The 576,716-nt window shown below is 41.2% G+C and overlaps 5 protein-coding genes, 1 long non-coding RNA gene, 2 other non-coding genes and 2 pseudogenes across 40 annotated transcripts; 5 read left to right on the top strand and 5 right to left on the bottom strand.

The window, feature by feature from the left end:
- LOC129018766 (eukaryotic initiation factor 4A-III-like) overlaps positions 1 to 17,191 on the top strand; it is a 17,699-nt pseudogene extending 508 nt beyond the window's left edge.
- Positions 17,192 to 59,482: 42,291 nt separating this feature from the next.
- HRH4 (histamine receptor H4) lies at positions 59,483 to 78,807 on the bottom strand. 4 transcript variants are annotated; one of them, XM_054460835.2, is made up of 3 exons: positions 78,523 to 78,807; positions 70,500 to 70,663; positions 59,496 to 62,709 (listed from the first exon to the last, which is right to left on the bottom strand). In XM_054460835.2, exons 1-3 carry the CDS (start codon positions 78,713 to 78,715, stop codon positions 61,894 to 61,896), a joined length of 1,173 nt encoding a protein of 390 aa, XP_054316810.1. In that variant the 5' UTR covers positions 78,716 to 78,807; the 3' UTR covers positions 59,496 to 61,893. The 4 variants fall into 4 exon arrangements, with proteins under 4 accessions (XP_054316811.1, XP_054316810.1, XP_054316814.1 ...); XM_054460837.2 differs by lacking the exon at positions 59,496 to 62,709 and adding an exon at positions 70,271 to 70,394 and having other exon boundaries at positions 78,523 to 78,715; XM_054460836.2 differs by lacking the exon at positions 70,500 to 70,663 and having other exon boundaries at positions 59,483 to 62,609.
- A 22,108-nt stretch (positions 78,808 to 100,915) lies between these two features.
- Positions 100,916 to 127,102, bottom strand: IMPACT (impact RWD domain protein). 2 transcript variants are annotated; one of them, XM_054460831.2, is made up of 11 exons: positions 126,929 to 127,102; positions 125,672 to 125,800; positions 124,794 to 124,846; positions 123,339 to 123,401; positions 116,135 to 116,220; positions 113,844 to 113,966; positions 111,302 to 111,405; positions 108,992 to 109,065; positions 106,283 to 106,373; positions 104,509 to 104,643; positions 100,916 to 103,646 (listed from the first exon to the last, which is right to left on the bottom strand). In XM_054460831.2, exons 1-11 carry the CDS (start codon positions 126,962 to 126,964, stop codon positions 103,578 to 103,580), a joined length of 963 nt encoding a protein of 320 aa, XP_054316806.1. In that variant the 5' UTR covers positions 126,965 to 127,102; the 3' UTR covers positions 100,916 to 103,577. The 2 variants fall into 2 exon arrangements, with proteins under 2 accessions (XP_054316806.1, XP_063509580.1); XM_063653510.1 differs by lacking the exon at positions 126,929 to 127,102 and adding an exon at positions 126,442 to 126,922.
- Positions 127,103 to 161,722: 34,620 nt separating this feature from the next.
- On the top strand, positions 161,723 to 394,990 carry OSBPL1A (oxysterol binding protein like 1A). Of its 15 annotated transcripts, none has more exons than XM_054460821.2 (29): positions 161,723 to 161,970; positions 182,294 to 182,416; positions 191,500 to 191,585; positions 192,925 to 192,999; positions 216,525 to 216,614; positions 221,016 to 221,052; positions 223,807 to 223,892; positions 225,052 to 225,196; positions 237,425 to 237,486; positions 237,589 to 237,633; positions 238,832 to 238,905; positions 239,020 to 239,083; positions 241,885 to 241,983; positions 244,154 to 244,276; positions 252,542 to 252,623; positions 275,309 to 275,415; positions 316,755 to 316,917; positions 330,947 to 331,103; positions 359,993 to 360,068; positions 375,715 to 375,849; positions 377,170 to 377,267; positions 378,816 to 378,998; positions 384,544 to 384,651; positions 385,527 to 385,616; positions 386,579 to 386,705; positions 389,583 to 389,699; positions 390,326 to 390,449; positions 391,874 to 391,964; positions 393,748 to 394,990. In XM_054460821.2, exons 2-29 carry the CDS (start codon positions 182,296 to 182,298, stop codon positions 393,848 to 393,850), a joined length of 2,868 nt encoding a protein of 955 aa, XP_054316796.1. In that variant the 5' UTR covers positions 161,723 to 161,970; positions 182,294 to 182,295; the 3' UTR covers positions 393,851 to 394,990. The 15 variants fall into 15 exon arrangements, with proteins under 15 accessions (XP_054316796.1, XP_054316797.1, XP_063509574.1 ...); XM_063653502.1 differs by having other exon boundaries at positions 161,836 to 161,970; positions 244,211 to 244,276; XM_063653501.1 differs by having other exon boundaries at positions 161,918 to 162,052.
- LOC129019254 (U6 spliceosomal RNA) lies at positions 337,789 to 337,896 on the bottom strand. The gene has a single exon (XR_008495585.1). It is a non-coding gene; the product is annotated as a U6 spliceosomal RNA (small nuclear RNA).
- Positions 386,409 to 386,527, top strand: LOC129019178 (5S ribosomal RNA; annotated as a pseudogene).
- A 422-nt stretch (positions 394,991 to 395,412) lies between the features above and the next one.
- Positions 395,413 to 418,389, bottom strand: CABYR (calcium binding tyrosine phosphorylation regulated). 11 transcript variants are annotated; one of them, XM_054460813.2, is made up of 6 exons: positions 418,241 to 418,385; positions 414,037 to 414,205; positions 413,883 to 413,936; positions 400,996 to 401,337; positions 396,960 to 397,557; positions 395,413 to 395,500 (listed from the first exon to the last, which is right to left on the bottom strand). In XM_054460813.2, coding segments are annotated over exons 2-6 (1,140 nt in total). In that variant the 5' UTR covers positions 414,182 to 414,205; positions 418,241 to 418,385; the 3' UTR covers positions 395,413 to 395,499. The 11 variants fall into 11 exon arrangements, with proteins under 11 accessions (XP_054316788.1, XP_054316789.1, XP_054316786.1 ...); XM_054460814.2 differs by having other exon boundaries at positions 418,145 to 418,302; XM_054460811.2 differs by having other exon boundaries at positions 395,413 to 397,557; positions 418,241 to 418,389.
- A 6,279-nt stretch (positions 418,390 to 424,668) lies between these two features.
- Positions 424,669 to 543,570, bottom strand: TTC39C (tetratricopeptide repeat domain 39C). 4 transcript variants are annotated; one of them, XM_054460804.2, is made up of 14 exons: positions 543,024 to 543,570; positions 493,806 to 493,854; positions 491,851 to 491,979; positions 488,733 to 488,847; positions 476,829 to 477,183; positions 474,702 to 474,870; positions 442,535 to 442,628; positions 438,990 to 439,097; positions 433,338 to 433,447; positions 431,728 to 431,851; positions 428,304 to 428,401; positions 426,874 to 426,978; positions 425,393 to 425,431; positions 424,669 to 424,828 (listed from the first exon to the last, which is right to left on the bottom strand). In XM_054460804.2, the coding sequence occupies exons 1-14, from the start codon at positions 543,188 to 543,190 to the stop codon at positions 424,739 to 424,741; spliced, it is 1,752 nt and encodes a 583-aa protein (XP_054316779.1). In that variant the 5' UTR covers positions 543,191 to 543,570; the 3' UTR covers positions 424,669 to 424,738. The 4 variants fall into 4 exon arrangements, with proteins under 4 accessions (XP_054316779.1, XP_063509570.1, XP_054316781.1 ...); XM_063653500.1 differs by lacking the exon at positions 543,024 to 543,570 and adding an exon at positions 541,329 to 542,997; XM_054460806.2 differs by lacking the exons at positions 474,702 to 474,870; positions 476,829 to 477,183; positions 488,733 to 488,847; ... (1 more) ...; positions 493,806 to 493,854; positions 543,024 to 543,570 and adding an exon at positions 444,085 to 444,371 and having other exon boundaries at positions 442,535 to 442,629.
- LOC129019238 (U5 spliceosomal RNA) lies at positions 432,994 to 433,109 on the top strand. Its single transcript, XR_008495569.1, has one exon. It is a non-coding gene; the product is annotated as a U5 spliceosomal RNA (small nuclear RNA).
- Positions 543,571 to 550,266: 6,696 nt separating the features above from the next.
- Positions 550,267 to 563,713, top strand: LOC129018836 (uncharacterized). 2 transcript variants are annotated; one of them, XR_008495435.2, is made up of 8 exons: positions 550,267 to 550,345; positions 551,203 to 551,342; positions 551,673 to 551,792; positions 553,926 to 553,987; positions 556,287 to 556,384; positions 557,379 to 557,552; positions 558,227 to 558,428; positions 563,442 to 563,713. It is a non-coding gene; the product is annotated as an uncharacterized LOC129018836 (long non-coding RNA). The 2 variants fall into 2 exon arrangements; XR_010124156.1 differs by lacking the exon at positions 558,227 to 558,428 and having other exon boundaries at positions 550,308 to 550,345; positions 551,203 to 551,792.
- Positions 563,714 to 576,716: the final 13,003 nt, after the last annotated feature.

Genomic DNA, 576,716 nt, shown 5'->3' with positions numbered 1-576,716 from the left:
CAAGGTAAGGAAGGAAGGTGGGAGAAGAGAGGTCCCCAATGAATGACATAGCATCTCTCATTGTCTCAAAGCTACCATTTATTGAGCCCTTACTAATCCCCATGACCATCCATGCAGTATTATGATCTCTCATTCTATTATGAAGAGACTCAGACTCAGATAGACTAAGTAATTTGCTCAATATCCACACAATTAACCATGTGTTGGAGCCACAGTTCTAAAAGCAGTACATCTAATCACTATGCTATGCTGCCTCCCTGTTTGAGTTGCTTAATTGGCCCCAAGTCTCATGGGAATGGGAGCTCTATTGCACATCACTAGGATAAGGGCAAATGCAGTTAAGCTGTTCTCCACATAAGATGCCAAGCAACACTGGTCCCAGGCTGACTTCACACCAGCTTAGCCTTTAAAACTAAAATAAGCTATCAAGTGCTAGGATCAAAAAATAAATAGCTAAAAAGTATCAACACTGATCAAAGAATAAAGTCAACAGTCACATACGTTCATATCTAGTTTATACCACAGAGCAGTCATTGCTAAATAGAAATAACTCCCCTTAAAACCAAAACGCAGGATCAAAATAAATGAAAAACAAAACGGCTATTCTATTTTGGAAGTCAGTTATACAAGTTGGTTACATATAAAGGGGACTCATTTCTCTATAAGTATGACTAGAAGGTGTTGGTGATTATTTTAAGTCTTTGCCATGCTACATAGAGATTGTTTATGCAGCAAGCAGTTGCTACAGACGCAGGGGCTGGAGAAGAAATGTGCATGCCTCAGCAGAGGCAAAGGAGTGTAGGGACCTGTCAACTGAAACTTGGTTACTGAATAAAAATATTTACAGCACTACTTTATGGAGTGATCCACTTCCAAGGCATCAACTGCTTTATGCAATATCGCATCACACTAAAAATGTTCCCTTCTGGGTCTACATATAGAGGAAGTTGAAATATGTTCTTATGAATATTGACATGATTGGAACAGATATTTGTAATTATACCTAAAATGTAGTTTAGGGGGCATAGGATTAAGAGTGCTGCAAACTGAAATTTTTGATATGTCTATTTTATATTGTGAAAAGGACCTCTGTATGCTTTTTTTATTTCTTTCATGCCATTAGAAGGATATGTATGTTCTGCAATTTTAGGATAAGGTTTTTGCTTTGCTGTTTAGTGATCTAGTGGAAAGACTCCACAGCTGAACATTTGTCTCTGCAGTGCATCTAGAATGTTAATAACCCAGTTATCATATAACTTGCATTTGTTTAGAAAAATGAGACAGATCTCTTTTTTATCCATTTAGTTCAGTAAATGCTGTATGTTTAAAATATATATATATAAATGTTCCCTCAGACCTAAGTTTCTCAGCCTTTGCACTATTGATCTATTAGGCTAAGTAAATCTTTGTTGTGGGGCAATTGTCCTGTGCCTTGCAGGTTTTTTAGCATCATCCCTGGTCTCTACTCGCTAGACACCATCCCCCCAATGTGACAACCAAAAATATCTGCAGACATTGCCAAATGTCCTCTGGGAGCAAAATCACCGCAGCTGAAAATGATGCCTACACTATCCTATCAAGATTGAGCCTTGATATTCCTAAATTGTGGCAAAGAGCTATTGTCTTTACCAGAGGTCAGGGTGTTTCTGGATGAGCTCTCCCCATCTAAGCATCTCAAATGCACTACCTGGAGATTTGGCTCTCATAGGGCTGAGAAAAATGACCAGGGCCAGGTGTGCACAAAGAGAATTTCCTCCTCTAATATTTAAGTACAGCTTTATTTTTGTTTTGCAATTAACCTCTGCTCCACAGCCTTTAGTACATCTAGTAGTGTTGTCAAGGAGACAATCTCCAACTAGTAGATAACAGGTAGGCCAAGATAATTGGCCCTTGGTTCCTTTCTGCGGCTCCTGCACACACACAGTGGGCCTTGCTGCCTCCATAAATCAGGACTGGCTGCATGATTATTGTATCCAAATGAGAAACTCACAAATTCTAGTCTCCTTTTCTTACCTGGTTTAGAACTAAAGAAACACATTTAATTTGCTTCACCAGATCAAATAAAGAGAAAGTCTGGCAATAGCGATAAACCCCAGAGATCAGCTAAATTATGTCCCAACTTGACATTTATATGAGCACACACCTCTCAATCTCCAGAGGTGATTAGATTAAGGTTATTTTAGCTTGCACTTCATGCATGCACATCCCTAAAGACTCAGGAAAAGAGGTGGATGGTGACTAATACCATCAGTGATTTTATTCAAATGCTTTGTATTGCCAATATGCTGCCTAAAATGTTACTTAGGATGGAGAGCTGCATTTCAACAGAGTGCACGCAAAGCCTTTTACATTTTAGCGTTAAGGTTTTCACACCTGCTCTCATTCAGAGCCTGAGCAAACCTTTCTGCTGTTGGGACACAGGATCATTGTTTCCTATCTGGGCAGCATCCCACATGGCATCCTCTACCTCCAGAGACAGAAATCATTTTGCTCAGAGATTTTGACTTAGTTCATTAACTCCAGAACCCTCAGGAGAAGGCTGAGACAGTGCATTGGAATGCAGATCGAACTACGCTGAGTCTCCCGTGTGCATGGGAAGGTGGTGAAAAGCACTCCTTTACCTCTACTCTGTATCAAAAAACAAAAACCAAGAGAAAAATAACTTGTGCTTCATGAAAATCAAAATTAGAGCTGAAATGCCCAGTTGCCAACAGCAAGCCAAAACCAGCCTCTCTGTCCTGGCATGAGTTAAATCCAACTGATCGCGTCCAGGGGTGTTGCATTTATCCTGCCTCAATTTGTTCTTGAAAGGAGAATAAGCACGATCATAAAGGATTTCAGATTTCAGATCTGATAGTTTGAGGAATAGATACAGAATACATCTCAAAATGTACTATCTATTCGCATGGAAAAGTAGTAAATTATTGTTGTTTTGGGGTTTTTTGGTTTTGTTTGTTTGTTTTGAGATGGAGTCTTGCTCTGTCTCCCAGGCTGGAGTACAGTGGTGTGATCTTGGCTCACTGCAACCTCCACCTCCCAGGTTCAAGTAATTCTCTTACCTCAGCCTCCCAAGTAGCTGGGACTACAGCTGCGTGCCAACACACCCAGCTAATTTTTGTGTTTTTAGTAGAGACAGGGTTTCATCATGTTGGCCAGGCTGGTCTTGAACTCCTGACCTCAGGTGATCCGCCTGCTTCAGCCTCCCAAAGTGCTGGGATTACAGGCATGAGCCACCTCACCCGGACAAATTATGATCGTTTTTTTAAAATAAATAAATTCCTCCAATCCAAAAGACATGTTTCAGCCTTGGTTAAAAAAAATATGGGTAGCAATTTAGTGTTCTGAATTTTATAATTACTTTATCTGTAGCTTGTAAAATAAAATTTAAACCCTTTTAAATGGTAGAAATATATATTGTTTCTCTTACTTCTCTGAATTCTCCTTTGCTCTTTATGTATTATTTAATCTCTTAATAATAACGCCATTCATCCTCTATTTTGCAGACCTCTTCCAAATATTCTATCCTGTTGCTATTGTGGTAGACCCTATCTCAGAACATGTGTTCCAATTTTAAGGTCCAAAAATACCTACAAGTGCCTATAAGAACAAAACACAAAATACTTTGGAAAGAGACATCCCTCATCGTGCCCAAACTCCCAATATCCTACTACACAGAAGTGTCAGGTGCAATGGAAACTCCATAATTCATTTTCCTCCTTTGCCTATATTTACCCTCACCTCAATCCACAAAGGATTTCAGGCAACTTACAAAAGTATATACATCACAAAAGAATAAAATAGTTGAAGGAATCAGGGCAAAGGGAAATGAGAAGAGAAAGTTAGTGAAAATCAAAGGTAAGATCAGAATGCAGACAAACATAACATGGGGCCCTGTCCAGGTACAAGAAGTGACACTGGAGTGTTCATTTAAGCTGCCTAATGGCCAAAGAGATGACAGAAAGACCATCCGTTGTGAGACTGAAAGTAAACTGTTCAAGAGCAGCCTGGTTGGATGTCAAGACCTGAGAGTAATCTCTCTGGTGGTGCCTCCTAAGGAGGGACCTCAACGGCATCTGAATTCATTTTTTTTCATCTTTCTAACCTCTATCAAGGGAACGCCTAAGCCCTCCCAAGTAAGTCATGGATGGTTCTCATTGTTAAAAATAATCACTAGGGAGGAAAACTTGGAGACACCATCCAGTGACTCATAGAGCTGCAAACGTTTTTCCTTCTTACTCCTTGTGTCTTACAGTTTTATTACGTGCTTTTTGGTCCCCTTTCTGTAGCACGCTTGCTAACTCTCCCATCGTATAGATAAAGGTCTAGCCGCCCTAAAAACCCACTCTTTGAAAGTTGTGTATAACCTTGGAGCACCAGCCCCCAGACTGAAGAAGACTTCACATGAATCAGGACCTGTAGCACCATAAAAACACATTTTGCTCTAAAATACACCCTGCCAATGTTCACGGAAAATTGTGCAAACTCTAGATTGCTTTACTCGTAGCTTCCTATAGTACTTAAGTCCTACCTAGAATAATTCACCCTCAGTGAAACCTTTTTTTGAGGGGAGGGGACGTATCATGGAAAAAAGCAGGCAACTGAGAGTAATAATGAATATTACATGCTCTTGTAAAGAATGTCTTCAAAGGAGGGGAGGCTTGCCAGCATTACTGAGTAATGATCTTTGAACACAGCATTAAAGTCATAGCATGAAGGAAGGGAGATAAAATATTTAATGACACCTAATATTCCCAGCTCTAGCAAAAAGCCAAGAACTGGTCACAGTTTCTCAGTAGCTGCACATTTTAATATCATTAGACAACAATTTTTTCCAATCAGAGTAATAAAGTTACCAAAATCACGGGGTGGTAGAAAGGAAGGGAAATAAAGCAGGTTATAAACTGCTTGGAAATCCTGTCTTTTCCAATTGACTTTTAATATGAATGTGGAAACTGGGCTCAACAATCAATTGGCTCACTTGGTTCACAGATCGGCCAGAGCCTCAATAAATATTGAGGATGTTTCTATAAAACAATCTTTGACTAATCATGTTCAGGACAAATCCTTTAAAACCCCCCTCACCTCCTGGGACACAAGTGTGGTCAGAAGTCCTTTTTGGCTCTAGTGTGTCATTGCCCTCAAGTCTTCTAAGCCTGCCAATAAGAATCAGTTAAAGGAGAGATACATATCTGGAATTTTGCACCAGGCAAGTAAGTGCTTCAAGAGGATGGGGTGGAGGTAGATAAGTAGGTAGCTAGGTCGATAAGGCAAGGAGATCTGTTCTGTCACAAGAAGAAAACAAGGCAGGAGCAGTGGGCAAACAGAAATCAGCCTATGGAAGGACAATTTACTGAGATACCAATTTGCCTGGGTTCTCAAGGAATATTCCTCTCGTCCTCCGCTGCACCATCCCCCTCCAAATAGCAAGGTCCTTACTGTTCTTGCCACAGAAATTTGAGAAAATATAAGCTACTTAAAGTCTACTTAGAGCCACTTTTTTGTATAAGCCTGAGTTGTTTTGTTTTGTTTTGTTTTAAGATACAGAGTATATCAATTTTCTAGGACTGCTATAACTAAGTGCCACAGACTGGGTGGCTTAAACAACAGAGATTTATTTTCTCACAGTTTTAGAGGCTGGAAGTCTGAGGTCAAGGTGTCGGCAGGATTGGTTTCTTCTGAAGGCTCTCTCCTTGGCTTGCCAGGTGGCCACACTCTTGCTGTGTGTTCCATGCTCATCTCTCTGGGCTGCATCTGTCTGGTGTCTCTCCCTGTGTTCTAATCTCCCCTTCTTACAAAGACACCAAGCTTATTGGATTAGGGCCCACATGGATGACCTCATGTTTACTTAATTACCTCTTTAAAGGCCCTATCTGCAAAAACAGTCACATTCTAAGGTGCTGCAGCACTTCAACATAAGAATTTGGAGGAGCCCAAAGTTCAGCCCATAACACAGAGAAACATATTTTGGGGGATGAAGAGAGAGGCATGTAAGTCCTGTGGGAAGCTCCCATCCACACCCGTTTCAGGGAGTACCCAGGGAGGTGATAAGACCTTGAAGGTGTTGCTCTGGGAGACACCTAGAGAGGACAGACCTAAGTACAATGATGCCTCGGCCTCCTTCAGGATTCCTGGGCCCAAAGACATGGCACACAAGTAGCAGAGCCTCCCAATCTGAAGGCGGGGACACTAAGAATTTCTATGGTCACAGGAACAGGCTGGTGGCCAATGACCAGATGGTCATCCCTGATGCTCAGGCTCTAATGCCCAAATCCTTTGCACCATTCGTGGGTAGGATCTCACAGGGAGCCTCAGCAATGACCAATATTGAATTTCTAGACAGCCCTGTGGATAGGGGCTGTGCAACAGATTTACATTAGTTTAAAGAAAACATAGAATGTGATATTTCTTGTTGCTTACAGAATGAATTTACACCTTCCAGAATTATGTCAGGATGTATATAAAGTTTAGGAAAGAAAAAAACATAATAGAAACTAAGCCCATATTTATACAATAAGCCAACCAGGGCATCTAAAACTGCACAGAAGCAGGACAGAGTTTAAATTAAGAGGTCTTGGAGTACAAAACAATTTATTTGGATGTAAAAGGCAAAAGTGAGTCAGGTCTCTTGACCTATTCCAACAATACACTAATCTTTTCCATAAATGATAATAACTGACTGTAGTTCTACGTGCTAGGAGCCAACCCCATCCAATCACTTCAGCATTCTTTTTTTTTTTTTTTTTTTGAGATGAAGTCTTGCTCTGTCATCCAGGCTGGAGTGCAGTGGCGCAATCTTGGCTCACTGTAACCTCTGTCTCCTGGGTTCAAGTGATTCTCCTGCCTCAGCCTCCCTAGTAGCCAGGACTACAGGTGCCTGCCACCATGCCGGGCTAATTTTTGTATTTTTAGCAGAGATAGGGTTTCATCATGTTGGCCAGGATGGTCTTGAACTCCTGAGCTCAGGTGATCTGGCTGCCTCAGCCTCCCAAAGTGCTGGGATTACAGACATCAGTCACCGAGCCTGACCTCTCATTTAATTTGAAATTGTTATCATAACTCTCCTGTGTATCTCAGTATTTTAGCATTATTTGTGATCTTAGGTATCTCTTGTTGACACAATCCTCCTCCTTAAATGATAAACTTCATGAGAGCAGGATCTCTATTTTCTACTTCTTTTGGACTGCTTCATCGTAGCTAGAGAAATTTTGCTCAGTTAATTCCAGGTGACAGCAATGACCGAGAAGTCTTTCTTTTCTTCCCTCCATAAGCACTAAACAGAGCCTGTGTGACCCTTTGTATTCCTGAGACAGAATGGGGAGTGAAATCTCCCTGTTTTTCCATTAACACAAATTAAGGACATTTTCAGAAAAATTTTCTGGCAGGTAGCTAAGTTCTAGAAAGATCACTGGAAGAAAAAAGAGGTCTGGCATTGAGAAAAATAAGAGAAACCAGAAGAGAGGCAGATTCCAGGGAAAAAGCACGAGAACATAATTAGTTCTGTTTAGGGTAATACGAGCACTTGAAAGTCCTCTCCACCCCTACTCCCACCCCATCCCCAGCCAAATAATGTGCTTTTTCTAAGCCCTGACTTCTGAACCACTAAAGAAATAAAACAGTAAAGCAAATAGGAAATTAAAACATCCCCATTATTTAAAATAAGGTTGATATTATAGAACACAGTGTATATCTGCAGGCCAGTGGATTCGCTCAGGCTGAGCCCCAAATTAGACTGCTGCTTGTCCTCCCCACCCTGGGAGGATTGGGTGCCCTTTATCTCCCATGGTAGGTGCAAGGACTTTCCCACTAAGCCTCCTGAAGGTCAAGAGGAACAAAGACCACATGCTCTCCAAGAGCAGCTCGCCAATCAGGGAGTTCTCTCCAAAGTGGAGAGGGAGTACAAAGAGGCTGAAAGTGTCGTACTAATGCACATGACTCCCCACAGAAGAAAACATCAGGAGTGAAGAACATGTGTTCTCTCCCTATGGACATGTTGAGCATAAGGTCCTAAAGACAAGCCAGTGGAGCCGTCCCACAAGTGACTGTAGAGGGATGAGGGAGTGTTCAGGAGCGAGGTCTGGGCTGGGACATGCCCTGGGTATTGGCAGTGGACACACAGTGATGGAAACCAAGAACTGAGATGTGCTTCCTCAGAAAGGGGATGTAGAATGTGAGGAAAGGGGGAGTGGGACTAGAGCCCTTAGGAAGATGAGCATTCAGGGGTAGAGAAGACAAAGAGAAGCCAGGGAAGAAACGAAGAAGGAAGCGTCCAAGAGCTAGCAGAATAAGGGCAGAATGATGTCGTGAGAGCCAAGAAAAGGAGAGAAGAAAAGAGTGAGCAATAATGACCAACGACAGGAATCGGGGATGGCTCGGGCAGGTGGTGGCCCGGAGAGCACTTCTACCCACTTCTGAAGAGTAGTTTTGAGATGACAGCCTAATTGTAGTGGGTTGAGAAATGGATAGAAGTTGAGGAAAACCTATTCCCCGCCCTCAAGGAGAGGAGAGCTTGGTGGCAGCTATGGATAATTAAACAAGCAATTACAAAAGGCATGGTCTTTGACTTGGATTCATGAGTGTGTCCCGAAAAGGTCCAAAAAAATCATGGACCAAGCTACAAGTGCCTCATCTGGATGTGCATTAATCTGGGAAGAGATGTATAGCTTTCATAAAATCCAATTGCCTAACATGAGGAAACAAGAAAACAGGCTACTAAATAGAGACAGGTCAGGATCCTAAGCCCTCAGAAAGGACAAGTTTATTGTTAAGGTCCTAGGTCATGGCAGCCAAGTAGGGTAGGAAAAGAACTGAATCCAGAAAGTCAACTACATTAGTCCATTTTCACACTGCTATAAAGAACTTTCCTGAGACTGGGTAGCTTATGAAGGAAAGAGGTTTAATTGACTTACAGTTTTGCATGGCTGGGGAAGCTTCAGGAAACTTAACAATCATGGCAAAAGGGGAAGCAGGCACCTTCTTCACAAGGCAGTAGGAGAGAGAAGTGCAAAGGACGAACTTCCAGACACTTATGAAACCATCAGATCTCTTGAGAACCCACTCACTATTATGAGAAGAGCATGGGGAAAACCGATGCCATGATCCAATTACCTGCCTCCCTAGACATGTAGGGATTACAGGTCCCTACCTTGACACGTGGGAATTACAATTCAAGATGAGATTTGGGTGGGGACACAGAGCCAAACCATATTAACAACTCTTCCAGAGGTGTTTCACTAATTGATACCTGGGGGGCGCTTGAGGGGTCAGTTGAGGAAGTCTTGGTAAAAGAACAGGAGAAACTAAAGCAATGAGAAAGAAAGAAAGCCAGAGCTGTCATCCATGAATTTCACAAATATCTGATAAATGCCTGCATGTCCTAGGCAGGGTGCAAGGCCTTGGATACATCCTTCATGGAGCTTACATTCTAAGAGCTTTTGTGTTTAAAATGAGATGCTGAAACTTGAGATTTCACAGGTGAAAACAGCTCTTTCACTATATCAAGTTAGATTTGCTCAATTATTTCATTCTTAAATAACCATGTTCCCACCTGGAGGGCGGAAAAAAAGAAAAAGAAAGAAAGAAAAACCATGTATGGTGATTAACCCAGCAAGCTGCCAGTTCAATCTCCCATGCACTCCTTTGAGTCATGAGGGAACAAGGAAAAATCAGGATGACAATAAAAAGAGAGAGAAAATTAATATGTTAAAACTTTACATTTCAACTTTGAACTGACATTGCAGCAAGGCTCTTTCCAGCTGCTTTGTCTGGCCATGCCAAGAAGTGACCATGATTTATGGTGCCACCTCCATAATTTCAATGCTCTTGATCTCCCACCGGAAGCAGTGACAAGTAAGGTTAACTGCTGTGTAAAGAGACAGTATGAGTAATGCTTCATGCACAGAGCTGGCACTGATCTACAGTGTGGGGGTGAAGTTGGGGGAGGAAGCAGGGATGTCAGCCATTGGTTAAATCCCTTTCAAACGGCAATCTACCAAATGCCGTAACACCTTCTGGAACTGTCAGGACTTGTGTGGAAAAATACCCTGAATTGTGTTAGGATCTTTTGCCTTATCCTTGTTGCCTTACAAACATGCAAACAGCCAACTTGACTGATAATTACATTCTGTATTGTTAATAACAGCTAACACTAAGTGTCCGTGCCATGCCAGACCCTGTCTACTTGGCTTACAGTCATTGCTCCAGTTAATCTTCCTCTTATCAGCCCCCATGGTCATCCCCATTCACAGATGAGAAGAATGAGGCTCAAAAGGTTAAACAGCTCACCCAGGAGTGTGAAGCCAAGCCAGGATTTGAGCCCAGATCATCTGACTGCAGGAGCCTGCTATATTAGTCCATTCTTGTTTATTTAATCCCATCTATTTATTTTTACATGTATTTTTTTTCTTTAGCCAGCATACATACATTTCTTTTTTTTTTTTTTTTTTTTTTTGAGATGGAGTTTCACTCTTGTCACCCAGGCTAGAGTGCAATGGCGCAATCTTGGCTCACTGCAACCTCTGCCTCCCAGGTTCAAGAGATTCTCCTGCCTCAGCCTCCCAAGTAGCTGGGATTACAGGCACCTACCACCAGCCCCAGATGATTTTTTTTTTGTATTTTTAGTAGAGACGGGGTTTCACCATTTTGGCCAGGCTGGTCTCCAACTTCTGGCCTCAAGTGATCCACCCACCTCAGCCTCCCAAAGTGCTGAGATAACAGGCATGAGCCACCATGCCCAGCCTGCTTACATATATTTCGAAAGGATTACTTGCTCTGCCACTAGTGAGTAGCCTGGGGTATGTGTCACTATAGAAAATCATTCATTTAATCTTCCAAAGCCACAGTTTGCCTTGGTAAACAGGATCTAGATCAAAAATTGTTGTATATGTAAATATTCTTTGAAGGCTAATTACTTTTTCATATGCTTATGTCTCATTTCTCCTAAATAAGGGAAAAAGAAAGGAGGAACTAACATCAGTTAAACACCTACTTCATTCTAAACATTGTTTCAGGTGCAGAAAGCCTCACAATAACCCCACCAGGTAGATATCTTTATCCCCATTTTATAAATTGGGAAATTGAGGCTCAAGAAAGTCAAGGACATTTTCCAGGTGTAACTGTGTGAGAGGTAGAAGTGGGCTCAAGGGCCTCCGTGATTCCTCACCAGGACTGACACATACTATGGATCTCTTAGTAACTTTCAGTGCCTCATACTCTATTTTACCTACAGGTGAGCAGAAATTAAAGGGAAAGGAGAAAGAAAAGAAGAGAAGAAATTAAGGAGCAGGGTGAGAGTTGGCTTCGAAGATTAGATATCCCTGAAACACTGAAGAAATGGCTTCTCTGCTTTCCAAATTTCCTCAAGATCTGTCCTAAGCCTTATCAGGGAATGTTTGTTTGTTTGGTTTGTTTGTTAGTTTGTTTTTGACAGGGTTTTGCTCTGTCACCCAGGCTGGAGCGTAGTGCCACAATCACAACACATGGCAGCCTCAACCTCCTGGGCTCAATCAGTCCTCCCACCTCAGCCTCCTGAGGAGCTGGGACTACCGGCTGACGCCCCTATTCCTGGCTCTTATCAGAGACTTTGGATTACAGTTGTCTGGACAACAACCTTGAGATGCTACACTCAAAGTTTCTTGCCTGGCAAAAAGCCAAACTCCCTCCATCTCCCGGTGCATGCACAGTACCTGTGTGAGGTTTTCTTTCCAAAGCGCCTGAGAACAAGGCCAAGGCTGTGCTGCTATTGGGATTTTGTCCCACACATTAACTCAGCTGACAGTGACTGGGTTCCTAGAGAAGGAGCTGGGGGCCTACCTGCCTCTCTTCACACAAACATCATCTCAGTCTTATCTTCTCAACTCTTTCACTGCACTGAAGAGTTCTTGAAAGTCAGTTCAAATCTCACTTCAAACTCTTTTTCGCTTAGAGAAATAAAAATGCTGTTGTTTTTGTCTAATGGAAGTACTGTGCTGTGACTGGATCTGTAACAACGGCATGTCAAAATGCCAAAAAAGTGTGTCAAAAATAACATTTAAAAAAACTCAGGGGAGACATGTTATAGTCCTAAATGAGCATTTTTATTTCTCTGTGTTGAAATGTGTTCGTTTCCTCTCCAGGGTCTTAATAAACCTCAAAGAAACACACAACACTTAATGAACACAATTTCAGGGCCAATTCAGTTCTTGATATCCCATTACTGTCAAAACATCTCTCGCTTGTATTTGTGAGTTCTCCTCTTACAAGTCTTTCTCTTCAATTTCTTCTTCACCGGATGCTTATTTTCCCTAAATCTTGAACCTCTGAAGTATATGCATATTGCCATGAAGTTAATCAACTAAAAAGAATTAATTTCAATTTATTTTCTTTGTCATTGTTGAGGAAACATCATCAACTATTTCCTGACACATTAAGATAAAAGTCAAATTCACAGCAATCCTGTGTTGCCAAGGGTTTGTTTATTTAATTTAATGGGCTTTCAAATAACATTCAAGAGAGTCTATATAGGCAATATGCTCACCTCCCATGATTTGGCTGAGAAAAGATAAGAATATCTAAATTTTAGAGCCTGTTCAGCTAAATTCAAAGTATTATAGTGTTGGTCGGGTGCAGTGGCTCACGCCTGTAGTTTCAGCACTTTGGGAGGCCAAGATGAGCAGATCACTTGAGGTCAGGAGTTCAAGACCAGTCCGGCCAACATGGCAAAAGCTGGTCTCTACTAAAAATACAAAAATTAGCCAGGCATGTTGGGGCGTGCCTGTAATCCCAGTTACTTGGGAGGCTGAGGCAGGAGAATTGCTTGAACCCAGGAGGCGAATGTTGCAGTGAGCTGAGATCTTGACACTGCACACCAGCCTGGGTGACAGAGTGAGACTCTGTCTCTAAAAAAAAAAAAAGTATCATGATGTTTCTTTGCATAACTTGTAGAGGAAATATTTACTTCTATCAAGACCCATGGTGAAGATTTGATCTAATGCCAGGAAGCTCCTTGAATTTCCTGGTTCTATCACTTCATCCACTGCTTGTTGTCTACTTTGCTTTCTCACTGCAGAGGCAAACACATGACCCAGGCAGAAAAATCAAAATCAGGATGTCTCCATTTCCTGAGCAAAGCAATTGAAAAGCAGGTGGACCTGTGGCATAGCAAAGCCATGGGTTTTTTTTTAAGAATTATTTTAGGCCAGGTGCAGTGGCTAACGCCTGTAATCCCAGCACTTTGAGAGGCCGAGGCGGGCAGATCGCTTGAGCTCAGGAGTTTGAGACCAGCCTGGCTCTACTCTGTCTCAAAAGAAAAAAAAAATTATTTTGATAGTAGGAGGGAAAAGATGTAAGGTCTCTTCTTAGTCCAAGAAGAATGAAGAATGAGGTAAGCCTAAGCCTGGCACAGCTGGTGGCCGTTTTGCCTGGATGTGAAGAATGGCTTTCTAAGCATGAAGTTAACAAAGGTAGCCAAGAGCCAAAAAATAAAGAACACTCTTGATAATAGTGTTTGAACTCATAGATTCAGCTCTTTTCAAAGTCAGATCCACCCTCTTAGATTTCCAAGTTACATGAGCCAATTCATTTCCTTTTGTGTCCATGTTAGTTGAATTTTGCTTCTCAGCATTCCTGAATAACATACCTGATTCTTCCCACAGGTACCCAGAAAGAGTGTTTCATAAGCTAGAAGGCACAGTGGTTCCATGTGAGTGGGTTTTGTACCTTCCTGTTGCTATAACTGAATCCTGCAAAGATGCAAGGTGCTTTTACCCAGATGGTTTTCCCACAGAAATGGACTAAGATTGAAGATCTGCCCACTTCTCATCCCTTTCTGGTTTTTTTATTTCTTTTTTTAAATTTTTTATCTTCCTCATCTTTTTAATAATAGCTTTTTACTGCAGAAGAGCACTGATTGCCTTCCCCATGCTACATTTGCTAGGTGTTCTGATACAACTATGATGGGGCAGCAAATAAGTACAATCTTTCTATACTACGCAGCAGTAGCAACAAGGATCAGAGTCTTTGAAATACCCGTACCATTGGGATTATTCCAAAAATACTAAGAAACCCATTGATATTAACGGATCAAGCGCGAAAATCCATACAACTGTCTCCATAAATGTTGAAAAGGCATTTCAGGCTGGGTGTGGTGGCTCACTCCTGTAATCACAGCACTTCGGGAGGCCGAGGTGGGTGGATCATGAGGTCAGGAGTTCAAGACCAGCCTGGCCAACATAGTGAAACCCTGTGTCTACTAAAAATACAAAAAATTAGCTGGGCATAGTGGTGTGCACCTATAATCCCAGCTACTCAGATGGTTGAGGCAGGAGAATCGCTTGAACCCAGGAGGCAGAGTAATACAAACATGTATAAAACACAAATTCAAAAGGTACATAAGGTTATACAGTGAAACCAAGTCTTCCCACTCTACCTTCCAGCCACCAAGAGTCCAGCTTCAGTTTCTTGAACCTGGGAGGTGGAGGTTGCAGTGAGCCGAGATGGCACCACTGCACTCCAGCCTGGGCGACAGAATGAGTCTGTCTCAAAAAAAAAAAAAAAAAAAAAAAAAAAATTTCTAGTGAAAACACATATAATTAAGAAAAAAACATAGACAAAGCCATTCTAATGTTCCTACGGGGAAAAAAAAAGTAGTCAAGACTGTTCAGAAAAATGTAAAGTATTTATCTGAAAGGAAAAGCAAGAAAAAGAGTAATAATGAAAAAGAGCAATAATGAAAAAGAGCAATGCTGGGTGTTGACATATATTATAAAGCTAGAATAATTTTAAAGTACGCCACCATTCATGAAAAAAATACCAATAGAACATAACAGAAAAATTGATAAATAGACCCAAATACACAATATAAATTTAATATATGGGTTTTTGTTTTTGTTTTTGTTTTGTTTTTTAAGATGGAGTTTCACTGTCACCCAGGCTAGAGTGCAGCGGCACAGTCTCAGCTCACTGTAACCTCTGCCTCCCAGGTTCAAGCAATTCTCGTGCCTCAGCCTCTCAAGTAGCTGCAATTACAGGAATGTGCCACCACACCTGGCTAATTTTTGTATTATTAGTAGAGACGAGGTTTCACCGTGTTGGCCAGGCTGGTCTCAAACTCCTGACCTCAAGTGATCCTCCTGCCTCAGCCTCCCAAAGTGCTGGGATTACAGGCGTGAGCCACCGAGCCAGGCCTAATTTAACATATGTTAATGCTGGCATTTTAAAATAACAGGGGAAAGGTAGTTTATACAATAAATAGTACAGGTTAGCTATGTGAAAAAATATTCAACTGTATCCCTATCTCACACTTTACACAAAAACAAATTTTAGATTGAGCAAAAATCTAAGTGTAAAATATAAACCCATAAAAATATCAAGGGAAAATGGAAAAATATATTTAAACTCTCCAAGTGGGAAAAGACATTCTTTGTATGTGACAAAACTCAGAACCCTGAAAATAAAAATTTTGAAAGGTGGAACCATACATATAAAATATTTCTGAATGGCAAAAACACACAAATAAACAAACAAATAACATAAACAATTGAAAAGATAATCTAGGCCAAAAAACACACACTTGCAGATGATATCACAACCAAAGAGCTAAAATTTCCTCACTATGTAAAGAATGTCCTACAAATTAATAAGGAAAAAAACAACCCAGAAGAAGACAGCCTGCTCAGGAAAGGAAATAATTAGTGACTTCCAAAAAAATGCTCGACTTCACTCAAAATAAAAGAAATTAAAATTATAATGAAATAACACTTCAACCTTCTAAACTGGCAAAGTTCAATACATTTGATAATACACTTTGTAGATGGGAATATAAGAAAACAGGCTCTCTCTTCTCATACCACTGATAGAAATATAAACTGATATAATCTCTATGGAGATAAATTTTGTAATATATATCAAAATGTTAGATGTTTGTATCTTTTAACTCATCAGTTCCACTCCTAAGATCTTATCCTGTGGAAGTGAGATTCACATAGCATGATTCACTACAGCATTGTTTATTGCAGGAAAAAATCAGGAACAACTAAGTGTCTATCCATAGGAGATATACACTCAAACAGTACACAGCCATTAAAAAGAAAAATGCTAGTCCCAGCTACTCAGGAGGCTGAGTCAGGAGCATCACTTGCACCCAGGACTTGGGGACTGCAGTGTGCTATGATCACGTCTTTGAATAGTTACTGCACTCCATCCAGCCTGGGTGACATAAAAATAATAAATAATAAAGCATGTCTTTACGCTGTGACACAGAATGATCTGCCAGATGCATGTGCTCATAATGCAAAGGATTTCTCTGAAAGGAAAAGCAAGAAACTGAAGCTGGACTCTTGGTGGCTGGAAGGTAGAGTAGGAAGACTTGGTTTCACTGTATAACCTTATGTATCTTTTGAATTTGTGTTTTATACATGTTTGTATTACTTATTGAAAATAATTAGGGAACTTCCTGATAGCTTAACACATGGAGGTTCCTGGAGAGTGGCCCACTCAGGAAGGCTTGGAAGCTCCCAGCACTTTCCCCACTACCTTGCCCTATACATCTCTTCATCTGTATCCTTTGCAATGTCCTTTATAATAAACAAGTAAACTTAAGTTTCAAAGATCAGATTTGCGAAATGTTCAGGTACTTGCCTCCAGTCACACAAGTAGTTCTTATCGGTGCTATACTGCCTTGCAAAATCCTAGAGATGACCAACAAGTACACGATGGACCCAATCCACATCTTGGTGAATTGACTCTGGAAGGCATCAAACAGCTTTTTGTGGCAGTGGAAAGAGAAGAGTGGAAATTCGACATCCTGTGTGATCTCTACAAAATGCTAACTGTCATTCGGGTGGGCATCTTCTGTAACACCAAAATGAAAGTTGACTGGCTGATGGAGAAAATGAGAGATGCCGCTCTCACCATGTCCTCGATGCACAGAGACACACCTCAGAAAGGGCCACAGTCCGGCGTCAGCACAGGGCTCATTTCTACAGATGTCTGGGCCGGGAGGTCAGAAGTCCCTCAGGTGTCCGTCATCATTAACTATGACCTGCCCAAAAAACAGAATTGTACTCACACAGAATTGGGAGATCAGGTCGATACGGCTGGAAGGGTGTGGCCATTAACTTTGTAAAGAATAACCAACATCCGCATCCTGAGAGACATTGAACAGTACTATTCCACTCAGATAGAAGCGGTGTCTATGAACGTCACTGATCTGATCTGAAGAAGCAGTCCCACTACTCTAAAGATGAGTTGGAGACTGTTCATCTATTTTGGGCTCCTGTTTGGAAATATTTAGGAGCAGCTTCTATTTAGCGGGGTTTATGTGGACTATCTTTACATAGCTCCCCACCATACACCCCAGGAAAAGCTCTGGAGATGCTGCCATGTCTTCTTATCCATATGTAAATAATGCATTGCTCTAAGTCTTTCTCATTAAACATTTAAAACTTTTCCCATAAAAATAATAGTAATTAGAATTATTCAAATTATTAAATTATTTTTAAATAACAAAAATAGAATATCCATACTTCAATGCAGGAAGATTGTTTCTAAGACTCAATTTTAAGAAAATAAACCAAAATACAGAAAGTACATATACATTCACCACAATAGTTTTTAGTTGTTTTTGTTTTGTTTTAATAATGAGGAAGTAACAACAACATAAATACCCAATATTAAAAGAATAAAGAAATAATATATTACATGCATGAAATGAAATATTATGCAGCTATTAAAAATGATGTTTCATATGTTTATGAATAATGATGTTATGTTTTAACAACCTGGGGATGTGGTTATGTAATAAAATTCAGTGAAAAAAATCAACGCAGATAATTTTATATGCTATGATCTCAACTACGCAAAAATACACATAGGAAGCATGTTAAAATGTTAATAATTATCTCAGCGCAGTGGGATTACAGAACATCTCTTTTCCTCTGTACTTTTTCATAGTTTTCAATTTTCCCAAGATGGGGATGTATTTTTACTATAGTATCAAAAATGGTTAATAACAATTAAAATCTGGATGCTCTTGCTCACAAACCCTGGATCCCTTATTTACTAATGACTGACTCAGAGAAACATCTTTCTAGGACTTCATCATACATTGCACACACAATGGTTTTCTGACTTCTAATAGGATCCTACCAGAAGTGATTTCATTTCATCTCCCTCTCAGTGCTGGAAAGATTGGTGCCCACCCTTTCCTCATCATGCCCTCTGCGTGGGACTGCGAGTCCAGCAGTATAACAGTTTCAGGAGTCAGTCTACTGGGATACATATCCCAATTCCATCATTTTCGACTTCTTTTCTCTGGGCCTCCCTGGGGATGCAGGAGATCCTCCGTGGAATGTCACTGCATGGATTAAATGAGATCCTCTGTGTCACATGCACAGCTCACAGTCTGGGACATAGTCAATCCTTAAGAAATATTAGGTATTTTGCACAAGAGAATTTGCTTTTCAATTCAAGACTGTGACTTCAAAACAGTGAGAGAAACTATCCTAATAACACCTTCTCTAGCAGCTTCTCTGCATCCATTTTTGCCCAACAGTCTGAGATTCTGTCATACGGCTTGAGGTTTTGTTTGCATTAATTCCTCGTTTACTCTGCCACTGGGATATCCTGCAGCCTTTGAAGCCCACACCAGCAGGAAGCCTTGGGGACTTTACAGACTTTGTGCTGATGCCCCAGGAAGGCTGTCTTTCCTAGAGAAGAGGGAATGAATTGGGGGCAGCAGAAGGTCAGAGAAACCCCATGACCAACAGGCCTCCAGAAGATTTATGCATAACTTCTGAAAGGCCAGGACGATGGTTGGACTCCTTTAAGAAGAGAAAGAATTCAAACATTCACGTTGACCAGAAGTAGACTGATTTCATGGCTAAACTCAGACACAAGATTGGAGCCCAGGTCTTGATTCTGAACAGCATTCTCCACTACAAGGAACTAGGGCTCCTTGAAGAAAATCTGATTCCCGGACTCAGTCAGAGAAAGTAAAAGACGTGCCTGGAATATTTTCTTGTGCCAGAAAGTAAGGAGGTGCTCAATGATGAGGACATGTCAAAAGAACACGGAGACCAAATTGAAGGGACTCACCCTGGCCAAATCTGGGACAATTTGAGCATCAAAATAAATAATGATAATAATGGATGAAAATCCTTTAAATAAAATAAAACTCTAAAAATGTCATACTGATGACAGAGAAAAGGCTCTTCTTTTAAATAGTAGAAGGCCAACTAATAAATACGGAAGGAATGATGGAGTTATAAAAGCATCAATGATGCAAAAAATAGTGGTCATACTTTGAAGAAAAATAGCACATTTATAAGGTCTCAAAATATCTACCAACAAATGTCTAATTAATTATAAAGGGAAGAGTTGGGTGCTGCAGCTCACACCTGTAATTCCAGCTACTTGGGAGGCTGAGGTGGGAGGATCACTTGAGTTCAGAAATGCAAGGCTGCAGTGAGTTATAATCAGGCCACTGCACTCCAGCCTGGGCAAGAGAGCAAGCAAGACTCCAACCCTATAAAGAAAAACTAACAATTTATAATATATATAAAGGGGAAAAAAACATAGGTTTAGAGTGGGAAAACCTTACCCAAGTTATCAAAGTCATCACTACTAATGAGACATCATCTACCAAATTATTGGGCTCATTATTTGAAATAAGACACCCTGATATGATGCGTAGAGAAGCATATTACTTCTCTGGTACTTCTGCCAAAAATGTATAACCTGGATATAATCAGACAAAACCATACTGAAGAACATTCTACAAACTAACTGGCCTGTCACCTTCAAAAATATCAAGGCAAAGGAAGACAAAGAAAGGATAGGGAATTTTTCCTGATTAAAGGAAACCTAAGAAACACAACAATTATATGCAACGTGTGATGCTGCATTAGATCTTAGACCAAGAAAAAAATAGCTATAATGTTGAGATACCTTCTGACTGGAACAATGGATGAAATTTGAATACGAATAGTGGATTAGACAATAATACTGTATCAATGTTCATTTTCCTCAGTTTGATCATTGTTTCGTTCCTAAGTAAGCCAATGTCCATCTCAAGTATTCTGGGGTAAAGGGACATGGTGTTTTCATACAGAGAGTGAGAGAGAGAGAGCAGGAACGATATAAAGCAAATAGTAAAAAATACAAATAATTGAGAAATCTACATTTAAAAGTACATGGGAATTCTTCTACTATTGTTACCACTTTTCTGCAAGTCAAAATTAAAAGATTAAAGAAAAACAAACCGGGGGGGTGGAGGGGGCCAGTGGGTCATGTCACGTCAAAGACAAATGAGATTGACTGAATGCTCCCTCCCTCTTCCCAGCCCCGTATGTGCGCACACGCACACACACACAGTAAAGCAAAAAGCTAGATTCCTTGTCCTTGGCTTCTGCATGGAAAACTGTGATCCTCTTCGCTTCCCAGGCACCTCAGGAGAGATGAAAATTAAAACCCAATGGAAATACACTTTCAACTTGAGGCTCTCTTCCTTCTTCTCAATTAAGGAGTATTTTGAGAAACAACCGATCATTTAGGTCCTTAAACACTAAAGTGAGTGCTCACTCCTTACCCCTTCCCTTAAAGAAGGTAGAGAAAGAATAGAAGCCTCTTGGAGAAGTTTGTAATTCTCCCCGGCAAGAGGTACCCTGGCGGCAAGAGTGCACTGCCCTGGAGGAGGCCCCAAGACGGTGTGTGCGGGAGGGCGCTGGATGTGGCGCTGTTCGCAAGTGGTGGAGTGAAAATCCTGCATGGCGGACTTCAGGAAGAGATGTTGGGTCCTGGTGGTGATGGCAGTGTGGAACAGCAGCAGCCCATCCCCACACCTGAAGCACAAGTATGTAGGTGATTTCTAAAGGGAGGAAAGCTTCCGTCAAGGCAGCTTTCCTAGTATCCCAAGCTGCTCTAGGTGAGCAGCTGAATCTGCTCAGGCTTCACCTGAGATCTCCCACGATGCCTAAGCACCCCTTCCTGTTATTTTTGTGAGCTTTTTCTCAATTCCAGCTTTGGCTCTCTATGCCTCTGATAGCGACAGGAGACAGCCAAATGCCCAGGCATTGGGTCGCAGTGAAACCCCATCTCCAAGCTGAAGACAGTTTAAAGCCTGAAGGCCAAGCTACAAGTTAAATTCTCAGACTGGATTGAGAACTTGTCCTCCTGTTTGGCACGCTTTCCTCTGATTGGTCCCCACCCTTCACCTATTTTGCATATACTACCCTTTCCTAATTGGTTTTCTACATTGTTGTGCCCAGCTTTGAGTGGTGTTTTCACTTTAACCTTTTTTGCATACTCAGAAACCAATCAGCAGGCACTCCCCATCCTGTACCTATGAAGATTCCAGACTCAGTTGGTAAAGGAGAGACGACCTGACTTTGGGGAAAATGACCTGTCCTTTCTGTTCCCTCTCCAGCTGCCCTCTCCACTGAGAACCATTTTCATCAATCAATAAAATTCTCCACTTTCACCACCCTTCAACCCTCCATGTGACCCCATTCTTCATGGACACTGGACAAGAGCTCGAGACCCACCCAGTGCGGGTAATCAGAAAAGCTGTCAGACCTTTGTGCTTGCGGTGGGGAGGGCAGCAGCCCTACATGAGGAGGCAAGGGGCCAACCGAGCTGCTAACAAACCACTGTCCATGGACAGTGGAACTAAAGGAGCACTTTAACATCCACTGTGGGGCTTTGGGGTCACAGGCACCCTCACCTGGGTGCTGCCGCGTTGTCCTCCAGGCGACATTCCTGGTCTGCCTGCGGGCCCCGCATGGAGCTTGTTCCTGTGTTGGCCCCTGGGGTGGCTGGCTGGATCCCGCAGTTGCTTGTTCACATGCTCCCTCCCACAAAGGGTTGAGCGCAGTGGGGCCAAATAGAGGGGGCACTCCTGCCTTGAGTCCCGAGAAGGGGTCGAGAAAAATCCTGCATCACCTCAACTTCCTTATCTGTAAAATGGGGCTAAAGTACCTGCATCATAGGATCATCCTGAGAATTAAGTAAGATAACACTTGTAAAGTTCTTAGAAAAACTGGCACATCCTAAGTATTTGATAAGTTCATTGTTATTGCCATTATCATTTCTACTGACGATCCATCTTTGCCCTTGTTTTGCATGTTGTATAGTGGTGCTGGGCAGCTCCTCCCTCCCTATTGGCTGTTCTGCCAACCTCACGACACCATCATAGAAGACTTCAGAGACTGACTCTTGCAGGTTGAACTGTGTCCTCCAAAAAGATACGTTGAGTCCCTAACCCCCAGTACCTGTGAACGTGACCCTATCCGGAAATAGAGTTTTTGTGGATGTAATCATACTGGATTTGGATGAACCCTAATTGAAGATGACCAGGGTCCTTCTAAGAAGAGAATAGATGCATGTGCGTGCACACATGCACACACACACACACACAGGACCATGTGACAACTGAGGCAGAGATTGGAGTGACGTGTCTGCAAGCAAAAAATGCCAAGGATTGCCAGCAACCACCTATGGTCTCCTCCCTAGATCATCTAGAGAGAACACAGCCATGCTGACATCATCATTTCAGGTCTCTATCCTCTGGAACTGCAATATAATAAACTTCTGTAGTTTTAAGCCACTCCATTTGTGCTACTTTGTTATAGCAGCACTAGGAACCTATTACTCTCACCTTTGCTTTTCCCATTCACTCTACGGACTTTCCTTTTTAAGCTTCCCTCCCCAAACAGTGTCTCTCATAGTATTCTCATCCATGTATTTGTGCATGAATTTCCCCACATCTTATGAAATATCTGAGTAAATGTTTAGTCATAGTGGTCTTTGTCAGAAAACTGCCCTATTCTTTAAGGTTTGTTTTTGGTTTTTTTTTTAATTTGGTGTACATCAATTCTTTCCCCACCGTAACATATGATCATGCAACCAAAGGAATTGACACAGGACACTGGATTTCTTTCTTCAATTCTGTCAGTGTTAGGGAACAATCTGTTGTCGTTAGAATCAGAAGCCAGTCTTGTCCTGCCAAGCCATTGTGTATCCTCATTTGGGTCTCGTCATTCACAATCTTGATGTCCTAATATTCTCTCAACTGGGAGACTGACAAAGAAACCACTGTCATTTCACCAACTGATTATTCAATTCCATATTCTGAAATCTCATTTTTTTCCAGCTTCTCCGAGTTAAGCATTACATTTTATTTCAGCTAAATCACCCCTGTAATAGGCTGAATCTTATTCTGTTAGAGATTTTGATGACTTCTCCATTGATGGAACATAAAACAGTGTCTAGCATATATACATTTTTACAGTTTAATTCTGGGCTCCCAAAAGATAAATTGTGAACCAAATGGGGAAATAGATATGAATAAATAATACCAGCTGAACAGACTAAAATATGTAGGAAAAGTTAAGCCTCGCTCAGTAAATGTCAAGTATGAAATTGTTTTATATAATTTTATTCATTGTACCTATCCTACTCCCACAAGATTTCATTTGATTTTCAGAGATTGATACCATTATGTTCTGCATTCCGAGTATGAGATCAAAACATTGCCAGTTCCAGGCCCAATTTCTTGCACTCTGATGCAGAACTTGCTCTAACAACGGTGCATGCCCCAGAACAGAGTGAAGTCTGTGGTTCAGCTAGACCCTACCCAACTCTACTACTCCCTGCAGACTGATGTGTGTGGATAATCACTGTGTGAGCAGAGCATTGAAGAACCACGGTTGATCAGAGCAAGGGGGCTTAGAGGGACAGCAGAGGAAATGCTCCTAATTTTCAACAGTTATTGCCCCAACCAGGGCTGACTGGAAGGAACACTTCTGCCGAAGCACACACGTAGGCAGATGTGGCAGTGATTGTTCACCAAACCTTCTGCCTTTTCCTTCTAGATATACAGCTACACTATATATCTCAGCCTCCCTTGTGATGACATGTGGCTGGTGATTGAGTTCTGGCCACTGGAACGTGGATCAAAGTGATATACTTATTAAAGAAAAAAATTAATCATGATACTTGATCAAGATGGTAAGGAAGACTCTATTCAAGGTGGAAACCATCAAGATAGGTGCAGAGACTATTGCAGTGGGAGAGAGAGATTGGGCTCCACTCTGAATACAGGGTGGGCAAGTGGGAATTTACAGCCAAGGAGCAGGATGGGAGCCAGTAGAATGCAAAGTTACTAAGAGAAAACATCAGAGGTAAGGAAAATTCTTGTTAGAGCAACTCAACAGAATTCTTGCTGAAGGCAGGCCAGGATGATAAGATATTGAGGGTGGTCAGATACTGAGGGTGGGGGACTTTCGTTAAGCTGACTTGGCAGGATTCTTGTTTAAACTAGATTCCACAAGGACAGAGAGGGAAGCCCAAGGTTGCGCCTAGTTGAACAGAGGACTCAGAGGAGACTGATTCAAGTTTGGGTCAAAGGAGAGTGTCTTTGTCAAATACCACTTTCAGGACTGGGCTCCAAAACCTTTCATGCAAACCTCCTTGTTCTCTCTCTCTTCCTTCACCTGCCAGCTGGATTCAGTGTACCCAGGGGGAAACTCCAAGGCCCTAGGGCAAAATCCAGCAAACATTTTCTATAAAGGGCTGGATGGTAAATATTTTAGGCTTTGGGAGCTATACCATATCCATCATGACGGCTCAACTGTGCTGTTGGAGCAGGAAAGCAGCCCTTGGTAATACATAAATGAATGAGTGTGGCTGTGTTCCAATAAAACATGCTGGATTTGGCCCATGAGCTGTAGTTTCCCAAACTCTGCCCTAAGGAAATCACTCAGTAGAAGGATCTTGGGTTTCTGAATCCCTGTGTGGATTAGACTATCCCCTCCCATCTATTGAACCTCATTGGCTGAGACAGGAATGATGAGTTGGCATGGGATTCTGCTCAGATTAGTCACTCAGTAATCCAGGCCCACAGAGGCATCATTTTAGCATGCACTTTCACAACAACCCCTAGTGGTGAAAGGAAGTATTACAAATTGCACACTTAAAGCTTCCCCCCAGGAGTGGTATGTATCATTTCCATTCGCATTTCATTGACTAAAGCAAGACACATGACTACATCTAGCTTCAAAAGGAAAGCAAAAAAAAATTAAAAGAATGGAGAAATGAACAACCATATGTCTAGGAGAAGAGGAGAATCCAATTATTTGTGAATAACACTAATAATACCACTAAACATTAAACAAAGCTATCAGTCATTCACATCCTCAGTGCAAGAAAGCCAGAAGAGCCAATCAGATCACTATCCTCCCAAGACCAAGGCTGACCTATTAAGGAGAGGTGAAGTGGGTTGTGAGAACTCAGACCCCTGTGGGTAGAGCAAGCTTAGATTAGATGACTGTGTATGGTTTTCAGAAAGCAGCGTTATGGCATGAGGAAAATGGGAAGTGGGGGGAGCTATGGAGTAGGGGAAGGGAAGACTCAAGGGCCTAAATTAGCATCTAGATACAAATTTGGCTTCCAATCCACCCAGTTCATTTTCTTCATAGAAATGACAGAATTAAATAGCCCACTTACAAATGATTCTGTGTTAGATTGAGCCACATGAGATTGACAAGATTTGACCACTTTTTACCTACAAAAACATTTTCATATGGTCAAGCCTACCTTTATATTTTAAATATCACTAATGATTCACTTTGGAAATAGAATGGCATAAAACAGTTACATCACATTCATAGAGTTAGAGGATTCTATCCAAAAATATGCTCAGAACACTCAGAAAATAAAATATTCCTTGGGCTGGATAACCAGATCTAGTTCTTGAACATACTCCTAAGAGGAGCAGGAATGACTATATTCTTGTCTTGATACTGCCTCTTCTACGGTTGCAATTCACCTGGCTTCTAAACCTAAGGGAAAGAGAACTAATATATACATTGAGTTCCAACTATGTAAGGGATTTGATTCAGGGTCAAAATTGAACTGAAATGGGAATTAAGGGTCTGGCAGACCACCAAGCAGGCCCAAGGATCTTTTTGTCTGGAGGAATGGAGGCTTCAGGAAAGCAGAGATGAAGAGAATGCAAAATGAACATGGCCATAGAGGCTCAGCATTAAGCCCAGCCTGTAAGACCAGGTTCGAGCCCAACACTGTAGAAAGAAACGAAAAGTGCTGTTTTCTTGAGTGATTTTGTGAGATACAAGAGGTAAACGGTAAGTTCTTCAGGAATAGGGATTTTGTGACTTCTGGGTAGCAGGAATAAAGCAGGAACACCTACAGTCAGGCCTTAATTTGCCAGAAAGCAGACAGCAATGAGTGGAGGGCTTAAAGAAGACTTCACAAGCACATGTGTGAGATAACTCCCTTAGGAAGCTCAGAAATAATGGTGGAAGACTAAGGAAAGGGTGGAGGGCTGATGTCCTAGAATTAAACAGATGGGGACAACTGGCCAAAGAAATGTGGGCATTTCTTACAAAGTCTGAGGGGTTCTCCAGAGAAATCTAACACACACACATATATATATAACTCCAATAAAGAGATTTATTACAAGGAATTGGCTCGCCCAACTGTGGGGACTAGCAGGTCCCATGATCTTCAGGGTGAGTAGGCAAGTTGGAGACCCAGGAGAGCCAATGATGTAGTTCTAGTCCAAAGGCTGGTGCACTTAAGATCTAGGAAGAGTCAATGTTCAGTTCATGTCTTAAAGCAGGAAAAAGCTGATTTCCAGTTCAAAGGCCATCAGGCAGGGAGAGTCCTCTCTTTCTTGGGAAAGGATCAGCTTTTTTGGTCTATTCAGGCCTTTGACTGATTAGATGAGGCCCACCCACATCAGGAAGCATAAATTGCTTTACTTAGTCTACTGACTTAAATGTCAATCTCATCCAAAACACCCTTATACACGTACCTAGGCCAGGCATGGTGGCTTACACCTGTAATCCCAGCACTTTGAGAGGTCGAGGCAGGCAGATCACCTAAGGTCAGGAGTTTGAGACCAACCTGGCCAACATGGCAAAACCCCGTCTCTACTAAAAATACAAAAATTAGCTGGGCATGGTGGTGCACACAGGTGGGCACACCTGTAATCCCAGCTACTTGGGAGGTTAAGGAAGGAGAATCACTTGAACCTGGGAGGCGGAGGTTGCAGTGAGCCAAGATTGTGCCACTGCACTCCAGCCTGGGAGACAGAGTGAGATTCTATCTCAAAAAAAAAAAAAAGTACCCAGGGCTGGGTGTGATGGCTCATGCCTGTAATCCTAGCACTTTGGGAGGCCAAGGCAGACAGATCACATAAGGCTGGGAGTTTGAGACCAGCCTGGCCAACATGGTGAAACCCTGTCTCTACCAAAAATACAAAAATTAGCCAGGTGTGGTGGTACACACCTGTAATCCCAGCTACTTGGGAGGCTGAGGCATGAGAATTGCTTGAACCTGGGAGGCAGAGGTTGCAATGAGCTGAGATCGCACCACTTCACTCCAACCTGGGCAACAGAGCAAGACTCTGTCAAAAAAAAAAAAAAAAAAAAACACCCAGAATAGTGTCTGTCTAAATATCTGCACATCCCATGGCCCAGTCAAGTTTACACAAAAATTAACCACCATGCAAAGTAACCTTATTTACTCACACAGACTGATGATTTTGGTCTATGCATACACCATTTCACAAAATCTTCCCAACAACTTTCTGAGTTAGGTATTACTGACGCAAGTTAAAAGGTTAGGTGGATTGTCTGAGATCACAGCTAATGAAGGAGCAAAGATTTGAACCCATAACTTCATGCATGTTAGAAACTGTTGTTTCTAATAGTTTCCAGAATAAGGAGTCCTTTTTATTAGCAATAAAATACCATAACTTTGTTTAAATCTTGATTCAAGCGAACAAACTATTTTTTTAAATTTTTTGAAACAAATGGGGAAAACTGAAGATAATCTTAGTTTTAAATAATATTAACAAATTATTGTAAATATTTTAGGAGCAATAAGGCAAGGTTATATACAAATAAAAATGATAGGTATATCATTACATGATAGTATTTTTATTTGAGATAATACCTCACAAATAAAACTTTTTTTCAAAAGCTATGAGTTCCTACAGGCAGAGTCCCAGGACAGCATACCAGCTTGTGTACACTCTGACTGATTAGTGCCTGTGGCATATCCTTATTAAATACTTTTAATTTTGATCCCCGCCTCAATGTGTTGACTTCATTCTGAGCCAGGGTCTTCCCATGATCACAAGGTGGCTGCAGTAGCTCTAGCCTTTACCTTCCCTCAGCTTTATAACCAGCTGGGGTTGTTCAGCTTCCTTAATAGTCTCCAAAGCCCTGGGTCTTGCTCTCATGGGGCCTAACCAGATCACTTGCCTTTAAATGAACCAATCAACTATGACTAGAAGCTAAAAACTGGAGCCAACCCCTTAGTATATTGCATAGGCTCATATTGGCGAAGAAGTATTTGCCCAGCACTTTGGGAGGCTGAGGTGGGAGGATTGCTTGAGCTCAAGAGTTCAAGACCAGCTTGAGCAACATAGGCTGAGACCACGTGTGGCTAATTTTTTTATTTTTTGTAGAGATGAGGGAGAAACTAAGACTGCCCCCCACCCCCCACCCATCTCTACAAAAAATTTTTTTAAAAAATTTGCCAGGTATGATGCATGTCTTTTGTCCCAGCTGCTTGGGAGGCTGAGGCAGGAGGTTAGCTTGAGCCTGGAAGGTCGAGGCTGCAGTGAGCCGTGATCATGCCACTGCACTCCAGCCTGGATGAGACCCTGTCTCAAAAAAATAAAAATAAATACGCAAATACATAAAATGAGCTCAGTAGAATCAGGAAGAGAGCAGGACCCCCTCTGTGCCTTAGTAGGAGCCATGATCCTAGCCAGGCCCATGCCCCACAGGGCCTCTGCACCCATCCTCTGTTTCCATGGTATCCAGCAACAGGATCCCTAATCCTTTTGCTCATTTTACACAGGGAGGACAGAGGCTCAGGGAACAACACTCAGTGGAGGTCACTTGCCCAGGAAGGGTGGGAGTAGTCAGTGGAATGAGCCCGAGGGATCTACCCTGTTTTCACCTCTGAGTCCCACTCATTTCATAGAGTCCAACTGGTGGCATTGCAGAGGGACTCACAAGTGAGTGGATTGTGCCCCAGACCCACATCCGCCCAGAACCCCAGCCACATGATCTCTCCATCCCTATATAAGGGAGAGTGATATGGCTTGGCTGTGTCCCCACCCAAATCTCGTCTTGAATTGTAGTTCCCATAATCCCCACATGTCATGAGCGGGACTAGGTGGAGATAATTGCATTATGGGGGTGGTTCCCTCCATCCTGTTCTCGTTATAGTGAGTTAGTTCTCACGAGACCTGACAGTTTTATAAGGGGCTTCCACCTTTGCTGGGAAGTCATTCTTCTCCTTCCTGCCACCACGTAAAGAAGGACATGCTTGCTTCCCCTTCCACTATGATTGTAAGTTTCCTGAGGCCTCCCCAGCCATGCTGAACTGTGAGTCAAACCTCTTTCCTTTATAAATCATCCAGTCTCGAGTATGTCTTTATTAGCAGTGTGAGAACAAACTAATATAGAGAGTGACCTCCCAGTCTAAGGCTTATTGTGATCAGTCCATATTTCTGGCAACCAGAGCACCATGGGGTCAGAGGTTGTCCCTGGAGCAGGAACCAGTGTCCGCAAATGCTTGGGGGTGAGACAGTTGGGAGTGTTCCTGGACTACAATCTCCTTTCTGTCTTGTGGAACAGGAGGGTAGTGAGGCAGGACTCTGACCGGAAGTGCAGGGCGAGCATTTGGGCCTCTATTCTGAGTTGTGGGGCTTTGGATTTGGGAAGCCCCAAATCCAAAGATGAGGGAAGTGATCTGACTCATTTATTAACATAACAGAACCTCCCAGAATTCAGAGTGGAGAACAGATTGTGGTGGTGAAGGAGGAAGAGGAGGAGGAGTGGAGACTCCTTGATGAGGCTCAGAGACTCCTGTACTGCCATGTGATGCACAAGAACTTTGTAATTGCGGCCTCGCAAGGTTGCCCTGGGCAGGGGATGGCCATTCTCCAGCACTGTCTTTTCCCCAAGACTTGCATCTTTCAGATCCCACGGAGTTGCCTCAGTGATGCGGGTCCAGTAGTCCTGGGTGCCTGACGGTACAGGCATGACCCCATCTGGGCATTGCTCTTCACCGTTGGCCTGCATTTAATGTGTTATGTAAGGCATACATACCCTTAAACATCCCTAACACCAGTGCCTCTCTTGCAGTTCGTTTTTCCTGAGACTGGAGACACCTAATGTCACCAACATCCAAGGACTAGCTAAAACTATTTGCAGAGGATTGTGGGCATGGAATAGAGGTTGAGGAGGTAACTTCTAAGCAAGTCAGGTCTCCCAAGGCAGGTGCTTCCACTCAGAAAGCCCTCCATTGTGATGTGGGTGGCTGGGTCCCAAAAGACATGCTACAGCCAGCTGAGCACCGTGGAACACACGCTACACAGAAACTGTACATGTGTGGGCCATGAGCGAGAAGCTTTAATTCCAGTGCAAACCTTCATCAGCCCCAGAAGGGGCACAGTGGAGAGAGACCTTTCTGAAAAAAACAAGGGCAGGGCCATCTTGTTGAAGAGCCACTAAATTCACACTCAAGAGATGCCATTTCCATGCAGCAAGGTTGGAAAAGGCTACCTGGTCAGCTCTGGCCTCTTCCAGCACCAAGCAATTCACAATGAGAAGCCATGCAGGAGTGCCATGTATGGGGACATGTTTCATACTCAATAAGGACATTTCAAATGCATTGACTATGGAGAAGCATTCAGTCATAAAGACACTCCTGGTCAGCACCAGATAATTCACACTGGAGAAAAGCCTTATGTGTGCACTGAATGGGAGAAAACCTGCACAAGATGTTCCAATCTCATTCAGCACAAGTAAGCTCACACGGAAGAAGGACCTTGAGTGCAGCCAGTGTAGGAAGACCTATAGCAGAAACGCTTATCTTGTTCAACACAAAAGTTCACACTGGAGAAAAGCCATATGAGTGTAGCAAATATGGGGAATCCTTTTTTTATTACTTTAAGTTTTGTAGGTGCAGAGTAGGTATATATATTTATTCATGGGGTATATGGATACTTTGATACAGGCATACAATGTGTAATAATCACATCAGGGTAAATGGGGTATCCATCACCTCAAGTATTTATCCTTTATGTTACATACAATCCAATTATACGCTTTTAGTTATTTTTAAATGTACCATTTGATTATTATTGACTATAGTCACACTCTTTTGCTGTCATATATTAGACTTTATTCATTCTTTCTGACTATTTTTTGGACTCATTAAACACCAGGCCAGGCGTGGTGGCTCATGCCTGTAATCCCAGCACTTCGGGAGGCCGAAGCGGGTGGATGACCTGAGGTCGGGAGTTCAAGACCAGCCTGACTAACATGGAGAAACCCCGTCTCTACAAAAAATATTTTAAAAAATTAGCTGGGCATGGTGGCAGATGCCTGTAATCCCAGCTACTAGAGAGGCTGAGGCAGGAGAATTGCTTGAACCTGGGAGACAGAGGTTGCGGTGAGCCGAGATCATGCCATTGCACTCCAGCCTGGGCAACAAGAGTGAAACTCTGTCTCAAAAAAATAAAAAATAAATAAATAAATAAAAACAAACACCCCACTTCCCCCACCCCACTTGCCTTCATTTCCCAGCCTCTGGTAACCATCCTTCTACTCTCTATCTCCATGAGTTAAATTGTTTTAATTTTTAGCTCTCACAAATAGGTGAGAACATGCAATGTTTTATCTCTGTGCCTGGCTTATTTCACTTAAACTTAATGACCTCCAGTTCCATCCATGTTGTTGCAAATGACAAGATCTCATTCTTTTTTATGGCTGAATACTACTCCATTGTGTATATGCACCAGATTTTCTTTATCCATTTGTCTGTTGATGGACATTTGGGTTGCTTCCAAATCTTCGCTATTGTGAATAGTGCTGCAACAAAGATGGGAGTGCAGATATCTCTTCAATGTACTGATTTCTTTTCTTTGGGGTATATAACTAGAAGTCAGATTGATGGGTCATATGGTAGCTCTATTTTTAGTTTTTTGAGGAACCTCCAAACTGTTCTCCATAGTGGTTGTACTAATTTACATGGTGTAAGAAATCTTTGAGCTCCAAATATGGACTTGGTCAACACCAGAGAATCCATACTGGAGAAAGTCCTTATGAGTACGAAGAATGTGGGAAATCCTTTAGCCAGCAACCTTGTTCACCACCAGAGACTTCACTCCGGAGCAAGCCCTTATGTGTACAGCAGGTGTGGGAAATCCTACAGCAGAAATGTCCACCTTGCAGGGCACCAGAAAGTTCACAACACAGAAAGGCTTTGTGAGTGGGGACAATGTGCGAGAGCCTTTGGCTGTTCCTCTAACCTTGCTCAGCACCAGAAAGTTCACCCTGCAAAAGCCTTATGAATGCATAGAATGTGGGAAGGTGTCAGCCAAGGAGTGCCTTGTTCAGCACCAGAAGGTTCACACTGAAGTAAGGTCTTATGCTGAGGCAGTGTGGGAAATTTTTTAGCAAAACCTTTACTCATTCAGGCCAGGTGCAGTGGCCTGTATGTCTGTAATCCCAGCACTTTGGGAGGCCAAGGCGGGAGGATCACTTGAGGCCAGGAGTTCGAGACCAGCCTGGCCAACATAGCAAAACCCTGTCTCTACAAAAAATACAAAAAAAAAAAAAAATTAGCTGGGCATGGTGGCAGGTGCCTATAACCCCAGCTACTCGGGAGGCTGAGGCACAAGAATCACTTGAACCCCGGAGGCAGAGGTTGCAGTAAGCCAAGATTGTGCCACTGCACTCCAGCCTGGGTGACAGACTGAGACTGTCTAAAAACAAACCAAAAAAACAAAAAATCTTTGTTCCTTCAGCACAGGAAAATTCACACTGAGGGAATTTCCTTAAGAGAACAGGGGATGTGTTATCTGCTTCTTCTGTCTAATGATTCACCCTAGAGGGTAGCTTGGAGGGTAGCCTTTTTGCAGGGAGTCATCAGACAGAAGCAAACCATATCTATCAAAATATGTGAATTGGTGATAACACCTTTTAGTGCCAGGTATGGAGGGAGCTTTCAGAAGGTGGGGTGCACTTCCTTAACTGTCTAGGCCCTTCACAAGGATTATGTCACATCCAATACCTGTGCCAGAAGCCATCTCACCTTGACCACCCAGTAGGGTCCATCAGTCACCCCGATGTGCTCAAGAAAGTGAGACCTCCAGGCTCTCTCTCCAGTCACCAGAGAGAATCATGAATCCCCTGAACCCATTTAGGGACCTCATTCCCTTCCCACTGGCTGGTTATAGAGGGACATGACCTGGCTTTGGCCAGGAGGACTTGAGCTGTGGCAGCTTACTTATTAGGTTCCCTTCTTCATGGACATTGCTAGTCTCTTAATGCTCTTTGTTGCATTTGTTGCATAAGTCTCCTGGATTCCCAGCCCAGGACCTGTCTGCTCTGTGTTTCATCTGAAGTATTTTGGTGATCTATTCTTTGTTTAGGGGTAGGTTGAGAAATAATTAGGCTCTGCCAGCATGAAGAGGGGAGCAGTTGTTATGGGGCCTCCAAATTTGTATGCTCAGAGGGAAAGCAGGCAGGAAGAAAATAGCTCTCCTCCTACTTTTGGCCTGATTTGGATTGTTGTACAAGGCTTGCTGGGAAAGTTTAAAAGGCATTGTGGGCCTAATCACTGGGTGTAATTAATAGGGAGTGAGGATATTGCAGTAAACTGGGAGAATGTGTCCCTTCCAAATATGCATTCACACATTGTCAGAGACTAAGGCTGTGCAGAATCAGGGTGTACAAATTATAACTTCCAAATCTCTCTCTCTCCTATGGCAAATGTCACTGACAGAGCAAATGCATTAAAGATTATTGGATTTCTATACTCTTTATGGTCTGTTCGTCTCTAAACCATTGCTGCACAGGTGAAAGAGTGGAGAGTACAGGGAGGTAGATAGAGTCCAGCCATGTGGTTTATGACCTAGCCATTCTTTCTGGTGACTCAGGTGGAAATAGCTTTCATTGCCTGCTGACTTTTGTCATCATTGTGGAAGGTTAACCTCTCCCAAGGAATCAGGCCAGAGATGGCAGAATCAGCATACAGTTGCCAAAACTTCTGGTTTTCTAAAATAAGTGGATTTGTATTTTTATGTAGAACCCTTTTTTAAACACTTTATTGCGGTATAATTGACATGCAATAAAACTCATGTTGCAAGTATACAGTTTGATACATTTTTCATGTACATGTATTTCAAACCATCTCTATAGCTATGATAATGAACATAGCCATCACCCAACACATTACCTCATGTCTCTTGTAATTCTCTTCTCTCTGCACTACTGATAACGAATCCCCTGGAAACTACTGATTAACTGTAGCTTAGTTTGTGCCTTATCTAGAATTTTCTTATAAATGAAATCATGAAGTATTTATTCTTTTTTCTGGTTTCATTCATGACACATACTTATTTTTAGGTTGTTGATGTTGTGTCTATAGTTTTGTTAATTGTTCAGTAGCATTCTATTGTCTGGATATGCCACAATTTGTTTATCCAGTCTTCTGTTAATGAACATTTGGGTTGTTTCTAGATTGGAGCTATTAAGTAACTATGTTGAAAGCAAAATTTTCGAAAAGAGCTAGGACAGTCGTTGAATCTCATATTCCACTACTGTCACATTCTAGACGGGCATTCTAGACAAATTAATTCATTGTTTCCTTTACAGGCCTGAGCGTTTGTTGTCTTTGCTTACGCTAAGTCCCTCCACTGGAAACGCCCTCGTTCCCACCCTCTCTCAGCTTACTCATCTTCTGCTCACCTTTGATGTCTGCTCAGATGCTACCTTCTTCAGGAAAGGTTCTCTGAACTCCTTCCCTCCCCACCCTCCACACCTCAACCTGATCCAACCTCTCTAAACCTCTGCAGCACTGCATACCTGTCTTATGACACCTCTCCTCTTCCCATGAATTCATGACATGCAGAACTATTTATGTTGTCACTTTCTCCCTCTTCCAGGCTGTAGACACTATGAGGCAAGTCTATGTCTTGTTCAACTTTGTGTGTCCCCACACCAACTCATGGTCAGTACCCAACAGTTATGAAATTCCATTCAAGTCAGCATCCAGGTGGACGTCACTTCTCACAAGTATTGCAACTACCATTAAAACAAATCAACATGGCCGGGCACGGTGGCTCATGCCTGTAATCCCAGCACTTTGGGAGGCCGAGGCAGGTGGATCACCAAGTCAGGAGATCGAGACCATCCTGGCTAACATGGTGAAACTCTGTCTCTACTAAAAAAAAAAAAAAATACAAAAAATTAGCCGGGCATGGTGGTGGGAGCCTGTAGTCCCAGCTATTCGGGAGGCTGAGGCAGGAGAATGGTGTGAACTCGGGAGGCAGAGCTTGCAGTGAGCCCAGATCACACAACTGTACTCCAGCCTGGGTGACAGAGCGAGACTCCGTCCAAAAAAAAAAAAAATCAACATGTAATTTTTCTTAATCTGGGTGGTGTGTTCAGAAGCATCACTTAACTTTATTATTATTATTGTTATTATTATTCACTCTTTAATATGCCTGATATAATTTTTTTTGAGACAGAGTCTCACTCTGTCACCCAGGCTGGAGTGCAGTGGAGCAATCTCAACTCATTGCAGCCTCCACCTCCTGGGTTCAAGCAATCCTCCCACCTTAGCCTCTCGAGTAGCTGGGACTACAGGCACGCACCACCACGCCCAGCTAATTTTTGTATTTTAGTAGAGACCGGGTTTCCCCATGTTGGCCAGGCTGGTCTTGAACTCCTAACCTCAAGTGGTCTGCATGCCTTGGCCTCCCAAAGTGCTGGGATTACAGGTGTGAACCACCATGCCCAGCTGCATAAATTTTTTTTTAAGCAAATAGGAAAACTAGAGCCTGAGCTCTCATAGATTCTCCATCATTTACACATCGCTTTCATACATGAAGAATTGCTTAAAATATAGAGGGTAGACCATTCCCTGAGATTAATTCTGCTCTGGATTTCTCATATGCTCCTTACAGCTGGGTCACTGCTACCTTAAGAAAGCACTCGTTGAAACTTGATGCCTATAATTCTTAATTACAATTGCATTGCTGGCTTTATGTGCATCTCTGCTTATTTAAACTCAATGCTGACTGACAAATTGTGCTCGTCTGCCTATTCGACAGTAATTTAGTCAGGCAACCTGCAGCTTGCACCAGATTGATGAGCAGCTGTTGGATCTGTTTGGGGGATGTATTGTTGTTTTCTTGGTGTAGGCTGCTTTGTGCAGCTGCTGAATGGATGAATGGTTTTGTCTTGTCCAGTGACATTGTGGGCACTCTGGATGGCCACTCCTGGAACTCCAAATGCACATTTCAAAAAAATCAATCACCCACCGTTCCAAACACACCCTCACTCAGAGGAGCAGGATGGAATGACCCATCTGATTCAACTCAGATTCACGTTGCTGTTTTCCAGGCCAGCGAAAGGTCAGGTTGATACCCAAAATGTGGCCATCCTTAGCCTCAAATCAAAACCTATTTAATTTGCTACACATGGTGACTTGTCTCTGAAGAGCTTTAGGCTAGCATAAATAGCCTTCCAGTACAATAACCCTGTGCACAGCTCCTGGGTTCATGCAATTCTGAACTATGCAGTCTCCCTCTGCCATAGCTCATGGCCTTCAGCCTCTTAAGCATGTTGAGGTTCCGAGCTAATTGTCTGAATCTCTTCAGCTGTGTTTACCTCCCTCCCCAAATCATTCACATTTGATTATTTTTCCAGTTGAACTGGTTTTTCATGGTGCTTGTGGCCCGCATACAGAGTTAAGGAAAAGTGTCCCTAAGGTATGAGCAACAACTTTATTGAGATATAATTCACAAACCATGCAATTCCCCCATTTAAAGTGTCCAATTCAATGGGGTCAGTATATTACAGTATTTTTTAAAATTGTAGTAAAATATATATAACATAAAATCTTATATTCTAAACTTTAAAAAAAAAAAAAAGAAAAGGCTGGAGTGCAGTGGTGCGATGCTGGTGTCACTACAACCTCCTCCAGCTCAAGTGATCCTTCCACCTCAGCCCCCTGAGTAGCTGGGACTTCAGACATGAGCCATTTCGCCCAGCTAATTTTTGAATTTTTTTTGTAGATACGGGGTTTTACCATGTTGGCCAGGCTGTTCTCAAACTCCTGACCTCAGGTGATCTGTCCACCTCGGCCTCCCAAAGTGCTGGGATTACAGGCGTGAGCCACTGTGCCCAGCCCCGTTTTGGATTTGAAAATAAGCTGACACCACCACATTTCAAGGAACTTAATCTGGGTCTGCTTTAATAATGGATATTTTTCAGTGGTCTCATATTATGCCCTGAAACGTTCAGAGAGGACACTGGGGACCCTAATGTCACACAGATCCTTCCCACTTGCAAATATGCTCATTGGTTCCTGTCAAGGGACGACATCAAGTGCACTGGGGAGTCACCCACAGGTGGCAATAAAGTATGAGTACCTAACAGTTAATACATTTTATATGTGTAAGGAAGTTTCCCAAAGTTGAAGACAAATATCAAGAGGGGAAACATTCAACCTCTGAAATGGAGCTAGTAAGAATCAAAAATATGTGCACTTTTTCAAACTCCCAACCCCACACCAACCCAATATGGCAGCCAATAATGTTGATTTCCTCTTCACTGAGAAAAGCAATTCACGTGGGCTCCTCAAATCTTTCTCTTCCCGGTTGAGCACAGTGGCTCAGGCCTGTAATCCCAGCACCTTGAGAGGCCGAGGAGGGCAGATCTCTTGGGGTCAGGAGTTTGAGACCAGACTGGCCAACATGGTGAAACCCTGTCTCTACTAAAAATACAAAATTAGTCGGGCGTGGTTGTGGGCACCTGTAATCCCAGCTACTCGGGAGGCTGAGGCAGGAGAATCGCTTGAACCTGGGAGGTGGCGGTTGCAGTGAGCCAAGATCAAGTCACTGCACTCTAGCCTGGGTTACAGAGCAAGACTCTGTCTCAAAAAAATAACCTATCTCTTCCCCATCAAAATGTGTCTTTATCTTCCTGCTCTCCCTGCCTCCTCTCCTGCTGTCTGGAGGAGGTACCCCCTCTCCTTCAAAACTCCTTTCTCCTCATTGCCTCCACCCTTCTCAGGTGCTAGGCCTCCACCAGATTCGTCATCCTTTCTCCTTTATCTCTTCCCTCCAAAGACACAAACATCCTGAGTTTTCTCACCTGGCTTTTCTCCCTCAAGCCGCTATTCCAGCTCTTCACTGCACAAATTCTTCACAAAGAACCTTTTCCAGTTGTTCATCTCATACAGATTTCTTAAAGCTTTGCGGTCTGATGTTTCCACTGGGCAACCCCCCGGAACAGGGAACATGGAACAAAAGAGGACTGTGCAGGGCTGAATGAGGTCTAGAAACCAAGAAGGAAGACCAATGAAGCCATGAACTCAGAATGGCTATGATGGCATTGGGGGCAAAGACGCAACAAAATAGAGAAAGAAATGTAGACAGGCATACTGGCAACAGCACTCGGAGTTGACTAGTAATCGAGTCAGGCTCTTGTTGTAAGGCTCCTGTCATCTTGCTCATAAGTACAAAGGGGACTAGGAGAACCGAGCTCATTGGAACACTCTACCGAGTTCACTAATGACATCCTTCAATTCAAGTCATAGTTAGGATTGTCAGATTCAACAAACAAAAATGCAGGATGCCTAGTTAAATTTGACTTTAAGATAAACAATTTTTATTCATTCTTTTATTTTGTTTGTCAATGTTTTATTCATAAGTATGTCCCATGCAATATTAGGGTATCCTCAGCATAAGCATATCCCAAATATTGCATGCCACTTACACTAAAAAAAAAAAAAATTTCATTGTTTATCTGAAATTTAAATTGAACTGGGCTTTCTATAATTTACCTGGCAACGCTAGTCACACTCCATACTTCACTTAGAGAATTTTGACCAACCTCTTCCTCAATCCTCCTCCTGACTTGACTTCCAGAACACTACTCCATCTCAGTTCCTGTCAATGGCTTCTCTTCAACCTAGTCCTTGAATGTAGGGATTCCACAGGGTTTGGGCTGCAGGCCAGGTCCTGCTTGGCTCTGTGTCTTCTCCCCAGTCTGTCTGTTCCTAGGTCTTCCTCATGCCGCACTTACAGCTGATCATTTCAGAACTTCAGAGCTGAGTCACTTCCATCTTTCTTTAGACATCTTCACTTAGAATTGCTAGCCCTCTGTCAAACACAACCCATCTAAAACCAAACTCACCATGCTGGTATACCTCCAGAATCGGTCCCCAGTTTTCCAATAAGCCATGGTGCCAACATCCTCCTGATCTTGCATCCAAGAAATGTCAGACCCAAATTCAATTCTTCCTGTTTCATTGCTTATATCCAGTCACCAAACCTCTTTCATTCCATCTTTGAATATCTGTCATCTCTGTCACTGGGCCTCATCCTCTGCGATGCCTTGCTTGAAAAAATGTGACTCCCAGGCTTCCATCCCCCATCTCTCCAGTTTTTTCTTCAAACAACTGCCGTACGGTATCCAAAAATGCTTTCCAATTACATCATTCCCTTCTGGAAGGTCTGCACGATTTCCACTGACTTAGAATAAGCTCCTACTTGGGCCTCACTTTTGGTACAGAAGGAGCCTTCTTAACCGTTCTGCACCAACACCTATGAGAGTCAACCATCTACCTTCACCCAGTTAAAATGTAAATGTACATTTCTCTTTTTTTCAACTTGCAGAGAATTTGAAAATACAGAAAAGCTTAAGAAAAAAATTGTATGTTTTAAAAGAGTGACCTTTTAGGCCTGGTGCGGAGGCTCACACCTGTAATCCCAGCACTTTGAGAGGCCGAAGCAGGCAGATTACCTGAGGTCAGGAGTTCGAGACCAGCCTGGCCAACATCATGAAACCCCATGTCCACTGAAAATACAAAAATTAGCTGGGCATGGTGGTGGGCACCTGTAATCCCAGCTACTCAGAAGGTTGAGGCAGGAGAATCACTTAAACCCCGAGAGATGGAGCTTGCAGTGAGTCGAGATCGTACCACTGCACTCCAGCCTGGGCGACAGAGCGAGACTCTGTCTCAAAAAAAAAAAAAAAAAAAAGAAGAAGAAGAATGACCTTTTAATCCCTTAATATGATGAAAGTTTCCATGATCTGACCCAGGCAATGTCTGCAGGCCTGTCTCCCAGGGGGTACTTCCAAATATCTGAAACTAAGCCTCGAGGTTTATTCATCATTTCCCAAGTATGCCACCCTCTCTCCTGCCCATGTGCCTTTTCCCAGCCTGAAATTCTCTTTTGCCCATTCCTCACCTGCTCAACTTTCAAAAGCAACTCTTCTGTGAGGCCATCTCTGGTTCTGACCCACACACCCCCAACTCCTAGTTAGAAGTAATTTCTCTTTCTCCTAAATTCCCACAAAATTTGCCCCTTTATTTAGCACAGATTTATTTGTCTCCCCACTAAGTTGTTGAGCAAACATGGATTGTTGGGTCAGTTACTGGGACACGGGCTGGGGGAGGCAGGATTGGTGAAGACAGCAGGACAATGAGACTTGGGGAGGGCGGAGGGTCAGGGAGGGCATAGTGACGTCAGCACATCTGGGCTCACATCAGGTGTCCCCACTCCCTGGCAGCAAGGCCTCGGTGGACTCGCTCGATGCCTCACCCAGAGCCCCTTGGTGAGGGCTCTCACCTGCGGTCTTCTCTAACTCACGGCTTCTTGACCTATGAGCCTGGGAGGTGACGTGGCCCCCTGGGAGTGCCCCACCCCTTTTGATAATGGCTAATTCTGGGGTACAAAAGCCTGACTCCTTTGCCCACATTGCACAACTTTTCAGTCCGATTTGGGTTCCAGAGACCCTCTCCACAGCCCTCCACCCTCGGCAGGCCAAGGTAGACTCCACCTGAGACCTCACTTGCTTAGCTCCTTCCTGTCCCTCTCTGGGTGCCCTCACTCCCGGGGGATTCCTGGGGAGAGCAATCTCAGGAAGTCCCAGCACCTAAAGTCCTCTCCCATCATTTGGCCTTGTATCAACTTTGTGTTCTCTTTGACCTATCCCGCTATCTCTGAACTGGAGGTGAAGTTCTCTCCCACAGTTGTGAATAAGGACTGTGGAAGCACTTAGCTGGAGGCTGGGAAGTAACAGTTCCATTCATTGCTCCCAGAAACTGAACCTGAGCCCTCAGGATCGTAGTCACCAGGGGCAGGCAGTTAACAGTGCTGTGGCGGAGCTGGGCGTGAGGTGCCCTCCCTGGAAGGGAAGGAGAGCTTCACAATGAATGCAGCTCAACCTTACACCCCCATTCCCTCTGCCTCACTTTAGTAAACTTTAATCATCAGTCTACCTTCACTGTTGACTGTGAACCTATCTTTCCTTTTTTTTGTTTTGTTTTGTTTGTTTATTTGAGACAGAGTCTCACTCTGTCACCCAGGCTGGAGTGCAGTGGCGCTATCTCAGATCACTGCAACCTCCACCTCCCAGGTTCAAGTGATTCTCCTGCCTCAGCCTCCTAGGTAGCTAGGATTACAGGTACCCACCACCATACCTGGCTAATTTTTATATTTTTAGTAGAGACGGGGTTTCACCACGTTGGCCAGGCTGGTCTTGAACTCCCAACGTCAGGTGATCCACCTGCCTCAGCCTCTCAAAATGCTGAGATTACAGACATAAGACGCCACACCCAGCCTTATGAACCGATCTTTCTGGATTCATTCATAAATTATTTCTAGTGATTGCTGTTTGACCCCAAGAAACTAGGATTCCTAGGCACTCCATTGTTGGCCAATAAGCACTGACTTAATATTAAAATCATCTAGTGAGGGGAACACTGAGCTAGTTCCAACCTGTGTGCTCATAGCAAGAGGACAATGGTGTAGAGTCTGATAAGATGAACGCACCACAGAGGAGATGGGGTGCTAGCCCAGGGATTTAGGGCCCAGGAGGAGAGAGACAGGAATGGCTGCAGAATACATTTTCCATTTGTTTCATGGCACACTAACCACTGTGCAGCTGTGACTTGCAAGTCTATTCAGTCCTTGGCTGCTTTACATTTTGATTCTTAAGCACTAAGGATTCTGCTTTTTTGGACTTTAAAAGCTTTGACCATAGAATGTGTTCATTTTCAAGTAGATAAAAGATCTTCCTACAGATCAACCAAGAGCATTTCATCTTTTCTTTCTGTGATACCCATCCCAAGGCATACAGCACAATTCAAGAAACAGACATCATCGTTGTAAAGCAGAACATAACCAGATGGTTTTCCAGTTCTGGCTATCTAAATACTGTGTCATCTGTGTTACATAATTCTTACAGAACGCACACTGCTTTAATTGTGCAGCACAGATCATGACAGATTGCTCCATTTTTTGACATCATTTTCTTCAGTGTTTGCTCTGCTCTGAGCTCAGGGAAACTAATTATGTCCAGGTGGGGTCCAGGTGCAGATATATGTGCTAACTCCAGAGGGCCTGCTTATATATGAAATGGTTTTGCTGGAGTGTTCTAGCTTTGAAAACTTTCTCTCTTGGCCCTTTTTAATAAGTGCTCACTTCTCTCTAAATATTCCCCCATCCCCATGCTGACATGAGTAATTGAAGCTCTCAGGGAATGGGACCAGCTCTGAGAAGGAGAAGAGCGTTCTCAGACTCGATTGCAGACAGGGGGCTGCCATTCCTTAGAGTCTCTCAGAAAACCTGTCTTTAGCGCACATGGTCTCACTCTTTAAATTATCACTCTCATGCACAATGCTGAAATGATTTAGCTTCACTTCAAGTTTAGAATGGAAAATCATACTTGTTATGAAGATGTATTTCCTGTTATGAAAAGGAACTGGATGGCTGGAGGTAGATGGTGGCAATGGCTGCACAAGTGTGAATGTACTGAATGCCACTGAATTGTACCCTTTAAAATGACTAAGATGGTAAATTTTGCTATGCATATTTTACCACAGGGAAAAAAAAGGAACTGGTACTGTTTCCAACTTCAGGAGGTGGGATCCACGGAAACTGGAGCAATATGCCAACTTCAGATCGGTAATATTTACAGAATCTTTCTATTCTACTGGTTTTTGCAGAGACTTACACCTTACATTGGAAAAGAATTGCTTTATAGTTTGAAAACCACTTTTATATACGCTATTGTACTTTACCCTCTCTGTGTATACAAGATAAGTAGGTTTATCACCATATAACAAATAAGGATTGTTGCATTATCTTTGGTACCTAAGAAATGACTCCAAGACCTAGCAGCTTAAGTATAATACTCATTTCGGCTGGGCGTGATGGCTCACACCTGTAATCCCAGCACTTTGGGAGGCCAAGACAGGCAAATCATTTTAGATCAGGAGTTCAAGACCAGCCTGGCCAATATGGTGAGACCCTATCTCTATTAAAAATACAAAAATTAGCCAGCCATGGTGGTGCATGCCTATAATTCCAGCTACCTGGGAGGCTGAGCTACAAGAATCGCTTGAGCCTGGAAAGTGGAGGTTGCAGTGAGCTGAGATCGTGCTACTGCACTCCAGCCTGGGCAACAGAGCAAGACACCGTCTCAAAAAAAAAAGAATACTTATTCATTTTACTCTACAATCTGCAATCATGTTCAGGGCTTGGCAGAGATGGCCACCTCTGCTCCATGAAGCATCATTTGAGGTGGCCCAATGAGGACTAGAGGATCCACTTCCAAGAATGGTTCCCTCACATGGCTGCCAAGTTGGTGCCAGCTATCAGCTGGGATCTCAGTCAGGGATGTGAGCTAGGGGTCTGAGTTCTTCTCCACATGGGCCCCTCCCCAGGACTCCTGGGGCTTTCTGAAGCACAATGGCTAGGTTCCAGAAGTGGGTGTTTCCAAAGGTAGTAAGAGGTAGCTCCCAGTCTTTGAAGACTTGGGTGCAGGAATGTGCACATCTTCACCTGCACTGTATGCTCTCGGTCAAAGCAGCTGCAGGGCCTACCAATCTCCCAGGAAAGGAGACATGGACCCAATCTCTCAAAAGAAAGATTGTCAACCAATTTGTGTCCATCTTTAATCTGCCTCAAGGATGTCAAGACTTGGAATAGGTTGGCTATGATTACTCAGAGATGTGACCCTTCGTTTTCTCCATGAAATTTCTGGATTGGTGTGATTATTATGCACTAAAGTCCATCTAAGTCACTTTAAATGATTTTCTTCACATGAAGTCTGTTGATAATCATGCTTAAACCACTTTCCCTCCTTTAAGTTAGAGTACAAGACTGAGTTCTTATGAGTAATTTTTTCTACTATAGAATGCTTTGAAACACATCTCTTCCAGCTCCAAGATCTGCGTATATTCATGAAATCCTTAATTTAGTTTCTGCCAATGATTTAAACACTATTTTTATCATAATACTTATCACCACCAAATGTATATAAATGCAAAATCGTATGTCCTAAATCAGTTTTAATGTCATGAATAATGTCTATCAGATTATCTCAAGTAAGAAGTGAATTCATTTGATGTTACCTAAAAATCTTAAAGATTATAAATGTGTTATTACAGTTGTGTTTTTATGGTATGAAGCTCCTACTTTAGAGTGAAGCTCTTGTAGGTGAAATAACAATTTTCTTTGAAGAATTTTACCGTGCAGCTAAATTTGCTGGGAATAAACCATTCCATCAAGTGGGAGATACTGGCCTATGAGTGCTGCATGTTGACAAATAAGGTTGTTAAACCATGGAGACCAAGGAGAACATTCTTTACAATGAAGCGGTTGAGGTGGTCACCACCTTAACCAAACAATCGAACTCCACAACCACAACACTAATGGTGTAACAACCTGATGTTAAATGCCTCCCAGCATGATACAGTAGGAAGTAAATGGTACCAACTGTAAAATAATCTTGCCCAAAATGACTTGACTCTAATTGAGCCTTAATATCTTTCAGTAAGCCTTTCTCAGCTAGTTCCTCAACTGAACCATGGATCCACAGAATATGAGTTGAGTGATGATTGTCAGTTCTCCTAAGAATGGAACATAACTAGTACTGTTCTAGTTGCATGGGATAGAAGTTAATTCACGACCTAAAATGAGTGCCTTAGGACAATACACCTCAATTCTCTCATGGGTCCCCAGTTGTTAAGGGTCAGGTTCAATGAGAAAATAATCAGACAAATCCAGAATGTGACATATTCTACAAAACAACTCATCTACTTTCTCCAAAGAGAAAATATCGTGGGGGAAAAAAAACATGATGATTATTAATTAAAGGAGTCTAAAGACTTCAGTCACAGTCGATGATAGTTTATGCCTCTTTTTGGCTTTCATCTACAAGGATTCATACAGTCTGTGCTCTTGTATCAAGCTTCTTTCACTCAACATGTCTGAGATTCATCTATGTTATTGCAAGATGCAGTATCTCTTTCCTTTTGTTACTGTGTAGCATTCCTTTGTATATACATATGCCACAATTCAGTTATCTATTTTATTGTTGATGGATATCTGTGACATTTCCAACTTGGGGACATTGTGAATAAAGCTGTTGTAAGCATTCTTGTACGGGTCTTTGATGGCATATGCAACTCTGTGGTGTAGACTTAGGAGACGAATTACTGGTTCATAGAATCAGTATCTATTGAAGGGTTTTATATACTGCCAACAATTTTCCTAAGTGGTTCAACCAATTTGCACTTTCAGCCAAAGGATCTGGGAGGTTCGGTTGTTTCATATCCTTGCCCCTTCTAGGGGATGGGGAAGAGGTCATATTGACAGAGAAACAGCTTGGGTCAACCTTCAGGGGCGAGAAAAATACTCCATATATCAACCTGGTTGGTGGTGATATAGGGGTCACAATTTTTACATAAGTATGTAAAAATTCATCAAGGTACAGGTTTAAGGTTATATACTTGTATGTAGGTTCTACCTCAGTGAGAGATGAGAGAGCAAGAGATTAAAAAGACAACGACCAAATGTAATGGGTGAAACTTGATTGGCTCATGGTTCAAAACAAAAAACACTTATCAAAGACAGTTTTGAATCACTTGGAGAAGTTTTAATATGGCCTGGATATTAGATGTTATTAGGGAATTCTTTTTCATTACCTTAGGTGTGATCATTGTATTGGGGTTATTTAGGAGAATGTTCGTATTAGGAAATGCATGCTCGGGTATTTAATTAGGGGTAAATTGTCGTGCTCTCTGTAACTTACTTTCTAATGCTTCAGCAAATGTGTCTCTGTGTGTGTATGTGTGTGTGTGTGTCTGTGTGTGTGTACACATAGAGATAAAAACAAAACAAATATGGAAAAAAATGTTAACCATTGTTGAATCTAGGTGGTGGATATGAAGTTGTTATATTATTTTTTCAACTTTTCTGAATATTTAAAACCTTCCAAAACAAAAATAAAATGTGTTTGGGGGAAGATATAGAGAGTTGAAGTGACCAGCTTAAAATGACAAGGTAACAAGGAGAAGACCCTAAAAGAAAACTCTAGCAATCTTGACCCTCTCTGTGCCATCCTGTATATTGTCACTTCCCGGTGTTAAAGACTGATTGTTAAATTTGAATATGTTTTTTAAATTTTATTTCCTCCTTCAAAGTGCTTCCAATAGTCTAACAGGAAAGCACAAAGACACCCCTAGATTTCTCTTATAAATAAACTTGCATTCTGCCTGCAGATCAAACCTCCCCCGCCCCCATCTCTCGCCTGTTACACAGCTACTTTCAAAATCACTCCACAATCATTTGACCCATGTCCATATTCCCTTTTTCTAATGCAAAAGCTAAATTGAAAGCTAAGCGGCCCTGGCAGCCCACAAAGCCCCATGATTTCTGCCCTGAGCGGGAGGGGACCCAGTGAAACGCTGCGCCGCTGTTTCAGGTTCACTGCCCAGCTGCCACGCTCAGCCGAGCTTCTCAGGTGGCTGGGCCACTTTGAAGGTTTACTTTCAATTAAAAAAAATATATAAGAAAGAAGCCAAAACAGCAGCTGTCAGGGATGCAGGGGAGATTTATTCCGGGTGGTCAAAGGGGAGCATGGCCAGCAGTAAAGGCCTAAAGGTAGGCAGGAAGGAAATTCAAGCTGGAGAGAGAAATTCCTCCTGGCAAGGTCAGCCGATGCTGGGCTAGTCCTTCTGGGTAAGGCTGTCCGATTCCTATTGCTGGACCTGCTCAAAAGGGAGCCAAGGAGTCGGCTTGCAGACACTTGGAGAGTGGGTTTGGGGAGGGAGACCGTCCAGGGGGAGCTTTGAAAGCAGAGCTTATTAATCAGATGAAACCAGGCCTGAGGGATCCAAACATGACTGATTTTCAAATTGCTTCCTGATTCAAAAGCTGGTGTTGCCCACCTCAAAATGTGATGAGAGGTGAAGAGGCCAGGTCCCTGGGCAGTTCTGCATGCATCGAGCTTCCATTGAAGTCAGCCTGTGTGAAGAAGCAGAGCAGCTGTGCAGAGCGGAGCTGGAGTGGGGGGCTGTGGTTTTATCACCTTTCATTTCCTGTCTCAGTTCTGATATGGCTTTAGACGTTCCACATGCGAGTGTGAAAACTAGCGTGTGCTTTGCAGAAGGAATCAGCCAAGCGCCCCGCTAACCCTGATCAATGCCCTGGTAACTTCTAGAACCAGTCAAGCTACATGCATGGGTTTTAAACTATTCTCATCCCCTCTTCTCTGTTTACAGCCGTGTTATTTATCCACGCAATCCCGGAAGTAATTGGAATGTAGAAGCGTTCTATGCCCTCTCCATTTCCTCTGGACGTACTAATTATCCATGTTATACCCGCTTGCTTCTTAACATGGGTAATAAGGGTTATCACTGACGCTGTTAGTTAAGCTAATAGACATTGCCCAGGTATCCCAGACCTCATTAGGTATTTAAGATACATATATGTTTTTTATATTTTTATATATATTTCAAATACCTATATTTATTTTATATTTGCATGCATTTTAAATACCTAATGAGGTATTTAAAATACATATATATGTACTTAAATATATGTATTTAAATAAATAAATATATGTATATATAAAACACATATATGTATTTTATATATGTGCTATATATATGTGCTTTGCTGTTAGCACATTTATATGTATATATAAATATATACAAATATACACATATAATGTATATATAAAATAAATACATATAATTATATGTATATATAAAATAAATACATATAATTATATGTATATATAAATATATACATAAAATATATACATATAGCACATTTATATGTATATATAAAATACATATATGTATTTAAATACATATATGTATATTTAAATACATATATGTATTTAAATATACATGTATTTAAATACAGATATATGTATTTAAATATACATGTATTTAAAATACAGATATATGTATTTAAAATACAGATATCTGTATTTAAATATATATGTATTTAAAATATGTATATATACACATATAGACAGAGATTTAATTTTTTAAAAGCAAACAAAATTACGATGAATTAAGCCCATTTTGTCGAATTTCCAGACGTTGACCTTCTTGTATCTCTCCTGTCATTTCTGACAGTTCCCAAAGAGAGGCCCTTGAACACGTCCATAAACCAGTCTGTCAAAGGAAATCAGCCTGAAGCAGCCACCCTCTTTTGAGTCGTGGCTCTGGTTGTCACTTGCCCTTGTCCACCACGTGGACCTTCTGGGTGGGAAGCCCCAGCGCTTCCAGTGCCCATCTGGAGAATGCAGTTGTTATGCAGGCCTCCAGATGACACGTTTCTTCCATAGGAGCTCCACATTCCAACTGGGTTGTCAAAATGCTGGATTCCTTGCATCATGGACGAAAATGACTTCCTCTCTGGCTCTGTATCACATTGTGACATCTGGTCACTAAGTCAGCTCTGTTATGCCAAGAGAATCACAAAATGTCTTTTGAAAGGTTTCATCAACTTCTGCGTTTGTAAAATAATTTCATAACTTCTGGTCATCATTCCTCTATCCAGAGGAGTTCAAATACAAGCCAGGAAGATAATTACATTATTCACTGCTTTCTTTTTCTTCCTCTTTCTTCCCAGCTCCTTTTTCCCCACTTTTATTCCCAGATTTTCTTCTCCAAAATATATTTCTTTCTCTTTCCCAAGTTACAGAACAAAATCTCATAAGATTTTAGTATACAAAACAGATATTGATAGAGATGGAATGAACGTATTAACTATATTAACACTATCTGGGACTGTCCCTAGTCAGTTGCAATTTTTAATAAATCTAAAAAGACAAGCTGGGCACGGTAGCTCACGCCAGTAATCCCAGCACTTTGGGAGGCCACGGTGGGTGGATCACCTGAGGTCAGGAATTCGAGACCAGCCTGGCCAACATGGTGAAACCCTGTCTTTACTAAAATTACAAAAATTAGCTGGGCGTGGTGGCACGTGCCTGTAATCCCAGCTACTCAGGAGGCGGAGGCAGGAGAATCACTTGAACCTGGGAGGTGGAGGTTGCAGTGAGCCAAGGTCGAACCACTGCACTCCAGCCTGGGTGACAGAGCGAAACTCTGTCTAAAAAAAAAAGAGAAATAGGCTTATTTTGTGAATTATAAATAATGCCTACATTATGAAATAGATCAATCCTGAAAATTTGACCTTAGAACAATTTTCACCAAAACATACATTATTTCCCCCATTAGCATCTATTATATTATTAAAGATAGAGTTTCATAAAAGCAAAAATTTGGGTGTAACAGATGCCCCAATTTAAATAATATAAAATATGTGGGGTAAGATAAAGATTTGATGGGGAAGGGGTACCATATGTCTTTATGTGAAAGGATGGCACAAATGTAAAAGGTTAAGTAGATGTTTTGGTACAACTTATAGAAACAGTAAACATCACCCCAACATGCAGGTGCTGCCTCAGTGACCAAGAAGGAAGTCACCCCATGGCTACAGATAACGACTTAAAATGTGTAATTAGAGGCCAGGTGCAGTGGCTCATGCCTGTAATCACAACACTTTGGGAGGCCAAGGTGGGCGGATCACTTGAGCTCAGGAGTTGGGAGACCAGACTGGGCAAGATGGTGAAGTCCCGTCTCTACAAAAATAAAAATAAAAAAAATAAAAATTAGTCAGGCGTGGTGGTATGTGCCTGTAGCTTCAGTTACTCGGGAGGCTGAGATGGGAGAATCACTTGAGCACAGGAAGTGGAGGCTGCAATGAGCCGAGATTGTGCCACTGCATTCCAGCCTGGGCAACAGAGCGAGGCCCTGTCTCAAAATAAATAAATAAATGAAATATGAATTAGATTCATGGAACATGGTGTAATATGAAATTAGAAACTATTTTTGTAATAAAAATCGTATCACTGTTTATACCCTGATCATATAATTACAAAAGAGGCTCTGTTGCTTCTTTTGAGGTTGGGCATTAACTGAACTGAGCTACAATACCAACTATAGCCAGTAGATGGTGCTTTTATAAAGGAAGAAAAGACTGGAAGTTGAAAATTCTGCTTCTGGGGAGATATTTGAAGTTAGAGATCTTGAATTTATTGGATACTTTAACATGTGGTTTTTACTAAGAAATAGACAGCTACTTTGAGAGCTCACTGGGAACTGGGGATGTAAGAGTAGATATAAGAGAAATGCCAACAGAAGAATTGTTTAGGAAAGATGGACATAGGTTTGTGAATGGGTAAGATGAGAAGTACCTTTTTTCAGTGGATTTTGAGGAAGTAAGATTTTTTTAAAGTTTTGGAGGTCCTGGAGTGTGGCTATTTTTAAAAAGCCAAAAGCTTTTAGGTTGGGCACAGTGGCTCACGTCTGTAATCCCCAGCACTTTGGGAGGCCAAGGTGGGGTGGATCGCCTGAGGTCAGGAGTTCGAGCCCAGCATGGCCAATATGGTGAAAACCCGTCTCTACTAAAAATACAAAAATTAGCCGGGCATGGTGGCGGGCTGTAATCCCAGCTACTCAGGAAGTTGAGGAAGGAGAATCGCTGGAACCTGGGAGGTGGAGGTTGCAGTGAGCCAAGATCACGCCACTGCACTCTAGCCTAGGCGACAGAGCAAGACTTCATCAAAAAAAAAAAAAAAAAAAAAAAAAAAAAAGCCGGTAGCTTTTAATACTGTTAGGAAAGACTCAGGAATGACACTAATGACATAGATACAGAAAAACTTTTCTACTTACCTTATAGTCTCAGGGGATTTTAAGGGATTCTTGAAGAAGTGATTCTGGTTTGTAATGTCACAGGGCAGCGAGGTGTGTGTGTGTGTGTGTGTGTGTGTGTGTGTGCAATGTGGATGGGAGGTGGATGGGGTGGGTTGTGTGGTGTGTGGAGTGGATATTGGGGGTGGATATGTGTGGGTTGGTGTAGGCCTGTGTCTGTGTGGATGAGCAGAAGTGTGTCACTCGTGGAGAGGGCAGGTGTGGGGGTGGATGCAGCGAAGTGTGTGTGTGTGCACACGTATGGCCTCATGTGAGCACCTGGGGCAGCCTTACCTTCTAGCAGGGGAGAAGGAGAAGTCATGGTTTTATCATTTTTTTTTGAGCGTTTATGTAGCCTTAACTGATTTTCTGAGTTTAATACAAAATATTTAGAAGTGAGGGGGGTGCTGTGATCAGACTGCTTTACACTGTAACACAAAACAACCCTACCCATGCACTCAGTAGCTGCACAGACAGAGCTAGAACAGAGAAAAACTATGTGGAGCTACTGACATCTGGTGGACAACATAGAGACTGCTGATGTGGATGGGGGAAAGACCCTTAGATCGGGATTTTGTTGATTTAGATTTGCTTTTTAGTTTTGGTCTTGTTTGTTTGGGGTTTGTTTGTTTGTTGTTTTTTCTTTTTTGAGACAGAATCTCTTTCTGTGGTCCAGGCTGGAGTGCAGTAGAGCGATCTCGGCTCACTGCAGCCTCGACCTCCTGGGCTCAAATGATCCTCCCACTTTAGCCTCCTGAGTAGCTGGGACTACAGGTGCTTACCACCACGCACGGCTAATTTTTGTTCACCATGTTGTCCAGGCTGGTCTCCAACTCGTGACCTCAAGTGATCCGCCCACCTTGGCCTCCCAAAGTGCTTGGATTACAGGCGTGAGCCAGCGCGCCCAGGCGATTTGTTTTGTTTTGATTTGATTTGATTTGGTTTTTTGTTTGGTCCACTTGCCAGTCACCTCTTTCTACATGCTCTGTCTTATTAACTTCCCTATGTGAGAATGGTGTGAACAGAGCCTCCTGAGAGTCAAGAGACAGCGTGGGACGAAGCTTCAGCACCTGGACTCAAATTTCAGATCCCTGAATTCAAGTTCTGGCTTCAGCACCTGCTGATTGTGCCGCCGGAGGCAAGTCAACTACTCTCTTCATCCATTTGTTTCTAAGGAATGAGGCCATTCATCCCTGTGCTGGTGGAGTTAAGTACCGTACCTAAATTTCTGCATTACCATTATCCATGCAAATCCTATTTCAGCCTTCTCCAGTCAAAGTCTTGTCTATACAATGTCCAAGACATCAACTACACGGCCTTGCTGTGGAAGGACTCGGTTGCCTGAAAAGATACAGGGCCAAGTAGGGCTGCTCTGCAGTGGGGCAGCTGTAGGGCACTGCCCTCTCTTGCATCCCTACAAATAGTACTATAAAAGAAACAATTAATCAAGCTATGTCACTTCACTGCGGCGCACATTCATGCTCACGTTCCTGTTGACTCCGTGCCAGGCCATCTCTAACTCCTTAAAGGCAAGGGCTCTGCCTACCCCGTCCCCTAGTACCCACTGCATGCTATGAACCTGGCTAGGGGCTATTGTCTCAAAGCATCAGGGATTTTCCTCAGTCTCGAGAATGGGCTAGAAGAATATGGCCTTCAGAACTTCAGATCATCCATGTGATGCTAGACGGAAAAAAAGAACAAAATAAGAATTGTACTCACACCAACTTGATTCCAGAAATGAGAGGCCAGGAAACGTAGAACATGCAACCACCCACCTAACTGGGCTATGACCCACCCAGATGACCTACCTTGGAGGCAAGGAAACAAGAAAGACAGAGTAATAATTTTAAAAACATTCGTTTCCAGTTATCTAAGAAGAAACTGGTTAAGTGTCTTCCTATGGAAGAAAAAGCATATCTTTTTTTTTTTTTTTTTTTTTTACATCTTTATCTTGCCTATTGGAAATTTTCAGTACGGGTGAATATCAAAAAAATGTTCACAATTACCCTAAACTTATTTTGCACGTTGTTTTCTTTTATGATCAACTGTGACCTTTAGTAAGAGAGCAGAGAACAGGCGGTTTGGAAATTTGAAATAAGAGATAAAGCCGACTCCTTCTACTAATCCTTTCACAAGAGCTACTAATCTTTAACCAAATAGGCTGGTTCTCTTTAAGGTCCCCTTTCTTCTTTTATTCCCTCACAGAAGTAGAAGCACGTGAAGAAATGACTATGAACATAAGCAAGGGGAAATGCGTTTTTTAAAAAGGCACTATTTAATACAAAGTGCATAACCTGTCCTTAGGTTGCAGTATATGACTTAAGGTGGAAACTTGAAGAGACTGAATGAGGTAATTCAGGGAAAGATGCTCATAGCTAAGAACAGCTTGTTTTTCCCTGCGATGCCCTTCCTCTTCCATTCTCACGGTACAATTTTACTCTCTTGGGTGCCTCTCTCCTACTATTGTTATGTTGTGTAGTTTATGATATTTCAAAATCAATTATCTTTACCACTAAATCATTTCTCAATGAACACTGAGAAATAGCCATGACCTTAAAAAAAAGTTGGTTCTCTTGCATGATAATGTTCAGTACCTTCTGTCTTAGCTATCACACAAGAATAAGCAATGTAAATATCTGCTTCTCTTTTCTACTCAACTTTCGGAGGCTGTTTAATACACACCAGCGTAAGTGCTTGACATGTCAGTTAGCTATTGCTGAATAGCAAACACTCCCAGAATGTAGTCTTATCATTGCTCAGGAGTCTCTGGGTCAGCTGGGTGGTTCTTCTTGTCTAGGCCATGCTAGGCTTCCTTCAGGTGACCTCATTTTGCCTGGGATTGCCCACGCATCTTCAATCAGCTGCTGAGTTAGCCTGAGTGAGGCTGGCTGATCTAAGATGGCCTCACCTAAGACACCTTGATTCTGCTCCACGTGGTCTCTCATCCTCCAGGAGTCTAGCCTGGAACATGTTCACCTGGCAGCTGGGAAAACTGCCAAGAGATAGAACAGATGGGCACAAGCTTCTTAAGGCTAGGCTTGGAACTGGCAAGGTGTCACTTTCACTGCCTGTTGACAGCAGTCTGTTGGCCAAAGCAAGTCACTCTTGATGGAAGGAGCTACGAAGTCAGAATGCAAAGGGTCGGGATACAGTCATAGTGCAAAGGCTGTGGAAGGTCTGCACATTGTGAAAGGTCTACACAATGTACGAGGAAGACAATCAGATCTTCACGACAGCTCCAATTTTTGAATACCCCTCAGAGTAGATGTTTATTATCTCTACCTCCTCTTTTGTTTTTTCTTTCTCACTCTGTCACCCAGGCTGGAGTGCAGTGGTGCGATCATGGCTCACTGCAGCCTAAGACCTCCCAGGTTCAAGCAATCCTCTCATCTCAGCCTCCTGAGCAGCTGGGATCACAGGCATACACCACCAGGCCCAGCTAATTTGTTTGTAGAGATGGGGTTCTGCTATATTGCCCAGACTGTCTACCTTCTTCTTCTGGTAACCGTACACCCCTTCATTTGAGGAAATTTTTCCTCCCTCTTCTGCTCACCTGGTTTGAAAAGAGCAGATCCTACTTCCCTGCCAGGAAGAGGAACTGACACAGGTGGGCAGTCCTGGCATCCACCCTCCCCTCTAGAGACTGGTTCAGTGACATGCACAAGATACCAGCTGGGCACTCTATTGATTTTTTCCAGCATTTTTTTCTCAGCGTTACTAGGAGAGACCCTTTTTCTATCCAATTAAGAGGAACACAGGCATCCATCGTTCCAGCCCTGTGCAGAAGGCAGTCTGAGAAAATGAAGTTGTTGGAGTCTCTGGCTTTGGCCTTCCCTGGGGTCAGCTCCCACCACTGTCTTTATGTACTTTGGTTGTAAAAGCCAATTAGCTCACTTTTGCCCAGGTGGTTCGAATTGTGTTTCTATCATTTGTATCCAAGAGAGTCCTAATTGATGAACCCCCGAGAACATAAAATTTCCAACAGAAAAGGCAATGTTTGTACTTTCCGGGGTACTCATTAAATAATTTCATGAATCACTTTCTTTTTACTTTTAGAGTAGGGGTTGCAATCTGGATGTCGAAAGGGAAGAAACAGGCACATGAAAAGGCCTAAATGAGGAAAGTGGAACCCTGGGGGCTGACGGGTGTCTCTGTCCACTACCGGATTCAGCAAATTGTTTTCTTGAGAGAATGTGGGCCCAATATCACTGAATCTTTCAATTTTTTCAGGCAAAAAAAAAAAAAGCTAAAATCCCAATTTTAAGGAGAAATTTCCCATTTATAATTCATGACAACAAATTCAATTCATCGTATTGACCAGATGCATCCATGAACTCTTGGAACCTCTGTTATGAAATGTAGAGTGAACTCACCAAATTCAGAGCTGAGCCACTGCTCCACACCTTCTTGGAGTTCATCATTCCTCCCTCACCTCCATCACCAACGCAAAAAAATGTTAGACACTTCGTAAGCATTGCTAACAAGAACAGAGAAAACTTCACTGGAACAAGGGTGCTAGGTTTAGCAGCCAAGTCACTCAGCATACCCACCTAATGGAACATGATTTGAATTTGTGCCTTAAGAAAAATACAGATTACTAGCCGGGGGCAGTGGCTCACACCCGTAATCCCAGCACTATGGGAGGCCGAGGTGGGTGGATTGCTTGAGGCCAGGAGTTCAAGACCAGACTGGCCAACGTAGGGAAACCCCATCTCTACTAAAAATACAAAAATTACCTGGGCATGGTGGCTCACACCTGTAGTCCTAGCTACTTGGGCGGGTGAGGCAGGAGAAAGGTTTGAACCCGAGAGGCAGAGGCTACAGTGAGCTGAGATTGTGCTACTGCACTCCAGCCTGGGTGACAGAGTGAAACTCTGTCTCAAAAAAAAAGAAAAGAAAAGAAAAGAAAAAGAAAACTACAAATTACAATATGTAATGGAGTGGTAGGCTGCTTATGGTACAGTTGAAACTGTAGGTGTGAAATCCCTAAAGGCCAAAGTTCTACATTATTATGCTTAAACACATGATGCATTTGCCAGTTATTTCTCTGTTGTCTATAAGCTTCAAGCCCACCTTTTCAGATACCACACCGTAAGGCTGGAGCTAGGAGTCACACCTATTTCTCTCGTCAACTGGTTCTCAGTTAGCTTCTACCAATGGAAAACACAGGCAAGAAATAGGAAGATGGGAGGTACTGAGAAGAAACTCACTTAGCGCTTCTAGCGTGAGTTGGCATCTCTCCAGCAGCAGTGCACAACAAGCCTCCTACTTCAGTGTACCCCATCTGAGGGACCAGCAGCAGCCGCCACAGCTGTCCCCTCAACTCCATGTGGCAGTCTGAGCACCAGCTGGCCCCATCCCTTGGGATGCCCAAGCCCTAACCACAAAGCATCACAAATCAATCAGAAGTCCAAGCATCAGTCCTCCAGATACTTCTCCAAGATCCTAGATTTTGATAACATCACTTCTCCCCTTATATTCTCTCAATTCCTAAGATGTTAGCTCTTTTCTGAAAGTATTAATCTTTGGGTTAACCAATTCCCCGCATTAAATTTCTTCTGCTTTAAATAATTAACGTGGTTTCTCTTTTCTTCATTCAACTTTGACTGACAGCAATTATTAGAATAAAAATTTCCTTTGTATTCTAGAATTTCTTTTTCTGAAATCATAATGTGAAAAAAGATTTCCTCAAATACCAAGATCTTTACTACAGGAAAATTGCTACCAAAAAGTCACAAAAATAGTTCTGTAAAATCCCAATTAGGGCCGGATGTGGTGGCTTATGCTTGTAATCCCAGCACTTTGGGAGGCCGAGGTGGGCAGATCACCTGAAGTCAGGAGTTCGAGACCAGCCTGGCCAACATAGTGAAACCCTGTCTCTACTAAAATACAAAAATTAGCTGGGGCTTGTTGGCAGGCACCTATAATCCCAGCTACCCAGCTACTCAGGAGGCTGAGGCAAGAGAATCACTTGAACCCAGGAGGCAGAGGCTGCAGTGAGCCTAGATTGCACCACTGCACTCCAACCTAGGCAACAGAGTGAGACTCCATCTCAAAAAAAAAATGCTATTAGGATACTTCAGCTACTTATGTCGAAAGCTTCATGACCCATAAAAGCACTTAACCAGCCGGGCTCAGTGGCTCACGCCTGTAATCCCACCACTTTGGGAGGCCGAGGCTGGTAGATCACCTGAGGTCAGGAGTTCAAGATCAGCCTGACCAACATGGCGAAACCCCGTCTCTACTAAAATACAAAAATTAGCTGGGCGTGGTGGTGGGCACCTGTAATCCCAGCTACTCGGGAGGCTAAGGCAGGAGAATCCCTTGAACCTGGGAGGCAGAGTTTGCAGTGAGCCAAGATCACGCTGTTGCACTCCATCCTGGGCAACAGAGCAAGACTCCATCTCAAAAACAAAAAAACAAACAAAAAAAAACACTTGACCTACAGTGTCATTCCTATTCAGCATTTATATCCCAAAGCCCTTCTTCAGTCTTCAGGAGTCCATTTCTATACACACCAACTGAAGACAATACTTAGAAGCCAATATTCTTAGGAATGTTCTGCCAATTATGCCAGTGGATTTGGATCTGGATTTAAGATGAGCAAATAAATATTTAAAAATCAGATTTTATAAGCCTGCCATGTTTGGGGGAGAGAGCAGTAATTACTCATTCTAGAACAGAAGCCTTCATTTTATGAAAGCGTTTGCCTGAAGATATCTTTAGAAATTTATATATGCAAATATGTGTTTCCAAAAAATGAGATTACATTATTTTTTTTTTCTTTAGAAACATCTACACTGATATGGTTTGGATTTGTGTCCCCGCCCAAATCTTATATCAAATTGTAATCCCCCATGTTGGAGGAGAGGCCTGGTGGTGATTGGATGATGGGGGCAGATTCCCCCTTGCTGGTCTCATGATAGTGAGTTCTCAACAGACCTGGTTGTTTAAAAGTGTGTAGCACTTTCCCCTTCTCTCTCTTCCTCCTGCTCTGGCCATGTAAGACATGCCTGCTTCATCTCCACCTTCTGCCATGATTGTAAGCTTCCTGAGGCCTCCCAGGCATGCTTCCTATACAGCCTGCTGACCTGTGAGTCAATTAAACCTCTTTTCTTTATAAATTACCCAGTCTCAGGTAGTTCCTTATAGCAATGCTAGAACAGACTAATACATTCACCAAACTAATAATTATGGCTACTCTTTGTATATATGAATTGTTTTAGTATTGTCTTTTCTTCTTACAATAAATACACATTACTTTTATTATAATGGAAAAAATATTCTAAAGTTCCTCTAGTGCAAATTTTAAATACTTGAATTTTAAAGCTAGGATTCACCTTCTGTTTGAATGAAAATGCCTCAAGTATGCCTTTTCAGTAAGCATCTACTGAGCATCTATGGAGTGCCTGGTGGTGTACTAAGAGAAGCCCAAAGGAAAATTCCTGTTCCTGGAGAATCTAAACCTTATTGGCACGGTTCACGGGTACCTTTACAATGAGTAGCCAATACATGATAGACTTTCAATAAACACTTGTTTAATAAATATATGCATGTACCATCATAGGATTTATTTTTCAAACTCTTGTTTCACAGAGAATTAGCCTCGTTCAGTTCACTTATCACACACACATCATATTTCATCACTTCTAAGACACATACTGTCCACATCTCAACTCTAAAATCAGAATGAAGCTTATTGTCAATGTGATTTTTTGAAGTATTGTATCAGACAATTTGCAGCATTTTCTTTTTCATAATGGTAAATGATATGGTTTGGCTGTGTCCCCACCCAAATCTCATCTTGAATTGTAACTCCCACAACTCCCATGTGTTGTGGGAGGAGCCTGGTGGGAGATGATTGGATTATGGCAGTGGGTCTTTTCTGTGCTGTTCTGGTGATAGTGAATGAGTCTCACAAGATCTGATGGTTTTAAAAATGGGAGTTTCCCTGCACAAGCTCTCTCTCCTTGCCTGCCGCCATCCATGTAAGAAGTGACTTTCTGCTCCTTACCTTCCACCATGATTGTGAGGCCTCCCCAGCCATGTGGAACTGTAAGTCCATTAAACCTCTTTTTCTTCCCAGTCTTGAGTATGTCTTTATCAGCAGCGTGAAAACAGACTAATATAGTAAATAAAATAACAATATGTCTTATCTTGACAGCATCTTAGATTGAATGAAATACAATATATATTTTATATATATATATACTTTAGAAAATACATGTGAATGCTTGGGCATGCACCCCCTGAGGTTCAACTGGGAAAAGTTTTCATAGGACCACTCCATTCCATGAATGTTCAAGCCCCCAGTAATCACATGAAATCCACAACTAGTAATTTATATAAATGTTAAAATCAACAGCAGACAAGTAGCAAGTTTATAAAAATGTGTGCATTTATGAGAGTTTATTTCTCAAATTTTTAAAATTATTATTGAATGTTAAACATGTATTTCTCATATTGAACTTTAATGTAAGGCATAAGTGTATATAAACATTATGTACATTTCTAAGCACTCATGTACTTAAAAGACTTTTGTATTTTAATGTTTGAAGTTAAAGGTTTAAAGTTTCTAAGAAACATGAAAATGACTAAACGGTGTAAGAACTGCAAAGTTATAAAAGAAACACCAATAAATTCTTATCAGAGAGATGAAACTAACTATGAGAAAAATGAAATTTTGTGACAAAGACAGGCAGAGAACACTTCAAGAAAGACAACAATTTAAAAAATTTTTAGTGGGGTGTGGTGGCAAGTGCCTGTGGTCCCAGCTACTCCGGAGGCTGAAGTAAGAAGATTGCTGGAGCCTAGGCAGTCAGGGCTGCAGTGAGCTGAGAGCATGCCACTGCACTCCTGCATGGGCAATATAGCAAGATCCCCATCTCAAAAGAAAATTTTTTAAAAGGACAAAACATAACCAAACTAATAAAATGTGAATCATCAGCAAAGTATAACCTATACTAACCACATAATAAAGGAATACCTCTGAGCAGTACAATGTAAAATATTGGGCAAATGCATTAAAGACATTAAGTAAATACAACAATATTTTAAAATAATAATTGGCATCCAGGCAATAATTATTGTGGTGTCTTGTGCCTATAATCCCAGCACTTTGGGAGGCCAAGGCTGGAGGATTGTTTCAGCCCAGGAGTTTGAGACCAGTCTGGCCAACATGGCGATACCCTGTCTTATCAAAATTAAAAAAAAAAAATTCCAGCCTGACCAAAATGGCAGAACCTCATCTCTACTAAAAATACCAAAATTAGCCAGGCATGGTGGCATGCACCTGTAATCCCAGCTGCTCAGGTGGCTTAGTCACAAGAATCGCTTGAACCCAGGAGGCAGAGGTTGCAGTGATCCCTGATCATGCTACTGCACTCCAGCCTGGGTGACAGAGCAAGAATCTGTCTCAAAAAAACTTTTAAAAAAATTTGTTTTTAAATAATTATTGACATCCAGGCTGGGCAACACGGTGAGACTTCATCTCTACAAAAATAATTTTTTAATTATCCAGGTGTGGTGGCGAGTACCTGTAGTCCTACATACTTGAGAGGCCAAGGCAGCAGGATTGCTTGAGCCGAGGAGTTCAAGGCTGCAGTGAGCTATGATTGCATTACTACGCTCCAGCCTGGGAGACAGAGCAAGATGCTGTCTTAAACAAAAAAAAAATTTTTTTTAAGACAAAGTGTTGTTCTGTTGCCAGGCTGGCAACTTCCGTCTCCCGGGTTCAAGCAATTCCCCTGCCTCAGCCTCCCGAGTAGCTGGGACTACAGGCATGCGGCGCCACAACCAGCTACTTGCTTGTATTTTAGTACAGATGGGGTTTCACCATGTTGGCCAGGATGGTCTCGATCTCCTGACCTCATGATCCGCCCGCCTTGGCCTCCCAAAGTGCTGGGATTTCAGGCATGAGCCACTATGCCTGGCCAACAAATAAAAATTTTTAAAAATAATAATTATTGACATCTACTAGTTCAGTGACTGTATATCAGGTCTATCTAGTTTAATCATGTAGTCTCTTCACCATCTCTTAGCCTTCTTCTTCTGTATGTTCTCAAAAAAGGAAGCTTATGTGTAAGCTGGAAAAAGAGAACAGGAAGAAATGGGACAAGCCATACTTTCAACCATTGGTGACCACTGCCTATCCCTCGCCTTCTGATCCTGTGACCACCAGGGCCTCCAAAATAACTTCACTGAGGACCTTTGAGAACTGCAGTCATCAGCTCTCTCCTCTCCCACACTACGCTTTCTTCCTTACTGGGATGAGGAATATAAAATCTGGACACACACAGGAGCTCACCTGGGCACATTCCCGTTCCCTGCTCTTGCCAACTCAAACCCTACCTCACCCACCCAGTGATCAGAACAGAGTTGGGCAGTCCCAGCCAGGAGGTTCTTTTTCCTATTGCATGCTTTAGGGAATGATTTTCAAACTGGATAAGTTTCTATTACTATAAAATAAAAAAGAGAAATTCACTTAAGACTGTATTATGCATGGAACATAGAAAGAAAACAAAACTGGATTTTTGTAATCAGAATGATATTAAGATCTAAAGGACAAGGAAGAGGTGAGGACTAAGAAGAATATAGTACTATTATGACTACAAGTTTACAAAAATATTATCAAGTCATAATATTATACTGCTATTATTCACTGGAGTAATTTTCCATTGACTTCAAAGTGCAGATCTGTTGGTAGAATGAAAAGGGCAAAATAAAGGGCAGACCTAATTCATTTAGGTGAGATTGAGACTAAAATTTACAGAAGTGAGAAAATTGTCTTTAAGAAGATGCTGACCTACTGTGTTGTGATGGTAGAGGTTGCTTTTTTATACAAAATATTTTCAAGAAAGCCTTTTGAAAGCGCTTGTGACACAATGGATACAAAAGAGGATTGACAAAGGAATTGAACCACTGAAGCCAAAATGCAATTCTGTACCAAACTGATTTAGGACCTGTTGCTGAGGAGTAAAATGAAAGGATAATTGTGAACAGAGAATACGGAGCCCAGCAAACAGCAAAAACCCCTAAGAGAATGGCCAGTGACTTGGCTAATCTCCTGGCTCTAAGCAGTTCAACATGTTCCCTTTGGTGAAGAGCTACAGAATCTGATTGGGAGAAGGAACCCATTCTGGAAGCAATTGTATTGCTATTCATCTTGGTTCTTGAGGAAAACATGAGACTGCTCTTTCTCCTCTGTCTCTCTGAATGAAGGGATGCAGGAACTTCTGTCGATGCAGAAAGAGATCTCCTTGAAGATAGTCTACCTCTGAATGAGTGCCCACAGATGTTGGAAGAGACAGCAGTCAGTCCAGGATGGCTTTGGCACCTACTGAGATGATCACGCTTCCACAGGCTCCAATAAATATTCATGTTGAAATAAGCGACTAAGATGACTGGGATCAGGAATTCCAAGAATGATGTGATGGTAAGGATGTACCATTCCGAAAAAAATCCAGGTTCACATTCACTACCTTCATCCTTCCAAGACTCTGAAACTAGAATCATTGGCCCATTCACTAAGAAGGCCAGCACCCAAACAGCCACCATCAGAGTGACAATCTTCAAGATCCCAGTATGTTGAGTTCTATAAGACACCTAGAAGAAACCAAATTATTTTCAATATAGTGAATGTGTATATTGAATGCATAAAGTATCTCATAGGTCCTTAGAAATTTCAGGGATGTGCAAAGGATGGAGACATTAACTAATCTGGGTATCACGATGTGGACCAGGACAGAGGGTTTGACTTCAGTGGAGCCTGGACCAAGAGGCAGAATTTCTTAATGGTTTTCAGGGGAGAAGACTGTTACCTTCAAGGTTAAATCCCTGAATACTATAGAAAATGTCAAGGCCAGTGTGTAAAATAAGAAAGCAGTTTTTCCTAATTGACACTAATCCGAATGTCAAACAACTGAAGTTGGACGCACCTTACCACAGTATTGCTCAATCTGCAGGCTGAGCATGACCAGACCTTTTTAATGAAATAGAATAGTTGATGTCAGAATGCATCACATATAGTGAGGGTAGGTGTTCTTTAATGATGTTTCATCAAATAAAGCAATATGTCTTTGGGAATAGAGATACATACATGTAAATAAATTGAAATGCAGTTTCTCTGAATCCCAGCACCAAATCCATTTCTCACTGTGGTCACGGTCAAAAGAGTTTGAAAGCCATTGCCATATCTGATTCCAATATACAGAAAGAATCTACTCTGTGGTTTTTGCTGAGACTTCAAGGTGGAATCAAAAAGAGAAAGGACTCTTGTCACTCCCAAGAAGATTAACCACAGACAAAAAGACTTCTTTTTTTAGTTTTTATTTTATTTTTTTGAGAGAGTTTCACACTTGTCACCCAGGCTGAAGTGCAGTGGTGCAATCTCGGCTCTCTGCAACCACCACTTCCCAGGTTCAAGCAATTCTCCTGCCTCAGCCTTTTGAATATCTGGGATTACAGATGCCCACCACCACACCTGGCTAATTTTTGTATTTTTAGTAGAGATGGGGTTTCACCATGTTGACCAGGCTGGTCTCAAACTCCTGACCTCAGGTGATCTGCCCACCTCAGCCTCCCAGAGTGCTTGGATTACACATGTGAGCTACTGCACCTGGCCCAAAAAGGATTTTTAAACCTGCTGCAGATAAATACTACATTGCTATTAAGCATTACCAATTCACTTCTTGGTGTTTGTTTGTTTGTTTGTTCATTTGTTTGTTTGTGACAGGGTCTCGTTCTGTTGCCCAGGGCTGCAGTGCAGTGGCACAATCACAGCTCACTGCATCCTGTACTGCCTAGGCTCAAGTGATCCTCCTGCTTCAGCCTCCCAAGTGGCTAGGACCACAGATGTACACCACCACACCCAGCTAAATTTTTTTGTTATTTGTAGAGATAATGTCTCACTATGTTGTCCATGTTGGCCTCGAACTCCTAGATTCAAGTAATCCTCCTGTCTTAGCCTCTCAAAGTGCTGTGATTACAAACTTGAGCCCACCCAGCCCACCCACGTTACTTCTTTATGCAAGTGTTTCCACCTGACAAATACAATGTCAAAGCTGTGACCACCAGCCACTTTGAGAGATATGACTGTGGCTAGTGCCACCATCTTTTTTAAGGATGAAGAATATTCTAACTCCCCTTGGTCACAAGGACAGGCTTCTATAAAGGAAAATGAGATTCTATGAGTGAGGACTGCCCTCCCATCACAGGACCCGCAATCCTTATGTCAATCCTGAAATCTTTAATAATGTCTTCTAAAACTAAAGACTCCTAAGACCAATCACTCTATGAGGGATAAGGAACTCTTTAAGGTGACCTGAAACAGACAACCTCTCTGAACCTCATTTAAATCAGTAAGGTTTCAGCCCAGCACGGTGGCTCATGCCTGTAATCCCAGCACTTTGGGAGGCCAAGGCAGGCGGATCACAAGGTCAGGAGATCGAGACCAGCCTGGCCAACATGGTGAAACCTCGTCTCCACCAAAAATACAAAAATTAGCCAGGCATAGTGGCTCGCACCTGTAGTCCCAGCTCTCGGGAGGCTGAGGCACAAGAATCGCTTAAACCAGGGAGGCAGATGTTGCAGTGAGCCGAGATGGAGCCACTGCACTCCAGCCTGGTGACAGAGTGAGACTCTGTCTCAAAAAAAAAATATCAGTAAGGTTCCAAGGTTCCTTTCAGCTCTCATGTTCCATGTTTCTCTGATTTCCTCACTCACAGGCGAAAAAAAGGATCTACGCATGAAATTGGTGCATGCTTCCTTTTTTCCATTTCTTGTGTCATATTTGTTCTGTGAGATTTTAAGTCTCATTCTGCAGTGGTTTCTCATGGTTTAAAGGGGTGCAACATTGCTCAGCACTCTTTCTTTGATGGATCCTACAGGCTGAGAAGACCTCTATTGGCTGGAGGTAAAAGAAAGCTAGTTAATAATTTAAAAATAAAAACACTAAGTTTTCTTTTTAACTGTAGGGAGGTGGATTTGGTTGTTTTTTTTTTTCTCTCTCAAATTGCTGGTCTTTCTGAGGCTAAGCTAAAATGCATATGGTGCTGACCACGAGCTCTCACATGTGATACACTTTTTTTTTTGCCTTCTGCTTCCTGTGCCACTAATTAATACATCTCTTGCACTAAATCTAATGATTATGAAGATGGTAACAATACCCAGATGGTGCTAAAGCTGCATTTAGTTTTTTAATTGCTCTGCTCAGCCTTGGTAATGATATAACACAATATGTTGGAAAGTGATCTCTCTTCCATTATGCATAAGGTCAATTGAGATAATGGACAGCCAAGGAGCTGTGAAGAGGATGCTGATCTCTGCATCTCCGGGGAGCATTTTTGAAAGACAGACAGTTCAAGCATTGCTTGAATCCAGACCTAGGCTGCGCGGAGTGGTGTCCCTGAAATCCCGCAGCGGCCTAGCTCTTGCCCACTACAGAATATGCCCATTATTCAGGACACTGTCTCTTACCCTACTTTTTTCCCGCCCCAATAAAATATCCACACCTTCTGTCAATCAGGTTTTTTTGGCGAGGCCGAGCAGCCTACTAGAACTTGTTGGTGTTCGTAATGAGATGGATTTCAGGACCATTCTAAGTGCCTGTTGTGGGTTAAATTATATCCCCCAAAAAGGTATGGTGAAGTCCTAAACCCCTCAGTACCTGTGAATGTGACCTTATTTGGAAATACGGTGTTTGCAGATGTAATCCAGTTAAGATGAGGTCATACTGAATTAGGAGTCACCCTATCTAATATATCCTCATAAGAAGAGAAAACAGAGACACAGACACAGACCCTGGGAGACAACACCACGTTACAACAGACGTAAAGACTGGAGGGACGCATCTACAAGCCAAGGAATACCAGGGGTTGCTGGCAACACCAGAAGCTAAAAGACAGGCACAGAACAAGGTGTCCTGGAGCCTTCCGAGAAAGGATGGCCCTGTCAGCACCTTGATTTCAAATGTCTAGTCTCCAGAACCGTGACAGAATAAATTCCTGTTGTTTTCAGCAACCCAGTTTGTGGTCTTGTTTTGGTAGCCCCAGCAAACAAACACAATGCCCCAGCGTGTCCTCCCAGCCATAAGTTTTCCTGTGGTCTTGATTTTACTGTCAAGTTTCTTTCTTCATCTGCAGGTAAAGAAATACCCTTCTTTTACTATCTTAATTCTGTATACTTTTTTGTACTTTTTTTTTTTTTTTTTTTTTTGAGACAGAGTCTCGCTCTGTCGCCCAGGCTGGAGTGCAGTGGTGTGATCTTGGCTCACTGCAGCCACCGCCTCCTGGGTTCAAGTGATTCTCCTGCCTCAGTCTCCCGAGTAGCTGGGATTACAGGCGCCAGCCACCAAGCCCAGCTGATTTTTGTATTTTTAGTAGAGACTGTGTTTTGCCATGTTGGCCAGGCTGGTCTCAAACTCCTAACCTCAAGTGATCTGCCAGCCTCGGCCTTCCAAAGCCCTGGGATTACAGCATGAGCCACCACACCAAACCCTTTTTGTACATTTTAATTCCCATTCCCTCCAGCTACCATGAAGCCCTGCTGTTCTCCTTCCCCACCCAACTCTGACTTCAGCCACATGGAATCTGCCCCTCCAGAAAACCTCTCTGAGGACTGTAATCATGTGCTCCACCTGCACTGGGCTTTTCTTTTCCAAATTATTGTCAGATTTCCATTTCCCAAGCCACCCATCCCTTTCCCCTATCACACTGTCTCCCGTACTTTCAGCTACAGTAAGACTTCAGCTCCCCCACTGCTACTTCCTATGGGATCCCAGTGGTCTTTGAAGGCTTCCTTCTGTTTTCACATGGCTGCATTTGAATTATTCGCCCACAGAGGTACAAGGTCTGCCTGAGCACCCCTGCCAGCATCCATACATTCATTTGTGGAACCCTATGTATTCTACTCTGTGCTGTGCACTGGGGACCCAGGATCTAGCCAACCCATCCCTCACCAAGTTTACAGCCTGAATTGCCAGGGGAATTACTCGAGGCAAGACTAGGATTTAAAAACAAAAAACAGGCCAGGCATGGTGACTCATGCCTGTAATCTTAGCACTTTGGGAGGCTGAGGGGGGCGGATCACTTGCGGTCAGGAGTTCGAAATCACCCTGGCCAACATGGCAAAACCCCATCTCTACTAAAAATACAAAAATTAGCCAAGCGTGCTGGCACGTGCCTGTAATTCCAGCTACTCAGGAGGCTGAGGCACAAGAATGGCTTGAACCCGGGAGAGGGAGTTTGCAGTGAGCCGAGATCGTGCCACTGCACTCCAGCCTGGGCAACAGAGCCAGACTCTGTCTCAAAGAAATAAAAATTTAAAAAAATTTTTAAAAAACAAAAAGAAAGTCTACATTCCCTCTGGACATCATCCCTCATCTTTCTGTAACCTCTAAGCACTTTTCCCAACTGGGTAAGCTGTCCCTTTTCTGCCCACAAACCTGAGAGTAAATTCAAAAGCTGGGACATCCAGAGAAGGAAGCCCTAGGAACATCCAGTGGAGATTAAAAAGAAATGTTAACCCAGAAAGAAAGGAAATTTTGAAAGTACAAATGGGAAAGATTATGAATTAGAGCATTATTTTTCAAACACTTGACTGTGATCTAAAGTAAAATTATATTGTATATCACAACCAAGCACACAGATGGAAGTATTCATAAAACAGTATTTACTTCTATTATGTACAAGATAATCTGAAGTTTTCTAATTTTTTATTTTGTTCTATTCCATTTCTTTTTTTTTTTTTTTTTGAGATGGAGTCTTGCTGCGACACCCAGGCTGGAGTGCAATGGTGCAATCTCAGCTCACTGCAACCTCCGCCTCCCGGGTTCAAGCAATTCTCCTTCCTCAGCCTCCGAAGTAGCTGGGATTACAGGCAAGCGCCACCATGCCTGGCTAATTTTTTTGTATTTTTAGTAGAGGCAGGGTTTCACCATATTGGCCAGGCTGGTCTCCAACTCCTGACCTCAAGAGATCCACCTGCCTTGGCCTCCCAAAGTGCTGGGGATTACAAGCGTGAGCCAACACGCTCAGCTTTTCTATTCTGTTTCATTCCATATTTTTTCATTAAAAAAAAAGGTCACAACCCACTAAATTGATTTCATAAATCAATAATGGGTCAAGGCCAGCAGTTTGAAAAATATGAGACTATAGGCATTTGAATTGTTAATCCAAGCTGGTCTGCACTCTCCGCATACAATACAAACGGCAGTGGTCCCTGGCGCCAATGAAGTATGCGATGCTAAGGAGGAGACAGAGCTGGCTGTCCTCCCACATCCATTCTCCCCTCCTTCCTGACCACGTGGTGGCTTAGAGTTTCCCAGCTTCCTTTGTGACGAGATGGGACCATGTGACTAAGTTTCACCAATAAAATGTAAGTGGAAATGACTGTGTGACTCTGCACTACTTGGTTAAAAAAAAAAAAAAAAAAAAATCCCTTGCTCTGGACCTCTTCCCTTTCCTAGAATCTAGTATGACAACAACCTGACTTTGGCCATGCAGAGGAGGAGAATGGCCTAAAGCAGAGGCCAGAAAACTACTGTCTGTGAAACAAATATGGGCTAGGCGCAGTGGCTCATGCCTGTAATCCCAGCACTTTGGGAGGCAGAGGCAGGTGGATCACGTGAGATCAGGAGTACAAAACCAGCCTGGCCAACACAGTGAAAGCCCATCTCTACTAAAAATACAAAAATTAGCCAGGCATGGTGGCATGCGCCTGTAATCCCAGCTACTCGGGAGGCTGAGGCAGGAGGATCATTTGAACCTGGGAGGCAGAGGTTGCAGTGAGCCAAGATCATGCCACTGCACTCCAGCCTGGGTGACACAGCGAGACCCTGTCTCCAAAAAAAAAAAAAAAGAGAGAAACAAATGTGGCCCACCACCTGTTTGGGCAAATAAAGTTTTATTGGAACAGAGCCAAGTACACTTTTGTATATATCATCTATGGCTGTTTGGGGGCTATAATGGCACATTTGAGCAGTTGCAACAGAAACAGTAGGTTCTACAAAGCCAAATTATTTGCTATCTGGCTCTTGATAATGAAAGTTTGCCAGTCCCTGCCCTAAAGGGTGCAGAGCCACCCTGCCAGCAGGGTTCCTGGGTGAGTTCCTGGAGCAGAGAATCCACTCTTTCATGGACTGTTATGTGAGAGAAAAATAAACTTTTATCTTGCTTAAGCCTCCACATTTTGGAGACTCTTTGTCACAGCAGTTTATCTATGCCTGATCTAATACACCTTCCAATCCTGTCAGCCTCCAGCTGCACAATCGTCCCAGGCTAGAGCTGTCACTGTCCTCTCAACACCCCAGGACAGTACTTAGTCCGTTGTACTGAACCGATTTGTTCCTGGATCTGCCTCCACGTAGATGACTATGCTCGTCAAAAATAGAGACTCACACAAAAAAAGAAACAATAGATACCGGAGCTTACCTGAGGGTGGTGGGTGGGAGGAGGGAGAGGATCAAAAAACTACCGATCAGATACTGTGCTCATTCCCCGGGTGACAATCCCTACACCAAAACCCCCGCGACACGCAGCTTACTCATGTAACAAACCTGCACACGTACCCCCTGAAGCCAAAACAAAAGTTGGAAAGAAAAATAAAATGGAGACTCTGCATATTCACTTCTGTATCCCAGCACTTAGCAAAATGCCTGTCACACAGTAGTCCCCCAAAGAGTTGGGTCCCTGAGAGGGGAGTGAAGGAAGTTTCCCATCTAGGCCTCAAAGGTTTCAGATCACTGCCCCACATTTCTATGGCCCCCTTGTCCTTACTTCAACCTTATTTTCTCTTTTGATCCATTGCTGAGAAATTTAGCTGACTTAAAAATTTCCACTAACTCGTAGATGAGGCTATTCCAAATCTTGAGTAAGTTCCATCTTTCTTGGCCCAGGTTCTAAAAGGGCACGAGGACTTGATCTTTCTGGCTGGTCCCACTGTGTAAACTGTAGCTTCCCTATATACTGTCTTTTCCTTTGGCCATTCAGAATTGATTTTCTCATCACATTTCAAAGTATGGGATTCTTTCTACTGCGCTCCAAGTCCCATTCCGAGGAATATATTCAGGTCGCAATATGTCTGTTGAGTAGAACCCATAAACCTGTCATGAATGTCATGTCTATCCCATCTACTATAGACTCAGTACACCAGATAGGACAACTTGCCTTGGGTTTTCTTTGATTCCTTCTCATTTCAATGGCACATAGGTGAGTGAATTATCCAAGTCACACAAACTAACAACCAGCAAGAACTTTATGCCAGACAACAAAAGGATAGGGCTCCTGTAAGGGCTGTCGATTAAAGTAACAATTAGGCTTAAAAGAATTTTTGCTTGGGGACCCATCATGTACATTTACATAATCTTCTAAGAGGGATAAATTAATGTTTTGACTTACAGCGTTTGAGACTGACAGGTATCGATCATAGCTGATGAGGACAATGTTATAGACAGATGCTGTACATAAAAGATAGTCAGTAGTGAGCCAAAATACACAGATTTCCTTTCCAAAATCCCATTCAAACAGCGTGTGAGGGATGTACAAAGGAATGGAGATCACACCTGCACAGGGAAAACATAAGTATAAAAACATAGTGCACATCAGTGAACACAAATGGGCATGTTTTAATGGCTACACAACACGATGACATATCTGAATTCACTACAAATGATTTGTCTCTAATTTAGAAATTCATGGTATTTCATCAAGCAGCTCAGGACTGATTTTCTACACACTCCTTAAATGTCATTTTTAGAAAAGGGGTCATGAACATTGCACAATGGGCCCTCCTTATCTGTGAATTCTACACCTGTAGATTCAACCAACCACAGATAGAAAATATTTAGAAAAAAACTGCATCTGTACTGGACATGTATAGACTTTGACTAATGGCAATGACTTCTGGTCATTATTCTCTAAACAATACAGTATAACAACTATTTACATAGCACTCACATTGTCTTTGGTATTATACATAATCTACTGATGATTTAAAGTATACGGGAAGGGCTGGGCATGGTAACTCACGCCTGTAATCCCAGCACTTTGAGAGACCAAGGTAGGTGGATCACTTGAGGACAGGAGTTCGAAACTGGCCTGGGCACCATGGTGAAGCCCCATCTTTATTATTAAAAATAATAACAAATAATAAAGTATATGGAAGGATGTGCATAGGTTATATGGAAATACTACAGCATTTTATATCAGGGACTTCAGCTTTCTTGGATTCTGCTATCTAAGGGGAGTCCTGGAAAAAACCCCCCACAAACACCAAGGGGTGACTGTACTTTCAATGGCTCCTTTCTACTTTCCAAATTAAGTACAGGTCTTGTATTTCTAGCCACAGGCAGCATAAATCATCTTTACTTTTTTCGTGCTCTAACCCCAATAGGATGGACCACCCTTCTCCCAAACACATGGCACATTTTTACATCTTTCTCTGCCAACATCATTCTTTCTTCCTAAAATGTCCACCTGTCTTCTACTAAAAAGTCAATTCAGGCCGGGCACGGTGGCCCACACCTGTAATCCCAGCCCTCTGAGAGGCCGAGGTAGGTGGATCACCTGAGGTCAGGAGTTCAAGACCAGCCTGCCCAACATGGTGAAACCTCATCTCTACTAAAAATATAAAAATTAGCTGGGCATGGTGGTGCACGCCTGTAATCCCAGCTATTCAGGAGGCTGAGGCAGGAGAATCGCTTGAACCCGGGAGGTGGAAGTTGCAGTGAACTGAGATGGTGCCACTGCACTCCATCCTGGGTGACAGAGCAAAACTCTGTCTCAAAAAAATAAAAATAAAAAATAAATAAAAAGTCCATTCACTTCTTTCTCATTTTTCACTGAGGCCAAAAAGTGACCTCCTCCATGTCCTCTTTCTTGGAGCTTCCTCGGTGGAAGTGACCCCTCTGTCCTCTGCACTTTCCTGGTTCTTTGCTCATCTTTCCCTCTCTCATGCATTAATTACATTCTACTTTTATATCATAGTCATCTTTTTAGTCTGTCTCTCCTGAGGATTAGGGCCATATCGCAAATCAATATTTGTATTTCCTGCAACCTCTAGAGTTGGCCAATGACTTGTACATTTCACTTAAATTAATAACTGCTAATATGTCCTATACAATTACCGTATGGCAGACCTGTGCTGTGTGCATTGCAAATGTCACCTCATTTCATCTTCAGAGAAACTTTGTGAGGAAGGGACCATGCTGAGTTAACAGTTAAAGAACCTAAAGCTCAGAAAAGAGACAATTAGACCAAGGTCCACTCAACTAGCAAGTGGAGAAGATTGCATGTGAAACCAGGGATTGTGATTTCAGAACCTCTGACTTTACCTACAACTCTTCACTGCATGAACAAATAGATAAGCTCTACCACAGTGATTCAGCCCAACATAGAAACTGCTTAACTGAAAAGTGACGAAACGAGGTTCCTTTTCCTTCAGCTTTTAGGGGTTTTTAATTGCATTGGCATTTCAGACAGGTGTAATTAGTTGCTAAGAATATGATCTATTAAGTGGAAGCTGAGATGAAATCTTACTTTGTTGAGTTACTTCAAATGTATCAGGTACTTCCAGGAATTCCCATTTTTTCATGAGAACCAAATTAGTCTGTTATTAAGAATAGTAAAGATAAAGGAAAAGGAAAGGAAGAAGGAAAGCCTGCATTCTCCAGAAACAAGACCACATGAGGCTATAACAGCATGGTTTCAGAACCAGTGGAAGGTAGTGCTAAACCCTAGTATTCTGTCCCTAGGTTTACATACAAAGATGAAAGACAAGACACCACAGAGATGAAGAGTTGCGTGGTCAGTTTTTATATGTAGTTTAAATAACCTGTTTGTTTCATGTTTCAATTATATTTTTAATGATAAGTAAACTTCCTTAGGGAGCCTTTCAACTCCAGGGTATGTGTGTGTGTATGTCTATGGTATAAAATAGGTCACTGGCTGAGAGTGGTAGCTCATGCCTGTAATTCCAGCACCTTGGGAGGCTGAGGCAGGTAGCTCACTTGAGCTCAGGAGTTGGAGACCAGCCTGGGCAACACGGCAAAACCCTATTTCTACAAAAAAAAAAAATTACAAAAATTAGCTGGACATGGTGGCACATGCCTGTAGTTCCAGCTAACCAGGAGGTTGAGGCAGGAGGATCACTTAAGCCAGGGAGGTCAAGGCTGGAGTGAGCCATGATCACGCCACTGCACTCCAGCCTGGGCAATAGAGTGAGACCCTGCCTCAAAAATAAATAAATAAATAAATAAATATAGGTCACCAGGTCCACTTGAGGTAAATCAAAGTATCCCCAAAACAGAGACATTTATTATATTTCAGCCCACGGTTGTGGCTTCCAATGTTCCCAACATGAGTATTTTCAACACTGGAACTCAGTTCTTCCACAGAATGAGAAAGAAGACAGATACTAGTAATGCATTCTAGACACCACTGACTGAGAGGTTCAGGGCAGGGGGAGGGAGGTAAATGCTCTTTGTCACACGCTTTCTGATTTACGCAAAAGAGGAAGGGTGTGTTCGAAAGCCTAGGAGCTGCTGGAAACAGTGGTTAGCTGCAGACAGGCTCTAGGATAGTCCTTTGGTTTTCATAACCCCCACTATGCTGTCACCCTGCATTCTAGGTAACGCTTCTGTACTTGTGTCATGCTCAGTTCCTCTGTCTTGCTGAGCAACAGAGAAGTCTGTGGCTCATTCTGAACGAGTTGCAAAAAAACCGAATCTGAACTATTTCTCTAATATACCTACTCTGAAGTGTTTCTACACCTTCGATTCTGGAATTGTGTTTTTGGGTCAAATGGAGCTGATAAGTAAAACTAAGAGCCAGTTTCTTGAAAAGATTAAGACAAAAGTAAAAGAAAACAAACTATATGCCCCCACCTCCGCAGTCCCACTCCTACTTCTCACCCCTCAATCACTCCACCCCAGCCCTTCTGGCCTCCAATGCACCACCCACCCTTCTGCCTCAGATCCTGAGCACCTGCTGTTCCTTGGCGTGAAATGCTCTTCCCCCAAGGGCACCTTCTGTTTGCTCAAATGTCTTTCCTTTTTGTTTTGTTTGTTTTTTGATGCAGTCTGGCTCTGTCACCCAAGCTGGAGTGCAGTAGCATGATCTCGACTCACTGCAACCTCCACCTCCTGGGTTCAAGTGATTCTCCTGCCTCAGCCTCCTGAGTAACTGGGATTACAGGCACATGCCACCATGCCCGGCTAATTTTTGTATTTTTAGTAGAGATTGGAGTTTCACCATATTGGCCAGGCTGGTCTCGAACTCCTGGCCTCAAGTGATCCACCCACCTCGGCCTCTCAAAGTGCTGGGATTACAGATGTGAGCCACCATGCCCAGGCTTCAAATGTGTCTTTCTCAGTAAATTCTAGCTCCAAGGTTTAAAATTGCAGCCCCACTCCCAGCACACTCCCTTTCCCTCCTCTCTGCATTTTTTTCAGTAGCAATTATCACCCTCTAAAATACTATATAATTTGTCTTAGTTATTTTTCTTGTTTATCTTCTGTCTCCATGCCCCTGCTCCCAGTAGAAATAGAAGCATCATGAGGGCAGGGATTTTCACCTGTGTTTTTACTGCTCTATCCCCAGCACCTCAGAAAGTGCCCGCTTCAAAAGAAATAATTGTTGGATGAACAAATAGATGAGGATGCAGAAGCCCAGTTTGCTTTAAAATTGCCACCCATCTGGCATCGTCCCTTCTTTCTAAGCCAGCTAAGAAGGTACATCTTCCATGAGAAAGTGACAATCAAAAGATGGGAGGAGCTAAAATCCCCAAGTAAATCCTTTGGGCCGCCAGAGGAATGTGTGGATGATGGTGAGTGCACAGAGGGTGTTATGGCCTGAATGTGTATGTGCCCTCCCCAAAATCACATGTTGGAGCCGTAACCCCCCATGTGGGTATATTTGGAACTAAGACCTTCAAGGACAAAATTACGAGTAAAAGACTTCATAAGAGTGGGGCCCTGATCCAATAGTGTCCTTATAAGAAGAGACAACAGAGAGCTCACTCTCTCTCTGTGCACACTCAGAGAAAGGCCTCTTGAGGACGCAGGTAGACGGCAGCCGTCTGCAAGCCAGAAAGACAGCCCTCATCAGGAACCAAAATTGGCCAGAATCTTGATCTGGGATGTCCCTAGCTCCAGAACTGTAAGAAAATAAATGTCAGTTGTTTAAGCCACCCAGTCTAGGGTATTTTCTTATGGCAGCCTGAGCAGTTAAATACAGAAGGCCAGAAAAGAGTCTTGAACTCAGGCATACAGGTATCAAGATAAATTCTGCCATCCTGAACACTTGGTTCAGGCTCTGATAGCAGCAACCACCTGTATCCCCTGAAGATCCTGTCCAGCCGTCTGTCACATGGTCTTGTAGGCCACAGATGCCAACACAACACGGGGATGAGGAGAAAGTACCCATAAATGTACACACTGGTTACATGGTAACACTTTTATAGATATTGATGTAGATATAGATAGTATGTTTCCCAGAATAGTATACAGATACTATTACTAGTAATAGTACTAGTAGCTAGTACTAGAATTTTTCCTCTATAAATCTTTGCTTTCAACAGTAAATTCAGTCTGAGAAGCTAGCAACTTGGGTGCCACAAATTTAGATTCTCTGCAGAGGGCCGGTTCTGAAACCTGGGGGGAAGAGGGCGTTCAGCCAGCAAAGCCACAGTTTCAAGCACATGTGAGGGCCTAATCTGCCCTGCCATGGTCACATGGCTCTGGAGCTCTGGATCTCATGACCCCAAATGTTAAGAATCAATGGTTTACAGCTGCAGAAAACCTCTCACGAGTTCTGCCCTGCATGCTCACCACCTCCACGCCTTCTTCCAAGCTGAGACGAAAGGTTCATTTCCCAGCATGGCAAAGGAGAAAGAACAGTATTGGCAGAAAACTTGAATCCTGTTACAAAAAGCTCCCAGGGACTGTGTCATGGTGAGCCCTGCGTTAAATATGCAGACGTCTGGATGAAGCTGGCAGGAGGCAGGGGAGATGTGAGGGATGAGGCTGGCAAGCAGATGAAAGGAGACTCTGACCTGCACCCAACTCCTTTAATCAGGAGCAAAAGAAATTATCAGAATTATTTCTTCACCCACCTGCTGATGAAGGAGATCACCAGGACTGCTGAATAACTACATCTGCAGGGCCATTTTCCAAAGACAAGCTCAAGCCCTTGAGGGTGGGACTGCCATGATGCTGGCCTTGGGCCAGACATGGAGACATTTTTACCTAGAACCATCTTTATTCAAAAGCTTCAGGCCCCAGGCTCTCTCAGCTGTCTCACCCTTCCCACCCTAAAACTGGGGCAGTCAGGGCCTCACTCCCTTTGGGTTAGTAAAAGCACATCGTCTATTTTAAGTGATGACTGTCATCTAAAAGTCACAGGATCCTGTGAAGAAGGAAGAAGCAAAGGATACATATATTTATAGTGGAACTTTCTCTATGTTCACATAAATGAACTCGTGTATTTGTACATGTTTATGGGAGCACAGAGAATGATGTGGAAGGATCTACATCAAGCAGCAAATGTCGGTTACCTGAAGGGACAGAATTGAGGAAACAAATGGGGAGATAGTGCATTTTTTCAATACTTCTTTATGGGTTAGCTGCCTTTATCTGTCATTTCTATGCCATGACTCCTAAACCAATCTCCCCAACTAGAATTTTTCTCCAGAACTTTCAGTGCAACATCAGAACCACAGCTGTCCTGCCCAAATACTTCCTGTTTCTTTGAAGAGTACCGTACTGTTCTTAGTCTCAGAAGCCCAATCTTTAACTCAGCTTTCTGTTTTCCCACCCAACCCCACCCTTAGCTGCTCTGCCTGTTGGCCTTCCTTTCCAGTCATCCTAGCTCAGGTCCTAACTGCATGATTTCTGCCTAGATTGCTGCAGGATCATCTCTGAAACCATGCCACCCCACACTCCAGTTTCCCCATTTCCTATGGCTCTTCCGATGCCTCTAAAGTAAAGTTTTGATCTGTTCAACCACTCTCGTGTTTTAAAATCTTTAAATCTCCACAAGGCCTGCTGAATAAACTCCACTCCACACTCACGCTGGTATTTAAAGGCCCTCACTTTATAGATTTCAGCTTCATCTCTATGGCTCCCCTGCACCCATCTGCACACCAGCCAGCTCCAAGCTCACCCTTAGGAAGATAAGCACAATGATTTTCTACCTGCATGCCTTTGCTCATTCTTGGAGCAAAGAATCCTTTGCCCTATATCTGACTATGGAAATTCTATCCATCCTTCAAAGTTCATGTTAAATGCCTTTATTCGCTAACTAAACGTGCTTTATCCCTCCTCCAAGTGACCATAGCACTTGTTAGGTCTTCGTGGCGTCTCGTGTTACTCTATACTGCTATAGTCATTTCTGAACATCTCTTGTCCACTCTTCTACATCAAAACCTTACTGGAAGAGACTAACCTAATCGTCTATAGATCCGTTGATTACCTAATAGTGCTTGCATACCTAGCAGTATTATACAGGCTAGATACTATACTAACATTTATGACCTAGATTGGGGTTGACTCATATCTGCAGAGAAATTAAAAAAAAAAAAGAGAACTAACATTTGTTGAGTAACCACTGTATTCCAGGGAATGAACTAAGTATTTTATGTGTTTATTTCACTTTAACATAAATCTAAGCTGTATGTAGTTATAAACAAAAATAATCTGAATATGCCAGATTAAATTATACTAGAAACTCCTGTAAAATAGTATCATCAGCTGACATTTCTGTACATCTACTTATTATGATAAGCATTGTTTAAAAATAAGAAGCATCAGGCAGTGAAAAATTATAAAGTACATGTTTTCAGAGAAAGTTGGTTTGATTTCTATGGTCTCTTAACGATGATATAACGCTATGATATCATATTATATGCAAGGCAGTTTACAGTTGGGTATATTTTACAAAATTCTATGCCATATCATTAAATTAATACTATTAATCATATTATTTAATTGACCTGAATATGCTATTTTCTGATTGCACTGGTTACTAGCATATACATAATTTCTTATTACTCCAACACTGTGATACCAACAAAACCATATTTACTTAAAGAGGAATACTTATAAGCCTAAACATACGAGGAAAATAGCACCAGAAACAAGTAACTCTTACATTAAAATTTTGGAGCTGTACTGGACTTATCTTTATTCTATAAAAAGAAAATAAACTGTTTTCAGCTGAAAATTCCCCTACCACACTGATTTACATATGTATAACATTCCCTTACAGTGCCACATAGCCCCCTCCAAAATTTAATACTTAAACTTTTTGTATTTATTTTTCCCCAGTGGTATACAGTCCCCTGAAATAACAAAAGCTTATTTTAAGGTTTTAGAAATAAATTAAAATCAGAAAAGATTGTCTTAAATAAAGACATATAACTTACCCACAAAGAAGTCAGAGATGGCCAAGTTAAGAAAAAAATAACTACTTCGATGTCTAAGGTTTTTGTCCACCACAAAAGCTAAAATGACCAAAGCATTTCCTAGCATTATAGCAAAAGCTACTAAGGACATAAAAAATGCTAAAGTAATACGAGTGCTTAGTGATAAGTTAATTGTGCTATTCGTATCTGGCATCACATCAAATGATGAAGAAGGTCAAATTAGCCAATTAATCCAGCCAGACAATTCTGACAAGTATGTTTTCTAATCAGATACCTAAAATATGTATTCTTCCACTCAAAACAACACTGTTTTAATCTAATGCTGATCTCATAGTACTTCCTGATTCTTGATAAAGTAAGCTTGTGGTAACAGTTTCCCTTTAACTGACACTGAGAAAGTATTTCCAAAAAACAGTGAAATGTTTTACCTTAAACATTTTACTGTGATTCATCCATCTCCCATTATTAGAATAAAATCATATAATATCTATAAAATGTAATCATTATACAGGAAATAAATTGGGCTCACACAAAGTTCATTTTTGTTGTTGTTGTTGTTGTTGTTGTTGTTTGGAGATGGAGTTTTACTCTGTTGCCCAGGCTGGAGGCCACTGGTGTGATCTCGGCTCATTGCAACCTCTGTCTCCCAGGTTCAGGCGATTCTGCTGCCTCAGCCTTCCAAGTAGCTGGGATTACAGGCACTCATCACCATGCCCAGCTAATTTTTGCTATTTCTTGTAGAGATGGGGTTTCACCATGTTGACCAGGCTGGTCTTGAACTCATGACCTAAAGTGATCCACCCACTTTGGCCTCCCAAAATGCTGGGATTATAGGCATAAGCCACCACACCAGGCCATTTTTAAAACTCATGTAGATTCGGTTAAATATTCTCATCTGGCCATGGTGGAGTAACAGGGGCTGAATTTCACGGTCCCATCTGAAACAGCCAAAATACTAGACAATGGTTTTCAAGGCACTTGCCATTAACAAGGAAGGACAGTGATCCCTGAGAGAAGGGATGAGGCCTGCAGTTGCCCCACCTTACTATCTTGAGAGTTCCCAGGGCATGGGCAGAGAAGGGAAATCCAGGCAGAGCCCAGGAGACTCCCTGGGATGAGGAAATGGAGTTGAGAATACAGGAGTACCAGAGGATTCTGAACTGCAGAGCCACACTGAGCAGAACTCCAGAGATCTGCAGAGAACCCCCTTCAAGTATTCACCAGAGTACTGATTAGCACTTGTGGAGGAACTGTTTTTAGGCAAGAAAAAGAACCACTCAAAAATATTAGAGGCAATAGTACCCAATGCTCACAGAGGGCTGGTTATAGTGCCTGCTCCCATTAGCCAAATGGAAAAAGTTCCTAATTCGTGGGACGTTGGGCAGTATACTCAGAAGGGTCTTGCCTCAGTAGTCAGGAATAATTAGCCCTATACTAAATATTTCTTGGGTCCTTCCTAGCAAATCTTAAAAGCAAACCCTGAAAGGATCAAACTGTTTCCAAGTAGCTTAATTGCAACCCTGAGCACAGCTCAAGAATATTTATATAATATAAAAATATCCAGTACCCAACAATGTAAAACTTACAATGTCTTACATCCAATTAAAAATTATCTGACATGCCAAGAAGCAGGCAAATGTGATCCATAATAAGGGGAAAAACATCAATCAATTGAAGTCAACTCAGAAATCACATAGATATTAGAATTAACAGACAAGAACATTAAAATAGTCAGATGGAATATGGAAAAAGGAAAATGGAATATAGCTGTATTCCATATTTTCAAAAAGGTACGTAAAGATATAGAAGATTTTTTAATCAAACATCTAGAAATAAAAACTAGAATGTCTGGACTAAACATACATTGGAAAGGATTAATGGCAAAGGTTGCAGAAGATAAGATTAGTGAACTTAAACATGTAATGATATAATCCACCTACAATGAAACACAGAGATAAAAGAGATTTTTTTTTTAATTAACAGTGTATATCACTAAGCTAGAAGACAACTTCAAGTGACTTAATATATGTCTAATAGGAGTCCCAGAAGGAAAGGAGAAAGGAAGGGACAGAAAAAAATTTGAAGAATCAATGGTTAAAACCTTTCAAAATGTGATGAGAACTATAAATCAAGAAGCTCAATGAACCCCAAACACAAGAAACAGAAAGAAAACTACACAAGGCATATCAAATAAAATTGCTCAAAACCAGTGTGAAAAGGAAAAGCTTAAGAATAGCAGGGGTTGAGGGGGGACACATAACATACAAAATAAGAAAGGTGTGGGTGTCAGCATGTTTCTCATCAGAAGCAACAGAAGCAGAAAAACAGTGGCTGCAATATCTCTCAAGTGTTGAAAGGAAAAAAAAACTCAACCTAGAATTCTATATTTAGTTAAAAAAAAAAAGTTTCAAAAACAAAGACAAAATAAAGGGTTTTTAGATATATGAGAGCTGAAATAATTCACCACCAGCAAACTTGCACTACAAGAAATGGTAAAGGAAGTTCTTCAAGCAGAAGCAAAATGATGCCAAATGCCAAAATGGCTCTACACAAAGGAAGGAAGAGTAACAGAAATGGAGATTTTCTTGCTGGCCCTCCTAATAGGACATAAGTTGCTAGAGGGCAGAGACTGCACTTTGTTTCATTTTGTTTTTGTTACTTTTTTGTTTAAGTATATGTATAAATCATAAATTGATAATTGATTAATTTTTACAAGCTGAACATAACCATGTAACCACCACCCACACCGTTTTCCATTTACTCAGCCCTCATGGGTAAGCATTATCTGGACATTTAAAAACATAAGCTGATTTTGCACATTTTTATTTTATAAATGCAACTGTATATTCAAAAATTATATAAAATACTTCTTCATACATATTCATTCTATGTGATCCACGTTTGGTTGATTAAATTATTTAATAATCTTTACATTCTGCTCTATCATAATTTATTAATGCCATTTGCTTATAAATTGATTAAAATGAAGATAAAAAGCAATTAATTGTTGTATTAGTCCGTTTTCACACAGCTATAAAGACATACCCAAGACTGGATAATTCATAAAGAAAAGAGGTTTAACTGACTCTCAGTTTCACATGGCAGGGGAGGCCTTAGGAAACCACAGTCATGGTGGAAGGGGAAGCAGGCATGTCTTACATGGCAGCCGGCAAGAGAGAGCATGTGAGCACATAGCATGGGGGAACTGCCCCCATAATCCAATTACTTCCCTCCCTCGACACATGAGGACTACAGTTCAAGATGAGATTTGGGTGGGGACATAGCCAAACCATATTAATTACATTTTCCCTTTCTTAATAATTTCACTGGGGGAAAATAAAACTATTATTTCTCATGTGCCAATCATAACCTGAGCCAGAAGCTCCTTTACTAGATAATTCCAACTAATACGTATTCATCAGATATCCACTTCAAAAACAAGACCAGAACCAGATTTTTTTAAAGGCAAATACCTGAGTTCAGAACCTACATCTTTTTCAGTTTAAAATTCACTGCCAGAAAGATGCAGTTTCCCACAAGAGAAAGACTCTGAGGAAGCAAGGGGCAAACTGAGATCTCCCAACCCATCCCATTCCCCTACCTCAGACTTGAGAGAAACATAGAATTTTGGAAAACTTCTACCTTTTTTGTTTGTTTGTTTTTGAGACACAGTCTTGTTCTGTCACCCAGGCTGGAGTGCAGTGGCACAATCTCGGTTCACTGCAACCTCCGCCTCCTGGGTTCAAGCAATTCTCCTGCCTCAGCCTCCTGAGTAGCTGGGATTACAGGTGTGTGTCACCACGCCCGGCTAATTTTTGTATTCTTTGGTAGAGACAGGGTTTCACCATGTTGGCCAGGCTGGTCTCAAACTCCTGGCCTCAATTGATCTGCCCACCTCAGCCTCCCAAAGTGTTGTGCTGGGATTACAGGTGTGAGCCACCATGTCCAGCCAATTTCTACCTTTTTAACTGATCTAAACTGAAGATTAGTTAGATCGTAGTAAAGTCAACTGAGGGCACTCAGTTCACTGCTCACATAGGCAATGACATGCAAAATAACATTGTATTCAATGGATTTATATTTATCACTTTCAAAGTCATGGGTTAATAGGAAATTGAAATGGATAACTAAAGTACCTGCTTAAGAAGGTGGGCATAACAAAGAATCAAATGACTAGACTACAAGCCTGCAGCTTTGTGTTTTGCAACTGTAGGTAAGGGGAACTAAAAGTGAAGTTCCATTAGGTAAATGATTATATCTGTTGGTGGAATTAGGGAGAAAGAGATAAAGAACGAAACAAGTATTTGTATACAATCTTCCCTACTTCACCTCTATTTTCCTTTTCAACAATGGATCTGGTAATCCTTGCAACCAGGGCTACCATTAAGAATCCCAAAATCCACGTCGGGCATGGTGGCTCAAGCCTGTAATCCCAGCACTTTGTGAGGCCAAGGCAGGCAGATTGCAAGGTCAGGAGATTGAGACCATCCTGGCTAACACGGTGAAACCCTGTCTCTACTAAAAATACAAAATTAGCCAGGCGTGGTGACATGCACCTGTAATCCCAGCTACTTGGGAGGCTGAGGCAGGAGAATCACTTGAACCCGGGAGGCGGAGGTTGCAGTGAGCTGAGATTGCACTACTGCACTCCAGCCTGGACAGCAGAGTGAGACTCCACCTCAAAAAAAAAAAAAAAAAAAAAAAAAGAATCCCAAAATCATTTAACATTCCAAAACAAGGTTATATATATATATATTAATTTGAACCTAAATGCAAAAATTCCAAAGAGATTGATGGTATGGATTTTCTGTTCCCTGCACTTTGCCAAGGTGGGGCTGACTATGCAAATGTTTTGTTGCTTCACGGAAGGACAGTACCCTTTCCTCATATTTATCCAGTGTGATCCCCTACTATTGGGAATGACCCCAAAGGGAAACCCTGGAATATCTCATCTTGCTACCAAAAATATGGGCTAGTCCAGTGACGACAACCAGTGGGACCTACTTTAGAGGGAAAGGTTTGGATTTAAATTAATGATAAAAGGAAGAAAGGTGAAATTGTTGCTGAGGGAAGGGTAGTTACAAAAGGGAAAATCTAATATAATTTTGGTGCCTTGAGAGAATCTCAGAGCAAAAGAATAATATTCTCTTTTAACTTTCACTCAGTGCCCCTTGCAGTAAAGGATTCAGTTTTCCAAAACCTCTTTCTGAAGAATCAAGAAGTAAGCAGTACAGAAGCCAACTCAATGAATGTAACATACACTTCTGAGAGTGGTCTTCATCCTCAAAATGGATGAGCAGATAGCAACTCTGACTATAACTATCTGGAACAATACAAATATGACTATGCCCTTTGGTTTCCATTTCACAGGATAGAGCTATGCTTGAAAACCTGAATTGGGAAGTAAACTATGGAATACATATCCAGTTGAATCTGGAAAACACTGATTACCATTAGTCTAAATGAACATTGTGCAACCATTGATTGTGATAATGAAAGTTTCAAGAAGGTACTGGGATATGATAGAAGACGTTCATCTTCGGCATGTCCCATCTGTCAAAACATTTTGTACAAAAATAGCTCTTGTTCCTGTTATTGGGGGTGGAAAGCCATAAAGAGATAGAGGAACAATTGAGATACTTGGATCGCTGAGAAAGGAAAATGATTAAATCTAATTTGCAGGCTCAAGTACTGAGAATGAAAAATCAGGAATTCTATGTGGATGGGTATGGGAAGCATTATGGTATACCCAAATCAAAGCCCATTTAGAGGCCAGGCACAGTGTCTCACGCCTGTAATCCCAGCACTTCGAGAGGCCGAGGGGGGCAGATCACTTGAGGTCGGGGTTCAAGGCCAGCCTGGCCAACATAGTGAAAGCCAATCTCTACTGAAAATACAAAAATTAGCCAGGCCTGGTGGCACGTGCCTGTAATCTCAACTACTCATGTGGCTGAGGCACGAGAATCACTTGAACCCAGGAGGCGGAGGTTGCAGTGAGCCAAGATCATGCCACTGCACTCCAGCCTGAGTGACAGAGTGAGACTCTGTCTCAAAAACAAAAAATCCATTTAGCAATGAGTACTACTCACATGGCTTTAGTTTGAGGGAGTCAACATTGTAGGGTCCAAGTTTATTTCCTAATTATAAGAAAGAAGTCAGTACTCAACATCAACAGTGCGTCTGGTGGATCAAACTGCACTGGCCTGCTTCATATAAGGGAGACTTCTGAGAATTCAGAGCTAGCCTGAGAGGAATTGATGAGTAATTTCCTTTCAATGAGGAAAGATATTTTGAAGAGGAAAAAAAAAGACATTGTATAAACAGAGAAACTGCAAGACATCCTCCTCTAGGAGGAAAGACAAGGATGGCAACTGAAATGACGACACAGCACTGACGGAACGGGTCTTGCATTAGAGTGCACAGTAAGAACATATGCCCAGACCAAGTGATGGGAATGGGCTTGCATATCACACAGCTGGGTTACAAGATATCTTCATTCAAATGGAGTCTGAGCTATCCCAGACCCGGTGGCCTGGGATTCCCACAGCAGAAGCACAGGATACACACTTAGGGGAGGCTGATGTGTTTCCCAGTCTATAGACATTTATAATTGGAGAATACAATGTACTGAGGTGCTCCTTAACAACTTTAGTGCCACAAGTGAGTACTATTATTTTTCTATAGTGTAACTTGTGGGTATTGGACACATTTTAAATAGGACTAGACGACTTCCAATAGGGAATAAATAGGCCCTGTTGGGGGACATATCTCCTCCTGGGAAAACGCTATCCATCAAACCATATGGCCAGAGAAATGGAGTTTATAAGAGGTTTGGAATGTAAAATAACAGAGGCATGGACTCAGAGCTCCACTCCCATGAGAAAAGGCAGATTTGTTGGGAGAGACAAAATAATATGTCATTATGTCTGATTTATATTATACCATGTATTAGAGTACTACAATATAGAAATCACAGGTAAATTTAATATTGTAGAGGCTAATAAAACCTATAATAATACTGAGGTGGTTGATCAAATGTATTGTGAGATTGAATTAAAACCCCCTCACAACACTATCACTATGGAATAAAATTGGCCTGAAGAAGACTCAGACTTGATGAATTATTTTTAGGATTCTCAATCACTCATAGATGCATACCTGAGAGAACAGACAGCTATAAATCAGAGAGGCAAAAGAATTATTAAGTTAGTCCAAAATATGAGTAAGTTTGTTCCATTTTGTACTAGTATTATTGAACTGTTCAGTTGTCTAAATCCATACCAAACCGTTACTAGGTATTATAGATGTTTGGAATTAGGTGCATTTTGATTGTCTATGTGATTGATTATATGATGCTGTAATGCAAGTAACTGCTCTCAAACCAAGAGTTGTCACTTGGTCTTAAAAAGGCCTTGAAGATTGGTGGTGGGGGCAGTGAAATATGCTGCGAAGGCTCATTCCAGAAGGCTGAGTTGTTTTGCTAAAGTACCTGCGAGGCACTGACCCCCGGTCAAGACATGAAATGTACGGATTAATAACATTGCTTTGTAACATGGGTCTGAGGAGTTTCGGGCCACTTTGTTCCAGCTTTTAGCATTGTTGATTAGTACTAGTGAGACTGATGATTTGCACCTGGTCTCCATGAGCCCCAAGAGGCTCTGCCATTAGGGTTGATGACATAGCAAGAATATGCCTATGTGACCAGCAAGGTGTAAGAAACCCCAACTGAGGCTCCATTTTATGCTCCCTGGATTAAGGGAGCATGCACATGTGTTTCATGCACATGTCAGTGGTTCCCAGACCAACAGAGGACATACATATGTGTGGCCCTTACAAGGAGAGGATACTGGAGGTCAGGCCTCGGTTCTTCAGACCCCTCTGCTGGTAAAGCAGCCTTTGGCTGAGACAAATTTCCTATCTTTAATGCTGGTGCTAATGTAGTTCTTTTTCCTGCAATAAACCAAAGCACTGTCATTTTGGTTCCTGCAAGTCTTCTTTAGCAATCAAACCCTGTCTGTCACCATTAGTGCAGTTATTTTAGGAAAAAAGCAGTTAACAGCTATAATTTCTCACCTGCATTTCCTCTGCCCCACCCCCACTGTCTCTCCTAGGACCAGAGCTCACATCCCTCCCCCAGCAGCAAGCACAGTGGAAATTGCAAGATGGGAGAAAATAGTAGGACTTGATTTCTTCCATAAGTGGGTGAAAAATCCCAGGAAACAGAGGGTCAAGGGATTCTAGTAAGAAAGGGAGATGTCAAAGAAAGAAGACTTCAAAGAACAGGCAGAAGAAAAAATGAAAATGAAGGCTGAGAGAGTGTGCATTTGGGCCACCTCTGGAAGCTTACACAGCAAGAGTACACTCCTGGTGTAGCCCAAGAGGGTAGAGTCACAAGACCGATGGCATAATATCCAATCCACTCTCCACCCCACTGGGCCTAGACTCTGTACATGAAGATTTACAAGGAAGAACTGCCTAAACCTGCATCCGGAATTACTTCATATTCAGAAGCAACAAAGGAGAAGAGGAGCCCAGGGAAGCAAGGAGCAGTAGGCAAGCTAACAGGTTTCTTAATTTGTGCTATCCCAGAAGCAGATCAGACAAGGATTCAAATGCAAGTAGTTTATCTAGCAGTAATTCCAGGAAACACTGGGAGAGTGGGGGAAGGAAGACAGTCAATAAGGGTATGCTGTCAAACAAGTTACTAAAGTTTTGGTTAACTAAAACAATCCCACTGGGAACTCTGGAAGCCAGTATAGAACACACCCCTCAGAGTTACTCCCATAGCCACGAAGAAGCTGTAAGTCACTGGTTGAAGACTGCTGGGGTTTGGGAGTGGCATTATTTTTCCAGTATTTCCAGACCGAGGTGCACATGCAGAGAAGGCCTAGACCACAAAAGAAAGCCTCAGGCAAAGAAATGCTGATGCTGGCAGTTGGGACATCAGCAGGTATGAGTTATAGCAATAAGGCCTAAGGAGATAATGGGCTGGGCAGCAATGTCACTTACAATAGGGAAGGGCTTCTCTACAGCAAAGAGTAATGGCAACCATCTTCCCAACTTTTACCTTTCTAAGATGGTTCCTGGAGACTCAATTTGTAGACAAGGGGAGGGCTCTGGTTCATGAGTTATATTTGAAGGGTTCCACATGGGATCTTTGAATTTGAGTGCTATGTCCAGCAGCATCATACTTTAGATTCATGTCCTGGAACTGAGCTATCTAAAAAGGTATGTGCCACCCCCAACCCAGTGCTACCATGGACACAAATCTATTAGCATAAAGACACCAAGGAGTAAAATTAGACTAACTCAAGGTATAAGGATACTCAGAACATCTTCACAGAGTAAGTGGAATGTGACAGAAATCACTGTGCCCTCAGTGCTGGAGTCAATGAAATGGTGAGCCATCTGAGTGGATGTTCCAAAGAGAAGGGCAAACTTCGTTGAGAGAGCTTATGTAGGATTGCTTCCTCTTGCAACAGAAACCAAATGGCTTACAAAGCCTGAAACATTTACTATCTGACCCTTTTCCAGAACAAGTTTGCCAACTCCTGGGTTAAACTCTTGGTAGAAGTTCTAAAGGCTAGGGGAACTGAGACTCTTGAAAGTCCAGACACTATAGCTAGTGGTGAAGCTCCAGGTCTAGCTCACATGCTGACAAGCATGTTTCAGCTTTTGCTACCAATGTGTGCAAAGTAGATATTTAATGGCAAGAGCAAGTTTCTATAAAACCACTCCCTGATGTTGAAGAAAATGTGAAATGGGTTTGGGGTCATATGCAAGAACCATATGATCTTAGTAATTAATTTTCCAGTCAGTCTACAATAGGTATCATATACATGTTTGAATGCAAAACCTGTGGCCTACTCATACACAGGTTAAGGTAGATTAAAGTGAGCCTGGAATTTCTAGCAGAGGTTGTTGGGGGTAAGAGACAGGTTGCCCACATCCTTAGGTATGGCAGGAATACTACTGGGTTGATCAAAACTAACTCTACATCTCACAGTGTTAATGCAGTATTATAGGTAACAAGCGAGTGTTCAGGCCCTAGGCAGGCTCCCACTACTTCACTCCAGCACAAAGGGAACTCAAGAAGGGGCAGAAAGACTGACTGGGCTGCCTTACTGTTACTGGGGGTCCCCAAGACTACCTCAGATTCAATGATTTAGTAGGACTCACAGAACTCAGAAAAGCCATTATACTCACAGTTATGATTTATTACAGCAAAAGTTTACAGCTTAAAATCAGTAAAAGCGAAAGGTAAATAGGGCAGAGTCCAGGAGAAACAAGGTGCAAACTTCCAGTTGTCCTCTTCCAGTGAAGTCATATGCACAGTCCTTAATTCTCCTAGCAATTGACATGTGGTAACATGCACAAAGTATTGCCAACCAGGGAAGCTCACCGGAATCTTGGTGTTCAGGGTTTTTATTGGAGGTTGGTATTGTAGCTATGCACTGCCCACATGGGTAACCTTACTCAGTTACCAGCCCCTCCAGAGGTCAAACTGCAATCACAAAGCCAAGGCCCCCACTATGAATCACATTGTTAGCAAAGGTCCCATGCAAACAGAAACACTTCTAACAGGCAAGATGTACCAAGAGCTTACAGGTTATCTCCAAGATGCTGGTTAAGGGCCAAAACTTTCTTTGAAATATGCACGGTTTGGACAACCCAGGCCTGCTCAGTCAATTCTTTACTAGTAACTTATTTACCTTTGGTGATTCTCCAAAACTGGATGAATGATGAAGAGATAAAGAGGTAGCTGCAGGAAAAAAGCTGCCAAGGAGCTGGACAGAGAGCAGACTGAGGAGTGCTCCCAGCCCTGGAGATGGAGGAGCTGGGCTTTCTGTACATCACAGTGGGCTCCTTCCTGGCTATATATGGGTGATCATTGTTTTCAGTTGTTTTGTTCTCTACATGGTCTTCCAAAAGCTCTCTACCAGGTTGAGGGCCATGAGGCAGGGGTAAAACCTGATGGCATTAAACAACAAAAAAGTGTTAGTAGTTGCTCCTTTAGAAATGCAAAAAGAATTAAATACACAAAACTGAAAATCATTCAGAAAAACTAAGTCCATTTAAAGAAGAAAAAGGGAGACAAAAGATCAAAATGTGAAAAAGAATGAAGAGAAATGTTATAAAGAAAATGAAAAATAATTGCAATAGAAAAGGAAACATTTCTCAGAAAGAAAATAGCGTGGGCTGGGCACAGTGGCTCACAACTGAAATCCCAGCACTTTGGGAGGCCCAGGTGGGAGCATTGCTTGAGCCCAGGAGTTTCAAATTAGCCTGGGCAACGTGATAAAACCACATCTCTACAAAATATACAAAAATTAGCTGGGCGTGGTTGCACATGCCTGTAGTTCTAGCTACTCAGGAGGCTGAGGTGGGAGAATCGCTTGAGCCTGAGGAGGTTGAGGCTGCAGTGAGCCATGACTGTGCCACTGCACTCCAGCCTGGGTGACAGAGTGAGACCTTGTCTCAAATAAAAAAAAAAAGAAAAAAGAAAAGAACAGCCTGGTTGAACAGCCTGGTCCTTCTACTTCCTCTTCATCCCAATATGTAAACCTGCTAAAAAGCTTCTGCATGGTAATGGTTTTAGCCCCTTGTCTCTTGAAGGAGATGAAACATGCTGGAGATCAGTATGCACAGTCCACCACCTGATGAGTGAGGTTAAGGCTCTTGCTCTGTGCCCCTTGACACTAGCAAGATGAATCTTTAACTCAAAGTTCAAGCCTACTTAAGGGCTTAAGTTAAAGGTTCTGAGCAATACCAATAGAACTTGGACTAAAAGAAAATTATTTTAATACATTTAATATTTAATAGCAAATTATTATTTGGTATATAAAACCCTCTGTATTAGTCCATTTTCATGCTGCTGATAAAGACATACCTAAGACTGGGCAATTTACTAAAGAAAGAGGTTTAATTAGACTTACAGTTCCACATGGCTGAGGAAGCCTCACAATAATGGTGGAAATCAAAAAGAAGCAAGTCATGTCTTACATGGATGGCAGTAGGCAAAGAGAGAGCTTGTGCAGGAGAACTCCTCTTTTTAAAACCATCAGATCTCGTGAGACTTATTCACTGTCATGAGGACAGCACAGGAAAGACTTGCCCCCATGATTCAGTTACCTCCCACCAGGTCCCTCCCACAGCATGTGGGAATTCAAGATGAGATTTGGGTGGGGACACAGACAAACCATATGATTCTGCCCCGGCCCCTCCTAAATCTCATGTCCTCACATTTCAAAATTAATCATACCTGCCCCAAAGTCCCCCAGTCTTAACTCATTTCAGCATTAACTCAAAAATCCACAGTCCAAAGTCTTATCCGAGACAAGGCAAGTCCCTTCCACCTATAAGCCTGTAAAATCAAAAGCAGGTTATTTACTTCCTAGCTACAGTGAGGATACAGGCATTAGGTAAATACAGCCATTTCAAATGAGAGAAATTGACCAAAACAAAGTGGCTACAGGCCCCCTGAAAGTCTGAAATCCAGGGGGGTAGTCAATCTTAAAGTTCCAAAATCATCACCTTTGACTCCATGTCTCACATACAGGTCATGCTGATGCAAGAGGTGGGTTCCCATGGTCTTGGGAAGTTCTGCCCCTGGGGCTTTGCAGAGTACAGCTTTCACGGGCTGGTGTTCAGTGTCTGCAGCTTTTCCAGGCACATGGTGCAAGCTGTAGGTGGATCTACTTACAGTAGGGACTCTGTGTGGGGGCTCCCACCCCACATTTCCCTTCCTCACTGCCCTAGCAGAGGTTCTCCATGAGGACCCCGCCCCTGCAACAAACTTCTGCCTTGGTATCCAGGCATTTCCACACATCTTCTGAAATCGAGGCGGAGGTTCCCAAGCCTCAGTTCTTGACTTCTGTGTACTCACAGGCTCAACATGATGTAGAAGCTGCCAGAGTTTGGGGCTTTCACCCTCTGAAGCCACAGCCCAAGCTCTATGTTGGCCCCTTTCATCCACAGCTGGAACAGCTGGGACACAAGGCACCAAGTCTCTAGGCTGCACACAGCATGGGGACCCTGGGCCCAGCACACGAAACTGTCTTTTCCTCCTAGGCCTCCAGGCCTGTGATGGGAGGGGCTGTCGTGAAGACCTCTGACATGCCCTCAAGACATTTTCCCCATTATCTTGGGGATTAACATTCGTCTCCTCGTTATTTATGAAAATTTCTGCAGCTGGCTTGAATTTCTCCTCAGAAAATGGCATTTTCTTTTCTATCACATTGTCAGGTTGCAAATTTTCTGAACTTTTATGCTCTGTTTCCCTTATAAAACTGAATGTTTTAACAGCACCCAAGTCACCTCTTGAATGCTTTGCTACTTAAAAATTTCTTCTGCCAGATACCCTAAATCATCTCTCTCAAGTTCAAAGTTCCACAAATCTCTAGGACAGGGGCAAAATGCCACCAGCTTCTTTCCTAAAACATAACAAGAGTCACCTTTGCTCCAGTTCCCAACAAGTTCCTCATCTCCATCTGAGACCACCTCAGCCTGGATTTCACTATCCATATCATTATCAGCATTTTGGCCAAAGCCATTCAATAAGTCTCTAGGGAGTTCCAAATTTTCCCACATTTTCCTGTCTTCTTCTGAGCCTTCCAAACTCTTCCAACCTCTGACTGTTACCCAGTTCCAAAGTCGCTTCCACATTTTCAGGTATCTTTTCAGCAATGCCCCACTCTACTAGTACCAATTTACTGTATTAGTCCATTTTCACACTGCTGACAAAGACATACCTGAGATTGGGCAATTTACTAAAGAAAAGTTTAACTGGACTTACAGTTCCACATGGCTGGGGAAGCCTCACAACCATGGTGGAAGGCAAAGAGGAGCAAGTCATATCTTACATGGATGGCAAGAGGCAAAGAGAGAGAGAGCTTGTGCAGGGGAACTCCTCTTTTTAAAACCATCAGATCTCATGAGACTTATTCACTATCATGAGAAAAGCACAGGAAGGACTTCCCTCCATGATTTGATTACCTCCCACCAGGTTCCTCCCATAACACATGGGAATTCAAGATGAGATTTGGGTGGGGACACAGCCAAACCATTTCAGCCTCTAACTGTTTAATAGTCTTGATTAAAAGGGCTTAATCATGACCTTTTGAACATTAAAGTCCATGATTATAGAACAGTCTATGTGAACAGATTATGCTGTATGATGAAGTCATCTAAGAAGATTACTGACAATAGACAGTTGATGGGGTTTAATTATATGTATTTATTTTTATTTACAGAATTTGAAGGCCAGGCATGATGGCTCATGCCTATAATCCCAGCACTTTGGGAGTCCGAGTCAGGAGGACTGCTTGAGCCCAGGAGTTCAAGACCAGCCTGGGAAACACAAGGAGACCCCCATCTCTACAAAAATTTTAAAAGTTAGCCAGGCTAATGGTAGTGCACACCTGTGGTCCCAGCTACTCAGGAGGCTGCGGTAGGAAAATTGTTCACTGAACTCCAGACTAGGCAATAGAGAGAGACCCGCTGTCTCAAAAATAATAATAATAATAATAATAATAATAATATTACCATAAGTATTTTAAAATAATAGTTAGAAACATCAGGTGTGACAGAGAAGGAAGGTGGTAGGGGGCGCTGCCACACAAGTTAGAAAAAGATTTGACACTTAGGAGCAAGATTCAATACACGTAAGTAAATTCAAATAGAGATCTAGAATGTTCTGCAGCTACACCAGTTCTATTTTCACACAAGTAAGAGATAATGAAATCTGACCCAAAATGATTCCTCACTAAAAGATAACTTTTTCCTGAACGTTATCTACCTGGCAGCCAACTTCCATAAAGACAATTCCCCACAACCTAAGGCCACAAGGCAAGATCCCCAGGGCCCTCTGGTTGCTTTCTTTTCCCACATGAAATGACAAAAAGTAGTGATTACCACACACAGTACAGAGAACCAATCCCTGATTACTTTCTGGGTGAGTCACTCAGTGCCCCTTCTTAATCTTATCCACAATGGTTGTAGTCATCGCGTTTACTTTTTTATTTTATCTGACACTACAGACAAAGTCAGCAATGTATTTATCAGCCTTTCTTTCCTTCCCTCTTCACACCAAATGCTCTCTAGAGCCTCTGGTTTTAGATACTGAAATTATAAAATTACATAACACAACTACTGTGTTGCTTTTGTAACAGCAAAAGCCACCTTGAAAGTTGACTAGGCCGGGCGCAGTGGCTCAAGCCTGTAATCCCAGCACTTTGGGAGGCTGAGGCAGGCAGATCACAAAGTCAGGAGTTCCAGATCAGACTGGTCAATGTAGTGAAACCCCATCTCTACTAAAAATACAAAAATTAGCCAGGTGTGGTGGCGAGTGCCTGTAGTCCCAGCTACTCAGGAGGCTGAGGCAGGAGAACTGCTTGAACCCGGGAGGTGAAGCTTGCAGTGAGCCGAGATCATGCCCCTGCACTCCAGCCTGGCGATAGAGTGAGGCTCTGTCTCAAAAAAAAAAAAAAAAAATAGAATGTTGACTATAAATATGGGCTATTTTTGAAAAACACTTTGTAATTGTGGAAGAGTGTAAAAAAAAAATCCTAGTGCCTCTTGTTAGTAAATTATTAATGAGTGATGCAAAGAAGAGTGACGGTTGAGGAGAGTGGCAAATGAGCTCCCCCTCACTCAGGTTTCCTTAAAAAGATTAGAAATAATTTTCATGCTATCAGAAAAATCATAAAAATCCAATTTTAAGTCATGGTTGTCTATGTATGTGTGTATTTTATAACATACTTTTTTTTTTGAGACAGAGTCTTGCTCTGTCACCCAGGCTGGAATGCAGTGGTGTGATCTTAGCTCACTGCAGCCTCCACCTCTGGGTTTCAAGAAATTCTCATGCCTCAGCCTCCCAAGTAGCTGGGATTACAGGCATGCGTCACCATGCCCAGCTAATTTTTGTGCTTTCTTAGTAGAGACAGGGTTTTGCCATGTTGGCCAAGCTGGTCTCAAACTCCTGGGCTCAAGTGATCTACCTGCCTTTGCCTCCCTATAACATACATCTTTTTTTTTTTTTTTTTGAGACAGAATCTTACTCTGTTGCTCAGACTGGAGTGCAGTGGAGCAATCTCAGCTCACTGCAACCTCCACCTCCCAGGTTCAAGCGATTCTCCCACCTCAGCCTCCCAAGTAGCTGGGATTACAGGTGCCCACCACCTCACCTGGCTAATTTTTTTGTATTTTTAGTAGAGACAGAGTTTCACCATATTGGCCAGGCTGGTCTTGAACTCCTGACCTCAAGTGATCTGCCCACCTCGGCCTCCCAAAGTGCTGGGATTACAGGTGTGAGCCACCGCACCCAGCCCTTATAACATACATTTTTAAAAACTGCAAGTACTATCCTGCACATAAGCCTTCCAGCTGTATAAATGCAGTATGTGTATATATGTATATACACATATGTATAAACACACATATATATGTGTATATACATATATATACATAATGCATTTATATATATAAAACAGGATGTCCATAAGGATTTTGAAACAAATTGTTAAAACCTGTAGTGACCAGGAGTGGTGGCTCATGCCTGTAATTCCCAGAACTTTGGGAGGCCAAGGCATATGGATAGCTTGACCCTACGAGTCTGAGACCAGCCTGGGCAACATAGCAAAACTCCATCTCTACAAAAAAAAATACAAACAGTAGCCCCCCAGTAACATGTGCAACTATAAATGCACGTACTTGTCTCTTGTTTTCAAAATATTGAAATAAAACCAGAGTAACTTCCCAACATGATTTTTTAAAATAAATTCTTCATTGGAATGTGAATTTAATCATTTTTGTCTCTTACTTGTGAAATTGTAAAACTAGACACTTATTTAAGCTGAACTTTTAGAAGCTTGCAACAAGGAAACTTTTTAGAAATTCGTGTTTCAAATATCAGATATATAATTTCTGTATGCTTTTCAATATGTTTTGGGGATTGATTTATAATTTAATTAAAAGGTATTTTATGGGATGCGTGCTGCAAATTATTTTGGAACGTATGACACAAGAAGTTTCACATCTGTTTTATAAAACCATTGTCCAAGATGGTGACAATCAAATATATCTTTGATTTTTAACTTTTCACATATAATTCAAATACAATGAAATTCACTCTTTTAAAGTGTACAATTCAGTGGCTTTTAGTATATTCATGTATACGTTTTTATGTGGTCATGCTTTCTTAACTATATACTGAAAAGTGGAATTGCTGGGTCAAGTGGCAATTGTATGTTTAACTTTTTGAGGAATGCCAAACTATTTTCTGAAGCAGCTGCACCATTTTATTTTCATGTAAAAGGAAATGTTACAAGGCTTCCAATTTCTTCACATCCCTGCTAACATTGGTTATTTTCTGTTTATTGTTATTATTATAATACCCATCCTGGTAGGTGTGAAGGGGTATCTCACCATGGTTTTGATTCGGATTTCCCTAACGAATAACTTTTTATGTGTTTGTTGGCTATGAAATAGGAGCACCAAGAAACCCCCATAAATTAAATCAAGAAAGTTCAACAGATATATTTATTAAAGAGTATTAGAACATAGATCTATACCAATGGCTCACCCTGTTATCCAATCTATTGCCAGATTCTAATTTTGCCTCCTAAACATTTTTTAAATCCACCAACATTTTCTCTACTCCATTGCCATTATCATAGGCTAAACTAGGATAATGTTGCTATAACATTCATATGTAAGTTTTTATGTGGACATGCTTTCAATTCTCTTGACTATACACTGAAGAGTGGAATTGCTGTATTTCTGCAATAGCCTCTTATCTACTTTTGTTACTTTCCAATCCATTCTCTACCTAGCAACCAGAGGTAACTTTCTAAAATACAAATCGGATTGTGTCACTCTTCTGTGAGGTTGCAGTGAGCAGAGATTGTGCCACTGCACTCCAGCCTGGTGACAGAGCGAGACTCTGTCTCAAAAAAATAAAAAAGAAACTGAGTAGCTGTGACAAACCGTACAGCTCACAAAGCCAAAAATATTTAATATCTAGATGTTTACAGAAAACATTTGTCAATCCCTGGTTTATGCTTCTTGACTACATCCAGAGTTCTCCCTTGTTTCTCCCTAAGTAGTCTCTCAGTACTAACCCATGGCCTGCTTAGACACGTGTGCTAAGTCTCACATCCTCAATAACTTCCCAGTCCTACCAGGTGATTTGTTCTGTCCTGCTGTCTGCCTAGCAGGACAATAGGAAAGACAAATGCAAAGATGACATTTGCAAACAAGGGTCATCAATGACGGCCACCTAATTCCTTCATAAGCTTTGCAAAACTCAGTACAGAAGAGAGATAACTTGCCCAAGCTCGCAAGGCTAGTAAAAAGCAGACACAGGATCCAAACCCAAGTCAGATTTCAGAGACCTGGTTCTTAACTATTATACTATATTGTCTCCCTACAGGAGGCTAAGAACTTGGTAACCCCAATGTCAACTTAGAATTCTAGGTACTGGCTGGGTGTGATGGCTCGCGCCTGTAATCCCAGCACTTTGGGAGGCCAAGGAGGGTGGATCACCTGAGGTCATGAGTTTGAGATCAGCCTGGCCAACATGGTGAATCCCTGTCTCTACTAAAAATGCAAAAATTAGCCGGGCATGGTGGCGTGCCCCTGTAATCCCAGCTACTCAGGAGGCTGAAGCAAGAGAATTTTTGAACCTGGGAGGCAGAGGCTGCAGTGAGCCAAGATCGCGCCACTGCACTCCAGCCTGGGCGACAGAATAAGACCCTGTCTTAAAAAAAAAAAAAAAAAAAAAAAAAAAAGAACAATTCTAGGTACTGTTAAAATCCTCAGAAATAGCTTATCTCAAATACAAGGTACGCCTTTATCAAATTCTTATCACATACGAAGCACCACAGAAGGAATCTTATTTAATCCCCAAAACTAACCTAGACAGGGAGGAATTATAACCCACATTTTTACAAATTAGAAAATTAAGGGCAGGTCGGGTGCAGTAGCTCACGCCTGTAATCCTAGCACTTTGGTAGGGCAAGGCAGGTGGATCACCTGAGGTCAGGAGTTCCAGACCAACCTGACCAAGATGAAACCCCATCTCTACTAAAAATACAAAAATTAGCTGGGTGTGGTGGCAGGTGCCTGTGGTCCCAGCTACTCAAGAAGAATTGCTTGAACCTGGGAGGCAGAGATGGCAGCGAGCCGAAATTGTGCCACTGCACTCCAGCCTGGGCAACGGAGAGACTCTGTCTCAAACAAAAGGAAATTAAGGGCGAAAAGAAAGCTGAAGTTCCCAGATAAATTCACAGACAAGTATACCAGTGGGATGGTGACAAAGTGTTGAAATTTATAGACTAGGTCATAAGACATGCAAAACTGTAACCTTATTTGTCTGTATCTGAACCAAACTTGATAACAAGCACTCATCTTTCTATTCCTGGGAGAAAAAAAATGTTAGTTTCAGATTACTCGGTCACTTCAGATACAAAATGTAGTAACCAAAAGTGTTCAATTTTATTAATCATCAGGGAAATACAAATTAAAACCACAAAGTGATGCCATTACACACCACACAGCATGATGAAAATGAAAATGTACATGCCAAATGCACATGTGTGGCAACTAGAACTCTTATTCATTTACTGGCAGAAGTGTAAATTGGTATAATGATTTTGTAAAACTGCTTGGAAGAATGAGGGATGTCCTGGAGCTGGCTTATACAAGCTCACAGAAGCAACTGTTAAATTTTTAGCTATTTTGTAAACCAACTGAATTCACTTTGGTAGCTTGAAACTGGAGAGAACGGGAGTATTTACACATGGAAACTTGTCAAACATTACAAATCAGCACCTAGCCCAGCACACAGCTGGGTAGAATATACCAAATCTCCACATACACATATCCTAATGCCCAGCAAATTCATTCCTGGGTATATACTCTATAGAAATGTGTCCATATGTTCACCAGCAGCCGTGTACAGAAATGTTGATAGCAGCACTAATTGTAATAGCTTCAAACTGGAAACCCAAATATCCATAAAGAGAATTGGTAAATACATTGTCACATTCATTCGATGGAATACCAAGCAGTGATAAGAATGAAAGAATTAGGCCAGGCACAGGCTGGGGTCACACCTGTAATCCCAGTGCTCTGGCAAGCTGAGGCACGAGGATTGCTTGAGCTTAGGAGTTTGAGGCTAAAGTAAGCTATGATCGTGCCACCTGCACTCCAGCTGGGTAACAGAGTGAGACTCCAACTCTTAAAAAAACAAAAAACTAAAAAACAAAAAAACGAATGAAAGAACTTTTGCTACACACAACAACCCAGATGAGTTTCACAAACAAAATGTTAGAAAAGGAGCCAAAACAAGGGTACTATATAATTCCACTTACTTAACTGGCAAAACAGACCAAACTCATCTCTGCTGCCAGAAATTAGGGAAGTGGTTACTTGGCAGGGAGGACAGCAGATAATGACCAGTTGAGACACAAGGGGATTGTGAGGTGTTGGTGTTGCCCTTTGTCAATCTACGTGGTGATTATGTATGTGTTTACTTTGTGAATATTTATCAGTAAAAAGTTCAATCTGGCCAGGCATGGCGGCTCATGCCTGTAATCCCAGCACTTTGGAAGGCCAAGACAGGAAAATCACTTGAGCTCAGGAGATAGAGACCAGCCTGGGCAACATGGTGAAACCCCATCCCTACAAAACATATAAAAATTAGTCTGGTGTGGTAGCAAGCACCTGTAGTCCCAGCTACTCGGGATGTTGAGGTGGGAGGATCGCTTGAGCCAGGGAGGTCAAGGCTGCAGTGAGCCATGATCAGGCCACTGCACTCCAGCCTGGGCAACAGAGCAAGACCCTGTCTCAAAAAAAAAAAGTTCAATTTAAAAAAACTAGTCACTTCCATAACTGGACATCCATAAGCAAAAAACAAAACAAAAAAACTTTGACTTTAATCTCACACCTTAAGTAAAAACTAAAAATGGAAAATAGATCTAAATGAAAAACACAAAATGATACAACTTTAAAAACAGAAGAAAATCTAGACATGGGGTTAGGCAAAGTCCTTAGACGTTGCATCAAAAAGAATGATCCAAAAAAGAGGAAAAAAAAAAGATAATTAGATCTCATCAAAATTAACAATTTTACTCTGCAAAATACACTGCTAAGAGAATGAAAAGACAAGCCACAGACTGGGAGAAAATATTTGGAAATCATTTATCTGATAAAGGAATTGTAATCAAACTCTTTCCTGGTTTTGAAATTGTACTATAGTTATGTTACTGTTAGGTAGGGGAGGCTCAGTGATGGGTACACAGGACTTACTATTTTTGTAACTTCTTGTGAGGCTACAATTATTTCAAGGCAAAAAGGTTACTTTTTTTTTTTTTGAGATGGAGTTTCGCTCTTGTCGCCAGGCTGGAGTGCAAAGGCACGATCCGGGCTCACTGCAATCTCCGCCTCCCGGGTTCAAGTGATATTCCTGCCTCAGCGCCCCTGGAGTAGCTGGGATTACAGGTGCCTGCCACCACACCTAGCTAATTTTTTTTGTATTTTTAGTAGAGACAGGTTTGACCGTGTTGGTCAGGCTGGTCTCGACCTCCTAACCTCAAGTGATCCGCCTGCCTCAGCCACCCAAAGTGCTGGGATTACAGGCGTGAGACATTGTGCCTGGCCAAAAAGGTTACTTTTTCTAAAAAGGATCTTGGGAGTTACCAAGCAAACTGCCTATTTTTTCCCATCTTTGGCTAGTATTAAATATTCCAACACAATATTAACGGAGCAATCACTGATAACACTTTCCTGGATGACAATCTGACTCAACTAATCAAAAGCTATTAGAATGTACAAACTTGCCGGGCGCAGTGGCTCACGCCTGTAATCCCAGCACTTTGGGAGTCTGAGGCGGGCGGATCACGAGGTCAGGAGATCGAGACCATCCTGGCTAACACGGTGAAACCCCATCTCTACTAAAAATACAAAAAATTAGCCGGATGTGGTGGCAGGCGCCTGTAGTCCCAGCTACTCGGGAGGCTGAGGCAGGAGAATGGCGTGAACCCAGGAGGCGGAGCTTGCAGTGAGCCGAGATCGCGCGCCACTGCACTCTAGCCTGGGCGACAGAGCGAGACTCTGTCTCAAAAAAATAAAATAAAATAAAATAAATAAAATTTTTAAAAAGAATTATAAAAAAAAAAAAAAAATGTACAAATCTTGACCAAGAAATTCCGTATCTAGGAGTTTTCCTAAAGAAATAATCAAAGATACATACAAAAATCTGCAAATGATGTAGGTTTTCACAGTTGTTTATAACAGTGAAAAATTGAAAAAAACTTAAAAATTGGAAATAAGCGGAGGACTAGTTAGTATAATATAATACTGAGAAGACAGAATACAATGCAGCCATAAGAAATTTAAGCCATATAAGAATATTTATTGACATGGAAAATGTTAACAATATACTTCTATATGAAATATGTAGGCTACAAAACAGTATATACAGTTTAATACCATTTTTATGGAAAGAAAAATAACCATATATACAAAATCATGCATAAGAAAAAAATAATATAAGGGTGTACATACCAAATATTAATAATAATGGCTATCTCTGGATAGTGGAATCAGAGGGATTATGTAACTTTCCCAATAAATTTTCCTGTCCTCCAAACAGTATCCGCTTCATACTATTATTTCTTGGTTATAATTAGTTTGATATAATTCTCTTCAGAAAGGCTCTGTTTCATTATATATACCTCAAAGCATACTTTTGATGCAGCTTCTGCAATTCCCATCTAAAAAGTGGATAACGCTTGCTCTTATATTCTGGCATATGAAGACTATTTGTAATTAACACACTATAAAATATGTCAAAGCAGGCCAGGCATGATGGCTCACACCTGTAATTCCAATACCTTGGCAGGAAGATCGATTGAGGCCAGGAGCTCAAGACGAGCCTGGGTAACATAGGAAGACCCTATCTTTACAAAAAAATTTTAAAAATTAGCCAGGTGTGATAGCACATGCCTGTAATCCCAGCTACTTGGCAGGCTGGAAGGTCAAGGCTGCAGTGAGCCATGATCATGCCACTGCACTCCAGCCTAGGTGACAGAGCAAGATCTCATCTCTAAAAAAAAAATTTTAAATAAAGCAAAATATGCCACAGCATAGATCTGGTTGTAGAAAATTATTATATGGAGAACTGAAAAATCTCCTAATCAAGACAAAAATTTTAAATAGAGAAAAAAATACTATCTATCATTAGTTCAAGTTTCCATTAAGAGTAGTGTGAAATAGCTCCAAGTTCAGAAATGGAGAATTTTGCCATCTCTCCCTCTTACCAGCCAATTGACTTTTACTACAGTTTTTTAGTTAGTAAAATATAGTTAATAATTCTGTATAAAGGAGCAAAAGTCAGTTTCTCATTGTTTCCTATCTCCCTTCATAGGTCTGACATGTTGAAATTGTGAAATTATTTAATGTTAATAGTTTTTAACTTCCTTAATTATGTAAAATAATTAATTTTTAAATTATTTTTACAGTTAAAACACAAAGCATACTTTTCATGGAACCAAGTGTTCCAAACACAAAAAGGTCATTCTCTGATGACTCTTGATAACATACAACATAAAACATAGTTATAACAAATATAATTTAGAATTTATATTTCAGAATCCATCCTGGTGTAAAGCTATTTACTATACCCTTACTAAAAATACCAACAGTAAGGATGTTGGATCTTTTAAAGGTAAAACATCAGAGAAAAGAGAAAAAGACCTGTTTGTCCAATTCTCTGTGCTTTCAATGCTCTAGCACCATCCCAAAGTTGCCTCCTAACTTCTGTTCCCTCCCTGGGAAGGGAAGTCCAGGCAAATCTGTGATCAGTTAATAACTTTTAACAATTGTTTGCCATTACATCTGAAAGTGAACATTTAATCACTTGTTATATCTGAAAGGTAAATTTCATTGTCTAAATGCCTAGAGGTAACTGGAAGATGAAAGAAACATAAAGGTTTGATGAATAGAGGGAAAAAAATGGGGCAGAGGGTTGTTTCTGTTTTTCCAATGAAAAGGTTTGCTCCTTCTCTCTGCAAAATCTTGGAACTGAGAAAGCTGTCTGGAGTGCAGATGGAAAGCATGCATCAAATTGATGTAACTACATAACATACTCCTGCCCTACACCAGGGTCATTCTGCCACCTCTATCCCACTCTAAAAATGTCCCATTCACCACAGCCTAACTTCTATCATAGTTCTAATTCCTCAGTGAAGATCACAAGAAAGGTACTTCCAGGTTGTTAAAAGAAACAAAAATGTTACACCAACACATTTCTGGGGTGGAAGGATACTACTGACACTACATATTTATTGCTTATATTACAAGAATTTAACAAAAAAAGCAGACTAGAAAATCACTTTCTGAAATTTCACAATCACCAATTTGCAACAGAAACTGAAGCATAATATTTATGCTAACAAATATGTTGGATGAATTATCACCTCAGCACATAACTGCAGATGGATACTCCTGGATTTTCACTTAATCCATTACTCAATGATGAACACTATAAAATGAAAGGTGACATACTTATGAACTAAAATCACAAGAAGAAACTCTCCAAGATCAATCTTAAATGAACTCCTATTCCAATAAGCCATAAAGAGCAGTAAAAGGCAATATTCATTTAACAGTACAAGAATCTCGATGACAAGAAATCAGGTATTTATATTCCTCTAGAGGCATTTCTTCTCCACCTAACAAAGGCACTTGACATGTACTGAAATGGACAGTTAATTCAAGTACTGCCCTGGGCAACTGTTACCTTGCTAAAATTAGATGAAGTGGTGATTAAGTTCAAATTAGTTCTCCCAAATAAGCCTGAAACACACATGAATAGATCATAAGTTCTCTATTTTTGGCAGATGATATAACCAAAGAAAAGCTAATGTTGGTATCCATGCTGAACTGGCTGACTTGAGCAGTCAAGGATACTCTCTCTGCACAATATATTCCTTGATGACTATGGAATGTATATATAATTATAGGCAAATTAACCTTTCCTATAGTTTCAGGTATTAATGTTCATTCCTCTTCTTGTCTTTTCTTACTTTTTTGTTCTTTCCCAAAGCCTTAGATGACTCCTCCTGAAAAAGACACAAATCAGTGCAGCATCTCTCCATTTACATAAAGACAAAAACTTCAATCTAATCACTTATATTTATACATATATATTCCATGTATATTCATACATATATGTATGTATGTATATATGTTATAGTGAGGGTATAATCACTTTCATATGTGTCATTTCTGTGTTTTACAGGGTACTTTCACTTATAGGCTAATATTTTTTAAACAATCAAGAATAATCAGGGAAACCTTATTTATCTAGTAGATTTATGTTTGAATAATTTCAATATTATTTCATCCATTGTCCCACTTTCCCAAGTAAGGCAGTAAAATTTAAATAAGGCAGATATGAACATACCTAAAATATAAAACAAAATAAACTCCAAGTACAAAGGAAAAAAGCATCTAAAGGTATGCCAGTGGAGGCGGAGATGTTTTGACACTAACGGAGAATTTCAGAATTTTATAGATGTTTAAAGAACATCTAGCCTGATGTGATATCAGCTACAACCACTCTGGGGCTCAATTTTAGGGATGGAACCTAGTTGGTCTTAAAAGGTTTTTCTAATTATAAAATTCTATGAACCCATGAAATCAAGGTGCGAAGGGATGAAGTGATCTGTCCTATGAAATCAAGGTGCGAAGGGATGAAGTGATCTGTCCTATGAAATCAAGGTGTGATGGGATGAAGTGAGCTGTCCAAAGTCACGTGACTGGCCAGACACACTGTTTAGAGTCCAGGTCTCCAGGTTCTTAGTCCAAAGGTTTTACCAATTCACCACCCACATTCTGATTCATTCTTAATTTTCTGTCTTTTTAAAAAATTCCCAGACAGTGATGAGAAATTCTCTAGATGTAGTATGAGGAGCCACTTACAGGTGAATTTGTGTAGTTCTTTTCCACTAGTATGTTTCTGGCACAGTTGTTGATATGTTTAAAGCGATCTGGTCCTAGCAGAATCCCTCCATACCAGCGTGATACTACCACCATGACATTCTTCACATTCAAAATCTGTTATTTTTTGGAAGCATAATTAGGTACATAGACAGACATGTACAAACATGTGTTTTAAAAAAGGAGAATGAAATAACCCATATATAAAATTGCACATAAAATTTCCCAGTGACTTTAATGGTAGAGCCATATGAGTGAGTAGGCACTGAGTGAGATTACTAACAATTCAGGGAGTGAAATGGAAGAACAGAAGCGAATCTGGAAAACCATCACTGTATTTCACAATGTCCTCAAATTCCCAGATTTGGGGCAACTGGACAGAGTGAAGGGGAGACCGTGCAAGTAGGATTCTAGCACCTGGTGACTTCAACCACAACAGCTAAGTTCAGGCAGCATTTTACTACTAGGCCAAATAACAACAACAAAAAAAACCCTGCTTCTGAACAAAGCTACAGGGGCTGCACGAGGCATCAATCCCTGGTGCTATTAGTAAGATTTTCATCAGTTGAGATCTAGATCAGTCTCACTCTGTCACCCAGGCTAGAGTGCAGTGGCGCAATCTTGGCTCACTGCAACCTCTGCCTCCTGGGCTCAAGTGATCCTCCCACCTCAGCCTCCCAAGTAGCTGGGACCTACAGGTGCATGCACCACCATGCCCGGCTAATTTCTGTGTTTTTTTGGTAGAGACAGGGTTTCACCATGTTGCCCAGGCTGGTTTCAAACTCCTGGGCTCAAGTGATCTCCCCGCCTCGGCTTCCCAAAGTGCTAGGATTACAGGTGTGAGCCACCATGCCTGGCCGTCTTCATCAGTTTGACATTTGTCAAATGCTGCCCTTAATGTGAAGCCCACCAGTTTACAGGCCTGACCCACAAACACAGTTACTATTCAAGGGAAAGGCCTTGTTAGAAAATAAACCTTCACATACAAGAGCAGAAAAAACCAGGTAACTACCTTAGGAAAAAAACAATCCAATCCTAAAATTAATGAACAATAAATGATCACCAGACAGATGAAGAAAATCCAGCAGCATGAAAGAGAAAGGACAAGATAAACAAACAAAAATGGACCAGGAAAAATTTTTTTAGGGGTGAGAACATCTTAAAAAAGAAACTCTAATTAATATAATCGGAGAAATTTTAGAAGATATTGGAGCCATAAAACAGAACAGGATATTCTTAAAAAGGAAAAACAGAAAACAAGAAAGAACTCTTAAAAATTAAATATATGGTTGCTAAACAAAATTTCAAATTCAACAGAAATTCTGGACAACAGTCAAGAAAATGTCTCAGAATATAAAGACAATGAGATGGACAACTTAATTTAAAAAAAAAAAAAATTCTGGATCTATCCAGAAGTTCCAATATCCAACTAACAGGAGTTCCATAAAGAAAGAATAGAAAAAATAAAGAGAAGGAAATTGTCAAAAAAACAAAGTGTTTTCCCAAAGTTGAAGACAATCTTCTGTTGTCTATGTCTTGAAAGCATAGCACTTCTTATTAATTATTTGCTTTCTGTCCCACATCCACTGGTTAAAATTTTCATTCAATCAATATTTTAACATCAACTACTAATTAAATCAAATATATCTTATGTTACATAGTTCAACTGACTTAGCTATTACTAAATGGAGCTCTGTTTTGTTGAGAAATTTTATGGCTTGTACAGAACAGGATTGATAGTTTAACTTACACCTACCTCCATGAGATGAAGAAGACGCCCACCAGCTGCTGTTTCCCCATCATCCTCACAATCCTGTAAGAAGGTCTGTTTATCCTCACAATATATTCTGCAAATATATGTAAGAGCATTACACTTTGAAACTAAAATATTATAATAAAAGTTATTCCTCAATATCTGTGATCATTTTGATTACTTCCAAAATCCGCATATTCATTTTTTTTAAATCCTTCTTGAAATATGTATTATATTAGATATATTTTCACTGATGGTTTACTATCCAGTATGTTTGCCTTTTTATGTACTTGGGAAAGCTAGGAATCAAAGGCATCTCCTTTATATCAAAAATGTTGCTATTATGGGAAGGTGAATTTATACATGTGACATTCCCCTTACTTCATTTAACCTTGAAGCTACTGAGAGCAATCACTGAAAAACATTTATTGAGAATATACTGTATAAAAGCAACAGGTACTACGACATGTTATAAAGGAAGTAAGTGGCATGCATCTGTCTTCAAAGAGCCTTAAGATGTAGTGAAACAAAAAGCATATAAAAAAAGATGAAGGCAACAAAACCAACATGAGGTAATAGTTTATACTTTCATCTTATTCCAGCCATCAAGCATTTCTCTATTTTCTTCTAAGAATGTAAAGATTTAAATTTTCCTCTGGATGGTTACTAATATTAGAGACAAATCATGGTATTTTTATCCATTTAAACTAGAAAGCTATATCTGAAATAATAATGTAGGCCTACAATACAGTAAAATAAGCTTGGCAAATAAGTGCTAGAGATAGAAAAAAAAATAGTGTCAGTTACAGTATGCCATCTGGTGGATTTCTTAGGGCCCTACAATGGTATCATGTGGAACTGGGTAAATGTAGTAAAGACATCCTCCCAGCTCTGGCCATAAAAAGCTGTAAACTTTTAATGTAAATACTAAAAGCTATAAAAGCTCATCTACACACCTAAGTCAGTTATGTTACCTTACAGCAGTCACATTCATTCATTCACTCATTCTTCCTTCCCTTCATCCATCCATCCACTCAATAAATATTTACTGACCACCTACTATGAACATTAAAGTTAAAACACTATGAGTACTTTTTTCTTTTTTTGCATAGCTGAGATACAAGATTGTTGAAGCTGTAGCCACAGCCACAGAGGAGTGAAATAAAGAAAACAAATGAAATTGGATTATCAAATTCAGCTCCATCACTTAACTATGGGATCTTCAAAATGCTAACCTTTTTACAGTGGTAGAACTGCTAACTAATAAGAGTTAATTTACATAAAGTTTTGGCACAGAGTAGGCACTCAAAAAACATGTAGAATAAATGAATATTACAATTTTTACAGCCCATTCTAATGACTGAGAGTAGTCTAATTCCTCATTTTCCTATTGAAGGCCATAACTGATTAAGAAAACATTAAAATTCTATCCAGTGATACTCTATTAAGAGGGGAATTACATAACAAATAATTGTTTGTAAGTTTTGGCACTTAAAGAGATGTGAAATTAGTAATATTAAGAACTCACCCACTCAAAATGATGAATTTTTGAGTTTCAGTTTCAGATAGCCTAGATTCTACAAACAGTCTCAATCACATTTTAAATTTACACCAAGTCCCTATGTTCTGAATTATTTTAGGCCTAAACTATGTACCTTTAAAGTCTTACAAATTTGCGTATTTTTTCAAATGCCCTTCATCTCTTCACTTATAAATCAGCAAAGATACATATAAAAACCTGAATTCTCAAAACTGAAACTCATGTAGTAAAAGAAATACTCTTAATTCACTGCTTATGGGAGCATAAATTGGTTTTAAAAACTTTCGGGCTCACACCTGTAAATCCTAACACTTTGGGAGGCCAAGGTGGGCAGATCACTTGAACTCAGGAGTTTGAGGCCAGCCTGGGCAACATGGCAGAACTCTGTCGCTACAAAAAAATACAAAAATTATGCCGGGCATGGTGGCTCGCACCTATAGTCCCAGTTAACTTGGGAGGCTGAGGTGGGAGGATTGCTTGAGCCAAGATCGTGCCCCTGTACTCCAGCCTGGGCAACAAGGGGAGACCCTGTCTCAAAAACCAAACCAAAACAAACAAAACCTTTGCAAGAAATTTGGCTATATATCAAGAGTTTCAAAATTGTTCACACTTTTTGATAATTCTACTTCTAAGAATTCTTTCTTCCTTTTATTATATTCCCATTTCATTTCAAAAAAGAATCTCAAGCAACCAGAACCTATCCTGAGGAAATAACCTAAAAAGAATACAAAGATGTTCCCTGGACCACTCTTTATAATCGTGAAAAAAATGAAAAACTAAAAGGAAATGGTTAAATAAATTGTAGTATGGCACCTCAAATATTTTACGGCCATTAAACAGTATTTATCAAGCAGTTATAACAATATGAAAAAGTGCTTTTGTTTAATTAAGAAAAAAACAGGATACAAGGGTAAAGCATTGGGAAAAAATAAACTTTCAGAGAAAAAAATGAAACAAAAAACAAAACATTGTCAGTTACATTTGATGGCAGAAAATGCCAGATTTTTCCCTTCAATTCTTTTTTCTTCTTTTCTGCAGTTTCCAAATATTCCACATGTCTATTACTATTACAATGGAAAAAATACATAATAGTTATTATTTTCTAAAATCATGCATCATTTCCCTCTATTTTTAAGAAACTGCGTATACTAAAACTTGTGATGATTACTCACCTGTAGGCATAGATGTTGTGGGTGGCACTAGCTATTTTCTTATTCTCATACAATTTGGAAAGAACCATTTTCACCTTAAAAACAGCAATAATATAAATAAGTATGCTTTTTATATTTGCTCTGTAAATAAATGCTAGAAAAATACCTTGAAGCATGCTGTATTAAAATAAATAGTCACTTAAAGAGTCTACTACACTCTGAAAAAGTCATTACCAAAGTTTCCTTCTCATTTTAGGGGCAGAGACTGGTACTCATAATTGGTATAAAAATGACAGACCTGGTATTTTTGAGCACTAATTATCAACGAGTATTTCGGTAATACTATGTCAAGGGAAAGTTTGTTCCCCATGTAGGGAATTTTAAATGTATCATGTAAAAATTCTAAAAACTAGCTCTGAAATTTACCAAATGTATACATCCAATGTAGCAGGTGTACAATAATGGTATGTTCCAAATGTTATAAAACCACAGCTTTCTCTGGGAGTCAAGTAAGGTTCATAGAGGGTCACATGAGCCAGGTCTTATAAGTGGCAGTTCTTCTGCATCAAAAGGAAAGATGGGGCAGGAAGAAGACATTCCACACAGAGAATAGGGCTATATGCAAATACAGGGACTGGGTGACCAAATTTAGCAAATAAAAGTACAGGACATCCAGTTAAATTTGAATTTCAGATAAACGACAAGTAATTTTTTTACTATAAGTACATCCCATGCAATAATGTTTATCTGAAATTCAAATTTAACTAGGTATTCTGTATTTTATCTGGCAACCCTAGTGGGAACAAAAAAGAGAAAAGTTCAGGAAGCTTTGCACAGCTTAACTTAGAGTATGAATGAGATGACAGCAGATGTGTCATGAATGATAAGCTAGGGCCGTATTACAAAGGATCTGTGTAATAAGTTTAGATGTTCCCTTGTAGACATTGGAAATCAGCAAAGATTACATGTGTGAAGGTGGAAAAGAGAGAGAACAGAGTGACACATGGTCAGATTTTTCAGGGATGTTGTAATGGCAAGAAGTATGGAAGAAATATTGGTGGCAGGGAAGACTGAGCTAGAGTTGGGGACACCAATTTGGATCACAAATTGTGCAATCTTCTGTTTATCATTTTATAATCGTTCAGGTTCTCAAATTCTGATCAATAAAATAGACAATGACCTCTAAAATTTGTTTCAGCTCTCACAAATTATAATGCTATAAATCTAAGTGACTCTGATCAGAAACAGAAAGAGGATCCAGAATGAACAGATTCAGAATTAGAATGTCTCAGGAGGACCCTGGGAAGAAGATGTGACTAAGGGCCAGGGACAAAATAGGATTCCTGAGAGAAAAGACCAGAAGTCCGCACCAAAAGTTATGATCTTGACCACAAGTCAATGCAGAAAAGAACTTCCTCTTTCAGAGTGAAACAGCCTGGTACAAAGAGCTGTATCCCTGAAGGCCAGGGCTTTAAAGAGCTTCAAGAGTAGGGTAGCTGCAAAGACCAAAGGAAGAGACTCATGCCTAAAACCTGCGGTAAATGAGACTTTTTTAAAAATGGAACTGTACAGGTAGTATTGAAATTGCCTCGTACATCAATAATGTAAGCTGAGCTACATTATAGAAGCAAGGAAGAAAAGGATTCTGCTGAAAGGAGAATGAGAAAGGCAAAGACCTAGGAATAGTTTATGGCTGAAACCTCTCCCATTTATATCCCTGGGTGGAAATAAGGTCACCTAAGATCAAGAAGCACAAAGGAAAGTAAGTCAGGTAGGGAGGACTTGGTTTAGTCAGTCTGTCCACTGTCCCCTTTGTTGAATAATAACAGAGGAATGGACTTAGTTTCACAGAACTCCCATTTGACAGGACAAATAATTCTTTTTGACAAGATATTAAGCATCATAATTTTCTATAATAGCACAATGGGTGTTTCTTATTTAAAGATTCATTAGAGGGTTAACCCCTAATCAGAGTTTAGATACAATTTTGAAAGCAGTGACAGGCCTGGGTAGGTGGCTTATGCCTGTAATCCCAATACCTTGGATTGGGAGGCTGAGGCAGGAGGGCTGATTGATTCCAGATTGAGACCAGCCTGGGCAACATGGTGAGACACCATCTCAAAAAAAAAAAAAAAGAAAGCAAGCAGAGACAAACAGAAACAAAACAAATCTTCCGTGATTCACAGTAATTTGGGAGTAGAAAAATGAACAAATAATTTTTATCTTATATGAAAATAAAGCATAAAAGTAAAAACAAGGGCATTATTGCAAAATCATTTACCTGAATTATTTTAGTAAATCATCAAAGTGAGCTAGACAAAGGAACTTTACCTGTTTGGGACAAACTACTGGAGCCAAGTGTGCCTGAAAAGTACTTCTTCGGTCTGTAATAGGAATGCCATGATCAATCGGAGGTAATTCTTCTACTTCTACTTCTAGAAATGTAGAAGAAACTTTATTTTTTAAAAAGCCTTACATTCAAATACTGAAAAAAATGAAATGGGGGGGCAGCTGGGAAAGAAATGTAAATTACATGGCAAATCAACTAAAATAACCATTAATCGTTATCTACCAAAATTAAATTTAAATTATAATTTTAAGTAAAAAGTTTCTAACTATATTGTACATAAGATTAAAATACTTGATTTATAAATGATTTCCACCTGCCAAGGTTACCCAGGGGAAGCAATGGGTTGGGACTAATCCTGAACTGCTGCAGTCAGTAGTATAAGTTGGTACAATATCTAATATATAATTTTTAAGAGTATAAAGGGGTCCTGAAACCAAAGATTTATAGCTGCTAATATAAAATTTATTTATCAGTTTCACTGTTGTTAGACCTCTGAGTTAGGAAAACTATGAATTCATATTCTTTATATTGTGTAGCTATAATATAATGCCTTCTGCTAATGAAACTGTTTCTGCTTCATATGATGGAATTAAATACATCAATAATACATCCAATTGGTATTCCTTAAAGAGCATCATGATTTCCAGTTATTACACCTCTTAAAACAAGTTTAAGGATCATGGCTGGGAGTGGCGGCTCACGCCTGTAATCCCAACCGTTTGGGAGGCCGAGGGAGTGGATCACCTGAGTTCAGGACTTCGAGACCAGCCTGGCCAACATGGTGAAACGCTCGTCTCTACTAAAATACAAAAATTAGCTGGGCATGGTGGCGTGTGCCTGTAATCCCAGCTACTCGGGAGGCTGAGGCAGGAAAATTGCTTGAACCTAGGAGGCAAGGCGGAGGTTGCAGTGAGCCGAGTTTGTGCCACTGCACTCCAGCCTGGGCAGCAGAGCGAGACTCTGTCTCCAAAAAAAAAGAATCACTAATTAACCCTTAATGCTGTTGAGAGACTTAATCATCCTGGCTACTACTACCTGCCTCACTTAGGATGAAAAGTTATTCAAGACAAGAAAGTAGGTTTATGTAAGATGTTTTACACCTTCCCTCTGATACTGTCCTTTTCCTGAATTGATTTTGACTGCTGTACTAACATAGTAATAAGTCAAATACAGCATTAGGGTCAATATGAACTACTGACCAATTGATAGTATTTATTTATGAGTACGATTTTTATCCTTTTTCTTTTCATGGTAGATCCTGTTTTCAAAAGATATCATATGTCAAATCCACACACAAATAAATGATTAAAATGGGAGCTACTTAGGCTAGAGCATAAATGAGAGCCCTGGATGCTCCCCACTCTTTCATTTCCTCTTTGTTCCCTTCTACTAGTCCTGGACACCATTCAAAAGCCTTAAAACTCAGAACACCTTTTAAAAGCTACTGTGTAATGACATAGGAAACCCCTCACCTTCAAACAGAATGAATATTCCCCCTGGTCTACTATGTTTTCCTAAGAGGCTTAGGGAAACTAACAATAACATTCAAAATTTTAAAATATTAAAATGAAACATAATATTACAGCAACCTATTTTTATGTTAATACTACTTGATTACGAAACAAATTTGTTTAAACGAAAACTAGGCCAGGCGTGGTGGCTCACGCCTATAATCCCAGCACTCTGGGGGGATGAGGTAGGCGGGTCATTTGAGGTCAGCCGGGCCAACATGGCGAAACCCAATCTCTACTAAAAATACAAAAATTAGACAGGCACGGTGGCATGTGCCAGTAATCCGAGCTACTTAGGAGGCTGAGGCAGGAGAATCACTTGAACTTGGGAGGCAAGGTTGTAGTGAGCTGAGATCGTGCCACTGAACTCCAGCCTGGGCAACAGAGCAAGACTCTATCTCAAACAAACAAACAAACAAAAACTGAACTCAAGCTGGGCACAATGGTACGTGCTTGTAGTCCCAGCTACTTGGAGGCTGAGGTGGAAGGATCACTTGAGCCCAGGAGTTCAAGGTCAACTCGGGCAACACAGCGAGACCTCGTCTCTCAAAAAAAAAACTCTTAAAGGCATTTTACTAGCTTTAATGTCCAGGGCTGCACTTTCATTTAATATATTTGTATTTGTGAGCATAGACTAAAATTTAATCCTGAAACATCAGGAAACAACTAAGGATTTCAATACAGAAATATAAAAACATGATGTTAACTAAAAACGTTAATAGCCTTTCTTAGTTTCAATTTCTTCCATCACTAAATCAAAACTCTAGAAAGTAGGGGGAAAAGAGTAAATTTCCATTTTTTCCTTGCCATTCTGATAAGTCAAATACAGTAATAGTATTTGGTGGCAAACACCAAAATTGCCAACAGGCAGGAAAAAATTAATCTTATCTGCAAATTAATAACTCCTTCCTAAAACTGGAGAAAATTAGTAAATTTCTCTATCATCTCAAAGAACAATACATAATACTACCAACCCACTCTCCTCAAAAGAAATTAGTTAGTAACATTATACCTGTCCGAGTTTCACTGATATCAAAATCCAATGCTTTAACCAAACTTTCCGGCTGACATGCTAAAATGAGATCATCTTCACATTCAACATCTTCCTCTTCAGTTTTCTTCTTTACATCTGGGCCTACGTGAATATGAGACACAATTACTCCATGACGCAGGTAAGAAACGATGCTTTTTAAAAAAATCACTGGGTCTTGGGTTCTAAATACCACTCTTCAACGAAAGGAACCAGCACTCAGCGCATAGGAGAACTGGTTGATTCCTGAGTTGGAGCAAGGAAACTACAAGATGAACCTGGAACCTCATGTGGATCCACAAACTGGGAAATGCTCCAAAAGAGATGGGGCTTATAAAAAGAACACAGGAGTTAACCTGAAGGGGCTCTTAAAGGTCAAAGCTAGAACAATTTGAGCAACAAAAAAATAATGATCGTATGGCATTTTAACCCATGGACTGAAATAATATACATGAGTCCATACTGATATAAATAATAAACAGATAAATAAATACATAAATGGGGAGAGACATCCCTTCCTCATAATAGAATTCCAATTACTAAATGAGGAAGGAATGAAGAAAATAGAAAATCATCACCAGGCAAACACCACAGTAATAAATATTGTTGACAAGTTCCATGGATAGATACTAAAATTAGTGGCAGAAAGTTTAAGGAGAAACAGGATATTAGCATAGCTTCAAAGTATCTCCCTCAAGCTACAAAGAGAAAGATAGTAACTGCAATGGTTAATCTTACATGTCAACTTGTCCAGGCCACAGTACCCATATATTTGTTTACTTTTGTTTGACACAGAGTCTCATTCCGTCACCCAAGCTGGAGTGCAGTGGCACCATCTCAGCTCACTGCAACCTCCGCCTCCCAGGTTCAAGTGATTCTCCTGCCTCAGCCTCCCAAGTAGCTGCAATTACAGGCGCGTACCACCACGCCTGGCTAATTCTTGTATTTTTAGTAGAGACAGGGTTTCACCATGTTGGCCAGGCTGGTCCCGAACTCCTGACCTTAGGTGATCCACCCACCTCAGCCTCCCAAAGTGCTGGGATTATAGGTGGAAGCCACTGTGCCCAGCCTCAGTACCCATATATTTGGTTAAACACTATTTTAGATTTTTCTCTGAAGGTATTTTTTGGATGAGATTACCAATTAAGTCAGTTGAATTTGAGTAAAGCGGACTGTCTTCCATATGGGCCTCATCCTATCAGCTGACGGCCTTAACATTAAAAGACTGACCTCCCCAGAAGAGGAAATTTTTCCAGCAGACCATTTTTGTTTTCAAACCGCAACATTCACTCTTCCCTGGGTCCCCAGCCTGCCAGCCTATCCTGCAAATTTTGGACTTGCCACCTTCCACAATTGTATAAGCCAATTTCTTAAAATATATTTCTCTCTTTGTATGTGGGTACATACACACATATATATACACACATACATTCAATTGGTTCTGTTTCTCTGGAGGACCCTGACTACAGGATTTACAGTGAAGACATTTGGCAAAACCACCATAACCAAGACATCAAAGTAAATATCACCAATAATAAGGCATATGATACAATAGGCACAGTGGCTCACACCTGTAATCCAAGCACTTTGGGAGATCGAGGCAGGAGGATCACTTGAGCATAGGAGTTTGAGATCAGCCTGGGCAACATAGGGAGACCTCGTCTGTACAAAAATTTTAAAAGTAGCTGGGAGTACACCACCACTCCCAGCTACTAATCTCACTCCAATCATGAGAAAACACTGGACATACCCAAATTGAGGGGCATTCTACAAAATAACTATCAGTAGTCTTCGTAAGTGTCAAGGTTATAAGTCAAGGAAACACTGAACAACTGTTTACAGACTAAAGGAGAGTAAAGAGAAAACAATGGAAAGCAATGTAGAATCCTAGACAAGATCCCAGACAGAATGGGACAGCCCAAGATTTCATAACATTTTCAGAATGGCACACAATTTAAAACTTATGAATTATTTCTGGAAATTTCCATTTAATATTTTCAGACAACAGTTGACCACAGGTAACTGAAACCATGGAAAAGTGAAATCTCAGATGAGGAGGAATACTGTAATACAAAATTAAAGAGGATAAATCTTATAGAAATAAATAACTATAATTATATGAGTAATTAAACTTTTCAGAGAAACTTAGATTTTATAATATACAAACCATAAACAAGAATACAGATTTTCATATTAAATTTCAATTAGAGTATCTACATAAAAATGTAATTATTATAAGTTAAAAGAGTATTGACAGTATTTTTCAATCCTACCTGGTTCTGTCATCTGAGATTTTTGTATAAGAACATCTCTTATTTTCTCCACCCACAGGTAAAGAATACTTTCACCAATATTCTGTCTAAACAAAATTCAGTGGAAAAAAAAATTTGTTATTTCAAAAATCATCTCAAATTCAAGAACACACAGACATTTACAATCCAAGACATTATAAACAATCTAACCATTTCTTTTTTAAAATAATTTATAAAAACCTGGGGTTTATCAACATTTGTGTCTGAGTATTTAATACAGGTTATAGCAACCTTAAAAATTCCAGTTGACTCCAAAATTAACATGGCTTACTTTAAAATAAGCAGAAGAGCTGTAACCAAAGAGGGGAATAAACATTTCCAAACTAGATGGATTAGAGAAATATAAATGTGACTTAGCTTCTGTAGGTGGATACAATCTTTCAGTATCGATGTCTGATCATTGCTTGCTTTTCTAAACTTTTTTAAGAATTTCAAACCCCTTATTTGGTACACTTATCATTTAGTATACTTATCTCAACAAGAAAGAATGCAAAGCATATGGGAAACTCCTTCAGGGAGTCAATTTACAAGACCTAAAAGACAATTCAACAATTTTATATTCATATCTTGTTTCTGACGAAATATTCTATTGCCTAAATTGATTCATTTTGGTTCCAAATGATGTTTGGTTGCCTCAGGTAACTAAATCCATCTCAAAGGATCACTGAGAAAGAGAATGTGTCACAGGTTTTAAAGTCATGTCCATAGTTATGTTAAATGATGGTAGCAGCAATAAAATAAAGGCCCAAGTGTCTGCTATAGAAAAAGACTAATTGTAGGTAAGCATGGTATGTATTTAAAGATATTACCACACTACTATATAGCAACACCTCACCTCCTTCCTCTAAAAGTTTCCCTTGAAACCATTATCTCTCTTTATCACTATTCATCAGCACCCACTAAAACTTTCAAAACAAGAGACAGAAGAAAACAACATTGTTTTTAAATAATTCTATACCCTCAAATCCTCCCCATCACACCACAATTCCTAGTACTAAAACTAAATACTTGTATTGGTTGATATAATGGTAAAGCTATTCACTAAAATGCACTAAGCTGTGTGAAGTTAAACTAATCATTTGATCTGAGTTTCTGTCACCTAATTTTCAATATTATAAGCTGGATGAGAAGATTTTTAAAATAAGAACATCCCAGAGCCGGGCGTGGTGTAATCAAAACACTTTGGGGGGCCGGGGTGAGCAGATCACTTGAGCTCAAGAGTTCGAGACCAGCCTGGGCAACTTGGCAAAACCCCATCTCTACAAAAAAAAAAATACAAAAATTAGCCAGATGTGGTGGTGCGTGCCTGTAATTCCAGCTACTCAGGAAGCTGAGGTGGGAGGATTGCTTGAGCCTGGGAGGTGGAGGTTGCAGTGAGTGGAGATCGTGCCACTGCACTCCAGCCTGGGCAACAGAAAAAGACCCCTTCTCAAAAAAAAAACAAAAAAACAAAAAACAAAACAAAACAGGCCAGATGTGGTGCCTCACACCTATAATCTCAGCACTGTAGGAGGACAGCTTAAAACCAAGAGTTTGAGACCAGCCTGGGCAACAAAGTGAGACTCCGTTTCTGCAAGAAATTAAAAAACTTAGCCAGGCACAGTGGTGTGTGCCTGTAATCCCAGCTACTTGGGAGGCTGAGGTGGGAGGATCACTTGAACCTGGAAGTTTGGAGGCTGAAGTGAGCTATGATTGCACCACTGCACTCTAGCCTGGGCGACACAGCAAGACTTCATCTCAAAAAAATTAAAAAATAGAATTTTTAAAGAACAAAAAAAAGATAGCTGCTAGTTTAATGCTTACAATATTATCCCCTTTTTACAGATGAGAAAACAGACACAAAGAGATGACACTATTTAAAAAACTGACTCCAAAAGCCTGACTGAAACAGCCTTAACCTCAGCTTGACTAAACTTTATATGGGCCCATTCCTGACTCTAGGCCCTTACCTCCCTTTTCTTAGAGCATTTTCTTCAGAAAACTTGTCATTGTAAATTCCTTCTCCATCTCTTTGAGATATATGTAAATCTTTTTACAGAAAACTTTAATTGGTTTTACAACCCAGGAAATGTCTTTCTCAAGGACCTGGAAACCATCCCTTTGAAATACAGCATCAAAGAAGACACTGCCTTTATCTTCCAGTCTCTGTGGGAGAATAGGAGGCTAACTTCAACGGGTACCTATTAGTAAATACAGATGGCCTACTCACAAAGAGAAATATTTGCAAACTCAACAATAACTCAATATGCCCAACACACCCGATTAATGGCCCTACATAATATCTTTCAGTACTTTTCTACTAGCTCATCCTGGCCCTTAAAAACCCTTGTGCCTTATGTTTCAGAGGAGTTGAGTTCACACTTAGTTCTGGCTTCCTTCCCCTATTGCAGCGGCCTTGAATACAGTCTTCCTTGTCTGTTTAACTTTATCCAGTGTAATTTTTGATTCAAGAAGCCTCACTCACCAACATTAAAACCTAAGATTCCATGATACATCAAAATGTGAAGAGATGTAGAAAATTTCAAAAATTATTTTCTTGGATTTCTAAATTAAATATTGCTATAATAGATCATCACAAAATCAAATACTATAAAAAACTGGTAATCCTTTTCATTTTCTCTTAAACAGTATCATATTCTAAGTATTTTAAATGTATTTACTTTTTATCAGAAGTTATTTTTATTTATTCAAAATATTCATATGCAAAATATTTAAATAAAAATTAAGGACTGGGCACAGTAGCGTATGCCTGTAATTTCAATATTTTGATGTGCAGAGGCAGACAGATCACTTGAGGCCAGGAATTTCAGACAAGTCTGGGCAACATAGCAAGACCCCTTCTTTACAAAAAAATACAAAAATTAGCCAGTGGTGGCACACCTATAAACCCAGATACTCAGGAGGCTAAGGTGGGAGGATCACTTGGGCCCAGGAGGTCAAGGCTACAGTGAACCATGATCATGCCACTGCACTCCAGTCTGGGCAACAGAGAGAGACCCCATCTCAGGAAAAAAAAAAAAAAAAAGGTAGGTACAACAACCAAACTAATCTACATCTAATCAATCACCAAATCCTAGCTTTTATATATATATATTTTGTTTGTTTGTTTGTTTGTTTTTTGAGACAGAGTTTTGCTCTTGTTGCCCAGGCTGGAGTGCAATGGCGCGATCTCAGCTCACCACAACCTCTGCCTCCCGGGTTCAGGCGATTCTCCTGCCTCAGCCTCCCGAGTAGCTGGGATTACAGGTACGCGCCACCACACCCAGCTAATTTTGTAGAGATGGGGTTTCTCCATATTGGTCAGGCTGGTCTCGAACTCCTGACCTCAGGTGATCCGCCTGCCTCAGCCTCCCAAAGTGCTGGGATTACAGGCATGAGCCACCGCGCCTAGCCAATATATTTTTAAGTATTTCTTTAACTGACCTTCTTCTCCATTCATATTCTTTTTGCCTTAATAAAGGCCTCCACTATATCCCTCCTGAGTTACTGACTGCTCTTCTAAAGAGCCCCTTCTTCACAGCTTACTTTTTATATATTTATTTTTGAGACAGAGTCTCACTCTATCACCCAGACTGGAGTGCAGTGACTCCTTCAACCTCAACCTCCTGGACTCCAGTGATCCTTCCACCTCAGCCTTCCAAGTAGCTGGGATTACAGGCACGCCCCATCACACCCAGTTAATTTTTATTTTTTTAATTTCTATAGAGATGGGGAAGGTCTCACTATGTTGCCCAGGCTGTTCTCAAACTTCTAGCTTCAAGCAATCCTCCCACATAGGCTTCCCAAAATGCTGGGATTACAGACAAAAGCTACCACACCTGGCCCATGTTTAATTTTTAAAAACCTATATTTCCCCCTTGCTGCCCTCTGCTGGAATTATATGGAAAATATGATTAAAAGTTGTCACAAAAGGCCAGGCGTGGTGGCTCACGCCTGTAATCCCAGCACTTTGGGAGGCCGAGGCAGGCAGAGCACTTGAGGTCAGAAGTTCAAGACCAGCCTGGCCAAAATGCTGAAACCCCGTCTCTACTAAAAATACAAAAATTAGCCAGGCGTAGTGGTGCACGCCTGTAATCCCAGCTACTCAGGAGTCTGAGGCACAAGAATTCCTTGAACCTGGGAGGCAGAGGTTGCAGAGAGCTGAAATTGCACCACTGCACTCCAGCCTGGGCAACAGAGCAAGACTCAGTCTCAGAAAAAAAAAAAAAAAAGCTGTCACACAAAAGTTTTAAAAATAAAGCCAGGTGTGGTGGTATGTGCCTGTAGTCCCAGCTACTCGGGAGGCTGAGGCAGGAGGATCACTTGAGGCTTGAGCACAGGAGTTCAAGGCCAGCTTGGGCAACACAGTGAGGCCCTATTAAAAAAAAAAAAAAGTTTTAAAAGTAAGATGTGTATTTCTATTTAGACTACATGTGTGAAAATAATACCACTGGACCAAGGTTATTTGAGTGCGTTAAATAAACAAGACCCCATATTCCACCATTAGAACAAACTATATTGTAATCTCTGACACTTCCTAAGTCTCAAATAGCTCAAGTGAACTAATTAAAGAAAAAAGGAAAGTTGTGTCCTGTGGGAAGGTATCTTTTAGTAAAAGGAGGACTTTGGGGATAGGGGACAGGCAGGTGAAGAGCCACTTCTGAGTGTATGACATGTACACGGGTAAGAAGAAACGCTAACTGATGAATGTGATTAACATGATGGAAGCTAAGTGTGAAAGATTTTCAAGAAGGAGGAAGTGGTCAATACCACCAAAAGTTAGGTAAGAGCTGAAAAATGGCCATTAGATGAACAATTCTGGTGTTAATGGTGAACAAATCCACAGTATACTGATCTTATTCTACTGGGGGGGGGGGGCAGATAAACTGGCAAATATGAGATTATAGAAAGAAGTTTGTTGGGGGCACAAAAGTTGGAGTGGCCAGTAATGTTAGGGAGAGATATCAGAAAACATTTAATTAATGAAATACTTATACTTCCGCCAAGGATGACGGAATCACTAAATGGGGACCCAAGGAAGACCACACTTGCTCTAGGCAGGAATAAGTAGAATGGATTCCACAACAACTTACCATTTTCTAAATAAATATTTTGGGAGGAAAAGAAACCTGGCCTGGATCCCAGGGACACAAAGAGGGACTGTCACTGTACCAAATGGAGTGGCCACCTAGAACATATAATACAGTCCTTACTAGATCCTGGATTACAGTAAAACTGATATTCCAGAACATTATTTGTTTTACTAAATTATTTCATTAAAATTAATCTAAATCATAGATATATCTTCTCTAGACAACTGCATTAGCCCCCAACTGATGTCCCACATCTACTCTTGCCACCTTCCAAACACTACTTCAAACAGAAATAGAATGACCTTTTTTAAATGAAAATATTATCACGGCCAGGCACAGTGGCTTAAACCTGTATCTCTGCACCTTGGGAGGCCAAGGCAGGAGAACTGCTTGAGGCCAGGAGTTTGAGACCAGCCTGGACAACAAACCAAGGCTCCATCTCTACAAAAAAATAATTTTTAAAAAAATTAGCTGAAGGCAGAGCATGGCAGCTCACGCCTGTAATCCCAGCACTTTGGGAGGCCAAGGTGGGTGGATCATGTAAGGTCAGGAGTTCGAGACCAGCCTGGCCAACATGGTGAAACTCCGCCTCTACTAAAAATACAAACATTGGCTGTGTGTGGTGGTGGGCGTCTGTAGTCCCAGCTACTCGGGAGGCTGAGGCTGGAGAACTGCTTGAACCCGAGAGGCAGAGGTTGCAGTGAGCCGAGATCATGCCACTGCACTCCAGCCTGGGCAACAGAGTGAGATTCCATCTCAAAAAAATTTTAAAAAAATTTTTAATTAAAAAAATTAAAATTAGCTGGGCATGATGGCACATATCTATAGTCCCAGCTACTCGGGAGGCTGAGGTGGGAGAAATCGCTTGAGCCTGGGAGGTCAAGACTGCAGTGAGTCACTACTGTGCCACTGCACTCCAGCCTGGGCAAGAGAGCAAGAACCTGTCTCAAAAAAAAGAAAATCTTATCATGGCACCCTACTACTTAAAACCCTTCTCTGCTTCCAGCTATTCTTAGTATAAAGACAGGCTCTTCAACATAACCTACAAAACTCTGCAGGACCTGTCTTGTCTACCTCTCCAGGTCTTTTTCCCACCATATTCCCTCCATCTCATCCTGTCTCTTACCACTGCATATCACCATTACTGTTTCCTGTAATGTGCCAAGCTCCCCAACACCAAGCCTTGTGCTGTGGCCTCTCACTGGAATTACCATCCCCTAATTAACTCCGCTTTTAAGTCAAACAAGACATCCCTCATCTCCTAGACTATGTCAGGTCTTGTTTCAAACTCAATTAGTTTTGCATATCTTCCTTTCATAGAACTTACCACAGCTATTGTTATATTCATTTTTACAATGTTATAAGTAATATCTCTCCCACACCATAAATTCTAACTGCCATGAAAAAGGGCACTTCTGTTCATGCTAGCCATACCTGCACCCAGGATCTAGTACAGTGCCTGCCATGTAATATTTATTGAATGAAGAAATGAATGAAAAATATAGCCCATCAATAGATTCTGAGTCTTATGGCCTAATACAAGGGAAATTACCATTCAAAGTACATAGACATTTAACAAATAATTACGCTTAGGATTCTGTAATCAATTTCATTCTACATAGCCTATGAAAATACCAAATCAAGAGCAGTATCTCTGACTTTACTTTCACAAGTTGGCTAAGTGTTTTTGTTTTTTTCATTAAGACCCTTTTAGCAAATAATTTTTTTTTAATTTATTGAGATTGAGATGGGGGTCTCACTGTATTGCCCAGGCTAGTCTCGAACTCCTGGGTTCAAGCAATCCTCCCATCTCAACCTCCTGAATAGCTGGGATTATAAGCCTATGCCTAAGTGTTTTTTACAGTTATTAGCTCTAACTATTACTATATTTTTGTATCTAAGTAGAAGCTATCAAATGTATATATAAAATTATATAACTAACCTTTCAAGGTCTCTTCAAGTGAGTCCTTTTTGTTAAAGCAGAAGTAGCTTTAAAAAGTTTAGAAAGGTTCGAACAAAGGGTTCACAGGTTCAACAAAAGCCCACAATACAATCACTAACAGAATTATTTTTAAAAATTGCCTGTCACTTACATATATATTTCCTCAAGGCTATTTGATAAATCCGCACGTTCTTGCCCTTTAAGCCAAGGAGCACTAAGATTAAATAAAACAATTAAGAAGATTATTCAAGGATTATGTTTATACCTCAAATTACTGATTACATGACAAATAAATTTTTTTGGCTTTAAAAAATTATTTTCATAAATGGTCTTATATTTGTATAAATCTATATAGTTGCAAAATGCTTTCATTAGCATTAATTTATTCAGCCTTCCCAAGAAACCATGACAAAAACAAAACCCACACCAAAATTACTGTTTTAATGGTTTAAAAATTGGCCAGGCGTGGTGGCTCATCCCTGTAATCCCAGCACTTTGGGAGGCCGAGGCGGGCAGATCACGAAGTCAGGAGATCGAGACCATCATGGCTAACATGACAAAACCCCATCTCTACTAAAAATACAAAAAATTAGCCGGGTGTGGTGGCGGATGCCTGTAGTCCCAGCTATTCGGGAGGCTGAGGCAGGAAAATGGCGTGAACCTGGGAAGCAGTGCTTGCAGTTAATCAAGCACGCCACTGCACTCCAGCCTAGGAGACAGGACTCTATCTCAAAAAAAAAATTTCTGAAAAGGACATTTATGTTTACAAGAATTCTATATCTATCATTTGCAATAAATAAAAATAAAAATTTACAGAACCATTATTAATAGTAAGCATTAATGCTATGGTTTTAAAATATGTGCACAAAAAAAACTACTAGGTACAAATTCTAGTAATTGAGTTTTTTTTTTTTTTTTTTAAGGCTAATTAAGTGAAGCAGTGGGAGTGAAGAAGAAACAAAGAAATCTAACCAGTTGTGATCAATTACTGGTTATAAACCAATCACTGGTCTACAATCAGACCAGCCTAGTAATTGAGATTTTTATGCAATTCTGTTCCCAAGGGTTTATACATATTACTAGGTGATGGGGCCAAGGTAGATGAAATATCACTTGCATCAACAGGTCATGGCTCATAAAGATTAAGCTTGGGCTGCCAAGAAGATGGTTCATCAACATCAACGGGGAAAGGGGCAGGGAGAAACACCAGAAGCATCATAAGTAACTCCTGGAAGGCAGGCAGTCTCACAGGTACATCAAAGAACTGTGGCTAGGTCAGGAGAACTAGGTTAGGAGAAACTCTAAGGGCCAAGGTTTCTAGATTACTAGGCTAAAGAGGAAGGTTTCCTTCCTCATCTCTAAAGACAATTCTGTAGCTACTTCACCTCTACGAACCTTGTGATTCTCTTTTATACTAAGTGGCATATTTCATTGTTTTATAGAATTTAATTTTTATTTAAATGCTCTATACCAAACCCAAAAGGTACTTTTAATTTCTATATACATTTTAATAAGAAAAGTATTTTATGTAAACGCAAAGTACAGTATAAACATCTTTCAAAATAGAATCTTTTTATAACAATATAAATGTAGAAATACAGCTTACTTCAACTGGTAGATAGGTGGAGCTGTACCTGGGTATTCATTCGGCAACATCACCTACAATGCAGGTTCAAAAACATCTGTTTACACTTCATCAAGGTTCAAAAGTAACCATATTTATAAAGCTAGCAGCTGGACAAAAAGGGCAAGGAGGACAGAGATGAAAGGAAAAGGAAAACTGAAATATGGGCATTATACCCTGACCCCAAGTGGATGGAGTGGCATTATAATATTTTCTGGGTACTTTTCAGAAGAAATACTACAAAAATCCTAGGAAACACTATTAACTATATGAAATAGCTAACATATAATAGAGAACCATACATACTTCTTTTCAAATCAGTATTATAAAAACAAACACTGGCAAAAACTGTTTTGCATCCTTTATGTTGAAAGTACATACAAGCAGTCATCAAAGATTAAGCACTAAGAAAAGCCATAGCTGACCTTTTCATTTATTTTATCCTAACTACAACTGATCATTGATCATTGATTCTCAATTAATAAAGAAATGAGTGTCTCCTCTACGAGTCATCTACATTACTAAACTCTCTTTCCTTTTAAATGTTAGCCATCTTTCCAGGTTTGGACCCTCTCCTACTAGATGAAGAGAATAATGAAGGGAAGCAAAACTACAGTCTCTCAAGGGTCCATTAACACGTTTAAATGATTGAAAGCATTGGATTAGAAACACTGAAACTATCAATTAATGTATGATTTGAAAGTGATCTGAGATGTAACTGCCTATGTGTTTAATCATTGATAAAAGCCAACAACAAAGATAATTTAGAAAACAACACAAATAATCATTAGAATACAGAAGTCAACAATATAGTTCATACTGTAAGTGAAAGATGGCTGCAGGGAAGGGGGAAAAAGTACCTGCAAGCAAAGTGTCCATTTGGGGTCATCTATATCGTCGCTAATTCTAATACAAAATATTTTGGCACAGTCATCAATGACACACCACTCCTCGCCATAAATGGCTGCCATTGCTTCAATTTCCTCATTCTGAAAGAAATTGATTTTTTTAAAGGTCAACAAATGTACATACCTTAAAATCCTATTCTTACTACTTTATAAGGTATTCGCATTCAACATTACCAGAATAGATAAAAGACTCCTAGATGAGCCTTACCAGGCCAAGTGTTTCTTAAGAGCAGGTCACCATGTTCTGCTCTCTCGGTGGTTGCTAGGCGCTACTCCAATGACTGGAGTCAGCCTTGCTACTGCATTACGGTGCTTTTGGCCACTATTGAGCCAAAATATAATATATATGCACGCCCATACTTTGTAGTGACCATTCACACGTGAAAAGATAAACCTATCTTCTCTGTTCCACCTTGTCTTTTTTAACAGGTAATCTCCACCCCTGACTCCCACCCCCAATAGCTCGGCCCCACATTATCTGTGTACTCCTGCTGGGTGTCTCACTGGTTCTTTCGTATTAAATTTTGTGTGGCGGGGAGGTGGGGAGGGGGTACACAAGGACTAGATGGGTGGTTGGTTGGTTGGTAATCAAACCCTTAAAACATTTCATAAATTATTCTTTGGGCTTGGGGTTAAAAAACAAAAATAACTGGAGGAACTAAAGGGAGAAGATGGGAAGCAAAGTATCCATTCAACTTCGTAGCATTTCATTTTGTACTCACAGCCCTGTAGGAAAAGACTTATGATCGCCCACGTGAACAAGGCACAGGGAAAGCTCGATGCCAAGGACCAGAAGGAGTGAGATTCGGTGGGTTCTCGGGGACCTGCAGGGTCTGGGCTATTGCCATTTTGCAAAGGGGGAAACCCGAATTCTTCAGTGATTTGTCCAAGATGACCCGGCGGCGGCAGGGTGGGGAGCGAAACCCCGGTTTTTGCCTTCGGCCCAGAGCTGCTTAGTCGCGTGTTAATGGCTGACGAGGACACCGTCCGACACAGGCCGAGCCCGCGGCCGCCGAGGAGCTGCCGGCCTAAGAGCGCTCGGCCGAGGGGAAGCGCCGGGAAAATGGAACGCGGTGGAGGAAATGGCGTGGCCAGTGCTGGCGGAACCCGGGGCGGCCCCGGGCGGAGGGCCCCTCGGCTGAGGAAGACTGGGATGGCGAGGTGAGCCCGAGCCGAGCCTGGAGAGACAGCACCCCGCCGGGGCCTCACCTGCCTCTGGTCGCTCCCTGCGTCCCCCTCAGCCATGTGGCCCCTGGACCTGCCCTGCAGCCGCCACCTGCCAGGTCCGGAGCGCGGGGGCGGGGCGCTGCGCCTGCGAGCCGAGAGCTGGCTGCGGCGCGGCCCGACCCGGAACCGCAACCCTGCCACGCCGCGTCGCCGGCATCTGCTTCCGGGTGGCGGGCCGAAGGGTGTAAGGGGCTTCTGGCTCCTAGGTTTGGGGTGGGGTTCTCGGTTGGGGCCTTGCTCCCACCTTCACTCTCTCTGCCGTAGGGCGGAGACTCAGGGAAAGCCGACCCTCGCGAGTTGCTGCTAGAGGCCTTCACGGCTCTGTCTCCTGGGAATGCGACGGGGCGGGGGGCTTTTGCTTGCCCATTGCGGCCTTGGCGCCATCGGAACGCCCAGGAGACTTTGGGGAGTCATTTACCACCGCGTCCCGGGAAGGGACTCAAACCTCAGTCCACAGTCCCAGACTCGTCTTTACATTCCTAGGGAGAGTTTTTGTGTGTTTGTTTGTTTGTTTTTAACGTATTTTAAGTTTTGTCGGATTTTGGCAAAGATAGGTTTGATTTACCAAAACTGGAGAACAGAGAAGGCAGGCGGTAATTTTGAAAGCGTGAGAAGAGGAACCTTATTCTCCCATTCACTGTTGTATTGCGATCGTTTTCTTTAGTCTCCTTGAATATTTTGGGGGCAACTTTTGTGCGAGTCACTAGTTATGCCAGTCAACATAGGGAGCATTGATTTATTTTCCCAAAAAAATGAATCGGTTTGTCATTACTCCCTCGCCCACAACACAAGTTCCATGACATTCTAATACATTGGTTATGAATTATATCAACCACCTTATTCAAGATGCCTCAATCAAGACATCTCTTGATTGCAAGGCATCCTTGCTTGCTTCACTTTTCGTCACACATAATACACAAAAACTCAAATATTACATCTTTCTTCCTTAATCTTGGGTATTTTTCTGCCCCTCTTTAAAACCGTTGTCTTAAATCATTGTAGAGAAAAATAAATCTCTTCTCAAGAGTTAGGAGTTCAACACCTGTAGAGAATTCCACTTACATTACTTTGAGAATAAGCCTTGTGGATTTACTAATTCAACAGACATTTTTTAGGCTCTTACTGTGCTAAACATTGGAGATGCAAAATCATATGTCATACATTGCCTTTAAGGGGCTAAGATGTGAAGGGAACAAAAGTAAACCTGAACCAGAAGTACAGTAATGAACCTCTTAAAGATCGGATAAATTCTGAGAAATCTACCCTTAATTTCGTCGTGATAATGCGAACTTCATAGAATAATACACTTACATAAACTTGGATGGTATAGCCTACTGCTTATCTGGGCAATGTATCGCCTGTTACTCCTAAGCTACAAACCTGTACAGCATGTTACTGTACCTAATAGGCAGCTGTAACACATGGTATTTGTGTATCTAAATAAAGAAAAGGTACAGTGCAAATATGGTAGTACAAATACCATAATGTATGGTAGTACAAATACCGTATTACAGATATGGTATTGGACATGCAAGTGGTCTTATGAGACTACTGTCATATATTTGGTTCATCAGCATAAGTCACTATAACCTCCTGGGCTCAAGCAATCTTCCTGCCTCAGCTCCCCTAGTAGCTAGGACTATAGCTACTTATTTTTTATATTTTGTAGAGATGGAGGTCTCACTATGTTGCCCAGACTGGTCCCAAACTCCTAGCCTCAAATGATCCACCCTCCTCAATCTCCCAAAGCACTAGGTTTACAGGTGTGAGCCACCACACCCATCCCTGAAGTCTTTCTTCACTGACCTTTTCATATTTCTGCAGCTTCTATGCAAACATAATGGTTTTCACACTTTTTTAAAAGGCCATGGAACCTTTTCTTTAATGAAGGTTTATGTAAAACAAATTTGTTCTGGCTGAAATGAAAATAGGACTGATTGTTCTGGCTGAAGTGGAAATAGGACAGAAGTCCCAAGTACTTAGCAGTACTCCCTCTCTCTCAGCAGCCCCACTAAAACTTTAAAATCCAAGTTTGAAAAACGCCACGTTAAAACTTAACCTTCTAAACAAAGCACAATATATTCAATTAGTTACACATAGTACCTCTATTCTTACCACATATCATAGCAACCCAGGCCATCTTCTACAGATTACACCCATGGTTTTCTATTAATTCCTATTTCCTCAAAGCTACATTTTAAGTCTTCTTTTGAGCTCAAATTCTAAATGAAAATGGCTCTTTCTGCCAAAGGGAACAGAAAAAAGACCTCCCCATTTCTCTGGCCTGCATTAGCATGTAGCCAATACAGAGAACCCTGAATAAGGCCCCAAACTTGGACATGCAAGGAGGCCTTTGAAAAGAGAAAGAGAGAAGTAATTTAAAGTAACAAGTGTAGCAGGCAACCTACATTTTGAAGAACACGTTGGAAAAATGCAAGGTGGTATAGACAATTCAGTTGAAAAAGACTACTTGATGTAAACCTTGAGCAGTTGCCTAAGCAGAGACCGAGAATACTCTGCTAATAAAAACAGTCCTGGATCCAAGAGGGGGTCTTTAAGACAGATTCCGGTGATGTACATATCCATTTACTCAAATGGTTACTGGCTGTCTCCCTTAAACTCAGTGTGTTCACAACTGAACTCAATCAGTTTTTCCTAAACTTACTCCTTTTTCTATATTCCCCAGTTCAATAATTGGCAACCCTCAGACCCTTGCATCCATAATTGTCCAAGATTGAAAATTGGAAGACATACTATACTATACTCTTCATTCCTTGCCTCCATACTCAGGCAGCAAGTTCTGACGACTCTGATTCCTTGATATCCCTCGTATTCCTCATATGCTCCTTCCTAGTCTTTCTGATTGCATCTGGACCTTCTTCAAGTTATCCTCCTCTCTCACCTCTGCCAAAGTAATCAAACTGTGTAAGTCTGATCATGTCTCCTCCCTTGAAATCCTTTAGTTGCTCCCCCTTGCTTTCATGGTAACACTTAAACACCTTAACTCTCAAGATGTGTTCCTGGTCATCTCTCTAATTTCATCTCACATTGTTTCAGCCATTCCAGCTTAATCTACTTAAGCATTCTTTGAAGAAAAATCCATGGCTTCTGGAAAGTGTGAAACTGCTGTTTTATGCAGTAGACACAATGTAGGGAATTGAGCCAAGATATGTAAAGGGGTCAGTAACTAAAGTGAAGGAAAGGCACAGATCTGTTTTATGATAGATGGACGGCTACACAGTCAGGATGATAACTGCACAAATCTTCAGGCAATCGGGAGGAGATGCACATCCCCAAATCCCTGAGAACTCACACCTAGAAGATAAATTTATGATAACTGGCTGCACCAAACTTTCTATGTAGGGTGGATTTTGGAGCCCAATATTGTTAGGAAGGGCTTGAAACGTTTTGCTTAAGATTAAGAAACAAACTGTCCATACCAAATAGTTGGAGGGGGAAAAGGATATAATTGACATCATAGAAGGTCAAAGCCCTCTCTTGGCACCAAAAATGAATGCACATATGCAGGTGATACAGAGATAATCATAAAGGGATTGTACAAGTAGTATGACAAGAAGGGCTTGACAGCTGTGATTTCACACAAGGAGGAATGAGTTATCTGAATGGCAAAAATCTAACCTAGAATTGTATGTATCTGTTTTCAACAGAATTGCCTGGCACATCAGGGGTGAGGCATTAAACCTGTGAAGAGTTCTCAATAACCTATTTAGATGGCCTGAATAAGACGCTTTCAAGTATTCTCTAGGTCCTTGCTACTTAAAGTGAGGTCTGTGGATCAACAGCATATTATCTGAGGGCTTGTTAGAAGTACGGAAACTTAGGCCCCACCTCAGACCTACTGAATCTGCATTTTAATGAGATTCCCAGGTGATTTGTATGCACATTAAATTTTGAGACTCTTGTGTGATGACTGAGTAAAAGCAGCTCTTTGATCTGAGACAGCAGGAAGAGTAATTGACTGAGGGCTCCAGCTGCTGGGCTCAGAGATCTATTACTATGCTTGCACTGAAACCACGTTTTTCATGGGCAGCTCTCAGGCAAGAGTATGGCACAGTTACTCAGGTAGGCCTACTTTTGGGAGACAGGACTCCTCTGATAGGGTGCTAGGGCTCCACGCCTTGCTGAACTTTCCTTAGAAAAACTGCCACACAACCTTCCTCTACTTCTTCTTTTTATTTTTTATTTCTTAGAGACAGGATCTCAGTCTGTCGCCTGGGCTGGAGTGCAGTGGTGGGAATCATAGCTCAGTGCGGCCTCAATTTCCAGAGCTCAATTAATTCTCCCACCTCAGCACTCCCAAGTAGCTGGGACTACAGGCACACGCTGCCACACCAGGCTAATTTTTGAATTTGTTTTAGAGTGGAGGTCTCACTATGTTGCCCAGGCTGGTCTCAAACTCCTGGGCTCAAGCGATCCTCCTGCCTCAGCCTCCCAAAGTACTGGGATTACAGGCGTGAGCCACAGCGATGGCCCTTTCCTCTACTTCTTTCTCACCATTCACTCAGGATCAGATTAGCATCGGTGTGATGGTTCTCTGAGCCTCTTCGAGTTCCTTCCCAATTTTCTACAGGCATTTCCCCTAACACATTTCTTGCATATTTAACTTCATTTTGGTATCTTCCTCTCCAAGAAGACTAGAACAAACTACTCTAGGATACACTGTAACACAGGTAAATTCTGTCCATATAGTTTTGTTAAAATAATTAATTGGGAGGCCATGAGGCTGAGATAGTTCCATTGCCTTGTGTTTCTGAGTAAGCAAACAAATAGAACTCAGTGTAAACTTAAGCTTAACCAATCAGAAACCACTAAGTAACATCTAACTAGGGACTTTCTAGTTTAAGCCATCAAATATTTTCTTTATCTTGCTTCTGCAAACACCTTAGAAAAATTTCTCCCTCCCACCAGTTTAGTGGAGTGTTGAACTGTTTGAGCTCTGGTGCTGCGTGATTCATGAATAGCTTCATTCTCAAACTCGTGAAAATTTTAATGTGTTTATCTTTTAACAATATTAACTTACAATATTATCTGGTTCTGAAATATTTTTCTTAGGGAAATATGTCCTCAAAATATTTTAGAAACGAAACACAAACCATCTTAGTACACAGTGATCTTTTCCCTCCTGTTCTCTGTGTGTTTACCTTAGCTCCCAGACAATGAAAGCCAAAATGTAGCTGACTACAAGGACAATGAATGCTGAGGCTCTTCCTTCTCTTTGTGCTGTTCATTTGCTTACTCAATAATTTGACCCACTATGGCTGAAGATTAAAATACTGGATATTAAACTATAAGTTTTATGGAGAAGTTCTTGTCAAAGAAGTAATCAAGGAAACAGAGTCAATGTCAAAAAGCAATTAGGGAAGAGAGAAAATCCTTTAATATTATAATTTCACCATAAGTAACACTGTATCCTGGGAAGATTAGCTGATAATTGTATAAACATAGTTAGAAAAAATAATAGAGCCTGGCCTGGTGTGGTGGCTCATGCCTGTAATCCCAGCACTTTTGGAGGCCGAGGCGGGCAGATCACTTGAGGTCGGGAGTTCAAGACCAGCCTGGCCAACATGGTGAAACCCCATCTCTACTAAAAATACAAAAATTAGCCAGGCATGGTGGCATGTGTCTGTAATCCCAGTTACTCGGGAGGCTGAGGCAGGAGAATCCGGGAGGCGGAGGTTGCAGTGAGCTGAGATCCCACCACTGCAATCCTGTCTGAGTGACAGAGCGAGACTCTGTCTCAAATAAATAAATAAAATAATGGAGCCAGAGGCATTTCCTGACTTCAGGAGATTTGAAGGGAATGGAAGAATGGCATCTCAGGTGTTATGTTAGAGTTCACCCACAGAGGAACTGTGCTGTGTGGTAGGGACCCTGTTACACCACCTCCAGTCAGCACCCCCTTTTCAGAAACAGGTACTCCTATCCCCCAAGCAGGTTTGCGAGTACTTCATTGACCGCTACGGCAGGTTTGTTTCCCCAGTAACAGCATGTTCAAACAAGTGTTCCACAGTAATTCATCCGCCTGTAATCCTAGCACTTTGGGAGGCCGATGCAGGTGGATCACTTGAGCTCAGGAGTTCGAGACCAGCCTAGGCAATATGGTGAAACTTCATCTCTACAAAAAATACAAAAATTAGCTGGGCATGGTGGCTCATGCCTGTAGTCCCAGCTACTTGGGGGCCTGAGGCGGAAGGATCAATTGAGCCCAGGAGGAGGAGGTTGCAGTGAGCCAAGATTGCTCCACTGCACTCCAGCCTGGGCAACAGAGTGAGACTCTGTCTCAGAAAAAGAATTAATTCTGACCTTTTTATTTTTTCATTTTCAAGAAGCATCTTCTTAATGAATAAACTTCTAGAAGGGATAGTTACCAGCTGTATTGTTAATTATTCATTAAAACTTTAGCAAGGATTGGGTTATAGCCAACGGAGAACAGGTTCCTGGGTGGGAGTGGGAGTGGGTAAAGCCAGAGATAAGCCGTCCTCAGCACCACACACCCTTAACTGCCACACTTGGCTTCCTTACTTCTTTACGTGACGTCTCAAATTTTTTTTCCTTCAGAAGCTTTTTTTGACTGAAAGTAGAAAATGGCCATATGATTAGCTTCCCCATAACCTCAAAATCAATGTTCAGAGGAGATGTGTGTGAAGTCAAAATTGTTGGTTAAGAAATACAATTTTCCCTTTTCCCTCTGAGTGGAATGTTCTTCCCTTAAATCTTCAAATGGCCGTCTTCTGTGTGTGTGTGTGTGTGTGTGTGTGTGTGTGTCAGTCTCACTCTCACACAGGCTGGAGTGCAGTGACCTGATCTCGGCTCACTGCAACCTCTGCCTCCTGAGCTCAAGTGATTCTTGGGCCTCAGCCTTTCAAGTAGCTGGGATTACAGGTGCTCACCACCACGCCTGGCTAATTTTTGTATGTTTAATAGAGACAGCGTTTCACTGTGATAGCCAGGCTGGTCTCAAACTCCTGACCTCAGGTGATCTACCCGCCTCGGCCTCCCAAAATCTTAGGATTGCAAGTGTAAGCCACTGCTCCTGGCCTTTATTTTATTTTTTTTGGGACAGAGTCTCACTCTGTTGCCCAGGCTGGAGTACAGTGGCACAATCTCGGCTCACTTCAACCTCTGCCTCCCGGGTTCAAAAGATTCTCCTGCCTCAGCCTCCCAAGTAGCTGGGACTACAGGCATGTGCCACCACACCTGGCTAATTTTTGTATTTTTAGTGGAGACAGGGTTTCACCATGTTGGCCAGGCTGGTCTCAAACTCCCGGCCTCAAGTGATCCACCCATCTTGGCCTCCCAAAGTGCTAGGATTACAGATGTGCGCCACTGCACCCAACCCAAATGGCCATCTCTTTACCTTTCGCTTTTTAACACAATGTTACCTCCTTATCAAAGATTTTCCTGATCACTCTAACTAAAGGCTTCTTCCCCTGTCCCCCTTGTTGATGCTGTCAGAGCAAAGGGAAAGCTACCCCTTCACCCTCTGAAGGTTCACTGAAAAATCAACTGGCACAAGGCAGTTGAATAGGAGCAAAGGCATTAAAAAACCTTTCTGGACATGCATAGCAGGAGAATCACATGAGAATAGTCACCAAATGGAGACAGAGGTTTATATACCTTTCTTCATAGAGGATGGGGAGATGGGGAAATGTGGCAATTTGAAGGCTAGTAAATGATTTTTAGGGAGAAATGAAAGGAGTTGGAGAACATAAAATGGCTTGGGACACAATCTGTTGGGCCTACAGAGCAAACAACAGTTTATGACAAAAATCTGTCCAGGTGGCTGGGTGGGCGTGGTGGCCCAGGTCTGTAATCCCAGCACTTTGGGTGAGGTGGGCGGATCATTAGGTCAAGAGTTCGAGATCAGCCTGGCCAACATGGTGAAACCCTGTTTCTACTAAAAATACAAAAATTCGCCAGGCATGGTGGCACGTGCCTTTAATCCCAGCTACTTGGGAGGCTGAGGCAGGAGAATCACTTGAACCCGGGAGGCGGAGGTTGCAGTGAGCCAAGATCATGCCACTGCACTTTACCCTGGGCAACAGAGCAAGACTCCGTCTCATAAAAACAACAACAACAACAACAACAACAAAAACCTGTCCTGGTGCACTGACAGACTGCAGTCTTTCTTCCTGTTATATGAATTAAATTAATGAAAACTCAGGGAAGGGTCCAGAGGTTTTCTTATTTGGCAGATCCAGATTTTAGTCAAATTAGAGGACTTCAAAGTGAATAGCTTCATAGAGACAGGAGGCAGGGTTGGGTGGGTGGTCAGAGAGAGCTTGAGACTGCTTCTTTAGGCTAGCACGCCAAAGTACCATATGTTGGGGTATCAGTTTCTGAGCCCCAACAATGCCTCCTAATCAAAGACCACCAGATATACACTATAATCCAACAAAGTTGGGCTTATCGGTGCTTGTGGCAGCAAGTGAGACCACACACCTTGGCAAAACATGGGATATCTTGGTAAGAAACTCTTACAAGAGGCCGGGCGCGGTGGCTCACGCCTGTAATATTAGCACTTTGGGAGGCCAAGATGGGTGGAACGTGAGGTCAGGATTTCAAGACCAGCCTGGCCAAGATGGTGAAACCCCGTCTCTACTAAAAATACAAAAATTAGCCAGACATGGTGCCAGGCACCTGTAATCCCACCTACTCGGGTGGCTGAGGCAAAGAATTGCTTGAACCTGGGAGGCGGAAGTTGCAGTGAGCCACTACACTCCAGCCTGGGCGACACAGCGAGACTCCGTCCCCCAAAAAAAAAAAGTCTTTCAAGGGACTTGTTAGAGAGTTTGGGCTTGTGTTCAAGGAAGGGGGTTTGTTCTGGATTGAGGGCTGTTAGGAAAGGAGGGTAATTCAATGATTGGGTATCTTAATGACTCTTGTCTGGGAGGCAGGAGGAATGGAGTGGGACTAAAGCTGCTATTGGCAAAGAGGTAGCCCTCACTCAGCTGGGAGAAATGGCTGTTTGGTCATTTTAGTGGTTTGCAGTGTCCTTGTTTTGTCCCTGCTCAGACACGATTACAGAGTGGTCTTTTTTGTTTTGTCTGTTTTGCTTCATCACGACCACAGAGTGAGCTTATCTGATATTGTTGTGCCATGAAACTGTTTATGTTTCATGGGAGAATGCTGTGACCTAGCTGTGTGTGCCAGGCTAGCTGCCAACTAACAGGTGATTTTTTTGTTTCCCACTGTAAACCAGGGGTTCCCAACTCCCGGACCATGGGTCTGTTAGAAACCAGACCACTCAGCAGGAGGTGAGCAGAGGGCGGCAACACTGGAGCGAAGCTTCATCTGTATTTACAGCTGCTCCTCATTGCTGGCATTACTGCCTGAGCTCTGTCTGCTGTCAGATCAGCAGCGGCATTAGATTTTCATAGGAGCGCAAACCCAATTGTGAACTGCGCATGAGAGGGACCTAGGTTACACGCTCCTTATGAGATTCTAACACCTGATGATCTGTCACTGCCTCCCATCACTGGCCCCCAACCCCATGGGGCCATCTAGTTGCGGGAAAACAAGCTCAGGGCTCCCGCTGATTCTACATTATGGTGAGTCGTAGAATTATTTTGTTGTCTATTACAATATAATAATAGAAGTGAAGTGCACAATAAATGTAATGTGCTTGAATCATCTCGAAACCATCCCCCCATCCCCCAAGTCTGAGAAAAATTGTCTTCCACGAAACTGGTCCCTGGTGCCAAAAAGGTTGGGAACTGCTGCTCTAAACCATTATCCCATGGAATTATTTATTTTTAAAAAAATTTGAAATAAGTTTATTCTTTACAAATGACAGAAATAAAACTTCATGATTCATTTGGATTTTACATTTATTTGAAAACTCTTCCGTCTTTGAATTCTTGTACTTGAAATAGGGTTGACAGAATGGGCCCAGGTGAATGGTGAGACACCTGAGGGCCATCTATCCTGTGGAATTTCTTCACAGTGTGAATCAATATTCAATAATTATCCAAGCTATGTATCTTTCTTTTTTTAATTTTATTTTTTTAAACATAAAGACGGGGTCTCTTTATGTTTCCTTGGCTGGTCTCCGACTCCTGGGTTTGAGCTCCCATCTTGGCCTCCCAAAGTGCTGGGATTGCAGGCGTGAGCCACCATGCCTGGCCCCAAGTTATGTATCTTTAGTGTGTGTGTAGTTTGTCTTCCTCAACTGCATATAAGCTCTATGTGGGCATAGATGTTGTCTGTCTTATTCATGGCTGTGTCCCTGACACCAGAAGCAGCCCCGACGTATGGTAGATACTCAATAAATATTAGTTAAATGGATGCCAAACTTAGCTGGTAGGGGAAACAGCTCATCTGGAGGTGGGAGAGAGATTCTTCACATGCTGAAGTGATGTAAGGAAGTGACAAAGCACACACAAGGTGGTTAGGCCAATTCAGATCATCTCTAGGGTTGCTATGTCACCCTGGGATAGGACATCTGATCTGGGCTGGTAGGAAACTCTAACTCTGGAACAAATGGCTTTTTGAATTCTAATTAAAGAGTCTTTGAGATTGTGAAATGTTAAAATCTAATTTACTCTGTCCAGTTAGGTACAGGAGGTATTCTAGTCCTTGCCAATTTGGACTGTGATTACCTTGAGAAAATAGAACATGAAAAAAAATAGCCTTTCAATCACCTTCATACAATGGCCATCATAAAGTGTCTTCTTAAAGCTTTCATTTTGAATTTTCAGACCAAGGTTTTCCTATACATGAAAAAAGTGAATATAGCGCTTTTCCTTTCCTTAAAATACTGTGGTTTTCCTGAGTCAAGGACTAGAAAAAAAGAAAAAAATAATAAGAAAAAAAAACATAAGAAAATACTTTGGTTTGTCTGAAGACCAATCTAAGGCTTTCAAGGTAAGAATTCCAGGTAAATGTGCTTTCTACTGCACTCAGACTATTAGTGACCATTTTAAACAATATTCTTGAAAATATTCATTGAACTATTGTCCCAAATTTCGTAAAAATTTGTATCCAGGAGGTAATGATGATTTATGTTGATAGTTACTATGTATTTTACTATCACTGTTTGCTTGCTTGTTTTTCATGACTCCTGGTACTTTTTCTTACAAAGCTACTGAAAAGTTACTAGTTTGGTTAAATTCACTAAATACTTATTGAGTGCTTGTTTTGTGCTGTGTACAATGCACTACGTGATTCACTTCCAAGAAGGCTAAGAAAGTGTAAAGGAAAATGCATAACTAGGCTTTTTTCAGTAGGACTTATTTTCAACACTGAATAGTACATTGAAGTATCCTGACTAATGGGTGCTGAAGAGATTCAAAATCATTGGCCTTAGCCAAATACTGTTGAGCATCCTCTTGTGAGGTTGATGTGGTATACATTTAAGCTGCTATGGATATACAGTTTACTTATGTCCTTTGGAAACACTCCAGAGCCAGGATGCTTAGGTATAAATACTGATTTTGCCGATGACTAGCTGTGTGACTTAACAGCTCCATGCCTTAGTTTCCTTCTCTCTCTGTAAGCATGAAAATAATAATATCTGTTTTATAGGATTAGTGTGAAAATCAAATAATATAACTTATGTAAAGACTTTAATATATTGCCTGGCATATAGTAAGCATTCAGTAAATACTGTATTATTATGTCATTTTATAATATATTGCTATTATATATTTTTATCATAGCATTTACAGAGCTATACAATTAATAAACATTTTACAGTAAAACATCTCTACAGTATATTTTTTTTTTTGAGATGGAGTTTTGCATTTGTTGCCCAGGCTGGAGTGCAATGGCGTGGTCTCAGCTCACTGCAACCTCCACCTCCTGGGTTCAAGTGATTCTGCTGTCTCAGCCTCCCAAATAGGTGGGATTACAGGTGCCTGCCACCACACCCAGCTAATTTTCATATTTTTAGTAGAGACAGGGTTTCACTATGTTGCCCAGGCTAGTCTCGAACTTCTGACCTCAGGTGATATGCCCCCCCTCAGCCTCCCAAAGTGCTGGGATTTCAGGCCTGAGCCACTGAGCCCAGCATCTCTACAATATTTCATACAGGAAACAGTATGAAGTTTCACTATTTAACTTAGTCATTATTTTTTGCTGCTTGATATGTGGAAGTTTCATAATGATGCTGGAGATAAGAACATTAGTAAGACACAGTTCTTATTCAGCAGCTCCCATCTGCAAACTCAGCAACTGCTGTGTGGTGGGAACAAAACTCCAGATTTCTCATCTGCTTTTCTAAATGTATATGATAAACCAATTTTTCTGTTTTCTCATCTCTTGTGACCTCCCTTGGTTATCTAAAGTTCACCCTTGCCACCCCTGTATAGCTCGATCAGTCATGCCCTTTGTACAGTATCAAGAAATCTCAACCTCTCATTAACATATGCACTATCTCTCCTTCCTACTACCTGTACTGCTGTTTTACAGCTACCTACCATTTATTTCTCTTTTTTTCTTTCCTTTTTTTTTTTTTTGAGATGGAGTCTCAGTCCATCGCCCAGGCTGGAATGCAGTGGCAGGATCTCAGCTCACTGCAACCTCTGCCTCCCAGGTTCAAGCAATTCTTATGCCTCAGCTTCCTTAGTAGCTGGGATTACAGACATGCACCATCACACCTGGCTAATTTTTGTATTTTTAGTAGAGATGGGGTTCCGCCATGTTGGCCAGGCTGGTCTGGCCAACACGGCGAAACCCCATCTCTACTAAAAATACAAAATACACCCACCTTGGCCTCCCAAAGTGTTGAGATTACAGGTGTGAGCCATGGCACCTGGCCTGATGTTGTATCCTTGGATGCATAAATAGAAATGGTCTCCAACAGGAATAGAAAAAAAAAATGATAGAATAGGGTGGCTCAAGGCACTTTATGGCATTACTATAGCTATAGATGAACACTAGAGTTATGAATAACCATTTCTGTAGTCAAGCTAATGAAAAGAAAGGATCTCTCTTGGTATAGAATATGCAATATGGAGTTAAAACTTTCAGTATGTGGTACTAAAATGGAATTTTGACTACAGTGGTCACTTGTGCCCTTTTTGATGGAACAAATTAAATCACCCACAAAATAGTGCATTGGTAATTGAAATGGAATTAGTATGAGCTAGTAAACAATGTATCTGTTAGGGTTTCAACAGAAAACAAATGGCACACTCAAAGGATTCAACTGAAGACAGATTAAGGAAGGGATGACTTACAGAAGAATGGGCAATACTAAGGGACCACACAAGAGATTAGAGAAACAGCCAGAGACTATTAACTGCAGGAAGCCATTAGGACTCCAGGATTGAGAATAGTATTATTGGAGGCCAGCAAGAACTGGAGCCATAGAACAGGAACTGCCCAAGAGGAGCTGTGGCTGCAGGAAAATGCAACTGCGCTGCCGGAATTCTCCACAAAGTGTCAGTGGAGGGTAGGGATGGGCAAGGAAGTGATAGAGACCTTTCCTTTCCTCTTTTCCAGTTTCTACTCTCCTGCTGCTACCTCTCATCCTCTGAACCCAACTTGGAAGCCAGAGAGCAAGGAAGCTCTGATGCTTGATCCCTAGAGACCAGCCTCTCAGGACAGAGAGCAGAATAGAGAAGGGCATGGAATGGATTGGGAGGCAAATGTTTCTCCTTAATTGTTCAGTCAACAGTCAAGCTCGAGTTTGAAGGCATTGAGAGAACACAAACAGATGGTGGATTAGTTCGTTTTCACGCTGCTGATAAAGACATACCCAATACTGGGTAATTTATAAAGAAAAAGAGGTTTAATGGATTCACAGTTCCATGTGGCTGGGAAGGCCTCACAATTATGGCGGAAGGTGAAAGTTACCTCTTACATGATGGCAGTCAAAAAGAAAGAAGGAGAGCCAAGTGAAAAGGGAAATCCTTTACAAAACCATCAGATCTTGTGAGACTTATTCACTACCACGAGAACAGTATGGGGGAAACCACCCCCATGATTCAGTTATCTCCCACTTGGTCCTTCCCACAACATGTGGGAATTATGAGAGCTACCATTCCGGATAAGATTTGGGTGGGGACACAAAGTGAAACCATATCAGATGAGTAGAAGTGATACAAACTGGCCGGGCGCACTGGCTCACACCTGTAATCCCAGCACTTTGGGAGGCTGAGGTGGGCAGATCACTTGAGGTCAGGAGTTCAAGACCAGCCTGGCCAACATGGTGAAACCCTGTCTCTACTGAAAATACAAAAATTAGCCGGGTGTGGTGGCACACGCCTGTAATCCCAGCTACTTGGGAGGCTGAGCCAGAAGAATTGCTTCAACCTGGGAGGCAGAGGTTGCAGTGAGCTGAGACAGCACCACTGCACTCCAGCCTAGGTGACAGAGCAAGACTTTGTCTAAAAAATAAAAAATAAAAATGGATACAAACCACTTCCAGGTCCATCCATAAAACCTCCAGTGCAGACGTGCAGGCTCTCTCTCCCCTTCTGCTGGAATTCTGGGATTCACCTATTGACAGTGGTGGTGCTCACAATGGAAGAAACCTGGAGTGGAACCTCTATCCTTGAGTGCATTGCATTACATTATGAAGCCACCCAGGTTTCAGCTTGTTTGTTTCAAATGTCAGATGAGGGTGCAGTGAGAGACATGATTAACACTGATGTCTCCATACTATGCCTCTCTCCAGATTTCTTCTCTCTTCTGGACTTCTGAGCACTACTATTTCTGTATCTATAAGACATTTACAAGTGGGTATCTTAGATGTCACATCTTAAACTCAACGTTTCACAGCCATTTCATCCTAGTCCAGTGGTGTGAAACAAATTTTTTTTAAAAAAAGAAGAACACTTCAAAGCCAAATTCAAAACATTCTTAGGTGGACAGTGGTGGCTCATGCATGTAATCCCAGAACTTTAGGAGAATGAGGTGGGAGGATTGTGTGAGTCCAGGAGTGCGAGACCAGCCTGGGCAATGTAGACTCTGCCTCTACAAAAAATGAATAAATAAATAAATAAATAAATATTAGCCAGGGATAGTGGCGACTGCCTGCAGTCCCAACTACTTGGGAGGCTGAGGTGGGAGGATTGCTTGAGCCCAGGAGTTTGGGCTGCAGTGAGCCATGATCACATCACTGCACTCCAGCCTGGGCAACAGAGACCCAATCTCTAATTTTTTTTTTTTTTTTGAGATGGAGTCTCACTCTGTTGCCCAGGCTGAAGTGCAGTGGAGCGATCTCAGCTCACTGCAACCTCTGCCTCCTGGACTCCAGCGATTCTCGTGCCTCAGCCTCCCAAGTAGCTGGGTTTATAGGCACATGCCACCACACCCAGCTAATTTTTGTATTTTCAGTAAAGACAAGGTTTTACCATGTTGGCCGGGCTGGTCTCAAACTGCTGACTTCAAGTGATCTGCTTGCCTCAGCCTCCCAAAGTGCTGGGTTACAGATGTGAGCCACCACACCCGGCCAAACTCTAAATTAAAAACAAAAACAAAAAAAAACCTTCCCCAAACTATCTTGCTTTCATGTATACTCTGCCTATCCAACTTATGTATTCATTAGGTTGGTTATTCAAGAATATTTATCAAGACTTGTTCTATGCCATAATTTGGCTATATATTGAAGATATAAAAATAAAGAAGACATAGTTTCTGACTTTAAGAAGACCATAGCCGGCGGGCGCGGTGGCTCACACCTGTAATCCCAGCACTTTGGGAGGCCGAGGCGGGCGGATCATGAGGTCAGGAGATCGAGACCATCCTGGCTAACACAGTGAAACCCTGTCTCTACTAATAATACAAAAAATTAGCCAGGCATGGTGGTGGGCGCCTGTGGTCCCAGCTACTCTGGAGCCTGAGGCAGGAGAATGGCGTGAACCCTGGAGGCGGAGCTTGCAGTAAGCCGAGATCACGCCACTGCACTCCAGCCTGGGCAACAGAGTGAGGCTCCATCTCAAAAAAAAAAAAAAAAAAAAAAAAAAAAAAAGAAGCCCATAGCCTGACAGAGGTAAACATGTAAACAAATAATTCCTGAGAATGTGTTATGTGCCGTGGTGATATGTCAGTTGCATCCTCTCCTTTATACTCCGCATTGAATAAGTCACAAGTACCTTATATTCTTCATTGGTAGAGTCTGCATTCTCAGGGTGTTCTATTCGAGTGATAACCATATTGTCTCTCTGCCTCCACCATCCTTTCTCTTCTCTGGTTGATCCCTTGTACACTGTTGTTAGACTAATGTTCCTTAAATATTCTTTGTCCAGGAATATTATAATATTTCTACCCCACTGAATCAAGTCTCAGTTCCTCTGCTTGGCTTTCAAAGACTTGTGGATAGCCCCCAATCTGGCTATTCAATATATTCTTCAGGACTCTCCATTGTAACCGCCAAGCCCTGTCTATTGTTACTTCATCTCGTCAGTCACATTAGCCTACTAATGGAGAAACCAAACTCCGTGAAATATTTTAAATAGGTTTGTTCTGAGGCAGTGTAAGTCACCACGACCAGGGAAAATGCAAACCCAAGAAGCCTTGAGTAAGTAGTCTCAAGGCAGTCAGATTACAGCTTGGTTTTATACATTTTAGGGCGACAGGAGTGATAGGCAAAGACATAAATTAGTATATGGAAGGTATCCATTGGTTCAGCCCAAAAAGGTGGGAGGGATATCTTGAATCGGGGGCTTTCAGGTTACATGTGGATTCAGAGGTTCTTTATTTGCAATTGGTTAAAGGAGTAAGGCTCTGTCTAAAACTTGAAATCAGCAGAAAGGAATGATTGTCTGCAGGTGTGACTTAACCCGCCTTAGGTCTTATTCAAAATTTGGTATCATATTGCCACAAAGAGCCTGTTTTTTTTTTTTTTTTTTTTTGACAGGGTCTCTATCACCCAGGCTGGAATGTAGTGGGATGATCATGGTTCACTGCAGCCTCGACCTCCTGGGCTTAGGTGTCCCTCCAGCCTCAGCTTCCCATGTAGTTGGGACTATCGGTGTGCACTGCCATGTCTGGCTAATTTTTTTGTATTGTTTATAGAGACAGGGTTTTGTCATGTTGCCCAGGCTGGTCTCAAACTCCTAAGCTCAATGGATCTGCCTGCCTCAGCCTCCTAAAGTGCTGGTATTATAGGCGGGAGCCACTGTGCCTGACCTTGTCAGTCTTATTATCTCTATTTTAACATTAATGCTGGTCATTGTGTCTAAACTCCAAAAGGCACGGGGTATAATGAGGAATGTCTGACCTCCCTGCCCATCATGGCCAGGAATTCAGTTTTTTAGTTTTTTTCTAGAGTCCCCTTGGCCAAGAGGGAGTTCATTCAGTCACTAGGAGGGCTCAGGATTTTATTTTAATTTCTAAGATCCTTCCCTTCTTTCTATTCCAGCTGCTCACCTTAGTTCAGGCTGTATCACCTCACCCCTATACTACTGCAGGGACATCTTAGCTCCTTGTCCTGACTCTAGACTTTTCCCTTCCACCCCATCCTGCCTTCAGCTAACAGAGCTCTCTTATTAAAGCATCCAGTGTTCAAAAGCCTCTTCATCTGCATTCCCAACCTCAGGAAATGGCTCCTCTACATGCCAGTTGCCTGGACCAGACACATGGCAGCCATCCTTTATCTTCCTTGTCCCTCATCCCTCTCATGCAACCATCACCAAGTTCCTTCTGTCCTATCGGCTAAGTATCCCCTGAATCCGCCTACTAATACTTTGTACCATCCCCATAGTTCCTGCAGAAATTCAAGCCACTGCTACCTATTGACTGAGCCCCCTGCAACAGCCTCCTTGCTGGTATTCTTGCTTCCAACATTACCATCTTAGAACCCATTCTCCACATCGCCACCAGCTTTATCTCTATGATGGAAATCCAGTACTGTGACTCTCCTGCTTGAAACTGTTTGGGGTTTTAACTCCAAGGCCCTGAGAATGAATCTCAATCTTTATGACACAGTATAAGGCCCTTCGAGATATGGCTCCTGCTTCTCTCTCCAGTCTCATTTCCTCACCCCAGCTGTCTCCAGCACCTTAGGTTCTAACTCACTGAATTACTTCACTCCTGATAATGAGGGACATGATTGCTTGCCTACTACAGTCCTTCCAGCATGTCACTCCCTGTATGTGGGATGTTCTCTCCTCCCACCTCTCACCTATTTCTATATATATCTTTTTAAACTCAGATTCCTTAATGTCAGTTACTAAGTCTTCATCCTTGTATCCCCAGCATGCAGTACAGTGCCTAGCACCTTGTGGGCCCTCCATCCAGAGAAGGTAAATACATTGTGGTCTTATAGCTAGTTAAGAGACAGAGAACTGGGATTTGATCCAACTTTCTGATTCTAAATGTTGTGTACATTCCACTTCCCTATACCGCCTTCTTATAAAACATCTTAGACATAAAACATCTTAGACATAAAGCCCCAGTTCATTTCATTCATTCAACAACCGTTTATTGATTTCTGAATATGCGCCATGCACTGTGTTAGATAAAGGGGATAAACTGATAAGCAAGGCATTTCTGCTAAAAGGCCAATCTACTTCTAGATTAAAGATGAAGGATATAGCTAAATCAAGAGTCATTTGCAGACTGTGTGATGATCATAGGAGTAAGTACAAAGTAATAGGATAGCCTGTAGGAAGGGCCCCTAACCCAGCCATATGGAGTCAGGAAGGCCTTTGGAGAGAAGTGATTTTTTTTTTGATGGAGTCTTGCTCTGTCACCCAGGCTGGAGTGCAGTGGCACAATTGGCTCACTGCAACCTCTGCCTCCTGGGTTCAAGCCATTCTCCTGCCTCAGCCTCCCCAGTAGCTGGGATTACAGGCATGCACCACCACGCCCAGCTAATTTTTGTATTTTAGTAGAGACAGGGTTTCACCATGTCGGCCAGGCTGGTCTTGAACTCCTGACCTCGTGATCTGCCCGCCTCGGCCTCCCAAAGTGTTGGGATTACAGGCATGAGCCACCGCGCCCGGCGAGAAGTGATTTTTAAGCTCGGACTGCATGAAGCATAAATATCAGGAAGATGAAGAAACTGGGGAAGCATTCAGAGCACCAAAGAACAACACGGGCAAAGGCTCTAAGCATCAAAGACTGAGTCAATACTGGGAACTGAAAGTTGTTCATAGTTGCCACAATGTGAAATACCATGGTGATAGTGATGAGAGATGAGTCTGGACATACGCATGGCTTTATGATGCTAAGGGGTTTAGGCTACGTCCCAAAAGATGTAAAGCTGAAGCTGGGAGTGGACTGGTGGTGCTCCTGTGGTCCCAGCTACTAGGAGGCTAAGGCTGGAGGGTCCCATGAGTCAAGGAGTTAGAGGCTGTAGTGCGCACCATGATCGCATGTGTGAATAGCCACTGCACTCCAGCCTGGGCAACATAGCAAGACACTGTCTCTACAAAAAAACAAAACAAAAAAAAAACCAGAGTTGAATTTTCAGCAAGGGAATTAATAGATCAGATTTAAATTTTGGAAATGTCATCTGGCTACAAAGTAAAGAATAGATTGGGGTTGTGGGGGCAGGGAGAAAGCCAGGATGGGGAGGATAGAGAAAGAGAGTGCTTACCTCCGAGAAAAAGAATATAAAAAAGAAAGCAAGAGGTTGGGAGGAAGAGGAGAATTTGAACTTTTGGTTGAGTTTCATTAATTGATGTGTGAGTCAGAGGCTCGGGAGTGACATTGGGACCTGAGTTAGAGACTTGGGAGACAGGAGTGTATAGAAAGTTATTGTAGCCATGGGAGCATATGTGCTCTCCTAAGAAGAAGTAGAGGGGAAGTAGAGTTTCAGGCAGAACGTTCAACAGTTAAGAGAAGAGCCAAGAACTAGGAGCTCAGGAAAACTAACAGAAGAGCATTCTCTGAAGGAGGGAGGGACAGGGTCTCACTCTGTCACCCAGGCTGGAATGCAGTGGCATGATCATGGCTCACTGCACCACCTGGGCTAAAATGATCCTCCCATCTCAACTTCCTGAATAGCTGGGATTACAGATGTGTGCCACCATGCTCAGCTAATTTTTGTTTATTTTTATGTAGAGATGAGCTCTTACTATGTTGCCCAGGCTGGTCTTGAACTCCCTGGGCTTAAGTGATCCTCCTGCCTTGGCCTCCCAAACTGTTGGGATTATAGGCATGAGCCACTGTGCCTGGCAGCAAGGACAGTTTCAGTGGAGTTATGGGACCAGAAATGAGAGTGGAGAGGAAATAGAGAGAGCCAGTGTAGACCACTCTTTCAAGTAGTTAACTCTGAAGGAGGAATGAAAAAAAGGGTGCCATCTGGCAGGAGGGTTTTTAAAGATGGCAGACATTAGAGAACATTTGTGTAGCAGGTACATTTTGAGAGGACTTGAAGATCTAGGAGAGAGCGAGTTGATGGAATGAGGTTGCTGAAGAGGCAAAGGGAGGAATTATATGAACATCTGTGGAAGCTCCAATCTTAGGATGGATCCCTCTTCCATTTTAACAGAAAAGGGAAAGGAAGAAATTATATAGGTGCTGAAAGATTTGTTGGTTTGGTGGTAAGAAGTTTGGAGGGCCTTCATCTAATGGCTTTTGTTTTCTTGGTAAAGTAGGAGGTGAAGTCACCTGTTGAGACTGTGGAAGGGAGCTACGGGAAAGGGATTTGAGGAGAGTGAAGAAAGTTATCTGAAGGGCAGGAAATAAAGCACAGCTCTAACTCCTTTTCTTCTCACTTGATTCCCCTTTCTCCCTAAACTATCTCCTGCTGGATATAAATTTGTGATCATCTGTGTGGAGGTGACATGGCTTCATGTCACCTCCACACAGATGATCACAAATTTATATATCTAGTCCAGAATTTACATCTGAACTCCCATCTGTCATCCACAGTTGGGTATCTCAAAGGCTCCTTCAATTACCTGTCCCTCTAGCTTTGGCTCAGGACTGACTAGGGAAGGACAAAGGATAGAAGATTGTTGGGCCTTCCTGAGAATCCAGTCAGTGTTTTGTTTCATGCATTTGCATTGTGGTCTATTGTGTGCAAGGTCCTCCTTTTGTGTCCACGGTCCTCTACCTTGGTCAGTTTTGCTTATACTATTTCATTTGCATACCATGTTCTCTAATCATTTCCATATGTTCAAATCCTATCCATCTTTTTTTTTTTATTATTATACTTTAGGTTTTAGGGTACATGTGCGCAATGTGCAGGTTAGTTACATATGTATACATGTGCCATGCTGGTGCGCTGCACCCACTAACTCGTCATCTAGCATTAGGTATATCTCCCAGTGCTATCCCTCCCCCCTCCCCCCACCCCACAACAGTCCCCAGAGTGTGATGTTCCCCTTCCTGTGTCCATGTGTTCTCGTTGTTCAATTCCCACCTATGAGTGAGAATATGCGGTGTTTGGTTTTTTGTTCTTGCGATAGTATACTGAGAATGATGATTTCCAATTTCATCCATGTCCCTACAAAGGACATGAACTCATCATTTTTTATGGCTGCATAGTATTCCATGGTGTATATGTGCCACATTTTCTTAATCCAGTCTATCATTGTTGGACATTTGGGTTGGTTCCAAGTCTTTGCTATTGTGAATAATGCCGCAATAAACATACGTGTGCATGTGTCTTTATAGCAGCATGATTTAAAGTCCTTTAGGTATATACCCAGTAATGGGATGGCTGGGTCAAATGGAATTTCTAGTTCTAGATCCCTGAGGAATCACCACACTGACTTCCACAATGGTTGAACTAGTTTACAGTCCCACCAACAGTGTAAAAGTGTTCCTATTTCTCCACATCCTCTCCAGCACCTGTTGTTTCCTGACTTTTTAATGATTGCCATTCTAACTGGTGTGAGATGGTATCTCATTGTGGTTTTGATTTGCGTTTCTCTGATGGCCAGTGATGGTGAGCATTTTTTCATGTGTTTTTTGGCTGCATGAATGTCTTCTTTTGAGAAGTGTCTGTTCATGTCCTTTGCCCACTTTTTGATGAGGTTGTTTGTTTTTTTCTTGTAAATTTGTTGGAGTTCATTGCAGATTCTGGATATTAGCCCTTTGTCAGATGAGTGGGTTGCGAAAATTTTCTCCCATTTTGTAGGTTGCCTGTTCACTCTGATGGTAGTTTCCTTTGCTGTGCAGAAGCTCTTGAGTTTAATTAGATCCCATTTGTCAATTTTGGCTTTTGTTGCCATTGCTTTTGGTGTTTTAGACATGAAGTCCTTGCCCATGCCTATGTCCTGAATGGTAATGCCTAGGTTTTCTTCTAGGGTTTTTATGGTTTTAGGTCTAACGTTTAAGTCTTTAATCCATCTTGAATTGATTTTTGTATAAGGTGTAAGGAAGGGATCCAGTTTCAGCTTTCTACATATGGCTAGCCAGTTTTCCCAGCACCATTTATTAAATAGGGAATCCTTTCCCCATTTCTTGTTTTTCTCAGGTTTGTCAAAGATCAGATATTTGTAGATATGCGGCATTATTTCTGAGGGCTCTGTTCTGTTCCATTGATCTATATCTCTGTTTTGGTACCAGTACCATGCTGTTTTGGTTACTGTAGCCTTGTAGTATAGTTTGAAGTCAGGTAGCGTGATGCCTCCAGCTTTGTTCTTTTGGCTTAGGATTGACTTGGCGATGCGGGCTCTTTTTTGGTTCCATATGAACTTTAAAGTAGTTTTTTCCAATTCTGTGAAGAAAGTCATTGGTAGCTTGATGGGGATGGCATTGAATCTATAAATTACCTTGGGCAGTATGGCCATTTTCACGATATTGATTCTTCCTACCCATGAGCATGGAACGTTCTTCCATTTGTTTGTATCCTCTTTTATTTCCTTGAGCAGTGGTTTGTAGTTCTCCTTGAAGAGGTCCTTCACATCCCTTGTAAGTTGGATTCCTAAGTATTTTATTCTCTTTGAAGCAATTGTGAATGGGAGTTCACTCATGATTTGGCTCTCTGTTTGTCTGTTATTGGTGTATAAGAATGCTTGTGATTTTTGTACATTGATTTTGCATCCTGAGACTTTGCTGAAGTTGCTTATCAACTTAAGGAGATTTTGGGCTGAGACAATGGGGTTTTCTAGATATACAATCATGTCGTCTGCAAACAGGGACAATTTGACTTCCTCTTTTCCTAATTGAATACCCTTTATTTCCTTCTCCTGCCTAATTGACCTGGCCAGAACTTCCAACACTATGTTGAATAGGAGTGGTGAGAGAGGGCATCCCTGTCTTGTGCCAGTTTTCAAAGGGAATGCTTCCAGTTTTTGCCCATTCAGTGTGATGTTGGCTGTGGGTTTGTCATAGATAGCTCTTATTATTTTGAGATACGTCCCATCAATACCTAATTTTTTGAGAGGTTTTAGCATGAAGCGTTGTTGAATTTTGTCAAAGGCCTTTTCTGCATCTATTGAGATAATCATGTGGTTTTTGTCTTTGGTTCTGTTTATATGCTGGATTACATTTATTGATTTGCGTATATTGAACCAGCCTTGCATCCCAGGGATGAAGCCCACTTGATCATGGTGGATAAGCTTTTTGATGTGCTGCTAGATTTGGTTTGCCAGTATTTTATTGAGGATTTTTGCATCAATGTTCATCAAGGATATTGGTCTAAAATTCTCTTTTTTTGTTGTGTCTCTGCCCGGCTTTGTTATCAGGATGATGCTGGCCTCATAAAATCAGTTAGGGAGGATTCCCTCTTTTTCTATTCATTGGAATAGTTTCAGAAGGAATGGTACCAGTTCCTCCTTGTACCTCTGGTAGAATTCGGCTCTAAATCCATCTGGTCCTGGACTTTTTTTGGTTGGTAAGCTATTGATTATTGCCACAATTTCAGCTCCTGTTATTGGTCTATTCAGACATTCAACTTCTTCCTGGTTTAGTCTTGGGAGAATGTATGTGTCGAGGAATTTATCCATTTCTTCTAGATTTTCTAGTTTATTTGCATAGAGGTGTTTGTAGTATTCTCTGATGGTAGTTTGTATTTCTGTGGGATCAGTGGTGATATCCCCTTTATCATTTTTTATTGCATCTATTTGATTCTTCTTTTTTTCTTTATTAATCTTGCTAGCAGTTTATCAATTTTGTTGATCCTTTCAAAAAACCAGCTCCTGGATTCATTAATTTTTTGAAGGGTTTTTTGTGTCTCTATTTCTTTCAGTTCTGTTCTGATTTTAGTTATTTCTTGCCTTCTGCTAGCTTTTGAATGTGTTTGCTCTTGCTTTTCTAGTTCTTTTAATTGTGATGTTAGGGTGTCAATTTTGGATCTTTCCTGCTTTCTCTTATGGGCATTTAGTGCTATAAATTTCCCTCTACACACTGCTTTGAATGCATCCCAGAGATTCTGGTATGTTGTGTCTTGGTTCTCGCTGGTTTCAAAGAACATCTTTATTTCTGCCTTCATTTTGTTATGTACCCAGTAGTCATTCAGGAGCAGGTTGTTCAGTTTCCATGTAGTTGAGCAGTTTTGAGTGAGATTCTTAATCCTGAGTTCTAGCTTGATTGCACTGTGATCTGAGAGATAGTTTGTTATAATTTCTGTTCTTTTACATTTACTGAGGAGAGCTTTACTTCCAACTATGTGGTCAATTTTGGAATAGGTGTGGTGTGGTGCTGAAAAAAATGTATATTCTGTTGATTTGGGGTGGAGAGTTCTGTAGATGTCTATTAGGTCCGCTTGGTGCAGAGCTGAGTTCAATTCCTGGATATCCTTGTTGACTTTCTGTCTCGTTGATCTGTCTAATGTTGACAGTGGGGTGTTAAAGTCTCCCATTATTAATGTGTGGGAATCCAAGTCTCTTTGTAGGTCACTCAGGACTTGCTTTATGAATCTGGGTGCTCCTGTATTGGGTGCATATATATTTAGGATAGTTAGCTCTTCTTGTTGAATTGATCCCTTTACCATTATGTAATGGCCTTCTTTGTCTCTTTCGATCTTTGTTGGTTTAAAGTCTGTTTTATCAGAGACTAGGATTGCAACCCCTGCCTTTTTTTGTTTTCCATTTGCTTGGTAGATCTTCCTCCATCCTTTTATTTTGAGCCTATGTGTGTCTCTGCACGTGAGATGGGTTTCCTGAATACAGCACACTGATGGGTTTTGACTCTTTATCCAGTTTGCCAGTCTGTGTCTTTTAATTGGAGCATTTAGTCCATTTACATTTAAAGTTAATATTGTTATGTGTGAATTTGATCCTGTCATTATGATGTTAGCTGGCTATTTTGCTCGTTAGTTGATGCAGTCTCTTCCCAGTCTCGATGGTCTTTACATTTTGGCATGATTTTGCAGCGGCTGGTACCGGTTGTGCCTTTGCATGTTTAGCACTTCCTTCAGGAGCTCTTTTAGGGCAGGCCTGGTGGTGACAAAATCTCTCAGCATTTGCTTGTCTGTAAAGTATTTTATTTCTCCTTCACTTATGAAGCTTAGTTTGGCTGGATATGAAATTCTGGGTTGAAAATTCTTTTCTTTAAGAATGTTGAATATTGGCCCCCACTCTCTTCTGGCTTGTAGAGTTTCTGCCAAGAGATCCGCTGTTAGTCTGATGGGCTTCCCTTTGTGGGTAACCCGACCTTTCTCTCTGGCTGCCCTTAACATTTTTTCCTTCATTTCAACTTTGGTGAATCTGACAATTATGTGTCTTGGAGTTGCTCTTCTCGAGGAATATCTTTGTGGCGTTCTCTGTATTTCCTGAATCTGAATGTTGGCCTGCCTTGCTAGATTGGGGAAGTTCTCCTGGATAATATCCTGCAGAGTGTTTTCCAACTTGGTTCCATTCTCCCCGTCACTTTCAGCTACACCAATTAGACGTAGATTTGGTCTTTTCACATAGTCCCATATTTCTTGGAGGCTTTGCTCGTTTCTTTTTATTGTTTTTTCTCTAAACTTCCCTTCTCGCTTCATTTCATTCATTTCATCTTCCATTGCTGATACCCTTTCTTCCATTTGATCACATCGGCTCCTGAGGCTTCTGCATTCTTCTGGTAGTTCTCGAGCCTTGGTTTTCAGCTCCATCAGCTCCTTTAAGCACTTCTCTGTATTGGTTATTCTAGTTAAACATTCTTCGAAATTTTTTTCAAAGTTTTCAACTTCTTTGCCTTTGGTTTGAATATCCTCCCGTAGCTTGGAGTAATTTGATCATCTGAAGCCTTCTTCTCTCAGCTCATCAAAGTCATTCTCCGTCCAGCTTTGTTCCGTTGCTGGTGAGGAACTGCGTTCCTTTGGAGGAGGAGAGGTACTCTGCTTTTTAGAGTTTCCAGTTTTTCTGCTCTGTTTTTTCCCCATCTTTGTGGTTTTATCTACTTTTGGTCTTTGATGATGGTGATGTACAGATGGGTTTTTGGTGTGGATGTCCTTTCTGTTTGTTAGTTTTCCTTCTAACAGACAGGACCCTCAGCTGCAGGTCTGTTGGAGTACCCAGCCGTGTGAGGTGTCAGTCTGCCCCTGCTGGGGGGTGCCTCCCAGTTAGGCTGCTCAGGGGTCAGGGGTCAGGGACCCACTTGAGGAGGCAGTCTGCCCGTTCTCAGATCTCCAGCTGTGTGCTGGGAGAACCACTGCTCTCTTCAAAGCTGTCAGACAGGGACATTTAAGTCTGCAGAGGTTACTGCTGTCTTTTTGTTTTTCTGTGCCCTGCCCCCAGAGGTGGAGCCTACAGAGGCAGGCAGGCCTCCTTGAGCTGTGGTGGGCTCCACCCAGTTCGAGCTTCCCAGCTGCTTTGTTTACCTAAGCAAGCCTGGGCAATGGTGGGCGCCCCTCCCCCAGCCTCGCTGCTGCCTTGCAGTTTGATCTCAGAGTGCTGTGCTAGCAATCAGCGAGACTCCGTGGGCGTAGGACCCTCTGAGCCAGGTGCGAGATATAATCTCCTGGTGCGCCGTTTTTTAAGCCCGTCGGAAAAGCGCAGTATTTGGGTGGGAGTGACTCGATTTTCAGGTGCTGTCTGTTACCCCTTTCTTTGACTAGGAAAGGGAACTCCCTGACCCCTTGCACTTCCCGAGTGAGGCAATGCCTCGCCCTTCTTCGGCTCGCGCATGGTGCGCGCACCCACTGACCTGCGCCCACTGTCTGGCACTCCCTAGTGAGATGAACCCGGTACCTCAGATGGAAATGCAGAAATCACCCGTCTTCTGCGTCGCTCACGCTGGGAGCTGTAGACCAGAGCTGTTCCTATTCGGCCATCTTGGCTCCTCCCCCCAAATCCTATCCATCTTAAGCATTTAACTTTTGTCTTACTCTGTTTTCTGCTTCTATCACAGAATGTCACAGACCAGGTAACATACAGACTAGAAATGTATTTGCCTCTCAGTTCTGGAGGCTGGGAAGTCTAAGAGCATAGCACTGCATCTGATTAGGGCTGTGTCATCCAATGGTGGAAGGACACCACGTGGAGAGGAGGTGCAAGCATGAGATAGAGCAGGATTGGAGGCTGAGCTTGATCCTTCTATCAGGAACCCACTCCCATGATAACTAACTCACTTCCCAAATAACAGCATTAATCCATTCATGAGGGTGGAGCTATCATGATCTAATCACCTCTTAAAGGTCCCACCTCTTAATACTGTTACAGTGGCAATTAGGTTTTTAATACATGAACTTTTTGGGGACACATTCAAACCATTGCAACTTTAAAACTCACCTTTTCTGTAAAGCATTCACTGATCATCCCCTACTGAAAACAAAGCCAAAAAACTTTCTTCCTCTTATTTCTCCTTTATCTGTACTTTTCTCATGGTTATTATTATTTTTTAATTTCTTCATATACCTGCTGATTTACAAGTCTTATTTCATCTTATCTGTATTACTAAAGTCCTTGAAGAGAAGGACTGTTATTGGACTTATCTTTTATCTCTCACCAAGCCTACAACAGTGTCTGGCATGTATATCCACTCACAAAATCATCTCATTTACTAAGTTAATATGTATATATTTACTGACTTATGAATAAATGAATTAATCAATGATGAAAACAAATTCTCTGTTCTGATAAGTCTTTTTTTTTTTTTTAAGATGAGGTCTCACTCTGCTGCTCAGGCTGGAGTGCAGTGGCACAATCACAGCTCACTACGGCCTTGTCTTCCCCAGGCTCAGGTGATCCTCCCACTTCAGATTTGTATTTTTAGGAGAGACGGGGGATTTTCCATGTTGCCCAGGCTGTCTATTAAGTCTTTACATGTCATTATCCCTATCTTCTTTCCATTGGTAATGCTATACAACATCATGGATATTTGTGGATGATTCAAAAATCTGTTTCTAAAATAGCCCTGAGCTCTTGTTCAAAGTATATTCTCATATTTTGTTTCTTGCTGCTTCTCTCAAATGTACTATGTTGAGGGTACTCATTTCCCATTTCCTGGTGTTTCCTATACAAAGCTGAGGCTAAGTGTAAATACCACGACTTATTTTCTTTTTTTTTTGAGATGGAGTCTCACTCTGTCGCCCAGGCTGGATTGCAGTGGCGTGATCTCTGCTCACTGCAAGCTTCACCTCCAGGGTTCACCCCATTCTCCTGCCTCAGCCTCCCGAGTACCTGGGACCACAGGCGCCTGCCACCATGCCTGGCTAATTTTTTTTTGTATTTTTAGTAGAGATGGGGTTTCACCATGTTAGCCAGGATGGTCTCGATCTCCTGACCTCGTGATCCACCCACCTTGGCCTCCCGAAGTGCTGGGATTACAGGCGTGAGCCACCGCACTCGGCCAATACCATGACTTCTAAATGTCTTCTCTATTCTAGTCCTCCTAAATCCTTTAGAATTTATTTTACTTACCATTTTTGGCTGTTATGGCTTATCTTTTTTATGAGTTTTAATTGTATACTTTGCCTACCAAATTAGATTATAAACTTCATGAGGCCAGGAATTTGTATATAAATGTATAACTTCTTTGCTGCACTCCCTGCTTTCTTTCTCCAATCTAACTCCACCACCTCCTTCCCCCAGGTCTCTACTAAGTGAGAAAAATTAGCTACCACCAGAGAGCAGTGGAGAGGTCGGAGATGACATGTATGGAAAAAAGGCCATAGGTTTAGAAAAGTTGATATTATAATAGGACTTACTAAGATAAGACTTCCCTACCCTCTTTGGCTTCGTAGAAACAGTTGTGATTTGTTTAATTCTATGTTAGTCTAACTGTGTTAGACTACCATGACCAGGTGGAGCATGAAGATAGGTTGAAACATGGGGGAATGTAAGCCTGGAAAAGAAATATCAAGGTAGCTCATGACCATTGTCTTCAAACTTTTTTTTTTGAGACAGCCTCTAACTCTGTTGCCGGAGTGCAGTGGCACGATCATGGCTCACTGCAGCCTCGACCTTCTGGGCTCCAGTGATCCTCTGGTCTCAGCCTCAGACTACAGGTATATGCCACCACACCCAGCCTTTTTTTTTTTTTTTTTTTTTGGAGAGACAAAGTTTTGTCATGTTGCCCAGGCTCATCTTGAACTCCTGGGCTCAAACGATCTGCCCACCTGGACCTCACAAACTGCTGGAATTATAGGCGTGAGCCACCATGCCTGGCCCCGCATTCTTAATGTTGGAAAACAAATGGTTGGGCTGCACTGTGAAGTAGTGACCTGCCAGTCTGGAAAGTTCCCAGCCACAGACGGGGGGGCGGGAAAACCTCTTCCTAATGTGATTGAGGACAGTCTGGCTTTAGGCTTGAGGTTGAACTAGATTATTTCTGACGACTCTAACAAATCTAACACCAGGAGTCAGTGACTTGGTTCATACTTCCAATTTAGGCCCAGAGACTGCCGGCCCATGAAGTTCCCACCCTTGATCTTTGTGACTTCAGTGAATGAAGTAAAATCACCTTCTATTGTAACTCATTGAGAATGGGGCCTTTGACCTGTATTAGGTGCTGACAGGTGACTGAGACATAGATAGCAGTGGTTAGTAGGTATCTGGAAAAGAGATGTATTTCAGAAGAGTCAGAAGAGCGAAGAACAGCATGAGACCCTGAAGAGATGGCTGTTGAAAGGAAAGGAGGTATCCACAAGGTTGTTGGTTACAGATTAAAATGGGAGAGATGAGAACAGGAAAGGGAGTAGTAATGGTGTATTAGGCTCTTTCTGGGCTCAAGGAATAGAAAAACACTCAGGTTACATCAGATAAAGAGTAAGAATTTATTGCAACAATACAGAGACATAAAAGCAGAGACATCACGCTGCTGCAGAAGGTTGTTGATGAAACTGCAGCCTGCCATTCTGGACCTCTCAGCAGGGGGCGCCATCCTTTGCTCCCTACCCTAGTGTTTCCGCACTCTGGGGTCTCAATCATTCTCTCTCTGCTCTTGCTTCTGCTGCTCCCGGTCATCTTTTCTCTATTCTCCTTTAGGCTGTCCCATGGCTTCTGCTTACTCTCTGCTCTCACTTCCCTCTGTGAGCCTTTCTGCATCTACCTTGACTAAGGACTGTCCTTTGCATGCGTCACGGTTAAACCTACCCAAAAGAGAAATCTAGATGGTTCAATGCTACTCAGTATAGAGATTTCCTGTTGGGCAGAGCACATCTACCAGGCCTTTGGTCAGCCTAATAGAAAGGTGCCATTTAGGAGGCCCTGCTCTTGCTCCTTCAGCCGAGCCAAGAATTGTAGGTTGCATAATGAAGTCCTCAAAAAGGGGCAATAGGCAGGGCAGACTTTCCAAGGCTTCCTAGAAGCGGTCATGTGACTGTCAGGCACACTGCTTGAGCAGACAATTAGGGATAGAAAAGCGGAATATATTCTTTTTGTTTGTTTGTTTGTTTTTTGAGGCGGGGTCTCTGTCTCCCAGGCTGAAGTGCAGTGATGTGATCTCAGTTCACTGCAGCCTCCACCTGCCAGGTTCAAGTGATCCTCCCACCTGAGCCTCCTGAGTAGCTGGGACTACAGGCCACACCACCATGCCTGGCTAATTTTTGTTTTGTAGAGACAGAGTTTCTCCATGTTGATCAGGCTAAGCAGGGTATATTCATGATGAATAAAGAAAGGCCAGGTGAGGTGGTTCATGCCTGTAATCCCAGTACTTTGGGAGGCCAAGGTGGGCAGATTGCTCAAACCAGAGTTTGAGACCACCCTGGGCAACATAGTGTGACCCAGTCTCTATAAAAAATAAACAAAACTTAGCTGGGCATGGTGGCTCGTGCCAGTAGTCCCAGCTACTTGGGAGGCTGAGGTAGGAGAATAGCTTGAGCCTGGGAGGTTGAGGCTGCAGTGGGCCATGATCATGCCACTGTACTCTAGCCTGGGTGACAGAGCAAGACCCCTGTCTCAAAAAGAAAAAAAAAAAAAAAGAAAAAGCAAGCTAAGGGCTAAAGGTTGAGTTGAAAATGTTGCCCAAGGAGAACATACCTTATGGGAAAAGCTATGAAAGACTATCTCTCAAATTTGCTTCTTCTGAAGAAAGACAAAAGGATAGGAAAATGAAAATAATTGGAACATATTCTTTCCCAGTATTGGCACCGAGGAAAAACTATAGACTATTTCTACTACCCACATCCCCAGGAGTGCCCTAATCTGGCCTTTGCCAAGCCAGATTTCCAGCTGTTTCTTTGATGTCTGCGTGATATATTCTTTATTTGCTTAAGTTAGCCAGCACCAGTGCTTGCTGCTTACAACCAAGAAACTCTACAGAAGACATAAGGGTCTCTTCCAAACTTTTTGTGTGGGGAACCAGCAAAATCAATCACTGCTGGAAAGCAGTTGCTTAGACATCTGTGTGTCATACCTGCAGGAAAAGAGAGATGGGTACAAAATTAAGTCTAGATCAAAAGAATTTAATATCTGAAAATATACCAATTCTTTCCTGTTATTAAATAAACTGAGTGTAATGGCACAAATGACAAATAACAAATTTAGACCACTTTTAAGAGAGAAAAACTCCCAATGACCTCATAGCTTTGATGGTCTGGAGTTAATAGTAACTACAAAGTCTTTCATATGTAGGTATAAGGGAATGATTCATTTCCCTCAACTCAATGGTTTATCTGCATTCACCTGATGACATCTGACCTACTTTTCAGTATTCCAGGCAGTAATTACCCAAAGCCCTCCCCAAAGTCTCAGTCCATAAAATCCTCCTTTTAATGAGACTTAAGCCTTTAGCGTGTTCCTGCAGCACTTCAAAGTCACATTGGCACCAGGCGAGTGTTTTTAAAAGATGCAATGCACTAAGTGCATTCTGGGATGTCTCAGGCTTAAGACAAAACTGCAAGGACACAGACATTAGGTACTACAATCTAAAGAGGGTCACATTCTGAAGGAGGTCATTGGAATGCGGGGAGGGGGATGATGGTAGAGAGATTTGGGCTCCCAAGTTTCCTGAAACAAAAGAGTCCAAGGTGAATCCAGTCTGAACCAGGCAATGAGCAATTCTGATGAAGCCCATCCTGGTCTAAAGTTACCTGGTTCACTTTTCAGTGTGGGTCAGGCAGGCCCGGGAATGGCAGGGCCAGGGGTTAGATACTCCCAAATCTATTTCACAACCAGTCAGAACTTCCATTGCAATTCCTACTTATATATGTAGGGATTATATAATAGTTACTTTAATATGCCACATCTGCAAAGTTAAAATATCTATCCACCTAAAGCTCAGAAGGGAATATGAAGGAAAATATTTATTAACTAGTTCCAGAGGTTCTACTTCTGCCAAATGTTTCTTAAAATAGAGTATGATACCACGGGGACAATCTAGTGATAGTTTTGTTATTCTAGAACTGCATTGCCCAATATGGTAACTGCTATCCACATGTGGCTATTTAAATTAAATAAAACTTGAAACCTTCAGTCACACTGGCCACATTTCAAGTGCTCAATAGCCACATGTGGCTAGTGGCTACTGTACTGGACAAGGCAGAATTATAGAACATTTCTATCATCGCAGAAAGTTCCATTAGACACAGTGTTCTAGAATAATGAATTCTGTTATGCCATCGTGGTGATTTTACCTGTACTAGCAGTCAATAATATAAATGCCCATGAGATATCTTTTCTGCATATTTTATGGAAATACCAAATAAAGTCCTTTAAAAATACAGTACAAATAGTAATGCTATCAAGATTGGAACTTCTCTTATTGATAACTGTAGTGATTAATACTTCATCCTCCTATTGACTGCAATCTGTCTTTCACTTACAAACTGTAGAAGGGAGTTGCAAAGTGCAAGTTGTGAATTTAGGTAATTAAATCATCACAGAGAGAATGAAGGCTTTCATGGAATCACGGAAAATTATTTCAGTAGCCAATTATTATTGTCATTATTTCGGTAGTTTTATTTTGGCTATGAAGATGGTTCAAAGCCGGGTGTGGTGGCTCACACCTGTAATCCCAGCACCTTGGGAGGCTGAAGCGGGTTGATCACCTGAGATCAGGAGTTTGAGATCAGACTGACAAACATAGTGAAACCCTATCTCTACTAAAAATACAAAAGTTAGCCGGGTATGGTGGCACGCGCCTATAGTCCCAGCTACTTAGGAGGCTGAGGCAGGAGAATCGCTTGAACCTGGGAGGCAGAGGTTGCAGTGAGCCGAGACTGCACCACTGCACAAGAGTAAAACTCTGTCTCAAAAAAAAAAAAAAAAAAAAGAAAAGATGGTTCAATATCCTTAGATAGTAAGCCCTGAGGTTTCTTCTTTTCCAGACAAATACAGCTGCTTTAGTTACCACACATTTTACAGTAGAAGTATTGTGCGAGTAAAGTGCCTGCTTTGTTAATAAAAGATGATGCCAGTCTGAGATACACCAGCAGGATTGCTTGTGATATCCAAAAACATCATTTCAAAAGATCTGCCACATGCTGTTTCACACATATCACAATGACCAAACGGGCCTATGATAGGTTCTCAATACATGCTTCTAGACTTGATGGAAAAACTACAGTCCTTTTAAAAATGATACCTATTTATTACTTTTTCATTGCAAAAGAACATGTTCATTAAATACATTTAGAAAATTCAGGAAAGCAGAAATCAGTTTTCGTATGCTCGTAATTTCCTGTCTTTTTAGTTATGCAGAAATGCTTTTAAAAAGCAAAGCTGTGGCCTGCAGGGGTGGCTCACACCTGTAATCCCAACACTTTGGGAGGCCCAGGAGTTGGAGACCAGCCTGGGCAACACGGGGAGAGTCTATCTCTACTAAAAATACAAAAATTGTCCGGGCGCGGCAGGGCGCGGCAGGGCGCGCCTGTAGTCCAGCTGAGGCCGGAGGATCGCTTGAACCCAGAAGACGATGCTGCACTGAGCCGAGATCGCGCCACTACACTCCAGCTTGGGAGACAGACCTTGCCTCAAAAAAAGAAAAAAACAAAAACGGTGGAATTATACTAGAGTTTGAACCTTCACGTTATAGACTATTTGCTAACTCCTCTAGCTAGACGCCTTGCGCATGGAATCTGGAGGGGAGGAGGTGAGGAAATTTTGTAAATCCTTGTCTCACGCATATCTATTCTATAATGGTTACACCTGTATGGCATTTTAAGCGCTTCCTTTCACAGGTGAAAGCAAAAGGAGGTGTTTTTTGTAAATTGTCTAATTTACATTGCCAATTAAGTTCCCACGGGTCGAGTTGCAGCCAAAGCAAAAAAGAAGAAAAACTAGGCAGCTGGATAACCTATTGCTTAATGACAGACTTCTAGACTATTAACCCAGGACTTATATTTTGCCTGGGGACGGGAATCTTCCACTGGCTCACACGGGCGGTTCCTTGTAGTCTCCGGGTAAGGCCTGCCACTTCTTCCCTCGGGGTGTGGTGGGAGGAGCGCGAAGGCTTTGCGCCTCCCTAGTAGTTGGCAAAACCTGGAACCAGCGCCAGTGGCTCAGGCGGGACAGGAGCGGGCCGGGGGCGTGGGCAGGCCAGGCAGGGGTGGGGAGTGGGCGGGGAACGGGCGTGTCCCCGCTACGGTCACGTGTCGGGAGGGATGCCAGCTCGCCAGGAGGATGCGCGTTCCAGGGGCGGGCCGGGAGGAGGGGCGGCGCCACCTCGCGCTCCGCCGTGGTCCCTGGGCCGGGTCCCGGAGACAGACGTTACGCGGGCTCGAGCTTCCTCGGGGAGTGCCAGCCAGAGTCGGTGACGACCACTTCCTCGACGTGGGGCGGGCGGACGGGAAGCCTGCGGTCGTGGCCCCCGCCTCGGGAGCTCTGGGAGCCCGGGTGACCGCGTAGGTCAGTTTCTCGCGGCTGTCCACGCCTGGAGTTCGAGGCCGGTTCCCGCGCTGACGGGTTCCCGCCGGGCTGCGCTCGGGAGGTCTGTCCGCGCCTGGTTGGGGGTGGGCGCTCCCGTCCCGGGCGTCTCAGAGGATGGTCGGGTCGTGGCGCGGCGACGCAGGGCTGCAGCCGAGCTCGGTTTCCCGGCGGCCGCTGGCTGCTCCAGCGCTGCAGGAAGTTAGGCGTTAAAAGTAACAAGATGTTGGCGTTTGTTGCACTTCCACTCGGGTGCCACGACCGTGCTGGTGCCGCATGCATCCCCCACCAGATCTTCAGCTGCGTGCCTTCTCGGTACTTTCGTGTGTCCATGTGACTTTTTAATTTCCTCCTAACAAGAGGAGGATTGATGCACAATGGAAGTCACGCATTGTTCATGTGACCGTTTCCCAATGTACCGCGTGGTCGGTTCTACAAGCATGAACGAATATCCAAGGGAGATTCTGAAACTGAATGAGAGCGCAGCTGCACAATAGACTTTAACAATTCACTTATCCCGCTGCCCTAATGATTGTCAGGAGGCATTGAAAAGGGTTATTCTGATTTAGTATTAGTTTTCAGTTCAAGTTGTCGTTTTTAGGCAGATGGTATTGTGAAATGGAACTGTGGGCAGTGTGATATTGTTAGCTTAAATAAGGTTGCTTGAATGTTGCAAATGTGGCTATTAGGTGTCTGTGAATAGTTAATAATATAATTAAATCAGCTTTAAAATCGGTGATGTGTTTTCCCTGAAAACTTCAGTCTTTGCTCTGTAATAGGTGCATTCTGGATTTGGAGTTTGGAACCTCCTCACCTCTTTACTCAGCATTTGGGAAATAATTTGCAGATTCGTTTTGAGGGGTAGAAGTATTTGCAGTCTAACCCCGATACAATGAATTTTTTGCAGCGGTTTGATAGGTATAAATTCTGAACCACCCCCCTCCCTCCCCACCCCAAGCTGGAATTGTGAAGATTTCTTAATTACAGCATAGTAACAAAATCCACCTTTTAATTCCCTAATTCTAAACCACTAGGTGGGCTTTGTCTACAATTTATAGGGGGAAAAGAGGAGAAAACTGTCAGTAACATTCCTTTCTTAAAATTTAACTATTCTTTTTCATTTCTCCCAGGTAGTGTAACTCTTCTCCAGCATTGAGCAACAGATAGTCAAAATAGGCGTTAACTGCCAAAGTTTGAGTAGATTAATCTGAAACATTTGTTATCTCAGTGTAGTATTTTGTGAAGGTTGTTTATGAAAATGACACTTGCTAAATATCTCGTTGTGAATCAGCAGAAACTTATGGTGGGTGGCTAATTCTTGTCTCTGGAGGCTGCTCATTTTTGCATGTATTATTCTAGCTGACTTTGATTCAGAGCAGTCAGGTATGATTTCTCTCTCTCTCTCTCTTTTTTTTTTTTTTTTACTTGAGACAGAGTCTCGCTCTGTTGCCCAGGCTGGAGTGTAGTGGCACGATCTCAGGCTCGCTGCAATCTCTGCCTCCCGGGTTGAAGCGATTCTCCTGTCTCAGCCTCCCAAGTAGCTGGGATTACAGGCACATGCCACCATGCCTGGCTAATTTTTGTATTTTTAGTAGAGACAAGGTTTCACCATGTTGTTCAGGCTGGTCTCGAACTCCTGACCTTATGATCCGCCTGCCTTGGCCTCCCAAAGTGCTGGGATTACAGGTGTGAGCCACAGGTATTATTTCTATAACAGTATTCCTGGTTGGGTGCCATGGCTCACGCCTTGGGAGCACTTTGGGAGGCCGAGGCGGGTGGATCACTTGAGGTCAGGAGTTTGAGAGCAGCCTGGCCAAAATGATGAAACCCTGTCTCTACTAAAAATACAAAAATTAGCCACGCGTGGTGGTGGGCACCTGTAATTCCAGCCACTTGGGAGGCTGAGGCTGGAGAATCCCTTGAACCCAGGAGGCGGAGATTGCAAGTGAATGGAGATCGTGCTGTTGCCCTGCAGCCTGGGCGACAAGAGTGAAACTCCTTTTCAAAAAAAAAAAAAAAAAAATTCTCCCCAATGATACTGTTTTAGAACCAACAATTAGGTTGAAGAATACAGCCAGTCTTTTTTGAGTAATAACATGGCTGAATGCCGGTTAAATATTAATACATTACAAACTTTCTCCTTGTGGCTTTATTTTACTCAGAGATACATCTGTATATCTGATCATAATATTTTTAAGTTGGAACTGTGTCAATTTCTTACCTCTTGACATTACTGGAAGCTGAGCTTTTATACATTATACGTATTCATTGAGAAAAGTAGTAGGCAGAAAGTAGAAATCAGCCAAACCAATAACTTAGTGGAGAAGAGAGAATATGATATCAAGTGTGTGTGAGAAATTTGATATCCTTCAGAACCTTGTCAGTTCTTCCAAGCTGAGTCTGAACTTTGGCAATCAGAGCTTTTTTGATGACCTAGCAAGTTCTCTGAATTTCCTAGAAAGAGGACAGGTTTTAGCACTGCGTCACCAGCTTATACTAACAATTCATGAAGTTTAAGAAAAGACACTGTCAGGTAATCTGTATAGTATATGTATATTTATGATCATGGTGTCATATAAGTATCTTATGTGATGTTCTTGGTCTCTAGAAATGTTTTTCCTCATGTGGACTCTGCCACTAATGCTGTGTCGGTACTGTCAGTATTAAGGGGGCTGTGTGAGGTGGGCTAGTATAAGAAATAGTTTTAATGCTATTACTAGGAAGATAAACTAGGTCGCTCACTTTACTTTTATTTATCAGCCTGCAAGTAGGAAATTACTGTGTAGTGAAAGCAGTCTTTAACTGTACAATTTCCTATCACGTGACAATGGAAAGTAACCACATGTTTTTACTTTGTGTTTAAAGTTTTTCTTTAAAGAGGTATTTCTGTGATGCATAAATGGTCAGTATTATTATACATGAGTTTAATTGAGTTTGAAAGATAATTTTCAAATGTGAAATAATTGAAATGGGAAAATTTTAATGCAATTTTCTAAAATTTAGGGAATTTTATCATTAAAAGGTAACAATCAGCCTCCTTGCTAGGATTTTTATTACTAAACTTGATTTGTTAAATTTGTAGGGTTCTCTGCTTTTCGTACCTGCTCTGTTTTGAAACAGTAGTTAATAGTTTTCAGAATCTGTCAAATTGAAGTTCAAATCAGGGGTGCATCTAGGGGTTAGTGCTTAATTGTTAAAGCAGCTAAAATTATAGCATCAAAGTTATTTTAAACAACTTCATTAAGCAAAGCTATGAAGCTTATTTAATTTTTACTAATTTTAAGAAACATTAAAATTTCCAACCGAATATGGGTAAAATAAATACCCGGTGATATGGTTGGTTTTTTATTATGTCCGTATGGCGTCCAAGTCAGTGTGGGTATGGAATGGATATGAATAAGAGAAGGTAATGTAAATTTATCAAATATAAAGTAAATAATAATTTGGTATAAACATTTTATGATTTCAGTGCTTTATAAACCATTAGATGACACATAATTGTGGCCAATTCGCCATGATTTCTCCTCCGGGAGATGAATGCTTTTAATTAGGGCACAAAGACTTATTGAGGAAGTTAGAGAAAAAGTTTCACTGAGTTAAAAATTAAGTGATTAAAATTTTGTCTTATAATTTAAAACGATACAGGTTAGTGCTTCCCAAAATGGGCTTTATAATTTGCTCTTGTTTTCCTTAAATTGCCATGTTTTAGGTATTCTTTTCAGTTAATAAATAAAGCTTTTTAAAATGAGGCACTCAAAACATAATTCAGATTCAACTTCCTCAGTGCTTACACAGGAACACTAATGAGAATCAACGGCCTTTAACTTTTGCAGCTGAATTGAATTTTATAAAATACATAGCAATGCCAGATGCGGTGGCTCACGCCTGTAATCCCAGCACTTTGGGAGGCCGAGGCCGGCGGATCACGAGGTCAGGAGATGAAGACCATCCTGGCTAACACAGTGAAACCCTGGCTCTACTAAAAAATACAAAAAATTAGCCGGGCATGGTGGCGGGCACCTGTAGTCCCAGCTACTTGGGAGGCTGAGGCAGGAGAATGGTGTGAACCCGGGAGGCGGAGCTTGCAATGAGCGGAGATCGTGCCACTGCATTCCAGCCTAGGCGACAGAGCGAGACTCCGTCTCAAAAAAAATAAATAAATAAATAAAAATAAAATAAAATAAAATATATTGCATTATTTCACCCCTTCTACATTCTGGCTGTGACTCTACTGTTAACACTTGGCAAGTAACTTCACCTTTGGGCTTTTCAGTTGCTTCAGCTCTAGAATCAGAGTGTTAGATTAAATATGAATTTGTTTACCAATGTTCAGTTTCTAAAACAAGCAAAAAAAAAATGCATTTGTTTATGTCGTCACAAATGTCAGTTTTCTGTATACATAATATGTGTATCTGTGCACATGTGTGCATAATGTATACACACATACATACATGTAGGTATATGATTGCATCAGAGAAATTACTGATTGCTAGCAACTAATCATAGTTAGAGCAAATAAGTATTTTTTTTGCCATTGCCGTGTTTTTATGTAGTTACTTTAATCTTTAATACCTTGCTGGTATTAAAAGAATATAACGTCAGGAGAAAACACACCATTAAGCAGCTAACTACAGGCTGGGTGAGGTGGCTCATGCCTGTAATTCCAGCACATTGGAAGGCAAGGCAGGATAATTCCTTAAGGCCCGGAGTTCGAGACCAGCCTGGCAACGTAGCCAGACCGCATCTCTATAAAAGATACAAAAATTAGCTGGGTATGGTGGTGTGCATCTGTGGTCCCAGCTACTCAGGAGGCCAAGATGGGAGGATTGCTTGAGTTCAGGAGTTTGAGGCTGCAGTGAGCCATGATTGTGCCACTGCACTCCATCCTGGGCAGTTGACTGAGACCCTGTTTCAAAAAAGCAGCTAACTACTTTGGAGTGCAGGGCTAAGCACAGTACTGGTTTTTATGTTTTTAAGATTTAGTTTATAGGATGTTTTTGTTCATAGACATTTAATTTTTCTCATTCAAATTTCTAGCATACAATGTATTTTAAATATAAATGTAACAACATTCATAAAATCAGTAAGAATTTAAAAACTAATCGCAACATATATTTTTAATAATTTTTGAATAGTCTCCCTTTGTCTTTATTAGGAGTATAGGGCTGGGCGTGGTGGCTCACGCCTGTAATCTCAGCACCGTGGGAGGCCGAGGTGGGCGGATCACCTGACGTCAGGAGTTTGAGACCAGCCTGACCAACATGGAGAAACCCCGTCTCTACTAAAAATATAAAATAGCTTGGCATGGTGGCACATGCTTGTAATCCCTGCTACTTGGGAGGCTGAGGCAGGAGAATCACTTGAACCTGGGAGGCGGAGGTTGCGGTGAACTGAGATGGCGCCATTGCACTCCAGCATGGGAAACAAGAGTGAAACTCTGTCTCAAAAATAAAAAGAGTACAAATGCTGGCTGGATGCAGTGGCTCACGCCTGTAATCCCAGCACTTGGGGAGGCTGAGGTGGACAGATCACTTGAACCCAGGAGTTTGAGACCAGCCTGGGCAACACGACGAAACCCTGACTCTACAAAAAATACGAAAATTAGCTGGGTATGGTGGCATGTGCCTGTAGTCCCAGCTACTTTGGGAGGCTGAGGTGGGAGGATCACTTGAGCCCAGGAGGTGAAGGTTGCAGTCAGCTGAGATTGTGCCACTGCACTCCAGCCTTAGTGACAGACCCTGTCTCAAAAAAAAAAAAGAAAAAAAAAAGTACAAATGCCATTTGGCAATTGTGCCAGTCGTATTTTAGATGCTTCCTGATTTTTTGTGTGTGATAAAATGTACGTAACATCAAATTTGCCCTTTTAGGTTTTTTTTGTTGTTGTCGTTTGTTTGTTTTTTAAAAAGAGTTTCATTCTGTTGCCCAGAGCTGGAGTGCAGTGGCATGGTCATAGCTCACTGCAGCCTTGAACTCCCGGGCTCAGGTAGTCCTCCTGCTTCAGCCTCCCAAGTTGCTGGATCTATAGGTGTGCACCATGACATTTGGTAATTAAATTTTTTTTTTTTGGTAGAGACTGGGGTCTTGTTGTGTTGCCTAGACTGGTCTTAAACTCCTGGCCTCAGGCTATCCTCCTGCCTCAGCCTCCCAAAGCAGTGGGATTACAGGCATGAGCCATCACACCTGGCCTGTTTTAGCCATTGTTAAATGTATTATTCAGTGGCATTGCATACATTCACATTGTAGTACAGCTATCACCACTGTCCATCTCCAGGACCTTTTCCTCCATCCCAAACTGAAACTCTGTTCCCATTAAACGTTACTCCCTATTTCTTCCTCCCTTCTCCAGCCACTGGCAACCACCATTCTATGTTTTGTCTGTATGACTTTGACTATTTTAGCTGTCTCATCTAAGTGGAATCATACAATATTTGTCCTTTTGTGAGTGATTTATTTCACTTAGCATGATGTATTCCAGGTTTGTCCATGTTCTAGCATGTGTCAGAATTTCTTTCCTCAGTCGGTTGATTGAGACAGAGTCTTGCTTTGTCGCCCAGGCTGTAGTGCAAAGTGGCGGGATCTCGGCTCACTGCAACCCCTGCCTCCCGGGCTCAAGCCATTCTTGTGCTTCAGTCTCCCCAGTAGCTGGGACTACAGGCACGCACTGCCACACCAGGCTAATTTTTGTGTTTTTAGTAGAGACGGGGTTTCACCATGTTGGCCAGGCTGGTCTCGAGCTCCTGACCTTAGGTGATCTGTGCACCTCAGCTTCCCAAAGTGCTGCGATTATAGCCGTGAGCCACTGCACCTGGCCAAAAAGTTACCTGAATCTGCTGAAATTTGGAGAGCAAGAGCATGGGAAATGAGAAACACAATATTCAGGATTTCAATTTTTTTTAATGTAATGACTTTTTTTTTTTTTTTTTTTTTTGAGACGGAGTCGCACTCTGTTGCCCAGGCTGAAGTACAGTAGCACGATCTTGGCTCACTGCAACCTCTGCCTCCCAGGTTGAAGTGATTCTCCTGCCTCAGCCTCCCCAGTAGCTGGAATTACAGGCGTGTGCCACCATGCCCAGCTAATTTTTGTATTTTTAATAGAGGTGGGGTTTCCGTGGTCTGTTGGCCAGGCTGGTCTCGAATTCCTGACCTCAAGTGATCGCCTGCCTCGGCCTCCCAAAGTCTTGGGATTACAGGCATGAGCCACCACACCCATCCTTCCTTTTAAAGGCTAAATTATATTACCTTGTATATGTCACATTTTGTTTTTCCATTCATCTGTCAATGGACATTTAGGTTACTTCTCCTGTGAACATGGGAATACAAATACCTGTTTGATTCCTTGCTTTTAGTTCTTTTGGGTATATACCCAGAAGTAGAATTGCTGGATCATAGGTAATTATGTGTTTAATTTTTTGAGGAACCCCTATACTTCTCTGATGTTTTAAGATTTACAATTGCATGTTGTTATATGTATGACTAGGTGAATTGGGCCTGGATGTCTGAGATTTTAACTTTTCTAATACCTTTAAGAACTCTATTCCTGAAAAGGGCACATTGTTAAATATTTTCAGTTTCTGGCACTCATGTGAATTAGCTCTTATTGTTGAATATTATTATCTTTGATTTCTCTAGGAATTTTCTATCTTGGTTCTATAGATTTTTTTTTTTGAGACAGAGTCTCACTCTGTCACCCCGGCTGGACTGCAGTGGTGCGATCTTGGGTCACTGCAAACTCTGCCTCCTGGGTTCAAGTGATTCTTGTACGTCAGCCTCCCCAGTAGCTGGGATTACAGGCGTGCACCACCATACCTGGCTAAGTTTTGTATTTTTTAGTAAAGATGGAGTTTCGCTATGTTGGCCAGGGTGGTCTAAAACTCCTGGCCTCAAGTGATCTGCCCTCCCTGGCCTCCCAAAATGTTGGGAATACAGGCGTGAGCCACCGCACCTGGCCAATTCTGTAGATATTAAGCTGGAATTGTAAAGAAAAGTAGCAAGCAGTTCAAATGATAAAATAATAGACTCCAACCAAATTTAACAAGTCATTGCCCTTGGAGTTGTAAGTTTTAAAATCTTTGTCAATATTTCGGAACTGTTGGGGCCACAGAACTTATCTACTATATTAAGTGGGGAGTCAGTGGCATAGACTATCAAGTATGGTCACCAGTTTAAGTAATTTTATGATATTTACAAGACAACAAAATATAAATTTTCTATCCTCAAAAGAATTTAAAAATTAGAAGTCTAACTTTCCCTAGTGGACCTTGGAGGAGAGAAAACATAAGGCAAAAATGGTCTCTTATCTCTTGATTTTTGAAGCTCAAAATGTTTTCCATCTAATTATTTCCTGGAAAACATTCTCATGGCCATGAAAATCTCATTAATCTAAAAACAGAGCTTGGAATTGCGTGAATGTGAGAAGAGCAGCTGAAAAGTGGTCTTGAAAAATACCATGTGCACTGATAGAAATGGCTGCAATCCATTGTGACCAGCTGCATTTGGGAATGCTTATCTTCTTCTTTTGGCTTAAACATCAGAGACAAAGCGCTTTTCTGGAATAAGCTCTCATGATTTGGAAGAATGTTTTTAAAAAATCTGTTCAACATATGAATTTGGATGATTCTTTAAAAAATCAATTTTGAAGTTTCTTCTAAAGGTACCTTTTAGTCAGAAATTAATGGAAATTAAATAGTTTACAAATTAAAGATGCATCAAATTAAGAAAGTAGTTATCAACCTCAATAATCTGTGGGGGGTGTTTTAAAGAATTTCTCCCTTTTTTGTTATTTTTGGTATAATTTTTTTTTTTTTTTTTTTTTTTTTTTTTTTTTTTTTTGAGACAGTCTCACTCTTGTCGCCCAGACTGAAGTGCTGTGGCGCGATCTTGGCTCACTGCAGCCTCCACCTCCTGGGTTCAAGCGATTCTCCTGTTTCAGCTTCCTGAGTAGCTGGGATTACAGGTGCCCATCACCACGCCTGGCTAATTTTTCTACTTTTAGTAGAGACGGGGTTTCGCCATGTTGTCCAAGCTGGTCTCGAACTCCTGACCCCAGGTGATCCGCCCGCCTCGGCCTCCCAAAATGCTGGGATTACAGACAGGTGTGAGCCACTGGGTCTGGCAGTATAAATTTTAAAAAATGTATTTCCCATGGCTTATTAGAAAAAAAAACTGTTAATTTTATGTCACTAGATATACCTTTTGTAAGGCATTGCCTGTAGACCTTCCTATAGGGAGACTGGATTGCTTTGTTTTCAAAGGACTAAGTCCTCATCCATCTGCCCATCCATCCATCCGGTTAACTAATATTTGGTTGCCTACTGTGTTCTAGGCACCTTGCTAGGGAGATGATAGGGGAACAGAATAGACACGAGGCACTTGTTCTCATCGAGTTTACAGTCTAGGGACAGCCAAATAAATGACCACACTGATACCCATAGACTCACATATCGTGGCAGGTTGCCATGAGGGCTTATCACGGAGCTCTAGGTGATATTGGAGATGGAGAGAGCAACTCAGACCTCTCTCCAGAAATGTGGATAGTAGTTTATTTGTACACTTGTCTTCCTTATAACATTTAAAAGTTCTCCTAGTGTAAGGCCTGGTTTTATTCATTAGTGTCATCGGAGTTTAGGACGATGCCTAGAATGTGGTAAGCCTTCAAGTCATTGGGTATTGATTCATCCCCTTGTATGGTATTAGAATTAGGGAAGGCGATGCAGGCCTGGTGGCAATAGGGAAACTGCAGCTTCTGGTGGCTGTCATGTTGGACACCTGATGGTGGGATAACTACCTGAATGTTCACCTAAGGGTTAAGGTTTCAGATACTCATGGGCATTCTAGATATTCAAGTCTACATAGACAGCAGTGGACTTTCAGTCCACATTTAGTGGATGGTTCTTGGATGAGAAAAGAAATTGTGTGCTGAGTGCAGTGGCGCACGCCTGTAATCTCAGTGCTTTGGGAGGCCAAGATAGAGAATCACTTAAGCCCAGGAGTTTGAGATCAGCCAGGGCAACAAAGCGAGTCCCCATCTCTTTAAAAAAAAAAATTGTGATGAATGACTTTATTCCTTGGTTTGAAACATTTTATAAGTAGTTTCTTTTTTTGTAGTGTAGCTGAGAGGAATATAAAGATCATTTTATTATAATGATCTAATTAGTATTGCTATCATTTTTAGGAGGTTTTCTCAATTTTTAAATTAGAGATATTTCTAGAGTTGTGCTATTTTGCCTGGGTGTTAGAGCTACTGGGAAAGTATTTTGCTATAAAAAAATATTTTTGGGCTGTGCATGGTAGCTCACGCCTGTAATCCTAGCACTTTGGGAGACCAAGGCAGGTGGATCACTTGAGCCCAGGATTCGAGACCAGCTTGGGCAACATGGCGAAACCCCGTCTCTACAAAAAAATACAAAAATTAGCTGGGCATGGTGGTGTGTGCACCTGTAGTCTCAGCTACTTGGGAGGCTGAGTTGAGAGGATCACCTGAACCTGGGAGGTCAAGGCTGCAGTAAGCCGATTGTGCCACTGCACTCCAGCAGTGCAGAAAATATATATATTTCAAAAAGAAATATATATTTTTGAAATATATATATTTCAAATAGATATATATTTCAAATAGATATTATATATTATATAAATATATAATATATATAATAAAATATAATATATTGTATATTATATAATAAATTATATATTATATAATATAATAATATATATGTTATATAATATAATAATATATAATATATATATTTAAATAATATAAATATATATTATTTGAAATAAATATATTTCAAAAAAGTAAATATATATTATTTGAAATAAATATATATATTTCAAAAAAGTATATATATATTTTTGAAATAGGGTCTCACTCTGTCACATAGGCTGAAGTGCAGTGGTGCAATCATGGCTCACTGTAGCTTTGACCTCCCTGGCTCAAGCAGTCCTTCCACCTCAGCTTCCCGAGTAGCTGACAGGCGCGTGCCACCACGCCTGGCTAATTTTTGTATTTTTGTAAAGATGGGGTCTTGATAGGTTGCCCAGGCTGGTCTCGAACTCCTGGGCTCAAGCGATCCACCTGCCTTGGCCTCCCAAAATGCTGGGATTACAGACGTGAGCCACCATGCCCGGCCTGTACTTCATTTTTATTAACTCATTTCCAAGAGGAGATAAGAGAAGGTGCCAGTCTCCTCCCCACCCCTGCCATTCCTTTCTAAAATTATAAAAGATTATAAGGGAAAAGCAGTGAAAATGCCTGTTAGCATTTTGAAATTTATCCTCTAGGTATTGCTTATTTTGTTAAGTCTGAACTTTCATAGTCAGAAAATCTTTAGAGTGTGGTTGGGCTGCACAACTAGACTAGTTCTGATGCGTGTAATGTCAATTGCTTTGAACATGTAGTGTCAAATTGCTTTGAATATGTAGTATCAATTGCTTTGAACATGAGAGAATGTCCAAATTGCTTTAAGAATATGTTTTAGTCAAATGCCTGTCTTAAAACTGATACCTGTGGGCTTTAGGCACAAGGCAACGTGAGTTGTTGATTTTTCCTTTTCTTGGTGAAATTTAACTGGCTCTGTTCCTTTCTCTTTCTTAAAAACAATAAAACAATCTCTATGACTATATCGACCCTGTGACCAATTTTTTTCTCTCCTACCATACTGTCTTATAGGAAGAGTCCTCTCTCCTCCTCAGGTACCTACAAATCTGTCCCTTTTCTTATTCTGGAAATTGGCAGTCATCAGATAGGAGCTCTCCCCCTGGCTCCCTGCCCCTTAACCATCCTCATCATGATCCTTGCCATCTTTCCTGCCCGCCAGCCTTGGTGCAGTGCCTTCCTGGTTTTCAGGGCCATCCTTCCCTTGGGCTTCTCTTCTTCCTCAGCTCCTCTAAGATCTCACTCCATCCCTCATTCCTCCTTTGTCCTGTATGCCAAGGTTTGCCTCTCTTCCTGGCTCTTGCCTTACAATCCTTAAACATGCCCAGGTGTCTAATATCCTAAAAGTGAAGCTGTTACTTTCTCTTCAGAAGGAAATTGCGTTAAACGAGTCTGGTGCAGTCTCCTTCTTATCCCCCATTCACTCCTCTGTTTACCAAAACCTATGTTTTTGCCTGTCTGAATTCCACTGGAGATACTCTTGGAGCTCGTCAGTGGCCTTCTTCTATTTGCCAAAGCAGTTGATGTTTTCAGGCCTTGTCTTTCTTGCCCTTTCTTTTGTACCCATTCCCATTCCCTGAAACACATTCCTCCCTTGGTTTCGGTTGCTGCCACCCTCTTCTGTGTCCCCTCTCCACCCTTGGTCGTTTTTTGCCAGCTCCTCTTCCCTGGCCTCCTTTGCCTTAAATAAATGTTGCTTTTCTCCCAGTGAGGGTTCTCATTTATTCCTTTGATTTTAATGATCACTTATATGATGATAACTCCCACTATTTAAATTATTTTATTATTTATTTATTTTTAGAGACAGGATCTCCTTCTGTTACCCAGGTTGGAATACAGTGGTGCAATTATAGCTCACAGCAGCCTCGAACTCCTGGGCTCAGGCAGTCTTCCTGCCTCAGCCCCCTGAGTAGCTGGTATTTAAATTCTAACCTACAGGCCAGGTGCGGTGGCTCATGACTGTAATCCCAGCACTTTGGGAGGCTGAGGCGGGCGGATCATGAGGTCAGGAGATCGAGACCATCCTGGCTAACATGGTGAAACCCCATCTCTACTAAAAATACAAAAAATTAGCCGGGTGTGGTGGCGGGCGCCTGTAGTCCCAGCTAGTCGGGAGGCTGAGGCAGGAGAATGGCATGAACCTGGGAGGCGGAGCTTGCAGTGAGCCAAGATCGCACCCCTGCACTCCAGCCTGGCCGACAGAGCAAGACTCGGTCTCAAAAAAAAAAAAAAAAAAGATTCTAACCTACAACTGCTTTCTTGTACTTAAACTGTTATTAATTAGCTACTTTCTTTTTCTTTCCTTTTTTTTTTTCCCCGAGACAGAGTTTCACTCTTGTCGCCTAGGCTGGGGTGCAATGGTGCGGTCTTGGCTCACTGCTACCCCTCCTCCCAGGTGCAAGCGATTCTCCTGCCTCAGCCTCTCAAGTAGCTGGGATTACAGGGGCCCACCACCACGCCTGGCTAATTGTTGTATATTTAGTAGAGACAGGGTTTTATCATGTTGGCCAGGCTGGTCTGGAACTCCTGACCTCAGGTGATCCGCCCATCTCGGCCTCCCAAAGTGCTGGGATTACAGGCATGAGCCACCTGCCCCCGGCCCTTTTGTTTGTTTGTTTGTTTTTTTCTGAGATAGGGTCTCACTCTGTCACCCAGGCTGGAGTGCAGTGGCATGATCTCAGCTCACTGTAACCTCCACCTCCCGGGTTCAAGTGATTCTTGTGCCTCAGCCTCCCAAGTAGCTGGGACTACAGGCATGTGCCACCACCCCTGGCTAATTTTTGTATTTTTAGTAGTGACAGGGTTTCCCCATGTTGGCCAGGCTGGCCTCCAACTCCTGACCTCAACTGATCTGCCCACCTTGGCCTCCCAAAGTGCTGGGATTACAGGTGTGAGATACCACTCCCAGCCTGCTAGTTTCTTATTGAACATCTTCATCTCTGTTTCCCACAGGAATCTCAAATTCACCACAACCAAATAGAGTCACATCTTCACTCATGTTGTTTATTTTCTATCCCATATATTGATTAATCTCCCTGTTATGTATCTGGTGTCCAAGGAATTTTGTTCACCCCTGTGATCTTGGTGAACTTCTTATTCAAGTACCAGTTTACATTTTTCTTTCTCTGTATCTAATCACTAATGTTGGCAGAGAGCTAACCACTCCCCTTCTCCTCTGTGCAGCCACTGTTCCGTGTACATTGCTGTACTTGACACATGTTGTTGTGATTGTTGTTTGCATGTTTGCCCTGTTCTGGAGGGCAGGGACCATATTATCCATCATCGTACCTCCAGTGCCTATAACAGCCCCTATCATCAGTAGATACTCAAGAAACATTTGTTGAATCAATTTTAGTTTCAATCCCGGCATTTATGAGTAACTATTATGGTTTATATATTATAATGGACTGTTTAAGTAGATAATAGATTTATTTATTTATTTATTCATTTTTTGAGACAGAGTCTTGCTCTGTCAGCAGGCTGGAGTGAAGTGGCGCGATCTCAGCTCACTGCAACCACCGCCTCCTGGGTTCAAGCAATTCTCTTGCCTCAGCCTCCCGAGTAGCTGGGACTACAGGCGGGTCACCACGTCCAGCTCATTTTTGTATTTTTAGTAAAGATGGAGTTTCACCATGTTGGCCAGGATCGTCTTGATCTCTTGACCTTGTGATCCGCCTGTGTCGACCTCCCAAAGTGCTGGGATTACAGGCGTGAGCCAAGACACCCAGCCCAATAGATTTATTTTTATCCTTTTCATTTTTATTGTACAGAACTTGAGAATTTTTTTAATCTTTTTTTTTCCTGTAAGCCCAATATAGTAAGAACGTAAGGAAAATGTTATAAAAAACTTCTTGTGTGTTTTGAAGATACTTCAAACATTTTTTGATTCATTCTTTAAAGGCATGAAAAGAATACTAAACCTTTTGTGTAATATGCCTGCAAGTCTAGACCATCACTCCTTGTTTAATGTACATGATTGAAAATATATTTAAAAATCCCCTGTGATAAATGCCTTATTAATTAGACATGAAGCTTTTTTGGTTTTATCTTTAATAACTTATATTTTCCAGTTATAAAATGCCTTTATATTATAGGAAATTTGGAAAATACAACTAACCAAAGAAGACATTTAAAACCATTCATAATTTCACCACAAGGAATAACCATGGTTGACATCCTGATATCTTTTCCCTGTTTCTCTGTCAATATTTAGCAAATATACAGAGAGCTTAATCTATATAGGTACCATCTGTCCTAACAATATATTGCAATTTCATAGTTTTATAAATTATTTAAACATTTTTTTCTTTTTCTTTTATTTACTATTTTTTTTGAAACAGGGTCTCACGCTCACCCAGGCTGAAGTGCAGTGGCGTGATCTCAGCTCACTGCAGCCTCAACTTCCTGAGCTCAGGTGATCCTCCCACCTCAGCCTCTCAGGTAGTGGAGACTACAGGCGCTCACCACCATGCCTGGCTTAATTTTTGTATTTTTGTAGAGATGGGGTTTTACCATGTTGCTCAGGCTGGTCTTGATCTCCTGGACTCCAGATCCACCCCCCTTGGCCTCCCAAAGTGCTGAGCCATTGCCCCTAGCTTCTTCTATAATGTATTTTTATTAAAAAAATTTTTTTTGAGACAGGGTCTCTGATACACAGGCTGAAGTGCAGTGGCACCATCTTGGCTCACTGCAGCCTTGACCTCTTGGGCTCAAGTGATCCTCCTACCTCAGCCTCCCCAATGGCTGGGACTACAGGCTCACACCACCATGCCCAGCAAATTTTTTTTTTTTTTTAGAAGGAGTCTCACTCTGTCACCCAGGCTAGAGTGCAGTGGCATGATCTCAGCTCACTGCAAGCTCTGCCTCCTGGGTTCACGCCATTCTCCTGCCTCAGACTCCTGAGTAGCTGGGACTACAGGCACCCGCCACCACGCCTGGCTAAATTTTTTGTATTATTATTATTATTTTATTTATTTATTTTTTTAAGTAGAGACAGAGTTTCACCATGTTAGCCAGGATGGTCTCGAACTCCTGACCTAGTGATCCACTTGCCTTGGCCTCCCAAAGTGCTGGGATTACAGGTGTGAGCCACCATGCCCAGCCTCATGCCTAGCTGATTTTTTGTATTTTTGTAGATATAGGGTCTCACCATGTTGCCAGGCTGGGTCTTCTGTAATATTTTTAATGGTTTCGTAGTATTAGGCGAATGAGCTTTTATTGACGGATCTTTAATTTTTTGTTCTTTCTTTCTTTTTTTGAGATGGAGTCTCCCTCTGTTGCCCAGTCTGGAGTGCAGTGGTGTGATCTCTACTCACTGCAAACTCTGCCTCCCGGGTTCAAGCGATTCTCCTGCCTCAGCCTCCTGAGCAGCTGGCTTTACAGGCGCCCACCACCGTGACTGCCTAGTTTTTGTATATTTAGTAGAGATGGAGTTTTTCTTTGCCACGTTGGCCAGGCTAGTCTCGAACTCCTGACCTCAAATGATCTGCCCTCCTCGGCCTCCCAAAGTGCTGGGATTACAAGAGTGAGCAACTGTGCCTGGTCCTGATTTTTTTTCTTTATAAATAATGTTACAATGAATATAAATATTGCTAACATTTTAAAAATATTAGATATTTTAACAGGCAAATGAATGCAGAGGGGATTAATATAAAAGCTGATTAGCAAACTGAAGAAAGGGCATTACAATCACTGTTAGATGAAGTCCCCCCAGAAATTTACTCTGAAAATAAGATTCTGAGTCATGACAGAGATTCTTTACTTGGCCAAACTTTAATCAGATTTCTGAAACTTCTGCTAGGTCCATCTGTGCACTTCCTTGTAAAATCGGTTTTAGCAAGAACCCTCCACCCTTGATATCTGATCAGGTTCCTCATCCTTCACCATCCCCCAGGTGGTGTCTGACCACCCTGGCTTGGCTTCAGCAACAACCCTGTTAGTTTGGTTTACCCAGAATCCCCTTTGCCCCTGATGTTTCCTCTAAGTACTTTTCCACCCACTGACCCTGACCCTGCTCCTTGGCTATAATCTCACTTGTCCTTGCTGTATTTAGAGTTGAGCTCGAGCTCTCTTCCCCACTGCAAGACTGTCTTGCAGTGTTCCTTGTAACTACCACGGGGGTTCTGAATAAAGTCTTCCTTATCATGCTTTAACGAGTTATCACTGAATATTTTTTTCTTTAAACAGCCTGAGCCTGGGTTTGGCTTCCTGCAGAGTTTTTAAGAGCTTTTTCTTTTTTTCCTTTTTTCTTTTTTTTTTGGAGATGGAATTTCGCTTTTACTGCCCAGGCTGGAGTGAAGTGGCACAATCTCAGCTCACTGCAACCTCCACCTCCTGGGTTCAAGTGATTCTCCTGTCTTGACCTCCCAAGTAGCTGAGATTACAGGCATGTGCCACCATGCCTGGCTAATTTTTTTGCATTTAGTAGAGACGGGGTTTCACCATGTTGGTCAGGCTGGTCTCGAACTCTTGACCTCAGGTGATAGACCTGCCTCAGTCTCCCAAAGTGTTGGGATTACAGGCGTGAGCCACCGCACCCAGCCTGTAAGAGCTCTTTCAAAGGGAAGCCACTGAGCGAGGCCTTGTGTGAGCACTGGAAACAGGCCTTAGCCAGGCTGGTGGCTTGGTAGGGCTATAGTAGGGACCAGATGTGGGATCCTGGATCCAGGAATTTGTTGGGGGATTAGGCTGCTCTTCACTTTCTGCCTCTGAGCTCACAGGTATTTCTGAGGTGTGGGTGAGAGGAGAACACTTCTGAGGGGTGGAATTAGGACCCTCAGCTGGACATGCAGCGGAACATCCTTAGCATGTGGGCCAGATAAACCAAATACGGATAAGAGCTAGGCCAGGCCCACAGCTAGATATCAGGGGTTTCCCCTCACTCTGGGGATTCCTTTGCTAGTTTTCTGTTTCTAATGTCTTTGCTAATGTCTTCCTCTTCCTTGGTTTTTTCATTTTGGTGAGCTACAACCCTGGTGGCTTCCTGAGAAGTGGTGCCTGGGAAATAAATTTACATACTGGTATATTTTAAAATGTCCTTATTCTACTCCTACTTTTGATTGGCTGGTTATAGAATTAGGGGTTGGAAATAATTTTCCTCCAGAACTTTTAGGTATTGCTTTGTTGTCTTTTGGATGCTTATGTTGTGATAGAGAAGTCAAAATCATTCTGATTCCTGCTCTTTTATTACCTGATATCTTTTGTTACCAAAGTTCTAAAATTTCATGATGATGTGCTTTCATAGGTTCTCTTTCGTCTGTAGATCAGAAATCTTCCAGAATTGTTGGGCTCCATTAGGCCTTTCAAAGCTGTAAGACTTCCTTAAATTCTTTTTTTTAAGATGGAGTCTTGCTCTGTTTCCCAGGCTGGAGTGCAGTGGCATGATCTCAGCTCACCGCAACCTCCGCCTCCTGGGTTCAAGCGATTCTCCTGCCTCAGCCTCCCGATATAGCTGGGACTACAGGCCTCCCCTACCACACCTGGCTAAATTTTTTTTTTATTTTTAGTAGAGATGAGGTTTTACCATATTAGGCTGGTCTCAAACTCCTGGCCTCAAGTGATCCTACTGCCTTGGCCTGCCAAATAAATTCTTTCTCTGTCTCTCTGTTTTCTTTTTTTAGAACTTCTGTTTCAATGTTCAACCTCCCAGACCAATTCTCTTAACATTCTTTTTTTTTTTTTTTGAGACCAAGTCTTACTCTATCACTCAGGCTGGAGTGCAGTGGCATGATCCCAGCTTACTGCAACCTCCACCTCTCAGGTTCAAGCAATTCTCCTGCCTCTGCCTCCTGAGTAGATGGGGTTACAAGTGTGCACCACTAGACCCAGCTAATTTTTGTGTTTTTAGTAGAGCTGGGGTTTCACCATGTTGTCCAGCTGGTCTTGAACTCCTGGGCTCAAGTGGCCCACCAACCTCGGCCTCTCAAAGTGCTGGAATTATAGGCATGAGCCACTGTGCCTGGCCAACATTCATCTTTTATCTCCCATTTTCTTAACAGTTTTATTTTCTAGGAGATATTCTCAACTTATTTTCCAACTCTTTTATTGAAGTTTTAATTTTTGCTATTTTTATTTCCAAAGTTCTTTTTCTCAAGCTTTTTTTTTTTTTTTTAAATACCATCTTGTTTTTGTTACAGAACAGAATGTCATTTATTATCTTAGGATATTCGTTATTATTTTTTAACATTTTCTTTGATACCTTGTTTTTTCTAGGTTGCTTTTCTTCCCTGTTTGATTTTGGTCTTTGTCTTTCATGTTTAAGAGTGGGGAGCGAGAAAGTTGATTGAAAACTGAGAGAGTGGGTGGGCCCTGTTGACTGCTAACTTCACTGTAAGGTTTGCCTGGCTTGGCCACTTGCTGGGAGCTCCTGGTGTCTCTCTTGTAGTTTAGGGAATATAACTAGCTGAGTCTCATAGAGGGTAAAGCCTGGCTTGCCAGCATAAGAAATGCTGATTAGGGGAAGAGGGCTGGAGACAAGCTGTTTGCTCTGCTCTGTTTTGAAACCATGCCTTCAAAACCCATCCATTCACCAGCCTATACAGCCCATCTCTTTTAGCCTCACTGGAAGATGTTTTTAACCAGTCCCCTGTTGATGACATGGAGTGGTTTCTAACTTTCCCACTATTACAAATAGTGTAATCTTTATGAGTATGGTTTCAAAATAATCTTGTGTAAGATGACAGCAAAAGTGAGGGGAAAAATAAACATTGAAATAAAAAAAAATCTTGTGTAAATGTTTTTGCAGGATAGATTTCTAGAAATAGAGTTGCCCAGACAAGGTAAATGGTATATATGAATTTTGAAGTTTATTTGATATTGCCAAATTGCTGATCTCCGCCTGTAATGTATGAAAGGTTGTATGCATTTATATTCATTTTAGCAGTCTACAGGAGTGCTATTTCCTGCCCATGCCAGCATTGTTTCTTGTCTTTTTTTATTTTTTCTAATTCAATGGGCAAGAAAAATATCACTTGTGTTTGAATGATTTTTATTTATTTGATTATTAGTAAGAATGACATACTTCTGGGAATTGCTATTTGTAATATTTGCTCATTTTGACATAAATGCTTGAAATTTGGTGTAATTTTCTATATTTGGTTTGGGGCTTGATAAGAAAATGTGACAGAAAAAATAAATTTGTTTACATATAGCCACTTCAGGGCATTTATCTATAATGAGTTTCTATTCAGAATGATTTTTTGCACAGTTTTGAATGTGTTAGTTTACATGTTAGTCTTACACTATTCCTATACGAATGGTCATACTTTGACTTTATCTCTAATTTTGTTTTTTCCTTTGATGTCTAATTTTTAATGTAGTAACTATTTGCATAATACTGTATTTGACAGAATGCTTTCACATACATAATCTTACAACAAACAGCTTATGAGGTTGGTTGTATTTTGCAGATGAGGAAACTAAGGCCTTAAGAAGTTAAGAGACTTGCCCAAGTGTCTCGTATACTGCTTCAATAATAATAGGAAGGGCAAGGGGTCTCAGGCTGAAGTTCTCACCCTGCAACGGATTTATTCAGTTGTTGTGTCTGTCTTATCAGCTGCAAAATGAGGATTCTTTCCCCTTTATATATTAGCAGGTGATATCTAAAAGCTAATGATCTTCTTAGATAATAGCAATGTTATTATTTTCTTAATTTAGAAATGAACACAGAAGCGGAGCAACAGCTTCTCCATCACGCCAGAAATGGCAATGCTGAAGAAGTAAGACAACTATTAGAGACCATGGCGAGGAATGAAGTGATTGCTGACATTAATTGCAAAGGTAAACTTTGAATGGATTTTCTAACTTTCTCTTATGAGTCTGCACTACTCTTAGCATTTATTTAATGCTAACCATTCTTATCTATCATGTAATTAATCTCTATATCTCATGCTAGGAAGAACCCCACAGATTGGAGGAAATGTCTCTCCTAGCCCCCTCTAAGTCAGAGAAAGTGACTTAAGAATTTTAAATTCTTAAAATTGTTATGGATCCCAAATATTGCAAACCACAAGGGTGACTCTAGCCCACAGGATACATCCTATTGAGAGGTGACAGCGTGCTGGCAGTCCTCACAGCCCTCGCGCACTCTCGGCGCCTCCTCTGCCTGGGCTCCCACTTTGGCGGCACTTGAGGAGCCCTTCAGCCCACCGCTGCACTGTGGGAGCCCCTTTCTGGGCTACCCCAAGGCCGGAGCCGGCTCCCTCAGTTTGCAGGGAGGTGTGGAGGGAGAGGCGCTAGCGGGAACCGGGGCTGCCCGCGGCGCTTGCCGGCCAGCTGGAGTTCCGGGTGGGCGTGGGCTTGGCGGGCCCCACACTCGGAGCAGCCAGCCGGCCGGCTGTGGCGGCCCCGGGCAATGAGGGGCTTAGCACCCGGGCCAGCGGCTGCAGACGGTGTAGTGGGTCCCCCAGCAGTGCCAGCCCACTGGCGCTGCGCTCGATTTCTCACCGCGCCTTAGCTGCCTTCCCGCGGGGCAGGGCTCAGGACCTGCAGCCCGCCATGCCTGAGCCTCCCACCCGCTCCATGGGCTCCTGTGTGGCCCGAGCCTCCCCGATGAGCGCTGCCCCCTGCTCCATGGCGCCCAGTCCCATCGACCACACAAGGGCTGAGGAGTGCAGGTCCACCGCGCGGGACTGGCAGGCAGCTCCACCTGCAGCCCTGGTGCGGGATCCACTGGGTGAAGCCAGCTGGGCTCCTGAGTCTGGTGGGGACGTGGAGAACCTTGATGTCTAGCCCACGGATTGTAAATACGCCAATCAGCACTCTGTATCTAGCTCACGCTTTGTAAATACACCAATCAGCACCCTGTGTCTAGCTCAGGGTTTGTGAATGCACCAATCCATACTCTGTATCTAGCTACTCTGGTGGGGCCTTTGTGTGGACACTCTGTATCTAGCTAATCTGGTGAGGACGTGGAGAACCTTTGTGTCTAGCTCAGGGATTGTAAACGCACCAATCAGCGCCCTGTCAAAACAGACCACTGGGCTCTACCAATCAGCAGGATGTGGGTGGGGCCAGATAAGAGAATAAAAGCAGGCTGCCCGGAGCCAGCAGTGGCAACCTGCTCGGGTCCCCTTCCACACTGTGGAAGCTTTGTTCTTTCGCTCTTTGCAATAAATCTTGCTACTGCTCACTCTTTGGGTCCACACTGCTTTTATGAGCTGTAACACTCACCGCGAAGGTCTGCAGCTTCACTCCTGAGCCAGCGAGACTACGAACCCACCAGAAGGAAGAAACTCTGAACACATCCGAACATCAGAAGGAACAAACTCCAGACGTGCCACCTTAAGAGCTGTAACACTCACCGCGACGGTCCGCGGCTTCGTTCTTGAAGTCAGTGAGACCAAGAACCCACCAATTCCGGACACACTATGATAATTTTTTTTTCTTCTTGAAGACATTGCAGTTGACCCAGCAGGTTTGAGTGTTTACTGTGTGCCCTGGAGATAATGATGAAGAGACACATGGGATCCCTGCCCTCATTGAGCTTAGTCTAGTAGATTAATAGATCAGACTAGTCTGCGTTACAAAATAGGTACCAGGATGTGGAAGTGCAGGTGTCATGGGAGAGGTGTGGAACTGGAACTTGAAGGATTTGCTTCTTGGAGGAAACGATTCTAAGATGAAACGTGAAAGAGTAGGAGTTAACCAGGTGACGATAGAGAAGAAAAAATGGTTCAAGGAAGAAGAAACAACATAGCAACTAAGTCATAATATGCCATGTGTAGCAAAGTGGCCAATACATCACAACCTTGCATCAAATGTGCAGAGAAATAAAACGTGTTCTCTAAAATGGCTCTGGTATTGTAATAAACCTCTTCATGTTCTGGGAGGTATGGGGAGAGTAAACGTTAGTCTTTGGGTACTTCTGTCTTTTTTCTTTTTCTTTTTTTCTTTTTTTTTTTTTTGAGACAGGCTTTTGTTCTGTTGCCCAGGCTGGAGTGCAGTGGCATGCTCACAGTTCATGGCAGCCTCAGACTTCTGGGCTCAAGCCTTTGTCCCACCTCAGCCTCCAGAGTAGTTGGGACTACAAGCACATGCCACCATGCCTGGCTAATTTTTGTATTTTTTGTAGAAACGGGATCTTGCTATGTTCCCCTGGCTGGTCTTGAACTCCTGGTATCAAGCAATCCTCCCATCTCAGCCTCCCAAAGTGTTGGGATTACAGGTGTGATCCATTGCATCTAGCCGTACTTTTTTTTTAGTAGCCGTTTTGATAAAGTCTTGATCTCCCTTCCCCTGTATTTCCTCTAACTTGTTTTGAGTGTTTGAGTGTAGAGATAAGCCTTGCTGTGTGTTCGTGCGGTGGAGAGGCAGGGTTTCCTCAAATCTATGACTTGGCTTTGGGTCCTCAGCCGCCCTTGTCTTCCTGGTGCTCCTTAAGCATTGGAAGCTAACGTGAAACTCAGGTAGAAAGTCAAACTCAGGTCTCTCAGTGTGTCGTGTGGCATAGGTAAGGCTGCTTGGCTTTATCAGGAGACTCTCATGTTGGCTTGTGTTACCCTCTGTCACATCTTCATCTGGCACCTGGCCTAGGCTTGGTGGTTCAATACACACACACTCCTGTTCCCCTCCTGGTAGAGTGGCATGTGGGAGCCAACGACATGGGGGAACCTAGAGCAGCTCTGGTTAGCCAAAATGCAGCCTTCCCTCCGGACACCTTACTGAGTCTGCTTTGATGTGGCATCTGGCAGGGGAGTGCTAAGATGGGCGATCTAGAGGAGGTCTCTTCCTGCATCCCAGAAGCAGCTTGCCTGTTCTCTGTGTCTCCTCAATGTATCCCACTTTCCAAGTTTAAGATCCAGAGCCACGTGTCTCAGCTTTTGTCTTTTTTTCTTCCACAGTTCCTCAGTCCCAGAAAGGGGTGGCTTCAGATGGATATTTTATTCTTTTTGCTACTTCCTCCTCCTGTACCAGGGCAGCTAACCTCATGACCTCACCCTCAGTGGGGAAGAAATAACATCTTTGCAATGGGGAAGAAATAGCATCTTTGCAATAGGGAAGAAACTGTGATCTGAGGATCTGGGTTGTCTAGAAACTGAGTTGGTAAAAGGAATTTTAAAATGTCTTTGTTATGGAGAATGATCTGAGGAAAAAAATATTTAAAAAATAAAAAATGTATAAAATTTCCCCCCATTCTTCAGCAAAGACTGGCTCTTTATCTTTACCTCTGGATTCTATTTTGAATGCCAAAACATTCGATCATCCTCAGTGACCCTTTTCTGTCTCCCCTTCCCACCTCCACCCACGTTTGCCTCAGGCTAATTAGGAGAAAGTCATCTACTTGGAAATGTAAAGCTGAGAAATATGTTAATTTTTTTTTTCAATTTTCACCTCATTATACCTGTCAGTCAGACTTTATCTTAAGGGCAGTTTGAAGGGTTGATGCAGAAGGTGACATAGTCAGACGATACGCAGTTCTTAAGGGAGTAGGGAGGGGTGGGCAAGACCAGGCGTGAATAGTGTTTCCATGTGGGGGGTTCCTTCCTGGCATTTCTTGGTTTTCTTTCCTTTCTTTCTTGTTTTTCCAAATCATGACAAATTGGGAAAATGGTATAAATTACTATAATTCTCCTGCAAGAATTAAAGGTTAACAGTCAACATAGAGATGTTACTGTTTGGAAGGAATTCACTGATGTCAAGTGGAAAGTGAGGGAAAGAAGGGCTGATGTGAGTGGAAAGTGAAGGTTAGTGTTTTTAGGGTCTGGGAGAGGAGGATAGAATTAGTTTTGCTTGTAGCTGGTGTTGTGTTACAAGTATGTGTTCATGGTCCTGTCTGTTGCTTGTGTGATTCATTCTTGCAAATAAAATAAATATTAATATGTATATGCATAATATACTTTTTGTAAATTCTATGACTGATGTTCCAAGAAATAATAAATTTTGGAAGCAACCTAAGTACTTATATTGGCAGTCTCAACAAACAATTCTGTGTAGTGCTGTCACTTTACTAGGAGGTCCAAATGTGAAGTTATTCGAATATTCCCCAGTAATACCTGCTGGTGTTTTAGTGTTTTAATATTATGTATAGTGTACTGTTCTTTGTAAATACTCCAAAGCTTGACATTTCTTATTCATTGAAACACATCCTTTTAGCTATCTATAAGTAAAGAGTATAAAACCTGTTTGAAGTATTTTAAGAGTAAATGTAGGATCTTGGAAATTTTTTTCTTTTTTTGAGACATAGTCTTGCTCTGTTGCCCAGGCTGGAGTGCAGTGGCGCGATCTTGGCTCACTGCAACCTCCACCTCTTGGGTTCAAGCGATTCTTGTGCCTCAGCCTCCCAAGTAGCTGAGATTACAGGCGCCCACTACCACACCAGGCTAATTTTTGTATTTTTAGTAGAGACAGGTTTTTACCATGTTGGCCAGGCTAGTCTCCAACTCCTGACCTCAAGTGATCTGCCCGTTTTGGCCTCCCAAGGTGCTGGGATTACAGGTGTGAGCTGCAGTGCCTGGCTGGATCTTGGAAATTTTGATTTCTTGATCCAGAATCCTATTTGGAAATACTAGATGTGAGGACACTAGGTCAGAAGCTGTCATAGGAAGTGAGAGGAGACAGTGTGGTTTGGATGGGGGCAGAAGCAGTGGCAATGGAGAAAACTAGATGTAATGAATATTTAGGAGTTGGAGTCAGTCGAGTTAATTCAGTGTGGGGTGAAAAGGAGAAAGCAGGAAGGTGCTGCTGTTGTTGAGTGAGGAGGGGAATGAGGGGCCATCCATTGTGAATACACATGTGGGAGGGGCCTGGTGGTTCCTGCGAGTGTGTGTAGGGAGGACAACAGGTGAGTTCAGCTTTGTGCTTTCTGAGCATGAGGAACCCTTGCCCAGCCCAATGGAGATGTCCAGTGGACACTTTGGAGATGGAAATATGGATTTTGAAGTCAACAGCACAGAAACAATGGAAGCAGTGGAAGAGGGCCATGAAATACCTCTTTTTTTCTTTTTCTTTCTTTCTTTTTTTTTTGCGACAGCATCTTGCTCTGTCATCCTGGCTGGAGTGCAGTGGTGTGATCATGGCTTACTGCAGCCTTGAACTCCCAGGCTCAAGTGATCCTCCCATCTCAGCCTCTGGAGTAGCTGGGATTACAGGTGTGTGCCACCACCCCTGGCTGATTTTTGTATTTTTTGTAGAAATAGAGTTTCACTACATTGCCCAGGCTCGTCTTGAACTCCTGACCTCAAGCAATTTATCCGCCTTGGCCTCCCAAAGTGCTGGGATTACAGGTGTGAGCCACCATGCCCGGCCGAAGTACCAGTTTTGAAGTTACTAGTAATGGACTAGTCGGGGAAAATACATTTTCCAAAGGATATGGAAAAGTAGAGCCAGAGAAATGAGAGGACTCACAAGGTACAAGGCTGCGGCAGCCAGGGAAGAATGTGGCCGTGCTGTCCTGGGATGCAGTGATGGCGGAAACCTGCCCCTGGGACCCAGTGACAGCATTTCTTGATAAAAATTTGAGGACAGTGTTCATGACCTGGTGGGAGATGAGCCTCATCTGCAATGGGTGGGGGTTGACAGGAAGGAATGTTAGGTAGAAAGAGCCAGTGAAAACTAGAATGGGGAGAGTGAGGGGCGCAGTAGCTGCCAGGGAGCACAGAGTAGGGAGGGTTTCATTTGTGTTTCCTCGTTAGATGGGAGACACCAGAGTTCTTACTCCTTCCCATCAGCAACTAAAGGGGGAGAGGTTGAAGACAGGCAAAAAAGGAGGGCCTGAGAAGCAGGAAGGGATGGGCTCCAGGATCCAGGGAGAACGGTTAGTCTTAGACCTCGGGAGGAAAGTTTAGCAGAGTGCGTGTAGGTATAGGTGGGATGGTTGATTTGGTGCTGGAAGCCAAGGGAATTCTATGAAAGCTTCTGTTTTCTCTGTGAAGCTGAAATACGTCATCTGCTAAGGTAGAGTTGTCTGGGTAAAAGGCTTGAGGAGACTAGTGAAGGACTGAATTACTTTTTGTTGGAATAGATGAGAGATGCTTGGACAGGGCCTTATAGAAGCGCCTTCAGCTAGTGTGAGATCCTGAGTTTATGGTGTGTAAATCCACAGGGCTCTGTTGTTTTTCTTTACCGTTGGTTAGCGACCTGGGTGTTGTTATGGCGAAACTGGGCTCGTGTACTTCTCAGGCTTTGGAGGTTTTTTAGGCTACTGTGACAGATATTATAGTGACGCCAGGATTTTCAGGATATGATAAAGAAATGTTGAAGTGAGGGATTAAAGAATAGACACTGAATTTATTGAAGGAAGTGAAGATGGAGGGTATTTACATATACATGAAAGTGATTAGGCCTGGTGCAGTGGCTCACCCCTGTAATCCCAGCACTTTGGGAGGCTGAGGTTAGAGGATCACTTGAGCTCAGAAGTTTGAGACCAGACTGGGCAACATGGCAAAACCCCATCCCTACGAAAGAATCCAAATATTAGCCAGGTGTGGTGGCGCAGGCCTGTGGTCCCAGCTACTTGGGAGGCTGAGATGGGAGAGTTGCTTGAGCCCAGGAGGTAAAGGCTGCAGTGAGCTGTGATTGTGCCACTGCACTATATAGCCTGGGTGATAGAGGGATACCCTTTCTTGAAAAAAGAAAATGATTAGAGATGGGGGCTGGATACGTTGAAAAGAAAGTCTGGGGGATAGCTGTGTGGACAGGCGGGAAAGTTGGGAGTGCTTGGGAAAGTGGCTTTCTGTGTTCTGAGTCCAGGGGTGATGATGGCGCCCAGGCTGTGGCGCTGGCAGTGGGTCCCTGACCTTAAACGGAGGTACAGTTTGTGAGAAATGAGGGAAGCTGAGAAACTGAGAGACCAGGGTGCTGAATAGGCAGTTGACCCCCTGAGGATGGTGGCAGGATTTGCAACGGGGTGAAAGAATAGGCTGCCCAAAGTTATTTGGTGAGGGGCAGGCCACTGGGAGGCTGGCAGATGGCAGCAGAGAAGGCATGCACAAGAGCTTTGGCTTAATGACAGAAGCCTCAAAGGAGGAGCTGTGATGTGAGTGGAGAAGTCATCAACCAAAGGCAGTAGTGGGTTTTCTGTTGTTGTTTTGAGACAGTGTCTCACTTTGTTCTCCAGGCTGGAACGCAGTGGCGCAGTCATGGATCATTGCAGCCTTGACCTCTTGGGCTCTGTTGATCCTCCGCCTTAGCCTCTGGAGTAGCTGAGACTGCAGATGTGCACCACCAGGCCTGCTAATTTTTTAATTCTCTGTAGAGATGGGGTTTCTCTATGTTGCCCAGTCGGGTCTTGAACTCCTGGGCCCAAGCAGTCTGCCATCCTTGGCCTCCTAAAATGCTGGCATTACAGGCATGAGCCCCCATGCTCGGCCAGCAGTGGGAGTTTTGATGTGGAGTTTCACACGACTTCTGTTCAGTGAGGTACAGGGGGGATGGGGGACCCCACCTGAAGAATAAGGGGGAGATCCTTATCAGGATGAGCTAGGTTTCACTAAGAACAGAAAGCAAAAAATAGGTTCAGTGAAAGAGACTGAGGCTCTGGAATTTATTGACTGTGTAATTAGGGGTTCCACAGGACACACACTTGAGAGGAAAGAGATGTAGGAGTTTGGGTAAATGGCAAACAATCCCAGGGACACTGCTGGCAGCTGCAGTCCCTTGGAGGGTTGTTAGAGGCCTGTTGTGGGTGTGCTGAAGTTGTTGGCTGAGGTTTCTGTGGGTTCAGATCCTGGAATCCAGGAGCTGAGGGCAGTGTGTCATGTAAGTGAGGTACTGCAGTCTACAGTAGCTGTGAAACCATCGCTCTTTCCCTACAGTGGCCCCTGGAATAACATGTTCTTGGGCTGTAACAGCCCCATCAGGGCAGGTGACTTTGGGATTTGATAGGGCTGTATTCGCTACAGTCTGATTGGGAATTTTGGGAAGCTTTTGGGCTATCTCAGCTCTAAATAGTGCCCTGAATATCTTTTTTGCTAAATTGAATTTGTAGTTTAGTTTTTGCAACACTCTGTTGTTTATGCCTTTCCTCAGCTCTACTGCTAGGATCGACACTTCATTGCCTTTAACTTCGGTCCTCTCTTTCACCTTGGCAACCCAATATCCTCATTAACTGAGACTTTATCTGAAGTCAAAGACTCCACTTTCAGGCACTATCTGTAGAGTTCACAGCTTTCCAAATCGTATTAGTGCATTTTCACACTGCTATAAAGAACTACCTGAGACGGGGTAATTTATGAAGAAAAGAGACTTAATTGGCTTACCAAGGAAGCTTGACAGGGAGGCCTCAGGAAACAACCACACACTTTCAGAGAGTTCTTGAGAACTCACTCACTGTCACGAGAATAGCAAGGGGGAAATCCACCCCCTATGATCCAATCACCTCCCACCAGGTCCCTGCTCCAATTCAACATGAGATATGGGTGGGGACAAATCTAAACCATATCACAGGTGCTGCAGGAAATATCCATTACTGACTCTTGATGTGGTACAGGTGTACAGAGAGTTGCTGTGTGCTGCCTTCAGCTCCTCCATCCACCCTCCTGATACAGGTTTTCAAAGAGAGTTGCTTGTCATGAACTATGTCAAGAAAACCCCTCCTGACCTGATGATGGCAAGATGATTAAAGACTCGGAGCCCTAGAGTCAAGAACCTGCTAGAGATCATCTAGCTCGAATGTAACCCCCTGTCCTGTCTCCCTCTATCCTTTTAGAGGTGAGGACATTGAGTCAGAAGGTGGCACCAGATCCGCACCTTGTCAGTTCTCGTCCTTTACACCCGTTACACTTCTTGGTCACATATCTTGCCTCTCATTCATCAGCAATGCATTGCAAAGGAGAATATTGAGGTAGCTTGTCATGGAAAAGTTAATTTTGTTGTAAAATAACCTAAATATAACCTAAGAATACCTTATATTTTTCCATTTTTAGGAAGAAGTAAGTCTAACTTGGGCTGGACACCTCTACATCTGGCATGCTATTTTGGACACAGACAAGTGGTCCAGGATCTGTTGAAGGTCTATTTATGACTTTAATTTTTAATGACTACAGTAAATATTATTGTTATGGAAATTTTAAGATGAAAGTCTTAGAAAAGCCACCTGAGCCATAGTGACTTATTTAAAGCAATAGTTCATCATTCAAGACACTTAATTGTTCTTTATTAAATACATGAATTAGGTTAGCCTGATTAGTTAAAATTGTATGTTTAATCATTAGATTTTTTTATTACTAGCTTTTACAAATTATAAAAGTGGGTGTATTAATGAAGATTTTATTTTCAGTTTTATGAGTGTGACAGTTGAAAAATAACCAAAGCACACCCTAAATAATTAAAAAATAATGTCAATACACAAATAAAAATTAAAAAAAGAAAAAAACAATGTCACAATCTCTTAGCACTGTATTTAAAGAGAACTGAGAGCTCATATTTCTTAATTCTGTGATGAATAACTTCTCACATTCTGATAGTTCTGAAATTTGGTTACATCTTACAGTTCATCTGTACATTTAAATAATGGCATCTTTTTTCCTGAAAACTTATTAAATTGATAATGGAGGAAATGTGGTATTTCATTTACAGAGCATTCTCCTTTTTTCAATATGACTGCTTCTAAAGTAGAGTGAAGGTGTATGGATTTTTTTTTTTTTTTTTAATTGAGACAAGGCCTCACTTTGTCACCTAGGCTGGAGTGCAGTGGCGTAATCTCGGCTCACTGCAGCCTTGACCTCCCAGGTTCAAGTGATCCTCCTGCCTCAGTCCCCCAAATACTGGAGCTATAGGCACGTGCCTCCACACCTGGCTAATGTTTTTGTATTTTTTGTAGAGACAGACTTTCACCATGTTGCCCAGGCTGGTCTCAAACTCCTGAGCATAAGCAATCCGCCCACGTCAGCCTCCCAAAGTGCTAGGATTACAGGTGTGAGCCACTGCGCCTGGCCAAGGTGTATAGATTTTTAGTGAAAAGTACTTTTTACTTTTTATTCTTCTACCTATCAGGTAGATTTTTACCTTTCAGGAAACCTACTATATATACACTACTATGTGTGTGTGTATACACACACACATATATACATACAATATATATATATGAGATGGAGTCTTGCTATATTGCCAGACCGGCCTTGAACTCCTGGGCTCAGGTGATTCTCCTGCCTCAGCCTCCCAAGTAGCTGGGACTATAGGCTCACACCACCGTACTGGCTTTTTTTTTTTTACTGTAAATTTAATTTATTGTTAGTAGTGACACCTAAACAATATTAACAATTTTAATTTTTTAAGGCTTTAATATATTTTGAAGAAATGATTTTCACCATTGTATATTTCTTGATATTTAAAGTGGTCATGTTTACTAGGCTGGTGCAGAAGTAAATGTGTTGAATGACATGGGAGACACACCGCTTCATCGAGCTGCCTTTACAGGACGAAAGGTGAAAATCATTCAATGTTCAATGTTTGTAAGTGAAGTATTTGGAAGAGTAGTTACCATTGTTTTCTCTGTTATAACCATCTGACCAGCAACTGAAGAAAGCCACACAGAAAAAAGTATACACCAGCACTTTGGGTCAAAAGGCCACAAGATCTTTGAGTCGGACAGTGAGGTCCAGTACTAAGGTCACGGAGACCCCCACTCTGTAGCATCCCTGTGAGATCATTCTGTTTCTGCTTGTGTACTCCAGCAATGGGGAACTCCTGATTATTCTTTTTTTTTAAAAAAATAGCTTTATTGAGGTATAACTTACATTGCATAAACTTCACCTGTGATATTGTGAAATATATATTTGGTCTTTGACCTTGTACACTAAAGATGTACAAAAAGATGGCTGGCAACCCCTAGGTGGCTTCAGGATGGGGGCTGGTCACCAGAAAGACCAAGGCAGGACTAGGGGGTTGGGACTTTCAGCCCAACTTTGCAACCTCCAGGGAGGGTAGAGGGGCTGAAGGGGAAATTGCTCGCTAATGGCCAGTGGTTTCATCAATCATGCCTATTTAATGGAACCTCCATAAAAACCTGAAAGGATAGGGTTCTAGGAGCTCCTGGGTAGCTGAACACGTGGAGGTTCTTGAACGATTGCGCCTCAGGGAGGGCATGGGTGCTCTGTGCCCTTCTCCCATGCCTTGCCCTATGTATCTCTTCATCTGTATCCTTTGTAATATCCTTTATAATAAACCAGTAAACGTGTTTTCCTGAGTTCTGTGGGCTGCTCCAGCAAATTAATGGAACCCAAACAGGGAGTCGTGGGAACCCTAACTTAAAGACCATCAGTCAGAAGTTCTGGAGGTCTGGACCTGCAGCTGGTGTCTGAGGGGTGGGGAGAAGTGCTGGGACTGAGCCCTCACCTGTGGGATTGATGCTATCTCTGGGTAGATAGTGTCGGAATTGAATTGAAGGACACATAGTTGGTGTTTGCTGCAGAACTAATTGTTTGCTTGGTGGTGGGGAGAACTTCCCCCACCCACATTTGGTCACAGAAGTCTTCAGTGTTACTTGCTGTGGTAGGAGAGCAGAGGAAAAGCATAATTTGATCACATATTGTAAGTGTGCATTTTAGTGATTTTTATACATTTACACAGTTGTGCAACATCATCAAAATCCAGTTTTAGAACATTTCTGTCACCCCAGAAGTTTCCTCATGCCTGTTTATATTCATCCCCTTCCCCTTTCCCATGCCCCAGGGTACCACTGGTTTGTTTCCTTTCTCTAGATATTAGATACTTGCCTTTCCTAAACTTTTTTTTTTGAGACTGAGTCTCGCTCTGTCGCCCAGGTTGGAGTGCAGTGGTATGATCTTGGTTCACTGCAACTTCTGTCTCCCGGGTTCAAGCGATTCTCCTGTCTCAGCCTCCCAAGCAGCTGGGATTACAGACACCCGCCACCATGCCTAGCTGATTTTGAATTTTTAGTAGAGATGGGGTTTCACCATGTTGGCCAGGCTGGTCTCGAACTCCTGACCTCAGAGGATCCACCCACCTTGGCCTCCCAAAATGCTAGGATTACAAGCGTGAGCCACTGCACTCGGCCTAAACATTTCTTGTAAATAGTATCATACAAACTTTTGTGTCTGGCTTCTTTAATTTAGCATAGTGTTGTTGAGGTTCATCCATGCTGTAGCATGTATCAGTAGTTTGGTCTTTTTTATGGCTGAATATTCCACTGTATGGATACATCACCTTTTGTTATCTGTTCAAGTTTTATTGAAAAAACTATCTTTTTGCATTGTATTGCCTAGATACCTTTGTTGGAAATCAATTGACCATAATTTAAATGTTTCTGGATTTTTTGTTTTGTTTTGTTTTTTTGTTTTTGAGACAGGGTCTCGCTCTTTCACCCAGGCTGCAGGGCAGTGGCACAGTCTCAGCTCACTGCAGCCTCTGCCTCCCAGGCTCAGGTGATCTTCCCATCTCAGCCTCCTGAGAAGCTGGGACTACAGGTGTGTGCCACCATACCTGGCTAATTTGTTGTATTTTTAGTAGAGACGGGGTTTCTCCATATTGCCCAGGCTGGTCTCAAACTCCTGGGCCACCCACCTCGGCCTCTCAGAGTGTTAGGATTACAGGCATGAGCCACCACTCCTGGCCTGAAGTTTTCAACATAGAGATCTTGCAGTCCTTTTCCTAAATGTATTAACCAGCTTGGCTTTAATCTGTGGAATCTGGAGTTAGTCTGGCCAGCTAATATCTCTGCTGAGTTAAAAAAAAAATTTAAAAAAAATTGTTTGTTTTAGAGACAAGTCTCACTATATTGCCTAGGCTGGACTTGAACTCCTGAGCTCAAGTGATCTTCCTACATCAGCCTCTTGAGTAGCTGGGACTGTAGGCATGCACAACAGTGCCTGGCTTTCAGCATAGTATTTTGGATTCATGCCTGCATCTGTGTAGCCTAGTGGTGAGCCTGTATTTGGACAGCAGTGGGCTCCATTACTCAATCCCCTTAGGCTTCTGTGCTCTGCCCTGGATCTTATGTGTAGGCTGGAGAGTGCTTTCAGAGTCCAGGCATTTCTCACTTCTTCTTCTGCTCTGACTTTTGCAAGGCCCCCTCTCCTTTTCTCCTGCAGATGTGTGGAGTTTCCCAGCAGCCTGAGGTACCTGGGAAGCTTACCTATTCCTACTCCAGTTCTTTTGTTTTCAGGGTTGTCTCATTAAGTTTTAGGCTGTTTTGCCATTTGCCTGTGTGGGAGGCAGAATCATGGCCCTCCAAAGACATCCATATCCTAATCCCCCAAAACTTGTAAGTATGTTAGGTTACACAGCAAGGGGAAGTTAAAGTTGCCGATGGAGTTGAGATTGCTCATCAGCTAACCTTAAGGTAGGAAAATTATTTTGGATTATCTCGGTGGGCCCAATGTAATCACAGGTGTCCTTAGAAGTGTGAGAGAGGCTGGACACAGTGGCTCACGCCTGTAATCTCAGCACTTTGGGAGGCCAAGATGGAAGGATCACTTGAGCACAGGAGTTTGAGACCAGCCTGGACAACATAGGGAGAACCCCGTCTCTAAAAAAAAAAAAAAAATTGCCTGGTGTGTTGGTGTGCATCTGTAGTCCCAACTGCTCGGGAGGCTGAGGTTGGAGGATCACTTGAGCCGGGGAGGTTGAGGCTGAAGTGAGCCATGATTTCACCACTGCACTCTAGCCTGGGTGACAGAGGGAGACCCTATAAGAAAGAAAGAAAGATAGAAAGGAAGGAAGGGAAAAGAAAAGAAATAGCTGGACGTGGTGGCGTACTCCTGTAATCCCAGCTACTTGGGAGGCTGAGGCAGGAGAATCACTTGAACCCAGGAGGTGGAGGTTGCAGTGAGCCAAGATTGCGCCACTGCATTCCAACCTGGGCAACAGAGTGAGATTCCATCTCAAAAAAAAAAAAAAAGAAAAGAAAAGAAAAAAAAGTGTAATAAGAGGGAAATGTGCTTATGAGAGAATCGTCAGAGAGATACAGTGTTTCTGCCTTAGAAACTGGAGGAAAGGGGGCTGTGAGCCAAAGAATGTGGACAGCCTCTAGCAACGGGAAAAGCAAGGAAATGAATTCTCCCCTAGAGCCCTTGCAACACCTTGATTTTTCCCAACAAGACCTATTCTTGACTTCTCAAATACAGAACTGTGAGGTGACACATTTCTTTCTGTTGTTTTAAGCCACCGAGTTTGTGGTCATTTGTTATAGCAGCAGTAGAAAGCTAATACACTCTAATAGAAAAAGCAGCCTCATGCTAGCAAGCATGTAGGTGTTCTCATTTGTGTTCTGCTGTATTTGCTACTTTTACTGGGTTTTTGCCTTTTGTTTTAAATCAAATCATTTCCCTCTGGCAGCAAAACTGCTGGGTTTCACTGCCAGGCCTGCCCTGGCCAGACTTGTTTGGGGAGGTGGGGAGGACTAATAGCCTGTGGCTAGAAAGCTAAAGACTCCCAGTGTTCTTCCTCCAAGTTCCTGCCATTCCTCTGGAGTAACTGCCTCTCAGTTTGTTTCTTTAATGGATATCCAGCACCACAAAATGGTTAGTTTTGACAATTTTGTCCAGCTTTATGCTCATTTTTTCAGGATAACAGTTCTGTTATCCTTTCATAGCTAAAAGTTGCTTTACCCCATATTAATGTTTTTTTGATTATTTAAATGATATGCAAAATTAACTATGACATAGAGTGTATTTCTTGCAAATTCTAGTTGTTGACCATAGTCCAACATGATACCTAAAGGTTATTTCATAAGCACATGATTGGAAGCTTTATGTGAATTTATCATGAGTTAAAGAATGAATTTATTATTATATTGTTTCACACTTTTCATTATTCTAATGACTAGATTTAACTAACTTTTAATACGTTACCATGAGTCGATTCTGTATGTGCTAAGCATGTTTGAATTAGTACATTTTATACCACTCTGGTCTATTTGTTCATAAATTGATACTTGTGAACCAGATATAGAGTCTTAAGCTGAGAAAGAAGAACCTTTTATAATAAACAATAAAGATTGTGGTTAATTTCTATGCTTGACTTTGTGGGGTTTCAAATATGAGCTGCAGATGGCTCGATTGGCCTGACTACGTGAACTACTTGCTGTTTCCCTTTATAGGCTTGTATTGCTCATTCTTTTCTATATACCTAAGAAAATTCTTAGGTATATAGAATCTATTTCTACATGGCCCAGATCTACCCATTCAAAGTGCTGCTCAAGTGTAATATCCATAAATTCTTTCCTAACATCTTGCAGCTGGAAGGAAACTATACTCTTCCAGGTTTCCTGGGCACAGTACAGCACTTTCATTCGTCTTCTACCTTGCGTTAGTGTTATTTTTGTCTATGTCTTTTTTTTTTTTTTTGAGATGGAGTCTCCCATTGTCACCCAGGCTGGAGTGCAGTGGCATGATCTCGGTTCACTGCAATCTCCGCCTCTCGGGTTCAAGTGATTCTCCTGCCTCAGCCTCCTGAGTACCTGGAATTACAGGCGTGTGCCACCATAGTTTGTATTTTTAGTAGAGACAGGGTTTCACCATGTTGGCCAGGCTGGTCTCGAACTCCTGACCTTAAGTGCTGTCAGTCCCAAAGTGCTGGGGTTACAGGAGGGAGCCACTGCACCCAGTCTGTAGTCTGTGTCTTAACTCTGCTACTAAGTTGCATTAATCTTGCTAGCAACGAATTATCATGTCTTGTTTTTTGTGTCCCCATGAGCACAAGGTAAGTTTTACCTCCCATTTCTGTAATTACCTAGATCAAGTAAGTTCATTTATCTATGTTCAGCTCTTTACATATTTGGCCATTTCTGCTATTTTCTTGAACTTTGAACATGAGACCATGCTAAATTGGGCCTTAGTTTGACATGAACATCAGCATAAATACAGCAAGTCCTCACTTAATGTCAGTGATAGATTTTTGGAAACTAACTTTTGGATAAACGATGTATAAGGAAACCAACTTTACCATAGGCCAATGCATATAAACAAGAGTTAAGTTCCTACAGAATAATTCTAGTCACAAAAAAAAAATCACTGCCAGGCATAGTGGCACATGCCTGTAATGCCAGCACTTTGGGGCGCTGAGGCAGGTGGACTGCTTGAGCCCAGGAGTTCAAGACCAGCTTGGGCAACATAGGGAGACCTCACTTCTACAGAATCAAAAATTAGCCAGATGTGGTAGCATGCATCTGTAGTCCCAGCTACTCGGGAGGCTGAAATGGGAGGATCGCTTGAGCCCAGGAAGTTGAGGCTGCATTGAGCCGCAATTGCGCCACCACACTCCAGCCTGGGCAGCTGAGTAAGACTCTATGTCAAAAAAGAAAAGAAAAGAAAATTACCACACTTCTAAATGAAGAGCAAACACTTCTGATATTCAACATTGAAATAGATGTGAGCTATTCATACATTTAGAAAGATTGGTAAAAACAAGATAATTATTTACCCATTTATTGCAGTTCAGGTGTGAGGGTGGCTGGAACCTATCCCGGCAGCTCAGGGAGCACAGGGGGATCCAGGCCTGGAGAGGATGCATCTTGTCACAAGGCCACTCACATACGCACCCACACTCACACTGGGACAGTTCAGACTTGCCTGTTCACCTGATATGCACATCTTTAGGAGGTGAGAAGAAAACAGTACCTGAGATACCCACGCAGACACGAGAACATGTGAACTCCGCACAGACAGCGGCCCCCTCCAAGAATCGATTTTTTTTTATTGTGAACATTGCAATGAAATGATGTTGAATGAAACGGTGTTGTTTGAAGATCTGATGTATTTTGTTATCTGTTGTCTTAGAAAATAACATTTAACTGAAGTTACATGGTTGTGTTATATAGGAAACATTAAAAAATGTATGTGCTCAATATCTAAGCATGACTGAATTGTGCAGAGTTTAATTTCTAATTCTCATGAAAAGAATCAATTTATCTCATTCCTATGTGATCATTTACCATGAAGATAATTTTAAAATATCTTATGATCTTGTGATTCAGTAAGTAGAATGTTGAGTTGAAAAGGGATTTGGCTTGTTATAAAGCACTTTAAACTCTTATCCTCTGGAATATTTTAAAAATGCAGCTCCCCAGCCTGGCACGGTGGCTCATGCCTGTAATCCGAGCACTATGGGAGGCCGAGGTGGGTGGATTACCTGAGGTCAGGACTTCAAGACCAGCCTGGCCAACATGGTGAAACCCTGTCTCTACTAAAAATACAAAAAAATTAGCTGGACCTGGTGTCGGGTATCTGTAATCCCAGCTACTTCAGGAGGCTGAGGCAGGAGAATCACTTGAACCTAGGAGGCGGAGGTTGCAGTGAGCCGAGATCGCGCCATTGCACTCCAGCCTGGGTGACAAGAGCGAAACTCTGTCTCAAAAAAAAAAAAAACAGAACAAAAAAATAATGCAATTCCCCAACTCTTGAGGGACCTTTGGGCTTTTCTTGGTACGTTAGTGCCCCCTAGTGTTCTTTGGTAAAAATCGGAATACCAGAATTTTAAAATACTGTTTAGTATTTGTTCCTTACTTTACCTTTCAGATGCAGTTATAAAGTTTTTATGCCTTTTATAATCAATTTAAAATAGGAATATGGTATGTATAATGAATATTTGGATTGTTGCACTGACCTTTTAGCGGAATTGAGAATACTTTTATTTTTTTTAATTTTTATTTATTTATTTAGATACAGGATCTCACTCTTTCACCCACGCTGGAGTTCAGTGGGGCCCTCATAGCTCACTGCAGCCTTGAACGCCTGGGCACAACAGATCCTCCCACCTAGAACTACAGGCATGCGCCACTGTACCTGGCTAATTTTTTAAAATCTTTTGTAGAGACAGGGTTTCACTGTGTTGCCCAGGCTGGTCTTGAACCTTAATCGGTCTTCCTACCCCAGCCTCCCAAAGTTCTCGGATCACAGGCATGATCCACCATGCCCAGCTGAGAATGCTTGTAAAACACATGCTTCCAGAGCCAGGTGTAGTGGCTCACACCTATAATCCCAGCTACACAGGAGGCGAAGGCAGGAGGATCGCTTGAAGTCAGGAGTTAGAGGCCAACCTGGGCAACATAACAAGACCCCCCTTCCCCCCCCACCATATCTCTCTCTTTCTCTCTCTGTCTCTGTCTCTTTCTCTATAGACAGGGTCTTGCTCTGTCGCCCAGGCTGGAGTACAGTGGTGCAATCTCAGCTCACTGCAACCTCCACATCCGGAGCTCAAGTGATCCTCCCACCTTAGCCTCCTCAGGAATTAGGACCACAGGCATGTGCCACTGTACCCGGCTAATTTTCTGTTTTTTTTTGTAGGGACAGGGTTTCGCTGTGTTGCCCAGTCTGGTCTGAAACTCCTGGGCTCAAGTGATCTGCCTGCCTCAGCCTCCCAAAGTGCTGGGGTTATAGGTGTGAGCCACCATGCCCAGCCAAGACCCCATCTCTAAAAAACTCAAAGCTAGATGCATGGCATGTGCTTGTAGTCCCAGCTACTCTGGTGGCTGAGGCAGGAGGATCTCTTGAGCCCCAGGAGTTTGAGGCTACAGTGAGTGAGCTATGATGGCACCACTGCACTCCAGCTTGGATGACAGAGCAAGACCTTGTCTCTAATATAGTAAATAAATACAATAAATGCTTCCTATGTTCTGTGTCTCAGAAATTCTCTCTCTCTCACCTAACATACAGAATATATGTATAATCCTGGGCTTTAGGATTTCCTGGGAGACCATTTCTCATGTTTATGTATTGAAGGCCTACTGTGTTTCAGGCAATGCCCAGACAACTTGACACGTACTGTTTCATTTGATGGAAAATGACTACCTTGAAATATATATATCATTTGTTCTAGATCGGTTCTCAGGGAAGCTGAGATGGAGATGAGTGGGCAGCAGGTTTATGGAGTGCTTGTGGCATCACACCTGTGCAAGGGGGTGGGGAAGGAGTGGACAGGAGTGGACAAGTCAAGTAGTGCTGCAGGCTCAAGCGATGCCTCAGCCTTTCTGCTGTGTGTGAGGCTTTGCAGAGGAGATGATGCTTCAAAGTTGTCCCTGTTGGGGTTGAGCAGCCAGGCCTTTATACCCTGGGACAGTCAGTCATGGATACATGGATACATGGATACTCTGGAAACCCTCATCCCTGGAGGTCTGAGCCCCTGGATACCATGCCCTTCTTAGGCTGGAGTTGCTGCCCTTGTCCATTTACTGTAAAAACTGGACAAGAGAATGCCAGGAGACACTTGAGTTTCTCATCATATGCTAAACCTGTTCTTCCACGTACATCCCCATTGTGTACAGCCTTACTTTTTTCTGCTGATCAAGTTCAATTACTTCTGCTAAGATGGTGACTGTTCTTGCCTGCTGGTCCTTGGATGCAAGGACCCCAATGTTCAGGCAGCCTTTGGTGCCTCCTAGCATATGAATCACAGCATTATCTTTAGGCGTGGAATAAGCTGCCCCAAAACCTGTTGAAGCCAACCAGGCACTGTGCTCCCTTCTGTTATGGGAAGTGCAAGATGCAGTAATTTATTCTTTACTTCTCAGGAAGTGTCTTGTCATTGCCTAGACCAGTGAACTTCTAAAAATTTACTGACATGGAAAAGCCCCTGAATTCTTCCTAAGTTTTGCCTCCCACCCTCTGGATCAGATATGTCTTACCAAGGCTTTGAACATTCTAGCCTCGCAGAGAAGAAGCCTCTTCTCCTGGTTCTGTTAGCATGATGTTATGAAAGGAAATTAAATTTTGGGACCCCAAACTCATTTAGCCAAGGGGAAAAATCAAGCTGAGAACTGGGTCATGCAAACCTGCCTCCCCCTTTTAGTTCCTAAATAAGATGGCTACAGGATGAAAAGCTACTTGCCTCCCCCATATTTTGCTCACAAGGAAATTCCTAGTGAGCAATGCAAAGTTATAGCTTATCTTTACAGGTGCAGTCACCCAGGCCAACCACATACAAATGCATATCTGATTGTTCCCCTGCCCCGTTTTGTCTGTGTTATGTAGAATGCAGATTCCCTATGTTTTTCTTCTGCCCCATTTGTTTATGTCATCTTATGTAAAAAATGCAGATTCATGGAGCCAGACAAAGGCATGACTATTTTTTCCTACCCACCCCCTTACCTGAAAATTGTGTACTTCTCAATATCCTGCCCTTTCCCCTTTAAATTTGGAGCCCTCAAAAGTCATCTTCAGAGAAATATGCCTGTCTCCTGGGTGCGTGTCCTTAACTTTGGCAAATAAATCTAAAATGATTGGGACTTGTCTCATCATTTTTCTTGATTGACAATGTTATTGATAAAGTGGACCAGTGTGATTTGCTGCCAGATTCCCAGATGGCATGAGGCGGACACTGTACATGTATACTCTTGTCCATGTGAATCCAAACTGTCTTTGATTTTTTTTCCTAATAGGGATAGAAAAGGTACATTTGCCCTATCAGTTGCTGCTTACCATGTACCTGAAGTGGCAGAGTGGCTATAATCGGGGTCACTATTTGGTTGAGTTTGTGGAAGTTCACTGTCATCCTCCACATTCCATCTGGGTTTTATAGTGGCAGGTGAGTGAATTCAATGGAAATATGACAAGGACCATGGCCCCTGCATTCTCTTAGGTTTTTAAGGGTGGCACTGATTTCTGCCATCCCTTCTCGTATGGGATATTGGTTTTGATAAGTCTTGGCCGTGGCTGGGGGTGAGTAGCCACTTCCATTTGGCTCCTATACAATAGAGCAAGGAGGCAATGTGAGGATTGCGCCAACAACTAAGTGTGTCTATTCCAATTTCATATTCAGGGACTAGGAGAATGACCACTAGGTGTATTTCTGGATCCAGCCAGCACACGTACCGTGAGCCAGACCTCAGCCAGGGCGCCATTTATCATCTCACTTCCATACATGCCTCCTTTCTAACACAGGGGCCTCATGACATTTTGGATCTCTTGGTGTCGTTGCCAACTTGGACCTTAGATCTAACAGCTTGTGAGATGTCTTGGTGCTCCCCTTTCTCCACTGTATAGTTTCTTGAGTAAATGATCATTGGTCCCTTTGGGAATGGTCTGGGGAATTCACGACAGTGCATGTTTGCTTTGGTGTTGCAGAATCTTTCCCTGGAGGATCTGGCCTCTCCTTCAGTAAATAGTTCTGTGTCCAAAGTTGACTCAGGTCCAGAAACTGGACAAGGTATCATAAATTATTTTTTTTTCTTTTGAGACGGAGTCTTGCCCTGTTGCCTAGGCTGGAGTGCAGTGGCGCGATCTCAGCTCACTGCAACCTCTGCTTCCCAGGTTCAATGAATTCTCCTGGCTCAGCCTCCCAAGTAGCTGGGATTACAGATGTGTGCCACCATGCCTGGCTAATTTTTCTTTTCTTTTCTTTTTTGAGACAGAGTCTAGCTCTGTTGCCCAGACTGGAATGCAATGGTGTGATCTTAGCTCACTGCAACCTCTGTGTCCCGGGTTCAAGCAATTCTCCTGCCTCAGTCTCTTGAGTAGCTGGGATTACAGGCGCATGCCACCACACCTGGCTAATATTTGTATTTTTAGTAGAGTCAGGGTTTCACCATGTTGGCCAGGCTGGTCTTGAACTCCTGACCTCAGGTGATCTGCCTGCCTTGGCCTTCCAAAGTGCTGGGATTACAAGCGTGAGCCACTGCGCTCAGCTGGTATCATGACTTTTAATGGGGTGACTCTCTTCTGCTTCTGACCTTTCACTGTTGATATCTTTTGATGGTACAGATTGAGTTGTACTGGGATGGGTCCTAGCATCAGGGAAAAAGAAATGGTCCCCATTAAGAGATGTCAGGAGGCCAGAAGTGCCAGGAAAGACAGGTTTTTTTTGTTGTTGTTTTTTGTTTTGAGATGGAGTCTTGCCCTGTTGCCCACGCTGGAGTGCAGTGGTGCGATCTCAGCTCACTGCAACCTCTGCCTCCCGGGTTCAAATGATCTCCTGCCTCACCCTCCCAAGCAGCTGGGATTACAGGTGCCTGCCACCACGCCCAGCTATTTTTTGTATTTTTAGAAGAGTTGGGGTTTCACCACGTTGGTCACGCTGGTCTAGAACTCCTGACCTCGTGATCCGCCTGCCTCGGCCTCCCAAAGTGCTGGGGTTACAGGCATGAGCCACTGCGCCCAGCCTGGAAGGCAGGTTTTTAATAAGTGGGCATGCTAGATTGGATGTAGTATGAAGTCCAGAAAACATACCAGGTAATTAAATGCTATGGAAGGGCTTAGAGGTTCTATCATTTACCAAAGCAGAAGAAATTGCTGGTGAGAAAGACACCAGCCTCACTGAGAAGATCCCTGGCAATTCCCCTCCAACATCTAGGGCTGCTGTGAGAATGCCACTGTGGACCTGAGTTCACTGACAGCAAGGGGTGGTGTGGGGAAAGTGGACCCCAAGGCAGTAGAAGCCAGGAGAGGCAGCACTTACCCATCAGGAGCAAGGGGGGCACAGTTACGGTAATGAGTGGCAGGTTCAGCGGGGAACGGTAGGAGGGCTGACCTGCAGAGTTAAGGAAACGGTTAATAGAACCCAGCATTCCAAAGGGCAAAGTTAGATGGACAAATGGTAGTAGATACTACTTTCATCATCTTTTTTTTTTAGCTAGATTGAGAAACTACTGCCTTGTACTACACCGATGTCATTATATAGCTATTGGGTGCTCAGTTCTGTTTCTTCTTTTTTCTCTCCTTTTTCTCTTAGAGTTTGGCTGATTTCTGCTGACCTGTCTTCAAGTTTACTGAACGTTCCTCAGTGGTGCTCTGATATCTACTGATGAACCCATTGAAGGCAACTATTATCTCTGTTGCTATGATTAGTTGTTGCTATGGTTACTTCCAGTGCACCTCAGGCTTCACCTTCCTTCCGTTTCCAAATTCGGTGTTACCTCTGCAGAGGGCACAGGCTGATTCACTGGGAGGTGTTCCCCCGTGTTCCTGCTTCACCCTCAACCTTAGGCCTGCCTTATGTGCCTCAGCAGGTTCTCTCCACACTTTGGCTTCTGTCCACTAAGAGACTGCTGTTGCCTGTTCTCAGTAGTTGCTAGTCTTGGGGTAGGAGTAGAGGATGTGGGCTGGGGTTCTCTGTTGTCTGGGTCCAGCCTCCATCCTAGACCTGTGTCCTTGCTTAAGGGGAAGGAGTCCTTGAGGTGGTTCTTTACCACTTCCAGAAGTACCTACTTTTAATACTGTTAGCTCTTACTTGAGTTTTTTTTTTAACCTCCTGTTTATAGATAACATAGTTATGTCACTAATAGTTTTATTTTTCTAATTTTAGATTTTCTGTTGGCTTATCTCTGGAAGATAAGCATTTTGTTCTGCTCTTTGTCTCTCCCATTCTTTTTGTGTGTTTGTTTTTGAGACAGGGTCTCACTCTGTCACCCAGGCTGGAGTGCGGTGGCACAATCACAGGTCGAGCCTGGAGCCTCGACCTCCCAGGCTCAAGCGATCCTCTGACCTCGGCCTCATAGCTGGGACTACAGGCTCATGCCACCATGCCCACCTAATTTTTATACTTTTTGTAGAGACAAGGTTTCGCCATGTTTCCCAGGCTGGTCTTGAACTCCTGGGCTCCAGTGATCCCTGCCTGAGCCTCCCAAAGTGTTGGGATTACAGGCATGAGCCACTGCGCTGGCCTGTTTCTCCCATTCTTAATCCTTGCCAAAGCTACTTCACCTTTTTCATTCTCTTAGCCTATGACTAGATTTTGGTTAAATAAATATTGAGTTTATATTATTCTGACTGTGTTAGCTTGAGCCACTTGGGGCCTATGTTTGTTTGTTTTGGTATAACTCCTTATTTTTTCTGGAGTTAACAATTGCGGGCTGGGCACAGTGGCTCACGCCTATAATCCCAGCCATTTGTGAGGCTGAGATGGGTGGATCGCCTGAGGTCAGGAGTTCCAGAGCAGCCTGGCCAACATGGTGAAACCCCATCTCTACTAAAAATACAAAAATTAGCTGGGCATGGTGGCACACACCTGTAATCTCAGCTACTCAGGAGGCTAGGGCAGGAGAATCACTTGAACCTGAGAGGCGGAGGTTGCAGTGAGCCGAGGTCGCCCCATTGCACTCCAGCCTAGGCGATAAGAGCGAAACTCCATCTCAAAACAAAACAAAACAACAACAACAAAAACCAATTGCATGGGTTTTCTTAGTTTAGTTCTTTTTCTCGTCACATAATTTCAAAGTCTTTGTAACAGTTCCAAAGTTCTTTTTACTGTCTTTCACTATGATCATATATGTCATGTAATTATCCCTTCTGGGAGCAGCTCTCCTGATTTTTTATGTCTTTTTTTTTTTGAGACAGAGTCTTCTCTGTTGCCCAGGCTGGAATGCAGTGGCGCAATCTCAGCTCACTGCAACCTCTGCCTCCTGGGTTCAAAGGATTCTTCTGCCTCAGCCTCCCGTGTAGCTGGGATTACAGGTGTGTGTCACCACACCCAGTTCATTTTTCTATTTTTTGGTAGAGACAGGGTTTCACCATGTTGGCCAGGCTGGTCTCGAACTCCTGACCTTAAGTGATCTGCCCACTTTTGCCTCCCAAAGTGCTGAGATTACAAAGTGTGAGCCACCGTGCCCAGCCTGATTTTTTATGTCTTCTTGCTGTGCCTGGACTAGTTGGCCTCCAGAGCTGTACACATGGTGGTCATTCTGGAGCTTATGTCTTAGTCATTCTGGGAATTCTCTTCACCACTTTCTGATATTGGATTTCCTGTTTCCTGGGCCTCATGTCTTCCTCCATCTTGATTTGTCTGTCATTTGGTGGAGCACAGCCTTCAGGAGCTTCTTGAGAAAGGTTGCATGGGAAATATTTTTTTTGAGAATTCTTATGTCTGGAAATACCTCTTACCTTTGCATTTGAGTGATGGTTTGGCTATGTATAGATTGCTAGGTTGGAAATCACTTTCTCTCAGAATTTTGGAGGTATTGTGTCACTGTTTTCTAGCTTTTAGTGTTGTTGTTGAGAAGTCTAGGGCTATTCTGATTCCTGGTCCTGTGTGTGTGACCTGATTATTATTTAATCACTGGAAGTATATAAATTAAAATTAGAATGACAGGCTGGGCTCAGTGGCTCATGCCTGTAATGGCAGTGCTTTGGGAGGCTAAGGAGGGAGGACCACTTTAGGCCAGGAGTTTGAGGCCAGCCTGGGCAACATAGTGAGACCCTGTCTCTACCTACCCCCACCCCTAAAAAAAGAATGACAGATAACCTAATACAGTGACTTACAAAAAAAGTTAGTTTATTTCTCTGTAACCTAAAAGTCCAGATAAGTGGTCTTGGGCAGGTGGCAAATACTCAAATACTCAGATTTCTTCTGTCTTAATGTTCTACGACTTGTGGCTTTGACCATATCATCCCAATTGGGAGCATCCCAATCCCAGGAAGCAGGCTAGGGGAAGCAAAAAAGGGACAAAGAATATATACAGACTGCCCCTTCTAGAAGATTCCCAGAGGCTGTTATATGAGACTTCTGCTTAATCTCATTGACTGAAATATTCATGGCCACACTAGCTAAAGGGGAGCAAGGAAATGTAGTCTTTATTCTTGATGGCCATATGCCGAGCTAAAAAATGTTAGGGGTCAGATGGGATCTTCCCCTTCACCCTTGGTGTCCTAGAATTTTACTGTGTTTACCTTTAGACGTTTAAACCTGCGAATTAGGTTTCTATTGCTGCATAACAAATTGCCATAAACTTAGAGGCTTAAATCAACACCCATTTATTATTTCACAATTCTGAAGGTCAGAATTCCAAGCACACAGCCTAGCTGGATTCTCTGCTCAGGGACCGTGAAGACTGAAATTAAGGTGTCAGCTGAACTGTGTTCTCATCTGTGGTTGGGGGCTTTTTGCAAGTACACGCAGGTTGTTGGCAGAGTTCATTGTTTTGTTTTGTTTTTTTTCTTTTTTCTTTTGCGAGGGATCACTCTCAGCCCTTATAGGCCACCCTCAAATCATGGCCACACAGCCATGTCTGGACTTACTCACACTTTTCTCATCTCTTTGCCAGGAAGAGGCTAGCCCCTTTTGAGGGGTCACTTCAATAGGTCATGTCTACCTGGGATAATATTTGTTTCTTAAGGTTGACTGTGCCATATAACAAAACCTAACCAGGGAGATGTCTTCAAGTCTGTTTTCTAGTCTTTCTATTGCATATTTTATTTCTGCTGTTATTTTTAATGGTTAAGAATTTTAACTTTTTGACTGGATGTTCATTTTTTAATAGTATCCATTCTTGGTTAATGAAGAAATTTCTCATTTCTCTGAGGATATTATAGTTCTTTTAAAGGTTTTCTTCCACATTTTCATGTCTTTCAAACTTTTTTTTTCTTGTCTGTCTAGATCTTTCTCCTTTGTGCTAGTCATATGTCAGATCTCAGGTTGCAATTGGCTATTGATTCATATTTAATATTGACGCTTTTCAAAGCCTATAGAAGTTATGAGAGCATGAGTAAGACTTTTTTTTTTCTTTGAGACAGGATCTTACTCTGTCTCCCAGGCTTGATAGCAGTAGTGTGATTATAGCTAACTGCAGCCTTGACCTCCTGGGCTCAAGTGAACCTCCCACCTCAGCCTCCCAAATAGCCAGGACTGTAGGTGTACATCACCATGCCTGGCTGATTTTTAAATTTGTTATAGAGAAAGGGTTGTGCCATGTTGCCTAGGTTGGTCTGGAACTCCTTGGCTCAAGCGATCCCAGACCTCGATCTCCCAAAGTGCTGGGATTACAGGTGTGAGCCACCGCACCTGACCATGAGTGAAACTTACTGTTGGGCTTCATTGTGGGGTGAACTTTGTTCAATTTATATAGTAGACTGTGGTGTATCTTTTACCTTTTTGAAGGCTTTTTTATTTTTTTCTTTTTTGAGACAGAGTCTCAGTCTGTTGCCCAGGCTGGAGTGCAGTCGCATGATCTTGGCTCACTGCAACCTCCGCCTCCCAGGTTCAAGCGATTCTCCTGCCTCAGCTTCCCAAGTAGCTGGGATTATAGGTGCACATCACCATGCCCAGCTAACTTTTTATATTTTTAGTAGAGATGGAGTTTCACCATGTTGGCCAGGCAGATCTTAAACTCCTGACCTCAAGTGATCCACCTACCTCAGCCTCCCAAAGTGCTGAGATTATAGGTGTGAGCCACCATGCCTGGCCTGAAGGTGTTTTTATGTATTGTATAAAACATATTAACCTCTGTGCCTCAGGTTCCATATCTTTAAAAAGAGGTGTAATAATAATAATACCTACCTCGTATGATTTTTGTGAAGATTAAAATTTGAGTTTAATAAAAGTAAAACTTTAGAACAGTGTCTGATACAGGTAAATGTTAATTAAATATTGAGAATTGTTATATTTACTTGGAAATAATTGTTTAAGTCCTTAATCTGGCCTTAAATTTGGTATATCTTTGATTTTTCTCAGGAAAGAACTAATATATTATCTTTTAAGTGGATATACATTTATTGTTGATATTTTTCAATAAATTTGGGTTTTAGGGGATACTTTCTTTATTTGCCAAAGTCTAGGGAGTTGTATTTCCACACACATGGGCATTGGATTAAAACTTACCCTTTCAGGTAACCATCTTTTGGTAGCTGAGTTTTTAAATGTTTTAACACATTATCCTGCCCTCTCTATGTCAGTATATCAACATGATGAAACCCAAAAAAGGTGTTCTCATATTTCCTTGGAGTTGTATTAATACGAGTTGTATGACTCATTATTTAAATCATTTTTTTGAACCTCTCTTTGTAGTCTCTAGGAGTTCAATAAGCATAATTCTTTTTTTTTTTTTTTTTTTTTCAGATGGAGTGTCGCTCTGTTGGCCAGGATGGAGCTCAGTGGTGCGATCTCGGCTCACTGCAGCCTCCACCACCCGAGTTCGAGTAATTCTCCTGCCTCACCCTCCCGAGTAGCTGGGATTACAGCCATGCACTACCATGCCCGGCTAATTTTTGTATTTTTAGTAGAGACGGGGTTTCACTATATTGGCCAGACTGGTCTCGAACTCCTGACCTCATGATCTGCCTGCCTCGGCCTCCCAAAGTGCTGGGATTACAGGCGAGAGCCACTGTGCCTGGCCCAATAAGCATAATTTTTAGAAATTATTTCTCCTTTCTAATCTTGAAACCTGAAGCCTGCATTAAGAAATTGCTTTATAGCTGGGCGCCGTAGCTTACGCCTGTAGTTCCAGCACTTTGAGAGGCCAAGACAGGCAGATCACCTGAGGTCAAGAGTTCAGGACCAGCCTGGCCAACATGGTGAAACCCCCATCTCTACTAAAAATACAAAAATTAACTGGGCGTGGTGGCGGGCACCTATAATCCCAGCTACTCGGAAGGTAGAGGCTGAGGCAGGAGAATCGCTTGAACCTGGGAGGCAGAGGTTGCAGTGAGCCAAGATCTCACCACAGCACTCCAGCCTGGGTGACAGAGCAAGACTCCGTCTCAAAAAAAAAAAAAAAAAAAAAATACAAGAAGTAAAACTTTTCATGTGGTATTTCTGTTGAAAGTAGATAATTTTATGGAAAAATTATCTTTCATAATCAATACAGGAATGTTCATAGCAGCATAATTCCTAACAGTTAAAAAGGAGAGGCTGAGTTTGGTGGCTCACGCCTGTAATCTCAACACTTTGGGAGGCCAAGGCAGGAGGATTGCTTGAGGCCAGGAGTCCATGATCAGCCTGGGAAACATAGCAAGACCCTATCTCTACAAAAAATGAAAAAAAAAAAAAAATAGCTGGGCACAGTGGCGTGTGCCTGTAGTAGTCCCAGCACTTTGGGAGGCTGAGGTTGGAAGATCTCTTGAGCCAGGAGTTTGAGGCTGCAGTGACTATGATCATGCCACTACACTCCAGCCTGGACAACAGAGTGAAACCCTGTCTCTACCTAAAATAAATAAAAATAAAAAATAGAAATAACTCAAATATTCATTAGTTATTTAATAGATAAACATGTGGTATAGTTATGCAATGGAGTATTATTCAGAAATCAAGAGAATGAAGTATTGATACACGCCAAAACATAAATGAACCTTGAGAACATGCTAACTGAAAGAAGCTAGACACAAAAAGCCACATATTGTTTAATTTATTTATAGAAATGTCCAGAGTAGGCAAATCCATAGAGACTGAAAGTAGATTAGTGGTTGCTAGGGGATTACGAGGAGGGGAAATAGGCAATGATTGTTAACAGATATGGGGTTTCTTTTTGTAGTGATGAGATGTTCTGAAATTAGATATTGATGATGTACAACTCTATGAATATACTCAAAGCCACAGAATTGTGCACTTTTAGCAGGGTGAAGTTTATGGTATGTGAATTACATCTCAATAAAGCTGTTATTTAAAAAAAAAATCTGGGCATGAGGATTTTTCTCTAAGTATTGCATCTGAGATGACTTGTGTGATGGTGACAGCAATATAATGGCGCAATAAGGGAATGACTGACTGCTGAGCGGAAAGTGGAGCTGGGGCGATTGGGGAGCGTGATTCACGGCTGTGTTAACTTTGTTCTTTGCTCTCACCCTTGTGGTGCCGCTGGTGCAAACATACTCTGTGCAGCCATTAAAAAATAAAAGTATCATGCTCAAAGTGAATATTTTACTCCTCTGACTTTTTAGTAGTTAGTTGTCAAATTGGCCAAAGTGCTGTCTTAGCCAGGAGTATTTTCAGTAAAACATCTTTATTCAGGAAAAAGTATTCGAAAACAAATAGCATGGCTCTAGGGGCAGGGAGTATAGCAATGAACAAGAGACCAAATCCCTTTTTTCATAAAAGAGGAGCAAACAATACAGGCGTTTAGAAGTGCTATGAAAATTAGTAAGGTAAGGGGATGAGAGTTTGGGAGTGGATAATGCTCCTTTAGAAAGTGAGTGAGGAAGGCTTCTCTGAGGAGGATGCTTGGATTAAAAAAAAAAATTAAAATATATCTACATTTCCTTTATCAACTTCCTTTTTTTTTTTTTTTTTTTTTTTGAGATGGAGTCTTGCTTTGTTGCCCAGGCTGGAGAGCAATGGGGCAATCTCAGCTCATTGCAACCTCTGCCTCCTGGGCTCAAGCAATTCTTCTGCCTCAGCCTCCCAAATAGCTGGGACTACAGGTGTGCGCCACTACGCCCGGCTAATTTTTTTATTTTTAATAGAGACGGGGTTTCGCCATGTTGGCCAGGCTGGTCTTGAACTCCTGATCTCAAGTGATCCGCCCACCTCGGCCTCTCAAAGTGCTGGGATTACAGGCATGAGCCACTGTGCCTGGCCTTTCAACTTCCTTAACACCTGATTATTTTGACCCTTTCTAGTCTGAGTCTTGGCTCTCCCATTTAACTTAATTTTTTTCCAAAGGTTGGCAGTGGTTTATATACTTTAAGAGTTTCTGTTTTCTTATTTTTCCATAGCTATACTTTAACGAGGCTGACTACTTCTCTGGAAGGAGGCATGCTACAGTTTATTTCTCTGGCTGCTTTTATGATTCCTGCCTTTTTTTTCCCTTACCCTTCATTATAGATGTTCTTTTCATTTTATTTTTTTTAAACATTCTTTTCAGCTGGGTGCAGCGGCTCATGCGTGTAGTCCCAGCACTTTCGGAGGCCGAGGTGGGCAGATCACTTGAGCTCAAGGGTTCGAGACCAGCCTGGGCAACATGGCAAAACCCTGTCTCTACAAAAAAATGCAAAAATTAACCAGCCATGGTGGCACATGCCTGTAGTCCCAGCTACTCAGGAGGCTGAGGTGGGAGGATCACTTGAGCCCAGGAGGTCAAAGCTGCAGTAAGCCGAGGTCGTGCCACTGCGTTCTACCCTGGGTGACAGAGCTAGACCCTGTCTCCTCCCAAGAAAACAAAAAAAACAACAAAACAAAAAGTCCCCCACATTCTCTTTTTTCTTGAAACTTTCCCCCTCAACAAACCAATCTACTCTATGGCCTTATTTTCTCCTCCTGGGGTTCATTGGACATTGGCACTTTCACCTCATGCTCTACTCTAGGCATCCAGGTCCTCTGCTCTGCTGCATGCTGGGCGTCCCTAGCTGCCCCTTGGGCATCTGAAACTTCATGCACCTAAAATGGGCCTCATATTCCTCCAGCACCTGCTCCCTACACAATATTTGAGTTGGTCTTTGAATAGTTTTCACTGCAAATCCTCCTTTCTCCACTGGAGAACATACCCATTGTGTTTAACCTAGACTTCTTATTTTATTTATTTATTTTTTTTGAGACAGAATCTTGCTCTGTCACCCAGGCTAGAGTGCAGTGGCACGATCTCTGCTCACTGCAACCTCTGCCTCCCGGGTTCAAGCGATTCTTGTGCCTCAGTCTCCTGAGTAGCTGCTGGGACTACCAGCATATTCCACCATGCCCGGCTAATTTTTGTATTTTTGGTAGAGACTAGGTTTCACCAGGTTGGCCAGGCTGGTTTCAAACTCCTGGCCTCAAGTGATCCGTCTGCCTCAGCCTCCCAAAGTGCTGGGATTACCTTCATGGGTTTATTGACCATTTGTACATCTTCTTTGGAGAAATGTCTATTCAAGTTATTTGCCCATTTTTTAATCTGGTTATTTGTTTTGTTTTTGAGTTTTAGACATTCTTTACATATTCTGTATATGAATCCCTTGTCAGATACATGATTTGCAAGTATTTTTTCCTGTTCTCTGGGTTTCCTTTTTCTCTCTTGATAGGGCCCTTGGATGTACAAAAGTTAAAGTTTGATGAAGTTTTTCATTTTTTGCCTGTGCTTTTGGTGTCATATCCAAGAAATCATTGCTAACTCAGGTCTTGTGAAGCTTTCTTGGTATTTTTTCTTCTAATAATTTTAATAGTTTTAGTTTTGACATATTTGACCTATATCAAGTTAGTTTTTGTGTACGGTGTAAGGTGTGTGTTTAACTTTATTCTCCTGCATGTGGTTATTCAGTTTTCCCAGTATCATTTTTTGAAAAGACTGTCTTTTCTGCATTGAACTGTCTTGGCACTTATGTCAAAAATCATTTGACCATATATCCGAGAGTTTATTTCTGGGCTCTCTATTCTGTTCTGTTGGTCTGTGTGTCTATCTTTATGCCAGTACCATGTTGTTTTGATTATGGTAACTCTGTAGTTAGTTTTGAAGTCAAGATGTATCTCTAACTTTGTTCTTCTTTTCAATATTATTTTGGCTTTTTGGGGTCCCTTGAAATTCCATATGAATTTTAGGAGGGGATTTTCTGTTTCTGTAAAAATGTCATTAGTATTTGATAGGGATTGCATTGAATCTGTAGATAGCTTTGGGTAGTATTCTCCTCTTAACAATATTAAGTCTTTCCATCCATGATCACAGGATGTTTTCCCATTTATTTATGTCATTTTACATTTCTTTCAGCAGTGTTTTGTGCTGAGTCGTTTGTGTATAAGCCTTTTGTCTTCATGGTTAAGTTTATTCCTAAGCATTTTATTCTTTTTGATGCTACTATAAATAGAATTGTTTTTCTTAGTTTCCCTTTTTGGATTGTTCATTGTTGTCTTTGCCCATTTTTAATTGGGTTGTCTTTTTATCATTGAGGTGTAAATGTTCTTTATATATTCTGGATACAAGTCAAGAGACTTGTATTTGTAAATTTTTTTTCTCATTCTGTGGGTTGCTCTACTTTCTTTAATTAATATGAACTATTTAGGTAAAGCATGAAAACATGAATCCCAAAATGTTACTTTTAAGATGATAGAAAATGTTAAGATATTTTATAAGAATTCACTTTATTAAAGTATTAGGAGATTTTAAAAAACCATTTTCCTGTTTTTTTAATATGGTAGTACATTTTATATAATAATACTCAAATATGAAAAATGTGTTTGTAAACACTATGTACTGTACTGGGAAATGTAGGTATAAAACAATTGTGGCATATAAGTAAAATTATGTTACGAAAACTCAAATTTTGCCTAGGGAAATTGATTAGTAAGAAATACACCAAAATGTTTATAGTGGTCATAAAATGATGAGGATAATAAGTATATGTATTTTTGGCCTGTTTATGTTTTTTAGATTTTATTTAAGCATTTTTTGCTATGAAAACATTCTAAAAGAATGTAGGAAATGTACGTCATGGCCCAAAGGAAAGATGAAATTCCTAGGACAGCATAACGTGTAGCAACACAGGATATCACTTCATATTTTACAGGCACTGTCAGTCTAGAAGTTAGAACAGCACTGTTTTTCAGCCTCCCTTAGTGCAAGACTGAAGAGCAAGCATTGCCATCATCCCCTCCTTAGGTGCTGTGTATCTTAAGATAATCAAACATCAAATTTCTAATACTGACCGCAATATCAGAAATTCTGTTCCTCCATTTCTGCTGTCTTGTTAAGTTGTATAACTGACCTAGTGATACTGGACGTATGTACATTATCAATTCATTTGAAATTTCCATGAGAGCAGCTAGCCACTTAGAGTAAATAAAAATATGTAATTATTATCTATTGTTGAATATTGACTTCAGGAGATTGTCATGCTTACCTAATGCTTAATGATAATGCTTCATTATAAACCATTCCTTCAATAATGGTGTATCCTATCAGTCAATAATGGTATATCACTTTAGAAAATAATGCTTTATTTTGTTTAAATATCAAGATTAATTTTTTAAAAATCTTGGTCTGTTGGGCAGAAATTATATTTCTCAACAGGCCTTAGAGGAATGATCTTCAGTGAATGTACTTCCTTCTGTAATTTAAATAGTGGCTTTGTTTACTAATACATTTAATTTGACCACGTGAATTATTTTGGCAAAACAGCCAGATAGTTTACTTAAAAAAATCAATTATAGAAGTTGGCTGTGTATCAATTGTGGATTGGCAATTGTTTAGGCAATTGTCAAGTATTATCACAATTAGTTGAATCACTTATTTATTATAGACATAACGTGATACATTCTCACCTGGTGCTTTTTTCTATTGTGGAGACTCTGTAGTAGTTAGTAATTTGGAAAAGGGTGGTAATGCAGTAAAATCTTAGCTTAATAGTTAAAAATAAATTCTCTGATTTTTAGGAGTTGGTAATGCTTCTTTTAGAATATAATGCTGATACTACTATTGTTAATGGGAGTGGACAGACAGCAAAAGAAGTTACTCATGCCGAAGAAATCAGAAGCATGCTTGAAGGTAAATATCATGGATGTGAACATAAACAGCATTTACTTTCATTATAACCAAGGTTCAGATTATGACTAAAAATGGCTTCTGAGAAAGAGGACAAAACAGGATAACCAGCTGATGCTCTAATGATAATGTCATCTTGGAGTCATTGATTAAACACACAATTACCTATATGATAGTTTCTTCACTTAAAGCTTTTAAACTCTTAATTTGTACAAAATTATGGCAAATTTTAAAAATCTGTTTTTCAGGCTGGGTGTGGTGGCTCACATCTGTAACCCTAGCACTTTAGGAGGCTGAGGCAAGAGGATCACTTGAGGTTAGGAGTTCTAGACTAGCCTGGGCAACATAGCGAAACCCCTGTCTCTACAAAAAATAAAAAATTAAAAAATTAAAAATTAGGTGGATATGATGGTGTGCACCTGTAGTCTCAGCTACTTGGGAGGCTGAGGCAGGAGGATCGTTTGAGCCTAGGAATTTGAGGCTGCAATGAATCCTGATTGTGCTACTGTACTTTGGTACAGGCAACAGAGCGAGACCCCCCCCAAAATATTTGTATTTTGGGTCTCAAAAAAAAAATTTGTTTTTCAAATACTCAACAAAATTAAAAGTAGAAAATTAGAGACATGAGGGAATGTGGCTAATAGGCTGATGAAATATGACAATGAAGGGATACAGAAGTGCAGGACAGTAAGAGGTGGCAGTGCAAACTGTAAGAGGTGTTGTTTTTGAGAGTCACTTGATGTTGGGAAGATAGCTCTGGCTGCCTCAGTTTTCTTTTCACCCAGGCTGGAGTGCAGTGGCGTGATCTTGGCTCACTGCAACCTCCACCTCTCGGGTTCAAGTGATTCTCCTGCCTCAGCCTCCCGAGTAACTGGGATTACAGGCACGCACCACCATGCCCAGCTAAGTTTTTGTATTTTTAGTAGAGACGGGATTTCACCGTGTTGGTCAGGCTGGTCTTGAATTCCTGACCTCAGGTGATCCGCCTGCCTTGGCCTCCCAAAGTGCTAGGATTACAGGCCTGAGCCACCGCGCCTGGCTCACTATTTATTTATTTATTGAGATGAGGTCTCACTGTGTTGGCCAGGCTGGTCTTGAACTCCTGGTCTCAAGTGGTCCTCTCATCTCGGCCTCCCAAAGTACTAGGATTATAGGTGTGAGCCACTGTGCCTGGCCTTCTCAGTTTTCTTGAGGTCTTCATTGCAGTATAGCAGGCAGCAGTAATTTCCTGATGGTTGAGCTTCATTGTTATCAATGTCAAAGACTAATTTGCATTTAAGAAAACATGAGTCTGCAATAACTCAGGACTTTCTCTAAAGCAGTTTAAAACAAAAAACATTTCGATGCTTACACTTGGACACCCTCATACAATAGGATCTTTCTTTGAATGGCCAGGGCTTTCCTATAATTATTTGTTAGTAGTATTTCTAATGTCGAGAAGAGAAGATTTTTAATTTTCTACTTAATGAGTAAAGATACTGAATTAGAGTTGCAGTTTCACACATACCCTTTCTTTCCTTTGGAATTCGGAGAAAGGCAATGTAATTTTGTACTTAAAGGATGTTGATTTCTTAATTTAAATTTTCAATATTTTTATTTATGTAAAAACCAAGATCCTGCTGTTTATTACCCCAATTAGTCTTGAGAGCTATAATCTCACTCGTTCTGTAGTTTAAAAAACAACACAAAATCTACTTGTTGGACTTCTTAAGGTCAGTGTCTTGTTTCTGCACTCAAAATGAACCCTCTCCTTATCAATGAACAAGAAAATTAACACATAACATCTTCTATCAGACCCTGTGTTATATGAATTTAGCAACATGGAGAACATATTAGCTGTGGTTCCTGCCCTTTAATAATTTGTGACCGAATAGGGAGGATGAGGTACTGTCTTTAATTATGTCTTGTCATTTTAATTATAACAAGAAGAGAACCCAGAACTGAGGTTTTCCTGACAGACTGGAATGTTAGGTTAGTCTGACAAGTTGACATTTAATAAGGGCAATTGTAAAGACACGCTCTAAGACATTTCAAAACTCAAACTGCACAAGGAAAAGGGCTTAGTTGACTTTACAGGTAATATGATTTGTCGGCTGATGTGGTCTTAGCTTGGGAAATAGAAGTAGAGACTGAATTGAGTGATTCTGCTCTAATGAGAGCACCTTACCCACATATAATAACATTTGTGGATAGAGTGTTAAATGGATCATTGGCAGACTACTGGAAGTACCTTGAGGAACCCACCATAAGTAGACCATAAGACCATAAATAGATCAGAAACCGTGTCATAGGGGCTGGGCACAGTGGCTCATGCCTGTAATCCCAGCACTTTGGGAGGCTGAGGTGGGCAGATCACTTGAGGTCAGAAGTTCGAGACCAGCCTGCCCAACATGGGTGAAACCCCATCTCTACTAAAAATACAAAAATCAGCTGGGCGTAGTGGTGGACACCTGTAATCCCAGTGACTCGGGAGGCTGAGGCAGAAGAATCACTTGAACCCGGGAGGCAGAAGTTGCAGTGAGCTGATCGCACCACTGCACTCTAGCCTGGGAGGGCCAGGTACAGTGGCTCACACCTGTAATCCCAGCACTTTGAGAGGCTGAGGCGGGTGGATCACGAGGTCACGAGTTCAAGACCACCCTGGCCAAGATGGTGAAACCTCGTCGTCTCTACTAAAAATACAAAAATTAGCTGGGCACGGTGGCAGGCAGCAGGCAGCTGTAGTCCCAGCTACTCAGGAGGGTGAGGCAGGAGAATTGCTTGAACCCAGGAGGTGGAGGTTGCAGTGAGCCGAGATTGTGCCACTGTGGTCCAGCCTAGGTGACAGAGTGAGACTCCGTCTCAAAAAAACAAACAAACAAAGAAGAAACCATGTCATAGGATAATGCATGGAGAGACAGGAAATGTTTTACCCTAGAAAGAAAGACATAGGCAGACACAATGAATTTATACTCAAGTACCTGAGAGCTGTGACTTGGGAGAAGGGATGATCTTATTTGTGGCCAAACCAGGGCTGTTTGATTGCCTAGTTGATGGAGTAGCAGGGAGTTTATCTTTGGGTCCAATATATAGAAATAATGGCTTGGATTGCCTTGAAAGATACATGATTGGAAGTATTCAGCAAACGATAGACTATTGTTAGGCACTATTACTAATGCTGCCTTCTTCTACATCTTGTCTTTTTATTTTGAAAAATTTTGGCTGAGCACGGTGGCTCACACCTGTAATCCCAGCACTTCAGGAGGCCAAGGTGGGCGGATCCTGAGGTCAGGAGATCGAGACCATCCTGGCTAACATGGTGAAACCCCGTCTCTACTAAAAATACAAAAAAAAAAAATTAGCCAGGCATGGTGGCACGTGCCTGTAGTCCCAGCTACTTGGGAAGCTGAGGCAGGAGAATCACTTGAACCCGAGAGGCAGAGGTTACAGTGAGCCGAGATTGCGCCACTGCACTCCAGCCTGGCCAACAGTGAGACTCTGTCTCAAAAAAATAAAAAAGAAAAATTTCTAATCTATGGAAAAGTTTCAAGAATACTGCAGTAAACATTTGTATGTCCTTCACTCAAATTCACCGATTGTTAACATTTTGCCATATCTGGTTGAGACTGTTACATATTTTATGTTACTTATTTACTTTTAATTTTTTTGTTGAACTATTTGAGAGTAATTTGCAAACATAGTGATACTTCACCCCTAAATACTTCAGTATGTCTTAAGAACAAGGATTATTTCCTTACATAATCACAATATAGTGCTCGATTTCAGGAAAATTAGCATTAACATAACATTATATAATATATATTTTTATATTCAGATTTAGCCAGTTGTCCGAATAATGTCCTTTGTAGCATTTTCCCCTCCAATCCTAGGTTAGATTCTAGGATCTAATCCAGAATCCCACATTGCATTTAATTGTGACATCATCTCTTTCATCTCCTTTTATCTGAAACAATTCCTCAGCCCTTTTCTTGATACTGACTTTTTTTTTTTTTTTGAGACAGAGTTTCACTCTGTCACCCAGGCTGGAGTGCAGTGGTGTGATCATAGCTCACTGAAGCCTTGCATTCATGGGCTCAAGTGACTCTCCTGCCTCAGCCTCCCAAGTAGTTAGGATTATAGGCATGTACCACCATGCCTGGCTTTATGTTATGTTATGTTATGTTTTTTATATTATGTATTACTTTATTTTATTTTATTTTTATAGAGAAAAGGCCTCAATATATTGCCCAGGCTGGTCTGGAGCTCCTGGCCTCAAGTGATTCTCTTAATTTAGCCTCCTAGAGTATTGGGGTTAACAGGCGTGAGTCTTGCCACCTGGCTGATATTTCCTCTTTTTGAAGAGGAAAGCGATTGTGGAATTATTTGTAGAATGGACCTTGATTTTGGTTTTTCTCTTGTGATTAGATTCAGGATATGTATTTCTGTCAGAAGCAGTATGTAGGTAAGTTTCTATCCCATGCCAGTGCATCCTGTTAGGAGGCACATAATGTCACTTTGTTTCATTATTGGTGATGTTAACTCTGATCACTTTGTGGTCCACTGTAAAGGCATCTTTTCCCTTTGTAATTAATAAATGACCTGCAGAGAGAAAAACTGAGACAATGTAAATACCCCATTTACCAATAAACTTCTACTCAGTGGTTTTAGCATTCATGGATAATATTTGCCCTAATCATTGATTACTCTAGTGGTTGCAAAGTAATGATTTGCTATCATGAATGAAATATATTTTCCAGGTGCTCTCCTGCATTTCAAGTGTACTACTATTCAGCCTATTCTCTGCATGTATGTAAGCATCAGTCAGGACAGAGGTAGACTTTGTGACCTCTAAGATCCTCACTAACTTGATTCTGATGGAAAAGAAAGACAGTTTAGAGTGATACTAAATTTAAATCTTATAGGACAAATATTTTTTGGATTTGTAGCATTTGCTTTAGGAATATTTATTGAGATATAAAGTATATGCAGAAAAGTTCACATCATGAATGTATAGCTCTTTTAGAACTATTTCTGTAGAACACATCTCTGTAAAAAACATCCATATCAACATTGCGAGCATTCTAGAAGCCTGACCACCCAGACTAGAATATTTGTTTTCATTGATGTAATCAGCAGTTTTATTTCAGTGTCCTGAAAGAATACAGGACAGGAACATAATCTAAGAACATATATAGTATTTTCAACTCCATATTCCTGACCATTTTCCTTCATTTATGAGCCTAGACAACCTAGAAAGAAACAATAGGGTATCTTTTCTTTTCCTTCCCTAAAACCTGGGACAAACATTAAGCATTATTTGAATATTCAACACGTATTTATTGACCAACTATGCATTGTGCCAGATGCTGTCATAAATGCTTTGGTTACACAGACAGATAAGAACAAGTACCTGACTTCAAGAATGACAGAGGGGATAAATTACAGGTCAGGGTGATACATGCAGTGGCGGAGGGATGTGCGAGAGGTATAGGAGATGTCACTGTTCTCAAAGAGGTCCTAGTTCAGCAGCCATAGAACCAGTGGGAGGAAAGATTGAAGACAGTGCATCCCAGCAGCAGAAGCCATGGACAGTCTACAGAGAGGCTTGGCTGTCTTCTGAGGTAGAGTCTGGGTGTGGAAATAAAAATGTGAGAAAAGAAGATGATGGTATATAGCAGTGTTAGTCATTTCTTAAGACAAAGGTAAACTAGTTTCAGCAGTTCCTGGATTCAATATATGTGTTCCCTGTAGTTTAAATGCAATGGTACGTGTAGAGTCTTAAACAGCATTTAGCACATAGTGATTACTATTAACAAATGTTCATCTGTTTCCCCAGTCACCTGACTCCCCAACCTGCTTCTCTGTCTATGACTTGACTTTAGTCAGGATGACCTGAAAAACCTTTTATAGTTCCTCCTTTGCAGCCTCTGCACAGGACATTGTAGACGTATATTTAGTGGGATCACCAAGCCTTTCTCTGAAATTGCTTCTTTTCTATAAAACAAAATAGAATTCAGATCTAACAGAAATTAGATCTTACTTACATATTCCATTCTCTTACACAAATCAGATTACCAGTTGCTCATTTCCTGTAAGTATGACTTCAGAAGAAGCGTAGTGATAACAGCATGGACTCTGGAACTAGCCTGCTTGAGTTCAAATCCCAGCTCCTCCACTCTGGTTGTGTGACCTTGGTTAAATTCCATAACCTCTTGGTGCCTCAGTTCCTTTGTCTGTAAAAATCAATATAATAACAACACCTACCTCAGAGTAGTTAATGAGGATTTAATGAGTTAGTATTTTTAAGGAGCTTTGAATAGCACTTGGCATGTAGTAAGTGCTAAAGTATTTGTTAAAGATATAAAAATAGGCAAGGTGGCTCATGCCTATAATCTCAGTGCTTTGAAAAGTTGATGCAGGAAGACTGCTTGAGGCCAGGAGTTTGAGACCAGCCTGGGCAACATAATAAGACCCCCATCTCTACAAAAAATATTCGCCAGTTGTGGTGGTGCACACCTGTAGTCCCAGCTACTTGGGAGGCTGAGGCGGGAGATCGTGTGAGCCCAGGAGTTTGAAGCTGCAATGAGCTATGACTGTGCCACTGCACTCCAGCCTGGGTGACAGGATGACAGGCTTGGTGATCCCACTAAATATACATCTACAATGTCCTGTGCAGAGGCTGCAAAGGGGGAACTACACAAGGTTTTTCAGGTCATCCTGGCTAAAGTTATGGACAGGTAACTTTCTCAACATATATACATACATACATAAATTTTATATTTTTAGGTGGCAATTTATAAATAAATTGATATGTCTGCATATATTTATATGACATGTACGTCTATCAGTGCTATTTCTTATTATTATTTTTCACATTCTAAGGTTCTAGAAGGTATGAACCCCACTTATCTACCTTTCCAAGGCAAATATGTAATAGTATTTCAGTAGATAAAAGTAATCCATAATTAGTTTTGATGGTTATTGTTAGTGAGTAAAATACTTAAAGACTTCTGAATTAAAAACCCAAATTCATCCAAACCTGAAATAAATAGAACTCTGTAATCTGAATTGTAAGGTAATAACAATAATTTTTAACTGCATTTGAATTACAATCCAAAACATTTTGGTTTTTCTCATCATGATCACTTTATTCTTTATAATGAATTTGTAATTGGATCCTGACTAGCAGTGGATAATAAGTACTTTTCTTTTACAGCTGTAGAAAGGACTCAACAAAGAAAGCTTGAAGAATTACTTTTAGCAGCAGCAAGAGAAGGCAAAACAACAGAACTCACAGCTCTGGTAAAACAAAAACCCCCAAAAGACAAAAAGCAGTCTTTCTTTACACTTCAGGAAAATTTTTACTTAATGCTAAGTACATAATTTAGTTGAATTGTGGAACCAAGAACTCCAGAGATCATAATAGCAGAACCAAAGTTCTTAATATCTAAAAACACTCAGCATGGTGATAGTTTAAGCAGGACACATTTTAAATGGTGATATCTTTCTGAATTTCTGATTTACACCCACCCTAATCCCCCTGAAAACCTGATGGATTAGAATCTGATTTTTCATGCTAAATAGTTAACATAAGGACAACTTATATATATATTACATATATTTTGTGATTAAGCCAATTGAAACATAATAAATAGGACCCTATAAAGGAATAAGTTTTTCTAGTTTTGATCAGCATTAGTTTCTGGGAGGAATGCTACACTTCTGGAAGGTACTATGCCAAGAAGGGACAGTATTTTGGAATACTTATACCACGTTAGACTGAAAGGTTTGCCTGTTCCCCCCACTCTTAGAAGACCTACTTTCCAGTTTCCATTCCTGCACAGTCTCATTAAACATGAAACTCTAAATTTGTTCTGAATTCATGACTGAAGCACTGCCATTTGCCTTAAAGTTATTTCAGCTCATTTGAAAGGGCCTCTTTGGTTTCTAAGTATAGTGCCTAAAGCAGTTTTTAAATTTTGTGAAATGGAGGCTATATAAAGAAGCTTCTAAAGCAATAAGTTGAGAACAACAAATTCAGTAGAACCTTGACATTTACACATTTAACATTTATGGTTTTAGTTTGAACTCTTCTGAAAGACTGGCAGACTGATTTGTAATTCTGCTGTCACAAGTATGAATTGCAAGGATGGTAGAGGCAAGTAAATCATTGTGAAATCTTAGTGTCTGAGGTGTGTGAGATGGCGCTGGCATAGTGCAGAGTGTCTCTTGTCAGAGGAGTGTGAGACCCGGACATAGGCCTGAGATCTATCTCAGGGCATCTGAGAATAAGCATGGGAGTGGCAGGGTTGGCTGGTTTAGTGAGCAAGAAACCACTAACAGCCTAGATGCCAAGGAGCTTGGCTATTTTTCAGGCTCTGCTGATACACCCTCCTGTGAATTATGAGAGGAAAGTCTATCTTTGATATATAATTCTGCATTGCATTTTTTTAATTGTTAGCTCAACAGGCCCAATCCTCCTGATGTTAACTGTTCGGATCAGTTAGGAAATACACCCTTGCATTGTGCAGCTTACCGGGCCCATAAACAGTGTGCCTTAAAGCTTCTAAGAAGCGGAGCAGACCCTAATCTGAAGAACAAAAATGGTAAGCATGTTGGTGAAAACCATCGTTGGCCATTTTGAAACTATAAAATGAAGTCAATGCTATATAAAATTGTTTTGTTTCAGTATCCAGCCTTTGTTAAACTGTATGGTTTCTATTTAATTTTGGAGCCAAGGCATTCACACAAAAGAAAAAATGATGACAAAGGTAGATCCTACCCTCAAGGAAAAGATAAGTGCAGTTGATTCTTGTTATTTGCAGTAGCTGTATTTTATAAAGTTGCCACCAGTACTGAATTAGGGAATGCTGAACTATTGTTCCTAGGGGAAAATACAGGATTAGGTTCCTGCAAACCTCAGGTCATAACATTTTCATGAATTGATCATTATGAAACCTTGGGTTTTTTTTTGTTTGTTTGTTTTTGTTTTTTTTGCTGTTTCTATTTAATACATATTATTGACTCATTCACATTGAACTCATAGCCAACAGCATCATAGCTCATGCTTGAGTAAAATTTTCTTCATAAGGCACATCACAGCCTTTGCCACTGAGGTACATTAGACAGCACTTCAGCACAATGCTTGGGGCCATTTTTTTTTTTTTTTTTTCTGACAGGGTCTCTCTCTGTCGCCCAGGCTGGAGTGCAGTGGTGCCATCTCAGCTCACTGCAACCTCCTCCTCCTGGGCTCAAGTGATTCTCCTGCCTCAGTCTCCCGAGTAGCTGGGACTGCAGGCATGTACCTGTAGTGCACCATGCCCGGCTGATTTTTTTCTATTTATAGTAGAGACGGGGTTTCACCATGTTGGCCGGGCTGGTCTTGAACTCCTGACCTCAAATGATCTGCCGCCTCGGCCTCCCAGAGTGCTGGGATTACAGGTGTAAGCCACCGTGCCTGGCTGCTTGGGGCCATTTTAAACAGCAAAGTCACCAAGAAAAAACACAAAAGGTGGAAAGTGTGACCCTAAATAGAGTATGACGAGGACATTTGTTTATAGTAGGAGAGCTTCTAGAATGAAACAAGAAGGCCAGGCATCACCTTCTACCTCAGCTGGAAAATGAGCACTGGGCAACCCACGTTTTTCACCATTCTGGGCATGTTTGTGAATGACCTTGGGGTTACAAGTGAATTTTAGCAATAGGCAAATATGCAAATATGGAATACGTAAATAATGAGGATTGACTGTACATGTGTGACAATTTGAAAGACAGAATCAGAAGCCAGAAAAGAAGCTGTAAAAGGTGTCTTCAGTATTTAAAAGAGGAACATGCCATCAGGGCCTTTTCACATCACTTTTTAGGATGCTTCCTGCTGCCTGCTACCAGCCTGGGTTAGGCCTTGTCAGGGGTCCCACAGGACCCTGTGTTCACCTCCATCAGAGCCTAAATCGCACCCCATGGTATTTGTTGGCTTATGTTGCTGTCTCCTATGAGACTGAACTCCTAAGGGCAGGCCTCATACTTTGTTGTCTGGTTCACCTAGCACCTAGATTAATGCATAGCACATAACACCTGGGAAGGGCTGCATGTTTGTTGAAGGTTTGAAGTCATTAGAAATAGTTTCACAGGCTGGGGGCAGTGGCTCAAGCCTGTAATCCCAGCACTTTGGGAGGCTGAGGCAGGTGGATCACCTGAGGTCAGGACTTTAAGTGGTGGCATGTGGTAGCACGTGCCTGTAGTCCCAGCTACTCAGGAGGTTGAGGCAGGAGAATCGCTTGAACCCAGGAGGCAGAGGTTGCAGTGAGCCAAGATTGTGCCACTGCACTCCAGCCTGGGCAACAAGAGCGAAACTCTGTCTCAAAAAAAAAAAAAAAAAAAAAAGTTTTTATCTCTAAATACTTTACTTTGTACCTTCATTACCATTATTGTCTTTTTATCTGGAGCCTTTTTGTCTTGATAATAATGGTAGCTAATAACAATACCATTATTATCTAGTAAGATTTTGATAAGCAGGAGTTTGGGAAAGGGTATTCTGAGCAGAGGGAAGATTATCAGAAAAGGTTAAGGTGAAAAATCCAAGCCAGGTATAGGTGAAATCCCCAGTTTGCTGCATCCAAGGGCACATCCAGGGGAGCAGTCGGAGGTCATCCCAAAATGCAGGTTACACTTGTACAGTAGGGCCATTGAAATGGTCTTGGGTGAGAGGTGATTAGGACCTGAACTTTTTATTTTCAAGGAGCAAGACACATTTATTTCTTAATAATAAAACAAAAATTCTTCAAGCAGATATCATATTCAGTACCCAAAAGCCTCAGGATAAAAAGGTGCCTTAAGCTTGGCATAGCCAGGTTACATTTAAGTACCGTTGTAGATCCGCATAACCAATCAGCTTTGAGGAAAATAGTTTTGCCATCACAACAGTTTAAGATAAAAAAAAATTCAATTTAAAATTTATAATGTTATTATAGGAGCTGTCAAATCAAGTGCCTTATGTAGAATAGCGGTCTAAAAAATGAACTTACCATAGTAAGATTTAGAAGATGCTTTCCTTGGTGAATTTGAGTTTTGAAGTTTAGAGACTTTTTTTATACAAAGATATTTGTGGAAGCAAAGGTGAATATTAACTATATACTACAGTCATAAATCATTAGCCTTCATTGCAAGGCAGGCCAGTGTACCTATGTTTAATTTTATATATTCAGTTAATATATATTTTATATGTAATTAAAATTAACTGGTATGTTATATCCATGGACAACTCAGTGACTTGATTTGTATTACATAAGGCTAGCAGAACATACTGTTCTTTTTTTTTGACGGAGTTTCACTCTGTCACCCAGGTTGGAGTGCAGTGATGTGATCTCGACTCACTGCAACCTCCGCCTCCTGGTTTCAAGTGATTCTCCTGCCTCAGCCTCCTGAGAATCTGGGATTACAGGCATGCGCCACCACACCCAGCTAATTTTTGTATTTTTAGTAGAGATGGGGTTTTGCCATGTTGGCCAGGCTGGTCTCAAATTCCTGACCTCAGGTGACCTGCCCGCCTCAGCCTCCCAAAGTGCTAGGATTACAGGTGGGAGCCACCACACCTAATGTCTTTTAAAAATTTTCTCCTTAGAGATGGGGTTTCACCCTTTCGCTCAGGCTGGAGTGCAGTGGTGTGTGCAGTGGTGTGATCTTTGCTCACTGCAGCCTCAAACTCTGAGCTCAAGTGACCCTTTTGCCTCAGCCTCCTACGTAGCTGGGACCACAGATGTATGCCACTATGTCTGGCTAGGACCTGAGCTTTATTGACATCAATAGGAGTAGAAAGGAGAAAGAAAATTGGTTAGAGATCCCCTGCTTGACTGGCTGTTATGCTCTAGACTCTCACTGTCTAATAGAAATATGATGGGAGTCACATATATAATTTTATATTTCTAGTAGCCATGTTAAAAGTGAAAAAAGAGGTGAAATTAATTGCAATTATGTGTTTTATTTAAAGTAATATATCCAAAATGCCATTTCAACATATAATCGGTAAACAATAATTATCACTGAGATCTTACATTCCTTTTTTCATACTAAGTCTTTGAAATATGGTGTGTATTTCTGCACTTACAGCACATCTCAGTGTCGACTAGCCACATTCGAAGCACTGTGTAGCCATATGTGATTACTGTCCACCATATTGGACAGTGCAGCTCTACACATAACAAGCTGTCCCGGAGGCTCTCTGGTTCACTGTGTTGTCCTCACCTTGCACATACTATTCTCTCTGCCAGAAGTGCTCTTGTCTTTCTTGTCCATCTGGTAAACCCTAGTCTTGCTTTAAGAGCTAGCTCAAACTCTGCTTCCCCAGAGAGCCTTTCCCTGTATCCCTAAGACAGATACAGGTTCATGGAGCAGGAGAGAATTCAGAAATCAACCCATGTAAGTATGGTGATTTAATTTTTGACAGAGGTGTGAAGACAGTCAATGGAAAAGGATAAACTAAGAGTTACAAAAGCAAAAATTGATGTCAAAGTGAGATTTTGGCCGGGTGCGGTGGCTCACACCTGTAATCCCAGCACTTTGGTAGGCCGAGGCGGGCGGATCACGAGGTCAGGAGATTGAGACCATCCTGGCTAACAAACCCTGTCTCTACTAAAAAAAAAACAAAAAAACAAAAAAACAAAAAATCAGCCGGGCGTGCTGTCACGTACCTGGTAGTCCCAGCTACTCGGGAGGCTGAGGCAGAATTGTTTGAACCCGGGAGGTGAAGGTTGCAGTGAACCAAGATTGCACTACTGCATTCCAGCCTGGGTGGCAGAGTGAGACTCCATCTCAAAAAAAAAAAAAAAAAAAAAAAAAAAAAGTGTGATTTCTAGTGTCTTTACCAGTTTGCCAAAGACTTGAGCAGTTTTTCTGTGTGGTGTTTTATAATGATTTTTCCTTCAAAAACGTAGATTCAGAAGTGTCCAAATGAAATAAGAATTAATATAGTTCCATATAAATACCAGTCTAAATGGAAAAAAAAAACTTCCCTTGTAAATATTGAAAAGTTACTATTGGTATTCAAATGTATATTTACTCTATAGTTTATATTAGTAACCAAAGTTGAACATTCCTGTTAAAGCTATTAAATTGTTTTTGGCAAAAGTCGGAATGGCATCTTCTGAAAGAGAATAATTTTAAAAAATCAGGCCAGGAGCGGTGGCTCAAGCCTGTAATCCCAGTACTTTGGGAGGCTGAGGCAGGCAGATAATTTGAGGTCAGGAGTTCGAGACCAGCCTGACCAGCATGATGAAACCCTGTCTCTACTAAAATATAAAAATTAGCTGGGTGTGGTGGCAGGTGCCTGTACTTCCAGCTACTTGGGAGGCTGAGGCAGGAGAATCACTTGAACCCAGGAAATGGAGGTTGCAGTGAGCTGAGATCGTGCCACTGCACTCCAGCCTGAGTGACAGAATGAGACTCCCTCTTAAAAAAAAAAAAAAATCAATCAATCAGTCAAAGGCTGGGTAAGGTGGCTCACTCCTGTAATCCCAGCACTTTGGCAGGCCATGGCAGGTGGATCACTTGAGGTCAGGAGTTCAAGGCCAACATGGTAAAACCTTATCTTTACTAAAAATACAAAATTAGCCGGGCATGGTGGAGCACCCCTGTAATCCCAGTTACTTAGGAGGCTGTGGCAGGAGAATCGCTTGATCCTGGGAGGTGGAGGTTGAAGTGAGCCAAGATTGTGCCACTACACTCCAGCATAGGTGACAGAGCAGGACTCCATTTCAAAAAAAAAAAAAGAAAGAAAAAAACCATAAGAGCAACATTTGCATTATAGAAATTTTCAAAAATAGGAAAAAAAAAACCCCACAAATTACCCAAGCATAGCCACAGTTACTTTGGCATCCTTCTAATCTATTTTCAGTCCCATTTTAGAACATTTTTTAAAAATTGTAGAACTAATGCTTGTTATAGTTGCAATGAGGAAAACAAAAGCACTAGAAAAGTATATAATCACCTCTAACCCAAACGTCCAAAGATTTAGTTTTTAGTTGTCAATGTTTTAGTTTTAGTTGTTAATGTTCCATACTAACATGTATTTTTAAAAAGTTTTAAGTAATAGATACTACCTCAAGAATATAAGCAAAAGAAAAGTTATATATTACTCACAGATGAATACACAGGCATCTCATGATATTCCAAAGCGGGAAATGGCATTAGGCATCAGATGGGATGGAACTGGGAACCAGAAAACTGTTAGGAACCAAGATGGCTGCCTTGTGTGTGTCTGTCTCTCACTGCGTGGTCTGATCATGTCTTCTAGCCGACCAGCTGTTTTGTTTTCCAGTATACATAGTGGAAGATAGCTGCCCTGTGACTCCACTCAGGAGACCACAATCTCTCAACCTCAGTGTTACATTTCAGTGGGAGATAATGTGTTAGTACTTGCTTGTGTCAGGCGTCTGTGCCTAGTGTGGTCACTTGGGACTTCAGGGGCAGGACATATGGTACAGAGGTGGCTGCCAAGGCCTCCTCCTGGGAATGTGGATAGGGACAGAGAGGGGTGAATGGTTGAGGACTGGCAGACACCTCAGAAAATGTCTCTTCATTTTAGTTGACAGGTTGTAAATAGAGTTGGCCTATCAAAATTCCACTTTTATGAAGCATCAACAGCTTTTCCACATTGTCCCCAGAAGCACAGTCATCATGGCTCACCTTATGGAAAGTACTTCACGTGGATATAACATAATTTTTTCACTCAAAAGTCTAGTGATAAGAACAATTCTGTATTATTATTATTTTTTTTACAGTGAAAATGTCTTAGTCTTTTTTTTTTTCTTTTTTAAAAAACAAGGGCTGGTTATGGTGGCTCACACCTGTAATCCCAGCACTTTGGGAGGCCAAGGCAGGAGGATCGCTTAGCCCAGGAGTTTGTGGGCTGGGCAACACAGCAAGACCCCATTTCTGAAAAAAATTAAAATTAAAAAAAGCAAGGATATTTAAAATTTTTAATCAAATTGGTTAATCTGTCTCTTTGATTTCTTCTAAGACTTCTGAGCTTAGGTAGAGATTTGGCAAATGTTTAATTCTGTTTCCTCCCAGTTTTATCACATTCATTCATTCAGCAATGCCGTGCCTCCATTGTTTGCCAAGAACTGTCTTAGGTGCTGGAGACCCAACAGTGAACAGAGCCCAACAGTCCCCATGCTCTTGAGCTCATATTCTGGTGGGAGGAGATGGACAACAAATAAATGCATATGTGCTGTCAGGCCGTGAGGTGCAGGAAAATAAAATAGGATGAAAGGGCTAGAGAGTGATGGTAGGGTGGGGGTTATCTAAGAAGGGATGTAAAGGAAGGGCTCTCTAAGCAACTTTGAGCAAATAGCTGAGTTGAGTACAGGAGTGAACCCTGAGGATGTCTGGCAGAAGAGCATTCAAGGAAAATAGAAAGCCAGTGTAAAAGCTCTGGAGTAGAACAAGAAGTGTCACATTGAGGAAAAGGAAAGCTGCCAGTGTGCCCAGAGCAGGACGAGCTGGAGAAGAGTGGATAGCATCAGAGCTGCCAGAGGCCCAGGCCTGCAGGGCCTGGTTGGCTGTGAGCAGGAGCTTGGTGGTGTGTGAGTGTGGTTGGAGGGCTTTGAGCAGGAAAGTGAATGTGAGAGTGTGTGTTAGGATGTGGGAGTCTCAACTTGTCAATCCCTTACCTTTATACCCTTTATCAAGTAATCTTTCCTTTTCCATTATTTTGTCATGCCTTTCTCATATATTCTAAGAATTCCTTTTCTTTCTTTCTTTCTTTTTTTTTTTTTTTTTTTTTTTGAGACAGAGTCTTGCTCTGTTGCCTAGGCTGGAGTGAGTGCAGTGGCATGATCTTGGCTCACTGCAACGTCCACCTCCTGGCTTCAAGTGATTCTCCTGCCTCAGCCTGCTGAGTGGCTGGGATTACAGGTGCGTGCTACTATGTCCATCTAATTTTTGTATTTTTAGTAAAGATGGGGTTTCACCATGTTGGCCAGAATGGTCTCGATCTCTTGACCTTGTGATCTGCCCGCCTTGGCCTCCCAAAGTGCTGGGATTACAGGCATGAGCCACCGTGCCAGGCCTCTTTTTTTTTTTTTTTTTTTTTTAATAGAGTCTTTGTCGCCCAGGATAGAGTGCAGTGGTATGATCTCGGCTCACTGCAACCTCTACCTCCGAGATTCAAGCAATGCTTCCACCTCAGCCTCCTGAGTAGCTGGGACTAAAGGCATGCACCATTGCACCTGGCTAATTTTTGTATTTTTAGTAGAAATCGGGTTTCGTCATGTTGGCTGGGCTGGTCTCGAACTCCTGGCATCAAGTGATCCACCCACCTCAGCCTTCCAAAGTGCTGGGATTACAGGCATGAGCCACGGTGCCCAGACTCTTTTTGTATTTTTTATTGTTTCTCATTCACTCATCTGTCTCTTGACAGTATCGCGTTAAAAAAAAGTTTTTAAGATAGTATTGCACTTTTAATGATTATAATGTTTTAATATGTGAGATTTCCCCTTACCATTTTTAAGGATTTTCTTTGGCATCCTTATCTGTTTATTCTCCCAGAAGTCATTTAAAATAATTTTCTGAGGCTCTTCATTGGGATTTAATTGAAATTACATTCTATGTAAATTAATTTAAGGAGAATTGGCATCTTTATTGAGTTTTCCCATTAAGGGACAAATCTGTGTCATGCAAACTTTAAAATATTACATCATTCCTATTTTTCACTTTATTTTGTTGTGGTTGGTCAGAGAGGTAGTGTATTTTTTAACTGGTAGTGGAACCCATCTAGATTCCATCTAGAAGGCTATTTCATTTAGTTCAAAAGCATTTTATTGAATTCTTACTGTATGCCAGGCATTTTAGACATCAAATCCAGAAATGAGGTCTCTCTTCTGGAATTTCATCTAGTTGGCAGGAGCTCAGAATTTATTTTTGGTATTAGGGCAGAATTCTATGAAAGAAATCATAGTGTCGTCTTTCTCTCTGCCTAAAGAAATAATTTCTCCAAAGTGCCCTGTAGGTAGAATGAAAATAACACAGAATTGGCAGACCTCTATAAGGCATTTTCCTATGCGCTAGGCAGAAAAACTAAACTGAGTGTTAATTTTTTGATTAATGTTTTAAAAAGTTTTTTCCTCACTAAAGAAGTAATGTATCACCAGCCCCAGGTTCCCCATCAGCAGCTCTATAAATCTTCTTCCAAAATAAATCTTAAAGCCACATACAAGGCTGGGCGCGGTGGCTCACACCTGTAATCCCAACACTTTGGGAGGCCGAGGCGGGCAGATCATGAGGTCAGGAGATCGAGACCCATCCTGGCTAACACAGTGAAACCCCATCTCTACTAAAAAAAAAAAAAAAATACAAAAAATTAGCCAGGTGTGATGGTGGGCGCCTGTAGTCCCAGCTACTCAGGAGGCTGAGGCAGGAGAATAGCGTGAACCCAGGAGGCGGAGCTTGCAGTGAGCTGAGATGGTGCCACTGCACTCCAGCCTGGGCAACAGAGGGAAACTCTGTCTCAAAAAAAAAAAAAAAAAAAGCCACATATTTCTCTCTATATTAAAAATGATCTCCATTTTAGTACTGACTTTCTAGTCCAAACCACCAGTATCCTTTACCTGCACTATTGCCATCTCTTTGTAATTAGCCTCCCTGCATTTCTTTTGCCCACGTTTACAAGCCATATTGCACACAGCAGCCAGAGTGACCTTTTTAAAAAAAAAATCATGGAAATTATCAAAGCTTCAGAAATCAAATAGCATAATTAATTGATGTACCCATCACCCTCCTCCAGAACTTAGCAATAATGGCCACTCTATATCTCTTCCTACTCCCTGAATTCTTGTGAAACAATTCCAGATATCATGCCATCTCTTTCTTTTTAAAAAATTTATTTGTTTTTCTTTTCTTACCCTCTCAACCCAGCTTTTCCCAATTCTGGAAAGAACTGGAAAGAGAAGGCCTGTCATGCCATTTTATTCGTACATACCCAGTGCTCCTCAACTTACTGTGGGACCACGTCCCCATAGAACCATTGTAAGTTGACAATACACTTAAGGCTGGATACAGTAGCTCACACCTGTAATCTCAGCACTCTGGGATGCTGAGGCTGGCGGATCGCTTGAGCTTAGGAATTTGAGACTAACCTGGTGAAACCCCATTCCTACAAAAAAATACAAAAATTAGCCAGGTGTGATGACACGTGACTGCAGTTCCAGCTACCAGGGAGGCTGAGGTGAGAGGATCACTTGAGCCCAAGAGGTCAAGGCTGTGGTGAGCTGTGATAGTTGAAAAACCATTAAATTGAACTGTTGTAAGTTGGGGCGCATCTGTAGTCCAGTATATTAGTAAAAAATAAGGACACCCTCTAAGAAAAACCACAAGCATGTGATAGTTGCACAACTCTGTGCACCTATAAAAACCATTGAATTTGTGCAGTTTAAGTGAGTAAATTGTATGTTAATTTGTATCTCAGTAGGGCTATTAAAAAACATAAGTACAATAGCATTATCCTATTAATCTAGTAATTTATCAAAGTCATGAAACTGCCGAAGTTCGTATTTTCCCAGCTATATTATTATTATTATTATTTTCTTTTTCTTTTTTTTTTTTTTTTTTTTTTTGAGACGAAGTCTCGCTCTTGTTCCCCAGGCTGGAGTGCAATGGCGCGATGTAGGCTCACTGCAACTCTGCCTCTCAGGTTCAAGTGATTCTCCTGCCTCAGTCTCCAGAGTAGCTGGGATTACAGGTGCCTGCCACCACACCCAGCTAATTTTTGTATTTTTAGTAGAGATGGGGTTTCACCATGTTGGCCAGGCTGGTCTCGAACTCCTGATCTAAGGTGATCCGCCCACCTCGGCCTCCCAAAGTGCTGGGATTATAGGCATGAGCCACCGCACCCGGCCTATATTATAATTTTTTAACACTTTGACAGAGTTTTAAACATGAGTCAGATCATGTTACTCTTACTTAAAACCCTTCAGTGGCTTTTCATCCTATTTAGAATAAAACTCAAACTCCTTATGCTGGCTTACAAAAGTCTGGCCTACAAACCCTTTGTGTGATGTGGCCTCTGTGTACCTCTCTGACTTTATCTCTTGCCTGCTGAATTGTTCCTACCTCAGAGCCTTTGCATCAGCTGTTCCTCTGCTAGAATGTCCTTCCCTGTATTTTCACAAGTCTGGATCCTTCTTTTCAACCTAGACATCCCTTCCTCAAAGAGGCCTTCCCTGATCAACCCCTCATCCTCCAATCTAAAGTGGTATCCCAGTTACTCTGTCAAATCATTTATTTAAAAAGTCTGGGCGTACCGTGGTTCACTGTCTGCTATATCTTTAAAAATTAATTTGTCATCTGTCTTTCCCACCTTCTATGCTTTCCCATCCCCCCAGCATTTTTTCTGTTATGTTCACTGCTGAATCCTCAGTGCCTAAAATAGTAATCGGTATGTAACAGACCCTCATTAGGAGATATCATAGAAAAAACTGCCAACACATACCAGGTGTTTGGTATTTATAAAAATATTATTATTTTAAACCACCCCCAGCCCCCCTTTTTGTTTTTAGAGACAGAGTCTCACTCTGTCACCCAGTCTGGAGTGCAGTGGTAGCTGGGACTGTAGGCACATGCCACCATGCCTGGCTAATTAAAAAATTTTTTTTTTTTTTTTTTTTTGTAGAGATAAGGTCTCACTGTGTTACTCAGGCTAGTCTTAAGCTTCTGGCCTCAAGCTATCCTTCCGCCTTAGCCTCCCAGAGTACTGGGATTATAGTTGTGAGCCACTGCGCCTGGCCTAAAAGGTTATCTGATAGAATATATCACCTTACTGCATAAATAGTTCCAGAGTTCTCATTGATACGTTGTTTTGAAAGGACTGTTCTAATTTTCATAGGTAGCTTTCATTTCTCTAATAATAAGCTATTTGAGGCTAGGAGATGGTTTGATTTATTTGTGGGGTTTTTTTTTGTTTGTTTGTTTGTTTGTTTTACCTTTTGTCCTTCATTTAATGTCCTGCTCACTTCAGAACTCAATAAATAACTTTGATAAGACAAACTCCATTTTTGTTGTTGTTGGGCAAAACATGGAATGTGCATGTGTAAGGTTGGAAAAATTAATACTGATAGCTTGCCGGCTTTATTCTCCATTGTCACCTTTTTCTTTTGTCCTAAATTGTGGACCATCACACCCTCAGCTTGTGAGCCATCTCTGCTACCTGTTATGCAGCAAGACGGCTGAAGCGTGGCTGTGGTCGGCTAAAGAGTGGACCCCAAATTTGTGATTAGTTAGGTATCTTGAGATGAGGGGAAATCCTGAATTATCCAGGTAGACCTATGTAGTTACAAGGCTTCTGATAGGAGGGAGGCCTATAGAGAGAACAGAATGCTGGAAGCAGAGGTTGGAATGATATGCTTTGGAGATGGAGGAAGAGACCCCGTGTCAAGTCATGTAATTGGCCTCTAGAAGTGGAAAAGGCAAGGGAATGTCTCCCTTAGAGCCTCCAGAAGGAATGCAGCTCTGTCCACATGTTGATTTCAGCCCAGTGAAATTCATTTCAGACTTCTGATCTCTGAAACTGTAAGATAATAAATTTGTATTGTTTAAGCCACAAATTTGTGAGTTCATGATAATTTGTTGTGAAGTTAATCTGATTTGCTGGCTTAATAGTTAGCGACCAAAAGGGAGGCCATAAATAATTGAGATGGCAACGTCTCTCTGGTAGGTAATTTTTGGGGGAAAGAAAAAGATACAGGCAATAGAAAAATGAAGGAATATTAGATGCTGCAGTTACAGCATTGATTGTTATAGTACGTTTAAGCTGTTGATGGCTTTTTTCTTTGTATTTTGCACAGATCAGAAACCTCTTGACCTTGCCCAGGGTGCTGAAATGAAACACATTCTTGTTGGTAATAAGGTACAGAGTAATGAATTAAATTTATCTAATAATTTTTAGAAAAAAAATTTTGAATGTTTGAAATATGTAGATGCATTTTTCATGAAAACATGTTTTTGACAGGTCATCTACAAAGCATTAAAACGATATGAGGGCCCTCTCTGGAAGGTAAGTGGGGGTGGTTTTTTAATTATATAACTGTAAAGAATAATTCTCAGGTGCTCTATTTCTGTTTAAAACTTTAAAAAAATCATTTCTGAAGTATATGTGATTTAATTGCTCTAGGACCTTATAATGTAAACCACTTATTTATTTTTATTTTTATTTTTTGAGGCAGAGTCTTGCTCTGTCGCCCAGGCTAGAGTGCAGTGGTATACTCATTGCAACCTCCGCTCCCTGGGTTCAAGTGGTTCTCCTGCCTCAGCCTCCCAAGTAGCTGGGATTATAGGCGCCCGCCACCGTGCCTGGCTAATTTCTGTGTTTTTAGTAGAGATGAGGTTTCACCATCTTGGCCAGGCTGGTCTTGAACTCCTGACCTCATGATCCACCCGCCTCGGCCTCCCAAAGTGCTGGGATTACAGGTGTGAGCCACTGTGCCAAGCAAACCACTTTTATACTACCGGATTTCAAGAGGCTTCCACTGGTTGTAGCAGTTACTTTTCTGTGTGTTGATGGTCCCTTTTAGGTGTTTTTTTGGTGTTGATGAGTCACTTTTAGGTAACTAAGTTTTTATGAAAAGGAGTGGGGGGAAAATACATTTTTTTTCTTACTAGATCAAAGAATTACAGTATTATTTTTGTTATGAACATCAAACCATGGAAGACTTAGAAGAAAATTAATATTTGAATTATCACATGGTGCATATATAAAATTCTTCTGGTCCTAACAGTTTCTAGATTTTGGAGAATCCTGTTTTCTAGAATTAACCATGGAAGAGCACATAATTTCTTTTGCATTTGCAAGCAATCCCTTTATCTGTTTATGTATCTGTATGCTTATATTGTATAAGATAAATTTAGGATAATTTTCTTTTTTAGACATTCATTCATGACTTTGAGGAAATTGTCTTTGAAGCCCACAACTGGTATATTTTCTGTAAATAGTCCCTGAACAGTTTTGTCAGAACCATAAACTGTAATCATCATTGATCTTATCAGTATGGCATTTCTGCTGTTCCTGTCACCCTGTAGTGGTATGTTTTCATTACTGCACTTAGTACCTAAGTTCATGTTTGATCATTTTTTTAATGTTCAGTGCTACTGTCTAAAGACTCAAATATGACTGTCCTCACTTAATTACTTTTTATCAGTCAAGTATTTGAATCTAGATGTGTCAGCTTGGGAAATCTTTGTTATTTTTCCCTTAGAGTTCAAGATTTTTTGGCTGGAGATTATTCTGGGTAGTGTTAGAGCATGGAGTCCTTTCATGGTATAGGAAACAGTAAGCATTATGATCTTTACACTTATCAAATTTCACTGTATAAATTTTGAAATATGATTTTTTTTCACTTATCTCTTTTCCTTTTGTCTTGATAATTTCATCTTTATTTTGAAGGCCTGATGCAGTTCATAATATTTATCGCCAGGGATGCAAACACCTGACTCAAGCAGTATGCACGGTAGGATGAAACATGGATCATTTGCTCCTCTAACTGTGAAATCAGTTCTTCAAGTGATTGACCCAAATCATTTATACAGCCTCGTAAAATCTTGGGGTTCTGTGGAATGCTGTAGAAAACACTTGTATGTATTTTAATTTGATAACAAGTAAAGTCGTGGCATCTCCATTTTGAACAAAATTTTAAAATATAGTTGACTTTTATTTATCTCCATGTATTATTATGGAATGAGAGTTAGATTGTCCAAAAATATTTGTCAGATTTACCCAGGCTTATTTGATGATGAAATATCCTAGTACATGCAATTGAAAAGAATGTGTATTTTGCTATTATTGTTGGTTGTTTTGCTATTATTGTTGGTTGTAGGGTCCTATCAATATTAATTCAGTCATGGTGGTTGATAGCATTCAGATCTTTTGTGTCTTGGTTTTGGCTAGTGGTTGTATCAGTTGCTGAAAGAGAGATGTGAAAGTGTCCTACTGTGCTTGTGGAATGTTGCATTTCCTTCTCTGTTATTGATAACATCTTTATGATTGTTGTCTTCTTGATTAATTGATCCTTTTATTGTTTTGTGGCCCTCTTTATCTCTTGTAATACATTTTGTTTTAAAATTTACTTTGTCTGATTTTGAACATAACCACTTAGGCCTTCTTATGTTTGTTGTTCACATGGTGTCTTTTTCCTGTCCATTTACTTTCAGCCTATATGTATCTTTATATTTATTTTCTGTCTCTTGGAGATAGCATATGTTTTAGTTCCTATTACCCATTCTGGCAATTTTTGCCTTTTAATTGGATTTTTCTTTTGTGAATGTGTTCTACTTTCATGCTTCTTCATATGTCAGGTAATTTTGGGTTTTATTTTGTTTTGTTCTTGTTTTTGTTTTTTTGAGATGGAGTCTCGCTCTGTCACCCAGGCTGGAGGGCAGTGGCACGATCTCAGCTCACTGCAACCTCCACCTCCCACGTTCAAGCAAGTCTCTGCCTCAGCCTCCTGAGTAGCTGGGATTACAGGTGAACACTACCATGCCCGGCTAATTTTTGTATTTTTTGGTAGAGACGGGGTTTTGCCATGTTGGTTAGGCTGGTCTCAAACTCTTGACCTCAAGTAATCCTCCTGCCTTGGCCTACCAAAGTGCTGGGATTACAGGCATGAGACATCACGCCCAGCCCGTATGTCAGGTAATTTTGGATGGTACTCTTAATATTTATTAATATTATGATTATTATATAATCATATTATATATTATATTTCATATGTTATATAATATATAAGATATCTTATATAATACATTATATAAAATATATATTTTATTATATATTATATATCTTATATAATATATAATATATAATAAATATAATATATAATATAATATATAATAAATATAATATATAATATAATATATAATAAATATAATATATAATATAATATATAATATAATATATAATAAATATAATATATAATATAATATATAATAAATATAATATATGATATATAATAAATATAATATATAATAAATATATAATATGATATATAATATAATATATAATATATAATTGTATATGTATTGAATATAATAATCATAATATTATTAATATTATGAATGTTGAGTTCTGGAGATTTTGGATTGTGTTGTTTTTCTTTGTTAAGTGTTGTCCGTTGCAGCAAGTCCATTTCTTGGCTCGGTTTGGATCATGAGCTATGTGTCTTGGGCAGTGGCTCTGGACTCAGTTCAGATAGGTTGTTTATATGAGCTGCTTCTATGTGTGTGTGGCTCATGAGTCAGAGATGTGAGTAGCAGACAGAATCTGGGAACCATCTCTCTGTCACTTTCCCTTGGGGATTCCCCTGTTCTCTTTGGTGCTTACAGGTTCCCAGGTTTGCTTTATTAATGTCCAAAGACAGGGGTTTCCACATGTGCCCTTGCTGCTGTCCTGTCACCATGTGGACTGTGCTTAGTCCCAGGTGCAAAACCTTATGCATGGGAACTTACTTCCACAGCTCCTTGGCCCCTTTCCTCCAGAGAGCGTGACTCCCGTCGAAGTCTGTCAGCTTTTGTTCAGGTCCAGGTTCCTCCAAGTGGTTGCCTTTTCTTTTGTATCCGGGTTTTATAGTTGTTTTCTGCAACAGGTGGGGGGCCTCTGATAGGGTCTTGAAGAAATCTACCTTTTTCCATTCTTAACCCATTTATGCCTGGTGTTCCATTATTGGAACGCTAAGCTTGTGGGAGTTATTTATATCCTACTGCTCAGGGTCATCACCAAGGTCTGATTTTTCACAAAACATTTTGCAACCTCTGGCATAAATGGCTTAAAATCCTTTTCGTGCCAAATTTTTATTTTAAAACCCATAATTATCTCTGATCCATCTTACTCTCTTTCCCTTTGCTCCTTCTTTATCAACCTTATCTACTGCTGATTATTTTATACTCAGCTCAAACAAAAAGGTAAGGCGAGGGGTATGAATAAAAAATGGAAACTGTGGTAGCTAAATGATTTTATAACCCAAGTGCATATTAAGTTATACTTAAGAAAGGATAAAAGTAAAACGACAAACCTGATGAACCATAGTATTTATGTTGAGTAACTAAGAAGTTGAGAGCCAGACTCGACATAGATAAACTACAGTGCATTTGACACTCCCACTGTAATCTATTTTTTTCCAATTTTTATCTATCGGTACTTAAGTGTTCAACTGGGTATCCTTAAGTCATGTCACTACTTTAAATTTTATGTATAGATAATTTTAGGGTCCTCTTTTATGTGAATGAATGTTGTCTTACTGACTTCTTTATATCCAAGGTAAAATCCACTGATAGCTGCCTCTTCTTTATTAAATGCTTTGATGACACCATTCATGGCTTCCGGGTTCCTAAGAATAGCCTTCAACAGTCAAGAGAGGTAATCTTATGGATTCATGTATCTTTCCTAAAACTTACACAACAATAAAAGACACGGAGAATATAACATAAGTTCAGTGGTAACATTCAAAATCTTGTTGATTGTACTTTTTATTTTTTTTTTAATTTTTATTTATTTATTTTTTTGAGACAGAGTCTCACTCTGTAGCCCAAGCTGGAGTGCAGTGGCGCAATCTCAGCTCACTGCAACCTCTGCCTCCCAAGCTCAAGTGATTCTCATGCCTCAGCCTCCTGAGTAGCTGGGACTACAGGTGCATGCCAATATGCCTGGCTAATTTTTTTTGTATTTTAGCAGAGACGGGGTTTCACCACATTGCCCAGGGTAGTCTCAAACTCCTGAGCTCAGGCGATCCACCCGCCTTGGCCTCCCAAAGTACTGGGATTACAGGCGTGAGCCACTGTGCCTGGCCTGATTGTACTTTTTAAATGAAGCTTTTAAAATTTGGTACATGAATTAGTTCTTTATCAACATGTACCTGCAGGTATTTTCTGTTCATAATTTGTTTTTCAATTTTAATTCTCTGAATGTAAGGGACATCCTTTTAATGTAAATGACAGGTCTATGCCTTAACTTATAGGTGAGGAAACTAAAGATTGTAAGATTGAAGTGATTTCCCAAGGCCAGGCAGCTTGTGAGTGACAGAACCTGGACTACAAGCCAGGCGTTCTGACACTCATTACAATGGAGACTCAGCCTTCCTAGTGATAAATTAAACAATAGCAGCAAGCTAGAAAATTGGGATTTACTTGACCAATACTTATGGTGCAGTCACTTAATGGACTATCCCTATTCTTTTTTTTTTTTTTTTTTTGGAGACAGAGTCGCTCTGTTGCCCAGGCTTGAGTGCAGTGGTGGGATCTCGGCTCATTGCAACCTCTGCCTCCCTGGTTCAAGCGATTCTCCTGCCTCTGCCTCCTGAGTAGCTGGGATTACAGGTGCATGCCACCATGCCTGGCTAATTTTTGTGTTTTTAGTAGAGACAGGGTTTCACCACGTTCGTCAGGCTGGTCTCGAACTCCTGACCTTGTGATCCGCCCACCTCAGCCTCCCAAAGTGTTGGGATTACAGGCATGAGCCACCGCGCCTGGCCCTTTTCTTTTTCTTTTATTTATGTATTTATTTATTTATTTATTTAGAGATAGAGCCTCCCTTGCTCTGTCACCCAGTGCTGGAGTGCACTGGTGTGAACTTGACTCACTGCAACCTCTGCCTTTCTGGTTCAAGCAATTCTCCTGCCTCAGCCTCCCGAGCAGCTGGGATTACAGGCATGTACCACCATGCCTGGATAATTTTTGTATTTTTAGTAGAGATGGGGTTTCACCATGTTGGCCAGGCTGGTCTCGAACGTGATCCGCCCACCTTGCCCTCCCAAAGTGCTGGGATTACAGGCGTGAGCCACCGCGGCAGGCCTATTCTTATTCTTTTAAATCAAAGCAGTGTTCACAGACATATCTTGATTTTTTGGTAAACTATGTAAGAGGTTAAAATAATCTGTTTTCCAAAGTGGTAAACTTTGGCCCTGCAAAGAACCCTAAACAATCTAACTCATGACTCTCCCAACATTTCATAAAATGGTAAGATTTGACCCTGAGTATAATGTAAGAAAATGAGGAAAAAGTAAGATAGGGTATTTTTAGGCCTTTTTGTGAAATCACTGTTATTTTAAAAATATAGTAAAAGTTAAAGCATCAGGGCAAGTATTGGCTGTTTTAATATGACCTTAGTTTCTTGTGCTTCTAATTTGAGTGTAAGTTAGTAAAATTGTGTATCTGGATCCATTACTATATAGTAACTTATTCTGTTAAGTTATAAAATTACAGGTTCTCAATATTGAAAACAAGAACCTTTAATTTTAAGTGACAAAGTTTTCTCCCATTATTTAATTTCTGTAATGTGTTTGAATATTAACATTCATGAATGTGTAAACTTATAGATGATATTTTTTAAAGTACTAGGAAAAGCTTTTATCCAGACATATCATGGACAAGAGACCCACATTGCTGTTTCATTACTGGTTGCTTTGCTTTCCTTTCTGAGGCCATAATATTTATTTCACTAGGTAAATTTTATGCTTATCAGATCATTGTAATATTATCTCTTTGAAATAAAAATGCTTTTCACTCTCATTTAAACCCTTGCATGAGTTCAGGACTGGCTGGAAGCAATAGAAGAACATTCTGCTTACAGCACTCACTACTGTTCGCAGGACCAGCTGACTGATGAGGAGGAGGAAGATACGGTTTCTGCTGTAGACTTGAAGAAATCCTTAGAGGTAAATAGGAAAATGTAACCTGACCTTTATAGCTATCTATGTCATACAGGTTTTATCAAGAACTTTTTTCTTTAAGATATAAGGTTTTGAAATTATGATTTCTGACAACAATAGAAATAGTACTGTTCTTCACTGAGTTGCATTGTGTTGGTAGCTTATGTCTGTCATGGTAATACTATCAAATGCCTTTGTAGATACGCTCTGATGAGATGGACATGTGCCTTAAAGGCACTGTACTTTTTTAGGTGAAACTTTTTACATTGCTGTTAACAGACTGTCATTCTGTTTGAAAGTTGCTGCCAGGATGGGGAGCATGCATAGCTTGACTTGATGCCCTTCATAACTGCAGATTTCAGAGTTTAAATAATGCAACCGTAGTGATACCTTTCCTGGCCGGTAGGTTTGCTTTAAAAGCACTTGTAATCTGTAGCTTGGTTGCTAAGAGATAAGGTAAAGCATCAATAATGAATGGAGAAGTTTTCTGAAGTGACACCAGTGCCTTATCCCTAGAGGAATATCAGCATAGGTAATTGAAATGAAATAGGTGTTTTGAGGGGTCATCAATTTTCTGGCTATATCTTTTATTTACATCTTGTATCTAAAAGAATGGGAATTGAGTTTGGAAGAATTAGAACTATGGAATGATGATGAGTTTCAGTCTGAATAATTATGTCAGGATATATGAATTTGCCTACTAAATTTATTTTTTTGTCTTTATAAATTAATGAGTTGGTGGCAAGATTTGAATGTTTCTAGTTCAACTTTAATGAAGTTAAATTCCCCAATACCTATGGAGTTTTATCAATTTAGGGACCTATACATTTAAATATAAAAGGTATTTTGACTCTTTCAATCCCTAATCTTAATTTATGATGGAACATTAAAGAATTTGAACTCTCCCACGTTTGTCGAAGACATTCCCCAGAATTGATGACAACTCCTTTACCATACTACCTCTAGTTTAAAGCCTAATGTGTATGTGAGAACCATAAACAAAATTTTCAGATCAGTGAACTTTGCAAAAGTAACATCTACTGCAGCATATAAGTAACATTAAAACTAGGAAAATATGGAAGATTTAAATACATATGGCCAAAATTACATTAAACAAGTAAAAAAATAAAACGATGCTAAATATTTTAACTTTTAGTTGGTATTCCCTAATTGAAAAGAAGTCCTTCCCTATTTACCTATAGTTAGTAAGAGGTAAATGATAAAACCTGGAAGGATTTACAAAGCATACTAATATCTTTCCTAGGATTATGATAATTTTAAAAGTTTTTAAATGGAAGTTACAGGTAAAATAAAAGCATACTAACTTACATACCATTAAAAAGATTTCTTCTTTTGTGTTTGCTTTCTTTTTTCTTTTTTTTTTTTTTTTTTTGAGATGGAGTCTCGCTGTGTCGCCCAGGCTGGAGTGCAGTGGTGCCATCTCGGCTCACTGCAAGCTCCACCTCCTGGGTTCACGCCATTCTCCTGCCTCAGCCTCCCGAGTAGCTGAGACTACAGGCGCCCGCCACTGCACCTGGCTAATTTTTTTTGTATTTTTAGTAGAGACAGGGTTTCACCGCGTTAGCCAGGATGGTCTTGATCTCCTGACCTTGTGATCCACCAGCCTTGGCCTCCCAAAGTGCCGGGATTATAGACATAAGCCACCACACCCCGGCAAGATTTCTTCTTTAGCATAATTTTCAAATTTTCAGGTCATCAACCTCGACTATATCTTTCAGTTTATTCCTTAATGTTTTGTTCACATGTTAACTTTAAAACCGTGAAGGTTTTGCCTTTTAGATTTTATTGCACCTAAAGTTAATGAGAGTTTTAGCACTATAGTGTTAAGCACTTTTAGGTTTTGCATGTTCCTCTCCAACAGAGTTTGAATGCTAATTCTGTAAATCTTTTTTTTCTTCTTTTCTTTTTTTTTTTTGAGACGGAGTCTTGCTCTGTTGCACAGGCTGGAGTGCAGTGGTGCGATCACAGCTCACTGCAACTTCCGCCTCCCGGGTTCAAGCGATCTTCTCGTCTCAGCCTCCTGAGTAGCTGGGATTACAGGCACACAACACTACGCCCGGCTAAGTTTTATAATTTTAGTAGAGACGGGGTTTCACCATGTAGGCCAGGCTGGTCTCAAGCTCCTGACCTCAAGTGATCCTCCCGCTTCAGCCTCCCAAAGTGCTCAGATTACAGGCATGAGCCACCAAGCCTGGCCAATGCTGTGAATCTTGATTCTGTCTCAACATCTGGAGACTGGTTCAAAATAGGTAAAATCCGAAATGAGCTTTGAAGTGTGTTGAATTATAGCTTGTCAGTAGACTGGCTCCAGGATGCCCTTCATTCTTGAGTTCTTAAGTTCCAGTGAAATTCAAGGGCCAATTTATGGAAAGGTCTATTGTTGATACCTATAGACATTCTAAGGGGAATTAGGCATTCTAGGACTGATACACTCTAAAATCATCTGAATTAACAACAAAACTGATTTTATTTCCTTAACATGCTTTTGGATTCGTACACAGACCTGTAAGAAATGAGGGAAAGGCTGAGGTGGGAGGCTCACTTGTGCCCAAGGGTTTGAGTTCAGCCTGGGCAATATAGTGAGTCCCTGTCTCTTAGAAAGAAAGAGAGAGAGAGTGAGTCAGTTTTTCAGCATAAACATTTTTTGGTAAACATTTCTTATGCAATATGATTGTATAAGACAAGTTCTAGAATTATTGACCTCATGGTTGTTGTAATAGCAACTTGAAAATATTTCAGAAATAAAAATTAGAAATTAGTCAAGCACAGTATTGGTATAGAACTGCACTGTCCAATATGATAGCTATTAGCTATCCTGTGGCTATTTACACATTTGGCTATTTACATTTAAATTAATTACAATTTAAAAATTCAGTTATTCAGCTCGGTACAGTGGCTCACGCCTGTAATCCCAGCACTTTGGGAGACTGCGGTGGGTGGACCACTTGAGGTCAGGAGTTTGAGAACAGCCTGGCCAACATGGTGAAACTCTGTCTCTACTAAAAATACAAAAATTAGCCAGACATGGTGGCGGGCACCTGTAGTCCCAGCTACTCGGGAGGCTGAGGCAAGAGAATTGCTTGAACCCGGTGGGGCAGGGCACACAGGTTGCAGTGAGCTGAGATTGTGCTACTGCACTCCAGTCTGGGCGAGAGTGAGACAACTAAAAAAAAAATTCAGTTATTCATTTTAACTATATTTAACTACATATTAGCCACATTTCAAGTGCTCAGTAGCCACATGTGGCTACCACAACAGACAGCAAAGATACAGAATATTTCCAGCATCATAGAAAGTTCTATTGGACAGTGCTGGGATAGGCTCTTAGAGGCTCTGGGTGGTACTAGCAAAGTGGGGGTTTTATTTGTTGAAGATGTCTTGATTCTGTAGGATCTGAACTGTTTCTGTGTTACAAGAAGTGATGAGCAGGCCAGGCACGGTGTCTCACACCTGTAATCCCAGTACTTTGGGAGGCTGAGGTAGGTAGATTGCTTGAGCCCAGGAGTTCGAGACTATCTGGGCAACATGGCGAATCCCCTCAAATTTTTTTTTTTTTTTTTTAAATTTTGAGGCTGAAGTTGCAGCAAGCTGTGGTCACACCACTGCACTCCAGTCTGGGCAACATGGCAAAACCCTGTCTCTACTAAAAATACAAAAATTAGCTGGACATGGTGGCCCATATCTGTAGTCCCAGCTACTTAGGAGGCTGAGGTGTGAGGATCACCTGAGCCCAGGAGGTGGAGGTTGCAGTGAGCCAAGATCACACCACTGCACTCCAGCCTGGGTGACAGAGTGAGACCCTGTCTCAAAAAAAAAAAAAAAAAAAAAAAAAAGTAATGAGCAGATGATGCTCGAGTTTAATGGAATGAGAAAATAATATAAAGCTTTTCTGATTTAAGAATAAATGATTCCCGAGGCAGGCAGATCACATGAGGCCAGGAGTTCGAGACAAGCCTAGCCAACATGGTGAAATCCTGCCTCTAAAAATACAAAAATTAGCCAGCATGGTGGTGCACGTCTGTAATCCCAACTGCACAGGAGCCTGAGGCACGAGAATCGCTTGAACCTGCGAGGGCGGAGGTTGCAGTGAGCTGAGATCGTACCACTGCACTCCAGCATGGGCAATAGGGTGATAGAGCCAGCCTCTCTCAAAAACAACAACAAAAAAAGAATAACTGATTCTCAACTAAAATAAACGTGCAGAAAGTTGCATGTACATCCACGTGGAGCTAATAAAGATTGGTACATCCATGCAAGAATGAGGCAGATGTATATATGCTGATATATTGAAGATATACAGTTAAGTGAAAAGGACAATGCATAAAATGATGTACCAAATATGATACTACTTGGGAGGAAAAAAAACAGGGATGTACATGTAAATATTTGTGTAGACTTAGATCATTCAGGAAAGATGAGAAATTAGCACTTGTTGCTCTGCAGCTGAGAAAGGTGCAAAATAAGATTGCCAGGTGTGTGAAGGAAAATTACTTTTCTCTCTATATCCTTTTGTTTTTTTGTTTTTTATTTTTACTTTATGTAAATACATATTGCAAAGTGAAACCATAAGAAAGTTACAAAGCAGGGGCCTAATCATTGCCAGATGTCAGAAAGAATAAATGTGGGGTTGACTTAGGAAAGATGGAGTATGGGTTATTATTTTTTTCTTTTTGAGACAGGATCTCACTTTGTCATCCAGGCTGGAGTACAGTGGTGTGATCACAGCTTACTGCAGCATTGACCACCTGGGGTCAAGTGATCCTCCTGCCTCAGCTTCTTAAGTAGCTGGGACTATAGGCATGTGCCACCAAGCCTGGGTAATTTTTTCGTTGTTGTTGTTGTTGTTGTTGTTTGTTTTTTTTTTTGTAGAGATTAGGTCTCGTTATGTTGCAAGGAAGGTCTCGAAATGCTGGGCTCAAGTGATTCTTTTGCCTCAGCCTCCCCAAGTGCTGGGATTACATGTGTGAGCCACCACGCCTGGCCAGAGTATGGGGCTATCTTTGAAGTGGATTTGGCTGGAGTTAGGAAGACTTAGAGATAAGTGCTATGGCACCACTACTTGTAATAGCGGCCATTTTCTGCAAAGAAGAAAGTGATCAGAGTTTGACAATCTATTATTTTTAAAGTTTGAATTAATATTGAAATATAATGTTTGCAGAAAAAAGGAATTAACTTTATGTCTTCAATTTGATGTATTCTGACAAATGTATATTGTCTGTGTAACCACCACTCCTATCAAGATAGAGAACATTTTTATTATGTCAAAATGTTGTTCCCTTGCTGCTCTTCCCAGATAATACCCTCCACTTCCATCTCTGACAACCACTGACCTAATGACACTGATATAATGACAATGTCATTATAAGCATGATCAGTTTTCCTGTTCTAGAATTTCATGTAAATGGAATCATACAGTATGTGCTCTTAGGTGTCTTTTTTCACTGTAATGTTGTGTGTATTAGTAGTTTATTCATTTTTATTGCTGAGTTGTGGCAATCTGCTTCTGTGCTTAATTAACCAAATGTGGATTTTCTGCAGCAAATAGCCTGGAATTAATTACTTCTCTACTAGCCTATGTATTCCTCTCTAGCTATTCACCCCCTTGATATGCATTTTCAAGCTGCCCTGTAGGTTAGGGATCATAAGGTAATTTAACATCAGCTTAACTCATGCAAAACCAACAGCTAAAATTTTGGTTTCTAAGCAGGAGACCTGTGTTGTAAATGTGGCTCAGCTGCTCACCTGGGGTAACTTCTGATCCTCTAGGCCCCTGTATCAATGGGTTTAATCCTTGTTCTTGTGTGCTTTGTCCAGATAACTTGGACAAAGTTAAAATACTGTTAAACTTTAGGTATTATAACATTGCTCATAGTGAGATTCCATTTATGTAGAATAAATAAATAGAAATTAAAACTTAAAAGGAGTCCCTGTGTTAGTTTGTTCTCATGCTGCTAATAAAGACATAACCCCCGACTGGGTAATTTATAAAGGAAAGAGGTTTAATTGATTCACAGTTCCACATGGCTGGAGAGGCCTCACAATCTTGGCGGAAGGTAAAGGAGGAGCAAAGGCATGTCTTACATGGCAGCAGGCAAGAGAGCTTTTGCAGGGGAACTCCCCTTTATAAAATCATCAGATCCTATGCGACTTGTTCACTATCATGAGAACAGCACAGGAAAAGCCCACCCCCATGATTCAATTACCTCCCACCGGGTTCCTCCCACAAAACATGGGGATTATTGGAGCTACAATTCAAGGTGAGATTTGGGTGGGGACACAGCCAAATCATATCAGTTCCTGACGTAATGTCAATGGCATAGAAGTCAAAAATGAGAAACCATGTTGGACTCTGCAAAATATTAAGAAGAATTAACTTTCATAAATTGATTTTTAGTTTTTCAAAATATAACTAGTAGCAACTAAGCAAATGGGAGACCATATTATGTTTTATTATATTAATAACCTCTGTTCTTTTTAGTATCTTTTAGTATCGATTAAAAAGCACTAAGTTGTTTAGAACAGAAGACATACTTTGTACCCAACTTAAAACAGTATGTGTAGATTGGATCTTCTCCAGCTGACCTGTTATGTACCCTTTAAAACAAGTAAATCATCGATCAAGGAAACTTTTTAGTAACTGTTAGATGGAAATATGATTCAAGGGAAGATAAATATGATTCATGTATTTGAAGATGATGCTACAGAAGGTGTTTCCTGCCTTTAATTATAACTTCAGGAAAACTATCCTGTTTATTACAGATACATAGTCTGCAATTGAAGCCATTGCTTACTTTTATGCCTCTAGCTTACTTTCATCATAGAAAGGAAAAGATAAGACAGTATCATTGACTTGCACATAAGCAGAGTATTAAATATGTATACAGCAAGAATGATGATTTTCTATTAATAAATCATGAGTGATGCATTTGGTTGCAGTGCATGTTTCGGTGCCTCTAGATAAACTTTTTCCCTGCCCCTCAACCTGTATTCACAGGCTGTGTCTGGAAAAATTATCAGGCATATATGGTGTTTTAAATTGCATGGTGTAGGTATTCTCCCCCTGCTCCCGACCAAGTGAGCAACATAGGTGTTGTTAGAGCCCTCAAAACAAAGGAGAATAATAAAAATTTTGAAGAGACCATTGCCTGTCACTAATGTGATAACATGACTAATTGTACTGTGGTTGAGTTGAGCTCTGTAAGCACTAAAATATTTATAAGGTCAAATAGGAGAAAAGAGTATTTACCTATGCCACCTTGACATACTGATCTATAGTAAGTTTGATTTTGGGGGTGCAAAATGTTTTGTGATGGGCTAGCTGAGATTAAGAGTACAAAGTAGGGAAGTTTCATAAGGCTAAATATATTACTCTACCTAAAAGAATGCGATTCTATTGTTTATAAGGTCAAGATTCTCAGAATAAATATTTTCTATTTTGATAACCAAGCAAATTTACAATGATAATTTTCTTGCTTATTCTTCCCACCTCTTTAAAGGGAAATGATATATAAAACTACCTTCAAAATGACATTTTTCATATGATAAATGGATTTGACTGATCTTTCATTTTAGATTTCTAAATCTGCACTAAGATGGGATGTAACTTTCATCAAGAAATTCTGTATTTATGTTTTTTTGCCTTTAGGGATCTAAAAATGTAGAACTTTCAAATTACAAGGAAGAATGCTTTCTATAATTGACTTTACCTTATTTTCAGAAGCTTTGACACACTAAGAAAATGTCCTTTTTGGTTTGATGATGTGGGGGCTGTATGCACTTAGATTGCTGAACGAGAATCAGCTTGTGGTTTCCAAATGTTAGGACCATCTGGATTTTTTTTTTTGAACAAAACAGTTTTTAAAATATATTTTTAAGGAATGCATTTTATAATTTCTTGATGAATTTCATCAGGCCTACTAAAAGTGCTAATAAATCAGAGAATTATAATTCCTCAGATACACATGGCATAATGAGATAGTAATAGTAATGGATGCAATTGTATGGTATCTACACAACAGATGTTGAATGTATTTAAAACTTAAAATTATTTATTTTTACTTTATACTTGATTAAATGTTATATTCAGTTTACAAGGAAATTTTCTCTCACCTTTTTTTTCTCTGTAAGGCATATGTCTCTATTATGGTATATCAATCTGTGTACTGAAAGTTTTGATAGAAACATTAAAGCATAAGTAATGTAAAACTCTTTTATTAGTTTGTTTTAATTTTGTCTTTTCTTTTTTTGCAGAAAGCACAGTCATGCCAACAGCGACTAGATAGGGAAATTTCCAACTTTCTCAAAATGATTAAGGAGTGTGACATGGCTAAAGGTAAAAAGACAAGCACTGTCCCTACAATCACTCTTTAACACATAGGTATTGACCTGTTGTAGTTTTGTTTGACTTCAATTTTAAACAGTTTTTGGTTTTGAATTAAGAGTTACATTTGATAAAACTATTTTGAAACTTTAAAAGGGCAATTTAAAGTTTCTACTCACAGAGGATGCTTGCTTTAGAGATTAATAATGTTTTTATCCTCTTAAAAAAAGAAAGATAAATTTAAAGTTAATGTTTTTGGCCTGTAAATTAATTTTGGCTGCAGAATGAGAATTCTGCTTATGAATCCCAGAAGACTTGGGTTTTGGAGTCAGAATGTCTAAAGCTTGAGGCCGGGCGCAGTGGCTCATGCCTGTAATCCCAGTACTTTGTGAGGCCAAGGCATGTGTATCACTTGAGGTCAGGAGTTCGAGACTGGCCTCGCCAACATGGTGAAACCCTGTCTCTACTAAAAGTACAAAAATTAGCCGGGTGTGGTGGCATGCGCTTGTAATCCCAGCTACTCAGGAGGCTGAGGCAGGAGAATCGTTTGAGCCTAGGAGACAGAGGTTGCAGTGAGCCGAGAATGTGCCGGTGCACCCTAGCCTGGGCGACAGAGCAAGACTCTGTCTCTCTCTCACTCAAACACACACACATACACACACACACACACACACACACACACACACACACACAGAGAATGTCTTAGGCTTGAATCCTTACTCTTCCACTTACTGGCTGTTACTTCGAAAAACACTTTTAACTCTTGCGAGCTTCAGTGCCCTCATCCATAAAATAAAGAAGTTGGTTGTTTCAGGCCTTGGCCTTTTATGCTTCTATAAATGTATATATGATCTTGTGTAGCTAATTATTAATCTTCCTTTCAGTAATAACTTTTTATGTTTTCATTCTCTATTATGAGTTATCAAGAGTTGACTATACATAGCCTACAAGGCTGGGCACTGTGGCTCACACTTGTAATCCTAGCACTTTGGGAGGCTGAAGCGGTGGATCACCTGAGGTCAGGAGTTCAAGACCAGCATGGTCAAATGGTGAAACTCCGTTTCTACTAAAGATACAAAAATTAGCTGGGCATGGTGGCACGTGCCTGTAACCATCTACTCAAGAGGCTGAGGCAGAATTGCTTGAACCCAAAAGGCGGATATTGCAGTGACCCGAGATCGTGCCACTGCACTCCAGCCTGGGCAACAGAGGGACTTTGTCTCAAAAAAAAAGAAAAATAAATAGCCTACAAATCAAACTTAAGTATTGAGAAAAAGGTGCCTATTCCTGTGTAAATTAAAAAATTATGGTTCTTAAACTCTTAACAGATGCTTAGACTTTAGCCATGATGCATATATAAATGACTTCACTAAAGTATAAATGATGTAGTTATTTGTGAGTTTATATAAACTTTTTTTTTTTTTTTTTTTTTTTTTTCGAGATGGAGTTTTGTTCTGCCTCCCAGGCTGGAGTGCAGTGGTGCGATCTCGGCTCACTGCAAGCTCCGCCTCCCGTGTTCATGCCATTCTCCTGCCTCAGCCTCCCAAGTAGCTGGGACTACAAGTGCCCGCCACCATGCCCGGCTAATTTTTTTTTTTTTTGTATTTTTAGTAGAGACAGGGTTTCACTGTGTTAGCCAGGATGGTCTCGATCTCCTGACCTCGTGATCTGCCTGCCTTGGCCTCTCAAAGTGCTGGGATTACAGGCGTGAGCCACCACGCCCGGCCATGATTAACTATTTTAATCATGTGTTAGTTTCCTTTAGTCGACTCCAAGATTCAGTTTCTATATTTCCAGGGAATGTGAGGAAATGTTAATATTAGAGTAAATGGACCTTAAGTATTCTGTATCTGTCCAAGTGTACCTATGGCATCTCTTTACTTCAGTTGAACAAACATATATTTTTATCAGCAGTTATAGCCTTGGGAAGGGCAGTGGTTAGGTTATTTTGATTATTAGTTGCAGGCTGGAATATTATATTACTTAGCACTGTTCATTCTCAATGGACTTTAAGATAATAACGGTGTCATATTAGGTACAATTCACAAAACAAAATTCACACATGTGAAGTGTACAATTCAGTAGTTTTACTCTATTCACAGAGTTATGCAACTATGACTGTCAATGAGCTTTTAAAACACATCAAGAACTACCAAAAAGTAGGGAGATTTAAAAGATGTAGAAACATTTTAAAGATGTAGAAAAGCACAACCATTCAAAGATGTACAAAAAGTCCAGTGATATGAAATATGAAGATTAATTCATTTAACCTGGACCACATCAATAAATTATATCAGAATTAGAATTACAACCAAATTAAGTTTTAAAAAGAATCTTGAGTCAAATCTCTTGTTTCAGATTGCCTGTATGACATGCCATTCGTAATGATGGTATGCATATCTGTATTAGCAATGATTGAGCAGATAATTAATCCAACTTGGAGAAACTGAGAAGAAATCAACATTGTTTAGAGATATGCATAATATTGATACTACAAAAGAGATAATTAAGAACATTTTCTGAAAAATCAGTACAGATAAACTGCATTTTACATAAATAATAAGTAAATAGGGTTAAGATGATTTGATGAATGGAATTGGAGAGTTGAATGTAATTGAGCCTGCCCTTACTGTCAAGGGTTTGTACAGGATAGTCTTTTACCTGCCATGTGTTTTATTAAAGAAAACTGATATTAGCCAGGCATGGTGGTGCACACCTATAGTCCCAGGAGGGTGAGGCTGAGGTGAGAGGCTGACGTGGTAGGATGGCTTGAGCCCATGAGGCAGAGGTTGCAGTGAGTCAAGGTCATGTGATTGCACTCCAGCCTGGGTGGCAGAGCCAGATCCTGTATTGAGAGAGAGAGAGAGAGAGAGAGAGAGAGAGAGAGAGAGAGAGAGAGAGAAACTGACTGATAGATAGGTATTCTGCTCCAAACTTCTTACATAGTCTGCCAGTGACTTCTCAAGATAAAAAACAAAAATGTTTGTGGACAGAATCCGGAGCTTACAGTTGTAATTGTTAGTTGACTTACATTTTGGTACAAAATTGCATTAACTTTAAGACCCAGATCCCTTCCTTCTTACTTCAATTTCTGCCATACTTGTTGAGCTCTATATCCCCTCAAATCCAGATTGCTGCAGCAGCCTGCCCTTTAGTCCCTGCATTCCATCCTTGAGGGTAGTTGAATCAGAAGCCTTTAAGGAACCTTCTAACTCAGATTCTGTAAAGTACTGCATTATTGCTGCCAGATTAATTTTTTGTAAAGGTACTTTTTGGATCATAATTTTCTACGTTGAGAATCTTTTATAAATCCTTGCAACTAGAGAATAGAATGCAGACTTATCTGGGCATTTAAAGATTTTCATAGTCTGGCCACAGCCTAATTTTCCAGCGTTATTTTCAGTTATTCTCTCCCATGAGTCCTAGAAGCACCCTTGACCAAACGTTGTGTCTTTGATCGGAAATGCTCTCTATTGAAATATACCTTTTATTTTCTTGAGTGGACCTTAAACCTAATTTTTGTCTGAATGAATATCAGAGTTTCTGTATATAGTGTTGAGAACACATAATTCAATGTTCAAGAATGTAGTATTGAAATTTTTACTATTTTATCTTTATGAAAAGCCTGGTTGCAAAAACAAAATCACCTAAAGTAATGAAATTTTGGAAGACTTCCTGAAGGCCATGTTATCAATCCATTCTTCCATACATCCTTAAATGTACCATTGTGTATCCAGTTTTTGTCTAGTATAAATAATAGTTTTGTGCATTTATATTTGATCACAGTAACTTAGGATTCTTAGGATGGGATTAGTGGGTGAAAATGTATGAATATTTTTGAGACTGTTGATACATATAGTTAAATTGCCAAAAAAGATATGTTACTTTACATGCCAACTTTTAATACATATACTATATTGCATCTTACTAAATGTGTATAGTGAATACTTGGTTAAATAAATTAGAAGGACTTCACTTATCTAAAATAAAAAATCCTTTATAAGTTACCTGATGCTCTTGTCTCACAGCTCTTAGAATTCTTTCCTTCATGTTGACTTTAGATAGCCTGATGATTAATGGTAGACTTCTTAGCAGAAACCTTATAAGCTGGAAGGGATTGGGGTCCTGTCTTTAACCTCCTTAGACAGAATAACTGTCAGTCAAACTTTTTTTTGTATCCAGAAAACTTTTTTTTTTTGTATCCAGAAAAACTAAGTTTTATAAATGAAGGAGAAATGAAGTCATTTTCAGACAAATAAACGCTATGTGAATTTGCTACTACCAAACCAGCACTGCAAGAAATGCCAAAAGGAGTTCTAAATTGTGAAACAAAAGCTCAATATGTACCAAAATAGAACTGGTTGGAAGCATAAAACTCACAGAGCCTATAAAACAATAACACAATGAAAAAAAACAAAGTATCTAGGTATTGACTAACAGGATGAATAGAACAGTACCTCACATCTCAATATTAACATTGAACATAAATGTCCTAAATGCTCTACTTAAAAGATACAAAATGGCAGAACAGATAAAAAAAATCACAAACCAAATATCTTCTGTCTTCAGGAGACTTGCCTAACACATAAGGATTCATATAAACTCAAGGTAAAGGGGTGGAAAAAGATATTCCACGCAAATGAAAGCCAAAAGCAGGCAGGAGTAGCTATTTTTACATCAGACAAACAGACTTTAAAGCAATAACAGTTAAAAAAAGGCAAAGAAGGTCATTACATAATGATAAAAGGATCAATCCAAGAAGAAGATATTACAGTCCTAAACTTTACATCCACATAACACTGGAGCTCCCAGATTTATAAAACAATTACTACTAGACCTAAGAAATGAGATAGACAGCAACATGGTAATAGTGGGAACTTCAGTATTCCTCCACTGACAGCACTAGGCAGATCGAGACAGAAAGTCAACAAAGAAACAATGGCCTTAAACTACACTGTGGAACAATGGACTGAACAGATATTTAAAGAACATTCTGTTACAGGAAAGGGGTCCCAATCTAGACCCTAAGAGAGAGTTCTTGGATCTCATGCAAGAAAGATTTCAGGGCGGCCAGGCATGGTGGCTCATGCCTGTAATCCCAGCACTTTGGGAGGCCAAGGTGGCTGGAACACGAGGTCCAGAGATCGAGACCATCCTGGCTAACACAGTGAAACCCTGTCTCTACTAAAAATACGAAAAATTAGCCGGGCGCGGTGGCACGCGCCTATAGTCCCAGCTACTGGGGGGCTGAGGAAGGAGAATCGCTTGAACCCGGGGGGCGGAGGTTGCAGTGAGCCAAGATCGCACCACTGCACTCCATCCTGGGCGACAGAGCAAGAAAGAATTCAGGGCAAGTCCACAGTGCAAAATGAAAACAAGTTTATTAAGAAAGTAAAGGAATAAAAGAATGGCTACTCCATAGACAGAGCAGCCCTGAGGGCTGCTGATTGCCCATTTTTATGGTTATTTCTTGATGATATGCTAAACAAGGGATGGATTATTCATGCCTCCCCTTTTTAGACCATATAGGGTAACTTCCTGATGTTGCCATGGTATGTGTAAACTGTCATGGCATTGTTGGGAGTGCAGCAGTGAGGACGACCAGAGGTCACTCTGGTCGCCAGTTTGGTTTTGGTGGGTTTTGGCCGGCTCCTTTACTGCAACCTGTTTTATCAGCAAGGTCTTTATGACCTGTATTTTGTGCTGACCTCCTATCAGTGACTTAGAATGCCTTATCCATCTGGGAATGCAGCCCAGTAGGTTTCAGCCTCATTTTACCCAGCTCCTGTTTAAGATGGAGTTGTTCTGGTTCACACGTCTCTGACAATTCTACCTAGCAATTGCAGAATATACATTCTTCTCATTAGCACGTGGAACATTCTCCAAGATAGAACACATGATAGGCTGTAAAACAAGTCTCAATAAATTTAAGAAAATTGAAGTAATATCAAATATCTTCTCAGACCACAGGGGAATAAAACTAGAAATCAACTCCAAAAGGAATGCTCAGAACTATGTAATTACATGGAAATTAAATAATATGTTTCTGAATGATTTTTGAGTTAACAAATCAAGATGGAAATTAAAAAATTCTTTGAAATGAGTGATAATACTGACACAAGTTATCAAAACCTCTGGGATAGAGCAAAAGCAGTGCTAAGAGGAAAGTACATAGTGTTTAATGCCTGCATTAAAAAGTCAGAAAGAGCACAAATTGACAAGCTAGTGTCACAAAAAATACAAAAGATAAATGAAACAAAAAACTGGTTCTTTGAAAAGATAAACAAAATTGATAGACCATTAGTGAGATTACCGAAGAAAAGATGAGAGAAGATCCAAATAAGCTTAATTAGAAATGAAACAGGAGACATTACAACCAAAACCACAGAAATACAAAAGATCATTTGAAACTATTATGAAAACCTTTACATGCACAAACTAAAAAATTTAGAGGAAATAGATAAATTCCTGGAAACACAACCCTCCCAGATTAAGCCAGGAAAAAACAAACCCTGAGCAGACCAATAATAAGCAGTTAGATTGAATCAGTAATTTAAAAATTGCCAACAAAAAAAGCCCATGACCAGATGGATTCACAGCTGAATTCTACTGGAATTCAAAGAATTGGTAACAATCCTACTGAAACCATTCCAAAAGAAAGAGAAAGAAGGAATCCTCCCTAAATCATTTTATGAAGCCAGTATCACCCTAATACCAAAACCAGAGAAGGACACAACAAACAAGGAAAACTACAGACCAATATCCCTGATGAACATAGGTGCAAAAATCCTCAAAAAAATACTAGCTAATTGAATCCAAGAGCATATCAGAAAGATAATACACCATAATCAGGTGGGTTTTGTTCCAGGGATGCAGGGATGCTTTAATATATGCAAGTCAATAAATATGATATATCACAAACAAAAGTAAAAACCATGTGATCATCTCAGTAGATGCAGAAAAAGCATTTGATAAAATCCAGCATCCCTTTATGTTAAAAACTCTTAATAAACTAGGCATAGAAGGGGCTTACCTCAAAATAATAAAAGCCATATATGACAAACCCATAGCCAACATCATACTGAACAGGGAAAAATTGAAAGCATTCCCTCTAAGAACTGAAATAAGAAAAGGATGCCCACTTTTACCACTTCCTATTCAACGTAGTACTGGAAGTCCTAGCCAGAGCAGTCAGTTAAGAGAAAGAAATAAAGGGCATCTATGTGGAAAAGAGAAGGTCAAACTAGTGTTGTTTGCCAATGATATGATCACGCACCTAGAAAACCCTAAAGACTCATCCAAAAGACTCCTAGATCTCATAAACAAATTCAATAACGTCTCAGGTTATGAAATCATTGTATACAAATCAGTAGCACAGCTGTACAGCAACAGTGACCAAGCTGAGAATCAAATCAAGAAGTCAATCCCTTTTACAACTGTTGCAAAAAAATAAAATACATAGGAATGTGCTTAGCCAAGGAGGTGAAAGCTCTCTACAAGGAAAACTACAAAACACTGCTGAAAGAAATCATAGATGACACAAATAAATGGAAACATATCTCATGCTCATGGATGGGAAGAATCAATATTGTGAAAATGACCGTACTGCCCAAAGCAATTTACAGATGCAATGCAATTCCCATCAAAATACCATCACGATTTTTCACAGAACTAGAAAAAAAATCTTAAAATTCATATGGAACCCCAAAAGAACCTGAATAGCCAAAGTAATACTAAGAAAAAAGAACAAATCTGGAGGTATCACATTATTGGACTTTGAATTATATTGCAGGGCTCTAGGTACCAAAAACATCACGGTTACTGTTATGGAAAAAAAAAAAAAAGGCTCTTAGACCAGTGAAACAGAATAGAGAACCCAGAAATAAAACCAAATATTATATAGCCAACTGATCTTTGACAAAGCATACAAAAACATAAATTGGGGAAAGGACGGCCTATTCAATTTATATATTTGAAAAAACATAAATTGGGGAAAGGACAGCCTATTCAATTTATATTTCCCCAAAATAGGCTATCTTTTCCCCAGTTTATGTGCTGGGATAATTGGCAAGCCACATGTAGAAGAATGAAACTGGATCCCCATCTCTACCTTATATAAAAATCAACTCAAGATGGATCAAAGACTTAATTCTAAGACCCGAAAGCATAATAATTCTAGAAGATAATATTGGGAAAACTCTTCTGGACATTGGCCTAGGCAAAAAATTCATGACTAAGACCGCAAAAGCAAGTACAACAAAAATAAATAAATGGAACCTAATTAAACTAAAAAGCCTCTGCACAGAAAAAGAAATAATCAGCAGAATAAATAGACAACCAGAGAATGAGAGAAAATATTTGCAAACTATGCATCCAACAAAGGACTAATATCCGAAATCTGCAAGGAACTCAAACAAATCAGCAAGAAAAATACAAATAATCCCATCAAAAAGTGGGCAAAAGACATGAATAGATGTTTTTCAAAAGAAGATATACAATTGACCAACAAACATGAAAAAATGCTCAACAGCACTAATCATCATGGAAATGGAAATTCAAACCACAAAGAGATACCATCTTACTCCTACAGGAATGGCCATAATGAAAAAGTCAGAAAACAATAGATGTTGGTGTGGATTTGGTGAAAAGGGAACACTTTTACACTGCTGGTGGGAATGTAAATTAGTACAACCTCTGTGGAGAACAGTATGGAGATTCCTTAAAGAACTAAAAGTAGATCTACTATTTGATCCAACAGTCCCACTGCTGGTATCTACCCAAAGGAAAAGAAGTCATTATATGAAAAAGACACATGCACATCCATGTTCACAGCAGCACAATTCACAATTGCAAAAGATGTGGGACCAACCTAAGTGCCTATCAACCAATGAATGGATAAAGAAAATGTGGTATTTATACAACGTGGATACTACTCAGCCACAAAAAGGAATGAAATAATGTCTTCTGCAGCAACTTGGATGGAGCTGGAGGCCATTATTCTAAGTGAAATAACTCAGGAATGGAAAAACCAAAAACCATTTGTTCTCATTTATAAGTGGGAGCTAAGCTTTGAGGATGCAGAGACTTACAGAGTGATATGGTCTTTAGGGACTGGGAAGGAAAGAGTCTGGAGGAGAAATTAAAATCTACATATTGGACCCGGCACAGTGGCTCACGCCTGTAATCCCAGCACTTTGGGAGGCCGAGTCGGGCGGATCACCTGAGGTCAGGAGTTCGAGACCAGTCTGGCCAACATGGTGAAACCACGTCTCTACTAAAAAAATACAAAAATTAGCCGGGCCTGGTGGCAGGTACCTGTAATCCCCGCTACTCAGGAGGCTGAGACAGGAGAATCGCTTGAATCCAGAAGGAGGAGGTTGCAGTGAGCCGAGATCGCACCACTGCACTCCAGCCTGGGCAACAGAGCAAGACTCCATCTCAACAACAACAAAAACAATCACATATTGGATGCAGTGTACACTGCTCAGGTGATGGGTGCACTAAAATCTTAGACTTCTCCACTAAAGAACTTATGCATGTAACCAAACACCACCTGTTCCCCCAAAACTATTGAAATATAAAAACAAAATAGTCGAACTCAAGAAAATAAAACTGAAAAAAAAAATCTGAAAGGAAAAGCACTTCTATTTAGCCTACTTAAAACTGTTTCCTCAAAATCTGGGCTTTGAGTAAACAAACTTACCACTTTCTCTGTTGCCATCTGGTCCAAGCCACCATTGCTTCTCACGTGGACATTTGAAAACCTCCCTGCTGTCCCCAGATTTCACCCTTCCCCCTACAGCTTCTGCCCCAAATCCTCCCAAAATGTCAGTGGATTGACGTCCTTTGCCGGAAACATCCAGTGGCTTCCAGATCTTCTCGCTTGGAGTGAGAGACAGAGTCCTTCCAATGACCTGCAGAGCCTTCCACCTTCTGTCTCTCAGCCCGTCACCTCCCAGTTCCCTTTCTGGCTCCTCTCCAGCCTCATTGGCCGGGCCTACGCCTGCCAGGGGCCTTTCGTGTGCTGCTCCCTCTTCTGGAAGGCTTTTCTCCTGAGTGACGTAGTCACTCTCTCCCTTCCTTCCCTAGGCCTTTCTTCAACAGATGTCTGCACACAGAGGCTTTTCCTGGCCTCCTGCGCTAGTTTGCTCCTCCTCGTCTGCTCTGTCCTGCTTTGTGTACTGCAGCCTCATCCCTGGGGCTTCTTGGCCCTCCGACTTGTGACTGGATTTAGCAAATGGGAGGCTCTGTCCGGAGACCCGCTGAGGGACGCGAGGGGAAGTCGTTTCAGGGCTTTATCTCCATTCCCTCCAGCCGGACTGTGGTTCCGCAGTGCTGCCGGGTTCCTCTACCTGGCCACTGGCCTGATCTAGACTCCAGCTCTTGCTGGGCTTAGCAATACTGTCCTCTCCCCTTTCCCCTCTCCGGGCCAGGATGGTAACTGTGCCCTGCACGCCAGTCTCTGTTACTTCAACCCTCCTCACCTTTGTGAGCAATCTCTTTTTCAAATTCTTCTCAGTTAACATTTTTCTTTTCTTTTCTTTTTTTGAGACGGGAGTCCCTCTCTGTCGCCTAGGCTGGAGGCAGTGGTGCGATCTTGGCTCACTGCAACCTCCGCCCCCAGGTTCAAGCGATTCTCCTGCCTCAGCCTCCTGAGTAGCTGGGACCACAGGCGTGAGCCACCACGCCCGGCTAATTTTTATATTTTTAGTAGAGACGGAGTTTCACCCTCTTGGGCAGGCTGGCCTTGAACTCCTGACCTCAAGTGATCCACCAGCTTCAGCCTCCCAAAGTGCTGGGATTACAGGCGTGAGCCACTATGCCCGGACCTCAGTTACCTTTGAGCAGGCCAGCTCTTCCCTGGTGAGACCCTTAGCTGATAACTCATCCTCTGTGAAGTTCACCTCCCCTCAGCACTTGTTAACCCCCCTCTACCTTGCTGTAGTTTCTCTTTTTTACTTATCAGACTTCCTATGAGTGTGTGTAGATTGTCTGCCTTTCCCACCAGGGTATAAACTTTAGGGCAGGGATTTTTACCTGTTTGCTGATTATCTTTGGTACCTCAACAAAACTTGGCATGTAATGGGGGTCTCTCTCTCCTCTCTCTCTCTCTCGCCGTCTCTCTTTCTCTCTCTCTCTCTCTGTGTGATGAATGAGTGAGTGAAATGAATGACCTACTTATCTAACTTAAATTTATACCTTATATCTCTCAAACTCAGGGAGAAACAATAAATTTCTGTCAAGTTAGTAAATTTAAAGATTGTACAAGTCAAAGAGACTTTTTAGAGACATGAAACCATTAGAACTGTGGCATATTTTGCATTCTTTTGCCAAGAGGGGTTCCACAGTTAATGCCACTGATTTTTATATCCTACTCCTCTCCCCTGAATTCTGTTTTTTTCCTGAGGCAAATCTTTGAGTAATTCTTTCATTAGGGGTCTGTGAATAGAAGAATTTCTACCTTATCCAAATCTTTATTTCATCCTCACTGGGTTATATTTATCTTCCACTAGCATTTTGAAGACGCAATTGCAACTTCTTCTGACTTCTGATATTTTCTTTTTTCTTTTTGAGACAGAGTTTTGCTGTTGCCCAGGCTGGAGTACAGTGGCGCGATACTGGCTCACTGCAATCTCTGCCTCCCGAGTTCAAGCGATTCTCCTGCTTCAGCCTCCTGAGTAGCTGGGATTACAGATGCACCCACCACTACACCCGGCTAATTTTTTAAAATGTATTTTAATTTATTTTAATTTTTTATTTTTTAGTAGAGACAGGGTTTCACCATGTTGGCCAGGCTGGTCTCGAACTCCTGACCTCAGGTGATCCACCTGTCTCAGTTTCCCAAAGAGCTGGAATTACAGGCAATCTCTTTTTTTTCCTCTCCCCCCCCCCCACCCCCCTCTTGTTACTGCAAAGATTTTCACTTTGTTTTTGGTATTCGGCAGTTTTATTCTGTCTCTGGGTTTGGATTTTGTTGTTCTATAGCTTGCTTGAAACTCTGTTCTTTAATTCAAGGACTCATTTATTATCTTTCTTTAAGTTAGAAAAGTTCTTAGCTATTATCTCTTCCAATTTTACTTCATCATTCTTTATATTCCCTCCTGCCAGAACTCTTAATAGACATATGTTGAGCCTTCTCGTTCTATCCTCCTACCTCATTTCTTATTCCATTTCTTTCTGTTGCATTCTGAGTACTTTTCTTAGATCTATTTTCTAGCTTTAGTTTCTTTCTCAATTTAGTCAGTTTTTCTGCTTAATCTTTTGACTTTCTACTTTCTAATCTTAGTGGCTGTATTTTATAATTCTAGAAATTTTAGTTGGTGGTTTTAAAAATTTGTTATTTTTCCCCATAGTGACATGTTCTTTTATATTACATGCATTTCTAATTTTATCTCTAATAACTTCAGACATATGAATTTAAAGCATTTTTTTCAGAATGTTTTTATACCTCAAGTTGTTGCACAGCTAAGTCTTTTGTTTCTTCTGCTGAATGTCCATCACAATGGATTGTAACTTTATGGAAAGCTCATCTTCAGTGGAGCTTGTGGTTTTTTGTTTTGTTTTATTTTGTTCTTGTTTTTCCTGCTTCTTGGGTTTGGAGGTGTCCATGTAGAGTAGTTTTGTGTGTGTTGCTGTTGAGACTGTAAAGGTTTCTCTGCTTCTGGGCTACTAGTTTTAAATTTGGATTTCATATCTAGGCGTGCTACAAGCTAGGGGCTTCAGTTTCTCAAGTTTCCCACCCAGAGCTTAGGCAAGAAAGTGTCCTTCTTCCCTGAGCACAAGGGCAGTTTTCTACTCCCACTGTCACTAGGGGTCTGCCCCTTTACCAGGCCTTACCCGCTTGATTTGGGAGGCCAAAGCCCCATACTTTCCATTCATGTAGCTGTAATGTCTCATCTATTTTGTTGTTGTTGTTGTTTGTTTTGTTTTATTTATTTTTTGGAGATGGAGTCTCGCTCTGTCGCCCAGGCTGGAGTGCAGTGGAGCGATCTTGGCTCACTGCAACCTCCGCCTCCCGAGTTCAAGCAATTCTCCTGTCTCAGCCTCCCAAGTAGCTGGGACTACAAGCACACACCGCCACGTCCGGGTAATACTTTTGTATTTTTAGTAAAGATGGGATTTTACCGTGTCACCCAGGCTGGTTTTCAAACTCCTGAGCTCAGGCAATCCACCTGCCTCGGCCTCCCAAAGTGCTGGGATTGCAGGCATGAGCCACTGTGCCCAGCCAGGCTCATCTGTTAATCCTCTGGGTGTATGTTCTGTCTGACACCCACCTCTATCCTTGACCTTCCTACCAGGCATCACTGGTTGGGCCTGTTGCATCAGCCTTGCCTTTTGTTTGTTTCTTTCTTTCTAGCATATGTGGGGATTTTATTCTTTCAAACTTTGCACTATGTTATTTTACTGTTTTATTCGGTGTCTTTATGGATTGTGATTGGAGAGATGGTCCCATCAGCCTAGTCTGCCAGGTACCACCAGTGTCCCATGCTCTTTCTAATATAAAACATGTCAATACTCTACAATTTATATTATCTAGTATAAAGCAAACACATACAGCCTTTTTTTGTACATTGTCCTGTGTATTTGATGTATAGACAGTCCCTAACTTACAATGGTTCAACTTACAATTTTTCAACTTTACAATAGTGTGAAAGTGACATTTTCAGTTTATGATGGGTTTATTGGGATATAACCATATTGTAAGTTGGGGAGCATCTGTATTAACTTATTTGTGCCTGGTAACAGCCCTATGCAGTATATACAACTATTCTTTCCTTTTTACAGATAAGTTGACTGAGGCACAGGGAGCTTATATAACTTACTTAAGGTCACAGAGCTTGTAAAAACCAGAGTTAGCATTTGGCCCTGGGCAGCCTGGCTCCAGAGTGTGTTCTTAACCAATAAACAGGCTGGCATGGTGGCTCATTCCTGTAATCCGAGCACTTTGGGAGGCTGAGGCGGCAGATCACCTGAGATCAGGAGTTCGAGACCAGCCTGCCCAACATGGCGAAACCCTGTCTCTACTAAAAAATACAAAAATTAGCCGAATGTTGTGGCGTGTGCCTGTAATCCCAGCTACTCAATCCTGAGGCAGGAGACTCGCTTGAACCCGGGAGGTGGGGGTTACAGTGAGCCAAGATCGTGCCATTGCATTGCAGCCTGGGTGACAGAGCCAAACTCCATCTCAAAAAACAAACAAAAACACAGGAAAAAAACAATAAACAGTCTGGAATGAATATCAAAAATTCAGTGTTGACCCCTGAACATTTGATCTAGGAACAGGGGGAACAGGAGAAGTTTTGCAGATTTATAACCAGATCTACAAGGTAAGGTAGAATTTGTTGAGGTCAATTACATTAGCTTGGCTGTTGTAGCTAAGGTAGTGTTTAAATCTTCATTGTCTTCTATTCAGAAGTTCAAGGGTAGAGGGGGATTGATGTAGAGCAGGAGTTTCCATTCCACAAAAAAGAAATCCCCCTTTTTTGCTGTCGTTCTTTTCCTTCTCTTTTCTTGTCCTCATTTTTTCTGTTCTTCATCCCCAAAAATACATCATCAATTCACTCAATTTCCCAAGACCAAACTTTGGAGTCATTGTTCTTCCTCTTTCTCCAAATATATTTTGTTGATCAGTTCTCCCATTCAAGTACTAACCAGGCTTGACCCTGCTTAGCTTCCGAGATTAGCTGAGATTGGGTGTGTTCAGGCTATAGATAGTCAGTTCTGTCTCTTAATATCACTCTACTTTGTTTCTCTTCCTATGTCCCCCTACCATTATGCTAAAATAGGCCATAGCTATCTTTCCCCTTGATTACCACAACTTCTTGGCTGGCCACACTGCCTCCACAATTTTTTTTTTTTTGAGACAGAGTCTTGCTCTGTCACCCAGGCTGGAGTGCAATGGCCGATCTCGGCTCACTGCAACCTCCGCCTCCCGGGTTTAAGTGATTCTTCTGCCCCAGCCTCCCAAGTAGCTGGGATTACAGGCGCGTGCCACCATGCCCAGCTAATTTTTGTATTTTTAGTAGAGACAGGGTTTCACCATGTTGGCCAGGCTAGTCTCGAACTTCTGACCTCAGGTGATCTGCCTGCCTTGGCCTCCCAAAGTGCTGGGATTACAGGCGTGAGCCACTGTACCCAGTCCTGCCTCCACTCTTATATTCCTTCATTTACCTCCATGGAATATTCCACAGAGTAGTTAGATGCTTCTGAAACACAAATTGGAATTGTCACAGCCTTAACAGAAGCATTCAGCGCCTTAGGGTATAATCTAAACTCTAAGTTGACTGACTTTATGACCTGTGTGTCTACTCACTTCAGCTGCTTCCTCTCTTACCTATTCCTTCCTTCCTTCTACACTCTGTGCAGCAACAGTGACCTTTTCTCATGCATTTGGGTCTTAGCATATGTTGTTTCCAAGGTATGAAATCACTTTTTCTCATCTTTTACATGTAGTTTCCAGAAACTCCTCCTTGACTTCTCTAAGACTATGTTCTTATGTGTTTTCGGATCACCCTGCACTTTCTCTACCATAGCACTAGCCACTCTAATGTAATGCTTCCTGTTTCCATTTCTCTCTCTGGGCAGGCCCAGCCTCCTCAGGTGTTAGATGGGACAGGAAGAGCAAGCAAAGGTACAGGCCACAACAGTTGCCCCTATTCAGGCCAGTCGTACAGGGCACTGGAGAGTGAGCTTCTGTCTTTGGTCCAAGCTTTCTTTCAGGCAGCAAGGTTGAAGAATCTAATAGGTGAGACAGTGTGGCTATGAGACTAAGTGATTTATTGCTCACTTTTACTTCTGCCAAAGTCTATTTTATTTTATTTTATTTTTGAGACAGAGTCTCTCTCTGTTGCCCAGGCTGGAGTGCAGTGGCACGATCTCGGCTCACTGCAACCTCTGCCTCCTGGTTCAAGCGATTCTCTTGCCTCAGCCTCCCGGGTAGCTGGGATTACAGGCAAGTGCCACCTTGCCCAGCTAATTTTTGTATTTTTAGTAGAGACAGAGTTTCACCATGTTGGCCAGGTTGGTCTGGAACTTCTGATCTCAGGTGATCTGCCTGCCTCGGCCTCCCAAAATGCTGGGATTACAGGTGTGAGCCACCATGCCTGGCCTACTTCTGCCAAAGTCTAGAAGACAGGCAAGCATTATACCCTGAAGCTCTCTCAAGCACTCAGAGTGGATAAACTCTATTATGTCATCCAGTTCTGCACCTTATTCTTTGTGGCACAGACCTTTCCAAGACTCCTCTCTTGACCTTGGCCATAGGTGGCCCTTTCTAGATCATATGTGGCTCAACCCTAGTTACCATTTACTTCATTGACTCCGCTTTTCTCATAAGGACTTACCATAAGGTGGGGAACCCATTGGACAATTCAGTCAGAAGTGATGCAAATCCAGTTATACCCTTTGATGAAGATTTCCTCAGTTTGATTAAAATTAACTTCCTTATTGCCTCACTTCATTCTCATTTGCAAGCAAGTACAAAACACATTCTGTAGTTCTGCTGGCTTCTCTCCTGTTTTGTTTGACTCCAGGTCTTTGTGACTTGTACTCTTTTCTAAATTTTTAAATGTAATTCATTTTATTTTTTCCAAATAATAATATCCTTCTCCTCTTACTCTTCTAAAGTCTCCCTTTGATCAGTATTATTCTTTCAATAGTAATTGTTTTATTTTCCATTTTCCTTGCTAGACAGCAAGCTCTGTAAAAACAAAGACTGTCTGTCCAACTTACCCCTTTTTCTCCAGCACCTAGCTGGTGCCTGCCACGTGATTGCCACTCCATAACTGGCAGATGAAAACCTCTCACCTTGCTAGAGTTCTCCTTGATCATAATTCTGAAACTATCTTCCCTCAGAACTAGTATATTTTGCACTCTATTTTAGAAGTGTTTATTGGGTTTATATTTAGCAATACAAAAATGTTCCTTGTTCTTTAAGATCCAACTCAAGTGCAACATCTTTTCATCAAACTATGGATTACTCTAGTCCATAATGACAATGCTCTTCTCTGAAATTTTAATATTTTTTAAAAGTATGCACAACTTCCTAGTTATGTCTCACAACATCCCTGATATTATCTTTTTATTATTCATTTAATACATGCTACTTTGAGCTATATATTTTATATCCTCCAGTGCAATGAATGTAAATTATATAGATGTAGATATATAGAATAAATGGTCAGAGGTACTTCTTCAGTGGGTGATTGTATTCAAGGTAGTCATTTTAATTTGAACAAAAAATAGATTTATATTTTTATGTCTTTCAGCATGACCTCTTTTGATATTTTTCAAGTTATGGTTTTATGGAGTAGTTTTTAGAAGGTTAGTTGATTTTTATGTGCACACATTTTTTCCCTGTTTTGAAAAGAGAGTACTGATTTTCACTGAAGCATTTATATAATTCTAATCTGATATGAAAGTCCATTTTATTTATTTATTTTTTGAGACAGAATCTTGCTCTGTCACCCAGGCTGGAGTGCAGTGGCGTGATCTTGGCTTACTGCAGCCTCTGCCTCCCGGGTTCAAGTGATTCTCCTGCCTCAGCCTCCTGGGTAGCTGGGATTACAGGCGCACGCCATGACGGCCAGCTAATTTTTGTATTTTTAGTGGAGACGGGGTTTCACCATGTTAGCCAGGCTGGTCTCGAATTCCTGACCTCAGGTGATCTGCACGCCTCGGCCTCACAAAGTGCTGGGATTACAGGTATCAACCACTGTGCCCAGCCTTGAAAGTCCATTTTAAAATGGACTTTGATCATTTAGGTTAGATCAGGTCTTTCATGTATATAGTCATTATGTATTGCATTTTTTACACCACAAAAGATAAATCATCCCATTTTGTTATTTTCTGTATTTTCTCTGATCTTTAGCTTTGTCACTAGATTTTGTAGTTTTTGGGCTATTTAGTCTCTCTCCTGTTTGTGTTTAATTATTAAAAAAAGCCACATACATATTCAAGGTAGCAATGTTACCAGAAGGACAAGGATGGGGAAATAAAATGCCTTCATCCAGTTTTTTTCTTTTAAATACTTGTCCCAAATGATGGAAATATTTCAGTTAAATGTTGAAAAACAGGCAAAATATATTTTCTTGTGCCACAAGTAAAAAACAAAATGTAGTTAAAAATTACTTATTTCTCAATCTGCCCTAATCAACCAACCTATAGTAATATAAATGAAAAAGTTTTCATTTCACATTTTTAAACTAAAGGACCATAATTCTTTTAAGGTGAAATATAATAACTTGAAGCCATTTGGATTCAGATTATATTTTACATTAAAAGAATTATGGTAGCAAAGTGTGGAATAAGATATTTTATTAGTTTCCTTATTCATTTAATAAACATTTGAGAGGTTTTATTTTGGCAAAGCGTGGTGTTTGGATGGGGGTAAGGAAGTTTAGAGTTTACAGAGGTTCACAGAGAGACAACATACATACAATGCCTCATGCCGCTATAACAAGTGGTTGTGGCCACTGTTGGAGTCCAGGAGCAGCTGCTGTCATGTCCCATGGTGATATTTTGTTGTTGTTATTGTTTTTAGAGATAGGGTCTTGCTCTGTCGCACAGGCTGAAGTGCAGTGGTGTGGTCATAGCTCATTGCAACCTTCAACTACTGGGCTCAAGTGATCCTCCTGCCTTGGCCTCCCAAAGTGTTGGCATTACAGGCATGAGCCACTGCACCCATTCTCCACAGTGATATTTAAGGAAGGCTTCCTGGGGAAGGACAGCATTTGAACTAGGCCTTGAAAGAAAATAATTTTTTTTGTCAAGTAGGGAAACTTCTGAATATGGATAATTATTATTTCCAATATTCAAGTAACATGTCAATATTCAGCATTCAACATCCAATATTTAACAATATTTTGAAGACTGTTTTTAGGTAAACATTTCCAGGAGAACAATCTGGCTGAAACAAATTTAGTTTATTGAGCATCTTAAATGTTAGGCTAAGGAAATGTGGACTTTTTTTTTTTTACACTAGGATAACAGTGGAGGTTGTCTGTACAAGGGATTAATTTGTTCACATAAAGAAACAAGTGTTTTCCCACTGTTTTAAAAACTTACCCAATTAAAAATTGTTCAGTGTAATCATGAAAAATGACAGATTGTGAGCTTTTTATGTCTCTAAAGTTAAGCTTTTCCAATATGATCTTCTCACAGCTTTCATGACTTTAAAAACGTTTTTAGTACAAAAAATAACTTTTTTCCTGAAAATCAACAGCATCAGATTCTTATAGCAGGCCAAATAAGGCAACATACTGGCCTTCTTGCATTTATTCATGACAGTTTAGTCTCTAAATATTAACGAGCTAAAACATATTTGCAGTGATTCCCAGTTGGTCACTTTTCTAGAAGCTTAGCAATTTTAATTTTTTTTATGTAACATTATATAAACATAATTCTGTAAGAAGCGTGCCAGTGTGAGTTGAACGGACCCTGATGTGCTACACTGCAGTGTGGCATACGGCAAGGTTCGGCAATTCTTAAACTGTTCCGCTGTGGAAGTTCATTTCAAAAATCTTGTTTTAACATTTGCTTGTCAAAGAAACGAAGTAACATTTGACTCTTGAACAAAAGAATTTGACACTCTCTCAATGGTGGATTCTTATGAAAACTTATTTATATATATATATATACACACATATATATATTTGGAATATTTTTTGAAACTTTGCAGAACCAGTATTTTCAAACACTTGTAAGTATTCTTAAGTATGTATTTGGACAATTTATATTGCTTCATGTTAACAAGTATCTAAAGTTTATGAAATATCTAAAACAGACAAAAACAGGATGATTAAGCTTATGATGGTATTTAATAAAAGAACTATATCTATGAATAGTTATGCTTCTATCTTCCTGTCATTTATGCCCTGAAAGTGGAAAATTACTAGATTACCCGGAAAATTTATGGAAGGCATAGGCTGTGTCTGTTTCTCCTGGTACATCTCCTCAGTACTCGGTCCACAGTTCGTGTTGAGACATCTGTTCAGGCACTATTTAAGTCATATGGCACGTAGCATATGGTAATCTCATTTGCTATTTAGCAACTAAGTAGAGAATAAATCTTCACAATGTGTATCAGAGGTTCAAAATGAAAAATAAAGTCTGTAAAGTCAAATTTGTTTTAGAATATGGTAGTTTTCAATTAGTTGGGCTTTATTAAAGAAGCTAACAAGAGAAAACTATCCTGTAAGATGTATTTTGTAAGATGTAAACTGTGGTAAAATATAATTTGGCCTTCATATCCATATATATGTGTGTGTGTGTGTGTCTGTCTGTGTGTGTGCATATATGTGTGTGTGTGTGTGTGTGTGTGTGTGTGTATATATATATATATATATATTTTTTTTTTTTTTTGAGATGGAGTCTTGCTCTGTCTCCCAGGCTGGAGTGCTGTGGCACCATCTCCACTTACTGCAACCTCCACATCCCAGGTTGAAGCGATTCTCCTGCCTCAGTCTCCCGAGTGGCTGGGATTACAGGCACCCGCCACCATGCCCAGCTAATTTTTGTATTTTTAGTAGAGATGGGGTTTCACCATGTTGGCCATACTGGTCTTGAACAGCAGTATAGAAAACTTGAACTCCTGGGCTCAAGCAATCCTCCTGCCTCAGCCTCCCAAGTAGCTGAGACTACAGGTGTACACCACCATGTCCAGCTAATTTTTAAATTTTTTGTAGAGATGAAGTCTTGCTTTTTTGCTCGGGCTAGTCTTGAACTCCTGGCCTCAAGTGATCCTTTTACCTTGGCCTCTCAAAGTGCGGGGATTACACACGTAAGCCACTATGCCTCGCCCTAGCTGTAATCTTGTGTCTTTCAGCAAATCTTGTTCTGTCCCCACCTTTTAGTTATTTTTTGATGAAAAGACTTCTTAAATGTTAAGATTTTTATTTGATGGGAGGGACAGATTTAAAGGATCTTAATGTATAATTAACAAAATATCAGAAACCATTTCAACTAAGTACACTTCTTTTGCATTAATCTGGACATAATATTTTATTTGTTTTTAAGTGATATATATGCACTTTGCACCTTCCTCTTGTCAATATTTTGTTTTTGTTTTTGTTTTCTATTTTTAATGAGTAAATGGGTTAAGATTTTCTTTAGAGGACCAGGGCAGATACTGATACTACCATTTCTTTATTGCCAACTTAAACACATACTCAATGGTACTGGACCTTCATAGGAACACATTTTTGAGAGCACAAAGACCTACTTATGCCAAACAGTGGTCCAGATAGGAAGTAGAGTTAATGCTGTTTTCAGATATGTTAGCCACCATTGATAACTACAGAATTATTTTTGTTTCTTTTTAGTACTTGCTTTTGAATAAAATTACTTATCTACAAAGGAAATTTTAATGTTTTATAAAGAGTGCTATCAATCCTTCTTGTCAGCTGTTTTTCTTAAACATTACCTTGTTATTTAATTCCTATAAACTTTTTTTTTTTGTCTTGGTGATTCTTGTAGGGCAGTGCTCCCCAACTTTTTTGGCACCAGGGACTGGTTTTGTGGAAGACAGTTTTTCTGCGGACTCGGGGGTAGGGGTGGGAGTAGGGGGTGGGGAGATGGTTTCGGGCTCAAACTGTTCTACCTCAGATCATCAGGCATTAGATTCTCATAAGGAGCCCGCAACCTAAATCCCTCATATACACAGTTTGCAATAGGGTTCGTGCTCTCATGAGAATCTAATGCCACCACTGATTTGACACGAGGCAGAGCTCAGGTGGCAATGCTCACTCACCCTCCACTCACCTCTTGCTGTGTGGCCCGGTTCCTAACAGGACCACAGACCAGTACCAGTCTGCAGCCTGGGTCTGGGGACTCCTGTTGTAGGGTATAGACCTTTCTAGGAGAAGGCTCCATTCTTTCTTTCTCTGTACCAATTTATGTGCCCTAAATAAAGTGTGTGCTTAATAATGATGCCCAAGAAACATGAGGCTGGGTGCAGTGGCTCATGCCTGTAATCCCAGCACTTTGGAAGGCCGAGGTGGGCAGATCACCTGAGGTCAGGAGTTTGAGACCAGCCTGGCCAACGTTGTGAAACCCCATCTCTACTGAAAATACAAAAAAAATTAGCCAGGCATGATAGCGTGTGCCTGTAGTCCCATCTACTCGGGAGGCTGAGGCAGGAAAATCTGTTGAACCTGGGAGGTGAAGGTTACAATGAGCCGAGATTACTCCACTGCACTCCAGCCTGGGCCACAGAGTGAGACTCTGTCTCAAAGAAAAAAAAAAAAAAAAAAAGCCGGACGCGGCGACTCACGCCTGTAATCCCAGCACTTTGGGAGGCCGAGGTGGGCGGATCATGACGTCAGGAGTTTGTGGCCAGCCTGGCCAATATGGTGAATCCCCGTCTCTACTAAAAATACAAAAATTAGCCGGGCGTGGTGGCGGGCGCTTGTAGTCCCAGCTACTCGGGAGGCTGAGGCAGAAGAATTGCTTGAATCTGGGAGGCAGAGGTTGCAGTGAGCCAAGATTGCACCACTGCACTCCAGCCTGGGCAACAGAGCGGACTCCGTCTCAAGAAAAAAAAAAAAAAAAAAAAAAAAAAGAAAAGAAACATGATATGTTTTGCTTACGATAGCTAGATGTAAAGATGAGGTTAATAGATATGAGAGTATTTTTGTGGTCTTAGTTTACCTTAAGATTCCTTAAAATCCCACTCACTGTATTTATTTTTTTATTTATAGAAATGCTTCCATCATTTCTTCAGAAAGTTGAAGTTGTCTCAGAAGCTTCTAGAGAAACTTGTGTAGCTTTGACTGATTGCCTTAATCTCTTCACTAAACAAGAAGGGGTAGGTAGTTCAGAATTGAATTTGTAAACTAATTGTTTGGATATTGCATGCGTGGTTGTCCATGAAGTTATTGCTTTCAAATTGTTCAAAGGTAGGAAAAAATTAGTATTAACAAAGGAAAGCTTCATTTGTCACAAAAATTTAGAACTTATTTATTATTGATTAAGCAGGATGAAATAACTTGTGTTCATATCTTTTGAATTTGTTGATGTAGCCATATTTAATAAGTATACTTAAAATTGATCTACTCAGGATTGTTATGACACTTCAATAAGAGAGATGTGAAAATATTCTAGAAACGGAAGGTCTTTACATTAAAAAATACTTTTATTTAGGAAATAGAGTACTATCATACTTATCTATGTAAACTAAGCTCAATGGATTAAATATTTTTTGTGTTCTTTCCCCTCACTCTCTTACCCTTCAACAGTTTGCCATTTGCTTTTCTAAATATGAGTAAGGGCTGAGCATGGTGGATCATGCCTGTAATTCCAGCATTTTGGGAGGCTGAGGCGGGCAGATCACCTGAAGTCAGAAGTTCGAGACCAGCCTGTCCAACATGATGAAACCCCGTCTCTACCAAAAAATACAAAAATTAGGCCGGGCACAGTGGCTCACGCCTATAATCCCAGCACTTTGGGAGGCTAAGGTGGGCAATCACTTGAGGTCAGGAGTTCGACACCAGTCTGGCCAACATGATGAAACCCCATCTCTACTGAAAATACAAAAATTAGCCAGGCATGGTGGCGCACACCTGTAATCCAGCTACTTGGGAGGCTGAGGCGAGAGAATCACTTGAGCCCGGGAGGCAGAGGTTGCAGTAAGCCAAGATTGCACCACTGCACTCTAGCCTGGGTGATGGAGTAGACTCTGTCTCAAAAAAAAAATTAGCCAGAGAATCACTTGAACCCGGGAGGCAGAGGCTGCAGTGAGCCAAGAACGCACTACTATACTCCAGCCTGAGTGACACAGTGAGACCCTGTTTCCAAAAAAAAAAAGAAAAGAAAACCAAATATGAGTAAGAGTGGTATGCTGAGCTATCAGTGATTCATTTTCAAAGGATTGAAAAGTTACAAAGATGTGTTTTGGTTGCCAGAATTAGGATTTTTCTTGTTTTGCTGTTTTTCCCCTCATTTTTATGATTTCAATGTAAGTCAAGTGTCAATAGGCTTTCTTTTCCATTTTGTTAATTTTTATATATATGTCTAATCTTCAGTATTTTAGATTAAGATACCAAATTTCTTATTCTTGTTTTAGTTTACTTGTACCTTTTGGTTAGAGATTAGGTTTTGGTAAAAGAAGATAGATGAAATTGCTTTTATATATTTTCCTCTAATATGTAAAGATCTAACATTTTATTTTCTCATGACTAGAAAGGGATCCTTATGAATTCATATACAATTTTTTTTTTGAGACAGGGTCTTACTCTGTTGCCCAGGCTGGAGTACAGTGGCGCAGTCATGGCTCACTGCAGCCTCAGCCTCCTGGGCTCAAGTGATCCTCCCACCTCAGCCTCACAAGTAGCTGGGACTACTGGCATGCACCATGATGCCCAGCTAATTTTTGATTTTTTTTTTTTTTTTTTTTTTTTTAGAAATGGGCCTTTGTATGTTGCCCAGGTTGGTCTTGAACTCCTAGATGCAAGCCATCTGCCCGACTCAGCCTCCCAAAGTGCTGGGATTACAGGCATGAGCCACCATGGCGAGCATATACAAATTTTTAAATGCTGTGTTTGCTATATGTAGCACCAATTCTACATGTTAATTTATTTGGAGAATAAGACAAATATGGAAATAATAATCATTTAAAACAAACTTACCAAAAGTCTTTTAATAGAATTATATTAACTATCACAGGAAAACATAATTGTTCATTAAACATTTCAAATGGTTGATTTTTTAATACTGTTTGAAAATATCCCTCCTCAGCACTTCTATTTTTCGTGGTTTGCAAATTTCATGAGTAAGTTTGTTTAAATAACAGATGATTTAGTGTTCTAAATAAATTTGAACAGGATGGTTGCATTCAGAATATCTTTGACATTAATAAAATATGATGTCATAGGATTCATGAAATATTTAGTACCTTGTAAAACCACATTTCACTCATGTCTCTTATGTGGTACCTGATGGATGTATTGATAGCTTTCTTGTCCTAGAGATGTATGGTTTTAAGGCTGAACATTAGATTAGAAGTAACATGTTATGTTGGTTCATGTTTAATTTCTGAAGCAATCAACCTATTCTATTTTTTAAACTATCTGCTTAAAAAATAACCTAATTCTTTCTCTTTGTGAAAATCTAGATGTGCAAGAGTGTTAGCCTAAAGTTTAGGCTAATTGACCTCTTTTAGCCTCTTAAATTTATCATGAGGATTAAATAAGATAATGTAAGCAAAATACTTAGCATAGTACCAGACACATAGTAAGCCCTGAATAAAAGTTAACAGTTATTGTAAGATCTTAACTAATTAACATTTGTAGCCTCTCTTTTTTGATAGTATCTTGGAGCTTTTATGTGTGTAACAGTGGATTTATCTTGTTTTGGGAGGAAGTAGCATTGTCTAAAGAACTTTTATTTGACCACTATCATTGGAATGATGGTGTTGTGTTTCCATCCTTGTTGTTTAAATGACAAGGCTACTTCACTTCTCTGAACCTTGTTGTCTTCATCTTTTGAATAAGGGAAACCATATAGCAAGCTTTTAGAAGCACTGGTCTGAAAGTCTGGTGGACCCATTTTTAATCTCAGTCTTTCTCTAACTTTTCTCCAACTGTGGGACAAGTTTCTGTAAAATGAAAATAAACACCTCAGAGTTGGGTGTGGGTATCAACTATATGTAGACGAATGTTACATATATAGAGTATGTTAGCATACTGCGTGGAACACAGTATTCTGTTTAGTAACTAGCATTTAATGTTTCAAGCTTTTGGAATGTATTTAAGATATCTTCTGAGTAATTATATGAAATATCAACTCCATGAAACACTTAGAATCCATGGATTTCCTTCTCAACAGTAAGATAAACAGTGAGAAGGCACTGCAAAATATTTGAAAGGTAAGTGGCATTTCTAAAGTTAGTCTTTCAAATGCATAAGGATTACAACATAGGAATTTAACAGCATAATCGAGGTCAGAGTGGTGTAATTATGTGCTGTAATACGTTTTTTATCTGGCATTATAAATTACATTTCTATTATCTAGAAATTTTATTAAAAGAGCAGGCATAAGCTTTGAAGACCTACAGACCTGGCTGTAATTCCTGGCTCTGCTATTTGGTCTCTTTGACTCAGTTTTAAAATACAATCTCCTATTTAAAATGGTGACCACCCAAAAGGGATTATTTTAAAGAGTAAATGCGATCATATTGGTAAAACACCTCTGTAGGGACTGGCACAAAACAGGGATCCAGTAGATGTAAGTGACCCCAGCCCCCACAGCAGCAACACTGTTTTTATTCTAGTCTTTTTTGAGGGCGGTTATTCTAAATGTTTCACATTTACTTCTTAACCTAAAACTTTAAAACTTAATTTTATGTTTATTTCATTTTTTTTTTTACAAACCCTTGTCAGGCCATAATTTTATGTTTTCTAGGTGTCTCGCGATTGGCCTTTTGTATGTCAATAATTATTCTGTGCCTTAATACAGAGATGCCCTCAGGGGATAATGTTTATATGAGTCTGTGTTTTTCTACTAAATGGCCTGGTCCTGCCAATGCTTTTTGGACTCTTGTTTGCTCTTTATAGGTTTTTAAAAATTACCTCTCTTGATTTTTCAAATTAACTGTGTACCTGCCTCTAGCAGTGGAATACTGATGCCTCTGATTTACTCTTTCTAATCTCCTGTTTATTAAAAAGAAAACTAGATAACCAAACTCCATAAAATGATGTCCAGTCAGAGTAAACTGGCCCTCTGTGAGAATCTTGGGGGTTTACAGTGTGTGCAGGCCTTCATGCCTTCTATTTCTGTGGTACGTGGGTGTTTTTTGCTTATTTGAAGATGTACTGATATGACCTACATAATCGAGGTTTTCATAGGAGCTCTAAATAAATGAGGCATTATTGTAGGAAGATTTTATTTGTAAATAAAACTGCTATGGCCTAGTGGCTCATGCCTGTAATCCCAGCACTTTGGGAGGCTGACGGGGGGGGGTGGATCACCTGAAGTCAGGAGTTTGAGACCAGCCTGGCTAACATGGTGAAACCCCATTTCTACTAAAAATACAAAAAAATTAGCCAGGTGTGGTGGCACGCACCTGTAATCCTAGCTACTCGGGAGGCTGAGGCAGGATAATCCGTTGAACCTGGGAGGCGGAGGTTGCAGTGGGCTGAGATCAGGCCATTGCACTCCAGCTTGGGCAACAAGAGCTCTGTCTCAAAAAAACAAAAAACAAAAAAACTACTTATGCTGTTGAGAAAATGGCAATATATAAAATACTTTGTAAAGTTTGTGGTTGATCTACTGAAGAAAAACCTAGATGCTGTTTTTAGGGTAGTTTTCTTAGAAACAGTATAACAGAATGTGAGTGCTGGGTCTTTTCTTAGCCTGGTCTGAGAGTTCCATTCAAAATGCCAGAAACTGGTTTCTGGAATTATATTTGTTTCTGTAGTTTTCCTTGCCAGAGGATGCCCTCCTCATTTTGTGTACTATCGAGCTTCCTTGATGTTAGTCATACCAATTTTTCCAAGGTAAGAACTGCCCATTTAAAGTTAGTAGAAGCTCAGTTATCAAGTGTTTTATACATATTTCATGTTAAATCTCCTGACTGCTGAAGAGCTGTGACCCAACTGTATGACTGGAATGAGAGTGGTGTTGGCCAGGCACGGTGGCTCATGCCTGTAATCCCAGCACTTTGGGAGGCTGAGGTGGTGGATCACCTGAGGTTAGGAGTTTGAGACCAATCTGACCAACATGGTGAAACCTCGTCTCTACTAAAGATACAAAAAATTAGCCGGGTGTGGTGGCAGGCACCTGTAATCCCAGCTACTCGGGAGGCTGAGGCAGGAGAATCGCTTGAACCCAGGAGGCAGAGATTGCAGTGAGCGAGATCGCACCCTTGCCCTCCAGCCTGGGCAACGGAGCGAGACTCCATCTCAAGAAAAAAAAAAAAAAAAAAAGAGTGGGACTAATTTTGTGGTATAATGGAAAGATTCAGACCCTACATTGGAACCGTCTGAAGGGTTGGAATTCTGTACTGCTTCTTTGGACTGGACACTGGTATCTTTGAAGAGAAATCATGTGTACATGTGGACTTACAGCTCTACAAAGTCATGATCTCTTCCCTTCATTTCATTTCCTGCGCTGTCGGGCAGTCCTGTAGTCATTTTGTGACCCTGATATCTTTTGTTCCCTAATGTTCTTTACAGCTCTTCTCGGCCTGCACCCATCTCTGGCCCTCTGTCTCTGTAGTCCCCTCAGATCTCCTTCCACTCTGAGCAGAATTCCTTTGTTAAACATGAGGCAGTCACTGTATATGGCTCCACTCCCTACCACTCTTCACTCCAGTTTTTATCTGCATCTGCTCTTATCCTTTCCTCTAGCCTTTTGCTGGAGGCATCTGTCTCCTTCCATTCTGCTTCTCTGGGGACCTTGCTTCAAAAAATAGCTCCTCTCTTTGGAATTCTCTACCCCCTTATTTATAGCTTTTGTCTATCTCCCTGCATCCTTTTCCAATTCCATTTTTGAAAATGTGATACTTTCTGTTTCTACTTCTTAATTTTCAGCAAGTCCACCGAAACTGTTCTTGCCAGTATTTCCTTATTGCTAAATCAAAGGACATTTAAAAATTGTCTTGCTTGTCCTCTGAAGGGCCTGGCATGTGACTACTTCCTGTTTTTTGGAATTGCGCTGTGGCTTCCACAGTGCTGCCTCTTTTGGCTTCTCCTTCCTTTGTAGCAGCTCCCTTTCAGTCACCTTCTTTTTTTTTTTTTCTTTTGAGGTGGAGTCTTACTCTGTTGCCAAGGCTGGAGTGCAGTGGTGCCATCTTGGCTCACTGCAACCTCAGCCTCCCGGGTTCAAGCAATTCTCCTGCCTCAGCCTCCTGAGTAGCTGGGATTACAAGTGCATGCCACCACACCCAGCTAATTTTTTGTATTTTAGTAGAGATGGGGTCTCACTATGTTAACCAGGCTGGTCTCAAACTTCTGAACTGAAGTGATACACTTGCCTTGGCCTCCCAAAGTGCTGTGATTACAGGCATCAGCCACCACGCCTGGCCTCAGCCACTTTCTAAAGCATTTTTTTATCTACCTATGTATTAAATATTAGTATTCCCTAGGTTTCTGTGAGTGACCTTCTCACTCCTCGTATTTTCCCTGGATGATGTCACCCACTCCTTTAACTAGAATTCCCTGAGGACTCAGATGTCTCCACCTCAGACTTCTCCTGAGTTCTGGTCTAATATATCCAGCTGCCTTTTGAACATTTACATAGGCTTATATCAGAAGCATTTCAAAACCAACGTGTCTCAAACTGAGTTATCCATTCAACTCATAGACTTGCCACCCATTCAGTAATTCAGGCCAGGATCATGGGAACTGGCTTTGGTTCATCCTCCTTCTTCCTCCCTATCTTTAATCAAGTCCTGTCAATTTTTGTGTGTGTGTGTGTGTGTGTGTGTGTGTGAAGGAGTCTCGCTCTGTTGCCCAGGCTAGAGTACAGCGGCACAGTCTTGGCTCACCGCAACCTCTGCCTCCTGGGTTCCAGCAACTCCCCTGCCTCAGCCTCCCAAGTAGCTGGGATTACAGGCACACACCACCATACCCGGCTAATTTTTGTATTTTTAGTAGAAACGGGGTTTTACCATGTTGGCCAGGCTGGTCTAGAACTCCTGACCTCAAGTGATCTGCCTGCCTCGGCCTCTCAATGTGCTGGGATTATAGGTGTGAGCCACCATGCCCGGTTCAGTTTGATTTTTTAATATCTTGGTTGCCTATCTCCCTTTATTCTGTCTTCCCCGACTCCAGCATACAGTTCCCCATTGCTGTTCTGTGAGATAAATTCTCAAGGTTGCTCTGTTGGATGACTGTAACCATTTCCTCATTCAGGCTCCACCCTTCAAAGCTAGGTGAGGTGTCCCTGCTGCTCCATGAGTTCCTGGCTGTCATAGCATTTATCACATTGTATCATTATATATTCACAAACTGGAGCTCCCTAAGGAAGCAACTGTATCTTAGTTATTTTTGTAGCATGGTACTTGGCATGTGGTAGATGGTGAATAAATATTTGAATGAATGAATAATGAATGTACAAAGGAAAAAATTCAGGCTTTGGGATCAGACCAATCTGGATCTAAACTCTGCTACCTCGACCTTGAACAAATGAATATATGTTTAGGAATTCTGTTTCCACATCTGAAATTGAGCGCATATATGTGTTATTTTATGTGAGGTGCTTCGGTACAGTACCTGGCACATTTAGGGGCCATGTAGATTGCCTTTTAAAACAAGAAGGTAATTTGTTGTTCATTGTTTTGCTACCTAGCACTACTTTTATAAACTGAATTCATTCTTTAATTTTCAGGGCCTAGGGAGAGATTCTGTAGCAGGGACTCCTCTTTCCATACGTGATTTTTCCAAATACAGTAACAGTTATTTTCAGTGAAAAAAGTAAAAGAAATAAACTGACTTTTCAAAGATGCCATGAGGCTGGGCGTGGTGGCTCACGCCTGTAATCCCAGCACTTTGGGAGGCCAGGGCAGGTGGATCACTTGATGCCAGGAGTTAGAGACCAGCATGACCAACATAGCAAAACCCCCATCTCTACTAAAAATACAAAAAATTAGCTGGGCGTGGTGGTGCAGGCCTGTAATCCCAGCTACTCAGGAAGCTGGGGCATGAGAATCACTTGAACCCAGGAGGTGGAGGTTGCAGTGAGCTGAGATTGTGCCACTACACTCCAGCCTGGGCGACAGAGCAAGACTCTGTCTCCAAAAAAAAAATAATAAATAAAATAAAGTAAATAAAATAAAAATGAAAACAAAGTTGCCATGAAACCTCACTGACATTCATTCCCAATTTTCCCAGCATGGCCTGGAATGGTCTTTAACACATTCTAGGTCTGTAGTGCAATTACAGTTACCACCGATTTCAATGGGACTTAAAGTACCTAGGATCTTGTGAAAGAAATATTTAATTTTGTTCATTTTTACTCTGAACTCACTAAAGTATGAGGACAGATTTAAACACTTTAGTAAGGTGAAAGGTTTGAAACATGTTGAAACAAAAAGATTTTTTTCCCTCCATCAGAGTGTTACAGTTAACCATAAATTTCATTAACCTGAACATCCCACTTAAGTGTGGTATTTGGGTGGTGGGTTGTCCTCTCCTCTGAACCTTTGCCCTTCAAGCCTGGCTGGAATAATTTTACCTAAGTAGGTTTCACGGTAGTAGGATTAATACCGTTGTTTTCCTTGTTGCTCAGTGTCCCAACTAGAGTATAAACAATAAATATGTGAAGACTGCCCTTCAGTCTTGGTTTTGGAACCGTAAACGCGAACGCTTCAGCATAAGCCTGAGTAAGTGACAGGCAGGATTGGAGAGAAGATTCCTTTGCTTTCCAGAGTTTCCCGAGGGGCGGGCTGGTAAGAAAAAAAAAGAAAAGAAAAAAAAAAAAAAAAGTTGCCAGGGCCGGTGTCTCCAGGAGAGGGCCGAGCGCACAGCAGCTCTAGGACCTCGCAGGCGCCTCAGCGCGGCACTCACGCATAGCCCAAGGAGCAGTCCCCGACCTCTCCTCGGAGGGCCGTGCAGGCTTCCCCGGCGGTCCCTACCTGCGCCTCCGCCCGCCAGCGGCGCTGGGGAAGGGGAGGAGCGGCCCGGACGCGGCCCGCCGCGCGCAGGGAGCCGCCCGCCGCAGGCCTTGCCGCCGCCCGCCCGCGCTCTCCCCGCGAGCCCCGGAGGGCGGGTCTGCGGCCGAGCCAGCGGCGGCCGAGGGGCAGCGCAGACCTCTGCGGCCCGGGCGGGCGCGGCGCGGGAGTCCTGGGCCGCTGGCGGGCAACGCCTCTGCCCGACCTCGCTGGGGAAGGCGGGCGCTGCTGCCCGGCCGGAGCCAGGGGCAGGCTGCGCGAAGGTGACTTAGGGAGACCTTGCGGGCCGCCCTGGGTCGCGCCTCCCGGATCGGCTCGCCTCGGCTCGACTGGAGGGGAGGAGGAGGAGCAGGCCGAGCGCATTCGCGCTGGAGCTTGCCAGGAGCGCAGGGTGGAGCGCGCCAGCCGGGGTCCTCGGATCTGGCCCAGGTAGGTGGGTGTATTTGCAGCTCCGTAGCTTTGCGGGGCAGCCTGGGGCCACGGAGGATGCCGGGGGAGGGCGGCCAGACTTGATCCAGGGCTGTGAGTAGATCCAAGAATAGTTGGACGTGTGTGTGCAGAGTGGGGTGCAGCCGCGGGCGCGTGGGGAGGGGCGCACCAGCCGGGAGACCCTGCTCTCTTCCCAGTGCGGGTCTCCCTGCCTTGGGGTTCCTGCAGGAAGAGCCCCTGGGGAAAAAGCCCGTAGACTGATGTGTTTCTCAGTTGAATATTGGTATTAGGTCAAGAAGGGCTGGAGTGGGAGGAGTAAGACAGTGAAAGACATTATTGTCCTGAATAACCTTCCAAGTTAGTGATTTTTCGCATGGCTGTGCTCCGGCTGACATTGAGATGAACTTACCATCCGCTGCTCAGAGGCCGCTGAAATTCCAAGAATACGAGAAGTGCATGAGCGGATTAAGGAGAGAAAGGGAAATTCTATTTGTGTTGGGGAATGGGGAGGTGGCTTTTAACTTTAATGTTTTGATTAAAGATTTTTGATTACTCACAGGCTTTCTTTGTAGCCTAAACCAGCGGGGAATCACGTTTCCTAGCATTCAGAGCATGTGGCTAGTTGTTTAGTGCTTTCTGTTGTGCTGGATTTTTCTGGGTTTGGAGAGAGGGTGGTAAGGAGAGGAAGATGCCAGAGAAGAGCTTAGTACAGCTTTTCTGAGTTATTAAGGCTATTAAAAGTTTCTTAATTTTAATTAGGTTCAAAGACTGAATTAAGGCATTGCTTAGCAGGAATCTTTTTCGAGAGAGAAAAAATGCTTGAAATGTGTGTTGGTGGAATAATGTGTAGGCTGGAAAACGGGGTGGGGTGGGGGGGTGTCTAAATGCAAACTTGCTTTCCATTTTGAGGACACACCGAAGTTAATCTCCTCTCCAAATCAAATTTGATTTTTAGTCCTTAAGCTGATGTCTTTGGCAAGGTAACTCAATGTCTGTTTAGTGGATATTTAATCTGAGCACAACTACCAGGGAGCTATTTCAGCCTCTGTCCCAGTGCTACTTTAGCCAGACTGGAGTTTTAAAGGAACTTATATCAGCCTGAATATAGTTGCTGGACTCTAGTCTCCCCTCTTTAGAAACCCTTTAAAGGTTAAATTTAGGAGATTGTATTGACAGTGAAAGTGACCCGTATAATTTCTTTGCCCCCAGTTGTGAGCCCTGCATAATTGGGGGGAAGTAAAAGAGCCTGTTAGGTTTTCCATATTAAAGCAAAGGTCTTACTGATATTCAGGGTAGTTTATAAATAGTTTGAGCATGTTTAAATATTGTGCATAACTGAGAAAATAATTATGCAACATCATAATCTAAGCTCCATGTACAATTTTTGACAGTTTATCATTTACATTCTTTATAAAAAGGTTGGCTAAACTTACTACTTCTGGCATTCAAATATATGACTGTTTATCAGCTTTCTGAGAATTATAAGAAATATTTTAATTCCTCTAAAAATAGAAATTTAGAATTGTTATTCAGTCCACATTATTCAACATATATTCCTAAAATTTTCAGTTTATTTTATATATAGTCCAGAGATACAGCTACAAATTAATTTGGAAGCAGCTAAGACATAAGTTATAAATAAAATGAAGTTTATGTAAACTGAAGCTGGATTTCATTGTGATAACTTTTGGGGAATTTTTGAACAAAATACATAAGGTTTTAATTAGCATGGTGTGTGTGTGTGTGTGTTAGGCTTGTCATGCTTGATGTGACTCAAGATCTATCCTCATAAGTCTTTTTATCTCACGATGGTACCAAGACTATAGTCTGCATGTGACTGTGTTTGTCTCATTCCGTACCATATTCCCAATATAGAATGCAGTGCCTGGCTTGTACTCTGATGATTTTTGCATGAGTTATATAGGCAGACATAATTTTCCTTTCATTTTAACTTCAGAGTCTTAAGGGTGTAACCCCTATACATTTTTATAATGGTCCATTGAGGATTTGATGTCTATTACTTTCTGTGACTTTTTTTTGAGTCATTTGATAAATATTTATAGATTGTTTACCTTATAAGAGACTACTAGACCAGTCTGTCTTCATAAAACTAGATGACTAAAATCTATGTAGTCATCTGACTTATACGGGCGTCAGGTGACTAAATAAATTCTTACAGAAGGTGCAACATACCCAGAAGCAACAGAAGAGGGTAAATTTTAGCAAATCCTTAAGACTGGAATGGAAGGGAAAGAATAAAGAGAAAGTCCAGTCTCAAAGATAGAAGCAGGGTCCTTTTGAAGGACTTTGTAAAGTATATCTTGGGCAGTTAGAGTCACTGAAAGATTTTAATCAGATTTAATGAGATTTGCTCCTTACGAGAAGGATTAGAGAGAAGCACAGGCCTGCAAACAGGACGACCAGGTGCAGGAACTCAAGAGAGATAATCAGGGACTGAACCAAGTTAGTGACTGTGGAGAAGGAAAGGGGGATGCAGAGCCGAGATGCTTCAGAAACAAACAACGTGAATAGGAGCTGGTACTGCAGGGAATGTGGGGAATGAAGGTGGAGCCATAGATGACACCCAGGTTTATGGCACAAGTCACACTGTATAGAGATGATTAAGGTGGGGAATTGAGGGAATGTGGAAAGATGAGTTGCCTTTTGGACATGCTATTATGTTCAAGTAAGATTGTCCTTAGGTGTCTGATAAAAATTTGGGAATCATTAACATTGGGAGTCACCTAAGTCAACATGGTAATTGAGGTCAAAGGAATGAATAATATTACCTAGGAGAAGACGCTTGAACAAGTTTGAAATCAAAAGATTGAATACTGATGCTTAAAAGACAAGTGAAAGAAAGGGAGCCAGTGGAGATGACTGAGAAAAGGCGGCAGGAGAGGCAGGAGGAACTCTAGAACACGGGATCGAGGGAGACAAGCCGCCCAGAGGACAGGTAAGAACTGAAGCTTGTCCATTGTATTTGGTAGCCAGGTGGTCATTGGAATCTTTTTTTCCTTTATTTTTTCTAAAAAACAAAACAAAACAAAAAACGGGGTACATGTGCAGAACATGCAGATTTGTTATATAGGTATATGTGTGCCATGGTGGTTGGTCATTGAAATCTTTGATGATGGAAGTTTTAGAAGCTTCATATAGGGCCAGGTGTGGTGGCTCACACCTGTAATCCCAGCACTTTGGGAGGCTGAAGCAGGTGGATCCCCTGAGCTCAGGAATTTGAGAGCAGCCTCAGCAGCATAGCGAAACCCCGTCTCTCCCAAAAAAATATAAAAAATTAGCTGGATGTGGTGGTGTGCACCTGTGGTCCCAGCTACTTGGGAGGCCGAGGTAGGAGGATCACTTGGGCCTGGGAAGGGGAGGTTGCAGTGAGCCGAGACTGCACCACTGCATTCCAACCTGGGTGACAGAGTGAGACCCTGTCTCAAAAATAAAAAAATAAACAAAAAACAAAAAAAGGAAGCTTGACATAAGAGGAAGCCAGATTGCAGCATGCAAAGAAGTAAGTGTGAGGGAGGTGAGGAAACAAATGATGAAGATAGACTTTGTAGACATTCATAATCTGTGGATGATTGTAATTTTATTCCTTTTTTTCAATTCTTATACCTTTCATTTCTTTTTGTAATTCTTCATTTACTGGCTAGGGCCTTCAGGACAATGTTGCGTAGAAGCTGAGATGGTAGGAATTCGTGTTCATCCCTGATTTAAAAAAAAAAAAAAAAAGGCATACCTCTAACTTCTAATGATTCACTGTTAAGAATGGTATTTAACAAATACCATTTACCAGATTTAAAGAGTTTCCTTTCATATATTGTTGAAAATTTTTTTTATCATTAAAGGGTGTTGAGTTTTATCAGATGTTCTTTGGTGTCTATTAAAAGGGTTGTATGGTTTTTTAAATCTGCTAAGCTGGTAAATGATATATTTGGACTTTTTCCAGTGCCAAGCCAGCCATCCTTGTGTACTTGGAATAAACCTAATTTGGTTATGATGTATTATCTTTAACATTGTTCTCAATTTGGTTTCCTTTGGATTTTAGTATCTATTTTAGTATGTATGTTCATAAGTAAGATTGACTTGTAATTTTCTTTTTTTGTTCTGTCCTCATCAGGGTTTAATATCAAGGTTATACTGACCTCATAAAGTGAGTTTAGGAGTATTCCCTCCTTTGCTGTTTTGTATAAAATTGAAATGATCTGTTCCTTGAAAATTTAGAACTTTCTTATAAAACCACCTTATCTTTGTAAAGTTTTTTTTTTAACTAGTAACTACATATATTTAATGTTTCTAGGATTATTGTAGTTTTCTATTTCTTTTTGGGTCAGTTTTGACAAGTTATATATTTTTAGGAATTCTTTTAAGTTTTGAAGTGTATTATAAAGGTATTCATAATTTTCTTTCATTTTTTTTAACTTAGGTTGGATCTGTAATTATATATCTTTCCTAAACTTTTTCCATTTTCTTTTTTCTAATACTGACTTGGATATCTCCAAAGAAATTTCGTTTCAAATGAATCTCAGTCCCTCCCTATAAGTCTCATTAAAGCTTTTTTTGATTACTTTTCAAAAAACGGTCTTTAGTTTCTTATCTATTGCATCTTTTTTAAAATTAAATTTTACAATTATCTGTATCAGCTTTTTGAGTTTTATTTTTTTCTTTAGAACATTTGTTATCCTCTGTCTTTTGAACCTGGATAATTCAAAGTTTTTCCTTTCCGGATTTCTAGTTGTATATTTCGTAGTTCTAGTATTTTGTAATTTCGTGAATGTATCACTGTTAGCTTTAGCCGTTGGTTTATTTTTTAGACTCTAATAATGTATTTTTGTAGACTCCATCTTTCCAGCCTGAAGACTGCTTATGAATGGAGTCTAGGTACTATCCACCTAACATTTAAAACACCTAAAATGTACAGAAGGTTTGGACGACTTCCAAGTTTTTTCTCTGAGACACCTCGTCCTGTTTCCACTGCTTGGCATTTCTGTTTATTTTCCTCACCTACTGCTCACCTTCTTCCTCCTTTTCCTTCATACTTTCTTTTCTGTTCTTGAGTGGTAGAAGAATGACCCTCATTCCCTTGTTTCCTTTTCCACCTTTTTTCTGTCTCCCTTGTTTTCTCTCTCATACACTTTGAGGATTTTTCCATCTGCTCAACATATTCATCTCCCCCTTTTCCTTCTTCTCAGAACCTTGGCCCCAACACCAAAGAGGAACAAGCCAGGATAACCTGTGTCTGGTTTTCTTTAGATGCTCAAAGGTTCACCATTGTTTACCTCATGCTCTGTGTTATTCTTTATGCAGACCAGCTGAAGACAGAGCCAGGGAGAGTGTGGGGAAAGCTAGGGAGGAAGGCATAAATGATAGAACTCAAACCTGCTATTATGTAGGGTCCCCAGGCACGGGTTTCAGTAACAGGGACCCTTTTCTTGCTCTTTGACTCAGGGCAACTTACTCCAAGGCTCACGTTCTTTTGTGTAACACGGAGTCGTTAACGCAGACCCTTTCTTTCTACATCACAGGTTGCTGTGACATTCAGATGCAATAAGGAGAAACCTGTCAATTTCCATGTTTTATTCTCACGAAAATATCTTAAAAGGAACTTGTGCACAATTCAGGGAGAGAAAGGGAGCAAAACTGGTTTGTGGCATGGTGTGTTGGAGGAGAGAAACCCCAATGGGAAGCAGTAGGTGGTGATGGGAATAACAAGAAGCACAGTGGTTGTGCTCAGTGGTCAAGAGAGATGCAGGGGAGATGTCTTTCCCCTGGGAGAGGGGAGCTCATAACCACCCAGGCTGCAGACATGGACACACTGTTACACACAGTGGCAGGGGAGATGCTATGCTCCGGTGACAACATGCTACATGCCATGCTCTGGTGACATCAGCTGTTCTTTTGCCTAATTATTTGCTACATTCAGGACACTGGGCCTTTTTGAGTTTACTTGAGAAATCAGCCCTCACTTATAACAGTGTTTCTGTGAGGGAGATTTTTGTTGTTGTTTTTCTGGGTTCTGAACAGCTGGATTAGAAATGATTTGTGAGCATAATTCTTAATAAATTTCTTTTTCTTTTTATTTTTCATTTTTATTTTTCCAAGATGGAGTATCACTCTGTTGCCCAGGCTGGAGTGCAGTAACGTGATCTCTGCTTACTGAAACCGCTGCCTCCCGGGTTCAAGCGATTCTCCTGTCTCAGCATCCCAAGTAGCTGGGACTACAGGCGATGCCACCATGGCTGGTTAATTTTTGTATTTTTAGTAGATATGGGGTTTCACCATCTTGGCCAGGCTGGTGACGAACTCGTGACCTCAGGTGATCCACCCACCTCGGCCTCCCAAAGTGCTGGGATTACAGGGTGTGAGCCACTGTGTCTGGCCAAAATTTCTTACTTGTGTTAGAACTTATTTAATTTTGAATATTTTATTTATTTGTGGTATTTGTGTTAAGGACTAGTTGTTTAAAATCCCAAAGTCTCAGAATCGGTATTAGATTGTAGAACATCTGGTCTGATGGTCTTCAGAGGTTTTATTGGCAGTGGAGGCAGGATGTGGACGCCAGTATATAAGACCGATGAAAGTAAAAGCACCCATTCATCCACTGCAGTACCTCCATAGAAAAGTTTGAAAGTGATCTATTCTTTATTTTACAGAGGACGCTAGGGCCAGGAGGAGAGTGTCATTTACTTGCCCAAGCATATGCCGCTAGGAGCGGGCAAAACTTAGAACTAAATCCAGGATAACTGCCTCCAAATTTAATGCCAAAGAACAGCACAACTATATCATACACACCTAGAATTAGGAAAAGTCTTTAGACAGCCCAAGCGGATGTGGCCATCTATATAAGCTACTTTCCCAATTTGACCAAAGGATGCCACATTTAGAAATAAGATAAGCAGATGGCCAAGGGTATTGAAATATCTTCTGATTTTGCACAGAATACCTGTGTTCCAGGTTCTCAACAGGAAATTGCTGTCCATCTTTCTGTGAAGATTTTGCTTAGTAGAAGTCGCATTTTGGGAAAATATAGAAGTAGTCTATTTCCTAAGATTCCTTATCTTAATGTTAAACTGGACTGTCAGAATGCTATAGCCTGGACTATGTTTTCTTGATTTTTCAGAAAAATGGCCCTCACTGAATTATAAGTTGGAGTTATACCCTCAATTTTTGTTGAAGGGCATTTCAAAAAATATTAGCCTTAACGACATGATTATTTTGCCTTCTAATACTCTTGTTCCCCTTTATATAATTCTGGATGAGAAATTAGAGCTAAGGGCAAAGAGGGAGTTTCTTTTCTCCAAGGAACAGTTGGTGTTTTTTTTTTTCCTGGTGGACAATTAAAAGGGCACAATTGATTGTATTTCTCTTTCTGTTTTGGCCTTAAGAGAATTCAAAGCCTGATTTGTGGTTCATCCACAGTTTCTGTGTAGGCTTCATCACTGGTAGGTCCTGCGTCAATCCCTATTGGGAACTGTATTGTAATTTCATAGTCTTACAGTTTGGCAATCGCTAGATTACAACATTCTCTTGTGAATTAATTGAATATGGTTGTTCCCCAGGGTGCATTCACATATGCTGATTACATTTTGGGATTTTTTTCTGCAAGTAGTATTAAGTAAATAGTTGTTAAAATGTTAGGAATAGGCTGAATGTAGTGGCTCACGCCTGTAATCCCAGCACTTTGGGAGGCAGAGGTGGGCGGGTAGCTTGAGGTCAGGAGTTCGAGACCAGCCTGGCCAACATGGTGAAATTTTTTGCTACTAAAAATACAAAAAAATTAGCCAGGTGCAGTGACACGTGCCTGTAATCCCAGCTACTCGGGAGGCCGACGCAGGAGAATCACTTGAACCCGGGAAGCGGAGGTTGCAGTGAGCTGAGATTGCGCCACTGCACTCCAGCCTGGGTAACAGAGCGAGACTCCGTTTCAAAAAAATGAAGTGTTGGGAGTATATTTTTACCTTATGCTATGGTTTTGTGTTAAGAATATATACATTTTGATAGTGACTTTGTTATAGATAATGTCGAGGACCCAAGTAAAAATACATGGCAAATATTGCAATCGCAGTGTATTAGGGTTTTGTTGGTGTGTTAATATGAGTCATCCTAACTATATATTTTAGTCCAATATTTGGAGGAAAAAGTTTTATTGTTTTCTGCTTTTGGTAAAATATACATATGATTTACCATCGTAACCATTTTTAAGTGTGTTGTTCAGTGGCAAACCTCACAAGATTGTGGGTGGGGAGGATCATATGAGCTAGTACAGCACGTACTTAGCACAGCACCTGGTGTAAAGTAAACATACATACTGACAAAACTTGGGAAGCACTGCTTTAACATATTTGCAGTGTTTTCTTCAGATAGACATATAACCTCCTAAGTTGTGATTCCAGCACATTTAAATTTTTTACCTCAGTTTGAGAACCGTGAAAACACTTGTCAAAACAGAATAAAATATCAAAATTCTAAAAAAGCAAAGTGATTGTCTTTCTGGGCTTAACAATGTTTACCATATACAGAAAGCTATTTTCAGAGACAGAGCTGAAGGCATGTAAAAAGCGGAGCTGGAAATCATGGAATAAATGTACAGTGGAATAGTCCTTTGTAAAAAGGAAAGAACTGCTTGTAGTTGCAAAAACATGGATGAATCTAAAGAACATTATACTAGTAAAAAAAGCGAGATACAAAAGAGTACACATCCTGCATGATTCCATTTATTTGAAGTTCAAAAACAGACAAACCTAAACCATGGTTATTGAAGTCAGAGCAGTGGTTGCCTGGGCAGGGGGTGGAGAGAAGGAGAGTGACCGTGAAAGGGGCACGTGAGAACTTGGGGGAGAGAGGTAATGGAAATGTCCTGTATCTTGATGGTGGTGCTAGTTACATGGTGTATATATTTGTAAAAGCTTACTGAATCATACACTTAAAGGTATTGTATATGATTCAAATAAAGTTTATTTAAACAATTAGTTGCTATGGTGTTACTTCTGTTACATATAACTGTTTTCTAGTTATTTTCATCAGCAAAACTATCAATTGCAGAGCCCCTGAATAACTTCTGAAAACAAGATTTGTTTAGATTATGATTAAACTTCCCTGCTTTTAAAAATGATTATTTACCTCTGGTGGCGTATCTTAAAAAAAAAAAAACTGTTTATTTTGAGGATATGTGAAATATACAAATCTGTGGCTAGTGATTATGTAAGAGCAACCTATTTTTAGGTCGAAGCTTTGCAACCATGATGAGGCAGGAGTGTGCTTAAATTCTCAGATTGGGCTCCCATACCAGACATCTGAGAAAGTCATATGTTCTGCAGTATTTAAGAGGACCTTGCAAACATCGTTTTGCATCTGATGCATTGCCAATCTGATGCAAAATTTGATGATGCAATTATCAGTTCCTAAGTATGCATATTTTAAAATATTTTGCTAATTATAGAATTGTGAGATATATATGGAAGATATACAGGAGTATACAGAAAGCTATTTTAGAGCTTATAGAGAAGAATATGAAAACCAGGTCCCAGCAACCACCAGCAGGATTTTGGTGTGTCTTAGCTTATTCATATGAGTGTGCAAACACAAATACAATGCATATTGCTGTTTAATATCTTACATCATTTTCAGTAATATCAGAGTGAGTATTTTTCTTTGAAAAACACCTATTCTTTGAAAAAATTTTTTATTTTTTATTTTTTGAGACAAAGTCTTGCTCTGTCGCCCAGGCTGGAGTGCAGTGGCATGATCTCGGCTCACTGCAAAGGTCTCAGCTCACTGCAGCCTTAACTTCCCTGGGTCAGATGATCATCCCAACTCAGCCTTCCTCATAGCTGGGACCACAGGCATGCACCACCAAACCCGGCTCATTTTTGTATTTTTTGTAGAGATGGAGTTTTCCCCTGTTGCCCAAGCTGGTCTCAAACCCCTGGGCTCAAGTAATCTGCCCGTCTCAGCCTCCCAGAGTGCTGGGATTATGGGTGTGAGCCATCATGTCCAGCCCAAAAATGTTTTTAAGGCTGCATATGAAGTGTATTATCGTTTTAACTTCCATTGTCAATATATGAGTGGTTTTTTTTACTGTGCCCTTCCTATTGCTGAGTGCTATCATTTTTATAGCTTTATTGACGTATAATTGATGTACAATAAACTCCACGTATTTAAACTGTTATTGAATGAATTTTGACATGTGCTTGCACTAGTGAAACTGTCACCACAATCAAGATAAGGAATACTTCTATTCCTTCCAAAAGTTCCTTACTGCCTCTTTGTAATACCCCTTATTCTTTCTTCCACCCCCATCCACAGGCAAGTATTGATCAGCTTTTTATCACTAGACATTGGCAGGAATTTTCTAAAATTTTATAGTAATGGAATCATACCGTATGCACTTTTGGGGGTGGGTTCTGGCTTCTTTAACTCAGTTATTTTGAGGTTCATCCATGTTGTTGAATGTATCAGTAGTTAACTCCTTTTTATTGCTAAATGATATTCCATTTTGTGGCTGTACCACAGTTTATCCATTCACATGTTGATGGATATTTAGGTTGTTTCCAGTTTGGGGCTATTATAAATAAAGCTATGAATATTTGTATATACAAGTATTCATGTGGACATAAGCTTTTATTTTTCTTATGTAAATATCTAGTAGAATGGCCAGGTCATATGATAAATGCATGTTTGTCTTTTTTTTTTTTTTTGAGTTCTTTTAAACCTTGGGGAAAAATGCGATAGAATTCACATACATAAAATTCACTCTTTTGAGCATACAATTCAGTGGCATTAATACATTCACAGTGTGCAGTTATCACCTCTGTCTTATTCCAAAACATTTTCATCATTCCACAAGGAACCCTGTACCCATTAAATACTCCCTGTCTGTCTGCTACCCCATCCCCAGTCCCTGAAAACCACGAATCTGCTTCTTCTCTATGGATTTGCCTGTCTTGAACATTTCATGTAAATGGAAGTATACAATATGTGAGCTTCTATGTCTGGCTTTCTCCCTTAGCCTAATGTTTTTGAGGTTCATGCGCATTGTAGCATGTATAAGCACTTTGCCTTTGATGGCTAAGAAGTATGGTATGTATATATCACATTGTATCTGTACATCCATTTATGGGCATTTGGGCTGTTTCTACCTTTTGGCTATTGCAAATAGTAATGCTGTGAATGTTTTTGCAAGTATTTGAGCATTTGTATTCAATTCTTTGGGTGTATACCTAAAAGTAGGATTCCTGGGTTATATGGTGGTTCTATGTTTAACTTTGTAAAGAACCACCATACCGCTTTCCACAGTGGCTGACATTTTACATTCCCATCAGCAATATGCAAAGTTCCACTTTCCCCACATTCTTCTGAACACTTATTTTCTTTTTTTTAAAAAAAATTATAGCCATTCTAGTAGGTGTGAAGTGGTATCTCATTGTGATTATGATTTGCATTCACCTGTTGAACTCATCTATTCATGTGCTTATGGGCTGTCTTTTTTGGAGAAATGTCTGAGTCCTTTGCCCATTTTTTAATTGGATTGTTTGTCATCTTATCGCCGAGCGTGGAGTTCTTTACGTGATTGTGTATATATTCTAGATACTAGACCCTTGTTAGATATATGACTTGCAAATACTTCCCTCCATTTCTTAGGTTGTCTTTTTACTTTGTTGATAGTGTTCCTTTATGCATCAAAGTTTTAAATTTTTGTTGTTTGTACTTTTGGTGTGTGTGTTTTTTTTTTAACTAAACTGAAATTTCTCTAAATTACTTTTTATCCAAAAGCCACATCAGAATAGTCTGTGGTGCTTTATAAAAACATTACATGTATCAGTGTATTACCATCTAACAAGCAAAAAACCCCAAACCCGATAACATTAGCTTAAATTAGAGATTTATATTTCTTTCACTGTGAAGAAAATGAGAGGCGGGCAGTCTGGGCCTGTATGGCAGTTTCAGGTGTTAGGGGCTGTTCCTACTGTCAAATTTTCATCAGCAGGAAGGAGGAAGGGGCAGAAAAAGGGGTATACCCTTCCCTTTAATTACTTCTACTATCCTTTGCACAATATTTCCATTCTTCTTGGCCAGAACTTAGTCATTTGTCTATAGCTGACAGAGAGATGGAGAAGTATGGTCTGTTAGCTGGAGGGCAAAAGGTAAAACTTGGGGCTTACTAATGACAAAGGGGAGAAAAGCTATTGGGAGAAATTAGCAGTCTCTGTCACAAGGCACAAGCCTTGTTCATTCTTGGAAATCCTGATTAAGTAGAGCACGTTCCAGGGACCATTCCAGGTACTAGGATACAATTGTGCACAAATATTTAATACGGAGTTAAAAAGATGTAATTTTAGGCCAGGCGTGGTGGCTCACGCCTGTAATCCCAGCACTTTGGGAGGCCGAGGTGGGCGGATCACGAGGTCAGGAGATCGAGACCACGGTGAAACCCCGTCTCTACTAAAAATACAAAAAATTAGCCAGGTGCAGTGGCGGGCACCTATAGTCCCACTACTCGGGAGGCCGAGGCAGGAGAATGGCATGAACCCGGAAAGTGGAGCTTGCAGTGAGCCGAGATCCTGCCATTGCACTCCAGCCTGGCGACAGAGCAAGACTCTGTCTCAATAAAAAAAAAAAAAAAAAAAATGTAATTTTAAAAATAGACTTTAAAAAATTACAGAATTTTAGCAAGTAGGTTGATTTAGAATTTTACTATTTTTATATAGCTTACACTGATTTATTATATTACCTCAAAATATATTGGCAGTATATTTAATATCTACCACTATGAGGCAATTTAGCATTCTGTTCTTTCTTAATTTTTAATTTTTGTGAGTACATAGATGTATATAAGGGATACATGAGATATTTTGATGCAGGCATACAGTGCGTAATAATCACATGGAAAATGGGATAGCCATTCCCTCAAGCATTTATCCTTTGTGCTATAAACAATCCAATTATAAAATGTGCAATTAAATTATTTTGACTGTAGTCACCCTGTTGTGCTATCAAACATCAGGTATTATTCCTTCTTCCTATTTTTTTATTTTGCATCCATTAACCGTCTCCACATTCCCCCCACCCTGCCCTACTACCCTTCTCAACCTCTGGTAACCAGCCTTCTCCTCTCTATCTCCATGTGTTCAATTGTTTTGATTTGTAATTCCCACAAATAAGTGAGAACATGCAATGTTTGTCTTTCTGTGCCTGGCTTATTTCGTTTAACATAATGACAACATCCAGTTCCATCCATGTTGTTGCAAATGATAGGATCTTGTTCTTTTTTTTATGGCTGGATGGTATTCCATTGTGTGTTAAGTACCACATTTTCTTTATCCATCTGTTGATGGACACGTAGGTTGCTTCCAAATCTTGGCTATTGTGAACAGTGCCACAGCAAACATGGGAGTGCAGATATCTCTTCCGTATACTGCTTTTCCTTTTTTTGGGAATATAACTAGCAGTGGGATTGCTGGGTCATATGGGGTAGCTTTATGTTTAGTTTTTTGAGAAACCTCCAAACTGTTCTTCATAGTGGTTGCACTAATTTGCGTTCTCACCAACAGTGTTCCCCTTTCTCCACATCCTCACCAGCATTTGTTACTGCCTGTCTTTTGGAGATAAGCTATTTTAACTGGGATGAGATGATACCTCATCATAGTTTGATTTGCATTTCTCTAATCAGTGATGTTGAGCGCCTTTTCATATGCCTGTTTTCCATTTGTATGTCTTCTTTTGAGAAATATCTGTTCAAATCTTTGACTCATGTTTTAATAGCATTATTAGATTTTTTTCCTGTAGAGTTGTTTGAGCTCCTTATATATTCTGTGTATTCATCCCTTGTCAGGTGGGTAGTTTGCAAATTTTTTTTATAATTTTGTGGGTTCTCTCTTCATTTTGTTGATTGTATCCTTTGCTGTGCAGAAGCTTTTTAACTTCATGTGTTTCCATTTGTCCATTTTTTCTTTGGTTGTCTGTGCTTGTGGGGTATTACTAAGAAATCTTTGCCCAGACCAATGTCCTGGAGAGTTTCCCCAGTGTTTCCTTGTAGTAGTTTCATAGTCTGAGGTCTTAGATTTAAGTCCTTAATCCATCTTGATTTGATTTTTGTATATGGCAAGAGATAGGGGTCTAGTTTCTTTCTTTCGCATATGGATATCCAGTTTTTCCAGTACCACTTATTGAAGAGACTGTCTTTTCTCCAGTATATGTTCTTGGTACCTTTGCTGAAAATTAGTTCACTGTGAGTGTGAGGATGTATTTCTGGGTTCTGTATTCCATTCCATTGGTCTATGTGTCTGTTTTTATGCCAGTACCATGCTGTTTTGGTTACTGTAGCTCTGTACTGTAATTTGAAGTCAGATAATATGATTCCTCCAGTTTAGTTCTTTTTGCTCGGGATACTTTTGGCTATTTTGGGTCCCCTGTGGTTCCACATAAATTCTAAAATTGTATTTTTCTATTTCTGTGAAGAATGTCATTGACATTTTGATAGGGATAGCATTGAATCTGTAGATTGCTTTGAATAGTATGGACATTTTAACAGTACTCATTTCCTAGTCCATGAACGTGGAATATCTTTCTTTTTTTTTTTTTTTTTTTTTGCATCCTCTTCAGTTTCTTTCATCAGTGTTTTACAGTTTTCACCATAAAGATCTTTCACTTCTTTGGTTAACTTAATTCCTAGGTATTTAATTTTATGTGTGGCTATTGTAAATGGTATTACTTTTTAAGTTTCTTTTTCAGATATTCACTTTTGGCATGTAGAAATGCTACTGATTTTTGTATGTTGACCTTGTATCCTGCAACTTTACTGAATTTGTGTATCAGCTCTAATAGTTTTTTGGTGTAGTCTCTAGGTTTTTCCAAACAAAAGTTCATATCATCTGCAAACAAGGATAATTTGACTTCTTCCTTTCCAGTTTGGATACCCTTTATTTCTTTCTATTGTCTGATTGCTCTAGCTAGGACTAACAGTACTATGTTGTATAATAGTGGTGAAAGTGAACATTTGTTGTGTTCCATATCTTAAAGGAAAGTCTATCAGTTTTTCCTCATTTAGTATGATACTAGCTGTGGGTCTGTTAAGGCTTTTGTTATGTTGAGGTGTATTCCTTCTATACCCAGTTTTTTGAGGGTTTTTGTCATAAAGGGATGTTGAGTTTTATCAAATACATTTTCAGCATCAGTTGAAATGGTCATATGGTTTTTTTCATCAGTTCTGTTGATATGATGTATCACACTGATTGATTTGCGTATGTTGCACCATCCCTGAGATAAATCCCACTTGTTTATGACGAATGATCTTTTTAACATATTGTTGAATTCAGTTTGCTAGTATTTTGTCAAGGATTTATGCATCAGTATTCATCAGAGAATGAATATTGGCCTGTAGTTTTCTTTTTGTGATGTGTCTTTGGTTTTGATATCAACATGTGGATTCAAAAATCTGAGACAGGTCTCAGTTAATTTAGAAAGTTTTACCAGGCATGGTAGCTCACGCCTGTAATCTCAGCACTTTGGGAGGCTGAAGTGGGCGGATCACTTGAGGCTAGGAGTTCGAGACCAGCCTGGCCAACATGGCAAAACCCCGTCTCTACTAAAAATACAAAAATCAGCCAGGTGTGGTGGCGCACGCCTGTAATCCCAACTACTTGGGGGGCTGAGGCAGGAGAATCACTTGAACCCAACTACTTGGGGAGTTGGGGAATCATGCCCAACTACTTGGGAGGCAGAGGTTGCAGTGAGCAGAGAGCGCACCACTGCACTCCAGCCTGGGCAACAGAGCGAGACTCCATCTCTAAATAAATAAATAAATAAATAAATTAGAAAGTTTATTTTGCCAAATTTGAGAACATGCACCCATGACACAGCCTCAGGAAGTTCTGACAAGATGTGCCTGAAGGTGGTCAGAGCACAGTTTGGTTTTATACATTTTAGGGAGACTTGAGACATGAATCAACATATGTAAGATGAACATTGGTTCAGTCTGGAAAGGTGGGAAGACTGGAAGGAGGGAAGAGGCTTCCAGGTCATAGGTAGATAAGAGACAAATGGTTTCATTCTTTTGAGTTTCTGATTAGCCTCTCCAAAGGAGAAATCAATTATGCGTTTACCTTAGTGAGGAGAGGGGACACTTTGAATAGAGTGGGAGGCAGGCTGGCCCTAAGCAGTTCCCAGCTTGACTTTTCCCCTTAGCTTAGTAATTTGGGGGTCCCAAGATTTATTTACCTTTCACGGCTGTAATGCAATGAATTTGGAAGTATTCCCTTCTCTATTTTGTGGAATAGTTTGAGTACGATTGATATTCTCCTTTAAATGTTTGGTAGAATTCAGCAGTGAAGCCTTCAGGTCTCAGGCTTTTCTTTACTGGGAGACTTTTTGTTATGGCTTCTATCTCAATACTTGTTATTGATCTATTCAGGTTTTCAATTTCTTCATGGTTCAGTATGTCTAAGAATTTATCCATTTCCTCTAGATTTTCCAATTTATTGGCACATAGTTGCTTATAGTAGCCACTAATGATCCTTTGGATTTCTGTGGTATCCATTGCAATGTTTCCTTTTACACCCCTGATTTTATTTATTTAGGTTTTCTCCCTTTTTTTCTTTGTTAGTCTGGCTAAAGATTTGTCAGTTTTGTTTATCTTTTCAAAAAACCATCTTTTTGTTTCATTGATCGTTTGTATTTTCCTCACTTAAGTTTCATTTATTTCTGCTCTGATCTTTATTATTTCTTCTGTTGATTTATTCTACTGAGTTATTATTTCTTCTACTGATTTGTTTTGCTCCTGCTTTTCTAGTTCTTTAAGATGAATCTTTAGGTTATTTGTTTGAAGTTTTCCTTTTTTTTTTTTTTTGATGGTGGCACTTAGAGCTGTAAATTTCTCTCTTAGTACTGCTTTCGCCGTATCTCATAGGTTTTGGTATGTTGTGTTTCTCTTATCATTTGTTTCAAGAAATTTTTCAATTTCCTTCTTAATTGCCTCATTGACCCACTGGTCATTCAGGAGCATATTGTTTGATTTCCATTGATTTCTAGTTTTATTCCATTTTGATCAGAAAAGATGCAAGACTTGTTTTGTGGCCTAACATATGGTCTGTCTTTGAGAATGATACATGTACTGAGGAAAAGAATGTGTATTCTGTAGCCATTGGATGAAATGTTCGGTAAATATCTATTAGGTCTGTTTGTTCTATAGTGCAGATTAAGTCTGATGTTTCTTTGTTGATTTTCTGTCTGGGGGATCTGTCCAATGCTGAAAATGGGGTGTTGTGGCCTCCGGCAGTTATTGTATTTAGGTCTGTCTCTGTCTTTAGCTCTAATAATATTTGCTTTATATATCTGGTGCTCCAGCATTGGGTGCATATATATTTACTATAGAAACTGCCTTTACAAAATTATAACTGAGGAAATGATGACAGTGAAATAAGACCTAACCAACCCCATCTTGCTTCTAACCTTTAAGGTGTGCTTTTTCATTCCTGGGCATAGGTCAGACTAACTTTGGGAAGGAATTCAGCTCATGGCTTGTTTCTGAAACAAAACTGATAACAGCCTTTTCCCGAAAAGACCCCCTTTTTGCCTTGAGACTAGTCTGCCCTTGCAAGACTAACAAATTAGCTACAAGATTAGAAATTAAAGTTTAGGGGTCATGCAGCCTCTGGCTCCAAGAGTCTGAACCTCCCCAAATTCCTCTTGGGGATAACATCAGCATTGTAAAACCTAAGATCAGTGCTTGAGATATTTTGTAGACCCTCCATTGGATGGATCAGCCGACACCAAGGAGACCAGCAATCTGGCTCAACCAGTTCTGCCATCCCACCCCGGGAAAGACAGCGAGAAAACCTCACTTGAACCCACTATGATTCCATCTTCAACCTGACCAATCAGCACTCACCACTACCCAAGCCCTTACAAGCCACATTATCCTTAAAATCTCTGATCTGCAAATGCTAGAGAGACTGATTTGAGTAATAATAAAACTCTGGTCTCCCACACAGCCAGCTCTGTGTGAATTACTCTTTCTCCATTGCAGTTCCCTTGTTTTGATAAATCAGTTCTGTCTAGGCAGCAGGCAAGGTGAGCCCATTGGGCGGTTACACAATTATTATATCCTGCTGCTGGATTTACTTGTTTATCATTATATAATGACCTTCTTTGTCTCTTACAGTTTTTTTCTTGAAATCTGTTTTGTCTGATATAATTATAGCTACTCCTGCTCTTTTTTTGGTTTCCACTGACATGGAAATATCTTTTTCTATCCCTTCGTTTTCAGTCTATGATGTGTACCTTTATAGGTGAAAAGCATTTCCTGTAGGCAACAGATTGTGGGGTCTTGTTTTTTTCATCCATTCAGCCCCCCACTATGTCTTTTCATTGGAGAGTTTATTCCATTTACATTCAATGTTATTATTGATGAGTAGGGATTTACTCCTGTTGTTTTGTTACTTGTTTTCTAATTGTTTTGCAGCCTTCTCTTCCTCCTTTCTTTCCTTCCTGTCTTCCTTTTAGTGAAGCTGCTTTTCTCTGGTGGTATGATTTAATTTCTTGCTTTTTATTTTTTGTGTATTGTATGTTTTTCGATTTGAGGCTACTGTGAGGCTTGCAAATACTGTCTTATAACCCATTATTTTAAACTGATGACAACTTAATGCTGATTGCATAAACAAACACGCAAAAAGAAAACTAATAAAAACTCTACACTTTAACTTCATTCTCCCAGCTTTTTACCTTTTTTTGTTCCTTTTTATGTCTTATACTGTCTATGTCTTGAAAAGTTGTTAATTATTTTTGATTGGTTCATCATTTAGCCTTTCTAACTAGGTGTAGTTTACACACCACAATTATAGTGTTATAATATTCTGTGTTTTTCTGTGTGCTTACTATTACCAGCAAGTTTTGTACCTTCAGATGACTTTTTATTGCTTGTTAATGTCCTTTTTCAGATTAAAGACCTCCTCTCAGCATTTCTTGTAGGACATGTCTGGTGTTGATGAAATCCCTCAGCATTTTTTTTTTTTTCTGGGAAGGCCTTTATTTCTCCTTCATGTTTGAAGGATATTTTCTGCAAGATATACTATCCTAGAGTAAGAGTTTTTTTCCTTCAGCACTTTAAATGTATCACACCACTCTCTCCTGGCCTGTAAGATTTCCACTGAAAAGCCCGCTGCCAGACATATTGGAGCTCCACTGAATGTTATTTGTTTCTTTTCTGTTGCTGCTTTTGGGATTCTTTCTTTATCCTTGACCTTTGGGAGTTTGATTCTTAGATGCCATGAGGTCGTCTTCTTTGGGTTAAATCTGCTTGGTGTCCTATAAACTTCTTGTACTTGAATGTTGATCTCTTTCTTAAGGTTTGGGAAGTTCTCTGATATTATCCATTTGCATAAACTTTCTACCCCTCTTTCTCTACCCCCTCTTTAGGGCCAGTAACGCTGAGATTTTCCCTTTTGAGGCTGTTTTCTAGATCTTGTAGGCATGCTTCATCATTTTTTATTCTTTTTTGTCTCCTCTGAATGTACTTTTAAGTAGCCTGTCTTCAGCTCGCTAATTCTTTCTTCTACTTGTTCCATTCTGCTGTTAAGTGATTCTGATGCATTTCTCAGTATGTGAGTTGCATTTTTCAACTCTAGAATTTCTGCTTGATTCTTTTTAATTATTTCAATCTCTTGGTTAAATTTATCTGATAGACTTCTGAGTTCTTTCTCTGTGTTATTTTGAATTTTTTGAGTTTCCTCAAAATGAATTCACTCTGAAATGTCACATGTCCCTCTTTCTCCAGGATCGGTCCCTGCTGCCTTATTTAGTTCATTTGGTGAGGTCATGTTTTCCTGGATGACCTTGATGCTTCCCGATGTTCTTTGGTGTCTGGGCATTGAAGAGTTAGGTATTTATTGTAGTTTTCACAGTCTAGGCTTGTTTGTGCCTGTCCTTCTAGAGAAGGCTTTCCAGGTATTCGAAGGGACTTGGGTCCCAAGCCCAATAATGATGTGGTTTCTCCATAGTTGTAGAGGTACTGCCTTGGTGGTCTTGGATAAGATCTGGAAGAATTCTCTGGGTTACCAGCAGAGATTCTTGTTCTTTTTCCTTATTTTCTCCCAAACAAATAGAGTCTGTCTCTCTCTTTGCTCAGCCACCTGGAACTGGGGGTATGGTGATGCAAACACCCGTGTGGCCACCACCACTAAGACTGTGCTAGGTTAGACCTGAAGCCAGCACCACAGTGGGTCTTAAGGCCCGCTGTAACCACTACCTGTCTACCACCTGTGGTCACTCAAGACCTCAGGGATCTACGTAGTCACCAGGTGGCAAAGCCAGCCAGGTTTTGTTCTTCCTTTCAGGGTGACAAGTTTCCCCAGGCCCCAAATAGGTCCAGAGATGTTTTCTGGGAGTCAGGGATTGGAATCAAAAACCTTAGAAATTTGCCTGATGTCCTATTCTACTGTGGCTAAGCCGACACTCAAACCCCAATGTAAAGTCCTTCCCACTCTTCCCTCCCCTTTCCACAGGCACAGGAGCCTCTCCCTGTGAGCACCACTACCACTAACCCATGGGGGAGCTCTGCCAGGCCACTGCTGATGTTCACTTAAAGCCCAAGGGCTCTTTCATCAGCTTATGGTGAATGCTACTAGGCTTGGGACTCACCCTAAAGGGCATTGGGCTCCCCTCTGGCCCAGGGCAGGTCCAGAAGTGTTGTCCATGAGCCTAGGCCTGGACTCCGCGACACCAAGAGCCTGCTTGTTGCTCTGTCCCACTGTGGCCAAGCTGGTACCTAAGGTGCAAGACAAAGTCCCTTTACCTTTCCCTCTGCTTTTTTCAAAGAGGAGTCTTTGACCATAGCCATCACAGCTGGTAAAGTGTTGGGTATCACCTGAAGCCAGCAAGTGTCCGAGGTTCACCCAAGGCCCTCAGTGTAGTAGCTGGTATTACTGCTGGTTATTCAGGGCCCAAAGGCTTTTCAGTTAGCAGGTGATAAATGCTGCCAGGACTGGATCCTTTCCTTCTAGGCAGCAGGTTCCCTTCTGGCCCAGGATGTGTCTAGAAATGTCATCTGGAGGCTGGGTGCAGTGGCTCATGCCCATAATCCCAGGACTTTGGGAGGCTGAGGTGGGTGGATCACCTGAGGTCAGGAGTTCGAGACCAGCCTGGCTAACATGGTGAAACCCCGTCTCTACTAAAATTATAAAACTAGCTGGGCGTGGTAGCGTGCACCTGTAATTCCAGCTACTCAGGAGGCTAAGGCACGAGAATTGCTCAAACCTGGGAAACAGAGGTTGCAGTGAGCCGAGATCATACCACTGCACTCCTGCCTGGGTGATGGAGTGAGACTCCATCTCAAAAAAAAAAAAAAAAAAAAAAAAAAAAAAGGAAACACTGTCTGGGAGCTAAGGCCTGGAATGGGGGCCCCACGATTCTGTCCAGCGTCGTATCTTGCTATGGCTAGCTGAACTGGTATCCTAGATGCATGACAAAGTCCTCTCTACTCTTTGCCCTCTTCTCCTTAAGCAGAAGGAAAGAGACACTTTCATCTCTGTCTGCTGTGCTGCCTGGGGTTGGGGGAGGGATGGTGCAGTCACTCCTTTAGCCACCTTGGCCAGTGACTTCCTAGGTCAGGTGCCACCTAGTCCTCTGGCTGTCAGCCCAGCCCAGCATTAGAAGTTGCCTAGGAATTGCGGTCTATGTGTCCTAGACTGCCTTTCAAGTTTACCTAGGACCCCAGAGCACTTTGGCCGCGGGTGACGAAGCTTGCCAACAAACTCGAGTTCTGACCACTGAGATGGGTGATTCTCTGGCTAGGGCTGGTCCAAATGCTCCTGTGTGTGCGGGTGCTGGCTGAGCCCAGCCTGGCTTTGCTCTCCACTATGACAGAGGAGCAATGAGTTCAATGTAATGTCCCTCAGTTGGTGTACTCTGCAAGTGCACATACTCTCCATGCTGTACAGCTGTTGCCAGGGGATAGGGGAGGGTTGGTGTTGGTGATTCAAGACTGTCTGTTGGACCCTCCTCAATACCTTTTTCAGAGATATGAAACCAGGTACTGTGATTGCTCACCTGATTTTTGGTTCTTGTGATGGTGCTTTTCTGTGTGCAGATACTTGTTAAAATTTGGTGTTCCTATGAGGGGTACAAAGGGTGTAAGCTTCTATTCCGCCATCTTGCTCTGCCAACATTGTTTTTTTAATTTACATGATGATACATAAAACCCTTTTGAATTTTTAAATACATTATACTGTAATCTGAAAAAATTTGGAAATTACACATGGACATGCATAGTACTTTTAGGAATATAATCCTCTAAGTGCTACTTCTGGATTGTAAACTGTACATGGTAATGGAAATTTTAAATTTCTGTGGAAGTTCCTCATGTGAGAGTTATAACCAGCATTAAGTAGTTCAACTTTGCAGTTGAAGAGCAAACTGTTGTGAGACTTGGGTCAAATTATTTTAAATGCCAGAGCCATTAACAAAGTATTGGAGTAAATGTGTATTGAATCCACTATTGGTAGCATACCGTGGGAGTGAACACTGCTTTTGTTTCAGAAGACGCGTTCATCTTACCTGCTTTGTAAAAGACATGTCAAAACTAAAATGTATTTGTTAAATTGTCATTTGTGTATAGTGCTAGTCTTCCATTGATTTTATGAGAAGTTATTTTTAAATCATTCTGACAAAAATAAGTGTCAAATATTCTGGGTTTATATTGATTCTTCCAAGTATCATTATCACCTTGCTTATAAAATGCCCCATTTATTTACCAAGTCTTTCTTCTGTTCCCCCAAGTATTTAGGGGCTCTGTCCTAGATTTGGGGTTATCTCCAAATTCTACCCTGATTTAAATATCTGAAGATACAGTTTGGAAGTAATTGATCTAACAGATTGTTAGCAGAAAGTGATGTTGAACAAGCTTCATTGAGGCCATTCTAGTTTTAGCATGGTCAGTACGTCAAAAACCAGAAAAGTTCTTATCTTCTTTCCCATGGAGGAGCTTGAGTGAAGAGATATGCAGAGGTCATTCTGAGTGGCATTTCCTTTTCTTTGCTTGAACCAGGTTGAAGAAGATGGCAATGCCTGTAAGAAAGGGGCATTTTTAGTGGTGCCACAGGCCAATCACAGTTGGCTATAACCAATGGGAAAATGTGCTGGGTTGATCAAGTTTTGTGTTCATGAGGCTTCGTAGGGCCTTGAGACTCATTTCATTTCTAATTTCAGGATGAACTTATGTATAATGTCAAGAGACTAGAGGCTTCTTACTTCATCACCTGTTGGAATCAATTAGGTTGAGGACATCTTCGTCTGTTTCTTATTCTCTGTATTCCTTATATGCTCTGAGATTAGCAGAAGCAATTAGAAGAAAACTTGGTTACACATACTCACCTATCTGAATCTGTGCACATACTCATTGCATTTCTCCTGCAACTAAGGATGGGCTGTCTGAGCCTTTAGCAAAGGCCAACTGTATACTAGTAGATTAGATCTCCTCTGTTTTTGACAAAGTCAAGAACATTATTCCAGCAATTCTCCCCTCTCACTTCTGCAAACATAATCCCATTTCAGTTGAACCTTTCCTATCCATGTAAAAGCAATCCGAGTTGTCTTCCATAATGAAAACTTCATTGACCCCACAACCCCTTCCAGCAACTGCCCTACCTTTCTCCTCCTTTTTTGAGCAAAAATTATTTTTTTTAAAGAATTTTATTCTTTTTTTAGTGTTTAAAATAACCTCTGTAACCAGCGTCCTCTTGTAGGCTAGGCGTGGTGTGGCTCTGCCTGTAATCCCAGCACTTTGGGAGGCCAAGGTGGGTGGATTGTTTGAGTCCGGGAGTTCAAGACCAGCCTGGGCAACATGGCAAAACCCTGTCCCTATTAAAAAAAAAACACAAAAAAATTAGCCAAGCATGGTGATGTGCTCCCGTAGTTCCAGCTCCTTGGGAGGCTGAGGTGGGAGGATCACCTGAGCCCAGGAGGCAGAGGTTGCAGTGAGCTGAGATCACACTGCATTCCAGCCTGGGTGACAGAGTAAGATCCTGTCTCAAACAAACAAACAAACACCTCTTGTCCAACAAAAACCTTCTTAAGAACAGGTTGTACTCGCTCTCTCTTATTTGTCTTGACCCATAAGGGCATCGCCTCCAGCGTCCTTGCAACACTTCACTGAAGCTCCCCTTGTCAAGTTCACTCTTGACCTTCACATCATCAGTACAGTGGTCTTGTCTTAGTTCTTGAAGCAGTTGATCTCTCATCAGTGTTTGACAGTTAATCACTTTTTCCTTCTTGAAATACCTCTTTGAGGCTTCCAGGACACCACACACAACTGGTTTATCTGTCTCTCTTTTTGTTTCCTTTGCTCAATCTTTCTCAGCATTTCTACTAGGGTTCAGTCCATGGCTTTCTTCACATTTCTGTCTCACTTTCTCCCTTAATGATGCTATCTGGTCTTTTAATTTTATTTATTTCTATTTTTAAAATTTAATTTTAAAAACTTAATTTTATTTATTTTTTGAGACACAGTCCTTGTAAGTTGCCCAAGCCAAAACATGGAGTCATTCTTGATTTCCCTTTTTTCTTATATCACATAGTCTGTCAGCAAATCATTTGGGCCTTCAAAATATATCCAGAATCTGACCACTTCTCATCACTTCTCTTGCTATCTCTTACCCATCTCTTATTCTAGTTATTGAAGTACCTCTTAAGGGATCTTCTTCCTTTTTTTTTTTTTTTTTTTTGGAGACAGAGTCTCACTCTGATGCCCAGGAGTGCCGTGGTGTGATCTTGGCTCACTGCAACCTCCACCTCCCTGGTTCGAGTGATTCTCCTGTCTCAGCCTCCCGACTAGCTGGGATTACAGGCGTGCACCACCACGCTTGGCTAATTTTTGTATTTTTATTAGAGACAGAGTTTCACCATGTTGGTCAGGCTGGTCTCGAACTCCTGGCCTCCGGTGATCCGCCCACCTCTGCCTCCTAAAGTGCTGGGATTACAGGTATGAGCCACTGCGCCCAGCTGGGATCTTCTTTTATTCTACTCTTGGCTCCTCCATCTCCTTTTCGGCATTATAACCATGGGGATCATAGTAAAAAGTAAATCAAAAATGTTACTTCTGCCCCTCCTCCACTGGCTTCCCATTTCACTCAGAGTCAAAACCAGTTTCAGCTGTGGTTTGCAAGCCCTGTGCACATCCCTTACTCATCTCAGTTTCCTCCCACCAGGTAAATCTGCCTTGGTCCCTTAGTGGCTTTATTCTTAGTTCTTAATTTAGTCTTTATTCTTAAATATTTATTCTTTTTTTTTTTCAAGACGGAGTTTTGCTCTTGTCGCCCAGGCTAGAGTGAAGTGGTGCGATCTTGGCGCACTGCAACCTCTGCCTCCCAGGTTCAAGCAATTCTCCTTCCTCAGTCTCCCAAGTAGCTGAGATTACAGGCGCTTGCCACCACGCCTGGCTAATTTTTGTATTTTTTTAGTAGAGACAGGGTTTTGCCATGTTGGTAATGCTGGTCTTGAACTCCTGACCCCGAGTGATCCACCTGCCTTGGCCTCCCAAAGTATTGGGATTACAGAGGTGAGCCACTGTGCGTGGCCCCTAAATTTTTGTTCTTTAATGAATGTCATTGTTTAGTGCTAGGAAGAACTGAAAAATGTTTCAGGAGCATAGGGGAATCAATTGCATTTTAAAAGGCAGTGATGAGATGGGATGGAAGGAAGACGTTAGAGAGTCAACGAAAACCCTGAAATTTAATGTGAGCAAAGGTGTTTTGGAAACCTATAAAACAAAGCAAGAGTGTACTATACCATCATGAAGATATATGTCCATGCATGATCCCACCTGAGACACGAGGTCAAAGCTTCACTTCCCTGGACCCTGGAGGTGAGAGAGTTATTCAGCCTGGCCATGGTTTCAGAAGTAACATTGATCATTTGCGTCCACATGGGAGCTCCATCCTCCTCTGTCTTAACAATATAATAGTCAGACTTGTGTGCAGAAGAGCTCTTACTAGCTGTAAATCATCAGACCCATACTTTTTATCAGCTGTGTGTCAATAGCAGGGAGTCACCTAAAAGCACATACCTTGAAAAAAGTTTTGAAGTGAGAACACTGTTGGTCCTCTAGCCACAGCAATAAGCATCAGCCAGGTGCAGTGGCTCACACCTAGTCTCAGCACTTTGGGAGGCAGAGGCGGGAGGATCATTTGAGGCTAGGAGTTTGAGTCTAGCCTGGGCAACGTAGGGAGACCTGTCTCTACCGAAAAAAAATTAGCTAGGCATGGTGGTGCATACCTTTAGTTCTAGCTACTCAGGAGACCAAGGCAGGAGGATCACTTGAGCCAAGAGGATTGCTTGAGGCTGCAGCGAGCCAAGATGGAGCCTGCACTCCAGCGTGGTTGACAGAGCGAGACCGTGTCTCAGAAAAAAAAAAAAATTCTAATATTTCAGTCTCAAACTAATACATTTTGTTAATTGTAGCCATCCATGCACTAGCAAAGAGGAAAGAGTAAGGCTTATCCTGTTGAACTGATCAGAGTGTGGCCAATTGGAAGACTGACCATCAAGGCCAGAATTGTACCTATCTTACAACTGGCTGATTGCATACAGTGTTCTGTGAATACTAATCACTTATTCCCCACTTAGTGCTGTGTCTTTGCCAGATTGAATTACTCTGCCTTATGTAACCCCTGTGAAACACAGGTAAGTAACGGGGCACTTTCTAGAATGAGAGTGTAGGTGAATGTGTCATAGCTGGCTAGCACATGACTGTTTTCAAAACTCTGCATTCTCTTGCTGGCACCCATTCACTTTGGAAATAGTCACTATGGATTTTGCCTTCTGGCCTGAAAGGGAGTGAAATGAGAGACTGCCATATTGAAGTGGTTTGAGGAGACAGATTACTGGAAAGGCTTACATTTGTATTTTAAGGGGCTACAGACACAGATCAATGTGTACGTTTACTGTTAAGCATATGGTGGTTTAGTCCTTAAGCTTTTCTTAATAAAAAGTGCAACATTTTTGTTAACTTGAATGTATGTTGATTTTTGTCATGGGAAAGTCATTGGACTGAGGGTGTATATTCCATATGCGAATTTGAAAGGTAAAATTTCAGCCTTATTCTAGAAAAGTTCTAATGTTTAAACACATATACAATTATAGTCTAATAATTATAAACATATCTGTTGGGACTCACTAGTTCTGTGAAGGAAGTTATTTATTCTTTTAGTAATAACTAGGATGATGATTATTGTTTGAGAATTTAAAAAATCTAGTAATCAATATTCACGTATTGATACATAATAGAAGTGAAGCCTTGTGCCTGGAATTACAAAGACATTAAGAGATTGCACAGAAGGCACTGTTTCTGTTACAACATTGTTTCTAAGCTTGCAACTAAGAATTTGGAAACAGTTCAAAAGTAAGGTGAATATTTTATGAAGTTGCACTTTGCATATCTTTTTTAGCAGTTCTACACCAATTTTTTAGTGCAGGATTTCCCCTAGGTGTTCTGAAATGTGGAGACTGTAGAGGATCTGGAATTACATCGTTTCAGTGATCCTTCTGACCAAAAAGTACTAATGGCACTTAAGCATGCTTTCAGATGTTTCTCTAAAGTAACAAGAAAACCCATTACCAGTGCATTTTCTGTGATGTGTAGTTACTCTCTCATATACATCACTTACATGACAGGAGAAATTGCCATGGTGTGGCTATTTTATAATAAGGTATCTTCAGTGCAGAAAATCCTGTTAGGCTTGAAACTAATAAAAGTACACTCAGATCAATAGAAAGATGAAAACAAAGTAAGAAATAGAATGTGGTTAGAGCCTCAGTCTCTTCCTCTCCTGTTTCCAACCCCTTTTACTGTCTCTCAAGAACAAGTGAGAACAGATGTGAATGCGGTAGCAGCTAAGTGATGCTTATTTTAGGTGGGTAACGGGTAGATTGCATTTTGAATAAGATTTTTTTGAGGGGACTGGATATTTATGGGCCTCTATCATTTATCTTGCTACTTTGCTGAAATCTAGATGAATTTAGGTATTAAAATGTATGTACTCGTTAAATAGGATACTTTAGTTAATTCGTATATTTAAAGATATGGTGTCAACAGCACATTTACATTTTGGTATTGGAAAAGCTAAAAAGGGGAAAGAGATGGGATAGGCAGAGATGAAGAATTTGGATTTTCTTGCAGTGTTGATTTTAGAATCTACAAGTATAACAGTGCTGAGAGATCTTTTCAAAGAAGGATCGTTTTGGACATTGCTTTATTTTGTAGTCCTTGTTTATTTTTTATTTTTTATGTTTTTGAGACAGAATCTCGCCTGTTGCTTAGGCTGGAGTGCAATGGCGTGATCTCAGCTCACTGCAACCTCCACCTCCGGGTTCAAGCGATTCTTCTGCCTCAGCCTTCTGTAGTTGAGATTACAGTCTCCTGCCACTGCACCCGGCTTATTTTGTATTTTCAGTAGAGACAGGGTTTCACTGTGTTGGCCAGGCTGGTCTCAAACTCCTGACTTCAAGTGATCTGCCTGCCTCATGTAGTCCTTGTTCATGTAATAGAGAAATGAATTGTTTAACTCATCTGATGGAGGTAGGACAGCTTTTTATTTTTGTTTTTTAAGTTGACTCTAGCCTTAGTATGCTTATTTCCTCTTCTGGAGATACAATTTAGATTATAGGAATATTCGCAAGCATTTTTCAGATTTTCTAAAAATTGTAATTACATGAGTAATTTGTTTTTCAATTTTTCATGTCTCTTCTGATCTTGATTGCTTGCCATTTATTGCGATTTTTATTTCATTATCACAGCTGTAATAATAATAATCTGCCTGCTATATTGATAAACACTAAAGTTCCTGAGGACTGGAACTTGGGTTTAACCTTGTTTCTGCTATGAACTTAACATTTCAGTAAAACTGTATTTTAAGCTATGTCTAGGACCTTAGAGTGTTGTACCTGATGTGCAACTGGCAGGAACTCAGGGCCCCAGAACAGAGAAGAGCCTTCATCCTTGAGGGCTGTGGGGAGGAGCATGGGAGAGGGAGTGTCAAGAGGTAAAAGGGTTAGATTTGGCAGTGAGTAATGCAGGATTTGTGAGAGGGGCCACAGTTCCCAAAACCTCGAGATGGAAAGTTTGACCTAGAGGAGGTTTTGGATGTCACTCCATCTAGTGCTTTTCTTTTCTTTCTTTTTTTTTTTTTTCCAACTGAATCTTTTTTTTTTTAAATTATACTTAAAGTTCTGGGATATATATATGCAGAACATGCAGGTTTGTTACATAGGTATACATGTGCCATGGTGGTTTGCTGCACCCATCCACCTGTCATCTGCATTAGGTATTTCTCCTAATGCTATCCCTCTCCTTGCCCCCCACCCCCCAACAGGCCCCAGGGTGTGATGTTCCCCTCCCTGTGTCCATATGTTCTGATTGTTCAACTCCCACTTAAGAGTGAGAACATGCAGTGTTTGGTTTTCTATTCCTGTGTTAGTTTGCTGAGAATGATGATTTCCAGCTTCATCCATGTCTCTGCAAAGGACATGAACTCATTCTTTTTTATGGCTGCATAGTATTCCATGGTGTATATGTGCCACATTTTCTTAATCCAGTCTATCATTGATGGGCATTTGGGTTGGTTCCACGTCTTTGCTATTGTGAATAGTGCTGCAATAAACATATGTGTGCATGTATCTTTATAGGGGGATGATTTATACTCCTTTGGGTATATACCCAGTAATGGGATTGCTGGGTCAGATGGTATTTCTGGTTCCAGATCCTTGAGGAATCGCCACACTGTCTTCCACAATGGTTGAACTAGTTTACACTCCCAACAACAGAGTAAAAGCGTTCCTATTTCTCCACATCCTCTCCAGCATCTGTTGTTTTCTGACTCTTTAATAATCGCCATTCTAACTGGCGTAAGATGGTATCTCATTGTGGTTTTGATTTGCATTTCTGTAATGACCAGTGATGATGAGCTTTTTTTCATGTTTGTTGGCTGCATAACTGCCTTCTTTTGAGAAGTGTCTCTTCATATCCTTTGCCCACCTTTTGATGGGGTTGTTTGTTTTTTTTCTTGTAAATTTGTTTAAGTTCCTTGTAGATTCTGGATATTAGCCCTTTGTCAGATGGATAGATTGCAAAAATTTTCTCCCGTTCTGTAGGTTGCCTGTTCACTCTGATGATGTTTCTTTTGCTGTGCAGAAGCTCTTTAGTTTAATTAGATCCCATTTGTCAATTTTGACTTTTGTTGCCATTGCTTTTGGTGTTTTAATCATGAAGTCTTTGCCCATGCCTATGTCCTGAATGGTATTGCCTAGGTTTTCTTCTAGAGTTTTTATGGTTTTATGTCTTACATTTAAGTCTTTAATCCATCTTGAGTCAATTTTTGTATAAGGTGTAAGGAAGGGGTCCAGTTTCAGTTTTCTGCATGTGGCTAGCCAGTTTTCCCAACACTATTTATTAAATAGGGAATCTTTTCCCCATTGCTTGTTTTTGTCAGGTTTGTCAAATATCAGATGGTGGTAGATGTGTGATGTTATTTCTGAGGCCTCTGTTGTGTTCCATTGGTCTGTGTATCTGTTTTGGTACCACTACCATGTGTTTTTCAAACTGGTGGGATACCACCTGGGTTTGGGCCCTAGAGGGGACCTCTGGGAGGGGAAGGGAAAGTGAAAGGAGTGGGGCTTCTGCTTCATTCAGCGTCACCCAGTGCACAACTGCTTTCGAAAACATCTATTTTATATGTTGGGATTACAGTTGAGAAATAGGTTCTGCTGCTAAAGTAGAAAAAAAAGTAGTTTGAAGACCACTATGTTGAAGACTTCTGATTAGATTATTAGGTGATAGCAGAAACCTCTTATTTTATAGGAGAGGAAACTAACGAACAAGAGACTTCTGAGAAGACGCTGCTGCTACCTACCAGTGGATCCCTGCTTTTCTGCCTCCTGTCTGTCTATAGTGCACATTGGCTCCAGAAATCCAGCAAGATTAAGGAATAGTAGTGATTTCCAGACTACTGATATGAAAATAGGCAAAACTGTCCCTGTCAAATCCAGTACATGCTATTTTATAAGAATTAGGTGACTTGAATTCTAGAGGGTTTTGGTCAACCACAAAGGTTCAGATACTCCTGCATTAGATAGGAGGAATAGATTATAACTTCAAACAGTAAAAAAATCAAACCAGGCTTTGCCTTTTTTGATAATCTTTTGACTTTTTTAGTATACTAAGTTAAAGGTAAAATGTGGAGTTGAAACCAAAATATGGAATTGGAAAATGAAAAATAGGCCAGGCAGGTGGCTCATGCCTTTACAGGCTCCCAGCAATTTGGGATGCTGAGGCGGGCAGATCACTTGAGGGGCTGAGTTCAAGACCGGCCTGGCCACCAACATGGTGAAACCACGTCTCTACTAAAAATACAAAAATTAGCCAGGTGTGGTGGTGCACACCTGTAATCCCAGCTACTCAGGAGGCAGAGGCACGAGAATAGCTTGAACCCAAGAGGCGGAGGTTGCAGAGTCGAGATCGCACCACTGCACTCCAGCTTAGGCGACAAAATGAGGCTCCGTCTCAAAATAAAAAAAAAGAGAAAAATGAAAAATAGAATGTTTATAGTCATTACGAGGCAACCTGTTTCCCTTCATTTGATATACCAACTATTACCAATTATTTTGGGAGTAAACTGAGGGATTATATTTTATGCTTTGATGTAGTTTGCTTTTTAATATTTAGAATTTTTTTTAAATTTTTGTTCCAAGACTTGCTGAAACTGTTTTTTTAAACTGTGTACTTAATGTTGAGAGAGAAATATTCTTTATGTTTAAAAAAAATTGTATGATTTCTGAATTGACTGATGTTCTTATACCAGGATCCTGATCATTTGAGCTGAATTTGTTTGCTAGTTCTTAATCTATTTTCATTAGCTATTTCATTGCCAGAAAAGGCCCCATGGGAAGAACAAAATTAGTTTAATAATTTTGCTCATTCATCCATGTGCATATGACACGACTGTTTTCATTTCTGATGTTGCAATTGAACTGGATCAAAAGCAATTAATTTTCACATCCTCTGAGTAAGTCTGTGTCTCCTGTCACTCTGAAGTCTTTTCTATATATCTGTTTTCTTCTAGGTGAGGAATTTTAAATTGGAACAAGAGCAAGAAAAAAACAAAATCTTGTCAGAAGCACTGGAGACGCTGGCCACTGAACATCATGAATTAGAGCAGTCTCTGGTGAAAGGCTCTCCACCCGCCAGCATCCTTAGTGAGGACGAGTTCTATGATGCGCTGTCAGGTAACTCTGGGATCCTTCCCTCTGCATTGTTGGTGATTTAGAGTCCACCACCTAAATGAGCAATGTCCCCTTGAGTCCACCACCTTGGAGCAGATGTCACCTAGAGTTTCCTGGAATAAACAGATAGTGATGTATCAGTATAGCTCCCCAGATTTTTTGTGTGTCATGTTATTAAGGCTGGTGTCTGAAAGTGTGGAATGAAATTCATCACAGTCTGCCTATACTGAAGATGTATTCTAGGCTAGGGTTAGAGTGCTGTTAAAACTGCCCACATTTGATTTGTCCTTTACTGGATGACCATTTCCTAGTGCCAGTCATTAGCACATATTGTAAGGAGAGACAGTTTCTGTCTTCAAAGAGGTCTTTATATAAAGAATACAGGTAACCAAGCACAAGTGCTTGGTGATAGCACAGTATGCTAAGTGCACAGTAGAGGTGAGACCACCGTGTGTCTGGAGCAGAGAAGAGGAGGTGTTTAACTTTGCCTCAGAAACACACGCTAAAGGGTGGCATAGCATTTCTGCAAGGAGCATGGACTCCAGAGCTTCTGTCACTAGCCAGCTGTGTGACCTGGGGCATGTTCCATTACCTCTCTGTTCATAGTTTCCGCATATTTAAAATGGGATAATTATAGTGTCCATTTCAATAGGTCGTGTGATGACTAAATGAGTTTCTCTGTTTAGATAGTGGTTAGAACAGTGCCTGGTGATACTAAGTGCTAAAAAATGGGGAATGCACGTGGAGATTCGAGGATGAGAGGAGGTACTGCTAAGTAGTTTTGACCTTTTTGGAATTTACTTTCACATTTTCTGAGGCAGGTGTGGGTGGGAGAAGGGAAAGGAACATGGAAGGGGGTGGTTGGAGATCAGTGGGACTGAGAAAAATTAATTGTTGTATGGGAGAAAATGAAATGCATATATAATAGGTGAGCAAATACAGTTACTGAGTTTCACAGCACTTGATCACAGATGCAAGAAATCTTGGTGTATTGGAAGTGAAGGATCAAATTCATAACAGGACAGGAAAGAGAGGAAGCATGGTGAGAGGTAGGAGAGATGAGAACTGAAGATTAGGTTAAGGAAGTTAAAGAAAATGGTATGATAATACAGGACGTGGAAAATGATGTTGGTAGAATGTAGATTGATGGGGAAGTGATTAATTGATTAAGACAAATAGGAACATTATTAATAGAGGTTTGATAGAAGTAAAAGAAAGGGAAGAAGTAATTTTCATAGCCAGATTTGGGAACAATTGAACAAAGAAGATTATAACGATGATGGATTGTCAATTAAATACAGGATTTGTGAACAGAGTGACTCGTGTTGGGAAGAGAAGGTAGGATTTGAGATCAATGGAATGAGTGACAAGGCAAGGGAAGTATTTAGCCTTTCTGAGGGAGATCGGAGGGAGAATGAGTGACACTTAAGACTGCTGACATTTATTACACATCCACCCTGTGCCAGGTCCAGTGGTGCTTCTTCTATGGGGAGCATCCAAAAAGGAAAATTGCAAGAGGGATGCTAGGTCTAAATGCATAGAGCTTGGAATATAAAAGAGCCCAGATACTTCAGTTGCTCATCTTATATATTCTTTTTTAAAAATAAAACTTTATGGCCAGGCATGGTGGCTGAGCACCTGTAATCCTAGCACTTTGGGAGGCCAAGGCAGGAGGATGTCTTGAGCCCAGAAGTTCGAGAACAGCCTGGGCAACATGGTGAAACCCCATCTCTACTAAAAATACAAAAATTAGCCAGGCATGGTGGTGCATGCCTGTAATCCCAGCTACTCAGAAGGCTGAGGTGGGAGGATTGCTTAAGCCCAGGAAGTAGAGGTTGCAGTGAGCTGTAATCGTGCCATTGTACTCCAGCCTGGGGCCAACAGAATGAGACCCTGTCTCAAACAAAAAAAAACTTTAAAAAATTTTATTTAAGAACCCCATATTTGTTCTAAATAATTCAATATAAAAGTACGTGAGAACCCAGTGAAATTCTCTTCACCTGTTATCCCAGTTAATCATGCACTCCTCCTCCTCAGAGGTTCTGATTAACAGCCGGATATACTCTCTTACAGACCTTTTTTGAGCATCACATATATATGGGCTTGTGTATGTATATAGATTTTTTTTTTTTAAGTCATGAATGGAAGGAGCAGTGTAATTGCCCTGGACTTGCTTTTTCCTGACAACTTGTCTTAGAAATCTTTACTGTCAGTGTTACAAGCTCTAGCTCACTCTTTTTCAAGGTTGCATGAAAGTCCATGATATAATTATGTCACAGTTTCCTTAATCCTTCTCTTCTTGATAGACATCTAGCAGCCACTATCTTTCTGTTTCTCAGTAATATTTTAATAGTCATCTCCTCCGGGAGGAAGAGAGAAAAAGAACCATAGTCCCTAGATCAGGATTGGCAAATACATTTCATCTCAAGTGCCAGTTCAGATTGTTTTGCAGTATCTGCTGCTTTGTGGATTGCTGTGTTGAGAAGGATCCTGAGGCTCAGTCCAAATGCCTGGGCTCATCAGCACATCCTACCATGGCTATAGGAAATGGAACAGGGGTCAGGTGCCAAGCATTTTCTCCTCCTTGCCTTGAATAGCACACATGAGTTTTGTTACACTTGCATGAACACAGTAGCCCTTCTGTGGCTACTCCTATTTCCTACTAAAAATCTTGGAATAATTTGGCACAGTGTAGAAACTGCATTAAAATGAAGAGTCAGATGCCCTGTCAAGTGCTGACTTGCTGTTTGACCTAGCCACCCAATTCACTGAAATCATCAAAGCCATCATATGGGATGACTTTATCTTTCTGCTGTAGTCTCTACACACCAGCCTCCATCCCCATTTCCTCCTTCACTCTATTACAAGAGAACAAATGGTCCCCCTCATTAAGGCCATCTCTTCCTCATTTGTTCTGGTACTCGTCTCCTTGTGACTTCTCAAGGAGACTTTTGTTTAGTTATTGCTTCCTTCACCTATACTTGCAATATTGTATAACTAAATACTAACTTGAAATTCCTGTACTAGTCTGCTATTGCTACTACAATAGATCACCACAAACTTAGTGGCTTAGTAGACAGTGCAGATATATCCTGTTACAGTTGGTGGTCAGAAGTTCCAACATCAAGGTGTCCGCAGGGCTGTGTTTCTTCTAAAGGCTCTAGAAGAGACTGTTGCCTTGCCTTTTCTAGCTTCTAGGGACCTGCCTGCATTCCCTGGCTCAAGGCCCCATCCTCCATCTGGAAGTCTCTCTCTGACTGCCTGTGACTCTGGCCTTGCTCCTTCCCTTTTATAAAGACCTATGGCATTACATTGGACCTACTCAGATGATCCAGTATAATCTCCCCATCTCAATATATGTAACTTAATCATATCTGCAAAGTCCCTTTTATTAAAGAAAGGTAACATATTCACAGGTTCCAGAGATTAGGACATGGACGTCTTGGGGAAGCCCTTGTCCTGACTGCCACAGTCCCCAAATTTATATCTCCAGCGTTGATCTCTTGCTAGAGACTTACATATTCAGCTGTCGGCTTTATGTATAAAAAACGAATGCTTGCTCTTCCAGATCCTATTTCTCCTGGAGTTGGCCTCATTTTTGTAAATGGCACCTCTTTCATCTCCTAAAGCCAGAAACTAGGAGTGATTCGTGACATTCCTGTGAGACATAGAATCAAGGCCTGGCCATTCTGCCTTCAAATCATACCTTGAATTCATCTATGTTTTACTAATGGAGGGTAGCAGTTAAAAGTATAGGTACTTAAGCTGAAGGCTCTTGCTTAGTCAAAGCTCTACCAATTCCCCTACTCTTGGGAAAGTTACTTCACTTTCCTATGCCTCATTTCTTCATCTGCAAATGGGTCGTAGGATCATTGCAAAGAATTAACTAATACTTATTTGTAGTGTACTTAAAACAATGCCAGGCACACTAAGGGGCTGGCAGATATTAGTTCTCATTATGGTGACCCGCACTGCACCTACTTTCCTCTAGCCTCTTAACTGATCTTGGTGCTTCCAGCCTTGGTCTCTTAACTGATCTTGGTGCTTCCAGCCTTGGCCTGCTGAAGTTCATCCTGTACACACCATCCATAGTGATCCTTTGTTGACGATCACATCATCGCATTCCCTCACCTAGAATTTTTCAGTGGTTTCTCATTGCACTTAAAATGAAACTCAGATGCCGTCATGGACCTCCAAGGCTCTCGACATGATCCAGACCCTACTGCCTCTTCACACTCATCTTGTCCCCTTGTTCCCCCCACTTTCTGCACCAGTGCCTCCTCCAGGCCTCAGATGCAGTAGTGATGTCAGGCAGTTGGATGCACAGTTAGAAAAGAGCAATGAAAAGTATACAAACCTCCACTTCATTTGAAGCTTAATTTTAACCCCTAAATCATGACGATAGATGAAATCAAGCCTATCCTGATATTGAGAAGGTATGAAAAAAAAAATATTTTTCAACTTACTTTTCTTAAAAGATTTAAAAAATAATTTCACTAAATGTTTAATCTTTTAAAAAGTTAACTCATGTTACTTTAAAATAAAGGGATAACTTCATTAGATCTAAAGTCCATGTGGTTTCCTGTTTCCCTTTATCATATCCCTTTAAGCTTTTTCAGATAAGCAAGATCAATGGAAATCTACTCATACGGTGGGTGAAGCAAGCCTTGGTGCAGAGCCAACAGTGTAGAAGAATTTTTCCAGCCCCCTGGCATCCCCCCTGGGATCGCTTGAGAAAATTATTTTTCCAGTAAGCTCAGTGACGAAACGTTTCATAAAACTCCATAAAGCACACAGATTTTTTTCCCACAATTTGATTAAATTCCATTGTGTAAACTTATGTAAAAGGAGATAAATTTAATGAAGCGTCACATTTTGTCCTCATTGTGTGTGTGGGTGTGGGAGTGGGTGTGTTTAAGGAATGAAATGGTTATGTCAAGTGAAATTTCGGATATAGCTGTAAGGGAGCACTTCCTGGGAAAAGGGCTAGACCTTCACACGCATTGAAGCAAAAAGATTTCATGAGAAACCACTGTGGATAAAGTATTCTGCAAATAAGCTTATAGAAATGCTTTATAGAAGAAGAAAGTGGTTCTTCGTATATCTTTCTACCCTATCAGTGTTGCTTTTTCTTTTTGCTACTTTGCCTACCAAGGCTCTCAAATATCTCTTCTCCTGGGTAGCCTTTCCTGACTCCTCCAGGCAGAATTAGTTTCTTCTTTTGTGTTTCCTTCAGTTTACACCTCTTTTATAGCCTCCTTGTGTTTTGTCTGTACGATAATAGGACCCCGCAGAGGCTCACACCTGTAATTCCAGCACTTTGGGAGGCCAAGGCGAGTGGATCACTTGAGGCCAAGAGTTCAAGACCAGCCTGGCCAACATTGTGAAACCCTTTCTCTACTAAAAATACTAAAGACTTTATCCGGGCATGGTGGCACATGCTTATAATCCCAGCTACTTGGGAGGCTGAGGCAGGAGAATATCTTGAACCTGGGAGGCAGAGGTTGCAGTGAGCCGAGATCGCACCATTGCACTCCATCCTGGGCAACAGAGTGAGACTCTGTCTCAAAGAAAGAAAGAAAAAGATAATAGGGACCATATCTGTTTACATCCCTGAAGTACGTAGCACAGAATCAGAGTTCTCTAAATGCTTGTCGAATGCAGGTTGTTGAAGAAATGTCATTGATGTTTCTATCCTCCCTAAAAATATATTGGTATTCAATAATAAGCCTAAGATAATCAGGAATGCATGATGATTTTATGCATCTGTATTCACCACTTTGGATTCTGTAGGGGAGAGTAGGGATGGGTAGCAAAGGAGGAAGGAGGGATGAGATAGTATTGATATTAGAAAATGACATTTGTTCCCAAGGGGCTTACAATAAAGTTGGAGATAGGATACTTGCTACCAGGGAGGGAGCAGATGAAAATTAGTTAAAGGAAAGAAAACTAAAGGTACATGACTTTAGGAATCTCTCATAATCTTCTAAGGAGTTGTTTTTGAAACACTTATTACTGGTTAAATAACTAATTTCATGGTGGTGGTTCTTTAGTAACTAGTCTGAGAGCAGTTTCACGGAAAATTCCTGCTCTTTGAATATTGTAGGTTCAGAACGCATTATTTTTCTTACTGTGTGTTCATTCTCCTTTTGAGAAACATGTTGAGATCAGTTGCTCTAGAAAGGCTTTCTTGCTAAGCTTTCCCCTTAATGCTGTTTTGGTTGAAATGTGCATGAATAATGCATAAAATCCAATAGTGTAGATGGGCAAAACCAATAGATAGTTATATCATGAAATTGAAACCAGTTTTAGCATTTCTCAGCAGATGTAAGAGTACATCTTTTAAATCTTGAACACTTGGAGGGCACCAGCCATATCTCATTCATCTTTCCAAACTGCTTCAACAACTTGCACTTTACCTGATGTGTGGTAGGTACTTAGTAAATGTTGACTTATTACATTGAAGTCACATGAAAATACTTTGTTTTCTAACTATGGATTATTCTGCAACTGGCCTTTGGGTTCTAGAATTGTTTTCTTTGTAGAGTTAATGCATAATGTGACCTTCCTAAAAATAATGTTGAGAAACGAGACAAACTGGGAAGCTCTGGATTTGGCAGCCCCAAATAGATCCACGTAAGATTTCCAGTAGCCCACACACTATGCTTTGTATAACTCCTCATCTTCAATTACATGTGCAGATGTTACAAGTTGTAGAAAACAGTAGTAGATTTAGTTGCTTGGGGATGAGTCGGTACTTTTAAGAAACTCTGTCACAAGCAATACCCTACCATTTGGCTAATTTTGACCTTGGACATCATTCAGAGAGGATCTGTCTAGAATGTCTCCGACTCTTGTTGCTTGCTGCCAAGAATCTGTTTCAAGCTTTTGTCACTTCCTTAGTAAATTATTGTAGCAGTCTCTTGGCAGCCCCCTCTGGACTCATCCTGGTTTTCAGTTTATGATTCACTTTAGAAGTGTTAGGTTGTGTTTACTTTCTTTGTGTTCTTTGTATTTACTGTGCTATTTCTGAGTTTATGCAATTGTACCTCAAGGCTAAATAAAAATTTGGCACTGATATTTTAAGGTGTACCTTGGGTTGCTTTGGACATTTTCAGAACATGCCTGGTACGTGGGAAACCGTAAACAATAAAGGTATTAAATTAAGCATGTGTGTGTTTCCTGGCTGTTTTCTGTTACCTTCAGTAACAGGAGGAAGGGTGACTTGGACGTTATCCACAGTTCTTCCCCATCTTGCTGCTTTGTGTACTATTTGTTCTCAGGCTGGTTTCCAAAGGTCAGGATAAAAAAGTGCTTATCAGGATAACTTACAAGAATTGTTGGCATGTTTATATTGTGAACTTTATGGCCTCTTCTTTCAGCCTTTTAATAGTAGGAAAAATTAACAAATCAACTCTTGGAAAGTTCTCTCACTCAATTAAAAAAAGGAGCATAGCAGTCAGAATCTTCTTAATTCTAGAGTAAAGTTAAAGTCACCATAACCCGGTGATAGCCATTGATTGGCTTCCATGCTATTTTGATGAGAAAGGAGACTGTGTTCAATCTGAATGTGTTTAAAATAATTCTGAGTTCTAACATGGACAGAACTTTAAAGATCTGAGAGCAGGTGCAGTGGCTTATACCTGTAATCCTAGCACTTTGAGAGGCCAAAATGGGTGGATCACTTGAGGTCCGGAGTTCAAGACCAGCCTGGCCAACACGGTGAAACCCCGTCTGTACTAAAATACAAAAATGCTGGGTGTGGTGGTGGGCGCCTGTAATCCCAGCTACTAGGGAGGCTGAGGCAGGAGAATTGCTTGAATCCAGGAGGCGGAGGTTACAGTGAACTGAGATCACGCCACTGCACTCCAGACTGGGCGCCAGAGCAAGAGTCTTTTTCAAAACAAACAAACAAAAAGAACTTTAAAGATCTGGGCCATTGTAGACCTATCACATTAAAGCAAACTTTGTGGGATTTTACATTTTAATTCTATTAATACTGCTGTTTTAATTGAGGAACTAATCAGGTAAAGATTCTGTCCACCTTCAATGCTTCTGTAAACTAGAGCATTTTATCTTGTAAAATATATGTTTTTCAAAGTGTTATTCTGACACTTCTTAACGTTTTTGAGAGACAGGGTCTTGCATGTTGCCCAGTCTCAAACTCCTGGGCTCAAGTGATCCTCCACCTCAGCCTGCCGAGCAGCTGTAGTCGACTACAGGTGCACACCACTGCACGTGGCTTGATGGTTTCCCTATAAAATATAATCATCGACTGAGTCACCTGAATCCTTTTGGAACTAGATGGGAGTAAACACACCCACAAATAAGTGCTTATCAAGAGTATTCCATTTCCCGTCATTACTCAGGGCTGCACAGATTTTCCTAAGTGCTCATCAAAAGTTCAGTAAATAATGTAGGGCTATTTCATAAATCTTTTATGCTGTTTTTCAGGGGTCAGAAGTGTCCTAAAATTTTTGAGTGGTTTTGCCTGTTATAGAAACGTATATGTTTGTTAAGGGGAAAATGGAGTGGGAAATAAAAAGAATAACGACAGGCTGCCATTGTCTGAAATCTAGCTATGTATATTGTAAAAATACCTTCCTTCTGCTGCATTAAAAAAAATATGGCTCTAGAAAAATCAACCAGTTTTCCTGGCAATGAGGTGTAAGAGTTAACCAGACCAGAATATAGTCCGTGCATCCAACATGATAGCTAGCTCATTGGCTTTTAGGGACAGATTTTTGTATGTTTGCCTGGTTTTTGTTTGTTTGTTGTTGTTTTTATTGTGGTAAAATATACATAACATAAACTTTCCAACGTGACCCTTTTTGAGTGTACAATGCAGTGGGATTAAGAACATTTACTTTCCTGTGCAACCATCACCACCATCTCTCTCCAGAACTTTTTTGTCATCCCAAACTGAAACTCCATCCCTGTTAATTACCAACTCCTCATTCCTCCCTCCTCCCTCCCCTTGTTTGTCCTGAAAGCCCGAGTGTCATGGCCTCACCCTACTGCAAGAGAGCACTGCAACCAGCACATGGGAGGCAGGATGCACCTCTTCCCATTACTTCGTGCTTTCTACTAAGGCATTAATATATTGCCCACTAACATTTTGATATTTATATGTGGGGGAACATCAAAGAACCCAGAATTTTAAGATTGAATTATCGGTGGGGCATGGTGGCCCATGCCTGTAATCCCAGCACTTTGGGAGGCCGAGGTGGGCGGATCACCTGACGTCAGGAGTTCAAGACCAGCCTGGGCAACGTGGTGAAACCTGTCACTACTAAAAATACAAACATTAGCTGGGCATGGTGGTGCGTGCTTATAGTTCCAGGTACTTGGGAGGCTGGGGCACGAGAATCGCTTGCGTGGGGGAGGCAGACGGTTGCAGTGAGCCGAGATTGTGTCACCGCACTCCAGCCTGGGTGACAGAGCGAGGCTTAGTCTCAAAAAAAAGCCAAAAAAAAAAAAAAAAAGATTGAATTATCACTTCATAGATACCAAGATGTAACACTGATTTGTTTTACAGGGAGACTTGAAAATAACTTCTATGGATAGGCTTTGACTTTCATCAGCAACCTCCACAGTGGCTATGCCCTCTTTGGTATTGAGTTAAACATGTTTAAACTTAAATATCTGTAGAACTGTGAGTCTCCACGTGAAACAATGCTGTGCTAGTGATAGACTGGTGTGACCAAGGCTTTGAAGGTATAATCTCTCAAGAATGGTTCTCTGTTACTGACAGAGTAAGCCCAAACTATTTCACACTGTATACATTCCACATCTCTCTATTCATTGCACTAGAAATCACTGAGCTTTGGCTTTTAAGCAACTAGTTTTTATTTCACAGGCACTGTAAATCATGTAATTGATGTTTACTTCTTTGCCTTTGAAACTAGAAAGCTCAGAGTTTATGATTTCTCTCTAGTGAGTATACAGAACCTCATGACATGTATCAGGAGACTACCTCATCCCTAGCTTCATTTTATATTTCTTCCCACTACCTGCCTTTTTTTTTTTTTTTTTTTTTTTGAGACAGAGTCTCGCTGTCTCACCCAGGCTGGAGTACAGTGGTTCATTCTTAGCTCACTGCAACCTCCACCTCCTGGGTTCAAGCAGTTCTTCCTGCCTCAGCCTTCCAAGTAACTGGGTTTGCAGGTGAGTGCCACTATGCCTGGCTAATTTTTGTATTTTTGGTAGAGATAGGGTTTCTTCATGTTGGCCAGTCTGGTCTTGAACTCCTGACCTCAAGTGATACACCTGCCTTAGCCTCCCCAAGTGCTAGGATTACAGATGTGAGCCACCGTGCCCGGCCTGTGTTTGCTTTTTATTTATCCTATGTAGTCAGCTTTAAGACTGACTCACAGTCTCATGTCTGCCCGTTCTGTGCCTTCCACTGCCATCTCACTGCACACTGCATTCCTCGCTGTGTTGGCCATGGTGTTCTTATTGCTTGGGACAGCTCCTGTATTGTAACTGTCCTCATCCCCACTCTTACTCCTTGTCAGCGAATGCAGCTCAATCATCAGCCACAGTTCTTTCCTGATACAACATTCTCCACTCTGTAAAGTTGACTGATGCCTCCTTTGTGGCCCGCTGCCCCCATTCAGACTCCTATGATCACCTAGAGAAATCTACTGAACTCGTTTGTTCACAAAACACTTCCCCACTGCTGGGCCACACGCAGGGACCAGATCTTATGCTTCCTTCACTTCACAGGCCTTGCAAGATACGAGGAAGGGAGGAATGAATTCAGCAGCATCAGATGTGGTGAATGAGTCAAAATAAGAATTGAAAAATGACCATTGGACTTTGCAATGTGGAAGTAATTAGTGACCTTTCTCAGAGCCCTTTAGGGGAAGGGTGGGGATAGCCTGACTATATTATAGCAAGAGGTTTGAGAGCAAGGTATAGGGGAGGAGTAAGGAGGGGAGTGAGGGGAGGGGGAAAAAAGAGGTGGAGGCACAGGGAGACAGGGAGAAGAGTGAGGACAAAGAGGGGGCGCAGAGGGAGTGAGTCAGGGGCTGCTAATCACAGAGGACAGGGTCTGCACTGTCATCTGATGGAGCATCCCTAGGGGTCAGCGCAGTGGTCCCATGCAGGGGTTCTCAGTGTGACTGATGAGTTTGTGGGTCGTAGATCTTAAGTCTATGTAGTCACTGAGTTGAAATCTTGTTCTGCGAAGTCTGTCTTTGCTTCATAGAAGCTCTTACTGTTTCTTGTTTAGTGTTTATGTCTGCTTTTGCTAAAAAAAATTCTTTTTAGATGGGCAAGTCCCTGCCTTATGATTGATGTCTCTTAAATTGCAAACACACAATCCTGTGCATAAATGCTTGAGGTATTTTGCTTCATTGCTTTATGATTTTCATGACTTCTAAATCATAAACTAATACTGTCTTAAATAATACCAGTACAGACAAAATTATTTTGACTTTTTACATTTTTTTTCTCAAGTGAAACAAACTTCAAAATGTTGGAGTGGAACCACACCCACCCCCGACCCCACCACCCCAAGACAGCTGTTATCATCCCTGATGCAGGTCTTGTTCCTGCCGCCTCCTGGAGCACCTCTCTCACCTCCACCCGAGCACCAATTCCACTGTTTCAAAATTTGCCATTGTGCCATCTCTCCTTTGCAGCCTTTCCTGACAACCCTGTGCCTACTCCAGAAAACTGACTGATCTCTTTCCACACACGCCCTAAACAAGCTTCTGTCATTGTATTGCTCCCATTTTTTCAGACATCTGCTTACCTGAACCAGATTGGCCTTTCTTCAATGCAGAGAAATTATTTCTTTGCTTGTATTTTAGAGTTGCAAAGCATTATCCTGTTTTTTTTTGTCTTAGCATTATGTATGTTAAAAACAATCTTTTATTTCATTAAGTTGTTCTTGTAAACATAATGTTAATAACTTATTTCATCTGACAGGCAACTGTCCCCCTCTTATTGACTATTTAGGTTGTTTTTAATTTTTTTTTCAATGATAGTTTGTTTCCTTCTGCCAAAATTGACAAGGAAAAATAAATGTCTTTTTAAATGTATTATTAAAATATCCATTTCTGGCCAGGCGCAGTGGCTCATGCCTGTAATCCCACCACTTTGGGAGGCTGAAGTGGGCAGATCACCTGAGGTTAGGAGTCTGAGACCAGCCTGGCCAACATGGTGAAACCCCATCTTTACTAAAAATACAAGAAATTAGCTGAGCATGGTGGCGCACACCTGTAGTCCCAGCTACTCAGGAGGTTGAAGCAGGAGAATTGCTTGAACTTGGGAGGCAGAGGTTGCAGTGAGCCGAGATTGCACCACTGCACTCCAGCCTGGGCGACAGAGTGAGACTCCATCTCAAAAAAAAAAAAAAAAAAAAAAAATCTGTTTCTTTGTTATAAGGTATAGGACAGAACAAAACTATATTTTCAGAAATTTTACTAAAGTTATATTTACAGAAAACAAAACTTTCCCAACATTAAAAGCCTTTCTGCAAGTAACTTAGATCATTTATAGGGTCCAGCGTTGAGAGCTGAAGGTGCATTATCTAACCTGCACTTGGGCTGGTCCAACCGTTGTTCTCCTGAGTCAGCCTAATGTGGTAACAGTAAGGTTCTGTGATTTTTGCTAAATTATGCAATGCAGTAGTGGAGAAAGAAAGCGCTAAAACATTGTTATTTCCTGACCAGTTTAGCTATAATACAAATTTAGCAGATTGTTGATAAATTTATTGAAATAGGAAGTTTGCTGGAATGTGTATCAGAGCCTTTCCTAGAGCTGAGGATGAGAGAATGGCTTGTCCTCTGCTGAAGATGGGAAGTTGGAGGTCATCGTGAATTTCCATTTTAATAAAAAACTCAGGCGCCATTTAAAGTTTGATGGAGACTGAGTGACTGCTGTTTTGAGCCAAAATACATAAAACATTAAACAAGGAGTCAGAAAACCTGGGTTCAAATCCTGTCTTGCCCACTCATAAGCCATGAGAGACCATTAGCATGCTTGTTAATAACCGCATTGTCCTACCTCACCTCCACTAAAGCATCCTTGTGATGCTGAAAAGAGATGAAGAATGTGAAAGTGCCTGAAAACTCTACCGTCATGTACAAAAATGCGTTGTCTTCTTCCCAAACTGGCAGATGGCACCACTCTGAATATATAGCCAATTGGAAATGTGACTTTTCCATCCTAAGAATGCCTGCCTGACAGTTACTATAGGGATGCTTCGGGCTTTTGTCCTTGAGAATTTAAATATTATCATCCTGGAAAAAGTATTTTATTTATTTTTGTATAGAGACAGGGTCTCACTCTGCCCAGGCTGGAGGGCAGTGGTGTGATCATAGCTCACTGCAGTCTGTCGACTCCTGTCCTCAAGCGATCTTCCTGCCTCAGCCTCCGCAGTAGCTGGGACTACAGGTGCACACCACCATACCTGGCTGTTTTTTTTTTGTTTTGAAACTTTTTGTAGAGATGAGGTCTTGAACTCCTGTCCTCAATCAGTCTTCCCACCCCAGCCTCCCATAGTACTGGGATTACAGGTGTGAGCCACTGACCTGACCTTTTTAAAGTATTTTAAAATTACTTTGCTTTTATGTCTATAGTATTGGATGTAATTTAAACTTCTCATAAGGACAGCTAGCTACTATAGCTTTTTCATTATACATGAGTTTTAAAAATTAAAATTGTTTTGGAAGTTATACTTAAGATGCTTTGTGAGGGAAGAAAGAGGTGGAAATTTTGGGGGCAACCACCGAATATGATTTCATAAAGAACTGAGTAATCTTTGGAGATGTCTTTTACTATGTAAGATCTGTTTACTTGTAAGCTTATATAAGCGTACCTCGGTTTGATAAATTCACTTCAGCCTTATATTGGGTGCAGATTCTTTGAAATCCCTGAGGAGGTAGTTAACGGATGGATTGTTGAGGGATAAAGTAGGCTGCTTAGGTTTCAAAGCCTGAGGCGTGAAGGGAGGGATCAATTGTTACCGAAGCCTTGCACCCAAGTTCAATTCATTAACTATGAACCTGCTCTGCCACAGATTCCGAGTCCGAAAGGTCCCTGAGTAGATTGGAAGCAGTGACAGCACACTCCTTTGAAGAGGAAGGAGAGCATTTGGGCAGCAGAAAACACAGAATGTCCGAAGAAAAAGACTGTGGTGGCAGAGATGCCCTCTCCAATGGCATCAAGAAACACAGGTAGGATCGCCTCTGACAGTTGTCACTGCTGCATTTTTACGATAAAGTACATTTGGATTCATAAAGAAATATATGTCTTGTCTTCATTTTTCCCCATGTAGGGGATTTATATTGCTATATCACCTCAAAGAAAGCATTTAACTTAAGCACTTTTTCCTCTGTCTATTTAAGAGAATCATCTATAATTGTAGGAACAGAGCACATGGGCTTAGCAATCATGTTCTTAGACGGGCACATAAATCCTTTAGTTGGTGATTTAGAAAGGTTATTCAGAACTACCTGTTGAAACTGATCCTATGCACCCTTTCTCGTCATACATCTTTTATGACTCTGCCTTCCATTGCTATTTTAGTTTCTGGCCATTTGATCTTCTAGTTGGTTTTATTAAGAATGAGTGGCAATATTGCCAGTCTGTTGATGCAATTTAGTTAAATTTAAACAAAGACTTTGATTAAGACCCAGGACTTGCTGAACATACCCGTTTTATACTGTCTAATAACATTAGTATGTTTTTATCCCCTTAATGGCTTGGTCTTAGAGATTGTCCCAAATTAATGAGACGTAATAGATACTCACAGTTCTCTGATTTCAGCCCGAGTTTACAGAGACAGTGGTGTATATGCGTGCTAGTGTTCATATAGTAAAATATTTTATAAAATGATCAGTGAAGGATGTATTCTGTTGTCATTGTAAAAATTACTTTTTGGGTAAGGAGTTATTAATGGTAATTTCTGGAAAATAGTTTTTTGTTTAATATTTGTAGGTTGTGTAACTCTAATTCCATTTCTGTACTATGATTCTGGCCACAATGGTTTTGACTGTTGTTCTAGAAAAAAATTGTGTGCATCACTTCTCTGGCTTATGTGTATTTTCCCTTTGTTAACAAAAAATGTCTCAGTTTGTATTTATTTTTAAAAGATTAGTGAGTTTTAGGTAACCAACTAGATAAAAACAGTTTCTTCTGTTGGGTTAGAGGTTGTCCTCCAAACATGCTTATAATTGCAAATTATGTGCCCAGCAGTGAGTGTCTTTCCTGATTCCCCCTGTAGTTACTATCAGTTTCTTTGGAGTTCAGTACAAAATTCTATTTAAGACATGAAATACTTACCAGTAAACTTGGCAGACCTACCAATCTCTAAAGAGAAGACAGTCTTTAACTATTTAACACATACACCATGCCAGTCTGGTGAGAACACAGGTGAAATCTTTGGAAAGTTCAAAGAAGCATGCAAATATTCAGTATTATTAATATCAGAAAAAGCACTGTGCTTAGATGCTGTCCTCTGCTGTAGCTACAGGGGATTTCTTTATTGCTTGTTAGGACTCAGTAGTTCTTTTGTATGTGTGCTATAATCATGACAGTAGTTATTTTGCATTTGACAGAATTATATTATACCATATTCATATATTCTGTGTTCTAAAGTCAAACCCAGAATGGTACAAATGTGAAAGTTAAGATGAGATTAAACTTTCAAAAACAAATGCAATCAGGACAGGTCACTAAGGAAGAATACAAAGAAATGCAAGTAGGTGACCTAACCAGAAAAGTGTAACTGATAAATGAGATGCAACTTATTAAACCTATAAATGTAGTATGACGTTCTTCAGTTGTTCAAAGTGGAAAGAGGAAAACTTAGGAAATTGTCAGCAGTGTAATATGTGGGAAAAGATAATTTCCTGTTTTTAAAAAGTAGCTTTCATAGGAGTTTTTTAAAACCCTTTTTTCATAAAGTTCTTCTCTAATCAAATAAATAGAGTATATGCCACAGATAATTTAAAAGTTTAATTTTAGAATAGGAAGCAAGAGTATTCAGTGCTATCACATGCCTCTTGCCTGCATCCTACATTGCATAATAATCTATGAGTATAATAGACAGTTTTTATATTGATATCAAGAATAATTTGTATTCATAGTAGTTTGGGTTGTGTTTTAGAAAAACAGGCATATGTTGCTACATGACCTGGGGGATCAGCCTGAAGTGACCAAAAAATTTATTTGAAGTCTTATGTTTTATCTTTAAAATTCATGTGAAAATTATATTTGACCTTGTCATAGATTTCTATTTTCCTTACTATTAAAAAAAATCATTTACTTACGATTTATTTAACTTTCCCATAGGAACCTTGCATTTCTCCCTCACCCCATACCACCAGTAGTACCCCCTGGGAAATATATAAATTTAGGGAGACATGGGAAACATATGGATTATAAACTAGTTTTTAAAGAGAGACAATGTGTGTTTTTTAAAATGAGAAAAGAGAATATTATAAATTGTAGTTCACATAGAAAGTATTAAATCCCAGCTTAACTTTTGCTTGTAAAATAGAACAAGCGTTTTCAACCATTAATTTCTTTTTTAGCCATGGAACCATTTGTGAAACAAGTTTAATGTGGAAGCTGTTTAAATCTCACCACCTTCATTTCTGTGGTACTTTTTTTCCAGAAAATATCAAGTTGTTTTGTGGAAAATTAGCGGACACCGTACTGTAGTCAGGTTTATATTTACAGAGCTTATTGCCGTCTTGGCCACATTCCATGGGAGCAATTCTCAAAGCTTGGACCTAATGTATTATGTTTATTCTGAGCTCTAATCTTCTAACTTGTTAGCAGTATTACCCAACTTATTATATTTGGTAAAGATACTGGTATTTACTTGAACCTTGCCGCCAAATACAGTGTAGATGATACTAACAGAAAGAAAATTAGTCACAATCTGAAACTGTTGGATCCATGTTATGATTCTGTAAACGTTATTCGTTATATTAACATGAATAGATTAAAGGAGTAAACCATATGGTCAACCTAATAGATTTTAAACATTTCAACAAAATTAAACAGTTATTCAAAATGATCAATACATACATTAGCAAATCACAAATAGAAGAAAACTTCATCTGGTTAAAACTTAAACTACTTGATAACAACATATTAAAACAGTTCTTATCAGGAATAAGATGCCTGCTGTCATCTTTTTTATTCGGTATTATTTGGAGGCCACACCCAAACACACACACATAAAACTTAGAAATAAAAAATATGATGACATCGTCCCCATAGAAAACTTGTAGAAGTTATTAGAATAAGAGAGTTTGGCTAGGCTGCTGTATACAAAATCAGCCAATTACATTTCCGTGGACCATTAACAGACAGAAACTACAGTTAAAACTGCGGGAGAAGATATTTACAGTAGCTTTAAAACAGTCACATACCTAGGAATAAGTCTTGGGGGAAAAAAGGGTATAATAATGAAACTTTCTGAAAGAGATAAAACTTACTGAAAACGAAAATTCATTGTCCTGGTATATGTAATAGAGCTAGCATAGCAGATTAGTGAGGGAAAGAATAGATGGTTTGGTAAATTGTGCTTGGATAATCATTTAATATGGAAGAAAGAAAATGGATCTCTATTTCATAAATGTAAATACGAATTCTAGATGAATCAAACAGTTAAATGTGGAAGTTCAAAACTTAAATACTTTGGAAGAAAATGTAAAATATCTTTACAAGTTTGAGATAGGGAAGGATTTTTTATAACAGAAATATGATAGGGACTTTTTTTTCTGTCTGATTCTAATTACTTGCACTTGATTAGCTTGAATAAAGCCTTCTGTAGTAAATGTGGCTAAGAACCTGAGAGGTTTATTTTGCTGAAATGGTAGATTAGGACCCCAGGTGATTGCTTAGTTTATTCACCCTTCTGATTGCTTTAGATTCTAGTTCTTAGCCACAGGAAAGAGGAGTGTAACATAACAGTTGTCACTGCACACGAAGCATTTACACAAGGAGTGCCCCCACGAATTGAAGGTAAACAAAGAGGCTGAAAACGTAAGCTAAGAAAATACCTTCCAGGAAGTAAGATTATATCGAGAAAATGTTGTTAGTGGTAAATAAAAATTATTTAACATGAATACATTTAATCACTAGAATAAAACTACCTTGGTTTTAAAACCTCATTCCCTAGGCGAGGCACGGTGGCTCATGCTTGTAATACTAGTACTTTGGGAGGCTGAGGCGGGTGGATCACTTGAGGCCAGGAATTCAAGACCAGCCTGGCCAATGTGGCGAAACCCCATTTCTACTACAAATACAAAAATTAGCTGAGCGTGGTGGCACATGCCTGTAGTCCCAGCTGCTTAGGAGGCTGAGGTTGCAGTGAGCCAAGATCATGCCATTATACCACAGCCTGGGTGACAAAGCGAGACTGTCTCAAAAAAAAAAATAACCAAAACAAAAGAAAATCTCACTTCCTAAAGATATGGGATAGATGATCTGGGCTCAGACGTCATTAGATCAAGGAATAGCGTTAGCAGCAAGTCACCCCACCCAGAGATCCTCTGGTGCCCTGGGTAGAAAAATACCCTGTCTATCAGGAAATATTTGGGATAATTCCTCATCACACAGTGACCGGGAGCACTGAAGCTACACCTTTGATTTTCAGAGAACCCAGGAGCAGTGAGCAGTAAGGGAAAGAGCAAGAGCCCTGCCCAGAATGAGCCAGATTTGTGGTGAGGGCTGGGGGCTGGAGGGAACAGTGGTTCCCAAGACAATGGGAGCCTGTGCTCTTCTTTTATCTCCCGGCTCCCTGCCTAGAGTACTTGTCCTGGAAAGTAGAGGGTTGCAATAAAAAGAATGAGTAGCATCACTAGAAGCACAAGCAGCTCTGCTGTGAAGCCCACCTCTTTCACAAGCTGGACACAAGCCTATCTCAACTCTCCCAAGAGAGAAAAGAGAACTAGGGACCAAGGAGCAGGCAATGAGAAGCTTTCAGAGGAATAGTAAAGGAAGAAGATGCTTGGTATTCTAAAAGGCATGGAGGTCAGACGAGGGCACCACTGTGCTGTGGTGTAGGCGGACTGTTGGCAGTCCTGCCATGGCAGGTGTCTGTCATCAGAGGCCAGTGGAGATTGGACACCTGGAACAGATTGGCAAGTTGAATGGCAGCAGCTGAAACAGAGGACTAAAAACCAGCAGGCCACTCTCATTACGTGTGACATCCATCTCTCCCACAAAAGTGCATTTGGAGATGTAACAAATGAGAGGGAGAGCCAGCCTGGCAGGAGGAGACTAGAGTGGTTATCCAGCGAATAGGGCTCCAATTTGAAAACCTCATCCAGGACTAACAAGCTGCTAGGCCATGGGGTCACTTCAAGTATGTTAGCAAGAAGAAACAAGGCAGCCTGAATCGAGATTCATGAGAATTACCTTCACAAACCTAAGTTGAGTTGCCCAGCTTATTGCCAGGAATTACTCTGGGAAAACTGTGAGGCATCTTTCCTCAAGACATTGACCCGTCCTGCCCTAGTTTAAAAAGCAGATAGGAGTTGCTCTTCTGGAGACAGGCTGAGACTCTTTAAAACACAGTTGGAAAACCCCAAAGTTGCTTCCAGTTCTAGCATTTTCTAAGCAAATGATGGTGGGACATACTTTCACCAGACTCCAAGCACTTGTTCTCATCTAGTCTAGATGAGTGATTATTGTGGGTAAATCAGAGCAGTTTTCTAGGGCAGCCATAATCTATAAGTCTATGCTTAAATCAACCAAATAGCAAAGAGCTAAGAAACTTTTGTATGAAGAGAAATAAAAAATATTTTCAGGTGAATAATCCCGTTTCTAAAACTTTTTATTATGGAAATTTTCAAACATGCCTACAAGTAGAATAATATAATGAACCCTTGATTCCCATCATTCAGCCTCAACATTTACCATGTGCCCAATTTGGTTTCATCTGTAAACCACCACATCAATGTTTTGATTGATTTTTATTTGTTGTGAGACAGGGTCTCACCCCATTGCCCAGGCTGGAGTGCAGTGGTGTGGTTATAGCTTACTGCAACCTCAACCTCCTTGGTCACAGGTGATCCTCCCACCTCAGTCTCTTGAGTAGCTGTGACTACAGGAGTCACTAGCATGCCTGGCTAATTAAATTTTTTTTTTTTCAGATATGGAGTCTTGCTGTGTTACCCAGGCTGGTCTTGAACCGCTAGCCTCAAGACATCCTCCCACCACGACCTCCCGAAGTGCTGGGATTACAGGCATGAGCCACTGCGCTCGGCCTCCTATAATTTTAAAGCAAATCCAAGCTATACCATTTTATCTTTATTTTTTTTAAGGACATAGCTTTTTAACTAACAAAAATTGTATATTTGTAGTGTACAGCATGGTGTTTTGAAATATGTATACTGCACATTGTGTAATGGATGAATTGAGCTAATATATGCATACCTATATATATAAGCATGTGAGGTCACATGCTTATTTTTTATGGTGAGAACACTTTAATCTCTACTCTCTTTAGTGATTTTCAAGTATATAATACATTGTTAGTAACTATAGTCACCATGTTGGGCCAGGCGCGGTGGCTCATGCCTGTAATCCCAGCACTTTGGGAGACCGAGGTGGGTGGATCACCTGAGGTCAGGAGTTCAAGACCAGCCTGGCCAACATAGTGGAACCCCCATCTCTACCAAAAAATACAAAAATTAGCCAGGCGTGGTAGCGCATGCCTGTAATCCCAGCTACTCAGGAGGCTGAGGCGGGAGAATCGCTTGAACGCGGGAGGCAGAGGTTGCAGTGAGCCGAAAGCACCCCACTGCAGTCCAGCCTGGGTGACAGAGCGAGACTCCGTCTCAAAAAAACAAAACAAAAACCATGTTGTACAGTAGATTACTTGAACTGATTTCTACCAAAAATATGGGACACTTCATGAATTTGCATGTCATCCTTGTTCAGGGGCCATGCTAATCTTCTTCGTATCATTTCAACATTTAGTATATGTGTTGCCAAAGCAGGCACTCATTTCATCTTTTAAATAACTCAGTATGTATCTCTAAAACAGTGGGAGTCTTTTTTGCGTCTAAACCACAGTACCATTATCATGTGTAATAATAATTTCTTAATTATCATCAAGTATTTAGTTAGTATTCACACTTCCTTGATTGTCTTGTGAATGTCATTTAGTAATTGGATCCAAAATGGTATTTAGTAATTGGATCCCAAAGTTCTACATACTGCCTTTGGTTTCTGTGTCTCTTAAGTCATTTTACTCTAAGTTTCCTCTTCCCTCCCCCATTTTTTCTTGCCATTTATTTTTCAAGAAACCCGGTCATTTGTTCTGTAGAGTGTTCTACCATCTGGATGCACATGTTCTTTCACTCCTGAATTTCCTGTGGACTGATGGTTTTTACAGAGGTGTGGCCAGATTTATGTCTCAGTTTCTTAGCACAAAATTCATAGGTACACAAACCATAGGCACTTCCTATGACATCAGTCAGAGAGCATTTGCTCTCTGATTCTCTTCTTTCTGTAATGGTGAGTTTGATTCTTGGGTTTAGTCATTGACAATCTGGCACATCCATGATAAAGTTGCCCGACAGTCTTTCACCTAATGATTTAGTTGTTGATCATTGTCTTCATCCTTATTTCTTTAGGTGCTACAAACAGTAGTCTTTCAATTCTGTCATTCCTTCTACATTTATTAGCTGAAAATCTATAAAGAAGAGCTTCTGACCGGGTACAGTGGCTCACACCTGTAATCCCAGCACTTTGGGAGGCAGAGGCAAGTGTATCACTTGAGGCCAGGAGTTTGGGACCAGTTGGCCAACATGGTGAAACTCTGTCTCTGCTGCAAATACAAAAATTAGATGGGCATGGTGGCAGGTGCCTGTAATCTCAACTGTGAGGGAGGCTGAGGCAGGAGAATCGCTTGAACTTGGGAAGTGGAGGTTGCTGTGAGCCGAGATCACACCACTGCACTCCAGCCTGAGCCACAGAGCAAGACTCTGTCTCAAAAAAAAGAGCAAAACTTGTCTCAAAAAATAAAGAAGAGCTTCCTAGTACCTCCTTACAAAATGATCTACGTGTTGGTTCCCTAGCATCCTACAAAGGTGGTATATGAGCCTATGGGTAGGATTTGTTTAAATCTATTACAGTATCTTTCCCCCTCTTTGGTCAGAGTAAGCCCCTTTGGGTTGGCTTCTGTGTCCATCTGACAGGACCCTCATTGGTTTCTTTGGTGATTTTTTTTTTTTTTTTTTTTTTTTTTTTTTAGTTATTTGTAGGCAATAACTCTATTGTCTTTGATAGCTGCCTTGCTTTCTGATAAGAAAAAAGTGTTTCAGGCTTACATCATTTGTTTCCTGCCCCAGACATAGAGTCAGCTATTTCTCTAAGGAGCCATATTTCATTTTAGTGGGAAATAATATTTAGAAATAACAGTCTGAGTGGTAAGGATGTTCATTGCTACTGCATTGACCGTTGTTTGTAGTCTTATTCCTCGGAGAGAGCTGAAACCTTTCCTCCCCTTTAAAAAAATAAATAACCGATGAACCCTAAGCAAAAACAGGTAAATAAAATTGTTTTTGTCCTTCTTTTTAATTTATATGAAAAGGTCTTTGAGTTCTGGAAGTTTGTATTGTCCTTTGAAACTGGAATTTAAGAAAGAGGTAGCTGAAAAGAAAGTACTGATCTTAGAATAACATTGTTTTCTATTGGCAAATGTGAAATAAGAAAAATTGCCCATATATTTAAAATCCATGAACATGGTTTTTCTTTTTCTTTTTTCTTTTTGGAGACACAGTCTTGCTCTGTCGCCAAGGCTGGATCCAGTACAGTGGCACAATCTCGGCTCACTGCAACCCCTGCCTCCAGGGTTCAAGCAATTCTCCTGCCTCAGCCTCCCAGGTAGCTGGGACTACAGGCACACGCTGCCACACCCAGCTAATTTTTTTGTATTTTAGTACAGACAGGGTTTCATTATGTTGCCCAGGCTGGTCTCGAACTCCTGAGCTCAGGCAATCCACCCGCCTTGGCCTCCCAAAGTGCTGGGATTACAGGTGTGAGCCACCGGGCTCAGCCAGTTTTTCATTTTGTTGAGAATGCAAAGGTGTGTCTGGTCTCCACAAAGCTGGTTGTAAAGTTACATTGTCAAATGTAAACAAGAGGTGATGAGAGGCTGTAAGCTCTGTTATTTATACCTGGGTCCCTTGATACTACTTTCCCCATTCAGAGGTCTCATTATTTTCTCCTTTTGATCCCTGGACTTTTTCAATATCTTAGGTAAATATCCAATTTCTATTTCAAGTTTACTTTATAAACACTTATAATCCCCAGAATGTCAACAGAAAGAAGCAGTTAAATATTTATTAAAACGTATATTCCTCCTTGGCATCTCGATCTATTTATCCAAAGATGTACCCTCTTCCCCCAACCCTCCCACTCCCAACACACGTGAACACAAGATTTTGAGTGCCTAGGAAATATCTTTCACAGTAACAGCCTTTTAATGGTCTGCCTTAACCTGTTTCTTCTGCCCACATCTTCTAATAAATCATAGATTGGGTGTCTTGACTTCTGGTGACTTAAGGGATTTGGTCTCTACAAATACACTGAAGTATCTGTTTTCCTTTGGAGTTGTGCCAATCTAAATTTTGCCTAAAGGAGAAAATTGCCTCAGGGGGCACGGAGTTCTTTGGCCTTATTTGCTTTGCTTGGTAGCTTAGGAGGAATTTTCCTCTTTCAGAAAACACCATATATAATAATAAAAAATTGCAAGGTAAATAAATTAAGGAAGTGATTGTTTTAAAAACCACATAGATCCTTTACAGGTTGGTTGGTTGGTTGGTTTGCCTTGTGTTTTAGAATCCTCAGAAGAATTTGGTTTATACACAGCTCTTTTCAAAACACATTGATTGCATAAAATGTGATATGTTCTCATTGTCTGGGCTATGACCTGCCGTTGTATCATGTTGATACAGCACAGTGTTCAGCCAGGATTTGAAATTTAGCATAAAGTATCCATTTTACCATAGTAAATTTCAGATCTGATTGTATGTTTTAGGACATTGTGTAATCTTTCTCAGCAGAAAAAAAACCTGCTTTAGGAAAGGGGAAGGATGCAGTCCTATGCAGGAGAGGTATTTTACTATGCTCAGAGCAATCCGAAAGGAACAGAAGGGAAAATAACATACATGTCAGAGAACCCTGGAGATATTATGTGTTATGTATCACAGAGCAGGAAGGAACCAGAAACTCAACTCCCTTTCTAGAAATTGTATCCCTCTGGTGGTAAGCAATCAAAAGCATCTCAGATCATTTATAAACAGAGTTAAATCAGACTGTGGAAGTAGCTAAAGCAAAGCACAAACAAATTGTTATATTTATTCTGAAAAAGTAGGTGTGGTTTGAAGGGAAGTTAGTCTGGAAAGTTCAGAGCCATGAAAAGCAACACAGTCATATTTGCAGAAGGGCACTTCTGTTATTCAGTCCATCTCGGCTTCCTTTTTTGTCTTCTCTTGTTGTGAAGTATTTTTTGCACAGTTCCCCAAACCCTTGTTTTGGTGATCAGAAATCCTTGTCTGCAGTGTTCCAGATAACATACAGCCTATTAAAAACAGCCTTGCTCCAGAGTTACATTCAAAGATCAACAATTTTTATCAAGAGTTCAAACCCACATTCTAGTAGAGAACTCCAGGTCTCACCAAACAGCCTACTGCTACCACCAGCCTCCTAATCCAGCTGCAGGTGTTCAAGTTCTGAGACATGACCTTTCTCAATAGAGAGCCCAAGAGATTTCTGTTACAGTCAGGAAAGGCTTCTTTCCCCTCCCCAACCAACAAAATTACCAGTAATAAGACAGCTTTGGATACTTTTTGGAATGTGGAGAGATGTTAGTAGATGTGTGCTCACCACCTTGAAGCCTCTCTGCTCCTTAGAGAGCTCCACACTGCAGGAGACCTAGTTAATCCTTTAGGGATGACAGTAGTTAGCTCTGATCTGTGCAGCATTCACCATGCATTGCATTAATCTCTCTGTTGTTCAGACCATTTCCTTTAGGTCCTAACGACCGTGATCTACTCTCACTTTTCACTTCATTTCAATGACTTCGCATCCGTCTGTTCCAGCACCTGTTGCGTGAAATCTAAGTTATTCTTAGAGATAAAGGTGAGCAAAGAATAGTGACCTTGTCCCTGGGTTAAGGTCTGCCTTTCTGTTTCATCTTTCCTTCTCCGGGACTGTGCTGAACTCTGTGAAGCAGGCCTATAGTAAGGGAACCCAGCTGCCTAAAATGGCATCTTCTTAGTCAACTAAAAGCCTCGTTCAGAGAGATTTTTTCATCATTTCCTGTTTGCTTTCAAATGTGAAGATTCTGTAAGCATTCCTGTTAATCCAGTTATGGTGATAAACTGAGAAATAAAAAGAAAATGTACTGTGTTCTTGAAGCTTGACAACGAATTCTAAATTTTAGAAATCCATTGTGAAAATCAGTTTAAAATTGTGTACATACAATTTTAACTTATTAAAGTCAAAACAAGTAAAACCTCTTGTAAAACAAGACCACCCTAACCTTTTTATTGTGTAGAGCCAGATTTGTTAAGTGGCAATCATAGACTATAGATAAGTAATTTAAAAGATCAAAAATGAAAAATAATTTTAGGTTATGGAAATATTAGCAAAATTAAATAGTAATATCAGGTAATTACATCAGATTTTATTATTATTATTATCATTTTGAGACAGTCCTACTCTGTCATCCAGCCTGGAGGGCAGTGGTGGTGTAATCTTGGCTCACTGCAACCTCTGCCTCCTAGGTTCAAGCAATTGAACTGCTGAATAGCTGGGCTTGCTGGGATTACAGGCGTGTGCCACCACGCCTGGCTAATTTTTTATATTTTTAGTAGAGATGGGATTTCACTGTGTTGCCCAGACTGGTCTCAAACTCCTGAGCTCAAGTGATCCGCCTGCCTCGGCCTCCCAAAGTGCTAGGATTACAGGCGTGAGCCGCTGTGCCTGGCCACATCAAATTATTAAACTTAAAATAGGAAACCAAGTCATTGGATTTTTTTAAAGATTCATAACTAAAAAAGGTATATGACTAGTCTTAGAGCTCTTGTCTTAGACTTGTACTGACCTGCTTCTAAGACGCTAAGCTAATTTTAGTTGGAGAGGTCTAACAGCAGGTTAAATACCCAGCTGTTGAGTCACCCTCATCTCTGACTAAGCTGTAAGATACGGTGCTCATTTATACTAGGCTTCAGAATGGCATTCTAGATATGCAGAGAGAACTTTGTGATGACTGTATTTGTCTGAATTCGAACCTGAAACTAGGTACAGGGTACATTATAATAACAGTCATGCAGGAAGAGTTTTAAGTGATTGGCCTTTTTAAGACCAGCCTAAATTCTGCTTCTGTTGAAATGGGGATGGGCAAATTTCAGGAATTTAATTGTATAGGTAAATTTTAGACACTTTGTGTTGATTTCTGTATATTAAACTTACCAAGTATTTCATATATAACTTTGAAGATCTTGAATCTTCACGTACATTACAACTAAAGTTTTAATTAATCGTACACAACTGAGAAATAATAGTATTTTTAAGACTGTGGAATACATCTTATCACCTTTGGAGGGCAAACATTTTCCCTTGTTTGAGGGCATCATTTTCATTGTGATAAAATCAAATTGCGTCAACTTAAGGTGAGATTCTGTGAGTTGTGTGACTAAAAACCAGTATTTACTCTCAGATTTAAATGTTAAGAGAATATGAAAAATCATATCGAACTTTTAGGCAGTCAGGTGAACTACTAAAGATGAGTATGTTGGTTGAAATGTTTGAATTCTGTCTTATTAAAATAAGGTTATATTTGTTTCAAACTATCTTATTTATTTCAAATATTTTTAAGCCCACTTAGCAGAAGTGCCAGAGTTTTAAAGTTTTTGAAGGCCGGGCGTGGTGGCTCACGGCTGTAATCCCAGCTCTTTGGGAGGCTGAGACGGGTGGATCACGAGGTCAAGAGATCAAGACCATCCTGGCCAATGTGGTGAAACCCCGTTTCTACTAAAATTAAAAAAAAAAAAATTAGCCAGGTGTGGTGGTGCGTGCCTTTAGTCCTAGCTACTCAGGAGGCTGAGGCAGGGGAATTGCTTGAACCCGGGAGGCGGAGGTTGCAGTGAGCCAAGATCACACCACTGTACTCCAGCCTGGTGACAGAGCAAGACTACCTCTCAAAAAAAAAAAAAAAAGTTTCTGAAGCAGATTCAGAAATGAAATGACATTTTGGAACAGAAGTATCTCAACTGTAAACATTCCTCGATATTTTATTTATCCATCTTCCTAATATCCTCAAAACCTTATAGTATTCGAAATGCAGTTAATGTTTGTTGAATGAATTGATTTTTTTTTGAGATGGAGTTTCATTCTGTTGCCCAGGCTGGAGCACAATGGTGCGATCTCCCAAGTAGCTGGGATTACAAGCACACGCCACCACACCCAGCTAATTTTTGTATTTTAGTAGAGACAAGGTTTCACCATGTTGGCTAGGCTGGCCTGGAACTCCTGACCTCAAGTGATCTACCCACCTTGGCCTCCCGAAGTGCTAGGATTACAGGCATGAGATACTGTGCCCGGCCGGATTTTTTTTTTATTTTAACTGCCTTGTTCCAAAGTTTCTTAAATCTGTACTGGGAAAAGGGAAAGCCCTTCTGCTGACTGTCTATGCCAGTGGTTCTGGAAAGTGGAGATTTTGGACTCTTGTGATGGGGAGTAGGGGTCCCCAAGGCCCTTTCAGGGGACAAAAAAGTTACAACAGTTTTCATTATATTACTAAAAATGTGCCTTTTTCCTATCATTCACTTAAATGTTTACAATGAAGTTTCCAGACTACTTGATGTAAGAAAGCGCAGATTGAATGCATAAACAATTATGAGAATCCAGTTATCCTTTCTTAATCCAGACATTTAAAAGATTGCAATAATGTAAAACAATGCTACTCTTCTAACTATTTTTGTTTTGGGAAATACAGTCTTTTTCTATAAAAATGTTATTTAGGGCTGGGTGCGGTGGCTTATGCCTGTAATCCCAGCACTTTGGGAGGCCGAGGCAGGCGGATTGCCTGAGGTCAGGAGTTTGAGACCAGCCTGGCCAACCTGGTGAAACCCTGTCTCTACTAAAAATACAAAAAATGAGCTGGGCGTGGTGGTGGGCACCTGTAAATCTAACTATTCGGGAGACTGAGGCAGGATAATCACTTGAACCCGAGAGGCAGAGGTTGCAGGGAGCCAAGATCATGCCATGGCACTCCAGCCTAGGTGACAGAGCAAGACTCCGTCTCAAAAAAAAAAAAAAAAGAAAGTTATTTAGGTTAACATATCACTTTTACTTTTATTAAATGAATTAATAAGTCAAGAAATTATTTTCAGCTTTTTAAAAATTTGGTAAATAGCAGTAGATAAAATCCACATTAAAAGAAAACTGTACCAGATACGATGGCTCACACCTGTAATCCCAGCACTTTGGGAGGCCAAGGCGGGAGGATCACTTGAGTCCAGGAGTTTGAGACCATCCTGGGTAACATAGGGAGACCCCATTGCTACCAAAAGAAAGAAAAAATAGCTGAGTATGGTGGCACTTGCCTGTGGTCCCAGCTACTTGGGAGGCTGAAGCAGGATTACTTGAGCCTGGGAGGTCAAGGCTGCAAGTGAGTCACGATTGTGCCACCGTATTCCAGCCTGGATGACAAAGTAAGACCCTATCTCAAGAAAAAAAAAAGAAAAGAAAAGGAGAGATAAATGAAGGGGAAAGAAAAACTAACTCTTTTGGGGTCTTCAATAAGGGTTTTTTTGTTTTTTGTTTTGTTTTATTTTTGAGATGAAGTCTCACTCCATCACCCAGGCTGGAGTGCAGGAGCACAATTTTGGCTCACTGCTCACAATTTTGGCAACCTCCACCTCCCAGATTCAAGTGATTCTCCTGCCTCAGCCTCCCAAGTAGTTGGGATTACAGGCACCCACCACCATGCCTGGCTAATTTTTGTATTTTTAGTAGAGATGGGGTTTCAACATGTTGCCAGGCTGGTCTTGAACTCCTGACCTCATGATCCACCTGCCTCGGCCTCCCAAAGTGCTAGGATTACAGGTGTGAGCCACTGCACCTGGCCCTGGGGTCTTCAATAATTTTTAAGAGTTCAATTGATCTTAAGACCAAAAGTTTGAGAAATGCCAATCTATACCAACAAGTTACGTTACATTATAGTTTCTTTTTGTTTGTTTTGTGGTTGCAGTATAATTTTTATGTAGTGAAAGTAACAGATCTTACAGACAAATTTGATGAGTTTTGTCAGGTGCACAGACCCACGTAACTAACATCCCAGTCAAGATGTGGAACATTTCCATCACTCTACGATGTTCTCCCTGACTCCCTTTCAGTCGATTCCCCACTCTCCGTAGACAGCCACTGCTCTGATTTCTGCCACTATGGATTAGTCTTATCTTGAACTGCATTATAAATGAATCACAGAACGTGTACTCCTTGAGTGTGGCTTTAGTCACTCAACACCGTGTCTTGACTTTCATTCCCATTATATATATCGTTGCTCGTTCCTTTTTATTGGTGAATGCTATGTTAGTTTGAATATCTCACAATTTGGCTTATCTGTACTCCTGTTGATGGAATTTGGGTTTTTTCCAGTTTGGAGTTATGAACAAAAAAGCTTTTATAAATGTTCTTCTAGATACCATTCTGCGGACATGTTTTCATTCCCTTCGCTATGTAAGAGTCGAATTTTTGGGTCCTGGGGGAGATGTGTGTTTAGCTTTGTAAGATGTTACTGTACTCTTTCCTGAATGTGTACCATTTTGCACTGCAGTCCGAAATACATAAGAATTTTAGTTGCTCCACGTCCTCACCAACATTTGGTGTTTTGTAGGTATGACGTGGTATCTCGTTCTGTGGTTTTAATTTATATTTTCTTACTGATTTTGAATGCTTGTCCATGTTTTCCTTAGCCATTGTTTTTGTGACGTGTCTGGGAGTTTTGTCCGTTTTAAATTTGTTTGTATGTCTTTGTATTATTGATTTGTAGTAATTCTTTATGTATTCTGGATACTAATCCTCTATCAAATACACGTATCATGAGTATTTTCTCTTAGTTGGTAGCTTGCCCTTTCATTTCTTTAATAATGAACAGAAGTCTTTAATTTCTTCTTTGTTTGAACAGAGTCTTTAATTTTAATGAAGTCCACTTTGTAATTTTTCTATTATGTTAGTGCTCTCTTGGGGGGTTCTCGCTAAGTAATTGTTTCCTACCCCAAACTTTTAGCCACTGCCCTGGTGCTCTTTGGTGTATCACCAATGGTGTGTTCTTGAAGTTAACTTGGTCAGTGTCTTTTGAAGAGAATGACAGAAGAATGAAAGGTATTTAGAGCACATCAGAAATTCAGTGATGCAACATTTTAATTCCTCAGCGTAAACAGTGGCCTTTTGTTGTTGATACTATGGAATAATTGTTTCTCATTGTAAATGTGCGTGGGACAGTTTACTCATTCTAGATCCCTAATTAATAGAAAATCATCTGGCATAAAGTTGATCTCAGCAATGTGTGCTGAGTACCTATATTACAGGTTCTATGCCATTCACTGCAGGTTCAACAGGGCTTGGAATCTAATGGTAATAAGAGTTTAATTAAGTAAGTAAATCTGCTGCAGCAACTTTACATGTTCTTAAGAAATTGGTGGTAGGTGAATAACAGTGTTTGTAGGAACTTTTAGCCTTTCAAATGGAGAGAATGTGTTGCATTCTCTGTGGTTCCTTATGCCCCAACCAGGACAAAGGAGGAGTAGAGAGATGAGTGTTAAATTTCTAACAATGGAATTTGGTACTTTTCAAATGACTTGTAAGTCAGAATATATTTATCCAGTGATGAGATTGCTAGGCTTTTCTGCTCATCATTTGTTTTCAACCACTGTTTAAAGAATAGACTTGTGAGCTGTATCCCAGATGAACTATGTAAAGATTTTTTTCAAGCAAGATTATGCATCATTTGTGAAAATGAAGTAAGACTTTTTAACTACAGTAATTTACTCTCTAACATAATTTTAAAATCTAATTACTTTTGTGAATTCAAGTTTATTTTATAGTTTAGCTCTAATGACTTCCTAATTTGGAAGACTATTTTGCTTTGAGTGTTTAGTAAACTTCAGCAGAGCAATAGAAATTAAAGATACAGGCTGTGTCATTAAATTATATTTAAATTGGGACTTGTAGGCAGGGTGCGGAGGTTCATGCCTGTAATCCCAGCACTTTGGGAGGCTGAGGTGAGTGGATTGTTTGGGGCCAGGAGTTTGAGACCAGCCTGGGTAACATGGCAAAACCTTGTCTCTACTAAAAATACAAAACGTAGCCAGTGTTGTAACACACGCTTGTAGTGCCAGCTACTCCGGAGGCTGAGGCACGAGAATCGCTTGAACCCAGGAGGCAGAGGTTGCAGTGAGCCAAGATTGTGCCACTGCATTCCAGCCTGGGTAACAGAAGGAAGGATTTGGAGGAAATGATAAGAAGTCTGATAGTTGAGAAGAGAGGTGATAAGTATCTAATAGCTGTAAATAGTTATACACACACAAGTGCAAAACACACATATAACAATATACATGTAGACATACAGATTGTCAATATTGTAGTTTACAGATGTGTTGAAATCTGTTTCTCTGTGAAATCGTTTTCTTAGCTTTTTAGTTCATTCTTTAATCTTGAATCCGAGGTAAGAATTAAGTTGTTTCTCACTTTTCTAAATATCCAGATCAATATTCTGCTACCTAAAATTATGATTCCTATGTAATACTTAATAACAAATACTTATTTGTTAAGTGCAAGTGAAAATGTGTGTTAAATAAGTTGGTTTTGAAAATATTCTTTTAATGACATAAGAGGCTGGGCGTGGTGGCTTATGCCTGTAATCCCAACACTTTGGGAGGCCAAGGTGGGTGGATCACCTGAGGTCAGGAGTTCGAGACCAGCCTGGCCAATATGGCGAAACCCCATCTCTACTAAAAATACAAAAATTAGCCAGGCATGATGGTGGGCGCCTGTAATCCCAGCTACTCGGGAGGCTGAGGCAGGAGAATCGCTTGAACCTTGGAGGCGGAGGTTGCAGTGAGCCAAGATCGCACTGCTGCACTCCAGCCTGGGTGACAGAGCAAGACAGAAAATGATTGTTGTGTTCTTCATACCTCATTGCTTACTTATCCATATCATTTTTTCACTGTTTTTCTTTCTTTGGCTCCATCGTAACCTGAGACATTAGGTAAAATCATTTATTTTAAAACTTTGAGCACCTGTCATATGCAAAATATTCTGTACCCTGAAGGACACAGAAGAGAATAAGACATAGTCTCTAATCTCAGAGTCTCAGAGCGGAGGGGGATTACACTCTGAATGGCAGATATGTAAAAAACAGCAGAGGGAGTGAATGAAGGTAGGGAAAATAAAGAATTGTGAAATTTAAGCTGAACACGGAACTAGCCAATTTCATTGTTCTAAATTAGAACCTGGAGTTGCTTTTAAAATCCCATTGCTGACATCGTGGCTGAGTTTGAGATCATTCACCAAGGCTGGGTGCGGAAGAGAAGCCTGAATGGAGGAGCATGCTCGAAGTCTTCTCCCAAAGATGGGTTGGGAGAGGACGTATCCTCGGATCTGGATGGGAATGAATTTTAATACCATCTAATCATGTCAATGGAATGTTTAAGGCGCAGTAAAATTGTTTGGGATTTATTAGTATGTTCTTTCATCATTTCAATTAAATGAAAAATGTTAATTGGACAGAACTGTCCCAGCACTTTCACTCTGGTCATATGACATTAAAACAAAGAATACCAATGAATTATTAAATGGCAGAAAAGAAAGGGACATTTCCAAGTCAGAGTCCCTCTTGAGTTGCTTCATTATGTCTTAACCACAGTCTTTGCTTAAAGATTCTTTGTTTAGCATTCTGCAGCCTGCTAACCAGAAGCTCTTGGAAGGGATAGTTCGTTAATTTGAAAAATTTCTTCCATTTGTACCTGTATCTGGTCCCAGGTGACAGCCATTGGCTGGCATTCACCATCCAGGTATAAAGCCTTCCATCTGGGCGCAGTGGCTCACACCTGTAATCCCAGCACTTTGGGAGGCCGAGGTGCGAGGACAATCTGAGGTCAGGAGTTCGAGACCAGCCTGGCCAACATGGTGAAACCCCATCTCTACTAAAAGTACAAAAATTAGCTGGGCATGGTGGCACATGCCTGTAGTCCCAGCTACTCGGGAGGCTGAGGCAGGAGAATCACTTGAACCCCGGAGGCAGAGGTTGCAGTGAGCCGAGATCGCACCACTACACTCCAGCGTGGGTGACAGATCGAGACTGCATCTCAAAACAACAACAATAAAAAAGGCTTCCTAGGGACAAGAAGCACAAGTGGTGAAAACCATTTCATTTTCTGCTTTTCTCCATGGCAATAGAAACAATTTCATTCCTGTTTCTCTGTGAAAACCTTAATATAGTTTTGAAAATTGTTTAGTAAATAACCATTTATAGATCATCTTTTGAAACTGTAGTTAGTAAATTTTTCGTCCAAAAAGTAATAGTAGTTTTAAATCTGTAATAACTCAGACAGGAAGATGAAAGTTTTCCCTGAAATTATTGATAATAACAATAATATCAATCTCTACTTCATGTTGAAGGTTTTCTACCTACCAGGCACTGGGCTGAATGTTTTATATCACTGACCAATTTCCATATTTAAAATATAATTACATTTGACCACATAATGCACACATATGGGGTGAATGTGTATTGTTGGGACAGAATTTTCATTAATAATACCTACCCTTGCCAGATGTATTTGATTTCATTTTTTAAAATGCTGGTTATATTACCATTAAATTGAGTCTATAGATCAGAATGAATGGGGCCTAAAGTTTTAAAAACACTCTCTGTATGCATTGTTTCGTGGGAACTCCACCATGGCCATATGAAACACTAGTATTGTCATTTTCTAAGAAAAACCGAGGTTTGGAATAGGTTAGTTACATGTTCAAGTTCACACAGTCAGTAAGTGGCAGAGTTCTGAAAGCCAGGAGTCACGGCTGTGGAGTTAAAGATCCATTCCACTAATTCAATATATGACCATGGACAAGTTATTTAATACGAGTGCTTAATAAGATTACTTTGAGGATTAAATGAGGTGATGCACATTAAGTGATTAACACAGTCTAAACTGGAGCAAACTCTCACTAAATGCTAGCCATTAGTATCCATCCACTTCATCTCAGTAGAACTCTTTAAAGCTAGCCTGGGGATATTTTGATTTCATAGCATTTGTGAAAGTGTTGCTTTTTAAAAAACGCCTGAACTTTTTCTGTCTTACTTGAAACATACAAATCAATGATCAAGGGTCTTTTGAACTGAGATAGAAGCTGGAATGAAGCTAAATAAAAATATAGACTATTAAGATTCCTGGAATTGCGAGTAAGAGAAGTGTTGGAGAGAGAGCTCCTCTGTCTTAGGAGAAAGGGAATAGGGCCACTTCACAGACCCTGTTTGTGAAAGGCATAGAGGGCACGAGAATCTTAATCTCAAGTGGCCCCAGATGAGCAAACAAGGACATACCCCTTAAAGAGACCTAGCTGTCTTTATGTAGAGATATGGACTTGAGAGAGAGAAATATATATCATTTAGAGAATGGGAACATCATGTTTAAAAAAAAAAAAAAAAAAAAAAAAACAGCTTTAGGGTGGGAGAAGCTTTCACCAAGATAGAAAACACAGAAGCTATGTTTTAAAAAGGAGACATACTTGTTTGTAAAAGTTTTTTGTTAACCTGCAGATGGTACTATGTACAATCTAGGTGACAAAAGATTAACAGCTATCACATACAAAAAAAATTCTTACTAAATAACACAAAAAAATCCAGCGGTATAGATGTTATAAATAGGCAGTTGACCATCTGTGAATTGAGATGGTCATTAAGCATATGAAAAATGTTCTAACTCACTAGTAGTCAAGGAAAAACAAAGTAAAATAACAAGGTAGCATCACTACCGCAGTCAGACCCAAAACCTAAAAGGACAAGAACACCTGTTAACACCAACTCTTGCTGGTGGGAAGAGAGTGCTCGTAGACTGCTGGTGAGATATGAAATTGTTAAAAGCTTCTCCGAAAGCAGTCTGGCCGTGTCTATGGATATGTGAAATAGAGATACTCCTTGACCCAGCAATTTTAACCCCGGTACTCTGCCCCATTAAAATGAAGGCATCAGATTTAAATAAGAATACATCATATATCGAAATATTTTTGTTGCATTGTTTCTTTTGGCAAAAGAATGAAATGGTAAATGCCTTTCATGGAGAATGACAAAATTTATTTTGAGATCTAGTATTCTTATGGCATATTATACATTCCTTAAAATAATTGGTATACCATTTGACATCAACAAATTTGCATGCAGTATTGACAAGCAGACCATAGAGAAGTGTGTATAATTAGTACCCTAATTTGGAATATGAAGGGCAGCACACCCCTTTGTGTGTGCACACATGCATGCTCTACATGTGGCTCTTTGGGAACATGTGGAAAAGCACAGAAAAATAGATGCCAGCTTCTTAACGTGGATTATAGGGTGGTAGAGTGGTGGTGGAGATGGAGGAGTGGGGTGGCAAGCAAAAAGAACAAAGGGGGAAAGACTACATTAAAAATAAAACCAGCATGTGTGAGATGCTGCCTACATATGTGTACATGTGCGTAAAGGTATTACAAAGATATACCTGTGTCTGTCGATGTGAAGGGGAGTGTCCTTGATATTTCATGAAAAAGCAGTGTGACCTATAGGGTAATATTTCAATTTAAAAAATGCACATACCTGTATACCCTTGTTGTGTGAAGAGGGAGTGTGGAAAGGAGCACTCGTGCTGTTACTGTTGGTATTGGAGGGTGCAGGAGGAGAGGTCTAGCTTGTCCTTTATCTGTAGATTGTTTCCTTTGTTATATAATAATATATTTTGGCCAAGCACGGTGGCTCATGCCTGTAATTCCAGCACTTTGGGAGGCCATGGAGGGTGGATCACCTGCGGTCAGGAGTTCGAGACCAGCCTGGCTAACATGGTGAAACCCCATCTCTACTAAAAATACAAAATTAGCGGGACATGGTGGCACATGCCTGTAGTCCCAGCTACTCGGATGGCTGAAGCAGGAGAATTGCTTGAACCCAGGAGGTGAAGGTTGCAGTGAGCCAAGATCGCGCTGTTGCATTGCAGCCTGGGCAAAAAGAGCGAAACTCTGTCTCCAAAAAAAGTAATTATTTTTTAATTTGAAAAATAACCACATACTCCATCCCCCTCTAATTTAGTTGTATTTACTACCATTTGGTATATGCCCGAGAAGATTGTTTTAATTATGTGTGTTGTTTTGGTTTTGGCATAGAACTTGAATTCCTAAAAATTTAAGGTCAAGATTACCAACCGTTGTGAATTAAGAAATTTACCCTTTTTTCTGGAGTACCTGTTAATAATGAATTGCTTTTTTCTTGTCCGTTGGAAAAATACCAAATGTTGTGAATTAAGAAATTTACCTTTTGTTCTGGAATATCTGTTAATAGTGAATTGTTTTTATTTTGTTCACTGGGAAAATACTGAATGATAGCTGTTTATGTTTCACATGTAGATTATGATAATAACATATATAGCCTTCCCAGGTAGGTAGATTTGGTTTAGCAAATCATACCATAAACAGAATCACATGACCAATGTTAGACTTGGGATAAGTTATCTGTAATGCAGGTGGTGAATGAAATATCTGTAATACACAAAGAGCTCCTACGTAGTGAGAAGATAATTTAGTGGACAGATGATGTCACCACTGACAATGAGTGTTTTTATCTTAGTATGTTTGTACTTTATAAAAATAAATAATTTAAAAAATTCTTAAAAACTGACATGTAGGTAAGAAGTTGAACCTTCATTTCTGAGAAGCTTTAATTGTCCTAGGCATTCTCCTTAGTGCACATCTAGCTGCCAGAAGAAGGCGAATTGTACAGCTGTGTAGCTTCGACTTGCAAGATTTGCCCCAGGTTATGCAGCTGGGCGGTAGCAAGAGTTTGCACTGCAGCTCTGGTTTCCATTCCACGGTTCTTTTATATCCTCCATGAAAGAGATGACACCTCCCCCACCTCCTGCCAAGTATAAGGATGTCTCAGTAAATATATGCGTGCACATACACAAGACCCAGAAGAGCTCATGTGTGTCTCATGAAAATCAGGAGGCAAACCTGGAAAGCATGAAACGCCTGGCAGCCAATTCCAGATGAAGCTTAATTTTGCCTACCTTTGTGTTATCATCTTGTTCTTCTTTCCGGAGGGCCTCTGTGAGCAAACAGTGTTGAGTGTCTAGCCTAGCAATCCACAGAGCAGATGCGGAGGTGGGCTCGGTGTCCAGCGGGTAGATAAAGGAGATCTGTGCAGTTAGGTAAATTTGCGAGGCTCAGCTTCCAAATAACATACAATTTCTTTTTTTTTTTTTTAAATGGAGTCTTGGTCTGTTGTCCAGGTGGGAGTGCAGTGGCACAGCCTCAGCTCACTGCAACCTCTGCCTCCTGGGTTCAAGTGATTCTCCTGCCTCAGCCTCCCGAGTAGCTGGGACTACAGGCATGTGCCACCACGCTCAGCTAATTTTTGTATTTTTAGTAGAGACTGGTTTCACCATGTTGGCCAGGCTGGTCTCAAACTCCTGACCTCAAGTGATCTGTCTGCCTCGGCCTCCCAAAGTGCTGGGATTACGGGCATGAGCCACTGTGCCCGGCCCAAATAACCAGTAATTTCTGCCATCCAAATAACGTTTGAAGATTTTGGAGATCGTGATCTCCTGACCTTCCCAACTTTCAGAACAAGGGGGATTCAAGCACAGCATTTGTTAGTCAACACTTCTTAAATGAATTTGGTTCTTTGAGGTCTGTCTACAATGCTGTGTAGCAGGGAAATAATGGTGTGCTAGCAAGCAGAGCCGTTTGCATCACATAGATGAAACCACTGTGAGACTCTTCATTTAAAAACCAGTTATTGTGCTGTTGTCTAGATAGTCGTAATGTCATCTGTATGGTTGAAAATAGAACCAGGACGTATCACTGCCAGTCCCTGGTACAGGGTGTGTTCTCTCTGTATGAAGAGAAAAAGGAAGCATAGAATGCAGGATAATGACCCTCAGATAAACTCCACGGAGAGAGAATCACTGAGCTGTGCTTTCAGCCTGAAAATTCTGATTGCTGCTCTCATCTGTTCTTATTTCTGCCTGGAGTAACACTGCCATCCAACATCATTCGGGAATTCTCTCTTCTTTTTTTCCTGGCAGAGAGAGTGAAATTTTTAAATATGGAAACACATCCTTTTCAACACAAATTATTTTTTTTAACTGAATCTCCTACCTAATTTTTTTTTTAAATTTCTCTACTCCCTCTGCTTCTTCAAATAACACTGCAGAAGATTTAGCATTTTCTTGATGATTAGACTGTGGACTGTTTTTTGTCTGTTCTTGACTTTAGACTCATAAAATGGGGCAGATTTTTGTTCCCCACCCTATTCTTGAAACAATACAACCCTTTTGTTTTCAGAAGTAATCACAGAGATCCATTCTGTCCAGTACAGTTGCCACTAGCCACGTGTGGCTTTTGGGCCCTTGAAATCTGGGTAGTACGACTGAGAAACTGATGTTTTTACTTTTTTTTTTTTTTTTTTTTTTTTTTTGAGACGGAGTCTTGCTCTGTTGCCCAGGCTGGAGTGCAGTGGTGTAATCTCAGCTCACTGCAACCTCCGCTTCCCAGGTTCAAGTGATTCTTCTGCCTCAGCCTCCCAAGTAGCTGGGATTACAGGCACCCACCACTGCACCTGGCTAATTTTTGTATTTTTTAGTAGAGACGGGGTTTCACCATCTTGGCCAGGCTGGTCTCGAACTCCAGACCTTGTGATCCACCCGTCTCAGCCTCCCGAAGTGCTGAGATTACAGGTGTGAGCCATGGCACCCGGCCTGATTTTTTACTTAATTTTAATTAACATAAGTTAAGTTGTAAAATGAAGCAGAAACTGTTCTTCCATTAAAAACGACTTTGTTAAGACTAGATTTCATGTTAACTGTTTAGTAGCTTGATTGAGATGTGCTCTAAAAGTGTAGGATACACACTGGATTTCGAAGACAATATGGAAAAAAGTATAACATTTTTTGTATGTATGATATGTTGAAATGCTAATATTTTGGATATACTGGGTTAAATAAAATAAATTACTAAAATTAGTTTTGACTTTTTAAAATGTGGCTACTACAGAATTTGAGATTATACATGAAGCTCTCATTGTATTTCTCTGGCTGGATTTCTTGACTCTGGCACTGCTGACATTGTGGGTGGGTAATTCTTTGTTGTGGAGCCTGTCTTGTTCCTGGCATGATGTTTAGCAGCATACTTGGTCGAGCTGGGGTGCCTTTCTGTGCCCTGACTGGTGGAATCCTCCAGCCTCTGTCTGAAACCCTTCCTTAAGAGGCCTCTCTCATCTCCTATTTTTAGAATTAATTGTGAGACAGGTCTTTATATTAGCCACCCTAATATAAGCATTCACCTGCAGTAATAGTCCTTCTCTCTTGAGTAGCACAGAATAAACCAAATTCTTTACAAAAGAGGTAATGTCTAATAGGTCGTATACATTCCAAAGCTTCTGCCACAAATTTAAACCCCACTTGGTGCTAGCCATTGTCCTAGGCTACAGGGGCCACAGCAGTAGACAGAATATGAGTTCTCATGGAGTTTACATAGTGTTTGGGGGTAGGAGGTCATCAACTCATCAGCAAGAGAGTGTACCTTATGTCACATCGATCAGTGCTGTGGAGGGGGAAGATGAAGCAGGCCGAAGTGCATAGCAGCTGGGGGAGCCGGGGGAGCTGGGGGCATGGATGTTACTACTCCTGCCATCCCAGGCCCTCTCTCCTATATTCCAAGACCCCGCTCGTGCCCACTGTTCGCCTCACCCCCAGCTTTTGTTTCTCTAGCTTTGCACGTTCCTTAGCACTGCTTATAAGAGATGTTTTCCAGACACCTTTGCCTCGCCTCGGGTCAATCCTCCTGCATGGTGGTGTTCTAGTTTCTTTTAAAAGTGGCACCTGGGCCATGTGTGGTGGCTCACACCTGTAATACCAGCACTGTGGGAGGCTGAGGTGGGTGGATCACTGGATGTAAGGAGTTCAAGGCCAGCCTGGCCAACATGGTGAAACCCCATCTCTACTAAAGATAACAAAAATTAGCCAGGCATGGTGGCGGGTACCTGTAGTCCCAGCTGCTCGGGAGGCTGAGGCAGAAGAATCGTTTGAACCCGGGAGGTGGAGGTTGCAGTGAGTCGAGATCATACCACTGCACTCCAGCCTGGGCAACAGAGTGTGACTGTCTCTCAAAAAAAAAAAAAAACAAAAGAAAAAACACACCAAAACAACAGTGACACCTGAGCCTGAATCCCAGCTCAAGTTGCCCTCGGGGATGCTCTGGCTGCTGCCCCATTGTGGCAGTCTGAGATTGCACCTGTCTTCTTGGCAGCCTCGTCATGCTATGGACTTAGACTGTGGTCAACAACTGAGAGTCATTTACTAAGCCATGGCTTGTGTGCTGCGTAGGTGTCTCGTGAGCTGGTGTTTCTCTTGCTGCTTCCCATCAGTTTATTGCACAAAGTGTGGTCTCAGTGAGGCAAGGCGCTTGGCTCTGCGTGTCCTACAGAAGAAAATAACATGGGCTCTGTAACGGCTGTTTACCTTTCAAAACCCCTTCCCCTCTGCTTTCTGGTTATGTTCTGAATAGGTAATGAATGTTGCAGATAATCTGACTTCCTTATAAATGAGTAATGATTACATTCTCATAAAATCACACAGTTTTGTGCATAAAAATGAGTATAGGATATTCCCAGGTGGGACTCTTGGCTGACAGTCCTCTGAGAATTTCTAAACCAAGAATAATTACAAAGCTCGAATGTCTCTCATCTTCTGCCTCCAAGATATTTGTTGTTCTTGCCTTTCTGCTATTCTTGCCTTTAGTTAGAATGGTGGCACACGGTCTATACATTTAATGTCAGCGTTTGTCAGGGGTGAATGACAGCCCTCATTCCCTCTTCACAAGCTTCTTTCAAGCTCGTAACTCTCTAGGTATGCTACACTTTGGATGGACTTTTCCAAGACAGTAGAAGGAAAATTTGGCCGGGCGCGGTAGCTCACGCCTGTAATCCCAGCACTTTGGGAGGCCAAGGCAGGTGGATCACCTGAGGTCAGGAGTTCAAGACCAACCTGGCCAACATGGTGAAACCCCGTCTCTACTAAAAATACAAAAAATTAGCCGGGCATGATGGCAGGCACCTGAAATCCCAGCTACTCAGGAGGCTGACACAGGAGAATGGCTTGAACCCGGGAGGCAGAGGTTGCAGTGAGCTGAGATCACACCACTGCACTCCAGCCTGGGCAACAAGAATGAAACTCCATCTCAAAAAAAAAAGAAAAAAATAGATGGAAAATTTAATTTACATACATCTCTAAAACTATATTATACATGCAAAGCATAGATAATGGCAGGGATTCCTATTCCTGGTATCCATTATTCGTGTCACAGAGATTGATAGTCTTGGATAGTGGGGAATGTGATTTAAATACCATCTGTGGCCACTTATCCAGCAGATTGGTTAGATGGCAGATCTGCCAAATGAGCAGTGTGTGTTCCTAAAAAAGAAAAAGAAACTAGAAGAATTCCACCATGGATTATTGACTTAAAAATGTAAATTGTATTAACTTCTATAATCCAGATTAATTAGTTTAATTTAGAGGTTCTTTAGAAGATAATTTTTAAAATATCTAATATTTTAGCTACATGGATGTATTTCAGAAGGCAACTGGAAAACTTTTTATTATTTTATTATTTTTTAGTTTTTGAGACAGAATCTCACTCTCTTGCCCAGGCTAGAATGCAGTGGCGTGATCTCGGCTCACTGCAACCTCTGCCTCCCGGGTTCAAGTGATTCTCCTGTCTCAGCTTCCTGAGTAGCTGGGATTACAGGCGTGCACTACCACACGTGGCTGATTTTTGTATTTTTAGTGGTGATGGGTTTCACTATGTTGCCCAGGCTGGTCTTAAACTCCTGAGCTCCAGTGATCTGCCCACCTTGGACTCCCAAAGTGCTGGGATTACAGGTGTGAACCACCACGCCCGGCTAACAACTGGAAAACTTTCATAATAGTGTTCTGGAAAGTTGGCCTGGGCACCTCTTGCACACCCCTCATTCCTGATGGTGCTGCCATTCTGATCTGTGGAAATGGGGTGGCTCCCAGCCCACCAGGGCTGGCTGTGATGTGCTGCTTATCCAAGCCACAGACCTTCAGCCACAGGCAGCCGTCATCCCTTGGCTACTTTCAAACACCTACAGAGGCTTTGAAGATGCTCTTTCTGTAGAGGTTAATTTGTTTTCCAGTCTACCCAGAATTGCTAAATTTTGTTCAGTGTTAGTCTCCTTGGGGAAGTACTGATGTATGTTACAGGGCCTAAATACTTTTTACTTTTTACTTTTTTTTTTAAAATACTTTGGCTTTTACTCTTTAAAAATACTTTGGCTTTTATAAAAGTTTTCTATTTTCCATTTCATTTCTTAAAAACCTGTATCTAAGCTTTGTGATGGCATTTTGTTTACATCATTTAGCAGCTAGAGAATGATAATGTATTAAGTATCAGAACATGGTAGGTGTGCCATAAATCCAACAACAGGGTCAGATGTGCCATAACTTGAAAGGATAGTGGATCTCTGAGGTGGTCCAAACAGCTGGATCCCAAGGACTGGGAGGACTGAGTTCAGATCAGAGCAATACTGAAGACAGAGGACCAGTTGATTTGCTACAGAATCGTTTCAGGGGCCAAAGTAGGTAGCGGTGAACAGGTGCAACCCTAGATTAGCCCTGCTTAGCCCCGTCTGTGATGACACACATTTTTAAAGGGTCTTTCTGTGCCTGCAGCTCTCATGTGAACGAAAGCAGTTCTTCCCTCCTACTGACAATGGCATTAGAATGAACTTTATGTTTTTCTTTTCTTTTTTCAGAACAAGTTTGCCTTCTCCTATGTTTTCCAGAAATGACTTCAGTATCTGGAGCATCCTCAGAAAATGTATTGGAATGGTAAATTAATGGTTTTGTCATATGATATTAAGCAGATAGGTTTAATCGCATATTCTTTAGAAAGGAACCTAAAAGTTTGCATTAAAGTGGTGCACGCCAATGTTTATGGAAACGTACGAGAATCATAAATTGCGAAAAGTCGTAGGTGACTTTTTTCTGACAAGAATTTGAGCTGCTCTAATGGCTTTAATGTGCATTTTCGATGTAAAAAAAAAAAAAACCAGAAACTGAAAATGCCGTGTTTCTGTTGACACAGCACATTTATACTGCCCCATAGACTTACCTAGAAACTCTCAGAAAGAACAGTCAACCCCACAGTGGAGAAGAGAATTTCACTTACACTTCTGTGCACAGAGCAAGTTTTCATATTTGGAATTTGTAAGTGTGGTATACTAAATATTTGGAATATGTCTCTGCTTAGTTATCTGTGCAGGTGGATCTGATATGCGGGGAGGTAGGGAGATGGCAGCATTTCCTTTCATAGAAATCCTTGGATTCCCTTGAAAGTAGTAGTCAACACCACCACCCTGATGTCAGTCAGGCTAGGATTCTGGGTAAAGTTCTCCTAACTCTTCCTAGTGTGACCTTGGACCACTGAACATGTAAGTCATGTGGCACAAAAGAATCTGCCCGGACATTACCTTTTTAACGTGTTGCAATTGAGTGTGTACCCTAGGAGCACTCCAGAACTTTCCCTGTGCTGGGAAGTACAGTCACCTCATGCACACTTCATTCTGCGGCTTGAAATCCTGTCCGCTGCAGAGGTACCCACTTTGGCATTTTTCTTTTCGTTTTCTTTCTTTTTTCATTTCATTTCTTTTCTTTTTTTTCCTTTTTTTTGAGACAGGGACTCATTACCCAGACTGGAGTGAAGTGGTACCCTCATGGCTCACTGTAGCGTCAACCTCCCCAGCTCAATTTATCCGCCCACCTTAGCCTCCTGAGTAGCTGGGACCACAGGCATGTCCCGCCACACCTGGCTAATTTTTTGTATTTTTAGTAGAGAAGGAGTTTTGCTATGTTTCCCAGGCTGGTCTCGAACTCCTGGGCTCAAGCAGTCCTCCCACCTCAGCCTCCCAAAGTGTTGGGATTACAGGCCTGAGCCACCATGCCTGGCCTCTGGCATTTTTCCAATGTCTCTTCTCTGAGTGGATAATGAAATCTGAAACTTCCTAAATGTAATTTCCAAGGAACAAATTTCATAGGCATTAATTTTAAACAAATTTTTTTTGACTTCTGCATGGAGAGTAATTCATCTAAATTTCGGAGCCTGATAATGTAGGATCTAATCCCCACTCTCCCACCTCCTGGCTGTGAGACCCCCAGCAAGTTGCAGTTCCTACCTGAGTAACATTCCATCCAGTGTAACACTAGGATCATAATTTGTACCTTAGAGGTGTATTGAGAGATAAATAATTTATGTAAAATGCCTGGAACAATTCCTGGTTTTAACATTGTGCTCAATAAGTAATAGTTCATATTATCATTAATCACAGCTGAGAATGAGACGCGAGCTCTAACTTTATTTCAATTCTACTAGGATTCAACAGGACAAAGCAAGTGTATATAGACAGTAAGATGACAGTTACACACATTTGTCTCTTTGGAACTGAAAATTTAAAGATAAAAATTAGTATTTATTTGTATTCTGCAGAGTCAGTGTTTTTCAAACCCTTTGTTAAATACGTTTACCTTTGTGATCCAGTATGCAAATATGTATATATACGTGTCCTTAAAATTAAAATCAGTTTCACAAACGAATATTCATCATTACTACAAATTGTATATTATATTAAAGTAATACTGATTCCAACTCATTAAATTTATTTTAGAACTTGTTAATGAACCAAACCCACCATTTGAAAAACACTGCTCTGAGTTACTATAGAATTTGTACTGTATCTTTGTAAGGTTATTTGGTCAAAGGAGTTTGTATGAACATTTCAGATGTGGTTTAGTCTTTCTGGCCACTTTAGAATATACAGTTTTCTGTATTTCTGTTGACTGATTCCTTTCTCCTGCTCTCTCCTGTTTCACTGGGTGTCAGCTGTATTGTTGGTGTTATGAATTTGTTCATGAAGGTGACCAGCAATCTGTCTAGTTTACGTCCAAATCAAGACTAACCATTCTTTTAAAAGATAGGAGATGATGTTATGTTGGATTGCACCTACTATGTTCTGAAAGATACTCTGTTTCTCTAGAATGCGGTTTTACTTTTATGTTTAGGCACAGAACTTATTGTACAAGTAAATGCTTATGCTGAATCATAAATACAACAAATAAACATAGAGCTGTTTGGGTTGAAAGGGTTCCATAGAATTTTCTGAATCATATCTCTAGAACTTATTGATTCAAAGCATAGAGAGAGAGCTTCAGGGGAAGTCATGTTTTTGGAAACTTCTTTCTGCTGAGGTTCATAGGAGACAAATGTTCTGGAAGAACATTTTTATTAATGTGGATTGAAAGGAAATCACATAGCTTTTGGAAATATTGTTCTTTGGGCACTGTCTGCTGTAGGACCTTCTCTCTTAGGCAGCAGACACAATCAAGGTATAAGCACTAAGCGACAGTAAAAATTAAAAATGAGGAGTCTTGAGAGAGAAATACAAATATTACCACTTTTTTTTTTTTTTTTTTTTTGAGTTGGAGTCTCACTTTGTCGCCCAGGCTGGAGTGCAGTGGTGCAATCTCGGCTCACTGCAGCCTCCGCCTCCCGGGTTCAAGTGATTCTCCTGCCTCAGCCTGCTGAGTAGCTGGGACTACAGGTGCATGCCACCACGCCCGGCTAATTTTTTATACTTTTAGCAGAGATGGGGTTTCACCATGTTGGCCAGACTGGTCTCGAACTCGTGACCTCAGTTGATCCACCCACCCTGCCTTCCAAAAGTGCTGGGATTACAGACGTGAGCCACCGCGCCCAGCCTGCATGTTTCTGATTCTATCACATTAATCCAAATGCTTCACTTCGTGTCCTTTTTGTGGGGGTGAAACTGAGTTCTAGAAGCCATGTGCATACCTTCAGCTATCATCTCTCTTCCCTCACGTCCATTTACCCAGCTTCTTAATTTGTTAATAAGTCTTAAGAGTGGAAGAGGAAATTTGATACCGAGCCTTAGCTCTTCCTGCTCTCTGTTGTGAGGAGCGTGCCAGGACAGAGTGCGGGGTGTGAGCATCCTGCGGGTGACAGCCCCACAATTCCACACTCAACCAGAGTCCCCATCCCATCTTTTTCCACAACAATTAATGCCCCGGATTTGTATGCTATGATGATATCATTTTATGGTGTAATGCTATTATTATTCAAAATATGTGGCTTTTCTAAATTCACAGTACATATTCTTATCTGCTAGATATGGTCTAGTTCTCACTTTGTCTTAGGAAAGAAAGGAAGAGGTTCTTCTCCATGCATTTGTCATCTTGGCCCCTAGTGTCCGCAGCCCCATCCCCAGCCGGGCTCACTCTGCCCCATCTCCTCCGCTCCCACGCACCTGCACGTTGTGCTTTACCTTTTTCCAAATAGCATTTAGCCACTTTGATTTCCAATACTGATGACATCCTTCTTTTCTTCTCCCAGTCTGTTTTGGGCAGGATTATGTTATCAAAATGTCAGGTTATACAATGTGAAATGAATACTTTACATAACTGGAATTCAACCCTAAATCTCTTTGTGGTTGAAGCTTTTACCAAACAAACAAATCTCCGGCTCCTGAGAACTAAATCCTGACACTGCTTAGTCATTTGAAGCCTTTGCTTATTTCTTTCTGCTTGTTGCCCCTTTGTCACAGAACTCTTTAATCCCAAAGCCTCATGTCCTGTGTGTACCCTGTTTCCATCCTCCTCTTCTCCTGCATCCCTTTGCTCCAGTGGCTTTCTCAGCAGGGCTCAGCCAGAGGTTAGGTCGTTGGTGTTCATGCTCAGTGACTTAGGCAACCAGCCCCAGGACCTCAGCACAAAATTTGAGGAGGTACTTGAGCTCAAGGCCATGTGCGTGCTGACCTTGTGTGTGTTCAAATGTCTTGGAGTAATAGAATAGTCCTGGATTATTGCAAGAGGTGACAAAGGTCTGGAATATCATGAATACCGACTACTTAAAGTGAAAGAAAAGTGTTGTATCATTCTTTTAAAGGTAGCTAGTGGAATCCACCTACCATCGAGTTTTGATTGCCACTGTCATTCTGTTAAATAAATACATGAGCAAGCTGTTCTTCAGTCATTGAAAAGCTTATACTTCTATGTCTCCTTTAACTTGTATTTCCATTTTATCCTTCCTATAGGATAACTCAGTTAACTTTGTGTCCTTTTTGTGGGGGGTGAAACTGAGTTCCAGAAGCCATGTGCATACCTTCAGCTATCAGCTCTCTTCCATTACCTCCATTTACCCAGTTAACTCAATTTTTTTAATCTCTGAGGGTCTTTTATGGATTACTTTATCATACTTCATTATTGCAGAAATATGTATAAAAATTAAAATTTAAAAAGCTATATTCTATAAGACTTTAGTACTAAAGGTTTCTTTGCATTGTTATAAATGTTAGTATTTGATTACAATTGTAAACATTATAAAATATGAAATATAAACATTATAAAATATTATGAAAATACTAACAAAAGGTAAAAATGTTATGAGTGAAAAGAATTGTTTTCAATTGGGTTTAGATATCTAAGATGAATATCACTTGCTGCTAGAATGAGATAGGATTTTCAGTAACAATTATGTTCTTGTTTTTGAATAGATGCAAGGATTGAGAGCTTTGCTCATATTAATAGACAAATGCGAGTAGGAGTTTTTTGGGTTTTTAAAAAAATGTCCAGTAATGTCATTCAGTTCTTTGACCCCCTTCTCAACTATATGCCGAAAGTCAGATTATATTATAACATTTTTTTGTGTGTGATTTATAAGCTAACAACTCAATTAGGACTCCCTTCAGTGTTACTAAAAACACAACTTTAAAAAACTCTAACTTGCACAAGGTTTTGTTACCTTTCATTAGTCATTGGCTTCTTGGCCTCTGGGAAATACACCAGAGAAGCTTTTCCCAAGCTCTCCGATCTCAATTCATTGAACTGTTTTTATCACTCAGTTGTACCTTGCAATACTGAGAAAGGGTTGAGAAAATTGGATTTTTTTCACTGAAGTAAACCTTTGTCAGTATGTTTTTGATAAAATGCTTTTATCTCACCATGAACCTTAAGATGTTTCCCACAAACTGAAGATTTAGCTCATTCATTCCGGTACAGAATGTCTGCCACATAGCCATGGGGCCAGACCTCATGCCCAGACATATCCCTGGGTCAGAGTAACTGTCAGAAGGGATGAGATGTTATTTCTGGATTCAGATAAACATGTGATACCCTATATGCCACCATGACAACAGTGTTATTCCTGCATTCCAACTCTAAGATAGATGCGGAGCTAGATAAGATTTGGAGCTTTGCCAAATCTGGCATGTTATAAATACCAACTAGAGAGACAGAGGGATAGAAGGAGCAAGATAGTTAAACAAAATTTGGTATCTCTACTCCCACACTCTACAGTGGTCTAAAATCAGAATGTTTCAACCTGGGGAGAAATGGCTTGAAGACCCTATTTCTCATGTCATGTCTTTCTCTTAACTGAAACAGGCTGTCAAGGAGCCCTAATGTAAGTTAATGGTTCTTGAGTAAAAGAGGCTTTGCTGATAACAGTACTGTATCTAAACTTCGCTGTCTGGTGCCCTGGAGGTTTTCACATTTCCAGGTATAAATACTATGCTATGATTCAGGATGGTAGGAGATTAAGTGCTTTTTTTTTTTTTTTTTTTTTTTTTTTAGTAGCAGAGGGCAACTGTGAATGGGGAAATGAGCAAAGAGGAGCAGCACGGTCCCTCCAGTGCAGGTGCCGTCTGAGACTTGCCAGTTTCTAGGAAAAAATGCACGTGGAAATAGATTCCCTTAAAGCCACGAATGCCGAGTGATCCAGGGCAAGCTTGCAGCCCCTGCTTCCGTTGTCTCTCCACATTCCTGTGTAGGTGTTGTCCAGCCTTTAGTGAAGTCCCCTAGCAGGAGGGCTCACGCCACCTCCCAACTCTGAAGCTCTTCAGCTCCTAAGCAGGAAGAATAGGAAAGGAATATCATTATGTTCATTAGCATTTTCCTTAGAGCTTTTCTTACCTTCTTCTCCACGTTTTCCCACTGGTTGCACTGAGGTGCCCACACTGGTTCAGTTAACACCTGATGAACACGCCGCCTTTTCCCACTCCGTGGCGCCTTCCTTTCTGCCTGTGTGTCTTTCACTCTGGCGCTTGTTTTTCCCCATGGCTGGCCTGTGAGGACTGAGGACAGAAGGCACGAGGGCAGCAGGCTTGTTTTCAAACTGCCCATCCAGAGTGGCCACAGGCAGCTCTCCCGGGACGCCTTAGAGTAACTCATCTGCATGTAATCAGTGGTATTCAGATGGCAAGAACCTCATGCAGTGATAAACTAATAGATGAGATGCTAGGCATTGTGTGGAGGGGAGGGAACTGAGCAGCATGAGATGGGGAAAGAAAGACATTTGGCCCTCCGATGCCCTCAGATGTAAGCACAATGAATTTTTTCATTATCGGTAGCTGTGGGAGGTAGAGGTGTCATAGAGGAAACATCCAGTGCCATCTTCATCTTGCAGGAGGCACGGCTCTATCCAGGGGACAGCTGACTGCCACCAGCCCCCGGCTGTCAGTGGAGCGAGCCCTGGGGACCCACCAGGGCTTAGGTCACACATGCGGGGGAGCACCCTGCCCACAAGCTGCTGTCTGGGCAACAGAGCAGACACACCTAGCCTAGCACTTGAGGAGATTTTTCTCTCTATAACCCAGGTCTTAAGTAGTTGCACTTCTATCCTGTTACAGTGGTTGACTTTACATTCATACAGTATTTTCAATTTCAGTAGAGCTCAAACTTGGCCTTGCTCTCAGGTTTCTCTAGTGCTCAAGTGAAAACGCAGCCTTCTCTCCTTCTTCTCAGTTTGTCAGCCAATGAGCAGTTGCAGTTAGGAGTTTCTGCAGTTTCATCATTGGTTGCTGTTAATTTGCATGGATAAGTTTAAACTTTGCTATTAGCTGGAATTGCTTGGCATAAATGTTTAACTTTTCCAGCTGCCTGAAGCTCTCAATGATAGAAGTTTCTAGGCAGTGTTTCTTCCTGAAGCTTGATCTTCATAATGTGAATTGTTGTTTTTCTTATTATTGGAATATACACACATATTAGTTGTATACAGTATCTAGAGAATGCAACACCAGACTTCATTGGATTGGAAGTGAAAATGATGTATCAGTGAATTTTCAAGAAGTCTAAGAGGGAAGGAAATAAAATATACCTTGTGTCAGTGAGTTTTTCACTACCTCTCTAGGGAACTGTAGGTTTTAGCAATTGAAATAATTGTAAGATTATTTAAAAATAATTACAGATGATGGAGGCAATACAATTGCAAGTAAGTTGCTCTGTTTTAAAATAGCATGTTACACTCTTCCAAGGTCCAGGTTGTTTTTATGGCAATCTGGGTTCTGCCTCTCCTTCCCTCTCTGTTATTTGACCCAGCCACGTACCTTTCCATTTTCTTGAATGCGTTCATTCTGAGTTACTAAAAGAAATGGAAAGCTGTTTAAATTATTATAGATTACAACAGTTTATTAAAAGGCTTTTAGAATTTTAGCAGCTTTTCAAATGATTAAAAAATAAATCTACTTATTGAATTGATGATAAACCCACATCCTTTGTGCCTTGGTCTCCAGAGTTCACACCACCCTCTTTGTCATTGGCTTCAAACCCCTGGAAAGCCTGGGTGGCTGGTGGTGAGCAGCCCGTGGCTGTGGACAGCTGCCTGCCCCATCCTGCTGTGCTGTGTTTTCCCACGGAGCTGGATGTGGAGAAATGGCAGCGCACGCAGCATTGCTTTAGAGTTGAAAGATTGCATCCCTAGGCCAGTATTCCTGAGAAAACAAAGCAAAATCCCTTTGAGGGAAGAACTCCTGTCTTATAAATACTAAAATGTCATCCCTGGTCCATCTGTTCCTTCCTCAATGAGTATGTGATAGTCCTTAGGAGTGTTTTTCAGGAAAAACAAATTCAAAATTAGACTTACAGGTAAAGTTCTTCCTTTCTTTAATGAATAAACTTTTAAAATTTCTTTATGATCAATCCCACCCTGCTGTTGTGTACAATAAAGGGAAATGGACAAAACAGGAAGAGAGCTGAGCCAGAAATGGCATAGTCTGTGTCACCTACTGGCTGTCACTGGTTGCCACGGCAGTGAACCCCTGCCATCCTGGTGTTTGGATCCCTCCTGGCCCAGGCTTCAGGAAGGGCAGCACCCTGTCCCTCACTCCCTCACCTTTTAAGCTCAGGTCCCTATGCCATGCTGCTTCTGTAGCTTCTCTGCAGCTCAGCTGCCCCTGGGTCAGGGCAAAGTATCCCAGCCATTGACGCATACTTGCTTTCCTGCAACCTTGGAGGACTTGGAGATCTTGTCTGCATTATTAATAACAGTGATAATAGCTAGCATTTATTGCTCACTTAACAGATGCCTGGCACTATTCTAAGTGCTTTATATGAATGAATTCATCTCACCTTTACAAGTCTGGTGAGGTATGTAATGAAATTGTCCCCACTATGGGGAGAGGTTAAGGACTTGCTGCCTGCCACGCAAGCAGTAGGTAGTACAGCTAGGATTTGAATGCAGGAAGTTTGATCTCAGAGCTCATTTTTTTCCCCTTGGTTTTGCAATTATGGCAAAATATATATAACAAAAAAGGTACCACCTTCACCATTTTTAAGTATACAGTTCAGTGGCATCAGTACACTCACAGTGCTGTGCTACCATCACAGCTGTCCATCCACAGAACTCTCTTCAGCTTGCAAAACTGAAATGGTCCCCTCGAAACACCAACTTCCCCACTCCCCCTCCCTCAGCCTGGCAACCACCATTCTACTCTCTGTTCAGAGCCCTTTCTTATTTATTTATCTTTAGCAACCTTACCCAAGAAGTAGGAACCTTTTCTTTTAATTTCCTGTCTCTGGAACTTAGGAGTGGACTAATCTGAATGTATTTTGTTGCTCTTCTTTTTCCATTGTATTACTTCTACGCCGATTTTTCGTTGTCCATTTTATGACTAGCATCAATGCAAATGTGTGTATTATAAGGTGGACCAGCTGCTGCAGCATGAGGCTGTTAGTTTCCCTGGCCTTTCCTTTTGCCTGTCTGAAATTGTTGTTTGTTGTTGTTGTTGTTGTTTTTGAGATGGAGTCTTGTTCTGTCGCCCAGGCTGGAATGCAGTGGCATGATCTTGGCTCACTGCAACCTCTGCCTCCCAGGTTCAGGCAATCCTCCTGCCTCAGCCTCCCAAGTAGCTAGGATTACAAGCACACACCACCATGCCCAGCTAATTTTTGTATTTTTAGTAGAGACATGGTTTCACCATGTTGGCCAGGCTGGTCTCGAACTCCTGACCTCGTGATCCACCCACCTCGTCTTCCCAAAGTGCTGGGATTACAGGCCTGAGCCACTGCGCCTGGCCTATTGTTAGGTTTTAAAGTAATATCTCGTTTTACCCTTGATTAGAAGAGCAGTACATGTTCATTTTAGGAAATCTGGAAAATACAGAAAAGCAGAAGGAAGGTTATTAGGATTCCCTATGCCCCCAACTCCTAGAGATACCCACTGTTAACTTTTTGATGTTACTATCTTCTAGCATTTGTTTCTATGTCTATAAAAACATATTTAACAAGATTAGAATATTTTTGAACATGTTGCTTTATAACCTGTTTTTTTCTTTCAGATTTTAAGGTGAATATTTATTTAGAATGAGGAAAAATCATCACAACTTTTGAAGTGTAAATATCACTATTACCACAGTAACGTTGTTTGTGTCTAGTACCACAAACAATATACATCCAAAATCGTTAGAAACTTCTTTAATTGCCTTAACATTCTTCTGTACTTTTTGTGCTACTCTTTTTTGGCTTTACATTCTCTTTTATCACATGTGACTGTGACTGTGATATTTTCTGTAGCAGGACTAGAAAGATAATTTGATCTTTCCTAAAGTGTGATTCATCAAAATTCGTTTTCTTAAAATTTTATTTTATTTTTTAAGACAGGGTCTTGCTGTGTCACCCAGGCTGGAATGCAGTGGCACGAACATGATTCACTATAGCCTTGATCTCCTGAGCTCAAGCAAGCCTTCTGCCTCGGCCTCCCGAGTAGCTGGGACTACAGATGCATGCCCCCACACTTAGCTAGTTTTCTAATTTTTTTGTAGAGACGGGATCTCACTTTGCAGCCCAGGCGGGTCTCGAATTCCTGGGCTCAAGTGATCCTCGTGCCTTGGTCCCCAAAGTGGTGAGATTACACATGTGAGCCACCGTAGTTGGCCTAATTTTATTTTTTAAAAGACTTTTATTTTATAAAGTAGTTTTCAGTTTACAGCAAAATTGAGAGGAAGGTGCAGAGAGTTCCCACACACTCCCAGGCCCCACAAGTGCATAGCCTCCCCATTGTCAGCATCCCTCACCAGGGCGGCCCATTTGTTAGAATCGATGAACCTGGACGGGTGCAGTGGCTCATGCCTGTAATCCCAGCACTTTGGGAGGCCGAGGTGGGCGGATCACGAGGTCAGGAGTTCAAGACCAGCCTGGCCAACGTGGTGAAACCTCGTCTCTACTGAAGATACAAAAAATTAGCTGGGCGTGGTGGCACGTGCCTGTAGTCCCAGCTCTTTGGGAGGCTGAGGCAGGAGAATTGCTTGAACCCAGGAGATGGAGGTTGCAGTGAGCCGCCATTGCACTCCAGCCTGGGCGACAGGGTGAGACTCAGTCTCAAAAAGAAAAAAGAATCGGTGAACCTGCGATACATCATCACCCCAAGTTCATAGTTTATACTAGGGCTCACTCTTGGTGTTCCGTGTTCATGTAATGACATGTATCCAACATTGTAGTACCATACAGAGTGTTTTCATGCCTTAAAAATCCCCTTTGCTCTGTCTGTTCATCCCTCCCCCCTTACCCTGGGCAACCACTGACCTTTTTACTGACTCTGTAGTTTCATCTTATCCAGAATGTCATACAATTGGAATCATATTGGCTTTTTTTCCCTTAGTAATAGGCACCTAAGTTTCCTCCATGTCTTTCCATGACTTGATAGCTCATTTCTTTTTAGCACTGAATAATATTCCAAAAGTAACCAATTTTTTTACTCAGCATTTAACTGTGTTAACCACATGCATTATTAAGCAAGACCTTTGTCTTCAAAGAGCTCTGCATTGAAGGAGGCGGGAAGTGCAGTGTGTGACAAATGCCTGAAAAGGGAAAGCTCACAGGACAGTGAGAATGCAGGGTGGGGGCAGTGAGAATGCAGGGTGCATCTGGGGCAGGGCACACCTGCAGTGTTCCCCTCTCTCTGTGAGGTGATGGGGGAACATAGATGGGGTATAAGATAGTGTCCCTTTCCCAAGGAATTGTATTACTATACATGTAGCAAGATAAGCTGGTTACCACCCATACTATAACAGTAGGTAATAGAGTCTAATCTCTGATCAGATGCTCAGTTGTGAGCAGTACATTTTGGTACTCTAGCAGTTGGAAAGAGTAGGAAATCAGTGAGTGCTACAAAACTTGAGGAGGAAAGACTTGAACTGGGCCTTGAAATCTGGGTAGGACATAGAGGAATAAAGGGAAGAGAGAGCAGGGCATTCCAGGTTAAGTGGTTGTAATGAGGCTTTTACTGCAGTACCTGGCACATAGTAGGTGCGCAGTTAAATATGTGTTTAATGAAAGCATAAACATGACAGAAGGAACAAATTGGGAATAATACACCTCTTTTAGCATCAGAGATGTTGACTGTCATGCAGCATTGGTGGGAGTATAAATTGGTCAAGCTGTTTTGGAAAGCATTCAGCTTGGTAGTATCTGTAAAAAAATAAAATAAATTAATTAAATGAGCAAGCTTTTGACCCAGAAACTCCACTTTTAGAGAAATCTACTTAAAATCCATATTTGCCTATATTCTTAAAGATATATGATTAAATAGTTCATGGTGTCCATATATGGACTTTGTTTTAAATTTAACAAACACACATATAGCATTACTAATGTGCCCAGAACTATGCTTTATGATAGATACTGTTATGTTAGTACTTAGTACTTATTGATGAGGAAACTGGCACAGGGTTTAACTTGGTCAAAGCTACACGGCTAGTAAAGGTGAACCCAGCAGTGGAACTCAATCTGGTTCAGTGGTCTTAGCATTACACTATCCTGTGATTAGAAAGAACTTGCATCACCATCACTGGCCATCAGAGAAATGCAAATCAAAACCACAATGAGATACCATCTCACACCAGTTAGAATGGCAATCATTAAAAAGTCAGGAAACAACAGGTGCTGGAGAGGATGTGGAGAAATAGGAACACTTTTACACTGTTGGTGGGACTGTAAACTAGTTCAACCCTTGTGGAAGTCAGTGTGGCGATTCCTCAGGGATCTAGAACTAGAAATTCCATTTGACCCAGCCATCCCATTACTGGGTATATACCCAAAGGACTATAAATCATGCTGCTATAAAGACACATGCACACGTATGTTTATTGCAGCATTATTCACAATAGCAAAGACTTGGAACCAACCCAAATGTCCAACAATGATAGACTGGATTAAGAAAATGTGGCACATATACACCATGGAATACTATGCAGCCATAAAAAATGATGAGTTCATGTCCTTTGTAGGGACATGGATGAAATTGGAAATCATCATTCTCAGTAAACTATCGCAAGAACAAAAAACCAAACACCACATATTCTCACTCATAGGTGGGAATTGAACAATGAGAGCACATGGACACAGGAAGGGGAACATCACACTTCGGGGACTGTTGTGGGGTGGGGGGAGGGGGGAGGGATAGCATTGGGAGATATACCTAATGCTAGATGACGAGTTGGTGGGTGCAGCGCACCAGCATGGCACATGTATACATATGTAACTTACTTGCACGTTGTGCACATGTACCATAGAGTCTAAAGTATAATAATAATAATAATAATAATAAAGGGAAAAAAAAAAAGAACTTGAAAGACTCGATGTACTTACATGTGTATAACACCCCGCTAAAAGATCCCCAAAACACAGTGAAGGTGTAATGAGTCAATACACAGAGCTGACATCATGCATTAAAACAAACAAATCTTGGCTGGGCGTGGTGGCTCACGCCTGTAATCCCAGCACTTTGGGAGGCTGAGGCAGGTGGATCACCTGAGGTCTGGAGTTCAAGACCAGCCTGGCCAACATGGTGAAACCCCATCTTTACTAAAAATACAAAAAAATTAGCCAGGCATGGTGCTGCACGCCTGTAATTCCAGCTACTTGGGAGGCTGAGGCATGAGAATTGCTTGAACCTGGGAAGTGGAAGTTTCAGTGAGCCGAGATTGCGCCTTTGCACTCCACCCTGGGCGACAAGAGCACAACTCTGCCTCAAGAAAAAAAAGAAAAAGAAAAATCTCTCTGTGTGTGAATATAAATCAGGAGTATGTATGCATATGTGTGTAAATACGTAGGTATGTATCCCAAAGTGTTGCTGTTGTTTTGTCTCTGGGGATAGGAGTGGGAAAGGGAAGTAGAGAGACATTTTCATGTTTTTATTTCAGTATTATTATATTTTATACTAAGACAGTTATGTATTTCCCAGTTAGTTTTTTTAATAGAAAAAAAATGATAGTTTTTATTGAAAAATAGAAGGCCAGGTGCTATGGCTCACACCTGTAATCGCAGACCTTTGGGAGGCTGAGGTGGGAGGATCTCAGCACTTTGGCAGGTGGATCACCTGAGGTCAGGAGTTCGAGATCAGCCTGACCAACATGGTGAAACCCTGTCTCTACTAAAAAAATACAAAAATTATCTGGGTCTGGTGGTGCACATCTGTAATCCCAGCTACTCTGGAGGCTGAGGCAGGAGAATTGCGTGAACCTGGGAGGCAGACATTACAGTGAGCCAAGATTGTGCCACTGCACTCCAGCCTGGGTGACAGAGTGAGACTCCATCTCAAAAGAAAAAAAAAGAGAAAAAGAAAAATAGAAGAAAGAGAGCTTGGGACATTTCAATTAAGACAAGCCTTGACAGTCCCAGTTTTTTTGACTTGTCCCCAATAGTGAATCTTTGGGTTTAATGAGCTCTTAGAGTGTATGTAATTGAGCCTTCTTTTATTTCTCTATATACATGCCTGTTTTCCCTCGTCTCCCCAATGATGCAGCAATAAATTTACCATTTCTTTTAATTAGGCTGAGCTGTTACATGTCTGTTTTCTGCAGTATTTTATGGTAATGAATGAGCTTATTTTCTTTGAATGCGCTCCAGTTTCAGTTCTGTGCAGGTTGCATTATTTTTAATTGAAAATCTCAGTGGGAATATGGATATTTAGGGGGAAAAGTCAGAGGTAAGTCAGGTGGCATTCAGCCTGACTACACCTCAGGACTGTTCACCCTCACACGCGACCAGCCAGCAGGCCTCATGAAAGACCTGATTCCCAAGGGAATGGTCGATAGAAGTTTGGGAAGATCATCAGAATATTCCAGTAAATACCAAGATAAATGTGTTACTTAATGAATTTTGTAAAGGTCTCACCAGAATATTGCTTGCTGGTGGCACATGGTAAACAGAATTGAACAGTTGCAGTTGAGGTCAGAAACTTCCTACCTAATTGTTAAATTATTTTTGAGAGTCGCTTGTGATGGAGGCATTCTGGCAGATAGAATTTAAAATCTATTCTGTAACATATGCAGTAGCCTGCTAGTACCCTAGACCATAATTTATACTAGATTGGTGTGCTCAGATAAGCTCAGTGTTGTCATATCATTTCATTTCATTGTCATTTCAAAAGCTGTGAAATTTCTTTTGGAAAATTACTCACAAAAATGGTATGTGTGGTTAATCCTTAGCCCATTGTTACAAGATAAATGTAGACACGTGTGAAGTTTTAACACATGTATTTGAACAGACAGCAATTCATGACTTGAAGAGCCCCAGACCTGAAGCTGTTCCACCCTCCACTGAGAAGGCAGGAAGGGGAGCTTTTATAAGGTGTTCTTTGAGGGAGCCAGACAAAGAAAGTATATTCATTTGGTGAAAGTGTAACGTTCCTAGATAGAGGTTAGTTTGGCCGTTTCTGATGGGTGAGGCTTAAGTCGACAGGGGAGAGGGTTTCAACGGTTTGCTTATGAAGGAACTCAAGGCCCTGGAGCCATCTCCAGTAATTAATGGCCCTGCAGTTAATTATTTTAACACCACTATGAAGAGTTTTGTTCTGTCTCCATTGCCTTTGTCTCCCATTTCCTAATTCTGATGTAAGGCAGACTGATTAAGAGTCATCTGCTCATGCTCATGCTCACCAGCAGATAGTGAGCTCCCTGGAGCCAAGGAGAATGTTTGGGCAGTCTTTTTATTTCCTTCTTCAAGGCCTAGAAGGATATACTCCATGGTATTAGGTGCTCTGGAAAGATTTTGTGAAATTGAACCAATATTGATGAAATTTCATGGGTTGCTAGTTTCTGTTCTGTCCTTTCCAGGAAGATGTTATGTAAAGATAACAATAGGTTTGTTTGTTATGTATATGGGGCATAACACTTTCAATTTTCTGGTTAAATAGGAACTATCCAAGATCACGATGCCAGTTATATTTAATGAGCCTCTGAGCTTCCTACAGCGCCTAACTGAATATATGGAGCATACTTACCTCATCCACAAGGCCAGTTCACTCTCTGATCCTGTGGAAAGGATGCAGGTATGAGCCAAGGGAGGAAAAGGTCTAACTCGTAGAGACTTTGCTACCAACCCAGCCCCGAACACACACACATTCACACAATTAGTGTTAAATTCAATGTGAGGTTGGGCAATGTTATCAAAGTTCAGTCCGCATGTCTGGAGTGTCCTCTGGTTAGGGTGACACCATCGTGCAAAGACCGATGAGTATTGCAGGAGAAGCGGGAGGTGGCCCATAAGCAAACCTGGATATTAGTGGGTTTTGCTAAATCTTTTTTTGTGTGTGAGACAGAGTCTCGCTCTGTCGTCCAGGCTGCAATGCAGTGGCGCAATCTCGGCTCATGACAAGCTCCGCCTCCCGGGTTCCCGCCATTCTCCTGCCTCGGGTTCCCGCCATTCTCCTGCCTCAGCCTCCCGAGTGGGTGGGACTACAGGCGCCCGCCACTATGCTCAGCTAATTTTTTGTATTTTTTTAGTAGAGACGGGTTTTCACCTGTGTTAGCCAGGATGAGCTCGATCTCCTGACCTCGTGATCCGCCCTCCTCGCCCTCCTAAAGTACTGGGATTACAGGCGTGAGCCACCGCGCCCGGCTGGCTTTTGCTAAATCTTTAGTTGAGAAAGTAGCGTTGTGTTAGGGGAGGAATTCAACCTTTCTTCTTTCAGACTTTCTCGGGGTGTTTCCAAGAAGAAGTTAACACACACACACACACACACACAATAGAAAAATATGTTTGTGCTTACTTGTGTATATAAATATATATACATTGCTGTATGTTAAAAGGCGGCAAGGAATTGCACTTTTTAATTTTTTAGATGGAAGATTTTATATGTTGTACATGGATGGACTAGTTAGAGGCAGAGTATAGTGGACACATTGTTCTCCTTCAACAAAGCAATAGCATTCTAAACTAAGTCTTTCTGTCCTTTCATTTATATAAGTCAGCATTTTCCAACCTCAGTGGACTTAACACCAATTAAGTTGTGGAGTTTTGTATCTCTTTCCCCAGTCCTGGAGTGTGGTACTTTAAAAAAATTTTTAATGAATTAAAAGTAACTTTGGACTTGAGGGTTTTTTTAAAGTCCTTGAGAGAATTTGTAGCACTGTTAGAGTGTGATGAAAACCATGGTTGGGAATAACACTATAGGAAGTGACTGACAGTAATTTTCATTCTGAATATCCAAGTTTCCATGTCCCCCTGCTAAAGCCATATTAAAACTCCAAAGTAATGAAACTCCTCAAAATAATTCTGTAAATTACTGTCTTCGGCAAAATTTCAGTTCCTAAAAGAATGCGGAGCGAGCTCGGCTATTTTTGACTTGTTCTCATGCTCTGTCCCACAGTGTGTAGCTGCGTTTGCTGTATCTGCTGTTGCTTCTCAGTGGGAACGGACTGGAAAGCCTTTCAACCCACTGCTGGGAGAGACTTATGAATTAGTGCGGTGAGGCCTTTCACTTGCCTGCTTTATATAGCATTGCAGATGAAGAGGAGAAATACATACATATTGGTCATCACCAATAGCAATTATATAGGACCGGAGCAAGTTAACAATTTTGATGTTTGTTTCTAGGATAGCTATTATTTTAGAGACTGTCAAAAATACTGAAACATACATAAAAGGTACCATTATAAGAAATAATTGCAAGGATTTTGGTATTCCTGATCACATGGGATTAATCACCCTCCTTTTTTCCTTATGTAGATCGTAAGGCATGATCGAGTTTTTTTTGTTTTGTTTTGTTTTTTTATACTTCAAGTTTTAGGGTACATGTGCACAATCTGCAGGTTAGTTACATATGTATACATGTGCCATGTTGGTGTGCTGCACCCATTAACTCGTCATGTAACCTCAGGTATATCTCCTAAAAATAATCATTTAAAGTTTATTAGCTGGGTCGTGGTGGCACAGGCCTATAGTCCCAGCTACTTGAGAGGCTGAGGCAGCAGGATCTCTTGAGCCCAGGAGCTCTGGGCTGCAGTGCACTATGCTGGCCAGGTGTCTGCACTAAGTTTGGCATGAATATGGTGACCTCCCAGGAGAGGGAGGTCAGAAATGGAGCAGGTCAAAACTCCTGTGCTGGTCAGTGGTGGGGTTGCACCCGTCATTAGCCACTGCGCTCCAGCCTGGGCAACAGTGAGGCCCTCTTATAAAAATATCTCTTTATTAAAAAATATAAATAAAATATATTAGCATAAGTATATATTGTTTGCATGAAGCCAATGACTACATCCGTAAGTGCAGTTCTGTTTGCTTGAGCTAGCCTGTGTCTTGTTTATATATGATTAAGGGACTTTATTTGGCTTTAGTTTTTCTATGTGTTCCTCCTCTTCTCTGCACAAGTTTTGATCTCATTTATTCCCTAGATGTTTGAAAGTGGACACACTAGATTTCTCTATTTTAATGTAAAAGGAATGATATGTTTTAAATTTACATGACTAATATTTTTTCATGCAAATCATTCAAATTCATCTGGGTGTTCTTTATTTTAATTTGTTCAAGTAGCTAGCATTACAACATTGGATTTGGTGGTTTGGGTTGTATTTGTATAATTTCTCATATATTAAGTTGTTTCATTGCAATGAGAATAAAGAATTGTTGGCCGGGCATGGTGGCCCACGCCTGTAATCCCAGCACTTTGGGAGGCCGAGGCGGGTTGATCACGAGGTCAGGAGTTCAAAACCAACCTGGCCAACATGGTGAAACCCCGTCTCTACTAAAAATGCAAAAATTAGCCAGGTGTGGTGGTGCATGCCTGTAATCCCAATTACAATTGGGAGGCTGAGGGAGGAGAAGTGCTTGAACTCGGGAGGCAGGGGTTGCAGTGAGCCAAGATCACGCCACTGCTCCAGCCTGAGCGACAGAGCGAGATTTTGTCTCAACAACAACAACAAAAGAATTGTTCACTTTGAAAGGGCAATTATGTCCATGTTTACTGATAGAGTGAATTATAATGTTGCTTTTTTTTTCTTTTTTTTTTTTAATCTTAAGAGATGACCTTGGATTTAGACTCATCTCCGAACAGGTCAGCCATCACCCACCAATCAGTGCATTTCATGCTGAAGGATTAAACAATGACTTCATCTTTCATGGCTCCATCTATCCCAAACTGAAATTCTGGGGGAAGAGTGTAGAAGCAGAACCCAAAGGAACCATCACCTTGGAGCTCCTTGAGTGAGTTCTAATCAAGCCGTTACACTCTTTTCATGTAGACCTGCCTGTAAGTGTAGACATGCACACTTAGCTGACCTTATTGTTCAAAAGCTGGAGAAAAAGAAACAGCTTTCATACAGTGCAAACTGTCTACCTCTATGTAAATGAATTTGAGAAACATGGCAGTAGCCATTGCTAATGAATCTGGGTACGTGTAAACAGTTTAACTTGATTTTTGACTCTGGTGTTTGGAGCTATTTTAAGATCGATGGAATTAATTGCTTCATGAAACATGGAATTAATTGCTTCTTATGAAACATGCTTTTTTATATCCTTGTGCCAATGTTTTGTTTACAGATCTTTCTGGATGAATTCACTCTGAGAAATAATGAAATGACAATTGTGTGGCACATGTTAGGTGTTAGATAAATTGGGAGTTCTCTTCTTTTGCAAGATTAGCTTTAAATCCACAATTAATTCCAGTTAGGATAGAATAAGCATACGATACCCTATCTCTTTAACACTGATTACAACTAGATACCCCGGACAGAAGACAAAGCAACAACCCAAAGACTCTGAAAAGTAGATAGTAGCAGGCAGACTGGGGAGAGAAATCAAAACCTGAACGCCAATATGGCAGTGAGTTTACTGGTTTTATATATTTCTCCCAAATCTCCTGGCTTAGAATCAGAGCAGCAAATTGCAGAACTGGGGATTGGAGGCCGACCGAAAAAGTTCTAAGAGCAATTCTTTCTTTCTAATTAAAGGACCTAGAAAGATACCCTTGCAGGAAGTAGAGAATAGGGGAAATCCTGTTTTAATTTTGTCTCACAGCCTTGCCCCAAAGCAAGCACTAGGGTCTGTAGCTACACTCCTGCTGCGATGGTGGCTGTGGCAATCACACACGTACCTCAAACTCAGAGTCCTTCTCTTTGGCCAGAGAAACTGAGTAAAGGAACCCCTGGCGTTCAGAGAGTGTGACAGAATTCCTGTTACTTGTTTTTCTTTCTTTTCTTTTACCCCTTTGCCCCAGAAGAAGACCTAGTTGTGGGAGATACAAGACAGAGCAGAGAGGCTCAAACCCCAGCTTGCCAGCGGGAGGGGAGAGAAAGCGCCCCCTGGTGTCTAAGCGTGTTGGGGAAACCACAAAGAGGAGGGAGCTCAAGAAAGGGGTCCCCTGAAGCTGCATTATTAGTTCCTATGCTCATCCCTACACGCATGCATTGAAATGACCCAGAAGGGTACACAAGGGCCTCAGGATCTGAAATGCTGTGTGGCCTGAGAGCCAGGTCCCTGGATGGCTATTGAGGGGTGGATCTGAGCAGCACTACAGAGGCTTTGAAAATTAAACTGACACTGGAATCAAAGCCCACAGGAGAAGAGTCAGGACTTCTGGCCTGAAACTCTGTTAATTGCCTACTAAAACAAAATTTTTATCAGTATTCTCCAGAAGAGGTTAAGAGGACAGAGTCTTATAATATTCAGGTGTTCAGAATACAATCCAAAATCATTCAGCATACCAAGCAACAGGAAAATCTCAATAAACTAAAATAGAAAAAGACATTTTAGCCAAAAAAAAAATAGAAGTATTTTTGGAAATTTTAGTGCTAAAAATATAGTAATAGAATATAATAACTGGGATAGGCTCAATGGCAGAATGCACATGTCAAAATATGTACAGGGATATGTATGTTGAAAACTACAAGATACTGTTGAAAGTAATCAAGAATTACCTGAGTAATGCAGAGACACACTGTGTCTTGATATATTTGGAAGCCTCAATTATAGTTAAGATGTCGGTTCACCCCTGACTGATCTATAAGCAATCTGTATGAACACAATCCAAATCAAAATCCCAAGATGATTTTTAATAGATACAGAGAAGTTGATTCTAACTTACAAATTCTAAGTTTGTATGGAAAGGCAAATGACAGAACAGCCAAAATAATTTGAAAAGGAAGAACAGAATTGATGGACTCCTACTACCCAATTTTAAGGCTTAACGCTAAAGCTGTTGTAATCAAGACAATGTGGTGGTGGCCAAACTATAGACAAAGTATAGATTAATGCGACAGGGAAGGGAATTCAGAAATTGACCCGCAGAAATGTTTTCAGTTGATTTTTGACAAAGGTGCAAAGGCAATACAGCTAAGAAGAATAGTCCTTTCCATAGACAACCATCTGTGCTGTGGAGACAGTTGGACATCTATATGTTAAAAAATGAACCTCAAACTAGACCTCACGCCTTTTACAAAAATCAGCTCAAAATAGATTATTTACATAAAATGTAAAACTAAGGGTTTTGGAAGAAAACATAGAAGAAACTCTTACAACTTTGGATTAGGCAAAGAACTCTTATGTATATAATACCAAAATTATAACCCATAAAAGACAAAAAGTGATAAATTAGATTTTATTAAATTAAAAACCTTATATTGAAAGATACTGTTCAGAGAATGAAAAGATAAACTGTAGAATAGTAAAAATTATTTGCAAATCATATAGCCAACAAAGGACTTATAGCCACAATATATAAAGAATTCTTAAAACTCAACAATAGGAAATGATAAGGTCAGGCGCAGTGACTCATGCCTGTAATCCCAGCACTTTGGGAGGCTGAAGTGGGAGGATCACTTGAGCCCAGGAGTTAGAGACCAGCCTGGGCAACATAGTGGATCCTTGTCTCTACTAAAAGATTTTTAAAATAGCCAGGTTTGGTGACATGCACCTATAGTCCCAGTTACTTGGGAGGCTCAGGTGGGAGGATCTCTCAAGCCCAGGAGTTCGAGGCTGCAGTGAGCCATGATTGCGCTACTGTACTCCAGCCTGGGCAACAGAGTGAAACCCTGTCTCTGAAACAACAACAACAAAAAAACAATAAAAAATTATTTTGCCCAATAAAAAATTGGGCAAAAAATGTGAATCTATTCTGTATGATCAAATAAGTGCATGAAAAGATGCTGTCAGCTGATTGCGGTGGCTCACACCTATAATTCCAGTTACTTAGGAGGCTGAGGCAGGAGGATTGCTTGAGGCCAGGAGTTCAAGACCAGCCTAGGCAACATAGTGAAACTCTGTCTCTAAAAAAAAATAAAATAAAATAAATTTAGCCAGGCATGGGGACACATGCCTGTAGTCATAGCTACTAGGGAAGCTAAGGCAGGAGGGTCACTTGAGCTGAGGAGTTCGAGGCTGCAGTGAGCTATGATCCACCACTGCACTCCATCCTAGATAGTAGAATAAGACCTCATCTCTAAAAAAAAACTAAATAAAAATTTAAAAAGATGTTCAACAGCATCAGTTATTAGAGAACTGCAGAGTTAAAACCACAATGAGATATCCTATTTATACCTATTACAATTTATATTTATACCTATTACAATGTCTAAAATCAAAATAATTGTAAACATTGACAATACCAAGTGCTGACAAAGATGTGGAGGAGCTAGAAATCTCATATAGGTTGAGTATCCCTTTTTTAAAATATACCAAAAGTGTTTTGGATTTTGAATATTTTCAGATTTTGTAATGTTTGCAATATACCTACTGGTTTAGCATCTCAAATCCAAAATTCCAAAATCTGAAATGCAGTGAGCATTTCCTTGAGTGTCATGTCAGTGCTCAAAAAGTTTCAGATTTTGGAGCATTTCAGATGTCCAAGTTTTGAATTTGGAATGCTCAACCTGTGTATTGTTGGTGTTGGAATGTAAAATGGTAGAGCCACCCTGGAGAACAGTTTGGCAGTTTCTCATATAGTTAACCTGATGTTTACCACATGACTCAGCAATACTACACCTAGGTATTTACCTTAGAGAAATGGAAACTTACATTCATCCCAAAACCTGTATACAAATGTTTACAGTAGCATTATTCATCATCACCAAAAACTGAAAACAGCCCACATGCCCTTCAGTGGGTGAATGGTCACACAAACTATGGCATATCCATACAGCGGAATCCTACTCAGCACAAAGATTGATACGTAGAACAACACAGATGAATTTCAGGTGCATTATACAAATTGAAGATGCTAATCTCAAAAGGTAATCTACATTTATATGACGTCTGGAAAAGGAAAAACTATTGCAATGGAGAACAGATCAGTTGTTGGGGATAAGGAATGAGTTGGAGATCCAGGGATTAGGAGTGGAGAAAGGTTTGACTACCAGGAGAAGCATGAGCGAAGTGTTTGTGGGTGGAGGAGTTGTTTAGGATTCTGATTGTGTTGGTGGTAGTTACACAGATTTGTACAAGCATAAACCTGAGTACCAACAAAAATGAATTTTACTTTATGTAAATTAAAAGACACATATCTAAGGACAAATATATGAAGGTGCAGCGGTAGCTCACCCTGTAATCCCAGCACTTTGGGAGGCCGAGGCGGGTGGATCACCTGAGGTCAGGAGCTCGAGACCAGCCTGGACAATATGGCGAAAACTCGTCTCTACTAAAAATACAAAAATTAACCGGGCATGGTGGCACGCGCCTGTAGTCCCAGCTCCTCGGGAGGCTGAGGCAGGAGAATCCCTTGAACCTGGGAGGTAAAGGTTGCAATGAGCCGAGATCACGCCACTGCACTCCAGCCTGGGTGACACAGTGAGACTCTGTCTCAAAAAAAATAAAAAGTAAAATAAAACTTTTTCTTTTTTTTTTTTAACTTTTATTTTAGGTTTGGGGGTACATGTGCAGGTTTGTTCTGTTGGTAAACTGTTGTCATGGGGGTTTGTTTCGTCACCTAGGTACTAAGCCTAGTACCCAATACTTATTTTTTCTGATCCTCTCCCTCCTCCGAACCTCCATCCTGAGGTAGGCCCCAGTGTCTATTCATCCCTTGTTTGTGTCCATGAGTTCACATCATTCAGCTTCCACTTGTAAATGAGAACATGTGGTATTTGGTTTTCTGTTCCTGCGTTAGTTTGCTAAGGATAATGGCCTCCAGCTCCTCCATATTCCCAGAAAAGACATGATCTTGTTCTTTTTTATGGCTGCATAGTATTCCATGGTGTATGTGTGCCACATTTTCTTTATCCAATCTATCATTGATGGGCATTTAGGTTGATTCCATGTCTTTGCTGTTGTGAACAGTGCTGCAGTGAACATTCCCGTGCATGTGCCTTTATGGTAGAATGATTTCTATTCCTCTGGGTATATAGGATTATAAAATCGGAGTTTATTCACATAGATGAGTTTTTTCCTTTGGTGAGCTGGAGGGTACTTTCTCTAGAAAGTGCTAAATAGACTTTTTATTTTCTGTCTCTACTTTAGCTTTTTTTAATGTTTCATGACACTTTTGAATGCTTAAAATGATTATGTACTTAGTTTATTTGGAGTTTGATGGAAGTATAGAATTTTTTCTTAAGCTGTTACTCCCTTTTAAGAAACAAGAATGGGCAAATGATCCCAATTTTACGGTGAGTTAACATCAGTGGAATTTTTAAAGTCTTAGAACGTAGTTATCTCAAGCAGCCTCGTTTGTTATTCTGAGTAATGGCATTTGGAGCAAGTGTACTTTTTAAACAAAGTGATACCTCTCACTTATGCTTCTGGGTTTGGTTTTGTTTTTTAGACACAATGAGGCATATACATGGACAAATCCCACCTGCTGTGTGCATAATATCATTGTGGGTAAACTGTGGATCGAACAGTACGGCAATGTGGAAATCATAAACCACAAGTAAGTCACCTTGGATACTTCGTCCATTCCTTCAGTTTTCATCAAGCAGTTTTAGTGGACTTCAGTTTTTTTGTTTTGTTTGTTTTTAAAGAAAAGCTCTAGAACAGGCTGATGAAAATTTAAGAATCATGCAATGTAGTCTGGGCGTGGTGGCTCACGCCTGTAATCCCAACACTTTGGGAGGTCGAGGCGGGTGGATCACGAGGTCAGGAGTTCAAGACCAGCCTGGCCAAGATGGTGAAACCCCCTCTCTACTAAAAATACAAAAAATTAGCCGGGCACGGTGGCGGGTGCCTGTAATCCCAGCTACTTGGGAGGCTGAGGCAGGAGAATTGCTTGAACCCGGGAGGCAGAGGTTGCAGTGAGCCGAGATAGCGCCACTGCACTTTACCCTGGATGACAGAGCAAGACTCTATCTCAAAAAAAAAAAGGATCAGGCAATATAACTATCTCTTGAATGACTAGAAGCCCATTTATTTAATAAAAAGGGCTCATTAAAGTCTCTGATTAAGGAAGACTGGGTGAACCCAGCTTACCCGGCTTCTGTGAACCTTAATTCCAATCTCAGCTCATTTTGCTTCCTTTGTTTACTGGGGGCCAGGGAGACAGGGCATAGGAGTTACTAGAAAGAGCTGGGCTCCCGTTCTACTTTGTGACCTTAGGCAAGTCACGTATTCTTTCTGCACCTCACATACCTTTTCTTTATGGTGGGAAGATTACCAATCGGGGATTAATCATTATCACTTTAGTATGGAGCCTGGCACACAGAGAAAATCCGTAAACAGTAGCTGCTGCTAGAAAAGTGATCACAGTTATTTTTCTCTACTGCTGCTGTGCTAATAAATGATAATCTGAACTTAATATTTTCTTTATAGGACTGGGGACAAATGTGTGTTGAATTTTAAGCCATGTGGCCTTTTTGGTAAGGAATTACACAAAGTTGAAGGCTACATTCAAGATAAAAGGTAAAATTTCGCTTTTAAATGTTGAATAGCATAGATTTTGTTCACTAGATAAAATGTCGGTATTAAAATACATTGTCGGCTGGGCGCAGTGGCTCACACCTATAATCCCAGCACTTTGGGAGGCTGAGGTGGGCAGATCACGAGGTCAGGTTCAAGACCAGCCTGGCCAACATAGCGAAACCCCATCTCTACTAAAAATACAAAAAAATTAGCCAGGCATGGTGGTGGGCACCTGTAATCCCAGCTATTGGGAGGCTGAGGCAGGAGAATTGCTTGAACCTGGGAGGCGGGGGTTGCAGTGAGCCGAGATCCCACCACCACACTCCAGCCCACGTGACAGCGAGACTCCATCTAAAAAAAAAAAAAAAAAAACACAAGAAAACATTGCCATAACCTAGGAAACAAGCATTCTAATAAGTTGAAAAATCTTTCTTCTGCAAGGAAGTTTATTTCATTAAAGAACCTGATTTGGTTGAGCAGTGGCTCACGCCTATATTCCCAGCACTTTGGGAGGCTGAGTGGGGAGGATTGCTTGCAGCCAGTTCGAGACCAGCCTGGATAACATAGTGAGATCCTGTCTCTACAAAAAAACTTCTTTTTAATTAGGCAGGCATGGTGGCGCATGCCTGTGTACCCAGTTACTCTGGAGGCTGAGGTGGGAGGAACCCTTGAGCCCAGGAGGTTGAGGCTACAGTGAGCCATGATTATACCTCTCTACTCCTGCCTGAGTGACAGAGTGAGACTCTGTGAGTCGTACACACCTTTATAGTAATATTCAATTGCAGCACAACAGTCTATGGTGATGCCACCCTGAACACGCCTGATCTCATCTGCTCTTGGAAGCTAAGCAGGGTCAGGCCTGGTTAGTACTCGGATGGGAGACCGCCTGGGAATACCAGGTGCTGTCGGCTTTAAAAAAACAAACACTGGTTTGTTAACTAAACATCAGTTTTTCTTGACAGCAAAAAGAAGCTCTGTGCCCTCTATGGGAAGTGGACTGAATGTTTATACAGTGTTGACCCTGCCACGTTTGATGCTTACAAAAAAAATGATAAGAAAAATACAGAAGAGAAGAAGAACAGCAAACAGGTGAACATCCTGTAAGGTGGTATCGAAGGAATAACTGGATTCTTCAATGTGTACTAATCCTTTTGGAGGTGGCTCGTTCTAGGGTCACAGTTTGACTTTCTTCTTCCTTGTGGCTAATGCATGTCACTTTTCTCTTTTTAATGATCAGACATTTGCTTTAACAAGTACTCGGCATAGCCTTGTATAGGATGTGGACACCTATTAGTTTTTTAACTGTGGAGCAGTTATATGTGGAGTTTTGCTTTAATTCACATAGCTTTGGAATGTTGGAGTTTATCTTAATGAAACAAATTTTCTTTTCCTCCTGTTTATGTGCATTGAAAGTTGAAATTGTTGAAGATTTAAAATTTCCTCCAAAATTATCTCTGACATTTTCATGCTTATCATCCGTTTTGTTGCCTTGTTCCTTATCGTGAAATTACTGAAGTTGAGACTCGTAGTTAAAGGAGTCATCCCTGGGCTGCTTTCCTCTTACTAAACTTTCTTCTTTGTGGGACAGTTAAATCCCAGTAGGGGAGGCACGTACGTGGCTTCTTGTCGCGTGGTTCCAAGCAGGCTCCAGTGGTTAGCAAACTCCTGCCCCTTCCCTCCTGGCATAAATGCTCGAGGACTGCACCTCTTTGGACAGGAAAAATTTGAGGACGGATTCCTTTCCAGTAACCAAGATAATGGTTCCGAGTGCAAACTCTGGGTTAGAATCTTAGCCCCACCGGTGATGAGCAGTACAAGCCGAGATTTCTCATCTCTCTGCCTCAGTGCCTTCATTTGTAACACGGGCACTATAATAGCACCTACCTGTTAAATGAGTTAACAAACATAATGGGCTCAGAATAGTATCTGCTCATAGTAAAGACTGATAAAGTCATTTCTGCCAAAAGTACTTCCTCGGACTGGCATCTTGAGCATCATCTGCGAGCTCATTAGAAGTGCAGGCGGCCCAGCTTCACCTCAGACCTACTGAAGACCAGTCTCTGGGGCTCTTTAGCGTTTCTTATGCATGTGAAAGTTCAGGAAGCCCTAAGATCCCTCAAAAGCAGAAGGTGTATTTATGAGTGACTTTCTTTTTAGACGGAGTTGGCCTTGCTCCCAAAGTGAAAAGAGGTTTATTAAACAGCCAGAGCATTCTGCTTTCCTGTGGCTGGGACTGTTTCTTTCTTTCTTTGCATCCCTTCAGCTGTGTGTGCACAGTTCTGCTTCCCTCTTTATATCCCGTGTTCCTGCCCACGGGAACTGTGCACTGACTGTGCTCTACAGCCAGCAGGAAACTGATGGGGCTGAGAAGGGCATGTCCAGGATTCTGGGACCCCCGGCACAAACTCCTTGGTGGCAGCTCCTGCTAATAGGAGGCACCTTGACAAAGACGATCTCCCCAACATGCTTGCCTTCCAGCCTCTTCACAGAGTGCGGATGGCTGAGAATGTTGGTGAAATTCCAGAGAACATTCCTTATATTCCCTAAATTCCCAGTCAGTCTGTGAAAAAGTATTTTTTCCCTCTTGGAGAGAGCAGGTATTCTCACACATCCACTGCTTTTCTGGTCTCTCTCATTCCTGTGTTCCTGTCTGCCTACTATGGATTTCTGACGTTCCTGAACACAGACGCTGCGGGAAGTTTGTGTCATTAGCGTTGTCACCTCTGTGCTATTTTGTAAACTGTATATTCACTGAATGTGTCTCAGCCAGTAGTTCTAGATTTGTTCACTGTGTGATGCTGAGACTATGACTTACCCTTCCAAAGCCTTCATTCCATATGTCTAAAAAGCGGTCATGACCTCTCCTCGAGGGGTTGTTGCATAAAGACCACATACATAGAGCACTAGCATAGCTGGGCTGCGGGGAGGGGAGCCCGAGGAAACGCTGGCTCCCTGTGTTTCATCTAATGAAAAATTCTCTTTTCATCAGATGCATTCACGATCCCTTCTGGTTTTGTGCCATTGATACATTTAGTTGACTTCCCCAAGAATGTAACCTTTTGTTGTTCTCAGATTGTTCCTCTCTGGTGTGTGAGCTCCACGAAAGTCAGGTAGTGATGGTGCTTCTCTAGCACCCCAGTGGCTGGGCCTCCAGTAGTTCCTTAGTAGATACTCAAATGATGCTTTGGGAGGCTGAGGCAGGAGGATTGCTTGAACCCAGGAGTTTGAGGTTACAGTGAGCTGTGATTGCACCCCTGTACTTCAGCCTGGGCAACAAAGCAAGACCCTATCTCAAAAATATTAAAAATAAATACTCAAATGAATTATTTTGTTTTTAAAAAGGAAACAGCCTTAAAAACATAAAACCCTATAGGAAAGAGTGATGATGATAATGACTTAAATGTGGATAACACTAAGTGGCACAACACACGAAGCTTGTGAGACTCTTAGCACCCACTCGGGCATTCAGCAGGTATCCGTTGGCTTCCCACACTGTGTTCAAAGTAAGGATATAAGAATTAGAAAGTCACAGTGTCCCTGCCCTCATGTAGTTTACTTTCTAGTGGTGTGCAATAAACGATGGTTTACAGTTTGTAAGTGTATATGTATCTTCCTAAGGACAGGGATATGTTCTAAGAAATCATTAGGTGATTTCATCATTGCGTGAACCTCATACAGTGTACCTACACAAACTTAGATCGTGTATGTATTTTTATGTATATCTCTTTTTTCATGTGGAAAGCCAAAAGTCCTAACACCGTTACTGAGTATCATTCATTTCCCTTACTTGATCTGCAGTGCCAATATCAAAGGCCATATAGCAGATTTCTATACATGCTCCGCTATAACCTTACGGGACTACCATCATATTTACAGTCTGTTGTTGACCGAAAATGTCATTATGTGGTGCTTGACTGTATCTTAAAACTTGCTACTTAAATTTTGTTCATTGATTGGTTTCTCTAGATGAGCACCTCTGAGGAGTCAGATGAAATGCCAATGCCGGATTCTGAAAGTGTATTCATTATCCCTGGAAGCGTTCTTCTATGGCGAATAGCCCCACGGCCTCCAAATTCTGCCCAGGTGAGACTGGGCTTGCTGGCTGTGGCCTCACTGTCTGTGTTCAGCATTGTGGTGCTCTTTCCTGGCACATGCAGGGTCAGCCCAGGCAGCATGGAGACAGGCAGGTTGGCATCCTGAGCCCCCACTGGCTCCCAGGTGCTCCCTTCTTGCCTTAGCTCAGCGCATCGTAAGTGCATCATGCTGTCCATCCCTCTGGCATCTGGCTGGGAGGATGTGTTGGGTTAGGACTTCACTGGGGCTTCTTTAATAGCTACTTAGCGGTAAAACTGGTCCTTATTAAATATAAGCTGGTGCAGCCTAGTCAGTACCAGCCCTCCAGACCCAGCAAGGAATGATTTTAATGAAGATAAAAGAATGTTGATTTTTGCTTAGAGTTCTATTTAAAGTTAATCATGATAGAGGATATTTATTCTGCAAAGCCTGCTTTGAGATTTTTTTGAGAGATACCCACAGATGGTGCAGATTTTGGTGAAAACATTTAGATATGTGTGATCTGAGAAAGACTGACCATTGTTACCACGAAAGGGAGGGGGTCATTGTCAAGTCAACCCTCTTCTACTTTCAGGACGTTTCATTTTGCATTATGCCTTGGCATATTTTAATTTCATCCTTTTGCTTCTTTTCAGATGTATAATTTTACTAGTTTTGCAATGGTTTTGAATGAAGTAGACAAAGACATGGAGAGTGTGATTCCCAAGACAGACTGCAGGTTACGGCCTGACATCAGAGCCATGGAAAATGGAGAGATAGGTAACCAGCATCCGCCAAAGCCACCAGTGAAGACTCAGTTCTCGGGGGATGATGCTTTGTTTTATTCCTGGTGATTGTTAGCATCATTGGGGTACTAGCGTTTTTAGTCTCTTTTAGAGATTAAGTTTGAGTTAACATTCAATTTAAATTCAGTAACTTTTATTTTAAATTTGGAAACCTGAGCAGACCTTATTAGCTCATATTATTGTGGTAATACTCCCCTGAGAATTTAATATACTGGAGATGGCCAGAGGCATATTCCAACTAATTAAGTCACTGTCTACTTCAGAATTTACATAGCACCTTGTCAGCCTCAGAGGAGAGTGTGGCCTCCCCTTGGTTAATTATAACTTAAATGTTTTTGTGTGTTGGTATAAGTAGGTGTCTATACTTATGTAGTATGTGGGATATTTTGATACAGGCATACAATATGTAATAATCACATCAGGGTAAATGGGGTATCAATTACAACATTTTTTTCTTTTTTTATACAGAATCTCGCTCTGTCTCCCAGGCTGGAGTGCAGTGGCGCAATCTCGGCTCACTGCAACCTCCACCTCCTGGGTTCAAGCTATTCTTGTGCCTCAGCCTCCTGAATAACTGGGACTACAGGCAATTGCCATCACACCCGGCTAATTTTTGTATTTTTAATGGAAATGGGGTTTCACCCTGTTGGCCAGGCTGGTCTTGGACCTTCTGACCTCAAGTGATCCACCCGCCTCAGACGCCCAAAGTGCTGGGATTACAGGTGTGAGCCACTGTACCCAGCCCATTTTTATCTTATAGTGTTAAATTTCTTCCAACTCAGTGGTTCTCAAAAGGGGGGCATTTTTCCCCCCCAAGAAGACATGTAGCAAAGTCTGAAGACTTTGGTTGTCACTTCTTAGGAGGGACTACTGGCGTCTGCAGGCCAGGGATGCTGCTAAACATCCTCTCCCACACTAGGCAGCCTCTTATGATAGAACCATCACATCTAACATGTCATAGTGCCACGGTGGAGAAAAAGTGAGACACAGCAGCAGTATTTTGGAAGACAGTTTAAATTTCTTAAGAATGGCATCTGAAGGAGCTCTGTGAGGTCTAAGAATTTAGAATAATTTCACATTTATTTAGTTTTTACACCCAATTTTTCATTGAAGAATTTTAACACAGTTGTTTTGGCCTTAAGAATAAACAGGTTGTTCTTGGCAAGGTTGTTAAGAGCATAGGCTGTCAAAGAGATGCTGCGTCTGTGATACCAGCTCTGCCTCTTACTAGCCCAGGTATCTGTTACAATTTTTGCTTGATATTTGACTCTGGTATTTGTGTTCTAATAAAAGGGAGATATGTGTAGATGGTTCTTTTGTGAAGTTCTTGTGCTTAATACTGTGCCTGGCATCCTCTATGTAGAGTGTTAATGGTTTGTATTGATGTTCTTATTTTAGATCAAGCTAGTGAAGAAAAAAAACGACTTGAGGAAAAACAAAGAGCAGCCCGCAAAAACAGGTCCAAGTCAGAAGAGGACTGGAAGACGAGGTGCGTGCCTGAGTCAGGGGGTGTGGCTGAGCCCTCAGGCAGGCTGCTGTGTGCAGACGAGGCAGGGATGCCAGACACTGTGACCCCAGAGCAACGGCCTATCTAACGCAAACCCTGCCGAGTTGTCCCAGGCCTGAAAAAAAGTTATTTCCACTGACTTTTATCCATTCATCCATTGATGGACACAGGTTGATTCCATATCTTTGTTATTGTGAATCTTGCTGTTATAAACATGGGGTTGCAGGTATCCCTTTGATACATTGACTTCCTTTCCTTTGGATACCCAGTAGTGGGAGTGCGGGATCCTATGGTAGTTAAGTTTTTTTAAGAAATCTCTGGCCTGGCGCGGTGGCTTACGTCTGTAATCCCAGCACTTTGGGAGGCCGAGGCAGGTGGATCACGAGGTCAGGAGATCGAGACCATCCTGGCTAACATGGTGAAACCCCGTCTCTACTAAAAATACAAAAAATTAGCCGGGCGTGGTGGCAGGCGCCTGTAGTCCCAGATACTCGGGAGGCTGAGGCAGGAGAATAGCGTGAACCCAGGAGGTGGAGCTTGCAGTGAGCCGAGATCGCACCACTGCACTCCAGCCTGGGAGACACGGCAAGACTCCGTCTCAAAAAAAAAACAAAAAAAACAAAAAAAAAAAACAAATATCTCCATACTGTTTTTCATAATGGCTGTACTAATTTATATTTTCACTACCAGTGTATGAGCTTGCTTTTTTCTGCATCCTCACCAGCATGTTTTTTTTAATAATAATTGCCATCCTAACTGGTGTAAGACGATAATCTTGTGGGTTTTATTCACGTTTCCCTCATAATTAGTGATGTTGAGCATTTTCTCATATCCTGTTGGCTATTTGTATGTCTTCAGAAATGTCTATTCATGTCTTTTGGATTATGTATAGCATGGTATATTAGAAAAATCATGGTCTTTAACCTTAAACCTAAATTTGCCATCAGTTACTAGGTTGGGCAAGTTATTAAACTGCTTAGACATTCAGCTTCTCATCTGTAAAATGGAAGTTTAAGAGTTTGGGCTAGGCGCGGTGGCTCACACCTGTAATCTCAGCACTTTGGGAGGCCGAGGCGGGCGGATCACAAGGTCAGGAGTTTGAGACCAGCCTGACCAGCGTGGAGAAACCCTGTCTCTACTAAAAATACAAAATTAGCTGGGTGTGGTGGTGCATGCCTGTAATCCCAGCTACTCAGGAGGCTGAGGCAGGAGAATCGCTTTCACCCGGGAGGCAGAGGTTGCGGTGAGCTGAGATCGCACCATCGCACTCCAGCCTGGGCAACACGAGCAAAACTGCTTCTCAAAGGAAAAAAAAAAGAGTTTAAAGGGCATTTACACTTAACCAGGTGCCTTACATACTGCTGTGGGTATGCTGTAAATGTTAATTTCCTTATCCTAATTTATTCCCAACTACTTAAAAAAATGCCTTGTGGAAAATAAGACCCAGGCTAGAGGGTAAACCGGTTAGACAAATACATTGTTTCAAACCAACCTATTAGAAGATCCTGCTTCTGTCAAGTAGCTTGCTAGATCCTGGTGGGAAATCCATATGCCTTTTGCATGGTATCATTACCCCTTTTGGAATATTATTCCACAGACCTGTTCCCTACCTAAGCAGAAAAACAGCATCACTTCAGCATCTCTTTAGAAATCCCTCACTCACAGAATGAGTTGCTGCAATAGAATAATACTGCAAGCTAGTGAAGAAACAGCCTGTGATTTTCCATAGTTTCCCCTGTAAGTCTTGTCCTTTTTCTTTTAACAGGTGGTTCCATCAAGGTCCTAATCCCTACAATGGAGCACAGGACTGGATTTACTCTGGCAGCTACTGGGACAGAAATTACTTCAATTTGCCTGACATTTATTAAAATGCATACAAGTCAGGGTATTTGGCTAATCTACAAATAAGTCTTAAACCTATGTTTTTAAATTTTTTTCCCTTGGTTTCTACTTATCTTTAAAAAAAAAAAATGAAAAAACACTCATGAGATAACTGCATTTCACCCAACAAAAGCAGGATATAAGGCGATATTGGTGATGAAAGTCTTAGGAAAAATGCATAATTTTGCTATAAAACGTACTTATTTGGAATACTATTTTATATAGAGGTAAGAGAAAACTGCTGGGGAATATGCTTTTTATGGTTGCTGTTGCCATATTTACTGAAGGTTTATACCTAAATGTAACTTTAGCTTTATGGAACTATATAGTAATCCCAAATCAAGTTATTTTGAATATTTTTATGCTGTCATGCTTGAATGTTTTAGATGTAACCTTTGACATATTTAGAACTCTCCTCCTATACAATGTTTATTGCTCAAATGTAGAGGTTATGTCATTTTATAAAGACTCCATTGATAAGATGGCTTTTATTCATACTAATCCTCCCAATTTTACCCCTTCCATCTTCCAAGAAGGAAAAAAATGCCTGAATATTCAGAATAGATATTTCTGATTTGAAAATTCTAAAGAATTAAACTGGAAAAGTATTTCGTTTACTTAGTGCTCTGAATTTACTTTTACAGTTTTCTGCAGTCAGTGTCATTAAAATGTTTAAGTTTACATTTGAACTGAAAATATGTATAAAATCTAGCAATTCACAAAAATGCCCTAGAAATATAGATTTTAATCACCATTACATAATGACAAACCTTGTTAAATGCTTCCACTTCCAGTGGCAAATGCCACTAGAGAAATTAAGTTGCACTCATGTATGTAAGTATCAAACTATATAAAAGGAGGTCTTGTGCATTTCAAGTTTGCAAGGTACCTGTGTACTTAAAATATGTGTGGAGTCCTACTGTACAGTAGTTTTGCCCCTTTAATTGGGGCACATTAATCTTAAATCTTATAGTATTTATCCACCCAAACCCCAGACTGAGATACTGCTCCCAGGGGCCTTAGGTAGCTGCCAGTCCGTGATTTTAATTGCTGTCTTGAAGTTAACAAGTGTTATAATGAAATAATCTACCTGATGCTAAATAAAGGCTTTAGAATGTTCCCCAAAAGTGTGGTTTCTTTTAAAATTTCAAATATACTAATGTTGCCACTTAATACTATCCTAAATTGTTAGAAGTGTCCTACAAAAGAAGTCCTTGTGGTACCATAGCTCCCAGGGCCGAGGAGATAACCAGTTACCTGGCATGCATAGTGGTAAGTAGGCATTTAGCATTCAGTTAATCTCTGGATAGATACAGCATAGAGAGGTGCTACCGTATTCATTCGGTGTGAATCTCAAATGCAGAATCAAGTGGAACTACCTGGTTAGAAAATTTGTTACTAGATCTGTTAGAGTGGGAATAGTTTAGTTTAAAAGTATACACATAGGAGTTGGAAAATACTATTGCTTTATAAGTCTGAAAAGATAGGCCTTTGGTGTTTAGTTGGTTGGTTCTAGTCCTCCTAAATTACAAAACAAAGCAATACAAAATTGTATGCTTGCATGAAGTTTATTGACACATTACACTGGTGGCAGACTCCTCCCTGAAATGTTGACCCAAACAGCGTCATTTCTGGATCTGTTAGGAATAATGCAAACATTGAATTGTTTAAAGTTAAACATGAAACTGAACATGTGAAATGAGTAGAAGATCAGAAATGCAAGGTCTACCCTCCTGCTCTGTTACTAAGCTTAACTAGTTAGTTACGTATGGGCTTTTGCACTGAAATATCCCAGCAATTTCATGCTGAAAACAGCCATTTTGGCAATTCCACTAGAAGTCCATAAAGAGTTTGAAGAAGTACACATAGCCCTAAGATAATTTTGTCTTTCCTTAAATATAGTAACTGGTCCTTGAGCCTGCTTATGAATGAAATCTAGCTTTTGTCGATCTCTCAGATGTTCAACTTAAAATTCCCACTAATTATTTTAAGTAACTAATTGGTGTATAACGCTTCTGTACTTTCAACTCATCTCCCCACTTCCTCTGTTGACCTCCCCCTTACTGCTAATCTGTTTTCCACATAGCAGCCTGAGGGATCTAATATAAACAGGAATCTGATTCTATCAATCAGTCATTCTTCTGCTTAAAACACTTGTGCTGGCTTCCCATTGAACTTTTCAATCAAAATCTTTCTTCATTTTATATAATCTCCCCATTTCCCCCCAGCCAGTCTCACTGTGGCCTACTTCGCTGTCTCTGGAACCCCCGTGTTCTTTTCTGCCCTAGGACACAGCCTGGGTGCACCCTGAAAAGCTGGCTCCTTCTCATGCTCTGGTGTCAGTTTACATCTGAGCCTGAACACCCTATCTAATAGTGACAATTAAAGGTAGGCCTGTGTCAGTACCTTGTTTTCTCCATAATACTTTACATGTTGTAATACACTTTTTTGTCTGTCTCCCCAAGATGTAGGTCCCATGTTTTTGCTTACTCTACTGTCCACACATAGGGGAGGAGGGCTAGCATAAGGCTTGGCATTAAGTATGAATGAAAAATTAAAAAATGATTTGTGAGTGATCAAACTGTCTCATCCACAGTTAATCTCAGCTGTTGTTTAGCTCTTTACTCTGCCTCTCACCTATCCATCTACTGCCTCTCACCACGTGGATTAAGTGCTCCGTTACATAATCAAGACTTTTCTCTCTTACCTGCTCTTCAGTTGTTCCCAGCTCCTCCCTACTCCCTAAACATGCCAACTAAATTGTCCTGTTTTAAAAATTCATCCCCTTTTCGCATTTACCACTGTGTTTGTTAGACAATGGACTAGGTATTCAAAGGTGACTGAGTTCATTAGTTTCATGTATCGGGCATCAAATCCTTGGCATGAGTCATTGTGGTACAGTGCACCTGCTGTGCATTTATTAGTAACTGGTGGTTAGGAAGTTGGAGATAGTAACCCCAGGAAATTAGAGTATACCCCAACTTATTATCTCAAATTGTTTTTAAATATCTAAATCTCCAGGTCAAGAAATCAAAATGCTTAAAACGCGCGTGTGTTAAGGCCTAAATATTTATTATGGTAGGGAAGTGTACCTACCAGTTTTCAGTTTCTGCTTTGCGAACTTTGTGAGCAGTAGTCACGGTTACCTCCCCAGCAATACCGTAACTTCCAAAGGGAGCACATTTGTCACCAGATCCTGAACTTTTTTTAGCTACATCTTCTACTGGGAAAGCAACAGAAAGGAAAACAGGGCTTTTTGGCCTGGGGACATCTTGTCCACTTGGAGGATTAGCATTCTGGGGACTTAGGGTATGTTTCTGGTATTTCTCATCTGCAGGAACAGCAATGGGCACTTGCATTGCAACATATCTCAAGACATCTGACTGTGAAACAACAGCATGTCCAGGAAGAGGTTTCCATCCCTGTGCTTCCTGAACATTTGAGCCTACTAAGATAAAAGGTGGGGCACTGGTCTTCTTGGTGTCGCCCATCACATAAGTTGGAAAAGTGACTTTTGGTGGATGCTGCCGAAACTGTGGATCCTTAGGATTAGATAAATAGAGGGTTGCTTGGGGAAAAGGCCCAGGTGCAGGTGGCGGTGATGGGTGACCTTGTTGATTCTTATCAGTTAGACAATAAAGGGTCCACATGTTAGAATATGGTGGTGGTTGTCCTCGTTCACTTGCTGCCATTGCTATAAAAAAAAATTTTGCAGGAATTAAAGTTTTGGTCTCTGTATCAGGCACTATGCATAGTAATGTCTTTGTAAGTCTCTTTTACATACAAAACAGCTGTAGTGATATGTACCATAGAGCATGCTATAGAGAGGGCTGCATAATCGTGTTTGACAGTGTGAAAGAGATTCTCTACAGTTGAAAAACGAGAACAGTGTTGTGGTGGCAAGTGGCAGGGACATTACAGTTGTGGCTGAAGAAGCAATCTTATTCTAAGTTGCGGTTTCCAGCTACTTCAACTTTAGACGTGGCTTCTATAGGATCCTCGCAGACAAAACTGGTCAACACAACCTTTAGCTTTAACCCAAAAGTCAATTGAAGAGTGTGTTAAGCCATTAAAGGAAGCGTTAGTGCATCTGCATAGTGTTTTATTTCCTAAAGAAGTTAGCACTAGGTATCATCTTCACCACATAAACAAATCTCTCTGGCCCTTCACAGGCACCATTATCTCCCATTAATTTGTTACCACACATAAAACGTCACATAATCTAGGACTGAGAACCCCAGAGAGCACCCCTTTTAGGCAAGACTTGAAATCATAGATCCTAGGTGGCAGTAAAAGGCTGGTTGGTCCCACAGGGATTCTTTGGGTTGAGAAAAAGAGGTTTAGGAGTGCCATCTATAATGCAAGTGTGACCTGCCTCTTGAAGACAGTACTGTCTTGAGAGAACCAAGTCCCAGAAGATGGGCCCTTGGAGAAAAGGTTCCCGATAGAGGAGTTTCACTTTGCCCAGATGTGCCGAGTTCACTTTTTGAACACTGGGCCATCTATCCCCGGTGCAGCCTTTTCTTCCCCGGAAAAGAAAATAACACTACGAGCCGGGCACAGTGGCTCACGCCTGTAATCCCAGCACTTTGGGAGGCCGAGGCGGGTGGATCACCTGAGGTCGGGAGTTCGAGACCAGCCTGACCAACATGGAGAAACCCCATCTCTACTAAAAATACAAAATTAGCCGGGCATGGTGGCGCATGCCTGTAATCCCAGCTACTCGGAAGGCTGAGGCAGGAGAATCACTTGAACCCGGGAGGCGGAGGTTGTGGTGAGCCAAGATCACGCCACTGCACTCCAGCCTGGGCAACAAGAGCAAAACTCCGTCTCAAAAAAAATAAATAAATAAAATAACACTATGCACATGATTAAGTGGCCATTTTTCCAACAGCTTCAGATACTTTCAAGGAATCTTTTTTTTTAAGCTTGTTGAAAAATATGTATAAGCCAGGTCTTCAGCTGTCTCACAAGGAGAGAGGTTTTGATAATCTGAATTTTTGGTTAATATCCTCTTAGTGTTGTGGACAACTCTGTTTTCCTTTAGAAATAGTTAAGCATTTGAAACAGTGACTGACTTGGTCTGGATGTGCTGCTTAAGCCACAAATATAGTGCCAGTCCCACACGCTCCACTCCCAGCGCTGCCCTCTCTGCCTTTCCAGCTGTGCAGAATCCCTGTCACACTGCCAGACAAAATGTGATCTTTTCTAACCAGCTGCTTTGCTAACACTTTTTGAATCACTCTGGCTCAGTTAAGAGTCAGGATTGAGAGAGTTTTTGCAAAAGGAAGGGGGGGTTGGCTCATGCATGTCCCTTCTGTCCCTAAAAAGAGAAGGGCCCCTGCAATTATCCATAAGGCAGGAAGGTGAGCAGACCAAATGCCATAATTAGATGGAGATGAAGGTCACATCATGTCTATGTCACAGGAAAACAGGGTGATAGTTCAACAGCCAAGAAAGCAGCTTGATTTTGGCACTTGCCAGGGAGAGGGAACTGATCAAAGGAAGCCAATTACGTGAACTGCGTCTATTGCTGTTCAAGTGCCGCAAGTGCCGGGCTGTCCTTTCTGCTGCTGATACCTCCTGGCTCCCCTGACCTTTCCCCTCTCCATCTAGCTATGAAGCTGCTCCTTCAGCTGCAGGAAGCTCCCAGGCAGAAAACAAACGCATGGCCCAGCACCCCAAACCTGGTTACAGAGCTCTCCTGACTCAGTGTGAAAGCAGTCAAACACACCACCATTTTTTCACTTTTTAAAATGCCATAGCCTATGTAAATGCATTGCTGTAGTTTAATTTTAGATTCACAAGAGGAAAATTTCAAACCAACACCCTCTAATTACAGTTTTGCAATCAGCATATTCAGATCACATGAATATATTTTGTACCTGACAATAGGCTATACTGTTGTTGACTACACAATATGTCCAAAAGAATAACACAAAAGTACTGGATGACCAAACTCGGAGGCCAGGCTCTGGGGACATCACTTTAAAATCACTCCTCTCATAGTAGTAGAATCTCAAATACAACAAAGCCTTTAAATGGCTTTGGCATTTAAAAAAAATCTATTGAAAATAAAGACTGACCAATCTGCAGGGAGCCTACAGAGATGGCTATCTGAAATACAGATGTCACCTGAAATGCAATTGGTAATGGAAATACCTGATTTTCTTACCTGGCTTCATCAAACCTTATTCAGCTGTTGCTTCCCCTTCTGGTTCAATTTCTGGTGCAGTAAGGCCTTCTGGAGCAGGAGGGAAGGGGCCACTAGATGACTTTACAGATGTACCTGAGTGCACTGCTTCTGCAGCTTCCCCAGAGAGCACAGGTTTGCCTTCCATCTCCTGGGGTACAGAGTTTTCCCCAGACTCCTCCTGCCCAGTATTGTCAGAGACTATTGAAGTGATCTCCACTTCAAGGTGCAGAGATTTTTCGGAGCCTATTTTGATAGTGCCCTCTGCATCCAGGAGTTGTGCAGGTACCTCAGGCTGACCTTTCAAAGATGTGTCAGAGAGCAGAGCTGTTGCTTCTGCCTCCATATATACTGAGGAATATTTTGCATTCTCCTCCAACTGTGCAAGTTTTACAGACTCTACAGATTTTTTAGACATGCCAGAGGTGGTCTTTTCTACTACAGATTTGGGACTAACTGGTGGTGACTGCTCATTTTCTTTTGACTGCTCATTTTCTTTAAGACAAGCAACTTGATCAGTAAAAGGGATAACTATTTGTTCTGGCAGTTGCTCGATATAAACAACTCCTTCAGTCACAGGCACATCGTTATAGACAGATGATATATGAACAGTTGACATAACCTCAATACCAGCCTGCAAAGTGACCTCAGGAGCTTGATCATAAGCAGGAGGTTCTTGTTCATCCTGCAAGGGGACTGAGGAAGCCGTTGATGGTTCAGCCTCATTTTCTTTAGGTTGAGAACCCAAATCTACATGGACAGATGTTTGACTCACAACCTGCACTTCTAGCACCTTTCCAGAACACACAAGAGGAGCAGCCACCATGACATCTTCAGCAGCCTCTGAGCTTGGCACCTCCTTGATAACAACAGGCATACTGGTTGCCACATCCACCATTAAAACATCAGATTGATCAGAATGAATAGATGAAACTTTACCTAACATCTGAGCAGCAAGCTGAGCTGGGTCAGCTGGGACGTAGGCAAACTCTGGTGAGACAGCTGTTGGAGGTGGTGATGAGGGTGCGGTAGTAGTCTTAGGGGTGGCTGGTTTGGAAGAAAGATCACCAACTGCTTCCGTTTGCTCAGTGCCTGGCTCAGCATAAACTGATGGAAACTGGGTGGTTTTGTCACTATATTCTGTTCTGGTTACATTGTCCTCGTCTGTGTCTGTAGATTTTTCCATCTGGGTAGGTACTTTAGATTCTACAGATGTTTTTCCTGGTTCATTTAAACATTCTAATTTCTTCTGTGGTGTCGTTCCTTCTGACCATTTCTCTACTAAAACACAACAACCAGATGGGTTAATTAGCATCTAAAAAGATGTTTAGAGAAAAAAAGATTTTTAAAGAAGGCAATAATAGGTATGTAGTGGCTCATGCCTGTAATCCCAGCACTTTGGATTGTAATCCCAGCACTTCGGAAGGCTGAGGCGGGAGGATCGCCTGAGCCCAGGAGTTCAAGACCAGCCTGGGCAACAGTGAGACCCCATCTCTACCCCCCACCACCAAAAAAAAAAGCAATAATGGGGTAAGCATTCAGATGTCAGTATAGACACAAATATAAAAGAGTTTTCAGCTTTGTTTTCCAACATCTGTAGTGTGGGTAATAAAACATTGCTGTCCTTATGTACTCCAAGACCCTCAATTCATTTCCTTAGAAATAAGTGACTCTTAATAGCGCAGTAGCAAGACTAATAATCAGATATCATCCTAAGGGTGGTCAGCATCAAGGGAAAGATCACAACTTTGTGCCTAGAAATAAGGAAGCTGAAAACCTCCATGGAAAAAGCTCCTGATCAAACTTCCACACAAAACTGGGGAAAAAGGTTGGGTGGGGGGAGACCAACTTGGGCAATACATTATTTCATCTTTATTGGTGTAGTAACTTAGTAATGACATAGATGCTGCATATTAATAAAGGCATTCCTCCATTTAAGAAAATTGGTATATAAAGTTTAACTTAATGAATTGATAAGCTAGAGGACTATAGGATTTTTTTTACTTTAAGAAAGTCACATATTCTAACCTAAAAATGGTAGCACCTGCTAGTGATGTGTGATCATGCAGCCAAAGTCAGACTGACCCAGCCAAGAGGGAAAAAAAGATATCTCTGGATCTGAAAGTATAGACAAGTGAATCCTCAGGCATGAGGAAAATTCTCATGGGTTGGAAGGTCACAACAGCTGATGACATATACAAAATCCTAGAGCTGGAAAACTGCTGTAATATTTTATGTGCATCACCCACACACCTAACTACCTTAGTCATTAACTCATCAAAAGTTTTCACATCTGTTTGCTGAGAATTTTCCTTCGGGAAGCATTTCTCTAATGAAATTTATAAGAAAAGCAGAATTTGCTTCATAAGAATATATTTGGCTCAAGTCAAAACTTTGGAGACATGTTTTCAATAGGTTCAGCTGCATTCTGAATAGTGTCCTGCAGTGTCTCCTTTGACATTGGCTGCTGATGTTTTATAAATTCAATTAAGATTTCTAATTCGGGACATGGACATTATACCAAATGCTCACATGCAGAGAAAGATTCAAAAAGAGAGAAAGCCACATCTATCGTTACCTCCCTCTGCTTAGAACAATAACCTCATTTTCCTAACCATTTACCTCTTCAGGACTTTCCCATCCACTTTTTAGGAAAGCCCTTTTACCCACCAACACATTTGACTGAGTGCTTGTGCTACATACTACATGTAAGAATGGTCTAGGCACTGTTGAGGATATAGAAAGACTATTAAGACAAGACCTCAATATAGCTTACATTTAGTAGGGGAAATAAGATAGACAAATACAGGTTAAAAAGTGCAAATACCTAATTGGAACTAATAAAGATCTTGGAGTTCAGAGGAGGGGAAAAATCTTTTTTTTTTTTTTTTTTTTTTTGAGATGGAGTCTTGCTCTGTTGCCCAGGCTAGAGTGCAGTGGCACCATCTCGGCTCACTGCAACCTCTACCTCCCGGGTTCAAATAATCCTCCTGCCTCAGCCTCCTGAGTAGCTGGGACTATGGGCGCCCACCACCACGCCCGGCTAATTTTTGTATTTTTAGTAGAGAGGGTTTCACCATGTTGGCCAAGCTAGTCTCGAACTCCTGACCTTGTGATCCACCTGCCTCAGCCTCCCAAAGTGCTGGGATTACAGGGGTTGAGCCACCACACGCTGCCGAAAAATCTTATTTAAGCCTGACCTTGGGAGAGTTACTCTTATGCTTAGGATATAGAAAGCTACAAAATATATTGTTTCCATCCTAACAACAGGAAAAAGCCAGATACATAAGCCACAAAATCATAACTTTTCTTGAGTCCAGCAGATAACTGAAGTCAAAAGGTAACCAAGTAATCAAGTAATCTGATTTCAAAAGAGGAACCAGCCCCTCCAAGGAGACAAGGGACATAAGAACAGTCTCAGCTGTAGCAGGGCCCAGAAAGAATAGGCTGCCATCACACAAGCTGGTAAGAATGTACCAGCTATAATCTTAATGTACTGGTAAAGGCCAAAGGTGCACTAGATGTCAGTCTGGAATTACCTGGGACTCCAGACCCAAGGAGAATTCACACTCATTAGCAAACACTTTTCCACAGGCCTCACATGAAAGATGGAGGCAGGGTTGAAGGCCAGAGAGAGCTCTCCTATTATCAGAGCAGAGACAGGAGACACTGGCCCAAGACTGACCACAGAGAGAAGGCAGAGTTTGGCTACCACATGACGGAGGGCAGGAACACCGAGAAAGCCCCGTGTCCAAAGCCCAGGTGCACAAGTCCAGCCTAGGCCTAAGGCAGGCCCAGAACCACAAGGAACCTCCTGTACTGCTAACCAGCCCAAGGCTAAGAAACAAGAGACAGCAGGCTGCCACCAGGAGAGGGGGGCAAGAGTTTGGAGAGAGATGCCCTTTGTGGGGCATGCTGGCAGAGAAGACTGAAAGCTGAGGGGGAAGCACAGGTGCTGAGAAATACCCTCTGGCACCCCAGCCCCACCCTCAGGCAAAAGGTCTTGGCAGCGTTCTCCTAGAAGGTTTTGAGGCCTGTAATACAGTGAATGTAATGAAAGCAACAATAAATCCCAAGTCCAACTCCTAACCAGACTGACCTCCCCATACCCACACCAATTCAAGGCCTCCCTAACTGTTTTCCCCCATTAGGTCTTAAATTCTGCAACCACTGATTTACTTACCATGAGTGTTTATCAAGAACGCAGCCAATCTAGGGATTGGATTACTGCAATCCCTAGACTGCCTGCACGGGACCTGACAGGTTGCTTGTGGTATGATTTAGGCAACTCTGGAAAGGACCACTTCCTCTTTTAATTAAAAGTGTCTCCCTCACAAGTCCATGGTACCTGAAATTACGTCTAGAAGATTAAAATGTAATTAATTTTTTAAATGTTAAAAAAGCTCAATATTTTTGTCTCTAGAAGTTCCCTGCTAAACAAAAACATCCCTTATAACCACCATTCTGGAAAGGTAACGCATTTATAATTATGAATCCTTAACAATTTACCAGGGAATGTATGATATTGTTTTCTTCCCTGCAACTTTCTCATAGTAAAAAAGTTAATGAGAAAACCTAGGTTCCAGTCCTGGTTCTGAGATTTAATAGCTGCATGACCAAGTCAACTGTTCCAAGCTTCAGGCCTCCTCACTTGCAAAATGGGGATTATAACTCTGACTTCATGGAGTTTCTGTGGACATTAAGTGAAATAATGCATCTGAAAGCACTGAATAAACTCTAAATCACATATAAATGGGGAAGGAATGAATCAATACCCATTTAAAAAGCGATACAGAAAAGTTTTGAAAATGTGATATCAAATTAAAAATATAAATCTCAAATATCTTTAATTCAGCTTTGATTAAAATTAAATTGGCTATTTCCTAAACTGGGTGGTAAAATACAGGATGTTTTTTCTTTATATGTGTGTGTTATATACTTACGGATTTTTTCATAATTAAAAAAACTGAGACCAGAAGCCTTAAACTTTTATAGTGTTTTTGCAAATGCAAACACTAGGTCAGGTACGATGGCTCACGCCTATAATCCCAGCACTTTGGGAGGCTGAGGCAGGCAGATCACTTGAGGCCAGGAGTTCGAGACCAGCCAAGCCAACATAGTGAAATTCTGTCTCTACTAAAAATACAAAAATGAGCCAGACACAGTGGCACGTGCCTGTAATCCCAGGTACTCAGGAAGCTGAGGCAGGAGAATTGCTTGAGCCCGGGAGGCAGAGGTTGCAGTGAGCTGAGACTGTGCCACTGCACTCCAGCTTGGGCAACAAAGCTAGACTCTGTCTTAAAAAAAAAAAAAAAAATGCAAACACTAGATCAACCACTTGGCTTTGTTTGGAATACATGAAAGAATGTTGGCAAATATATACTTACTAGTTACTAAATACATATAATGTAAATCTATATTGAGTTCATGCCATTATCTGTTTATTAAGAAGGGTAAAAAGCTTTTCTCTAATGTTTTAAGGTTGGCTTTAAATACTTATAACAATCGCTGACTTGTAACCTTGAGATTATGTCGGTTGTATAAGACAGAATTTCTTCAAGTTGTAAACTAGGTTTGCTAAAGGTTGATCTTATCAACATTATGAAGATTAACCCACTATGACTTCGGTGATCTGGTTCTACTTAAGCTGACAAAACTATACACACTGAGAATTAGGAACATAACTAAAGGCATTCCTTCTTATAAAAAAGTTCCTTTTTAAGTATAATAAAATGATTCAAATTGGCTAACTTTAAAATTCATTGCAAAATCCTGATTTTCCATGAAACCAGTAAGATAAAGAGATAAATTCCAAGCATATGGTATTTTTTTAAATAGGCACAACTCATATGGAGATTCAGGGTACTAGAGTACATAACTGCCCAAGAAGCATAAGGAAAAGGACATACTCTGGCATGGAATGGGAAATCTGAAAGGTATCAAAGACCAGAAGTGTATAAGCAGCAGGGCCTAACAAGAGATATGACAGGCTGTGTAAGAATTGGAGGTGGGCCATCCTGGCTAACACGGTGAAACCCTGCCTCTGCTAAAAATACAAAAAATTAGCCGGGCGTGGTGGCGGGCGCCTGTAGTCCCAGCTATTCGGGAGGCTGAGGCAGGGGAATGGCGTGAACCCGGGAGGCGGAGCTTGCAGTGAGCTGAGATCTCAGTACTGAACTCCAGCCCGGGACCAGAGTGAGACTCCGTCACAAAAAAAAAAAAAAAAAAAAGAATTGGAGGTGGGAGGTGGGAAGCTCAAAGAAAGTGCTTAAAGCTTAAAGTCAGGAATATGTATGGTACATAGTCTTTTAAGAATTTAAAACAGAAGATTCCAACTAGCCTGTATTGAACTGATTGGAATGGGAATACCAGAGACTATAAAGTAGGTGGTTTGTTTCTTTTCTCCCCTCTTCCTCCTTGCCCTTCCTTCCATTCTTTCTTCATTCAACAAACATTAGTTGCACCATCTATCAAAGAGGAATAAGACTTCCTAAAGATCTCATTCTGATTAAGGATACAGGCAGATGATTGATTATATGACAATGTAGTCAGCACAGTGACTGAAATATGTATGGGGTACAGTGGCTTTTAGGTAATTTCGGTTAAGCTTTAGAAATAAGGAACACGTGTGAAAGTGGCTAGTAATTTGGACTGTAGGAGGTGGAAAGCAAAAGATGGCATGGCCAGTTTGAGGGAGAATAGCCATTCAGCCTATCCTAGGTAATCTTTCCCATGCCATACCCCTTTGCCTTCACTCTCCTCTTGGTTCTCCAGCACTGCCATCAAACTTCTCTGGGCCACAGGGAGCAACACCAAATGTAGTTTTGCATCTCTTTGGCTTTGTCCTTCCCTCTTCTCTTCTGGGTCTATTTCTGTCTCCCTCACCCCATTGAGAGGTGACAGCGTGCTGGCAGTCCTCACAACCCTCGCTCGCTCTCAGGGCCTCCTCTGCCTGGGCTCCCACTTTGGCGGCACTTGAGGAGCCCTTCAGCCCACCACTGCACTGTGGAAGCCCCTTTCTGGGCTGGCCAAGGCCAGAGCCGGCTCCCTCAGCTTGCAGGGAGGTGTGGAGGGAGAGGCGCGAGCCGGAACTGGCGCTTGCGGGCCAGCTGGAGTTTCGGGTGGGCGTGGGCTTGGCGGGCCAACACTCGGAGCAGCCAGCTGGCCCTACCGGCCCCGGGCAATGAGGGGCTTAGCACCCGGGCCAGCGGCTGCAGAGGGTGTACTGGGTCCCCCAGCAGTGCCAGCCCACCGGCGCTGCGCTTGATTTCTCGCTCGGCCTTAGCTGCCTTCCCTCGGGGCGGGGCTCGGGACCTGCAGCCCGCCATGCCTGAGCCTCCCACCCACTCCGTGGGCTCCTGTGCGGCCTGAGCCTCCCCGATGAGTGCCGCCCCCTGCTCCATGGCGCCCAGTCCCATCGACCACCCAAGGGCTGAGGAGTGCGGGCGCACGGCACTGGGACTGGCAGGCAGCTCCACCTGCAGCCCCCAGCGGGATCCACTGGGTGAAGCCAGCTGGGCTCCTGAGTCTGGTGGGGAAGTGGAGAACCTTTATGTCTAGCTCAGGGATTGTAAATACACCAGTCCGCACTCTGTATCTAGCTCAAGGTTTGTAAACACACCAATCAGCACCCTGTGTCTAGTTCCGGGTCTGTGAATGCCCCAATGGACACTCTGTATCTAGCTACTCTGGTAGGGCCGTGGAGAACCTTTATGTCTAGCTCAGGGATTGTAAATACACCAATCGGCACTCTGTATCTAGCTCAAGGTTTGTAAACACACCAATCAGCACCCTGTGTCTAGCTCAGGGTTTGTGAATGTACCAATCGACACTCTGTATCTAGCTATTCTGGTGGGGCCTTGGAGAACCTTTGTGTCCATACTCTGTATCTAACTAATCTGGTGGGGAGGTGGAGAACCTTTGTGTCTAGCTCAGGGATTGTAAACGCACCAATCAGCGCCCTGTCAAAACAGACCACTCCACTCTACCAATCAGCAGGATGTGGGTGGGGCCAGATAACAGAATAAAAGCAGGCTGTCCCAGCCAGCAGTGGCAATCTGCTCAGGTCCCCTTCCACACTGTGGAAGCTTTGTTCTTTTGCTCTTCGCAATAAATCTTGCCACTGCTCACTCTTTGGGTCCACACTGCTTTTATGAGCTGTAACACTCACCACAAAGGTCTGCAGCTTCACTCCTGAAGCCAGCAAGACCACGAGCCCACCGGGAGGAATGAACAACTCCAGACGTGCTGCCTTAAGAGCTGTAACACTCACCATGAAGGTCTGCAGCTTCACTCCTAAAGCCAGCGAGACCACGAACCCACCAGAAGGAAAAACTCCGAACACATCCGAACGTCAGAAGGAACAAACTCCAGACGCACCACCTTAAGAGCTGTAACACTCACTGCGAGGGTCCGAGGCTTCATTCTTGAAGTCAGTGAGACCAAGAACCCACCAATTCCAGACACACCATCACTCCCAACACATCCCCCCTCCCCACATTTTTACCAAACCTCATCTCTCCCAACTTCACTTAAGAGCAAAGAATTAAAGCAGGGTGGGTGGAATGGCAGACATTCCCTCCCTTATTCTTTGCTAAGAGAATCTTAGCTAGATTAGTGGCAGCAATGTACCCAGCCCCAGGTGATAAACTACTAATGGCACATTGGTTCTCAAGGGGTAGTAGTATCCCCCTTCCACTGAGAGTATTCATAGATGTAGAGGGGACATTTTTATTTATTTCAATACCTGGGAGGCATTAGTATTTTAGGAGGCAGGATCAGGGATGCCAGATGTCCTGCAATGCATGGGACAATTCTGATCTCCCTTACCATAAATTTTATCAGCCTCCTTTGGCCTGTGGGACAGAAGTGGAAATCTGCTGGAAAACTTGCAAAAGTGTTCCTTTCTTAATCAAAGGAACAAATGTCACTAGTGCCACCACTTTCTCCTCCTTCCTGATGTAAACACAGGAATAACACCTGGAGCAGTAGCATAAGGGGACATGTAAAACATCCTAAGAATGACACAGCAGAGTGCCTAGATATGTGATACTTATTATTAAATTATATTAGGAGCAGAATGAACACCTTTTCAGATATGTTGTTTTCTTAAAGTCACTCTTAATTGGTTTGCTGTTACTTGCAGCTGAAAGCTTTCCTAACTGATATGAGGCATAAATTAGAAGTCATAAAGAAACATGACAGGGGGGATTGTATTAAATGCTGCTCTTTAGATACCATATCTGTTTTTTATTCTATGACATCCATAATACCCATTTTCTCTCTGGGTACTTGTTGAATTCATTATCTTAAGATTTACAGCTACTAGATAATGTATCTGTACTTTTTTAAACCTTCTGCCCATAAACATCTGGGCTAGGTCCCATATACCCTCTCCTCTATAGAATAAAGCTGATTAAAAAGAAGAGGATTATTTTCGATTTCCTACATCATAATCATGTCATCTGTGAATAGTTTTATTTCTTAATATGCCTTTCCTTTTTTAAAAAAATTTGTTTGCCTTATGGCACTGATTAGAACCTACAGTACAAAGCTAAATAGAAATTGTAATATTGGAGATCTTTGTCCTGGTCCCAATCTTGAGGGGAAGGCATTCAATATTCACCATTGGGTATAATGAGTCAATTGGATCATCTGTAAGTTTTTGTGTGTGTACCCATTCCTAGATTTAGGAAGTTCCCTTGTATTCCTTGCTTGCTTATAGGCTTTTTTTTTTTTTTTTTTTTTGAGAGACATGGTTTTGCACTGTCACCTAGGCTGAAGTGCAGTGGTGTGATCACAGCTTCAGCCTCCTGAATATCCACGACTACAGGTGTGTGCCACCATGCCCAGCTAATTTTTAAAAATTTTTCTGTAGAGACAAGGTCTCACTATGTTGCTGAGGCTGGTCTCAAACTCGTGGCTTCAAGTGATCCTCCCACCTCAGCCTCCCAAAGCACTTGGATTGCAGGCATGAACCACCATGCCCCTGCTTATAAACTTCTTTAAAAGCATTTCTTGTAGGGTAGGCAATGCATTCTTCTCAGTTTTTGTCTGCCTGAGAATGTCTTTATTTTGCATTTATTTTTTAAAGGATATATTCACTGGGTATATATTAATTCTAGGCTGGCATTCTAGGTCACTTTATGTCATTCCATTGTCTTTTGGCTTCTATGGTTTCTATTAAGAAATCACCTATTTGTCTTATTATTGTTCCCCTGAAAAGTAATGTGCCCTTTTACCCCTCCGCCCGCTCTCAAGATTTTGTCTTTTTCAGCAGTTTAGCTGTGATGTACCTGTGTGTCATTTTCTTTGTATTTATCCTGCCATGGGTTCATTAGACTTCTTGAATCTGTAAACTGTTGTCTTTCAGAGTGGGAAAATTCTCAGCTATTTCAAATACTACTACTTTTCCATTTACTCTTTTCCTGTTGCAATGACATAGACTTTTTTTTTTAAGATAGTCTTGCTCTGTCACCTAGGCTTTAGTGCAGTGGTGCAATTTTGGGTCACTGAAACCTCTGCCTCCCAGGTTCAAGCGGTTCTTGTGCCTCAGCCTCCTGAGCAGCTGAGACTACAGGTGGACACAGACCTTTTGACAATGTTCCATATACATCTCTTACATTCTTTTCTATTTTTCTCTTTGCCTTAATTTGGTTGTTGTCTGTTGGCTCATTTTTTAGTTTCCTAATTCTGTCTTCTAATAAAGCCTATATAAAGCCATATAATTTTATGGCTAATAAAGCCATATAATTGGCCATATATGGCTAATAAAGCCATATAATTTTATAGTTTGCAGTTATGGAATAAATGTTTCTTATTTTATAGTTTCTAACTCTGTTGAAGTTCTGCATCTTTTCATCTATTTTCCATCTTTTCAAAATATCAATCATGGTTATTTTCTATCCACCTCATGTAGTAATTCCAGTATCGGGATATTCTATGGGTCTGTTTCTAGTGAGTGTGTTGTTTTAGCCCTTATTAGTCACTTCTTCCTGCTTCTTTGAATGTCTAGTAGTTTTTAACTGTATGCTGGAAACTGTAAATGACACATTGTAGAGGCTCTGATTGTTATTTTCTTCTAAATGGTACTGATTTTGTTCTAATGGCAAATCAATGTGATCCTCTTGGGATTTGATTATAAATTCTGTTAAAGTGGGCATACTTCAGCTTTGTTCTTACTCCTAGCACATTGAGAGTGTATGACCTTTCTTCCTAGTGTATGATAGTGCACTACATATACCTTAAAGTACACTTTACTCATAGTGTATGACCTTTCTGAGGTCTCAACTGAATTGCCAGGGTTTCACAAAAATCTCTTATTTTTGGCTGGGCCCAACCTGCAAAGCCTCTCCCAACACTAAACGGTTCTGATCTCTCGACTTAGCTTTCAGTCTCCCAATAGTTCTTTTCTGCTAAACCTCCTCAAGCCATACTCCACACATGAGGAACTTAGGAGTTGGACAAAAACCCAAGGGAAATTTTTGTGCAAACTTTTGGAGGTCCTTCTCTGAAAATGCTTCCTTTCTGGTACTGTCACTCACATCCCAGCCACACTGGAAGACTCAAATTCTGCTCCTCTGTCACCTCTCCCTAGATTTCACTCACTGCTTGGGCTATATTTCCCTGCACAAGAATTTGAAAGTGTCCTCAGGAAGAAAGCCTCTGTGAATATGGGCTGAATTTCTAGGAATCCTTTCTCCCAAGAATCTAGGTGCTGGACTTTCTTTTATATAATTTATACAGCTTTTATGTCTGTTTATGATGGGAGGATAAGTCCAATACTGGCTTCTCTATCATAGCTGAAATGAAAATCTCTCCCTTTCTGCTGAATTTCACCTAGCACAGCATCTGGAAATTGTCAGGAATTTAAATATTTGTTAAATGAAATTATGGATTGGACTTCAAGGATATGTAGGATTTAAAAGGTAGAAAAAGGAGTTGAAAGGAACTCCTGGAGGGAAAAGGAACATAAGCCCAAATCAAATGATTTGAAATTTCACATTTCAGGAGATGACAGATTGTCTTAAATATATGGCACATGAGGTCTATGAAATGAGATGATTGCAATGATTGCAAAGGTAGGACAGACTGAAATCATAGAAAGCTTTGGATGCCATGCTGTTGGATGCCATGCTGTTGTAAAGGGGTCAAAATTTACATACTGTGACTTAGATATGCCAGAAAAGTATTACTTTCTCTAACTGATCTCATCTTGCATTAAAATGCTTATTTCCCAATAGCAGAACTTGATCTTGGTTTAAAAATCTGTCCCTTCTAGTTTAAAAGTCTTTTGGTTAATTAGTGAGTCTTTTGGGCTATTGCTCCTTTATTAAAGGTTCTCCTCCTTCTAAAGAGGGGTAAGCTGAGTCTGGGGTAACCTCTGTCTCTGATCCACAAGTCCTTTTATGCTGGCTCTCCATTACCTCTGGTAGAGACATAACTGGTCTCTGGGTGTTTTTGTTTTGTTTGCTTTTGTTTGTTTAGAGACAGGGTCTCACTATTTTGCCTAGGCTGGTCTTGAACTCCTGAGTGCTGCAGTAAGCTCTGTCTCTGATCCACATGTCCTTTTATGCTGCTCTCCATTACCTCTGGTAGAGGCATAACTGGTCTCTGGGTGTTTTTGTTTTCTCTTGTTTGTTTGTTTAGAGATGGGGGTCTCACTACTTTGCCTAGGCTGGTCTTGGACTCCTGGGCTGAAGTGATCCTCCTCCCGCCTCAGCCTCCAAAAGGCTGGAATTACAGGCATGAGCCATCACGCCCTGCCCTCTAGGTGTTGGTCTCTGACATCGCTGCATTCATTGCTTAAAATGTTTCCATTTTGTGGAAAGTGTTACCTGCTTATCTCACTCAAGGACTGGCAGATCTCCTTCCTTTTAGTACTCTGTAGCATCTAAGGCCTAGCTGCCAATTTTTATTTTATTCTCAGCTTGGATGTTATATACTATAGCTCTCTGCTCATGTGAGCTTTTCCCATCCTGATTCCTTGCTCATCATCACTCTCACTGGGATAATCCAAAAATATCAAAACTCACTAATAACCATACACAGTGGTTGGGCACGGTGGCTCATACGTATAATCCCAGCACTTTGGGAGGTCGAGGCAGGTAGATCACCTGAGGTCAGGAGTTCGAGACCAGCCTGGCGAAACCCCATCTCTACTAAACATACAAAAATTAGCCAGGCATGCTGGTGGGCGCCTGGAGTCCCAACTACTCGGGAGGCTGAGGCAGAAGAATTGCTTGAACCGGGGAGGCAGAGGTTGCAGTGAGCCAAGATCGCACCACTGCACTCCAGCCTAGGCAACAGAGTGAGACTCTATTGCAAAGGAAGAAAAAAAAAAACCTTCCAACAAAGTATTTATACAACTTTCCTCAGTAATCTCATAATTTGAGTCTTTATTACTATGAAATCCAATTCTCCTCATGCTGGTAATCCCAACACTTTGGGAGGCTGTGGCAGGAGGATCACTTGCATCCAGGAGTTCAAGTCCAGCCTGGGCAACACGGCAAGACCCCATCACTATCAAAAATTTATAAAAAATTAGTTGGACATGGTGACTTACAATTGCAGTCCAAGCTACTTGGGAGGCTAAGACAGGAGGATCCCTTGAGCCCAGGCTGCAGTGAGCTATGACGGCGCCGCTGCACTCCAGCCTGGGTGACAGAGCATGTCTCTAAAAATATATATATATATTTTAAAAAGGAACAATGTGATTAAACATAAAATAATTTGTGGGCACCATTCTTAAGTTTGAATATATGCTAGTCATGATGCAATAATTAATAAACATCAATATTAAAACTATTACTACTTGTGGTACTTACCTTTAATCTGATGAAATTGTTTAACCAGATCTTTTATATCCATAGTAGTATTCCCTGAAGGAATCAATACAGGAAATCAAATACAGATACATGAAATTCCTAACTTAAAATGTTTTCTTTTTCAAAGCAGCAAATATATAAAGGAATAACAAACCTCTATACATAGTAAGTTCTTGAAAATAAGCTGCTGCAAACTGGTTGATGTTTGATGGGTTGGTTTTGAGAACAGCTCTGCTAATTCCCTCGAGCAGAGTCTTGAGGCCATAGGGTACGACAAGTCTGGGCTTTGAAGAAATCATTTTGGCAGGATGTCTGTAACTCAACTAGAATGAAGAAAAACAAAGTCTTAGAAGTAATTAGTTTTACTAAAATAGTTTTTTTCTTTTTTTTTTTTTTGAGACTCTGTCACCCAGGCTGGAGTGCAGTGGCGTGATCTCAGCTCACCGCAACCTCCGCCTCCCAGGTACAAGCGATTCTCCAGCCTCAGCCTCCCGAGTAGCTGGGACTACAGGCACATGGCACCACACCCCGCTAATTTTTTGTATTTTTTAGTAGAGCCGGGGTTTCACCGTATTAGCCAGGATGGTCTCGATCTCCTGACCTCATGATCTGCCCGCCTCGGCCTCCCAAAGTGACTAAAATAGTCCTTATGAGTTAACTATAGTTTCTAAGAATAAACTATCTCCTATTAAAATTATCAGCTTTAGTTCTAATATGTAGGTATTCATTTTAGTAAAATGGGCTCATTCTTGATGGTAGTTTAAAAAAAAAAAACACAACCCTACTAACAATAGCCTACTATGTGCAGATGAGCAATCTAGTACCATTATAGAAATCCATAGGAAAAGCCCTGCCAAGACCCTGAGGACATTAAAAACAAAGAACAAAAAACAAAACCTGCCTCTGTAAAATTCAGTGAATATTTTGTGCAGTTAACATTTCATGTATCTGTTTCTAAACAAGTCCTTCCAAACCACACAGGCACTGGCCCTTCTGTACATATATTCATCAAACAGTTACAAGATAGTTTTTTAAGAAAATGTTTTTCCTTATTTTTCTAAATATATTCTCAGACATGTTGCTTTTTTTTTTTTTTTTTTTTTTTTTTTTTTTTTTTTGAGACGGAGTCTCGCTCTGCCACCCAGGCTGGAGTGCAGTGGCGTGATCTCAGCTCACTGCAACCTCCCCCTCCTGGGTTCAAGCAATTCTCTGCCTCAGCCTCCCGAGTACCTGGGATTACAGGTACCGGCCACCATGCCCGGCTAATTTTTGTATTTTTAGTAGAGACGGGGTTTCACCATCTTGGCCAGGCTGGTCTTGAACTCCTGACCTTGTGATCTACCCACAGGCTCCCAAAGTGTTGGGATTACAGGCGTGAGCCACCGCGCCCGACCACTGCTCATGTTTAAGTGTGCATTTTTTAGCTTTAAATTTCGGGGTTTTTTCAGCCTGCTTTGTACCTGCAGGAATAACTTTGTTTTTAACATTAATCAGTGTGGGTATAATTTATTTGTGGTATTATTATACCACCCACTGTCATTTGTACCTTTCTTTCTCATATCTCCCTTACCCTCTTCCCAAATTTTGCCTGTTTCCCCTTCTGCCTTTCTGGCTTTTAAGTGGTATCAGAGATATTGCACAGACCAACCTGTAATTCTCAGAGTTGCAGAGGCTGCCACCTGAAACTGTGTCAAGGTGTATGTATTCTGACTCCTAAAAAATCAACTAAGGCTTCTAAAGAACAAAATTAAATATTTAAGAAAATCCCTAAAGTGGTGAGGGGAAAACTAAGATAGGAAAAACAAGGTGAAGCTACAGGTAAAGTTAGCACTCCAGTGCATGCCATAGCTCCTTCACTTTGATAAAGATGGGCATCAAATCGGTCCCTAAGCTACCAAGCAGCCATCACAAAATAGGAGATAGGTGGTTAAATGATTCAGGTTTCTTGAAGTGAAAAACACATCAGTTGTTCGGGAGAACCACAGCTATTCTGGATACCGAAACCCAGGAGAAATTTCTCCCCCAAGTCCTTATAAAGCAAATAGTGTGATATAATGAACCATGTCCTCAACAACTTCCCTACAGTAAATAATGAGTTTCACGGGGTTAAGTGGCATAGCTTAGTTACAACAATTATAGAAGGGCACAGCTTCTATTATAAAGTAACTAATATCTCATAGCAAAATGTTCAATACTTAAAAGCACATCTCATCTTCCCAAAGGTCAGGACAAAATGAATGTGTACTGGCCAAAGCAAATCCTTTCAGTATATAATTAAGTATAATTGAATCCCTTAATGAAAACTTCCTTTTACAATATCATTCAACAGATTTACTGAATTAAACCATCGTTAAAAAACCAGAAGTGATCCAGCAATCCCACTGCTGGGTATATACCCAAATGGAAATCAGTATACAAAAGAGATATCTGCACTCCCATGTTTGTTCCAGCACTATTGACAATAGCTAAGATTTGGAAGCAACCTAAGTGTCTATCAACAGATGAATAGATAAAGAAAATGTGGTACATACATACAATGGAGTACTATTCAGCCATTAAAAAAGAATGAGATCCTGTCATTTGCAACAAAGTGGATGGAACTGGAGATTATTATGTTAAATGAAGTAAGTGAGGCACAGAAAAGAAAACATTGCATGGTCTCTTATTTGTGAGAGCTAAAAATTGAAACAATTGAACCCATGGACATAGAGAAGGATGGTTTCCAGAAGCTGGGAAAGGTAATGGGGGCCTGGGTGGGGGAGGGGGAAAGTGGGGCTGGTTAATGGGTATAAAAAAATGAATAAAACCTACTACTTGAAAGCACAACAGGGTGTCTGTAGTCAATAATTGTACATTTCAAAATAACAGAAAGAGTGTAACTGGATTGTTTGTAACACAAAGGATAAATGTTTGAGGGGACAGATGCCCCATTCCCCACAATGTGATTAACATTGTATGTCTGAATCAAAATATCTCATGTACCCCATAAATATATACACCTACTGTGTACTCACAAAAAAAGAATTTTTAAAAAAAATCAGAAGTGGGGATTCGGCAGTCCCACATGCTAAATGCTAAGGGGCATAGGCAGCATGACATGTTTGATACATATATACTGTTTGATACATATATATATTTGATACATAACTCATATATATCATAAGTCTAATTTTCTTTAAGTACTCAAAGTGAGTAGATAGACTGTTTTGAAAGTGGCTCCCAGAGGCCGGGCGCGGTGGCTCACGCCTGTAATCCCGCACTTTGGGAGGCCGAGGCGGGCGGATCACGAGGCGAGGTCAGGAGATGGAGACCATCCTGGCTAACACTGTGAAACCCCGTCTCTACTAAAAATACAAAAAATCAGCCGGGTGTGGTGGCGGGTGCCTGTAGTCCCAGCTACTCGGGAGACTGAGGCAGGAGAATGGCGTGAATCCGGGAGGCGGAGCTGACAGCCGAGATCGCGCCACTGCACTCCAGCCTGGGTGACACAGCTAGAGTCCGTCTCAAAAAAAATAAATAAATACGAATAAAAAAAGAAAGTGGCTCCTAGAAACCATGATGGCGCCAACAACCTTTCATGAGGCAGTTAGCAGTTGGTGCTACCAAAGGTGGGGACAGCGGCCAAGCACTCCATGATCCCCCGTCCCACTAGTTCTCACCCCGACTTTGGGAACGTGTGGGGCCAGGGACGCTAAACGTCCTACAGTTCCGTTCCCCACAAAGAACTGTCCTAAGCAAGCTGAGAAAAGTCAACGGGTAAAATTGTCACAAACACTATTAGGGTTATTTAAAAGCGACAGCTTAATAATTCTTCCCAGATCTCTCGTGTCACCCATACTGGTCCAACACTGGCAGAATTTAAATCCTGCCCCGCCCAACTGTAAACGTCCGTGCGCCCACTACCACAAGCGTAACGCCTTAAGCGAGAAACACGATGCCTTTCAGGATGCCAGCGGGGACTTCGGAGCCATAGGTAGCCGCACTCCCGGACCTCTCCCTAAAGAACCTATGTGGTGTGTGTGGGCCCCCGCTATGTCAGTGCTCGTTTTGCGCTAGGTCTGTTTGGGAGAGACGGGAGTGAAATGTAGGAGGCTGGGCGTGCTCAGGTCGCCTAGACTTGTTCAAGAGAGGCGGGCGACGGACCCACCAAGGCCTCAGATTCGGCAGCTGGCCGTCTGGTCGCCGCACTCCCCGGTGTGGGCCGGGGCCGCCCCACAGGGCCCCCACCCCCGACTCTGAGGACCCTCCGCCTGCCCCGACACCTGAGGCTCCGACGACCTCTCCCATTGCGAGAGACTCCCTGAGACATAATTGTCTCCGAGGCCGCAGGGTGCGCCTTTTCTCCAGATTCTCCCCACCTGCTTTCCGGCTGCGCTCTTAAGAGCTTCCCTGTTGCCCCCTTGCCGGCGGCTCCTGAGGCGGCGTGTCGCTTGCGAGCCTTTTTATAGCCCGGAGGCATCAGGGCGTGCGTCACGAAGCCCCGCATCACAAAGCTCCGCACCACGCAAGGAGGCGGGGCCACAGCGGCCGCAACCAATGGGGAGCCGAAAGCGACAAAGGCCATGATTTGGCCGGTGAGGGAGACTTATTTCCCCTTTTCTGGCTAAATCTGAACGGATTTAGGTGATTTCCCAACAAATAGCCAGAAGTAGCTCAAAGCGACTGCCTCTCCGTCTTTGGTCGTTGAGCTTAAAATTAGAGCTCGTTTGGAAAGAAAGTAAGAGATTTATGGCAGTGCTGTCTTGTCACTGCCTCGCCATTCCACACATTGCTCCTGGCCCTATAAACTATAGCTCTCTTCGGTCACCTTTAGGAATAATAATTTCTGCCATGTTGTAGACACAGTGAATAATTGTATGCAACAGAGCACTTTTTCTTTTGTGAAACTCGCCTGTGGAATGGGAGTTTAGCATGAATCCCGAAACTTCCTGTTTCTCCACAGTTGTGATCAGACACCAACTATCCCCACAAAGCACACCGTCAGCAACAAGTCAAGGAGTTACTGTGTGTAACTTCAGCTCAATTTTACCAAACTAAAGGAATACTGCTTCATTTAAAAACGCCCACTCTGCCGGGCGCTGTGGCTCACGCCTGTAATCCCAGCACTTTGGGAGGCCGAGGTGGGTGGATCACGAGGTCAGGAGTTCAAGACCAGCCTGGCCAAGATGGTGAAACCCTGTCTCTACTAAAAATACAGAATATTAGCCAGGCGTAGTGGTGGGTGCCTGTAATCCCAGCTACTCTGGAGGTTGAGGCAGAGAATTGCTTGAACATGGGAGGTGGAGGTTGCAGTGAGCCCAGATCATGCCACTGCACTCCAGCCTGGGCTACCGAGCAAGACTCCGTCTCAAAAAAACAAAAACGCCCACTCTCTGCTCTTTCACTCATTTAGGCTCAGGTATTTGGGCTGGGCTCTAAATAACACCATAATCACGATTATCAGAGTACAAGCAGCCTTAATTTTGATCCATATTCAAATGTTTAAAAAGCAACTACTTTAAACCAAAGAGCATCGCCAGGGCAGATATCTGACCAAAAAAACAAAACAAAAAACAACCAAACCAAAAAAAAAAAAATCCCTATTTTTTAATTCAGAAAAAATTAGGGCTTCCAGAGCACTTTGCAATAAAAGGCAATGTTAAGGCCTCAGTCAGCATTATCTGGTGCTATTCATTAATCCACTTAATAATTATTACTGATTGCCAGGAAAGCTCCCTCTTCTCGGGAAGATTACATACTTAAAAAGGGAGAAACAGCGAGACTCTGTCTCACAAAACAAAACAAAAAAAGGGAGAAATGCTTTTAGACTGAGTGTGTTGGTGGGTCTCCAGCTATTTTTCATCCTTCATCACTTGCCTCCAGCACCACTTTAGTAATGTAAATAAAAGTGAGATGAGGCTGTCATGATTTCTGATAGCTTGGTTTATAAGACATTTAGCTGTCAGAGACATAATGAACTGAGCTACTGAAAATCCTAAGTACCTCATCTATGGTGTCTTTTGGAATTGGAGACATTTATGGTTTTTTTAATCTAACCTTGGTGGATCATCTCAAACATCTTTTAGGTGTAAGGTATTATGCAGAAATACCTGTAACTCAAAAAACAAGATTTTACTCTCTCTTCATTTCTTCAGTGACTGTTTGGCTGAGTCATTCTGAAATGCAAATTGTTACAATGAAAACATCTAAACAAGAATTTTCAAACCACTGCCCATCTGCTGCTTTGATTTCTTGAACTCTTAATGACTTGATGTAGTTTCACAATCTTGGCTTGTGTTCATCTCCCTTTCAGTCACCAGTATGTTATTTTTTGGTCACCAGTGATTTAAAACGCAAATGTATCTTCTACTGCCCCTCTCCCACACCCCAAATCCTTACCCTATGGAAGTCCATAGTTGTGGGTGTGGCCTCTGCATACCTCTCGTATTTCATCTCTCACCATATGATTCCCACTTGACCCTCCAGAGTCTTGAACACACATGTCGCTTGTCACCTCTGTGCTTTTGCTCATTAGCTCAAGGCCTTGGACGCTGCTCCAGCAAGTGTTTTCACCTGACTGCATCCTGCTTCTCCTTTAGAACTCATCTCAGAAATCTCCTACTTTAGGAAGCCAGTGGGTTAGAAGCATTTTCTCAGTGGCCCCATGATGTATGCTCTGACTTAGCCTTGCTATATAATTCTATATAATTCTGCTTGTGTTTGACTCTTCTCCCAGATTTACTAAATTCTTAACAAAAGATGAACAGGGCAATGTTTCTCTAATCCACATCACCTGCAGAAGAAATCATCCCAGGAACTTGTTAAAAATGCCTTCCAAAGCCCTACCTAGAACCTATCGAATCAGAATCTCTATGTAAAACACGGAAATTGACAACCACTGGCCTCTGGGAGGAGGAATTAGACATTACATAGAGGTCACCTGGGTTTCAAGTGTGTTGCTTCTATTTCATATCCAAGTCAACTAGGTGACAGAGCTCAGCTCCCTTGCTAGCTTTCACAAGAAAGCCAGTTAAATTGTGCTCTTGGTGATTTCTGCATACGTTACTGAAAAAGGAGCATTATCTGTTATGGACCAACTTTCTCTTGCTCCCCTTATACTTCTCTCTTTCTGCATTCCCTCTTCTAGCTTCTAAAGTATCTGCCTCGACTATGTATCTTCTTGGATGATCTCGATTTAACAATTTTCTTTCTACAAAATATACCATCTGCAGAAACCAAAACAGTACATCATGATTTTATGAATGTGTATCTTCATAGTGAAAACCATATTTGAATACTTGCCACCATGATTTGCTTAAGGAAGAAATCCACTGGAAAAGTTTACACAGCAAAGGTGTGTGTGTGCGTGTGTGTGTGTGTGCATGCATGCGCATGTGCTCATTTTAAAAATCAGATATGACTTGTCCTTTAACTTTAGTTGGCAGAGACAGAAAACTGCAAATTCAGTAAATAATTGACTTACACAATGTGTGACAATAAATACTCTAATTTTCTGTGACATCTAAAAGTTATAATTCTTTACTCAGTAGAAGACAGCTATCAGGTGCTAAAATAAAAAAAAGATACCTAACCCAATAAAGGTAAAATCTTAGTTATATTAACCAGCAAGGTACATATTACATTATTATTACTAGACCATGCCTCCAAGTGTGTCAAATTATAAAAATGTGTTCAGCATACATAAAATATACATTAAAGATTTCTCTCATCATAGGCACAATCTAATACAAAAATATATTTGACATTTATAAGTTAGAAGATCCATTGAGAGCCTCCAAAATAGGACAGGGGAAGGAATGAGTGATGACAACATAAAAAAAGAAGCACACATAGATGCAAATAGTTCCACTTATATGATTATTTTCTTCATCAGCAAAGGGTTAAGAGCAGTTTACACCAAACCAAGTTACCAAGCAGATCACAATTAGTTCACAGGTTGGATGAGTCACAGCACGCAGGCCAGAAAACGTACTCAGACTTCAGTCAACCTAATGGGACAGTGTACTCACACTGTGGTTTTGTTGTTTTGGAGTCTAGAAGCTCCATCTACCCATTCTCCATGGTCTACCACCATGGTAACACAGATTTACCACAGGCGCTATCTGTACCAAGCCTAGGATAGACTCTTTAAAAAAAAAAAAAAAGACCTGGCCGGTCACAGTGGTTCATGCCTGTAAGCATTTTGAGAGGCCGAGGTGGGTGGATCATGAGGTCAGGAGTTCAAGACCAGCCTGGCCAAGGTGGTGAAACCCTGTCTCTACTAAAACTGCAAAAATTAGCCAGGCACGGTGGCAGGAACCTGTAATCCCAGCTACTTGGGAGGCTCAGGCAGAAGAATCGCTTAAACCCGGGCGACAGAGGTTGCAGTGAGTGCAGATCACACCACTGCACTCCAGCCTGGGCAACAGAGTGAGACTCCGTTTCAAAAAAAAAATAAAAATAAAGATTAAAAATTTTAAAAAGACCTACACTTTGACTAGTAAAGAAAACCTACAGGATGGTGTTGCAAAACGCAAAATTGTCTATCCAGTTAAGTGAGCTGAACACAAACTAATCTGAAGTCCTGAACTCTCTGTGGGGAAATAAAAGTATTTTTTTTAAGCAGGCAGAAATAAATTTTTTGAAAAAGATTCCAAAGCACAGGACCTTATATAATCTTTGAATGTGGAATAATAGTTCAAACAATATTTTGAACTGAAAATTCAAGAATGAACTCTCAAACAAAAATGTTATGATTCAGAATGCTCCATGATCGTGACAGAAAAGCTTGTCACCTATGCTGCATGTTAAGAAGAGAGAAAAATGGCAACAGCCGTATTTTAAAGATTCATAATGTTCTTCCCTTCCGTCTAGTTACAACCAGATGTCCAGGCCGGGCACGGTGGCTCATGCCAGTAATCTCAGCACTTTGGGAGGCTGAGGCGAGTGGATCACCAGGTCAGGAGATGGAGACAATCCTGGCTAACATGGTGAAACCCAGTCTCTACTAAAAATACAAAAAAACATTAGCCGGGTATGGTTGCGGGCGCCTGTAGTCCCAGCTACTTGGGAGGCTGAGGCAGGAGAATGGTGTGAACCCAGGAGGCAGAGGTTGCAGTGAGCCAAGATCGCGCCACTGCACTCCAGCCTGGGTGACAGAGCGAGACTCCGTCTCAAAAAAAAAAAAAAAAAAAAAAGATGTCCAATATTTTTGGACACCAATTTTGCTCTTCAGAAAAAAGTTCCCTTCTCATTCACTGAATATAGGAGAGCAATCTCTTCTCTCTTACTATTATCTAAAACGCACACCAAATTCACATCAGGAAGAAAGTCAAAGTGAATAAACATTTTGGAAACAGTCTACTGAAAAGTGGTAACAGAGATGAAGAAATATGAATACAGTTTAGCCAAAATCAGTGAGAAATAACTTCTTTCAAAGAAATTATGACTATTCCCTCAAAACAAGGTCAAATCAGATTAAATTTGCCAACATTCTACTTGCTTTTCTCATGTTTTATTTTGAAAAGAAATATTAAAATATTAATATGAGATCATGTTTCAGCCAAAAGAATTTGTAAATAAACGATACCCTAAAATGATATCCTTTAGCTCAATAAAAATTTCTTTAAAAATCTAACCTTAAACATTGAGCCAAATTATGGCAGAGATTCTTAAAAGTGACTGAGGTATTTAGATTCTTCAAAACCACAGGTTTGCAGTACCGGGCATGGAGGTAAATTAAATGACAAAAATTAGCAATGAAGAATAAAAAAATAACTTTGAATTCCTTTTATAATATCTAAATAACCTGAGCTAAGGGGAAAATGATTAAATCCTGGCACTGTGTAGCCCAGCAAATGTTCCACCAGCAAATATTTTGAGGCCAAAATCTATGTTCGTTCACGAATAACCTTTTCAAGTAATGTGTCAAAAGATTTCCAAAAGTTGGTAATACGACAATTTTCACAAAGAAAGGTAAACTCCTAAAATGTAGATACTGTTTGTCTAATCTATAGACTAGGCTAATAGATTAGCAAAAAAGTCACACTTTTAGTTGTAAAATTATCTTCTATTAATATTTGCTCTTACTTGGTTGGCTTTCAAAGGAAAAAGAGTGTCCATTGCTTTGAAACATTCTGTAGACAATCTGGAGATGACTATTTCTGTTGACATAACTTCAGCTGAAGATTTTGTTCTTTTAATAAGTAAAACACAGAATTCTGGCCTATTAACATGAATTATTTTTACAATAAAAGAACAGTCAGTTGGTGGTCAGGAGATCTGCTTTCTATTCATTGCTCTGCTGATAACAGGAATAATTAATTGGGATAAGTCAATTTGCCTTTTTGTGCCTGAGTTTCACTGTCTGCAAAGTGGGGTTAAGAATATCTGTGCTATGTTATTCACTGGAGTATTTTGAGGATAAAGTAAAACACTAGAAAGCAATTTTTTCAAAACACAAATATAAATGCTATGTCATGATATTGTTAATAATTTTACAGGTACCTCGTCATGTTACCCATTCAGATATGTGCTTAAGGTAGGTGTTCCTACAGGATCTTGGGTTGGATGTTCCGTTTGATTTTATTTTAAAAATAATAAATCACAAAACTAAAACGTTTGAGCAAGGTCACTTAACCCTCTCCCCAGGTGGTTAGTTATTATTACCGTCATCATCCTCCTCAACATCATTACTACTTTTTAGCTACATGTTTAAAAGAGGAGATCTTTAATATGTCAGCTTAACTGGGAAAATGTGTCCCTGGCACAGGTGGTTTTCAGAAGAAAAGCCCATCTTCACAAGAGCTTTGTCCTCTGCTTTTATTTTAAAGTGCGGACCCTGGGTGGGGAGGGACAGGGCGGGTGTTCCGGGTCTGTCACTGAGGAACCAATTCCCTCAGAGAGGCCAGAGCAGCATGGATGCGGACATGCAATCTGTTTTCAAAGTCGTAGCCAGAGAAATCCTCCTGTAAGATCAAAGAAAGATATTTATGCACTCTGTTAGCCAAGCTTGCACAGGGTACTGTGGTATAAAGCACACTCAATTTTGCATTTCCCAAAGTAAAATCTCTACACTCCCAGTAAAGTTTTCCCACCCACTTGATTTTCATATTACTCAAACCTCAAACTTTGTATTCATTTTTAAAAACATCAACTGAATGTCAATAATGTTCTCTTTGGACAATTTTCCTTGCGTTGTTCTTGAAAAAGTCGTCTTACGTTGTGCTCAATATAAGTTACTATTAGAAATTCTTAATTCAGGGACATAGTTATAAAATCAAAAGTTATCTTCCCACCCAAAGATTAAGAGTGTTTCTAAAGCAGGATGAACAATTTCATCGGAGTTCCTTATGATCTTGTAATGTCCCTTAAAACTCAAGAGCTCACTGATTCAATTGGTTGTCACTTTTCCTTTCCGGAAATAGTACCAACCAGAACATCATTGCACAAACTTTCTAGAATTCAGACTCAGGTATACACTGTATTGGATAAGAAGGGCCACTGGAGAAAGGTACATTCAGGATATTTACCTTTGCTTGAAGAAGTAGAGCTCTGCCTCTTCCTACAGTCTATAAGAAAAACACATTATCCCATAAAATCTGTGTTTATATATACGCAGGCAGAAAATGGTATAATAGGAGGCTATGTTAATTAAAACAATTCACCGTAGACACAGCAATGAGTCAACTGTTCATTCAAGTATAATGACTCCAATATTCTTTTTTTTTTTTTGAGATGGAGTTTCACTCTGTTGTCCAGGCTGGAGTGCGGTGTGCAGTGGCATGATCTTGGCTCACTGCAACCTCTGCTTCCCATGTTCAAGCAATTCTCCTGCCTTAGCCTCCTGAGTAGCTGGGATTACAGGCACCTGCCACTATGCCCAGCTAATTTTTGTATTTTTAGTAGAGACAGGGTTTAACTCTGTTGGCCAGGTTGATCTCAAACCTCAAGCGATCCACCCACCTTGGCTTCCCAAAGTGCTGGGATTACAGGTGTGAGCCACTGCGCCCAGCCCCAATATTTTTTAATATAAAGATGTTTATTCATTTACATGAGGACATTACTTGATATATAATTACTTGATAAATAATTTTTCATAGTCTATAAAAGGCAACCTCTAAGATATAATATCTTAGGTTAAAATCTTACTAAACAACCTTAAAATTAATGATTATCAAAAGGTTTTATCTGAATCAGTAAGTTATATATAGCTATAAACTTTTTTTTTTTTTTTTGAGACAGGGTCTTGCTCTGTTGCTCAGGCTGGAGTGCAGTGGCACAATCATGGCTCACTGCAACCTCAAGCTCCAGAGATCCTCTCACCTCAGTCCCCCAGGTTAACTGGGACTACAGGCACATGCTGCCATACCTGACTATGTTTTTTGCTTTTTTTTTTTTTTTTGCAGAGATGAGGTTTCACTTTGTTGCCCAGGTTGGTTTTGAACTTCTGGGCTCAAGTGATACTCCCACCTCAGCCTCCCAAACTGCTGGGATTACAGGCATGAGCCACTGAGCCTGGCCATATTTTATCTTTTAAAAACTGTATTTTTACTGTACATTTTCTATATTTAGATACACAAATACTTACCATTGTGTTACGGTTGCCTACAGTATTCAATACAGTAACATACTGTACACGATTATAGCCCAGAAGCAATAGGCTATAGATACAGCCTGGTTGTGTAGTAGGTGATACCACCTAGGTTTGTGTAAGTACTCTGTGATGTCTGCACAAGGAAGGAATCGCCTAACAACGCATTTCTCAGCATGTCATTAACAGATGTATGACTGCAATTTGAATGCTAGGGAAGAAATTACCTCCTTAAAGATAGTAAGGTAGTATTACTAACTTCTTGGACGCATTCTAAGTAAAATCAAGGAAAACAAAATGAAGAACACTGTGTTCAATCAGTTTGTTTTAAATGAAGAGTGCTTTGTGCTTGCTCACTTCCACATTTTTGTTGAACATCATTAAAAATATATATTATATTATATATATATAACACCTTACCTCTGGTTTGTCTAATAAAAGACAGCCAAGTTCATAACAGGCATACGGCTGAACATATAAGTTATTCTGACGACACAATTCATCTTTAACAGCTCGCCGGAAGTACTGAAAGGAATGCAAATGTTATTGGATGAATTCATTTTCCTACTTAGCATAAGGCTTATTATAATCTTCAAGAGGGGGCGGGAAGGGGGACTCATACTCTGTTTTCTATATCAGATTTTCTCTTCTTTCCTCATCTTCATTCTTTCCTATCTACATCTTAGAAGTCCTTTACATGCTGCCTGATGTACATTCCTCAGAATATATTGGACTGCCTAATTTGTGCTACTATTTTTCCAGGGGACATATCAGCCTCTATTGATTTTATCACTGAGAACATCTTTTATCTGCATCTAAGAGTCTAAACATCCCATTTTAATATTTAAAACAGAAAACACACAAGGTAACTACAATCTCTTGACATGCTTCTTGACTGTATCTTGCTAGCACATAAGCATTTGATCTAAAATAAGCTATTTAGGGCTGTAATAACTATCATAAGCCCATATTGAAAGATTAAACTTACAAGGACATTATCATCTAGGATTTAAAAGCCAAAAGTCTCCTATTACTGCCCATTAATTCTTTTTTTTTTTTGAGATGGAGTCTTGCTCTGTCGCCCAGGCTGGAGTACAGTGGTATGATCTCAGCTCGCTGCAACCTCTGCCTCCTGGGTTCAAGCAATTCTCATGCCTCAGCCTCCCGAGTAGCTGGGATTACAGGTGCACGCCACCACACCTGGCTAATTTTTGTATTTTCAGTAGAGACGGGGTTCCACCATGTTGGCCAGGCTGGTCTCAAACTCCTGACCTCAAGTGATCCATCCACCTTGGCCTCCCAAAGTGCTGGGATTACAGGTGCGAGCCACCGCGCCCGGCCACTGTACACTGATTCTTTCAAAGAGTAGTCAAAGTAACACTGATATATACTTCTTCAAAACAAGCAATCAAACAAAAAAACAACTCTCTCGCTTGACCCCCAGGGCTGCATCAATAATCCGCAGTTATAAAGAGAGAAAACTGAATGCACACTGACATGTCTGATCATTTTTGTTCTTGTCTAACAATGAGGCTTCACTCCACTCCTTCAAAACTGCCTCCTCATGTCCTCCTCTCTCCAGTGGAGGCTGTCATCTTGATAAATACTAGTGCCAGAAAAGGAGGCCATATATAAAGAAGCATTCTAAGAATATTAAGTTAATTAAAAACTAGTATTAACCATCATCAACTTCTAGCATCTGAGAAGATGGCATTAATCAAATCAATTGGATAAAGTTTATAGTGGGAGGTTCGGTTTTGTTCAGTGCTTTTTCATTTTTCTTATTCACAAGCACATACATAGGTGTTCGTGACTTATTTTCTTTAGCCCTGACAACATTAACAGTTTACCTGAACAGCATCTTCTGAGTTTCCTAGACATTTGTGTATGGCACCAAGAAGCAAATACTTTAATCCAACAACAGATGAGTCATCCACTTCATGGCAAGCTTAAAAAGAAGGGGAGTGAACAGAGCAGTAAGGAAATGCATTCACTTAATTCCTTCAATATCAAGAAGAGTGAGGTAAATGTTTCAGTTCATGTTTCTGCCTCCTGATATGAACCTAAAACTGCTCTAAATAAAAGAAGTTATGTTAATTTCTCAAAAATGACTTCACATTAAATTGCCATGCCATAGGCACCTTTCTATGTTTGTATGAGGTACTGTACTAGTCAGTGGGAGAGGATCAGAACTGGCCCCTCCACTTCAACAGCAAGCTGTGGGGGATGGACACACAGGTTAGAGAATGTTATGGGAGTTTTCCAAGAAAATGAGAAAGATGCAGAATGGAAACATGATGGAGCTGATGAGGAAGAAAGGAAGTAACACCATTATTTCCAAAGACTAATAAAGATACTGAGATTCAATAAGATATATATCTTACTATTTTATATATACATATTTGTATTTTATATAATATTATATATAGATAGAAAGAGAGAACTGAAGTTACAGAACAAGTAACTTGAAGGCAAGAGGAAGAGGTAAATGTGAAGAATAGAAGCTGATCTTGTAGAAGCAGGAGTTGCCCCAGAAAGCCAGGCCAGGAATACGCTCATACGAAAAAGAACTCAGAGACTTTTAAGGCAGCAACATTAAGGAAACCTTAATGCAGTTCATTCACTTGTTCATTCATTCATTCATTACATTAATTCATTCATTCCATATTTATTGAGCACCTACTATTTGCCAGGCAATTCTAGGTGCTTAGAATACAACGACAAAACAAACAAAAAATTCCTTCTCAGAGAGAAGAGCAAGTGCAAAGGCACAGGGGCCAGGTGTGTCAGAGAGCAGGGAGGAGGACCATGCTGAGCAAGGGAGAAGAGCAGGGAGGGACAATGGCCTCGAGGGTTACAGACTGGGAGCACTGCCTGCTGCTGAATGGACTTGGGCTTTTATTCTGAATGAGATGAGAGACCACAGAGGATTCTGGGAAGCAGAGTGACACAACATGATTAGGTTTTAATAGGATCACTCTGCCTGCAGCGCCTAGAAAACAAACATGTTTACAATGTAGCTGGGCATGGTGGCTCATGCTCGTAATCCCCCAACTTTGGAAGACCAAAGCGGGAGGATCACTTGAGCCCAGGAGTTGAAGACCAACCTAGGCAACATGGCAAGACCCCATCTCTACAATTTTTTTTTAATAGCTGGGTGTAGTGGCATGCCCCCTGTAGTCCCAGCTACTCAGGAGGCTGAGGTTGGAGGATCGTTTGAGCCAGGGAGGCAGAGGTTGCAGTGAGCCATGATTGTGCACTACACTCCAGCCTGGGCGACAGAGCATGACCCTGTCTCAAAAACACAAAACACAAACAACAACAAAAAACAACACAAAGGAAGAATGCAGTGGAGAAGGGCAGGTGGGTGGGGAAAGGTTATGGATGAAACAACAAGACAAGGATATAGGATTCTCACTAGTTCTGCTGGTACAGGGAGCTATGGATGGGGACTCTGATAAGCTAAATGCACAAAACTGGGAGGGCATGATGCAGAGTTTAATAAATGCTTATGACCTACATTGCCACTACTGCTTTTTTCTGGAACAGAACTTTCTCTACAAAGATCTTCATTGTACTGTATGTGGTTGGATCAGTTTGTACCATTACTGCTTACCATTGAGGAATGATATAATCTAATGAATAGACCTAAGAACTGGGTTAAATTTAGCAAATATTAGAGAATTATCTCATGCTCACTTCAGATACTGTCTGTCTTCCCTTCCAGGCACATATCTTTGTTGTTAGTTTTTTCATTTTGATACCTGGAAAGGGGTTCAGAGAATATTTTGTCAAATCTCACTTAACTGGTAATTGTTCTTGTGAATGTTAATTACTGCCCACCTTATATTTGCATTTGTATTTTATCTCTAAATATGTGATCCTGTACTTGTGTATTAAAAAAATACTTAATATTCTTCACTGTTCCTTTGAGTTAGACATTTATAGATGTTCTATACTTGCTTCAATAGGAAAGGAGGGGTTTTGAATTATGAAACTCCTTTAAAAATAAATACAGTAGCCAGGTGCAGTAGCACATGCCTGTAATCCCAGCTACTCAGGAGACTGAGGTGAAAGGACCACTTGAACCCAGGAGTTTGAGGCTGCAGTGAGTTATGAACACACCAGTGCACCCAGCCTGGGCAACAGAATGATACCTGTCTCTAAAAACTAGAAAAAAAAAAAAAATTAAAAAGAACATAGCAGAATTTAACACATCCAAGAATATTCTGTTTCCTTGCTAGTTCCTCCTTGGGAGGGTTACACATCTACTCGAATTACAGGGCCACTGTACAAAACTTCTTACGGAGTTTTGTTCCTTTGATCTCCAGAATAGCAACATTGGCAATTGGCAATGTTTTGTTTTCACATTTGAGGAAGGCCTTTTTTTTTTTTTTAAGAAATAGGCAAAAGGGATTTGCAGGAAATCTGATGATAAAAATATGTGGCTCAATGAATCGTGCTATGTTTGGTCAAAAACAAGAGTAACTGGAGAAAAATCTGGAAAATTTTCTACAGTGGCTTACAAACTATTTCTGGAATATTATGTCTACACGGTCAATACTAAGTTTCTTGGGAAAATGCAGCACACATATGAAGAAGAACATATTTCTTTTTTTTCCCCTTTTTCTTTTGTAGGCAGGATCTCCCTCTTGTCATTTAGGCTGTAGTGGTGGGGCATGATCAAAGCTCACTGCAGCCTCGATACTCTGGGCTCAAGTGATCTTCCCACCTCAATCTCCCAAGTAGCTGGGACTATAGGTGCACACCACCCCGCCCAGATAATTTTTGTATTTTTAGTAGAGACAGGGTTTCACCATGTTGCCCAGGCTGGTCTCAAACTCTTGGCTCAAGCCATCTGCCTGCCTCGGCCTTTCAAAGTGCTGGGATTACAGGAGTGAACCACCCCACCATGCTACACTTTAGTATCTTTTTATTTATGTGAATCACACCTAAATGAAACAAAGTACTCTCAGGGGGAAAAATGTATGCTTCCAGCAACTCCCACAGCTACAGAATTAATAACATTTATAACAAAAGCAGCACATATTTAAGGCAAGTATATCTGTCCACAGCAGTGCCGCCTCCTCCTCCCATCACCGAAGTGACAGGATTTTCTTCATCACGACACCCTCTATCTAAGAAGGAGAGATGTGTACTCTCCTTGACTCTGATGAGATAAACATGAAATAGACGGGAAACTGAAGAATGCAGCACTGACAGAAGAAGCCAGTGTGTCCAGTAGACAGTTTTGGGTTTTTAAAAATTTTTTACCTTGACTCATCCTCTGCAGGTTGGGGAAGGAACAGTTTGGAAGAGCTTTCCACAAGTACAACACTTCGATGGACGCCAACACACAGAGTGCTTTGGTTGGGGTTTGCTTCCGAAATCGCTCTGCCTACAAGGAGTTAGAATAAACAGGCTACATTTTTCAAAAACAAATTCAAATAAAAAATATACCTCAGACACTTCAAAAGCACACAGTTCATCATCAATGTGAATGACCCTCTCCTTCAAAGCTAAGAATAATAATTCTTCTCTCTATAAAAAATGTTGCTTTCAATTTTTGACAGACTGGAAATTATGCCTTTCATTCATTATTCAACTGAACCTACTATCAAAATGCAGGGTAGGGCCAGGCATGGTGGCTCACGCCTGTAATCCCAGCACTTTGGGAGGCCGAGGCAGGCAGATCACCTGAGGTCAGGAGTTTGAGACCAGCCTGACCAGCATGGAGAAACCCCGTCTCTACTAAAAATACAAAATTAGCCGGGTGTGGTGGCGCATGCCTGTAATCCCAGCTACTCGGGAGGCTGAGGCAAAAGAACTGCTTGAACCCGGGAGGCAGAGGTTGCGGTGAGCCAAGATTGCGCCATTGCACTCCAGCCTGGGCAACGAGAGCAAAACTCCATCTCAAAAACAAAAACAAAAAAAGATGCAGTGTATATTCTGAAAACTTGGGGATGAAACTAGATTTACGTGCATTTAGATCGACGGAATTTATAAAGCTTGGTGACAGCTAATAATTCAACTGGCTTACACACACCTAAGGAACTACGACTAGATGACTTTTAGTCACAGTTCTCTTGATTTTAAAATTTTCTACTGAGTGCCAGTGCTCTCTGCTGTACATTATAATCCAATTTATACTCAAAAGCTTCATTAAATGTTCATTCAATAAAAACATATAAAACTAAAATAACTGATAATTCAGGATATAAGACACTATGTAACTCAAGGTAATACGGCAACATTGTATTCACAGAAGTACAGAATACATAAGGAATACTGTCTCTACAATCTTGGGCCTTTCTGCTGGCAACTGTGACACCGTGACACACACATTTGCTTTTTATTACATCAAAATGTGATGTGTTCTCTATTCTCAACCCCAGACAGCCTGCATTTCTCACTAGGCCCTGCCAATTTGTATTCTTCCAAAACCACCCAATTCTTTAGATAGATCCTTTCTCTCTAGAGGTGTGTTCGTTAGCTCTGCAGAACGTATAATGTCTCCATTCATTAAAATTAAAAAAAACTATACTCCAGTTACCCTTCAGATCATACACATCTTTCACCTTTTGCTAAAGATTTCCATGAAGGGGAACCATTCTGAGTCTTAACCCAATTTTTTGAGGCCCTGTATCTGCAGGGCTAACCGGTTTTTTAAAAATCTGCTTTCATTATTTGCAGCAAGGCAAGAATCTTCTATTCAGAGCAGATGTACACAATCATGGAGAGAATCCTCTGCATGGCGGTGAACTGCACTTTACGTGGCAAGTAAATGGGCAGGCTTGAATATAATTTCCTAAAGCTTGCCAAGGCAGTGTTGGTTACAAATGCCCATCATAAGTAATACACGAGATCAATAGGCTCCAACATACCTTTTTCACCGAGAACTGTTCAATCTGATTGTTTTTCCTTTTGAAGAGTTTCTGAACTTCTTTAAAGACAATCTGTGCCCCATCCACATCACCAGTGGCTCCCTGACAAACTGTAAGAAATCATAATTATATTTCTTAAGTACAAGTCAGGGAAAATGCCATAAGGGATACCTGAAGTGATGATACTTGAAAAAAAAAAAAGCAGGAGCAAATATGTTTAAAGACTATTCCACAATGGGCTGGACGTGGTGGCTCATGCCAGTAATCCCAGCACTTTGGAAGGCTGAGGCGAGTGGATCACCTGAGGTCAGGAATTCGAGACCAGCCTGGCCAACGTGGCGAAACCCCATCTCTGCTAAAAACACAAAAATTAGCCAGGAGTGGTGGCACATGCCTGTAATCCCAGCTACTTGGGAGGCTAAGGCAGGAGAATCGCTTGAACTTAGGAGGTAGAGGTTGCAATGAGCCAAGATCGCACCACTGCACTCCAGCCTGGGCGACAGAATGAGACTCTGTCTCAGGAAAAAAAAAAAAAAAAAAAAAACTATTCCACAAAGGACTGCACCATCCTGCAGTCCTTCAACTATTTTCCAGGTTCCTGTGTTCCCAGAGCTTTTGGGAGACCTGGGGAAAGCCATGGTCCTTGTCCTCTTTTTGGGGAGACAGTTTTTCACATAACAAAATCCTTAGCTACTGTCACAGTGTACAACCTAGTTAGGGCTCACATACTCAGAAAGTGGAATAAACAGGAACCTAGGAAAGAACAATGAAGAGCCCAGAGGATCATGAAAGCTTCGTGGTGGAAGGAGGATTTCTCTGTCCTAGGAAGTCATCAATCTGTCCTGTCCAAGTTCCTTGGCTGCCTACTACCTATAAGCCACCAGCAAGAATGTGAAGAAGAAACACATGTGCTTGAACCCTAAAGAAACTGAAATTTCAACTGAAGAGATCACACATGCTCACACACGCACATAGGGTCCCACAAGCTGCAATGTATGCAGTGACAGCAGTAATCAGGGTAGGAGAACCAAAGTGGTTTTCAGAAAGCTCAGAAAGAGAAAGGATCATTTCTCTCTGGAGTGACCAGATGCTGTAAGGAGCTAGGAGAAGTTGAGCGGAGTCTTGAGGAATGAGTGAGATTTTGATCATGTGCACACCTTCTTCTCACCTCAGGCCCCAAAGATTTAATGATCCTCCCCTTTGCTGTGTCTTCTCTGTCCCTTATGCAAACTTTGCACTGGCTGCAGCCCCACTACCTGCTTGAAACTTTACTACAACTCCGTCCTTTCCTCCCAACTCTGATGTTGCGGAATCCATTTCTATTCATTTTTGTTAGATCACATGTGGTTTTTCACTCCCCAGTTGGAATGCACTAAAGTTGATTTGCTAGTTCCCTCTTCTTTTTTTTTTTTTTGAGATGGAGTCTTGCTCTGTCACCAGGCAGGAGTGCAGTGGCGTGATCTCGGCTCACTGCAACCTCTGCCTCCCGGGTTCAAGCAATTCTCCTGCCTAAGCCTCCTGAGTAGCTGGGACTACAGGCACAAGCCACCATGCCCAGCTAATTTTTGTATTTTTAATAGACATGAGTTTTCACCATATTGGCCTCTTGACCTCGTGATATGCCTGCCTCGGCCTCCCAAAGTGCTGGGATTACAGGTGTGAGCCACTGTGCCTGGCTAGTTCCCCTTTCTTTACTTCAGCACCCCTAAAAGTAGGTTGGTCCCGTACTCGCATCTGGGCATGGTCAAGCAGTCGCCTATCCCAGGTGTGCACGTACCAGGACAGGCTACCATCGGCAGAGCCCAACGGTCCAAGAATTGAGGCTCGGAGAGAGCTGAGGACGCAAAAACAATGGGAAAGACGGCAGGTTCCTCCTACTGGGATTAAGAGTGATGAGGCTGAATATTCAAAGGAAGGGACAACTCCTTTCCCAGTCACTGGGGCATCCCTGGTTCAGACGGAGGAGCGTGCACCAATCCAAAATGACCTTATCAATTGCAGCTGTAACATTTCCAAACCAGAATGAAGCTCAGTGGCTGTATTGTGCAACCAACCCCATTAATTTTAGATCAGAGGATGCAAAGGCCTGGAAAAGCTGAGCACTGCCTAAGGTCACATAGTAAATCAATGAAAAAGAATATATTTCTGCTGTCCCTATCTTGAGGTCTTCCTCAGATCATCGAGAATGTTCTTACAGAGTCGCATAATTAAAGCCAGTCATAAACAGCAACAGTATCTGAACCACCCCAAAGGTCTATAACATCCATACCTCAGACCCTGAAGAACAAACACCACCTATTTCTCTTGCAGTAAAATTATGGATAGATTTTTTTTTTTTTTTTAGACAGAGTTTTGCTCTCGTTGCCCAGGCCGGAGTGCAATGGCACGATCTTGGCTCACTGCAACTTCCGCCTCCTGGGTTCGAGCAATTCTTCTGCCTCAGTCTCCCAAGTAGCTGGGATTACAGGCATGCACCACCACACCCGGCTAATTTTTCATTTTTAGTAGAGATGGAGTTTTTCCATGTTGGTTGTTGGTCGGGCTGGTCTCAAACTCCTGACCTCAGGTGATCCGCGTGCCTCAGCCTCCCAAAGTGCTGGGATTACAGGGGTGAGCCACCGCCCCCAGCCAGATAGTTGCTTTAAAAGATGCAGATGTTTAAAGTAATGGGAGTCTCTGGTTTATCCTAAAATATGAGGCCTAAACAGAGCTTAGGATGACTGACTCTTCCAATAAGACTAAGTATACACAATCCCATATGTGATATTCTAATATTTTTTGGTAACTTATAATTTTGATATAATTTCAAACTTACAGAAAAGTTGCAGGAATAGTAGAGGTATACGATCACGCAAATCTACTTCTAGGTATCTACCCAAAGGTACTGAAAGCAAGGACTGGAACAGATATCTGTATACCAATGTTCCAGGTAAGCACTCCACACAATAGCTAAAACATGGAAACAACCCAAATGTCCATCAATGAATGAACAGACGAACAATGTGCCATATACATACAATGGAATATTATTCAGCCTGAAAAAAGAAAGGAGATCCTGACACATGTTACAACATGGATGAACCTTGACGACATTATGCTAAATGAAATAAGCCAGACACAAAAGGACAAATATATTTCACTTATACACGAGGTAGGCAGAACACTTAAATTCACAGAGACGGGAAGTAGAAGCGTGGTAACCAGGGTCTTGGGGGAAAAGTGAATGGGGAGTTCCTGTTTAATGGGTAGAGTTTGGGATGATGAAGAAGTTCCAGAGATGGATGCTGGTGATGTTTGCGAAACAATCTGAGCGTTATCTGGAGTTACTGACACATACACCTAAAAAAGTTCAAATGGTAAATGATGCTACATGTTTTATCACAATTTTTAAAAGTACAAAACTATTGACATAGTCACACAAAACATTAACATACCGGGGAGCTAAGCCCTGGTGGCAGTGTTTGGGGCCCCTGAATGCCCATCCCCTCTAGCTCACAGCCAGCCCAAATGGCAGCTCCTGCAGGATGGTGTAACGGTGCTCCTTCCCTGCCTCATGTACTCTTTTGTTTTTGAGACAGAGTCTCACTCTGTTGCCAGGCTGGAGTGCAGTGGAGCGATCTCAGCTCACTGCAACCTCTGCCTCCTGGGTTCAAGTGATTCACCTGTCTCAGCCTCCCAAGCAGCTGGGACTAAAGGTGTGTGCCACCACGCCCAGTTTATTTTTGTATTTTTAGTAGAGGTGGGGTTTCACCATGTTGACCAGGATGGTCTTGATCTCTTGACCTCGTGATCCACCTGCCTTGGCCTTGCCTCATGTACTCTTTGTAGTGGAGCTATTCACCCACATCTTACCCTCTCTACAAAATCCCAATGCAGAAACAGAGATCAGAATCTTTCATGCTTATCCTCTGCTATGATTGGTATGGTTCTGGGACTGCCAAATATTGGGGGGGGGGGGGAGTTAATGTTCCTCTATACAGCCACACTGTGTATTTATGTATTTGAAACTCAACAGAGATGAAAAAATAAATAGCTGTCCACCATCCACTGTGCAGCCCAGTTACACCTAATGGCCGCTGAGTTGTGTGCAGGCCTCTCTTTTCTGGGCTATTCAATCTGGGTTCATCCACTCTTCAACGTATTAAACACACTGAGTCACTCAACAAATAGCTGCTACTTTCATCTGAGATGGCTTCAAATTCTATACGACAACCCTTTAAGTGTAAGACATAGCATACTATCCAGTATACGAAAAATAAGCTTATTCAAACATCAGGGACAGAGCCATGAGAACACGCCTGTCAACAGGGACTGCAATGCGGAATATGGACAAAAGGGGGCTTTGCACCGACTGCTAATGGACCAATGCAATTTTATAGGGAATTTAAGATATCCAGAATATCCTTATTGGTCAATGTTAATCAATTCTATCTTATTTTAAATCGATCAGTTAAGACACCAGAATGGAAGTGGAAGATAGTCATTAAATCTGAACGTTAAGAAGGTATTGAAAATAATGTTTGGATTAGTCTTGAATTTTAAGTAAAAGAACCACTCATGTGGCTGCAAGAGGAGAATTCATTACATAAACCAGAAAAGGCTTACATGAAGTTGCTTAGAGGCAGAAAATGTACAACCGCTTGGCTTTCTTCAACTCCACACCTCTACAACTCTGAATCACATGGCCCTTTAGGTATTGAAGGATGCAGACAACTACGTTGGCCACCAGGTGGCAGCACATCTCTATCTCCTCATACAAGGGCAAAAAACCACTTATTCAAAACATTAATAACTATATGCAATGTAAACACCCCACATCTAAAATATTACACTGTAAATATAATAGGGTTAGGAGGTAAAACAAGGTTGGAGCAGATGACTCAGACCTATGCAACTTTGTAACCAGGGCACTAACCAAACAAAAATATTAGCATAGATCAGGCTCTGTGGCTCATGCCTATAATCTCAGTGCTTTGGGAGGCTGAGGCAGGAGGATCACTTGAGGACAGGAGTTAGAGATTAGCCTGGGCACCATAGCAAGACCTTGTTGCTACAAATTTTTTTTAAAAAATTGGCTGGGCGTGATGGGGCATGCCTGTAATCCCAGCTACTCTGGAGGCTGAGGCAGGAGGATCGCTTGAGCCTGGGAGGTTGAGGCTATAGTGAGCTGTGATCAGGCCACTGTACTTCAACCTGGGAAAAAGAGCAAGACCCAGACTCAAAAAAAAAATTAACACACTGAAGAAAGACTGTTCAATTCTTAAAAATTCTTCAGAATCCCAATAAAAAACATAGCATATTAAGTAAAGGGATAGAGACAGGTTGAGGCAATTTAGGGCAAAATGTACAATAACTGGGAAGACCTCACAATATGCATTTCCAAGACAGAAAACAGGACCAAGCCAGGCCCAGAAGGGAAGCGTGTGGTGAAGGGGCACCCTGGGCACTACTGAATTTCTGGGTGTTCACCTGGGTCAGTGAACACAGTATTCTAGCACTATTTACTTGGTAGCACAAAACATTAACATGCTGGGGAAGGCTGTGGAGGGGTCCAACTTTTGCTTCCTCCTGCCATCGTTCTCCCATCTGCCCACCTCAGGCGAGCTAATTCACGACACAGAGAGGCACACTGAGGGACCATGGGCGACTTACCTGCAGTCAAGTAGGCATAATAGCACTGGGACCACCTGGACTCATTTTTTAGCCTCTCAAAGGAATCAAATGCATCCTTGAAATTGAGCTCTATCATGCTGCACCAACCTATGAAAGAAATATTTTTAGCACATGACCCTAAAGTACTGAGCTCTATGACCCATATTTAAGCCACGAGTCTCTGATATGGCGATCATTCTCTGTGCATGTTCTATGAAATGCATAAAAAACTTTAACCTGAAAACCTAAGAAATTATTTTTTCCCTTAAATACTTTCAATGTAAAGTTTGAATTAGACAACGCACTTAGGTTTGAGTCAGACAACCAATAAAACAGCACAGAAGAGAATGGCATAAAGATTTCTAGAAAGACATTCCAATTCACGTCCTAACAGTCATGAGGTTAACCCAAGCACAGCAGTACTTCTCCAAGAATACACACAGGTGCAATAAGAAACAGTGGAAGCAACACCACTCGATTACGTACTCAGTGACTACCACTCATTCTTTTTTTTTTTTTTTTTTGAGATGGAGCCTTGCTCTGCCGCCCAGGTTGGAGTGCAATGGCGCTATCTTGGCTCACTGCAACCTCTGCCCCCTGGGTTCAAGCAATTCTCCTGCCTCAGCCTCCCAAGTAGCTGGGATTACAGGCACCCACCACCATGCCCGGCTGATTTTTGTATTTTTAGTAGAGATGGGGTTTCGCCATGTTGGCTAGGCTGGTCTTGAACTCCTGAACTCAAGTGATCTGCTCACCTCAGCCTCCCAAAGTGCTGAGATTACAGGTGTGAGCCACCGTGCTCGGCCTACTCATTCTCAAAACTTTATGAGATCTAGACAGCAAGCCAATGAGAAATTAGGCATTTCCCTACCTTCCCTCAGCACATTGGTAGTGAAAGAACCCCATCTTCCTGGATGAAAACAGTTAGATGGGCATTCTAGTAAGGAACTGCAGCAACTAAAATGTAAAGGATTTTATTCCCACTTTTCATCACAGTATCCCCCATCACCTGAGCCCCTAATGTGTGCCAATGCTGTGGTAAGCACTTCATGTAACGCTCTCTAATCCTTATGACAACCTTGCAAAGGTGGCTAATAGTGTCCTTGTATTAGCAAGGACTAATCCTATGCCTGTAATCCTAGCACTCTGGGAGGCTGAGGTGGGAGGATCGCTTGAGTCCAAGAGATCCAGACCAGCTTAGGCAACATGGTGAAACACCATCTCTATAAAAATTTAGCCAGGCGTGGTGGTGCACGCCTGTAATTCCAGCTACTTGGGAGACTGGGGTGGGAGGATCACCCGAGCCGGGGAGGTCTGGGCTGCAGTGAGCTGAGACTGCGCCACTGCACTCCAGCCTGGATGACAGAGTGAGACCCTGTCTTAAAACAACAACAACAACAACAAAAACCAAAAAACTAAGGTATCAAGAGGTATGTACCTGCTGAAGCCATACAGCTAAGAAGGAATAACTGTGGATCAAAATCCAACACACTTCCCTTTACATGATACTGCCTCCATAAAAAAAAAAAATTCTGTTACCAGGTACATCACTAAGTAATTGTATAAACTGAGACTTGCCATTTAAACTGTGGGAGGAAGAGTGGGTGAGATATACACTTCAGAAAATTCACCGTCAAATTCTATGGGATGTGATGTTGACATAGTTTAGAGTAAAAATTTGGGCTTTTTTCTGAAACAGAGCCTCGCTCTGTCACCCCAGCTGGAGTGCAGTGGTGGGATCTCAGGTCACTGCAATCTCTGCCTCCCAGGTTCAAGCCACTCTCCCGCCTCAGCCTGCTGAGTAGCTGAGATTATACGCACCCACTACCACGCCTGGCTAATTTTTGTATTTTTGGTAAAGACGGGGTTTCACCATGCTGACCTGGCTGGTCTCGAAGTCCTGGCTTTAGGCGATCTGCCCCCTCAGCCTCCCAAAGGGCTAGGATTACAGGCATGAGCCAGCGTGCCCGGCCTGGGCTGATTATTTTTATCCTAGCATAGATAGCGGAGAAAGATTTGAATTAAATACAAAATAGAGATGGAAGGAAGCACTGACTCAGGAATAAGTCAGGAATAACTCAGAAATAAGTCAAGAATAACTCAGGAAAAAGTACTAACTCAAGCTTCTGAGCCTGAATCGGAAGCCCAAGTTACTACCAACTCCTGAGTTAACCTTCCTAAGGCCTGGGTTGGGTGATTTCTAAGCTTCCTTCTGCTCTAACATCCTATCCTGTCATAGGACTTGAAATGATGCACCAACAAAAGGCCATCAAAGCTAGAGTTTTTCATTCAAGTTCTTTGAAACACATTTCATTCTATATTATGGCTACTAAGCAGACCTCCAGCAGAGTGTAGAAGACACAAAAACACATTTTCCACTGCATTACACATCATTTCCTCTTTTTAAACCACAACAGGCATTTAAAACATAATATTGTTTATTGGGTAGTTCGCAATCTTTTGGTTTTCAGTTTTCCTTAAAAGGATTCAGGGAGACAATTGTGTCCACAGCAGGCAAAGCAAGTGGCCGGCAGCACAGGGCCCGACCCCCGCAAACTGACAGGTGTCAACTGCTTCCCTGAGCATTCTGTCTCCACTTCCCTGTCCCTCTGCAGAAAGCTTTTTAAGTCTCAATTTCCCTTTGGAGTCTCATCACTATCTCATCATTTCTCCTTTCTCTTTGCCTCTGTCATTCCTTTTTATGTGCTACATGATGTGACCTTGTAGCATTAGCTGAGCTGAAACTCTGAAAAGTCTGAGTCCCTTATTTAAAATTTTTTTTTTGTTTCAAGTTCAAAGTTGTGTTTACTCTTCCCAGCACAATGGAGAAACTGTTACACAGAAAGATTTTGCATTTACTAATGTAATAGGATCAGAGTCTTAGTGCATTCGGCAAAGACCCATAGCAACAATTTCGGAGGAGAATGGGGAAAATCTTAGGCAGATAAATCCTTCCAGGTTTGTTTGTGACTGTCTCTCCAGTAAGGGAGAAGCAGAAGGTGGCAACTAACATGTATGGAGGGCCTTCTGTGCCAGGCCCCCTGCATGAGGTTTCACATGTCATGTCATCTAAACCTCACAGCTGCTACGAGGGGAGGCACCTTAACTCCAATGGCAACTATGTGGCTAGGAAAGTTTGGGCAACTTGTCCAAGGTCTCAGAGCTAGTTGGTGAAAAATACTGGGATTTGAGTCCAACTATCTCCTGTCTCTTATTTTTCTTCTCAAGTAAACATTGGTGGGAAGGAGGAACAAAGACCTTTGAATTCTAATGCAGTCCAGTAAGGTATTTCTGGTCATTTAATCAATTCATTTAACATCACCTATTATCCTAAAAAAATCAAAATGCTGTAAAGAAAAAATGTTATAATAACGTAATGAGAATCAGAGAGAAGTATCATTGCATGTGCTACGGGAATAAGTGAAGTCCTTCTTACTACAGAAGGCACCAAGCGTTTTACAGACACACACCGAATGGCATGAAAGCTAAAATACTGCATTAATACTACTTCCTAACAAGAGGCTGGACAGACATTTCATATTTACCAATTTCATACAGACAGACATGTTGAATTTCTCTCTGGTCTACTGCAAGTTCCAAAGCAGTGTGGAAAGACGTCAAGGCACTGTTGATTTGACACTAAGGAGAAAAGGAAAACAGAATTACCAGCTAAGATCTGTCGACAACATTACAATCATCATAATTCAAAAGCATCTTTTTCCTTCATAGTTATTTTAAATAGGTTAAGCAGTATAGAAGACAGTGGTTTAAAGATTGCTAGGAAAATACTCCAATTTGCCCCCAAACAGCTGGGAAATTAACCTAAGCACAGAGAGCCTCTCCTTGGCTCAGGTGCTAAGGGCTCAGCTCACACCTGCTTTCTCCTCCAGCTTTCTCTCCTTGCTCAGGTGGTAAGGGTTCAGCTCGCACCCGCTTTCTCCTCCAGCTTTCTCTCCTTTGCTCAGGTGATAAGGGCTCAGCTTGCACCCGCCTTCTCCTCCAGCATTCTCTCCTTGCTCAGGTGGTAAGGGCTCAGCTCGCACCTGCCTTCTCCTCCAGCATTCTCTCCTTCACTCAGGTGGTAAGAGCTCAGCTCGCACCTGCCTTCTCCTCCAGCTTTCTCTCCTTGCTCAGGTGGTAAGGGCTCAGCTCGCACCTGCTTTCTCCTCCAGCTTTCTCTCCTTGCTCAGGTGGTAAGGGCTCAGCTCGCACCTGCCTTCTCCTCCAGCATTCTCTCCTTTGCTCAGGTGGTAAGGGCTCAGCTCGCACCCACCTTCTCCTCCAGCATTCTCTACTTTGCTCAGGTGGTAAGGGCTCAGCTCGCACCTGCCTTCTCCAGCATTCTCTCCTTGCTCAGGTGGTAAGGGTTCAGCTCGCACCCGCCTTCTCCTCCAGCTTTCTCTCCTTCACTCAGGTGGTAAGGGCTCAGCTCGCACCCACCTTCTCCTCCAGCATTCTCTCCTTTGCTCAGGTGGTAAGGGCTCAGCTCACACCCACCTTCTCCTTCACTCAGGTGGTAAAGGCTCAGCTCGCACCCACCTTCTCCTTCAGCATTCTCTCATACTTGTACAGTAGGACGTGTTGGATTTTAATTGTTTGCTAATCTAGCTCCTTGTTACCACATAGGTGTGGAAAGGGAAGGGACTATATTTCATCTCCCTGTGTGCACCCAGCCCTGGCCCACAAGTCTCTCAGTCGCTACTGAGTGAATGCACAAAGCCACTCCATTAGCCCGGTCCTCAGTGAGCTCTTCACCATACAGTTGATAGTTTGCTTCTATACCCTAGAATGCTGTTCTCCAATTGCTTCTGCTCATCAAATCTCCTCTCCCAACACTTCAGAAATTCCCTGAGGATCCAGATTACATTTCCTACATTTTCATTCACATAACACTGTCCGGGACCCAGCAAACTCTCAAATGTCTGCTCTGCTTACTCCCAGTTAAATACATTTCATTTTCCCTCCACTAAAGATCTCACTCAGGGTCTGCCAACACGATGCCACAAGTACCCAAGAGGAACAGCTCAAAAGCATTATCAGGATTCAAAGCATTAGTTTAATCTTAGGCATTGAGAAATGCTAAATGTCATGTATCATTAATAAATAAATCTTAAACACCCAGACAACCTGACAGCTTATTCTGAACGGTGCATGCATTTCTTTCTTGCTCTGCTGGTGCCAGGGCTCCTCTCACTGCCCTACACTTGCAGGGAAGTGGACTTCCCTCCCCTGGGCTTCCAGGTGTGTCTCCTGCTGCTTTCTCTATGCTCCCTCCCCCTCCAATGCTCTCAACTGCCCGTTCTCTCCACAGCCAGCCAGGTGGGGTGGAAGGGTCCTGGAGGAGAAGCTGCAGGCTTCTCAGAGGACGGGTCCCCCACCCGCAGACCTGGGCTCCTTTCCTCGGCACGTCACTGCAGGAGGCCTCGGGGAAACAAGGGCACCAATGAGTCAGCAGGTGATCTTCAGGACAGCCTGTGACTCGGGAACACTGTAAGCCAAATGACTCATTAACCAAGGCCCAGCTGGATCAATAACTGTTCATGCCCCAAAGTAACACTCTCCTCTGTTGTCAGGAAGGTTGAAACTGCAGCATTCAATCCATTATCACCGTTTATGAATGCTGACCAGGTAGCTACAGAAGACACGCACCACCGCATCCCTGATTCCTGTTCTCAGTAACTTAACGTCCAGTTGGAGGAAACCTCACAGCAATGGGAATCGGAAGGCAGCTCGGAAGGCAGACATTGACACTGACTGTTAGCACACAACTCAAATACAAAACACCAAGGTTAAAAAAAAAAATCAATCCTTTACGACGCAGGAATGTGTGCATGAGTGCGTGTGTAGGTATCCAGACACTCATGTCACACCCTATGTCTTAATTTTTCCCTTTTGAGATCAACAGTTCTTTTCCTGAATCAGATATGCACTCCATTTAGCATATTTATACAGAAACCACAGCATTAGGGGTTCAGCTTTGCACACATCTCTCTCACTTTGCTAAATTAATGACATAGTTCACATACAGAATGTTTCCAGATGGGCCATCACCACCGAGCTGTCGCCCCCGCTGTCCCCCACAGTACATGACAGTGCAACAGCACGCTGTCCTTCAGAGGACAGAAAATTAATCAGGAAACATTTACTGGGCAACCGCTATGTGCCAGAGACAGGCTCTGGAGATAAAAAGATGAGTCCAAACAAAGCTTTGAATCTAAGTAAAGGAAAAAGAAATCCAGGTAGTATTTCAATCAAATCATTTCTCTTAACCCTTTCAAACTCTCTGAGGTAGGTATGTATTAATTCCATTTGCGGATGAAGAAAGTAAAGTTCAAAGAAGTTAAGGAGCTTGGTCAAGGTCAACAAGGTAACAATTGACTAGTAGTCAAAATTCTGCCCCAACTGCCTCTAAAAAGTGTGCTTTCTTTGGGGAGTGTGTATGCAGATGTGATTAAGTCAAGGATCCTGAGATGAGAGGGATTATCCTGGATTAGCCAGGTTGGCCCTAAATACAATCACATGTATCCTTCAAAGTGACACACATAGGAGAGAAGAGGACACTGTCAACCGTGGAGGCAGAGCCTGGAGTGATGCTGCCACAAGTCAACGAAGGCCAGCAGCCACCAGAGGCTGGAAGAGGCAAGGAAGGGTTCTCCCCACAACCTCCAGAGGGCTTGAAAGCACTGAGACCAGGTTGTGGAGCTCAATGGCATTATGCTCAGAGCAAGCAGAACTACAGAATTCATTCTAGTTCTATCCTGATCATTGAGTGAGGAACTATGATGAACAGCCATTAACACAGTTGAAACAGATTTTCCCATATTTTTCACCACAAAAAATATATATTTTTTTTAAAGACAGGGTCTTGCTCTGTCTCCCAGGCTGGAGTGCAGTGGTGCATTCATAGTTCACTGCTGCCTCAATCTCCCAGGCTCAAGCGATACTCCCATCTCAACCTCCTAAGTAGCTGGGATTATGGGCATGCGCTGCTGTGTCTGGCTAAATTTTTTTTTTAATTAATATTTTGTAGACAGGGGTCTCACTACATTGCCCATGCTGGTCCCAAACCCCTGGGCTCAGGTGATCCTCCCACCTCGGCTTCCCAAAGTCCTGGGATTATAAGCATAAGCCACCATGCCCAGTCTCACCAAAAATATTTAAAACAAAAAATGATCTGTGAGAGTTTTATTTTTTGTTTTTTGTTTTTTTTTTAAGACAGAGTCTCGCTCTGTCACCCAGGCTGGAGTCAGTGGCGTGATCTCGGCTCACTGTAACCTCTGCCTCCTGGGTTCAAGAGATTCTCCTGCCTCAGCCTCCTGAGTAGCTGGGACTACAGGCATGTGCCGCTGCGCCTGGCTAATTTTTATATTTTTAGTACAGATGGGGTTTCGCCATACTGGCCAGGCTGGTCTTGAACTCCTGACCTCATGATCCACCCACCTCAGCCTCACAAAGTGCTGGGATTACAGGTGTGAGCCACCGTGCCCAGCCCATGATGATATTAATTTGTCATCATAAAAACTCTCACAGAGGCCAGGCGCAGTGGCTCAAGAGGTCAGGAGATCGACACCAGCCTGGCTAACACGGTGAAACCCCGTCTCTACTAAAAATACAAAAAATTAGCCGGGCATGGTGGCACGTGTCTGTAGTCCCAGCTACTCAGGTGGCTGAGGCAGGAGAATCACTTGAACCCGAGAGGTGGAGGTTGCAGTGAGCCAAGATAGCGCCACTGCACTCCAGCCTGGGTGACAGAGCGAGACTCCATCTCAAAAAAAAAGTCTTTCTCTGGTCCACTATGGACCAGAGAAAGAATTATCTTCAACTGGATACTTGATTCACAGTTCAATTTTAAAGAAATACAGATACTCCGACCTCAAAAGCATTTTCTTTAAAATGGGCAGGTATTAAAAAGCCACTAGGCCAGGACTGACTTAGTGCCATCTAGGCTTTTGTCTCATTAATTATACCTGGACACACTGTGTCACAAAAACCACTCCAAGCCTCAGTTTCCTCACTAGTAAAATGAGAAACAATATTGGCTAGCTTTATCTGCTTCCAGCAAAAGCCATGAAGAACACAAAGCGCAAACCTTTGCCAAATTAAGTAGGGCATATTTATTGACAAATTCACACCACCATAATCTGCAGCCATGGCATTGTTACTAAAGATGGAGCATATTTTTCCAGTTATTCCAGCCTGCCCTCTTGTAGGTATATTCCTAGGTATTTTTTAGTTCTTCTAGCAAGTGTAAGAGGTATTCGTTGCTCCATTTTATTCTCTAAGTGAGTGTTGCTGGTATGTGGGAAAACTCTGGATTTTGGCAAGTTGATTTTGTGTATGTCACAATATCATCCTCTTAGGAGTTCTCTCTCATATATATATATTTAATTTCCTTGGATTTTCCATGGAGGCAAATATAATTTGCAAGTGACAGTACTGTCTCTTCTTCTACAACAAATTTGTTTGTTAATTGGCTAGGAGCACCAGTTAGAATACTGAATTATAACAGCACACTGCACTGCTGTCTTTAATGAGGCCACCATTAAATATGGTTTCACCATTAAATAGGACTTGCTGCAAGTAGATGCCATTTTTTACTAAATAAGAAATTTCCTTCCCATTTATAGCTTACTAATAGTTTTTTTTTTAATCTGGATTGAGTTGTACATTAAATACCATTGACAGGACTGTATGGTTTTATCAATTATTTCCTTAATGCAGGGAATAACAGGAACATATTACCTGAGGCTGAACCATGGCTGCCTTTTTGGAATAAGTCCTACTAGGTCATAATATAGCATTTTAAAATTACAATGTTGGATTTAATTTGCTAATATTTATTTAAAATTTCTTTCTTTTTTTTTTGAGACAGAGTCTTACTCTGTTGTGCAGGCTTGAGTGCAGTGGCATGATCTTGGCTCGGCTCACTGCAATCTCTGCCTCCTGGGTTCAAGTGATTTTCATGCCTTAGCCTCCCAATTAGCTGGGATTACAGGTGTGCACCACCAGACCCTGCTAATTTTTTGGATTTTTATTAGAGGCAGGGTTTCACCATGTTGGCCAGGCTGGTCTCGAACTCCCGACCTCAGGTGATCCACCTCCCTCAGCCTCCCAAAGTGCTGGGATTACAGACATGAGCCACTGCATCCAGCTTATTTAGAATTTCTATATTGGGAATGCATGATCAATCATTTTTCATTTAGTGCTTTACTCTTTGGTTATCAGGATAATGCCAGACTTGCAGAACCAGCTGCAAATATTTTCATATTTCCTGTGCTCTGAACTATATAAATAACTAGTTCACTTTTTAAAGCCATGCGTTTCAACTGAATAATTAAATGTTTAAATCGCCATAATTTAAATTTTTTTCTTAATGGCCACACAGTGTAACAAAGAATATTAGACTTTAGACAATACTGCCCAATTCTAGGCCAACTTTATAATCAACAGAAGTTTGAACCTTACGAAATAATTTGCTTTGTTTATATTCTCAGGGGATGTTGAATTTTTTAATTTTTAAGTTTAATTATTGTTATTATTACTATTTGAAACAGGGTCTTGCTCTGTCACCCAGGATGGAATGCCTTGAACTTCTGGGCTCAAGCAATCCTCTCACCTCAGCCTCCTGAGTAGTTGGGACTATAGGTGCACACCACAAATCTGGCTAATTTTTTAACTTTGTGTTTTGTTTTGTTTTGTTTTGTTTTGTAGAGACAGGGGTCTTGCTATGTTTCTCAGGCTGTTCTCAAACTCCTGGCCTCAGGCAGTCCTCCTGTGTTGGCCTCCCAAGGCACTGGGATTACAGGCATGAGCCACAGCACCCAGCTGGGATGTTGAAATAAATTTCATTTAAGTATAATACTCTTAGGAAAGGTACCTTGTCTTTAAAAATAAGTGTCACCTGCTAATAGTGGTGGGAAATAATCCACAATATTGTTTTCCAACATTCTGAACATACACTCACAGTAAATGGCAATTAAGTTTCCTACCAATTGTTTCAGACTCACCAGGAGAAATTCCAGATTTTATCTAACAGGCATAATTAAGATCTGTTTAAGATTCTATCATAAATACACAAGAATGTACGCTTGCCTGATATCCAAACAAACACATGCGTGTTCTGTGGCAAGAGAAGGGACAAAAAGAAATAAACCATGTACTATAAAGAGATGGAGCAACTACAGGTGACATTTTCCACACAATTAAAAAATTCAAGCTATTCTTGATATTTCCATACTAATATACTTTTAAAGCCCTATATAAAGATCTCAACATATAAATATGAAGATACAAAAAAGTCTGAATGATTTTCACAGTCAACACATGAAGCCTGGGGTCTACTAATATTCCTTATTGTTCTATTGAAAAATGCTCACCAGCAATACCTGAGAGGACTTGCTGAACTCAGCTACCCAGCAAAAGGTTCCATGTCTAGAGTTGCAAAAAGAGTAGAAATGGAAACAAGGCCGAGTTCTTTTGGGGATTTGGCCCAGACTATATTGCCAAAGGGATGTCAAATTCCAGCCCTCCCCGAATCTGTAACACAAGATTCTGCTTCCCAAGTGAGCAGTTTCCTTTTGTGCCACCTCCAAATCATATTTAACACTAAATGACAAAAACCTCACATGCACAAAGGTTTCAGTTCAGAGCCTTGTCTGCTGGTGTTAAAATAATGTTGGTGTCACTTCAATCTGTTGGGTTAAACATCAGACAAGTGGTAACTGTTGCAGGGACAAATCACAGAACACAATAGTCCCTTGTTCCCCAATTCTACAGCTTTGATGTGCATTTGCCTTTGAGAATGTTCAAATCTGTTAGATAAATAAGTTCGCAGTTTGTAAAACATAAGCACATTGTATTTTAAGATGTTTTAAGCAACTAGTAAGTAAAAAGCCTGTTAGAGTCTGAGCAACATGGTGAAACCCCATCTCTACAAAAACACAAAAAATTAGGTGGGCTTGGTGGCACATGCCTGTAGCCCCACCTACTTGGGAGGCTGTGGCGGGAAGATCGCTTGAGCTGGGAGGTTGAGGCTGCAATGAGCTGTGATTGTACCACTGCACTCCCGCCTGGGTGGCAGAGGGAGACCCTGTCTCAAAAACAAAAGTTTGTTAGTGTATTAGTCTATTTTCATACTGCTTATAAATAAATACCTGAGACTGGATAATTTATCAAAAAAGAGAAGTTTAATGGACTCACAGTTCCACATGGCTGGGGAGGCCTTGCAATCATGGCAGAAGGCAAAGGAGCAGCAAAGGAACATCTTACACGGTGGCAGGCAAGAGAAGTGCAGAGCAAAGGAGAGGAGAAGCCCCTTATAAAACCAACAGATCTCGTGAGAACTCACTCATTATCATGAGAACAGGATGGGGGAAACTGCCCCCGTGATTCAATTATCTCCACCTGGCCCCTCCCATGACACATGGGGACTATGGGAACTACAATTCAAGAGGAAATTTGGGTGGGGACACAGCCAAAACATATCAGTTAGAATAGGCAAAATTCATGAGATGTATTTAGAATAAAAGAAGCACTCAGAAAGTAAAGTGTGCATGTGTGTGTTTGTGTGTGTGTGTGTGTGTGTGTGTGTGTGTTAGAGAAGGATGAAAGGCCTAAGAAATATCTAATATTCATGAGGTATTTGGGACTAGACATGAGATTAAACATACAAACAACACTAAATATTTAGAATACTAAATATACATGAGAACTTAATATTCATGAGGTCTTAATTCGACCATCCACTGGTGACACCCATTCAGGCACCAGGTATCCTCTGCCCAGTAAAACACCAATAAAACCCAGCAAAAGGTTCCACGTCTAGAGTTGCGAAAAGAATAGAAATGGAAACAAGGCCGAGTTCTTTTGGGGATTTGGCCCAGACTACATTGCCAGGTATCCTCTGCCTGTCGGGCATGGTGGCTCACACCTGTAATCCCAGCACTTTGGGACGCTGAGGCGGGCAGATCACTTGAGGTCAGGAGTTTGAGACCAGCCTGACCAACATGGTAAAACCCCATCTCTACTAAAAATACAAAAATCAGCCAGGCATGGTGGCATGCACCTGTAATGACAGCTTCTCAGGAGGCTGAGGCAGAAGACTTGCTTGAACCCAGGAGGTGGAGGTTGCAGTGAGCCAAGATAGTGCCACTGCACTGGGTGACAGAGCCAGACTCTATCTCAAAACAAAACAACCCATGGCTGTCCATCAGTCTGCTGCACTATGGCCAGGTGTACTCATCCCCATGGGTCTCTGATAAATTATGTGCCACAGCCCAGGATACCCTCCACCTTCAGGCCCCCTCTCTCAACGCCAGTCCTCCTAACCACATCAGTGAGGAAGAGGGATGTGCACAGGAAGGGAGGACACTGCACATTGCACACCCCAGCACCCAGGTCGCACAGTCCTCCCACCCACCCCGCCTGCAGCCTCCCCTAAGAGTGCTAACTGATGCTTTCTTTTTCCCCTGGCTGTTCACTGAGCGATTTACATCAATTCACTAAACTCCGTGATTCCAGCCCATTTTAATTTGGTGTGAGAATCTTTCTGTTCTGAGACCTCTGGAAGAACGTGTAGGTGGTGTACTTGGAGGCGGCCAGGGCACCAATGGCACCTGCATAAAAAGGGAGAGAAACGCCCAGTTGCCTGTGGGGAGACACTAACTGGCACTGGATGTCAACCGTTATGGAATGAATTGTGTCCCTCCAAATTCATGTTAAAGTCCTAAACCCTACATCAGAATGTGACCTTATTTGGAAATAAGGGTTGTTGAAGATGTGATGAGCTAGGTTTAGATCAGGTCACACTGGAGTAGGTTGGGTCCTGACTCCCTCACAAAGAGGGAGAATGCAGACGCGGAGGCCAGCTCAAAGAGAGAACGCCACCCGGAGGCAGAGACAGAGATGGGGGTGACACTTCTACAGGCCAGGACATGGCAAAGCTTGCCAGCAAGCCCCAGAAGCCAGGAGAGACGAATGGAACAGGCTCTTCCTCACGGCCCTCAGAGGAACCAATTCTGCTGACTCTAATTTTGGACATCTAGCCCAGAGCTGGGGGACAATACATTTTTGTTGTTTAAGTCCCCAGTTTGTGATACTTTGTTATGGCAGCCGTAGGAAACGAAGACACCAACGGTCGGGGTGTCCCTTCTTTGGGGATCCATTCACGTCTGCCCACCATCACCATGTGGTGGCATGGAAGTGTCTTTCTCTGGAGTAAGGGCAAGGGTGAGCACCCGACTCAAGTGAGGCACGTCACAGGGCTCCCCACACCCCACTCAGAAGCCACCACTGGAGTCCTCACAGGTGACGAAGGTGGGCCAGTGTGGTGCCTGCCTACAAGTGTGTGTGTGCGTGTATGTGTACATGCAGGCATGTGTGTGTGTGCACTTATGTATTTCATATATGCATGCCTATATAATACATTTATTTCCCTCTTAGGTTGGCAAATTATAACAGTAATTTGTATAAATACCCGATCATCATCCATAAAGATTTTATCAACTTTCCCTATGTACCAACAGTTTGTAAAGGGTCAATTTCCCTGTACCTTTTATTCACACTGAATGTTTTCAGTATTAGCCAACCATTTTTCCATGTTGTTTTAATTTGCATTTCCTGGATTTTTGCAAGGTTCACATGTTATTGGCCATGTGTATATCTTATTTCCTGACTTCCCAGCTTAGGTGTTTTGGCATTTTTCTTTTTCTGTGCTTTTATTTATTTATCCTTCCATTATGTCCTAATTTTGAAAGAACTCTTTCTATACTAAAGATGCTAACCTTTAGTAGGTTAGCATCCAGGGTTTTTTTTCCTTCTTTTGAACTTTGCTTATGATATTTTTAAATACAGAAGTTTATTTTTATGTAAATTCTATCAATCTTTTGATCAATTTTATCAATCTTTTTCTTAATATGTTTTGGTTTTAGAGTTATGTTTAGAAAGTCCTTGATGGGGGAGATGGAGCTTTTAATACTACTGGGGATGTGGAATTCATAAATTTTGCATAATTAGGGAACTGTTTCCACATGCCATAAATATGGCTGCTCCCATTCTGACAAAAGTCCAGGAGCTACAGAAACATAACCATCATCACAGCACAACTGAGAGGAAAAGAACAAGAGACTGTACTTTGTATTCATTCATCACACACACACACATGCACAGTCACACACACACCACACACACACACACATATATAAACACCCTGCTCCCTAAGTGCTGGGCACTGGTCTAGGCATTTGAGATAAAGCAGTGGCCCAAACGAAGTCTCTGTCCTCGTGGAGCTTATGTTCTCATTCTAATGGGGAGGGGCAGACAATAAACAAATAAGGAAACCCTTTCACGCAGAGTGTCTGGAGAGAAGTCTCTGGGCAGGGATGAGGTGGGTGGTCTCCCTGGCAGGTGACTCTGAACAAACTCAAGGAAGTGAGGAACTGGTGAAAGCAGATATCAAAGGTAAAAATGTCCTAGGCAGGGCCCAGAAAGCACAAAGGCCCCGAGGCAGCCCTGTGCCCTGTGCGTTTAAGGAAGGAAGGAGGCCAGTGGGGCAGGGGTGGAGTGGGAATGGCCATAGGGGCAGGCAAGGAGGCTGCAGAGGCAACAGCAGGTCAGTTCATGCAGGCCCTGATGACCATTATAAGAATTTGGGATTTGGGGCTGGGTGCGGTGGCTCATGCCTATAAACCCAGCACTTTGGGAGGCCAAGGTGGTGGATCACTTGAGGTCAGGAGCTCAAGACCAGCCTGGCCAACATGGTGAAACCCAGTCTCTACTAAAAATACAAAAATTAGCTGGGCGTGGTGGCAAGTGCCTGTAATCCCAGCTACTCGAGAAGCTGAGGTAGGAGAATCACTTGAACCCAGAAGGTGGAGGTTGCAATGAGCCGAGATGGCACCACTACACTCCAGCCTGGGTGACAGAACAAGACTCCGTCTCAAAAAAAAAAAAAAAAAGAGAATGTGAGATTTCGTACTGAATGGGAAGGGGAGTTATTTAAGGGTTTTGTACAGAGACATGACATAATGTAACCTAAATTTTACTAACGAAGTTACTTTGACAGATATGTTAAAGCAGACTGCAGGGCAAGAAGAGCAAAAGCAGGGAGTCAGGATGATGTGACCATCCAGGAGAAAAACAGTGCTGGCTGGGACTGGGGCAGGAGGAGTGGCGGGTGGGAAGGACAGAAAGAAGTGGCCTCTGAAATTCCTAATTCATTAATAAAACTCCACATAGTATAAGAAAGTGACTCTCCAATGTGAACAACAACACATGTGAAAGACATACATACAGCAGATAAAAGCTGATGCTGACCTTGAAATATATGCCCTATAGGCGACAAGGTAGGGGAGTTCAGTGAGTTCCCAAGAACCAGACCACATGCGTGCTGTTACTGCTGGCTATGGAGACCAATTGCAGATTAGTGAATTACACACAGATTTTCATACCACAAGGATGTTCTCTGCACATCTCCATTTGTCCTTTCAGGATCTGTATAAATTTCTGACATAAGAACACCTCCAGCGCCTACTGTGAATGACTATTTAGAAGATACAGATCTCCAACTGATAATTATAGTCAATAATACTTAGGTATTGAGCAAATGTAAATAGTATATATTTCTGGAATGCAAGACGTTTATCTGTACCTTGACATACTTTTGTATTTCACCACATTCTCAAATGAATATGACTTATTTAGACAGAATGAGGCAGTTGGAAATTAACATTCTGATGTGGAGCAAGGAGAGGCTAAGTAAAGAGCCTTTCTTTCTTTTTTTTTTTTTTTTTTCCCCAGACAGGGTCTCACTCTGTTGCCCGGGTTGGAATGCAGTGGCGTGATCACGGCTCACTGCAACCTCAACCTCCTAGGCTCCAGGGATCCTCCCACCTCAGCCTCCCGAATAGGTGGGACTATGTGCACACTACACCTGGCTAATTTTTGTATTTTTTATAGAGACAGGGTTTCGCCATGTTGCCCAGGCTGGTCTCAAACTCCTGGGTTCAAGCAATCCTCCCACCTCGGCCTCCCAAAGTGGGAGTGTACAGGTGTGAGCCAGCACACTGGCTTAGGTAAAGAGCTTTTAAGCAAAGCTGCTGTAATAAGCGTATCCTGGTCTCATCATCATCATCAGAGGGGCCAACATGTGGGGTGCTCTTAACCCTGTGCCTGGTAAGATGGCAAATCTTCATCGTGGGCCAGGTGTACAATCTCCAGGCCTCACTGAAGGCCACATAGCCTTTGAGGTGGAGTCCAAAACGGGAACCTGCTCAGTCTGACTCCAGAGCCAGCACTGTGGACCTCCCCGCTCCACAGCCTCCTCATCCTAAAGATGGTCCCCACCTCTCCAGTCATCTCCACCCACAGCAACCACCCATTCACTTGGTGCTTTCTTTTTCCTTTCTTCATAACTGAATTGCATGCTTCTTGTGGGCAGGGAATTTTCATTCCTAAAAGGCCTTTCACATCATAGCCAATAAATACTTGATTATGTACAAATAATGGATAGAGTAGTTATGTTTTCAGCATCTCCACATGAATGAATAGCAATCGCCTTGAAAAGTGAGTTATGCAACTGAATCCACCACTAATGGTAGAGGAAATGAATAATGCACCAATTACAAAACTTCCTTGTTCTCTCAACAGTTATGGCAGGATTTTGACATTTGTGATGGAAAGTGCTTCGTAGTGGGATTTACAATTCAGACATGATTCTGTCTACATAGGAAAGGAGCACTTGATAAACTAACCCTGTGCTTAGTACTTTACCCTTCCCAGGCTGCATTATTGAAGGCTGACATCTTCTCCTAATGGGAGGTACTGCCTTCTTTTTTACAGATGAGGGTACAGGCTCAGAAAACTGGGCTGGGCCAGTAAGTTGAAGACCCCATTTTGAGATGAGCCTAGTGCTCTCTCCACTACACCAAAATGCCTTTTAAAATGATGGGAAAAATGTATGTGAAACATAGCAGTAAGTTTAAAAGAAATGTGCTTATGTTAAAGATGTTATCAAAGAATTAAAAGTAACAGCGAAGAAGATAATGCAAAGAATTAACTCAGAAAAACAAAAATCATAGAAATACAGAATACACTAGTCTACAAACACAGCCATACAACTCCAACGAAGACAGCATTTCAAGACAAACAGATAAACCTAGAAAGCCGAGAAGACCTAATATGTGTCAAGACCGGCATAAGAAAAACAAACCAAAGTTATAATCAGCAAAGTGACACTGAATGTTTGCTAGACCTGAATGACACTCTCTGTAAAAGGTGTTCAACGGGCAAGCAGCTATGTGGATGCTTTTTTTTTTTGAGACGGAGTCTCACTCTGTCACCAGGCTGGAGTGCAGTGGCACAGTATCGACTCACTGCAACCTCCACCTCCTGGGTTCAAGTGATTCTCCTGCCTCAGCTTTCTGAGTTTTAGTAGAGACGGGATTTCACCATGTTGGCCAGGATGGTCTCGATCTCTTGACCTGGTGATACGCCCACCTTGGCCTCCCAAAGTGCTGGGATTATAGGCGTGAGCCACAGTGCCCAGCTAGTTTTTTTTTTTTTTTTTAATGAAAAATTAAAGCCAAGTTGTAAAAAGCAGAAATAATCCCAGGTAGTTAGTTTTGAAGATTTTATTAGCAGCTTTATTGAGATATAATTCACAAACCAGAAAATTCACCCTTTTCAAGTATAAAATTAAGTGGTTTTTAGTATATTCACAGAACCATAACATTTGAAAGTTGGAAGAGATCTCACAAATTATCTAGCCTACTGCTTCCCAAAGTATGTTCTACCGAACGCTTCCAGTCTCACAGGCTACAGTATAAATAGGAATTTTCCTGGTCAAATAAGCTGGTTAAACATAGCATACCTGCATATTCTTATCTTCCCCTTGGAGAATCACAGTGCAAAACTAAAGCCTGGGAGAAGTCCCAGGATATCCCAATTAACCCAACACAGAACCTCTTTTCATGGGACATGTACTAACAGGCCATTAAATCAGTGAGACTGGGCTGATGCTTCAGAAAACCCTGACTTATTCCAACCCTCTAATATTCCTGGTGAATAAAAAGAACACCAGAGAAGGTCCACTGGCTTGAGGTCTCCCACCTCTTTCAAACTGCCTGACGTGAAAGCAACCATTAGGAAATAATTTTTACTGTTTATGGCAGAGCCAAAGCTAGAAACCAGATCCACAGACTTCTAGTCCAATGTTCTCTCTAGAATGCCACACACTAAACACTGAAGCTCGGAAGCCCTATGTCAATAAATGCCCTCCACTCTGGCCACAACCCTAAGAACAGTCACACTGCAGTGCCACGGTCATTACAGCCAACGACTGAGCACTCCAAGCCTTGTGCTGCACACGCCTCCTGGGTTGCCTCACTGAATCCTAACAGCTAAACTGTGCCAAGGTACCACTGGGGTCCCCATCTCACTGAGGAGGGAAGCAAGGCTTAAAGAGATGAAGGGCCAAGGTCACTGGGCCAGAGTGGAGGGGCCAGGATTCATCCCAACAGTGGCCTCCAGGGGTGAGCCCTCAGCCCTGAGCTTCTGCCAGGCAGAGGACAAGGGCCACAGACTCAGAGTAGGCCTTCCACACAGTTTATTAAAGGATGTAAGATGAATCATAATCATAATCAGATAATTAAGACACATCACAATGAACATTTAGTAAAACCTTCGGGCTCCGTAAACACCCTGAATGTGATCAAATCCCTAACCCCAGAACACAAATATCGAACTATTCTAATACAACAAATGTGTTATGATAAACTATTAAGAAAAACTATAAAACGAGCTAAGTTAAGGGAAACTAGAAACAATGGAAATTTAAAAATGAGTTGATTAAAAAATCAATCTCTCTCTCTCAAAACCAATATGATAATCCAAAAGCTTAATCATAAAATTAAGAAAACACAAATTAGTCTAATAAAATAATACCACATTTTTACAGATCTGAAACTAGTATTAAGTTATATGTTTGGAAAGTAATAACTAGAAATGGAAAACTATAATATAAAACTAAAATGGATATAAGTAAATATATATTAACATTACAGAAGAAATAAGGGAAGTTACTAAAAAACTGATTTCAAAAGGGAATTTCACGCAGTAAGTTACGTAAGAATTCCTTCCAATGTTTAATGGCAGTTTAATTACTTTAAGTGATCTGTTTCTCCAAAATATGGAGATATAAGAAAGCATATAAAAAAGATATGCTTTTAGCCAAATCATTAAAAACAAATCAGGTTTATTCCTAAAAGCCTAGTAAACACAAGTCCCAGAAATATTTATATTCACATTTAAATACATATATATATATTAATTGCTAAGTTACATATATCAGTTATATATTATATATAACATTGTTATGGAATGCTCCTGCCTCACAAAATCGATACATGAAATCCTAACCCTCACTGGAACTGTATTAGGAGGTGGGAGTTTTGTGAGGTAATCAGATCATGAGGGTGGAGCCCTCATGAATGCAATTTGTGCCCTCATAAAAGAGATCCCTGAGTGCTCTCTAGCCCCCTTTCCACCATCTGAGGACACAGTGAGAAGCCATCATCTATGAACCAGGACATGGTCCTCACTAGACACCCAATCTTCTGGCACCTTGATCTCATGCCTCCAGAACTGTGAGAAATAAAAGTGTGTTGTTTTAGTCACCCAATCTACAGTATTCTTTTATAGCAGCCCAAACTAAGACACACATATATATATACACACACACACACGTTTTATATATATGTATATATGTTATATGTGTGTGTGTGTGTATATATATCTATATACACACACATACATATATACACACACACACACACAGACACACATTTCTCTAACTTATTAGCAAATAAAAGCAGTGGGATATACTAGAAAAAACACTGGATTAAAAAAAGAAAGCCTGGGCTGGGCACAGTGACTCATGCCTGTAATCCCAGCACTTTGGGAGGCCAAGGCAGGAGGATCACTTGAGGTCAGGAGTTCGAGACCAGCCTGGCTAACATGGCAAAACCCTGTCTCTACTAAGAATACAAAAATTAGCCAGGTGTGGTGTTGGGCACCTGTACTCCCAGCTACTCAGGAGGCTGAGGCAGGAGAATTGCTTGAACCAGGAGGCAGAGGTTGCAATGAGCCAAGATCGCACCACTGCACTCCAGCCTGGGTGATAGAGCGAGACTCCATCTAAAAAGAGAAGAAAAAGAGACAAACAGAAGAGAAGAGAAAAGAAAAAAGAAAGGGAGGGAGAAAGGAAAAGAAAGCAAGAAAGTGAGAGAGAGAGAGAGAGAGAGAGAGGGAAAGGAAAGGAAAGGGAGAGGAGAAAAGAAAGGAAAGAAAAGGAGAAAAAGGAAAGGAAAGGAGAAAAGAAAGGAAAGGAAGGGAGAAAGGAAAGAAAGGAAAGGAGGAAGGAAGGAAGGAAGGAGGGAGGGAGGGAAGGAAAAGAAAGGAAAGAAAGCAAGCCTGAATTCTAGGTCTTCCTTAATCCTAAAGTAACTATGTACACTTTCACAAAGTACTTATCTCATCTGGACCCCTGCTTGCTATATACGACAGGACAGACATATGTAAAAATTTTATAGCAAAATGGGAGAAATAAAAGGTGACATGACTAAATGAAGATATATCCTCAGTGACTGATAAGAAATATTATAAACATAGTATCAATTTAAATTTCCCATTAACAGAGAACCTGAGAAACTGATAGTTACGTATATACATGAGAAAACAAGTGGATAAAAAATAATATATATTTTAAAGGCAATAATGATATTCTTTGATTTAAGACATAGGCAGGGTCTTCAAAATGGTCATAGAAAATGTGCATTATAATAAAACTATGCATGAATTTCAAATTTTTTTACACCAAAATAAGCCCATACTAACTTGTTATAACATGCCTGAGCAGGATCTAGTTTGAGGCACTAAGAAGTATAAGATATCAACTTGAAAAGAGCTCCATCAGTGCAACATAAATTCTGCATTTAAATGGAAGCAAGAACAAACATAAAACTTATGGTGAAGCTTGGGTGAAAGAATGGTGAAATAATTGACACTTTACAAAAAGTTTACGGGAATAATTCCCCAAAGAAATCAGCAGTTTGCAAATGGATAACTCAGTTTACGAAGGGCCAAGACGATGTTGAAGACGAAGCCCATGGTGGCAGACCATCTACATAGATTTGCAAAGAAAATATTAATCTTGTGCATGCCCTAATTGAAGAGAACTGCATAAATAATAGCCAACACCACAGACATCTCAACTGGTTCAGCTTACACCATTCTGTCCAAAAAAGATGAACAAAGTTTCACTTGATGGGTGCCAAAACCACTGCACCCAGATCAGCTGCAGACATGGGCACAGCTTTCAATGGAAATTGTAAACAAGTGGGATCAAGATCCTGAAGCGTTTCTTCAAGGAATTGTAATAGGAGATGAAACATGGATTTACCACTACAATCCTGAAGACAAAGCACAATCTAAGCAATGGCTACAAAGAGGTGGGAGTGGCCTAGTCATAACAAAGAAAGCAAGAGCAAAGGTGATGGCAACATTTTTTTTGGATGCTCAAGGCATTTTGCTTGTTGATTTTCTGGGCGTGGGGACAAAGAATGGTAACATCTGCTACTTATGAGATTGTTTTAAGAAAGCCAAAGGTTTAGCAGCAAAACACCCAGGAAAGCTTCATCAGAGAGTCCTCCACTGTGACAATGCTCCTGCCCATTCCTCTCATCAAAAAAGGCCAATTTTGTGAGAATTTCCTTGGGAATCATTACGCATTCACCTTACAGTCCTGATTTGGCTCCCTCTGACTTCTTTTTGTTTCCTAATTTTAAAGAGCACCGATTTTTCTTCAGTTAATTATGTAACAAAGACTTCACTGTAAAAAAGACTGCACTGACATGGTTAAATTCCCAGGACCCATAGTTCTTTAAGGATGGACTAAATGGCTGGTATCGTCGGCTTACAAAAGAGTCTGGAACTTGATAGAGCTTATGTTGATACAGCTTATGTTTTATAATTTTATCTTTTAATTCCATTTGTCAATGAACTTTTTGAAGTCCCCTTATCACAATTATCAAAGCTGTATAATATTCATTTAAAAATAAAAAGTATAAAGATAAAATATAAAAAGAAAAAAATTTTATCTATTTTAAGAATTTGATTCAATGATGGGAAGAGAAAATACTCTCGAAACAAAAGCACATCCATGATTTACAGAAGGGATCAGAATAAAACCGTATGTACATCTCATACATGCAAAGAGGCATGAAGATACAGTAAGATCGTTTTTAAACATCCCTTTGCAATTTAAAAACAGAATAGTCTATGAATCTTAGTTTGGGATGGAAGATAAATTTCATTTCTGGAGAAATGAGTCTATTGTTATAACAACAGTGTGTGCATGTCTGAATGTTCAAAGTTCCCATGATTAAAGGCAACGTTAATTCTCACAATGAAAGTAACAGACGGAAAATATAATTAACTTCACTAATATTTATATTACACATTTAGAATTTGGACAAATATATAAGAAATACAGGCATACCTCATTTTATTGCACTTCACAGATACTGCTTTTTTTTTTTTTTTTTTTTTTTTTTTAACAAATTGAAGGTGTGTGGCAACTCTGCATCAAGTAAGTCCCTTGGCATCATTTTTCCAACAGTATGAGCTCACTTTATGTCTCTGTCACATTTTGGTAAATCTCCCAATACTTCAAATTTTTCATGACTGCTATATTTGTTATGGTGATCTATGATCAGTCATCTTTGATGTTACTATTTTAATTGTTCCAGAGCACCACAAACCATGCCCACATAAGACAACGAATTTAATTGATAAATGTGTGTGATCTGGCTGCTCCACTAACCAGCCATTTCAAACCCTTCTTTCTCCCTCTCCTTGGGCTCCCCATTCCCTGAGACACATTAATTGAGGTTGATTAATAACCCTACAATGGCCTCTAAGTTTTCAAGTGAAAGGAAGAATTGCAAGTCTCTTACTTTAAATCAAAAGCTAGAAATGATTAAGCTTAATGAGGAAGGCATGTTGAAAGCTGAGAAAGGCTGGAAGTTAGGTGCCTTATGCCAGTTAGCCAAGTTCTGAATGCAAAGGAGAAGTTTTTTTTTTTTTTTCGAGGCGGAGTTTCACTCTTGTCGCCCAGGCTGGAGTGCAATGATGAGATCTTGGCTCACTGCAAACTCTGCCTCCCAGGTTCTATCAATTCTCCTGCCTCAGCCTCCCAAGTAGCTGGGATTACAGGTATGTGCCACCACATCCAGCTATTTTTTTGTATTTTTAGTACAGATGGGGTTTCACCATGTTAGCCAGGCTGGTCTTGAACTCCTGATCTCAGGTGATCCGCTGGCCTCGGCCTCCCAAAAAGCAGGGATTGCAAGCGTGAGCCACTGTACCCAGCCGAAAAGTTCTTGAAAGAAATTACAAGTGCTACTGCAGTGAACACATGAGTGATAAGAAAGCAAACCAGCCTTATTGATGACACGAATAAAGTTTAGTGGTCTGGACAGAAGATCAAACCAGCCACAACATTCCTTTAAACAAAAGCCTCATCCAGAGCAAGATCCTAACTTTCTTCAATTCTTTGAAGGCTAACAGAGGTGAAGAAACTGCAGAAGAAAAGCCCAAGGTTAGCAGAGGTTGGTTCATGAGGTTTAAGGAAAGAAGCCGTCTCCGTAACGGAAAAGCGCAAGGTGAAGCAGCAAGTGCTGATGGAGAAGCCACAGCAAGAAAACCAGAAGATCTAGCTAAGATCATTGATGAAGGTGGCTATACTAAACAACAGATTTTCAGCAGAGACAAAACAGCCTTCTATTGGAAGAAGACACCATCTAGAATTTTCATAGCTTGAGAAGTCAATGTTTGGCTTCAAAGCTTCAAAGAACAGGGTGACTGTCTTCTAAGGGGCTAATTCAGCTGGTAACATTAAATTGAAGACAATGCTCACTGAACATTTTGAAAATCATAGGGCCCTTCAGAATTAGGCTAAATCTACTCTTCCTCTTCCTGTGTTCTATAAATGGAAGAAGAAAGCCTGAATGACAGCACATCTGTTTACAACATGGTTTACTGAGTTTTTTTAAGCACACTGTTGGGACATACTTCTCAGAAAAAAAAAGATCCCTTTCAAAGCATTACTGCTTATTGACAATGTACGTGGCCACCCAAGAGCTCTAATGGAGATGTACAATGAGATATAATGTTGTTTTCACGTCTGTTAACACAACATCCATTCTGCAGCTCATGGAACAAGGAGTAATTTTGATTTTCAGTCTTATTATTTAAGAAATACATTTGATAAGGCTATAGCTACCATAGACATGGCTTCCTCTGATGGATCTGAGCAAAGTAAATTGAAAACCCTCTGGAAAGGATTTACCATTGTAAACACCATTAAGAACATGGATTCATAGAAGGAGGTCAAAATAACATTAATGGGAGTTTGGAAGAAGTTAATTCCAACCCTCCTAGATGTCTTTGAGAGGTTCAAGACTTCAGTGGAGGAAGGAACAGCCAATGTGGTGGAAATAGCAAGAAAACTAGAATCAGAAGTGGAGCCTGAAGATGGGACTGACTTGTTGCAATCACAGGACAAAACATGAAGAGATGGGAGGGGCTTATGATGAGTGACCAAAGAAAATGGTTTCTTGAGATGGAATCTCCTCCTGGTGAAGATGCTGTGAACCCTGCTGAAATGACAACAAAAGACTTAAAATATCACATAGGCTTAGCTGATAAGGCAGTGGTAAGGTTTGAGAGAATTGACTTAATTTTGAGAGAAGTCCTACAGTAGGTAAAATGCTATCAAACAGCATCACATTCTACAGACAAATCATTCGTGAAAGGAAGAGTCAATCGGCGGAGTAAACTTCACTGTTGCCTTACTTCAAGAAATTGCCACAGCCACCCCCACCTTCAGCAACCCCATCCTGATCAGCCAGTAGCCATTAACATCTAGGCAACACCCTCCACCAGCCAAAAGATTACGACTTGCTGAAGGCTCAGATGATTGATAGTTTTAGCAACGAAGTTTTTTTAATTAAGGTATACACATTGTATTTTTAGACATAATGCTACTGCACACTTAACAGACTACAGTGCAAAGTAAACTTAACTTTTATATGCACTGGGAAACCAAAAAATTCATGTGACTCACTTTATTGTGATATTTGCTTTAGTGCAGTGGGCTAGAACCAAACCTGCAATGTCTCTGATGTATGCCTGTAAATCTTAGTTGAAAGTCATCAAACTTGGTTTAATCAATAGCTTATATCCAAAGAAAAAGAGATTGTATAAAATCATACAGAAAATGCACACCCTCAATACTTTTTTTTTTTTTTTTTTTTTTTGAGACGGAGTCTCACTCTGTCACCCAGGCTGGAGTGCAGTGGCTCAATCTAGGCTCACTGCAACCTCTGCCTCCTGGGTTCATGCCATTCTCCTGCCTCAGCCTCCAAAGTAGCTGGGACTACAGGCGCCTGCCACCATGCCTGGCTAATTTTTTGTATTTGTAGTAGAGATGGGGTTTCACCATGTTAGCCAGGATGGTCTTGATCTCCTGACCTCGTGATCTGCCTGCCTCGGCCTCCCAAAGTGCTGGGATTACAGGCGTGAGCCACTGCACCCAGCCAATACTTTTATAAAACATCTTTATTGAGATAAAATTCAAAAATCATAAAATTCACCCACTTAAAGTGTACAATTTAATAAGTCTTTAGAATACTAATAGAGTAATATTATAGTTATGCAACTACCACTACCATCTAAGTTTAAAATATATATATTTTTGAAACAGGGTCTCGTGCCTTCACGGCTCGCTACAGGCTCAACATCCTGGGCTCAGATGATCCTCCCACCTCAGCCTTCCAAAGAGCTGGGACTACAGCTGTGCACCCAGCTAATTTTTTGTAGAAATGGAGTTTCGCCACATTGCCAGGCTTGTGTCAAACTTCTGGGCTCAACTGGTCCACTCACCTCAGCTTCCCAAAGTGCTGAAATTACAGGTGTGAACCATTGTGCTCTGCCTAAAATATTTTCATTCCCCCAAAGAAACTATGTACCATGTATCCGTTAGCTGTCACTCCACACTGTTCCCTCACCTACCTCCACACTGAAGCAAGCAATAATCTATTTTCTGCCTCTGTAGATGTACCTGTCCTAAAGATGTCATATAAATGGAATCATATAGTATATGGTCTTTGTGACTGGTTTTTTTCACATAACATGTTTTCAAGGTTCCTCCATACTATAGTACATATCTGTACTTCATTCCTTTCTATTGCTGAATAATATTCCATTGTATGAATGCATCACATGTTGTTTATCCATTCATCAGTTGATAGACATCTGAGCTGTTGCCACTTTTTGGCTATTATGGATAATAATATGGAGTGGTGTTTTTATTTCTCTTGTGTATATTCCTACGAGTGAAACTGCTGTTTCATATAGTTTGACATTCTGAGGAACTGTTGAACTGGGTCCAGAGCAGCCACACCGTTTCACATTCCCACTGGCAATGAATGAGGGTTCCAATCACTCTGCATCCTGCCCACACTTGTTATTGGCTGTCTCGTCTACTGTAGTTAGCTTGGTGGGTGTGAAACAGTATCTTACTTGGTTTTGATTTGTTTCCTTAGTGATTTATGATACTGCCTATCTTCCTTGGAGAAATGTTTCTTCAGATCCGTTGTCATTTTTTTTTTTTTTGAGAGACCGAGTCTCGCTTTGTCACCCAGGCTGGAGTGCAGTGGCACGATCTTGGTTCACTGCAAGCTCCGCCTCCCAGGTTCACGCCATTCTCCTGCCTCAGCCTCCCAAGTAGCTGGGACTACAGGCGCACGCTACCATGCCCAGCTAATTTTTTGTATTTTTTTTTTTTTTTTAGTAGAGACAGGGTTTCACCATGTTAGCCAACATGGTCTCAAGCTCCTGATCTCATGATCCACCCGCCTCGGCTTCCCAAAGTGCTGGGATTACAGGCGTGAGCCACCATGCCAGGCCCCATTGTCCATTTTTAAATTGGCTTGTCTTTTTATTATTGAGTTGTAACCGTTCTTTACATATTCAGAATACAAGTCCCATATCAGATATATAACTTGCAAATATTTTCTCCCATTCTGTGGGTTGTCTTTTCACTTTCTTGATTGTATTGTTTATAGCACAAATGTTTCATTTTGATGTAGTTCAATTTATTTATTCTTTTGTCACTGTGCTTTTAGTGTCATGTCTAGGAAACGAAGGCCTAACCCAAGGGTTCTAAAGTTTTAGATCTTACATTTAGGTCTATGTTCCACTTTTGAGTTAATTTTCGTGTAGAGTGTAAGGGTCCAACTTCATTCTTTTGCATTTGTGAATACTCAGTTGTCCCAGCACGTGGTCTGGCTTTGTCACCCAGGCTGGAGTGCAGTGGCATGATCTCTGATTACTGCAACCTCCACCTCCCGGGCTCAAGCCATCCTACCACGTCAGCCTCCCGAATAGCTGGGACTACAGATGTGCACTACCACGCCTGGCTAATTTTTGTATTTTTTGCAGAGACGGGGTTTCACCATGTTGCCCAGGATGGTCTCAAACTCATAAGCTCAAGCAATCTGCCTGCCCTGGCCTCCCAGAGTGCTGGGATTATAGGCATTGAGCTACTGTGCCTGGCTGAGAAGACTATTCTTTGCCCACTGATGTGTCTTGATGTCCATGTCAAAAGCAAATTGATCATAAGGCCGGGCGTGGTGGCTTATGCCTGTAAGCCCAGCACTTTGGGAGGCCGAGGCGGACAGAGCACCTCAGGTCAGGAGTTTGAAAACAGCCTGGCCAACGTGGTGAAACCCCATCTCCGCTAAAAATATAAAAATTAGCCGGGCATGGTGACGCACACCTATAGTCTCAGCTACTTGGTAGGCTGAGGCATGAGAATCACTTGAACCTGAGAGGTAGAGGTTGCAGTGAGCCAAGATCATGCCACTGCACTCCAGCCTGAGTGACAGAGCAAGACTCTGTCTCAAAAAAAAAAAAAAAAAGTAAATTAATCATAAATGTAAGACTTATTTCTTAATTCTCACTGATCCATATGTCTATTCTTATGCTAGTACCATACTGTCTTGATTACTTTGTAGTAAGTTTTGAGAGTAGGAAGTGGAGTTTTCTTTTTCCACTTTCCATTTTTTCCTTCTTTTTCAATATTATTTTGGCTATTTTGGGGCTCTTGAGTTTAGGATCAGTTTGTTAATTTCTGCAAAAAAAATAAAATGCTGTGATGGTGATAGACACTGCATTCAATCTGTAGCTCAATTAGGAAAGTACTGCCATCTTAACAATACTGAGAGTTCTGATACAAAACATGGATATCTTTTCAGTAGTATTTTTTAAAATGTTAAACTGCTTTAATTTGTATCATTATGGAAATAAAAATAAGCAAACAAAACTATGGGGTAGAGTAGATACCATGCACAAAATAATGAATAATTATATTCTGGCCCCCTATTTCTTGAGAATTTCTCATCATTTAAGAGCTACACAGAGCTGTTTATAGTCCTTGATTTTAACAATGCTACCACTGGAGCTATAATCTAATAAGGAGCTAAAAATATATATACTGAAATATTTATTGCAGTACTTACTATCACATTTAAATATTGGGAAACAACAGTCAAATATCCCAGCCACAATTTCCCAACAACAGGAAAATAGTAGATTATTAACACAAGGGAAATCTAAGTAGTCTGCCTGCATATCAATTATTTACTTAAAAAATTATGTTAATACTTGTAAACATCAGATTTGTAAACAAAATGCAGAAAGTCTCGTATGTATAAAGATTACAAAATAATTTTAAGTAAAACAGCTTAGAATGTAATTATCACTAGGTTACTTTTATGACATTGCTTAACATCTTAAAATAATTATGTATGTGTTTTGAAATGAGAGGATCTCCTTGTCACCTGTAGCAAGCAGAAGGACACACTGCAACAACCCACTTACTTACATGGAATTCAGCACTAATGCTGCTGAGTGGCAGAATTGCTTTAGCAATATTGCTAGAAAGGTCACCTAGCAATAGATTATGCTTTTGCTCCCTACCCTTAGGACTATGTAGGTAAGGGAAAGCTCATCCTCTTAGGCACACATAATAAGCTTAGGGATATAAATCAATATTAACCTTCTACTTGCTTTTCAACCCAACAGATAGGTAGGGTTAGAAGGACAGCAAGTGTATTGGGGTTACTAACATCTTCTCATTTCGGTAAACAGTCATTAAGCCACACAATATGGATTTATCTCACTGGAAAGTGAGATACAAATACATCCTTCATATCCTCTACACCAAATTAGATCAATCTCTCATTTTGTATACTTCTAAAAATAAACAGAAATCTTTTTTGGTGCCTGAGCATTAACAGAACCACATAGGATGCAGGAAGAGAAGACTACAATTAACAGAACTTCAGGGAATTATTTCTCTTCCTGCATTGCCTTTTTCCTGATCCTATAAATAAAAACATTACATCATGCTGACAAGGCATGCTGTTCCAAATACAAGAGGCAGGCTTGCCCTTCAACAGATGCAAAGAAACACAGCCACCAAACAGCTCTGATAATGTCAACATACCCTAGAGATGGGGGAGAGCACAGGCCCTTCTGCACTGGCCATATTCTTCATGATCCCCCAGGGTCTCCCTGTTCTTTCTTCTATCTGATAAATAAATCACCAAAGGGGTCAACGTCTGCTCTCCTGTCCCTGTCACAATGATGAACTGATGGGCTAAAGAATCACAGAGACCTCCCACTAATTCTGGGGGTCACTGATGGAAAATGGAACTTTATCTTAATAAACATACAGAAAGAAAACACTAAAGCCCACTTTTAAAAGGCACCTCTCACAGTTGATGGCACCCGAAGTCATGGATGGAAGTAAGGTCCAGAGACAGAACACAGGCACGCCGGGGACAGAAGTGTAAAGAAAGTCCTTCACACGGAGCATTGTAGGGAATTGAAAATGAGGGGGAGGAACCTCCACCCTCTTGAAAGGAACCAGCAAACCCGGGTGACATGAATATGGCGATGTAAAGGTCAAGCATCAAAGCCATCCCCACAGACACTGAGAGGGTTTGGGGGAAGCGCATCCTATCATTGTCCCTTTCTCAGCAGGAACGAGTGAGGGAAGGGGAGGACACAACAGAGTGGTGGACGGGCAGAGAGGGCTGTGTCTTTTCTGAAAAAACAAACAAGGCAGCTTCAAATAGGAGAAAGATTATATAATGAGGCTCCCAGGGCAGGACCATAGCTACCTGATGACTTCAACATTGCAGGACTCCCTAGTCTTTACTGAAATCCGAACTGTTCCATTCTTGACTCCCTACAGACGATGCTGCCAATACATCTGGAGCTCACTCAGAGCCAAGAGCTGAGATGAGGTGAAGACACCAATGTGATTTTTACCTATGTCTGTGTGTATGTTAACATCTATTTGCATGTATGTGTATGTGACAAATATACACCAATACAAATATAAAAGATAAAGTTCATTTAATATATTTTTTACTTCAATTAAATTTAATTCAGTTCTTTATAATCCCATCTTTGAAATAAAAATGTGACTCTCAAGAAATGAAACTGATTGTTTAGCCAGCACACTGGAATTTAAATAGCTGATTTGGTCCCCTCCTTAGTAGATCGTCTTCTTATTTCAATTATCAAGACATTTTTGCAACTTCTTCTTTGGAACTGACTTTAGAAACACATTTAGGTGCCACAAGAAAAGTAAACAGTCCTTGATAACCAACGTCATTTCTTAAAAAAGAAATGACATAGAGCAATAGATTTTTCTATCAGTAGCCTCATCTATTCATTCAGCAAACATACATTGAGGTCCAGTCCTGTGCTAGGCCCAGATTTCGATTTCCAAAAACCAAACCTAAGGTTTTAAAATGTCAGCATGCAGGATATTCACAACGTATGGGCTCAAGCTCAGGAGGCAGTTTCAAAATTAAGGTCAGGAGTTTGAGACCAGCCTAGCCAACATGGTGAAACCCCATCTCTACTAATAATACAAAAATTAGCCAGGCGTGGTGCACGCCTGTAATCCCAGCTACTCGGGAGGCTGAGATAGGAGAATCACTTGAACCCAGGAGGCAGAGGTTGCAGTGAGCCAAGATTGCGCCACTGTACTCCAGCCTGGGCGACAGAGCAAGACTCCGTCTCAAAAAAAAAAACAGTTCTCAAAATGTTTGCATAGGAACTTTGTTAGAATATGTTCATTAACTTTATAGAAAACTAATTTCATTTATTTGAATATCTGAACACTTATTTAGAGGTAAATAATATTAAAAATTAGTTACATTACTAAATAGTCACACCATATAAGGTATGTGTGTGAAAGTATGTATTCACAGAAAACCAAATCCTTACATGTCACATACAAAGTAGATTGTTAAAGCTGAAAGAGTAAAAAGTTGTGTAAGTCTGTATTGCTTAAAGAAGAGCAGAGAGAACTGAAAACAGTTTATGAAAATATAGACTTGTCCCTAATATTATAAAAATAATCAAGAAAAATACTCATTAAGTGCTTGTATCTTAATGGACATAACACTACCACAGGTTTAACTGAATGAAAATTAAGTGAACATTAATGGAAAATACAGAAATTCAAAATTATAACTACCAATTCACATTTGAAAATTGAGATTCCTATATAACCCATCGGTCAGCCTCCTAAACATTGTTTGCGTTGTGGAAATTCAGAGATAAGTTAACAGCTGTATAGTACATACATGTCCTATAGCTACACCCATAACCAATTTTGCCAATCACAGGCCTTGCTTTATTGACAGCTCTCAACACCAAATTCTTTTTCCCCAAAAGAAAAAAAAAAAAAACACGAAAATTTGATACCTGACTTCCCATGCTTAAGCACTCAGTAGGAATAATAACCACCATCACACCATTACTTAGACAGCGTTTGCCACATGCTAGGTACTGTATTCACACATTCATTCCCCCCAGCAACGTAGTAAGTCACATGGGAGGAGTCAAGGAAAATAGGATCAGCTGTAAGGACAACACAAGTGGGCAGAGAAGGTTCGAGGCACGGTACTATAGACACACAGTGGGGAGAAGCGGAGGCAGCGAGACAAGGGAATTCTTTCTGCAGTTTGGCAAAGAGGATCCTGTGCTCACCCGCTGGGGTGCAAACGGACCTCACCACCATGGTGTAGCACTCACTGCAACATCAACTGAGGCCATAACAGAAAACAGCGAAGTCACCACAACGAGGTTTATGCAAGTGGCACGACAGGAGCAGATCTGTGGAAGAAATCCTCCTATATTCACTCTACAGAGTCCCAAACAATGAAGGGCAAAGTATGTAAAAAGTTAACAAAACTAAAAGAAAAAGTGTACACTGAACAGGATTTGAAAATAATGAGTACAGAAGAATGAACACTGACGGGCACAGACTGAGCTAGTCACCCTGCATGTTAGCAAGCTTACACAAAAGCAGCTGTTCAAATAATTTCACAGATTCTGAGTCACTGAAGAAACAAAGATGGTGTCATATAATGCACCTGCCCTAAATTAAAGCCCCTAGACCATGTTCTGTGAGTACGTGTTGATAAAAAGAGCTCAAGGGGCCCTATTTCTAACCTAAATGCTCACTGAAAAGAAAAAAAATTCTTTGTAAGCAAATTCATTGGAAGGAGTCATGTATGTTTCATAAACTGAGTCAGGGCCTTTGAGGCCTTACAAAAAGCCTTTGGCAAGGGCTATATCACAGCCTCCCTGGGCAGAGTTCCTCATCTGCAAATGAAGGATGACACCATCATTTCTGATCCCTTCCTACACATACCTGGGAAGAGCAATGAAACGCTGCTGTCTGGGCATCTTGGGGATAATAACAACCATATTTCAAGTTAGCCTTAAAATCTTTTCATCCTCTGGGCCTTTGGGAAGAGCCAAACAGAAACACTCATCATATTCTGTCTGGCCCTAAAGCTACAGCTCACTAAATAACAGTAGTCACAGATCTTGTGTGTTTTTTCTTAAAACTTAACTGTGTTAAGTGCCGCTTAACTGTGAAGGAGTTCTAGCATCTACCCTCTGCACTCTGATCACAATTATCTACCCCCAAATAGACTACATATCTACTAAGAGCTATAATGTGAACTATGTACCTCCAAAAACCATATTTACAGGAATCCTTTGATGAAGCCGTGGCTTATTTCTAGAACCATCTTGACAACAAGGAATGACTGCTTATTTTTAGTATTCACTCAATCCTTTATAGGAATTAGTCATGGCACAAACTAAAACCATGTCAAAGTAAGATTTTTGGAAAAAAAAAGTTATTAGCTTAACCAAAAGTTGAGCAATGTTGTTTTAAAATGAAAAATTGCTCAAATGGCAAGCATAACAAAATATAAATTCTGATTTTCACATTTCTGTTTAACAACTTCAAAACCCAATTTAGAGCATTCATTCATCAGCAGAATAAAGAGACAGAATTCTAACAAACGTCCAAAGCTAAGGGGCCTCACTGCCCTGCTGCACACAATTTTAAACTTTAGGCTTCTAGATGGATCACTGAAGAGATGACTGATGTAAATCTCTGAATTCTACACTTTACTCGTCAATGCACCAATTAGAAACAGTAACCGGTCACCATGAATTTACTGTCCCCTTGTAATAAACATCTGTTAAACACTAAATCCAGCAAATCTCTGTTAAACACTAAACCCTGTATCATCGTGTTCAAAGCTACTCAGAACTTATGTCTGCCCTTTAAGGAATCTAAATCTAAGGAAGCGCTCATCCTGAGTCCAGGCACAGTGGCTCACACCTGTAATCTCAGCACTTTGGGAAGCCGAGGCTGGAGGATCTCTTGAGCCCAGGAGTTTGAGACCTGACTGGCCAACACAGGGAGACCCCATCTCTAAAAACAAAAATTCAAAAATTAGCCAGGCATGGTGCCGCACACCTGTAGTCCCAGCTACTTTGGAGGCTGAGGTTGGAGAATCGCTTGAGCCTGGAAGGTTGAGGCTGAGGCTGCAGTGAGCTATGACTGTGCCACTGCACTCCAGCCTGGGCAACAGAGTGAGACCCTGTCTCAAAAAGGAAAAGAAAAAAAAAAGAATGAGAGAAAAAAAGGGAGAAACACAACCAAGGGCTCACGAGCCTGTATGCAAAGAAAAACAATTTCAAGATAATGAGAACAAAAAAATTTGGACATGGGTTTAAATAATTCAGATCTTGGTGGGCTTTCTGTACTCAATTTTATTATATTGTATTTTATATATTTATTTTTGAGATGGAGTCTCACTCTGTCACCCAGGCAGGAGTGCAATGGTGCGATCTCGGCTCACTACAACCTCTGCCTCCCAGGTTCAAGCGATTCTCGTGTCTCAGCCTCCCAAGTAGCTGGGATTACAGGCATGCACCACCATGCCCAGCTAGTTCATTGTATTTTTAGTGGAGACAGGGTTTCACTATGTTGGCCAGGCTGGTCTTGAACTCCTGATCTCAGGTGATACACCTGCCTCGGCCTCCCAAAGTGCTGGGATTGCAGGCATGAGCCGCCATGCCCAGCTTATATCTCAATTTAACTGCTGGTATAATCTCTAAAACACATCTTCCATATATAAAGCGCTTAGAAAATGGCTCTGCATGGTCTTCAGATTTAAGGAGTCACCTTATGAAGGAGAAAAATGACTGGGAAAGTAATATACATTCCATTGCCTGCATCCCCACCCCAAAAAGAACAAATCATTCCTGTGCCCATGAAAGCATTTCTAGGCAAAAATCTTCAAAAGGACTCATGGGGGCTGATTTCTCTGAGTGCCTGGTTAACAGGAGGACAGACGGTAAAATCTCAAACTGATTCCCTGATAACTATTGGTAACAACATAGACAGAGCAGCTACTATAACAGCTATCTTACTTCATAGGTGTGATTAATTTCTTATATTTTCATTTTTCTACAAATCCTCATAACCTCAAACAAGCAGATAAAAAGATATGCAAAGGAGAAGTAGATTCCAAAGGCCAGCGCATTTCTGGTTCTGGAGTGAGACAACCCATGCTCACTCACTGGGTAAGCACAGGGAGTTACTTGAAGCCCTCTTAGATCCTTGTTCATTTTTTCTATAACATGCAGATGACAATTTTATACCTATGTCACAGGGTTGTTCTGAGGATGAAATGGAAGAGCGTGTGTAAAGCTCTTGACGCAGTACTGAGCCAAATTAAGCACATGAAAATGTGATAAAAGCTCCTAATATTTCAAAGCTCATGTTGCCCTGATATTTAAGGCAGTAACTTTTGTATAAGTCAATTGTTAGCCAAGATCAAAGTTTAGAAAGAGATTATTAGTAACTCAGAGAGGGAAAAAATTGTATTTTGTATTTTTCAACTCAGCAACTAAATAATGCTCACATGCCTTAGGTTGGAAATGCACCAATCTTGTGTCATTAGCAATGAGGAATCTTACCCCTACTTCGCCCACATCTTCTGAACAGAAGGTAACTGACTAACATCCTGGGTTCCTGGAAGAGTCTTCCCTAGCAATGATGCAAGGAAAGGCAAAAGAACAAAATGCTCCTGGGCCCTGTGACATTCTGGCTCGTTTTAATACCAGTCCTCAAGTGAGAATCAGAGATTTGATCATCAGAGGCTTTATTTTAAAAAGATGAGGAAGGTACAGTACCTCTAGTCGTTGTATCCGTCCCTTGAAAAACATAAAGAGGGAAGAATTTGGATAAGCAGCTTCTTTTTTAAGGAGAATTTCCTTAGCTTCATCCAGGCCTGCCTTGTTATCACTGCCATCCAAGGCAAAAAACGGGCGGACTACAGTATGATACCAGAGCAGAGCTAATCTAGAGGAAAAGGGAGAGAAACATTGAGCACATAACTTTTCTTACACCGTTTCCATTTTTCAAAACTCCAGTATGTGTTCTTCCAATACTAATCTTCCCAAAAAGCTTACTATGCAGTCTCTGAAGAAGTAAAATCAGAGACTTTCCCCATTTTAATGTTAATATTTAGAAAACTGCAACTTTAGCACGATATATAAATCAGAAGACACCCTTCCCTCAGGGGAGAGGAGAATAAAGTAACAGGAGCATTTAGCTTTTCTGAGCCTTCTAGATGGATCGCTGAAGAGATGGCTGACATAAATCTCTGAATTCTACACTTTACTCATCAATGCACCAATCAGAAATGGTAACTGGACACCATGAATTCACTGTTCCCTTGTAATAAAAGCTTTATTTATTTATTTTTGGCAAAAGGAAAACGTTGTTTTCTCTTGCGTTCACAAAACTTAGGGTATAAACCTAGAATCTAACTTTAAATATCATGTACAAATAGGTCAAAAGGAAAAAGAAAATTTAAAACAAAGAATAAATTTAAATATGGAAACCACAGACACAAATTATACTAAGTTGGGTTAAAATAAGTGAGAGGATAAGACAAAGGGCCCTTTCTCTGGCCTTTGAAGATGCTCAATTTAAAAAACAAGCAAATAAATAAATTCAGATTCTCTTGCTCCAAACTCATTACTTAAAAAAAAAAATGGCCATGTTAAACTAGGTAAACAAAACAGTCATTGGGATTTGTAATCCCAGCTACTCGGGAGACTGTGGCAGGAGAATTGTTTGAACCGGGACCCGGGAGGCAGAGGTTGCAGTGAACCAAGATTGTGCCACTGCACTCCAGCCTGGGCTACAGAGCAAGACTCTGTCTTAAAAAAAAAAAAAAAACACACAGACAAAAATGTTTAACCAACATGTCAAATATTTTTATGTAAATGCATACTTCTGGTGTGCTTATACATTTGGTTCTCTTATGGAGCTCATATTAATTACATTATGATTTCTATTCATTTCTTTATCAGAGATAAGCATAAAATATTAAGATATAAACAGACAAATGATCACAAGTTAACAAACCTGTTAATTCACATTAATAAAGGACAACTGTGTAATTTAATGAGTTTAGGGAGGCATAATTTTTTTAAATGAAAAATTAATGATATTTTTAAGTAGCTATCAGTTGATTAAGAGTTAACATCCAAATTTCTCAATACTGAGACAAGTAGAAATAGAGGTAAGGTCCTCTGTGAATCAACATTTTTGTGGAAAATTTTGACAAGTGCTATAACGTTAGACAAAGAATATCCGGAATCTTGTTAAATTACTCAAGTTACAAATGGTAGTTATTTGCCAGACTAAAACAAACAAACAAAAAACACATCACTTTTAACTGATGTAGAAATTGGTGAATTCTTGTTCTAGATAGTTATATCAGCTTCCTCATGCTCTCCTGCTTAAATAATTATTATTTAAGTTTAAACCAAGGAACATAACATGACTCAGTTTAGTGGAAGAGCACAAAATATCCATGTCACATATAGGAAACCACCTTGAACCATCAAGGAAAATTACCCAATGTGAGAATTCTTTATAAGAATAAAAATTTCAGAACCACAGAAAAAGCTTATCAAATTTGTACCTCCTAAGTCCAAAAATCAGAATCGTGAATCTCAGAGACTGTGGTCAAAGTCACAAAAACTGCTTATAAAATCATTTGAGGTTTTAAAATACACGACTTGTGAGACTAGTGAACAACGCCTTGTTCTCTAACTAACGTCAGCTTAGAACCATCACCACGACCACAGAACACAGTCCTTGGTGTTGCGTTGAAAGACATAAGACACAGCATCCTGTCAACCAACCAAACATTTTACCTGAAGTTTCCTTTAAAGTCTTTGATTGTCGTTTACTTACTTTCAACACTATATTATCTACCAAAGCATTGCAATACAGCTACTCACGTAGCTAAAGGGGCCTTCATGTCCTTACTTTCGCTTGCATACATCAGTGAAGAAAGCCCCTGTAGGCGGTCTCCAGGAAAACCCAGCAGGTTGATGATTTTGAGCAGGTTTGGGGGCACCATGGATATGCAAAGGTGAAAAAGGCCATATCCAAAGCTAACAGCACCTTTCAGTCTGTTCAGAGACTCCTCAGACACCCCTTCAGCCACAATGTGATTATCATTTGCAGCATCAGAAGTCAAGGACTCTTCAGTTAGCTTCTTCTGATATAGCTCCTGAAGGGCATTGATGTCCAGATAGCATTTATTGTAAATCTTCCAGGCTTTCCTAAGGATCCACCCACCTTTGATATAAGCTAAAAAGAGAAGGGGAGAAAAGATTCAAAAACATTCAACATAACTTTTCTATTTCTATAGTAAAGGATACTGAACAGTAACCTGAAAATCAAGCCAAAAATGTAAAAAACAAAAAAATTATTATCTATTGTTGTACCCAGTGTTCTTATAGTGCTGTCTTATTTCTCATCAGTCTCCCTTCCCTACACTGGATGATGATTGGTAAGCATGTGTTTCTGCTCATTGTTCTATGAAGCCCTTTATGCAGTACCTAGAGTATGGTATGTAATATACATTGAATGAATGAATGAATCACCTGAATCCAACATCTTTTCACGTGTTCTGTGAAACCCTCCATTGCCTTTCTGAATTACTATACTGCTTTCCTGATAAACTTTTTTAATAATCCTTGCATTTGCCTACCCTGTGTTACATTCCTCCTCAAAAGCAAGTTCTTGGTCTAGGTCTAGGTGACCATTAAATTTCTAGACAAGGTTGGGCATGGTGGCTCATGCCTGTAATCTCAGCACTTTGGGAGGCCGAGGTGGGCAGATTACTTAAGTCCAGGAGTTTGAGACCAGGCTGAGCAACATGGAGAAACCTCATCTCTATAAAACATATAAAATTTAGGCAGGCGTGGTAGTGCGCACCTGTAGTCCCAGCTACGTGGGAGGCTGAGGTGGGAGGATTCCCTGAGCCCGAGAGGTCAAGGCTGCAGCGAGACACAACTGTGCCACGGCACTCCAGCCTGGGCAACAGAGTGAGATCCTGTCTCAAAAAGAAAAAAGAAAGAAAAAAATGTATACCCAAGCACCAAGCATTGCGTCTTGCCAAAAAAATAAAATAAGCAGGCAAAAAAGATTAATATTTACTGGGTAAAAAAATAGCCAGTTTATTATCAAAAAAGTCATTCATGTTAAATGCAAAATGTAAAGACCTCCCAATTCATGTATATCTGAGGCCTACTGTGTGGCTTAAGCACACCTTATCAGAATGGCTTTATTTGGTTTATGAAATTGGGGTTTATCCATTGCCCCAACCACAGTGAAGTAGCAATAAAAAAGTTACTGCACAGCAGAAGGTACAAATCTCTTATCTTTAAAGCCACTTCTACTATTTTCTGTTAGGCCAATTTTTCTTAACAGAGCCCTCTTAAGAACACATACCACAAAGACGACTTGAAGTATAAGAGGTAAGACATAGGATTTACCACCTCCCTCCACCACTGGCCCCTGTCAGGACCCTGCTGTTGCCCACTCCTCCTAGGAATATTTTTACCTTCAGATGAGTAGGAAGGGCTGGGGGAGGTCAACTTACATGGGACTATCTGAGTGCATCATCATCGCATTTTTGAGGAAAGGATTTTCTGTAGGGAATTTTCTGTAAAATAAAGTTCTCTCATAACTATGAGAGAGCTGATCCACTTGGCAAGTTAATAATATGATACCAACTCTGACCCTCATGCACAAATGGACAACATGAACTGTCAGACTTCCAGGCCCTTTAGAACAGTAGGAAAAGTGGTTTTCAGAAAGGCATTTTTAAATTTCAGAAAATTTATGAAATAAAATAAAATCTGATTTACAAAAACCCAATCCCGGAATTGAGAGTGATCTAAGAATAGATGTGTAGAAAAGAGTTGATGCAGCAGGCCTGACTGCTATCCTTCAATAGAACTGCTAACAAGGTTGGCCCTTGGCTGGAATGGAAGCTTGGATTCTGGGAAAGTTCTTACCATTTCCAGGACTGATAAGAGTGGCTCACTGTGTGCACCTAAACTGTCTGCACAAATAATATGATGTACACTGAACACTGGTTTTTCTTCTGGGAGTCTGGAATTTGTCTATGTGCAAGGTAGGGGTGCCTACATGATCGGCCCCCAATAAAAACTCTGGCATTAAGTCTCTAATGAGATTCTCTGGTTGGTGACATTTCATTTGTGTTGTCATAACTCATTGCTGGGGCAAATTAGCACATCCTGTGTGACTCCCCGGAAAGCAAAGCCTTGGAAGCTTGTGCCTGGTCTCCCTGGACTCCGCCGCCCCATGTGCTTTTTCCCTTTGCTGATTTTCCTTTGTATCTAAGGAACACAAATGAACTACAAAACATAATCTAAGCCCTCCAAATATCTACAATAAAATTAGGAAAGAAAACCAATACAAATGAAAAAATAAGACTGCAACATAATTTAGCTGTAAGAAGTCACAGCTAAAAATATGACTGTAAGATGAGTCTTGCATGTAAGTCATCAAACCTGGAGGTGGTCTTGGGGACCCCCAATCCATGGTATCAAGCTATTATTTTACTTAAATACATCAATTTTCTGACAAATGATGAACATATCACCCATGGGATCACATTTAAAAACAACTATCCTACAACTGCTGGGTGATTAATGTCCTATAGTCTACCTCCACTAAAAAGAATGCTATAGGGTAGAATGAACAAGTAAAACAAATTAATCTGCGAAGTTTTTTTAGTAACTTTAAAATAATTAAAGTAATACATCTGAAACAATTTCTTCTCATTCATTCTACTTAACAAGAATAGTTACTGTACAAACACCATATTTCAAGCACTGTTCTGGGTGAATCGAAGTGAAATAAGACAGAGATCCTTCCTTTAAGAGGCTCAATGACTTTCTCCCCTCCTAAATGGAAGCACTGTGGGAAAAGAAAGCCTGGAGAAAACCTTGAAGCTTCTTTTATACTAACAAAGTGGATTTTTAAGTGTCTGGATTGATCCAGCATGCCCACAAACAAGAAAGATGATGCTCAGTTACAATCCAAAAAGCCAAAGATTTAACAGAAAAGCAGAAAAAAATAGAAACTAGAATATATATTCTTGAGAGCACAGAGGCAAGTGGAATCTAATTGAAAATAAATAATCACTGGCTGCAGATTTTAAACAAATCTGTAAAACCCTAAAAACATCGATTGGCTATTGTTTCTATTATGTGTCTGGCACTGTGCTTGCCATCTGAGGAACACCAAAGAACTATAAAATATAGTCCAATCCCGCCTAATGCCCACAATAAAATTAGAAAAGAAAATAAACGCAAAGGAAAAATTAAGCACGCAACTTAACATATATATTTAAATGTTCTATTGGGTCATATATAGAAAGAGTGAAAACAAATAATGCTGAGATGATGGATGAATTGTTCTTTTTTATCTCCTTTTTCTGTCATTAAATAGTTTTCCATGTAGTAAACACATAAATAAGAGAGTGCAAAATAGTTACTGCAGGATTTCGGAAGAACGCTTTACTCCTACCCATTCTTAACTGGAAATTTGGAGGGATAAATTTAACTCCATTTTATCCTGTATTTTCCAGGCTACCTCAGCTTTATTAAAGGAAGTAAAGCTTGCACTAAAGGAAAGGGAACACCTCAGGAGAGAGGAGCAGGAATGCCAGCAGGAAGGAGCAGATGGGCGAGCGGCTTGGAGGCAGAGTGAAGCAGGGGACACACTGGGACAAAAGGGTGCAAGCCCAACAGAGGAGTAAACACCTGCTCCCAGAGAAACAGCATTTCTCAACGTGACGTCGAAGGGACCAGGATTAAAGACATGAATGCTAACAATTCTGACCTCAGGTGAGGAGATACAGAAATGGATGGTAGAACTGGAAACAAACGTGAAGAATCCATCCACTCCTCAGTGCGTGGAACTAAATCAATAAAACACAACAGAAACCTCCACGGTGAAAACCCCACTCTTCTAGAATAAGAATATAATGAGTTCAATCTGTCTTTAATTTTGTGCCTAAGATGGGTGCCAATGCCTGAAAGCACATGTTAAAGTCTATGGTAACAAGCTGTAAGGTCCTTAATTTGAGCCAAGGAAACAGAACCCAACGTTTTCGACTGAGTCAAAGATGATAAACTGAAGTATGTCAACACAAACTTAATGCCCATGTCGAGAGAGGCTTTGCTTTTACTACATTCTGCATCCAACTTGGCACTGAAACAGGTTCTCGGGACTTGCCCTACTCTCCATCCCACACTCTGTGAAGCAAAAATTCCAGCCACAGCCAGGCCAAGCAGGAGGAGGCAGAGGCTGGGGGAGGATGCGGCACAGAGTACAGGACGCTCTGCACTGTGGCTCCTACAGGGGCCACTCCAGCAGCTCCACGCAAGGACACAGCAGCTGAGTGCATGTCTTCCCAACAAGCAGAGAACGCGCTATTTAAGAGCCATACACCCTGCACAGCCTTTCATCTGGCTGCTCTGAAAGGTCAAGTATAAAGCATTCAGCTGTCTTTATCTCTGTGTCTGTGGAGGGAGGTGGAGACAGCAGAAAACCACAGACCAGGCCGGGCACGGTGGCTCATGCCTGTAATCCCAGCACTTTGGGAGGCTGAGGCAGGCAGATCACTTGAGGTCAGGAGTTCAAAACCAGCCTGGCCAACATGGTGAAACCCTGTCTCTACTGAAAAATACAAAAAAATCAGCCGGGCATGGCCGCAGGTGCCTATAGTTCCAGCTACTCAGGAGGCTGACGCAGGAGAATAGCATGAACCCAGGAGGCGGAGGTTGTAGTGACCCAAGATTGTGCCACTGCACTCCAGCCTGGGCAACAGACAATTTGTCCCACCTTATGAGGACCAGGCAACAACTAGCTGAGAGATGGAGGGAGCGAGAGGAAACCCTGCCCCATACGGGGACAGAAGTCTTCCCTGGGAAAGGACAAGAGCTGCTTGCAAAATGGGAATATCAAGTTACATGAAATTGATCTTGGATAAATTTTGTAATTTTTCAGGGGGACTGTATCTGGTGCAAGCATCTACTAAAGCCTGTCTGTCCAACTGTCCCGGAAGGAGGCTGGTTAACCCATGGTAATTTAGGCTTGCCTTTCTTGTGTCCCCAATGATAGACTTTTTTTTTTTTTTGAGACAAGGTCTCACTTGGATTGCCCAGGCTGCAGTGCAGTGGCACTGTCTCACCTTACTGCAGCCTTGACCTCCCAAGCTCAGGTGATTCTTCCACCTCAGCCTCCTGAATAGCTGCGACTACAGGCACACGCCACCAAGCCTGGCTGATTTTTTGTATTTTTAGTAGAGATGGGTTTTGCCATGTTGCCCAGGCTGGTCTCAAACTCCTAGACTCAAGCAATCCACCCACTTCGGCCTCCCAAAGTGCTAGGAGCCACCGTGCACAGGTGTGAGCCACTGTTCCTGGCCCAAGACTTTGAAGGACAAAAGATGATTTAGTTTTCACCTGTCAGCCCACTGCCTCGTTATCTTCAACCTTCACCAACAGACTTTTTTTTTTAAATTATACTTTAAGTTCTAGGGTACATGTGCACAATGTGCAGGTTTCTTACATACGTATACATGTGCCATGTTGGTGTGCTGCACCCATTAACTCGTCATTTACATTAGGTATTTCTCTTAATGCCATCCCTCCCCACTCCCCACACCCCATGACAGGCCCCAGTGTATGATGTTCCCCACCCTGTGTCCAAGTGTTCTCATTGTTCAATTCTAACCTATAAGTGAGAACATGCAGTGTTTAGTTTTCTGTCCTTATGATAGTTTGCTCAGAATGATGGCTTCCACCTTCATCCATGTCCCTACAAAGGACATGAACTCATCCTTTTTTATGGCTGCAGAGTATTCCATGGTGTATATGTGCCACATTTTCTTTATCCAGTCTATCATTGACGGACATTTGGGTTGGTTCCAAGTCTTTGCTATTGTGAATAGTGCCGCAATAAACATACGTGTGCATGTGTCTTTATAGTAGCATGATTTATAATCCTTTGGGTATATACCCAGTAATGGGATGGCTGGGTCAAATGGTATTTCTAGTTCTAGATCCTTGAGGAATCGCCACACTGACTTCCACAATGGTTGAACTAGTTTACAGTCCCACCAACAGTGAAAAAGTGTTCCTATTTCTCCACATCCTCTCCAGCACCTGTTGTTTCCTGACTTTTTAACGATCACCATTCTAACTGACGTGAGATGGTATCTCATTGTGATTTTGATCTGCATTTCTCTGATGGCCGGTGATGATGAGCATTTCTTCATGTGTCACCAACAGACTTCTAATAGGCTCACTTCTCCAATCCCAGTATCTTCCTGAATGGCATTACCTTTCCTCCATTTCCTCCCTTTAATTATGCCTGAAGTTGCAAATTTTTGAATTTTTGCCATCAGATCTTGGCGATGACCTTGAACAGTAGGATAACTCCCACATGCTTAGCGTTCCATTATTGGAACGCTAGGCATGAATGGATTTTAATATCCACCCACCATGTTCTAGGCAAAAACATCCTACCAGGTTCTAAGGACACAGAGAAGGAAACGGACCTTCATGCTTTATAAACCTCCTCAGGGATAAGGGATCCTTGATCTTCCCAAAGATTCAGAATCACTTGTTCCCTATTCAACCTTTATGACTAACTTATGTGTCTATGGCTGAAGTATCCTCCTGAATTAGAATTTATTTACTTGCTTATTTGTTCCTACTGCCAAACCATGAGTTCCCCCAGGGCATGAGGTGCATCTCATTCATCTCTAGACTACCAGCACCTATCATCTCACAGCATGTGGGCACACAGGAAATGCTCAACATATGTGGGGAAGAGGTAAAATAGCAGGTAGACTGCACAGTCCCTGCCCTCAAGGAGTATGTAGCCTAATACTTTAGGCAGACATGTAAATAAATATGAGTATTGCTATGTGATACATGTGGCAAATGGTGATGTACAGGGTATAAGTAATTGCACAACAAATGCCAGATTGGCTGGGCATGGTGGCTCACACCTGTAATCCCCACACTTTGGGAGGACAAGGTGGAAGGATCGCTTGAGCCCAGGAGTTCAAGACCTGCCTGGGCAGCATAGTGAGACCCCTATCTCCACAAAAATTTTTTTAAAAATTAGCCAGGTTTGGTGGTACATGCCTGTAGTCCCAGCTACTCAGGAGGCTGAGGCAAGAGGATCACTTGAACCTAGGACCTCAAGGCTGAAGTGAGCTATAATCTCCAGCCTGGGTGACAGAGTGAGACCTTACCTCTCAAAAAAAAAAAAAGAACCAGGATTCATATGAGGAGGGAATGCTGTACAAAGGAGGAAGGCCTGGGTTGCACTTGATTAAGCATAAGAGAAAGATAAGTGGGTAGGGGTGTTCCACAGTGAGAGGGTAAGGTGAATAAAAGTTCGAGGCAGCAGGGGGTATTCAGGGAAGTGTGAGAATCTCGGCTCAGCTAGATGAGGTAGTGGAAGGACAGGCAGCTGGGAAAGAGGCAGGGTCTTATATGCCCCGCACAAAAGGAATTCAGACCTTCCCTTGCAGGTGAGGCACTCCAGCGAAGTGTTTAAAGCATGGGTTTAAGCGGTTCTGGAAAGACGCTCTAGCAGCAATGGAGAGTGTGGCCCAGAGGGAAGCAAGAGGCAGTATGGCTACTATTCTAGCCCAGGGCTAGTTCCCCAGGGCACAGGGAGCACCTGAGGGAGAAGGCCCCAAGAAACCTGGGTTTCTGGGCCACTTGGAAGGTGATAGCACAAGTAGCCAAACTAAGATGGGAGCACGTGGACAGCACTAGGATTTCAGTTAGGAAATGAGAAAACCATGGCTCAGGCCCTGGTTCTGTCATCACCAACAAGCTGTATAAATCATTCAACTGCAACTGTCTCACCTGTCAAGTAAGGAAAACAATCTCATCTGAGGAAAACTAGAGTATATATGTTGCCAAGAATACAAAGGTGAGAAAGACATGGGCCCTCTATTCAAATCCAAAAGGAAATAAAGGAAATTTATAATAAAACAAGGTGGCAAGTGCCATAAAATATGTTTTAAAAATAATTTATCACAAAAGTAATATATTCTTGCTGCAATAAAAGACACTTGGATAATAGGGTTAAAAAGATATAAAGTAGTATGGGAAATTAAAGAGATGATGGAGTAATTCATTATAAGGAAGTTTAAATGAGATAAACATAAGCTTTTTTAAAAGTAAGAAGCATTGACCGGGCATGGTGGCCCACGCCTGCAATCCCAGCACTTTGGGAGACCAAGGCGGATGGATCACTCAAGGGCAGGAGTTCGAGACCAGCCTGGCCAACATGGTGAAACCCCGTCTCTACTAAAAATACCAAAAATTAGCCAGGAGTGGTGGCGTGCACCTGTAATCCTAGCTACTCGGGAGGCTGAGGTACAAGAATTGCTTGAACCCGGGAGGCAGCGGTTGTGCTGTGAGCCGAGATTGTGCCACTGCACTCCAGCCTGCGTGACAGAGTGAGAAACTGTCTTTAAAAAAAAAAAAAAAAAAAAGCATGAATCATTAAAAAGTTCACATTGGCTCATCCCTACCAGAGCTCTGGTCTGTGTGTGTGCCCCTGGCCCCTCAGTGCTGCCCCGCTCCAAGGGTGGGAAAGGCCACCCATAACAAACATCTCCAACAAGAAGCTTTGTTTTTTTTTTTCCCCCCAAGAAAATTATCCATGTAAAATGTTTTCTAAGAAATATGGATCCCAACAATGAAGTAAACAAATTATTTGTAGCTTAATAACCCACTGGGTGTCTGAAAGGCAAATAGAGCACATTGTTTGTTGTGTTTGTTTGAAACAAATACTGAGCTATTCACAAAGCAAATAACCACTACATAAGTTTATGACAACCTGAGGCTTTCATGCCTATGAGAATTTCACTTCAATGTCAATATCACATTCAATAAATCATAGGACTTCAGGAAGAACCAAGAATGCTGTCAAATACTATGATGAACAGGAGTAAGTAACAATAATATCAAACTATTAGAAGAACAGGCAAAGGCTGTGAAGATAATTTGTGAAAGAAATATAGTTTATGGATAAAATGCAAAAGCATATTCAACCTCACTAATACCCCCCAAAAATGCACACCAATCTAAACGTTCATGAGGAATTGATTAAATACATTAGGGCATATCCATATGATAAACTAACACACTATTATTTAAAATTATGTTCTGAAAGTAAGTCATAGGGAAAATATCCAAAGTATAATTGAAGAGAAAAAACAAGATACAAAATACTTTAGATTCAATTTTGCAAAAAAATGGAGAAATATAAAGTAGATTATTAATAAAAAGAGATTTTCTCTAAGTGGTGAAATTGGAGATGCTGACTTGCTTTCTATCTTTCCAAAATATTCCATACTAATATTTAGTAATTTTACAATCAGAATAATCTTAACTATAAATACTATTATCTGATAATTCTCAGCTTCACGAGGGCAGGGACTAGGCCTATGTTTGCTTATCTAACTAAGTGCTTAGCACACAGCATGCACTCTATAATTATTTGTTGAATGGATCAATGATTGAACAAAAGAAAGACAGACACTCATTTAGAAAGTTCTGGCTGGGCACGGCAGCTCACACCTGTAATCCCAGCACTTTGGGAGGCCGAGGCAGGCAGATCACGAGGTCGGAGTTCAAGACCAGGCTGATCAACATAGTGAAACCCTGCCTCTACTAAAAATACAAAAAATTAGCTGGGCGTGGTGGTGGGCACCTGTAATCCCAGCTACTCCAGAGGCTGAGGCAGGAGAATCGCTTGAACCTGGGAGGCAGAGGTTGCAGTGAACCAAGATCACACCACTGCACTCCAGCCAAGCAAACATTGCGAGACTCCATTTCAAAAAACAAAAAACAAAAAAGTTCTGATATACTCTCACACTTTAGCTTTCATTACACATATCCTCCTCTCTCAACAGGTATTTTCTTTTCTTTTCTTTTTAAGTCTCGCTCTGTCACCCAGGCTGGAGTGCGGTGGAGTGATCTCAGCTCACTGCAACCCCCACCTCCCATGTTCAAGCGATTCTCCTGCCTCAGCCTCCCAAGTAGCTGGGATTACAGGCGACCACCATCACACTCAGCTAATTTTTGTATTTTTAGTAGAGACAGGGTTTCACCATGTTGGCCAGGCTGGTCTCAAACTCCTGATCTCAAGTGATCCACCTGCCTCAGCCTCCTAATGTGCTGGGATTACAGGTGTGAACCAAGGCACCTGGCCAGATATTTTCTTAATGGTTAAAATTGGCTCCTTATGAGAGTCCCTGAGTGTCAGGAAAAGGAAGTACAAAATCACAGAGCTCTTGTCTTGACCAACAAGGTCCAGATAAGCTCTGGTACTCTTTTATATCTGAGTCAGCAGTGCTCTCCAAATGGGGGATATGACATTACTGCATTATAAAAAATTCACATGAGCTATGAGTTCTTGACCACATAAGTAAGGTATTGTTAGAAGAGTCCTGAGAAGAGAGTTAAGGAGAAAAAGAATTATTGAACCAAAGCAAACAGTGAATGTACATCATAGAACATATTTTAAAAGAAAAATCAATTCTTAGAAGTCCAAATTTCAGAGGTCAAAATAGAAGTTAAATTCCACTTTTGACTTCAGCCAAACAGAAGCAAAGCACCCTTCGTACGAGACAGCGACAAAGAAAGAGCAAGAGAAACAAGAAAAAGGGGGAAAACTGGCTTCTGATAGGCTAGAAAGAAAAGAGTATGTTATGTTAAAGTGACTCCTTTATAAATAGTGAGACAGTAAACTATCTAAACATACACTGATACTGTTTTAAATCTGTGCTTTGGAATTTTTATTCTGTTTATTTGCATAACCTGCAGAAAAAAAAATGTAATTCCATCTTTTGTCTCTTCTTACAATCCTGAGAGATTAATCTTGAAACTCCACATTGATCAAGTCATCATCTATGACTTTAAAAAAACAACAAGAAAATACTTTGACTCCAAAAAAAAAAAAAAAAAGAAAAGAAAAGAGTATGTTATAATTTAAAAGAAATATATCCTTCTTCATTTAAGGTTTAGGAGAAAATATCTTTCTGACAGTGAATTTTAACTGATTTCCTTTTAGAATTTTCCGTTTTTTTCAAGTAAATTCTATCTACCAAAATGGCAAGTTTCTGCTGTCAATATCAGAGACACCCATAACCACATAATTAAAAGAATTAGGTCAATTTTAGACTCAGTCATAGGACAAGCTTTAGAGGCTCACTTGAATCTATTTCACTCAAGAAATTAAAGCTAAGCCTAGAAAACATTTGTCTTGGACAGACTAATTAAGAAATTAGTTTATATCCCTCACTAAAGTTTGTTAAAATGCAGGTCATTCCAGTATATTAGCAAATCTTTAGTGATCTTTAACGATCTCCTAATATACGTGAAACCATTGAAGGCACTCAGGCCTTAATAACAACTTCCTGAAAACCTTAAATTTAAGCTAGTTACATTTCACTTTAAAGGTTATTATCACAACCTGATTCCTACAAAGAAAAACTATTATACATCTACATACATATAAAAGGCACTAGCAATTTCTGTAAGTATGACAGAATTCTCTTGAGACAAGAGGATGAAACAGACTCTGGCACAAAAACTGCTCCACTAAACACACATTAAACACTTGTGGTTTCAATTTCCCCAGTAATAAATCAGTATCATGCCCCAAAGAGGTGCCACATGTTTTCAAAGACTGAAATATAAGGCATTCTTAAAAAATATATTACTAATTGTGTGCACTGAATACTGAAAACCATTAAAAATAACGCTTCAGCATACCTGACAATTCTTGTTTTACAAATGAAAGCACAGCCAGGTAAACCTGGCAGTCAGCTATGATTATCTGCCTCTGAAGCCGATCAACCATAGAGGGGGTGGATTTTCGGACATCAACCTGTTTGGCAGAAAGAATGCCCACACTGATAAATCACACATAACAACGACAGTTCCCCCAAACAGTATTAGGTTATTGTACAAAATAATTTCACATAGGAATTGTGAAACCTGGCACTCAAAGCCAAGACCAAATTTATCCTATGAGCCTGGCAGCTCCAAATTCCCATTAGTCTAACTTTGTTTTGTTTGTTTGAGCACTGTAACTCAAAGACAAAAATATTCTAAGTGATACAAGCTGAATTCATGGGAAATACGAAAAGCAACAAAAAACTTCGGAGTTTCACCTTTTTTAAAAACAAACAATATAAAGTCTTTCTTATCCAAAATAAAAATCATTAAAGGTATAATATATTCCTCAAAGTAGATAACCTGAAAAGTCAACTTTGCAGCCACCTGTCTTCAGGTAGGATAACATTAGGGGCATTCTTTTCATGCATGCAACTGAGATGTAAGGATCAGAAACTGATTACATTTCCATTAAGGAGAAAATATTCTGGAATTAAAAATTAGCTTTGAATAAATCACAAACTACTTGAAATATAAGTCATACAAATACGCAAAAAGTCAAATCACTTTTTATAAAATGTTGGTCTTTATCATAATGTTTCTAAAATGAAGAATAGAACACTTCAGAATAGAACACTCTGCATTCTTAGTACAAAGTAAACTTGAATTTAAATAGCTTTAATATGCTATCACAATGACAGAATAATAGAATTTTTGCAAATATGTCAACAGTATACACAGTAGACAAGCCAGAATGATGTGTTTCCCTTTTTTCTAGGTTTTAGCATAATCCATCGTGGTCACCATTGTTTCAAACCTAGCCCCAGCACTCACTATTCTATTCACTTGGGAAAATGTCAAGATGCTTCTGTTTCCTCGTTTGTGATAAAATCTACTGTGCAGGATTGTTGGGAGGGCTAATGAGATACTGAATGTGAAAATGCTTTTTAAATTGCAAGGACTCATTACAAATCTTAATTATTAACACAGGTGCTAGACATGGTACTGGATACTGATGACAGACATGTAAATAAGCTTTCATTCTAATGACAAAATATAGACCATATTACTATGTACTGTGGAAAGCTCTCTGAAGGGTAAGGACAGGGAACTATGGGAACCTGTAGGAGACACACTCAACAGGGCATGGAGCCTCAAGCAACAGTCTTTGGGGAAAAGGACACGTAGAAAGAACTAAAGAAGAGTAGGAACCAGGAAACGAGGGAGCAGAATGTTCCAGGCAGAGGAAACGTAAATGCCAAGTCAGCCACATTAAGGAGTCTGTACTTTATTATAATGGCAATGGCTGGTGAGAGGGGCCACCGAAAACCAAGCAAGCAACAAATTTGCATTTTAGTGACTATATTATGGTCAATGAATTAGAGCAGCAGTCTCCAACCTTTTTAGCACCAGGGACCAACTTCACAGAAGACAATTTTTCCATGGACTGGGTTGGGGGGGGTGGGAGGAGATGGGTTAATGGTTTCAGGATGAAACTGTTCCACCTCACATCATCAGGCATTAGTTAGATTCTCATAAGGAGGGTGCACCCTAGATCCCTTGCATAGACAGTTCATGCTCCTATGACAATCTCATGACGCTGTTGATCTGACAGGAGACGAAGCTCAGGTGGTAATGCTCACCTGCCCTGCAGCTCACCTCCTGCCCTGTGGCCTGGTTCCTAACAGCCCATAGACCAGTAAGGTCCATGGCCCAGAGGTTGGGGACCCCTACATTAAAGAACCGTGAGACTGGAGGCAGAAATACCCATGTGTCTTAGACAAGTGGGATAGTGTCTGACCTATAGAGATGGCAGTGAGGGTGGAGAGTAGTCGATGAATTCACGAGGTATTAAGAAAAAGAGTCAACAGCACTTGGTCATTGATTAGACGTTATAAAACATTGGTCTTTATCATAATGTTTCTAAAATGAAGAATAGAACACTCCAGAATAGAACATTCTGCATTCTTAGTACAAAACAAACTTGAATAAAATAAGTTAAATAGCTTTCATATGCTATCGCAATGACAGAAGAAATAATAGGATTTTTGCCAATATGTCAACAGTATACACAGCAGACACACCAGAATGATCTGTTTCCCTTTTTTCTAGATTTTAGCATAATCCATCACGGTCACTGTTGTTCCAAATCTAGCCCCAGCACTCACTATTCTATTCACGTGAGAAAATTTCAAGATGCTTCTGTTTCCTCATTTGTAATAACATCTACCGTGCAGGATGTGTCAGGCTGGAGAGAGAGGAAGCTAGGACAACTCTGGCCCTCTGGAGCATCAGGAGGCGGGACACTTGGCCCATCAGTGGCTTTCTCCTGGTGGACACCATAAACAAGAGCAGAGGTGAAACACTCTCCTATGATGCTTCACAGGCAGGGCACGGGCATGCAGAAGCAGAAGACAGGTGGCTTCTGATGACTATATCCAACAGACTGATTTGTCAGTGACGTATGTGAGACCCTTGGGCACTCCAAGTAACATCAGGGCTAGGAGGGTGCCTCTCCATAGCCTAGCACTTTTGCACTGAAATGGTGAGGGCAAAATCAGGAAAACTGGATTCTGATGGTATTATGACTATTTATAACCAAAGGCTGGTGAGGCCTGGGGAAAATTAGGTAAACAGCTGAATTCCAGAATTATACCAAAATGCAATTCTATTATTCATCAACTGCCATCGTATCCTGTTTGAATTACATATAGGAAAACCTCATTAAAACAGCCCTTGCCATACGGCCCATTATGGAAGAAGATGATTCTAAGATATCAAAAGGACATGCACTGAATGGCTCTGGATGACTGAAAGCAGCTTCTGTTTTTATAAGAGATAACATTTTCTATAACCAAAAACCATAAGAAACATTGTGGTTTTTCAGTCATATTCTAAATACTAAAACCAAGCAAATGGCTTTTGTTCTAAATGAACAAAAGTGATATTCTAAATAAGTGGCACACAGTCCACAACCTAAAGCCGCAATACTTACATTCTTCTTAATTTTATTCTTGATTGTTTCAATTACTCCAGCCTCTTCACTTTCACACAGTTTTTCTGTGGTTTTTAAGTCATCACATGCCAATTGCATTTTTTCTTCCTCAAATGTCATCATGGCATTCTTCCAAGAAAGAAAGAATGAATGAATGAATGAATTAGTGTCTGAAAATTTAAGCCAATTTATTACAAGAAAACTCCAAATAAAAAAAACACTTAAATTATTTATTGCAAGCAAAAGAATCACATGTTACGGCATAATCTATTCATTTAAAGAAACTGTAATGTCAACATGAAATAAGACTATACCTCTATCACATCATCATGAAAAAATACGGTAATAAATGTCCTTGCCATTACTGTTCTACAATTTTTGTTGTTGCTGTTATTAAACACAGTAACAAAAATTCTCTATGATTTCTGATTGGTCTGCTCAATTCAGTTTTTACAGTGGTGTCAGATGCAGAAGTTCATTCTACCCACATATGGATCCCTGGCTCCACCAAGTACTGCACAGAAATGCTAATGAAACAACAGCTTGTAGGTACTCTTGGAAAATCTTCAGTCTTTCCAGGGACTGCAATTCCAGTAGGTTCACTTATAAGGAATTCATTTTATATTATCTATATTTAAAAATTCCATGACAGCTTGTTTCCAGGCACCTGTTCCTGGTGGACTTTTTCAAGCCACATTTCACGAAGTGGGGGAAATCTACTGAATCTCTGCTGAACACCTGTGACTTTTACACAGTAGAACTGAGGTTTATAAGATGAATGGGCTTACAGGGGCAGAGACAGACTTGCTGCGGGATACCTGGTTCTTGGAAGGACCTGATGAACCTACTGTCTCTAGCTCCTCATTTCCTATCAAATTCCACCAGCTCCATCTTGGCCTTTCAGGCTTCCTCAGTATGGCTCTAACCTACTTTTCCATTCTAGCCAAACCTCGGCCCAGGCTTCCCTGCCACAATCTTCTTCCCAACCGTCCTCTCAAGCTGCTGAAATCTCAACCCTGCTGTGGCCTTGCTTCTCCTCCTCCTCCACCACCAGACTCAGCCAAGACCCTTTGGTTATATCTCATTTGCAGCTCTTGTAATCACTTGGGTACTAATGTTACAACGCCACCCAGTACCATTTTCCTTAGGGTTGGGAATAACGTATTCTTTCAAACAATAGCCCTTAACATTTTTGTTGCATTAACTGGCAATAAGAGGAAATAAATACCTTGAATAAAAACTTCTCACTGGAAGCTGGCGTGGTACCTGTGGTTGAGCACTGCCAGGCTGTGACATGCCCATTTGCTGACATCTTTCTCAATCTTGGATCTAAATGCTTTCTCTTTTTCAGTCTCTATCATGTCTTTTTTTTTTTCTTGCTGTTACACAGTTCTTTAATAGTCTTTTAAAAAAATTATGTGTTTGAAAGTAATTTGTGTGATGTTAGATTACTGTTTCTGAAAAATCGAAGTATCCCATTTTCCACATTGCCCAATGTACTTTAAAACTAACTGCAACCTACTTCCTCAATTCCCAAATACTCATATTTGGAAATGTAATACTAACTGACAAATTTTAGCTCTGCTCATTTAACTTGACCTCTAGTCCACATTTACTCAATAATTTCAGAGCAAACCTTTATTACCCAAACCCAGACATTTTTTCTACCTTGAATGCAGTTTTAATTATTGAAGGTCTTTCCATTACATTTTTATTCTAAAAATGACTTTGGTTAAAATATAATACCTTATAAATAAGATGTAAGCATTTTATTTTTAAAATTAGGGAAGGCAGATTATTTCATAGGCATTGGGTAATAGGCAAAAACTTTATTTCAGTTTTAAACTCTAAAAGACTTTCTACAATAGTATATCTATACAACTGGTAGCCACTAACAGACATTACTTTATATAATTGTTTCCTTCATGCCAATAGGTCTTAAGATATCAACTTACCAAAAAACTGACAAAGCTGGCTCCAAAACTCATTAGTGGGCTATGATTTCTGTTAAAAAAAAAAAAAAACCACACACACACACACACAAAATAAAATTATTTTCATTGTAAAATTTTATTTTAAAAGCATTTGACATATCATGATTACCATATAATCCTTCTAATTGAATAAAAGAAGTTAAGGTCATCAAGCAGATTAAATTACCCTAATAAAGAAGTTAAAGAGGCAAGGTGGTTTACGGCTCTATCTGCCAGGATAGAATTTGCCTCTGATTCTTCAAAGCAAGGCAAACAAAAAGTCAAATTATAACAGACACTGCCTTAGTAAACTTTGTAACTGTGGCTGTTAAAGAGTTGACACAGTAAATATAAAGATAGTAGACACAGGCCAGGCACGGTGGCTCACATCTGTAATCCCAGTACTTTGGGAAGCTGAGGCAGGCAGATTACCTGAGATTAGCAGTTGGAGACCAGCCTAGCCAACATGGCAAAACCCCATCTCTACTAAAAACACAAAAGTTAGCAGCAAGTGGTGGCAGGTGTCTGTAATCCCAGCTATTGGGGAGCCTGAGGCAGGGACAATTGCGTGAACCCGAGACGTGGAGGTTGCACTGAGCCAAGATCACACCACTGCACTCCAGCCTGGGCGAAAGAGTGAGACTCTGTCTCAAAAAAAAAAAAAAAAAAAAAAAAAAAAGGTAGAAACAATCTGACAACTACAAAAACATGGCCAAAGAAAGACAGTTATTATTCATTTTTAAAATAATCTTCTACAGTTACCAGTTAGATCATTTTTAAAATGCAAAACTTGTTACAAATGTTCAACAGAGAAAATCAGTATAGTTTCTAGAGTAGATCAAAGGGTCTCTTCACTGAGTCAGACCTCACAAACTCACTCATCAATCCGAGAACCTTAGGAATGCCTCCCTAAGAGTCAGCCATTCCCCCCTTGTAATCATCTGATTTTGTTGTAAGGCAAAAATGAAACCAAATCAATACCAATTTAAAGAATAAAAGAACATAAATGTTCTGCTTCAAAATCCAAAATAGTACAAAATCCAGATCTCTATAAATTGCACTAAAAGGAAAAGCTAGTTGTAATTACCTTCTCAAATGAAAATCATTTTACTGATTTTTTATTATGCAAATACCATATGATCACTATAAAAAGGGATGAAACAATTTATTCAATCTCTGACTATAAATACAGAATATATGCAAAGTGAGAGTATGTGTGTGTCTATGGGAAAGAGAAGGTGCACACTTACATGTGTGTGACTGTGTGTGTATACACACACATATGCCTAATGGACATCTTGTACATATGTTTTTGCAGGCAAGGCCAAATATATTTTTGGGATAAAATGCTAGAGGTAGTATTACTGAATTAAAGGGTACACACATTCATTTTTCTCCTGGTACACTGTGTGTGTGTCAGAGAAAGAGAGTATGTGTGAGATCCAGGACTCTATTTTACATTAACCTTCTGCTACCATTTTCTTTTACATCTACTTAGTACCTACCTAAATTCTACAGTTAATAATAGTCTGCTTATCCCATTTAATAGGTTACTTAAACCTACATGAAAAAAAAATGAGGGGGTCAATTCCCTTGTGAGGAATCCCTAACCAGTGCTCACACCCATGAACCTAGATCAAACGGCACACTCCTGTAGCATCTGTCATCCCCACAATCTGCCTCAAAATACACATTAGTTTTTCTCATTCCACAGCACTATATGGGCATAACAGTATGGGCTCCTACCCTACTCTACTATATATATCATATCTACCTTACACACATAGCAGGTGTTCCACAAATCCGAGTCAGTGAAGGAAGGGATGACACAGAATTCTGCCTTTCAGGAACAGACACGTCTCAATTAAGTGCTGAGTACTGCGGCTTTTCCCTCCTTTTCCCTTTCCCTGCTCACATATTAGCCACTTTGCCATTTGAAAAATGAGGGAAGCTGAAACTAGGGCCTACCGTTGCCACATCTGCTTCTTATTCTTGGCTAAAATTAGGTTTCTGAGAGCTGTGGCAATTAATTATTCATGGTACCTAACCTGGCCCTTTCGACTTCACATACCATCTTATCATTTAAGTGGAGGGAAAAAAAACATAGCAACAACCCAAGGAAACCATTTTCCCTCCTTGAAGAACTGTCTGCATCCCCCACAGCACCCAGTTGCATCAGGCACGTGACAATGCACTGTGGGACGGGCAATTGTCCTCTCAGGCTGCACATCACTTGCTGTTAGAAGAGCTCGATCTAACATGGTTCACTTGGTCCTTGGTTTGTTTTTTTTTTTTTAAACAGAGTCTCACTCTGTCATCCAGGCTGGAGAGCAATTGTGCAATCTTGGCTCACTGCAACCTCCGCCTCTTAGGTTCCAGCCATTCTCCTGCCTCAGCCTCCTGAGTAGCTGGGATTACAGGCAGGCACCATCATGCCCAACTAATTAATTGTATTTTTAATATAGATGGGGTTTTACTATATTGAGCAGGCTGGTCTCAAACTCCTTCCTCAAGTGATCCGCCCTCCTCGGCCTCCCTAAGTGCTGGGATTACAGGTATGAGCCACCACACCCAGCCCACAATTTTTTTTTTTTTTTAACTTATTTCGAGTGATCCTAAGTTAACTTACTCCATCTGCATCCTAATCAATTGTGGACCATGCATGTGTCTCTACACAAAATGCATTCATTCTGGAGATCTGGAAATGTTCCCAAAGAGTACGAAGGTCATTGGTTCAAAACCGGTGCTATGGAGGGGGAGGAAGAGGCTCCTAGCTCATTTCAATACTGCTCATATTTGGAACCAACAAAGACCAAACAAGAGGGGAATGGGAATGCTATGTGAAGGCTGAGTATAAGCATTAGAACCCAAATACAAACCTTTCTAACTACCAAAAGATATACAAAAAATGGGGCGAGTGAAATAAACCATAGTGAAAAACCTATTTAAAAAAAAAAAAAAAAGACTAAATATTTGCTGATATTGAAAAAGCAATGGTAGGATAATCTATAACATTTTTTTCAAAATTGATACCTTTAAGGTGAAGGAGGGGAATAGGGAAGAAGAAACAAGGATGGAAATGAAGCTCCCTTTTATACATCTTGTTTTATAGATTTCATTTTGGAATGTAAAAATTATTCACAGTAATACTGAATTATATGTTAATAATGCAACCCCTAAAGTCAAAAGAAAGTGACTTAAATGTCCCTAAAAGCAAATCCAGTTGGTAACATAATACCAGAGCAGAACTAGTCCAAGAGACTTTACAACATAGTAATCTGACAGTATATCCCTATTGTGAAATACCCTTAAAAACTGACCCCAAAATGTGGCCAAAAGAAAAGTCTTAACTATTTTCAGTAATCATATTCTTATTGGACAAGTGGGTACTGTTATTCTAAGGCTGCTGGGTCATAGTATGTGAGAATGCAATCAGTTAAGTATGTCAGTGTTTGTTGGGACCCAGGACTTTGTGCATACGAAAAAGGATGAAATAAACTTTTAAATCTTATAGTCCAGAATACAAACTGGTAGAATAAAAGCAAACTCATTGAATTTTTTATGTTTAAAAGAATACGGCCAGGCGCAGTGGCTCACGCCTGTAATCCTAGCACTTTGGGAGGCTGAGGCGGGTGGATCACCTAAGGTCAGGAGTTCGAGACCAGCCTGGCTAACACGGTGAAACCCCCTCTCTACTAAACATACAAAAATTAGCTGGGCATGCCTATAATCCCAGCTACCTGGGAGGCTGAGGCAGGAGAATCACTGGAACCTGAGAGGCAGAAGCTGCAGCGAGCCGAGATCGCTCCACTGCACTTCAGCCTGGGCGACAGAGCGAGACTCCGTCTCAAAAAAAAAAAAAACAGAAATGCAAATCAAAACCACAATAAGGTACCATCTCACACCAGTCAGAATGGTTATTATTAAAAAGTCAAAAAACAACAGATGCTGGCAAGGTTGTGGAGAAAAAGGAACATTCTTACACTGTTGGTGGGAGTATAAATTAGTTCAACCATTGTGGAAGACAGTGTGGCAATTCCTCAAAGACCTATAGGCAGAAATACTATTTGATATGGTTTGGCTGTGTCCCCACCCAAGTCTCACCTTGAATTGTAGCTCCCATAATTCCCAAGTGTTGTGGGAGGGAGCTGGTGGGAGATAATTGAATCACGGGGGGATGGTAGTGAATAAGCCTCATGAGATCTGACTGTTTTATAAGGCATTTCCCCTTTCACCTAGCTCTCATTCTCTCTTTGCCTGCTGCCATGCAGGATATGACTTTGCTCCTCCTTTGCCTTCTGCCATGATTGTGAGGCCTCCCCAGCCATGTGGAACTATGAGTTAATTAAACCTCTTTCCTTTATAAATTACCCAGTCTCAGTCTCGGGTATATCTTTATCAGCAGCGTGAAAACAAACTAATATACCGTTCAACCCAGGAATCCTGTTACTGGGTATATACCCAAAAAACTATAAATTGTTCTGTTATAAAGACACATGCACATGTATGTTCACTGCAGCACTATTCACAATAGCAAGGACATGGAATCAACCAAAATGCCCATCAATGATAGACTGAATAAAGAAAATGTGGTATATGTATACCATTGAATACTATGCAACCATAAAAAGAAACAAGATCATGTCCTTTGCAGGGACACAGATAGAGCTGGAGGCCATTATCCTTACCAAACTAATGCAGGAATAGAAAACCAAACACTGAATGCTCTGACCTGTAAGTGGGAGCTAAGTGTTGAGAACATATGGACACATAGAGGGGAGCAACAGACACTGAGGCCTACTTGACGATGGAGGGTGGGAGGAGAGAGGGGACTGGAACGATGGAGGGTGGGAGGAGGGAGGGGACTGGAAAAAATAAAAAATTAGTACTAGGCTTAATACCTGGGTGATGAAATAATCTGTACAACGAATATCCATGACACAAGTTTATCTATGTAACAAACCTGCACATGTAGCTCTGAACTTAAAAGTTTCTTAAAAAATTAAACAAATTTATATGGAAAAGTAAATAATTTAGAATAGCCAAATCAAATCTGAAGAACAGCAACAAAGCTAGATGCTTACTTGACCAGACATCAAGACAATTAAAATTAAGAATTTCTGTTCAGTCGTAAGAGATTGGAAAAAGCAAACCACAGACTGGGAGAAGATATCTGCAATACACATATCCAACTAAGAGCTCATCTTCAGGATACATTAAAAACTTCCAGGAATCAGTAAAAGACTAAAACCTTATTAAAAAGATGGCCAAAATCTTAAATAGGCACTTCACAAACGAGGGTATCCAAAAGTCAATAAACATATTAAAAAGTGCTGAAAATCATTAGTTATCAGGGAAATCCAAATTAAAACCAAAATGAGATACCACTATACTCATCAGGTTGTCAGGAAGGACTGACAATATCAAGCGTTAGTGAGATGTGGAGCAACTAGTATTCTCCTACATCGCTTATCGGTGTCTACTAAATCTAAACATATGCCTACCCTAGTAACTTTTTTTATTATGAACTTGATAATTTTATTATTTATTCTAATGATTTTTTTTTTTTTTTGAGACAGAGTCTCGCTCTGATACCCAGGCTGCAGTGCAGTGGTCGGCTCACTGCAGCCTCCACCTCCCGGGTTCAAGTGATTCTTGTGTCTCAGCCTCCCGAGTAGCTGGCACCTCAGGTTCATGCCACCACACCCAGCTAATTTTTGTATTTTTAGTAGAGATGGGGTTTCACCATGTCAACCATGCTGGTCTCAAACTCCAGACTTCAAGTGATCCACGAGCCTCTGCCTCCCAAAGTGCTGGGATTACAGGCATGAGCTATTGCGTCCAGCCTCTAATGAATTTAACAGTGGTTTAATTTTATGCACATATAGTTGTCTTTAATTTTTTTAATTTTAGGTTCAGTGGTACATGTAAAGGTTTGCTATATAGGTAAATTGTGTGTCACAGGTGTTTAGTGTACAAATGATTTCATCACCCACGTAATAAGCATAGTACACAATAGGTAGTTTTTCGATCCTCACCCTCTTCCTACCCTCCACCCTCAAGTAGACCCTGCTGTCTGTTGGTCCCTTCTTTGTGTTCAAGTGTACTCAGTGTTTAGCTCCCACTTATAAGTGAGGACATGGAGTATTTGGTTTTCTGTTCCTGCATTGGTTTGCTTATGCAAAGGACATGATCTCATTCTTTTATGCATTTATGCATAAAATGCATTTATGGCTGCATAGTATTCCACAGTATATGTACCACATTTTCTTTATCCAATCTCCAACTGATGGATATTTAGGTTGATTCTATGTCTTTGCTATTGTGAATAGTGCTGCAATGAACATACACATGCATGTGCCTTTATGGCAGAACAATTCATATTCATTAGGGTATATAGCCAACCATGGGATTACTGGGTAAACCAGTAATTTTCACAACAGAAATGAATGATTATGCTCCTCCAAAAGACACATACACCATGTTAATAGCAGTATTATTCATACTAGCCTCAAAGTGGAAATAATTCAAGCGTCCATCACGGTAGAACCGATCTAGTATTGCAGCATATTCACTCAATGCAATAACATGAATTAATCTCATAAGCAATAACGCTGAGTGAAAGAAGCTAGACACAAAAGAGTATATCCTAGATGAGTCCATGTATATGAAATCCAAAACCACTATTCTGACTTCTAACGATGACTTCTAATGTTCTAGTCTGAACAGTGGCTACCTCTGGGGGAATATCAATTTGAGAAGGAGCCCAAAGGAGGGCACTGCAGTGTTGAAAATGCCTGATAACTTTACCTGGATAGTAGTTACATTGATGTTTACACTGTGAAAGTTCTTTACTGTATGTAAGTTTTTCCTTATGACAAAGAGAAAAATATTAAAAAGAAAAACAATCAGATAAACGATCATTGATGACTATTTGATTATATTAATAAATTAGTATTCTTTTTTTCAGTGTGCAATGGTACTGTGGCTATATTTTAAAGGATTTTCTACTTTTTAGAGGGATATACGAAAGTAATTACAGATAAAATGATATGCTGACTGGGATTTGTTTCAAAATAATTTGGGGCAAAGAGATTAAAAGGGAACAGAAGATAGATAAAGCAAGACTGGCCCTGACTTGATAATTATTGAAGACGAGTAACAAGAACATCAGAATTCATTAAATGATTCTATGTACTTTTCGAGATGTATAAAATTTTCCAAAATAAAAAGTTAAAAAACAAGGCCAGGCATAATGGTTCACATCTATAATCCCAGCACTTTGGGAGGCTGAGGCAGGAGGATTGCTTGAGACTAGGAGTTCCAAACCAGCCTGGGCAACATAGTGAGACCCTGTCTCTAAAAAAAAAATTAAAAAACAAACATACATATGTTCTACAAAAGATAAGGTGTCTTTTGGAATCCTTCCATGAGAGGGCCTCTTATATTCACTGCATTTGCTTTTTAAAAATGAACCATCAGTAATAAAACGGCTCTAAAAATTTCTCTCTGTATGAGTCACAACAGGTAGAAAACCTGTTGTGAATGAAAGGAAGCAATTGCTCCTCATTCTGATATTCGCCAACATTGCCTTGGAAATTTTTTTTAAGGTCTCTCCGAGATATTAAAAATTGGACTGATGAAGATTTTATTTCCTGAAACACAGTGGAAGAGAATGTATATATTTGATTCTCAAAGGAACATTTCTCACTTAGGAAGCCGGCATCACTACTGTAAAACAGTCCCTAACTGAGTATGTTTCTTTAAATGCAATTTTACTGCCCAAAGTAGTGAACAGCTAGAATTTTTTGTCTTCCATTTTTCTGAAAATGTTCTAAACTTATTTAATGTTTAGTTCTTAGAATTTTCCAAAATACTTTTCTCCCCTTCAAATGTGTGGGGGGTTTGGACTCCTGGGGATTATAAACGCAGCACGGGGCCACCTGAATCTAATCAGCCCACAGCTGTCATCCAGGTCTTTCACTGCAGCCCTGAGACCTGAGATCTGAGGGTTGAAGAAAAAACTGCATGTACTCACCCCTGCTGCTCTTAATGGAAGCTCTGCTTTTCTGGGACCCATGCTGTTTAAAAATCACAGACCCAGGGGGCCACTGGAGTTAACTGTGTACAATTAGCAAAAAGGGCAACACTGAATGCTTCTCTAATGCCTCAGACCTCGCCTTCAGAAACACAATTTTTGCCAAAAGGATAAGTGATATCCTCTGCTCTGCTTGTTATCATCAAAAATGGGCTTTAAGAAGACAAACTGGTTTGGTATTTCATCTTTCCTTCCGAAAGAAAAGTAAAACAATGCCAAGAAAAGAAAACTACATGCATGAAGCTGTTTGTTGCAACATTATCCAGAACAGAGAAAAACTGGGTTTTAATAGACCATTGGAAGAAAGCTTTATGACACTGCAACTGGCAACAATTTCTTGGATATGACACCAAAAGCACAGGTAATAAAAGTATATAAATTGAACTACATCAAAATTTAAAATTTCTGTGCCTCACAGAACATAATCAGCAGAGTGAAAAGGCAACCAACCTATGGAACTGGAGAAAATATTTGCAAATCATATATCTGATAAGGGGTTAATATCCAGAATATATAGAGCTCCTACAACTCAGCAACAACAAAAAACGAACAACCTAATTAAAAACTGGGGAAAGAACTTGAACAGACATTTCTCCAAAGAAGATATACAAATGGCTATATAAGCACATGAACAGAAGCTCAACATCACTAATCACTAGGGAAATGCAAATCAAAGCCACAATGAGACACCACCTCACACCCACTAGGATAGCTACTATCAAAAATAAAATAAATGTTAGAAAGGATGCGGAGAAACTGGAACCTTTGCATACCGCTGGTGGGAGTATAAGGTGGTGCAGCCACTATGGAAAACTATAGGCAGTTTCTGAAAAAATAGAATTACCATATGATCTAGCAATTCCACTTCTAGGCATATACACAAAAGAATTGAAAGCAGGGACTCAAACAGATATTTGTACATCCACGTTCATACCAGCATTATTCACAACAGCCAAAAGGTGGAAGCAACTCAAGTGCCCACTGACAGATGAATGGATAAACAAAATGTGATATACATACAGTGGAATATCATTCAGCCTTAAAAAAAAGAAAAGTCTGATACATGTGGCAAAATGGATGAACCTTGTGGACATAATCCTAAGTGAAACAAGCCAGTCACAAAAAGATTAATACTGTATGATTCCACTTCTATGAAGTACCTATCATAGTCAAATTCATAGAGACAGAAAGCACAACAGTGATTGTCAGGGGCTGGAGGTGGGGAAAGGAATGGGGAGCTGTTATTTAATGGGTACAGAGTTGGAGTTTTCCAAGATGAAAAAGAGTTCTGCAGATTGGTTGCAAAACAATGTATATGTACTTAACATGACTGAACTGTAAACTTGAAAAATGGATAAGATGACACGTTTTGTTATGTAATTTTACCACAATTAAAAAAATTAATTGAAAAAACGTTCTATAATAAATGACTCATAAAGAACCAGATGGAATATTATCGTGACCTCAAAAAGTTTTTTGATAGAATTTAATGTGAAAACAAAAGTTCTGCGTACACTTTTCAACACATGCAGACAACAAAAAATGAAAAAAATTGTCGTGAGGGGCAAGAAGATCAAGGGGGTCTTCTTCAGCGCAAAGTGTGTGTACAGCGGGGAGGTTGAACAATCACGACTGAAACTGCTCTAATCATCATCTCTGTTTTCAAGTTGTCACCACAGATACTTCCTACGTTTACACTCCTTTTAGAGAGAAAAATGCATCATTTAAGTTGATTTACTTGTTCTACATCCCTGTGGTTCAGTTGTGGCTTTGATACAATTTTCTCAACGGAATATATCATCCAGCCAACCAAACAGAATAATGGGGTGATTCAATACAAGACAGCCAAATCCTGCTTATGTGGGAATGAGTGATTCACTGAGTGGCAAGCTGAGGCCTCGCAGTGCCCAGCTGTGGCCCAGGGCACCCTTAGCACAAGGCTGGCAGTGAACTGAACCCACAAGAAGTAGAGAACAGTCCTCACTTATATGAGGTTACTCCCCAAGACAGTCTTCTGCATTTTTTTCCAAAAACAAATGCAAGTGATTTGAGGATCACTTTTTATATTATCCATATAAGTAGTATAAATAAGATTTTTAATGCATCCCTTTCAAAATTTAAAAAAGGGGGGAAAAGGCCACTTTTGCTCATTCTCTTATTTAAAAAGTTGTTTTTTCCTTTTTAATTGTGAAATCTCTCTACTTAGCTAACTCCTCTCCACTGTGCCAAGAAAAATCAAAAAGTTTTATAATAAGGAGTCTGATAATCTGATGAGGGCTGACTTAAAAACTATGTGCTTTGAACACGTAAAAGTCAGCACTAAATAAAGCCTTAAAATGTCCCAATTTCACAGGAGACTGATGGTCTGAATGTAGCCCCCACGTCGTCTGTACTAGTGGTTCTGGGCTATCGGCTCATTTTTACTGTTCTATATCTCAAGTTCTCTAACTTGAATACACTGTGGCAACAATCAATGGATAAGATTAATTTATTGCTTCTGCAATGAGCTATTTTTCCAAATTCGTTGAACTTACTTTGTAACACCACTCAGACACAGGAAACTATTATGGGAGCAACTTGGAGGCCTCAACCTTAATTCAAAGATGTTGCAGCAATCACAGAGAAAGGAATATCTGTTCAGCCAGTGCCACAGAACATAAAAGTTTTTATATCACTCACCAACTAAAGAGAAAGACTTGTCTCTACTCATATTATGACAGGAAGGAAGAACAGTGATGTCTTCAGCACCTTGTTCATGTGGCATTCATTCAACGGTTTATTAAACAGAGCGTCTTCCATATGCAGAAAAGGGAAAGGTGTCTTGGAAGTGATAAATGGAAAACTCTACATCAAAGGTCTAAGAAGAAAAGCAACCTATTCCCTCAGACGGTGGCCAAGGAAAATAAAATGGGAAATGGTTTATTTGAAGGGTTTTTCTTGACATGATTCATATTGTTATTAAGAATATTTTTCAAAAGGAAAACGTCTGATTTATTCTGAAAGCATCTTACTTTAAAAGTCCTCTCAGTGCTTCCTTTATATATTACAGATAGCATCCTTAGAGATCTCATATATGATTCGACAGCATCTGTGGAATGTCCCTTTATGAATCCTGCTACAAATCAGATTATAAAATAAAATTCATTACCTATGGTTTTCCTAAAAAGTTAAATCGCTTCCACAGTAATACCAGTGGCTCTATCTCATTCATGAGGTCTCCTCCTCCCAACAGGCCTGAGAGACAGGTACAGTCATCCAGGTCCAACTCCATGCCCTGCACACTCCACTGCGTCACATCTTGTAAGGATCCATGATAAATTTCCAGTTCTCAATGGTTTCCCGTAGTACACAGCTGACACTAAGCCTGCTCCTGGAAGGATTAAAACATCAACTCCATCCAAGCCAAATAACTAGGAGGGTGAGTAAGAAATCAGGCCAAACAAAAACAATAAAATTCAGGATCATAGTCTAATAAATAATTTATAGTTTTCCAGTTTGTTTCTTGGCTCCACCAAAGTTATCTAAGAGAAAACTGTAAATTTTCTTTAAAAAAAGCAGTAATTTTTTTTAAAGCAAGATATTTAATTTTCAAATCACCCATCTAAGTCATGACTGGATAATGTTCCTCAGTTTAAAATAAATAAAAAGTGACCTTTTCTATACTTAGGGCTTTAGGAAACATTCTAATGAATTTAGTTTTGTTCCACTCACTCATTCAAAACATGTTTGCTGAACACCGAGTACACAGCCGGCCCAGTGCTATGTGCTGGGGACGCAAAGATGACCAAGAATACTCCTGCTCTTCAGAGAGCATACACCATCCAGTTTGGCAACCAGAAAGTCCAAACAGCCCTTCTAATAAACAGTGATGCAAAGTGAGTAAATGGCGTTTACTCTGACTCACATCATCATCCCTTGTCACCATATTTTTTGTGGACGAATGAGGGCCCCCAACACCATATTTGATGAAATCTGAAAAAGGCTACTTGCCATCTTTGATCTTCTCTTCTCTAGTATTCTTTTTAAAGATATGTGAATATGTCTCCAATCACTCTCTATATTTTAATTCTCTGCAGAGCACTTATTACTATTTGATATATGTGTCATTATTTGTTTGTTTGAATAAATGGAAGTCCCCAAGAGTGGGGACCCCATCTCTGTTACATGCTGCTGTCCTGACCACCTACGACAGAATCTGGAGTTTAACAGGTCCCCAATACATGCCTGTTTAGTGAAACAACCAACCATGTCCTACAAAATTCATACTTCCCATTTCATCTGACGAACTGTCCTCACAGGGTCAAAAAATGACTAGATAGAAGACCTTCATCACCTGAACCTGTAAAACTGCTCTCACTAACAAAAGTACATGTGCTTATTTCCTTTACCAGAAGATAGCTGTGGGGAAATTCACGGAAAGACTTTATTTGCTTTTCAGACATGACTCAAACCATGACCTTTAGGGACCTTTTAATCTAAAGGATGGCATGCCTCTAAAAACATTGATCATTCCAGCCATTTAGTTTATGAGTGTTTGATTTACAAATGTTTGGAATAGGTCCAGTCTTCTGTTCAGACTTGTTTTTATCATGTGCCCACCCTTTTGGGGAATATGGGAGTCTGTAGCCACCACCAGCTCACCCCAGACATCCCTGCAGGTCAGGGGCACCTCAGGCCTGGAGGGGTACCCGTCCCCATAGAGCATGGCCCCTGTGTGTACAGCGATGTTTGCATTTACAGCCACTGCAGTTTGTTTATTTTTGTTAACTGCTTGTGATATGGCCTTGCATCTTATCAGCAAAAAGACTTTGTAACACACTGGCTGGTGCTGAGAAGCCATGAAATTCACCAAGATCAGTGAAGCTGTTAGCCTGTAGCAGGCAGAGGATGGGAAGACTTTTGGGGCCAGTCGACCCTGGGTTTCCTCCCCACGGAAGGGAAGAATAAGCAGGAGGCTGGACAGTCCATTCCTACAGCCTGAGGTAGTAATTATCTACAGGTAGATCATTAATGAGCCACTCTCTAAGAGGTACCCTAAAAACAGTAATAACCAGGCCCTTGACCCTTACTTCCTATAGACTATTGCTCCGACTGATGCGTTTCTAGCACACACGTACATGAAGAATGCATCTCCTGAGTATGGCAAAATATACTCAGTCATGGAAGTAATTTAAAATACAGACAAGTTCAACAACAAGATGACAAAAACAGAATTTCACTTTTTTTTTTTTTCTGAGATGGAGTTTTGCTCTTGTTGCCCAGGCTAGAGTGCAATGGCATGATCTCAGCTCACTGCAACTTTCGCATCCCGGGTTCAAGCAATTCTCCTGCCTCAACCTCCTGAGTAGCTGGGATTACAGGCACCCGCCACCACACCCAGCTAACTGTGTATTTTTAGTAGAGACAGGATTTCACTATGTCGGTCAGGCTGGTCTCGAACTCCTGACCTCAGGTGATCCACCCTCCTCAGCCTCCCAAAGGGCTGAGATTACAGGCATGAGCCACTGTGCCTGGCCCACTTTTTTTTTTTTTTTTTTTTTGAGACAGGGTCTTGCTTTGTCACCCAGACTGGAGTGCATTGGTACAATCTCAGCTCACTGCAGCCTTGACCTCCCGGGCTCAAGCTGTCCTCCTACCTCCCAAGTAGTTGGGACTACAGGCATGGGCCATCATGCCTGGCTAATTTCTGTATTTTTAGTAGAGACAGGATTCCACCACGTTGTCCAAGCTGGCCTTGAACTCCTGACCTCAAGTGATCCGCCCGCCTTGGCCTCCCAAAGTGTTGGGATTACAGGCATCAGCCACTGCACCGGGCCACATTTCACTTTTTAGCCTCTCTCAGGTGTCTAGCAAAGGAAAGGCAAGCAATGCAGGAGTGCTCCTTAGAACCTAGGAGTTTTAAGCAGGACAAATTATGAGAACAATGAGAAAGGAGAAATGGTGAACAGGACAGAGGATACGAGTGCCTGACCAGGCATTGGCGACTGGGGGCTGGCAGCCACAACCCTCTCAGAGCCCCAAATGGTGTCCAGGCACCAGCCAGCGAGGCCTGGGAAGAAGGAAGGGAGAAAAGAGAGAGAAAGCCAAATGAAGTCCAAGGAAAACGGTCGGACCCTGAGTCCTCCATCCTTTAAATGCCAAATGCTTTCTTGAGTAGGACTACTCAGTCTAATTAATACGACAGACTATTTAGTAAGGGGATATTTAAGAGAGAAAGTAGCAACATAAAAATTAAGTTTGTCTTCAGATAACAATAGAGAAAATAAGAAATGTTTCCATTCCATGTTTCCATTTATTTCCTTTCCAGTTATTACTTTAATCCTATACATTTCCCAAAACAAAATAAAAATGTTGGGGCTTGGGTGTGAGGGTTCCTGCCTGGGCCACTGACCTCCTGGCTCTCTCCTCAATGGTTCCTGCTCGGCCTCTAGCCTAGGTCCAAAGGGTGCTGGTTCCAGACCACTCTTCCTGGTCCTTCGGGTCGGGCTGGATCCCTCCTCTGGGCTCTCAAGATCCTCAGCCTTCATCCTTCAGAACACAACTCACACCCACACAGTGCCTACCTAGCACAGGGTTCAGCACCCAGAATGCCCTCAATGGGTGCTTGATGAATAAGCAAATGAATGAGTGAATGAGTGAGTGAACAGCCTGAGAAGCAAATGAACAGAAAACTATCTATGCTGAGCTATTTAAGGTGGCTACGAGATAGGTGAAATTGTTCCCATTTCTTTCCATGTTATAGAGTTGATCTACTGAGTGAACAAACTCACTAAAATAGTGCCTGGCATGTAGTAGGTACAATGTAACTATTTATTGAATGAAGTTAATAAATAATGAATTGGTCTAAATAAACAAAAATCTTTTCCATGCCTACAAAGTTACTCCTGAAAACAGGATTAATATTTGAGTAGTCTCTGGAACATACAAAATGTTTTAAATGATTTCCTGCCTTTACTGTTGGCTCTCTTTAAAACATTATTTTACAAATATAGTTCTTGAATTGTTCACCTGTAGAATGCTGAAAAGTACTAAAGGTGGCATTATAAAGGCCACTTCTTAAGCTAGGAGTCCTATCATAATTATAAAATTTTCTCTTGAGTTGGCCAACACGTCTTAAGAACTACATAATCATGTATTGACATATTCATTCCATAACTGTATTGTTAAATTTTACCAATTTAAAATGTAAATACAGTGTTTCAAAGAATATATTTCTACAATAGAAAATAACAAATCTATTTTTCTACCTACACACTGATTGCCAACCTCAGCCTAAAAATAACTTCTAGTCTTTGAAAAGCCCACTTAAGAAAAACAACCTCAAAACAGCAATTTCTGCTACTTCCTATGAAAACATTACCTCAAAAGGTAAATATAGCACTTATAATTTTTTAATGAACAGGAGCAGAGTGCACAAAAAGAAAGCAATATTTTCTCAAAGCTATATAAAACTAATTCTATTTCAGAAGAATACAGATAGGAAAAAAAATGTTACATGTTTTAACCAAAAATATACATTTATCTCAAATATTTACCATGTCCTTCTTTCAAAATTTCAAATCAGAATAGTAAAGGCCTTTAATTTCCCACTCATACAGGCATAACTGGCCCCTGCCTTCAGGCTATGGGCAGCCTTGCATAAATGCAAAGGCAGGGCATAAAAACACCTCATTTATTTAAAGAAGTCAGAAATAGGGTATTTAAAATTTAAATTTTAACAAAATCAATTCATTCTCACGAGTCCTTAACTGCTTATGCAATTATATATTAGTGTCCTATAGTTTATCAAGTATTTCAAAATGGCAAAACTTCATAAAACATTTTGGAAGGCACACACGTTTATTTGTTTTCCAAATTCACTGGTTTATTAGTCTCAAATTATTAAACTATAATGTTATTTTTAAATTTCCATTCTAGTAGAGGCACTATTAGACCACAAAAATCATACATATAATAGATAAAACCTACCTATAAGAGGCTCTGCTTTAATAACAGAATGCATTTTTGCCATATTAAAGCAATTGTGATATTTGAGAAAGCTATACTACAAATAAACATGCCATGTAAAAAATAAACATGGCTAAACGAATGAGACGGTGTTCCTTCTTTCATATACTTTTTTAATGTTTAATTTTTAATTTTTATGAGTACATAGGTGTATATATTTATGGGGCACACAAAATATTTCAATACAGGCATACAATGTGTAATACTCACATCAGGTTCATATATTTTTGTTATCTCCTCTATGGAACTGTCTTCAATACAGAGCTGTTATATTTTATAATGATCTGTTATGACTTCAAATATTAGCAGTAGGAGATACTTCCTTCTTCAAAAGTTTTATTAAAGTATCAAAGTAAGCTATATATAAGTAAAGGTCAGTTTGGTTGGTTTTGCTGTTGTTACAAGCATAGGTTTTCCTCTCTGTATGTCATCTGCTTTCCTGCTACCAAAAGGAAATAAAGGGAGGGAGGAAGGCAGACAGAAAGGGAAGGAAGGAGGAAAAAAGAGAGGGAGGGAGAAAAGGAAAGAAACACTATACAATAGTCTAAGAATGACATCTTAATGATTTTTTAGAAGAAGTGGTATTAAATACACATTAAAGTTGAATAACTGGGTTGTATAACCATAAAACCCCCACAGTTTATGAAGAATTCTGATATTAAGAAATATATATCAATGTTGGCCATGCACGGTGGCTCATGTCTGTAATCCCAGAACTTTGGGAGGCTGAGGCAGGTGGATCACTTGAGGCCAGGAGTTCGAGACCAGCCTGGCCAACATGATGAAACCCCATCTCTACCAAAAATACAAAAATTAGCCAGAAGTGGTGGCGGGCACCTACAATCCCAGCTACTTGGGGTGCTGAGGCAGGAGAATCGCTTGACCCCATGAGGCGGAGGTTGCAGTAAGCGGAGATTGCGCCACTGCACTCCAGCCTGTGTGACCACGTGAGACTCCATCTCAAAAAAAAGAAAAAAAAATATATATATCAATGTAAATGTGTATCTTCTTAAGAAACTGCGAACTGTATTAAAGTTTTGAGCAGGGCAGAATATGAATGTCATGCTAACATTCTATGTACTACAGACCTGATATTTAGGGAAAGCTAAGTATTTCAGTAACAAAAGTCAATTAAATTAAGTGAAACAAAAGTCATATTATTTGAAGCAAAAATAAAATACGTTTAAATGTATTTTTCCTGTGGAAGCACAAAAAAAGCATATTGCTTTGTCTATATGCATTCAAATATACAATATAATATTTACAGTGAGTGGTGCGAATGAAAATTGGTGCAAATCTTTTGGAAAGTTCTCTAAATTTCAAGAGACTTAAAAATGTTTCTAAGCATCTATCCTAAGAAGAATATAGAAAAAATTTCTATGCAAAAACATTCATAGTAGTATTATATGCAGTATTGAGAAACAAGAATAACTAGAATATTGAGGAATACAGACTGTTAGCCAAATTAAACATATTCACCTAGCAAAATATTATTTTATAACAGAAAGTCATAACTAAGGAAATGCTTACTCTGGTGTACTGGAAAAAGCATAGGCTCTAGAAAACGCTACCAGGTTAAAATCTCAAGTTGATCCTGGACTAAATCTATGACTATTAGCAAGATAGACAAACTCTCAACTTGCATTTCCTCATGTGATGTAATTATACTGCCTTATGTGGATATAATCAGTAAACAAGAAAAGTATCTCAAATGTCTAGTCTGAAGCTTGGTACATACAATAAACTAGTTACTGTATCATGATGATAAATGGAAAAGGCAGGATACAAGTAAGATGTGTAGTAGGACAAACTATGTAAAAATATTCACAGGCTGGGCGCGGTGGCTCATGCCTGTAATCCCAGCACTTTGGGAGGCCAAGGCGGGTGGATCATGAGGTCAGGAGATCAAGACCTTCCTGGCTAACACAGTGAAACCCCATCTCTACTAAAAATACAAAAAATTAGCTGGGCGTGGTGGCAGGCGCCTGCAGTCCCAGCTACTCGGGAGGCTGAGACAGGAGAATGGCGTGAACCCAGGAGGCGGAGCTTGTGGTGAGCAGAGATTGTGCCATTGCACTCCAGCCTGGGTGACAGTGCGAGACTCCGTCTCAAAAAATATATATATATATATATTTTTTTTTTTTTTTCACAGAAGGAAGTACCCTAAAATGTTATCTATAAGTAGTGGGAGTAAAGGGTGATTTTTCTATATATGTACTTTTCTTTCCTTCTACTTTATCAATGAATAAGCATTTATCTTTATAATTTAAAGTTTTTAATTTGATCAACGTAAGGCATAGTTTTAAAATGTGCACACAGAAGAAGTAATTTAAAACACCAATATATAATTAAATTTCATCTATTTACTTGTAAAAAATTTCACAAATATTTTTTGAGCACCTTTGTGTGCCAACTCCATTGCAGGCAGTGGAATGAGGCCCTTCCCATGGAGTTTACATTCCAGAATAGAAATACAGACAGTGAAAACTATGTATTTCTTGCTAAATCATCAATTCTACAACTGATCGTATAAGCACTTATAAAATGGTATTTTGGGTATTTATTACAGCCTTTCAGAAAACAAAACTGAATATGCCATAATATTTTAAGTTACAATTTTATTTTTAAGCCATAGGAAGGCAGTGTGTCAGAGCAGAGCGCCTTATACTTTGCTGTGCACACAAATCCCCCCTGACCCCCTTGTTAAAATGCAGATTCTCACTCAGGTGGGTGGGCTGGGGTTGGAGACGCTACATTCTTTTTTTTTTCTTTTTGAGACGGAGTCTTACTCCGTCACCCAGGCTGGAGTGCAGTGGCATGATCTTGACTCACTGCTACCTCCACCTCCCAGGTTCAGGTAATTCTCCTGCCTCAGCCTCCCAAATAGCTGAGACTACAGGCGTGTGCCACCATGTCTGGCTAATTTTTGTATTTTTAGTAGAGACACGGTTTCGCCATGTTGGCCAGGCGGGTATCAAACTTCTAACCTCATGTGATCGGCCTGCCTTGGCCTCCCAAAGTGCTGGGATTACACGTGTGAGCCACCGCACCTGGCCTGGAGACTCTACATTCTAACAAGTGCCTAAATGGTGCTGATGCCATTGGTCTCCAAACCACACTTAGACTAGCAAGGTCTCAGAGGTGCTGTTAGAATTTTTGTTTCTAAACAAGTTAGGTAAGTTAATGATGCTGGCAGACACAGTTGTGTGAACTAAAATGACATAAATCTTTCTGAAAACAAACATTAGAAGACACTGCTAATATCTTCCTACCTGAAATTAAGAATTCTTGTATTTGCTGAAGGCCTGCTCTGTTAAACCGAATTTAAGATCCTTTCCCCCCAGGTACGTCTTTGTTTTCCATTCCAGCGGATGGCCCCTCGTCCTCAGTGGCCTTTGAAAGCTGACGGTCCTGACCTTTCTTTGTTCTCCTGTGTTCCTGCTCTATGTTCTTCCCTTTCCTTGTTCCTGTCACACCAACCTCTATCTCGGTCCTCACCTCTCATGACAGCCTTGCTACACAGAGCCTACCCGAACTCTGTCCACACCAAACTGCCACAGAAGCGGTGCGCCCTGGAGACACTTCACCATGCCACTGGTCCTTGACCAAACACCTCTTTGCACTGTGCATCACAGCAAACTAATGCAACTGCCAGGCTCTGAGCCTCTGCAAGCACCTGGCCTTCGCTAGCACGGCTTCTCACTTCTTCCAAGCAGGTTCTCTGGTCCAGCTCAGCAAATGTGCAAGCCCTTAACCACCCCACATCACTGATCTTTGCCTCGCAGCCTCTGCACATCCACTCCTCTCCTCTTCAGACTGCCAATTCAAATCCTAGAAAAAGTCTGACTTTTTCCATGATGCCCTCTCTATAACCTGCCCCTGTGCTGTGTATGGAGAAAGAAATCAATGTTCCTGGGTTTGCACTATGGCGCTAGCAAAACTGGTTATTACACACACATACACACACACACACAAATGCTCTTTCAGCCAACTGCCATTATAGAAGAGAAGTTTAATTCCCATAGGTGAAAAATCCAATCCTCGGTGGTAAAGAGACTTTTGGCAAGAAGTTAAAATGCTGCCCTGCCTGTGCAATGCTAAATGTTTGAGCTGGTAGGAACTAGAGAAACCCTTTGCAGATGCAAAACTACTTCTTCACTCCTGAGCCTGCTGTGAATGAGCTTAATACCATACCCCTGAGATTTTCTCCATCCCAAGAACTGCCCTGGTGGCAAACCTTCATCTTCCCATGTGCCTTTGCTCAGGGACTTTATGGATTTAATAGTTAATGGTGCAGTAAGAGACTTCAGTGAGCTCTGAATATGAGATACTTCATGAAATGTGTGAAAGCTCTGAATATGGGATAGGAAGAAACACACACTTGCAGTCTTGTGTTGAGCAACTACAACCCAGGCGACAGATGGGAAGGGCTTCAAGACACACGTAGAGTGCCCTGCCTCCCATGGGGCATCTGGCCTCAGTGTCTCCAACCTGGTTCATGATCAGAAAACTCTGAGTTGTTCCTATCCCTTTGATTGTATTTTTCTGTTGCTGAATGCTCTAATAACTTGATTCTCTCAATGTTTAATTCTAAGATGGGGAAAGGAGGGGTAGGGAAAAAAGAATGGTGTCACTGAGTAGTTTTTTTGTTTTTAGAGATGGGGTCTTGCTCTGTCACCCAGGCTGGAGTGCAGTGGCACAATCATGGCTCACTGCAGCCTCAAAGTCTCCAACTTAAGCAATCCTCCCACTTCAGCCTCCCAAATAGCTGGGACTACAGACACATACCCACCACACCCAGCTCACTGGGTAGTTTTTTATTTCATTCTTTTTTCAACATATACTGCTTCAACTTAATTTTCAAGCTACTTCTACAAATTACATTATTTTCAACTACTTAGTCTGATTCATTAATGTATATCTTTCATATATGTATATTATATAATCCTAGACTCTAAATTTCTTGTGAGTAGGGACCAGACCTTATTTCTTCCACATAGTTTCACTGATTTTATCCCCAAAATGTACTGTTCTGCAGGCACTGAACACAGACATTTTTATGAGAGTCATGGTATCTGCTCTCAAATTGCTCCAGAAACTTCCACAATGCTTCAGTACACAGGAAATGTTCAATAAGGACTAGCTAATTGAAAAAACCCCGGGACCCTAAATGTCATTAGGCACACCCCTTATTTACACTGTGTAAATATACAGGGTATATTCGTTTATTCTTTTGGAGTCTTTTTACATCTTAAATTATATCATACACAGGACAGAAAACTATAAGCCCCTGTAAAAACTCTTGGAGAGAGATTTGCCAACGTATAGTATCATTGATCCTTAGACAAAACAATTCCACAACTAGACATATACCCCAGCAATGTTTTGCACATGTGCGTAAAAACGTGTATAAAGATGTGCACTAAAGCAGGGGTTCCCAACCCCTGGGACGCAGGGTCCATGGCCTTTTAGGAACTGGGCCACACAGCAGGAGGTGAGCAGCAGGTGAGCGTGCATTACCACCTGCGCTCCACCTCCTGCCAGATTAGCAGCAGTATTAGATTCTCCTAAGAACGTGAATCCTACTGTGAACTGTGCACGTGGGGGGTCTAGGTTGTGTGCACTTCTTATGAGAATCTAATGCCTGATGATCTGAGGTGGAACAGTTTCATCCCAAAACCATCCCCCGCAATCCCCCGCACCCTTAGAAAAATTGTGGCCCATGAAACCAGTCCCTGGTGCCGAAAAGGTTGGGGACTGCTGCACTATAGTACTGTTAAGGTCCTAAGAAAATAGAACCCACCTAAATGGTTACCCATAATGACTAAGTATATCATATATTTATATAACAAAACACTTGATTTAGACATTAAAATGATTATACTTGTTTTATAACATAGATCAACATGGGTCGACTTCAAAACTTAAAAATCGGGTGAAAAATACAAACTGCAAAGGATATTTATCATGCTAATTTGAAAACAGAAACTTATATGTTGTTAATGGTTAAAAATGTGCAATAAAAGCGTAACATACGGATGGAAAAGACATATACCAGCTTGATGACACTGGTGGCCTATGGAGAGAGAAAGAGAAAAATGTAATCATGCTGAGCTGAAAGGGAAGTTTAACTGTATCTGTAATGTCTTGCTTCTCTAAAGATATCAGAAGTGAATATAGCAAATGTTTGCAAATGTTAACATTTTTCAAAACATAATTCTGAGTATGAAGGACATCTATATTTGTTTATAATATGCTGCACTTTTGTATATTTAAACTATTTTAAATTGTTAAAAGAAAAAGTAATATAATACACTCATTAAAAGTATTAAGAGGCTCAATTTCTCCCCATTATTAAAATAACCACAGAAAATCAGGGCAACAGATAAGAGGAAAGCGGTCCCTAAAATATTTCGTGATTACTAGCTATTCCTAACCTAATGACAGAGGCCAATATTCCTGAAGGACCGTGAACCAGGGAACTTGTTGCATTTTATAGTAATTTGCTTGGTCTCTTAAGGTGGCAAATGACACTCTTGGCCCTTCTCTTACACGGTTAACACACTGCTGGACTATTGGCTAGTGCTTTCTCTACTACCCACCCACCTACTAGAGCTCCATCAGACACAGGCTTGCTGCAAGGTGGAGCCCAGAGTTCTCAAAAGCCTCCAGCTTTCTCTTTCTGTGCTAGCGAATCAATGCTAATTATCAAGGGAAAATAACTGAGTTCCTACTATAATGGACTGCATGTGCAAGCTGTTTTAGATGCTATCATTAGCTGTGCTTTTAGCATGGCCAGAAAGTAGGTGGGCTCACTTTGAAGCAACGATAATTTTAACTGATGGCATTAGGGGTCTATGCAGGCATGAATTATGAAATGACATGTAAATCTGATTTTCAGAAGGAAATACTTCCATTCATCTCTCTCTAGCAATCCAACAGACCCTCAGATCCCCTACTTTTTTCCCTGAACTCAATCCACTTTGTTTCACTATTGTAGCTAATGCAAAATTCCACTAACACCACTTTCATTTTAAACTATCATTGCATAATCCCTCCTACAATCTATATTTTCTCTTTGTAACTGTTTTGGAAATAATCAGTAATTTATAATATAGCCCCCCAAAAATATAGTACCACCATTTCACACTGATGTCTACACTGGCCCTTTTGTTATCTGCACACATGCACACAAAAAGTAACACACAGTGGAAACTCGCTTAACCAATCTTCACTCACCTAAATCTCTGGATTAACTGATGTCAGAGAGAGAGAGAGATAGAACGCTAGATGCCCTTCACCTATTGAATACTCAAGCTAGTGGGCTTTTCTCTTTACTAGTTAAGCTGTATGCTTACTGAGAGTCTCTAGTGATTATTTCCAAATGTGATTATTCTTATTGCCCTTGTTATATAACAATTGTTATATACAAATATATATAGCCTTGTTAAATGGCAACTACATAATTGATTGTTTACTATGTAACTACATGAAATAAGGGTGTGAAAAAACATGACGTATGAAAAATAAATAAATGCTTTGAAAAGATCTGAAAATGGCAGATGACTTTAAAAGTTACGTTAGGGTTAGGTGAAAGCAAGATAAGTGGAAAAGGCTTGTAAAACTAAGGGGCGTTTACCCAATATTGCTTCACAAATGATTTTAACCTTTTACTCCACTTTAGTGACCCCAATACTGAAAGACACAGAAATGTATTATAGATGTGGCTTATGCAAGAAAGTCAAATTAAAAATCCATCACCAAACTCACAAAGTAAAAGCCTCAGCCCCATATCAAAAGTAATAAAATGTTTATTTGATGTTAATTCATTTTTAGAATCCTCTGCTTTAACTGACTTCTTAAATTATAATAAATCATCACTAGTGGTCCCAATCACGATCCCAATCAAGAGGCCTCCAATTTACTCCTCCAGCTACTTCAAGTCTTTTTTCAATATTCAGTACTACACACATTTCTTTCCCAAGAGAGTTAAAATAATTGGTGTAACATTTCCCAATTGATGACAAATTGGTAAAGAAATTATAACATTGCTTAATCCTTCAAATTTGTTACTCTTCCTGTATTCCCTCTCTTGCTCTGAATGGCCGCACCATCTAACTAGTGACCCCGAACATCCTCAATTCCTCCTTCTTCCTCCCAACCACAACCAAAAATCAAACTGAAACCAAACAGGAGTCCTGCTGAATCTACCTCCTATAACATTTCACACGTATTTCCCCTGCTCTCCCCAGACTCCATGTGGGCTATGACAATCGCTCTCTAACTTGTTTTCTTTCCTCCAGGCTTACTGTGTACAGTGTCCCCAGAATTAGTTTTCTGAAACACAAATCCATGTCACTCCTCTGCTTAAAAACCACCAATGGTGCCAGGCACAGCAGCTCACACCTGTAATCCTGGCACTTTGGGAGGCCGAGGCAAGAGGATCGCTTGAGGCCAGGAGTTTGAGACCAACATGGGCAACACAGTGAGACTCCGTCTCTACAAACAAAACAAGACAAAACAAAAACCTACCAATGGCTCCTTACTTCCCAAGTGGAAAAGGGTAAAATCCATGGCTCTACATAGAACACAGACCCACCTATCATGTGTGTCTACCTCCATCATCCCCTTGAATACACTTCTCTTTGTGCGGCCACAGAACAGTTTGACCCTGACTATAACACATGCCTAGTCTGAGGATGCTGGCTCTGCCCCAGTACCCTGCAAGACTTCCCTGCTCATCCTCAAGGCACCTCCTCTGACACTCCCTCAATTCCCATGGCCCTGGTTTCAAGTCCTGGCTCTGCTAAGTGAAGTGTCCTTGGAAAATAATTATTTTGAGTTGCAGTTTCATCATCTGTAAAGTAGGGGGAAATGACAGTACCTACCTTACAGGTGCATGGGGGGACTGAATGAGGATGCCAGCATAGCGCCTGGCGAACTGGGGGTCCTAAGTGCCACGTATCTCTGTTGCTATGGTCTGAACTGCATCCCCCAAAAGGTCCTATGTTGAAGCCCTAACCCCTAATTTGACTATATCTGGACACAGGGCTTTTAGGAGGTAACTGAGTTTAAATGAGGTCATAAGGATGGGGTCCTAATCCAAGAGGGTTGGTGGCTTTATACGAAGGGGAAGAAAGAGATCTCACTCTCTCATATGTGCCCCTCACACTCACAGAAAAGGCCATGTAAGAACATGGCCAGAAAGTAGCTGTCCACAGGCTAGGAAGAGAGCCAGCCCTCACCAGATCTCAACCATGCTGGCTCCCTGGTCTCAAACTCCCAGACTCTAGAACTGTGAGAAAATACATTTCTGCTGTTTAAGCCACCCAGCCTTTGGTGTCTTGTTATGGCAGCCTAAGTGGACCAATATGCCTGTTTTTATTACTGTTCTCATGATGTGATTCCATTTAAATTATATGCTGTGTGGGCCAGGCATGGTGGTTCATGCCTGTAATCCCAGCACTTTGGGAGGCCAAGGCGGACGGATTGCTTGAGCCCAGGAGTTCAAGACCAGCCAGGACAACATGGTGAGTCCCCATCTCTACAAAAACTACAAAAATTAGCCGGGCGTGGTGGTACATGCCTGTGGTTCCAGCTACTCGGGAAGCTGAGGTAGGAGGATCACCTGAGCCTGAGAGGTCGAGGCTGCAGTGAACTGTGATTGCACCACTGCACTCCAGCCTGGGCAACTGAGTGAGACTCTGTCTCAAGAATAATAAAAATAAAAATAAGTCACATGCTGTGTAGACTGTCCTCATCAGATGGGACTTCTTTGAGGGCAGGGAGTGGATCTTACTCATCTTTGTCTCCTTTCGGGACCTACCATGATCATTTAAACACAGTCGGCACTCAATTAATGTAGAGTTTATATATGAAAATAAAGAGGACTCGACTTTAAACAAACATCACCCTCTGCAGAATTTGGTTTTGAATTATAAGAGATAAATGGTGCCACTAGACACACATCTGACAACTCAGGGCATATGGATGCGTAGCATAGCATAGCAAGTGCTGATTTGGAGTTGGATTTTCACTGACCCCAGGCTGAGGCCTCACCTGCAGGGAAGTCTCTGAAGAAACATGTTGCCTGAAGAATGAAAAGAGCTAAAAGATCTTTTCTCCTGACCTGATCCATGGTACCTGCCTTTCACAGTCATACACCAACATAAAATGCCACAGTCTCCTTGTGATCTCCTTGAAGAACCCGAGTTCACAACAGCAACCCTGCCACCAACTACACTTTACTACCACCTTCCATTTGTACTGAATTTTGCATTTCCAAAGGAACATATTCCATATCTAAATGCTAAATTGATAATACCAAAGTGTTGTAGTAACCAGTTAATACAACACAGAATGTCTAATATATGCAAGCCTTAAAATAAGTGAGATATCAATTTGGAGTCTCACCCAATCCTCCTGGTGAGACGGTCTATCTGAGACTCTGCAACACTACTCTCCAATACACCAGACAAATGTCCTATCACAAGGAATCCACACATTTGGAGAATGGGGGATGAATAGCACAAATGGTGGGAACCCAGAATAACTCATGTTTAAAAAGTAAGAATCATTCATACATCATTGACTGAGTACCTACTACATGCCAGACATTAGGGATATAGCAGTGAGCAAAACAGACAAAATTCTTAATCTCAAGGAGCATAGTCCAACTGGGGGAAATATTATGTTAGGGAATACAGGCAGTACTCACTTTATACAATAGAGTAAGATCCTAAAAAGGACCATGCAAGCTGAAACCATACAAACTGATCTTAATAAATGGGAAAAATCACAAGTGCCCTATGATCTTTTTAAAAACTTCATCAAAACATTAAACCCACAGCTAACATCATATTCAACAGTAAAAGACCAAAAGCTTTTCCTCTAAGATCAGGAAAAAGACAAAAACGCCCACTTTTGCCATTGCTATTCACCATAGCACCAGAAGTCCTAGCCAGAGCAAGTAGTAAAGGAAAAGAAATAAAAAGCATCCAAACTGGAAAGAAAAGCAATAAAATTATCTCTGTTTACAGATGACATGATCTTAGATGTAAGAAACCCTAAAAATGGCCAGGCATGGTGTCTCACGTCTGTAATCCCAGCACTTTGGGAGGCCAAGGCGGACAGATTGCTTGAGCCCAGGAGTTCGAGACCAGCCTGGGCAACATGGCAAGACCCTATCTCTACAAAAATATACAAAAATTAGCCAGGTGCAGTGGCACACACCTGTAGCTCCAGCTACTCAGGAGGCTGAGGTGGGACAATCACCTGAGCCTGGGGAGATCAAGACTGCAGTAGGCTGCGATCACGCCACTGTACTCCAGCTTGGGCAACAAAGTGAGATCCTGTCTCAAGAAAACAAAAACAGAAACAAAAATATCCCCTAAAAATTCTACAAGAAATGGTTAAAAGAAATAAATTCAGCAAAGTTGCAAGATACGAAATCAACACATAAAAATCAGTTGTATTTCTATATGTTAACAATGAATAATTCAAAACATTAAGAAAGTTCCATTTACAATAGCATCAAAAAGAATAAAATACTCAGGAATAAACTTAACCAGCGAGGTGAAAGACTTATACACTGAAAACTATAAAGCAGTGCTGACAGAAATTAAAGATGAGATCAATAAATGGAAAGATGTCCCATGTTTATGGATTGGGAAACTTAATACTAGCCAATGCTACTCGAGTCACCTCTAGATTCAATGTAATCCCTATCAAAATACCAACAATGTCTTCTATGCAGAAATAGAAAACTCCATCTTAAAATTCATATGGAATCTCAAGGGACCCCAAATAGCCAAAATGTCTTGAAAAAGAACAAATTGGAAGATCTCACACTTCCTGATTTCAAAACTTACTACACAGCTACAGTATTAAAACAGTGTTGTACCAGCACAAACCCTGACATATAGACCAATGCAAAAGAATAGAGGGCCTAGAAATAAACCTTCATGCATGGAGGGCAATCTTTTCAACAAACAGTGCTGGAAAAACTGGTCATCCATATTCAAATGAATGAAGTTGACCCTTACTTTATACCATACAAAATATTAAGTCACAGGGGATCAAAGACCTAGGCATTAGAGTTAAAATTATAAAACTCTTATTAGAAAACAGACAAAAAGCTTCATCACATTGGATTTGGCAATGGTTTCTTGGATGTGATACCAAAGGCACACACAAAAACAGAAAATACAGATACACCAGTCTATATCAAAATTAAAATTTTTTCTGCATCAAAGAACACTAACAACAGAGTGAAAAGGCAATCCATGGACTGGGGGGAAATATCTGAAAATTATACATTAGATAAGGAGTTAATATCCAGAATACATAAAGAACTCTTGAAACTCAACAACACAAAAACCAAACAACCCATTTAAAAAATGGGCAAAGGACCTGAATAAACATTTCTCCAAAGAATATATACAAATGACCAACAAGCGCATGAACAGATGCTCAATATCACTAATCACTGGGGAAATGTAAATCAGATACCACCTCACACCTATTAGGATGGCTATTATCTAAAACAAATCAAGAAAACTGTTGGCAAGGATGTGGAAAAACTGGAACTCTTGTGTACCACTGATGGGAATGTAAAATGGTAAAATCACTGTGGAAAACAGTATAGTAATTCCTCAAAAAATTAAAAATAGGGCTGGCACAGTGACTCTCATTTGTAATCCCAGTGTTTTGGAAGGCCAAGGTGGGAGGATCCCTTGAGCCCAGTAGTTAGATGCCAGCCTAGGCAACACAGCGAGCCCGTAGCTCTACAAAAACTAAAATTAGCCAGACGTGATGGCACATGCATGCAGTCCTAGTTACTTGGGAGGCTGAGGCAGGAGGATCACTTGAGCCAACAAGTTTAAGGTTACAGTGATCTCTGATCACACCACTGTACTCCAGCCTAGGCAAGAGAGCAAGATTCTGTCTCTGTAGAAAAGAAAAAAGAAAACAAAAGAAAAGAAAAGAAAGAAAGTTAAAACTAGAATTACCATATGATCCAGCAATTCCACTTCTGGGTATATACCCGAAAAAACTGAAAGCAGCTCAGATATTTGAACATCCATGTTCATAGAAGCATTGTTCACAACAGCCAAAAGGTAGAAGCAACCCAAGTGTCCATTAATGGATGAATGGATAAACAAAATGTGGTATATACAAACAATGGAATATTATTTAGCCTTAAAGAGAATTCTGACATATGCTATAACATAAATGAACCTCATGAACATTATGCTAAGTGAAATAAGCCAATCTCAAAAAGACAAATACTGTATGATTCCACTCATAAGAGGTACCTATCATAGACAAACTCATAGAGACAGAAAGCAGAAGGGCAGTTGCTGGGGCTACGGAGAAATGGGAAATTGTTGTTTAATGGGTACAAAGTTTCCATTTGGAAAGACAAAACTGTTCTGGAGATGGATGCTGGTGATGGTTGTACTTAATGCCACTAATGCCACCGTACCGTACATCTAAAAATGAATAAAATGGTGAATATTACCTCATGTATATTTTACCACAATTGAAAAAATAATTTAAAAGCATTTAAAAACTCTACCATTTATAAACATTAGGGAAATGAAAAAGTTAGCAAAACATTTATTTTATAAACTCTTATTTAAAACATTAGAAACATTGAGCATTAAAGGGATTTCCTTCTTTGTAAGAAACTTATCTAGAGGATTTTGAGCAGGGCATGCCCTCTTCTTGTAAGATAATGTATGATGTAAAGTACGCATCTCTGTCATATTTTGAACTGTGACACTCCTTATGAAGTTTGGATCAGCTTCAGTTTAGCCTTTGTGCTTTCAATGTTGTGAGATCTTTCCAAGAGTTCTTTGAATGTGAAGTTTTTCTTGGCCAGTGTCACCTCCTCTGGGACATCTGCATCTTTTTTCTTACAACAACTTTCCTCCTTTATGTTTAATAAACTCCCTTTCACTAAGTGCCTGTGGCTGCACATCCACAGTCCCTCAAATAGGGGCAGTGTCAACATTCCAGGTCAGCTATTCCTTCCATTTAGATTTCATTCCAATTTCAGTTCCAGTGTTACCACTTTCTTCTTTGCTGCAGGAGCAGTGTCAACATTCCAGGTCAGCTATTCCTTCCATTTAGACTTCATTCCAATTTCAGTTCCAGTGTTACCACTTTTTTCTTTGCTGCAGGAGCAGTGTCAACATTCCAGGTCAGCTATTCCTTCCATTTAGACTTCATTCCAATTTCAGTTCCAGTGTTACCACTTTTTTCTTTGCTGCACTTTCATCTTTGTTGGCCAAAGTCCTCTTTCAATTATCCCTTTGAGTAAAATGTCAGTGGGTCTATCACTAGGAATGAAGGAAGCAACACAAGGACACTTTTTGCTCTCTGTGAACTGAACAACAGAGGTGCAATGACCAGTCACAGACAGACTCTGAAAGAAGTCACACAACTGGCTACTGATCATGATGTGCACCTCTTATATACATAATGATTTGTGGCCTGAAGAGCTAGTGGCTACAATTACTCAAAGTTCATACACAGTAGTAACTGAAAATTGAACTGTGTTATTGGGGAACTGGTGTTACTTAACTCTGGAAACTGGAATCTGTGCATATTAGAACCAAGTAAGACCAGGGCTGTCTGTGCATGATTACAAACTAAGGTAAGAACCCACAGGATTCTTACAGAATGCATAGCAAACAAATGAGGCTGGAAGACCAGGGAAAGCCTCTCCAGGAAGGGAAGGTGGAGTTGAGGTTGAAGGATAAGTAGAAATTGAGTCAGCTTGGAGGAGAGATTCCACATGCAATGAAAACTCTGTGTCAGGAGGAAGCAAAGCAAAGTCAAGAATCTGAAAGATCATGGTAAGTAACTACAGGTCAAAGAGTAAGGAAAGAACACAGCAATGGAAGACAAGGCTACCAAATGGCATAATTGGAGAAAGCACTGGTTATTTATTTTATTTATTTATTTTATTTATTTATTTATTGAGATAGAGTCTCACATTGTTGCCCAGGCTAGAGTACAGCGGCGTGATCTCAGCTCACTGCAACCTCTGCCTCCCAGGTTCAAGTGATTCTCATGCCTCAGCCTCCCGAGTAGCTGGGATTACAGGCATGTGCCACCAGGCCCGGCTAATTTTTGTATTTTTAGCAGAGACAGGCTCTCGCCATGTTGGCCAGGCTGGTCTCAAACTCCTGGTCTCAAGTGATCCACTCGTCTTCACCTTCCAACGTGCTGGGAATGCAAGTGTGAGCCACTGCACCCAGCCAGCATTGATCTTTTCAATGAAGGTTAATATGGATTCTAAAGCTGGTTAAAACCAAAGCCATTGCCAATTTAAAGCTATTTTACTTTTCTGTTTTTCTACAAACCACTGTATAAAAGGGGGAAATATGAGTCTATTTTATAGCATGAGCTAACTGGGATTTGTACAGCCACAGCCTAGAAATAATACAACAAAATCATTTTAAAATACAGGTTAGGCATCCTAACCTGCAAATCTGAAACCCAAAACGCTCCAAAATCTGAAACTTTTTGAGGGCTGGCATGCTGCCAAAAGTGAAAAATTCTACACCTGATCTCATGTGACATTCACAGTCAAAATGCAGTCAAAACTTTGTTTCATGCAGAAAATTATTTAAAATATTGTACAAAATTACCTTCAAGCTCTATGCATAAAATGTATATGAAACATAAATGAATTCTGTGTTTAGACTTGGGTCCCATTCCTAAAATATCTCATTATGTATAAGCAAATATTCCAAAATCTGAAAAAATTTGAAATCCAACACATTTCCGGTCCCAAGCATTTAGGATAAGGGATACTCAATCTTCATATGAAAAAAATGAGATAAGGCAGTGATGGTCAAGGGGCAAACCAAGCAGGCCCAAGCTATGCCAGATAAATCCTGCCACAGAGTTTGGTCCCTAAGCAATGGGAGGCTGAATCAGTTTTCTGTGGCTGTTGTAATAAATTACCATAAACCTGGTGGCTGAAAACAAGAGAAATGTATTCTCTTACAGTTCTTTAGACCAGAAGTGTGACATCAGTGTCATTGGGCTGAAATCGAGGTATCGGCAGGGTCACACTCCCTGGGGAGGCTCTAGGGGTGAGTCCCTTCCATGCCTCTTCCATCCTCTGGTGACTGGCTGCATTTGGGCTTAGGGCAGCTGTGGCTCTAATCTTCAAGGCCAATGTCTTCAGATCTGTCTCCTGATGTTTCCATTTCGCCTTCTTCTGCGTGTGTGTAAAATCTCTTTCTGCCTTCCTCTTGTAAGGATACATGTGATTGCATTTAGGGCCCATCGAGATAATCCAGGATAATCCCTCATCTCAAGATCCTTAACTTAATCACATCTGCAAGGCACCTTTTATTCTTTTCCTTACAAGGTAGCACTGAGAGATTCTAGGGATTAGGAAGTAGATACCTTTTGGAGGACCATTTTTCAGCCTACCACAGAGACTGCAAAAGAGATTTTAGTAGTGGCGAGGCATGCAATTAAGACATTAATGTTGGACAGATCACTCCGGTGGTGGAGGTAAAGGAAGGGCAGGGAGGATATAAGGAAGCCAGCTGAGCCAGTGCAAGTGTCCAAGTGAGAGGTGAGGGTGGCCTGGACTAGGCGGTAGAAGTAAAGATGAAGAAAAGTGGATGGATTCAACAGACACTTGATAGACAAAACTGGCAGACAATAAAGGTGAGTAAGACAGAGATGCCAAGAGCCTTCTAGTGTGTACAACCAGGTTTCAAGTGGTGCAGTTCACTGAGCCTGAGAGCCCCGGAAGAAGACCAGGGCTGGAAAACTGACCTGCAATCTTACTAGGTCCACGTAATACTATCCGGCATAAAAACAGCCTTCTTTTGGAGGAACCAGCATACACTCTAGGGCTGGGAGCAGATCTTCCACTCACAATCTTTTTCACTTGGGTTTGGTAAACCTTAATTTTCTATGTGCAAGGTGATGGTAAAAGACCTATCCTTGGAGGACAGGCACAGTGGCTCACGCCTGTAATCCCAGCACTTTGGGAGGCCAAGGCAGCCAGATCACTTGCGGTCAGGAGTTCGAGACCAGCCTGGCCACCACGGCGAAACCCCAACTCTACTTAAAAAAAAAAAAAGTAAAAAAGGTAGCCAGTTGTGGTGGCATATGCCTGTAGTCCCAGCTACTCAGGAGTTTGAGGCATGAGAATCGCTTAAATCCAGGAATTGGAGGCTGCAAGGAGCTGAGATTGCGCTGCCACTGCACTCCAACCTGGGAAACAGAGTGAGACCCTGTCTCAAAAAAAAAAAAAAAGCCGGGTGCAGTGGCTCATGCCTGTAATTCCAGCACTTTGGGAGGCCGAGGCAGGCAGATCGCCTGAGGTCAGGAGTTCGAGACCAGGCTGGCCAACATGGTGAAACCATCTCTACTAAAAAATTAGCCGGGCGTAGTGGCGGGTGCCTATGATCCCAGCTACTCAGGAGGCTGAGGCTGGAGAATCGCTTGAACCTGGGAGGTGGAGGTTGCAGTGTGTCTAGATCATGCCACTGCACTCTAGCCTGGTGACAGAGCGAGATTCCATCTCAAAAAAAAAAAAAAAGGCCTATCTTTGGGGCTGTTAAGAGAACTAAGGATGAAATACACACGACACAGTGACACATGAACAGCGTGCACCTATGACCCACTTGACCCCCATTCACTGTCACTGTTTCCCGTGCAGGCATTTAAACAAAGATCAACAGACTTGTACGATTACAAGAGTATACTACTTCTAACTGTATTCAGATTCCTCTCTAGTTTTGCTTAATTCATATTCATTTATTGCTAAGTCTCAATAGTCATTAAGAGTTACCGATATGTTCTGAAAATAATTCTTCAGATTAATTTTTAAAGTTTTTCTCAATCTATCACTAATGTGTATCAAGTATCTTCCTAACTCATCAGCAATAGTTCCTTCTCTATCTTATGTCATACAAATAAATAGGCAATTCATCTCTGTTCTATGCCAATGGCACATGGAGACAGCACTGATAAGCAATTTACAAAGAGGACATCCAAACCACATTTCTCAACTAAAAAGACTTTCTAACCCATCCTTCAACAAGGACTATTTTAAAAGTAACAAAATTAATCAAGGTATTTTCATTATAAACAGTATGGAGATTCCTTAAAGAACTAAAAGTAGATCTACCATTTGATGCAGCAATGTCACTACTGGGTACTCAGAGGAAAAGAAAAGTCATTATATGAAAAAGACACATGTACATGCATGTTGATAGCAGCACAATTCACAACTGCAGAAATATGAAACCAGCCCAAATTTCCATCAATCAATGAATGGATAAAGAAAATGTGGTATAAATATACCACGAACTACTACTCAACCATGAAAAGAAATGAAATAATCACAGTCACAGTAACCGGGATGCAGCTGGAGACCATTATTCTAAGTGAAGTAACTCAGGAATGGAAAACCAAACATCGTATGTTCTCACTTATGTGGGGGGGATCTAAGCTATGAGGACACAAAGGCATAACAATGACACAATAGACTTTGGGGACTCACGGGGGAAGGGTGGGAGGGGGGTGAAGGATAAAAGATCACACATTAAGTACAGTGTACACTGCTTGGGTGATAGGTACACCAAAATCTCAGAAATCACCACTAAATAACTTATCCATGTAACCAAACACTACCTGTTCCCCCCAAACTATTGAAATTTAAAAGATATTTTCACTATTTTCTCAAAGAGCTTTAAGTTATAATATGATTCCTCTATTATATGTGGCATAATCTACAAACTGCAGGAATGCTTTGAGGATTAAACACACACATCTGGCCGTGTTGGTGGCTCACGCCTGTAATCCTAGCACTTTAGGAAGCCAAGGTGGTTGGATTACCCAGGTCAGGAGTTTGAGACCAACCTGGCCAACATGGAAAAACCCCGTCTTTACTAAAAATACAAAACTTAGCCACGCGTGGTGGTGCACGCCTGTAATCCCAGCTACTCAGGAGGCTGAGACAAGAGAATCGCTTGAACCCAGGAGGCAGAGGTTGCACTGAGCTGAGATCGCAACACTGCACTCCAGCCTGGGCGACAGAGCAAGACTCCGTCTCACAAAAACAACAACAACAACAACACACACATCTATTTATACAAGCAACCCAAACACTAATTAATTTTAGGCAATCATTTAAAAATATTACATAGGGGCGCGGTGGCCCATGCCTGTAATCGCAGCACTTTGGGAGGCTGAGATGGGTGGATCACCTGAGGTCAGGAGTTCGAGACCAGCCTGATCAATATGGTGAAACCCCATCTCTACTAAAAATACAAAAATTAGCCAGGCGTGGTGGCATGTGCCTGTAGTCCCAGCTACTCAGGAGGCTGAAACAGGAGAATTGCTTGAACCCGGGAAGCAGAGGTTGCAGTGAGCTGAGATCACACCACTGCACTCCATCCTGGGTGACAGAGCAAGACTCCATCTCAAAAAATAGTAATAAACAAATAAAAATAAAAATATTACAGACCTCTATTTTTCAGTTAGAAGTCATTTCAAAGGGAAGCTAGAAACATTCTTCATAATAACATTTTGTGTGAACTAGTTCTCAGTAAACAGCTCTGAATGTCATAGAAAATGTGCATCTTTCACTAAGGCATCTATATTTTTCTTCAGTTTTTAGTAGAGCATAGGTCGAGAAAATTTCATTTGGGTTTACGTACTATTCACAGGCTTCCTTAAGTATAATTTCTAGACTTTAGTAGAATAGCTCTTTGATGAAGTTTTGTTTTACAACTCAACATTCTTCCATTAGGAGAAAAGATCCCAATTTCAAGTTAGCCTCAACTACTCTCTCTTATAAGCCCAGCCCAGATCCAAAATGTCACACAAGGGCTACAGAAAAACACTCAAGCATTCTCTCCTTGTCATTTTCACATTGGCAATTTCTCCAGAACAAGAATCTCTGAGATTCCACCACAGCAGGTCCTGACACTTTGGCTAAACTTCTAAGTAGTTTAGAAGTAGTTTAGCCATTTCCCCCATACCACGGCCCTTTCCCACCTCCTTTTTTTTCCCCCCATGCTATTTCAAGAGGAGTAATTTCTAGCTCCATTTGTAATTTTGATAACTCAAAGTAACGAGTGTCTCACCAATCATCAATACAGAAATAACCAAAAATAGATTTGGATCCACATGGTTGACAGCTGAAGCAAATGGCATTCCAGATGTAAACAAAACTCTTTTCTGTGCTACTAAATGGATGCAAACCTGGCTATAACGTGGAGAAAAGTCAGTAGCCCAATTCCTTCAACAACTGTAGGCCTGGAAAAGCAGCCCCCATGTAGCCTTGGATAGGTCAAGAGTCACATCAGGCCAGGTGCAGTGGCTCACCCTGTAATCCCAGCACTTTGGGAGGCTGAGGTGGGAGGACTGCTTGAGCTCAGGAGTTGCCTGGCCAACACAGCAAGACCTCATTTCTACTACAAAATAAAAAAATAAAAAATTAGCCGGGTGTGGTGGCACAGGCCTGTAGTCCCAGCTACTCAGGAGGCTAAGGCGGGAGGATGGTTTGAGCCCAAGAGATCAAGGCTACAGTGAGCTATGATCACACCACGGCACTGCAGCCTGGGTGACAGAGCGAGGCCCTATCTCAAAAAAAAAAAAAAAAAAAAAAGTCACATCAGAGATGTGTGCAGCTGATGAATTCCAACATGCTACTTTATTTTAGGCCTAAATAAAGATGCGAGTGAGCATAATTTGCAAGACAGAAAGATATCAAGTTCTTTCTTGTTCCAGATATCAGTTGACAACACATAACTTGAGATTTTGCAATTCACCATTCGAAATTGGGGAAGAGGGGAAGCACTCGAAGCCTTGCCAGTGACTCATCCTATTGGAAGCAATCCTAGAGGCCGCGCAGCATGAATTTTAGTTTAATCCGATTACTTTTTTTTTTCTTTTGAGATGGAGTCTCGCACAGTGGTGCGATCTTGGCTCACTGCAAGCTCTGCCTCCGGGTTCAAGCGATTCTCCTGCCTCAGCTTCCTGAGTAGCTGGGACTACAGGCACCCACCACCATGCCCGGCTAATTTTTGTATTTTTAGTAGAGACGGGGTTTCACCATGTTGGCCAGGCTAGTCTCGAACTCCTGACCTCAAGTGACCCACCTGCCTCGGCCTCCCGAAGTGCTACGATCACAGGTGTGAGCCACTGGGCCCAGCCGATTTCTTGTTTCTCCATCATTTAGCAAATTCAACTTGAATTTGGATTCAAAATGTCATTTTCCCTCTTTTTGTCCTGTCCTGTTAGAATAGTACCAAAGAGTTTCATTTGCAAGAGAGACAGAATGATATAAATATTTGCAAATCTGTTTATCTTTGATGCTTATTTTATGGAGTGATAACTTAATGAAGTACAACACAAAGAATGGCTGCTGCAGATGGAAGGAGGCAACAAAAGACAATAATCTGTGTGCTAAGAAGGCCAAAGTGGAAAGAGCAGCAAATAACACCCAGCTGTAGGCGCTGGGAGTGAGGCGCACCACGCTGAGACTCGCATCTTCCTGGAAAAGCCCCACCCAAAAGGAGCGTTATGGTGCACCTGAGCATGTAAAACAGGCTGAGCTAACATGTATTATGGGATGCAACTGATGTCATGGTTGAGCGTGGGACCAGGGAAAGCTCTGCCTATCTGTGTATCAAGGTGCCCTATAACATACTACATTATGTGGCTTTCCTTTCCTAATTACTTCTAAGTACAAGCTCAACAGAAAATCATGAGGCATCTGACCCTATTTCCTCACACTTTAGAAGCATCCCATGCTTCTAAAGACCATGGAACTTTGAGGTAACTGTGCCCTGATTCATGGGCATTTAGCCTTTGCTTTTTAACTAAATTTTTGTTTGTTTAACTTGCACAACCTACTTAGCAAAAAACAAAAACAAAACTTGCTCACTTCCTGGGAAGCATATAGGCCAGTTCATACTTTGAGATTCAAAGTTAGGAAGAGCTGGGTGGGAACAGGACAGGAAAATAAAGTCACCTAGTGGCTGGAGAGACACTGTTCCTTTAAGTTAGATCCGTGTGGAGTATGAAGAAGGGAAGAACCTCAGTAGTTCTCCATCCACATGGCAAGGGACAGAGAAACCGGAGCTGCCATACTTTTCTGGAGCTGTTTGGGCTCTAGAAGCAATGTGTGCGTGACTGGTGTTTAGGGGCAGTGTGACCCACGGAGCCCAACACTAGGGGCTCTTCACCTCTCAAGGAACCCTACACCTGGCCTCTGTCCTGGTGCCTGCTGTCACCAATGCAACAGAGACACTCCCTTCTCCACCTCTCTCTTTCAGCCACAGCTGTGCCAGCCTGGGCAGCCTCTTCTCTTCCCACAGCCCCACTTTGTCTGCAGAAATATCCCGCTACTGTGCTGTTCTAAGCAGGCTAGGGGATTCAGCCACAGAGACCAAATCCGGTCCTAAACCTTCCCGCCCCAAGCACACTGCCTCTCAATGGACACATTTTGGAAACCTGTGGGGCTGTTTTGGGGTGACAGGATGACTGTAGTGGAATGGGACCAACGACCCAAGGGCATCCTGCAATGTATGAGATCAACCAGCACATTGTCTCATGTCCCGCAAAACTTTTGAACATTTCCTGAAAGTTCACACGGATGAAAAACTGTTTATTTAGTTCCAGAATCTACCTCCATTTATGTAGAAACAAAAAATACTCCTTACACTGCTTAAATACACAGTTTATCAAGATTTGTTTACAATTATGGAAAACCATGTCACCAACAGCAACACTACTTGTGGCATGTGAGTTGTCAACAAACTGCAACTAAACCAGTTTGCATTTGTATATCACCTGCCAATATTTAATAGTGATACTGAAAGCTCCTTTTCATATATTTAAAGCCAAATAAATTATTGAAGATACATGAAATCCTGCATACAAATACATTTCATTAATACATTTATTTCATTTCTGCCACCCAATATTCTTATGGATACGTAGCATACTGAAACTTCTGTCATGAAAATGACATGTCAAAATTATTTTATTTTGGAGGCGGGGCACAGTGGCTCACGACTGTAACCCCAGCACTTTTGGAGGCCGAGACGGTCAGATCAGTTGAGGCCAAGAGTTCAAGACCAGCCTAGCCAACATGGCAGAACTCCATCTCTACCAAAAATACAAAAATTAGCCAGGCGTGGTGGGACGCACCTGTAGACCCACTTAATTAGGAGGCTGAGGCATGAGAATCGTTTGAACCCAGGAGCTGGAGGTTGCAGTGAGCTGAGATCATGCCACTGCACTCCAGCCTGGGAGATACAGTGAGAGTGTCAAAACAAACAAATAAACAAAAAAACAACTATTTATTTTGGGTTTGAATCTTGTTTTTCAACCTTACTCTGAAACTGTCCTCAGGAGTCGGTTGCCACTCAACTATCCTATAAACATTTTTTCAATTCATCGTCTAATCCTGGACACCTATTAAAGGCAATGGTCTCTAAAATTGTTGGTGTGCAGAGGGATTTAATGATGGGAGATATGTTTTCTGAGACACTCTGTCAGCACACATCCTATGTCTTACACAGGAAATTAATACTGTCCTGACAAAGAAGGCCTGGTTCATTGCAAAAATGTCACACTTCTTATTAAAACCACTTCAACAGCCAGTATTTTGCCTTGGCAGGTTAGGGTTATTTCCCTCCTTTCCTTAACATTTACGGGTAAATTTGGTCTGTTACTTCCTTTATTTTAAAGCATACCTGCTCTTTTCTTTCCTCCTCTGCAGCGTCTTCTCACCTTCTCCTAAATCCAAATTTCTTCATTATACAAGGGTGCAGTCAGCTAACTACTTCATTTTATCATCAGATAAAGGTGTGCTGAGCATTTACACTTTAAAAATATATGTAGGCCGGGTGTGGTGGCTCATGTCTGTAATCCCAGCACTTTGGGAGGCCAAGGCGGGTGGATCATGAGGTCAGCAATTCAAGACCAGCCTGACCAATATAGTGAAACCCCATCTCTACTAAAAGTACAAAAATTAGCCGGGCATGGTGGTACACACCTGTAGTCCCAGCTACTTGGGAGGCTGAGGCAGGAGAATTGCTTGAACCTGGGAGGCGGAGGTTGCAGTGAGCCAAGATCGGCCATTGCACTCCAGCCTGGGAGGCAAAGTGAGACTCCATCTCAAAAAAAAAAAAAAAAAAAAAAATACATATATATATGTAATTTTATTTGGGCATTCTATTGATTTTTAGACATTGTATGCGTGAGTAGGTTATTTCATCTATCAATTTCATTTCAGAATCATAAAAGGGGAATTGCAAAATATTTATTAGCAAAAGGGTGCATTCGGTGTGACAGAGTCGAGAGTCACTGCTCTAGCAAGCTTCCCCTCCTAGCCACCAGGTTCTCCCAGAGACCAGTTCTTCCTGAAACGCAGGACCCGGCTTTTGGAGTCTGGCAGTTAAATTTCTACTTTCTCATGCCAGGCAGGCAAATCACATCACAGCATTATCATAGCACCACCCCCTAGGGGTACCCCAGAGCCCTGCAAGGGATCAGATGGGAGAAGCACAAGTCCCACCAGTTGGGCTGGCTTCCTTGTCACTGCATACAACACTGAGTAGAGAACAGCTCATGGAGCAGCCATCCTGAGTTACAATACCCAGGCCAGGTGCAGCTGACACCTGTGACCTCTTTGGAAGCAGCAGACTGAGTGTCATTAGGGCCCAGCTTTCCTTGTGATGGCACTGTTGAGACCTGCATGTGGCTCAGCAGCGGCTTTGCTTCCCATCACCCTTACTCAGCACAGGGCAGCCTGGACGTTCCAAGGCAAAGGCAGTGACAGGGCCAGGCAGGAGCTCTGGCAATTGCTTATGAGAAGCAGAACAACAATATTAGGGCCTGTCTGGAGCACCTCAAATTGGGTCAAGACACACACCCATGCCACCAGAATAGGAGGGAGTGATGAGGAACGAGGCTTTCAGAGCTCCTACAAGGCAGCCGCCTCCTGGGCTGCACTTGCTGACTGCAAATAAAGGGGAGCTGCTATGCCTTTAACAACTTGGACCCCACATAACTCCAGCAACCTCAGGAAGGCCAGGAACACCTGGAGAGGAAGTCCAGGTATTACCCAACTCTACCATCTCAGCCCTCTCATGCAGACAGGCAGACGTGTAAACAATTTTGATGCAACACAAGTGCCGGATAAAGGTAAGGATGGGATGCCGCGGAGTGCAGAGGAGTCATACAACCTTTTTCTAAAAATCTGAGCTGTGTCTGGAAGAGCAAGATATACCTGGCTGGATGATGCAAAATATTCCAGCACAACTAGCATGGAAGGGACAAGGGGAGCAGGACAGGAAGCAGACAGGGCCATATCACAGGACATCGGAGGCCAGGCCAGGAGGCTGGGCTTTATCCTACACAAGACTGGGAGCCACAAAGGGCCTAAAGCTTGGGATGACATCTCCCCTGAAGACAGATCTCTCTGGGGGTTTGATGGATAGCTTCTGGGTGTCAGAGTGCAATCTGCATATTGCTGAAGGAACCTGCCCCAAAATGGCTTTGACAGGACACATGAGAATCCTTTTACTGTAAAAGTTCTGTAAGAGAGGTAGATAGCACATGGTCACACCCAGACTCTGGAGCCAGGCAGCCCAGCTTCAACCCCAGCACTCCCCACTACTGCTGTGAGACCCGAGTTGGGCCACTTCATGTCCCAGGGCTCTTCCTCCTCCCTCTGTCTAAGGGAGATAATAAAGGCACCCCTCACAGAGCTGGCGGGGGAATTAAGGAGAAAAGTTCAGGCAAGGCTGGGGCTGTGGGCTGGCTCAATGCCAGCCCACAAAGCAAAAGATGTGAGTCTTTAAAAGAATGTGTTCTCCAAGTCACATATGTAGTTATCCCTCAGTATTCATGGGGGATTGGTTCCAGGACCCCCGGCGGATACCAAAATCTGTGGATGCTCAAATCCCTGATAGAAAATGGCACAGTATTTGCGTATCACCTACACACATCCTCCCATATACCTGAAATCATTATGTGTTTACATTTATCATTATGTGTTTACATTGATGTACACGAGAAAAAAAGTCACCTAAGCCAATGAGTTCACAGATATTACAGCTTTGGACAAGACTAAGTGTTAAAGTGACTCTGTTTGAGGTAGATTTGAATAAAGGTATGAAGTAATGCCTCCTTGACGGAAAGACCTGCCTCTCACCTTTGTCCTGTTCATGGCAGAAACTCTGTGAACACAGACTTTTTAAAGAGATGAACTTCCTGACTCTCTAGGGGCTTTCTCTGTAATTACTGAGTTTTCCTGTAAGACAGGAGTAACTACCTTAGATATATGTAGGCATATTTCTTGTGTTCTGAAATTCTTGAGCAAGAAGGAAGAGATGGAGAAAGCAACCTCAGCTAGGGAAAAGGGTGGTGCAAACCACCAACCATCTTTACATAAGAAAAGGCCCAGCTTGGCAGAAGAATCCCTTGAACCCAGGAGGCGGAGGTTGCAGTGAGCCAAGATCGTGCCATTGCACTCTAGCCTGGGAAATGGAGCAAGACTCTGTCTCAAAAAAAAAAAAAAAAAAAAGAAGGAAAGAAAAAAAGCAAAACCTCAGCTCAATCATCAAATCCACTTCAAGGAGGCATGACTTTCTCTTCCTACACAGCAAATGCATGAATAATTTTATATAAAAACATGTATTCGCCGTCACTTGTTCAGAAACTGGAATGCATTTTCCTCAGGTTAGCCCACAAAGGCTATTCAACCCCCAAACGGACCCATGTTACAGAATGAGCAGCAACCTCGCGAATTGTGGATGCTGGGAGGAGAGTAAGTGCTGAAAGAGGTGCTGTGTAGGACAGGGACCAGTTCTTCCCTACCCAACCCAACTCCTTTCACAGGGTAGAGCTAGCACTAGGCAGTTTTGAAGTAGATCAATTCATCTTTGCCACACAGCCATCTACTTTTCTGTACTTTTTTGATACTCTCTCTTCTCCCTGAGTCCTTCGTAGCCTCTTCCAGTCCCACTGTTGCTGCTGGGTAAATAGGAGGATTACCTTGGCAAAGGAGACCAGGTGCGAAAATGGTATTTCAGGAACTAAAACAGGCTGTGCGAAAGGTCTAGGCTCCTGAAATACCACATTTGGGGATCTACAAGTGGTTTCATGTCACTAGAATAGAAAGTGCTTCCATGTTTCAGTATTACTTCTCTCTCCCTTTTAAAAAAAATCCTCATCAAAACTTTATTTCACTCAATATAGCTTCTTTCAACTAAATTAGGGGAAAAAAGGTAATCTCATTCAACTGGTTAATACAATACAGTCAGCCCTCAGTATCCGCGAGTTCCACAACCAGCCGCAGATCAAACATACTTGGAAAAAAAGGTTGCATTAGTACTAGATATGCAGACTTTTTCCCTTGTCACTATTCCCTAACCAACACAGTATAACAACTATCTACATAGCATTTACATGATATTAGGTATTATAAGTTACTAGATGATTTCAGGTATATGGGAGGATGTGTGTAGGTGATACGCAAATACTGTGCCATTTTCTATCAGGGATTTGAGCATCCACAGATTTTGGTATCCGCCGGGGGTCCTGGAACCAATCCCCCATGAATACTGAGGGATAACTACATATGTAACTTAGAGAACACATTCTTTTAAAGGCTCACATCTTTCGCTTTGTGTATTTGTACAAGTGTTTCTTGTACACTTGTACACTCTTACAGAGACTTACATACACTATAGCACAGGTATTTTTTTCCTGATAATTTCCTCCAAACTCTCCTATTATTCTATAGGCAGCTGCATTTTAAAAGGAATCTCAAGTCAAATGAATCTTTAATGAATATTTAATTAGGACCTTTTCAGACAGTGTAATAGTTGGGGGAAGGAAAAAAGATGCCTTTTTCCAACACACCACTGAGTTGAAGAGGATGGAAAAAGTCAACAGATGAGTTTCCTGTCTTTCCCGCCAGTTCCCTTAAACCATTTCTGCTTTTCATTGCTTCTCCTTTTCTTACATCTCTGCATCTGTGGACTCTCTTATCGTCTCCAGGAGCAAGGCAGAGACACATTCTTGTCTGTGAGCAGCTGAATTGTCTAGAAAACATGGACAGCCTGCAAGTCCTTCCAGTCCTCCCAAGAATCTGACATGGTTTTAGGCAAAGAAGAGGCTCAGAGGCCTGCTGACTCAACATCTCTTACAAGCCCCTTTGAGTTTTTCCAGGAAGCGCTGAGGTTTTCTCAGAAGTCAAAAAACTTTTTCTGTAAAAGGCCAGAGAGTAGATATTTTAGGCTTTGCATGCCATACGGTCTCTGACACTACTCATTTCTGCAGGTGTAGTGCACAAGCAACCACAGACCACACATAACCAAATGAGCATGGCTGTGTCTCAAAACTTTATTTACAAAAACTGGTGTCAGGCTAGAATCGGCCCACGGGCTATAGTTTACCAACACCTAGATTATATGGAACCATCTGTATGATAACACTGGCTCTGTGATCAACTTGCTCACAAAATGAGGCCACAGATCCTATGGCTTTCTCATGTGGCTTTGTCGTATGTGCCAAAAACTTTGTTAAACAATTTAGGGTCCATACATTCCTTTTATGCACACTCACATTACTTACCATAAATTTTTCTTGCTTTTTAATACATTTTTGCCATTTTATAGTTTAAAATGGAAAAGGAAGTGTCACAATTCATAGCAACTATGTACCAATAAACATTCATAATAACGATATGTGTTTCCTATTTTAGTTGACAACGACTAAGTAGGACTCTTTAAAATATCTACAGCCAGAAACTGGTAGTAGCCCTGGCAGAGGTAAAAACTGCAGAAGTCTTAGGATCAAAAATAATGCCAAGAGTTAAAGTGGGAGATGGGCTGGTAACCTCAAGAGGGGAGGAGGGAGGCTCAGCATCGGGCCAGCAGAAATAAGAACTGCGAAGCTCATTTGGGTCAGGAGCTCCAAACGTCTCATGCTCCTCAGGCCTCCATGTACTTCATTTCTGCCAGTCCTGTTAAAAAGTAATATTGCAAGTCATAAAGAGAAAAAAGGTGGTGACATTACGATCCTTAAATCCCAAGGAGCCAAGAGTGAATTATGGCGGTGACAGCCACGCTGTGGACAATGGTCATGGTGAAAAGTGAGTTGACGAGACACCCAGCACCAAAGTAAACCTGAGAAAAGCACCGACCATGGGAAACATGGACTGACCAGTGGTAGGAAGAAAATAAGCGTAGAACAAGCCATCCAATGCAATGGCCTAGTAATACTGGTGAGCGTGCAGTTCTGACCACTCTTTTCCCAATGTCATTTCATGTCTCCACGTGGGTTTTTCCGCTGTTTCCTCTCCTAGGTTTCTGTTTAAACCTCACCACCTCTCACATTCTCCTTTTCTCCTTGCCCTGCCCCTCCCAACTCTTCATTCAACTGATTCACTTCTACCCCATCATAATGCTCAGGCATCATTTCCTCCACAAAACTGTCCTTCAGGCTGGGTTAGACGCTGCTTCTCTTTTCTTCCACAGGCTCCAGGGGACGATGCGTATGTCTCCCAGCCTCCCTATCACCATCAGCTTTACCTACACCTACATTGCAACACCGAAATATCTAGCACATGTCTTTGCCACCTAACCCACAGCCTATCTTATGTGCCTGAGCAACTAAAGGTCTGAGTGCACGTCACATATGCAAACAGCGAGTGAGGAAGGGAAGCAGTGTCTGTGTGTGGAGGGGGAGCGACTGCTGCTAGACTAGAGCACTGGGCACTAAGACCAAGATCAGGAACTTGACTTCAGGTGGTCAAGATCACGAACTTACAAACATCTGGACTTGGGTTCAAAGCAGAAGCGCCCTCGAGCAGGACAAATCTATCCTAACCTCTGGGAAAACACCTCAAAGTGCATAATGGTGGCTCACCACCACCAAAGGGCAGTTTGTTGCTACATTATTACTATAGTTCCAACAGAAAGGCAGCTACAGTTTCAAATCCCAACCAGGGAGCTGTCCTATATTCCAAAAGAAGGCTTCTAACTGTGCATCTATTCCTAATTCCTATATGCATAATATCTGAATTATACAATCCAGACTTGCCACAAATTCAACAGCGGCCTTCAGGATAATCTGTTTCTATAAAGTAACCATTTCTCATCAGGCAGCTCTTGATAAACTTTCACCATTCTAGTAAGGTGGCATGAGAAAATGACCTTCTTGCTTTAATAAAAAATATTGTTACACTAGATACAAAATATGTTTCTACTGTTAAACTGTAACAATAAGACTCTGGAAGGTTTACTAATAGAGAAAGGGTGTCCTCTTGTGATAAACAATAATTAAAAAAGGAGACAGAGAGGGTAATTTGCCTATCCCTGTTATGTAGATAAAATGAGCCAGGGGGGTGCTCCTCAAACATTTATCAAGTCATTGCTGAGCCTTCAGCAGGCCATTTAACTTTGGAACAGAAAGGGAAGTTTCCCAATGCATAACACAATCTTAAATCCTTCATATGTAATACGTAAGATGAACTTTAAATAGAAAAGCTACCTGCACACAGGACATTGTGTCTTATACTCGAACTATGCAGTCAAGAAGCAAGCACAATATTAGCGGGGAAGGCACCATGTACAGAAGCTAGCTAGGGTTTATTGAGTGCTTACACTTAGTCGGGGCCATGGATTACTTCTTTTCATTCTAACCACCACACGATAATGTGGGTACTCTTATTGTTACTCCTATTTTATAGATAAGGAAGCAAATTTTGAGAAACCAAAGTCAGCAGCCACAAAAGTGGCGAAAGTAAGACTGGAACCCACGTTGCAGGACTCTGGTCCATGATCACACCTGTATGCAACTGTGCTTTCCAAAACATACATCAGAAGCACCTTTTGGGAGGTGGGAAGAACGCAATGATTGTCCACACCACAAACAAATCAGATGGAGCCAAGAAAAGCTGATAGGATGATACCATCTCTGTCTACCTGTCTTTTTCCCTCCCACCATCTCTAAAAAGGGCTTTTTAACATTGCTGGAAAATAAGGTCTCAAAGCAGATGACAAATTATCATAAATTTAGTGACGGAGGCAGAATGGTAAAATGAAAAGAGTCCTCGATTTAGAACTATAGTGTTTGTGTCCTGGTCCACAGTAAAAACTAAGTCTCATGTCCCTCGTTACAAAACTGTCATGATAAGATACACCTCACTCTTTTGTTGTCATGAGAATAGTGAGAATATATAAGGGAATGTGTCTAGCACTGTGCTTGGCAGAAAAGAGGTACTACAGTTTTCCCTTCCTTCAGTTCCCATTTCAAAATACAAGCAGACAGCACCTAGCTATACAAGGTAAATATTCCCTGGACACCTCCAACGCACTCACCCACAGAGAAGTATCTTTGAAGGGACATCTCTCTGCTGTTGCTGTGAGAGAGTTTTCCAACCACTCATATACTGCCTTCTATTAACAGTGCATAAAATTTTTTAGATAATGCAAAAATTTCATGCTTTCAATGTAAAGGTAGTATTTTCGCCTACTAAAGCAGAAAAGGAAGGGGAAAAAAAGACCATTAAGATAAATATCACAGGAGACTTCAAAGCAAGAAGTACTTAAATATGCAAGTACCTAAATCATCAACTAAAAAGGGTAAATTTGACTCTACAACTCTCTCCATCCTTCTCTCATACAACACAAACTGGTAGTCTAAAAAAGGAATCATAGCACGGTATAGGAAATATTCATACCTTTTTTCCTGAGGGCTTCTTAAACACTACAAAAGAGAAATTGTGTGACAAGTAAACCTTTTAAATCCCCCATCAACAGCCTTTGATGAAACTCCATCTTGAAACCAGACTTGTATGCTTTAAAAATGAAATGTTCTAAGTAAAGCGAAGTTGTTTTTACTTTCAGACCAAAGGGGGAAAAAAATCACCGATTTAAAAGTAAAAGGGCTTTAGTGAAAAGTTCACAGTTGTGAGATACTTGCTTTGCCATTAAGAAGGCGGAAGCTCTGCTGGATAGAAACCACCATTCTCTGAGGTCTGAGACTTTAGGCATTCTCATTCTTACAGACTCTGCCTCTCGGTCACAGTTGTACATTGGTCCTTTCATTCCAACCAAACTACAGGGTCTCCATAGCGTGAAGCACGTGGCCCCTAAACGTGTTTGAGAAAGCTGCTAATCAACATCCTTAAGGCTCGTCAACAATCAGACGGCAAATCACAAACTTGCTTCCTCAACCCAAGAACAGACATTCCAGGTCCCCAACGAAATGAAGGTTCCTTCCACTCCCACAGGAAAACTACCAGGTTTCAGTTCTTTCGCTTTATTTTTTAAAAGACAAAAAATTAACTGAACACACGTGTTTTCCTACTATTCTCATACTTTTTAAAAATCCCTCCATTTTCTTCCTTCATTTACGTTGGAAAAATTCTTAATAAATAACGCCTGCTTGAAAGACATCAGGAACTCATTTTGAGGACTGAGTTTGCAGAAGACAAGGCAGAGAGATGAGTGGGCAGAGTTGGGCTGAAATTTTTAAATTCCTGCACGGCAAGGCAATTGTGCGTATCTGTTTTCAAACAATAAAAGCGTCTGGAATTGCACAATGATGCAGAGCCATGCGAGGCGCGAGGAGCAGGCAGCTGGTGTCACAAAGGCTGCCGGGGCAGCACGCGAGACACAGTCACGACAAGCCCGGGTCCCAGGCTCGCCGCTGCCTCAAATCTCAACCGGTCCCAAAGCCAGCTGCCCTGCGGAGAGAAGCCGACCGGCACCGGGCACATCTCTGGGAGGGCAAGGCTGGGAGAAAGTGAGAGGGGGACTGCGGACGCGCGGGGCGGGCGCGCGGCAGGTCCCGGGAGGGAAAGGACAACGGAGCCGCGGGTAGGGGGTGGACGAGGAGATGTGGCAGAGGCGCATTCCCTCTGGCTGATCTTGCCAGGGGAGGAGACCTGGGGACCGGAATCGGTGACCGACAGGAGGGGGAGGGGGCTCCCGGGGGCCGCAGGTCGAGGCGCGTGAGCCGGACACGAGGTGCGCGCGGCCGGGTTGGGGAAGCGGGGACGCGTGGGTCACCTGTATTGTTTGAAAAGCTGGTCCGACTCCCTGAAGCCGTTGTTGAGCAGCATGTTGATGCCGGCCAGGGCCAGCTCCGCGTCCTGCAGGGGCGCCGCCGCCGCCGCTGCCGCGTCCGAGTCTCGGTCGTCCCGCCGCCGCGGCCGCTGCTGCTCCGAGCCGGCCATGGGCGCGCGAGGCCCTGCGCTGGGCCGAGGCGAGATCCGGAGCAGCTGCTGCGGCCCCGCGCGCGCCCGGAGCCCGGTTCTACCTGCCCGGAGCCAAGCGGAGCCGGGAGGGGAGGGGAGAAGAGGGGAGGGAAGGGGAGAGAAGGACCGCGGAGGGAGGAGCCGCGGCCCGGCTGCGGCGCGGCGTGGGAGGTGGGCGTCCGGCCGCCGCCGCGGGGATTACTCAGCAGCACCCGCCCGCTCCTCTCGCGCCCTCCGAGGCACCCGACTTGCGCGGGCCCCGAAACGGAATCCGTTTCCGGGTGTCTCTCACCCCGCCAAGCCGGTCCCCGAGCGGCGGCCGCCTCCACTTCCTGCAGCCCCCGCGCCCCGGCCCCTCCCGGGTCCCCAAGCCGCGCCCTCGCCCACCGCCCAGGACTGCTCGGACACACGCACGCGAGACCTGGAGACCCGGAGACCCGAGCGCCCCACCCTCCCCCGAAGGGGCCGGACCCGGGAGTCGGGGGGAGGGCAAGGCGCGGAGGGAGAACGAGCGTGCGGATGTGGAAGGAAAGGGAAGGGGACGGGGAACTCCGCCCGGGCCGCTATGCGAGCGCGCGGCGCTTTGTCCACGAGTGACTGAAACCCCACGCAGCCCGCGCCCGCGACCCCAGACTTCATCCCGACCCTGGGGCCGCCCCCTAGGACCAGGGCAGCCAATTCCCGAGGAGGTGGGCGGCGGGGGCGGGGTCTCCGGGACCTGCCGGGCAGCTCCCCGGAGCCCCGCGCTGCGGGACTGCAAGGCAGAGCCCCTCGGATCCGGGTACCACCCACTCCAGCCCGCCACCAACATTTGCGCAATGGGCAGGAGGAGAAATGGAGGCCTATATGCCATATGACCAAATATTTAAAAGTTATAAATTCAGCTGCCAAAGTGTGTTCTATTCTCACACTGCCAATTATTCTTGCAAAGCTTTGGCGTTCATATGACCAAATGTCAGCAAAACATCAAAAGTGACTGAATTTAACCATTATCACAGAAGTCTCACTGTTCTGATGATGGGCTGGTGATATCTGGATGCCTAATATTCTAGAGACAAGCAATTCATAAATCATCTTTATGTTTTTTCCACAAATTTATTTTTCTCTAATTTAGCAAAATCTCTTAATGTAGTGTTGCAATCAAGATTATGTTCTAACGCCAAATAGGACAACCTTCCTTGAGTCGCTGTCGTTTTTAGAGTGTAGTTTATTAATTTCAACTTAGAGAAACTTTGCTGAAACATTTATAACAGAATTTTTTTTTAAATGAAAGCAATCCTCAGGTTTAGAAATAACTCCTGAATTTTAAACATTATGTCATCCATTATCATGGGACCAATATGATAAGTTATTACAGAAAAATGCAAAATAATTTTGTCATGTAAGTTGCTTTTACTTATTTTGTAAATTGTACCATCCCTTATAAGAATCTCTAAATCCATACAGGATTTTCAACTTCTATAACTAGAAATTTTAGAGTAATAAGAATTACTGCCACTCCTTAAGTGTCATGCGTAACTGTTGCAAAACCATGCTAATTCTTGAGTACATCTGGAACCACAAACTGGAACACTGACAGAAGCAGGAAAATGGACGATTCACATCCTTGGGAAACAGTACGTTGTAATGCAGGAGTCACTGCATTCATGCTGTCTGAGAAGAAGGATTTGACAAGCTGACCTTTAAAAGAAAATCTAGGTTTTCTTGGATTTAACATAATGTTAGTCTCAAACATCAGCAGTGTCACCATCCTTCATGGCACTGAGAGGCTGTAACCTTTTGTTTTTAGGGCATTGAGCTAAAGATGAGAAGAAGCGTTCCCTGGAGCCTGCATGGCATCAATCATGAGAATGGATGTTGAGGGTTATGCACCCCACTGAGGCAACACTGAATGCCAGATCCCAAGTTACAGAGGTGCTTGTATGTTTTTTAATAAATTTATGCGTGTGTGTGTGTGTGTGTGTGTGTGTGTGTGTGTGTGTGTGTGTTTTGATGGGCAGGGCCCTCAAACGCAGGTCTTAGGGACTGTACTGCTCATTGAGGCCCACATGAGACCATTGGCATGGAGGGCTCCCCTGGCCACACACTGCCCGAGGTCACCCTGACAACATGCACTTACAGGCTGCTGGAACTTTGGATCTGTGGAACCACTTACCAGATCCCTGAAGCAGTCTAGTCAATAAGGGAGAGAAGCCAAGAGCAAAATATCAGACATAGGAGATAGCCTGCACTCCCCCAACTGAGAAAGACAGCCAAGCACAGTCCTGTATGTCCCTATTACTGGGAAGAAAAAAAAAGAATTTCAAGGAATTGATGACACTATGTTTATGAGTTATACTTGAGGCCCTGCAGTTGAGGATGTGGGGAGGGGTGAGCAAAGTCAGAGCACTCTTTGTGGGGCTAGTTCTGTCTCAAGAACCTCACACAGTCCGTTGCGCAGACAGGGAAATTTAATTGTTGAACAATTAAGGCAAGGTCCAATGCAACTGCCCAGCACCCCACAATAGTCAGGGGAGGGGTGGTGTGGATAGTGGGATAACTCTACCATGTAATACACACCAGATATGTGCAAAATTGGATTTAATCAGCTACTGAAACAGTTACATTAGCATCATCATCATGAAGGGACATTTTAAAATATTTGCCCGTGGTGAGGGATACAAAAAGATTCAAAATGGGCCTCCAAATCCTGAAGGAAGAGAACACGTGGACTAGTAATACTTGTGGCAGCTGTAGTTGGCATTGACACCTGCCCCGGGTTCACATTGCAAGGGAGAGTTAAGGCTGTGTTTTCTCCACTCGATAAAAATGACAGGTTATAAAGGCAGATAGTGATATCTAAGGAGTCATGGTGCCCCGGGTTCACATTGCAAGGGAGAGTTAAGGCTGTGTTTTCTCCACTCGATAAAAATGACGGGTTATAAAGGCAGATAGTGATATCTAAGAAGTCATGGTGCAAATTACCTACAAAAGGAAGGAAAATCTAGATTCCTAATACCCCAGGACACCATATACTTGACACTGTGAGATTCTCAGCACCTTCCTGCAAAACTAATGCAGTCTTCAGTGCACTTGACTTCAGCCAAATAGGATTTATCCAAGTGTTTCCTTTGGAAGTTGGGAGACAGAGAAAGTGGAAAAAAGGGAGGAAAAAAAGAGAAAAGAAAAGCCAGTGAGTGGTGGAAATAACCCACTTCCTTTCTGCAGTGGGTGTTGCCAGTATTTTGTGGTTCTTCATTTGATTTCATTGTGAAAATGAAACTTTAATTTCAAATGATCAGTAAAAGAAGTTTTAGACATGTGTGTTACCTTTTATAAGGTAGATTTTAAAAAATAAGTTGTTGTGGTTGCAAATGACAGAAAAACCTGACCCAAACTGGCTCAGCAAAGCGAATGTATTGATTGGTGTAGAGAAGTTTCATAAGATGAGGCTGTATCCCTGGCTTCAGCACTAACCAGGACCCAGTTTCTCCTCTTCACCTCTTAGCTTTGCTACTTTGGTGTTTATTGGCTCTATTCTCAGACAGGGCCGCCTCTCCTGGTCCCAATAGGTTTTTGGAAGCTCCCAGAGCTACATGCTTGCTGGCTACATCCAGCAGGAAGGCATTGCTTCTCTAACAGCTTAACTGAAATCCCCTAATTAAATCTCACTGGCTTTAATTGGCAAGATTGTAGTCAGGTGCCCATCTTTGCACCAATTAATGTGACTAAGAGGGGCAGATCACTCTAATTGGATTAAGCCAGTCAGGGTCTGCTCCAGGACCTGGATGGGTAGAACCTATTTCACCCAAACTACCTGGCTGGGAAATCCCAGATCTATTAGGAAAAGAAAGGTAGGGAATGGATGTGAGAGCGACAATCAACAAACATACCCTACCCTTGTCTTCCTGAACATGTTTTGAATTTTTGGAATTACATTATTTTTTTTTCTTGAGACAGGGTCTCGCTCTTTACCTGGACTGGAATGCAGGGGTGAGATCATGGCTTAATGCAGCCTTGACCTCCCAGGCTCAAGTGATCCCCCCACCTCAGCCTCCTGAGTAGCTGGAACTGCAGGCACATGTCACCACACCCAGCTAATTTTCGTATGTTTTGTAGAGATAGGGTTTCGCTATGTTGCCCAGGCTGGTCTCAAACTCCTGAGCTCAGGTGATCCACCCACCTCGGCCTCTTAAAGTGCTGGGATTACAGACATGAGCCACCCATGCCTGGCCTGGAATTATATTTTAAATGTATTCGAAGAATAAAGTACCACAAGAAAACCTTACTGTGTGTACTTTGGTTGTATTATATTTTTTGGTGATGCTAACAGTCATGCATTTGTGCATCTTTTTGTAAATCCATAGTATCTGTCAAAATAAATACAGGTTCCCAAAATGTCTGGAATTCTAAGAAGGAGGAGAGTAGGGAAATTAATATCACTATTTTTATGTTGTGCTAGTTTTACCCATTCAGCTCTTCTACTGAAGGTAAAGTAAGATTTAATTAACTACCTTTAACCAGAAGGCAAATCAGGTCAAGGGTTGCTATGTAAAACTTATTAAATTGTTTAGCCTAAAGCTGCCTCTTTACATATTTTAGCCTAGAGATTTCTCCATACATAGTGAACTGTAGCCTAACTGGATGCGTAAACAGACTGTAACAAACTCTTGTAACAAGAGCGGAGTTTCAGCCAATCACAGCAGCTAACTGTTCAAACCATAGCCAAATAAGGCAGACCCCGAGCTATAACCAATCTGACTGTTTCTGTATTCACTTCTGTTTTCTTTATGTCACTTACTTTCTTCTGTCCATAAATCCTCTCTGACGCATGACAGTGCCAGTTGCTCTGAACCTATTCTGATGGTGGAGTTGTCCAATTCTCCAATTGTTCTTTGTTCAATTAAACTCTGTTAATTTATCTAAAGTCTTTCTTTTAACAAACCATACAGCAAGTTCCTTCCTTTTCTGCTCATAGGTGGATCACTAGCTTGCCTCTAAGGAAGGGAATATAGTTGTGGACCAGTGAGGTTCACCTGGCTGTTTTTGCAGTTGGATGTGCGTCTCTGAGAGGACACTCATGGCTGCCCTAGGAAACCACAGCAGTTACCATGGGCCAGGAAACCATCCCCCTTTGGGTTGGACGCCTCCTCACCTGCCTTTTCATAAACCAGATAGCCACTGGAGTGCAGTAACGGTTTAGGCAGGTGTTTACTAGAGATCATTGTTCTGCTGCCGTAGAGATTCAGGGAGAAAACTGGGGAAGAAGGCATTGTCTCTCCTCCACAGCTTTCCTCCCCTGGGAAGCTTAAGCAGTGATCTCTCCTGCACTAGCCCTTGACTGGGGTGTGTCTTTGAGTGTGACTGCAGGTCCTCTGTTGGTCTTCAGATAGTTTCATTCTCTCTTCCCATTATGCCTCCCTTCCCTTTAACCCATCTCCTTCCTTTTCATTGATAGTCCCTGTTCCTTGGATCTACCATCCCTCCCTCTTCCTTAGAGATAATCAGGTTTTCCTCCCCCTTGGTCCCTCCTCACGACTTGCACATTTTGTAGCCTGGGGTGAATGTCTATTACTTCTCTTCTCTGTCTACTGACTTGTTCTGTAGAGGGAGACTCTGTCTCTGGTTTCAAGACATGTGTCTACTGAGTCCCTGGAGAGGAAAGTGGATGAGCTCCAGTCCCATGGATAAGGGAAGTGTTAAATGGTAGCAGGTTCTATTCAGTGCCCTGGTGGGTTTTCTCTGGATTGTTTAAAACCAAAAAAATCTTTCCACTAGAATTTTTTAAACTTTTATTTTAGGTTTGGAGGTACATGTGCAGGTTTGTTATAGAGGTAAACTCATGTCACGGGGGTTTGTTGTACAGATTATTTCATCACCCAGGTTCTAAGCCCAGTGCCCAATAGTTATTTTTTCTGATCCTCTCCTTTCTCCCAGCCTCTACCCTCAAGTAGACCCCTGTGTCTGTGGTTCCCCTCTTTGTGTCCATATGTTCTCATCATTTAGCTCTCACTTATAAGTGAGAACATGTGGTGTTTGGTTTTCTGCTCCTGTGTGAGTTTGCTAAGGATGATGGCCTCCAGCTCCATCCATGTCCCTGCAAAGGACATGATCTTATTCTTTTTCATGGCTGTGTGGTATTCTGTGGTATATATGTGCCACATTTTCTTTATGTCGTCTACAGTTGATGGGCATTTAGTTTGATTGCATGTCTTTTTTACTGTGAATAGTGCTGCAGTTGAACTATTGTGTACATGTGTCTTTATGACAGAAAGATTTGTATTTCCCTGGTTATATACCCAATAATGGGATTGCTGGGTCGAATAGGAATTCTGTTTTTAGCTCTTTGAGGAATGGCCACACTGCATTCCACAATGGTTGGACTAATTTACGCTCCAACCAACAGTGGCACTATAACTAATTTCTATCCGGATTCCCCATTGTTATCTAAACAAGAAAGGTACTTTCCTTCTATTCACGTAACTTTACCTTGTTTCCTACTAAAAATCCTGGCCTTATGCTAAGATAGTATTAATCCTTTCCTGCATAAACAGAAGGCAAATGGCATGTCCGAGCTCTTCTCTCCAATCAGTAGGCTTCTCCCCTGACTGCAGGAGGAAGAAGGAGATACCTTTCGGTTCATCTAACAAAGTATATGAATCTATTTTGGGTGGAAGCAGCAGCAGTATTGGCATTTGCTTCTCAGAGTGGATTTGTTTCCAAATCTTAAAGTGTAGTCAGATTCCCTTGGACATTCCAGAGCATGCAGTAGGTGTTCATGACCTGTTTGTAAGTTGAATGGTGAGGGTGAGCTACAGAGGGGATGAGTTGGACTCAGAGGGGAAAGGAGATTAAGCCAGGAGTCTAAATCGTGGGTTATGACTCTGGTCCTGTAATGCACTGACTTTGTGATTTGGGGCAATTTTACTTCATCTCTTTCAGCCTCAATTTCCCCATTTATAATATGAAGATAATCAGTACCTTCAAGGCAAGTAAATGAGATAGTAGGTATGTGAACATGCTTTGTTAATCTGTAATACCAAGGTATTATTTGAACCTATACAATTTATTTTCAGATATTAATTAAAGTCAGCATGTCCTTCTGTTCACATATTTACTTGTCAACAGTATCGTGAAATTTCCAGCTAAAATAAGGTCTGTGCAATTAAATAACTAGTTGTATCATATAGAGATGATTAATTTAAACTGTTTCGAATATAAACAATACATGTTCACTATTGTTAATGCAGCATGAGGAAGAAGTACAGATTTTCTTCAGAATGTATAAAAATATAAAAGAGTCTGGGTAAAGTGGCTCATGCCTATAATCCCAGCACTTTGGGAGGCCGAGGTGGGTGGATCACCTGAGGTCAGAAGTTCAAGACCAGCCTGGCAAACATGGTGAAACCGTGTCTCTACTAAAAATACAAAAAATAGCCAGGCCTGGTGGCACCCATCTGTAATCCCAGCTTATCAGGAGGCTGAGGGAGGAGAATCGCTTGAACCCAGGAGGCAGAAGTTGCAGCGAGCCGAGATCATGCCACTGCACTCCAGCCTGGGCAACAGAGTGAGATTCTACCTCCAAAAATAAATAAATAAATATAGTAAAAAATCTACATTTTAGAGTTCTTCAATTGGACCTGAATTATTTCTGCTTTAATAATCCCCAAGTATTATTTTGGACAAGGAAATAGATAATATTTGGTATGAAGAGTTTTAAAATGCACCTCTATGTTCTGTGTGTCCAACATGTTTTGCAGTCAGCCCTTGTTTACAAGGACATATGCATTGCTAATATAAAATAATTCCTTGTTGGTAAGTCACTTGTGTTTTGCTCTGGGGTTACTTAGCAATCCATGTGTCTCAACCCAGAACTCTGTGCCACGGAATTCCCCTAAAGTAACTTAAGGAACTGGTTGAAGAAAAAGTTTTCTATCTGCAAGTAATTCATACAGGTATCTCCTTTATGCACAGCCTAGAGCTCATGAGCCTGATACTCTGGTTTTTCATAGGATACTCACTGGGTGCTCTGACTGTGTCAGGAACAGGGGTAAGTGCTGGCAATATTTAGGCAAATATGACAAGGCCCCTGCCCTAGAGAAGCTCATCTTGATGAGACACGTAGCCAGATACACATTCATAGCACAATATGGTAAGTGTCATAGTAGACCTTGGTGCCAAGTTTGTCAGAATCCATTTATTCCTGGACTGATTTAACACTATCTCCCTAAATGATTATAACAAACTTATATCTTATGCATTGATATTTACTGATGTTTTTATTAATTTGTTCATTCTTTACACCTTTGGAATTCAGATATGGGCCACAGTAGATTGCCTGTCTCACTAATTTATAGTCAATCCTTGGTTTTTTGACCGCCCCCCGCCGCCCCTGATAGCATTAACCAGTTTGTATTCCTCTGCTGGTCAATGAAGACAGATAATCACTGTTTTTGATCACTTTCACATCCATCTTCAAAAGATGATCTACCCCAACTGAAGATACTTAAAACGATGTGAACAAATTTTTGAAGACAATTGCAGGAGGTAAATTAGAAAGATGAAAATAATACCTTAAAGAAAGCATCTGTAGTCTCCCAAGGTATGTAAAGGAGAAAATAACTGCTACAGTGTATAATATTGTTTATTTGTTTTTAAAAATTTGGGCTGAGCATGGTGGCTAATGCCTACACTTTGGGAGGCCAAGGTGGGTGGATCACTTGAGCTCAGGAGTTTGAGACCAGCCTGAGCAACATAGCGAAACCCCAACTCTATAAAAAATACAAAAATTAGCTGGACGTGATGGTATACACCTGTAGTCCCAGCTCCTTGGGAGACTGAGGTGGGAGGATGGCTTGAGCCTAGGAGGTTGAGGCTGCAGTGAGCCATGATCGTGCCACTGTACTCCAGCCTGGGTGACAGCAAGACCCTGTCTCAAAAAAAAAAAAAAATTCTGTAGGATAAGCTCACTAACCCTAAGGAAGGCGCACACGTACATTCTAAAAACTAATCTTGAAAATGTTCTAAATTAGATAGTGGTAATTGGTTGCACAACTCTGTAAATACACTGAAAACCATTGACTTGTGTTTAGTTATTGGTTTTTTTTTTTTTGAGACAGGGTCTCACTCAGTTGGCCATGCTGGAGTACAGTGGTGCAATCATAGCTTATTGCAGCTTCAAACTCTTAGATTCAAGCCATCCTCCAACCTTAGCCTCCTGACTGCAGGCACACATCACCGCAGCTAATTTTTTTTTTTAATTTTTTTTTTTTTTTTTTAGAGACAGCGTCTCGCTTTGTTGCCCAGGCTGGTCTTAAACTCCTGGCCTCAAGAGATGTTCCCATTTCAGCCTCCCAAAGTATTGGGATTACCGGCATAAGCCTTCTTGCCTGGCCAGATTGTATACTTTAAATGGTGACTTTTGTGTATATAAATTATATGTCAATAAAGCTGTTAATTGAAAAAGAATTTTAATCATTTTAAACCACAGGGTGCAGAGCAGTGGGAGAAGGGAGTTAATGGCTTGAGTCCTGTGCTTTTATATACATGGGGCAAAAAAAATATTTTATTATGAAAAAAAATCTTACCTTTGAAGAGTGTCCAAAAATCTAGAATGACTGCTGGCTAGCATCACTACATGCTGGGTGCTGGGTTAAGACTTTACAAATGTTGTTCCATTTAATTCTCAAAGTAACTCTGTAAGGTGGGCTTTATCCCAAGTTTAAAAATGTGAGAAGAAAGACAAGTTTAATAACTTTCCCAAGGCCATGAAGCAGGTAATGGTTGGAGTGAGGTTTAAACATAGATCTCATTGCCCACAGTGGTTCAGTCTTAGTTGTTAACTTAAAACCTAGTACCTTCTGGAAACCTGACTGAGGGCATTCACACACACGCTTATGAATTTCATGGCATTAGTTCTTCCTGAAAGTCGTACTATTCCTTAGTTAGAAGGCACTTTGAAGACATGAAAATACATTATCTCATATATGATCTAATTCAGCAAAATTAGGATGCAGCCCAGGCAACTGCATTTTAGCAGTAACCTCAGGTGAGTCTAATGTCAGCACATTTCAGAGCCCCTTATGAGAAAGAGTTGTCCAGATGGTAACTCCCAGAAACCAGGGTGGATATTCATCTTTGTGTACATTGCCTGATTTGTTACCCTTAGTATATGTTTGAGAAATATTGCATGAAAAAATGAGTGAAAGTACAGCGGAACGCCTGATTTTCATGGTAAATCATGCTCACATCCTTGCATAGGAACAGTTGTATTATTATATTAAACTCAGAATAAAGGTGCATATTTTAACCTTAAAAACAAGAGCATTTCATGTGATGTCTTAAAAAATTCCATGCAGCAGCAATGTATACATCTGGAGTTGAAAGAAACACCACACAAGGGTAACCAGGTCAGAAGGAGACACGCCCACACTAAGGATGGAAGGAGGATGTGGACGCTAAGAAATCACTTAATTCCTAACTCTTGACATTTATTTTTAAATGTGGTTATAAAAGAAGACTCAGAACATTTGGCTGTGTCATGGCTAAAAATACACATTTTTTCACTTCTCCTCACTCTCTTCACCCTACCACCTCCTCTGAGACAAAAACAGTAAAAACAAGGATATACTGTGAGATGATAAAGAGAAAATGAGAATGCTGCTGTCTATACCCACAGATAGGGAACTGGATGCTCAGATGCCACAGAGACTTGTTTCTTCCTTCCCAAATCCAGGCCAAAGAACAACAGCTGGCTGGGCTCAGGAGCAATCTTACTTCCTTTACTGCTCCAGAAAGGTAACCGCCTCTAGTAGCCTTGTTCCTCACTTCTGCCTCTGGAGTGGTGTTTGCCTCTGCACTGTGCTTGCTTGGGGAACTAAAATGGCCTTGTGTAAATAAAAAATGCTGGGTGGGGTGTGGTGGCTCACCCCTGTAATCCCAGTGCTCCGAGAGTCCAAGGCAGGGAGGATTGCTTGAGGCCAGGAGTTGGAGACTAGCCTGGGCAACATAGTGAGATCCTCATCTTTAGAAAAATTTTAAAAACCTAGCCAGGTGTGGTGGTAGGCCCCTGTTGTTCTAGCTACTTGGGAAGCTAAGGCAAGAGGATCACTCAAGCCCAAAAGTTTGAGGCTGCAGTAAGGTATGATTGTATCACTGTACTCCAATCTGGGTGACAGAGTGAGACCTTGGCTCTTAAAAAAAGAAAAGCATTCATTTTTCATTTTGTTTTCCTCTGTTCAACTAAGTAACTCAAGCCATTTAAAAAAGTATTTGTCTTTAGAGAGCTTTTTTTTATTTTCATACAAGGGCCATACAAATAGTCATAGGTACACCAGTGGTTCACTCAAAGAATGATAGATTCTGTAAACTACAGGTTATCCCAGACGTCATCCAATATGACTTATGATTCATCAGAAATACCATCATATTTAACCTATGACAAAGACCAGTTCAGTTTAACAGGATCTTTTTTGAGGACCTACTATGTGCCAGCCACTGTATGCTAGCTGCTGTGGAAGACATAACTGAATAAAATACAACCCCTGAACCTGAGAATCTTCTAGTCTAGTGGGTGAGACAGACACACTGACAGATCTTTTAATGTAAGATGGTCATAAGATATGTGCTGTGTGCTTTGGGAACACAGAATAGGGGCATTAGTCCAGCTGGGGGTTCATGGAAGGCTTCCTGTGAGGGATTTGATGACTGAGCTGACTCTGGACAAAAGAGGTAGGAAGTGGATTCTAGGCAGAGGAGCAATGGCATGGACAGGTGAGACCGCAGAAATCCTCAAACAGTGCAGTTGTTCTAGAGTATAGAGAGTGAGGCAGGAAGTGGCCAGGGACGAGGCAGGAGAGGTGGTCAGCCCTCAGGCACAAGGGCTTTCTGTGCCTTGCCCTGGAGCCTCTAGGCAAAGAGGAGCCAACAAGAACTTAGGACAGGGGAATGACATGGTCAGATTTGTGGGCAGATGGAAGATTTAATATGGATTTAATTTAATATGAATTTTAATTTAGTGTATAGACTAGAGACTTATGGAAGGCAATTGCAGAAGAGCAGAGCACTTGTAACTCTCACTGTGTGTGAAATTGTTAGTTCTCTTTCTGTTGCAACTGACCAAACCCAGTGCAAACAGGCTTAAGTGGAAAAGGTACAGCCTGAGGGTGGATCTCAGGCATCTGCAGGGCTGTATACATATGTTCACTCAGTGATACCACGATTCTGCTTCTTTCTACAGTTTGGTTTTTTTCTCTCCTGCAGAGGGAGAGCAAGTAACAGGACAATTCTTCATTTTGTAGAACTGTCCTGCACATTGCAAGAGTCTAGCATTCCTGTATCACAATGCCAAAAGCACCCCCCAAGCATTAGAACAACCCAGAAATCCCCATACATTAAAAAAGGAAAAGATCCTGAGCACAGTACTAGCTCCCATCTTGCACCATCACTCTGGGCATTCAAGACTCCTCTTTGCCAAACTTCAGTTTTTTCTAACACCACCTGCCCTTAAAACATTAAATGGCTGCTGGTCAATTTGGTCTCCATTGATTCTGTGAGCAAGTAACCATCACTAGAGATCTCATCAAGTTGGAGTCTAAATCTGGATCCCACCCCACTTCTTTTAGTTTCCTTTCCTCTTAGCATTGGTCTCCACGCTTGCCCATTCGTAGAGGAAGAGAGACCATCTCCCTCCAGTTTTCTAGATCCCCATTGGCAAGGATGATTCTGATGGTGCTGCTTGTGTCACCTGGGAATCCTAGAGCCAATCACTGGAGGATAGGATACTCTGATTGGCCACCCTGGGTCCTATGGGAAGGCACCAAGGAGGATGACAGCCCCACAAGACCACACACAATGGGTGAGAAGTTGTCCAAAGAAAGACATGTGTGCAAACAACTTATGTCTGCCTCAGGGGATAAGTAAGCAACAACAAAATAGAATTACTGTATACCTCACCCTCCAATGTTGCATTCTGTAGTTAATAAATTTAAAACCCCAAACTTCCTCTTACCTATTCCAATTTTCATCAACTTGAAAATTACCTAGTTGAGTAGAACCCAAGAGTAATGCAGCAACACTTTGTGAAATGTTTATTTAGGACACCGATGGGAGGATGTGGTGGTGATGGTGGAGGCAGAGCTGTGAAGAACTGAGAGGCTATTAGAAAACCGCAGTGGAACAGTGGCTGGGGAAAAGGTAAGAAAGTCAAGGGAAAGGGACAGTTGGCCTAATGGAAGAACATCAGTAAAGCAATGACTCCAGGGGGAAGAGAGAGGAGAGAAAAGAGATGGGAGAGACAGTGAAACTTTATACCAGACCAACTTGAAGGGTTGTTTTATCCCAGGAAAAATGAGAGAGTGAATATCTAGAATCAAGGAAGAGGTTAATTGATTAATTCCTAACATTTTTCAAGGACCTTGGCTTAGGACATGAATCCAGTGACCTGAGGTCAGCAGTTTCTATCTGAACCCAAGCCAGGTTGACCTGGGGCCTGGGCAGGTAAGAACCCTGCTTTTCCAGATATGAAATCTAATAGGAACACAGATAAAAGTAGACTAGAGCAGACCAGTGACCGAGATGAGGCTGGTAGAGGAAACTCTTGAATATCCAGGAGACCCCAAGCTTGCTTTCATGCGTTAAACTTCAGCCAGGATAATCGAGTGAAGGCAAGGCAGCTGTGTAAAGGCTTACCTCCAAATTTTCTTACATTTTACATAGGTTCTAGAATGACAGAATCTCAAAATTAGGTGGACACAGAAGCCATTGCATCAGAGATCTCAGATCTTGATCCAACTCTGGGGAGGTCTGTTGACCTTGATCAAGTTGCTTAACGTCTCTCAGCTTTGGTTTCATTATTAATAAACACAAGTAACGACAGTCTCTGTTTACTTCACGAGATTACTGGGATAACCAGGTGACAAGACCTACACAATTTGGGGGGCCCTGTGCAAAATGAAAATGTGGGGTCCCTGGTTTAGAAAATCATGAAGAATTTTAAGATGGCAACAGCAGGGCATTGAACCAAGTGCTGGGTGCTTCTGAGAACAGAGCCCTGTGTGACTGCACAGGTCTCATGGCGGTGAAGACAGCCCTGCCAGGTAAGGTAATGTGCATCATAGTGCTTTAGCAATCTGCAAAAGTTCAACAAATTGGTAAGGATTCTCTTTCTTTTTCCCCCTTGACTCTCCAGGATTGTATTTGCTGGGGCTGCTATTGAAAAGTACCGTGAACTGGGTGGCTTAAACACCAGAAATTATTCTCTCACGGTTCTGGAGGATTAAAGCCCAAAATCAAGGTGTGGGCAGGGTTGGTTTCCCTGAGAGCTGCGAGCGAAGGATCTGTTCCAGGCCTCTGTCCTTGGCTGGTAGGTAGCCATCTTCTCTTTATGTCTTTTTACCTTGCCTTCCCTCTATGCATGTCTCTACATCCAATTTCTCCTTCTTATAAGGACTGCAGTTATATTGGATTAGGGGCCATGCTAATGACCTTGTTTTAATTTGATTACCTCTGTAAGACCCTATCTCCCTATAAGGGCACACTCTGAAGTGCTAGGGCTTAGGACTTCCACATAAGAATTTGGGGGTTGGGGGCAGCAGTTAACAAACATCAGAGCCCCTGCGCTCTTTGGAGGCATGCTGATGGTGTGAGGTCTCACTGGGAGGTGGTGACGTTAGGCTGTAGTAGAGAAAGCGTCCTGCCCCCATGGTAGTGGTGTTTGGGCCCCGGTTTCTGCTGCCTAGTTGGCAGCTCTCATTGCTTGCACTATAAGCCCATTCTTCAGTTTCTGAAAGCTCTTCCATGTACACCCAATAAATTCTTTTTTGGTTTAAGGAAGCTAAAGTATGTTCTTGTGGCTTGCAGGTAAGAACTCTGACTGATACTCAGATACAACATTAGAATCAGGAAGGGAACTACTTGGACCTAAGTTTTGGGCCTCCCCACATTTGCTCAGCCCCATCTGCCTGCTGGGCCCTGGCTGCTTGCTCAGTGGGGAGCCCCAGCTTCCCAGTCTCACCTTCTCTCTGCCACTATCTGCAGATGCTGCTTCCCCACAGGGTGAGGGCTGAGAGCCGGGCTTAGGCATGGCTGCTACAATGCCCACCTTATGGGAGCCGTAGGCGTTTGCAGCCCAGGCCCCAGCACGGGGCAACGGCTCTTCCCAGCACTTGCAGACTCAGATGAAGCTTCTTGCCCCCTGGCTGGGGGCCTAGAAGATGGCTGCCTTGCCACTGTTTAAAAGGTAAACAGCCCAAATTGAAGGAGAGTTGAATCCACAGAGGACCCGCTTTGGCCAGAGAGTCAGGAGATAAGCTCCTCTCTCTTCCTCCCCTGTGACAATTTCGAAGTGTGGTGGCTTCATATGGCCTGTCCAGAGAGTCCTGCATGGCTGTGACAGGTGTGGTTTCTGTGGCACCCTGGCCACTTTGGTTCATATCACCCCACATTGACTCCCTTCCCCTCACCCTTCCAGCTCTGGGATAGAGCCTTATACCTTAAACTTGGCCTCGGGCTCTGATTTCTATGGAAACCCCGAAGGCTAGGATCCTTGCAGTAAGGCTTAGGTTTCGAAGGTGGAAAGGGAAGAGAGGAAACCATTTCATTACACCCATATGTTCACAGCGCTCAACTTACCTGAGGCTCGAACACGTAAATTGGCACAGACCAGGAACTGTGAACAATGAAGCTGGGTATGTTATGAAAATATCAATTATGTCAGAGCCACACAGAGACCTGAGGCAGTCATCCAAGATGATTCAGGACAGAAGCTGGAAAACAAAAGGGCTTTCACCTGGCAGCTGTGTAAATGGATACCAGGGCCACATGTGTATATTTAAAGGGTGTGGCTTACTCTCCCCATGACAGGATAAAAGGAATTTTTACCACTGTTTAGTAGTTTACCACTTGAGTGCTCCAGAGAGCTCCACTGTCTCTATTTAGAACCAGCTTGATGCTTGCAGTTCAGACTGCAGTACTACACCAGAGAAATAATTAAATATACCACTTCCATGCAGCATTTATTTCAGCCCACAAATTGATGATCAGTTAGGCTATTCAGGGATGTGTAAATACATTTATAAATTCTTACAGTTTCTTTTTCAAAAATAATTTTTCTAATTTGTATTATTATTATTATATATTTTTGAGACAGAGTCTTGCTCTGTCACCCGGACTGGAGTGCAGTGGTGCAATCTCAGCTCACTGCAACCTCCACCTCCTGGGTTCAAGCAATTCTCCTATCTCAACCTCCCAAGTAGCTGGGATTACAGGCGTGCACCATCACACTTGGCTAATTTTCATATTTTTAGAGAGATGGGGGTCTCACCATGTTGGCCAGGGTGGCCTCAAGTGATCCAAATGCCTCGGCCTCCGAAAGCATTGTGATTACAGGCGTGAGCCACTGCACCTGGCCTAGTTTCTGTTTAAAATGAGGTTCGAGTAGGTCTTCTAAAAATATTTAATAATAAAAACTGGAGTTTGGGACAACTAAGGACAACAATAAGGGAGATTCCAGAAGGAAAAACAGCCTGACATCTGCTAGTCCTATGATATTGGGCAAATGACCAGGCCTCTCTGAACCTCAGCTCCCTCATCTACAAAGTAGAGAATATAATAACCTCTAACTTGTTACAAGAACAAGGGGAGCTAGTGTGTGGGGAAAGCCTAGCACTAATTAGTGCTCATACATGTTAGTTATATTATCTTTATTGATCACTATAAATTATTGCTTCTCAAGAACAGCTTGGCAGTATACAAAAACACACTATCCTGCCCCTCTCCGTTCCTCACATTTCAGAAGTGGAATACACGTTTCTATGTCCCAAATGGGCTCAAGGCAACTCTTCTCTCAACCAATTTCTTTTTCTTTTTTTTTTCAGACGGGGGGTGGGGGGGTCTCACTCTGTCACAGGTGGGAATGCAGTGGCGCAATCACAGCTCATACACCTTAAACTCCTAGGCTCAAGCAATCTTCCTGCCTCAGTCTCTTGAGTAGCTGAAACTACAGGCACATGCCACTATGCTTGTTTTGGTTTTTCTTTCTTTCTTTCTTTCTTTCTTTCTTTCTTTCTTTCTTTCTTTCTTTCTTTCTCTTTCTTTCTTTCCCTTTCTTTCTTTCTTTCTTTCTCTTTCTTTCTCCTTCCTTCCTCCCTCCCTCCCTCTCTTTATTTTCTTTTCTTTCCTCCCTCCCTCCCTCTTTCTTTTTTTTTTATTTTTTTATTTTTTGAGACAGAATCTTGCTCTACTGCCCAGGCTGGAGTACAGTGGGGCAATCTCAGCTCACTGCAATCTCCGCCTCCTGGGTTCAAGCAGTTCTCCCTGTCTCAGCCTCCTGAGTAGCTGGGATTACAGGCGCCCACAACCATGCCCGGCTAATTCTCGTATTTTTAGTAGGGACTGGATTTTGCCATGTTGGCCAGGCTGGTCTCGAACTCCTGACCTCAGGTGACCCACCTGCCTTGACCTCCCAAAGTGCTGGGATTACAGGCATGAGCCACTGCACCTGGCCTTTTTATTTTTCTTTTTAGAGACAGGGTCTTGCTGTGTTGCCTGGGCTGGTCTCAAACTCCTGGGCTCAGGCAATCTTCCTTCCTTGACCTCCCAAAGCACTGAGATTACAGATAGGAGCCACTGTGCCCTGCCTAAACCAATTTCTTTTTTTTTCTTTTTGAGACGGAGTCTCACTCTGTCATCCAGGCTGGAGTGCAGTGGTGCGATCTCGGCTCACTGCAACCTCTGCCTCCTGGATTCAAGTGATTCTCCTGTGTCAGCCTCCCGAGTAGCTGGGACTACAGGTGTGTGCCACCATATCCAGCTAGTTTTTTGTATTTTTGGTAGAGACGGGGTTTCACTATGTTAGCCAGGATAGTTTCAATCTTCTGACCTTGCGATCCACCCACCTTGGCCTTCTAAAGTGCTGCGATTACAGGCGTGAGCCACTGTGCCCGGCCAACTGATTTCTTAATAGGAAGGCATCCACTTATACCCTGAAGTGGAGATTGCGTCCCCAGTCTTCCTTGAGCAAGATAGGTCTCAAATTTTTGAGCACGTGGAAATCTGCTGGGCTATGTATATAGATTTCTAGGCCTCATCTTCAAAAGTCCTGATTTAGTAGGTATGGGGCTTGGGACTGGGGAATCACCATTTTTCACACATATACACAGGTGCACACATGCACATACACATGCCATGATTTTAAAGCAGAAGATATTTGGGCCACATTTCCAGAAATATTCCCTGCAGGGCTCACTCCTCCAGCCTTATGATGAGTATATGCAAGCAACCTGAGGTCATGGAAAGCATCTCCAGTGTTTTTCCCTTGGACTGCAGGCATATTTAATTAGCCAGTGCCCACACTGACCTTATTGTATTAGCACAGGTGCAATGGCTTACATTTAGAGTGCACCTATATAAAGAAGTTATAATGACGCAGTGCTTCCCAAACTTGGCTGCATAGTAGATACACTTAGGGAAGTTTTTGATGCACTGCCCCTCTTCCATCTCCTGGCCCACGCCCAAATCCAATTAGAAAATGGGCAAAAGATATAAAGAGACATTTTACTGAAGAGGTTATACAGATGGCAAATAAACACATGAAAAGATGTTCAACATCACTCATTTTGATGGAAATGTAAACTAAACCACAATGAAGTTTCACTACACACCTACAGAATGGCTAAAATAAAACATAGTGACAACATCAAATGTTGGCAAGAATGTGGAGAAATTGGATCTCTCCTTGCTGGTGGAGATGTAAAATGGCAGTTGCTTTAAAAACTAAACATATACTTAACATACGATCCAACAACGGCACTTCTGGCATTCATGCCAGAGAAATAAAAACTTACGTTCCCACACAAAAACTTTTTATAAATTTTTGAGACAGAGTCTTGCTCTGTCACCCAGACTTGAGCGCAGTGGTATGATTGTGACTCACTGCAGCCTCGACCTCCTGGGCTCAAGTGATCCTCCCACCTCAGCCTCCTGAGTCGCTGGAACCACAGGTGTATGCCACTGTGCCCGGCTAACTTTTTTTTTTCGGCAGAGATGGGGTTTTGCTATGTTGCCCAGGCTGGTCACACAAAAACTTTTATACAAATGTTCATGGCAGCTTTATTTGTAATAGCCCCAAGGTGTAGTACATCTATACGAGCAATAGAAAGGAATGAACTATTGATTCATACAACCCAGATGGATCTCAGGTGCATTATGCTGAGTGAAAAAGCCAATCTCAAAAGGGTACACACTGTATGATTCCATTTATTTATCTATTTAGAGACAGAGTCTCATTCTGTCGCCCAAGCTGAAGTGCAGTGGTGCAGTCTTGGCTCACTGCAACCTCCACCTCCTGGATTCGCGTGATTTTCGTGCCTCAGCCCCCTAAGTAGCTGGGACTACAGATGTGTGCCACCACACCTGGCTAATTTTGGGGTATTTTTAGTGGAGATGGGGTTCCGACATGTTGGCCAGGCTGGTCTCAAACTCCTGACCTCAAGTGATCCACCCGTCTCGGCCTCCCAAAGTGCTAGAATTACATGCATGAGCTACCACACCTGGCCGATTCCATTTATTTAACAGTCTTGAAATGACAAAATTATTGAGATTAGTGTTTGTCAGGAGTTAGGGATAGTAGAGAGAAGGCAGGTAAGTGATACCATAAAGGCATATCTTTGTGATGATGGAATAGTTCTGTATCATAATTGCAATGCTGGTTAGACAAATCTACACACGTGATAAAGTGACAGAGAACTATACATACATTTTACTGACGTCAATTTCGTGGTGTGAGATGTAATCATTAGGAAAAACTTGTGGATTATAATTATTAATTTTTTTAAAAAAAGGAAACGATCCTGATGTCCAGGCCACTCCCATACCAATGAAATCAGAGTCTCTGAGGGTGGAGTCCACGCATCAGCGCATGGCCCTGATGATGACTAAGTGCTGCCAAGTTGCGGTTTATTATAAGGCAGTTCATAGATGCTGCTGCTACTGCTAGCATTTCATCTGCTGAGAATCATACTCAGTAGAAACAGCCGTCCAAGATACAGTCCTGCGGGACTTTGAGTGTTAACGTTGGGTGCATAGTGATGAGGCTTTTTTAAAGCCTTGAAACGGGGCCAACTGGTATTACCTAAGGAACGTAAGTACCATTCAGTGTGTGCGTGTAAGCCCTGGCTATGAGGGGAGGGGTGAGTGGGGGAAGCACATAATGTTAAACTAGGCTAATGGGTTTAATTTCCCTTTGTTTTCCTAGATTTCCTGGCAAATAGAAAAAGCTCTCTTCGTCTTTAAAGTTCATGACAGATTCCCTAAGTGTTTGTAAAACATCTGCCAACCACACTGATGGGCTCTCACACAAAGGTTTTGGAAATACAGACTGATTTCCTTTGGTTACTACAACTGATTTTTTTTTTTTTTTTTTTTTTGGTTACTACAATTGATTTTATCTCTATAATTTTCTTCTCTGTCATCTTATTTTAAACAAAAACCGTGGCACAAAAATAAAGTGATGGCTTTTGAGGAAAACATATCTAGTTGTTTTTCTTTTTGTATCTTCAGCCAGAACATCTAAGGAATAATAATGAAAATAATAGAAAACCTTTTGCACTGGGAAATTGTTTCCCTCTGTTTTTAGCCTTCATTTATTTTTTTGCCAGAGCTTCACATCTTTTCAGAGATTCATGTGCATAACAGTTTTAAATGTTTTCCAAAATGAACTTCTCCAGCTGAATCTCAGAGAAGAAAGCTTTGTTAATGGCAACAATTCATTTAAGATTAATATGAAGATTTCTGGCTGATTGTTGGTGATGTCATATGAACCATTAGGTTGGTGCAAAAGTAATTGCAGTTTTGCCATTAAAAGCAATTATTTTTGCACAAACCTAATACCAAAACATCTAATGTCAAACTATGGTCCATTTCTATTATATTTCCCAAGACAATTAAATTAGTATATAATTTTTTTCATAGATTTTCAGTTTATAATATGTAGTGAAATTAAATAATTATCTAGAATAGCATTGCTAATTGTGACATGACTTAAATATTTATGAAAAATAAACTTTGATCTGCCATTTCACTCACAGCTGCTCAAGGCTAGTAAAAGATGAGATTCTAAATTTCACAGCTGGAGGCCTACATTTTGATCTTTATACAAGATTTAATGAAATTCACAGTGACATTTTTAGTTATTTTGATATATTCTCAACCAAGTAGGAGTATAAGATCTATAAATGAGGGTCTACTAAATTATTTGATATGAAAAGGGGTCCGTGTACTTCATAATAATTAATCATAACAAATGCTATGGCATTTATTGAGCATCTGTGTGTAGACATTATGTTATTGTAGATATTTTCTATTAACCTGATATTAATGCATGTCTTTACACCCAACCCTCCAAGGGATACTATGCAAATGCTTTAACATCTGGCATTTGTTGAAAAATAGCAGAGATTTTAAAGAATGGCACTGAGAAAGTCTTGCCGCGTTTTTATGGAAATCCATTCTAGAAGCATTTCTTTCCATTATATGTTTTGTCTATTTCATATTGAAAGCCCTTTTATCACAGCTTCAATTCGCGTTAGTATTTTACCATCAAAGATGAACTTAGCACAATGACAACATGATAAAAACATAAAATGATATAACAATGATTCTTCTTGCTTATCAGTCATCCTGTCTCATTAAGCCACTTACCACAAAAGAAGCTTGAGATTTCTTAGGAGCAAGATAGAATTCTTAGGACTCAGCCTTTCTGAGCCAGTGGCAGGATAGTTGCTTCTAAAGAGGCTGTGTGTGTAGGTGCTGGAGGCGTTAGGTCTCCAGGAGGGACAAGACGGGCAGCTGGAAATAAATTCAGAATCCTGCCTCTGTTGTAGCAAAACTCTCCATTCTCTTTCTCACCTTTTCTTAGAACCTGCATGATTAAAAAGATTGACACAGCCTGGCAGTCTTTTCTGTGCTATGCACCCAGGAGCACAGCCCTTGGGCCTGAAGCATTGGCGGCGGGCTCGGGCTCTGGCTCTGTGCGTGGCGCAGGTCAGTCCGGCCTGCCTGCCAATTACTCAGTAGTTATGTCCAGGGAGAAGCAAGCCATGCTTGTTAGGCAGATTGCTGCACTCTGAGCACAAAAATGTCAAGGGCACATAATTACTCCTAATGCAAAAACATAGAAAAGCTGCAATTAAGAGGCAATGGAGCAGTGCCTTTCTTATTTCTGGAGAGACTGGAAATTACAGTGAGGCAGCACACTGGGCTTTCTCTGCCTCCTAGTACACACAAATATTTTCAATTAATTACAATGTGTAATGATATATTTATTTTTGGATCTCCTGTCTCCCCATAGGCTTCATGTGAGCAAAGACCACATGTCTGGCTTGTTCACCACTGCACACTCCCAGGACATGGTAGGAATTCAGTGAGTATTTAATGAATGGATGACCACGGTATTTCAGTTTTAGGAAACAATTTCCAAATACATTTTTCCCTATTCATTGAGTCCTTATTTAACCAAGTTAGCTAGACAATATGTCCTCTACATTGTTCCTGGGGAATTACTGAGCCAGACCTGGGGGAAATGATGTAATATCCTATTAATTTTTTTAAGAAAATTATTTTTAATGTTTGTGAGTATATAATAGGTATACATATTTATGGGTTACATGACATATTTTGTTATAGGCATGTAATGCATAATAATCACATCAGGGTAAATGGGGTATCCATCCCCTCAAGCATTTATCCTTTGTGTTACAAACAATCCATTTATATTATTTTAGTTACTTTAAAATGTCCAATTACATTATTTTTTGCTATACTCACCCTGTTGTGCTAGCCAATACTAAGTCTTATTCATTCTATTTTTTTTTGAACCAATTAACCATCCCCCCACCTACTCCACCACTACCCTTTCCAACCTCTGGTAACCATCCTTTTACTATCTCAATGAGTTCATTATTTTAATTTTTAGCTCCCACAAATAAGTGAGAACATATGAAGTTTGTGTTTCTGTGCCTGGCTCATTTCACTTAACACAATGATCTCCAGTTCCATCCATGTTGTTGCAAATGACAGGATGTTATTCTTTCTTATGACTGAATAGTACTCCATTGTGAATACGTACCACATTTTCTTTGTCCAGTCATCTATTGATGGACACTTAGGTTGCTTCCAAATCTTAGCTATTGTGAACCGTGCTGCAATTAATTTTTTATGGAAGGCATCATGGCCATGAAAGCTTGAATATATTAAAAAATGTCATAGAGAAGGTCTTGTCTTGGAAGATCTACACAAAGAAGATCTTGTCTTGGAAGATCTACGCATATTTCATTTTGTATAGACACATTCTGTATCCAAATGAGAAAGATTTCTTAGAAGGGAGATTTCATTGCCTCCTATAATTTATTCAAATGCTTAACAGCCTTAAAGATGACTACCACACTGTTGCCACATAACAGATGTTAAATAAATATTATTGTTTTTATGAATTGAACTCGGCAGTAAAAAATGAAAATTGCAGCTGCTAAATATTTGGTGTGAGTTATAGCAGCTCTCTTTAATCTCTGTTTTTAGTTGAGTTGTGTTTGCATGAGTTAAATTGCTTTCCTTCTGGTGTCCAATTTACATGCAGCTCTTCTACCAGAGGCGAACATTTTCACCAGCCATTTTGAATTTGATGTGCTCAGCACTTTGAGGTAGCTGGCTCCTGGGTGTGAGTCAGATTCTGACTCACTGGCTGGATCACCGTCCTCAGGACCCCTTGCAGGGTAGACCTTGCTCAGTTGTTCCTTGATTTTCTTCTGTATATTTGAAAGAAATACGTGCTCTTGTGATGTGCAATGCTTCATAGATGTCACCTTTTAAGTTTATTACAAATCACATTTTTATAGTTCTTTATTGAATTTTAGAGCCATATAACTTCTAAGCATGAAGTATTATTACACACACATTAAGTACTTCTTATGAGTCAAGTGCTAGAACTACGGCTATCACAATGATTAAAGCATTTGTTTACCCCTTGGCTTACCACCATAAATGAAGGAGATGTAGCTTTCTCTGCAAAGAATTATGCATGAGAAGGCATCTTGGCCAAAGCCAAGGGCTAAAGGTTAAGAGTATTATTCACAGATAATTTTAAACTTAAAATTGTAAAAGAACCCAACTTGATTGAGGTATAATCGACATGCAACATGTGGTACATACTAAAACTGTTCTATTTGATAAGTTTTGACATGTGTGTAAACCAGTGAAACTATAATCAAGATAGTGAACATATTCATCATCCCAAAAGGGTCCTGGTGCCCCTTTGTCATCTCTCCCTCCCATCCCTAATCTGCTTTCTGTCATTATAAGTTAGTTTGACTTTTCTAGAATTTCATATAAATGAAAGTTTATAGTATGTACTCTGAGTCCTTTATCTTGCTTCTATTACTCAGAATAATCATGTTGAGATTCATCCAAGTTGAAGTGTATGTATATTAATATTTCATTTCCTTTCATTGCTGAGTAGTTACTCTCCATTATACGGATACCCTATACAGTATATTCACTTATCTGTGGATGGAAATTTGGGTTCTTTCAGTTTTTCTTTTACAAATAAAGCTGCTATGAGCATTCATCGACATGTGTTTGAATGAATATATATTTCCTTTCCTTTTGGCTAAACACCTAGAAGCAGAATGGCTGGATCATATGGTAGGTGTATGTTTAACTTTCAAAGACTCTGTCAATTGTCTTCCAAAGTGTCTGTATCATTTTCCATTCCCTGCAGCAGTATATGAGACTTCCATTTCTTCCACATCCTCACCTACATTGACATGGTCAATCTTTTTCTTTTTGGTCATTCTAATAGGTATGTAGTGGTATCTCACTGTGGATTTAATTTGCATTTCCCTAATGGATAATGATGTCAAGCATATTTTCATGCACTTAATTTACTATTAGTCTGTCTTCATTGATGATGTGTCTGTTCAAATCTTTTGCCCAGGTTTTTACTGAGTTGTTTTCTTATAATATAGTTTTGGAAGTTCTTTTTTATATTCTGAATTAATCACATCATTAGATATATGATTTTAAAAGATTTTCTCCCAGACTGTTCCTGTCTTTTCATTCTTTGAAAGAGCAGAATTTTTTAATTTTGATGAAGTTTAACTCATCAATTTGTTTTTTTTGGATTATGCTTTTGGGGTTGGGTCTATAAGATCTTTGTTTAACCCAAGGTCAAAGGTTTTTTCCTTATGTTTTCTCATAGAAATTGTATAATATTTAGTTTTACATTTAGGCCTATGGACCATTTTGAGTTAATTTTTAAACATAGTACAAGACATGAAGTCCATTTTTTTGGCATATGAATATCTTATTGTTCCAGTACCGTTTGTTGAAGGGACTATCCTTTCTCCACTGCTTTGCCTTTGTGACTTTGTAAAAAATCAGTTGCCATCTATATGTGAGTCTATTTCTGGATGTTTTGTTCCATGGCTCTACATCTATCTTTATGACAATAACACCTATCTTGATTAGTTTAGCTTTACAGAAAGTCTTGAAATCAGGTAGTATTAGTCCTCCAACTTTGTTCTTCTTTTCTTTTATTATTTTTTTTTAGAGACGTGGTCTTGCTCTTTTGCCCAGGCTAGAGTGCAGTGGTATGATCATAGCTCACTGCAGCCTCCAACTCCCAGGCTTAAGCAGTCCTCCCACTTCAGCCGCCTGAGTAGCTAGGGCTACAGGTGCACACCATTATGCCTGGCTAAATGTTTTATTTTTGTAGAGATGGGGTCTTGCTATGTTGCCTAGGCTAGTCATTGTTTTTGTTTTCAAAGTTGCTTTCACTATTCTAAGTCTCTTGGATTTTAGAATTAGGTGGTTAATTTCTACAAAAACCAAGCCTTCTGCTATATTGATTGGCAGTGAGTTGACACTGTAGGTCTATTTGGGAAGGATGAACATCTCAATAATATCGATTCTTCTGAATCATGCACATGCTATATCTGTTTGTTTGTTTGTTTAGTTAGGTCTAATTTAATTCCTGTTGCCAATGTTTTATAGTTTTAGTGTAGAAGACTTTCACATCTTTTGTCAGATTTATCCCTATTTCATATATTTGATACTATTGTAAATAGCATTATTTTAAAAAAGTTATTTTCCAGTTGTTAATTGCTAGTATATAGAAATACAATTGGTTTTTGCATATTTTTTTGTCTGTTCATATATATATTGTCTAGTTCTGCTTTCACATTTATTTATTTATTATTATTATACTTTAGGCTTTAGGGTACATGTGCGCAATGTGCAGGTTAGTTACATATGTATACATTGCCATGCTGGTGCGCTGCACCCACTAACTCGTCATCTAGCATTAGGTATATCTCCCAATGCTATCCCTCCCCCCTCCCCCCACCCCACAACAGTCCCCAGAGTGTGATGTTCCCCTTCCTGTGTCCATGTGTTCTCATTGTTCAATTCCCACCTATGAGTGAGAATATGCGGTGTTTGGTTTTTTGTTCTTACAATAGTTTACTGAGAATGATGATTTCCAATTTCATGCATGTCCCTACAAAGGACATGAACACATCATTTTTTATGGCTGCATAGTATTCCATGGTGTATATGTGCCACATTTTCTTAATCCAGTCTATCATTGTTGGACATTTGGGTTGGTTCCAAGTCTTTGCTATTGTGAATAGTGCCGCAATAAACATATGTGTGCGTGTGTCTTTATAGCAGCATGATTTATAGTCCTTTGGGTATATACCCAGTAATGGGATGGCTGGGTCAAATGGTATTTCTAGTTCTAGATCCCTGAGGAATCGCCACACTGACTTCCACAAGGGTTGAACTAGTTTACAGTCCCACCAACAGTGTAAAAGTGTTCCTATTTCTCCACATCCTCTCCAGCACCTGTTGTTTCCTGACTTTTTAATGATTGCCATTCTAACTGGTGTGAGATGGTATCTCATTGTGGTTTTGATTTGCATTTCTCTGATGGCCAGTGATGGTGAGCATTTTTTCATGTGTTTTTTGGCTGCATAAATGTCTTCTTTTGAGAAGTGTCTGTTCATGTCCTTCGCCCACTTTTTGATGGGGTTGTTTGTTTTTTTCTTGTAAATTTGTTTGAGTTCATTGTAGATTCTGGATATTAGCCCTTTGTCTGATGAGTAGGTTGCGAAAATTTTCTCCCATTTTGTAGGTTGCCTGTTCACTCTGATGGTAGTTTCTTTTGCTGTGCAGAAGCTCTTTAGTTTAATTAGATCCCATTTGTCAATTTTGGCTTTTGTTGCCATTGCTTTTGGTGTTTTAGACATGAAGTCCTTGCCCATGCCTATTCCTGAATGGTAATGCCTAGGTTTTCTTCTAGGGTTTTTATGGTTTTAGGTCTAACGTTTAAGTCTTTAATCCCAAAAAGAGTCCAGGACCAGATGGATTCACAGCCGAATTCTACCAGAGGTACAAGGAGGAACTGGTACCATTCCTTCTGAAACTATTCCAATCAATAGAAAAAGAGGGAATCCTCCCTAACTCATTTTATGAGGCCAGGATCATCCTGATACCAAAGCCGGGCAGAGACACAACAAAAAAAGAGAATTTTAGACCAATATCCTTGATGAACATTGATGCAAAAATCCTCAATAAAATACTGGCAAACTGAATCCAGCAGCACATCAAAAAGCTTATCCACCATGATCAAGTGGGCTTCATCCCTGGGATGCAAGGCTGGTTCAATATACGCAAATCAATAAATGTAATCCAGCATATAAACAGAACCAAAGACAAAAACCACATGATTATCTCAATAGATGCAGAAAAGGCCTTTGACAAAATTCGACAACCCTTCATGCTAAAAACTCTCAGTAAATTAGGTATTGATGGGACGTATCTCAAAATAATAAGAGCTATCTATGACAAACCCACAGCCAATATCATACTGAATGGGCAAAAACTGGAAGCATTCCCTTTGAAAACTGGCACAAGACAGGGATGCCCTCTCTCACCACTCCTATTCAACATAGTGTTGGAAGTTCTGGCCAGGGCAATTAGGCAGGAGAAGGAAATAATGGGTATTCAATTAGGAAAAGGGGAAGTCAAATTGTCCCTGTTTGCAGACGACATGATTGTATATCTAGAAAACCCCATTGTCTCAGCCGAAAATCTCCTTAAGCTGATAAGCAACTTCAGCAAAGTCTCAGGATACAAAATCAATGTACAAAAATCACAAGCATTCTTATACACCAACAAGAGACAAACAGAGAGCCGAATCATGAGTGAACTCCCATTCACAATTGCTTCAAAGGAATAAAATACCTAGGAATCCAACTTACAAGGGACGTGAAGGACCTCTTCATGGAGAAATACAAACCACTGCTCAATGAAATAAAAGAGGATACAAACAAATGGAAGAACATTCCATGCTCATGGGTAAGAAGAATCAATATCATGAAAATGGCCATACTGCCCAAGGTAATTTACAGATTCAATGCCATCCCCATCAAGCTACCAATGACTTTCTTCACAGAATTGGAAAAAACTACTTTAAAGTTCATATGGAACCAAAAAAGAGCCCACATCGCCAAGTCAATCCTAAGCCAAAAGAACAAAGCTGGAGGCATCACGCTACCTGACTTCAAACTATACTACAAGGCTACAGTAACCAAAACAGCATGGTACTGGTACCAAAACAGAGATATAGATCAATGGAACAGAACAGAGCCCTCAGAAATAACGCCGCATATCTACAACTATCTGATCTTTGACAAACTTGAGAAAAACAAGCAATGGGGAAAGGATTCCCTATTTAATAAATGGTGCTGGGAAAACTGGCTAGCCATATGTAGAAAGCTGAAACTGGATCCCTTCCTTACACCTTATACAAAAATCAATTCAAGATGGTTTTTGCATATTTATCTTGTATCCTATGATCTTGCTAAAATAATTTGTTCTAGTATTTTTAAAAAATAGATTCCATCACATTTTCTACATACATGACCATGTTGTCTGCAAATGGAAAGGTTGACTTTATGAGCAATATTGACTTGTAGTTTTCTTGTAGTTTCTTTGTTAGGTTTTAGTATTAAGGTAGTGCTTGCCTTATCAAATGATCTTTTAGTACTTTTAGAGATATGGATACATTGTCTCCTTACTTGTATTGTTTCCAAAAAACAAGAAAAATCTGCTCTCATCCTTATCTTTTTTCCTCTGTATATAATCAGTTTCCTTTCTCTCTTTGCTTCGTCTTAGACAGTTTCTATGTCTATGTCTCCAAGGTCACTAATCTCTTCTACAATGTCTAATCTGTCAATAATACCATTAAGTGTACTTTACAGCTCACACATTGTACTCTTCATCTTTAGAAGTTTGATTTGAATCTTTTTTTATATCTCTCATGTTATAATTATCTATTAGTTATAATTATTTTAATATCCTTGTTTGCCAATTCTAACCTTAATGTCAGTTGTGAGTCAGTTTCAATTGATTGATTTTTATTCTTACTATGAGTCACATTCTTCTGCTTCTTTGCATGCCTAGTAATTTTTTTATTAGATTTCAGACTGTCTTAGTCAATTTGTGCTGCTATAACAAATTACCATAAACTAGATGGCTTGTAAACAACAAATATTTATTTCTCATAATTCTGGAAACTGAAATTCTGAAATCAGGATGTCAGCACAGTTGGCACTGGTGAGGGTCCTCTTCTGGGTTGCATATTGCCAACATCACATGGCAAAGAGAGAAAAAGCCAGCTCTTACATTATTTTTTATAAGAGCACTAATCCCATCCATGAGGGGTCCACTTTTAGGACCTAATTTTCTCCTAAAGGCCCCACCTCCAAATATCATCATATTGGGAGTTAGAATTTCAACATATAAATTTAGAGGGGGACACAAACATTCAGTTCATAACACAAACATTGTACATTTTATCTTGTTGAGCATTGGATATTTTGGAATTCCTATAAATATTACTGAGCTTTGTTCTGGGATGCAAAGAAGTTAGTTGAAAACAAATCGATTCTTTCTGATCTTACTTTTTCAAATTTGTTAGGTGGGTCTGGAGCAGAGGTCTGGGTCTGCTCAGTCCAGGACTAATTCTTCCCTACTCCTCAGCCAAAGTCTTTTGTACTCTACCAATGTCCTGTGAATCATGGGGCTTGCTTTCTGGCTGGTGGAAACCGACATTGTTATTGGATCTGTTGGAACATTGGACACTGTTACTTCTCATTATGAGTAGTTTTTTCCCCAGCCTCAGGTAGTTGCTTCACATATATACATTGGTGAGTACTCAGCTGAATGTTGTGGTGGGGGGGATCTGTATTAGTCCATTTTCACACTGCTATAAAGAACTACTTGAGACTGGGTAATTTATTAAAGGAAAGAGGTTTAATTGACTCACAGTTCTTCATGGCTGAGGAGGCCTCAGGAAACTTACAATCATGGTGGAAAAGGAAGGATAAGTAAGTGCTTTCTTCACACGGTGGCAGGAGAGAAAGACTGCGAAGGGGGAAGTGCCACTTTTAAACCATCAGATCTCGTGAGAACTATCACAAGAACAGTATCGGGGAAATTGCCCCCGTGATCCGATCACCTCCTACTAGGTCCCTCCCTCTATATATATACAGAAAGAGTAAGCTAAATAAAAGCATGAAAAACAAAGAACAAAGCAGAATTCAGCAGGTGTTTGTGTGTATAGAACCCTCATATGTACCTATACTTATTTCATTACAACAGATAGGAATAAATTTAAATTAATTGAGGCGTCTCCTGATCCCACATCTAGTTTGAGTTATCCAAACAAGAAGAGGAAAATTTGTTTTGGGTAAGGTTTTATATTTTCTTTGCCTTGATATTCTTATCTACTTTGAAATGTTTTGTTGTAAACATTTTAGTCTCTTTTCAATACGTTTTAACAATCAATCTAAAACTCATTATTTGCTTTAAAAATACACAACTGAAGACAAATCACCTGTATATCACTCTGTCTCCGGGATACTTTTGCATATATTTGGTGAGTTACTTAATTAGTATTAATTTTCAAGTAGTAATTCAGTTGTGGGAAGCCAAATGTTTACTTTAAGTATGTTTTCTTATTAAAAATTAAGATCTATACTAGACAATGAGACTAGACAAATGTTATGTCTGAATGTTTGTATGTCCCCAAAATTGCTATGTTGAAATCCTCACCCCTAAGGTAATGATATTAGGAGGTGAAGCCTCCGGGAGGTGATTAATTTCGGAGAGTGAAGCTCTCATGAATGGGATTTGTGCACTTGTCAAAGAGGCCCCTGAGAGCTGCCTAGCCCCTTCCACCATGTGAGGACGCAGCTAACTAAAAAGTGGTCCCTCACCAGACACTGAATGTGCCTTGACCTTGGCTTTTCACCTCCAGAACTGTAAGAAATAAATTTCTGTTGTTTGCAAGCCACCCAATTTATGGCATTTCATTATAGCCACCCAAATAGATGAAGACAACAAAGAAAAGAGTTGCAAACAGAAATGCACTCAACTGTCTACTTTGTCTACTCAAGAACTAAGCCTTCTTGGTTAAAGGGAATCAGAAACTTGAGGTAGTCATCTAAAGTAATGTGGTCAAAATTCCACTGAAATGAGAACTGCTTCAGAACATGATATAATAAAGTGCTATTCTGTACTGGACAGTGAAGTTAGTGGTTGGTGGAGTTTGTCTTTAGTAGACAAACCTCCTCCTCACCTTTCTCATCCTCTGTGCCCAGGACCAGCAGTGTCCGTGAAATAGGCAGAATTTCAGGGAAAGGAGGATTTGTACCTTTATACTTTGCCCATCTGTGACTGATACACAATGTGTCCATTTACTGAATCTCTGCTGGGTAGGTACTGAGAATTCAACTAATAACAGCAATAATAGCTAACACATGAAACTATGTGGTGGGTACCAGTCTAAGTACTTTCAATATATCAATACTTTTAATAATCATTACATCCTATTAGGTAGGTACTATTAATTATCTCCTGTTTACAGAGGAGGAAACAGAGGCACAGTTAGCACTACTAAGTGAGAAAATCTGGATTTTTACCCAGGCATCTTGGCTGCAGAGTCCTACCTTGACTATGCTGTACTGTCTTTCAGATGGAAAGGTAAATAAGGTACCATTTCTGTCCTTGAAGTGCCCTGGTCCAGTAGGGGAAACAGATGCAGTTATTCATTCATTTGTTCCTTCCTTTCTTCCTTCGATGTTCATTAAGCACCTGCTCCATGTCAAGAGCTTGGTATTTCCCTTGCCCCCATGGAACTTACAGACATACAAGCTGTCATAAAATGTGGCAAATGCAAGATGGAGACGTGTTCAGAGTATTTATTATGGGACCTCCAACTAGTAGCAATTAACGTAGTCTTGGGGGTTAGGGAGAGCTTCCTAAATAAAGTGATATTCTTATTTATCTATTTATTTATTTATTTTTTGAGACAGAGTCTTGCTGTGTTGTGTAGGCTGGAGTGCAGTAGTCTGATCTCGGCTCACTGCAACCTCTGCCTCCCAGGTTCAAGTGATTCTCCTGCCTGAGCCTCTTGAGTAGCTAGGATTACAGGTGTGAGCCACCATGCCCAGCTAAGTTTTGTATTTTTAGTAGAGATGGGGTTTCACCACGTTGGCCAGGCTGGTCTGGAACTCCTGGCCTCAGTTGATTCACCTGCCATGGCCTCCCACAGTGCTGGGATTACAGGCATGAGCTACCGCACCAGGCCTTGAGGTTCTTTTCTAACGATGAATTGCACATCTCCTGTTAAAATAACACAACTCCTGGGAGACTTACTGATAAGTTGGATTCGTTATTTTCTAACATTTTGAATTTTTGAATGACTTTTTCTTTCCTGGGGAGCAGGTTCTGATGAATACTGGTGAGAAAGGGACATTGTTGGTGTTGGGCAGCTGGGGTCAGTGAGAGGGGTCCCCCTAGAAGGGGGAGGGAGTGGAAGCTTCTGAAGGACACACTTGCTTTGCTTCCCAATTTCCTCTTTCTTTCTGCTCCCAGACCCAATGCTGGACAGATCCACCCAGGCTCAACTGCCCTGAGAATGGCTCAAGGTCCAGAATGACTATGTTCCTTGCTTTTATATGCTTGGTCAATGTCTTAGTTCCTCGTGGAGAAAACCTGCTGTTTTAAATCTATATGTGCTCATTTTAAAAGTAATTTTTAATACTGTGTTCTGGGTCTACGATTATCATGATTATCCCTTTGAAATCTGAGATTTGGGTATTTTAGAGTTCTATGTTATGGTAAAAGTTGCTTAAGAAATCATTTGTATGTAATTTCAAGCTGTCCGTGGGTTGGGGATTTAGGCTGCCAGGAGGATTTCTACTTTATGAAGAGAAGGACACCACCATGGAGAATCACCCTGGCTGCATAATCTGTGTGTGATCCTTCTTCCAAGAGAGGATGGAAAAGGCGTTTGCTCCCTTGCACAAAGAGAGTATGTGGGTTGTTATGTGGGATTTACGTTCTTTGTATACTTAGAGGAGATCCAAACAGACTTTTATAGCGCAGGAGGATTTGATAGAAAGTT

This window comes from Pongo pygmaeus, chromosome 17, assembly GCF_028885625.2.
Source record: "Pongo pygmaeus isolate AG05252 chromosome 17, NHGRI_mPonPyg2-v2.0_pri, whole genome shotgun sequence".
Taxonomy (NCBI): Eukaryota; Metazoa; Chordata; class Mammalia; order Primates; family Hominidae; genus Pongo; species Pongo pygmaeus.
This window is presented reverse-complemented; position numbering and strand designations above follow the sequence as displayed.

Bases quoted from the DNA above. Each gene is read 5' to 3' on its own strand.
- HRH4 (XM_054460835.2), bottom strand. From the start codon at position 78,715: ATGCCAGATACGAATAGCACAATTAACTTATCACTAAGCACTCGTATT. The intron at 70,664-78,522 runs GTAAGTTATATG...TTCCCTGTGCAG, and splicing joins CATCTCTGACTTCTTTGTGG to GTGTGATCTCCATTCCTTTG. The intron at 62,710-70,499 runs GTAAGTCAAAAC...GGTTTCTTCTAG, and splicing joins ACCTGTCAGTCTCAAACGCT to GTGTCTTATAGAACTCAACA.
- IMPACT (XM_054460831.2), bottom strand. From the start codon at position 126,964: ATGGCTGAGGGGGACGCAGGGAGCGACCAGAGGCAG. The intron at 124,847-125,671 runs GTACTTTTTCCC...CCTGCATTGTAG, and splicing joins AATGGACACTTTGCTTGCAG to GTGATGTTGCCGAATGAATA. The intron at 106,374-108,991 runs GTGAGTAATCAT...ATATATTTGCAG, and splicing joins CACAACATCTATGCCTACAG to AATATATTGTGAGGATAAAC.
- OSBPL1A (XM_054460821.2), top strand. From the start codon at position 182,296: ATGAACACAGAAGCGGAGCAACAGCTTCTCCATCACGCCAGAAATGGC. The intron at 316,918-330,946 runs GTAACTCTGGGA...GCTCTGCCACAG, and splicing joins GTTCTATGATGCGCTGTCAG to ATTCCGAGTCCGAAAGGTCC. The intron at 389,700-390,325 runs GTGAGACTGGGC...GCTTCTTTTCAG, and splicing joins GGCCTCCAAATTCTGCCCAG to ATGTATAATTTTACTAGTTT.
- CABYR (XM_054460807.2), bottom strand. From the start codon at position 414,181: ATGATTTCTTCAAAGCCCAGACTTGTCGTACCCTATGGCCTCAAGACT. The intron at 413,937-414,036 runs GTTTGTTATTCC...TGATTCCTTCAG, and splicing joins AGAACTTACTATGTATAGAG to GGAATACTACTATGGATATA. The intron at 401,338-413,882 runs GTAAGTACCACA...GTTGTGTTTTAG, and splicing joins ACAATTTCATCAGATTAAAG to TAGAGAAATGGTCAGAAGGA.
- TTC39C (XM_054460804.2), bottom strand. From the start codon at position 543,190: ATGGCCGGCTCGGAGCAGCAGCGGCCGCGGCGGCGGGACGACCGAGAC. The intron at 493,855-543,023 runs GTGACCCACGCG...TTTTTTTAACAG, and splicing joins CAGCTTTTCAAACAATACAG to AAATCATAGCCCACTAATGA. The intron at 488,848-491,850 runs GTAAGTATTGCG...TCTGCCAAACAG, and splicing joins AGAATAAAATTAAGAAGAAT to GTTGATGTCCGAAAATCCAC.